General features: G+C 47.3%; 2 protein-coding genes across 7 annotated transcripts; both read right to left on the bottom strand.

Annotated features, from left to right (window-relative positions):
* Nucleotides 1–92,479: 92,479 nt before the first annotated feature.
* Nucleotides 92,480–293,001, bottom strand: TFR2 (transferrin receptor 2). Of its 4 annotated transcripts, XM_073654588.1 has the most exons (20): nucleotides 292,822–293,001; nucleotides 276,225–276,265; nucleotides 260,404–260,950; nucleotides 255,167–255,341; nucleotides 254,866–255,052; nucleotides 209,116–209,256; nucleotides 194,322–194,433; nucleotides 190,640–190,762; nucleotides 190,488–190,565; nucleotides 189,349–189,488; nucleotides 108,173–108,348; nucleotides 106,911–107,030; nucleotides 106,453–106,535; nucleotides 106,321–106,384; nucleotides 106,138–106,205; nucleotides 104,938–105,014; nucleotides 97,120–97,204; nucleotides 96,808–97,035; nucleotides 95,726–95,866; nucleotides 92,480–93,319 (listed from the first exon to the last, which is right to left on the bottom strand). In XM_073654588.1, exons 4-20 carry the CDS (start codon nucleotides 255,339–255,341, stop codon nucleotides 93,086–93,088), a joined length of 2,232 nt encoding a protein of 743 aa, XP_073510689.1. In that variant the 5' UTR covers nucleotides 260,404–260,950; nucleotides 276,225–276,265; nucleotides 292,822–293,001; the 3' UTR covers nucleotides 92,480–93,085. The 4 variants fall into 4 exon arrangements, with proteins under 4 accessions (XP_073510689.1, XP_073510687.1, XP_073510686.1 ...); XM_073654586.1 differs by lacking the exon at nucleotides 260,404–260,950 and having other exon boundaries at nucleotides 292,822–292,998; XM_073654585.1 differs by lacking the exons at nucleotides 260,404–260,950; nucleotides 292,822–293,001 and adding an exon at nucleotides 292,652–292,815.
* A 904-nt stretch (nucleotides 293,002–293,905) lies between these two features.
* On the bottom strand, nucleotides 293,906–565,986 carry ACTL6B (actin like 6B). 3 transcript variants are annotated; one of them, XM_073654589.1, is made up of 14 exons: nucleotides 565,855–565,986; nucleotides 560,853–560,929; nucleotides 560,498–560,660; nucleotides 447,421–447,521; nucleotides 446,833–446,930; nucleotides 445,777–445,871; nucleotides 445,163–445,299; nucleotides 442,700–442,789; nucleotides 308,201–308,262; nucleotides 300,341–300,455; nucleotides 300,180–300,260; nucleotides 299,852–299,947; nucleotides 294,413–294,499; nucleotides 293,906–294,252 (listed from the first exon to the last, which is right to left on the bottom strand). In XM_073654589.1, the coding sequence occupies exons 1-14, from the start codon at nucleotides 565,877–565,879 to the stop codon at nucleotides 294,172–294,174; spliced, it is 1,308 nt and encodes a 435-aa protein (XP_073510690.1). In that variant the 5' UTR covers nucleotides 565,880–565,986; the 3' UTR covers nucleotides 293,906–294,171. The 3 variants fall into 3 exon arrangements, with proteins under 3 accessions (XP_073510690.1, XP_073510691.1, XP_073510692.1); XM_073654590.1 differs by having other exon boundaries at nucleotides 445,193–445,299; XM_073654591.1 differs by having other exon boundaries at nucleotides 560,526–560,660; nucleotides 565,752–565,887.
* Nucleotides 565,987–576,716: the final 10,730 nt, after the last annotated feature.

Genomic DNA, 576,716 nt, shown 5'->3' with positions numbered 1-576,716 from the left:
TGTCTGGCCCTGAACTACAGGGTGTAGGAGCTATCAAGGATAAACTGGGCAGCTGTCTACGGGCTCTTTGGCTCACTAGGGGTATGGCAGGCTCACTATGAGCAGAGGGTTGATCCTCCTGTTCTGCTTGTGTGGAGTCTGCTGCCTCCTGGACCGGCTGCTCTTCCAGCTCTACCTGTTGCTCCGTAGGCACTTGGGATGCTGGTTGGAGGAACGTGAGGACGGGTACCACAACTGCACCATTGACTTGAGTCCAGGATCGAGGGAAGTCTCCGAGCACAGTACTAACCATATCTTCCCTTTCCTCTACGGGTCGAGGGTCTTCTTGCTCTCCTTCTGGGTTCCGTAGCTGTTCGGGACACTTCTTCAGGTGATCCCGGGATACAATGGCTGTGGTTTCCCCTCCGTCTTTACTGATGGTACAAACCTTTGGGTTGTCGTGGCTTGAGGGCAGTACGGTGTACGGGTCCTTCTCCCACTGGTCGTCCAACTTGTGGAGCCGTCTCTTCCTCTTCAAGACCTGCTCTCCGGGTACCAGGGGAACAGCGGGAGCATACTGGTTGTAATTTTTCTCTTGTCTTTCCCTAGCGAGACAGAGACTTCGCTCCACGCTCTCTTGTACTTTCCGGTACTGCTGCTGCCTCTCTGTGTCCCAGTCTGTTTCCGGTGAAGTGTCCTCGGGTGTCAGGACTCCCATTTCCAGGTCAACAGGTAACTTACCAGGTCTCGCCCTCATTAGGTAAGCCGGGGTACAGTTGGTGGAACCTACCGGGATGTGGTTGTATAGGTCCACCAGATCGGGCAGCTTCTCAGGCCACAGACTGCGTTCTTCCAGGGGCAACGTTTTCAGGAGATCCATTACCACCTGGTTCATTTTCTCACAAAGTCCATTAGTTTGCGGATGATAGGGTGTCGTCCTTATCTTCCGGCAGCCATACAGATTGCAGAATTCTTGGAAGATCTCCGCTTCAAAGGCAGGTCCCTGGTCCGTCAGCACTTGGTCCGGGTATCCGTGTGGACGGCAGAAGTGCTGCTGGAAGGCTCTAGCTGCTGTTTGAGCCGTTAAGTCCTTAACGGGGACGACAACCAAGAACCGGGAGTAATGATCCACAATGGTTAACGCGTAGACGTAGCCACTTCTGCTTGGGGTCAGTTTTACATGATCCAAGGCTACCAGTTCCAACGGCTGCCGGGTGACGATGGACTGCAGGGGAGTCTTCTGGCTGGCACGGTCCTTCCTTCTTAGGTTGCACGGGCCACAGTCTCTGCACCACCTCTCGATGGTTCCCCTCATGCCTACCCAGTGGAACCGCCCACGCAGCAGGAACTCCAGCTTCTTCCATCCGAAGTGTCCAGCCCCGTCGTGGTATGCTTCCATCACCATGGCTGCGTCTCTCCGTGGCACCACTACTTGCCAGATTAGTTCATGCGTCCGGGAGTTAACCATTCTGCGGCACAACTTCCCCTTGTAAAGGAACAGTCGACTCTTCTCAGCCCACAGTTGCTTGGCTTCCTCCGGAGCGTCTGGGTCAAGGCGAGCCTCTGGCCGAGTCAGCATCTCCTTCACCAGCCGGACGGCAGGGTCACTGTCTTGCGTTTCCTCCCAGTTGTAGTGAGGCAAGGGGTTAAACGTAGCGGCTTGCTTACTCCTTACCCGATGGGAATACTGGATAGTCCCATGACGGTGGAACGTGGGGAGTTCGACTTCTTCCAGTCCCTCTGGATCTTCTCCTTCGTCCGGTAGGTTTGGCATCCTGGACAGGGCGTCCGCGTTGGTATTGGAGCGTCCTGCCCGGTATTTGATTGTGAACTCGTAGTTGGACAGATGGGCCATCCATCTCTGCTCTAGGGCACCGAGTCTTGCCGTGTCCAGGTGTGTCAACGGGTTGTTATCCGTGTACACGGTGAACCGGGAAGAAGCGAGGTAGTGCTTAAAGCGTTCGGTGAGTGCCCACACCACTGCCAGGAACTCTAGCTTAAATGAGCTGTAATTCTCAGGGTTTCTTTCGGTGGGTCGCAGTTTTCGGCTAGCATAAGCGATTACTCGTTCTTTCCCCTGCTGGATCTGGGACAGTACGGCTCCTAGCCCGATATTACTTGCGTCGTTGTAGAGGATAAAGGGCTGGCTGTAATCAGGGTACGCCAGGATTTCATCCCCCCTGAGGGCCATCTTCAGCTGGCGGAAGGACTCTTCTTCTAACTTCTCCCATTTGAAGGGCGGCTTCTGGTTCTTGGCCTTCCGGGACTGGCCTATCAGGAGGTCCTGCATAGGAGCTGCCTTTTTGGTGAAACCGGGGATGAATCTGCGGTAATAGCCTACCAACCCGAGGAACTGCCGCACTTCCTTTACACTGGAGGGACTTGGCCATTCCTTAATTGCGGTGATCTTATCAGGGTCGGGAGCCACTCCATCAGCGCTCACCACGTGTCCCAGGTACTGCACCTTTGGTTTCAGGAGGTGACACTTGGAGGGTTTCACCTTTAGGCCGTAGCTTGCCAGAGCTTCGAACACTTCCGCCAGGTGTTTCAGGTGGTCCTCATACGTCTTGGAATATACGATGACATCGTCCAGGTACAGCAGGACCGTCTCGAAGTTTCTGTGGCCCAGACAGCACTCCATTAATCGTTGGAAGGTTCCTGGTGCGTTGCAGAGTCCGAACGGCATGCAGGTAAACTCGCTAAGTCCCATCGGGGTGGTGAATGCGGTCTTCTCCCGGTCCGCCTCTGCTACAGGAACCTGCCAGTACCCACTAGTGAGATCCAAGGTAGAGAAGAAGTTAGCAGATCTTAAAGCAGCCAAAGACTCCTCTATCCTTGGTAAGGGGTACGCATCCTTGTGTGTGATACGGTTGATTCTCCGGTAATCTACACACATCCTCATGGTGTTGTCTTTCTTTTTGACTAAGACTAGTGGAGCTGCCCAGGGGCTACAGCTATCCCTGATCACCCCAGCCTCCTTCATGTCTCTAAGCATCCCCTTGGCGTGTTGGTAGTGTGCAGGGGGTACGGGTCGATACCTCTCTTTTATGGGAGGATGGTCTCCCGTGGGGATGTGGTGTTCTACCCCCTTGACTCGCCCGAAGTCTAACGGGTGTTTACTAAACACTCTCTCGTACTCTTGAACCACCCGATAGACTCCCTGTTTCTGGTGTGAGGGAGTGGAGTCAGTACCCAAATGTAGTTGCTGACACCAGTCCTCCATTGTTTTCTGAGAGCCGTTACCTTCCTCCGGGGAAGATGAAGGCAAGGGTTCTACGGACTGTATGGAATCTTGATTGATGGTATACAATTTGGCTAGCGTGGCATACCGGGGCAGGTACACTTCCCTCTTCCCGATATTTATTATGCGAACGGGCACCCTCCCATGGCGTACATTGACCACCCCCCGTTCTGTCAAAATGGTGGGCCTACTGTCTGAGTAAACTGGTTCTACCATTGCCTGGTAATCTCTACCTCTCAGACCAATAGCTGCCCGGCACCAAATCATCATTTCACTTTTCGGGGGCATGGCAATAGGGAAAGGGTCACACATTCGCACACTACGAATCTCACCACCGGAGAGTTCTAGCTGTTGCCGTCGCATCAGTGCCCGGATCTCTTTCTGGAGCACTCGCTGCTGGCCGGAGCTGGCGTTCTTGGCAACCTGCTGTAAAAGGAAAATCACCTCTGCAAGACAATTTTCAATTACATTAGTTCCTAGAGTTATCTTTGGGTGACTCTCGTGTTTGTCAATGTCTACAATGATCAGTCCCTGTGCTGCCAGTTCGACTCTACCGATTTTAATGGTCACCTCTTTAAATCCAATCTGTGGCACGGGCTGACCATTGCTGGCGATGATACTCAAGTCGTCGTCAGGGTAGCGGGTGATATCCGAGTCATTCCAGTACTGCTTGAAGAGCACGTACAGGATGGTGGTGACCTGTGACCCGGTGTCCAGTAGGGCACTCATAGGAATGCCATCCAGTACCACGGGTAAGACTGGACGTCCTCCCACATATTTGTCGCGCCAGTTCGATGGGCCTGGTGATCTTTTTCCTGGGGGTTGGCCCTCTACCCCAGGTTGTGCCAGTTTAAAGGACAGTACCTTGCCATATGTCCGGGTTGATTGCAGCGGCGGCAGATGGGTCGTCCGTCCTCGTTGTATCGGTCGCTGGGTCTTCCTCTGGCCGGTGGGGTCCTCCTTGGTCGACGCCACGGGATGTCCTCCGGTCCGGATGCCAGCTGGATCTTCCCTGGAGTGGAAACCTGTAAAGACTGCACAGTTCGGGTTAGCGCAGCAACGCTTTTAGCTAGCTCTTGGACCTGATGGTGCAGGTCTGGAGCCGGGTCATTGTTCAAAGCCTGCGCATCAGCCCCCACAGGCCCTGCCGACAAGGGCGCCGCCTCCTGGTGGTAAGTGGCAGTGGGGCGTCTGGGGGTCACAACGCCACCTGGTGCCGGTTCTCGAAGCACCCGGATGGCTCTGTCCTTGAACTGTGCAAATCCCAGATGAGGGTCCTGTAAGGCCATTGCCCGCAACTGGGTTCAGTGGGCATTGCAATATAAACCCTCTATAAATTGTTCAGTCAACAGCCTGTCCTCGTCTCCCACGCCGTCAGGGTCGGTCTGCTTAATGGCTCTCAGAGCCTCTTGTAGGTTCAGGGCATAGTCCCTTATACTCTCATGTGCCCGCTGTTTGCACCCGTAGAATCTAAGCTTGATCTCGGCTGAGGTGCGGGTATCAAAGGTGTCCCTCAGCCGGGTTAGTATCCCTGCGACAGTCCTCCCCCCAGGTGGCCAGGACTTTACCTCCCTTTGGGCTGCCCCGGTTAATTGGGCCACCAGGATGCTCACTTTTTGCTCCTCTGTGAGGGGGTACACCTGGAAGAGGCTATCCAGCTTTTCTCTAAAGTCATGCAGGGTATGTGACTCCCCTGAGTACTGGGGTAGCCAGGCTGCCCCCGGGATATAGGGCATGGTGAAAGGCATGACCGCAACAGCGGTGGCGCTGGCGGGGGTTAAAGCGGTGAAGCTCTCCTCCGTATCCGACATCCTTCTCCCCCCTAGTGGACCGTGGCCTACCTTGCGATGATCCTCTTCCGTAGGCCGCGGCTCCGCAGTGGATCGTCAGGGTTGAGGACCTTCCGTCGCGCTCCTGTGACGTCGGCGTCTGCTGGGCTCCTTCCAGGACCTTACGCAACGTCCGGACGTGAGGCGGGGCTTCAGTTCTCGCGCGCTTTCGGAGTCCACGCCCCTCTTCTTCCCGCGCGGCGTCTTCAAGATGGCGTCCAACGGCCGGAAAACTCCACGGAAGGCGGGAAGAAGGCTGAAAATGGCGCCGGATGGCGGGAATCTTCACCGATGGCGGGAAGAAGGCTGAAGATGGCGCCGGATGGCGGGAATCTTCACAGATGGTAAGTTTAAAAGTCTCTTTTTTTTTTTTTTTCCAGGCACGCAGTACCCGGTGGTTGCGGGCACGGAATCCGGCCGACTACGCCAAAAGTTGACGCGCCCCTGGGCCTGTGTCGCGCTGCGTTGCGCACGCGGGAGCTTACCCGGAGCCGGATCTCTTGAGGGTTGTAGTCTCGTGGCGGTGATCCGGTCCGTGCCCAGGGAGTCAGACTAAGTGGCGCTGTATTAGCGGTAGATGTTGGACGACTACGCCACCCGTTGAGTACAGCTAAGGAGCTGCCGCTGCAGGGCAGACCGCTGAGGCCGGTGGTAGGATTGTGCAGCGTGATAGTATAACCCCCAACGGGAGGGGTATGGCCTCAGGGCAGCCGACGTGGATGATGGGGGTAGCAGGAACCACTCGGAGACGGTACGGTGTAGTTCAGGGTCTTTACTGGTGACAAAGATAGACCCTCCCGGAGTACTGGCTAGCGATTGGGGCCTGGTCAGTCCTTGAGCAGATGGGATCTCCCCTGGCCAGGCGGAGTTGTAGGCCTCCCAAACTAACGATACTCTTCCGGCTACCTTGCTAGAGGCGGGTATAAGTAGCCCACGTCCCTGAGTGTACCGTGTGGTGCTCACCCGTATGGCCGGTGACTCGGGGCCTTCTAGTAGCTTCCGCTCCACGACGGCGGTGCTGGTCCCACGCATGTGACCGTGCCTTCGGGTTTCTGGGCCAGAGGACCTGCAATCCCCTGCCGGTCGGTTTCTGCTGCTGGATAGGAGTTAGTCCCCACAGCCTCGGACTCCGGATCCGGTGATAACTTTCCAGTCAGGGCGAGCTCTGCAGCTGCCAGCCCCTGACTCCTTGTAGCACTGCTCCCACAGAGCTCCTGATGTTCTTTTCCTATATCTGCTTCTCTGTCTCTACTTCTTCTCTACTCACTAACCCTGCCTCAGCCCTAGGTTTATATAGGGGAAGTTCTTCCCCTCCCAGGACTGGGCAGGAGGTGTGGCATGCACAGGATCCCTGACCAAGAGACCTCCCACCTGCTCTCAGACATAACATTGCTTGTTACTGTGGAAACCAGACCCCTGGGGTGCCACACTAAATAACCCCAAAGTTTTATCTTGCATGCTGACCAACGAAAGAAGCCTGACCAATAAGGCGGATGAGCTGCGGGCGCTTATATCGGAGGAGAGGTATGACATCGTAGGTATAACAGAGACTTGGCTAGACGATAGCTACGACTGGGCGGTAAATTTAACAGATTATAGTTTATTTAGAAGGGACCGGAAACAGGGGAAAGGCGGAGGAGTCTGCTTATATGTAAAGTCATGTCTAAAACCCAGACTAAGGGAAGATATAGGAGAGGGAGAAGAGGGGGTCGAGTCCATGTGGGTAGAGATAGAGGGGGCAAAAAATAATAATAAAATATTCCTGGGGGTCTGCTATAAGCCACCCAATATAACAGAGGAGAATGAGAAACTGCTATTAGGACAAATAGACAAAGTAGCAAAACATAATGAGGTGATTGTAATGGGGGACTTCAACTACCCGGATATTGACTGGGAAACAGAAACCTGTAGATCTCAGAAAGGAAAAAGGTTCTTGACAAATATCAAGGATAATTATCTCTCCCAACTAGTGCAGGAACCAACGAGAGGGAAGGCCGTGTTGGACTTAATATTGACTAATAGGCCTGATAGAATAACTGAGGTACAGATAGGGGGGCACCTAGGTAATAGCGACCATAATATTATCAATTTCAAAATGCCCTTCAGTAGGGTTATCAATAAGGGAACTGACGCGCCCCTGGGCCTGTGTCGCGCTGCGTTGCGCACGCGGGAGCTTACCCGGAGCCGGATCTCTTGAGGGTTGTAGTCTCGTGGCGGTGACCCGGTCCGTGCCCAGGGAGTCAAACTGAGCGGCAATGTATCAGCGGTAGATGTTGTACGACTACGCCACCCGTTGAATGCAGCTATAGAGCTGCCGCTGCAGGACAGTCCGCTGAGGCCGGTGGATGGATGGTGCAGCGTAGATGGTATAACCCCCAACGGGAGGGGTATGGCCTCAGGGCAGCAGATGTGGATGATGGGGGTAGCAGGAACCACTCGGAGACGGTACGGTGTAGTTCAGGGTCTTTACTGGTAACAACGATAGACCCTCCCGGAGTACTTGCTAGCGAACGGGGCCTGGTCAGTCCTTGAGCAGATGGGATCTCCCCTGGCCAGGCGGAGTTGTAGGCCTCCCAAACTGACTGTACTCTTCTGGCTACCTTGCTAGAAGCGGATATAAGTAGCCCACGTCCCTGAGTGTACCGTGTGGTGCTCACCCGTATGGCCGGTGACTCGGGGCCTTCTAATGGCTTCCGCTCCACGATGGCGGTGCTGGTCCCACGCGTGTGACCGTGCCTTCGGGTTTCTGGGCCTGAGGACCTGAAATCCCCTGCCGGTCGGCTTCTGCTGCTGGGTAAGAGTTAGTCCCCACAGCCTCGGACGCCGGGTCCGGTACGAAAGCTTCTCAGTCAGGGCGAGCTCTGCAGCTGCCAGCCCCTGACTCGTAGTAGTATTGCTCCCACTGAGCTTCTGCTGTTTCTTGTCTCTACTCTCCTTGACTGACTAACCCTGCTTCAGCCCCGGGTTTATATAGGGGAAGTTCTTCCCCTCCCAAGACTGAGCAGGAGGTGTGGCATGCACAGGATCCCTGACCAAAGGACCTCCCACCTGCTCTCAGACATAACATTACATTACTGTGGAAACCAGACCCCTGGGGTGCCACAGAACAACTAAAACATTAAACTTTAGGAGGGCGAAGTTTGATCAGCTGAAAGAAAGCCTTCAACTTATAGACTGGGACAAAGTTCTTAATCAATGGAATATGAATAGTAAATGGGAAACCTTCAAAAGAATTCTGAATACTCAGTGCGAGAGGTATATACCGTATGGGAATAAAAGGGCCCGAAATAAGAGGAAACCAATATGGTTGAATAAGAACGTAAATGGGGCGTTAAATAGCAAAAAAGAGGCATTCAAGAGATTAAAACAGGAAAACAGTAAGGAGGCACTAATGTGTTACAAGGAAAAAACGAGAACCTGCAAAAAACAAGGAAGGAGGAAACAGAGAGACGTATTGCTAGGGAAAGTAGATCAAATCCCAAACTGTTCTTTACGTATATAAATAGTAAAAGGATTAAATCGAATAATATTGGACCGATAAAAAGTGATGAAGGCAAAATCATAGAGAAAGATGAGGATAAAGCTAATCTATTAAATTATTTTTTTTCGACAACTTTCACAAAGGAAAAAGAACTAACAGGAGAAATGAGAAGTGACAAACTTAATCCTCCACTAAGTATGACAAATCTAACCCAAGCTGGGGTACAGAAACGCCTCAGTAACATTAAAATAATCACCAGGACCTGATGGCATACACCCACGGGTACTAAGGGAACTAAGTCATGTGATAGACAGACCCTTATATCTTATATTTAAGGACTCTGTTGAGACTGGGTCTGTGCCACTTGATTGGCGACAGGCGAATGTAGTGCCAATATTCAAAAAGGGAGCGAAAAGTGACGCCGGAAACTATCGGCCGGTGAGTCTGACGTCCGTTGTGGGCAAAATTTTTGAAAGCTTCATTAAAGAGGCAATCATGGAGCATCTTGATGCTAATAATCTATTAACCCCGAACCAACATGGATTCATGAGGAATCGCTCCTGCCAAACAAACCTGATTGACTTCTACGAGGAGGTGAGCTCTCGAGTAGATCAGGGGGAACCAGTGGATGTCGTGTATCTCGACTTCTCAAAAGCGTTCGATAGCGTGCCACATAATAGGTTGGTATACAAAATGAGAATGATGGGGCTGGGGGAAAATGTCTGCAAGTGGGTAGCTAACTGGCTAAAGGATAGAAGGCAGAGGGTGGTTATAAATGGAATATACTCAGATTGGGTAAGCGTCACTAGTGGGGTACCACAGGGGTCTGTACTAGGCCCAATGTTATTTAATATCTTTATTAACGACATAGTCAACGGGATAAATAGTAAAATATCAATATTTGCAGATGACACAAAGTTATGTAAAACAATTAATACAAAAGAGGACAGTGCAGACCTACAGAGGGACATGGATAAGCTGGGTAGGTGGAGCATTAAATGGCAAATGAGGTTTAACAAGGAGAAATGTAAGGTCATACATATGGGAAGGAAAAATGGAAGTCACCAGTACTCACTGAATGGGAAATCATTGGGGAATTCAGAGATGGAGAAGGACTTGGGCATCTTGATTGATAGCAAACTAAATTGGAGTGCCCAAAGTCAGGCGGCTGCTGTAAGGGCAAACAGGGTAATGGGATGTATCAGAAGAGGTATAGCTGCAAAGGAGGAGAACATTGTTCTTCCACTGTACAAAGCACTGGTCAGACCACACTTGGAATACTGTGCTCAGTTATGGGCCCCAATATATAGAAAGGATATAAATGAGCTTGAAAAGGTACAAAGGAGGGCAACAAAATTATTAAGGGGAATGGAGGGACTGCAATACCCAGAGAGGTTGGCAAAACTAGGACTATTCAGCCTGGAAAAGAGAAGGTTGAGGGGGGACATAATAAATGTGTACAAATATGTTAGGGGACAGTATAGAGATCTTGCCCGGGATTTGTTCAAAAGGAGGGATATTACGGTAACAAGAGGGCATTCACTAAGACTGGAAGAGAAAAGGTTTCAGCACCAGCATAGGAAGGGGTTCTTTACGGTAAGAGCAGTGAGAATATGGAATTCACTGAGTGAGGAGACGGTAATGTCGGATTCACTAAACCAGTTCAAGCGGGGACTGGATGCATTTCTAGATACCAGGCAGATTTCAGCATATACTTAAAAATAGAATAAAATAGTAGGTTGATACAGGGATTTATTCTGACTGCTGGTTTCAGAGTCGGGAGGGAATTTTTCCTCAGGTGAAGATTGGCTAAATCATTTGGGGTTTTTGCCCTCCTCTGGATCAACTTTAGCAATTACAGAACTAACAGGTCGAACTTGATGGACGCAAGTCTTTATTCGGCTTTACTAACTATGTAACTATGTAACCATACCCAGAGGTGAAGTATGTGGGTAGCTGGACCCGCCCATTCTCTCCTAGCTACCCGTAACCCGGCTCCCAGGTGCACCAAACGATCCTTTTAATGCTTATGCGCACTAGAAAAACATTCCAGGCTTCATCACAGAAACCAGCCATCTCTGTTACACATACCTCCCATCGACTATGCGACCATTAGCCGCCTTACATACCTCCCCCCTCTGCCTAAAGCCGTGGGGCTTGGCACCTTCTACCACTAGACAGGGGATTCTCAAGAGGGCATCAGCATTACCATGTAGCTTCCCTTCTCTGTGTTCTACATGGAAGTTGAAATCCTGTAGAGCTAAGAACCAGCGGATGACACTGGCATTTTTCCCCTTTGTTTCCCTCATCCATCTGAGTGGGGCATGGTCGGATACTAATCTACATTTTTTACCTAATAAATAGTACCATAACGTGTCCACCACCCACTTTATGGCCAGGCATTCCTTCTCTATGATGGAATAATTCTTCTCGCATGAGGACAGCTTCCTTCTCAGGTAGAGAACAGGGTGCTCCTCCCCATGTATCTCCTGGGAAAGTACTGCTCCCAAACCGATATCTGAGGCATCTGTCTGGAGTACAAATTCTTTCTTGATGTCGGGGGCAATAATAATAATAATTTTTATTTCTATAGCGCCGACATATTCCGCAGCACTTTACATTTTAGAGGGGACTTGTACAGACAATAAAGACATTACAGAATAACAATAATCACATAAATCAGCAGATACCAGAAGGAGCGAGGACCCTGCTCACAAGCTCCAATCTATGAGGAAATCGGGGAGACACGAAAGGTGGATGGTAACAATTACTTGTATTGTACAGTCAACCATCATTGTAATAAAAAGGGTAATCACTTAATGCTAAATGAACCAGAACCGGTTGCCTACATAGAGCCACTTTCATCTCCTGAAAAGCCGTCTCCGCCTCTGCAGTCCACTTGGCCATGGCTGATTTTGTCCCCTTAAGAAGGTCAGTCCGGGGTGCCGCATCATGGCGAAGTTTGGGATGAACCTCCTGTGGTGTTTCACGATCCCCAAGAAGGCTCTAACTTGCATTTTTGACAGCGGTGTCGGCCATGTTTGGATTGCCTTCACTTTACTGATTTGGGGTTTGATCTCGCCTCTCCCTACTACATATCACAGATACTTGGCTTCTTCTTTCCCCATGGCACATTTCTTCAGGTTTATTGAAAACCCCGCCTTCCTCAGAGCATCAACCACCGCCTGGACCTTTTCCAGATGACTCTCCCAGTATGAATTGCAAAAAGAACTTCGGCACTCCATACATGAAAATATAAGAAATATTGTATCTAGACTAATGTCACTTTGAAAAATGAAGGTTTTTTGCGCATAATTTGGCCAATTTATGTGTGCCCATCAACCACGACAAGGTCACCTTCGTATGATGGGAAACTACGCTACACTACCACTGGATATGCCACTCTTGGGCTGTAAGCCTGTATGGACAATATGTCTCTGCTTGGGCTTTTAACCTACAATGTATGGGCTGGTAGAGCTAGTTAAAACCACCTGTGACTGAATGGGAGGGACACATGGTCAGAAAAAAGGCTGTCAAACTTCTAATAGTGTGAACACGTACCTGCTGCAATGCTCCAGGAGCGGGATCCCAAAAATGATTAATAGAAAAAAGAGAGGGGTCGCTCACTGGTCTATTCGGGTGCTCTGAAGAAAAAAGTAATCTCAATTGCAAAAAGAACTTCGGCACTCCATACATGAAAATATAAGAAATATTGTATCTGGACTAATGTCACTTTGAAAAATGAAGGTTTTTTGCGCATAATTTGGCCAATTTATGTGTGCCCATCAACCACGACAAGGTCACCTTCGTTTGATGGGAAACTACGCTACGAAACTACGACTCTCCCAGTATGGGCTGAAGATAACAATATCGTCCAGGTATGCTGCGGCGTATTCCTTATGGGATGTAAGGATGCGATCGATGGCTCTCTGGAAAGTTGCAGGGGCCCCCTGTAGTCCAAACGGCATCCGGATATACTAGAAGCATCCGTCTGGCGTAGAAAACGCAGTCTTCTCCTTGGCTCCCTGTGCCATGGGGATCTGCCAATATCTCTTCGTCAAATCCAAGGTGGTTATGTACCTTACTGGCCCAAGGCTCTCGATCATCTCATCGACACGCGGCATCGGATACGCGTTAGATTTGGAGACTTCATTCAATTTCCGATTGTCATTGCAGAATCTCCACTCGCCATCGGGTTTTGGGATCAGGACAACCAGGCTCGACCAACCGCTCTTGGACTCTTCAAGGACACCGAGTTTCAGCATACAAGCCACCTCTTTGGAGATTAACTCTTGTCGGGCCTAAGGTATCCGATAGGGCTTCAAGTTCACCCGCACATGTGGCTCGGTCAGAACCTCGTGTTTTATAACGCTTGTGCAGCCTGGCAATTTTAAGAACAAATCCCTGTTCCTTCGTTAGCGTCTCCGCTATTGCGATTCCTCCAACCTCACCTACTAGTTTGACCAGCAAGCATGGAGTTTCCACCGCATTTGTGCCGTGCAACGGCTTGATGAGGTTAACGTAATATATCTGGCATGGCTTACGTCGTCCCGGTTGGTGAACCTTATAATTCAGTTTGCCAACCTTTTCCACCACCTCATACGGTCCTTGCCACTTGGCCAAGAACTTGCTTTCCAAGGTGGGTATCAGAACGAGGACTCTGTCACCAGGATTGAATCGCCCAACTCTGGCTGAACGGTTATAGACCCTGGCCTGCGCCTTTTGTGGCTGAAGGGGATGTTCTTTGACGATGGGCATCACCTTAGCAATCCTCTCCTGCATCAGAGCAATGTGCTCGATGACCCTCCTGTGGGGCGTGACTTCGGCTTCCCAGGTTTCCTTTGCTACATCCTGGAGACCCCATGGATGTCGGCCATACAGGAGTTAGAATGGCGAGAACCCCGTAGAGGCCTGTAGAATCTCTCAGATACAGAACAACAGATACAGCAGGAGACAGTTCCCCCCAAGATGCGTGAATGGGCCATGTCCAACACCGTCCGTCTATAGGGCCCCGACACCAATAACTGTTCCACCAGCTCCTCCCTCACTTTTGTAACATGGTACTACAACTCCCCACTCAACATAAAATAGGCAAACCTGGTGTCAGCCCCAGGCTCCTGTGCAACTCCATTTATGACCATGACATTATTGAAGGCTTCCTTCAGAGTTAGGTCCCTATGTTGGGCAGACCCAAAATTCTCACTGGTCACCCCTAACTCAGGAATGTCAGACTGAGGGGACACTACCTCCTCATCCTCCACAAGAACACAAAAGGGAAACCCATCTGACTGGGTGTGGTGATACCTCTTCAGGGTTACCTGGTTTCTTAACCGCGCCAGCGAACCCTGAACCCTTCCCCCACAGATCCCAAAATATACAAAAGTCCTAGCCTATAATGATGGGGTGCAACAAGTCCTGAACGACGCCGACCTCGTGGGACTCAGTACCTTGGGCCGTTTCAATGTCCACTCTAGCCATGGGATAGTCCTTAGCATCACCATGAATGCACCGTACGCCGACTTTTTTCTCTGGGATCAGTTGGAGAGGATGGGTGGCCCTCACAAGGGTCACCAGACTCTCGGAGTCTAGTAGTGCTGTTACTTGCCAACCATTCACCTTTACAGGACAGGCTTGTGGCTCCTCGCTGGGCGGACAGTTCACACTGCAGGCCGGATACGCATAATACGAACAGCGGCGTCCTATGCTGCAGTCCATCGGCTCAGAGGTCAGGGGACAACCGGCAGCTATATGGCCTGGGCCGTGGCACCTCCAGCAAATAACATCACCCGTAGGGACCTTGGGCACCACCTCCCCTGCCCTTTTGGACCTTGGACGCCCCACCCCCTTTTGGGCCTCTGCCCCCTGTTGGGACGCCCAGTATGGAGTGGGCTGTCTTCCCAAGGAACCCTCAACCCCCTGGTATCTCTTGACCAGTCCGATCAGTTTATCTGCGTTCCGGCGATCACCCTGGGCAACCCAAGTCTGCATTGGTCTCGGCAGGGAGTGCACAAACCGATCCATTACCAGCCGCTCCACCATCTGCGCAGGCGTAGAGGACTCCGGCTGCAGCCACTTCTGGACCAGGTGCAAAAGGTCAAACATTTGGGAGCGAGGGGGTTTGTCCCGGTAATACGCCCAGTGGTGAACCGGCTATGACCTGACAGTCATCGTCACCCCCAAGCGCGCCAGAATTTCAGTTATTAATTTACCATACTCCTTGGCGTCCTGCAGAGTTAAGTCATATTAAGCCTTATGGGGCTCCCCCGTTAAGTATGGCGCCAGCACCTTGGCCCACTGCTCTGGTGGAAGTTTCTCCCTCTCGGCGACCCTTTCAAATACAGCCAGGAAGGCCGCTATGTCATTCCCCGGGGTCATTTTCCGTAATGCTTGTCTTACCGTCATCACCTGGACTTGGGAGTGGGGCGGATGCCCTGTCACGGATCACCTCGGCTAGGAGCTCCATCTGCTGTTTGTGCTGCATCTGCTGCTGTTGCCACTGCTGCTGCTGTTGCCACTGCTGCTGCTGCTGTTGATGCTGCTGGAGATTAGCCTGCACCAGTTGCTTTATTAGCTCCTCCATGCTGCCGGGCGTCCCCTGCTGGCTGGCGGCTTTTACCCAGGACATGCAGTTCATCTTATAGCAGTCACATGTATCTGCTGGGAACGCTGCCCGCACATCTAACACCAACTGTAGAGATTGTACTCGCTCAGGTGAGATGTGAGGCGAACAGGAGGCATGTTCCTTTAAATGTTCATAGCAGTTTATTGGCAGTGTTTATAAAAATATACAAAGTTAACACAAAATGGGGACAAAACAATACGATATATACAATTACATGGCATAAAAGGGATAACAAAAGAAAATGACTAAACCTGTGTCACGGAAATGGCTCAGAGTTTAGCGGAGGGAAGCACTCCGATTGGGAAAATGGAGCACTCTCACACTGAACTTATGTCTTCCAGAATGAACAAAGACTGAGACCCAATCTTTCATTTTTATTAGATCGATGCTACGCCTGACATGGGGGCTGGTTGTGTGATGTGCTAGGTTGTTCAGAATTCCATGAGATCCCCAAGTTACAGGATATCTTCTCCCCTGAAGGTCCTAGGTGATAGATATTGTCGTCATGTTTCTTATCGCGATTTTACCTTTGTATCAAGATGAAACATAGATGGCACCATCCATCGGACCGTTATTAAGTTGGAGGGGTTATAATGGTCTTACAGTGATGTGAGTGAAATATGTTATGTGCGTCCTTTCGCTACGACGCCGAAAATATATCTGTCATAAATAGTGGATCCATGTAGACACCAATATTCATAACTGACTATTGGCTCCGAAGCATCTAGAAAGATTCTTTGATCAGAGGAAGCCCTATCTCGGGGAAATGTAGTTCTCTGCCTCTGCGTAAACTGATCTTAAACCTGTTGTCTTCTTCCCAGCAACTCTCCCTGCTGTAATTATCTGGTCACTGCAGGAGGCCCCTACTTCAATTGAGATATATGTGTCAGTTCTCTCTCTCGTTTCCTAGTTATAATTAGTTTTCCCCAGCTCTAATTAGTTTCTCTCAGACACAATTAATCCCACGGGTTCAATGTTCGGGTCATATGTCCCCTCTCTGGAGATGTCTTCTGGATTTTTTATCTTTCTATGACACCATCCCCTTTTTGAGGTGGCATGGGAGACTGATTTACAGATAGTCTCCCAAGCCCACCTTATAGCACCACCTTCGGGATCCCACAATACCCTCGCCTTGTAGTGTAGTCTGAAACTTCTGGCTGGAGGTAGCCAGAAATGACGTTAATACCCCAATCTCACTGGACCCCTCTGGTGCCTGGTATAGGTCAGTAACTGGTCCTGTTAGCCCGCTGGATGATGAGGGTCCAGAAGGCACGGCTTTACCTGTGTTCTGGGCAATCTGACTGCAGGTGATACCGGCTATATAGGCTGAATCGCCGGGGGATAACAACACTTTCCCACCACCCTGACAGACTGGGGATACTACTTTCCCCTCACCCTGACAGACTGGGGATACTACTTTCCCCCCAACCTGACAGACTGGGGATACTACTTTCCCCCCAACCTGACAGACTGGGGATACTACTTTCCCCCCAACCTGACAGACTGGGGATACTACTTTCCCCCCACCCTGACAGACTGGGGATACTACTTTCCCCTCACCCTGACAGAATGGGGATACTACTTTCCCCCCAACCTGACAGACTGGGGATACTACTTTCCCCCCACCCTAACAGACTAGGGATACTACTTTCCCCCCACCCTGACAGACTGGGGATACTACTTTCCCCACACCATGACAGACTGGGGATACTACTTTCCCCTTACCCTGACAGACTGGGGATACTACTTTCCCCCCACCCTGACAGACTGGGGATACTACTTTCCCCCCACCCTAACAGACTAGGGATACTACTTTCCCCCCACCCTGACAGACTGGGGATACTACTTTCCCCCCACCCTGACAGACTGGGGATACTACTTTCCCCTTACCCTGACAGACTGGGGATACTACTTTCCCCCCACCCTGACAGACTGGGGATACTACTTTCCCCCCACCCTGAGAGACTGGGGATACTACTTTCCCCCCACCCTGACAGACTGGGGATACTACTTTCCCCTCACCTTGACAGAATGGGGATACTACTTTCCCCCCACCCTGACAGACTGGGGATACTACTTTCCCCCCACCCTGACAGACTGGGGATACTACTTTCCCCTTACCCTGACAGACTGGGGATACTACTTTCCCCTCACCCTGACAGACTGGGGATACTACTTTCCCCTCACCTTGACAGACTGGGGATACTACTTTCCCCTCACCCTGACAGACTGGGGATACTACTTTCCCCTCACCTTGACAGACTGGGGATACTACTTTCCCCTCACCCTGACAGACTGGGGATACCACTTTCCCCCCACCCTGACAGACTGGGGATACTACTTTCCCCCCTCCCTGACAGACTGGGGATACCACTTTCCCCCCACCCTGACAGACTGGGGATACCACTTTCCCCTCACCCTGACAGACTGGGGATACCACTTTCCCCCCACCATGACAGACTGGGGATATCACTTTCCCCCCACCCTGACAGACTGGGGATACTACTTTCCCCCCACCCTAACAGACTAGGGATACTACTTTCCCCCCGCCCTGACAGACTGGGGATACTACTTTCCCCCCACCCTGACAGACTGGGGATACTACTTTCCCCCCACCCTGACAGACTGGGGATACTACTTTCCCTCCACCCTGACAGACTGGGGATACCACTTTCCCCCCACCCTGACAGACTGGGGATACTACTTTCCCCTCACCCTGACAGACTGGGGATACCACTTTCCCCCCACCCTGACAGACTGGGGATACTACTTTCCCCTCACCCTGACAGACTGGGGATACCACTTTCCCCCCACCCTGACAGACTGGAGATACTACTTTCCCCCCACCCTAACAGACTAGGGATACTACTTTCCCCCCACCCTGACAGACTGGGGATACTACTTTCCCCACACCATGACAGACTGGGGATACTACTTTCCCCCCACCCTGACAGACTGGGGATACTACTTTCCCCTTACCCTGACAGACTGGGGATACTACTTTCCCCCCACCCTCACAGACTGGGGATACTACTTTCCCCCCACCCTGAGAGACTGGGGATACTACTTTCCCCCCACCCTGACAGACTAGGGATACTACTTTCCCCTCACCTTGACAGAATGGGGATACTACTTTCCCCCCACCCTGACAGACTGGGGATACTACTTTCCCCCCACCCTGACAGACTGGGGATACTACTTTCCCCTTACCCTGACAGACTGGGGATACTACTTTCCCCTCACCCTGACAGACTGGGGATACTACTTTCCCCTCACCCTGACAGACTGGGGATACCACTTTCCCCCCACCCTGACAGACTGGGGATACTACTTTCCCCCCACCATGACAGACTGGGGATACTACTTTCCCCTTACCCTGACAGACTGGGGATACTACTTTCCCCTCACCCTGACAGACTGGGGATACTACTTTCCCCTCACCTTGACAGACTGGGGATACTACTTTCCCCTCACCCTGACAGACTGGGGATACCACTTTCCCCCCACCCTGACAGACTGGGGATACTACTTTCCCCCCACCCTGACAGACTGGGGATACTACTTTCCCCCCACCCTGAGAGACTGGGGATACTACTTTCCCTCCACCCTGACAGACTAGGGATACTACTTTCCCCTCACCTTGACAGAATGGGGATACTACTTTCCCCCCACCCTGACAGACTGGGGATACTACTTTCCCCCCACCATGACAGACTGGGGATACTACTTTCCCCTTACCCTGACAGACTGGGGATACTACTTTCCCCTTACCCTGACAGACTGGGGATACTACTTTCCCCCCACCATGACAGACTGGGGATACTACTTTCCCCTTACCCTGACAGACTGGGGATACTACTTTCCCCCCACCCTGACAGACTGGGGATACTACTTTCCCCTTACCCTGACAGACTGGGGATACTACTTTCCCCTCACCCTGACAGACTGGGGATACTACTTTCCCCTCACCTTGACAGACTGGGGATACTACTTTCCCCTCACCCTGACAGACTGGGGATACCACTTTCCCCCCACCCTGACAGACTGGGGATACTACTTTCCCCCCTCCCTGACAGACTGGGGATACCACTTTCCCCCCACCCTGACAGACTGGGGATACCACTTTCCCCTCACCCTGACAGACTGGGGATACCACTTTCCCCCCACCATGACAGACTGGGGATATCACTTTCCCCCCACCCTGACAGACTGGGGATACTACTTTCCCCCCACCCTAACAGACTAGGGATACTACTTTCCCCCCGCCCTGACAGACTGGGGATACTACTTTCCCCCCACCCTGACAGACTGGGGATACTACTTTCCCCCCACCCTGACAGACTGGGGATACTACTTTCCCTCCACCCTGACAGACTGGGGATACCACTTTCCCCCCACCCTGACAGACTGGGAATACTACTTTCCCCTCACCCTGACAGACTGGGGATACCACTTTCCCCCCACCCTGACAGACTGGGGATACTACTTTCCCCTCACCCTGACAGACTGGGGATACCACTTTCCCCCCACCCTGACAGACTGGAGATACTACTTTCCCCCCACCCTAACAGACTAGGGATACTACTTTCCCCCCACCCTGACAGACTGGGGATACTACTTTCCCCACACCATGACAGACTGGGGATACTACTTTCCCCCCACCCTGACAGACTGGGGATACTACTTTCCCCTTACCCTGACAGACTGGGGATACTACTTTCCCCCCACCCTCACAGACTGGGGATACTACTTTCCCCCCACCCTGAGAGACTGGGGATACTACTTTCCCCCCACCCTGACAGACTAGGGATACTACTTTCCCCTCACCTTGACAGAATGGGGATACTACTTTCCCCCCACCCTGACAGACTGGGGATACTACTTTCCCCCCACCCTGACAGACTGGGGATACTACTTTCCCCTTACCCTGACAGACTGGGGATACTACTTTCCCCTCACCCTGACAGACTGGGGATACTACTTTCCCCTCACCCTGACAGACTGGGGATACCACTTTCCCCCCACGCTGACAGACTGGGGATACTACTTTCCCCCCACCCTGACAGACTGGGGATACTACTTTCCCCCCACCATGACAGACTGGGGATACTACTTTCCCCTTACCCTGACAGACTGGGGATACTACTTTCCCCCCACCCTGACAGACTGGGGATACTACTTTCCCCTCACCTTGACAGACTCTGGATACTACTTCCCCCCTCCCTGACAGACTGGGGATACTACTTTCCCCTCACCCTGACAGACTGGGGATACCACTTTCCCCCCACCCTGACAGACTGGGGATACTACTTTCCCCCCACCATGACAGACTGGGGATACTACTTTCCCCTTACCCTGACAGACTGGGGATACTACTTTCCCCTCACCCTGACAGACTGGGGATACTACTTTCCCCTCACCTTGACAGACTGGGGATACTACTTTCCCCTCACCCTGACAGACTGGGGATACCACTTTCCCCCCACCCTGACAGACTGGGGATACTACTTTCCCCCCACCCTGACAGACTGGGGATACTACTTTCCCCCCACCCTGAGAGACTGGGGATACTACTTTCCCTCCACCCTGACAGACTAGGGATACTACTTTCCCCTCACCTTGACAGAATGGGGATACTACTTTCCCCCCACCCTGACAGACTGGGGATACTACTTTCCCCCCACCATGACAGACTGGGGATACTACTTTCCCCTTACCCTGACAGACTGGGGATACTACTTTCCCCTTACCCTGACAGACTGGGGATACTACTTTCCCCCCACCATGACAGACTGGGGATACTACTTTCCCCTTACCCTGACAGACTGGGGATACTACTTTCCCCTTACCCTGACAGACTGGGGATACTACTTTCCCCTCACCCTGACAGACTGGGGATACTACTTTCCCCCCACCCTGACAGACTGGGGATACTACTTTCCCCCCACCCTGACAGACTGGGGATACTACTTTCCCCCCACCCTGACAGACTGGGGATACCACTTTCCCCCCACCCTGACAGACTGGGGATACTACTTTCCCCCCTCCCTGACAGACTGGGGATACTACTTTCCCCTTACCCTGACAGACTGGGGATACTACTTTCCCCTCACCCTGACAGACTGGGGATACTACTTTCCCCTCACCCTGACAGACTGGGGATACTACTTTCCCCTCACCCTGACAGACTGGGGATACTACTTTCCCCCCACCCTGACAGACTGGGGATACTACTTTCCCCTCACCCTGACAGACTGGGGATACTACTTCCCCCCTCCCTGACAGACTGGGGATACCACTTTCCCCCCACCCTGACAGACTGGGGATACTACTTTCCCCTCACCTTGACAGACTGGGGATACTACTTTCCCCTCACCCTGACAGACTGGGGATACCACTTTCCCCCCACCCTGACAGACTGGAGATACTACTTTCCCCCCACCCTGACAGACTGGGGATACTACTTTCACCTCACCATGACAGACTGGGGATACTACTTTCCCCCCACCCTGACAGACTGGGGATACTAATTTCCCCCCACCCTGACAGACTGGGGATACTACTTTCCCCTCAACCTGACAGACTGGGGATACTACTTTCCCCCCACCCTGACAGACTGGGGATACTACTTTCCCCTTACCCTGACAGACTGGGGATACTACTTTCCCCTCACCCTGACAGACTGGGGATACTACTTTCCCCTCACCCTGACAGACTGGGGATACTACTTTCCCCTCACCCTGAGAGACTGGGGATACTACTTTCCCCCCACCATGACAGACTGGGGATACTACTTTCCCCTCACCCTGACAGACTGGGGATACTACTTTCCCCTCACCTTGACAAACTGGGGATACTACTTTCCCCCCACCATGACAGACTGGGGATACTACTTTCCCCTCACCCTGACAGACTGGGGATACTACTTTCCCCTCACCCTGACAGACTGGGGATACTACTTTCCCCTCACCCTGAGAGACTGGGGATACTACTTTCCCCTCACCCTGACAGACTGGGGATACTACTTTCCCCTCACCCTGACAGACTGGGGATACTACTTTCCCCTCACCCTGACAGACTGGGGATACTACTTTCCCCCCACCCTCACAGACTGGGGATACTACTTTCCCCCCACCCTGAGAGACTGGGGATACTACTTTCCCCCCACCCTGACAGACTAGGGATACTACTTTCCCCCACCCTGACAGACTGGGGATACTACTTTCCCCCCACCCTGAGAGACTGGGGATACTACTTTCCCCCCACCATGACAGACTGGGGATACTACTTTCCCCTCACCCTGACAGACTGGGGATACTACTTTCCCCCCACCCTGAGAGACTGGGGATACTACTTTCCCCTCACCCTGACAGACTAGGGATACTACTTTCCCCCCACCCTGACAGACTGGGGATACTACTTTCCCCCCACCCTGACAGACTGGGGATACTACTTTCCCCTTACCCTGACAGACTGGGGATACTACTTTCCCCTCACCCTGACAGACTGGGGATACTACTTTCCCCCCACCATGACAGACTGGGGATACTACTTTCCCCTCACCCTGACAGACTGGGGATACTACTTTCCTCTCACCCTGACAGACTGGGGATACTACTTTCCCCTCACCCTGAGAGACTGGGGATACTACTTTCCCCCCACCCTGACAGACTGGGGATACTACTTTCCCCTCACCCTGACAGACTGGGGATACTACTTTCCCCCCACCCTGACAGACTGGGGATACTACTTTCCCCTTACCCTGACAGACTGGGGATACTACTTTCCCCCCACCCTGACAGACTAGGGATACTACTTTCCCCCCACCCTGACAGACTGGGAATACTACTTTCCCCCCACCCTGACAGACTGGGGATACTACTTTCCCCTCACCCTGACAGACTGGGGATACTACTTTCCCCTCACCCTGACAGACTGGGGATACTACTTTCCCCTTACCCTGACAGACTGGGGATACTACTTTCCCCTCACCCTGACAGACTGGGGATACTACTTTCCCCTCACCCTGACAGACTGGGGATACTACTTTCCCCCCACCCTGACAGACTGGGGATACTACTTTCCCCTCACCCTGACAGACTGGGGATACTACTTTCCCCTCACCTTGACAGACTGGGGATACTACTTTCCCCCCACCCTGACAGACTGGGGATACTACTTTCCCCTTACCCTGACAGACTGGGGATACTACTTTCCCCCCACCCTGACAGACTGGGGATACTACTTTCCCCTCACCCTGACAGACTGGGGATACTACTTTCCCCTTACCCTGACAGACTGGGGATACTACTTTCCCCTCACCCTGACAGACTGGGAATACTACTTTCCCCTTACCCTGACAGACTGGGGATACTACTTTCCCCTCACCCTGACAGACTGGGGATACTACTTTCCCCTCACCTTGACAGACTGGGGATACTACTTTCCCCCCACCCTGACAGACTGGGGATACTACTTTCCCCTCACCCTGACAGACTGGGGATACTACTTTCCCCTCACCTTGACAGACTGGGGATACTACTTTCCCCCCACCCTGACAGACTGGGGATACTACTTTCCCCTTACCCTGACAGACTGGGGATACTACTTTCCCCCCACCCTGACAGACTGGGGATACTACTTTCCCCTCACCCTGACAGACTGGGGATACTACTTTCCCCTTACCCTGACAGACTGGGGATACTACTTTCCCCTCACCCTGACAGACTGGGGATACTACTTTCCCCTTACCCTGACAGACTGGGGATACTACTTTCCCCCCACCCTGACAGACTGGGGATACTACTTTCCCCTCACCCTGACAGACTGGGGATACTACTTTCCCCTTACCCTGACAGACTGGGGATACTACTTTCCCCTCACCCTGACAGACTGGGAATACTACTTTCCCCTTACCCTGACAGACTGGGGATACTACTTTCCCCTCACCCTGACAGACTGGGGATACTACTTTCCCCTCACCCTGACAGACTGGGGATATTACTTTCCCCTCACCCTGACAGACTGGGGATACTACTTTCCCCTCACCCTAACAGACTAGGGATACTACTTTCCCCCCACCCTGACAGACTGGGGATACTACTTTCCCCTTACCCTGACAGACTGGGGATACTACTTTCCCCTCACCCTGACAGACTGGGGATATTACTTTCCCCTCACCCTGACAGACTGGGGATACTACTTTCCCCTCACCCTGACAGACTGGGGATATTACTTTCCCCTCACCCTGACAGACTGGGGATACTACTTTCCCCTCACCCTAACAGACTAGGGATACTACTTTCCCCCCACCCTGACAGACTGGGGATACTACTTTCCCCTCACCCTGACAGACTGGGGATACTACTTTCCCCCCACCCTGACAGACTGGGGATACTACTTTCCCCTTACCCTGACAGACTGGGGATACTACTTTCCCCTTACCCTGACAGACTAGGGATACTACTTTCCCCTTACCCTGACAGACTGGGGATATTACTTTCCCCTCACCCTGACAGACTGGGGATACTACTTTCCCCTTACCCTGACAGACTGGGGATACTACTTTCCCCTCACCCTGACAGACTGGGAATACTACTTTCCCCTCCTCCCCTGTTACCTCAGGAGCCATGCTAATCTTGGGGCAGCTACCACCGGCCACACTGGTCAGCTGCACGCCTTTTCGCACCCCAATCCAGGAAAACCCGGCCTCGGACCCAATCAGTAAGGGGCAGCGAACACCCCCAAACCCGGTGGCAGCCAGGACGTCCCAGGGATGAAATCCTTCAGGGAACACAAATTCAGGGCGGATGCGAGTTTGTTCTGCACCGGTGTCCTTGAGCCCCACAGACATGGTGTCGCCCACAGTAACCGCTATACGGCAGGTCTTGCGGGATATACACGCGCACATTCACATATTACACGCGCGCACACACATATTACACGTGCACACTCACATATTACACGTGCACACTCACATATTACACGTGCACACTCACGTATTACACGTGCACACTCACATATTACACGTGCACACTCACATATTACACGTGCACACTCACATATTACACGTGCACACTCACATATTACATGTGCACACACACATATTACACGCGCACACTCACATATTACACGTGCACACTCACATATTACACGCACACACACATATTACACGTGCACACTCACATATTACACGCACACACACATATTACACGTGCACACTCACATATTACACGTGCACACACACATATTACACGTGCACACTCACATATTACACGTGCACACTCACATATTACACGTGCACACACACATATTACACGTGCACACTCACATATTACACGTGCACACACACATATTACACGCGCACACTCACATATTACACGTGCACACTCACATATTACACGTGCACACACACATATTACACGTGCACACACATATTACACGCACACACACATATTACACGCGCACACTCACATATTACACGTGCACACACATATTACACGTGCACACTCAGATATTACACGTGCACACTCACATATTACACGTGCACACTCACATATTACACGTGCACACTCACATATTACACGCACACACACATATTACACGCACACACTCACATATTACACGTGCACACTCACATATTACACGCACACACACATATTACACGTGCACACTCACATATTACACGTGCACACTCACATATTACACGCACACACACATATTACACGCACACACACATATTACACGCGCACACTCACATATTACACGTGCACACACATATTACACGTGCACACTCAGATATTACACGTGCACACTCACATATTACACGTGCACACTCACATATTACACGTGCACACTCACATATTACACGCACACACACATATTACACGCACACACTCACATATTACACGTGCACACTCACATATTACACGCACACACACATATTACACGTGCACACTCACATATTACACGTGCACACTCACATATTACACGCGCACACTCACATATTACACGCGCACACACATATTACACGCGCACGCAAAGATATTACACGCGCACGCTCACATATTACACGTGCACACTCACATATTACACGCGCACACACACATATTACACGCGCGCACACACATATTACACGCACACACACACATATTACACGTGCACACACATATTACACGCACACACTCACATATTACACGCGCACACACACATATTACACGCGCGCACACACATATTACACGCACACTCACATATTACACGCGCACACTCACATATTACACGCGCACACTCACATATTACACGCGCACACTCACATATTACACGCACACACACATATTACACGTGCACACTCACATATTACACGTGCACACTCACATATTACACGCACACACACATATTACACGTGCACACTCACATATTACACGTGCACACTCACATATTACACGCACACACACATATTACACGTGCACACTCACATATTACACGCACACACACATATTACACGCACACACACATATTACACGCACACACACATATTACACGTGCACACTCACATATTACACGTGCACACTCACATATTACACGTGCACAGTCACATATTACACGCGCACACTCACATATTACACGCGCACACTCACATATTACACGTGCACACTCACATATTACACGCACACACACATATTACACGTGCACACTCACATATTACACACACACACACATATTACACGTGCACACTCACATATTACACGCGCACACTCACATATTACACGTGCACACTCACATATTACACGCACACACACATATTACACGCGCACACTCACATATTACACGTGCACACTCACATATTACACGCACACATACATATTACACGCACACACACATATTACACGTGCACACTCACATATTACACGTGCACACTCACATATTACACGCACACACACATATTACACGTGCACACTCACATATTACACGCACACACACATATTACACGCGCACACTCACATATTACACGTGCACACTCACATATTACACGCACACACACATATTACACGTGCACACTCACATATTACACGCACACACACATATTACACGCGCACAGTCACATATTACACGCGCACACTCACATATTACACGCGCACACTCACATATTACACGCGCACACTCACATATTACACGCGCACACTCACATATTACACGCGCACACACATATTACACGCGCACGCAAAGATATTACACGCGCATGCTCACATATTACACGCGCACACACATATTACACGCGCGCACACACATATTACACGCACACACACATATTACACGCACACTCACATATTACACGCGCACACACACATATTACACGCGCGCACACACATATTACACGCACACTCACATATTACACGCGCACACTCACATATTACACACGCACACTCACATATTACACGCACACACACATATTACACGTGCACACTCACATATTACACGTGCACACTCACATATTACACGTGCACACTCACATATTACACGCACACACACATATTACACGTGCACAGTCACATATTAAACGTGCACACTCACATATTACACGCACACACACATATTACACGCACACACACATATTACACGTGCACACTCACATATTACACGCACACACACATATTACACGTGCACACTCACATATTACACGCACACACACATATTACACGTGCACAGTCACATATTACACGCGCACACTCACATATTACACGCGCACACTCACATATTACACGCGCACGCAAAGATATTACACGCGCATGCTCACATATTACACGCGCACACACATATTACGCGCGCACACACATATTACGCGCACACACATATTACACGCGCACACTCACATATTACACGCGCACACACACATATTACACGCGCGCACACACATATTACACGCGCGCACACACATATTACACGTGCGCACACACATATTACACGCACACACACATATTACACGCGCACACACATATTACACGCGCACTCACATATTACACGCGCACACACACATATTACAGGCGTGCGCACACATATTACATGCGCACGCACACATATTACACGCGCGCGCACACATATTACACGCACACACACATATTACACACACACAGATATTACACGTGCACACACATATTACACGCGCACACTCACATATTACATGCGCACACTCACATATTACACGCGCACTCACATATTACACGCGCACTCACATATTACACGCGCACACACACATATTACAGGCACGCGCACACATATTACACGCGCACGCACACATATTACATGCGCGCGCACACATATTACACGCACACACACATATTACACGCGCACACTCACATATTACATGCGCACACTCACATATTACATGCGCACACATATTACACGCGCACACACACATATTACACGCACACACACATATTTCACGCGCACACACACATATTACACACACACATATTACACGCGCACACTCACATATTACACGCACACACACATATTACACGCGCACACTCACATATTACACCCACACACACATATGACACGTGCACACACATATTATTCGCGCGCACACATATTCGCGCACACACATATTACACGCGCACTCACATATTACACGCGCACACACATATTACACGCGCACACACGCATATTACACGCACACACACGCATATTACACGTGCACACTCACATATTACATGCGCACACACATATTACACGTGCACACTCACATATTATACGCGCACACAGATATTACACGCGAACACTCACCTATTACATGCACACACACATATTACACGCCCACACACACATATTACATGTGCACACTAACATATTACACGCCCACACACACATATTACACGTGCACACACATATTACACGCGCACACTCACCTATTACATGCACACAGTCACATATTACACGCCCACACTCACATATTACATGCGCACACTCACATATTACACGCACACACACATATTACATGCGCACACACATATTACATGCACACACACACATATTACACGCGCACACACATATTACACGTACACACACATATTACACGCGCACACTCACATATTACACGTTCACACTCACATATTACATGCGCACACACATATTACACGCGCACACACATATTACGCGCACACACACATATTACACGCGCGCACACATATTACACGCGCACACACACATTACACGCGCGCACACACAAATATTACACGCGCACACACACATATTACACGCACGCACGCACATATTACACGCACACACATATTACACGCAGACACACATATTACACGTGCACACTCACATATTACATGCGCACACTCACATATTACACGCCCACACACATATTACACGCACACACACATATTACACGCACGCACACACATATTACATGCACGCACACACATATTACACGCACACACACATATTACACGCGCACACACATATTACACGCGCACACACACATATTACACGCGCACACACACATATTACACGCACGCACACATATTACACGCACACACACATATTACACGCGCACACTCACATATTACATGCACACACACATATTACACGCGCACACACATTTTACACGCGCACACACATATTACACGCACACACACACATATTACATGCGCACACACATATTACACGCGCACACACATATTACACGCACACACACATATTACACGCGCACATATTACACACACACACATATTACACGCACACTCACATATTACACGCGCACACACATATTACACGCGCACACACACATATTACACGCGCACACACACATATTACACGTGCACACATATTACACGCGCACACACACATATTACATGTGCACACACACATATTACACGCGCACACACACATATTACACGCGCACACATATTACACGCGCACACACATATTGCATGCACACACATATTACACGCGCACACACACATATTACACGCGCACACATATTACACGCGCACACACATTACACGTGCACACTCACATATTACACGCACACTCACATATTACACGCGCGCACACACATATTACACTCACACACACAGATTACACGCGCACACTCACATATTACACGCGCACACTCACATATTACACACACTCACACATATTACACGCACACTCACATATTACACACGCGCACACACATATTACATGCACACACACAGATTACATGCGCACACTCACATATTACATGCGCACACACACATATTACACGCGCACACACACATATTACACGTGCACACACATTACACGCACACTCACATATTACACGCACACACACACATATTACACGCACACACGCATATTACACGCGCACACTCAGATATTACATGTGCACACTCACATATTACACGCGCACTCACATATTACACGCGCACACACTTATTACACGCGCACACACTTATTACAAGCGCACACACATATTACACGCGCACACACATATTACACGCGCGCACACACATATTACACGCGCACACACATATTACATGCGCGCACACACATATTACACGCGCACACACATATTACACGCACACACACATATTACACACGCACACTCACATATTACACGCGCACACTCACATATTACACGCGCACACTCACATATTACACGCGCACACTCACATATTACACTCCCACACTCACATATTACATGTGCACACACACATATTACACGCGCACACACATATTACACGCGCACACACATATTACACGCGCACACACACATATTACACGCGCACACACACATATTACACGTGCACACTCACATATTACACGCGCACATACATATTACACACGCACACTCACATATTACACGCGCACACTCACATATTACATGCGCACACACATATTACACGCACACACACACGTATTACACTCGCACACACATATTACACGCGCACACTCACATATTACACACGCACACTCACATATTACACGCACACTCACACATATTACACGCACACTCACATATTACACGCGCACACACACAGATTACACGCGCACACTCACATATTACACGCGCACACTCACATATTACACGCGCACACTCACATATTATACGCACACTCACATATTACACGCACACTCACACATATTACACGCACACTCACATATTACACGCGCGCACACACTTATTACACGCACACACAGATTACGCGCACACTCACATATTACACGCGCACACACACATATTATACGCGCACACACACATATTACACGTGCACACACACATATTACACGTGCACACTCACATATTACACGCACACTCACATATTACATGCACACACATACATATTACACGCGCACACTCACATATTACATGCGCGCACATATTACACGCACACACTTATTACACGCGCACACACATATTACACGTGCACACACATTACACGCGCACACACACATATTACACGCGCGCACACACATATTACACGCGCGCACACACATATTACACGCGCACACACACATATTACACGCACACACACATATTACACGCGCACACTCACATATTACACGCGCACACTCACATATTACACGCGCACACTCACATATTACACACCCACACTCACATATTACACGTGCACACACACATATTACACGCACACACACATATTACACGCGCACACACATATTACACGCGCACACACATATTACACGAGCACACACATATTACACGCGCACTCACATATTACACGCGCGCACACATATTACACGCACACACATATTACATGCGCACACTCACATATTACATGCGCACACTCACATATTACATGCGCACACATATTACACGCGCACACACACATATTTCACGCGCACACACACATATTACACACACACATATTACACGCGCACACTCACATATTACACGCACACACACATATTACACGGGCACACTCACATATTACACGCCCACACACACATATTACACGTGCACACACATATTATTCGCGCGCACACATATTCGCGCACACACATATTACACGCGCACTCACATATTACACGCGCACACACATATTACACGCGCACACACATATTACACGCGCACACACACATATTACACGCACACACACGCATATTACACGCGCACACACATATTACACGTGCACACTCACATATTACATGCGCACACACATATTACACGTGCACACTCACATATTATACGCGCACACAGATATTACACGCGCACACTCACCTATTACACGCACACACACATATTACACGCCCACACACACATATTAAATGTGCACACTCACATATTACACGCCCACACACACATATTACATGTGCACACACATATTACAAGCGCACACTCACCTATTACATGCACACAGTCACATATTACACGCGCACACTCACATATTACATGCGCACACTCACATATTACACGCGCACACTCACATATTACACGCGCACACACATATTACATGCACACACACATATTACACGCGCACACTCACATATTACACGTGCACACTCACATATTACATGCGCACACACATATTACACGCGCACACACATATTACGCGCACACACACATATTACACGCGCGCACACATATTACACGCACGCACACACATATTACACGCACACACATATTACACGCAGACACACATATTACACGTGCACACTCACATATTACATGCGCACACTCACATATTACACGCCCACACACATATTACACGCAAACACATATTACACGCACGCACACACATATTACACGCACGCACACACATATTACACGCACACACACATATTATACGCGCACACACACATATTACATACGCACACACATATTACACGCGCACACACACATATTACACGCGCACACACACATATTACACGCACGCACACATACTACACGCACACACACATATTACACGCGCACACTCACATATTACATGCACACACACATATTACACGCACACACACATATTACACGTGCACACTCACATATTATATGCGCACACTCACATATTACACGCCCACACACACATATTACACGTGCACACACATATTACACGCGCACACACATATTACACGCGCACACACATATTACACGCACACACACACATATTACACGTGCACACACATATTACATGCGCACACACATATTACACGCACACACACATATTACACGTGCACATATTACACACACACACATATTACATGCACACTCACATATTACACGCGCACACACATATTACACGCACACACACATATTACACGCGCACACACACATATTACACGCACACACACACATATTACACGTGCACACATATTACACGCGCACACACACATATTACACGCGCACACATATTACACGCGCACACACACACGTATTACATGCACACACATATTACACGCGCACACACACATATTACACGCGCACACACATTACACGTGCACACTCACATATTACACACGCACACTCACATATTACACGCACACTCACATATTACACGCGCGCACACACATATTACACGCGCACACTCACATATTACACGCGCACACTCACATATTACACACACACTCACACATATTACACGCACACTCACATATTACACACACACTCACACATATTACACGCGCACACACATATTACACGCACACACACAGATTACATGCGCACACTCACATATTACATGCGCACACACACATATTACACGCGCACACACACATATTACACGTGCACACTCACATATTACACGCACACTCACATATTACACGCACACACACACATATTACACGCACACACACATATTACACGCGCACACTCAGATATTACATGTGCACACTCACATATTACACGCGCACACACATATTGCACGCGCACACTCACATATTACACGCGCACACACTTATTACACGCGCACACACTTATTACACGCGCACACACATATTACACGCGCACACACATATTACACGCGCGCACACACATATTACATGCGCGCACACACATATTACACGCGCGCACACACATATTACACGCGCACACACATATTACACGCACACACACATATTACACGCGCACACACATATTACACGCGCACACTCACATATTACACGCGCACACTCACATATTACACGCGCACACTCACATATTACACACCCACACTCACATATTACATGTGCACACACACATATTACACGCGCACACACATATTACACGAGCACACACATATTATTTGCGTGCACACATATTACACGCGCACACACATATTACACGCGCACACACATATTACACGCGCACACACACATATTACACGCGCACACACACATATTACACGCGCACACACACATATTACACGCGCACACTCACATATTACACGTGCACACTCACATATTACACGCGCACATACATATTACACACGCACACTCACATATTACACGCGCGCACACTCACATATTACACGCGCACACACATATTACACGCACACACACACGTATTACACTCGCACACACATATTACACGCGCACATTCACATATTACACACGCACACTCACATATTACACGCGCACACACACAGATTACACGCGCACACTCACATATTACACGCGCACACTCACATATTACACGCGCACACTCACATATTACACGCACACTCACATATTACACGCACACTCACACATATTACACGCACACTCACATATTACACGCGCGCACACACTTATTACACGCACACACACAGATTACGCGCACACTCACATATTACACGCGCACACACACATATTACACGTGCACACACACATATTACACGTGCACACTCACATATTACACGCAAACTCACATATTACATGCACACACATACATATTACATCCGCACACTCACATATTACACGCGCACACGTATTACACGCACACACTTATTACACGCGCACACACATATTATACGTGCACACACATATTACACGCGCACACACACATATTACACCCGCTCACACACATATTACACGCGCGCACACACATATTACACGCACACACACATATTACACGCGCACACTCACATATTACACGCGCACACTCACATATTACACACCCACACTCACATATTACACGTGCACACACACATATTACACGCACACACACATATTACACGCACACACACATATTACACGCGCACACACATATTACACGAGCACACACATATTATTCGCGTGCACACATATTACACGCGCACTCACATATTACACGAGCACACACACATATTACACGCGCACACACACATATTACACGCGCACACTCACATATTACACGTGCACACTCACATATTACACGTGCACACTCACATATTACACGCACACATACTTATTACACGCGCACATACATATTACACGCGCACACTCACATATTACACGCGCACACTCACATATTACACGCACACACACACGTATTACACTCGCACACACATATTACACGCGCAGACTCACATATTACACGCGCACACTCACATATTACATGCGCACACACATATTACACGCGCACACACACATATTACACCTGCACACACACATATTACATGCACACACACATATTACACGCACACACACACACATATTACACGCGCACTCACATATTACATGCACACACACATATTACACGCCACACACACATATTACACGCGCACACAAACATATTACACGCGCACACACACATATTACACGCGCACACACCCACATATTACACGCGCACACTCCCACATATTACACGCGCGCACACACATATTACACGCGCACACACCCACATATTACACGCGCACACACCCACATATTACACGCGCACACACACATATTACACGCGCACACACCCACATATTACACGCGCACACACCCACATATTACACGCGCACACACACATATTACACGCGCGCACACACATATTACACGCGGGCACACACATATTACACACGCACACTCACATATTACACGCGCACACACACATATTACACGCACACTCACATATTACACGCGCACACACATATTACTTGCACACACACAGATTACACGCGCACACTCACATATTACACGCGCACACTCACATATTACACACGCACACTCACATATTACACGCGCACACTCACATATTACACGCGCACACTCACATAATACACGCGCGCACTCACATATTACATGCACGCACACAGATATTACACGCACACACACACATATTACACGCGCACACACATATTACACGCGCACACACATATTACACGCACACACACACGTATTACACGCGCACACTCACATATTACACGCGCACACTCACATATTACATGCGCACACACATATTACACGCGCACACACACATATTACACCTGCACACACACATATTACATGCGCACACACATATTACACGCGCACACACACACATATTACACGCGCACTCACATATTACAAGCACACACACATATTACACGCGCACACACACATATTACACGCGCACACACATATTACACGCGCACACAGACACATATTACACGCACACACACACATATTACACGCGCACACACACATATTACACGCGGGCACACACATATTACATGCGGGCACACACATATTACACACGCACACTCACATATTACACTCGCACACACATATTACACGCACACTCACATATTACACGCACACACACAGATTACACGCGCACACTCACATATTACACGCGCACACTCACATATTACACACGCACACTTACATATTACACGCGCACACTCACATATTACACGCGCACACTCACATATTACACGCGCACACTCACATATTACACGCGCGCACACAGATATTACACGCACACACACACACATATTACACGCGCACACACATATTACACGCGCACACTCACATATTACACGCGCACACTCACATATTACATGCGCACACACATATTACACGCGCACACACACATATTACACGCGCACACTCACATATTACACGTGCACACACACATATTACACGCGCACACACACATATTACATGCACACACACATATTACACGCACACACACACATATTACACGCACACACACATATTACACGCACACACACAGATTACACGTGCACACTCACACATTACATGCGCACACTCACATATTACATGCCCACACACATATTACACGCACACACACATATTACACGTACACACACATATTACATGCGCACACACATATTACACACGCACACACATATTACACGCGCACACACACATATTACACGCGCACACACACATTACACGTGCACACACACATATTACACACATACACACACATATTACACGTGCACACACATATTACACGCGCACACACATATTACAAGCACGCACATATTACGCGCACACACACATATTACACGCGCACACACATATTACACGCGCACACACATATTACAAGCACGCACATATTACGCGCACACACACATATTACACGCGCACACACATATTACACGCACACACACATATTACAAGCACGCACATATTACGCGCACACACACATATTACACGCGCACACACATATTACACGCACACACACATATTACACGCACACACACATATTACACATGCACACACATATTACACGCACACACATAATACACGCGCACTCACATATTACACGCGCACACACATATTACACGCGCACACACATATTACACGCACGCACACACATATTACACGCACACTCACATATTACACGCGCACACACATATTACACGCGCACACACACATATTACACGCGCACACACACATATTACACGCGCACACACATATTACACGCACACACACATATTACACGCGCACACACACATATTACATGTGCACACACACATATTACATGTGCACACATATTACACGTGCACACACACATATTACACGCGCACACACACATAGTACACGTGCACACATATTACACGCGCACACACACATATTACACGCGCACACATATTACACGCGCACACTCACATATTACATGCACACACATATTACACGCGCACACACACATATTACACGCGCACACACACATATTACACGCGCACACACAAATATTGCACACGCACACATATTACACGCGCACACTCACATATTACACGCACACTCACATATTACACGCGCGCACACACATATTACACGCACACACACAGATTACACGCGCACACTCACATATTACATGTGCACACTCACATATTACACGCACACTCACACATATTACACGCACACTCACATATTACACACGCGCACACACATATTACACGCACACACACAGATTACATGCGCACACTCACATATTACATGCGCACACACACATATTACACGTGCACACTCACATATTACACGCACACACACATATTACACGTGCACACACACATATTACACGCACACACACATATTACACGCGCACACTCACATATTACACGTGCACACTCACATATTACACGCGCACACACACATATTACACGCGCACACTCACATATTACACGCGCACACTCACATATTACACGCGCACACTCACATATTACAGGCGCGCACACACATATTACACGCGCGCACACATATTACACGCGCACACTCACATATTACACGCGCACACTCACATATTACACGCGCACACTCACATATTACACGCGCACACTCACATATTACACGCGCGCACACACATATTACACGCGCGCACACACATATTACATGCGTGCACACACATATTACACGCGCGCACACACATATTACACGCACACTCACATATTACACGCGCACACTCACATATTACACGCGCACACTCACATATTACACGCGCACACTCACATATTACACGTGCACTCACACATATTACACGCACACACACATATTACACGCGCACACACATATTACACGCGCACACACATATTACACGAGCACACACATATTATTTGCGCGCACACATATTACACGTGCACACACACATATTACACGCGCACACACACATATTACATGCGCACACTCACATATTACACGTGCACAGTCACATATTACACGCGCACATACATATTACACACGCACACTCACATATTACACGTGCACACTCACATATTACACGCGTACACTCACATATTACACGCGCACACACATTACACGCACACACACAAGTATTACACTCGCACACACATTTTACACGCGCACACTCACATATTACACACGCACACTCACATATTACACGCACACTCACACATATTACACGCACACTCACATATTACACGCGCACACACACAGATTACACTCGCACACTCACATATTACACGCGCACACTCACATATTACACGCGCACACTCACATATTACACGCACACTCACATATTACACACGCGCACACACTTATTACACGCACACACACAGATTACGCGCACACTCACATATTACACGCGCGCGCACACATATTATACGCGCACACACACATATTACACGTGCACACACACATATTACACGTGCACACTCACATATTACACGCACACTCACATATTACACGCACACACACACATATTACACGCGCACACACATATTACACGCACACACACTTATTACACGTGCACACACATATTACACGTGCACACACATTACACGCGCACACACACATATTACACGTGCGCACACACATATTACACGCGCGCACACACATATTACACGCACACACACATATTACACGCGCACACATATTACACGCACACACACTTATTACACGCGCGCACACACATATTACACGTGCACACACATATTACACGCGCACACACATATTACACACGCGCACACACATATTACACGCGCGCACACACATATTACACGCACACACACATATTACACGCGCACACTCACATATTACACGCGCACACTCACATATTACACGCGCACACTCACATATTACACACCCACACTCACATATTACACGTGCACACACACATATTACACGCACACACACATATTACACGCACACACACATATTACACGCGCACACACATATTACACGCGCACACACATATTACACGCGCACACACATATTACACGCGCACACACATATTACACGCGCACACACATATTACACGAGCACACACATATTATTCGCGTGCACACATATTACACGCGCACTCACATATTACACGCGCACACACACATATTACACGCGCACACTCACATATTACACGCGCACATACATATTACACGCGCACATACATATTACACGCGCACACTCACATATTACACGCGCACACACATATTACACGCACACACACACGTATTACACTCGCACACACATATTACACGCGCACACTCACATATTACACGCGCACACTCACATATTACATGCGCACACACATATTACACACGCACACACACATATTACACCTGCACACACACATATTACATGCACACACATATTACACGCGCACACACACACATATTACACGCGCACTCACATATTACATGCACACACACATATTACACGGCACACACACATATTACATGCGCACACACACATATTACACACGCACACACACACATATTACACGCGCACACACACATATTACACGCGCACACACACATATTACACGCGGGCACACACATATTACACACGCACACTCACATATTACACGCGCACACACACATATTACACGCACACTCACATATTACACGCGCACACACATATTACACGCACACACACAGATTACACGCGCACACTCACATATTACATGCGCACACTCACATATTACACACGCACACTCACATATTACACGCGCACACTTACATATTACACGCGCACACTCACATATTACACGCGCGCACACAGATATTACACGCACACATACACATATTACACGCGCACACACAAATTACACGAGCACACACATATTACACGCACACACACACGTATTACACTCGCACACACATATTAAACGTGCACACTCACATATTACACGCGCACACTCACATATTACATGCGCACACACATATTACACGCGCACACACACATATTACATGCACACACACATATTACACGCGCACACACATATTACACGCGCACACACACATATTACACGCGCACACACACATATTACACGCGCACACACACATATTACACACGCACACTCACATATTACACACGCACACACACATATTACACGCACACTCACATATTACACGCGCACACACATATTACACGCACACACACAGATTACGCGCACACTCACATATTACACGCGCACACTCACATATTACACACGCACACTCACATATTACACACGCACACTCACATATTACACGCGCACACTCACATATTACACGCGCACACTCACATATTACACGCGCGCACACAGATCTTACACGCACACACACACATATTACACGCGCACACACATATTACACGCGCACACTCACATATTACACGCGCACACTCACATATTACACGCGCACACACATATTACACGCGCACACACACATATTACACGCGCACACTCACATATTACACGCGCACACACACATATTACACGCGCACACACACATATTACACGCACACACACATATTACACGCACACACACAGATTACACGTGCACACTCACATATTACATGCGCACACTCACATATTACACGCCCACACACATATTACACGCACACACACATATTACACGCACGCACACACATATTTCACGCACACACACATATTACACGTACACACACATATTACATGCGCACACACATATTACACATGCACACACATATTACACGCGCACACACATATTACACGCGCACACACATATTACACGCACGCACACACATATTACACGCACACACACATATTACACGTGCACACTCACATATTACATGCGCACACTCACATATTACACGCCCACACACATATTACACGCACACACACATATTACACGCACGCACACACATATTACACGCACACACACATATTACACGTACACACACATATTACATGCGCACACACATTACACATGCACACACATATTACACACGCACACACATATTACACGCGCACACACATATTACACGCGCACTCACACATATTACACGTACACTCACATATTACACGCGCACACACACATATTACACGCACACACACAGATTACGCGCACACACACAGATTACACGCGCACACACACATATTACACGTGCACACACACATATTACACGTGCACACTCACATATTACACGCACACTCACATATTACACGCACACACACACATATTACATGCGCACACTCACATATTACATGTGCACACACACATATTACACGCGCACACTCACATATTACACACGCACACATATTACACGCACACACACTTATTACACGCGCACACACACATATTACACGCGCGCACACACATATTACATGCACACACACATATTACACGCGCACACTCACATATTACACGCGCACACTCACATATTACACGTGCACACACACATATTACACGCGCACACACATATTACACGCACACACACATATTACACGAGCACACACATATTATTCGCGTGCACACATATTACACGCGCACTCACATATTACACGCGCACACACACATATTACACGCGCACACACAAATATTACACGCGCACACACACATATTACACGCGCACACTCACATATTACACGTGCACACTCACATATTACACGCGCACATACATAGTACACGCGCACACTCACATATTACACGCGCACACTCACATATTACACGCGCACACACATATTACACGCGCACACACATATTACACGCACACACACACGTATTACACTCGCACACACATATTACACGCGCACACTCACATATTACACGTGCACACTCACATATTACATGCGCACACACATATTACACCTGCACACACACATATTACATGCACACACACATATTACATGCACACACACATATTACATGCGCACACACACACATATTACACGCGCACTCACATATTACATGCACACACATATTACACGCGCACACACACATATTACACGCGCACACACACATATTACACACGCACAAACACATATTACACGCGCACACACACACATATTACACGCGGGTACACACATATTACACGCGCACACACATATTACACGCACACACACAGATTACACGCGCACACACACATATTACACGTGCACACACACACATATTACACGCGGGTACACACATATTACACGCGCACACACATATTACACGCACACACACAGATTACACGCGCACACTCACATATTACACGCGCACACTCACATATTACACGCGCACACTCACATATTACACGCGCACACTCACATATTACACGCGCGCACTCACATATTACACGTGCGCACACACATATTACACGCACACACACATATTACACGCGCACACACATATTACACGCGCGCACACACATATTACACGCGCACACTCACATATTACACGCGCACACTCACATATTACATGCGCACACACATATTACACGCGCACACACACATATTACACGCGCACACTCACATATTATACGCGCACACTCACATATTACACGCGCACACACATATTACGTGCACACACACATATTACACGCGCGCACACATATTACACACGCACACACACATATTACACGCGCGCACACATATTACACGCGCACACACACATATTACACACGCACACACATATTACACGCGCACACACACATATTACACGCACGCACACACATATTACACGTACACACACATATTACACGCGCGCACACACATTACACGCGCACACAGACATATTACACGCGCACACACACATATTACACGCGCACACACACATATTACATGCACGCACACACATATTACACGCACACACACATATTACACGCACACACACATATTACACGTGCACACTCACATATTACACACCCACACACATATTACACGCACACACACATATTACACGCATGCACACACATATTACACGCACACACACATATTACACGCGCACACACATATTACACGCGCACACACATATTACACGCGCACACACATATTACAAGCACGCACATATTACGCGCACACACACATATTACATGCGCACACACATATTACACGCGCACACACATATTACAAGCACGCACATATTACGCGCACACACACATATTACACGCGCACACACATATTACACGCACACACACATATTACACGCGCACACACACATATTACACGTGCACACATATTACACGTGCACACACATATTACACGCGCACACATATTACACACGCACACTCACATATTACATGCACACACACACATATTACATGCGCACACACACATATTACACGCGCACACACACACGCACACACACATATTGCACACGCACACATATTACACGCGCGCACACACATATTACACATGCACACTCACATATTAAACGCGCACACACACATATTACACGCACACTCATATATTACACGCGCGCACACACAGATTACACGCACACACACATATTACACGTGCACTCTCACATATTACACGCCCACACACATATTACACGCACACACACATATTACACGCATGCACACACATATTACACGCACACACACATATTACACGCGCACACATACATATTACACACGCACACACATATTACACGCGCACACACATATTACACGTGCGCACACACACATATTACACGCACGCACACACATATTACATGCACACACACATATTACACGTGCACACTCACATATTATATGCGCACACTCACATATTACACGCCCACACACACATATTACACGTGCACACACATATTACACGCGCACGCACATATTACACGCGCACACACACATATTACACGCATACACACACATATTACACGCGCACACACATATTACACGCGCACACACATATTACACGCGCACACACATATTACATGCACACATATTACACACACACACATATTACACGCGCACACACATATTAAACGCGCACACACATATTACAAGCACGCACATATTACGCGCACACACACATATTACACGCGCACACACATATTACAAGCACACACATATTACACGTGCACACACATATTACACGCGCACACATATTACACACGCACACTCACATATTACATGCACACACACACATATTACATGCACACACTCACATATTATACGCGCACACACACATATTACACGCGCACACACACATATTACACGCGCACACACACACGCACACACACATATTGCACATGCACACATATTACACGCGCGCACACACATATTACACGCATACACACACATATTACACGTGCACACACATATTACACGCGCACACACATATTACACGCGCACACACATATTACACGCACACACACATATTACATGCACACATATTACACACACACACATATTACACGCGCACACACATATTACACGCGCACTCACATATTACACGCGCACACACACATATTACACGCGCACATACATATTACACGCGCACACTCACATATTACACGCGCACACACATATTACACGCACACACACACGTATTACACTCGCACACACATATTACACGCGCACACTCACATATTACACGCGCACACTCACATATTACATGCGCACACACATATTACACACGCACACACACATATTACACCTGCACACACACATATTACATGCACACACATATTACACGCACACACACACATATTACACGCGCACTCACATATTACATGCACACACACATATTACACGCCACACACACATATTACATGCGCACACACACATATTACACACGCACACACACACATATTACACGCGCACACACACATATTACACGCGCACACACACATATTACACGCGGGCACACACACATTACACACGCACACTCACATATTACACGCGCACACACACATATTACACGCACACTCACATATTACACGCGCACACACATATTACACGCACACACACAGATTACACGCGCACACTCACATATTACATGCGCACACTCACATATTACACACGCACACTCACATATTACACGCGCACACTTACATATTACACGCGCACACTCACATATTACACGCGCGCACACAGATATTACACGCACACACACACATATTACACGCGCACACACAAATTACACGAGCACACACATATTACATGCACACACACACGTATTACACTCGCACACACATATTAAACGTGCACACTCACATATTACACGCGCACACTCACATATTACATGCGCACACACATATTACACGCGCACACACACATATTACACCTGCACACACACATATTACATGCACACACACATATTACACGCGCACACACACATATTACACGCGCACACACACATATTACACGCGCACACACACATATTACATGCGCACACACACATATTACACACGCACACTCACATATTACACGCGCACACACACATATTACACGCACACTCACATATTACACGCGCACACACATATTACACGCACACACACAGATTACGCGCACACTCACATATTACACGCGCACACTCACATATTACACACGCACACTCACATATTACACACGCACACTCACATATTACACGTGCACACTCACATATTACACGCGCACACTCACATATTACACGCGCGCACACAGATATTACACGCACACACACACATATTACACGCGCACACACATATTACACGCGCACACTCACATATTACACGCGCACACTCACATATTACACGCGCACACACATATTACACGCGCACACACACATATTACACGCGCACACTCACATATTACACGCGCACACACACATATTACACGCGCACACACACATATTACACGCACACACACATATTACACGCACACACACAGATTACACGTGCACACTCACATATTACATGCGCACACTCACATATTACACGCCCACACACATATTACACGCACGCACACACATATTTCACGCACACACACATATTACACGTACACACACATATTACATGCGCACACACATATTACACATGCACACACATATTACACGCGCACACACATATTACACGCGCACACACATATTACACGCACGCACACACATATTACACGCACACACACATATTACACGTGCACACTCACATATTACATGCGCACACTCACATATTACACGCCCACACACATATTACACGCACACACACATATTACACGCACGCACACACATATTACACGCACACACACATATTACACGTACACACACATATTACATGCGCACACACATTACACATGCACACACATATTACACGCGCACACACATATTACACGCGCACACACATATTACACGCGCACTCACACATATTACACGCACACTCACATATTACACGCGCACACACACATATTACACGCACACACACAGATTACGCGCACACTCACATATTACACGCGCACACACACATATTACACGTGCACACACACATATTACACGTGCACACTCACATATTACACGCACACTCACATATTACACGCACACACACACATATTACATGCGCACACTCACATATTACATGTGCACACACACATATTACACGCGCACACTCACATATTACACACGCACACATATTACACGCACACACACTTATTACACGCGCACACACACATATTACACGCGCGCACACACATATTACATGCACACACACATATTACACGCGCACACTCACATATTACACGCGCACACTCACATATTACACGTGCACACACACATATTACACGCGCACACACATATTACACGCACACACACATATTACACGAGCACACACATATTATTCGCGTGCACACATATTACACGCGCACTCACATATTACACGCGCACACACACATATTACACGCGCACACACACATATTACACGCGCACACACACATATTACACGCGCACACTCACATATTACACGTGCACACTCACATATTACACGCGCACATACATAGTACACGTGCACACTCACATATTACACGCGCACACTCACATATTACACGCGCACACACACATATTACACGCGCACACACACATATTACACGCGCACACTCACATATTACACGTGCACACTCACATATTACACGCGCACATACATAGTACACGTGCACACTCACATATTACACGCGCACACTCACATATTACACGCGCACACACATATTACACGCGCACACACATATTACACGCACACACACACGTATTACACTCGCACACACATATTACACGCGCACACTCACATATTACACGTGCACACTCACATATTACATGCGCACACACATATTACACCTGCACACACACATATTACATGCACACACACATATTACATGCGCACACACACACATATTACACGCGCACTCACATATTACATGCACACACATATTACACGCGCACACACACATATTACACGCGCACAAACACATATTACACGCGCACACACACACATATTACACGCGGGTACACACATATTACACGCGCACACACATATTACACGCACACACACAGATTACACGCGCACACACACATATTACACGCGCACACACACACATATTACACGCGGATACACACATATTACACGCGCACACACATATTACACGCACACACACAGATTACACGCGCACACTCACATATTACACGCGCACACTCACATATTACACGCGCACACTCACATATTACACGCGCACACTCACATATTACACGCGCGCACTCACATATTACACGTGCGCACACACATATTACACGCGCACACACATATTACACGCGCGCACACACATGTTACACGCGCGCACACACATATTACACGCGCACACTCACATATTACACGCGCACACTCACATATTACATGCGCACACACATATTACACGCGCACACACACATATTACACGCGCACACTGACATATTATACGCGCACACTCACATATTACACGCGCACACACATATTACGTGCACACACACATATTACACGCGCGCACACATATTACACACGCACACACACATATTACACGTGCGCACACATATTACACGCGCACACACACATATTACACACGCACACACATATTACACGCGCACACACACATATTACACGCACGCACACACATATTACACGTACACACACATATTACACGCGCGCACACACATTACACGCGCACACACACATATTACACGCGCACACACACATATTACACGCGCACACACACATATTACATGCACGCACACACATATTACACGCACACACACATATTACACGCACACACACATATTACACGTGCACACTCACATATTACACACCCACACACATATTACACGCACACACACATATTACACGCATGCACACACATATTACACGCACACACACATATTACACGCGCACACACATATTACACGCGCACACACATATTACACGCGCACACACATATTACAAGCACGCACATATTACGCGCACACACACATATTACATGCGCACACACATATTACACGCGCACATATTACGCGCACACACACATATTACACGCGCACACACATATTACACGCACACACACATATTACACGCGCACACACACATATTACACGTGCACACATATTACACGTGCACACACATATTACACGCGCTCACATATTACACACGCACACTCACATATTACATGCACACACACACATATTACATGCACACACTCACATATTATACGCGCACACACACATATTACACGCGCACACACACATATTACACGCGCACACACACACGCACACACACATATTGCACACGCACACATATTACACGCGCGCACACACATATTACACGTGCACACTCACATATTAAACGCGCACACACACATATTACACGCACACTCATATATTACACGCATGCACACACAGATTACACGCACACACACAGATTACACGCGCACACTCACATATTACACGCGCACACTCACATATTACACGCACACTCACACATATTACACGCACACTCACATATTACACGCGCGCACACACAGATTACACGCACACACACATATTACACGTGCACACTCACATATTACACGCCCACACACATATTACACGCACACACACATATTACACGCATGCACACACATATTACACGCACACACACATATTACACGCGCACACATACATATTACACACGCACACACATATTACACGCGCACACACATATTACACGCGCGCACACACACATATTACACGCACGCACACACATATTACATGCACACACACATATTACACGTGCACACTCACATATTATATGCGCACACTCACATATTACACGCCCACACACACATATTACACGTGCACACACATATTACACGCGCACGCACATATTACACGCGCACACACACATATTACACGCATACACACACATATTACACGTGCACACACATATTACACGCGCACACACATATTACACGCGCACACACATATTACACGCACACACACATATTACATGCACACATATTACACACACACATATTACACGCGCACACACATATTACACGCGCACACACATATTACAAGCACGCACATATTACGCGCACACACACATATTACACGCGCACACACATATTACAAGCACACACATATTACACGTGCACACACATATTACACGCGCACACATATTACACACGCACACTCACATATTACATGCACACACACACATATTACATGCACACACTCACATATTATACGCGCACACACACATATTACACGCGCACACACACATATTACACGCGCACACACACACGCACACACACATATTGCACACGCACACATATTACACGCGCGCACACACATATTACACGCATACACACACATATTACACGTGCACACACATATTACACGCGCACACACATATTACACGCGCACACACATATTACACGCACACACACATATTACATGCACACATATTACACACACACACATATTACACGCGCACACACATATTACACGCGCACACACATATTACACGCGCACACTCACATATTACACGCGCACACTCACATATTACACGCGCACACTCACATATTACACGCGCGCACTCACATATTACACGTGCGCACACACATATTACACGCGCACACACATATTACACGCGCACACACATATTACACACGCGCACACACATATTACACGCGCACACTCACATATTACACGCGCACACTCACATATTACATGCACACACACATATTACACGCGCACACACACATATTACACGCGCACACTCACATATTATACGCGCACACTCACATATTACACGCGCACACACATATTACGTGCACACACACACATATTACACGCGCGCACACATATTACACACGCACACACACATATTACACGCGTGCACACATATTACACGCGCACACACACATATTACACACGCACACACATATTACACGCGCACACACACATATTACACGCACGCACACACATATTACACGTACACACACATATTACACGCGCGCACACACATTACACGCGCACACACACATATTACACGCGCACACACACATATTACACGCGCACACACACATATTACATGCACGCACACACATATTACACGCACACACACATATTACACGCACACACACATATTACACGTGCACACTCACATATTACACACCCACACACATATTACACGCACACACACATATTACACGCACACACACATATTACACGCATGCACACACATATTACACGCACACACACATATTACACGTGCACACACATATTACACGCGCACACACATATTACACGCGCACACACATATTACAAGCACGCACATATTACGCGCACACACACATATTACACGCGCACACACATATTACACGCGCACACACATATTACAAGCACGCACATATTACGCGCACACACACATATTACACGCGCACACACATATTACACGCGCACACACATATTACAAGCACGCACATATTACGCGCACACACACATATTACACGCGCACACACATATTACACGCACACACACATATTACACGCGCACACACACATATTACACGTGCACACATATTACACGTGCACACACATATTACACGCGCACACATATTACACACGCACACTCACATATTACATGCACACACACACATATTACATGCACACACTCACATATTATACGCGCACACACACATATTACACGCGCACACACACATATTACACGCGCACACACACACGCACACACACATATTGCACACGCACACATATTACACGCGCGCACACACATATTACACGTGCACACTCACATATTAAACGCGCACACACACATATTACACGCACACTCATATATTACACGCATGCACACACAGATTACACGCACACACACAGATTACACGCGCACACTCACATATTACACGCGCACACTCACATATTACACGCACACTCACACATATTACACGCACACTCACATATTACACGCGCGCACACACAGATTACACGCACACACACATATTACACGTGCACACTCACATATTACACGCCCACACACATATTACACGCACACACACATATTACACGCATGCACACACATATTACACGCACACACACATATTACACGCGCACACATACATATTACACACGCACACACATATTACACGCGCACACACATATTACACGCGCGCACACACACATATTACACGCACGCACACACATATTACATGCACACACACATATTACACGTGCACACTCACATATTATATGCGCACACTCACATATTACACGCCCACACACACATATTACACGTGCACACACATATTACACGCGCACGCACATATTACACGCGCACACACACATATTACACGCATACACACACATATTACACGTGCACACACATATTACACGCGCACACACATATTACACGCGCACACACATATTACACGCGCACACACATATTACACGCACACACACATATTACATGCACACATATTACACACACATATTACACGCGCACACACATATTACACGCGCACACACATATTACAAGCACGCACATATTACGCGCACACACACATATTACACGCGCACACACATATTACAAGCACACACATATTACACGTGCACACACATATTACACGCGCACACATATTACACACGTACACTCACATATTACATGCACACACACACATATTACATGCACACACTCACATATTATACGCGCACACACACATATTACACGCGCACACACACATATTACACGCGCACACACACACGCACACACACATATTGCACACGCACACATATTACACGCGCGCACACACATATTACACGTGCACACTCACATATTAAACGCGCACACACACATATTACACGCACACTCATATATTACACGCATGCACACACAGATTACACGCACACACACAGATTACACGCGCACACTCACATATTACACGCGCACACTCACATATTACACGCACACTCACACATATTACACGCACACTCACATATTACACGCGCGCACACACAGATTACACGCACACACACATATTACACGTGCACACTCACATATTACACGCCCACACACATATTACACGCACACACACATATTACACGCATGCACACACATATTACACGCACACACACATATTACACGCGCACACATACATATTACACACGCACACACATATTACACGCGCACACACATATTACACGCGCGCACACACACATATTACACGCACGCACACACATATTACATGCACACACACATATTACATGTGCACACTCACATATTATATGCGCACACTCACATATTACACGCCCACACACACATATTACACGTGCACACACATATTACACGCGCACGCACATATTACACGCGCACACACACATATTACACGCATACACACACATATTACACGTGCACACACATATTACACGCGCACACACATATTACACGCGCACACACATATTACACGCACACACACATATTACATGCACACATATTACACACACACATATTACACGCGCACACACATATTACACGCGCACACACATATTACAAGCACGCACATATTACGCGCACACACACATATTACACGCGCACACACATATTACAAGCACACACATATTACACGTGCACACACATATTACACGCGCACACATATTACACACGCACACTCACATATTACATGCACACACACACATATTACATGCACACACTCACATATTATACGCGCACACACACATATTACACGCGCACACACACATATTACACGCGCACACACACACGCACACACACATATTGCACACGCACACATATTACACGCGCGCACACACATATTACACGCATACACACACATATTACACGTGCACACACATATTACACGCGCACACACATATTACACGCGCACACACATATTACACGCACACACACATATTACATGCACACATATTACACACACACACATATTACACGCGCACACACATATTACACGCGCACACACATATTACACGCGCACACTCACATATTACACGCGCACACTCACATATTACACGCGCACACTCACATATTACACGCGCGCACTCACATATTACACGTGCGCACACACATATTACACGCGCACACACATATTACACGCGCACACACATATTACACACGCGCACACACATATTACACGCGCACACTCACATATTACACGCGCACACTCACATATTACATGCACACACACATATTACACGCGCACACACACATATTACACGCGCACACTCACATATTATACGCGCACACTCACATATTACACGCGCACACACATATTACGTGCACACACACACATATTACACGCGCGCACACATATTACACACGCACACACACATATTACACGCGCGCACACATATTACACGCGCACACACACATATTACACACGCACACACATATTACACGCGCACACACACATATTACACGCACGCACACACATATTACACGTACACACACATATTACACGCGCGCACACACATTACACGCGCACACACACATATTACACGCGCACACACACATATTACACGCGCACACACACATATTACATGCACGCACACACATATTACACGCACACACACATATTACACGCACACACACATATTACACGTGCACACTCACATATTACACACCCACACACATATTACACGCACACACACATATTACACGCACACACACATATTACACGCATGCACACACATATTACACGCACACACACATATTACACGTGCACACACATATTACACGCGCACACACATATTACACGCGCACACACATATTACAAGCACGCACATATTACGCGCACACACACATATTACACGCGCACACACATATTACACGCGCACACACATATTACAAGCACGCACATATTACGCGCACACACACATATTACACGCGCACACACATATTACACGCGCACACACATATTACAAGCACGCACATATTACGCGCACACACACATATTACACGCGCACACACATATTACACGCACACACACATATTACACGCGCACACACACATATTACACGTGCACACATATTACACGTGCACACACATATTACACGCGCACACATATTACACACGCACACTCACATATTACATGCACACACACATATTACATGCACACACTCACATATTATACGCGCACACACACATATTACACGCGCACACACACATATTACACGCGCACACACACACGCACACACACATATTGCACACGCACACATATTACACGCGCGCACACACATATTACACGTGCACACTCACATATTAAACGCGCACACACACATATTACACGCACACTCATATATTACACGCATGCACACACAGATTACACGCACACACACAGATTACACGCGCACACTCACATATTACACGCGCACACTCACATATTACACGCACACTCACACATATTACACGCACACTCACATATTACACGCGCGCACACACAGATTACACGCACACACACATATTACACGTGCACACTCACATATTACACGCCCACACACATATTACACGCACACACACATATTACACGCATGCACACACATATTACACGCACACACACATATTACACGCGCACACATACATATTACACACGCACACACATATTACACGCGCACACACATATTACACGCGCGCACACACACATATTACACGCACGCACACACATATTACATGCACACACACATATTACACGTGCACACTCACATATTATATGCGCACACTCACATATTACACGCCCACACACACATATTACACGTGCACACACATATTACACGCGCACGCACATATTACACGCGCACACACACATATTACACGCATACACACACATATTACACGTGCACACACATATTACACGCGCACACACATATTACACGCGCACACACATATTACACGCGCACACACATATTACACGCACACACACATATTACATGCACACATATTACACACACATATTACACGCGCACACACATATTACACGCGCACACACATATTACAAGCACGCACATATTACGCGCACACACACATATTACACGCGCACACACATATTACAAGCACACACATATTACACGTGCACACACATATTACACGCGCACACATATTACACACGTACACTCACATATTACATGCACACACACACATATTACATGCACACACTCACATATTATACGCGCACACACACATATTACACGCACACACACACATATTACACGCGCACACACACACGCACACACACATATTGCACACGCACACATATTACACGCGCGCACACACATATTACACGTGCACACTCACATATTAAACGCGCACACACACATATTACACGCACACTCATATATTACACACATGCACACACAGATTACACGCACACACACAGATTACACGCACACACTCACATATTACACGCGCACACTCACATATTACACGCACACTCACACATATTACACGCACACTCACATATTACACGCGCGCACACACATATTACACGCACACACACAGATTACACGCGCACACTCACATATTACACGCGCACACTCACTTATTACACGCGCACACTCACATATTACACTGCGCTGGCCGCCCAGGGACTGCACGAGGGAACCACCACTCCCAACTCTAACATTTCTTCCACTTCCCTCCGAATCATCTGCTGAACCTCGGGTGCCACTCGGTACAGCGGCTGTCGAATCGGCCTTGCTGTCCCAGTGTCCACTCGATGCTCAGTCAGAGTGGTCCGGCCAGGCTGGTTAGAGAAGAGCCCACCATACTGCTCTAATAACTCCCGTAGTTGGCTGGATTGGGCAGGGGAGAGATGATCCCCTAAGGTGACTTGCTCCACCCCTCCCTTTTCTTTGGTGTGCTGTAATAAGTCCAGCAGGGGATCAGGTTCTGAGGCATCTGGAGGAGGACAGCATATAGCTACCGCACATGTATCTCTGGCCTGGTACGCTTTTAATCAGTTAACATGAATAACCTTGGTTTGGGTGTGGTGTGTGTCGAATGCTACCCGATAGGTGACTGCACCCTTTTTGTCGACTATGGTATAAGGACCCTCCCAGTTGGCCTGTAACTTGTCATGGTGGACAGGAGATAGTACCAGCACTTGCTGGCCTACTGTGAATTCTCGGGGCTGGGTGCCCCTATCATAGTAGGTTTTCTGTTGCCCTTGTACCTCCCCTAGATGTACCCGTGCAAGACGCCCAAGGTGTTGTATCCTCTCTCGCAACTGCCTCACATAGCGGAGCACTGGCACCCCCCCAGAATCTGATCGGTCTTCCCAGTGTTCTCGCACCAAGTCTAGCGGGCCCCGAGGCTGCCTGCCATATAATAGTTCAAATGGTGAAAAACCGGTAGAAGCCTGTGGCACCTCTCTGTAGGCAAACAGAAGCTGGGGCAGAGCTTCTTCCCAGTCCCCCCCCTCTGCCTCTAAGTATGCGCAGATCAACCGTTTCAGGGTCCCATTGAACCGCTCACAGAGTCCATTTGTTTGTGGGTGGTATGCAGAGGTGAACACTGGTCGGACCCCGGACCGACTCCACAGGGTACGCAATACCTCACCCATGAATTGGGCTCCCTGATCTGAAACAACCTCCTTCGGGAAACCCACCCTGCTAAATATTTCAACTAATGCGTGGGCCACCCTTTTTGCATCTATTCCTCGGAGAGCTACCGCCTCAGGGTATCGGGTGGCATAATCTATAACCATTAATATATATCTCTTCCCTGAGCGACTGGGTCGAGGCAGGGGACCTATCAAATCCACCCCTACCCGTTGAAAAGGTTCTGCTATTAATGGCATGGGTTGTAAAGGAGCTCTGCACAGGGGCCTCCCACTCTTTGACAAGTCTCACAGGAGCTTACAAACTTTTTTACTTCAAGGGTCACCCCGGGCCAGAAGAACCTGCTCATAACCCGGCGTTGGGTCTTCCTCACTCCCAAGTGTCCCCCTAATGGACCTTCGTGGGCTAAGGACAGAATCTCCCTTCTGTATTTCTCCGGCTCCACCAACTGCTTGTTATCTCGCCCCACTGTGTCTCGTGTCACCCGATACATCAACCCCCTTTCCCATATAATGCGGACCCCCTCTTCGGACCCTTCGGCAGCCGCTGCACTCCTCAATCCTGCTAGGGATGAATCTCCCTGTAACTCCTCCCTGATGTCATTTACCTCCCCCAGGTCACATTCTGTCATGCTAACGGGCGTTGTATTTTGTGCATTACTCACCACTGGCGGGGGGGTTGTCAGCATGTCGAGATCACTCTGTTCCCTCTCGGCTGATGCAGTGTGAACTGGTCCTTGACTTCGGGTTACAACATTGGCCCAGTGGCAAACCAAACCTGCTCCTAGGTTGTTTCCCAGCAACACATCTACTGGTAGATGCCGAACTACTCCTACATCCACTATTCCATGACTGTGACTCCAGTCTAAATGTAGTCGGGCCCTTCGAATGTTCAGAGATTCTCCCCCAGCTACGTGGACTAACATCCGGCGGGTGGAACAATACATTGGTCGGGTATTAGATGGTCTTTTATCAATGTGACTGAGGCTCCGGAGTCACGGAGCCCCACAGCCTCCACACCCTCTACCCAGACCGGCTGCAGATGCTGGTTCAAGAACGCGGAGGTGTCCCATCTAGTCCGAGACACTTGTCCTTGTACCACATGGGCCTCTTCCTCTTCTGGTCGGGGTAGTGGAATCCGCTCTCCCTCAGTATTCCAGCCCCATTGCTGTACAGTGTTCACTTGTTGGGGACGTGGATGATGTGCGCTAGAACGTTCCCGGCATTCCCTTGCAAAGTGTCCCATGCGTCCACAGTTATGGCAACTTAACCCCCGTCGCCCTGACGTGAGACGTACTTGGGGGCTTGAGAAACCTCCCCCTCTTTGTGAAGTACAAAATCCCCGCAGTGCCTCCTCTCGGTGGTCCATGGGTGTCACTGGCCTCCATGTAAGCCCTGGTTCCCGACTCACTGGGGCTATACTTCCACGTTGCCCTGGTCGATTAGAAGACCAATCATCAGCCAATCTGGCAGCCTCATCCAGGCTGAGTGGTTTTCTATCTGCCACCCATTCCTTTAAATTACCTGGGAGCTTTGACATAAATTGTTCCAGCATGACTATGTCCATTACATGTTCTGCTTCCCGAGCCCCCAGTCCTTCTATCCACTGAGTGCATGCCGTACGTAGCGTGTTGGCAAACTCCCGATGTGTGTGTGCAGTGGGCTTGTCAGTCTCCCGAAACTTCCTCCGGTAGGTTTCCGGCGTGACGGCATACCTCTCTAGCAATGCACTGCGAATGGTGGAGTAACATCTCTGATCCACCGAAGACAAGTTATTAAAAGCTTCTCTAGCTTTTCCGGTCAGGCCAACACTCAAATATCTGGGCCAGTCACTGACTGACACCTCATGCAGCAGGCACAGGTTCTCAAATAACCGGAGATGTTCATCAATATCTGAGGTGTCCTCATTAAACTGTGGTATATCTCGGTACCTTAAAGATGTAGGCCCCTCTCTCCTGTTATCCATTGTCCTCTGTGTTGGGGCGTGTGGGGGTATCGCTACATGCACACCCAGATATTTGCTTAGCACTGCCGCCCGCTCCATCTCCGTGGCCCGCTCTCCTAGTGCGCCCAGCATCCTCCCCAACTCCGTTGATTGATCCTCTGCCATCTGGATGACAGTTCTGGGCTGTGGTGCCTCCAGGGAGATGCCCTCCTCCACGTCTGAACTGACCTCCTCCTGTGGTTGTTCACGGTCCCAATCGTCCAAGCGTTGTATTAGGGTCGCACGGTTATCCTCTGGCATCCACTCTAGCTCTCTCCCAGAGCAAAGGGTTCTCAGCTCCTCCTTTTTTAGTCTCTTGTAGATGGAGTCTGCCATCTCTTCTGCCAAGTCACCGCTCAGTAACTTTCCCTGGTATGCTGTCCAGAGATAGGTGATCCCACCGCTGACACCACTGGTAAAGATGTGCGGTTGTGGATTTTAATAATCACCTAGGCAGGTTATCGATGCAATTAGTTTTATTCCTTCCGAACACGTGAACAGCAATTCCAGGTAAATGTCCAACAGGCAATTCTCTTAGTCCTTGAGTTTCCAACCTGGGATCAGTAGTTCCACTGCCCCGTACCAGGTGATACCCACTGTCCCCCAACTTTTGGTTGGCCCACAGCTTTTGGTATCTCCCGCCGGTATTTTGGCAGTCACAGCATATGCTCCTTCGGATGATGGATATCACGACCGCAGCCCGTGATACCACCCAGCTCTCCGTCCGACCAGCAATAATGTTCTCTCTCTCCTGCACAGGGCTCAGCCCCCTGAATTGGCAGAAGAGCTCACACCTCCCTCCCCCAGCTAATTGTACCTTAGTGGAGATATTTTCTCAGGTGGACCCATCCCCTGGGTTAGCATGTGAGACTACCTGTGGTGACGGAGAGAACAATGGCCCAAGGTCTGGGAGATGAGGTCACTGAATGGAATAGATACCTGAGGTTGAACTGATGAGCGAACAAATCACTAACAAAACACAAAATTAAGATTGATGAAAAAAGGTTGCTCAGTGCTGGAAAAGTATTTAGAAAATGGCCAGGTCCTCACATTACACGCGCACACTCACATATTACACGTGCACACTCACATATTACACGTGCACACTCACATATTACACGTGCACACTCACATATTACACGTGCACACTCACATATTACACGTGCACACTCACATATTACACGTGCACACACACATATTACACGTGCACACACACATATTACACGTGCACACTCACATATTACACGTGCACACTCACATATTACACGTGCACACTCACATATTGCACGCACACTCACATATTACACGCGCACACTCACATATTACACGTGCACACACATATATTACACGTGCACACTCACATATTGCACGCACACTCACATATTACACGCGCACACACACATATTACACGCGCACACACACATATTACACGCGCACACATATTACACGCACACACACTTATTACACGCGCACACACACATATTACACATGCACACTCACATATTACACGTGCACACACATATTACACGCGCACACACACATATTACACGCGCACACATATTACACGCACACACACTTATTACACGCGCACACACACATATTACACATGCACACTCACATATTACAGGCACACTCACATATTACATGCACACACACACATATTACACGTGCGCACTCACATATTACACGCGCACACACACATATTACACGCGCACACATATTACACGCGCACACACGTATTACACGCGCACACACGTATTACACGCGCACACTCACCTATTACACACGCGCACACACACCTATTACACACGCGCACACACACATATTACACGCACACACACATATTACACGCACACTCACATATTACACGCCCACACACACATATTACACGCGCACACACATTACACGCGCACACTCACATATTACACGCGCACACTCACATATTACACGCGCACACTCACATATTACACGCGCACACTCACATATTACACGCGCACACTCACATATTACACGCGCACACACACATATTACACGCACACACACATATTACACGTGCACACTCACATATTACAGGCACACTCACATATTACATGCACACACACACATATTACACGTGCGCACTCACATATTACACGCGCACACACACATATTACACGCGCACACATATTACACGCGCACACACGTATTACACGCGCACACACGTATTACACGCGCACACTCACCTATTACACACGCGCACACACACCTATTACACACGCGCACACACACATATTACACGCACACACACATATTACACGCACACTCACATATTACACGCCCACACACACATATTACACGCGCACACACATTACACGCGCACACTCACATATTACACGCGCACACTCACATATTACACGCGCACACTCACATATTACACGCGCACACACACATATTACACGCGCACACTCACATATTACACGTGCACACACATATTACACGTGCACACTCACATATTGCACGCACACTCACATATTACACGCGCACACTCACATATTACACGCGCACACTCACATATTACACGCGCACACACACATATTACACGCGCACACATATTACACGCACACACACTTATTACACGCGCACACACATATTACACGCGCACACTCACATATTACACGTGCACACTCACATATTACACGTGCACACTCACATATTACACGTGCACACTCACATATTACACGCACACTCACATATTACACGCGCACACTCACATATTACACGCGCACACACACATATTACATGCGCACACACACACACACATATTACACGCGCGCACACACATATTACACGCGCGCACTCACATATTACACGAACACTCACATATTACACGTGCGCACACACATATTACATGCACACACACAGATTACACGCGCACACTCACATATTACACGAACACTCACATCTTACACGCGCACACTCACCTATTACATGCACACACACATATTACACATGCACACTCACATATTACACGCACACTCACATATTACACGCACACACACACATATTACACGCTCACTCACATATTACACGCACACACACATATTACACGCGCACACATATTATTCGCGCACACACATATTACACAAGCGCACACATATTACACGCACACACATATTACATGCACACACACATATTACACGTGCGCACTCACATATTACACGCGCACACACATATTACACGCGCACACTCACATTACACACGCACACTCACATATTACACGCGCACACATATTACACGCGCACACATATTACACGCGCACACATATTACATGCGCACACATATTACTCGCGCACACACATATTACACAAGCGCACACATATTACACGCACACACATATTACATGCACACACACATATTACACGTGCGCACTCACATATTACACGCGCACACACATATTACACGCGCACACTCACATTACACACGCACACTCACATATTACACGCGCACACATATTACACGCGCACACACGTATTACACGCGCACACACATATTACACGCGCACACTCACATATTACACGCACACACACACATATTACACGCACACACACACATATTACACGCACACACACACATATTACACGCTCACACACATATTACACGCGCACACTCACATATTACACGCGCACACTCACATATTGCACGCGCACACTCACATATTACACGTGCACACTCACATATTACACGTGCACACTCACATATTACACGTGCACACTCACATATTACACGTGCACACTCACATATTACACGTGCACACTCACATATTACACGTGCACACTCACATATTACACGTGCACACACACATATTACACGTGCACACTCACATATTACACGTGCACACTCACATATTACACGTGCACACTCACATATTGCACGCACACTCACATATTACACGCGCACACTCACATATTACACGTGCACACACATATATTACACGTGCACACTCACATATTGCACGCACACTCACATATTACACGCGCACACACACATATTACACGCGCACACATATTACACGCACACACACTTATTACACGCGCACACACACATATTACACATGCACACTCACATATTACACGTGCACACACATATTACACGTGCACACTCACATATTACAGGCACACTCACATATTACATGCACACACACACATATTACACGTGCGCACTCACATATTACACGTGCACACACACATATTACACGCGCACACTCACATATTACACGCGCACACATATTACACGCGCACACACGTATTACACGCGCACACACGTATTTCACGCGCACACTCACCTATTACACACGCGCACACACACCTATTACACACGCGCACACACACATATTACACGCACACACACATATTACACGCACACAAACATATTACACGCACACTCACATATTACACGCCCACACACACATATTACACGCGCACACACATTACACGCGCACACTCACATATTACACGCGCACACTCACATATTACACGCGCACACTCACATATTACACGCGCACACACACATATTACACGTGCACACTCACATATTACACGTGCACACACATATTACACGTGCACACTCACATATTACACGTGCACACACATATTACACGTGCACACTCACATATTGCACGCACACTCACATATTACACGCGCACACTCACATATTACACGCGCACACTCACATATTACACGCGCACACATATTACACGCGCACACTCACATATTACACGTGCACACTCACATATTACACGTGCACACTCACATATTACACGTGCACACTCACATATTACACGCACATTCACATATTACACGCGCACACTCACATATTACACGTGCACACACACATATTACACGCGCACACACACACACACATATTACACGCGCACACACACATATTACACGCGCGCACACACATATTACACGCGCGCACTCACATATTACACGAACACTCACATATTACACGTGCGCACACACATATTACATGCACACACACAGATTACACGCGCACACTCACATATTACACGAACACTCACATCTTACACGCGCACACTCACCTATTACATGCACACACACATATTACACATGCACACTCACATATTACACGCACACTCACATATTACACGCACACACACACATATTACACGCTCACTCACATATTACACGCACACACACATATTACACGCGCACACATATTATTCGCGCACACACATATTACTCGCGCACACACATATTACACAAGCGCACACATATTACACGCACACACATATTACATGCACACACACATTACACGTGCGCACTCACATATTACACGCGCACACACACATATTACAAGCGCACACACATATTACACGCGCACACTCACATTACACACGCACACTCACATATTACACGCGCACACATATTACACGCGCACACACGTATTACACGCGCACACACATATTACACGCGCACACTCACCTATTACACGCGCACACACATATTACACGCGCACACACACATATTACACGCACACACACACATATTACACGCACACACACATATTACACGCACACACACACATATTACACGCTCACACACATATTACACGCGCACACTCACATATTACACGCGCACACTCACATATTACACGCGCACACTCACATATTACACGCGCACACTCACATATTACACGCGCACACACACATATTACACGCGCGCACACACATATTACACGCACACACACATATTACATGCACACACTCACATATTACACGCGCACACTCACATATTACACGCGGGCACACACATATTACACGTGCACACACACATATTACACGCTCACTCACATATTACACGTGCACACACACATATTACACGTGCACACTCACATATTATTCGCGCACACACATATTACACGCGCACACGTATTATTCGCGCACACACATATTACTCGCGCACACACATATTACACAAGCGCACACATATTACACGCGCACACACACATATTACACGTGCGCACTCACATATTACACGCGCACACACACATATTACAAGCGCACACACATATTACACGCGCACACTCACATTACACACGCACACTCACATATTACACGCGCACACTCACATATTACACGCGCACACTCACCTATTACACGCGCACACTCACCTATTACACGCGCACACACATATTACACGCGCACACTCACCTATTACACGCGCACACACATATTACACGCGCACACACACATATTACACACACACACATATTACACGCACACACACACATATTACACGCACACACACATATTACACGCACACTCACATATTACACGCTCACATACATATTACATGCCCACACACACATATTACACGCGCACACTCACATATTACACGCGCACACTCACATATTACACGCGCACACTCACATATTACACGCGCACACACACATATTACACGCACACTCACATATTACACGTGCACACTCACATATTACACGTGCACACACATATTACACGTGCACACTCACATATTACACGTGCACACACATATTACACGTGCACACTCACATATTGCACGCACACTCACATATTACACGCGCACACTCACATATTACACGCGCACACTCACATATTACACGCGCACACATATTACACGTGCACACTCACATATTACACGTGCACACTCACATATTACACGTGCACACTCACATATTACACGTGCACACTCACATATTACATGCACATTCACATATTACACGCGCACACTCACATATTACACGTGCACACACACATATTACACGCGCACACACACACACATATTACACGCGCACACACACATATTACACGCGCGCACACACATATTACACGCGCGCACTCACATATTACACGAACACTCACATATTACACGTGCGCACACACATATTACATGCACACACACAGATTACACGCGCACACTCACATATTACACGAACACTCACATCTTACACGCGCACACTCACCTATTACATGCACACACACATATTACACATGCACACTCACATATTACACGCACACTCACATATTACACGCACACACACACATATTACACGCACACACACATATTACACGCGCACACATATTATTCGCGCACACACATATTACTCGCGCACACACATATTACACAAGCGCACACATATTACACGCACACACATATTACATGCACACACACATTACACGTGCGCACTCACATATTACACGCGCACACACACATATTACAAGCGCACACACATATTACACGCGCACACTCACATTACACACGCACACTCACATATTACACGCGCACACATATTACACGCGCACACACGTATTACACGCGCACACACATATTACACGCGCACACTCACCTATTACACGCGCACACACATATTACACGCGCACACACACATATTACACGCACACACACACATATTACACGCACACACACATATTACACGCACACACACACATATTACACGCTCACACACATATTACACGCGCACACTCACATATTACACGCGCACACTCACATATTACACGCGCACACTCACATATTACACGCGCACACTCACATATTACACGCGCACACACACATATTACACGCGCGCACACACATATTACACGCACACACACATATTACATGCACACACTCACATATTACACGCGCACACTCACATATTACACGCGGGCACACACATATTACACGTGCACACACACATATTACACGCTCACTCACATATTACACGTGCACACACACATATTACACGTGCACACTCACATATTATTCGCGCACACACATATTACACGCGCACACGTATTATTCGCGCACACACATATTACTCGCGCACACACATATTACACAAGCGCACACATATTACACGCGCACACACACATATTACACGTGCGCACTCACATATTACACGCGCACACACACATATTACAAGCGCACACACATATTACACGCGCACACTCACATTACACACGCACACTCACATATTACACGCGCACACTCACATATTACACGCGCACACTCACCTATTACACGCGCACACACATATTACACGCGCACACTCACCTATTACACGCGCACACACATATTACACGCGCACACACACATATTACACGCACACACACACATATTACACGCACACACACACATATTACACGCACACACACATATTACACGCACACTCACATATTACACGCTCACATACATATTACATGCCCACACACACATATTACACGCGCACACTCACATATTACACGCGCACACTCACATATTACACGCGCACACTCACATATTACACGCGCACACACACATATTACACGCACACTCACATATTACACGCGCACACTCACATATTACACGCGCACACTCACATATTACACGCACACACACACATATTACACGTGGGCACACACATATTACACGCGCACACTCACATATTACACGCGCACACTCACATATTACACGCACAAACACACATATTACACGCGGGCACACACATATTACACGTGCACACACACATATTACACGTGCACACACACATATTACACGTGCACACACACATATTACACGTGCACACACACATATTACACATGCACACTCACATATTACACGTGCACACACACATATTACACGTGCACACTCACATATTACATGTGCACACACACATATTACACGTGCACACTCACATATTGCACGCACACTCACATATTACACGCGCACACTCACATATTACACGCGCACACTCACATATTACACGTGCACACACACATATTACACGTGCACACTCACATATTGCACGCACACTCACATATTACACACGCACACACACATATTACACGCGCACACACACATATTACACGCGCACACACTTATTACACGCGCACACACATATTACACGTGCACACACATATTACACGCGCACACACACATATTACACGCGCGCACACACATATTACACGCGCGCACTCACATATTACACGAACACTCACATATTACACGCGCGCACACACATATTACACGCACACACACAGATTACACGCGGACACTCACATATTACACGAACACTCACATCTTACACGCGCACACTCACCTATTACATGCACACACACACATATTACACGTGCACACTCACATATTACACGCACACTCACATATTACACGCACACACACACATATTACACGCTCACTCACATATTACACGCGCACACATATTACTCGCGCACTCACACATATTACACAAGCGCACACATATTACACGCGCACACTCACATTACACGCGCGCACACGTATTACACGCGCACACACGTATTACACGCGCACACTCACCTATTACACGCGCACACTCACCTATTACACGCGCGCACACATATTACACACGCACAAACACATATTACACGCGCACACTCACATTACACACGCACACTCACATATTACACGCGCGCACATATTACACGCGCACACACGTATTACACGCGCACACACATATTACACGCGCGCACACACATATTACACGCACACACACATATTACACGCACACTCACATATTACACGCCCACACACACATATTACACGCGCACACTCACATATTACACGCGCACACACACATATTACACGTGCACACTCACATATTACACGTGCACACACACATATTACACGTGCACACACATATTACACACACACACATATTACACGCACACACACATATTACACGTGCGCACTCACATATTACACGAACACTCACATATTACACGCGCGCACACAGATTACACGCACACACACAGATTACACGCGCACACTCACATATTACACGAACACTCACATCTTACACGCGCACACTCACCTATTACATGCACACACACACATATTACACGTGCACACTCACATATTACACGCACACTCACATATTACACGCACACACACACATATTACACGCTCACTCACATATTACACGCACACACACATATTACACGCGCACACATATTATTCGCGCACACACATATTACACGCGCACACACACATATTACATGCACACACACACATATTACACGTGCGCACTCACATATTACACGCGCACACACACATATTACACGCGCACACACACATATTACACGCGCACACTCACATTACACACGCACACTCACATATTACACGCGCACACATATTACACGCGCACACACGTATTACACGCGCACACACATATTACACGCGCACACTCACCTATTACACGCGCGCACACATATTACACTCGCACACACACATATTACACGCACACACACATATTACACGCACACACACATATTACACGCACACTCACATATTACACGCCCACACACACATATTACACGCGCACACACATTACACGCGCACACTCACATATTACACGCGCACACTCACATATTACACGCGCACACACACATATTACACGCGCACACACACATATTACACGCGCACACTCACATATTACACGTGCACACACACATATTACACGTGCACACTCACATATTGCACGCACACTCACATATTACACGCGCACACTCACATATTACACGCGCACACACACATATTACACGCGCACACACACATATTACACGCACACACACTTATTACACGCGCTCACACATATTACACGTGCACACACATATTACACGTGCACACACATATTACACGTGCACACTCACATATTACACGTGCACACACATATTACACGTGCACACTCACATATTACACGCACACTCACATATTACACGCGCACACTCACATATTACACGTGCACACACACATATTACACGCTCACACACATATTACACGCCCACACTCACATATTACACGCGCACACTCACATATTACATGCGCACACTCACATATTACACGCGCGCACACACATATTACACGCGCGCACACACATATTACGCGCACACTCACATATTACACGCGCACACACACATATTACACGCGCACACTCACATATTACACGCACACACACATATTACACGCGGGCACACACATATTACACGTGCACACACACATATTACACGCTCACTCACATATTACACGCACACACACATATTACACGTGCACACTCACATATTACACGCGCACACACATATTACACGCGCACACATATTATTCGCGCACACACATATTACACGCACACACATATTACACGCGCAGACACACATATTACACGCGCGCACACACATATTACGCGCACACTCACATATTACACGCGCACACTCACATATTACACGCACACACACATATTACACGCGGGCACACACATATTACACGTGCACACACACATATTACACGCTCACTCACATATTACACGCACACACACATATTACACGTGCACACTCACATATTACACGCGCACACACATATTACACGCGCACACATATTATTCGCGCACACACATATTACTCGCGCACACACATATTACACTAGCGCACACACACATATTACAAGAAGGGGGCTGGAAGCAAGTGTAACTAGAAGGAAGCCCCACATGACCGGGATGTGCCAGGAGGGTGTAATTTTAATCCCAATATCCGGATTGGTTATAAGCCTGGAGGGGCGGGCATTGGAAGGGGCTGGGGAGATATAATAAGGAAAAGTGCGGGAAAACGGTCAGTCCAGGAAGGAAGTCAGCGGGGAAAGTTGCAGAACACAAAAAAAAAAAAAAAACTACAACTTTCCCATTGTTTGAGTACACTTACCAATCTTATGGAAACCGTTGATTCCCTGATCACCAAGCTGAGGGAGGCTGCCAGATCCAGGCGTGGAGGGTGGCTTGAGTCCCAGCTGTCTGGATTGCTGGGGAATGCCGGAGCAGAAGATTCTCCGTTGGGATCCGGAAGAAGCGGCAGGAGGACGCAGCCCCCCCCCCCCGAGAGGCTTTCCCCGGAGATGGTTAGTACGGGCAGCAGGCGCAGGCTGCGGAGCCCCTCATGGGACCCTGCGTCCGGTGAGCATGCTGGCGGAACCCCCCGCCAGTGCGCCCGCCGCGGCAGGAATCCGCCCAGCCGGCCTGCGGGCTCCTCCAGCATCGGGTCGCGGTCCGCGACTGAAGTGCCCCGCTCAGCTGTAGTGCGGCCTGCTCCGGCGGCGCGCCGCAATACCAGAGCCCGGGCCGCACTGCAGCCGCGTCATCATCCGGGGGGCGGGGCTTCACCGGAAGTGCGGCCTACGTCACTTCCGGCCCCGGCGTCATGTGACAGGGGCGTTCAGGAAGTGAGCGGTGGGCGCATGGACACACCCCCCGCAGCAGGAGTCGGCGATTCACGACGCCGCTTGCCCATAAGAAAACGGAGTGCCAGAGCGGATGAGGGGACCAGAGGGACCACCAGCACGGCAGGCGCACCTGGCGATGTACCAGTCGGGGTGCCTGCCAGAAACATCAGCCGAGGGATACAGCAGCGCAGGTGCACGGGCAGGCAGCAGTAATTCGAGGACCTGCTGCCAGGCTCGAGTCGGCACATCCAGGGCGGTGGAGCGGCGGGAAGCAGCATGGGGCTGCCTGGCAGTCACCCACGGACCACCACGGATCGGGCTAGGGAGTCCGGGTCTGGAAGTCGCGGAGTGCCACGGATGGCGGGGAGGACCAGAGCCGGGACTGACGGGAGACGATCGGCGGGGACATCGGCACACGCTCAGGTCCCCCCTGGTGACGAGGAGGCCAGGGGCGCGGGCCTTGAGCAGCAGCAGGAGTCTGGCGAATCGGAGTGTGGCGAGGATCAAAGCGAATCCAGGATTCATCAGGACTCGGGACGTTCGGCTGGCAGGGACACAGCACCTGCGCAGCTTGGTGAGCATGCGTCCATGTATTGTTTGTCGCCCGCTGGGTCATTAGTGGATGGGGGAGGTGATAGGCAGTTGGCTGGGCCCAGCGGGGAAAATACTAGGGGAGGTCGTGGGTCAGATGTAGTGGGTCTTAGGGACATTTTGTTTAGCATGTCGCAAATTTTGGCTAGAATAGACGGTGGTGGAGTTAATCAAGGAGGTTTGTTACCTGCGGCGGCGTGGGTACCTAGTCAACCGGTGTTGTCGCAGGTGGGGAGCGAGTCGGCCAGGTCGGCGGTGAATGCAGCCGGGACACCTTCTGGGGCATCGGTTTGCGTACAGACCGAGAAGGACAAAGCGGATACCGTAAAGCTGGATGATAGGGCAAAAGGGGAGGTATAATGTGTGCTTTGAGGGGCCGTTGGGGGCACACTTAAAAAAAAAAAAGAGAGAGGTAAAGGAAAAGTTTGGCGGGATGACTAAGTTGAAATTTTTTCCCTTCTTCCGCTGGAAAAGTTTAATCTGGATAAGGGTAAAAAGGACGATAGTAAAAAAGAGGAAGAAGAGAAACGTAGGTGGAGGTTGATTCCTCAGACGTTTGTTAATTGGTTACAGTCTTTTGCAATATTGGCTAGTGTTATTGGGGAAAAAGCTCCGGATAATTGCTCAGGTTTATTTTGCTACCTTGATTCTATTGGGGAGGCTCATCGTACTTATGGGGGTCAGGTGTGGTTACGATATGACGAGCAATTTAGGCAGAGGAAAGCTGTCCGCCCGGAGATCAGATGGGATCAAAAGGACATTGGGTTGTGGTTGAAGGTTATGGCCCCACTGAGGTATGGGCACTCCTTTCACGGGAGCAACAGTAGCGGGAATCAGTCAGCAGGACACGGGGGAAGTAGTCAAGGGGCACACAGCACAAAAAAAGGAAGCGGGAACTTGCTGGCAATTTAATGACGGCCAATGCAAGTTCGGGACCTCCTGTAAATTTAAACATGTGTGCTCCCATTGTAACGGAAGTTCGCACGGAGCATCAAAATGCTTTAAGAAGGGTAAGGGAAAGCCGACAGTGGGTACTGGTCAAAGGGGTGACTCCGGTGAGGGTTCACGCGATGGCCCTCTTTCTAAGTAGGTATCCGGATCAGTTGAAGGCTAAGGTCATTGCGGATGTTTTTTTTTTTTTTTTTTTGGAAGGGTTTAGAATCCCTCCTCCTGATCATGAGGTCCCCTTTTTCAGTTAAAAATTTGACGTCGGCTTCCCTTCATCCGGAAGTGGTTAGTGTGAAGTTGGCTAAGGAGGTGGAATTGGGCAGGATGGCTGGACCGTTTCAGGAATTGCCTATTAGCAAGGTGATTATCTTGCCGTTGGGGGTTGTGCCCAAGAAAGAGCTGAATAAGTTTCGCTTAATTCAGCATTTGTCGTACCCGAAGGGGCTTTCGGTTAATGATGGTATTGCGCAGGAGTTGTATTCGGTTGAATATACATCATTCGACGCGGCGGTGCATTGGGTACGGAGATACGGGCCAGGCTCGTTGCTAGCTAAGACTGATATCGAGTCAGCCTTTAGGTTGTTTCCAGTTCACCCGGATAGCATCCCGTTGTTAGGTTCTTTTTGGGAAGGGGAGTACTATGTGGATAGGTGTTTGCCAATGGGTTGTGCGATTTCGTGTTCTTTGTTTGAAACGTTTAGCTCCTTTTTGGAATGGGTAGTGAAGGACCTGGCTTCTGTTAAGTCAGTCATTCATTATTTGGATGACTTCTTGTTTATAGGCCCCCCGCAATCGTTGTTGTGTAGGAATTTGTTAGGTACTATGGTGTGGGTAGCGGAGCATTTTGGCGTGCCGTTAGCAGAAGAAAAAACGGAAGGACCTGGCACCATTTTAAGTTTTTTGGGCATTGTAATTGATACCGAAAGAATGGAGTGTCGGTTACCGGATGATAAATTGAGTTTGCTTAAGCAGGAGGTTGATAGGATCAGGAAGTTGCGCAAGGTTACCCTGAGGGAGCTACAATCGCTGTTGGGGCGTTTAAATTTTGCTTGCAGGATTATGCCAATGGGCAGAATATTTTGTCGCAGATTGTCAGGAGCGACAGCAGGAGTGCGCGCGCCACATCATTTCATTCGCCTTAATAAGGAACACAAGGAGGATCTAAAAGTTTGGAAATTGTTTTGGAAAGTTATAAAGGCAGGTCAGTAATCCAGCAGGAGTTCTTGAACAGTTTTGATTGTGAGATATTTACGGATGCGGCAGGAGGTGCTGGTTACGGGGCCTACTGGAAAGGGCGGTGGAGCGTTGGCGAGTGGCCGAAGGTGTGGAAAGAGTGGGGTCTTACGAGGAACTTGGCATTTTTGGAATTGTTTCCTATTGTTGTTGCGGTTACTATTTGGGGAGAGTGTTTCGCCAACAGGAGAATTCGGTTTCACTGCGATAACATGGGAGTGGTGTCTGTCATCAACAGTTTGTCGGCCTCGTCTCCACCTGTGATTAGGCTGCTGAGGGAACTAGTACTTTGTTGTCTTAAGCTGAACGCTTGGATTACAGCGGTACACGTTCCAGGTGTACAAAATTCCATAGCAGATGCCTTGTCTCGTTTTCAGTGGGATCGTTTTCGGACGCTAGCTCCAGAGGCAGAGGACGTGGGACAGGAATGCCCTTCGCGTTTGTGGCAGCTGGTTATGGAAGAGCGGGACGGTTAATACGGGAGTCCATCACAAGGCAGACCTGGGCATCATACGAGGCATCGTGGCGAGTATGGCAAAGTTGGATTATGCAGTGGGGTGTGATGGAGAGTGATGGAGATAGAGAGATGGCGGTGTTGTTTCTCGTGGGAAGGGCAGCGGAGAGCGGTTGGTCGGTTTCAAAAGTTGGGAAGTTTGTTGCAGGTTTAGCGTTTGGTTTTAAATTGCAGGGGATGAAGGATGTTACGAAGTCCTTTTTAGTGAAGCAAGCTCTCAAGGGCTTTAGGACAAGAGGTAAAGAGTTGGATAAACGGAGACCGGTAACCTTTAGTATTTTGGAACGTTTGGGTTTTGTATTGGATAAGATTTGTTGTTCAGTTTTTGAAGCCACACTATTTAGGTTGGCTTTTTCATTGGCGTTTTTTGGCGCGCTGAGAGTAGGTGAATTGGTGGCACCAAGCAGGAATAAGGTTGGGGGTTTTTTTGGATATGAGTGGTCGAGATGGGGGTATTGAATTTTGGATTAGGGGGGGAAAAGACGGATCAATTGGGCAAAGGTAAACGAGTAATATTGGGTGAGGTTATGGGATCTTTTCTTTGTCCTAGAAGATGTTTATTGGCTTATTGGCAGGTTTGGTCAGGGTGGAAGGGCCCATTATTGTGTCATGAAAATGGAGACTTTTTGTCACGTTTTCAATTCATAGCGGTGTTTAAAAAGGGGATTGCTGAGCTGGGCCTTAGCCCTGAGGTATACGGGTCACATTCATTCAGAATTGGTGCGGCATCGGAAGCGGATGGCTTGGGGTTAGGCAAGGATGTGATAAAACGTATTGGGAGGTGGAGTTCTGATCGTTACCTGTCTTATGTAAGGCATTAGGTGTGCGGTCTTAGGTAATTTGCCTTTTGAGATTCAAATACCTTTTGGTTGTCTTGTTGCTGGTGGCGTCCCGTTGTTAGTTTGGATGCTAGGACACTCTTTCGTCCATTGGGAGCGGTGAGGGCGGACTTGAGGCCGGACGGTAGGCAATTGGTTTTTTAGCAGGGAGCAAGCGGTGGTTCGGTGGTTGGGTTTTCGAGGGATGGTTTGGAGAAGGGTGCTGCCAGAATTCCATAAAGCAGCTCGTTTGGATCGGGCGCCGGATATTTTGGTGGTGCATATGGGGGGAAATGATTTGGAGGGCTCGGCCGGTCAGGGAATTGATGAGGGACATTCGAATCGATCTGTTAAGGTTATGGACATCTTTTCCTGAGGTGTTGACAGTGTGGTCTGACATTGTGCCCAGAGGAAAATGGAGGGAGGCCAGATCATTGAAGGGAATTAATAGGGCACGTATAAAGTTGAACAGAGCTATATCAGCTTTTGTTACCAGGAACGGGGGAGTAAGCGTGCGGCATCTTGATCTGGAAGCGGGAGTTGGAGATTTTTGGGAAAAGGACGGCGTACATTTGAATGATATTGGCATTGATTTATGGGCATTGGCCATACAGGAGGGGATCGAAAGGGCTTTTGCGGTGTTGGGGCGCTCATGAGCCTGAGGTGGTCAGGGCTGTTCGTTGGTGGCGGGGGGTGGGGTTCTTGGAGTTGGCACAGAAGTGTCGGTGGAAAGAATATTGGATAATCACAGGCAGTGCCTTGATTAACCGGGGTGATCTGGCATTTGGTTTTGGGCTCTGGACGGGGTTTTACCCTGGGAGCTTTTGGTGCCCTTGAGCTGGTGATGGACGGCTGAGGGTAACATGGTGGTTCCAGTTCAGTTTAATTTATGCCAGATCTAATTTTAACTCCAAGAACCCTCCCTTCTTATTTATTTTATAACACTGTTAATATGTTAATGTTGTTTGTTAATAAAATGGCCGCTGTGGCCAAATTTATCCAAAGAAATTACAGGTGCAGTGTTTTTATTTGGTGGGGGAAGGTAAGTGCTGGAAGGTGGGGGCATGTTGATCCATGGAACCCGTGTTGGCAGTACACGGTCATGCACACATACACATATTACACGTGCGCACTCACATATTACACGCGCACACTCACCTATTACACGCGCATACACATATTACACGCACACACACATATTACACGCACACTCACATATTACACGCTCACACACATATTACGCGCACACACACATATTACGCACACACACACATATTACGCACACACACACATATTACGCGCACACACACATATTACGCGCACACACACATGCCATACGTGGGATCTTACACCTTCTGCGTCCGTCTGAGCCAGGTTTGCTGCTGTCTGTGCAATCATTGCTATGAGGACCTGGGTGCGCTCAGCTGTCCTTTATTCCAGCAATATATGAGGTAGGTGTCATGGAGGCGCCGCTCATCTCTCCCCTACCATTGGGAGCTATGTTTTTCCATTTTTACAATGAGCCTGGTGCGTTTTGTCCTGAGCAGTGCGCGTCCCGTCTTGTATGATGGCGGACAGCGTGCACATTCACCGGCTCCTCCTGACAGCAGGGATCTCTGTTGCTTCTGTTGTAGCTCTTGCTTAGCCAATGGTGACTCCACCTTCGTATCTTCCTCTGGGCGGGCGAGAAGGGTGGAGGCATTACAGGCCATCTCTGTGATAAGAGACATGTTGTGATCTGCCCGTGTCTGCTCCACTGGTGTACGGTGATCTGTTCGTGTCTGCTCCACTGGTGTACGGTGATCTGTCCGTGTCTGCTTCTCTGGTGTACAGTGATCTGCCCGTCTCTGCTTCTCTGGTGTACGATGATCTGTCCGTGTCTGCTTCTCTGGTGTACGGTGATCTGTCCGTGTCTGCTTCTCTGGTGTACGGTGATCTGTCCGTGTCTGCTTCTCTGGTGTACGGTGATCTGTCCGTGTCTGCTTCTCTGGTGTATGATGATCTGTCCGTGTCTGCTTCTCTGGTGTACGGTGATCTGCCCGTGTCTGCTTCTCTGGTGTACGGTGATCTGTCCGTGTCTGCTTCTCTGGTGTACGGTGATCTGCCCGTGTCTGCTTCTCTGGTGTACGGTGATCTGTTCGTGTCTGCTTCTCTGGTGTACGATGATCTGTCCGTGTCTGCTTCTCTGGTGTACGGTGATCTGCCCGTGTCTGCTTCTCTGGTGTACGGTGATCTGCCCGTGTCTGCTTCTCTGGTGTACGGTGATCTGCCCGTGTCTGCTTCTCTGGTGTACGGTGATCTACCCGTGTCTGCTCCACTGGTGTACGGTGATCTGCCCGTGTCTGCTTCTCTGGTGTACGGTGATCTGTCCGTGTCTGCTTCTCTGGTATATGGTGATCTGTACTTGGTTTTGACTCCTCTCCTCACTGCCGGAGGTCACCGCTCTCCATTATACACACCCTATATATCAGGGTGGTGCACCTGTAGCCGATCTCTAATGTACCTTGTCCCGGCGCTGCTTTATGGGGCACTGACCGCAGAGGGATGGAGACCAAGAGACCGGTCCTGAGTAATCCAGAGCCGGGTGGGGGTCAGGTATTAGAAGATGGCGCTGGTCACATGACCCCATAACGTCCAGTTACTAGTTCTCAGTAATCCGCTCCATCTTCATGAGTCCAGGGGTAAGAACTGCACTCACCTGTGGGTGACGCTGCGCAAGGTATGGCTTATGTAAGTTATAATAGCCGTAAGCCCATACTGTTACTGTGCAAGCCAATACCACCTATTGTTATCTGTTATCAGCCACTTCAGAGTAACCCTCCAGAGACAGTGACCATTGCACCTCCTGATCGCTGCGTAGAGCACACGTAACCCCGACCTCCACCCTGAGCCCAGAGGACATCAAACACCAGATTTCCTGGCCTCTTGCAGATTGTCCTGGGGGTTGTTCAGGTTATATGGTGTAGACTCTCCTCCAGGATTGTGGTGTGGATGGTCCTGCAGGTCATAATGTCATAGTGGAAGGTCCTGGTGTGGACAGTCCTGCAGGTCATAGTGGAAGGACCTGGTGTGGACGGTCCTGATGTTGTACTGGTGTGGATTGTCATCCAGGGCTTGTCACAGTGTGGACAGTCCTGCAGGTCGTAGTTGAGAGTGGTGCTGTAGACAATCCTGCAAGTTGAGGGTTTTGAATGCCATTGTGTGTACAGGCTGGTTGCGGTGTGGACAGTCCCCTGCAGGTGGCGGTGTGAACAGTCTTCTGTGGGTTGCGGTGTGGACTGACCCCTGGAGCTTGCGGTGTGGACTGACCCCTGCAGGTTGCCGTGTGGACTGACCCCTGGAGGTTGCGGTGTGGACTGACCCCTGGAGGTTGCGGTGTGGACAGACCTCTGGAGGTTGTGGTGTGGACAGACCCCTGGAGGTTGCGGTGTGGACTGACCCCTGGAGGTTGCGGTGTGGACAGACCCCTGGAGGTTGCGGTGTGGACAGACCTCTAGGGGGCACACTCGCGGTATGGACAGTTGGCGTTCTGTGCAAGATTTGCTGACATCTAGTGGCCAAAATAGAAAGTGCAAGATTCCTGCAAAGCAGTAAAAAATCATCCCCATAATCTTTAAAAGGCCACAGCCCCACTATCAGTATGTGGTCAGTTTTCGGTCAGTATTTTTTTCTCAGCAGTGGGAACCAAAACCAGGTGAGGAACAATCAGAGAAAAGGTCTAATAGAAACAAGTCACCAATTCTGCATTAATCACCCACTCCTGAGAAAAAATACTGACTGAATACTGACCAAATACTGATAGTGGGGCCGTGGCCAAAGGAGAAACCTGATGGACACCAGAGGAAACCCCCAAAAGCGCGGCCAATGCAACCTCTTACAAGAATAAATCCCTCTGCATCTTATTATAGGGGAGGCCTCCAGGCCTGAGAAAAAATTGAACTTCTCACCTCGGTGAGGAGCAGAACCAACATCTCGATAGAGGCACATTACACTGACTGGAGCGGCGATGTCTCCTGGCCGGCCCACCAATCGCCCGTCTCTTCATCCCTCAGACTGACCTCAGCCTGGAGTCTCATCAGCTTCACTATAGCTCCTTGCTCCACAATAGATCTGATGACCCCCAGGATCCCTCATCAGGACCCTAAACACATCATCCTCCTCCATCCCACCCTTCCTGGAAGGATTCATTTTTCCAAAGAACTGTGAATGTGTCCATACTGTCAAGGTCGCTTTGTGGCAGGATATGTCATGGCTGCCCTGCTCACCAACACATCCAGCTTTTATCTCCCTCTAAACCCTAACCCTTTCCTGCTCCTTACATGGTCCATGGCCGACCCCAGAGAAGACCCAGAGGGGATCCATACTGCTTCAGTCTACCTCTTCCTGACGTAGCTCATGAGATGAGGACCCTTCCTACACTGACAAAGAGTAACAATGCTTTGAACTTTTGACTTTCAGGCTCCATATCTCACCATCCAGGCCCGGTGTCAGCGCCCGGTGCACCAGGGCAAGTGCCGGGCCCTAAGCAGGCGGGGGACCCACTCGCCGTCGGGCACCCAGGCGCATTATGGGACCCATGAGCGGAGGAGAGCGGTGCAAGTCCCCGACCCCCCCCCCACGCTTGCTCAGGGCCCTGGCACAATACTTACCTCTCCCCATGCCTCTGCAGCAACTCTATGTCTTCCGCGGCTGCTGCACTGTGACGTCTCAGGTCAGAGGGCACGGTGACATCTTTACACCGCGCTGTCTCCTGAGCAGTCACAGTGCAGAGCGGGAAGACGGCGGCGACGCTGAGGAGTCCGGAGCAGCGGCACTGATGAGAGCAGCGGCAGCGATGAGAGCAGCAGCAGCAGTTGAGAGCAGCGGCAGCAATGAGAGCAGCGGCAGCAGGTGAGAGCAGCGGCAGCAATGAGAGCAGCGGCAGCAGGTGAGAGCAGCGGCAGCAATGAGAGCAGCGGCAGCAGGTGAGAGCAGCAGCAGCAATGAGAGCAGCGGCAGCAGGTGAGAGCAGCGGCAGCAATGAGAGCAGCGGCAGCAGGTGAGAGCAGTGGCCGCAGGTGAGAGCAGCGGCAGCAGGTGAGAGCAGTGGCCGCAGGTGAGAGCAGCGGCAGCAGGTGAGAGCAGCGGCAGCAATGAGAGCAGCGGCAGCAGGTGAGAGCAGCGCCAGCAGGTGAGAGCAGCGGCAGCAGGTGAGAGCAGCGGCAGCAGGTGAGAGCAGCGGCAGCAATGAGAGCCGCAGCGATGAGTCGCGGCAGCGATGAGAGCAGTGGCAGCGGCAGCGATGAGAGCAGCGGCAGCAGGTGAGAGCAGCGGCAGCAGGTGAGAACAGCGGCAGCGATGAGAGCAGCGGCAGCAGGTGAGAGCAGCAGCAGCAGGTGAGAAAAGCGGCAGCGATGAGAGCAGGTGAGGGGAGGATTTGATTTTTTAATTATTTTTTTTTTGGATGGAGGCATGGAGCATTATATGGGGGCCCAGCCTGCATGGAGCATTATATGGGGGCTCAGCCTGCATGGAGCATTATATGGGGGCCCAGCCTGCATGGGGTATTATATGATGGCACAGCCTGCATGGGGCATTATATGGGGGCACAGCCTGCATGGGGCATTATATGGAGGCCCAGCCTGCATGGGGCATTATGTGGGGCCCAGCCTGCATGGAGCATTATATGAGGACCCAGCCTGCATGGGGCATTGTATGGAGGCCCAGCCTGCATGGGGCATTGTATGGAGGCCCAGCCTGCATGGGGCATTATATGGGGGCCCAGCCTGCATGGGGCATTATATGGGGGCCCAGCCTGCATGGGGCATTATATGGGGACCCAGCCTGCATGGGGCATTATATGGGGGCCCAGCCTGCATGGGGCATTATATGGGGGCCCAGCCTGCATGGGGCATTATATGGGGGCCCAGCTTGCATGGGGCATTATATGGGGGCACAGCCTGCATGGGGCATTATATGGGGGCACAGCCTGCATGGGGCATTATATGGGGGCCCAGCCTGCATGGAGCATTATATGGGGGCCCAGCCTGCATGAGGCATTATATGGAGGCCCAGCCTGCATGGAGCATTATATGGGGGCACAGCCTGCATGGGGCATTATATGAGGGCCCAGCCTGCATGGAGCATTATATGGGGGCCCAGCCTGCATGGAGCATTATATGGGGGCCCAGCCTACATGGGGCATTATATGAGGGCACAGCCTGCATGGAGCATTATATGGGGGCACAGCCTGCATGGAGCACTATATGGGGGCACAGCCTGCATGGGGCATTATATGGGGGCCCAGCCTGCATGGGGCATTATATGGGGGCCCAGCCTGCATGGAGCATTATATGGGGGCCCAGCCTGCATGGGGCATTATATGAGGGCACAGCCTGCATGGAGCATTATATGGAGGCCCAGCCTGCATGGAGCATTATATGGGGGCACAGCCTGCATGGGGCATTATATGGGGGCCCAGCCTGCATGGGGCATTATATGGGGGCCCAGCCTGCATGGAGCATTATATGGGGGCCCAGCCTGCATGGGGCATTATATGAGGGCACAGCCTGCATGGAGCATTATATGGGGGCACAGACTGCATGGAGCACTATGGGGGCACAGCCTGCATGGAGAATTATATGGGGGCACAGCCTGCATGGAGTATTATATGGGGGCACAGCCTGCATGGAGTATTATATGGGGGCACAGCCTGCATGGGACATTATATGGGGGCACAGCCTGCATGGTGCATTATATGGGGGCACAGCCTGCATGGAGCATTATATGGGGGCACAGCCTGCATGGAGCATTATATGGTGGCACAGCCTGCATGGAGCATTATATGGGGGCACAGCCTTCATGGTGCATTATATGGGGGCACAGCCTGCATGGAGCATTATATGGGGGCACAGCCTGCATGGAGCATTATATGGGGGCACAGCCTTCATGGTGCATTATATGGGGGCACAGCCTGCATGGAGCATTATATGGGGGCACAGCCTGCATGGAGCATTATATGGGGGCACAGCCTTCATGGTGCATTATATGGGGGCACAGCCTGCATGGAGCATTATATGGGGGCACAGCCTTCATGGTGCATTATATGGGGGCACAGCCTGCATGGAGCATTATATGGGGGCACAGCCTGCATGGAGCATTATATGGGGGCACAGCCTTCATGGTGCATTATATGGGGGCACAGCCTGCATGGAGCATTATATGGGGGCCCAGCCTGCATGGGGCATTATATGGGAGCCCAGCCTGCATGGAGCATTATATGGGGGCCCAGCCTGCATGGGGCATTATATGAGGGCACAGCCTGCATGGGGCATTATATGGGGGCACAGACTGCATGGAGCACTATGGGGGCACAGCCTGCATGGAGAATTATATGGGGGCACAGCCTGCATGGAGCATTATATGGGGGCACAGCCTGCATGGGACATTATATGGGGGCACAGCCTGCATGGAGCATTATATGGGGGCACAGCCTTCATGGTGCATTATATGGGGGCACAGCCTGCATGGAGCATTATATGGGGGCACAGCCTGCATGGAGCATTATATGGGGGCCCAGCCTGCATGGAGCATTATATGGGGGCCCAGCCTGCATGGGGCATTATATGGGGGCCCAGCCTGCATGGGGCATTATATGGGGGCCCAGCCTGCATGGGGCATTATATGGGGGCCCAGCCTGCATGGGGAATTATATGGGGGCCCAGCCTGCATGGGGCATTATATGGGGGCACAGACTGCATGGAGCATTATATGGGGGCACAGCCTTCATGGTGCATTATATGGGGGCACAGCCTGCATGGTGCATTATATGGGGGCACAGCCTGCATGGGGCATTATATGGGGGCCCAGCCTGCATGGAGCATTATATGGAGGCCCAGCCTGCATGGGGCATTATATGGAGGCCCAGCCTGCATGGAGCATTATATGGGGGCCCAGCCTGCATGGGGAATTATATGAGGGCCCAGCCTGCATGGGGCATTATATGGGGGCCCAGCCTGCATGGGGCATTATATGGGGGCCCAGCCTGCATGGGGCATTATATGGGGGCCCATCCTGCATAGAGAATTATATTGGGGCCCATCCTGCATGGAGCATTATATGGGGGCCCAGCCTGCATGGAGCATTATATGGGGGCCCAGCCTGCATGGAGCATTATATGGGGGCCCTGCCTGCATGGGGCATTATATGGGGGCCCAGGAGGCATGGAGCATTATATGGGGGCCCAGCCTGCATGGAGCATTATATTGGGCCCATTATTCTGTATGGAGGACTATGTGGGGCCCATTATACTGTATGGAGGACTATGTGGGGCCATTATACTGCATGGAGGACAATGTGGGGCCCATTATTCTGCATGGAGGACAATGTGGGGCCCATTATTCTGTATGGAGGACTATGTGGAGCCCATTATACTGTATGGAGGACTATGTGGGACCATTATACTGTATGGAGGACTATGTGGGGCCCATTATACTGTATGGAGGACTATGTGGAGCCCATTATACTGTATGGAGCACTATGTGGGACCATTATACTGTATGGAGGACTATGTGGGGCTCATTATACTGTATGGAGGACTGTGGAGCCCATTATACTGTATGGAGGACTATGTGGGGCCATTATACTGTATGGAGGACTATGTGGGGCCCATTATACTGTATGGAGCACTATGTGGGACCATTAAACTGTATGGAGGACTATCTGGGGCTCATTATACTGTATGGAGGACTATGTGGAGCCCATTATACTGTTTAGAGGACTATGTGGGGCCATTATACTGTATGGAGGACTATGTGAGCCCATTATACTGTATAGAGGACTATGTGGGGCCATTATACTGTATGGAGGACTATGTGAGCCCATTATACTGTATAGAGGTCTATGTGGGGCCCATTATACTGTATGGAGGACTATGTGGGGCCCATTATACTGTATGGAGGACTATGTGGGGCCCATTATACTGTATGGAGGACTATGTGGTGCTTATAATACTGTATGGAGGACTATGTGGGGCCATTATACTGTATGGAGGACTATGTGGGGCCAATTATACTGCATGGAGGACTATGTGGGGCCATTATTCTGTATGGAGGACTATGTGGGGCCCATTATACTGTATGGAGGACGATGTGGGGCCCATTATACTATATGGAGGACTATGTGGGGCCCATTATACTGTATGGAGGACTATGTGGCGCCCATTATACTGTATGAAGGACTATGTGGGGCCATTATACTGTATGGAGGACTATGTGGGGCCCATTATTCTGTATGGAGGACTATGTGGGGCCATTATACTGTATGGAGGACTATGTGGGGCCCATTATACTGCATGGAGGACTATGTGGGGCCCATTATACTGCATGGAGGACTATGTGGGGCCCATTATACTGCATGGAGGACTATGTGGGGCCCATGATACTGCATGGAGGACTATGTGGGGCCCATGATACTGCATGGAGGACTATGTGGGGCCCATGATACTGCATGGAGGACTATGTGGGGCCCATGATACTGCATGGAGGACTATGTGGGGCCCATGATACTGCATGGAGGACTATGTGGGGCCCATGATACTGCATGGAGGACTATGTGGGGCCCATGATACTGCATGGAGGACTATGTGGGGCCCATGATACTGCATGGAGGACTATGTGGGGCCCATGATACTGCATGGAGGACTATGTGGGGCCCATGATACTGCATGGAGGACTATGTGGGGCCCATGATACTGCATGGAGGACTATGTGGGGCCCATGATACTGCATGGAGGACTTTGTGGGGCCCATTATACTATATGGAGGACTATGTGGGGCCCATTATACTGTATAGAGGACTATGTGGGGCCCATTATACTGTATGGAGGACTATGTGGGGCCCATTATACTGTAAGGAGGACTATGTGGGGCCCATTATACTGTATGGAGGACTATGTGGGGTCCATTATACTGTATGGAGGACTATGTGGAGTCCATTATACTGTATGGATGACTATGTGGGGCCCATTATACTGTATGGAGGACTATGTGGGGCCCATTATACTGTATGGAGGACTATGTGGAGCCCATTACACTGTATGGAGGACTATGTGGGGCCCATTATACTGCATGGAGGACTATGTGGGGCCATTATACTATCGTATAGAGCACTATGTGGGGCCATTTTACTGTATGGAGGACTATGTGGGGCCCATTACACTGTATGGAGGACTATGTGGGGCCCATTATTCTGCATGGAGGACTATGTGGGGCTATTATACTGTATGGAGGACTATGTGGGGTCATTATACTATATAGAGCATTATGTGAGGCCATTATACTGTATGGAGGACTATGTGGGGCCCATTATACTGTATGGAGGACTATGTGGGGTCATTATACTATATAGAGCATTATGTGGGGCCATTATACTGTATGGAGAACTATGTGAGGCCCATTATACTGCATGGAGGACTATGTGGGGACATTATACTATATGGAGGACTATGTGGGGGAATTATACTATATATAGCACTATGTGGGGCCATTATACTGTATGGAGGACTATGTGGGGCCCATTATACTGCATGGAGGACTATGTGGGGACATTATACTGTATGGAGAACTATGTGGGGCCATTATACTGTATGGAGGACTATGTGGGGCCCATTATACTGCATGGAGGACTATGTGGGGACATTATACTGTATGGAGGACTATGTGGGGCCATTATACTGTATGGAGGACTATGTGGGGACATTATACTGTATGGAGAACTATGTGGGGCCATTATACTGTATGGATGACTGTGTGGGGCCCATTATACTGTATGGAGGACTATGTGGGGCCATTATACTGTATGGAGGACTATGTGGGGTCCATTATACTGTATGGATGACTATGTGGGGCCCATTATACTGTATGGAGGACTATGTGGGGCCCATTATACTGTATGGAGGACTATGTGGGGCCCATTATACTGTATGGAGGACTATGTGGGGCCCATTATACTGTATGGAGGACTATGTGGGGCCCATTATACTGTATGGAGGACTATGTGGAGCCCATTACACTGTATGGAGGACTATGTGGGGCCATTATACTATCGTATAGAGCACTATGTGGGGCCATTATACTGTATGGAGGACTATGTGGGGCCCATTACACTGTATGGAGGACTATGTGGGGCCCATTATTCTGCATGGAGGACTATGTGGGGCCATTATACTATATAGAGCACTATGTGGGGCCATTATACTGTATGGAGGACTATGTGGGGCCCATTATACTGTATGGAGGACTATGTGGGGTCATTATACTGCATGGAGGACTATGTGGGGACATTATACTATATGGAGGACTATGTGGGGCCATTATACTATATATAGCACTATGTGGGGCCATTATACTGTATGGAGGACCATGTGGGGCCCATTATACTGCATGGAGGACTATGTGGGGACATTATACTGTATGGAGAACTATGTGGGGCCATTATACTGTATGGAGGACTATGTGGGGCCCATGATACTGCATGGAGGACTATGTGGGGACATTATACTGTATGGAGGACTATGTGGGGCTATTATACTGTATGGAGGACTATGTGGGGACATTATACTGTATGGAGAACTATGTGGGGCCATTATACTGTATGGATGACTGTGTGGGGCCCATTATACTGTATGGAGGACTATGTGGGGCCATTATACTGTATGGAGGACTATGTGAGCCCATTATTCTGTCTGGAGGACTATGTGGGGCCCATTATACTGTATGGAGGACTATGTGAACCCATTATACTGTATGGAGAACTATGTGGGGCCATTATACTGTATGGAGGACTATGTGGGGCCCATTATACTGTATGGAGGGCTATGTGGGGCCCATTATACTGTATGTAGTACTATGTGGGGCCATTATACTGTATGGAGGACTATGTGAGGCCCATTATACTGTATGGAGGACTATGTGGGGCCATTATACTGTATGGAGGACTATGTGAGCCCATTATACTGTATGGAGGACTATGTGGGGACATTATACTATATGGAGGACTATGTGAGCCCATTATACTGTATGGAGGACTATGTGGGGCCCATTATACTGTATGGAGGACTATGTGGGGCCATTATACTGTAAAGAGAACTATGTGAGCCCATTATACTGTATGGAGGACTATGTGGACCCATTATACTGTATGGAGGACTATGTGGGGCCATTATACTGTATGGAGGACTATGTGGGGCCATTATACTGCATGGAGGACTATGTGGGGACATTATACTGTATGGAGGACTATGTGGGACCCATTATACTGTATGGAGGACTATGTGGACCCATTATACTGTATGGAGGACTATGTGGGGCCATTATACTGTATGGAGGACTATGTGGGGCCATTACACTGTATGGAGGACTATGTGGGGCCATTATACTGTATGGAGGTCTATGTGGGGCTATTATACTGTATGGAGGACTATCTGGGGCCATTATACTGTATGGAGGACTATATGGGGCCCATTATACTGTATGGAGGGCTATGTGGAGCCATTATACTGTATGGAGGACTGTGTGGGGCCATTATACTGCATGGAGGACTATGTGGGGACATTATACTGCATGTAGGACTATGTGGGGCCATTATACTGTATGGAGGACTATGTGGGGCCATTATACTGTATGGAAGTCTATGTGGGGTCCATTATACTGTATGGAGGACTATCTGGGGCCATTATACTGTATGGAGGACTATATGGGGCCCATTATACTGTATGGAGGGCTATGTGGAGCCATTATACTGTATGGAGGACTATCTGGGGCCATTATACTGTATGGAGGACTATATGGGGCCCATTATACTGTATGGAGGGCTATGTGGGGACATTATACTGTATGGAGGTCTATGTGGGGCCATTATACTGTATGGAGGACTATCTGGGGCCATTATATTGTATGGAGGACTATATGGGGCCCATTATACTGTATGGAGGGCTATGTGGAGCCATTATACTGTATGAAGGACTATGTGGGCTCATTATACTGTATGGAGGACTATGTGGGGCCATTATACTGCATGGAGGACTATGTGGGGACATTATACTATATGGAGGACTATACTGTCCGGTCTGCACTGCGCACTGTGAGGATTCGCCGCTTTATGAGCTATTGTAGAATGTACAATAGATATCGCTCATGTAATGTAAGAAGTGACATCTTTTGCATTGTACTATATATATATATATCTTTCTCTGCGGTATCTGTGCATCATGAATCGTGGTATGTGTTAAAGGGGCCACTGAGACTCTTTCGCTCGGGGCCCAGAGAAACCTGGAGCCGTCTTGTCACCATCCACTGCTGCTTTGAACGTGAGGCGACCATCATTTTATAGACAATCATCTTGGCTATCTCATACATAAATCTGACTTGTTACTATTTTGCATATGATTAGTTCTGCAGATTCTTCTCGTGTCGCTGCATTGTTACTGTTTTGCTCCTAAAAATCTAAATTTTACTTTTTATTACTTTGTAAATCCCCCTTTGGCTTTCAGCGCGGCCTGAATCCTTCTTGCTCTCCATCAAATCGACACACGTCTCCACCTAAATGTGACCCCAGGTCTCTTCTACTCATTCCCAGAGTTGGTGCACACTGGATGCCTCGCTAAGTATACAGCTTGGAATAATGATTAATAGTGCAGGAGCTCCTCTCTCCAGTAATGTTATGTTTCCAGTAAATCACTGTTAAAAAAACAAAAAAACAAATTCCTGTTCACTGTGTGTAGCTGAGTGACAAGATGCTGTGACGGATACCAGTTGTAAGCTGTGTTATCTTTGTTCCTGAATAAACATATAATCACTGTTGAATGGCTGGACAGTACAGAGATTCATCCGGTGCCTACAGGTTATGGGCCCAGAGACCCCAGAGAGCAGCTCTGAGAAGAGAAAACAACAGTGTGCTAAGAAGAAGAAGCAAAGATGGCCACGAGCAACAACCCTGTGAAGTTCACAGTGCCAAATCTGACTAACCAGAACTACCAATCCTGGAAATGAATGGTAGAGATGCTGCTGATAAGAGAAGGTATGTGGCTATACACACAGGCGTCTAGACCTGACTTACTACCAGAAGACTGGGTAGTGAAGAATCAAAAAGCACAAAGCACTATCTCCCTCAGTATAGATGATGATCAGATTGTGCATGTATGTAAATGTGAAACTGCAAAAGAAATGTGGGACCAGCTGCAGAAAGTGCATGAAACAATAAATCTCAGCCATTTAGCTCTATTTAATGAGAAAGCTGTATCAGTCTAAGTTAAAATGAAGTTCCTGTTCACTGTGTGCAGCTGGTGCACATTTTACTGTCACTTTGCAAGCTGATAGACAAGATGCTAAGATCCTAGGCTATAAGAAATACCAGTTGTAAGCTGTGTTATCTTTGTTCCTGAATAAACATATATTCGCTGTTGATCGGCTGGACAGTACAGAGATTAATCCGCTGCCAATTAAAACTTACCTGGCAATATTAATGTCCAGATCAGCGCAATCAAGGGGATACCAGACATACTTAGTTTTTGTATTTTTTTGTTAAAAAAAAAAAAAAAAAAGATAATTCCTACATTGCGATACCCATAGTGTTTACAGTTTTTGGGGTATGGGCTGTGTGAGTGCTTGTTTTTGTGTCCTGAGCTGATGGTTTTATGGATACCACTTTTAGAGATTGACAGAGGCATTTAACAGGTTAATAGCTGCGGGTGGAGCTCCACTCCATATGTGGTTGTTAGAGGCAGATGATGGCTGAATATCACAGCCATCACCTGCTGGGATAGATGTGGGCTCGGCTTGTGAGCAGGCATTAAATTCATGGAGGTGCAATATGACATAACGCCAGATAATGCTTTGATCACTTTCTCTTGCATTTGGGGACGTTCAGGGATTGGTCTGACATTTAGGGTTGTTTTTTTCAAGACATTTATCTGGTGGATGAAACAATTTTATATTTTTATAGATCGGTATTTTACGTGCTCTTATTTTTTACATTTTTCTTTTAACTGGGGAAAACATGGCATGATTGAAGTTTTTATATATTTTTTTCTTAAACTTTATTATTTATTCCAAATTGGGGGCTTGAACCTGCGATTTCACTTGTCCTGTATATTACAACAGTGGTGCAGTGTATAGGACAAGTCGCAACTCCTATGAAGACCAGCTTGGTACTCTGCCATCACGTCACGAGGTCGCCTGGAACAGATGGCCAGGATCGCATGGCTTAAGGGGTTAACAGCACATGCGTGCAACACAGCCAGCACACTCAGCTCCTGAGCCCGCTCCACACCCGACCCCTCCATGATTGTCAGGATCGCATGGCTTAAAGGGTTAACAGCACATGCGTGCAACACAGCCAGCACACTCAGCTCCTGAGCCCGCTCCACACCCGACCCCTCCATGATTGTCAGGATCTCCGTGGGAGAAGATAAAGGGAGATTGCAGGAGGAGGAGGCTGCTGTGACATAGAACGGTCATGTTTCTGTAATTAATGGACTATTCCGTTTTTACCACTTTTGGGATTGACCGAGAGCTTGAGTAGTTTTTATCTGTAAATTGCCTCCATGCTGACGCTCTCCACCGATTCTATCATTAAAGGGTTTCTCCGCCGTGTGAACATTTTGTTTCCTACCTTTTGTGGCCCTTAAGATGGCGATAGAGCTTTAGGTATATAGGACGGGTCAGGAAGGAGCAATGATGGAGAGTACAGGACCCTGCTTCCATCTGAGGTTTCGTCCCGTCGGCTTTTGGGGCTACACCCTGTAGATTCAAGGCCGAGAACAATTCAGGCTACTTGAAAGGCCAATGGTGGTCCAGCCTCATGCTAGACTGCTGGATGTGAGAAAGTGGTCCCTGAGCCACATCTAAGGACTTTATGATTGATCAAATCCTACGTAGAAATGACAACCTCAAGACCAGTTCGACCTTTAATAGAAAACCAAAGCCTTCAGAGACTCAGGAACGTTGGAGACATCGGCCACACAACAAGGTACAGTTCTACTGAGCACTGTCAGTGATAAACCGTGATAACGGCTGATTTCTGCACAACGGGAACCATAAGATCAGCTTCACATGGAGCACAAAGAGCAAGAACAAAGCGCAAACCAAATCTGCATTAGTAGAAGCCACAAGCTGATTTTAGTGGGGATCCCTCCTCCTCACACCATATAGACATGTGGGATAACACTGGTGGGAGGCTATGAGCTCGGCCATCCACCACCTTCCATGGTGAAGATCTCTGGAGAACCCAGGCTCAAGGTCAGAGATTTCCGAGTAGCCTTCAAGGGATATGGGCCCTCTCCAAAATCCTACCAGGCTTCAAGGAGGAGATACATGAACATAGAGTTCCCCTGTAAATGGCACCAGATAATGAAGTTGTAACAGTAGTTTATAGCGAGCCCTGTCGCTGATAGGCATTACTTCATCATTCCTGGCACCAGCCGGAGCGGGCACATTCACGCCGTCAACATGAAACATAAGGCTGTAGAGTGGTCATTATAAGGTCAAACGTTTCTGGGGTCTAGAAACTTCTTTGGACCTCCCACACTTCTCCACTCAAAGCATTGGCAGCCCCCTCCAGTGTCCACGTGAAGAGGGCGATCTGCTTGCGAAGTTCATCATCATTAATAGTATCCTTGTCCTGCCTGAGATGTTTCATCAAAGCCTCCAGGGTGTGCTCTCCCCGGCCGAGGAGAACGTGGCGGTACGGAGAACTAATGGCCGACACGTACTGGGAGAGGAAGTAAAACTCCACCTGTACAAGACGAGAAGGGCGAGGAAGTCAGAACGAGAACAGAAAAAACTGTCGGCAAGAAGTCTCATCCAAGAAGTGGGACAGATGCTTCAACTGAGCTCCCCCATCATCACAGTGCACCCGCAGAAGGCCCCGTCCTCACAGTGCACCCGCAGAAGGCCCCCCCCCTCACAGTGCACCCGCAGAAGGCCCCCCCCTCACAGTGCACCCGCAGAAGGCCCCGCCCTCACAGTGCACCCGCAGAAGGCCCTGCCCTCACAGTGCACCCGCAGAAGGCCCCGCCCTCACAGTGCACCCGCAGAAGGCCCCGCCCTCACAGAGCACCCGCAGAAGGCCCCGCCCTCACAGAGCATCCGCAGAAGGCCTCCGCCCTCACAGTGCACCCGCAGAAGGCCTCCGCCCTCACAGTGCACCCGCAGAAGGCCCCGCCCTCACAGTGCACCCGCAGAAGGCCCTGCCCTCACAGTGCACCCGCAGAAGGCCTCCGTCCTCACAGAGCACCCGCAGAAGGCCCCGCCCTCATAGTGCACTCGCAGAAGGCCCCGCCCTCACAGAGCACCCGCAGAAGGCCTCCGCCCTCACAGAGCACCCACAGAAAGCCCTGCCCTCACAGAGCACCCACAGAAAGCCCTGCCCTCACAGTGCACCCGCAGAAGGCCCCGCCCTCACAGTGCACCCGCAGAAGGCCCCGCCCTCAGTGCACTCGCAGAAGGCCCCGCCCTCACAGTGCACTCGCAGAAGGCCCCGCCCTCACAGTGCACCCGCAGAAGGCCCCGCCCTCACAGTGCACCCGCAGAAGGCCTCCGTCCTCACAGAGCACCCGCAGAAGGCCCCGCCCTCATAGTGCACTCGCAGAAGGCCCCGCCCTCACAGTGTATCCGCAGAAGGCCCTGCCCTCACAGTGCACCCGCAGAAGACCCCGCCCTCACAGTGCACTCGCAGAAGGCCCCGCCCTCACAGAGCACCCGCAGAAGGCCCGCCCTCACAGTGCTCCCGCAGAAGGCCCCGCCCTCACAGTGCTCCCGCAGAAGGCCCCGCCCTCACAGTGCACCCGCAGAAGGCCCCGTCCTCACAGAGCACCCGCAGAAGGCCCCGCCCTCACAGTGCACCCGCAGAAGACCCCGCCCTCACAGTGCACCCGCAGAAGACCCCGCCCTCACAGTGCACCCGCAGAAGGCCCCGCCCTCACAGTGCACCCGCAGAAGGCCCCGCCCTCACAGTGCACCCGCAGAAGACCCCGCCCTCACAGTGCACCCGCAGAAGGCCCCGCCCTCACAGTGCACCCGCAGAAGACCCCGCCCTCACAGTGCACCCGCAGAAGGCCCCGCCCTCACAGTGCACCCGCAGAAGGCCCCGCCCTCACAGTGCACCCGCAGGAGGCCTCCGCCCTCACAGTGCACTCGCAGAAGGCCCCGCCCTCACAGTGTATCTGCAGAAGGCCCCGCCCTCACAGTGCACCCGCAGAAGACCCCGCCCTCAGTGCACTCGCAGGAGGCCTCCGCCCTCACAGTGCACCCGCAGAAGACCCCGCCCTCACAGTGCACCCGCAGAAGACCCCGCCCTCACAGTGCACCCGCAGAAGGCCCCGCCCTCACAGTGCACCCGCAGGAGGCCTCCGCCCTCACAGTGCACCCGCAGGAGGCCTCCGCCCTCACAGTGCACTCGCAGAAGGCCCCGCCCTCACAGTGCACCCGCAGAAGGCCCCGCCCTCACAGTGCACCCGCAGTAGGCCCCGTCCTCACAGAGCACCCGCAGAAGGCCCCGTCCTCACAGTGCACCCGCAGAAGACCCCGCCCTCACAGTGCACCCGCAGAAGGCCCCGCCCTCACAGTGCACCCGCAGAAGGCCCCGCCCTCACAGTGCACCTGCAGAAGGCCCCGCCCTCACAGTGCACCCGCAGAAGACCCCGCCCTCACAGTGCACCCGCAGAAGGCCCCGCCCTCACAGTGCACCCGCAGAAGGCCCCGCCCTCACAGTGCACCCGCAGAAGGCCCCGCCCTCACAGTGCACCCGCAGAAGGCCCCGCCCTCACAGTGCACCCGCAGGAGGCCTCCGCCCTTACAGTGCACTCGCAGAAGGCCCCGCCCTCACAGTGTATCCGCAGAAGGCCCCGTCCTCACAGTGCACCCGCAGAAGACCCCGCCCTCACAGTGCACTCGCAGAAGACCCCGCCCTCACAGTGCACCCGCAGAAGGCCCCGCCCTCACAGTGCTCCCGCATAAGGCCCCGCCCTCACAGAGCACCCGCATAAGGCCCCGCCCTCACAGTGCTCCCGCAGAAGGCCCCGCCCTCACAGAGCACCCGCAGAAGACCCCGCCCTCACAGTGCACTCGCAGTAGGCCCCGCCCTCACAGTGCACCCGCAGAAGGCCTCTGCCCTCACAGTGCACCCGCAGAGGTCACTCACCCTCATAATGCGCACGTTGAAGAACTGGATGACCCTCTCGTTGTGGGTATCGGACTGGCTGATGGCCTTCTTCAGTCTTTGTGTGGCTCGTGTGTAGTCGCCTCGGGCAGAGTACAGCCAGTCCAGAGTGAGACCCCGCGACTGCATGAAATCCAGACAGAAGTTATTTTTATCTTCAATCTGATTTTATTAAAGCATTTTACAATCATTATAATGTATCGGACAGTCGGTATCAATAGAAAGGAGTTTACTTACAAAATCAAGTATTCAACATATATCGCATCAAAACCAAGAAGCATAACGGAGCTTTAATTCAATGACATATAAGAAAGAACAAAGAGGCATCTAATGTGTAGAGCGAACGCTAAAGGACGACGACAGGGATAGGAGGGGAGGAAAAGAGGGGTAATGGGGCAGGGGGTCCCTAAATCCTTCTGTGTCATTGCATATTGTCCTATAAAGATCAACTGAACAAACTGAAAATCAGGCGAGTCCTGAAATAAACTCCATCCGCTCCAAATCCTTCCGAATTTGTCATTTGTGCCATTGTAGTCCGCCGATGGCTCCTCCATCCTACATATTTTAACCATTTCTTTACCGGTCAGTTAAATTGAACAGCGCGGCATCAGCCTCCGTGCAGCTTTAGACAGAACCTAAGAGGGTAACATTGAAGGACGCGCTATTTCAGGGGATCTCGCTACTCTACTTCCTGTGATTCGTTGATAATTATCAAACGCTTTTTTAGAAGTTACTTTTATACCCGTCTGACACCCTCCCTCCGATTCTGAAGTGGACCTGAGCATTGGTATTTAGCCACATATGGCCGAGGCCATGTACACAGCTCACCCGCTCAATCTCCTATATGTGCGGAGTGTGTGGGATCTTATTGCTTTGTGGACTATGGACTACTAATAGTGAGAAGATTCCTGAATTATCCCATAAGCCCACGTGACTACCTGTAGGATGCCTCTAAAAGAGACCCATGGGGTTTGTGCCCTCCAAACCACTTGTCATGGTGCTAGGCAGTGTTTGGGCCCTCCGTTCCACACACTACAGACGGGACCTTCAGCTTGAACCCTCACCTTCAGCTTCTTCTGATGGCCCTGCAGCTTGACCAGATGCTTCAGCAGAATATCGTTGTACGCCGTGTAATCCAGGGGCAGGATGTGATCGTGGGAAAGTTTGATCAGAGCGAGTCCAGCGACTTCTGCCACACTGACCACGACCGATGGAAGGCGGTTATTCGTCACCTGGTTCAGGTTCGCATACGTATCCTGCTTCGTGTCCAGGAATTTATACGGCTGCAAGTTCTAGAAGATATGTGAGCAGAACTATTACGTGGTGCGGAGCCATGCAAGAACAACTGCGGGGATGGGAAGAGACGGAGGCATCACCTCAAGAAATGAGAACTCCAGCGCGGGAACCCCGGCAAATGCAGTAAAAGCAAAGGCGCTGCTGTCCTTCACCAAAGGAACGATGCTGCAGAAAGAAGAGAAGTCATCTTCAACGAGAGTGATTACTCCAGGACCCAGGGAGAACATAACTCCCTACCGATGACCTGCCGTCACACCACTCGGAGCCGTCAGACCACTCGGAGCCGTCAGACCACTCGGAGCCGTCAGACCACTCGATGCCGTCAGACCATCGGAGCCGTCAGACCACTCGATGCCGTCAGACCACTCGGAGCCGTCAGACCACTCGGAGCCGTCAGACCACTCGATGCCGTCAGACCACTCGGAGCCGTCAGACCACTCAATGCCGTCAGACCACTCGGAGCCGTCAGACCTCTCTGAGCCGTCAGACCTCTCGGAGCCGTCAGACCTCTCGGAGCCGTCAGACCTCTCGGAGCCGTCAGACCACTCGGAGCCGTCAGACCACTCGGAGCCGTCAGACCACTCGGAGCCGTCAGACCACTCAATGCCGTCAGACCACTCAATGCCGTCAGACCTCTCGGAGCCGTCAGACCTCTCGGAGCCGTCAGACCTCTCGGAGCCGTCAGACCTCTCGGAGCCGTCAGACCACTCGGAGCCGTCAGACCACTCGGAGCCGTCAGACCACTCGATGCCGTCAGACCACTCTGTCATAGATGTAGTCGTAAAATCTATAAGCAATTTCATAGTTGATCGTGAATATTGAAGCAAAGCTATGACCTCCAGATGACCCCGCTGCAAGGGGACCTCCCTGATGTGAACAGGTAATTAAAGAGGATTATCTGATGGATGGCAGACCAGGCAGGGCTGACAGAGGAATTTGGGGATACAGTGTCATGTAAAAGTTTGGACACCCTTGGTCAAAATTACTGTTATTGTGAACAGTTAAGCAAGTTAAAGATGAAATGATCTCTAAAAGGCCTAAAGTTAAAGATGACACATATTTCCTCTGTATTTTAGTCAAAAATATATATATTTTTTTCATCTTTTACATTTTAAAAATGACAAAAAGGAAAATGGGCCGATGCAAAATTCAAGCACCCTTGGAGATTTGTGTGCTCAGACGTTGACCAAGGCTTCAGACATTAATTAGCCTGTTAGAGTTATGGCTTGTTCACTATCATTGTTAAGAAAGGCCAGATGGTGCAAATTTCCCAGCTTTATAAAACCAGCCTCCTCTAACCTTGTGCCAAAAACCAGCAGCTATGGGTTCTTCTAAGCACCTGCCGAGCACTCTGAAAATGGTGGAGGCCACAAAGCAGGAGAAGCTATAAGAAGAAAGCCAAGCGTTTTCAAGTTGCCCTTTCCTCAGTTCAAAGTTCCAGTTACCAGGAACAGTGGAGGTCAAGATAAGGTCTTGAAGACCAAGCAAAATGTCAGTGAGCTGCTCGTAGGATTGCTAGAGAGGCAAATCAGCACCCCCGCTTGACTGCAGAGGACCTTCAGAAAGATTTATCAGACTCTGGAGTTGTGGTACATTGTTCTGCTGCTCAGAGACACCTGCACAAATATGGCCTTCATGGAAGAGTCATCAGAAGAAAACCTCTGCTGCATCATCACCATGAAATTCAGCTTCTAAATAGGAAGGAACATTTGATTGCCCAATCCCCCACTGACTGTGATAGATACCGTGAGACTTGGAGAGACTGGATTGAATCCCAGGAATCCGATGCTTACCCTGTTACATCAGACTGATGTCACCCGCCCTTTTCTCCGGTGCGAGTCTTCTCTGTACGGGTTATGCTCCGCGTTGGTTCGCGCCTGGCTGCACTATGTATGGTTTCCATTGGATTTTGGTAACTTCATAATTGTAATACTGATGACTTAAAATGTTCCCTTCCCTCCTTTTTCTTCCTATAACTTGATGTTTTATTGGACGTCATACTTATATTCTATGATATATTGATGCTGATATTGTTCTGGTTATTTCTTTTTTTTTGTATTTTTGTAATTGAAAATTATTTAACCTTTCAATAAAAATTGAATTTTGAAAAATTCAGAGTCAGAAGTCTGCAAAAGAACATCTAAATAAGCCTGACGCATTTTAGAAACAAGTCCTGTGGACCGATGAGGTAAAATAGAAGTCTTTGGACACAATGATCAAAGGTATGTGTGGAGGAAAAGGGCACAGAATTTCAGGGAAAAAACATCTCACCAACCATTAAGCATGGGGGAGGATCAATCATGCTTTGGGGTTGTGCTGCAGCCAATGGCACGGGGAACATCTCACGGGTAGAGGGAAGAATGGATTCAATGAAATTTCAACAAATTCTTGATGCAAACATAACACCATCGATAAAAAAGCTGAAGATGAAAAGAGGATTCTACAAATGGATAATGATCCTAAACACAGGTCACAATCCACAATAAACTACCTCAAAAGGCACAAGCTGAAGGTTTTACAATGGCCCTCACAGTCTGATCTGAACATCATTGAAAATCTAGACCTCAAAATAGCAGAGAATTCAAGACGCCCCAGGAATCTCACAGAACTGGAGGAATTCTCCAAGGAAGAACGGATGAAAATCAAGAAGTGAAAGACTCTTGTCTGGCTACAAAAAGCGTTTACAAAGTGTGATACATGCAAAAGGGGGCGCTACTAGGTACTAACCATGGAGGGGGCACAAACTTTTGCATTGGCCCATTTTCCTTTTTGTAATTTTTAAAATGTAAAAGATGAAAAAATATATATTTTTTGCCCAAAAAACAAAGGAGATGTGACATCTTTAACTTTAGACCTTTTAGATAATTTCATCTTCAACTTGCTTAACTGTTCACAAGAACAGTAATTTTGACTTGGGGTGCCCAGACTTTTACATACCACTGTACGACAGATATATGGCAAGTAGACATAACGTATCACCTCTCGCCTCAGAATGGGCTGAAAGGCAAGCAGACTGCTTAAGTTAGACTCCAGTTATAAATATTGAGATTTTTGTGAACAGCATAGATATGACAGATGTGAGGGACATCATTTCAGCATGGTAACGAAGTGGCAAACGTAACGCATTATCTTACATCGATGGTCGGTCGCGGCAACACCTCCAAATTAATACCGGTCAGATGGATGAAAATATCCATGCCATGTTTTCTATCTATAGAAACAAAATCATGATATGAAATGTGACCTTGATATCTCCCGCCTGGGACTTCTAGGGGCAACGATATCATGCAAGTTGTGGTTCCCATAATTTTCTGAAGACCAGCCACATCCCTGACCATGCCTGCTATCAGTCACCGGAGGGGAGGTGTGGGTGAGCCTTGTGTTAATAAAAGAAAATGCCAAACTATGTCAGCCTGGGAGACACTGTGAGTTGTAGTTCTGTCTGTTACCCCCCCAAAATGAAAAGCTCCCCTTCATAAAAGCCAGAGCCAACTCTGCGACATCAGGTTTAGCACATTTCTTCGTTTAGCCTTTTTATTTTATGTAGTTGTATATATCGTATTGTTTTGTATTTTTGTATCATCTTTGTATATTTTTATAAACACTGCCTACTTTCTGGATTAAATATATAAAATGTAATAGCTCTGTTCCTCTTGCTCTGGAAAACGCACCCCGAAGCCATACTCTACCTGTAACGGGAGACCAGGAGGCCTGTATAAATGATTGGTGGTGGCAGCTAGTTCTTTTGCTATAGTGGAGGTAGCAGTGACCGAACCTGGCAAAAATTCTGGAATCACCGGGCTCGGAGGATGTTCATTCAGTTGTTTAATGTTGGTGAAAAAAAGCAGATCACAGACATGGCACAAAACTAAAGTCATTTCAAATGGCAACTTTAGGGCTTTAAGAAACACTAAAAGAATGTGGCACTCAGTAAGGGTAATTTTTTTCAGACCAAGCAGAGGGAAAAAATTATGGAATCACTCAATTCTGAGGAAAAAATTATGAAATCATGAAAAACAAACACACAAAAGAACACTCCAATATATCACTAGTATTTTGTTGCACCACCTCTGGCTTTAATAACAGCTTGCAGTCTCTGAGGCATGGACATAATGAGTGACAAACAGTACTCTTCATCAATCTGGCTCCAACTTTCTCTGATTGCTGTTGCCAGATCAGCTTTGCAGGTTGGAGCCTTGTCATGGACCATTTTCTTCAACTTCCACCAAAGATTTTCAATTGGATTGAGATCCGGACTATTTGCAGCCCATGACATTGACCTTATGTGTCTTCTTTCAAGGAATGTTTTCACAGTTTTTGCTCTATGGCAGGATGCATTATCATCTTGAAAAATGATGTCATCATCCCCAAACATCCTTTCAATTGATGGGATAAGAAAACTGTCCAAAATATCAATGTAAACTTGGGCATTTATTGAAGATGTAATGACAGCCATCTCCCCAGTGCCTTTACCTGACATGCAGCCCCATATCATCAATGACTGTGGAGATTTGCATGTTCTCTTCATGCCGTCATCTTTATAAATCTCATTGGAACGGCACCAAACAAAAGTTCCCGCATCATCACCTTGCCCAATATTGGACCGATAAAAAGTGAGGAAGGCAAAATCATAGAGAAAGATGAGGATAAAGCTAATCTATTAAATACATTTTTTTCGTCAACTTTCACAAAGGAAAAAGAACTAACAGGCGAAATGAGAAGTGACAAGCTTAATCCTCCACTAAGTATGACAAATCTAACCCAAGCTGGGGTACAGAAACGCCTCAGTAACATTAAAATAATCACCAGGACCTGATGGCATACACCCACGGGTACTAAGGGAACTAAGTAACGTGATAGACAGACCGTTATATCTTATATTTAAGGACTCTGTTGAGACTGGGTCTGTGCCACTTGATTGGCGACAGGCGAATGTAGCGCCAATATTCAAAAAGGGAGCGAAAAGTGACGCCGGAAACTATCGGCCGGTGAGTCTGACGTCCGTTGTGGGCAAAATTTTTGAAGGCTTCATTAAAGAGGCAATCATGGAGCATCTTGATGCTAATAATCTATTAACCCCGAACCAACATGGATTCATGAGGAATCGCTCCTGCCAAACAAACCTGATTGACTTCTACGAGGAGGTTAGCTCTCGAGTAGATCAGGGGGAACCAGTGGATGTCGTGTATCTCGACTTCTCAAAAGCGTTCGATAGCGTGCCACATAATAGGTTGGTATACAAAATGAGAATGATGGGGCTGGGGGAAAATGTCTGCAAGTGGGTAGCTAACTGGCTAAAGGATAGAAGGCAGAGGGTGGTTATAAATGGAATATACTCAGATTGGGTAAGCGTCACTAGTGGGGTACCACAGGGGTCTGTACTAGGCCCAATGTTATTTAATATCTTTATTAACGACATAGTCAACGGGATAAATAGTAAAATATCAATATTTGCAGATGACACAAAGTTATGTAAAACAATTAATACAAAAGAGGACAGTGCAGACCTACAGAGGGATTTGGATAAGCTGGGTAGGTGGAGCATTAAATGGCAAATGAGGTTTAACAAGGAGAAATGTAAGGTCATACATATGGGAAGGAAAAATGGAAGTCACCAGTACTCACTGAATGGGAAATCATTGGGGAATTCAGAGATGGAGAAGGACTTGGGCATCTTGATTGATAGCAAACTAAATTGGAGTGCCCAAAGTCAGGCGGCTGCTGTAAGGGCAAACAGGGTAATGGGATGTATCAGAAGAGGTATAGCTGCAAAGGAGGAGAACATTGTTCTTCCACTGTACAAAGCTCTGGTCAGACCACACTTGGAATACTGTGCTCAGTTATGGGCCCCAATATATAGAAAGGATAGAAATGAGCTTGAAAAGGTACAAAGGAGGGCAACAAAATTAATAAAGGGAATGGAGGGACTGCAATACCCAGAGAGGTTGGCAAAACTAGGACTATTCAGCCTGGAAAAGAGAAGGTTGAGGGGGGACATAATAAATGTGTACAAATATGTTAGGGGACAGTATAGAGATCTTGCCAGGGATTTGTTCAAAAGGAGGGATATTACGGTAACAAGAGGGCATTCACTAAGACTGGAAGAGAAAAGGTTTCAGCACCAGCATAGGAAGGGGTTCTTTACGGTAAGAGCAGTGAGAATATGGAATTCACTGAGTGAGGAGACGGTAATGTCGGATTCACTACACCAGTTCAAGCGGGGACTGGATGCATTTCTAGATACCAGGCAGATTTCAGCGTATACTTAAAAATAGAATAAAATAGTAGGTTGATACAGGGATTTATTCTGACTGCTGGTTTCAGAGTCGGGAGGGAATTTTTCCTCAGGTGAAGATTGGCTAAATCATTTGGGGTTTTTGCCTCCTCTGGATCAACTTTAGCAATTACAGAACTAACAGGTCGAACTTGATGGACGCAAGTCTTTATTCGGCTTTACTAACTATGTAACTATGTAATGCAGATTCCCGATTCATCACTGAATATGACTTTCATCCAGTCATCCACAGTCCACGACTGCTTTTCTTTAGCCCATTGTAACCTTGTTTTTTTCTGTTTAGGTGTTAATGATGGCTTATGTTTAGCTTTTCTGTATGTAAATCCCATTTCCTTTAGGCAGTTTCTTACAGTTCGGTCACAGACATTAACTCCAGTTTCCTCCCATTCATTACTCATTTGTTTTGTTGTGCACTTCCTGTTTTGGAGACATATTGCTTTAAGTTTCCGGTCTTGACGCTTTGATGTCTTCCTTGGTCTACCAGTATGTTTGCCTTTAACAACCTTCCCATGTTGTTTGTATTTGGTCCAGATTTTAGACACAGCTGACTGTGAACAACCAACATCTTTTGCAACATTGCGTGCTGATTTACCTTCCTTTAAGAGTTTGATAATCCTCTCCTTTGTTTCAATTGACATCTCTCGTGTTGGAGCCATGATTCATGTCAGTCCACTTGGTGCAACAGCTCTCCAAGGTGTGATCACTCCTTTTTAGATGCAGACTAACGAGCAGATCTAATTTGATGCAGGTGTTAGTTTTGGAAATGAAAATTTACAGGGTGATTCCATAATTTTTTCCTCAGAATTGAGTGATTCCATAATTTTTTTCCCTCTGTTCGGTCTGAAAAAAATTACTCTTACTGAGTACCACATTTTTAATCTTGATTTCTTTCAGTGTTTCTTAAAGCCCTAAAGTTGCCGTTTGAAATTACTTTAGTTTTGTGCCATGTCTGTGATCTGCTTTTTTTCAACAACATTAAACAACTGAATGAACATCCTGCAAGCCCGGTGATTCCATAATTTTTGCCAGGGGTTGTATATACACACACACACACAGCATGTGTTGGGATCGGAGGTGTATATACCATACGTTCACTGTGAGTTCCCCAATAACCGGTCTAGTAGTGGAAGCAGCCGCAGCCTCGTCCATCACTCGTCAGACAATTGTGTAATTGTCCTGACGATTGGAGGCAGCGGACTTTGGTTCCTTGACAAATTGGTGGCAGCGATGGGATCTGTGAGATCTCCCGGCTGTTCTCCTTGACACACTCATAGAGATCAGACCACTCTTAGTAGCCATCAGGCAACTGTTAGTAGCCAACAGACCACTTGTAGCTTCTCAGTTCTTCCAAGTCATAAAAATTGTCTCTGAGATCAACTCCTATTTGAAATGCCCAAGTTTCAGGATGGTTGAGGGCACAGAGGTGCGCCGTGCGGCCCATTGTCTGGATGCCACATGTACAAGATGTCACGGTGTCGGCTCCATTGGATGTTTTCTCGGGCCGTCAGCCTAACAACAGGTCAACTCTGAGCCTGAAGACATTCATCTCACCTGTGGTTGGCAGAAGAACCCTGTGGAGCACTGATGCTACTGGTGTACTTACACTTCTGATTTCCAGTCACCATTTTTCATCTTCACACGTTCGTAGATGGATTGTTTACCCTGACAAGGATGCTCCACCTAGAAGAGAGAAGAGGAGCACCTAGAGAGAAGAGGAGCTGTATAACGAGTACACGACACAAGACGAGGTGCCTACTAGAAAGTGCAGAATACGTAGAGAGGAGAGGAGCCGTGTACGGGACCCGTGGTGAGGAGAGGAGTCGGGTACAGGACCCGTGGTGAGGAGAGGAGCCGGGTACGGGACCAGTGGTGAGGAGAGGAGCCGTGTACGGGACCCGTGGTGAGGAGAGGAGCCGGGTACAGGACCCGTGGTGAGGATAGGAGCCGGGTACGGGACCAGTGGTGAGGAGAGGAGCCGTGTACAGGACCCGTGGTGAGGAGAGGAGCCGGGTACAGGACCCGTGGTGAGGATAGGAGCCGGGTACGGGACCAGTGGTGAGGAGAGGAGCCGTGTACGGGACCCGTGGTGAGGAGAGGAGCCGGGTACGGGACCAGTGGTGAGGAGAGGAGCCAGGTACGGGACCCGTGCTGAGGAGAGGAGCCGTGTACGGGACCCGTGGTGAGGAGAGGAGCCGTGTACGGGACCCGTGGTGAGGAGAGGAGCCGTGTACGGGACCCGTGGTGAGGAGAGGAGCCGGGTACGGGACCCGTGGTGAGGAGAGGAGCCGGGTACAGGACCCGTGGTGAAGAGAGGAGCCGGGTACAGGACCCGTGGTGAGGAGAGGAGCCGGGTACAGGACCCGTGGTGAGGAGAGGAGCCGGGTACGGGACCAGTGGTGAGGAGAGGAGAGGAGCCAGGTACGGGACCCGTGCTGAGGAGAGGAGCCGTGTACGGGACCCGTGGTGAGGAGAGGAGCCGTGTACGGGACCCGTGGTGAGGAGAGGAGCCGTGTACGGGACCCGTGGTGAGGAGAGGAGCCGTGTACGGGACCCGTGGTGAGGAGAGGAGCCGTGTACGGGACCCGTGGTGAGGAGAGGAGCCGTGTACGGGACCCGTGGTGAGGAGAGGAGCCGTGTACGGGACCCGTGGTGAGGAGAGGAGCCGTGTACGGGACCCGTGGTGAGGAGAGGAGCCGTGTACGGGACCCGTGGTGAGGAGAGGAGCTGAGTGCAGGACTCGTGGTGAGGAGAGGAGCTGAGTGCAGGACTCGTGGTGAGGAGAGGAGCTGAGTACATGACATACCTGCTTTATGATATTCTCTATCAGGCCGGTGAACAGAGGACTCGTTTTCGCGAGAAAGTTTTCATCACCTAAAAAAGTCACAGAACTCTTCATTGTGTGAACACGGCCCAACTCCGCTGTCTGTCGGGGGATGGGCCCTTCTGCAGCCATCGGATGCACTGAGGAAGGGGCGCCGTTTGTTACCTAATACGGGGGTGTCCAGGCTCACGTAGGCGGCGACCTTCAGGTGCAGCATGCTGAGGTACCCCTGAAATACAGATGCACGGTCAGTGCCAAGACCACCACAGGAGGGGGCACCATCGTACCGCGGCGTACCTCCAACCACTCCGTAGCCCCAATGCTGCCGAAATCTCCTCCGTCCCAGCTGACAAACAAGATGGTGCGGCGCGGCTGGAAGCCTGCAACACACAACACTACAAGGTCACCACTGCCACGCGCTCAGCTCCGCCGTACCACGCGCTCAGCTCCACCATGCCACGTGCTCAGCTTCGCCGTGCCACGTGCTCAGCTCTGCCGTGCCGCGCCCTCAGCTCCGCCGTGCCACGCGCTTAGTTCTGCCGTACCACGCGCTCAGCTCCGCCGTGCCGCGCCCTCAGCTCCGCCGTGCCACGCGCTTAGTTATGCCGTACAACGCGCTCAGCTCCGCCGTGCCACGTGCTCAGCTCTGCCGGGCCTCGCCCTCAGCTCCGCCGTGCCACGTGCTCAGCTCTGCCGGGCCTCGCCCTCAGCTCCGCCGTGCCGCACGCTCAACTACGCTGTGCCGCCTCACTCACCATTGTGCACCATCATGCCCATAGTGCGGGCAAGCTCCAGTAAGATGGCGCTGCCCACGCCAGACTTTGCTGCTCCAGGGCCCCAGGAGTCGCGCTGGGCTCCGACCACGATGTAGTGCTCTAGGGAGACAGAGGGTCAGTGGGGGCGCAGACGAGCTGCAGGGAGGGGCCGCTGGCGAGCAGCAGCGAGGGGGAGCAAGCGAGCTCCAGGGAGGGGGCGCAGGCGAGCTGCAGCGAGGGGGAGCAAGCGAACTGCAGGGAGGGGGCGCAGGCGAGCTGCAGCGAGGGGGAGCAAGCGAGCTGCAGGGAGGGGGAGCAAGCGAGCTGCAGGGAGGGGGAGCAGGCGAGCTGCAGGGAGGGGGCGCAGGCGAGCTGCAGGGAGGGGGCGCAGGCGAGCTGCAGGGAGGGGGCGCAGGCGAGCAGCAGGGAGGGGGCGCAGGCGAGCAGCAGGGTGGGGGCGCAGGCGAGCTGCAGAGAGGGGGAGCAAGCGAGCTGCAGGGAGGGGGCGCAGGCGAGCTGCAGGGAAGGGGCGCAGGCGAGCTGCAGGGACGGGGCGCAGGCGAGCAGCAGGGACGGGGCGCAGGCGAGCAGCAGGGACGGGGAGCACGCGAGCAGCAGGGTGGGGGCGCAGGCGAGCAGCAGGGTGGGGGCGCAGGCGAGCTGCAGAGAGGGGGCGCAGGCGAGCTGCAGAGAGGGGGCACAGGCGAGCAGCAGAGAGGGGGCGCAGGCGAGCAGCAGGGAGCGGGCGCAGGCGAGCTGCAGGGAGGGGGCGAAGGCGAGCTGCAGGGAGGGGGCGCAGGTGAGCAGCAGGGAAGGGGCGCAGGCGAGCTGCAGGGAGGGGGCGCAGGCGAGCTGCAGGGAGGGGGCGAAGGCGAGCAGCAGGAAGGGGGCGAAGGCGAGCAGCAGGGAGCGGGCGCAGGCGAGCTGCAGGGAGGGGGCGAAGGCGAGCTGCAGGGAGGGGGCGCAGGTGAGCAGCAGGGAAGGGGCGCAGGCGAGCTGCAGGGAGGGGGCGCAGGCGAGCTGCAGGGAGGGGGCGAAGGCGAGCAGCAGGGAGGGGGCGAAGGCGAGCAGCAGGGAGGGGGCGCAGGCGAGCAGCAGGGAAGGGGCGCAGGCGAGCAGCAGGGAAGGGGCGCAGGCGAGCAGCAGGGAGGGGGCGCAGGCGAGCAGCAGGGAGGGGGTGCAGGCGAGCAGCAGGGAGGGGGCGCAGGCGAGCAGCAGGGAGGGGGCGCAGGCGAGCAGCAGGGAGGGGGCGCTCTGCTCACCAGGCTCAAGGCGGCCAGTGATGCTGCCAAACACATTGTGCAGCTCCACGCTCCGGGCGACATTGTGCACCTGCAGCCGAACCTTGTGGCCCCCAGAAGTCAGTGCGGGGCCCAAACCGTGCGGCAGGAAAGTCAGAGGCCTCCAATCTTCAGGGGCACCGAGACCGGACAGTCTCCTGCAAAGAAGGAGTCAAGCCTGTCACATCAGGGCTTCTGCTCCAGTCACAGCCAGAGCTGCATCTACAGTGATATCCCACATTATACTCCAGTCACAGCCAGAGCTGCATCTGCAGTGATATCCCACATTATACTCCAGTCACAGCCAGAGCTGCATCTACAGTGATATCCCACATTATACTCCAGTCACAGCCAGAGCTGCATCTGCAGTGATATCCCACATTATACTCCAGTCACAGCCAGAGCTGCATCTACAATGATATCCCACATTATACTCCAGTCACAGCCAGAGCTGCATCTGCAGTGATATCCCACATTATACTCCAGTCACAGCCAGAGCTGCATCTACAGTGATATCCCACATTATACTGCTGTCACAGCCAGAGCTGCATCTACAGTGATATCCCACATTATACTGCAGTCACAGCCAGAGCTGCATCTACAGTGATATCCCACATTATACTGCAGTCACAGCCAGAGCTGCATCTGCAGTGATATCCCACATTATACTCCAGTCACAGCCAGAGCTGCATCTACAGTGATATCCCACATTATACTCCAGTCACAGCCAGAGCTGCATCTGCAGTGATATCCCACATTATACTCCAGTCACAGCCAGAGCTGCATCTACAGTGATATCCCACATTATACTGCAGTCACAGCCAGAGCTGCATCTACAGTGATATCCCACATTATACTGCAGTCACAGCCAGAGCTGCATCTACAGTGATATCCCACATTATACTGCAGTCACAGCCAGAGCTGCATCTACAGTGATATCCCACATTATACTCCAGTCACAGCCAGAGCTGCATCTACAGTGATATCCCACATTATACTGCAGTCACAGCCAGAGCTGCATCTACAGTGATATCCCATTATACTCCAGTCACAGCCAGAGCGGCATCTACAGTGATATCCCATTATACTCCAGTCACAGCCAGAGCTGCATCTACAGTGATATCCCATTATACTCCAGTCACAGCCAGAGCGGCATCTACAGTGATATCCCATTATACTCCAGTCACAGCCAGAGCGGCATCTACAGTGATATCCCATTATACTCCAGTCACAGCCAGAGCTGCATCTACAGTGATATCCCACATTATACTCCAGTCACAGCCAGAGCTGCATCTACAGTGATATCCCACATTATACTCCAGTCACAGCCAGAGCTGCATCTGCAGTGATATCCCACATTATACTCCAGTCACAGCCAGAGCTGCATCTACAGTGATATCCCACATTATACTCCAGTCACAGCCAGAGCTGCATCTGCAGTGATATCCCACATTATACTCCAGTCACAGCCAGAGCTGCATCTACAGTGATATCCCACATTATACTCCAGTCACAGCCAGAGCTGCATCTGCAGTGATATCCCACATTATACTCCAGTCACAGCCAGAGCTGCATCTACAGTGATATCCCACATTATACTGCAGTCACAGCCAGAGCTGCATCTACAGTGATATCCCACATTATACTGCAGTCACAGCCAGAGCTGCATCTACAGTGATATCCCACATTATACTGCAGTCACAGCCAGAGCTGCATCTACAGTGATATCCCACATTATACTCCAGTCACAGCCAGAGCTGCATCTACAGTGATATCCCACATTATACTGCAGTCACAGCCAGAGCTGCATCTACAGTGATATCCCATTATACTCCAGTCACAGCCAGAGCGGCATCTACAGTGATATCCCATTATACTCCAGTCACAGCCAGAGCTGCATCTACAGTGATATCCCATTATACTCCAGTCACAGCCAGAGCGGCATCTACAGTGATATCCCATTATACTCCAGTCACAGCCAGAGCGGCATCTACAGTGATATCCCATTATACTCCAGTCACAGCCAGAGCTGCATCTACAGTGATATCCCACATTATACTCCAGTCACAGCCAGAGCTGCATCTACAGTGATATCCCACATTATACTCCAGTCACAGCCAGAGCTGCATCTACAGTGATATCCCACATTATACTACAGTCACAGCCAGAGCTGCATCTACTGTTACATCCAATTATACTCCAGTCACAGCCAGAGCTGCATCTACAGTGATATCCCACATTATACTCCAGTCACAGCCAGAGCTGCATCTACAGTGATATCCCATTATACTCCAGTCACAGCCAGAGCTGCATCTACTATTATATCCCAACTTATACTCCAGTCACAGCCAGAGCTGCATTTACACAGTGTGTACAGTGCTCAGCATAAATGAGTACACCCCAAGAGATTCCTCTGAAGCCTTTACTTTCTTTCAGAATGAACGTTCTCTATGGAAAGCGAGCGCACGACAGAAAACTCCCCCGACACAGCGGAGAAACAACCGCAATCAAGACCAAGAAGAAGCGAGATCGGCAACCAAATCATCAGAAATAAACAGGTGGAAGAGATCCGTCACCTATACTGAGCCCTGTGTATACTGATAATACAGGGGTGTACTCACTTATACTGAGCCCTGTGTATACTGATAATACAGGGGTGTACTCACTTATACTGAGCGCTGTATATATAATGTATTGATAATACAGGGGTGTACTCACTTATACTGAGCCCTGTATATATAATGGACTGATAATACAGGGGTGTACTCACTTATACTGAGCCCTGTGTATACTGATAATACAGGGGTGTACTCACTTATACTGAGCCCTGTGTATACTGATAATACAGGGGTATACTCACTTATACTGAGCCCTGTGTATACTGATAATACAGGGGTGTACTCACTTATACTGAGCCCTGTGTATACTGATAATACAGGGGTGTACTCACTTATACTGAGCCCTGTGTATACTGATAATACAGGGGTGTACTCACTTATACTGAGCCCTGTATATACTGATAATACAGGGGTGTACTCACTTATACTGAGCGCTGTATATATAATGTACTGATAATACAGGGGTGTACTCACTTATACTGAGCCCTGTATATATAATGTACTGATAATACAGGGGTGTACTCACTTATACTGAGCACTGTATATATAATGTACTGATAATACAGGGGTGTACTCACTTATACTGAGCCCTGTATATATAATGTACTGATAATACAGGGGTGTACTCACTTATACTGAGCCCTGTATATATAATGTACTGATAATACAGGGGTGTACTCACTTATACTGAGCTCTGTATATATAATGTACTGATAATACAGGGGTGTACTCACTTATACTGAGCGCTGTATATATAATGTACTGATAATACAGGGGTGTACTCACTTATACTGAGCCCTGTATATATAATGTACTGATAATACAGGGGTGTACTCACTTATACTGAACCCTGTATATATAATGTACTGATAATACAGGGGTGTACTCACTTATACTGAGCGCTGTATATATAATGTGCTGATAATACAGGGGTGTACTCACTTATACTGAGCGCTGTATATATAATGTGCTGATAATACAGGGGTGTACTCACTTATACTGAGCCCTGTATATATAATGTACTGATAATACAGGGGTGTACTCACTTATACTGAGCGCTGTATATATAATGTACTGATAATACAGGGGTGTACTCACTTATACTGAGCGCTGTATATATAATGTACTGATAATACAGGGGTGTACTCACTTATACTGAGCGCTGTATATATAATGTACTGATAATACAGGGGTGTACTCACTTATACTGAGCGCTGTATATATAATGTACTGATAATACAGGGGTGTACTCACTTATACTGAGCGCTGTATATATAATGTACTGATAATACAGGGGTGTAATCACTTATACTGAGCCCTGTATATATAATGTACTGATAATACAGGGGTGTACTCACTTATACTGAGCCCTGTATATATAATGTACTGATAATACTGGGGTGTACTCACTTATACTGAGCCCTGTATATATAATGTACTGATAATACAGGGGTGTACTCACTTATACTGAGCCCTGTATATATAATGTACTGATAATACTGGGGTGTACTCACTTATACTGAGCACTGTATATATAATGTACTGATAATACTGGGGTGTACTCACTTATACTGAGCACTGTATATATAATGTACTGATAATACAGGGGTGTACTCACTTATACTGAGCCCTGTATATATAATGTACTGATAATACAGGGGTGTACTCACTTATACTGAGCGCTGTATATATAATGTACTGATAATACAGGGGTGTACTCACTTATACTGAGCCCTGTATATATAATGTACTGATAATACAGGGGTGTACTCACTTATACTGAGCACTGTGTATATAATGTACTGATAATACAGGGGTGTACTCACTTATACTGAGCTCTGTATATATAATGTACTGATAATACAGGAGTGTAATCACTTATACTGAGCGCTGTATATATAATGTACTGATAATACAGGGGTGTACTCACTTATACTGAGCGCTGTATATATAATGTACTGATAATACAGGGGTGTACTCACTTATACTGAGCACTGTATATATAATGTACTGATAATACAGGGGTGTACTCACTTATACTGAGCGCTGTATATATAATGTACTGATAATACAGGGGTGTACTCACTTATACTGAGCGCTGTATATATAATATACTGATAATACAGGGGTGTACTCACTTATACTGAGCACTGTATATATAATGTACTGATAATACAGGGGTGTACTCACTTATACTGAGCGCTGTATATATAATGTAATGATAATAGAGGGGTGTACTCACTTATACTGAGCGTTGTATATATAATGTACTGATAATACAGGGGTGTACTCACTTATACTGAGCGTTGTATATATAATGTACTGATAATACAGGGGTGTACTCACTTATACTGAGCGCTGTATATATAATGTACTGATAATACAGGGGTGTACTCACTTATACTGAGCGCTGTATATATAATGTACTGATAATACAGGGGTGTACTCACTTATACTGAGCGTTGTATATATAATGTACTGATAATACAGGGGTGTACTCACTTATACTGAGCGCTGTATATATAATGTACTGATAATACAGGGGTGTACTCACTTATACTGAGCGCTGTATATATAATGTAATGATAATACAGGGGTGTACTCACTTATACTGAGCGTTGTATATATAATGTACTGATAATACAGGGGTGTACTCACTTATACTGAGCCCTGTATATATAATGGACTGATAATACAGGGGTGTACTCACTTATACTGAGCCCTGTGTATACTGATAATACAGGGGTGTACTCACTTATACTGAGCCCTGTGTATACTGATAATACAGGGGTGTACTCACTTATACTGAGCGCTGTATATATAATGTACTGATAATACAGGGGTGTACTCATTTATACTGAGCCCTTTATATATAATGTACTGATAATACAGGGGTGTACTCACTTATACTGAGCGCTGTATATATAATGTACTGATAATACAGGGGTGTACTCACTTATACTGAGCACTGTATATATAATGGACTGATAATACAGGGGTGTACTCACTTATACTGAGCGCTGTATATATAATGTACTGATAATACAGGGGTGTACTCACTTATACTGAGCCCTGTATATATAATGTACTGATAATACAGGGGTGTACTCACTTATACTGAGCCCTGTATATATAATGTACTGATAATACAGGGGTGTACTCACTTATACTGAGCCCTGTGTATACTGATAATACAGGGGTGTACTCACTTACACTGAGCCCTGTGTATACTGATAATACAGGGGTGTACTCACTTATACTGAGCCCTGTGTATACTGATAATACAGGGGTGTACTCACTTATACTGAGCCCTGTGTATACAGATAATACAGGGGTGTACTCACTTATACTGAGCCCTGTGTATACTGATAATACAGGGGTGTACTCACTTATACTGAGCGCTGTATATATAATGGACGGATAATACAGGGGGTGTACTCACTTATACTGAGCCCTGTGTATACTGATAATACAGGGGTGTACTCACTTATACTGAGCCCTGTGTATACTGATAATACAGGGGTGTACTCACTTATACTGAGCCCTGTGTATACTGATAATACAGGGGTGTACTCACTTATACTGAGCCCTGTGTATACTGATAATACAGGGGTGTACTCACTTATACTGAGCCCTGTGTATACTGATAATACAGGGGTGTACTCACTTATACTGAGCGCTGTATATATAATGTACTGATAATACAGGGGTGTACTCACTTATACTGAGCCCTGTATATATAATGTACTGATAATACAGGGGTGTACTCACTTATACTGAGCGCTGTATATATAATGTACTGATAATACAGGGGTGTACTCACTTATACTGAGCACTGTATATATAATGGACTGATAATACAGGGGTGTACTCACTTATACTGAGCGCTGTATATATAATGTACTGATAATACAGGGGTGTACTCACTTATACTGAGCCCTGTATATATAATGTACTGATAATACAGGGGTGTACTCACTTATACTGAGCCCTGTATATATAATGTACTGATAATACAGGGGTGTACTCACTTATACTGAGCCCTGTGTATACTGATAATACAGGGGTGTACTCACTTATACTGAGCCCTGTGTATACTGATAATACAGGGGTGTACTCACTTATACTGAGCCCTGTGTATACTGATAATACAGGGGTGTACTCACTTATACTGAGCGCTGTATATATAATGTATTGATAATACAGGGGTGTACTCACTTATACTGAGCCCTGTATATATAATGGACTGATAATACAGGGGTGTACTCACTTATACTGAGCCCTGTGTATACTGATAATACAGGGGTGTACTCACTTATACTGAGCCCTGTGTATACTGATAATACAGGGGTATACTCACTTATACTGAGCCCTGTGTATACTGATAATACAGGGGTGTACTCACTTATACTGAGCCCTGTGTATACTGATAATACAGGGGTGTACTCACTTATACTGAGCCCTGTGTATACTGATAATACAGGGGTGTACTCACTTATACTGAGCCCTGTATATACTGATAATACAGGGGTGTACTCACTTATACTGAGCGCTGTATATATAATGTACTGATAATACAGGGGTGTACTCACTTATACTGAGCCCTGTATATATAATGTACTGATAATACAGGGGTGTACTCACTTATACTGAGCACTGTATATATAATGTACTGATAATACAGGGGTGTACTCACTTATACTGAGCCCTGTATATATAATGTACTGATAATACAGGGGTGTACTCACTTATACTGAGCCCTGTATATATAATGTACTGATAATACAGGGGTGTACTCACTTATACTGAGCTCTGTATATATAATGTACTGATAATACAGGGGTGTACTCACTTATACTGAGCGCTGTATATATAATGTACTGATAATACAGGGGTGTACTCACTTATACTGAGCCCTGTATATATAATGTACTGATAATACAGGGGTGTACTCACTTATACTGAACCCTGTATATATAATGTACTGATAATACAGGGGTGTACTCACTTATACTGAGCCCTGTATATATAATGTGCTGATAATACAGGGGTGTACTCACTTATACTGAGCGCTGTATATATAATGTGCTGATAATACAGGGGTGTACTCACTTATACTGAGCCCTGTATATATAATGTACTGATAATACAGGGGTGTACTCACTTATACTGAGCGCTGTATATATAATGTACTGATAATACAGGGGTGTACTCACTTATACTGAGCGCTGTATATATAATGTACTGATAATACAGGGGTGTACTCACTTATACTGAGCACTGTATATATAATGTACTGATAATACAGGGGTGTACTCACTTATACTGAGCACTGTATATATAATGTACTGATAATACAGGGGTGTACTCACTTATACTGAGCGCTGTATATATAATGTACTGATAATACAGGGGTGTAATCACTTATACTGAGCCCTGTATATATAATGTACTGATAATACAGGGGTGTACTCACTTATACTGAGCCCTGTATATATAATGTACTGATAATACTGGGGTGTACTCACTTATACTGAGCGCTGTATATATAATGTACTGATAATACAGGGGTGTACTCACTTATACTGAGCCCTGTATATATAATGTACTGATAATACAGGGGTGTACTCACTTATACTGAGCCCTGTATATATAATGTACTGATAATACTGGGGTGTACTCACTTATACTGAGCACTGTATATATAATGTACTGATAATACAGGGGTGTACTCACTTATACTGAGCCCTGTATATATAATGTACTGATAATACAGGGGTGTACTCACTTATACTGAGCGCTGTATATATAATGTACTGATAATACAGGGGTGTACTCACTTATACTGAGCCCTGTATATATAATGTACTGATAATACAGGGGTGTACTCACTTATACTGAGCACTGTGTATATAATGTACTGATAATACAGGGGTGTACTCACTTATACTGAGCTCTGTATATATAATGTACTGATAATACAGGAGTGTAATCACTTATACTGAGCGCTGTATATATAATGTACTGATAATACAGGGGTGTACTCACTTATACTGAGCGCTGTATATATAATGTACTGATAATACAGGGGTGTATTCACTTATACTGAGCACTGTATATATAATGTACTGATAATACAGGGGTGTACTCACTTATACTGAGCGCTGTATATATAATGTACTGATAATACAGGGGTGTACTCACTTATACTGAGCACTGTATATATAATGTACTGATAATACTGGGGTGTACTCACTTATACTGAGCACTGTATATATAATGTACTGATAATACTGGGGTGTACTCACTTATACTGAGCACTGTATATATAATGTACTGATAATACTGGGGTGTACTCACTTATACTGAGCACTGTATATATAATGTACTGATAATACAGGGGTGTACTCACTTATACTGAGCACTGTATATATAATGTACTGATAATACTGGGGTGTACTCACTTATACTGAGCACTGTATATATAATGTACTGATAATACAGGGGTGTACTCACTTATACTGAGCACTGTATATATAATGTACTGATAATACAGGGGTGTACTCACTTATACTGAGCACTGTATATATAATGTACTGATAATACTGGGGTGTACTCACTTATACTGAGCACTGTATATATAATGTACTGATAATACTGGGGTGTACTCACTTATACTGAGCACTGTATATATAATGTACTGATAATACTGGGGTGTACTCACTTATACTGAGCGCTGTATATATAATATACTGATAATACAGGGGTGTACTCACTTATACTGAGCGCTGTATATATAATGTACTGATAATACAGGGGTGTAATCACTTATACTGAGCGCTGTATATATAATGTACTGATAATACAGGGGTGTACTCACTTATACTGAGCCCTGTATATATAATGTACTGATAATACAGGGGTGTAGTCACTTATACTGAGCGATGTATATATAATGTAATGATAATACAGGGGTGTACTCACTTATACTGAGCGTTGTATATATAATGTACTGATAATACAGGGGTGTACTCACTTATACTGAGCGCTGTATATATAATGTACTGATAATACAGGGGTGTACTCACTTATACTGAGCGCTGTATATATAATGTACTGATAATACAGGGGTGTACTCACTTATACTGAGCCCTGTATATATAATGTACTGATAATACAGGGGTGTACTCACTTATACTGAGCCCTGTATATATAATGTACTGATAATACAGGGGTGTACTCACTTATACTGAGCACTGTATATATAATGTACTGATAATACAGGGGTGTACTCACTTATACTGAGCCCTGTATATATAATGTACTGATAATACAGGGGTGTACTCACTTATACTGAGCCCTGTATATATAATGTACTGATAATACAGGGGTGTACTCACTTATACTGAGCTCTGTATATATAATGTACTGATAATACAGGGGTGTACTCACTTATACTGAGCGCTGTATATATAATGTACTGATAATACAGGGGTGTACTCACTTATACTGAGCCCTGTATATATAATGTACTGATAATACAGGGGTGTACTCACTTATACTGAACCCTGTATATATAATGTACTGATAATACAGGGGTGTACTCACTTATACTGAGCCCTGTATATATAATGTGCTGATAATACAGGGGTGTACTCACTTATACTGAGCGCTGTATATATAATGTGCTGATAATACAGGGGTGTACTCACTTATACTGAGCGCTGTATATATAATGTACTGATAATACAGGGGTGTACTCACTTATACTGAGCGCTGTATATATAATGTACTGATAATACAGGGGTGTACTCACTTATACTGAGCACTGTATATATAATGTACTGATAATACAGGGGTGTACTCACTTATACTGAGCGCTGTATATATAATGTACTGATAATACAGGGGTGTACTCACTTATACTGAGCGCTGTATATATAATGTACTGATAATACAGGGGTGTAATCACTTATACTGAGCCCTGTATATATAATGTACTGATAATACAGGGGTGTACTCACTTATACTGAGCCCTGTATATATAATGTACTGATAATACTGGGGTGTACTCACTTATACTGAGCGCTGTATATATAATGTACTGATAATACAGGGGTGTACTCACTTATACTGAGCCCTGTGTATACTGATAATACAGGGGTGTACTCACTTATACTGAGCCCTGTGTATACTGATAATACAGGGGTGTACTCACTTATACTGAGCCCTGTGTATACTGATAATACAGGGGTGTACTCACTTATACTGAGCCCTGTATATACTGATAATACAGGGGTGTACTCACTTATACTGAGCGCTGTATATATAATGTACTGATAATACAGGGGTGTACTCACTTATACTGAGCCCTGTATATATAATGTACTGATAATACAGGGGTGTACTCACTTATACTGAGCACTGTATATATAATGTACTGATAATACAGGGGTGTACTCACTTATACTGAGCCCTGTATATATAATGTACTGATAATACAGGGGTGTACTCACTTATACTGAGCCCTGTGTATACTGATAATACAGGGGTGTACTCACTTATACTGAGCCCTGTGTATACTGATAATACAGGGGTGTACTCACTTATACTGAGCCCTGTATATACTGATAATACAGGGGTGTACTCACTTATACTGAGCGCTGTATATATAATGTACTGATAATACAGGGGTGTACTCACTTATACTGAGCCCTGTATATATAATGTACTGATAATACAGGGGTGTACTCACTTATACTGAGCACTGTATATATAATGTACTGATAATACAGGGGTGTACTCACTTATACTGAGCCCTGTATATATAATGTACTGATAATACAGGGGTGTACTCACTTATCCTGAGCCCTGTATATATAATGTACTGATAATACAGGGGTGTACTCACTTATACTGAGCTCTGTATATATAATGTACTGATAATACAGGGGTGTACTCACTTATACTGAGCGCTGTATATATAATGTACTGATAATACAGGGGTGTACTCACTTATACTGAGCCCTGTATATATAATGTACTGATAATACAGGGGTGTACTCACTTATACTGAACCCTGTATATATAATGTACTGATAATACAGGGGTGTACTCACTTATACTGAGCCCTGTATATATAATGTGCTGATAATACAGGGGTGTACTCACTTATACTGAGCGCTGTATATATAATGTGCTGATAATACAGGGGTGTACTCACTTATACTGAGCCCTGTATATATAATGTACTGATAATACAGGGGTGTACTCACTTATACTGAGCGCTGTATATATAATGTACTGATAATACAGGGGTGTACTCACTTATACTGAGCGCTGTATATATAATGTACTGATAATACAGGGGTGTACTCACTTATACTGAGCACTGTATATATAATGTACTGATAATACAGGGGTGTACTCACTTATACTGAGCGCTGTATATATAATGTACTGATAATACAGGGGTGTACTCACTTATACTGAGCGCTGTATATATAATGTACTGATAATACAGGGGTGTAATCACTTATACTGAGCCCTGTATATATAATGTACTGATAATACAGGGGTGTACTCACTTATACTGAGCCCTGTATATATAATGTACTGATAATACTGGGGTGTACTCACTTATACTGAGCGCTGTATATATAATGTACTGATAATACAGGGGTGTACTCACTTATACTGAGCCCTGTATATATAATGTACTGATAATACAGGGGTGTACTCACTTATACTGAGCGATGTATATATAATGTAATGATAATACAGGGGTGTACTCACTTATACTGAGCGTTGTATATATAATGTACTGATAATACAGGGGTGTACTCACTTATACTGAGCGCTGTATATATAATGTACTGATAATACAGGGGTGTACTCACTTATACTGAGCGCTGTATATATAATGTACTGATAATACAGGGGTGTACTCACTTATACTGAGCCCTGTATATATAATGTACTGATAATACAGGGGTGTACTCACTTATACTGAGCGCTGTATATATAATGTACTGATAATACAGGGGTGTACTCACTTATACTGAGCGCTGTATATATAATGTACTGATAATACAGGGGTGTACTCACTTATACTGAGCGCTGTATATATAATATACTGATAATACAGGGGTGTACTCACTTATACTGAGCACTGTATATATAATGTACTGATAATACAGGGGTGTACTCACTTATACTGAGCGCTGTATATATAATGTAATGATAATAGAGGGGTGTACTCACTTATACTGAGCGTTGTATATATAATGTACTGATAATACAGGGGTGTACTCACTTATACTGAGCGTTGTATATATAATGTACTGATAATACAGGGGTGTACTCACTTATACTGAGCGCTGTATATATAATGTACTGATAATACAGGGGTGTACTCACTTATACTGAGCGCTGTATATATAATGTACTGATAATACAGGGGTGTACTCACTTATACTGAGCGTTGTATATATAATGTACTGATAATACAGGGGTGTACTCACTTATACTGAGCGCTGTATATATAATGTACTGATAATACAGGGGTGTACTCACTTATACTGAGCGCTGTATATATAATGTAATGATAATACAGGGGTGTACTCACTTATACTGAGCGTTGTATATATAATGTACTGATAATACAGGGGTGTACTCACTTATACTGAGCCCTGTATATATAATGGACTGATAATACAGGGGTGTACTCACTTATACTGAGCGCTGTATATATAATGTACTGATAATACAGGGGTGTACTCACTTATACTGAGCACAGTATATATAATGTACTGATAATACAGGGGGTGTACTCACTTATACTGAGCCCTGTATATATAATGTACTGATAATACAGGGGTGTACTCACTTATACTGAGCACAGTATATATAATGTACTGATAATACAGGGGGTGTACTCACTTATACTGAGCCCTGTATATATAATGGACTGATAATACAGGGGTGTACTCACTTATACTGAGCTCGGTATATATAATGTACTGATAATACAGGGGTGTACTCACTTATACTGAGCCCTGTATATATATATATAATGTACTGATAATACAGGGGTGTACTCACTTATACTGAGCGCTGTATATATAATGTACTGATAATACAGGGGTGTACTCACTTATACTGAGCGCTGTATATATAATGTACTGATAATACAGGGGTGTACTCACTTATACTGAGCACTGTATATATAATGTACTGATAATACAGGGGTGTACTCACTTATACTGAGCGCTGTATATATAATGTACTGATAATACAGGGGTGTACTCACTTATACTGAGCCCTGTATATATAATGGACTGATAATACAGGGGTGTACTCACTTATACTGAGCTCTGTATATATAATGTAAAGATAATACAGGGGTGTACTCACTTATACTGAGCCCTGTATATATAATGTACTGATAATACAGGGGTGTACTCACTTATACTGAGCCCTGTATATATAATGTACTGATAATACAGGGGTGTACTCACTTATACTGAGCCCTGTATATATAATGGACTGATAATACAGGGGTGTACTCACTTATACTGAGCTCTGTATATATAATGTACTGATAATACAGGGGTGTACTCACTTATACTGAGCGCTGTATATATAATGTACTGATAATACAGGGGTGTACTCACTTATACTGAGCGCTGTATATATAATGTACTGATAATACAGGGGTGTACTCACTTATACTGAGCGCTGTATATATAATGGACTGATAAAACAGGGGTGTACTCACTTATACTGAGCCCTGTATATATAATGTACTGATAATACAGGGGTGTACTCACTTATACTGAGCCCTGTATATATAATGTACAGATAATACAGGGGTGTACTCACTTATACTGAGCCCTGTGTATACTGATAATACAGGGGTGTACTCACTTATACTGAGCGCTGTATATATAATGGACGGATAATACAGGGGTGTACTCACTTATACTGAGCCCTGTATATATAATGTACTGATAATACAGGGGTGTACTCACTTATATTGAGCTCTGTATATATAATGTACTGATAATACAGGGGTGTACTCACTTATACTGAGCCCTGTATATATAATGTACAGATAATACAGGGGTGTACTCACTTATACTGAGCGCTGTATATATAATGTACTGAAAATACAGGGGTGTACTCACTTATACTGAGCCCTGTATATATAATGTACTGATAATACAGGGGTGTACTCACTTATACTGAGCGCTGTATATATAATGTACTGATAATACAGGGGTGTACTCACTTATACTGAGCGCTGTATATATAATGGACTGATAATACAGGGGTGTACTCACTTATACTGAGCCCTGTATATATAATGTACTGATAATACAGGGGTGTACTCACTTATACTGAGCGCTGTATATATAATGGACTGATAATACAGGGGTGTACTCACTTATGCTGAGCCCTGTATATATAATGTACTGATAATACAGGGGTGTACTCACTTATACTGAGCCCTGTATATATAATGTACTGATAATACAGGGGTGTACTCACTTATACTGAGCCCTGTATATATAATGTACTGATAATACAGGGGTGTACTCACTTATACTGAGCCCTGTATATATAATGTACTGATAATACAGGGGTGTACTCATTTATACTGAGCGCTGTATATATAATGTACTGATAATACAGGGGTGTACTCACTTATACTGAGCCCTGTATATAATGTACTGATAATACAGGGGTGTACTCACTTATACTGAACGCTGTATATATAATGTACTGATAATACAGGGGTGTACTCACTTATACTGAGCGCTGTATATATAATGTACTGATAATACAGGGGTGTATTCACTTATACTGAGCGCTGTATATATAATGTACTGATAATACAGGGGTGTACTCACTTATACTGAGCCCTGTATATATAATGTACTGATAATACAGGGGTGTACTCACTTATACTGAGCGCTGTATATATAATGTACTGGTAATACAGGGGTGTACTCACTTATACTGAGCCCTGTATATATAATGTACTGATAATACAGGGGTGTACTCACTTATACTGAACGCTGTATATATAATGTACTGATAATACAGGGGTGTACTCACTTATACTGAGCGCTGTATATATAATGTACTGATAATACAGGGGTGTACTCACTTATACTGAGCGCTGTATATATAATGTACTGATAATACAGGGGTGTACTCACTTATACTGAGCCCTGTATATATAATGTACTGATAATACAGGGGTGTACTCACTTATAGTGAGCCCTGTGTATACTGATAATACAGGGGTGTACTCACTTATACTGAGCCCTGTGTATACTGATAATACAGGGGTGTACTCACTTATACTGAGCGCTGTATATATAATGGACTGATAATACAGGGGTGTACTCACTTATACTGACCGCTGTATATATAATGTACTGATAATACAGGGGTGTACTCACTTATACTGAGCGCTGTATCTATAATGTACTGATAATACAGGGGTGTACTCACTTATACTGAGCCCTGTATATATAATGTACTGATAATACAGGGGTGTACTCACTTATACTGAGCGCTGTATATATAATGTACTGATAATACAGGGGTGTACTCACTTATACTGAGCCCTGTATATATAATGTACTGATAATACAGGGGTGTACTCACTTATACTGAGCCCTGTATATATAATGTACTGATAATACAGGGGTGTACTCACTTATACTGAGCCCTGTATATATAATGTACAGATAATACAGGGGTGTACTCACTTATACTGAGCCCTGTGTATACTGATAATACAGGGGTGTACTCACTTATACTGAGCGCTGTATATATAATGGACGGATAATACAGGGGTGTACTCACTTATACTGAGCCCTGTATATATAATGTACTGATAATACAGGGGTGTACTCACTTATATTGAGCCCTGTATATATAATGTACTGATAATACAGGGGTGTACTCACTTATACTGAGCCCTGTATATATAATGTACAGATAATACAGGGGTGTACTCACTTATACTGAGCGCTGTATATATAATGTACTGAAAATACAGGGGTGTACTCACTTATACTGAGCCCTGTATATATAATGGACTGATAATACAGGGGTGTACTCACTTATACTGAGCCCTGTATATATAATGTACTGATAATACAGGGGTGTACTCACTTATACTGAGCGCTGTATATATAATGGACTGATAATACAGGGGTGTACTCACTTATGCTGAGCCCTGTATATATAATGTACTGATAATACAGGGGTGTACTCACTTATACTGAGCCCTGTATATATAATGTACTGATAATACAGGGGTGTACTCACTTATACTGAGCCCTGTATATATAATGTACTGATAATACAGGGGTGTACTCACTTATACTGAGCCCTGTATATATAATGTACTGATAATACAGGGGTGTACTCACTTATACTGAGCGCTGTATATATAATGTACTGATAATACAGGGGTGTACTCACTTATACTGAGCACTGTATATATAATGTACTGATAATACAGGGGTGTACTCACTTATACTGAGCCCTGTATATATAATGGACTGATAATACAGGGGGTGTACTCACTTATACTGAGCCCTGTATATATAATGTACTGATAATACAGGGGTGTACTCACTTATACTGAGCACTGTATATATAATGTACTGATAATACAGGGGTGTACTCACTTATACTGAGCCCTGTATATATAATGTACTGATAATACAGGGGTGTACTCACTTATACTGAGCCCTGTATATATAATGTACTGATAATACAGGGGTGTACTCACTTATACTGAGCCCTGTATATATAATGTACTGATAATACAGGGGTGTACTCACTTATACTGAGCCCTGTATATATAATGGACTGATAATACAGGGGGTGTACTCACTTATGCTGAGCCCTGTATATATAATATACTGATAATACAGGGGTGTACTCACTTATACTGAGCGCTGTATATATAATGTACTGATAATACAGGGGTGTACTCACTTATACTGAGCGCTGTATATATAATGTACTGATAATACAGGGGTGTACTCACTTATACTGAGCCCTGTATATATAATATACTGATAATACAGGGGTGTACTCACTTATACTGAGCACTGTATATATAATGTACTGATAATACAGGGGTGTACTCACTTATACTGAGCGTTGTATATATAATGTACTGATAATACAGGGGTGTACTCACTTATACTGAGCCCTGTATATATCATGTACTGATAATACAGGGGTGTACTCACTTATACTGAGCGCTGTACATATAATGTACTGATAATACAGGGGTGTACTCACTTATACTGAGCCCTGTATATATAATGTACTGATAATACAGGGGTGTAATCACTTATACTGAGCGCTGTACATATAATGTACTGATAATACAGGGGTGTACTCACTTATACTGAGCCCTGTATATATAATGTACTGATAATACAGGGGTGTAATCACTTATACTGAGCCCTGTATATATAATGTACTGATAATACAGGGGTGTAATCACTTATACTGAGCACAGTATATATAATGTACTGATAATACAGGGGTGTACTCACTTATACTGAGCCCTGTATATATAATGTACTGATAATACAGGGGTGTACTCACTTATACTGAGCCCTGTATATATAATGTACTGATAATACAGGGGTGTACTCACTTATACTGAGCGCTGTATATATAATGTACTGATAATACAGGGGTGTACTCACTTATACTGAGCGCTGTATATATAATGTACTGATAATACAGGGGTGTACTCACTTATACTGAGCCCTGTATATATAATGTACTGATAATACAGGGGTGTACTCACTTATACTGAGCGCTGTATATATAATGTACTGATAATACAGGGTTGTACTCACTTATACTGAGCGCTGTATATATAATGTACTGATAATACAGGGGTGTACTCACTTATACTGAGCGCTGTATATATAATGTACTGATAATACAGGGGTGTACTCACTTATACTGAGCCCTGTATATATAATGTACTGATAATACAGGGGTGTACTCACTTATACTGAGCGCTGTATATATAATGTACTGATAATACAGGGGTGTACTCACTTATACTGAGCGCTGTATATATAATGTACTGATAATACAGGGGTGTACTCACTTATACTGAGCCCTGTATATATAATGTACTGATAATACAGGGGTGTACTCACTTATACTGAGCACTGTATATATAATGTACTGATAACGCAGGGGTGTAATCACTTATACTGAGCCCTGTATATATAATGTACTGATAATACAGGGGTGTACTCACTTATACTGAGCCCTGTATATATAATGTACTGATAATACAGGGGTGTAATCACTTATACTGAGCACTGTATATATAATGTACTGATAATACAGGGGTGTACTCACTTATACTGAGCCCTGTATATATAATGTACTGATAATACAGGGGTGTACTCACTTATGCTGAGCCCTGTATATATAATGTACTGATAATACAGGGGGTGTACTCACTTATACTGAGCCCTGTATATATAATGTACTGATAATACAGGGGTGTAGTCACTTATACTGAGCACTGTATATATAATGTACTGATAATACAGGGGTGTACTCACTTATACTGAGCCCTGTATATATAATGTACTGATAATACAGGGGTGTACTCACTTATACTGAGCCCTGTATATATAATGTACTGATAATACAGGGGTGTACTCACTTATGCTGAGCCCTGTATATATAATGTACTGATAATACAGGGGGTGTACTCACTTATACTGAGCCCTGTATATATAATGTACTGATAATACAGGGGTGTACTCACTTATACTGAGCGCTGTATATATAATGTACTGATAATACAGGGGTGTAGTCACTTATACTGAGCACTGTATATATAATGTACTGATAATACAGGGGTGTACTCACTTATACTGAGCGCTGTATATATAATGTACTGATAATACAGGGGTGTACTCACTTATACTGAGCCCTGTATATATAATGTACTGATAATACAGGGGTGTAATCACTTATACTGAGCCCTGTATATATAATGTACTGATAATACAGGGGTGTACTTACTTATACTGAGCCCTGTATATATAATGTACTGATAATACAGGGGTGTACTCACTTATACTGAGCACTGTATATATAATGTACTGATAATACAGGGGTGTACTCACTTATACTGAGCCCTGTATATATAATGTACTGATAATACAGGGGTGTAGTCACTTATACTGAGCACTGTATATATAATGTACTGATAATACAGGGGTGTACTCACTTATACTGAGCCCTGTATATATAATGTACTGATAATACAGGGGTGTACTCACTTATACTGAGCACTGTATATATAATGTACTGATAATACAGGGGTGTACTCACTTATACTGAGCCCTGTATATATAATGTACTGATAATACAGGGGTGTAGTCACTTATACTGAGCACTGTATATAGAATGTACTGATAATACAGGGGTGTACTCACTTATACTGAGCCCTGTATATATAATGTACTGATAATACAGGGGTGTAGTCACTTATACTGAGCACTGTATATATAATGTACTGATAATACAGGGGTGTACTCACTTATACTGAGCCCTGTATATATAATGTACTGATAATACAGGGGTGTACTCACTTATACTGAGCCCTGTATATATAATGTACTGATAATACAGGGGTGTACTCACTTATACTGAGCGCTGTATATATAATGTACTGATAATACAGGGGTGTACTCACTTATACTGAGCGCTGTATATATAATGTACTGATAATACAGGGGTGTAATCACTTATACTGAGCGCTGTATATATAATGTACTGATAATACAGGGGTGTACTCACTTATACTGAGCCCTGTATATATACTGTACTGATAATACAGGGGTGTACTCACTTATACTGAGCATTGTATATATAATGTACTGATAATACAGGGGTGTACTCACTTAAACTGAGCCCTGTATATATAATGTACTGATAATACAGGGGTGTCATCACTTATACTGAGCACTGTATATATAATGTACTGATAATACAGGGGGTGTACTCACTTATACTGAGCACTGTATATATAATGTACTGATAATACAGGGGTGTCATCACTTATACTGAGCACTGTATATATAATGTACTGATAATACAGGGGTGTAATCACTTATACTGAGCGCTGTATATATAATGTACTGATAATACAGGGGTGTACTCACTTATACTGAGCCCTGTATATATACTGTACTGATAATACAGGGGTGTACTCACTTATACTGAGCATTGTATATATAATGTACTGATAATACAGGGGTGTACTCACTTAAACTGAGCCCTGTATATATAATGTACTGATAATACAGGGGTGTCATCACTTATACTGAGCACTGTATATATAATGTACTGATAATACAGGGGGTGTACTCACTTATACTGAGCACTGTATATATAATGTACTGATAATACAGGGGTGTCATCACTTATACTGAGCACTGTATATATAATGTACTGATAATACAGGGGTGTAATCACTTATACTGAGCCCTGTATATATAATGTACTGATAATACAGGGGTGTACTCACTTATACTGAGCACTGTATATATAATGTACTGATAATACAGGGGTGTACTCACTTAAACTGAGCCCTGTATATATAATGTACTGATAATACAGGGGTGTCATCACTTATACTGAGCACTGTATATATAATGTACTGATAATACAGGGGTGTAATCACTTATGCTGAGCACTGTATATATAATGTACTGATAATACAGGGGTGTACTCACTTAAGCTGAGCCCTGTATATATAATGTACTGATAATACAGGGGTGTAATCACTTATACTGAGCACTGTATATATAATGTACTGATAATACAGGGGTGTACTCACTTATACTGAGCCCTGTATATATAATGTACTGATAATACAGGGGTGTACTCACTTATACTGAGCACTGTATATATAATGTACTGATAATACAGGGGTGTAATCACTTATACTGAGCACTGTATATATAATGTACTGATAATACAGGGGTGTACTCACTTATACTGAGCCCTGTATATATAATGTACTGATAATACAGGGGTGTACTCACTTATACTGAGCACTGTATATATAATGTACTGATAATACAGGGGTGTACTCACTTATACTGAGTGCTGTATATATAATGTACTGATAATACAGGGGTGTAGTCACTTATACTGAGTGCTGTATATATAATGTACTGATAATACAGGGGTGTACTCACTTATACTGAGCGCTGTGTATATAATGTACTGATAATACAGGGGTGTACTCACTTATACTGAGCGCTGTATATATAATGTACTGATAATACAGGGGTGTAATCACTTATACTGAGCACTGTATATATAATGTACTGATAATACAGGGGTGTACTCACTTATACTGAGCCCTGTATATATAATGTACTGATAATACAGGGGTGTACTCACTTATACTGAGCCCTGTATATATAATGTACTGATAATACAGGGGTGTAATCACTTATGCTGAGCACTGTATATATAATGTACTGATAATACAGGGGTGTACTCACTTAAACTGAGCCCTGTATATATAATGTACTGATAATACAGGGGTGTACTCACTTATACTGAGCGCTGTATATATAATGTACTGATAATACAGGGGTGTACTCACTTATACTGAGCCCTGTATATATAATGTACTGATAATACAGGGGTGTAATCACTTATACTGAGCCCTGTATATATACTGTACTGATAATACAGGGGTGTACTCACTTATACTGAGCACTGTATATATAATGTACTGATAATACAGGGGTGTCATCACTTATACTGAGCCCTGTATATATAATGTACTGATAATACAGGGGTGTACTCACTTATACTGAGCCCTGTATATATAATGTACTGATAATACAGGAGTGTACTCACTTATACTGAGCACTGTATATATAATGTACGGATAATACAGGGGTGTACTCACTTATACTGAGCACTGTATATATAATGTACTGATAATACAGGGGTGTACCCACTTATACTGAGCCCTGTATATATAATGTACTGATAATACAGGGGTGTACTCACTTATACTGAGCGCTGTACATATAATGTACTGATAATACAGGGGTGTAGTCACTTATACTGAGCGCTGTACATATAATGTACTGATAATACAGGGGTGTACTCACTTATACTGAGCCCTGTATATATAATGTACTGATAATACAGGAGTGTACTCACTTATACTGAGCGCTGTATATATAATGTACTGATAATACAGGGGTGTAGTCACTTATACTGAGCGCTGTACATATAATGTACTGATAATACAGGGGTGTACTCACTTATACTGAGCCCTGTATATATAATGTACTGATAATACAGGAGTGTACTCACTTATACTGAGCCCTGTATATATAATGTACTGATAATACAGGGGGTGTACTCACTTATACTGAGCACTGTATATATAATGTACAGATAATACAGGGGTGTAATCACTTATACTGAGCCTTGTATATATAATGTACTGATAATACAGGGGTGTACTCACTTATACTGAGCCCTGTATATATAATGTACTGATAATACAGGGGTGTACTCACTTATACTGAGCGCTGTACATATAATGTACTGATAATACAGGGGTGTACTCACTTATACTGAGCCCTGTATATATAATGTACTGATAATACAGGGGTGTAATCACTTATACTGAGCCCTGTATATATAATGGACTGATAATACAGGGGTGTAATCACTTATACTGAGCCCTGTATATATAATGGACTGATAATACAGGGGTGTAATCACTTATACTGAGCCCTGTATATATAATGGACTGATAATACAGGGGGTGTACTCACTTATACTGAGCCCTGTATATATAATGGACTGATAATACAGGGGTGTAATCACTTATACTGAGCCCTGTATATATAATGGACTGATAATACAGGGGGTGTACTCACTTATGCTGAGCCCTGTATATATAATGGACTGATAATACAGGGGTGTAATCACTTATACTGAGCCCTGTATATATAATGGACTGATAATACAGGGGTGTAATCACTTATACTGAGCCCTGTATATATAATGTACTGATAATACAGGGGTGTACTCACTTATACTGAGCTCTGTATATATAATGTACTGATAATACAGGGGTGTAATCACTTATACTGAGCCCTGTATATATAATGTACTGATAATACAGGGGTGTACTCACTTATACTGAGCCCTGTATATATAATGTACTGATAATACAGGGGGTGTACTCACTTATACTGAGCCCTGTATATATAATGGACTGATAATACAGGGGGTGTACTCACTTATACTGAGCCCTGTATATATAATGGACTGATAATACAGGGGTGTAATCACTTATACTGAGCCCTGTATATATAATGGACGGAAAATACAGGGGGTGTACTCACTTATACTGAACCCTGTATATATAATGTACTGATAATACAGGGGTGTACTCACTTATACTGAGCCCTGTATATATAATGTACTGATAATACAGGGGTGTACTCACTTATACTGAGCCCTGTATATATAATGTACTGATAATACAGGGGTGTACTCACTTATACTGAGCGCTGTATACATAATGGACTGATAATACAGGGGTGTACTCACTTATACTGAGCCCTGTATATATAATGTACTGATAATACAGGGGTGTACTCACTTATACTGAGCGCTGTATACATAATGGACTGATAATACAGGGGGTGTACTCACTTATGCTGAGCCCTGTATATATAATGTACTGATAATACAGGGGTGTACTCACTTATACTGAGCCCTGTATATATAATGTACTGATAATACAGGGGTGTACTCACTTATACTGAGCCCTTTATATATAATGGACTGATAATACAGGGGTGTACTCACTTATACTGAGCCCTGTATATATAATGGACTGATAATACAGGGGTGTAATCACTTATACTGAGCCCTGTATATATAATGGACTGATAATACAGGGGTGTACTCACTTATACTGAGCCCTGTATATATAATGGACTGATAATACAGGGGTGTAATCACTTATACTGAGCCCTGTATATATAATGGACTGATAATACAGGGGGTGTACTCACTTATGCTGAGCCCTGTATATATAATGTACTGATAATACAGGGGTGTACTCACTTATACTGAGCCCTGTATATATAATGTACTGATAATACAGGGGTGTACTCACTTATACTGAGCGCTGTATATATAATGTACTGATAATACAGGGGTGTACTCACTTATACTGAGCGCTGTATATATAATGTACTGATAATACAGGGGTGTACTCACTTATACTGAGCGTTGTATATATAATGTACTGATAATACAGGGGTGTACTCACTTATACTGAGCCCTGTATATATCATGTACTGATAATACAGGGGTGTACTCACTTATACTGAGCCCTGTATATATAATGTACTGATAATACAGGGGTGTACTCACTTATACTGAGCCCTTTATATATAATGGACTGATAATACAGGGGTGTACTCACTTATACTGAGCCCTGTATATATAATGGACTGATAATACAGGGGTGTAATCACTTATACTGAGCCCTGTATATATAATGGACTGATAATACAGGGGTGTAATCACTTATACTGAGCCCTGTATATATAATGGACTGATAATACAGGGGTGTAATCACTTATACTGAGCCCTGTATATATAATGGACTGATAATACAGGGGGTGTACTCACTTATGCTGAGCCCTGTATATATAATGTACTGATAATACAGGGGTGTACTCACTTATACTGAGCCCTGTATATATAATGTACTGATAATACAGGGGTGTACTCACTTATACTGAGCGCTGTATATATAATGTACTGATAATACAGGGGTGTACTCACTTATACTGAGCACTGTATATATAATGTACTGATAATACAGGGGTGTACTCACTTATACTGAGCGTTGTATATATAATGTACTGATAATACAGGGGTGTACTCACTTATACTGAGCCCTGTATATATCATGTACTGATAATACAGGGGTGTACTCACTTATACTGAGCGCTGTACATATAATGTACTGATAATACAGGGGTGTACTCACTTATACTGAGCTCTGTATATATAATGTACTGATAATACAGGGGTGTACTCGCTTATACTGAGCACTGTATATATAATGTACTGATAATACAGGGGTGTAATCACTTATACTGAGCCCTGTATATATAATGTGCTGATAATACAGGGGTGTACTCACTTATACTGAGCCCTTTATATATAATGGACTGATAATACAGGGGTGTACTCACTTATACTGAGCCCTGTATATATAATGGACTGATAATACAGGGGTGTAATCACTTATACTGAGCCCTGTATATATAATGGACTGATAATACAGGGGTGTACTCACTTATACTGAGCCCTGTATATATAATGGACTGATAATACAGGGGTGTAATCACTTATACTGAGCCCTGTATATATAATGGACTGATAATACAGGGGGTGTACTCACTTATGCTGAGCCCTGTATATATAATGTACTGATAATACAGGGGTGTACTCACTTATACTGAGCCCTGTATATATAATGTACTGATAATACAGGGGTGTACTCACTTATACTGAGCGCTGTATATATAATGTACTGATAATACAGGGGTGTACTCACTTATACTGAGCGCTGTATATATAATGTACTGATAATACAGGGGTGTACTCACTTATACTGAGCGTTGTATATATAATGTACTGATAATACAGGGGTGTACTCACTTATACTGAGCCCTGTATATATCATGTACTGATAATACAGGGGTGTACTCACTTATACTGAGCCCTGTATATATAATGTACTGATAATACAGGGGTGTACTCACTTATACTGAGCCCTTTATATATAATGGACTGATAATACAGGGGTGTACTCACTTATACTGAGCCCTGTATATATAATGGACTGATAATACAGGGGTGTAATCACTTATACTGAGCCCTGTATATATAATGGACTGATAATACAGGGGTGTAATCACTTATACTGAGCCCTGTATATATAATGGACTGATAATACAGGGGTGTAATCACTTATACTGAGCCCTGTATATATAATGGACTGATAATACAGGGGGTGTACTCACTTATGCTGAGCCCTGTATATATAATGTACTGATAATACAGGGGTGTACTCACTTATACTGAGCCCTGTATATATAATGTACTGATAATACAGGGGTGTACTCACTTATACTGAGCGCTGTATATATAATGTACTGATAATACAGGGGTGTACTCACTTATACTGAGCACTGTATATATAATGTACTGATAATACAGGGGTGTACTCACTTATACTGAGCGTTGTATATATAATGTACTGATAATACAGGGGTGTACTCACTTATACTGAGCCCTGTATATATCATGTACTGATAATACAGGGGTGTACTCACTTATACTGAGCGCTGTACATATAATGTACTGATAATACAGGGGTGTACTCACTTATACTGAGCTCTGTATATATAATGTACTGATAATACAGGGGTGTACTCGCTTATACTGAGCACTGTATATATAATGTACTGATAATACAGGGGCGTAATCACTTATACTGAGCCCTGTATATATAATGTGCTGATAATACAGGGGTGTACTCACTTATACTGAGCACTGTATATATAATGTACTGATAATACAGGGGTGTACTCACTTATACTGAGCTCTGTATATATAATGTACTGATAATACAGGGGTGTACTCACTTATACTGAGCTCTGTATATATAATGTACTGATAATACAGGGGTGTACTCACTTATACTGAGCACTGTATATATAATGTACTGATAATACAGGGGTGTAATCACTTATACTGAGCCCTGTATATATAATGTACTGATAATACAGGGGTGTACTCACTTATACTGAGCCCTGTATATATAATGTACTGATAATACAGGGGTGTACTCACTTATACTGAGCCCTGTATATATAATGTACTGATAATACAGGGGTGTACTCACTTATACTGAGCCCTGTATATATAATGTACTGATAATACAGGGGTGTAATCACTTATACTGAGTGCTGTACATATAATGTACTGATAATACAGGGGTGTACTCACTTATACTGAGCCCTGTATATATAATGTACTGATAATACAGGGGTGTACTCACTTATACTGAGCCCTGTATATATAATGTACTGATAATACAGGGGTGTACTCACTTATACTGAGCCCTGTATATATAATGTACTGATAATACAGGGGTGTAATCACTTATACTGAGCGCTGTACATATAATGTACTGATAATACAGGGGTGTACTCACTTATACTGAGCGCTGTATATATAATGTACTGATAATACAGGGGTGTACTCACTTATACTGAGCCCTGTATATATAATGTACTGATAATACAGGGGTGTACTCACTTATACTGAGCCCTGTATATATAATGTACTGATAATACAGGGGTGTACTCACTTATACTGAGCCCTGTATATATAATGTACTGATAATACAGGGGTGTACTCACTTATACTGAGCCCTGTATATATAATGTACTGATAATACAGGGGTGTACTCACTTATACTGAGCCCTGTATATATAATGTACTGATAATACAGGGGTGTAATCACTTATACTGAGTGCTGTACATATAATGTACTGATAATACAGGGGTGTACTCACTTATACTGAGCCCTGTATATATAATGTACTGATAATACAGGGGTGTACTCACTTATACTGAGCCCTGTATATATAATGTACTGATAATACAGGGGTGTAATCACTTATACTGAGTGCTGTACATATAATGTACTGATAATACAGGGGTGTACTCACTTATACTGAGCCCTGTATATATAATGTACTGATAATACAGGGGTGTACTCACTTATACTGAGCCCTGTATATATAATGTACTGATAATACAGGGGTGTAATCACTTATACTGAGTGCTGTACATATAATGTACTGATCATACAGGGGTGTAATCACTTATACTGAGCCCTGTATATATAATGTACTGATAATACAGGGGTGTACTCACTTATACTGAGCCCTGTATATATAATGTACTGATAATACAGGGGTGTAATCACTTATACTGAGTGCTGTACATATAATGTACTGATCATACAGGGGTGTAATCACTTATACTGAGCGTTGTATATATAATGTACTGATAATATAGGGGTGTACTCACTTATACTGAGCCCTGTATATATAATGTACTGATAATACAGGGGTGTCATCACTTATACTGAGCGCTGTATATATAAAGTACTGATAATATAGGGGTGTACTCACTTATACTGAGCCCTGTATATATAATGTACTGATAATACAGGGGTGTACTCACTTATACTGAGCCCTGTATATATAATGTACTGATAATACAGGGGTGTACTCACTTATACTGAGCCCTGTATATATAATGTACTGATAATACAGGGGGTGTACTCACTTATACTGAGCACTGTATATAAAATGTACTGATAATACAGGGGTGTAATCACTTATACTGAGCCCTGTATATACTGATAATACAGGGGTGTACTCACTTATACTGAGCGCTGTATATATATAATGTACTGATAATACAGGGGTGTAATCACTTATACTGAGCCCTGTATATATAATGTACTGATAATACAGGGGTGTACTCACTTATACTGAGCGCTGTATATATAATGTACTGATAATACAGGGGTGTACTCACTTATACTGAGCGCTGAATATATAATGTACTGATAATACAGGGGTGTAATCACTTATACTGAGCCCTGTATATATAATGTACTGATAATACAGGGGTGTACTCACTTATACTGAGCGCTGTATATATAATGTACTGATAATACAGGGGTGTACTCACTTATACTGAGCGCTGTATATATAATGTACTGATAATACAGGGGTGTACTCACTTATACTGAGCCCTGTATATATAATGTACTGATAATACAGGAGTGTACTCACTTATACTGAGCGCTGTATATATAATGTACTGATAATACAGGGGTGTACTCACTTATACTGAGCACTGTATATATAATGTACTGATAATACAGGGGTGTACTCACTTATACTGAGCCCTGTGTATATACTGATAATACAGGGGTGTACTCACTTATACTGAGCGCTGTATATATAATGTACTGATAATACAGGGGTGTACTCACTTATACTGAGCACTGTATATATAATGTACTGATAATACAGGGGTGTACTCACTTATACTGAGCCCTGTGTATATACTGATAATACAGGGGTGTACTCACTTATACTGAGCGCTGTATATATAATGTACTGATAATACAGGGGTGTACTCACTTATACTGAGCGCTGTATATATAATGTACTGATAATACAGGGGTGTAATCACTTATACTGAGCCCTGTATATATAATGTACTGATAATACAGGGGGTGTACTCACTTATACTGAGCGCTGTATATATAATGTACTGATAATACAGGGGTGTACTCACTTATACTGAGCGCTGTATATATAATGTACTGATAATACAGGGGTGTACTCACTTATACTGAGCGCTGTATATATAATGTACTGATAATACAGGGGTGTACTCACTTATACTGAGCCCTGTATATATAATGTACTGATAATACAGGAGTGTACTCACTTATACTGAGCCCTGTGTATATACTGATAATACAGGGGTGTACTCACTTATACTGAGCGCTGTATATATAATGTACTGATAATACAGGGGTGTACTCACTTATACTGAGCGCTGTATATATAATGTACTGATAATACAGGGGTGTACTCACTTATACTGAGCGCTGTATATATAATGTACTGATAATACAGGGGTGTACTCACTTATACTGAGCCCTGTGTATATACTGATAATACAGGGGTGTACTCACTTATACTGAGCGCTGTATATATAATGTACTGATAATACAGGGGTGTACTCACTAATACTGAGCCCTGTATATATAATGTACTGATAATACAGGGGTGTACTCACGTATACTGAGCGCTGTATATATAATGTACTGATAATACAGGGGGTGTACTCACTTATACTGAGCGCTGTATATATAATGTACTGATAATACAGGGGGTGTACTCACTTATACTGAGCGCTGTATATATAATGTACTGATAATACAGGGGTGTACTCACTTATACTGAGCGCTGTATATATAATGTACTGATAATACAGGGGTGTACTCACTTATACTGAGCGCTGTATACATAATGTACTGATAATACAGGGGTGTACTCACTTATACTGAGCCCTGTATATATAATGTACTGATAATACAGGAGTGTACTCACTTATACTGAGCACTGTATATATAATGTACTGATAATACAGGGGTGTACTCACTTATACTGAGCCCTGTGTATATACTGATAATACAGGGGTGTACTCACTTATACTGAGCGCTGTATATATAATGTACTGATAATACAGGGGTGTACTCACTTATACTGAGCCCTGTATATATAATGTACTGATAATACAGGGGTGTACTCACTTATACTGAGCGCTGTATATATAATGTACTGATAATACAGGGGTGTACTCACTTATACTGAGCCCTGTATATATAATGTACTGATAATACAGGGGTGTACTCACTTATACTGAGCCCTGTATATATAATGTACTGATAATACAGGAGTGTAGTCACTTATACTGAGCACTGTATATATAATGTACTGATAATACAGGGGTGTACTCACTTATACTGAGCCCTGTGTATATACTGATAATACAGGGGTGTACTCACTTATACTGAGCGCTGTATATATAATGTACTGATAATACAGGGGTGTACTCACTTATACTGAGCCCTGTATATATAATGTACTGATAATACAGGAGTGTACTCACTTATACTGAGCCCTGTATATATAATGTACTGATAATACAGGGGTGTACTCACTTATGCTGAGCACTGTATATATAATGTACTGATAATACAGGGGTGTACTCACTTATACTGAGCGCTGTATATATAATGTACTGATAATACAGGGGTGTACTCACTTATACTGAGCCCTGTATATATAATGTACTGATAATACAGGGGTGTACTCACTTATACTGAGCCCTGTATATATAATGTACTGATAATACAGGAGTGTAGTCACTTATACTGAGCACTGTATATATAATGTACTGATAATACAGGGGTGTACTCACTTATACTGAGCCCTGTGTATATACTGATAATACAGGGGTGTACTCACTTATACTGAGCACTGTATATATAATGTACTGATAATACAGGGGTGTACTCACTTATACTGAGCACTGTATATATAATGTACTGATAATACAGGGGTGTACTCACTTATACTGAGCCCTGTGTATATACTGATAATACAGGGGTGTACTCACTTATACTGAGCGCTGTATATATAATGTACTGATAATACAGGGGTGTACTCACTTATACTGAGCACTGTATATATAATGTACTGATAATACAGGGGTGTACTCACTTATACTGAGCCCTGTATATATAATGTACTGATAATACAGGGGTGTACTCACTTATACTGAGCCCTGTATATATAATGTACTGATAATACAGGAGTGTAGTCACTTATACTGAGCACTGTATATATAATGTACTGATAATACAGGGGTGTACTCACTTATACTGAGCCCTGTGTATATACTGATAATACAGGGGTGTACTCACTTATACTGAGCGCTGTATATATAATGTACTGATAATACAGGGGTGTACTCACTTATACTGAGCACTGTATATATAATGTACTGATAATACAGGGGTGTACTCACTTATACTGAGCCCTGTGTATATACTGATAATACAGGGGTGTACTCACTTATACTGAGCGCTGTATATATAATGTACTGATAATACAGGGGTGTACTCACTTATACTGAGCACTGTATATATAATGTACTGATAATACAGGGGTGTACTCACTTATACTGAGCCCTGTGTATATACTGATAATACAGGGGTGTACTCACTTATACTGAGCGCTGTATATATAATGTACTGATAATACAGGGGTGTACTCACTTATACTGAGCCCTGTATATATAATGTACTGATAATACAGGAGTGTACTCACTTATACTGAGCCCTGTATATATAATGTACTGATAATACAGGGGTGTACTCACTTATGCTGAGCACTGTATATATAATGTACTGATAATACAGGGGTGTACTCACTTATACTGAGCGCTGTATATATAATGTACAGATAATACAGGGGTGTACTCACTTATACTGAGCCCTGTATATATAATGTACTGATAATACAGGGGTGTACTCACTTATACTGAGCCCTGTATATATAATGGACTGATAATACCGGGGTGTACTCACTTATACTGAGCCCTGTGTATATACTGATAATACAGGGGTGTACTCACTTATACTGAGCGCTGTATATATAATGTACTGATAATACAGGGGTGCACTCACTTATACTGAGCGCTGTATATATAATGGACAGATAATACAGGGGTGTACTCACTTATACTGAGCACTGTATATATAATGTACTGATAATACAGGGGTGTACTCACTTATACTGAGCACTGTATATATAATGTACTGATAATACAGGGGTGTACTCACTTATACTGAGCCCTGTATATATAATGTACAGATAATACAGGGGTGTACTCACTTATACTGAGCCCTGTATATATAATGTACAGATAATACAGGGGTGTACTCACTTATACTGAGCCCTGTATATATAATGTACTGATAATACAGGGGTGTACTCACTTATACTGAGCGCTGTATATATAATGGACTGATAATACAGGGGTGTACTCACTTATACTGAGCCCTGTATATATAATGTACTGATAATACAGGGGTGTACTAACTTATACTGAGCCCTGTATATATAATGTACTGATAATACAGGGGTGTACTCACTTATACTGAGCGCTGTATATATAATGTACTGATAATACAGGGGTGTACTCACTTATACTGAGCACTGTATATATAATGTACTGATAATACAGGGGTGTACTCACTTATACTGAGCCGTGTGTATACTGATAATACAGGGGTGTACTCACTTATACTGAGCGCTGTATATATAATGTACTGATAATACAGTGGGTGTACTCACTTATACTGAGCGCTGTATATATAATGTACTGATAATACAGGGGTGTACTCACTTATACTGAGCTCTGTATATATAATGTACTGATAATACAGGGGTGTACTCACTTATACTGAGCCCTGTATATATAATGTACTGATAATACAGGGGTGTACTCACTTATACTGAGCCCTGTGTATACTGATAATACAGGGGTGTACTCACTTATACTGAGCGCTGTATATATAATGTACTGATAATACAGTGTGTGTACTCACTTATACTGAGCGCTGTATATATAATGTACTGATAATACAGGGGTGTACTCACTTATACTGAGCTCTGTATATATAATGTACTGATAATACAGGGGTGTACTCACTTATACTGAGCACTGTATATATAATGTACTGATAATACAGGGGTGTACTCAATTATACTGAGCGCTGTATATATAATGTACTGATAATACAGGGGTGTACTCACTTATACTGAGTCCTGTATATATAATGTACTGATAATACAGGGGTGTACTCACTTATACTGAGCGCTGTATATATAATGTACTGATAATACAGGGGTGTACTCACTTATACTGAGCCCTGTATATATAATGTACTGATAATACAGGGGTGTACTCACTTATGCTGAGCACTGTATATATAATGTACTGATAATACAGGGGTGTACTCACTTATACTGAGCCCTGTATATATAATGTACTGATAATACAGGAGTGTACTCACTTATACTGAGTCCTGTATATATAATGTACTGATAATACAGGGGTGTACTCACTTATGCTGAGCACTGTATATATAATGTACTGATAATACAGGGGTGTACTCACTTATACTGAGTCCTGTATATATAATGTACTGATAATACAGGGGTGTACTCACTTATGCTGAGCACTGTATATATAATGTACTGATAATACAGGGGTGTACTCACTTATACTGAGCCCTGTATATATAATGTACTGATAATACAGGAGTGTACTCACTTATGTTGAGCGCTGTATATATAATGTACTGATAATACAGGGGTGTACTAACTTATACTGAGCGCTGTATATATAATGTACTGATAATACAGGGGTGTACTCACTTATACTGAGCGCTGTATATATAATGTACTGATAATACAGGGGTGTACTCACTTATACTGAGCGCTGTATATATAATGTACTGATAATACAGGGGTGTACTCACTTATACTGAGCCCTGTATATATAATGTACTGATAATACAGGGGTGTACTCACTTATACTGAGCCCTGTATATATAATGTACTGATAATACAGGGGTGTACTCACTTATACTGAGCCCTGTATATATAATGTACTGATAATACAGAGGTGTACTCACTTATACTGAGCCCTGTATATATAATGTACTGATAATACAGGGGTGTACTCACTTATACTGAGCCCTGTGTATATACTGATAATACAGGGGTGTACTCACTTATACTGAGCACTGTGTATATACTGATAATACAGGGGTGTACTCACTTATACTGAGCACTGTATATATAATGTACTGATAATACAGGTGTGTACTCACTTATACTGAGCACTGTATATATAATGTACTGATAATACAGGGGTGTACTCACTTATACTGAGCCCTGTGTATATACTGATAATACAGGGGTGTACTCACTTATACTGAGCACTGTATATATAATGTACTGATAATACAGGGGTGTACTCACTTATACTGAGCACTGTATATATAATGTACTGATAATACAGGGGTGTACTCACTTATACTGAGCCCTGTATATATAATGTACTGATAATACAGGGGTGTACTCACTTATACTGAGCCCTGTATATATAATGTACTGATAATACAGGGGTGTACTCACTTATACTGAGCACTGTATATATAATGGACTGATAATACAGGGGTGTACTCACTTATACTGAGCCCTGTATATATAATGGACTGATAATACAGGGGTGTACTCACTTATACTGAGCCCTGTATATATAATGGACTGATAATACAGGGGTGTACTCACTTATACTGAGCGCTGTATATATAATGTACTGATAATACAGGGGTGTACTCACTTATACTGAGCCCTGTATATATAATGTACTGATAATACAGGGGTGTACTCACTTATACTGAGCACTGTATATATAATGTACTGATAATACAGGGGTGTACTCACTTATACTGAGCCCTGTGTATACTGATAATACAGGGGTGTACTCACTTATACTGAGCCCTGTATATATAATGTACTGATAATACAGGGGTGTACTCACTTATACTGAGCCCTGTGTATACTGATAATACAGGGGTGTACTCACTTATACTGAGCCCTGTGTATACTGATAATACAGGGGTGTACTCAATTATACTGAGCGCTGTATATATAATGGACTGATAATACAGGGGTGTACTCACTTATACTGACCGCTGTATATATAATGTACTGATAATACAGGGGTGTACTCACTTATACTGAGCGCTGTATCTATAATGTACTGATAATACAGGGGTGTACTCACTTATACTGAGCACTGTATATATAATGTACTGATAATACAGGGGTGTACTCACTTATACTGAGCACTGTATATATAATGTACTGATAATACAGGGGTGTACTCACTTATACTGAGCCCTGTATATATAATGTACTGATAATACAGGGGTGTACTCACTTATACTGAGCACTGTATATATAATGTACTGATAATACAGGGGTGTACTCACTTATACTGAGCCCTGTATATATAATGTACAGATAATACAGGGGTGTACTCACTTATACTGAGCCCTGTGTATACTGATAATACAGGGGTGTACTCACTTATACTGAGCACTGTATATATAATGTACTGATAATACAGGGGTGTACTCACTTATACTGAGCACTGTATATATAATGTACTGATAATACAGGGGTGTACTCACTTATACTGAGCCCTGTATATATAATGTACTGATAATACAGGTGTGTACTCACTTATACTGAGCTCTGTATATATAATGTACTGATAATACAGGTGTGTACTCACTTATACTGAGCCCTGTATATATAATGTACTGATAATACAGGTGTGTACTCACTTATACTGAGCGCTGTATATATAATGTACTGATAATACAGGTGTGTACTCACTTATACTGAGCACTGTATATATAATGTACTGATAATACAGGGGGTGTACTCACTTATACTGAGCCCTGTATATATAATGTACTGATAATACAGGGGTGTACTCACTTATACTGAGCCCTGTATATATAATGTACTGATAATACAGGTGTGTACTCACTTATACTGAGCCCTGTATATATAATGTACTGATAATACAGGGGTGTACTCACTTATACTGAGCCCTGTATATATAATGTACTGATAATACAGGGGTGTACTCACTTATACTGAGCCCTGTATATATAATGTACTGATAATACAGGTGTGTACTCACTTATACTGAGCCCTGTATATATAATGTACTGATAATACAGGGGTGTACTCACTTATACTGAGCCCTGTATATATAATGTACTGATAATACAGGGGTGTACTCACTTATACTGAGCCATGTATATATAATGTACTGATAATACAGGAGTGTACTCACTTATACTGAGCGCTGTATATATAATGGACGGATAATACAGGGGTGTACTCACTTATACTGAGCCCTGTATATATAATGTACTGATAATACAGGGGTGTACTCACTTATACTGAGCCCTGTATATATAATGTACTGATAATACAGGGGTGTACTCACTTATACTGAGCCCTGTATATATAATGTACAGATAATACAGGGGTGTACTCACTTATACTGAGCCCTGTGTATACTGATAATACAGGGGTGTACTCACTTATACTGAGCGCTGTATATATAATGTACTGATAATACAGGGGTGTACTCACTTATACTGAGCCCTGTATATATAATGTACTGATAATACAGGGGGTGTACTCACTTATACTGAGCGCTGTATATATAATGGACTGATAATACAGGGGTGTACTCACTTATACTGAGCCCTGTATATATAATGTACTGATAATACAGGGGTGTACTCACTTATACTGAGAAATGTATATATAATGTACTGATAATACAGGGGTGTACTCACTTATACTGAGAACTGTATATATAATGTAGTGATAACACAGGGGTGTACTCACTTATACTGAGCCTTTATATATAATGTACTGATAATACAGGGGTGTACTCACTTATACTGAGAACTGTATATATAATGTAGTGATAACACAGGGGTGTACTCACTTATACTGAGCCCTGTATATATAATGTACTGATAATACAGGGGGTGTACTCTCTTATGCTGAGCCCTGTATATATAATGTACTGATAATACAGGGGTGTACTCTCTTATGCTGAGCCCTGTATATATAATGTACTGATAATACAGGGGTGTACTCACTTATACTGAGCCCTGTATATATAATGTACTGATAATACAGGGGTGTACTCACTTATACTGAGCCCTGAATATATAATGTACTGATAATACAGGGGTGTACTCACTTATACTGAGTCCTGTATATATAATGTACTGATAATACAGGGGTGTACTCACTTATACTGAGCCCTGTATATATAATGTACTGATAATACAGGGGTGTACTCACTTATACTGAGCCCTGTATATATAATGTACTGATAATACAGGGGTGTACTCACTTATACTGAGCACTGTATATATAATGTACTGATAATACAGGGGTGTACTCACTTATACTGAGCCCTGTATATATAATGTACTGATAATACAGGGGTGTACTCACTTATACTGAGCCCTGAATATATAATGTACTGATAATACAGGGGTGTACTCACTTATATTGAGCCCTGTATATATAATGTACTGATAATACAGGGGTGTACTCACTTATACTGAGCGCTGTATATATAATGTACTGATAATACAGGGGTGTACTCACTTATACTGAGCCCTGTATATATAATGTACTGATAATACAGGGGTGTACTCACTTATACTGAGCGCTGTATATATAATGTACTGATAATACAGGGGTGTACTCACTTATACTGAGCGCTGTATATATAATGGACTGATAATACAGGGGGTGTACTCACTTATGCTGAGCCCTGTATATATAATGTACTGATAATACAGGGGTGTACTCACTTATACTGAGCCCTGTATATATAATGTACTGATAATACAGGGGTGTACTCACTTATACTGAGCCCTGTATATATAATGTACTGATAATACAGGGGTGTAGTCACTTATACTGAGCGCTGTATATATGATGTACTGATAATACAGGGGTGTACTCACTTATACTGAGCCCTGTATATATAATGTACTGATAATACAGGGGTGTACTCACTTATACTGAGCGCTGTATATATAATGTACTGATAATACAGGAGTGTACTCACTTATACTGAGCACTGTATATATAATGTACTGATAATACAGGGGTGTACTCACTTATACTGAGCCCTGTATATATAATGTACTGATAATACAGGGGGTGTAATCACTTATACTGAGCGCTGTATATATAATGGACTGATAATACAGGGGGTGTACTCACTTATGCTGAGCCCTGTATATATAATGTACTGATAATACAGGGGTGTACTCACTTATACTGAGCCCTGTATATATAATGTACTGATAATACAGGGGTGTACTCACTTATACTGAGCCCTGTATATATAATGTACTGATAATACAGGGGTGTACTCACTTATACTGAGCCCTGTATATATAATGTACTGATAATACAAAGGTGTACTCACTTATACTGAACTCTGTATATATAATGTACTGATAATACAGGGGTGTACTCACTTATACTGAGCACTGTATATATAATGAACTGATAATACAGGGGTGTACTCACTTATGCTGAGCCCTGTATATATAATGTACTGATAATACAGGGGTGTACTCACTTATACTGAGCCCTGTATATATAATGTACTGATAATACAGGGGTGTATTCACTTATACTGAGCGCTGTATATATAATGTACTGATAATACAGGGGGTGTACTCACTTATACTGAGCCCTGTATATATAATGAACTGATAATACAGGGGTGTATTCACTTATACTGAGCGCTGTATATATAATGTACTGATAATACAGGGGGTGTACTCACTTATACTGAGCACTGTATATATAATGAACTGATAATACAGGGGTGTACTCACTTATACTGAGCCCTGTATATATAATGTACTGATAATACAGGGGTGTACTCACTTATACTGAGCCCTGTATATATAATGTACTGATAATACAGGGGTGTACTCACTTATACTGAGCGCTGTACATATAATGTACTGATAATACAGGGGTGTACTCACTTATACTGAGCCCTGTATATATAATGTAATGATAATACAGGGGTGTAATCACTTATACTGAGCGTTGTACATATAATGTACTGATAATACAGGGGTGTACTCACTTATACTGAGCGTTGTACATATAATGTACTGATAATACAGGGGTGTACTCACTTATACTGAGCCCTGTATATATAATGTACTGATAATACAGGGGTGTAATCACTTATACTGAGCGCTGTATATATAATGTACTGATAATACAGGGGTGTACTCACTTATACTGAGCCCTGTATATATAATGTACTGATAATACAGGGGTGTACTCAGTTATACTGAGCATTGTATATATAATGTACTGATAATACAGGGGTGTACTCACTTATACTGAGCGCTGTATATATAATGTACTGATAATACAGGGGTGTACTCACTTATGCTGAGCCCTGTATATATAATGTACTGATAATACAGGGGTGTACTCACTTATACTGAGCCCTGTATATATAATGTACTGATAATACAGGGGTGTACTCACTTATACTGAGCCCTGTATATGTAATGTACTGATAATACAGGGGTGTACTCACTTATACTGAGCACTGTATATATAATGTACTGATAATACAGGGGTGTAATCACTTATACTGAGCCCTGTATATATAATGTACTGATAATACAGGGGTGTACTCACTTATACTGAGCCATGTATATATAATGTACTGATAATACAGGGGGTGTACTCACTTATACTGAGCACTGTATATATAATGTACTGATAATACAGGGGTGTACTCACTTATACTGAGCCCTGTGTATACTGACAATACAGGGGTGTACTCACTTATACTGAGCCCTGTGTATACTGATAATACAGGGGTGTACTCACTTATACTGAGCCCTGTATATATAATGTACTGATAATACAGGGGTGTAATCACTTATACTGAGCCCTGTATATATAATGTACTGATAATACAGGGGTGTACTCACTTATACTGAGCGCTGTATATATAATGTACTGATAATACAGGGGGTGTACTCACTTATACTGAGCACTGTATATATAATGTACTGATAATACAGGGGTGTAGTCACTTATACTGAGCGCTGTATATATAATGTACTGAGAATACAGGGGTGTACTCACTTATACTGAGCCCTGTATATATAATGTACTGATAATACAGGGGGTGTAATCACTTATACTGAGCCCTGTATATATAATGTACTGATAATACAGGGGTGTACTCACTTATACTGAGCCCTGTATATATAATGTACTGATAATACAGGGGTGTACTCACTTATACTGAGCCCTGTATATATAATGTACTGATAATACAGGGGTGTACTCACTTATACTGAGCGCTGTATATATAATGCTCTGATAATACAGGGGTGTATTCACTTATACTGAGCCCTGTATATATAATGTACTGATAATACAGGAGTGTACTCACTTATACTGAGCACTGTATATATAATGTACTGATAATACAGGGGGTGTACTCACTTATACTGAGCCCTGTATATATAATGTACTGATAATACAGGGGTGTACTCACTTATACTGAGCCCTGTATATATAATGTACTGATAATACAGGGGTGTACTCACTTATACTGAGCGCTGTATATATAATGTACTGATAATACAGGGGTGTACTCACTTATACTGAGCGCTGTATATATAATGTACTGATAATACAGGGGTGTACTCACTTATACTGAGCGCTGTATATATAATGTACTGATAATACAGGGGTGTACTCACTTATACTGAGCCCTGTATATATAATGTACTGATAATACAGGGGGTGTAATCACTTATACTGAGCCCTGTATATATAATGTACTGATAATACAGGGGTGTACTCACTTATCCTGAGCCCTGTATATATAATGTACTGATAATACAGGGGTGTACTCACTTATACTGAGCGCTGTATATATAATGTACTGATAATACAGGGGTGTAATCACTTATACTGAGCCCTGTATATATAATGTACTGATAATACAGGGGTGTACTCACTTATACTGAGCGCTGAATATATATTGTACTGATAATACAGGGGTGTACTCACTTATACTGAGCACTGTATATATAATGTACTGATAATACAGGGGTGTCATCACTTATACTGAGCGCTGTATATATAATGTACTGATAATACAGGGGTGTACTCACTTATACTGAGCGCTGTATATATAATGTACTGATAATACAGGGGTGTAGTCACTTATACTGAGCGCTGTACATATAATGTACTGATAATACAGGGGTGTACTCACTTATACTGAGCCCTGTATATATAATGTACTGATAATACAGGGGGTGTACTCACTTATACTGAGCCCTGTATATATAATGTACTGATAAAACAGGGGTGTAATCACTTATACTGAGCACAGTATATATAATGTACTGATAATACAGGGGTGTACTCACTTATACTGAGCCCTGTATATATAATGTACTGATAATACAGGGGGTGTACTCACTTATACTGAGCCCTGTATATATAATGTACTGATAATACAGGGGGTGTACTCACTTATACTGAGCCCTGTATATATAATGTACTGATAATACAGGGGTGTACTCACTTATACTGAGCACTGTATATATAATGTACTGATAATACAGGGGTGTACTCACTTATACTGAGCCCTGTATATATAATGTACTGATAATACAGGGGTGTACTCACTTATACTGAGCGCTGTATATATAATGTACTGATAATACAGGGGTGTACTCACTTATACTGAGCGCTGTATATATAATGTACTGATAATACAGGGGTGTACTCACTTATACTGAGCGCTGTATATATAATGTACTGATAATACAGGGGTGTACTCACTTATACTGAGCACTGTATATATAATGTACTGATAATACAGGGGTGTACTCACTTATACTGAGCCCTGTATATATAATGTACTGATAATACAGGGGTGTACTCACTTATACTGAGCGCTGTATATATAATGTACTGATAATACAGGGGTGTACTCACTTATACTGAGCCCTGTATATATAATGTACTGATAATACAGGGGTGTACTCACTTATACTAAGCCCTGTATATATATTGTACTGATAATACAGGGGTGTACTCACTTATACTGAGCACTGTATATATAATGTACTGATAATACAGGGGTGTACTCACTTATACTGAGCGTTGTATATATAATGTACTGATAATACAGGGGTGTACTCACTTATACTGAGCCCTGTATATATCATGTACTGATAATACAGGGGTGTACTCACTTATACTGAGCCCTGTATATATAATGTACTGATAATACAGGGGTGTAATCACTTATACTGAGCCCTGTATATATAATGTACTGATAATACAGGGGTGTACTCACTTATACTGAGCGCTGTACATATAATGTACTGATAATACAGGGGTGTAATCACTTATACTGAGCGCTGTATATATAATGTACTGATAATACAGGGGTGTACTCACTTATACTGAGCCCTGTATATATAATGTACTGATAATACAGGGGTGTACTCACTTATACTGAGCCCTGTATATATAATGTACTGATAATACAGGGGTGTACTCACTTATACTGAGCCCTGTATATATAATGTACTGATAATACAGGGGGTGTACTCACTTATACTGAGCACTGTATATATAATGTACTGATAATACAGGGGTGTAATCACTTATACTGAGCCCTGTATATATAATGTACTGATAATACAGGGGTGTACTCACTTATACTGAGCGCTGTACATATAATGTACTGATAATACAGGGGTGTACTCACTTATACTGAGCCCTGTGTATACTGATAATACAGGGGTGTACTCACTTATACTGAGCGCTGTATGTATAATGTACTGATAATACAGGGGTGTAATCACTTATACTGAGCCCTGTATATATACTGTACTGATAATACAGGGGTGTAATCACTTATACTGAGCCCTGTATATATACTGTACTGATAATACAGGGGTGTACTCACTTATACTGAGCACTGTATATATAATGTACTGATAATACAGGGGTGTACTCACTTATACTGAGCCCTGTATATATAATGTACTGATAATACAGGGGTGTACTCACTTATACTGAGCGCTGTATATAAAATGTACTGATAATACAGGGGTGTAATCACTCATACTGAGCCCTGTATATATAATGTACTGATAATACAGGGGTGTACTCACTTATACTGAGCGCTGTATATATAATGTACTGATAATACAGGGGTGTAGTCACTTATACTGAGCGCTGTACATATAATGTACTGATAATACAGGGGTGTACTCACTTATACTGAGCCCTGTATATATAATGTACTGATAATACAGGGGTGTACTCACTTATACTGAGCCCTGTATATATAATGTACTGATAATACAGGGGGTGTACTCACTTATACTGAGCACTGTATATATAATGTACTGATAATACAGGGGTGTAATCACTTATACTGAGCCCTCTATATATAATGTACTGATAATACAGGGGTGAAATCACTTATACTGAGCACAGTATATATAATGTACTGATAATACAGGGGTGTACTCACTTATACTGAGCCCTGTATATATAATGTACTGATAATACAGGGGTGTAGTCACTTATACTGAGCGCTGTACATATAATGTACTGATAATACAGGGGTGTACTCACTTATACTGAGCCCTGTATATATAATGTACTGATAATACAGGGGTGTACTCACTTATACTGAGCACTGTATATATAATGTACTGATAATACAGGGGTGTACTCACTTATACTGAGCCCTGTGTATATACTGATAATACAGGGGTGTACTCACTTATACTGAGCGCTGTATATATAATGTACTGATAATACAGGGGTGTACTCACTTATACTGAGCCCTGTATATATAATGTACTGATAATACAGGAGTGTACTCACTTATGCTGAGCACTGTATATATAATGTACTGATAATACAGGGGTGTACTCACTTATACTGAGCACTGTATATATAATGTACTGATAATACAGGGGTGTACTCACTTATACTGAGCCCTGTATATATAATATACTGATAATACAGGGGTGTACTCACTTATACTGAGCCCTGTATATATAATGTACTGATAATACAGGAGTGTAGTCACTTATACTGAGCACTGTATATATAATGTACTGATAATACAGGGGTGTACTCACTTATACTGAGCCCTGTGTATATACTGATAATACAGGGGTGTACTCACTTATACTGAGCGCTGTATATATAATGTACTGATAATACAGGGGTGTACTCACTTATACTGAGCCCTGTATATATAATGTACTGATAATACAGGGGTGTACTCACTTATGCTGAGCACTGTATATATAATGTACTGATAATACAGGGGTGTACTCACTTATACTGAGCACTGTATATATAATGTACTGATAATACAGGGGTGTACTCACTTATACTGAGCCCTGTATATATAATGTACTGATAATACAGGGGGTGTACTCACTTATACTGAGCGCTGTATATATAATGTACTGATAATACAGGGGTGTACTCACTTATACTGAGCCCTGTATATATAATGTACTGATAATACAGGGGTGTACTCACTTATACTGAGCCCTGTGTATATACTGATAATACAGGGGTGTACTCACTTATACTGAGCGCTGTATATATAATGGACTGATAATACAGGGGTATACTCACTTATACTGAGCCCTGTATATATAATGTACTGATAATACAGGGGTGTACTCACTTATACTGAGCACTGTATATATAATGTACTGATAATACAGGGGGTGTACTCACTTATACTGAGCGCTGTATATATAATGTACTGATAATACAGGGGTGTACTCACTTATACTGAGCGCTGTATATATAATGTACTGATAATACAGGGGTGTACTCACTTATACTGAGCACTGTATATATAATGTACTGATAATACAGGGGGTGTACTCACTTATACTGAGCCCTGTATATATAATGTACTGATAATACAGGGGTGTACTCACTTATACTGAGCACTGTATATATAATGTACTGATAATACAGGGGGTGTAATCACTTATACTGAGCGCTGTATATATAATGGACTGATAATACAGGGGTGTACTCACTTATACTGAGCCCTGTATATATAATGTACTGATAATACAGGGGTGTACTCACTTATACTGAGCGCTGTATATATAATGTACTGATAATACAGGGGTGTACTCACTTATTCTGAGCCCTGTATATATAATATACTGATAATACAGGGGTGTAATCACTTATACTGAGTGCTGTATATATAATGGACTGATAATACAGGGGGTGTACTCACTTATGCTGAGCCCTGTATATATAATGTACTGATAATACAGGGGTGTACTCACTTATACTGAGCCCTGTATATATAATGTACTGATAATACAGGGGTGTACTCACTTATACTGAGCCCTGTATATATAATGTACTGATAATACAGGGGTGTACTCACTTATACTGAGCGCTGTATATATAATGTACTGATAATACAGGGGTGTACTCACTTATACTGAGCACTGTATATATAATGTACTGATAATACAGGGGTGTACTCACTTATACTGAGCTCTGTATATATAATGTACTGATAATACAGGGGTGTACTCACTTATACTGAGCCCTGTATATATAATGTACTGATAATACAGGGGTGTACTCACTTATACTGAGCCCTGTATATATAATGTACTGATAATACAGGGGTGTACTCACTTATACTGAGCGCTGTATATATAATGTACTGATAATACAGGGGTGTACTCACTTATACTGAGCACTGTATATATAATGTACTGATAATACAGGGGTGTACTCACTTATACTGAGCGTTGTATATATAATGTACTGATAATACAGGGGTGTACTCACTTATACTGAGCCCTGTATATATAATGTACTGATAATACAGGGGTGTACTCACTTATACTGAGCGCTGTACATATAATGTACTGATAATACAGGGGTGTACTCAGTTATACTGAGCCCTGTATATATAATGTACTGATAATACAGGGGTGTACTCACTTATACTGAGCCCTGTATATATAATGTACTGATAATACAGGGGGTGTACTCACTTATACTGAGCTCTGTATATATAATGTACTGATAATACAGGGGTGTACTCACTTATACTGAGCCCTGTACATATAATGTACTGATAATACAGGGGTGTACTCACTTATACTGAGCGCTGTACATATAATGTACTGATAATACAGGGGTGTACTCACTTATACTGAGCCCTGTATATATAATGTACTGATAATACAGGGGTGTAATCACTTATACTGAGCTCTGTATATATAATGTACTGATAATACAGGGGTGTACTCACTTATACTGAGCCCTGTATATATAATGAACTGATAATACAGGGGTGTACTCACTTATACTGAGCTCTGTACATATAATGTACTGATAATACAGGGGTGTACTCACTTATACTGAGCCCTGTACATATAATGTACTGATAATACAGGGGTGTACTCACTTATACTGAGCCCTGTATATATAATGTACTGATAATACAGGGGTGTAATCACTTATACTGAGCACTGTATATATAATGTACTGATAATACAGGGGTGTAATCACTTATACTGAGCACTGTATATATAATGTACTGATAATACAGGGGTGTACTCACTTATACTGAGCCCTGTATATATAATGTACTGATAATACAGGGGTGTACTCACTTATACTGAGCCCTGTATATATAATGTACTGATAATACAGGGGTGTACTCACTTATACTGAGCCCTGTATATATAATGTACTGATAATACAGGGGTGTACTCACTTATACTGAGCCCTGTATATATAATGTACTGATAATACAGGGGTGTAATCACTTATACTGAGCGCTGTACATATAATGTACTGACAATACAGGGGTGTACTCACTTATACTGAGCGCTGTATATATAATGTACTGATAATACAGGGGTGTAATCACTTATACTGAGCGCTGTATATATAATGTACTGATAATACAGGGGTGTAATCACTTATACTAAGCCCTGTATATATAATGTACTGATAATACAGGGGTGTAATCACTTATACTGAGCCCTGTATCTATAATGTACTGATAATACAGGGGTGTACTCACTTATACTGAGCCCTGTATATATAATGTACTGATAATACAGGGGTGTACTCACTTATACTGAGCCCTGTATATATAATGTACTGATAATACAGGGGTATACTCACTTATACTGAGCCCTGTATATATAATGTACTGATAATACAGGGGTGTAATCACTTATACTGAGCTCTGTATATATAATGTACTGATAATACAGGGGTGTACTCACTTATACTGAGCCCTGTATATATAATGAACTGATAATACAGGGGTGTACTCACTTATACTGAGCTCTGTACATATAATGTACTGATAATACAGGGGTGTACTCACTTATACTGAGCCCTGTACATATAATGTACTGATAATACAGGGGTGTACTCACTTATACTGAGCCCTGTATATATAATGTACTGATAATACAGGGGTGTAATCACTTATACTGAGCACTGTATATATAATGTACTGATAATACAGGGGTGTACTCACTTATACTGAGCTCTGTATATATAATGTACTGATAATACAGGGGTGTACTCACTTATACTGAGCTCTGTATATATAATGTACTGATAATACAGGGGTGTACTCACTTATACTGAGCCCTGTATATATAATGTACTGATAATACAGGGGTGTACTCACTTATACTGAGCCCTGTATATATAATGTACTGATAATACAGGGGTGTAATCACTTATACTGAGCACTGTATATATAATGTACTGATAATACAGGGGTGTAATCACTTATACTGAGCACTGTATATATAATGTACTGATAATACAGGGGTGTACTCACTTATACTGAGCCCTGTATATATAATGTACTGATAATACAGGGGTGTACTCACTTATACTGAGCCCTGTATATATAATGTACTGATAATACAGGGGTGTACTCACTTATACTGAGCCCTGTATATATAATGTAATGATAATACAGGGGTGTACTCACTTATACTGAGCCCTGTATATATAATGTACTGATAATACAGGGGTGTAATCACTTATACTGAGCGCTGTACATATAATGTACTGACAATACAGGGGTGTACTCACTTATACTGAGCGCTGTATATATAATGTACTGATAATACAGGGGTGTAATCACTTATACTGAGCGCTGTATATATAATGTACTGATAATACAGGGGTGTAATCACTTATACTGAGCCCTGTATATATAATGTACTGATAATACAGGGGTGTAATCACTTATACTGAGCCCTGTATCTATAATGTACTGATAATACAGGGGTGTACTCACTTATACTGAGCCCTGTATATATAATGTACTGATAATACAGGGGTGTACTCACTTATACTGAGCCCTGTATATATAATGTACTGATAATACAGAGGTGTACTCACTTATACTGAGCCCTGTATATATAATGTACTGATAATACAGGGGTGTAATCACTTATACTGAGCTCTGTATATATAATGTACTGATAATACAGGGGTGTACTCACTTATACTGAGCCCTGTATATATAATGAACTGATAATACAGGGGTGTACTCACTTATACTGAGCTCTGTACATATAATGTACTGATAATACAGGGGTGTACTCACTTATACTGAGCCCTGTACATATAATGTACTGATAATACAGGGGTGTACTCACTTATACTGAGCCCTGTATATATAATGTACTGATAATACAGGGGTGTAATCACTTATACTGAGCACTGTATATATAATGTACTGATAATACAGGGGTGTACTCACTTATACTGAGCTCTGTATATATAATGTACTGATAATACAGGGGTGTACTCACTTATACTGAGCTCTGTATATATAATGTACTGATAATACAGGGGTGTACTCACTTATACTGAGCCCTGTATATATAATGTACTGATAATACAGGGGTGTACTCACTTATACTGAGCCCTGTATATATAATGTACTGATAATACAGGGGTGTAATCACTTATACTGAGCACTGTATATATAATGTACTGATAATACAGAGGTGTAATCACTTATACTGAGCACTGTATATATAATGTACTGATAATACAGGGGTGTACTCACTTATACTGAGCCCTGTATATATAATGTACTGATAATACAGGGGTGTACTCACTTATACTGAGCCCTGTATATATAATGTACTGATAATACAGGGGTGTACTCACTTATACTGAGCCCTGTATATATAATGTACTGATAATACAGGGGTGTACTCACTTATACTGAGCCCTGTGTATACTGATAATACAGGGGTGTACTCACTTATACTGAGCCCTGTATATATAATGTACTGATAATACAGGGGTGTAATCACTTATACTGAGCGCTGTACATATAATGTACTGACAATACAGGGGTGTACTCACTTATACTGAGCGCTGTATATATAATGTACTGATAATACAGGGGTGTAATCACTTATACTGAGCGCTGTATATATAATGTACTGATAATACAGGGGTGTAATCACTTATACTGAGCCCTGTATATAATGTACTGATAATACAGGGGTGTAATCACTTATACTGAGCCCTGTATCTATAATGTACTGATAATACAGGGGTGTACTCACTTATACTGAGCCCTGTATATATAATGTACTGATAATACAGGGGTGTACTCACTTATACTGAGCCCTGTATATATAATGTACTGATAATACAGGGGTGTACTCACTTATACTGAGCCCTGTATATATAATGTACTGATAATACAGGGGTGTAATCACTTATACTGAGCGCTGTACATATAATGTACTGACAATACAGGGGTGTAATCACTTATACTGAGCCCTGTATCTATAATGTACTGATAATACAGGGGTGTACTCACTTATACTGAGCCCTGTATATATAATGTACTGATAATACAGGGGTGTACTCACTTATACTGAGCCCTGTATATATAATGTACTGATAATACAGGGGTGTACTCACTTATACTGAGCCCTGTATATATAATGTACTGATAATACAGGGGTGTACTCACTTATACTGAGCGCTGTATATATAATGTACTGATAATACAGGGGTGTAATCACTTATACTGAGCGTTGTATATATAATGTACTGATAATACAGGGGTGTAATCACTTATACTGAGCCCTGTATATATAATGTACTGATAATACAGGGGTGTAATCACTTATACTGAGCCCTGTATCTATAATGTACTGATAATACAGGGGTGTACTCACTTATACTGAGCCCTGTATATATAATGTACTGTTAATACAGGGGTGTACTCACTTATACTGAGCGCTGTATATATAATGTACTGATAATACAGGGGTGTACTCACTTATACTGAGCGCTGTATATATAATGTACTGATAATACAGGGGTGTAATCACTTATACTGAGCGCTGTATATATAATGTACTGATAATACAGGGGTGTACTCACTTATACTGAGCGCTGTATATATAATGTACTGATAATACAGGGGTGTAATCACTTATACTGAGCGCTGTATATATAATGTACTGATAATACAGGGGTGTAATCACTTATACTGAGCCCTGTATATATAATGTACTGATAATACAGGGGTGTAATCACTTATACTGAGCCCTGTATCTATAATGTACTGATAATACAGGGGTGTACTCACTTATACTGAGCGCTGTATATATAATGTACTGATAATACAGGGGTGTAATCACTTATACTGAGCGCTGTATATATAATGTACTGATAATACAGGGGTGTACTCACTTATACTGAGCGCTGTATATATAATGTACTGATAATACAGGGGTGTACTCACTTATACTGAGCGCTGTATATATAATGTACTGATAATACAGGGGTGTAATCACTTATACTGAGCGCTGTATATATAATGTACTGATAATACAGGGGTGTAATCACTTATACTGAGCCCTGTATATATAATGTACTGATAATACAGGGGTGTAATCACTTATACTGAGCCCTGTATCTATAATGTACTGATAATACAGGGGTGTACTCACTTATACTGAGCGCTGTATATATAATGGACTGATAATACAGGGGTGTAATCACTTATACTGAGCGCTGTATATATAATGTACTGATAATACAGGGGTGTAATCACTTATACTGAGCGCTGTATATATAATGGACTGATAATACAGGGGTGTACTCACTTATACTGAGCCCTGTATCTATAATGTACTGATAATACAGGGGTGTACTCACTTATACTGAGCGCTGTATATATAATGTACTGATAATACAGGGGTGTAATCACTTATACTGAGCCCTGTATATATAATGTACTGATAATACAGGGGTGTAATCACTTATACTGAGCGCTGTATATATAATGGACTGATAATACAGGGGTGTACTCACTTATACTGAGCCCTGTATATATAATGTACTGATAATACAGGGGTGTAATCACTTATACTGAGCCCTGTATATATAATGTACTGATAATACAGGGGTGTAATCACTTATACTGAGCCCTGTATATATAATGTACTGATAATACAGGGGTGTAATCACTTATACTGAGCGCTGTATATATAATGGACTGATAATACAGGGGTGTACTCACTTATACTGAGCGCTGTATATATAATGTACTGATAATACAGGGGTGTAATCACTTATACTGAGCCCTGTATATATAATGTACTGATAATACAGGGGTGTAATCACTTATACTGAGCGCTGTATATATAATGGACTGATAATACAGGGGTGTACTCACTTATACTGAGCGCTGTATATATAATGTACTGATAATACAGGGGTGTAATCACTTATACTGAGCCCTGTATATATAATGTACTGATAATACAGGGGTGTACTCACTTATACTGAGCACTGTATATATAATGTACTGATAATACAGGGGTGTACTCACTTATACTGAGCCCTGTATATATAATATACTGATAATACAGGGGGTGTACTCACTTATACTGAGCACTGTATATATAATGTACTGATAATACAGGGGGTGTAATCACTTATACTGAGCCCTGTATATATAATGTACTGATAATACAGGGGTGTACTCACTTATACTGAGCCCTGTATATATAATGTACTGATAATACAGGGGGTGTACTCACTTATACTGAGCACTGTATATATAATGTACTGATAATACAGGGGTGTACTCACTTATACTGAGCGCTGTATATATAATGTACTGATAATACAGGGGTGTACTCACTTATACTGAGCACTGTATATATAATGTACTGATAATACAGGGGGTGTAGTCACTTATACTGAGCGCTGTATATATAATGTACTGATAATACAGGGGTGTAGTCACTTATACTGAGCGCTGTACAAATAATGTACTGATAATACAGGGGGTGTACTCACTTATACTGAGCGCTGTACATATAATGTACTGATAATACAGGGTTGTACTCACTTATACTGAGCCCTGTATATATAATGTACTGATAATACAGGGGGTGTACTCACTTATACTGAGCACTGTATATATAATGTACTGATAATACAGGGGTGTACTCACTTATACTGAGCCCTGTATATATAATGTACTGATAATACAGGGGGTGTACTCACTTATACTGAGCCCTGTATATATAATGTACTGATAATACAGGGGTGTACTCACTTATACTGAGCCCTGTATATATAATGTACTGATAATACAGGGGTGTACTCACTTATACTGAGCCCTGTATATATAATGTACTGATAATACAGGAGTGTACTCACTTTTACTGAGCACTGTATATATAATGTACTGATAATACAGGGGTGTACTCACTTATACTGAGCCCTGTATATATAATGTACTGATAATACAGGGGTGTAATCACTTATACTGAGCCCTGTATATATAATGTACTGATAATACAGGGGTGTAATCACTTACACTGAGCACTGTATATATAATGTACTGATAATACAGGGGTGTACTCACTTATACTGAGCCCTGTATATATAATGTACTGATAATACAGGGGTGTACTCACTTATACTGAGCCCTGTATATATAATGTACTGATAATACAGGGGTGTAATCACTTATACTGAGCCCTGTATATATAATGTACTGATAATACAGGGGTGTAATCACTTATACTGAGCACTGTATATATAATGTACTGATAATACAGGGGTGTACTCACTTATACTGAGCCCTGTATATATAATGTACTGATAATACAGGGGGTGTACTCACTTATACTGAGCCCTGTATATATAATGTACTGATAATACAGGGGTGTAATCACTTATACTGAGCCCTGTATATATAATGTACTGATAATACAGGGGTGTAATCACTTATACTGAGCACTGTATATATAATATACTGATAATACAGGGGTGTAGTCACTTATACTGAGCGCTGTACAAATAATGTACTGATAATACAGGGGTGTACTCACTTATACTGAGCCCTGTATATATAATGTACTGATAATACAGGGGGTGTACTCACTTATACTGAGCGCTGTACATATAATGTACTGATAATACAGGGGTGTACTCACTTATACTGAGCACTGTATATATAATGTACTGATAATACAGGGGGTGTACTCACTTATACTGAGCACTGTATATATAATGTACTGATAATACAGGGGTGTAATCACTTATACTGAGCCCTGTATATATAATGTACTGATAATACAGGGGTGTACTCACTTATACTGAGCCCTGTATATATAATGTACTGATAATACAGGAGTGTACTCACTTATACTGAACCCTGTATATATAATGTACTGATAATACAGGGGTGTACTCACTTATACTGAGCCCTGTATATATAATGTACTGATAATACAGGGGTGTACTCACTTACACTGAGCCCTGTATATATAATGTACTGATAATACAGGGGTGTACTCACTTATACTGAGCGCTGTATATATAATGTACTGATAATACAGGGGGTGTACTCAATTATACTGAGCGCTGTATATATAATGTACTGATAATACAGGGGTGTACTCACTTATACTGAGCCCTGTATATATAATGTACTGATAATACAGGGGGTGTACTCACTTATACTGAGCACTGTATATATAATGTACTGATAATACAGGGGTGTAATCACTTATACTGAGCCCTGTATATATAATGTACTGATAATACAGGGGTGTAATCACTTATACTGAGCGCTGTACATATAATGTACTGATAATACAGGGGTGTACTCACTTATACTGAGCCCTGTATATATAATGTACTGATAACACAGGGGGTGTACTCACTTATACTGAGCACTGTATATATAATGTACTGATAATACAGGGGTGTACTCACTTATACTGAGCGCTGTACATATAATGTACTGATAATACAGGGGTGTACTCACTTTTACTGAGCCCTGTACATATAATGTACTGATAATACAGGGGTGTACTCACTTATACTGAGCCCTGTGTATACTGATAATACAGGGGTGTACTCACTTATACTGAGCGCTGTATATATAATGTACTGATAATACAGGGGTGTACTCACTTATACTGAGCGCTGTATATATAATGTACTGATAATACAGGGGTGTACTCACTTATACTGAGCGCTGTATATATAATGTACTGATAATACAGGGGTGTACTCAATTATACTGAGCGCTGTATATATAATGTACTGATAATACAGGGGTGTACTCACTTATACTGAGCCCTGTGTATATACTGATAATACAGGGGTGTACTCACTTATACTGAGCGCTGTATATATAATGTACTGATAATACAGGGGTGTACTCACTTATACTGAGCCCTGTATATATAATGTACTGATAATACAGGGGTGTAGTCACTTATACTGAGCACTGTATATATAATGTACTGATAATACAGGGGTGTACTCACTTATACTGAGGCCTGTGTATCTACTGATAATAGAGGGGTGTACTCACTTATATTGAGCGCTTATATATAATGTACTGATAATACAGGGGTGTACTCACTTATACTGAGCCCTGTATATATAATGTACTGATAATACAGGAGTGTACTCACTTATGCTGAGCGCTGTATATATAATGTACTGATAATACAGGGGTGTACTCACTTATACTGAGCGCTGTATATATAATGTACTGATAATACAGGGGTGTACTCACTTATACTGAGCGCTGTATATATAATGTACTGATAATACAGGGGTGTACTCACTTATACGGAGCGCTGTATATATAATGTACTGATAATACAGGGGTGTACTCACTTATACTGAGCCCTGTATATATAATGTACTGATAATACAGGGGTGTACTCACTTATACTGAGCCCTGTGTATATACTGATAATACAGGGGTGTACTCACTTATACTGAGCACTGTATATATAATGTACTGATAATACAGGGGTGTACTCACTTATACTGAGCCCTGTGTATATACTGATAATACAGGGGTGTACTCACTTATACTGAGCACTGTATATATAATGTACTGATAATACAGGGGTGTACTCACTTATACTGAGCACTGTATATATAATGTACTGATAATACAGGGGTGTACTCACTTATACTGAGCACTGTATATATAATGTACTGATAATACAGGGGTGTACTCACTTATACTGAGCAGTGTATATATAATGTACTGATAATACAGGGGTGTACTCACTTATACTGAGCACTGTATATATAATGTACTGATAATACAGGGGTGTACTCACTTATACTGAGCCCTGTGTATAATGATAATACAGGGGTGTACTCACTTATACTGAGCACTGTATATATAATGTACTGATAATACAGGGGTGTACTCACTTATACTGAGCACTGTATACATAATGTACTGATAATACAGGGGTGTACTCACTTATACTGAGCCCTGTGTATATACTGATAATACAGGGGTGTACTCACTTATACTGAGCACTGTATATATAATGTACTGATAATACAGGGGTGTACTCACTTATACTGAGCACTGTATATATAATGTACTGATAATACAGGGGTGTAATCACTTATACTGAGCCCTGTGTATACTGATAATACAGGGGTGTACTCACTTATACTGAGCCCTGTGTATACTGATAATACAGGGGTGTACTCACTTATACTGAGCACTGTATATATAATGTACTGATAATACAGGGGTGTACTCACTTATACTGAGCCCTGTGTATATACTGATAATACAGGGGTGTACTCACTTATACTGAGCGCTGTATATATAATGTACTGATAATACAGGGGTGTTATCACTTATACTGAGCGCTGTATATATAATGTACTGATAATACAGGGGTGTACTCACTTATAATGAGCTCTGTATATATAATGTATTGATAATACAGGGGTGTACTCACTTATACTGAGCACTGTATATATAATGTACTGATAATACAGGGGTGTACTCACTTATACTGAGCCCTGTGTATATACTGATAATACAGGGGTGTACTCACTTATACTGAGCACTGTATATATAATGTACTGATAATACAGGGGTGTACTCACTTATACTGAGCACTGTATATATAATGTACTGATAATACAGGGGTGTAATCACTTATACTGAGCCCTGTGTATACTGATAATACAGGGGTGTACTCACTTATACTGAGCCCTGTGTATACTGATAATACAGGGGTGTACTCACTTATACTGAGCCCTGTGTATATACTGATAATACAGGGGTGTACTCACTTATACTGAGCCCTGTATATATAATGTACTGATAACACAGGGGGTGTACTCACTTATACTGAGCACTGTATATATAATGTACTGATAATACAGGGGTGTACTCACTTATACTGAGCGCTGTACATATAATGTACTGATAATACAGGGGTGTACTCACTTTTACTGAGCCCTGTACATATAATGTACTGATAATACAGGGGTGTACTCACTTATACTGAGCCCTGTGTATACTGATAATACAGGGGTGTACTCACTTATACTGAGCGCTGTATATATAATGTACTGATAATACAGGGGTGTACTCACTTATACTGAGCGCTGTATATATAATGTACTGATAATACAGGGGTGTACTCACTTATACTGAGCGCTGTATATATAATGTACTGATAATACAGGGGTGTACTCAATTATACTGAGCGCTGTATATATAATGTACTGATAATACAGGGGTGTACTCACTTATACTGAGCCCTGTGTATATACTGATAATACAGGGGTGTACTCACTTATACTGAGCGCTGTATATATAATGTACTGATAATACAGGGGTGTACTCACTTATACTGAGCCCTGTATATATAATGTACTGATAATACAGGGGTGTAGTCACTTATACTGAGCACTGTATATATAATGTACTGATAATACAGGGGTGTACTCACTTATACTGAGGCCTGTGTATCTACTGATAATAGAGGGGTGTACTCACTTATATTGAGCGCTTATATATAATGTACTGATAATACAGGGGTGTACTCACTTATACTGAGCCCTGTATATATAATGTACTGATAATACAGGAGTGTACTCACTTATGCTGAGCGCTGTATATATAATGTACTGATAATACAGGGGTGTACTCACTTATACTGAGCGCTGTATATATAATGTACTGATAATACAGGGGTGTACTCACTTATACTGAGCGCTGTATATATAATGTACTGATAATACAGGGGTGTACTCACTTATACTGAGCGCTGTATATATAATGTACTGATAATACAGGGGTGTACTCACTTATACTGAGCCCTGTATATATAATGTACTGATAATACAGGGGTGTACTCACTTATACTGAGCCCTGTGTATATACTGATAATACAGGGGTGTACTCACTTATACTGAGCACTGTATATATAATGTACTGATAATACAGGGGTGTACTCACTTATACTGAGCCCTGTGTATATACTGATAATACAGGGGTGTACTCACTTATACTGAGCACTGTATATATAATGTACTGATAATACAGGGGTGTACTCACTTATACTGAGCACTGTATATATAATGTACTGATAATACAGGGGTGTACTCACTTATACTGAGCACTGTATATATAATGTACTGATAATACAGGGGTGTACTCACTTATACTGAGCAGTGTATATATAATGTACTGATAATACAGGGGTGTACTCACTTATACTGAGCACTGTATATATAATGTACTGATAATACAGGGGTGTACTCACTTATACTGAGCCCTGTGTATAATGATAATACAGGGGTGTACTCACTTATACTGAGCACTGTATATATAATGTACTGATAATACAGGGGTGTACTCACTTATACTGAGCACTGTATACATAATGTACTGATAATACAGGGGTGTACTCACTTATACTGAGCCCTGTGTATATACTGATAATACAGGGGTGTACTCACTTATACTGAGCACTGTATATATAATGTACTGATAATACAGGGGTGTACTCACTTATACTGAGCACTGTATATATAATGTACTGATAATACAGGGGTGTAATCACTTATACTGAGCCCTGTGTATACTGATAATACAGGGGTGTACTCACTTATACTGAGCCCTGTGTATACTGATAATACAGGGGTGTACTCACTTATACTGAGCACTGTATATATAATGTACTGATAATACAGGGGTGTACTCACTTATACTGAGCCCTGTGTATATACTGATAATACAGGGGTGTACTCACTTATACTGAGCGCTGTATATATAATGTACTGATAATACAGGGGTGTAATCACTTATACTGAGCGCTGTATATATAATGTACTGATAATACAGGGGTGTACTCACTTATAATGAGCTCTGTATATATAATGTATTGATAATACAGGGGTGTACTCACTTATACTGAGCACTGTATATATAATGTACTGATAATACAGGGGTGTACTCACTTATACTGAGCCCTGTGTATATACTGATAATACAGGGGTGTACTCACTTATACTGAGCACTGTATATATAATGTACTGATAATACAGGGGTGTACTCACTTATACTGAGCACTGTATATATAATGTACTGATAATACAGGGGTGTAATCACTTATACTGAGCCCTGTGTATACTGATAATACAGGGGTGTACTCACTTATACTGAGCCCTGTGTATACTGATAATACAGGGGTGTACTCACTTATACTGAGCCCTGTGTATATACTGATAATACAGGGGTGTACTCACTTATACTGAGCGCTGTATATATAATGTACTGATAATACAGGGGTGTAATCACTTATAATGAGCTCTGTATATATAATGTATTGATAATACAGGGGTGTACTCACTTATACTGAGCCCTGTGTATATACTGATAATACAGGGGTGTACTCACTTATACTGAGCGCTGTATATATAATGTACTGATAATACAGGGGTGTAATCACTTATAATGAGCTCTGTATATATAATGTACTGATAATACAGGGGTGTACTCACTTATAATGAGCTCTGTATATATAATGTATTGATAATACAGGGGTGTACTCACTTATACTGAGCCCTGTATATATAATGTACTGATAATACAGGGGGGTGTACTCACTTATAATGAGCCCTGTATATATAATGTACTGATAATACAGGGGTGTACTCACTTATAATGAGCCCTGTATATATAATGTACTGATAATACAGGGGGTGTAGTCACTTATACTGAGCGCTGTATATATAATGTACTGATAATACAGGGGTGTACTCACTTATACTGAGCGCTGTATATATAATGTACTGATAATACAGGGGTGTATTCACTTATACTGAGCGCTGTATATATAATGTACTGATAATACAGGGGTGTACTCACTTATGCTGAGCACTGTATATATAATGTACTGATAATACAGGGGTGTACTCACTTATACTGAGCACTGTATATATAATGTACTGATAATACAGGGGTGTACTCACTTATACTGAGCCCTGTATATATAATGTACTGATAATACAGGGGTGTACTCACTTATACTGAGCCCTGTATATATAATGTACTGATAATACAGGGCTGTACTCACTTATACTGAGCCCTGTATATATAATATACTGATAATACAGTGGTGTAATCACTTATACTGAGCGCTGTATATATAATGTACTGATAATACAGGGGTGTACTCACTTATACTGAGCGCTGTGTAAATAATGTACTGAAAATACAGGGGTGTACTCACTTATACTGAGCCCTGTATATATAATGTACTGATAATACAGGGGTGTACTCACTTATACTGAGCTCTGTATATATAATGTACTGATAATACAGGGGTGTACTCACTTATACTGAGCCCTGTATATATAATGTACTGATAATACAGGAGTGTACTCACTTATGCTGAGCGCTGTATATATAATGTACTCATAATACAGGGGTGTACTCACTTATACTGAGCGCTGTATATATAATGTACTGATAATACAGGGGTGTACTCACTTATACTGAGCGCTGTATATATAATGTACTGATAATACAGGGGTGTACTCACTTATACTGAGCGCTGTATATATAATGTACTGATAATACAGGGGTGTACTCACTTATACTGAGCCCTGTATATATAATGTACTGATAATACAGGGGTGTACTCACTTATACTGAGCCCTGTGTATATACTGATAATACAGGGGTGTACTCACTTATACTGAGCACTGTATATATAATGTACTGATAATACAGGGGTGTACTCACTTATACTGAGCACTGTATATATAATGTACTGATAATACAGGGGTGTACTCACTTATACTGAGCCCTGTGTATATACTGATAATACAGGGGTGTACTCACTTATACTGAGCACTGTATATATAATGTACTGATAATACAGGGGTGTACTCACTTATACTGAGCACTGTATATATAATGTACTGATAATACAGGGGTGTACTCACTTATACTGAGCACTGTATATATAATGTACTGATAATACAGGGGTGTACTCACTTATACTGAGCAGTGTATATATAATGTACTGATAATACAGGGGTGTACTCACTTATACTGAGCACTGTATATATAATGTACTGATAATACAGGGGTGTACTCACTTATACTGAGCCCTGTGTATAATGATAATACAGGGGTGTACTCACTTATACTGAGCACTGTATATATAATGTACTGATAATACAGGGGTGTACTCACTTATACTGAGCACTGTATACATAATGTACTGATAATACAGGGGTGTACTCACTTATACTGAGCCCTGTGTATATACAGATAATACAGGGGTGTACTCACTTATACTGAGCACTGTATATATAATGTACTGATAATACAGGGGTGTACTCACTTATACTGAGCACTGTATATATAATGTACTGATAATACAGGGGTGTAATCACTTATACTGAGCCCTGTGTATACTGATAATACAGGGGTGTACTCACTTATACTGAGCCCTGTGTATACTGATAATACAGGGGTGTACTCACTTATACTGAGCACTGTATATATAATGTACTGATAATACAGGGGTGTACTCACTTATACTGAGCCCTGTGTATATACTGATAATACAGGGGTGTACTCACTTATACTGAGCGCTGTATATATAATGTACTGATAATACAGGGGTGTAATCACTTATACTGAGCGCTGTATATATAATGTACTGATAATACAGGGGTGTACTCACTTATAATGAGCTCTGTATATATAATGTATTGATAATACAGGGGTGTACTCACTTATACTGAGCACTGTATATATAATGTACTGATAATACAGGGGTGTACTCACTTATACTGAGCCCTGTGTATATACTGATAATACAGGGGTGTACTCACTTATACTGAGCACTGTATATATAATGTACTGATAATACAGGGGTGTACTCACTTATACTGAGCACTGTATATATAATGTACTGATAATACAGGGGTGTAATCACTTATACTGAGCCCTGTGTATACTGATAATACAGGGGTGTACTCACTTATACTGAGCCCTGTGTATACTGATAATACAGGGGTGTACTCACTTATACTGAGCCCTGTGTATATACTGATAATACAGGGGTGTACTCACTTATACTGAGCGCTGTATATATAATGTACTGATAATACAGGGGTGTAATCACTTATAATGAGCTCTGTATATATAATGTATTGATAATACAGGGGTGTACTCACTTATACTGAGCCCTGTGTATATACTGATAATACAGGGGTGTACTCACTTATACTGAGCGCTGTATATATAATGTACTGATAATACAGGGGTGTAATCACTTATAATGAGCTCTGTATATATAATGTACTGATAATACAGGGGTGTACTCACTTATAATGAGCTCTGTATATATAATGTATTGATAATACAGGGGTGTACTCACTTATACTGAGCCCTGTGTATATACTGATAATACAGGGGTGTACTCACTTATACTGAGCGCTGTATATATAATGTACTGATAATACAGGGGTGTAATCACTTATAATGAGCTCTGTATATATAATGTACTGATAATACAGGGGTGTACTCTCTTATACTGAGCCCTGTATATATAATGTACTGATAATACAGGGGTGTACTCACTTATACTGAGCCCTGTATATATAATGTACTGATAATACAGGGGGGTGTACTCACTTATAATGAGCCCTGTATATATAATGTACTGATAATACAGGGGTGTACTCACTTATAATGAGCCCTGTATATATAATGTACTGATAATACAGGGGGTGTAGTCACTTATACTGAGCGCTGTATATATAATGTACTGATAATACAGGGGTGTACTCACTTATACTGAGCGCTGTATATATAATGTACTGATAATACAGGGGTGTATTCACTTATACTGAGCGCTGTATATATAATGTACTGATAATACAGGGGTGTACTCACTTATGCTGAGCACTGTATATATAATGTACTGATAATACAGGGGTGTACTCACTTATACTGAGCACTGTATATATAATGTACTGATAATACAGGGGTGTACTCACTTATACTGAGCCCTGTATATATAATGTACTGATAATACAGGGGTGTACTCACTTATACTGAGCCCTGTATATATAATGTACTGATAATACAGGGGTGTACTCACTTATACTGAGCCCTGTATATATAATATACTGATAATACAGTGGTGTAATCACTTATACTGAGCGCTGTATATATAATGTACTGATAATACAGGGGTGTACTCACTTATACTGAGCGCTGTGTAAATAATGTACTGAAAATACAGGGGTGTACTCACTTATACTGAGCCCTGTATATATAATGTACTGATAATACAGGGGTGTACTCACTTATACTGAGCTCTGTATATATAATGTACTGATAATACAGGGGTGTACTCACTTATACTGAGCCCTGTGTATATACTGATAATACAGGGGTGTACTCACTTATACTGAGCGCTGTGTATATACTGATAATACAGGGGTGTACTCACTTATACTGAGCGCTGTGTATATAATGTACTGATAATACAGGGGCGTACTCACTTATAATGAGCTCTGTATATATAATGTACTGATAATACAGGGGTGTACTCACTTATACTGAGTGCTGTATATATAATGTACTGATAATACAGGGGTGTACTCACTGATACTGAGCGCTGTATATATAATGTACTGATAGTACAGGGGTGTACTCACTTATACTGAGCGCTGTGTATATACTGATAATACAGGGGTGTACTCACTTATACTGAGCGCTGTGTATATAATGTACTGATAATACAGGGGTGTACTCACTTATACTGAGCTCTGTATATATAATGTATTGATAATACAGGGGTGTACTCACTTATACTGAGTGCTGTATATATAATGTACTGATAATACAGGGGTGTACTCACTGATACTGAGCGCTGTATATATAATGTACTGATAGTACAGGGGTGTACTCACTTATACTGAGCGCTGTATATATAATGTACTGATAATACAGGGGTGTACTCACTTATACTGAGCGCTGTATATATAATGTACTGATAGTAAAGGGATGTACTCACTTATACTGAGCGCTGTATATATAATGTACTGATAATACAGGGGTGTACTCACTTATACTGCGCCCTGTATATATAATGTACTGATAGTACAGGGGTGTACTCACTTATACTGCGCCCTGTATATATAATGTACTGATAATACAGGGGTGTACTCACTTATACTGAGCCCTGTGTATATAATGTACTGATAATACAGGGGTGTACTCACTTATACTGAGCCCTGTATATATAATGTACTGATAGTACAGGGGTGTACTCACTTATACTGAGCGCTGTATATATAATGTACTGATAATACAGGGGGTGTACTCACTTATACTGAGCCCTGTATATATAATGTACTGATAATACAGGGGTGTACTCACTTATACTGAGCCCTGTATATATAATGTACTGATAGTACAGGGGTGTACTCACTTATACTGAGCGCTGTATATATAATGTACTGATAATACAGGGGGTGTACTCACTTATACTGAGCCCTGTATATATAATGTACTGATAATACAGGGGTGTACTCACTTATACTGAGCCCTGTGTATATAATGTACTGATAATACAGGGGTGTACTCACTTATACTGAGCCCTGTATATATAATGTACTGATAATACAGGGGTGTACAAACTTATACTGAGCCCTGTATATATAATGTATTGATAATACAGGGGTGTACTCACTTATACTGAGCCCTGTGTATATACTGATAATACAGGGGTGTACTCACTTATACTGAGCACTGTATATATAATGTACTGATAATACAGGGGTGTAATCACTTATACTGAGCGCTGTATATACAATGTACTGATAATACAGGGGTGTAATCACTTATACTGAGCGCTGTATATATAATGTACTGATAATACAGGGGTGTACTCACTTATACTGAGCGCTGTGTAAATAATGTACTGAATATACAGGGGTGTAATCACTTATACTGAGCGCTGTATATATAATGTACTGATAATACAGGGGTGTACTCACTTATACTGAGCCCTGTATATATATAATATACTGATAATACAGGGGTGTAATCACTTATACTGAGCCCTGTATATATATAATATACTGATAATACAGGGGTGTAATCACTTATACTGAGCGCTGTATATATAATGTACTGATAATACAGGGGTGTACTCACTTATACTGAGCCCTGTATATATATAATATACTGATAATACAGGGGTGTAATCACTTATACTGAGCGCTGTATATATAATGTACTGATAATACAGGGGTGTAATCACTTATACTGAGCGCTGTATATATAATGTACTGATAATACAGGGGTGTACTCACTTATACTGAGCCCTGTATATATAATGTACTGATAATACAGGGGTGTAATCACTTATACTGAGCGCTGTATATATAATGTACTGATAATACAGGGGTGTAATCACTTATACTGAGCGCTGTATATATAATGTACTGATAATACAGGGGTGTAATCACTTATACTGAGCACTGTATATATAATGTACTGATAATACAGGGGTATACTCACTTATACTGAGCGTTGTATATATAATGTACTGATAATACAGGGGTGTACTCACTTATACTGAGCACTGTATATATAATGTACTGATAATACAGGGGTGTACTCACTTATACTGAGCGCTGTATATATAATGTACTGATAATACAGGGGTGTACTCACTTATACTGAGCCCTGTATATATAATGTACTGATAATACAGGGGTGTACTCACTTATACTGAGCTCTGTATATATAATGTACTGATAATACAGGGGTGTACTCACTTATACTGAGCCCTGTGTATATACTGATAATACAGGGGTGTACTCACTTATACTGAGCGCTGTGTATATACTGATAATACAGGGGTGTACTCACTTATACTGAGCCCTGTGTATATACTGATAATACAGGGGTGTACTCACTTATACTGAGCGCTGTGTATATAATGTACTGATAATACAGGAGTGTACTCACTTATACTGAGCTCTGTATATATAATGTACTGATAATACAGGGGTGTACTCACTTATACTGAGCCCTGTATATATAATGTACTGATAATACAGGGGTGTACTCACTTATACTGAGCGCTGTATATATAATGTACTGATAATACAGGGGTGTACTCACTTATACTGAGCCCTGTATATATAATGTACTGATAATACAGGGGTGTACTCACTTATACTGAGCACTGTATATATAATGTACTGATAATACAGGGGTGTACTCACTTATACTGAGCCCTGTGTATATAATGTACTGATAATACAGGGGTGTACTCACTTATACTGAGCCCTGTATATATAATGTACTGATAATACAGGGGTGTACTCACTTATACTGAGCACTGTATATATAATGTACTGATAATACAGGAGTGTACTCACTTATACTGAGCGCTGTATATATAATGTACTGATAATACAGGGGTGTACTCACTTATACTGAGCCCTGTGTATATAATGTACTGATAATACAGGGGTGTACTCACTTATACTGAGCCCTGTATATATAATGTACTGATAATACAGGGGTGTACTCACTTATACTGAGCACTGTATATATAATGTACTGATAATACAGGGGTGTACAAACTTATACTGAGCTCTGTATATATAATGTATTCATAATACAGGGGTGTACTCACTTATACTGAGCCCTGTATATATAATGTACTGATAATACAGGGGTGTACTCACTTATACTGAGCCCTGTATATATAATGTACTGATAATACAGGGGTGTACTCACTTATACTGAGCCCTGTATATATAATGTACTGATAATACAGGGGTGTACTCACTTATACTGAGACCTGTGTATATACTGATAATACAGGGGTGTACTCACTTATACTGAGCGCTGTATATATAATGTACTGATAATACAGGGGGGTGTACTCACTTATAATGAGCCCTGTATATATAATGTACTGATAATACAGGGGTGTACTCACTTATACTGAGCGCTGTATATATAATGTACTGATAATACAGGGGTGTACTCACTTATACTGAGCACTGTATATATAATGTACTGATAATACAGGGGTGTACTCACTTATACTGAGCACTGTATATATAATGTACTGATAATACAGGGGGTATACTCACTTATAATGAGCGCTGTATATATAATGTACTGATAATACAGGGGTGTACTCACTTATAATGAGCACTGTATATATAATGTACTGATAATACAGGGGTGTACTCACTTATACTGAGCCCTGTATATATAATGTACTGATAATACAGGGGGTGTACTCACTTATACTGAGCCCTGTATATATAATGTACTGATAATACAGGGGTGTAATCACTTATACTGAGCGATGTATATATAATGTACTGATAATACAGGGGGTGTACTCACTTATACTGAGCCCTGTATATATAATGTACTGATAATACAGGGGTGTAATCACTTATACTGAGCACAGTATATATAATGTACTGATAATACAGGGGTGTACTCACTTATAATGAGCACTGTATATATAATGTACTGATAATACAGGGGTGTAATCACTTATACTGAGCCCTGTATATATAATGTACTGATAATACAGGGGTGTACTCACTTATACTGAGCGCTGTATATATAATGTACTGATAATACAGGGGTGTAATCACTTATACTGAGCCCTGTATATATAATGTATTGATAATACAGGGGTGTACTCACTTATACTGAGCGCTGTATATATAATGTACTGATAATACAGGGGTGTACTCACTTATACTGAGCACTGTATATATAATGTACTGATAATACAGGGGTGTACTCACTTATACTGAGCCCTGTGTATATACTGATAATACAGGGGTGTACTCACTTATACTGAGCGCTGTATATATAATGTACTGATAATACAGGGGTGTAATCACTTATACTGAGCGCTGTATATATAATGTACTGATAATACAGGGGTGTACTCACTTATAATGAGCTCTGTATATATAATGTATTGATAATACAGGGGTGTACTCACTTATACTGAGCACTGTATATATAATGTACTGATAATACAGGGGTGTACTCACTTATACTGAGCCCTGTGTATATACTGATAATACAGGGGTGTACTCACTTATACTGAGCACTGTATATATAATGTACTGATAATACAGGGGTGTACTCACTTATACTGAGCACTGTATATATAATGTACTGATAATACAGGGGTGTAATCACTTATACTGAGCCCTGTGTATACTGATAATACAGGGGTGTACTCACTTATACTGAGCCCTGTGTATACTGATAATACAGGGGTGTACTCACTTATACTGAGCCCTGTGTATATACTGATAATACAGGGGTGTACTCACTTATACTGAGCGCTGTATATATAATGTACTGATAATACAGGGGTGTAATCACTTATACTGAGCGCTGTATATATAATGTACTGATAATACAGGGGTGTACTCACTTATAATGAGCTCTGTATATATAATGTATTGATAATACAGGGGTGTACTCACTTATACTGAGCCCTGTATATATAATGTACTGATAATACAGGGGGGTGTACTCACTTATAATGAGCCCTGTATATATAATGTACTGATAATACAGGGGTGTACTCACTTATAATGAGCCCTGTATATATAATGTACTGATAATACAGGGGTGTATTCACTTATACTGAGCGCTGTATATATAATGTACTGATAATACAGGGGTGTACTCACTTATGCTGAGCACTGTATATATAATGTACTGATAATACAGGGGTGTATTCACTTATACTGAGCGCTGTATATATAATGTACTGATAATACAGGGGTGTACTCACTTATGCTGAGCACTGTATATATAATGTACTGATAATACAGGGGTGTACTCACTTATACTGAGCACTGTATATATAATGTACTGATAATACAGGGGTGTACTCACTTATACTGAGCCCTGTATATATAATGTACTGATAATACAGGGGTGTACTCACTTATACTGAGCCCTGTATATATATAATATACTGATAATACAGGGGTGTAATCACTTATACTGAGCGCTGTATATATAATGTACTGATAATACAGGGGTGTACTCACTTATACTGAGCGCTGTGTAAATAATGTACTGAAAATACAGGGGTGTACTCACTTATACTGAGCCCTGTATATATAATGTACTGATAATACAGGGGTGTACTCACTTATACTGAGCTCTGTATATATAATGTACTGATAATACAGGGGTGTACTCACTTATACTGAGCCCTGTGTATATACTGATAATACAGGGGTGTACTCACTTATACTGAGCGCTGTGTATATACTGATAATACAGGGGTGTACTCACTTATACTGAGCGCTGTGTATATAATGTACTGATAATACAGGGGTGTACTCACTTATACTGAGCTCTGTATATATAATGTACTGATAATACAGGGGTGTACTCACTGATACTGAGCGCTGTATATATAATGTACTGATAGTACAGGGGTGTACTCACTTATACTGAGCGCTGTATATATAATGTACTGATAACACAGGGGTGTACTCACTTATACTGAGCGCTGTATATATAATGTACTGATAGTAAAGGGGTGTACTCACTTATACTGAGCGCTGTATATATAATGTACTGATAATACAGGGGTGTACTCACTTATACTGCGCCCTGTATATATAATGTACTGATAGTACAGGGGTGTACTCACTTATACTGCGCCCTGTATATATAATGTACTGATAATACAGGGGTGTACACACTTATACTGAGCCCTGTGTATATAATGTACTGATAATACAGGGGTGTACTCACTTATACTGAGCCCTGTATATATAATGTACTGATAGTACAGGGGTGTACTCACTTATACTGCGCCCTGTATATATAATGTACTGATAATACAGGGGTGTACTCACTTATACTGAGCCCTGTGTATATAATGTACTGATAATACAGGGGTGTACTCACTTATACTGAGCCCTGTATATATAATGTACTGATAATACAGGGGTGTACAAACTTATACTGAGCCCTGTATATATAATGTATTGATAATACAGGGGTGTACTCACTTATACTGAGCCCTGTGTATATACTGATAATACAGGGGTGTACTCACTTATACTGAGCGCTGTATATATAATGTACTGATAATACAGGGGTGTACTCACTTATACTGAGCAATGTATATATAATGTACTGATAATACAGGGGTGTACTCACTTATACTGAGTCCTGTATATATAATTTACTGATAATACAGGGGTGTACTCACTTATACTGAGCCCTGTATATATATAATATACTGATAATACAGGGGTGTAATCACTTATACTGAGCGCTGTATATATAATGTACTGATAATACAGGGGTGTACTCACTTATACTGAGCGCTGTATATATAATGTACTGATAATACAGGGGTGTACTCACTTATACTGAGCGCTGTGTAAATAATGTACTGAAAATACAGGGGTGTACTCACTTATACTGAGCCCTGTATATATATAATATACTGATAATACAGGGGTGTACTCACTTATACTGAGCCCTGTATATATAATGTACTGATAATACAGGGGTGTACTCACTTATACTGAGCTCTGTATATATAAAGTACTGATAATACAGGGGTGTACTCACTTATACTGAGCCCTGTATATATAATTTACTGATAATACAGGGGTGTACTCACTTATACTGAGCCCTGTATATATATAATATACTGATAATACAGGGGTGTAATCACTTATACTGACCGCTGTATATATAATGTACTGATAATACAGGGGTGTACTCACTTATACTGAGCCCTGTATATATAATGTACTGATAATACAGGGGTGTACTCACTTATACTGAGCCCTGTATATATAATGTACTGATAATACAGGGGTGTACTCACTTATACTGATCCCTGTATATATAATGTACTGATAATACAGGGGTGTACTCACTTATACTGAGCACTGTATATATAATGTACTGATAATACAGGGGTGTACTCACTTATACTGAGCGCTGTATATATAATGTACTGATAATACAGTGGTGTACTCACTTATACTGAGCACTGTATATATAATGTACTGATAATACAGGGGTGCACTCACTTATACTGAGCCCTGTATATATAATGTACTGATAATACAGGGGTGTACTCACTTATACTGAGCCCTGTATATATAATGTAATGATAATACAGGGGTGTACTCACTTATACTGAGCGCTGTATATATAATGTACTGATAATACAGGGGTGTACTCACTTATACTGAGCGCTGTATATATAATGTACTGATAATACAGGGGTGTACTCACTTATACTGAGCCCTGTATATATAATGTAATGATAATACAGGGGTGTACTCACTTATACTGATCCCTGTATATATAATGTACTGATAATACAGGGGTGTAATCACTTATACTGAGCGCTGTATATATAATGTACTGATAATACAGGGGTGTACTCACTTATACTGAGCCCTGTATATATAATGTACTGATAATACAGGGGGTGTACTCACTTATACTGAGCACTGTATATATAATGTACTGATAATACAGGGGTGTAATCACTTATACTGAGCCCTGTATATATAATGTACTGATAATACAGGGGTGTACTCACTTATACTGAGCCCTGTATATATAATGTACTGATAATACAGGGGGTATACTCACTTATACTGAGCACTGTATATATAATGTACTGATAATACAGGGGTGTAATCACTTATACTGAGCGCTGTATATATAATGTACTGATAATACAGGGGTGTAATCACTTATACTGAGCCCTGTATATATAATGTACTGATAATACAGGGGTGTACTCACTTATACTGAGCGCTGTATATATAATGTACTGATAATACAGGGGTGTAATCACTTATACTGAGCCCTGTATATATAATGTACTGATAATACAGGGGTGTACTCACTTATACTGAGCGCTGTATATATAATGTACTGATAATACAGGGGTGTACTCACTTATACTGAGCGCTGTATATATAATGTACTGATAATACAGGGGTGTAATCACTTATACTGAGCCCTGTATATATAATGTACTGATAATACAGGGGTGTACTCACTTATACTGAGCGCTGTATATATAATGTACTGATAATACAGGGGTGTACTCACTTATACTGAGCCCTGTATATATAATGTACTGATAATACAGGGGGTGTACTCACTTATACTGAGCACTGTATATATAATGTACTGATAATACAGGGGGTGTACTCACTTATACTGAGCACTGTATATATAATGCACTGATAATACAGGGGTGTACTCACTTATACTGAGCCCTGTATATATAATGTACTGATAATACAGGGGGTGTACTCACTTATACTGAGCACTGTATATATAATGTACTGATAATACAGGGGTGTACTCACTTATACTGAGCCCTGTATATATAATGTACTGATAATACAGGGGGTGTACTCACTTATACTGAGCACTGTATATATAATGTACTGATAATACAGGGGTGTACTCACTTATACTGAGCACTGTATATATAATGTACTGATAATACAGGGGTGTACTCACTTATACTGAGCCCTGTATATATAATGTACTGATAATACAGGGGTGTACTCACTTATACTGAGCGCTGTATATATAATGTACTGATAATACAGGGGTGTACTCACTTATACTGAGCGCTGTATATATAATGTACTGATAATACAGGGGTGTACTCACTTATACTGAGCCCTGTATATATAATGTACTGATAATACAGGGGTGTACTCACTTATACTGAGCTCTGTATATATAATGTACTGATAATACAGGGGTGTATTCAATTATACTGAGCACTGTATATATAATGTACTGATAATACAGGGGTGTACTCACTTATACTGAGCCCTGTATATATAATGTACTGATAATACAGGGGATGTACTCACTTATACTGAGCCCTGTATATATAATGTACTGATAATACAGGGGTGTACTCACTTATACTGAGCTCTGTATATATAATGTACTGATAATACAGGGGTGTATTCAATTATACTGAGCACTGTATATATAATGTACTGATAATACAGGGGTGTACTCACTTATACTGAGCCCTGTATATATAATGTACTGATAATACAGGGGATGTACTCACTTATACTGAGCCCTGTATATATAATGTACTGATAATACAGGGGTGTACTCACTTATGCTGAGCACTGTATATATAATGTACTGATAATACAGGGGTGTACTCACTTATGTTGAGCGCTGTATATATAATGTACTGATAATACAGGGGTGTACTCACTTATACTGAGCCCTGTATATATAATGTACTGATAATACAGGAGTGTACTCACTTATACTGAGCTCTGTATATATAATGTACTGATAATACAGGGGTGTACTCACTTATACTGAGCTCTGTATATATAATGTACTGATAATACAGGGGTGTACTCACTTATACTGAGCCCTGTATATATAATGTACTGATAATACAGGGGTGTACTCACTTATACTGAGCCCTGTATATATAATGTACTGATAATACAGGGGTGTACTCACTTATACTGATCCCTGTATATATAATGTACTGATAATACAGGGGTGTAATCACTTATACTGAGCGCTGTATATATAATGTACTGATAATACAGGGGTGTACTCACTTATACTGATCCCTGTATATATAATGTACTGATAATACAGGGGTGTAATCACTTATACTGAGCGTTGTATATATAATGTACTGATAATACAGGGGTGTACTCACTTATACTGATCCCTGTATATATAATGTACTGATAATACAGGGGTGTAATCACTTATACTGAGCGCTGTATATATAATGTACTGATAATACAGGGGTGTACTCACTTATACTGAGCCCTGTATATATAATGTACTGATAATACAGGGGTGTACTCACTTATACTGAGCCCTGTATATATAATGTACTGATAATACAGGGGTGTACTCACTTATACTGAGCACTGTATATATAATGTACTGATAATACAGAGGTGTACTCACTTATACTGAGCACTGTATATATAATGTACTGATAATACAGGGGTGTACTCACTTATACTGAGCCCTGTATATATAATGTACTGATAATACAGGGGTGTACTCACTTATACTGAGCTCTGTATATATAATGTACTGATAATACAGGGGTGTACTCACTTATACTGAGCTCTGTATATATAATGTTCTGATAATACAGGGGTGTACTCACTTATACTGAGCCCTGTATATATAATGTACTGATAATACAGGGGTGTACTCACTTATACTGAGCTCTGTATATATAATGTTCTGATAATACAGGGGTGTACTCACTTATACTGAGCCCTGTATATATAATGTACTGATAATACAGGGGTGTACTCACTTATACTGAGCGTTGTATATATAATGTACTGATAATACAGGGGTGTACTCACTTATACTGAGCCCTGTATATATAATGTACTGATAATACAGGGGTGTAATCACTTATACTGAGCGCTGTATATATAATGTACTGATAATACAGGGGTGTACTCACTTATACTGAGCCCTGTATATATAATGTACTGATAATACAGGGGTGTACTCACTTATACTGAGCCCTGTATATATAATGTACTGATAATACAGGGGTGTACTCACTTATACTGAGCGCTGTATATATAATGTACTGATAATACAGGGGTGTACTCACTTATACTGAGCGTTGTATATATAATGTACTGATAATACAGGGGTGTAATCACTTATACTGAGCCCTGTATATATAATGTACTGATAATACAGGGGTGTACTCACTTATACTGAGCGCTGTATATATAATGTACTGATAATACAGGGGTGTACTCACTTATACTGAGCGCTGTATATATAATGTACTGATAATACAGGGGTGTACTCACTTATACTGAGCGCTGTATATATAATGTACTGATAATACAGGGGTGTACTCACTTATACTGAGCGTTGTATATATAATGTACTGATAATACAGGGGTGTACTCACTTATACTGAGCCCTGTATATATAATGTACTGATAATACAGGAGTGTACTCACTTATACTGAGCCCTGTATATATAATGTACTGATAATACAGGAGTGTACTCACTTATACTGAGCCCTGTATATATAATGTACTGATAATACAGGGGTGTACTCACTTATACTGAGCCCTGTATATATAATGTACTGATAATACAGGGGTGTACTCACTTATACTGAGCCCTGTATATATAATGTACTGATAATACAGGGGTGTACTCACTTATACTGAGCGTTGTATATATAATGTACTGATAATACAGGGGTGTACTCACTTATACTGAGCGCTGTATATATAATGTACTGATAATACAGGGGTGTACTCACTTATACTGAGCCCTGTATATATAATGTACTGATAATACAGGAGTGTACTCACTTATACTGAGCCCTGTATATATAATGTACTGATAATACAGGGGTGTACTCACTTATACTGAGCACTGTATATATAATGTACTGATAATACAGGGGTGTACTCACTTATACTGAGCCCTCTATATATAATGGACTGATAATACAGGGGTGTACTCACTTATACTGAGCACTGTATATATAATACTGATAATACAGGGGTGTACTCACTTATACTGAGCGTTGTATATATAATGTACTGATAATACAGGGGTGTACTCACTTATACTGAGCCCTGTATATATAATGTACTGATAATACAGGGGTGTACTCACTTATACTGAGCACTGTATATATAATGTACTGATAATACAGGGGTGTACTCACTTATACTGAGCACTGTATATATAATGTACTGATAATACAGGGGTGTACTCACTTATACTGAGCACTGTATATATAATGTACTGATAATACAGGGGTGTACTCACTTATACTGAGCGCTGTATATATAATGTACTGATAATAGAGGGGTGTACTCACTTATACTGAGCGCTGTATATAATGTACTGATAATACAGGGGTGTACTCACTTATACTGAGCACTGTATATATAATGTACTGATAATACAGGGGTGTAGTCACTTATACTGAGCACTGTATATATAATGTACTGATAATACAGGGGTGTACTCACTTATACTGAGCGCTGTATATATAATGTACTGATAATACAGGGGGTGTACTCACTTATACTGAGCCCTGTATATATAATGTACTGATAATACAGGAGTGTACTCACTTATACTGAGCCCTGTATATATAATGTACTGATAATACAGGGGTGTACTCACTTATACTGAGCACTGTATATATAATGTACTGATAATACAGGGGTGTACTCACTTATACTGAGCCCTCTATATATAATGGACTGATAATACAGGGGTGTACTCACTTATACTGAGCACTGTATATATAATACTGATAATACAGGGGTGTACTCACTTATACTGAGCGTTGTATATATAATGTACTGATAATACAGGGGTGTACTCACTTATACTGAGCCCTGTATATATAATGTACTGATAATACAGGGGTGTACTCACTTATACTGAGCACTGTATATATAATGTACTGATAATACAGGGGTGTACTCACTTATACTGAGCACTGTATATATAATGTACTGATAATACAGGGGTGTACTCACTTATACTGAGCACTGTATATATAATGTACTGATAATACAGGGGTGTACTCACTTATACTGAGCGCTGTATATATAATGTACTGATAATAGAGGGGTGTACTCACTTATACTGAGCGCTGTATATAATGTACTGATAATACAGGGGTGTACTCACTTATACTGAGCACTGTATATATAATGTACTGATAATACAGGGGTGTAGTCACTTATACTGAGCACTGTATATATAATGTACTGATAATACAGGGGTGTACTCACTTATACTGAGCGCTGTATATATAATGTACTGATAATACAGGGGGTGTACTCACTTATACTGAGCGTTGTATATATAATGTACTGATAATACAGGGGTGTACTCACTTATACTGAGCGCTGTATATATAATGTGCTGATAATACAGGGGTGTACTCACTTATACTGAGCGCTGTATATATAATGTACTGATAATACAGGGGTGTACTCACTTATACTGAGCCCTGTATATATAATGTACTGATAATACAGGGGTGTACTCACTTATACTGAGCGCTGTATATATAATGTACTGATAATACAGGGGTGTAATCACTTATACTGAGCCCTGTATATATAATGTGCTGATAATACAGGGGTGTACTCACTTATACTGAGCCCTGTATATATAATGTACTGATAATACAGGGGTGTACTCACTTATACTGAGCCCTGTATATATAATGTACTGATAATACAGGGGTGTACTCACTTATACTGAGCGCTGTATATATAATGTACTGATAATACAGGGGTGTAATCACTTATACTGAGCACTGTATATATAATGTACTGATAATACAGGGGTGTACTCACTTATACTGAGCGCTGTATATATAATGTACTGATAATACAGGGGTGTACTCACTTATACTGAGCACTGTATATATAATGTACTGATAATACAGGGGTGTACTCACTTATACTGAGCGCTGTATATATAATGTACTGATAATACAGGGGGTGTACTCACTTATACTGAGCGTTGTATATATAATGTACTGATAATACAGGGGTGTACTCACTTATACTGAGCGCTGTATATATAATGTACTGATAATACAGGGGTGTACTCACTTATACTGAGCCCTGTATATATAATGTACTGATAATACAGGGGTGTACTCACTTATACTGAGCGCTGTATATATAATGTACTGATAATACAGGGGTGTACTCACTTATACTGAGCCCTGTATATATAATGTACTGATAATACAGGGGTGTACTCACTTATACTGAGCCCTGTATATATAATGTACTGATAATACAGGGGTGTACTCACTTATACTGAGCACTGTATATATAATGTACTGATAATACAGGGGTGTACTCACTTATACTGAGCCCTGTATATATAATGTACTGATAATACAGGGGTGTACTCACTTATACTGAGCACTGTATATATAATGTACTGATAATACAGGGGTGTACTCACTTATACTTAGCGCTGTATATATAATGTACTGATAATACAGGGGGTGTAATCACTTATACTGAGCCCTGTATATATAATGTACTGATAATACAGGGGGTGTACTCACTTATACTGAGCGCTGTATATATAATGTACTGATAATACAGGGGTGTACTCACTTATACTGAGCACTGTATATATAATGTACTGATAATACAGGGGTGTACTCACTTATACTGATCCCTGTATATATAATGTACTGATAATACAGGGGTGTACTCACTTATACTGAGCCCTGTATATATAATGTACTGATAATACAGGGGTGTACTCACTTATACTGAGCACTGTATCTATAATGTACTGATAATACAGGGGTGTACTCACTTATACTGAGCGCTGTATATATAATGTACTGATAATACAGGGGTGTACTCACTTATACTGAGCCCTGTATATATAATGTACTGATAATACAGGGGTGTACTCACTTATGCTGAGCCCTGTACATATAATGTACTGATAATACAGGGGTGTACTCTCTTATGCTGAGCGCTGTATATATAATGTACTGATAATACAGGGGTGTACTCACTTATACTGAGCCCTGTATATATAATGTACTGATAATACAGGGGTGTAATCAATTATACTGAGCCCTGTATATATAATGTACTGATAATACAGGAGTGTACTCACTTATACTGAGCGCTGTATATATAATGTACTGATAATACAGGGGTGTACTCACTTATACTGAGCGCTGTATATATAATGTACTGATAATACAGGAGTGTACTCACTTATGCTGAGCCCTGTATATATAATGTACTGATAATACAGGGGTGTACTCACTTATACTGAGCCCTGTATATATAATGTACTGATAATACAGGGGTGTACTCACTTATACTGAGCCCTGTATATATAATGTACTGATAATACAGGGGTGTAATCAATTATGCTGAGCCCTGTATATATAATGTACTGATAATACAGGAGTGTACTCACTTATACTGAGCGCTGTATATATAATGTACTGATAATACAGGGGTGTACTCACTTATACTGAGCACTGTATATATAATGTACTGATAATACAGGGGTGTACTCACTTATACTGAGCCCTGTATATATAATGTACTGATAATACAGGGGTGTACTCACTTATACTGAGCCCTGTATATATAATGTACTGATAATACAGGGGTGTACTCACTTATACTGAGCTCTGTATATATAATGTACTGATAATACAGGGGTGTACTCACTTATACTGAGCGCTGTATATATAATGTACTGATAATACAGGGGTGTACTCACTTATGCTGAGCGCTGTATATATAATGTACTGATAATACAGGGGTGTACTCACTTATACTGAGCGTTGTATATATAATGCACTGATAATACAGGGGTGTACTCACTTATACTGAGTGCTGTATATATAATGTACTGATAATACAGGGGTGTACTCACTTATACTGAGCGCTGTATATATAATGTACTGATAATACAGGGGTGTACTCACTTATACTGAGCGCTGTATATATAATGTACTGATAATACAGGGGTGTACTCACTTATACTGAGCCCTGTATATATAATGTACTGATAATACAGGGGTGTACTCACTTATACTGAGCACTGTATATATAATGTACTGATAATACAGGGGTGTACTCACTTATACTGAGCGCTGTATATATAATGTACTGATAATACAGGGGTGTACTCACTTATACTGAGCCCTGTATATATAATGTACTGATAATACAGGGGTGTACTCACTTATACAGAGCCCTGTATATATAATGTAGTGATAACACAGGGGTGTACTCTCTTACGCTGAGCATCTTGTGTTACGCCCCGGTCACATGACTCATGTGGTGACGGGTTCTCAGTCTTGTGGTTGCAGCTCTGGGTGTGACTGGAGGGCAGAGATCTCGCAGCTTCGCACCTACCCCAGTAATGATCGCGCAGATGACGGGCTGATCGCCTGCACCAGGATTCTCGGGAGTCCGGAGGATTTGAAGGGAGGAAACTGTGTGTGATTGAAGGACGGGAACCCAGGAGTGTTGGGGTCTCCGGTGCCAAAGTGAACCTGGAAGGAGAAAGGGAGCAAGACACACCCCATCAGAGGAATGGAAGAATAGAGCGATGCTCTGCGGGCAGTATATGGAGGAGCGATGCTCTGCGGGCAGTACATGGAGGAGCGATGCTCTGCGGGCAGTACATGGAGGAGCAATGGTCTGCGGGCAGCATATGGAGGAGCAATGGTCTGCGGGCAGCATATGGAGGAGCAATGGTCTGCGGGCAGCATATGGAGGAGCAATGGTCTGCGGGCAGCATATGGAGGAGCAATGGTCTGCGGGCAGCATATGGAGGAGCAATGGTCTGCGGGCAGCATATGGAGGAGCAATGGTCTGCGGGCAGCATATGGAGGAGCAATGGTCTGCGGGCAGCATATGGAGGAGCAATGGTCTGCGGGCAGCATATGGAGGAGCAATGGTCTGCGGGCAGCATATGGAGGAGCAATGGTCTGCGGGCAGCATATGGAGGAGCAATGCTCTGCGGGCAGCATATGGAGGAGCAATGCTCGCGGGCAGTACATGGAGGAGCGATGCTCTGCGGGCAGCAAATGGAGGAGCGATGCTCTGCGGGCAGCAAATGGAGGAGCGAAGCTCTGCGGCCAGTATATGGAGGAGCGACGCTCTGCGGTCAGTATATGGAGGAGCGACGCTCTGCGGCCAGTATATGGAGGAGCGACGCTCTGCGGCCAGCATATGGAGGAGCGACGCTCTGCGGCCAGCATATGGAGGAGCGACGCTCTGCGGCCAGTATATGGAGGAGCGACGCTCTGCGGTCAGTATATGGAGGAGCGACGCTCTGCGGCCAGTATATGGAGGAGCGACGCTCTGCGGCCAGGATATGGAGGAGCGACGCTCTGCGGCCAGCATATGGAGGAGCGACGCTCTGCGGCCAGCATATGGAGGAGCGACGCTCTGCGGCCAGTATATGGAGGAGCGAAGCTCTGCGGTCAGTATATGGAGGAGCGAAGCTCTGCGGTCAGTATATGGAGGAGCCTGTCACCATTACTCACATGTCCATACACCGGGGTCTCCACGTTTTCTGGGAATATTAACACCCCCACAGCTCCTGCCTCCTCCGCATTGTAGACCTGCAGGGGATGAATGTGCTGCAGTGATGGAGGCTACAAGTGGCCCCGGGGCCCGACCCCCCGCTGCCCCTCACCTTCTCTGCGAAGCTGATCTGCCCGGCCCGGAGGATGACCAGAGCGGCCGACACATTCACAGCGCGAGACCTCAGGGCCTGGAAGTCCTCCACACGGCCATAATTCACGTACAGCAGAGCCCCCTGTAATACATCCACAGTGCCCCCATAATAACAGCGGCATCCACAGTGCCCCCATAATAACAGTGACATCCACAGTGCCTCCATAATAACAGCGACATCCACAGTGCTCCCATAATAACAGTGATATCCACAGTGCTCCCATAATAACAGTGATATCCACAGTGCCCCCATAATAACAGTGATATCCACAGTGCCCCCATAATAACAGCGGCATCCACAGTGCCCCCATAATAACAGTGACATCCACAGTGCTCCCATAATAACAGTGATATCCACAGTGCCCCCATAATAACAGTGATATCCACAGTGCCCCCATAATAACAGTGACATCCACAGTGCCCCCATAATAACAGTGATATCCACAGTGCCCCCATAATAACAGTGATATCCACAGTGCTCCCATAATAACAGTGATATCCACAGTGCCCCCATAATAACAGTGATATCCACAGTGCCCCCATAATAACAGTGACATCCACAGTGCCCCCATAATAACAGTGATATCCACAGTGCTCCCATAATAACAGTGATATCCACAGTGCCCCCATAATAACAGTGACATCCACAGTGCCCCCATAATAACAGTGATATCCACAGTGCTCCCATAATAACAGTGACATCCACAGTGCTCCCATAATAACAGTGATATCCACAGTGCTCCCATAATAACAGTGATATCCACAGTGCTCCCATAATAACAGTGATATCCACAGTGCTCCCATAATAACAGTGATATCCACAGTGCCCCATAATAACAGTGACATCCACAGTGCCCCCATAATAACAGTGATATCCACAGTGCTCCCATAATAACAGTGACATCCACAGTGCTCCCATAATAACAGCGATATCCACAGTGCTCCCATAATAACAGTGATATCCACAGTGCTCCCATAATAACAGTGATATCCACAGTGCTCCCATAATAACAGTGATATCCACAGTGCTCCCATAATAACAGTGACATCCACAGTGCTCCATAATAACAGTGACATCCACAGTGCCCCCATAATAACAGTGACATCCACAGTGCTCCCATAATAACAGTGACATCCACAGTGCTCCCATAATAACAGTGACATCCACAGTGCCCCCATAATAACAGTGATATCCACAGTGCTCCCATAATAACAGTGATATCCACAGTGCTCCCATAATAACAGTGATATCCACAGTGCTCCCATAATAACAGTGACATCCACAGTGCTCCATAATAACAGTGACATCCACAGTGCCCCCATAATAACAGTGACATCCACAGTGCTCCCATAATAACAGTGATATCCACAGTGCCCCCATAATAACAGCGACATCCACAGTGCTCCCATAATAACAGTGACATCCACAGTGCTCCCATAATAACAGTGATATCCACAGTGCTCCCATAATAACAGTGATATCCACAGTGCTCCCATAATAACAGCGATATCCACAGTGCCCCCATAATAACAGTGATATCCACAGTGCTCCCATAATAACAGTGATATCCACAGTGCTCCCATAATAACAGTGACATCCACAGTGCTCCCATAATAACAGTGACATCCACAGTGCCCCATAATAACAGTGATATCCACAGTGCTCCCATAATAACAGTGATATCCACAGTGCCTCCATAATAACAGTGACATCCACAGTGCCCCATAATAACAGTGACATCCACAGTGCCCCCATAATAACAGTGACATCCACAGTGCCCCCATAATAACAGTGATATCCACAGTGCCTCCATAATAACAGTGACATCCACAGTGCCCCATAATAACAGTGATATCCACAGTGCTCCCATAATAACAGTGATATCCACAGTGCCTCCATAATAACAGTGACATCCACAGTGCTCCCATAATAACAGCGACATCCACAGTGCTCCCATAATAACAGCGACATCCACAGTGCTCCCATAATAACAGTGACATCCACAGTGCCCCCATAATAACAGTGACATCCACAGTGCCCCATAATAACAGTGACATCCACAGTGCCCCCATAATAACAGTGACATCCACAGTGCCCCCATAATAACAGTGACATCCACAGTGCCCCCATAATAACAGTGATATCCACAGTGCTCCCATAATAACAGTGATATCCACAGTGCCCCCATAATAACAGTGACATCCACAGTGCCCGCATAATAACAGTGATATCCACAGTGCTCCCATAATAACAGTGACATCCACAGTGCCCCCATAATAACAGTGACATCCACAGTGCTCCATAATAACAGTGACATCCACAGTGCCCCCATAATAACAGTGACATCCACAGTGCCCCCATAATAACAGTGACATCCACAGTGCTCCCATAATAACAGTGATATCCACAGTGCTCCCATAATAACAGTGATATCCACAGTGCTCCCATAATAACAGTGACATCCACAGTGCTCCCATAATAACAGTGACATCCACAGTGCTCCCATAATAACAGTGACATCCACAGTGCCCCCATAATAACAGTGATATCCACAGTGCTCCCATAATAACAGTGACATCCACAGTGCTCCCATAATAACAGTGACATCCACAGTGCTCCCATAATAACAGTGACATCCACAGTGCCCCCATAATAACAGTGACATCCACAGTGCCCCCATAATAACAGTGACATCCACAGTGCTCCCATAATAACAGTGATATCCACAGTGCTCCCATAATAACAGTGATATCCACAGTGCTCCCATAATAACAGTGACATCCACAGTGCTCCCATAATAACAGTGACATCCACAGTGCCCCCATAATAACAGTGATATCCACAGTGCTCCCATAATAACAGTGACATCCACAGTGCTCCCATAATAACAGTGATATCCACAGTGCTCCCATAATAACAGTGACATCCACAGTGCTCCCATAATAACAGTGACATCCACAGTGCCCCCATAATAACAGTGACATCCACAGTGCTCCCATAATAACAGTGACATCCACAGTGCCCCCATAATAACAGTGATATCCACAGTGCCCCCATAATAACAGCGATATCCACAGTGCCCCCATAATAACAGTGATATCCACAGTGCCCCCATAATAACAGCGATATCCACAGTGCCCCCATAATAACAGTGATATCCACAGTGCCCCCATAATAACAGTGATATCCACAGTGCCCCCATAATAACAGCGATATCCACAGTGCCCCCATAATAACAGCGATATCCACAGTGCCCCCATAATAACAGTGATATCCACAGTGCCCCCATAATAACAGTGACATCCACAGTGCTCCCATAATAACAGTGACATCCACAGTGCCCCCATAATAACAGTGATATCCACAGTGCCCCCATAATAACAGTGATATCCACAGTGCTCCCATAATAACAGTGATATCCACAGTGCCCCCATAATAACAGTGACATCCACAGTGCTCCCATAATAACAGTGACATCCACAGTGCCCCCATAATAACAGCGACATCCACAGTGCCCCCATAATAACAGCGGCATCCACACTAGATTGTCAGTTATAGGTAATTTAACCCCTTGATCACTGGTGACATTCACCCTGTGACACTCAGTATATGGGGGGCACTGTGGGCACCGGGGTGTTACCTCCACCGTGCCTGTGGCGCTGTACGGACAGTACACTTCCGGGTCACCGATGTCGATCGTCTCCACAATCGCGCTGCTGTTATTAACAATGTCCAGGGTGTTGGGGCGAGATCTGCGGAGGACACATGAATAATGACACTGGGTGCACAGAGCGGGTGATGGGTGACATTATAATGTAATGGTAAAATAGGAGCAATCTCTAAACCCCCTCTCAAGAGGGGCGTGTCACCCCCATATTGAGCATTGAATCATGGCTTTATCATAAACTGAAACAAAAGAACTAACACTCTATCTGACCCCTGTTGCTCTATGACCTCCTGCTGTGAACGGGTAATTGAAGTGGGTTTCCTGATGGAGAGCTGACACAAAGTCTATAGCTAAGGCTGGAGGTGACACATTTAGCGGCTGTGGAGATAATTCTTCATGTGTTAAATTGAATTACAGGCCAATGATATCAGACGCTCTGGCTCTGAGGTTCAGTTATGAACATTGTTTTTTTTGTGACAGGCATAGGTCCTACAGTTATGAGAGACATATTTTCAGCGTTGTGATGAAGTGACAAAGTTAACGCATTTACTCAGATCACTGTGCGGTCTGCACATCAGCCCATGATTGATATCGGCCGGATGGACAAAGTTGGATATGTCATGTCTCCTGCCTATAGACAGCTAAAATCATGGTGGGAAATATGGCATTCATATCTCGCACCTGGGACCCCCAGGGGGGCAGATATTCTTAAGATTGGGGGATCCCATAATTTTTTGGAACCTGAGCCACATCTCAGCTACCTTCCTCCAGGTGAAGTCACCAAGGAAGGAGGTATCTTGGCGTGACTCTTATCTGATAAAATAAGATTCTGAATTATAATCATTGCTCAGAGCTGGGAGGGAACTGTTAGAACCTTGCTGTTAGGTTTTTTTTCTTTTGCTGGTCACATGACCTTGTTGGCCTATTTAGTCCTGCTCCGCCCTTCTGGCTTTGCTGGACTTCATTGTATATCTACTTTCTAGCTAGCCTGTGCTCTGTGTCTTGCTCTGTTAGTTTGCTTGGTCTACGGACCTCTATGTTCTATCTATTTTGTTTGTTCGTCTGTCTGCTACTATTTCTGTTAGGAGGTGTCCCATATTCCTCCCAGTCCTTAGTACTTGTAGGGATTCCCTCCCCACATCTATAGGTCTCCGTACAGACTAGATTAGGACTTTAGCAGGTCTGATCGCAGGATCAGGTTCCCTGTTACATCGTAGGGATTCAGCTGAGTCCTATAGTAGGGACAGATCTCCTCTCTTTCCTTAGCTTTGGTAGCAGAACATAACAGGAACAGCTGGCTGTAATTCTGTATCCTTTCCAAAACAAAGAGCAGCACCATTTCCCAGGCATCAGGTTTAGTACTTTCTTTTATTATCCCCTTTTATTTCATGTTAATGTATATATCGTATTCATAAAATAATAGGATCCTAGAATGTTAGAGTTGGAGGGGACCTCCAGGGTCATCTGGTCCAACCCTCTGCTCAATGCAGGAGTCGCTGAACCATCTCAGACAGATGTCTGTCCAGCCTCTGAAGACGTCCATTGAAGGAGAACTCACCACCTCTCGTGGCCGCCTGTTCCACTCATTGATCTCCTCACTGTCATACAGTGTCTTCTAATATCTAATCTGTATCTTCTCCCATTCAGTTTCATCCCATTGCTTCTAGTCTTTATTTTGTGCAGATGAGAATAAGGATGATCCCTCTACAGCATACATGTCAAACTCTGGCCCATTGTCCAAATCTGGCCCGCGACACCAGAACCACCACCCCTATGTGGGGCCATTATATTGTTTGGAGGACTATGTGAAACCCATTATTCTGTATGGAGGACTTTGTGGGGCCCATTACACTGTATACTGGTTGGCCCACGATTTTGTCCACGTTTTTCATTTTGGTCCTCTGTGTGTTTGAGTTTGACATCCCTGCTCTACAGTGTGACAGATAAATGTAGACAGCTATTAAGTCTCCTCCCAGTCTTCTCTTTTGCAAGCTGAACATTCCCAGATCCTCTAACTGTTCCTCGTAGGACATAGTTTGCAGTCTGCTCACTATCCTGGTAGCTCTTCTCTGAACTTGCTCCATTACTGTTTTGTCCCCTTTGTAATAACTTTTGTATATATTTATTAACACTGCCTTCTTTTTGGATTAAATATAAAATGTAATAGCTCTGTTCCTCCTGCTCTGTAAACCGCACCCCTGAAGCCACACGCTACCTGTAAGGGAAGTCCAATCCGCCTGTGTAAACCATTGGTGTGGCGGCTAGTTTTTTGTTGGCTATTGTGGAGCTGGATGGACTTTCATCAAACAAGCCCTGATGAGGAAATATCATCTGACTCCTGAGGTATACAGGAAAAAGTTCCAAACCCTCCAATGTGGACCTCACGACAGCCATAGTAATGTGGTGGACGGGTTCAGAACAAACAATGAACAAGTGGGTTCATGGGCTATCTATTCCCACCTTCGAGGGATTGAAGGACCTGATGGTGAAGGACCAATTTCTGCATCTTTGCCCAGTGGAGTTGTGACAGTTTGTAATGGACCGGCAGCCATGCCAATGAGCCTAGCAGACTTCTATGTGACCAATCGATAGCAGTGGCCCCAAGAGAGTGACAGTGTTCGCTGCAAAGGTCCCTCCCAAAAGCCAGCCACTCATCCTGAAGCCCCTGCCAAAGGATCAGCCATGTGGTCTGCCACAGCTTCCCGCAGCAAGCCTGTCCCTGATTCCCACCTTGCTTTACTTACAACTGGACTGGACACATCAGGACCACCTGCCCAGAGAGGCAGAAGAGGAACCCGAGGCCCAGGGGTAGGGTAGGGCCCACGACAACTTGCAGCCGGTTACTGTGGCCGACACAGGACATCGATGCTGAACCAACCCTCATCCACCCAGAGTTTGGGTTCCCTGAAGAACTTATCCCTGGGAAGACTCTGACTGTCACCAGGTTTGGGGGTCTTCACCCCCACAGGAGAACGCGACCATGAGGGGTGATACTGCCGAGGATCCTCTCAAAGGAGTGAGAACCTGTGCTAATGGCGATGGGGACAGGCATGGGGACCATGGCTGGTGGTAGCTGCCCCCTAATTAGCACGGCTCCTGAGGGAGGATGGGAAAGTGTTGCTCACAGCTTGTCAGGATGATGAGAAAGTGTTACCCCAGACTGTCAGCGCGGCAGGAAACTGTTGTTATCAGCCAGGAGTTAGCCTATATAGCCGGTATCACGCGCAGTTAGATTGCCCAGAACGCAGGTAACTCGCTGCTTTCTGGACCCTCATCATCCAGGGAGGATAACAGGACCAGGAACTGACCCAGAGAAGGTCCCAGAGGGGTCCAGTGAGGTCAGGGCCTCAATGTCACTTCTGGTTAATTCTAGCCAGGAGTTGCAGGTGACACTACATCAAGATGCCCATCTACAGGTGCTGAGGGACCGAATCCAAGAAGAAGAGGGTATTGATGGGTCCATGGAGGTTGTGCCAGGAGATGGGCTTGGCAGACCATATGTAAATCGGTCTCCCATGCCATCTCTAAAAGGGGGAGGTGTCATAATGTAATGGTAAAGTAAAACCAATTTATAAAACCATTTCTTGCAAGGGGAAGTGTCATCTGACCCTGGTTGCTCTATGACCCCCTGCTGAGAACGGGTAATTAAAATGGGTTTCCCGATGGAGAGCAGACAATCTATACCAAAGGCTGGAGGCGGCACATTTAGCGCCTGTGGAGATAATTCTTTCTGTGTTCAAAGGAATTACAGGCCAATGATATCAGACGCTCTGGCACTGACGCCCAGTTATGAAATCTTTGTGACAGGCGTAGGTCCTACAGTTATGGGAGACATATTTTCGGTTGAAAAAATGGATTGAAAAATAGCTTGCACTGAACAACTTGTGTGTCTCTTTTTTCAACTCCTGTGATTATCCGAGAAATATATTGCCACAAGAAACCCGGTGTTCACATATCCACAAGATCCATGTAATGTAAGAAAAAGAAAAAAAGGGTACGGCTCAGGCCCCAAAAAATTATGGGATCCCCAATCTTAAGGATATCTGCCGCGCTCGAGGTCCCAGGTGGGAGATATTAATTCCATTTTTCACATCATGATATTTGCTTTCTATAGATAGGAGACATGGCATTCACCGGTTCTATTAAAAGTCCAAAGTCTTTATTTATTGCATTTAAAAATCAGCAGTATGGAGGGAGGGAGCTTTGGACTTTTAACAGAACCGGTGAGTGACACTTTTTTTCTTTTTCTTACATATTTATGGTTGAGACAAAGTAACGAACATAACACTGTTTCTCATATCACTGTTCGGTCTGCACATCAGCCCCAAATTACGAATTAGTGTCTGCCAGACAGACAAAGTTGGATGTGCCATGTCTCCTATCTATAGAAAGCTAAAATCATGATGGGAAATATGGAATTAATGTCTCCCACCTGGGACCTCCAGGAGGGCAGATATCCTTAAAATTGGGGATCCCATATTTTTTTGGGATCCGAGCTGTATCCCATCTACTGTTACGATTCTAGTGTAGAATCCAGTCGTCGGAGGAGAATGAGCAAGAAACAGCAGGCAGTAGTACAAGTTCTGGCAAGTAGCAGTAGGAGTTGCAGCAACAATCCTTAGTGAAGTGGGAAAAGTTTGTGTAAGATAGTTCTCAGAACAAGGAGCTGGAGACTGAGCTAGACTAAACAGCTAGACACAATACTCAAGCAATGAGTGAGGAATCCATGCAGCTTTAAGTGGGCACAAACAGGAAACAAGATGGATTCCACGGGTTCAGAATCTGCCATCTTAGTAAAGGGAAATTTTAGAATCAGCACAAACAGTGCACGCCGTGATCAGTCAGCACAAACAGTGCACGCCGTGATCAGTCAGCACAAACAGTGCACGCCGTGATCAGTCAGCACAAACAGTGCACGCCGTGATCGCAGCACAAACAGTGCACGCCGTGGTCAGTCAGCACAAACAGTGCACGCCGTAATCAGTCAGCACAAACAGTGCACGCCGTAATCAGTCAGCACAAACAGTGCACGCCGTAATCAGTCAGCACAAACAGTGCACGCCGTAATCAGTCAGCACAAACAGTGCACGCCGTGATCAGTCAGCACAAACAGTGCACGCCGTGATCAGTCAGCACAAACAGTGCACGCCGTGATCAGTCAGCACAAACAGTGCACGCCGTGATCGCAGTACAAACAGTGCACGCCATGATCGCAGCACAAACAGTGCACGCCGTGATCAGTCAGCACAAACAGTGCACGCCGTGATCAGTCAGCACAAACAGTGCACGCCGTGATCAGTCAGCACAAACAGTGCACGCCGTGATCAGTCAGCACAAACAGTGCACGCCGTGATCAGTCAGCACAAACAGTGCACGCCGTGATCAGTCAGCACAAACAGTGCACGCCGTGATCAGTCAGCATAAACAGTGCACGCCGTGATCAGTCAGCATAAACAGTGCACGCCGTGATCAGTCAGCACAAACAGTGCACGCCGTGATCAGTCAGCACAAACAGTACACGCCGTGATCAGTCAGCACAAACAGTGCACGCCGTGATCAGTCAGCACAAACAGTGCACGCCGTGATCAGTCAGCACAAACAGTGCACGCCGTGATCAGTCAGCACAAACAGTACACGCCGTGATCAGTCAGCACAAACAGTGCACGCCGTGATCAGTCAGCACAAACAGTGCACGCCGTGATCAGTCAGCACAAACAGTGCACGCCGTGATCGGTCAGCACAAACAGTGCACGCCGTGATCGGTCAGCACAAACAGTGCACGCCGTGATCAGTCAGCACAAACAGTGCACGCCGTGATCAGTCAGCACAAACAGTGCACGCCGTAATCAGTCAGCACAAACAGTGCACGCCGTAATCAGTCAGCACAAACAGTACACGCCGTGATCAGTCAGCACAAACAGTGCACGCCGTGATCGGTCAGCACAAACAGTGCACGCCGTGATCAGTCAGCACAAACAGTGCACGCCGTGATCGCAGCACAAATAGTGCACGCCGTGATCAGTCAGCACAAACAGTGCATGCCGTGATCGCAGCACAAACAGTGCACGCCATGATCGCAGCATAAACAGTACACGCCGTGATCAGTCAGCACAAACAGTGCACGCCGTGATCAGTCAGCATAAACAGTGCACGCCGTGATCAGTCAGCACAAACAGTGCACGCCGTGATCAGTCAGCACAAACAGTGCACGCCGTGATCGGTCAGCACAAACAGTGCACGCCGTGATCGGTCAGCACAAACAGTGCACGCCGTGATCGGTCAGCACAAACAGTGCACGCCGTGATCGCAGCACAAACAGTGCACGCCGTGATCGCAGCACAAACAGTGCACGCCGTGATCGGTCAGCACAAACAGTGCACGCCGTGATCGCAGCACAAACAGTGCAGGCCGTGATCAGTCAGCACAAACAGTGTACTATCCGGGGACATCTCTATTTGCGTTAGTACGCAGGGACAGCTCTTTTACCGCCTCTGGCCAGCCTGTGCATTGCAGTCCGTGCTTGTGTGACACCCCAGGGGTCTGGTTGCCACAGTAATAGAGATATTATGTCTGAGAGCAAGTGGGAGGTTTCTCTGGTCAGGAGCCCTAAGCATGCAACACGGCCCACCCAGACCTGGGAGGGGAGGAATCTGCCCTTATAAACTGGGTCTGGGGCGGGATTAGTGAGTGAAGCTGCAGACAGAGACAGAGCCTGCAGAACAAGCAGAGCAGTCAGAGCCTGGAGAGAGAAAGTGAGAACAGGAGCTCTGTAGGAGCAGCAGCTGAAGGCCAGGGGCTGTGAGCAGAGATATAGCTCGCCCTGGCTGAAGTTACTAAAACCGGACACAGGAGTCCGAGGCTGTGGGGACTGATATATACCCAGCAGCAGAAACCAGCCGGCAGGGGATTCCAGGTCCTCTGGCCATAGAAGCCCGGAGGCTCAGTCACAAAGAAGGGACCAGCGCCGCCATCCAGGAGCGGAGGCTAACAGAAGGCCCCAAGTCACCAGCCATACGGGTGAGCACCACACGGTATACTCAGGGACGTGGGCTACTTCTACCCGCTGACAGCAAGGTAGCCAGGAAGAGTGCAGATAAACGGGGAGGCCTACAACTCCACCTGGCCAGGGGAACTCCTGCTTGCTCGCAGACTGACCAGGCCCCTTATACTAGCCAGTACTCCCGGGAGGGTCTGCCTTGTACCATCAGTAAAGACCCTGAACTGCACCTCACGTCTGTGATTCCTTGCCGCTCCTGCACCATTAGCACTGGGACCCTCAGACCATCACTCCCATCATCTCTCACATTAGCTGCCCTGAGGCAATACTTCTACCGTAGGGAGTTATCCCATACTCGGCTGCGCAAACAACATCAGCCTCAGCGGTCGGCAGCGCAGCGGCGGTCCCCACTGACCGCAATCCACGGGTGGTGTAGTCGGACATTTGCTATACATTAAGACTGCCACTGGTTTGACCACCCTGGGCACGGACCGGGTCACCGCCACACGGAGACTACAACCCCCAGCATTCTACAACAGGCCCAGTTCCGGGTTCCCCTGCACAACACAGGCCCAGGGGGCGCGTCACTTGTACCGTGTTGCACGGACGTCTGCACGAGCCCTTACAATCACAAATGGCCCTTTGAAGGCAATAATAATGTGGAAGTGGTCCTCAGTGAAAATGAGTTTGACACCCGTGTAACAGCACCCTGAAGCCATACTCTACCTGTAACGGGTGTCCAATCCGCCTGTATACACAGTAGGTGGTGGCAGCTACTGGTTCCTTTTGTTATTGTGGCTCTGGCAGTGATCGTACCGGGGTGTATGTATATATATTATATATATATATATATATATATATATATATATATATATATATATATATATATATATATATATATATATATATATATATATATATATATATATATATATTCCATACATTAGACTATGATGTATATACAGTCATATGAAAAAGTTTGGGCACCCCTATTAATCTTAAGCTTAATGTTTTATAAAAATTGGTGTTTTTGCAGCAGCTCTTTCAGTTTGATCTATGTAATAACTGTTGGACACAGTAATGTTTCTGCCTTGAAATGAGGTTTATTGTACTAACAGAAAATGTGCAATCTGCATTCAAACAAAATGTGACAGGTGCATAAGTATGGGCACCTCACCAGAAAAGTGACATTAATATTTAGTAGATCCTCCTTTTGCCTCTAGTCGCTTCCTGTAGCTTTTAATGAGTTCCTGGATCCTGGATGAAGGTATTTTTGACCATTCCTCTTTACAAAACAATTCCAGTTCCTGTAAGTTTGATGGTCGCCCCCGAGCATGGACAGCCCTCTTCACATGATCCCACAGATGTTCAATGATATTCAGGTCTGGGGACTGGGATGGCCATTCCAGAACATTGTAGTTGTTCCTCTGCATGAATGCCTGAGTAGATTTGGAGCGGTGTTTTGGATCATTGTCTTACTGAAAGATCCATCCCCTGCGTAACTTCAACTTTATCATTGATTCTTGAACATTATTGTCAAGAATCTGCTGATACTGAGTGGAATCCATGCGTCCCTCAACTTTAACAAGATTCCCAGTGCCGGCATTGGCCACACAGCCCCAAAGCATGAAGGCCTCCACCAAATTTTACTGTGGGTAGCAAGTGTTTTTCTTGGAATGCTGTGTTTTTTTGCCACCATGCATAACGCCTTTTTGTATGACCAAACAACTCAATCTTGGTTTCATCAGTCCACAGGACCTTCTTCCAAAAAGAAATTGGCTTCTCCAAATGTGCTTTTGCATACCTCAGCCGACTCTGTTTGTGGCGTGCTTGCAGAAACGGCTTCTTTCGCATCACTCTCCCATACAGCTTCTCTTTGTGCAAAGTGCGTTGTATAGTTGACTGATGCACAGTGACACCATCTGCAGCAAGTTGATGCTGCAGCTCTCTGGAGGTGGTCTGAGGATTGTCCTTGACTGATCTCACCATTCTTCTTCTCTGCCTTTCTGATGTTTTTCTTGGCCTGCCATTTCTGGCCTTAACAAGAACTGTCCCTGTGTTCTTCCATTTCCTTACTATGTTCCTCACAGTTGAAACTGACAGGTTAAATCTCTGAGACAGCTTTTTGTATCCTTCCCCTGAACAACTATGTTGAATAATCTTTGTTTTCAGATAATTTGACAGTTGTTTTGAGGAGCCCATGATGCCACTCTTCAGAGGAGATTCAAACAGGAGAACAACTTGCAAGTGGCCACTTTAAGTAGCTTTTCTCATGATTGCATATGACGCGCCCCCTGGGCCAGTGTTGTTGGGGATACCCGGAGCCGGATCAGATGGGGGTTGTAGTCTCCGAGTGGCTGTGACCCGGTCCGTGCCCAGGGTGTCAAGCTCAGTGTGTGGCAGTCCTTATGATGTTACTAGATGTTCTTTTGTGTCGACTACGCCACCCGTTGATTTGCGGTCAATACGGCCGCCGCTGCAGCAGGGTCCACTGAGGCTGATGATGTGAGTGCAGCTTAGGTAGTATAACCCCCAACGGGAGGGGTATAGCCTCAGGGGGTCAGCCGTGGAGGATGGTGGTTGTGAAGGTGCAGCAAAGAGACTCAGAGGCATAAAATGCAGTTCCAGGGTTTTACTTACTGGTGTTGCTCGGGTCACTGTGTACAGCAGTGACCACCCAAGCCGTGCTGCGTCCACCAGGTCCTGGACTCGGTCAACTCCCAGGCAACTCCGGAGTGTGGTCCTGAGCTCCTTTCTGTCTCTCCCTTCTTCTGGCCGTTCCCACCAGGGATCCACCTAAGTCCGGCTCCCTCGGGCCTCTTGTTGGTCAAGCCTCCTCTGGGCTCCCTGACCCTATTCTTGGTCTGCCTTCCGGGTGGATTTAGTGGGTGATCGTGGCAGATCCTGCCCACGACCTCCGGTTCCTGGCTAAGGTGTGCTGTAGCCTCTGCCAGCTTGGGATCCGGTACCCTTTTGCCGACCCTTCACTCTATTAGCTCTCTTATGGGCTCTTGGGGTCCCCTCTGCGCCTCTGGGTCTCTCTCTCTTCTCCTCTGCTCTGCTTCTCAGGTTACACTCTGACAGACTGACGACCGACTGACGTCTCACAGACTGACCCTGATCTAAGATGGTTCCCACCTTATATACTCCCTCTATGTGTGAGCTCAGGTGACCAGCACCCAATGAGCTCCTAACTTTACCCAGGCTGCTCCCCCTATCTGCCCCTACACTACTGGGATGTTCCACCCCCCTCCCACTCCAGCCAGGAACAGACACTGTCGTACCTGCACATTTCTCTAGTGGGAGTACCATCGGTCTGTTCCCCGGAAATGGGATGTGTGTAGTGCATGCAGCCTACTAGCTCAGTTCCACACTCCATCCTTACCCGGGAGTGGAATATCACACCTCTGGGTTGAGGTGCAATACCCCTGTAGCAGCCGAATCCTCAGGGTGCTACATTCCCCCCTGGTAAATCACAGCACGTCCTCGGGCTGTAAAATATAAACATCCAAAACATACAATTTTTTTTTTTTTTTTTTTCATAAACATAAACATAGAAAACATCATATACATCATCAGCAATAAACTTTTCATAGTAAACAACATTCTTGTTTCTGGTTCCTCCGGTCACGGTGCAACTTGTGACCGGGTAAAGTGCTACAGTCTCTTGAAGAAAACAGTTTCCTATAAAACCGGAAGGGGGCGCTTTAGGAAGCGCAACTATATACAAGGGGATATGGCCGCTCTCAGTCCTCGGCCAGGTATTAGGAACTAGGGACACACGGGCATCAGTTCAATTGACTGGTCCCAACGGGGACTATATTTTAACTAGAACAGTTCTTATACCCTGACGGGTAACTATGTACAGTCTCTTTACCGTACTTTAACGACGGCGTCCTCCTGCTCCTTCTTTAGATTCTTCAGACCCGTCCGGGTCCTCTTGCTCCTCCTCACACCGCAGCTCCTCCTCCGTCAGGCGATGCACATGGAGGGCGTAGGGTCCTTTGGCACACTTGTGCCGGGTGAAGGTGACCTCGTCCCCTACGTACAGGTCACGACCTCTGTGTCCCTCCGGCAGATGGCTTTCTACGTCTCTGCGGGTTACAAAGACGTCGCCGGGGGTCTGATGGTCTCTAATGAAGCCCCATCCGTGCTGCATGTTGAATTTTATCACAGTCCCGGTGGAAGGGGGACCATGAGCTGCACGGGGATTCCTCCTGGTCCGGCTCTTCTGCTCCGCGCTCCTTATCTGCGCTTGCTATTCCCGGACCCGCCTCTCTCTCCGCTCCCTCTCGAAGACCTCGAGCTGCTGCCGGCAGCACTCTGCACGCTTCCCTGCGGCCGCCCGAGTCTCCTGAGTGAACCCCATGAGGTCTTCTCCGGTGGGGTCCCACTCGAACTGTGCCTCCTCCAGCGGGGGCGAGGTCCTCTTTACAGGCTTCGGAGCCGGAATCAGGGGCTCGTCTAGGGGTCTCTCTTTCCGGAGTCGGGGATGGTGAAACTCCGGTGGCCATATAAAGGGCTGCCCATCCGGGCACGTATGCTGGGCGAACAGGTCTTCACCCAGGTGCGGCACTCTAGATGTTGAGGGCGCGTTGATGGTAGCTGCGCCCGGGTCGACCAGGCCTTGCGACCAGGCTTGGGGCACCCTAAAGGCAAAGGGCACCGTAAGAACGGCGGCGCCCTGGGTTACTCGGCCCTGCGACCAGGCCGGTGGCTCCGCGAAGGTAGGGGGCGCTGTTGGTATTGCGGCGCCCGGAGGTACTAGGCCTTGCGACCAGGCCGATGGTATTTCCTGTTTGGTCGCGCTCAGGGTCGAGGCGTGTGACGTCACAGGGTTTCCGGTTGAGGCCTAGTGACGTCGCGGTTTCCGGTTGAGGCCTAGTCGGCGGCGGTGACGATGCAGCGACGGGCACGGCAGGGGGAACTTCGGGCTCTGCGACGGGGAGCTGGGGCAGGCACGCGGTTTCCCGGCTCGGGGTAGAGACGTCCCCTTTACCTGCCTCCGTCCATCCAGCTCCCTTCTCGGCGCCGTCTCCTGCCTTCATTCCTCCTGCGCCATCCTCAGAGGCGGTCTGTCTCCTCGTCTCGGGTGGCGTGCTCCGCTGATGGGTGCCGGTCTGCTGGGCCATCTCTCGGCTCCACTCCGCCAACGTCTCTCGCTGCACCCGGGCCATCCTCCGTGCGAGGCCCTCCAACGCGGTCTGTGCACACTCCCGGTCTCGGGGGAGCTGTGCTAGGATCTCCAGCAGGCCTTCTGGAGTGGCGACCTGCAACAGGCTCCTGACCACTGGGTCGGTGCTGCCTGACTCTCCCTCCATCTCCGGGTAGGCTCTCTCTGGACTCTCTTCCAGACGTCTTGTCTCCGGGTGCGCTCTCTCCAGACTGCTCCAGGCGACACCCATCTTTGTTCTCTTGTTCTGTCTCCTCCCACATCGAGGGTGGTCCCGGGGCAACTTTGTGATTGTCAGTTCCAGGGGCAGTTCTCTTACGCTGATGGACACTTCCAGCATCACAGTCTCTGTTGGTGGGGGCGGTTTCCGCTTTTGGCGCCATTCTTCGACCTGGCCCACGATGGGAGGTGGCCTTTTGCCACCCTCTGGCACGCCCATAATGGCGTTCGCTCTTCCAAGGCGGGAAATCTTCGGAAATGGCGGGAATCGTCTCCCAGTGGCGGGAAACTCCATGGATGGCGGGAAAAAGCTGCAAATGGCGGACAACCGGCGGGAAACGACCTGTGATGGGGTCCGTTGGCGGGGACCCTCCGGAACCGGCGGGAGACTTCTTTTTGAGGGAACGGTGAACTTTTCTTCAGGCACGCAGTACCCGGTTGTTGCGGGCACGTTATCCTGCCGACTACGCCAAAGTTGACGCGCCCCCTGGGCCAGTGTTGTTGGGGATACCCAGAGCCGGATCAGATGGGGGTTGTAGTCTCCGAGTGGCTGTGACCCGGTCCGTGCCCAGGGTGTCAAGCTCAGTGTGTGGCAGTCCTTATGATGTTACTAGATGTTCTTTTGTGTCGACTACGCCACCCGTTGATTTGCGGTCAATACGGCCGCCGCTGCAGCAGGGTCCACTGAGGCTGATGATGTGAGTGCAGCTTAGGTAGTATAACCCCCAACGGGAGGGGTATAGCCTCAGGGGGTCAGCCGTGGAGGATGGTGGTTGTGAAGGTGCAGCAAAGAGACTCAGAGGCATAAAATGCAGTTCCAGGGTTTTACTTACTGGTGTTGCTCGGGTCACTGTGTACAGCAGTGACCACCCAAGCCGTGCTGCGTCCACCAGGTCCTGGACTCGGTCAACTCCCAGGCAACTCCGGAGTGTGGTCCTGAGCTCCTTTCTGTCTCTCCCTTCTTCTGGCCGTTCCCACCAGGGATCCACCTAAGTCCGGCTCCCTCGGGCCTCTTGTTGGTCAAGCCTCCTCTGGGCTCCCTGACCCTATTCTTGGTCTGCCTTCCGGGTGGATTTAGTGGGTGATCGTGGCAGATCCTGCCCACGACCTCCGGTTCCTGGCTAAGGTGTACTGTAGCCTCTGCCAGCTTGGGATCCGGTACCCTGTTGCCGACCCTTCACTCTATTAGCTCTCTTATGGGCTCTTGGGGTCCCCTCTGCGCCTCTGGGTCTCTCTCTCTTCTCCTCTGCTCTGCTTCTCAGGTTACACTCTGACAGACTGACGACCGACTGACGTCTCACAGACTGACCCTGATCTAAGATGGTTCCCACCTTATATACTCCCTCTATGTGTGAGCTCAGGTGACCAGCACCCAATGAGCTCCTATCTTTACCCAGGCTGCTCCCCCTATCTGCCCCTACACTACTGGGATGTACCACCCCCCTCCCACTCCAGCCAGGAACAGACACTGTCGTACCTGCACATTTCTCTAGTGGGAGTACCATCGGTCTGTTCCCCGGAAATGGGATGTGTGTAGTGCATGCAGCCTACTAGCTCAGTTCCACACTCCATCCTTACCCGGGAGTGGAATATCACACCTCTGGGTTGAGGTGCAATACCCCTCAGGGTGCTACATATACACCTGGCTATGAAGTTCAAAGCTCAATGAGTTTACAAAACCCAAAAAAGTGCTTTAGTAAGTCAGTAAAAAGTAGGTAGGAGTATTTAAATCAAGAAAATGATAAGGGTGCCCATACTTATGCACCTGCCAAATTTTGTTTGAATGCAGATTGCACATTTTCTGTTAGTACAATAAACCTCATTTCAAGGCAGAAACATTACTGTGTCCAACAGTTATTACATAGATCAAACTGAAAGAGCTGCTGCAAAAACACCAATTTTTATAAAACATTAAGCTTAAGATTAATAGGGGTGCACAAACTTTTACATATGACTGTACCATACGCTCACTGTGAATTCCCAAAAACCGGACTAACAGCGGAATCAGCTGCAGCCTCGTCCAACCCTCGTCACTCAATTGTGTCATTGTCCTGATGATTGGTGCAGTGTTCCTCCCTGACAAATTGGTGGCAGAGGTGGGACCTGCGCCACTCCCCGGCTGTTTCCTGACAGGTGAGGATGGGCCGGTGATGGATGGGGACGGGCCGGTGACGGATGGGGACGGGCCGGTGACGGATGGGGACGGGCCGGTGACGGATGGGGACGGGCCCGGTGACGGATGGGGACGGGCCCGGTGACGGATGGGGACGGGCCCGGTGACGGATGGGGACGGGCCCGGTGATGGATGGGGACGGGCAGCTGATAGGTGACAACGGGTGGCAGCTGGGTGACGATGGGCGATTATGGCACTTTCTTACCTTAAAGGAAACTGCAGCTCAGCAAAATGACTTTCCACCCAGGTGTGGTCCATCTTGTAGCTCCTGAACGCCTGCAGGACATAGTCAGCCAATTCTCCATCCTCCTGTGACCCGGATGGATGAGCCACCCCTGAGATCTTCCTGTAAAGTAGAAGTCATTATACCCCTGTAGAGGGTGGAGCAGAGTACAGGAGCTGCTGGCTTGTGTTGTGCTGTGTGGAGCGGACAGCAGGGGGCACTGTGTGAGGTTAGTGCTGCAGGGGGCGCTGTGTGGGGTTAGTGCTGCAGGGGGCGCTGTGTGGGGTTAGTGCTGCAGGGGGCGCTGTGTGGGGTTAGTGCTGCAGGGGGCGCTGTGTGGGGTTAGTGCTGCAGGGGGCGCTGTGTGAGGTTAGTGCTGCAGGGGGCGCTGTGTGGGGTTAGTGCTGCAGGGGGCGCTGTGTGAGGTTAGTGCTGCAGGGGGCGCTGTGTGGGGTTAGTGCTGCAGGGGGCGCTGTGTGGGGTTAGTGCTGCAGGGGGCGCTGTGTGGGGTTAGTTCTGCAGGGGGCGCTGTGTGGGGTTAGTGCTGCAGGGGGCGCTGTGTGAGGTTAGTGCTGCAGGGGGCGCTGTGTGAGGTTAGTGCTGCAGGGGGCGCTGTGTGGGGTTAGTGCTGCAGGGGGCGCTGTGTGGGGTTAGTGCTGCAGGGGGCGCTGTGTGGGGTTAATGCTGCAGGGGGCGCTGTGTGAGGTTAGTGCTGCAGGGGGAGGAGCTAGAGGTAGATACAGACAGGGGGAGGAGCTAGAGGTAGATACAGACAGGGGGAGGAGCTAGAGGTAGATACAGACAGGGGGAGGAGCTAGAGGTAGATACAGACAGGGGGAGGAGCTAGAAGTAGATACAGACAGGGGGAGGAGCTAGAGGTAGATACAGACAGGGGGAGTAGCTAGAGGTAGATACAGACGGGGAGGAGCTAGAGGTAGATACAGACAGGAGGAGGAGCTAGAGGTAGATACAGACAGGGGGAGGAGCTAGAGGTAGATACAGACAGGGGGAGGAGCTAGAGGTAGATACAGACAGGGGGAGGAGCTAGAGGTAGATACAGACAGGAGGAGGAGCTAGAGGTAGATACAGACAGGGGGAGGAGCTAGAGGTAGATACAGACAGGGGGAGGAGCTAGAGGTAGATACAGACAGGGGGAGGAGCTAGAGGTAGATACAGACAGGGGGAGGAGCTAGAGGTAGATACAGACAGGGGGAGGAGCTAGAGGTAGATACAGACAGGGGGAGGAGCTAGAGGTAGATACAGACAGGGGGAGGAGCTAGAGGTAGATACAGACAGGGGGAGGAGCTAGAGGTAGATACAGACAGGGGGAGGAGCTAGAGGTAGATACAGACAGGGGGAGGAGCTAGAGGTAGATACAGACAGGGGGAGGAGCTAGAGGTAGATACAGACAGGGGGAGGAGCTAGAGGTAGATACAGACAGGGGGGGAGCTAGAGGAAGATACAGACAGGGAGAGGAGCTAGATACAGACAGGGGGAGTAGCTAGAGGTAGATACAGACAGGGAGAGGAGCTAGATACAGACAGGGGGAGGAGCTAGAGGTAGATACAGACAGGATGAGGAGCTAGAGGTAGATACAGACAGGGGGAGGAGCTAGAGGTAGATACAGACAGGGGGAGGAGCTAGAGGTAGATACAGACAGGATGAGGAGCTAGAGGTAGATACAGACAGGGAGAGGAGCTAGATACAGACAGGGGGAGGAGCTAGAGGTAGATACAGACAGGTGGAGGAGCTAGAGGTAGATACAGAGTGGGAGGAGCTAGAGGTAGATACAGATGGGGAGGAGCTAGAGGTAGATACAGATGGGGAGGAGCTAGCGGTAGATACAGACAGGGGGAGGAGCTAGAGGTAGATACAGACAGGGGGAGGAGCTAGAGGTAGATACAGACAGGGGGAGGAGCTAGAGGTAGATACAGATGTGACACCCCAGGGGTCTGGTTGCCACAGTGATAGAGATATTACGTCTGAGAGCAGGTGGGAGGTCCTTTGGTCAGGGATCCTGTGCATGCCACACCTCCTGCCCAGTCTTGGGAGGGGAAGAACTTCCCCTGTATAAACCCGGGGCTGAGGCAGGGTGAGTCAGACAAGGAGAGTGGAGAAGAGAAGCAGCATAGGAAACAGCAGAGTTACAAGGAGTCAGGGGCTGGCAGCTACAGAGCTCGCCCTGACTAAGAAGATTCTTTACCGGACCCGGAGTCCGAGGCTGTGGGGACTAACTCCTACCCAGCAGCAGAATCCGTCGGGCAGGGGATTTCAGGTCCTCTGGCCCAGAAGCCCGAAGGCACGGTCACACGCGTGGGACCAGCACCGCCATCGTGGAGCGGAAGCCATTAGAAGGCCCCGAGTCACCGGCCATACGGGTGAGCACCACACGGTACACTCAGGGACGTGGGCTACTTACATCAGCTTCTAGCAAGGTAGCCAGAAGAGTACAGTCAGTTTGGGAGGCCTACAACTACGCCTGGCCAGGGGAGATCCCATCTGCTCAAAGACTGACCAGGCCCCGTTTGCTAGCAAGTACTCCGGGAGGGTCTGTCGTTGTTACCAGTAAAGACCCTGAACTACACCGTACCGTCTCTGAGTGGTTCCTGCTACCCCCATCATCCACGTCGGCTGCCCTGAGGCCATACCCCTCCCGTTGGGGGTTATACTATCACGCTGCACAATCCTACCACCGGCCTCAGCGGTCTGCCCTGCAGCAGCAGCTTCCTGGCTGCACTCAACGGGTGGCGTAGTCATCAACTATTTACTACTAATAGACTGCCGTCTAGTTTGACTCCCTGGGCACGGACCGGGTCACCGCCACGAGATTACAACCCTCCACGGATCCGGCTCCGGGTAAGCTCCCGCGTGCGCACCGCAGCGCGACACAGGCCCAGGGGCGCGTCAACTTTGGCGTAGTCGGCAGGATTTCGTGCCCGCAACCACCGGGTACTGCGTGCCTGAAAAGCAAAGACTGTTCAAACTTACCAGTGGTGAAGGTTTCCCGCCATCCGGCGCCATCTTCTACCTTCTTCCCGCCATCCGCGAATTTTTCCCGCCATCCGGCGCCATCTTCGACCTTCTTCCCGCCATCCGTGGAGTTTTCCCGCCATTGGACGCCATCTTGAGGACGCCGCGCGGGAAGAAGAGGGGCGTGGACTCCGAAAGCGCGCGAGAACTGAAGCCCCGCCTCACGTCCGGACGTTGCGTAAGGTCCTGGAAGGAGCCCAGCAGACGCCGACGTCACAGGAGCGCGACGGAAGGTCCTCAACCCTGACGATCCACTGCGGAGCCGCGGCCTACGGAAGAGGATCATCGCAAGGTAGGCCACGGTCCACTAGGGGGGAGGAAGATGTCGGATACGGAGGAGAGCTTCACTGCCTCAACCCCCGCCAGCGCTACCGCTGCTGCAGTTATGCCCTTCACCATGCCCTATATCCCGGGAGCAGCTTGGCTACCCCAGTACTCAGGGGAGTCACATACCCTGCATGACTTTAGAGAAAAGCTGGATAGCCTCTTCCAGGTGTACCCCCTCACAGAAGAGCAAAAAGTGAGCATCCTGGTGGCCCAACTAACCGGGGCAGCCAAAAGGGAAGTAAAATCCTGGCCACCTGGGAGGAAGACTGTCGCAGGGATACTAACCCGGCTGAAGGACACCTTTGATACCCGCACCTCAGCCGAGATTAAGCTTAGATTCTACGGGTGCAAGCAGCGAGCGCATGAGAGTATAAGGGACTATGCACTAAACCTACAAGAGGCCCTGAGGGCCATAAAGCAGACCGACCCTGATGGGGTGGGAAACGAGGACAGGCTGTTGACTGAACAATTTATAGAGGGTTTATATTGCAATGCCCACCGAACCCAGTTGCGGGCAATGGCCTTACAGGATCCCCATCTGGACTTTGCACAGTTCAAGGACAGAGCCATCCGGGTGCTCCGAGAACCGGCACCAGGTGGCGTTGTGACCCACAGACGCCCCACTACCACTTACTACCAGGAGGCGGCGCCCTTGTCAGCAGGGCCTGTGGGAGCTGATGCGCAGGCTTTGGACAATGACCCGGCTCCAGACCTACACCATCAGGTCCAAGAGCTAGCTAAGAGCGTTGCTGCGCTAACCCGAACTGTGCAGTCTTTACAGGTTTCCACCCCAGGGAAGATCCAGCTGGCATCCGGACCGGAGGACATCCCGTGGCGTCGACCAAGGAGGACCCCACCGGCCAGAGGAAGACCCAGTGACCGATACAGTGAGGATGGACGACCCATCTGCCGCCGCTGCAATCAACCCGGACATATGGCAAGGTACTGTTCTTTAAACGGGCACAACCTGGGGTAGAGGGCCAACCCCCAGGAAAAAGATCACCAGGCCCATCGAACTGGCGCGACAGATATGTGGGAGGACGTCCAGTCTTGCCTGTGGTACTGGATGGCATTCCCATGAGTGCCCTACTGGACACCGGGTCACAGGTCACCACCATCCCGTACGTGCTCTTCAAGCAGTACTGGAATGACTCGGATATTACCCGCTACCCCGACGACGACTTGAGTATCATCACCAGCAATGGTCAGCCCGTGCCACAGATCGGATTTAAAGAGGTGACCATCAAAATTGGTAGAGTCGAACTGGCCGCACAGGGACTGATCATTGTAGATATCGATAAACATGAGAGTCACCCAAAAATAACTCTAGGAACTAATGTAATTGAAAATTGTCTTGCAGAGGTGATTTTCCTTTTACAGCAGGTTGCCAAGAATGCCAGCTCCGGCGAGCAGCGGGTGCTCCAGAAAGAGATCCGGGCACTGATGCAACGGCAACAAGTGGAACTCTCCGGCGGTGAGATTGGTAGCGTAAGAATGTGTGACCCTTTTCCTATTGCCATGCCCCCAAAAAGTGAAATGATGATTTGGTGCCGGGCAGCTATTGGTCTGAGAGGTAGAGATTACCAGGCAATGGTAGAACCAGTTTACTCAGACAGTAGGCCCACCATTTTGACAGCACGGGGGGTGGTCAATGTACGCCATGGGAGGGTGCCCATTCGCATAATAAATATCGGGGAGAGGGAAGTGTACCTGCCCCGGTATGCCACGCTAGCCAAATTATATACCACTAATCAAAGTTCTATACAATCTGTGGAACCCTTGCCTCCATCTCACCCGGAGGAAGGTAACGGCTCTAAGAAAGACGTGGAGGACTGGTGTCAGCAACTACATTTGGGTACTGACTCCACTCCCTCACATCAGAAACAAGGAGTCTATCGGGTGGTTCAAGAGTATGAGAGAGTGTTTAGTAAACACCCGTTAGACTTCGGGCGAGTCAAGGGGGTAGAACATCGCATCCCCACGGGAGATCATCCTCCCATAAAAGAGAGGTATCGACCCGTACCCCCTGCACATTACCAACACGCCAAGGGGATGCTTAGAGATATGAAGGAGGCTGGGGTAATCCGGGATAGTTGTAGCCCCTGGGCAGCCCCATTAGTTTTAGTCAAAAAGAAAGACAACACCATGAGGATGTGTGTAGATTACCGGAAAATCAACCGTATCACACACAAGGATGCGTACCCCTTACCAAGGATAGAGGAGTCATTGGCTGCTTTAAGATCTGCTAACTTCTTCTCTACCTTGGATCTCACTAGCGGGTACTGGCAGGTTCCTGTAGCAGAGGCGGACCGGGAGAATACCGCATTCACCACCCCGATGGGACTTAGCGAGTTCACCTGCATGCCGTTCGGACTCTGCAACGCACCAGGAACCTTCCAACGCCTAATGGAGTGTTGTCTGGGCCACAGAAACTTCGAGACGGTCCTGTTGTACCTGGACGATGTCGTATATTCCAAGACGTATGAGGACCACCTGAAACACCTGGCGGAAGTGTTCGAGGCTCTGGCGAGTTACGGCCTAAAGGTGAAACCTTCCAAGTGTCACCTCCTGAAACCAAAGGTGCAGTACCTGGGACACGTGGTGAGCGCTGACGGAGTGGCTCCCGACCCCGATAAGATCACCGCAATTAAGGGATGGCCAAGCCCCTCCAGCGTAAAAGAAGTGCGGCAGTTCCTCGGGTTGGTAGGCTACTACCGAAGGTTTATTCCCGGTTTCACCAAAAAGGCAGCACCTATGCAGGACCTCCTGATAGGCCAGTCCCGGAAGGCCAAGAACCAGAAGCCGCCCTTCAAATGGGAAGAGCTGGAAGAAGAGTCCTTCCGCCAGCTGAAGATGGCCCTCACGGGGGACGAAATCCTGGCGTACCCGGATTATAGCCAGCCCTTTATCCTCTACACCGACGCCAGTAACATCGGGCTAGGAGCCGTACTGTCCCAGATCCAGCAGGGGAAGGAACGAGTAATCGCCTACGCCAGCCGAAAACTGCGACCCACCGAAAGGAACCCCGAGAATTACAGCTCATTTAAGTTAGAGTTCCTGGCCGTAGTATGGGCAATCACTGAGCGCTTTAAGCATTACCTCGCTTCTTCCCGGTTCACCGTGTACACGGATAACAACCCGCTGACACACCTGGACACGGCAAGACTCGGTGCCCTGGAGCAGAGGTGGATGGCCCGTCTGTCCAACTACGAGTTCACAATTAAATACCGGGCAGGACGCTCCAATACCAACGCGGACGCCCTGTCCAGGATGCCCAACCTGCCGGACGGAGGAGAAGATCCGGAGGGACTGGAAGAAGTTGAACTCCCTGCGTTCCACCGTCATGGGACTATTCAGTATTCCCACCGGGTAAGGAGTAAGCAGGCTGCTACGTTGAACCCCTTACCCCACTACAACTGGGCGGAAACGCAAGACAGCGACCCTGCCGTCCGACTGGTGAAGGAGATGCTGACTCGGCCGGAGGCTCGCCTTGAACCAGACGCTCCGGAGGAAGCCAAACAACTATGGGCAGAGAAGAGTCGACTGTTCCTTTACAAAGGGAAGTTGTGCCGCAGAATGGTTAACTCCCGGACGCATGAATTACTCTGGCAAGTAGTGGTGCCACGAAGAGACGCAGCCATGGTGATGGAGGCATACCACGACGGAGCTGGACACTTTGGGTGGAAAAAGCTGGAGTTCCTGCTGCGCGAGCGGTTCCACTGGGTAGGCATGAGGGGAACCATCGAGAAGTGGTGCAGAGATTGTGGCCCGTGCAACCTGAGAAGGAAGGACCGAGCCAGCCAGAAGACTCCCCTGCAGTCCATCGTCACCCGGCAACCGTTGGAACTGGTAGCCTTGGATCATGTAAAACTGACCCCAAGCAGAAGTGGCTACGTCTACGCGTTAACCATCGTGGATCATTACTCCCGGTTCTTGGTTGTCGTCCCCGTCAAGGACTTAACGGCTCAAACAGCAGCTAGAGCCTTCCAGCAGCACTTCTGCCGTCCACACGGGTACCCGGACCAAGTGCTGACGGACCAGGGACCTGCCTTTGAAGCGGAGGTCTTTCAGGAATTCTGCAATCTGTATGGCTGCCGGAAGATAAGGACGACACCCTACCATCCGCAGACTAATGGACTTTGTGAAAAAATGAACCAGGTGGTAATGGATCTTCTAAAAACGTTGCCCCTGGAAGAACGCAGTCTGTGGCCTGAAAAGTTGCCCGATCTGGTGGACCTATACAACCACATCCCGGTAGGTTCCACCAACTGTACCCCGGCTTACCTAATGAGGGCAAGACCTGGTAAGTTACCTGTTGACCTGGAAATGGGAGTCCTGACCCCCGAGGACACTTCACCAGAAACAGACTGGGACACAGAGAGGCAGCAGCAGTACCGGAGAGTACAGGAGAGCGTGGAGCGAAGTCTCTGTCAGGCTAGGGAAAGACAAGAGAAAACTTACAACCAGTATGCTCCCGCTGTTCCCCTGGTACCCGGAGAGCAGGTCTTGAAGAGGAAGAGACGGCTCCACAAGTTGGACGACCAGTGGGAGAAGGACCCGTACACCGTACTGCCCTCAAGCCACGAGAACCCGAAGGTCTGTACCATCAGTAAAGACGGAGGGGAAACCACAGCCATTGTATCCCGGGACCACCTGAAGAAGTGTCCCGAACAACTGAGGAACCCTGAAGAGGAACAAGAAGACCATCGACCCGTGGAAGAAAGGGAAGATATGGTTAGTACCGTGCTCGGGGACTTTCCTCAGTCTTGGACTCAAGTCAATGGTGCAGTTGTGGTACCCGTACTCACCTTCCTCCAACCATCATCCCAAGAACCTACGGAGCAACGGGTAGAGCTGGAAGAACAGCCGGTCCAGGAGGCAGAAGACTCCACACAAGCAGAACAGGAGAATCAACCCTCTGCTTATAGTGAGCCTGCCGTACCCCTAGTGAGACAAAGAGCCGGTAGACAGCTGCCCAGTTTACCCTTGACAGCTCCTACACCCTGTAGTTCAGGGCCAGACAGTCAGCTCCGTAGGTCCACTCGGGCCACTAGAGGCCAGTTACCCGCACGCTGGAGAATTTAAAGTGTATAAATTGTTTTATTTATGTTTTTCTGTGTCTTGTTGCTTGTGTATAATTTTGTGTTTCTAGTTATTTTTAGGAAACCTTGGTGGATTTACCGGGAATCCTTGTATATAGTTGGAGCGTAACCCAGGATGGACTAGAGACTGTTAAGGACTCGGGGTAGGACAGACCCCTACCTGGTTACGTCTCCCTGTGTTGGTGAAATGGACACCTTTGCTTTTCTTCAAAGACTGCATCCGGTTGCGGACACGCCGTAACCATCTTATGTGTTTTTCTTATAGTATTGTTATTGTTATACTTTGTTATGTTTTTCTAAATGTGTTTAGTCCCGGAGTACTAAATTTCACTAGGGGGGAATGTGACACCCCAGGGGTCTGGTTGCCACAGTGATAGAGATATTATGTCTGAGAGCAGGTGGGAGGTCCTTTGGTCAGGGATCCTGTGCATGCCACACCTCCTGCCCAGTCTTGGGAGGGGAAGAACTTCCCCTGTATAAACCCGGGGCTGAGGCAGGGTGAGTCAGACAAGGAGAGTGGAGAAGAGAAGCAGCATAGGAAACAGCAGAGTTACAAGGAGTCAGGGGCTGGCAGCTACAGAGCTCGCCCTGACTAAGAAGATTCTTTACCGGACCCGGAGTCCGAGGCTGTGGGGACTAACTCCTACCCAGCAGCAGAATCCGTCGGGCAGGGGATTTCAGGTCCTCTGGCCCAGAAGCCCGAAGGCACGGTCACACGCGTGGGACCAGCACCGCCATCGTGGAGCGGAAGCCATTAGAAGGCCCCGAGTCACCGGCCATACGGGTGAGCACCACACGGTACACTCAGGGACGTGGGCTACTTACATCAGCTTCTAGCAAGGTAGCCAGAAGAGTACAGTCAGTTTGGGAGGCCTACAACTACGCCTGGCCAGGGGAGATCCCATCTGCTCAAAGACTGACCAGGCCCCGTTTGCTAGCAAGTACTCCGGGAGGGTCTGTCGTTGTTACCAGTAAAGACCCTGAACTACACCGTACCGTCTCTGAGTGGTTCCTGCTACCCCCATCATCCACGTCGGCTGCCCTGAGGCCATACCCCTCCCGTTGGGGGTTATACTATCACGCTGCACAATCCTACCACCGGCCTCAGCGGTCTGCCCTGCAGCAGCAGCTTCCTGGCTGCACTCAACGGGTGGCGTAGTCATCAACTATTTACTACTAATAGACTGCCGTCTAGTTTGACTCCCTGGGCACGGACCGGGTCACCGCCACGAGATTACAACCCTCCACGGATCCGGCTCCGGGTAAGCTCCCGCGTGCGCACCGCAGCGCGACACAGGCCCAGGGGCGCGTCACAGACAGGGGGAGGAGCTAGAGGTAGATACAGACAGGGGGAGGAGCTAGAGGTAGATACAGATGGGGAGGAGCTAGAGGTAGATACAAACAGGGGAGGGGCTAGAAGTAGATACAGACAGGGGGAGGAGCTATAGGTAGATACAGTTGGGGAGGAGCTAGAGGTAGATACAAACAGGGGAGGAACTAGCGGTAGATACAGACAGGAGGAGGAGCTAGAGGTAGATACAGACAGGGAGAGGAGCTAGAGGTAGATACAGACAGGAGGAGGAGCTAGAGGTAGATACAGACAGGAGGAGGAGCTAGAGGTAGATACAGACAGGGGGAGGAGCTAGAGGTAGATACAGACAGGGAGAGGAGTTAGAGGTAGATACAGACAGGAGGAGGAGCTAGAGGTAGATACAGACAGGGGGAGGAGCTAGAGGTAGATACAGACAGGAGGAGGAGCTAGAGGTAGATACAGACAGGGAAGGAGCTAGAGGTAGATACAGACAGGGGGAGGAGCTAGATACAGACAGGGGGAGTAGCTAGAGGTAGATACAGACAGGGAGAGGAGCTAGATACAGACAGGGGGAGGAGCTAGAGGTAGATACAGATGGGGAGGAGCTAGAGGTAGATACACGGGGGAAGGAGCTAGAGGTAGATACAGAGGGGGAGGAGCTAGAGGTAGATACAGACAGGAGGAGGAGCTAGAGGTAGATACAGACAGGGAGAGGAGCTAGAGGTAGATACAGACAGGGGGAGGAGCTAGAGGTAGATACAGACAGGAGGAGGAGCTAGAGGTAGATACAGACAGGGAAGGAGCTAGAGGTAGATACAGACAGGGGGAGGAGCTAGATACAGACAGGGGAGGAGCTAGAGGTAGATACAGACAGGGAGAGGAGCTAGATACAGACAGGGGGAGGAGCTAGAGGTAGATACAGATGGGGAGGAGCTAGAGGTAGATACACGGGGGAAGGAGCTAGAGGTAGATACAGAGGGGGAGGAGCTAGAGGTAGATACAGACAGGAGGAGGAGCTAGAGGTAGATACAGACAGGGGAGGAGCTAGAGGTAGATACAGACAGGAGGAGGAGCTAGAGGTAGATACACATGGGGGAAGGAGCTAGAGGTAGATACACATGGGGGAAGGAGCTGGAGGTAGATACAGAGGGGGTGGAGCTAGAGGTAGATACAAACAGGGGAGGAGCTAGCGGTAGATGCAGACAGGGGAAGGAGCTAGAGGTAGATACAGACAGGGGGAGGAGCTAGAGGTAGATACAGACAGGGGGAGGAGCTAGAGGTAGATACAGACAGGGGGAGGAGCTAGAGGTAGATACAGACTGGGGGAGGAGTTAGAGGTAGATACAGACTGCGGGAGGAGTTAGAGGTAGATACAGATGGGGAGGAGCTAGAAGTAGATACACACGGGGGAAGGAGCTAGAGGTAGATACAGAGGGGGAGGAGCTAGAGGTAGATACAGACAGGGGAGGAGCTAGCGGTAGATACAGACAGGGGGAGGAGCTAGCGGTAGATACAGACAGGGGGAGGAGCTAGATGTAGATACAGACTGGAGGAGGAGTTAGAGGTAGATACAGACATGGGGAGGAGCTAGTGGTAGATACAGACAGGGGGAGAAGCTAGAGGTAGATACAGACGGGAGGAGCCAGCGGTAGATACAGACAGGGGGAGGAGCCAGTGGTAGATACAGACAGGGGGAGGAGCTAGAGGTAGATACAGACAGGGGGAGGAGCTAGAGGTAGATACAGACAGGGGGAGGAGCTAGAGGTAGATACAGATGGGAGGAGCTAGAGGTAGATACAGAGAGGGGGAGGAGCCAGTGGTAGATACAGACAGGGGGAGGAGCTAGAGGTAGATACAGACAGGGGAGGAGCTAGAGGTAGATACAGACAGGGGGAGGAGCTAGAGGTAGATAAAGACAGGGGGAGGAGCTAGAGGTAGATACAGACAGGGGAGGAGCTAGAGGTAGATACAGACAGGGGGAGGAGCTAGAGGTAGATACAGACAGGGGAAGGAGCTAGAGGTAGATACAGACAGGGGGAGGAGCTAGAGGTAGATACAGACAGGGGGAGGAGCTAGAGGTAGATACAGACAGGGGGAGGAGCTAGAGATAGATACAGACAGGGGAGGAGCTAGAGGTAGATACAGACAGGAGGAGGAGCTAGAGGTAGATACAGACAGGAGGAGGAGCTAGAGGTAGATACAGACAGGGGGAGGAGCTAGAGGTAGATACAGACAGGGGGAGGAGCTAGAGGTAGATACAGACAGGGGGAGGAGCTAGAGGTAGATACAGACAGGGGGAGGAGCTAGATACAGACAGGGGGAGGAGCTAGAGGTAGATACAGACAGGGAGAGGAGCTAGATACAGACAGGGGGAGGAGCTAGAGGTAGATACAGATGGGGAGGAGCTAGAAGTAGATACACACGAGGGAAGGAGCTAGAGGTAGATACAGAGGGGGAGGAGCTAGAGGTAGATACAGACAGGGGAGGAGCTAGTGGTAGATACAGACAGGGGGAGGAGCTAGAGGTAGATACAGACAGGGGAGGAGCTAGCGGTAGATACAGACAGGGGGAGGAGCTAGCGGTAGATACAGACAGGGGGAGGAGCTAGCGGTAGATACAGACAGGGGCACGAGCTAGACGTAGATACAGACAGGGGGAGGAGCTAGAGGTAGATACAGACAGGGGGAGGAGCTAGAGGTAGATACAGACAGGGGGAGGAGCTAGAGGTAGATGCAGACAGGGGGAGGAGCTAGAGGTAGATGCAGACAGGGGGGGGAGCTAGAGGTAGATACAGACAGGGGGGGGAGCTAGAGGTAGATAAAGACAGGAGGAGGAGCTGGAGGTAGATATAGATGTGACACCCCAGGGGTCTGGTTGCCACAGTAATAGAGATATTATGTCTGAGAGCAGGTGGGAGGTTTCTCTGGTCAGGAGCCCTAAGCATGCAACACGGTCCGCCCAGACCTGGGAGGGGAGGAATCTGCCCTTATAAACTGGGTCTGGGGCGGGATTAGTGAGTGAAGCTGCAGACAGAGACAGAGCCTGCAGAACAAGCAGAGCAGTCAGAGCCTGGAGAGTTAAAGTGAGAACAGGAGCTCTGAAGGAGCAGCAGCTGAAGGCCAGGGGCTGTGAGCAGAGATATAGCTCGCCCTGGCTGAAGTTACTAAAACCGGACACAGGAGTCCGAGGCTGTGGGGACTGATATATACCCAGCAGCAGAAACCAACCGGCAGGGGATTCCAGGTCCTCTGGCCATAGAAGCCCGGAGGCTCAGTCACAAAGAAGGGACCAGCGCCGCCATCCAGGAGCGGAGGCTACCAGAAGGCCCCAAGTCACCAGCCATACGGGTGAGCACCATACGGTATACTCAGGGACGTGGGCTACTTGTAACCGCTGACAGCATGGTAGCCAGGAAGAGTGCAGATAAACGGGGAGGCCTACAACTCCACCTGGCCAGGGGAACTCCTGCTTGCTCGCAGACTGACCAGGCCCCTTATACTAGCCAGTACTCCCGGGAGGGTCTGCCTTGTACCATCAGTAAAGACCCTGAACTGCACCTCACGTCTCTGTGATTCCTTGCCTCACCAGCACCATTAGCACTGGGACCCTCACACCATCACTCCCATCATCTCTCACATTAGCTGCCCTGAGGCAATACTTCTCCCGTGGGGAGTTATCCCATACTCGGCTGCGCAAACAACATCAGCCTCAGCGGTCGGCAGCGCAGCGGCGGTCCCCACTGACCGCAATCCACGGGTGGCGTAGTCGGACATTTGCTATACATTAGACTGCCACTGGTTTGACCACCCTGGGCACGGACCGGGTCACCGCCACACGGAGACTACAACCCCCAGCATTCTACAACAGGCCCGGTTCCGGGTTCCCCTGCACAACACAGGCCCAGGGGGCGCGTCAACTTTGGCGTAGTCGGCAGGATTTCGTGCCCGCAACCACCGGGTACTGCGTGCCTGAAAAAGAGACTTTTATACTTACCTGTGGTGAAGTTTCCCGCCGTCCGGAGTAGTTTCCCGCCATCCGGAGCCGATTCCCGCCATCAGACGCCATCTTGGACCATTTCCCGCCGTCTTCTGCCTTCTTCCCGCCATCCGCAGCTGCTTCCCGCCTTCGGACGCCATCTTCGGGACACCGCACAGGAAGAAGAGGGGCGTGGACGCCGAAAGCGCGCGAGATCCGAAGCTCCGCCCCACGCTCCGCCCCACGCTCTGACGCTGCGCAAGGTCCTGGAAGGGAGGAAGAGCGACGCTGATGTCATCGGAGCGCGACGCCAGGTCCTCAACCCCGACGATCGACTGCGGAGCCGCGGCCTACGGAAGAAGAGCATCGCAAGGTAGGCCACGGTCCACTAGGGGGGAGGAGGATGCCGGATACCGAGGGGAGCTCCTCTGCCACAGCCACCGCCAGCGCAACCACTGCAGCAGTCATGCCATTCACCATGCCCTATATCCCGGGGGCAACCTGGCTACCCCAGTACTCAGGGGAGTCACATACTCTAAATGACTTTAGAGAAAAGCTGGATAGCCTCTTCCAGGTGTATCCCCTCACAGAAGAGCAAAAAGTGAGCATCCTGGTGGCCCAACTAACCGGGGCAGCCCAAAGGGAGGTAAAGTCCTGTCCACCTGGGAGGAAAAGGACTGTCAGAGAAATACTAGCCCGGCTAAAAGACACATTTGATATCCGCACCTCAGCCGAAATAAAGCTCAGATTTTACGGGTGCAAACAATGGGCACATGAAAGTATAAGGGACTATGCCCTAAACCTACAAGAGGCCCTGAGAGCCATTAAGCAGGCAGACCCTGACAGCGTGGGAAATGAAGATAAGCTGTTGACTGAACAATTTATAGAGGGTCTACATTGCAATGCCCACTGAACCCAGTTGCGGGCAATGGCCTTACAGGACCCTGACCTGGACTTTGCACAGTTCAAGGACAGAGCCATCCAGGTGCTCCGAGAATCGGCACCAGGTGGCGCTGTGACCCACAGGCGCCCTGCTATCACTTACCACCAGGAGACGGCGCCCTTGTCTGCAGGGCCTGTGGGAGCTGATGCGCAGGCTTTAAACAGTGACCCGGCTACAGACCTGCACCATCAGGTCCAAGAGCTGACTAAGAGTGTTGCCGCGCTAACCAGAACTGTGCAGTCTTTACAGGTCTCTTCTCCAGGAAAGATCCAGCTGGCATCCGGACCGGAGGACGTCCCGTGGCGCCGACTGAGGAGGACCCCACCGGCCAGAGGAAGACCCAGCGACAGATACAACGAGGACGGACGACCCATCTGCCGCCGCTGCAATCAACCCAGACATGTGGCAAGGTACTGTCATTTAAATGGGCACAACCTGGGGTAGAGGGCCAACCCCCAGGCATAAGACCATCAGGCCCATCAAACTGGCGCGACAAATATGTGGGGGGACGTCCAATCTTGCCTGTGGTACTGGATGGCATTCCTATGAGTGCCCTACTAGACACTGGGTCACAGGTGACCACCATCCCGTACGTGCTCTTTAAACAGTACTGGAATGACTCGGACATAACCCGCTACCCTGACGACGACTTGAGTATCATCGCCAGCAATGGTCAGCCCGTGCCGCAGGTGGGATCCAAAGAGGTGACCATTAAGATCGGTAAAGTCGAACTGGCGGCACAAGGACTGATTATAGTGGACATAGACAGTCATGAGAGTCACCCTAGAATAACCTTGGGAACTAATGTGATTGAAAATGGTCTTGCAGAGGTGATTCTCATTTTACAGCAGGTTGCCAAGAACGCCAGTTCCGGCCAGCAGCGTGTGCTCCAAAAAGAGATCCGGGCACTGATGAAGCGGCAACAGGTGGAACTATCTGGTGGTGAGATAGGTAGCGTGAGAATGTGTGACCCGTTCCCTATTGCCATGCCCCCAAAAAGTGAGATGATGATTTGGTGCAGGGCAGCTATTGGTCTAAGAGGTAGAGACTACCAAGCAATGGTAGAACCCGTCTACTCAGACAGTAGGCCCACCATTTTGACAGCACGGGGGGTGGTCGATGTACGCCATGGGAGGGTGCCCGTTCGCATCATAAATATCGGGGAGAGAGAAGTACACCTGCCCCGGTATGCCACGCTAGCCAAATTGTTCACCATAAACCAGAATTCTGTACAGGCCGTGGAACCCTTGCCTCCATCTCAACCAGAGGAAGGTAACGGCTCTAAGAAACCAATGGAGGACTGGTGTCAGCAACTTCATTTGGGTACTGACTCCACTCCCTCACACCAGAAACAGGGAGTCTATCGGGTGGTTCGAGAGTACGAGAGAGTGTTTAGTAAACACCTGCTAGACTTCGGGCGAGTAAAGGGGGTAGAACACCACATCCCCACGGGAGACTATCCTCCCATAAAGGAGAGATACCGACCCGTACCCCCGGCACACTACCAACACGCCAAGGGGATGCTTAGAGACATGAAGGAGGCTGGGGTAATCAGGGACAGCTGTAGCCCCTGGGCAGCTCCACTAGTCTTAGTGAAAAAGAAAGACAACACCATGAGAATGTGTGTAGACTACAGGAAGGTCAACCGTATCACACACAAAGATGCGTACCCGTTACCAAGGATAGAAGAGTCCTTAGCTGCATTAAAATCTGCTAACTTCTTCTCTACTTTGGATCTCACTAGCGGGTACTGGCAGGTTCCTGTAGCAGAGGCGGACCGGGAGAAGACCGCATTCACCACCCCGATGGGTCTCAGCGAATTTAACTGTATGCCGTTCGGGCTCTGCAACGCACCAGGAACCTTCCAACGGTTGATGGAATGCTGTCTGGGACACCGGAACTTCGAGACGGTCCTGTTATACCTGGACGATGTCATCGTCTATTCGAAGACCTACGAGGACCACCTGAAACACCTGGCAGAAGTGTTTGAAGCTCTGGCAAACTACGGCCTAAAGGTGAAACCCTCCAAGTGTCACCTCCTGAAACCAAAGGTGCAGTACCTGGGACACGTGGTGAGTGCTGACGGAGTGGCTCCCGACCCTGATAAGATCACCGTGATTAAGGACTGGCCAAGACCCTCCAGCATAAAGGAAGTGCGGCAGTTCCTCGGGTTGGTAGGCTACTACCGAAGATTCATTCCCGGTTTCACCAAAATGGCAGCCCCTATGCAGGACCTCCTGATAGGTCAATCTCGGAAAGCCAAAAACCAGAAGCCGCCCTTCAGGTGGGAAGAGCTGGAAGAGGAGTCCTTCTGCCAGCTGAAGATGGCCCTCACGGGGGATGAAATCCTGGCATATCCAGACTACAGCCAGCCCTTTATCCTCCACACGGACGCAAGCAACATCGGGCTAGGAGCCGTACTGTCCCAGATCCAGTTAGGGAAAGAACGGGTAATCGCTTACGCCAGCCGAAAGCTACGGCCCACGGAGAGGAACCCTGAGAATTATAGCTCATTCAAGCTGGAGTTCCTGGCAGTAGTGTGGGCAGTGACCGAACGTTTCAAGCATTACCTTGCCTCCTCCAAATTCACCGTGTACACGGATAACAACCCGTTGACACACCTGGACACTGCAAGGCTCGGTGCCCTGGAACAGAGATGGATGGCCCGCCTGTCCAACTTTGAATTCACCATCAAATACCAGGCAGGACGCTCAAATGCCAACGCGGATGCCCTGTCTAGAATGCCGAACTTACCGGATTTAGGGGAAGATCCAGAGGATCTGGAAGAAGTAGAGCTCCCTGCGTTCCACCGTCATGGGATTACCCTGTATTCCCACCGTGTGAAGGACAGGCGCTCCGTGACGTTCAATCCCTTGCCCCACTACAACTGGGCGGAGACGCAAGACAGTGGTCCCGCAGTCCATTTGGTGAAGGAAATGCTGACCCAGGCCGATGCCCGTCTTGACCCAGATGCTCCGGAGGAGACCAAGCAACTGTGGAAGGAGAAAAGTAAGCTGTTCCTCTACAGGGAGAAGCTGTGCCGGAGAATGGTTAACTCTCGAACACATGAGTTGACCTGGCAGGTAGTGGTCCCAAGACGAGACGCGGCTATGGTTCTGGAGGCATACCACAACGGAGCAGGGCATTTCGGATGGAAGAAGCTGGAGTTCTTGTTGCGTGAACGGTTCTACTGGGTAGGCATGAGAGGAGCCATCGAGAGGTGGTGCAGAGACTGTGGCCCGTGCCACCTGAGAAGAAAAGACCGAGCCAGCCAGAAGACTCCCCTGCAGCCCATCATCACCAGACAGCCACTGGAACTGGTAGCCCTGGACCATGTGAAACTGGCTCCAAGCAGATCTGGGTATGTCTACGCCCTCACAATCGTAGATCATTACTCCCGGTTCCTGGTGGTGGTTCCTGTTGTAACGGGTCTGGGAGGCGGAACCTCTGAGCTACTATACAAGGGGGCGGTCCTTGTAAGGGAGCGGGTGGCGACAAAGCAGGCAGTCACAGCAGGTGACCGGGACAGTCTCTAGAAGAACGGGCAGGAGGTCACGGCAGGTGACCGGGGCAGTCTCTGGATGAACGGGCAGATGGTCACGGCAAGTGACCGGGGCAGTCTCTGGGTGAACGGGCAGATGGTCACGGCAAGTGACCGGGGCAGTCTCTGGGTGAACGGGCAGATGGTCACGGCAAGTGACCGGGGCAGTCTCTGGGTGAACGGGCAGATGGTCACGGCAAGTGACCGGGGCAGTCTCTGGGTGAACGGGCAGATGGTCACGGCAAGTGACCGGGGCAGTCTCTGGGTGAACGGGCAGATGGTCACGGCAAGTGACCGGGGCAGTCTCTGGGTAAAGGGTTGGTACGACCTGTGGCGGCTGATGGTAGACGTGAGCTCCCAGGTGAGCAGGCGAGAGTCTCTGGATAAACGGGTGGTCACAGCATGTGACGGCGGAGCCTCCAGGAAGACCAACAGACAGGCGGCAGATGAGCGCTTCCAGGTGAGCGGGCAGAAGTCTCTGGACAGGCGGGTGGTCACAGCACGTGACGGCAGAGCCTCCAGGTAGGCTAGCAGACAGGCAGCAGATGAGCGCTCCCAGGTGAGCGGGCAGGAGTCACTGGACAGGCAGGTGGTCACAGCACGTGACGGCAGAGCCTCCAGGTAGGCTAGCAGGCAGGTAGCAGATGTGCGCTCCCAGGTGAGCGGGCAAGCTGGTCCATAGACAGACTGACAAGAGTTGGAAGGCAGACCGTCGGACCTCAGGCAAGCAGGCAGGTAGTTGATGTGCGCTCCCAGGTTAGCGGGCAAGCTGGTCCTTAGACAGACTGACAGGAGTAGTAAGGCAGACCGTCGGACCTCAGGCTAGCAGGCAGGTAGCAGAATATCAGGCAGGAATAAGACAGCAAGCTGGCAGGAATCTGGCAGGAATCTGGCAGGTAACTGGCAACGGGACCTGAGGGCTGAAGCAGAGTAGTGAACAGTGCAACAACATTGCTCGGGCACCTCCATTTTGGAGGAGGTGCCTTATATATGGTGAAGTCCTCCGGCCATTGGCCGGGGACTCCTTAGGACGGCGCGCGCGGCCCCTTTAAGAGGGAGGGAGAGCGCGCGCCCTAAGCACAGTGGCCGGGAAGGAGCGCGCGCTGCCAGCAGAGCGGGAGGAGGACGCCGGGCACGGAGCAGAGAGGTGAGGGGAACAGCGTCCCTGCCTAGCAGAGGGCAGGGACGCCGGCGCTACAGTACCCCCCCTTTAGGCCCCCCCTTTTTTAGGCCAGACAGAAATTTAGCAAGGATGAGCGGGGCATGGATGTTCTCCCGGGGCTCCCACGTTCTCTCCTCAGGACCAAACCCCCTCCAATCTACTAGAAAAAAAGGTCTTTCCTCTTACCCTTTTGGTGGCAAGAATGTTCTCTACCTCAAACTCGTCCTCAGCAGAAACCGGAGCAGGAGGCGTACCTGTAGACTTGGAAAAAGAGTTAAGTACCACAGGTTTGAGGAGAGATACATGGAAGGAGTTAGGGATCCGTAAGTTGGCCGGGAGTTTCAATTTATAGGCCACCGGGTTGATCTGACTGATGACTTCCAGAGGACCGATGAACCGAGGCCCTAACTTGTAAGAAGGTATCTTGAGTCGGACATATTTAGATGAGAGCCAGACTTTATCTCCAGGACGAAATTGTGGAGGATCCAGGCGTTTTTTGTCAGCGTGTCTTTTCATCCGTTCGGACGACTGAAGGAGTGCGGATCGGGTACTCTCCCAAATGGAGGAAAATTTGCTAACGAGAGATTCCGCAGCCGGGTTGTCCACAGAGGTGGAGACAGGAAAAGGAATCCGAGGATGCTGACCGAAGACTACAAAAAACGGGGATTTGGAGGAGGATTCGCTCTCGTGATTGTTATAAGAGAACTCGGCCCATGGTAGGAGATCCACCCAGTCTGAATGATGGGCATTAACGAAGTGCCGGAGGTAACTGGTCAGGTTCTGATTGATCCGCTCCACTTGACCATTGGACTGTGGGTGGTAAGCGGAAGAGAAGTCCAGGGTGACGTCTAGCAGTTTACAAGTGGCTCTCCAGAAGCGTGAGGTGAACTGTAGCCCACGATCCGACACGATGTGGAGCGGCAGGCCATGAAGACGGAAGATGTGGCGGATAAAGTCTTTAGCCAGCTCGGGTGCAGACGGGAGGCCTGGCAGGGGAACGAAATGAGCCATCTTGGAGAAGCGGTCAGCGACCACCCAAATGACCGTACAACCGGCAGAGACTGGGAGGTCAGTTATAAAGTCCATTGCTATATGCTGCCAGGGGGCAGCAGGTACAGAAAGCGGAAGGAGGCGACCGGCTGGCAGATGTCTCGGAACCTTGTTGCGGGCGCAGGACACACAGGCAGAAACAAAGTCTATTACGTCCTTGTGCAGGGTAGGCCACCAGTAGTGCCGGGTAATAAGCTGGAGGGTCTTTTTCTGACCGGCGTGGCCAGCCAGTTTAGACGAGTGACCCCAGTGAAGGATCTTCTCCCGATCAGGTACTGATACGAACGTCTTTCCGGGAGGGAGACGATTTAGACTCACGGGAGCCACCTGCATTACTCTGGCGGGATCGATGATGTGTTTCGGATCTTCCTCGAGATCGGACACCAGAAAGGATCGAGACAAGGCGTCCGCCTTGACGTTTTTGTCAGCCGGGCGAAAATGAAGAACAAAATCAAAGCGAGCAAAAAACAAGGACCACCGGGCTTGGCGCGGGTTAAGTCTCTGGGCATGCTGGAGGTAAGCCAAGTTCTTGTGGTTAGTGTAAATTATTACCGGGTGAAGAGCCCCCTCGAGCAGGTAACGCCACTCCTCCAATGCCAGTTTGATGGCCAATAACTCTCGGTCTCCTATGGAATAATTGCGTTCTGAGGAGGAGAAGAGTTTGGAGAAGAAGCCACAAGTTACCATCCTCCCGGAAGATGATTTTTGAGTAAGTACCGCTCCGGCTCCAGAGGAGGAGGCGTCAACTTCCAGGAAGAACTGCTTGTTGCCATCCGGGCGATGCAGCACCGGGGCGGAAGAGAAGGCCTGTTTTAAGGAAAGAAAGGCCTCCTCTGCTTCGGGCGGCCACTCTTTGGGATTAGTACCCTTACGGGTGAGCGCGGAAATTGGGGCAGTCCGGGAAGAGAAGTGTGGTATGAAGAGGCGGTAGTAGTTGGCGAAGCCCAGGAACCGCTGAATGGCCTTCAACCCCTCCGGTCGAGGCCATTTCTCGATGGCAGACAGTTTCTCTGGATCCATTCGTAGGCCGGTCTGAGAAATAATGTAGCCCAAAAACGGAAGCGAGGTCTGCTCAAAGAGGCACTTCTCGTATTTAGCGAAGAGGTGATTCTGCCTGAGCCTGAGCAGGACCTGACGAACGTCCCTCCGGTGAGTCTGGAGATCCGGAGAGAAGACCAAGATGTCGTCCAGGTACACCACTACGCAGGAGTAGAGAAGGTCCCGGAAGATGTCATTGACCAACTCTTGAAAGACGGCAGGAGCGTTACAGAGACCAAAGGGCATTACCAGATATTCATAGTGGCCGTCCCGGGTGTTGAATGCCGTCTTCCATTCATCCCCCTGACGGATACGAACCAGGTTGTACGCCCCACGGAGGTCCAGTTTGGTGAAGATTCTAGCCCCCCTCAGACGATCAAATAACTCCGGAATGAGCGGAAGGGGGTACTTATTCTTCACCGTGATCTGGTTAAGGCCTCTATAGTCTATACAGGGACAGAGAGAGCCGTCCTTCTTTTTGACGAAAAAGAAGCCTGCTCCCGCCGGGGAGGTAGATTTCCGGATGAATCCCCTGGCCAGATTCTCCTCAATATATTCGGACATCGACCGGGTCTCAGCAGCGGATAATGGATAAATACGCCCACGGGGAGGAGTAGTACCAGGTAACAGGTCGATAGGGCAGTCGTATGGTCTATGAGGGGGTAGTGTCTCTGCCTCCTTTTTATTAAAGACATCAGCATAAGACCAATAAGGAATCGGAAGTCCAGGTAGATTAGCTGGGGTAGGAGAAGGACGGACGGGATGGACGGGAACCAGACAGGTCTTATGGCAGTCCTGTCCCCAGCGAAGGACTTCTCCGGTCTGCCAGTCAAGCACGGGTGCATGTCTCTGGAGCCAAGGTAGGCCTAGCAAGAGGGCGTGAGAGAGTCCAGGCAGAACATGAAAGGAGATACTCTCAGAATGCAGCATTCCCACCTGCAGAGTAATGGATTCGGTGATGAGTTGGATGGGGCGTGGTAAGAGACCCCCATCCACGGCAGCAACAGACAAGGGTACAGCCAGAGGTTTGGTGGGGATGCGGTATTTCTCTACCAGGGACTGTGAAATAAGATTCCCGGCTGCTCCAGAGTCAAGTTGGGCTAGTTCGAAATAACGGTTCTCCCCGCAGACGATTGAGACTGACAGCAGCAGAGATGGAGAGGATTTATTCTTGTCTAGGTCGACCTCTCTGAGCGAACCTAGACACAGGCGTTTCCCGACCTCTCCGGGCAGGCATGGATCCGGTGCTCCTTACTGCCACAGTAGAAGCAGCTCCCCTCGGCACGGCGTAAGTCCTGACGGGTTTTGACCATCTTGGTCTGGTCGACCTGCATAGGCTCAGGAGAGTGTACCTGGGGAGAGACGGATTTCTGAAAAGTAGGATCTAGACGTGGAAACCTCCTCTCACGGGTGACCTCTTTGGCACGCTCCTGGAACCGTAGGTCAATCCGGGTGGCAAGAGTTATTAGGTCATCGAGAGTGGTAGGAATGTCCCGACCGGCAAGTTCATCTTTAATACGGCCGGACAGACCCTCCCAGAAGACGGATACCAGAGCGTCGTTATCCCAGGCCAGCTCCGAGGCAAGGGTACGGAACCGTATGGCATATTGGCCCACGGTGAGACTTCACTGACGGAGGCGTAGCAGTGATGATGCGGATGAGGTCTTCCGTCCGGGTTCATCGAAGACTTTCCGGAAAGCCATGAGAAAGGCAGGCAAGTCGGACACCAGGGGGTCTCCTCTCTCCCATAGAGGATTTAGCCAGGCCAGGGCCTCCCCGGTGAGATGGGACATGATGAAGGCAATTTTGGCCCGGTCGGAGTTAAACTGGTGGGACAGGAGTTCAAAGTGCAGGGTGCACTGATTTATGAAGCCCCGAGCCTGGGCGGAGTCGCCTCCGAAGCGAGGAGGTGCAGAAAGCCGGGGTCCGGGGTAGGATACCATGGTATTAGTGGACAGCGGAGCTGCCGGATTGCGAGTCATGGCACTGGCGGAGGTTGCTGGCGGAGCAGTCAGAGTGTCCAGGCGAGAATTGACATTCCGCAGGTGACCCAGGATGGACTCCTGTTGGGACCTCTGACGGGACAGTTCATGACACAGGTCCGAGAGCGAGGGAGCTTGGGTGCCACCGGGTTCCATGGCCCGAGCAAACTGTAACGGATCTGGGAGGCGGAACCTCTGAGCTACTATACAAGGGGGCGGTCCTTGTAAGGGAGCGGGTGGCGACCAGGCAGGCAGTCACAGCAGGTGACCGGGACAGTCTCTGGATGAACGGGCAGATGGTCACGGCAAGTGACCGGGGCAGTCTCTGGATGAACGGGCAGATGGTCACGGCAAGTGACCGGGGCAGTCTCTGGATGAACGGGCAGATGGTCACGGCAAGTGACCGGGGCAGTCTCTGGGTGAACGGGCAGATGGTCACGGCAAGTGACCGGGGCAGTCTCTGGGTAAAGGGTTGGTACGACCTGTGGCGGCTGATGGTAGACGTGAGCTCCCAGGTGAGCAGGCGAGAGTCTCTGGATAAACGGGTGGTCACAGCATGTGACGGCGGAGCCTCCAGGAAGACCAACAGACAGGCGGCAGATGAGCGCTCCCAGGTGAGCGGGCAGAAGTCTCTGGACAGGCGGGTGGTCACAGCACGTGACGGCAGAGCCTCCAGGTAGGCTAGCAGACAGGCAGCAGATGAGCGCTCCCAGGTGAGCGGGCAGGAGTCACTGGACAGGCAGGTGGTCACAGCACGTGACGGCAGAGCCTCCAGGTAGGCTAGCAGGCAGGTAGCAGATGTGCGCTCCCAGGTGAGCGGGCAAGCTGGTCCATAGACAGACTGACAAGAGTTGGAAGGCAGACCGTCGGACCTCAGGCAAGCAGGCAGGTAGTTGATGTGCGCTCCCAGGTGAGCGGGCAAGCTGGTCCTTAGACAGACTGACAGGAGTAGTAAGGCAGACCGTCGGACCTCAGGCTAGCAGGCAGGTAGCAGAATATCAGGCAGGAATAAGACAGCAAGCTGGCAGGAATCTGGCAGGTATCTGGCAGGTAACTGGCAACGGGACCTGTGGGCTGAAGCAGAGTAGTGAACAGTGCAACAACATTGCTCGGGCACCTCCATTTTGGAGGAGGTGCCTTATATATGGTGAAGTCCTCCGGCCATTGGCCGGGGACTCCTTAGGACGGCGCGCGCGGCCCCTTTAAGAGGGAGGGAGAGCGCGCGCGCCCTAAGCACAGTGGCCGGGAAGGAGCGCGCGCTGCCAGCAGAGCGGGAGGAGGACGCCGGGCACGGAGCAGAGAGGTGAGGGGAACAGCGTCCCTGCCTAGCAGAGGGCAGGGACGCCGGCGCTACACTTGTCAAGGACTTAACGGCTCAAACAGCAGCTAGAGCCTTCCAGCAGCACTTCTGCCGTCCACACGGGTACCCGGACCAAGTGTTGACAGACCAAGGACCAGCCTTCGAAGCGGAGGTCTTCCAGGAGTTCTGCAACCTGTATGGCTGCAAGAATATAAGAACAATGCCCTATCACCCTCATTCCAATGGACTCTGCGAGAAGATGAACCAGGTGGTGATAGATCTGCTAAAAACATTGCCCCTGGAAGAACGCAGTCTGTGGCCTGAGAAACTGCCCGATCTGGTGGACCTGTATAACCACATCCCTGTAGGTTCCACCAACTGTACCCCGGCTTACCTAATGAGAGCAAGACCTGGTAAGCTGCCTATTGACCTGGATATGGGAGTCCTGACGCCTGAGGACACCTTGCCAGAGGCAGACTGGGATACAGAACGGCAGCAGCAGTATCGGAAAGTACAGGAGAGCGTTGAGCGAAGTCTTTCTCAAGCTAGAGAAAGGCAAGAGAAGGCTTATAACCAGTATGCTCCCGCTGTTCCCCTGGTACCTGGAGAGCAGGTCTTGAAGAGGAAGAGGCGGCTCTACAAGTTGGCCGACCAGTGGGAGAAGGACCCGTACACCGTACTGCCATCAAGCCATGAGAACCCAAAAATCTGCGTAATCAGTAAGGATGGAGGAGAAACCACAGCCATTGTCTCCAGAGACCACCTGAAGAAATGTCCCGAGCAGCTGCAAAGCCCTGAAGAAGATCAAGGAAACCCTCAACCCGCAGAGGAAAGGGAAGAAATGATCAGTACCGTACTCGGAGACTTCCCCCGGTCTTGGACACAAGTAAATGGCGCTGTCGTGGTACCCGTCCTCACCTTTCTCCAGCCAGCCCCGCAAGTGCCTACAGAGGAACCGGTAGAGCTGGAAGAGCAGCCGGCCCAAGAGGCAGAAGAGTCCACACCAGCAGTACAGGAGGATCAACCCTCTGCTAGTAGTGAGCCTGCCGTGCCCCTAGTGAGCCAAAGAGTGCGCAGACAGCTGCCCAGTTTACCCATAACACCTCCTACACCCTGTAGTGCAGGACCAGTTAGTGAGCTCCGTAGGTCCACTAGAGTCACTAGAGGTCAGATGCCCGCTCGCTGGAGAATCTAAACTAATGCACTGTGAATTTAACTGTTAACTGTTTATGGTTTATGTTTGTTGCCTGTTATTAATTATGTTTCTCAGTTACCCTGCAGATTTTTATGGACTAACAGGTTATGGACGCTGGATAACCGGAACAGTTTTGTAGATAGTTGCACCTTGGTGCCTCTTGCGAAGACGGCCGCGGAAGAGAAAACCTGTCTGGCGTGGCCTACTTGCGGCCCAAAGTAGCTAGCTCCAACCTTGCAGCCACGCCCAAGGACAACGCAAGGGGTTTGCTTTGGACAGGTCCCCTACTTCGCTTAAAGCTTCTTGTAAATATGTTATCGTATTATTGTTTATACCCTGTTATTATGTTTTAAAAATGTGTTTAGTCCCGGAGTACTAAAATTTACTAGGTGGTAATGTGACACCCCAGGGGTCTGGTTACCACAGTAATAGAGATATTATGTCTGAGAGCAAGTGGGAGGTTTCTCTGGTCAGGAGCCCTAAGCATGCAACACGGCCCACCCAGACCTGGGAGGGGAGGAATCTGCCCTTATAAACTGGGTCTGGGGCGGGATTAGTGAGTGAAGTCCCAGACAGAGACAGAGCCTGCAGAACAAGCAGAGCAGTCAGAGCCTGGAGAGGGAAAGTGAGAACAGGAGCTCTGTAGGAGCAGCAGCTGAAGGCCAGGGGCTGTGAGCAGAGATATAGCTCGCCCTGGCTGAAGTTACTAAAACCGGACACAGGAGTCCGAGGCTGTGGGGACTGATATATACCCAGCAGCAGAAACCAACCGGCAGGGGATTCCAGGTCCTCTGGCCATAGAAGCCCGGAGGCTCAGTCACAAAGAAGGGACCAGCGCCGCCATCCAGGAGCGGAGGCTAACAGAAGGCCCCAAGTCACCAGCCATACGGGTGAGCACCACACGGTATACTCAGGGACGTGGGCTACTTGTAACCGCTGACAGCATGGTAGCCAGGAAGAGTGCAGATAAACGGGGAGGCCTACAACTCCACCTGGCCAGGGGAACTCCTGCTTGCTCGCAGACTGACCAGGCCCCTTATACTAGCCAGTACTCCCGGGAGGGTCTGCCTTGTACCATCAGTAAAGACCCTGAACTGCACCTCACGTCTCTGTGATTCCTTGCCGCACCAGCACCATTAGCACTGGGACCCTCACACTATCACTCCCATCATCTCTCACATTAGCTGCCCTGAGGCAATACTTCTCCCGTGGGGAGTTATCCCATACTCGGCTGCGCAAACAACATCAGCCTCAGCGGTCGGCAGCGCAGCGGCGGTCCCCACTGACCGCAATCCACGGGTGGCGTAGTCGGACATTTGCTATACATTAAGACTGCCACTGGTTTGACCACCCTGGGCACGGACCGGGTCACCGCCACACGGAGACTACAACCCCCAGCATTCTACAACAGGCCCGGTTCCGGGTTCCCCTGCACAGCACAGGCCCAGGGGGCGCGACATAGACAGGGGGAGGAGCTAGAGGTAGATACAGACAGGAGGAGGAGCTAGAGGTAGATACAGACAGGGGGAGGAGCTAGAGGTAGATACAGACGGAGAGGAGCTAGAGGTAGATACAGACGGAGAGGAGCTAGAGGTAGATACAGACAGGGGGAGGAGCTAGAGGTAGATACAGACAGGAGGAGGAGCTAGAAGTAGATACAGACAGGGGGAGGAGCTAGAGGTAGATACAGACGGGAGGAGCTAGCGGTAGATACAGACGGGGAGGAGCTAGAGGTAGATAAAGAGGGGGAGGAGCTAGAGGTAGATAAAGAGGGGGAGGAGCTAGAGGTAGATACAGACAGGGGAGAAGCTAGCGGTAGATACAGACAGGGGGAGGAGCTAGAGGTAGATTCATACAGGGGAGTAGCTAGCGGTAGATACAGACAGGAGGAGGAGCTAAAGGTAGATACAGACAGGTGAGGAGCTAGCGGTAGATACAGACAGGAGGAGGAGCTAGAGGTAGATGCAGAGGGGGATTAGCTAGAGGTAGATACAGATGGGAGGAGCTAGAGGTAGATACAGAGGGGAGGAGCTAGCGGTAGATACAGAGGGGGAGGAGCTAGAGGTAGATACAGACAGGGGAGGAGTTAGCGGTAGATACAGACAGGGGGAGAAGCTAGCGGTAGATACAGACAGGGGGAGGAGCCAGCGGTAGATACAGACAGGGGGAGGAGCCAGCGGTAGATACAGACAGGGGGAGGAGATAGAGGTAGATAAAGAGGGGGAGGAGCTAGAGGTAGATACAGAAAGGGGGGGGAGCTAGAGATAGATACAGAAAGGGGGGGAGCTAGATATAGATACAGACAGGAGAGGAGCCAGCGGTAGATACAGACAGGGGGAGGAGATAGAGGTAGATACAGACAGGGGGAGGAGATAGAGGTAGATACAGACAGGGGAGGAGCTAGAAGTTGATACAGAAAGTGGGAGGAGCTAGAGGTAGATACAGACAGGGGAGGAGCCAGCGGTAGATACAGAGGGGGAGGAGCTAGAGGTAGATACAGAGTGGGAGGAGCTAGAGGTAGATACAGAGTGGGAGGAGCTAGAGGTAGATACAGAAAGGGGGAGGAGCTAGATGTAGATACAGACAGGGGAGGAGCTAGAGGTAGATACAGACAGGAGGAGACAGCAGCGGATTTCTCTGATCAGATTTATTAAAGTTTCTTATTTTCAATTTTATTGAGAGATGAAAAAAGAAATAAAGACGCGGGTTTCACTTTACACTGAATGATGACTAATAATGAGCAGCTATGGAGGAATAAAGGGAAATGTGACCGTCCGCAGAGGACAAGGGGGAGGGGCTAACCACAGAGGCCACAGAGAGAAGAAAGAGAAGAGACAATGAAAGTTATTGGCGGAGGACGACAACGGAGCTGCAGAAGGCATGAGACCCGGCCAGAGACAAGCGGGAGACTGCAAGAGGCTGTGTGTGACCAGCGACATGAGACAAGGAGCAAAAAAAGCCTGGGAGTGATCACTGCCCAAACTGAGGTAAGCGGGTGAGGATAGAGAAGATGACCACCCTACAGCCAGAGCACTGTTCCCAACACATACATTCTGATTGTAGCTGTATCACTCTGCAGGGGGTGGGGTCATAGCTCCCTTCTGTCTGTATCACTCTGCAGGGGGTGAGGTCATAGCTCCCTTCTGTCTGTATCACTCTGCAGGGGGTGAGGTCATAGCTCCCTTCTGTCTGTATCACTCTGCAGGGGGCGGGGTCATAGCTCCCTTCTGTCTGTATCACTCTGCAGGGGGTGGGGTCATAGCTCCCTTCTGTCTGTATCTCTCTGCAGGGGGTGAGGTCACAGCTCCCTTCTATCTGTATCTCTCTGCAGGGGGTGAGGTCATAGCTCCCTTCTGTCTGTATCACTCTGCAGGGGGCGGGGTCATAGCTCCCTTCTATCTGTATCACTCTGCAGGGGGTGAGGTCATAGCTCCCTTCTGTCTGTATCACTCTGCAGGGGGTGAGGTCATAGCTCCCTTCTATCTGTATCACTCTGCAGGGGGTGAGGTCATAGCTCCCTTCTGTCTGTATCACTCTGCAGGGGGTGAGGTCATAGCTCCCTTCTGTCTGTATCACTCTGCAGGGGGTGAGGTCATAGCTCCCTTCTGTCTGTATCACTCTGCAGGGGGTGAGGTCATAGCTCCCTTCTGTCTGTATCACTCTGCAGGGGGTGAGGTCATAGCTCCCTTCTGTCTGTATCACTCTGCAGGGGGTGAGGTCATAGCTCCCTTCTGTCTGTATCACTCTGCAGGGGGTGAGGTCATAGCTCCCTTCTATCTGTATCACTCTGCAGGGGGTGAGGTCATAGCTCCCTTCTGTCTGTATCACTCTGCAGGGGGTGAGGTCATAGCTCCCTTCTGTCTGTATCACTCTGCAGGGGGTGAGGTCATAGCTCCCTTCTGTCTGTATCACTCTGCAGGGGGTGGGGTCATAGCTCCCTTCTGTCTGTATCACTCTGCAGGGGGTGAGGTCATAGCTCCCTTCTGTCTGTATCACTCTGCAGGGGGTGAGGTCATAGCTCCCTTCTGTCTGTATCACTCTGCAGGGGGTGAGGTCATAGCTCCCTTCTGTCTGTATCACTCTGCAGGGGGTGAGGTCATAGCTCCCTTCTGTCTGTATCACTCTGCAGGGGGTGGGGTCATAGCTCCCTTCTGTCTGTATCACTCTGCAGGGGGTGAGGTCATAGCTCCCTTCTGTCTGTATCACTCTGCAGGGGGTGAGGTCATAGCTCCCTTCTGTCTGTATCACTCTGCAGGGGGTGAGGTCATAGCTCCCTTCTATCTGTATCACTCTGCAGGGGGTGAGGTCATAGCTCCCTTCTGTCTGTATCACTCTGCAGGGGGTGAGGTCATAGCTCCCTTCTGTCTGTATCACTCTGCAGGGGGTGAGGTCATAGCTCCCTTCTATCTGTATCACTCTGCAGGGGGTGAGGTCATAGCTCCCTTCTGTCTGTATCACTCTGCAGGGGGTGAGGTCATAGCTCCCTTCTATCTGTATCACTCTGCAGGGGGTGAGGTCATAGCTCCCTTCTATCTGTATCACTCTGCAGGGGGTGAGGTCATAGCTCCCTTCTGTCTGTATCACTCTGCAGGGGGTGAGGTCATAGCTCCCTTCTGTCTGTATCACTCTGCAGGGGGTGAGGTCATAGCTCCCTTCTGTCTGTATCACTCTGCAGGGGGTGAGGTCATAGCTCCCTTCTATCTGTATCTATCTGCAGGGGGTGAGGTCATAGCTCCCTTCTGTCTGTATCACTCTGCAGGGGGTGAGGTCATAGCTCCCTTCTGTCTGTATCACTCTGCAGGGGGAGGGGTCATAGCTCCCTTCTGTCTGTATCACTCTGCAGGGGGTGGGGTCATAGCTCCCTTCTATCTGTATCACTCTGCAGGGGGCGGGGTCATAGCTCCCTTCTGTCTGTATCACTCTGCAGGGGGTGGGGTCATAGCTCCCTTCTGTCTGTATCACTCTGCAGGGGGTGAGGTCATAGCTCCCTTCTGTCTGTATCACTCTGCAGGGGGTGAGGTCATAGCTCCCTTCTGTCTGTATCACTCTGCAGGGGGTGAGGTCATAGCTCCCTTCTATCTGTATCACTCTGCAGGGGGTGGGGTCATAGCTCCCTTCTGTCTGTATCACTCTGCAGAGGGTGAGGTCATAGCTCCCTTCTGTCTGTATCTATCTGCAGGGGGTGAGGTCATAGCTCCCTTCTGTCTGTATCACTCTGCAGGGGGTGAGGTCATAGCTCCCTTCTATCTGTATCTATCTGCAGGGGGTGAGGTCATAGCTCCCTTCTGTCTGTATCTATCTGCAGGGGGTGAGGTCATAGCTCCCTTCTGTCTGTGTCACTCTGCAGGGGGTGAGGTCATAGCTCCCTTCTATCTGTATCTATCTGCAGGGGGTGAGGTCATAGCTCCCTTCTGTCTGTATCTATCTGCAGGGGGTGGGGTCATAGCTCCCTTCTGTCTGTATCACTCTGCAGGGGGTGAGGTCATAGCTCCCTTCTATCTGTATCACTCTGCAGGGGGTGGGGTCATAGCTCCCTTCTATCTGTATCTATCTGCAGGGGGCGGGGTCATAGCTTCCTTCTGTCTGTATCACTCTGCAGGGGGTGGGGTCATAGCTCCCTTCTGTCTGTATCACTCTGCAGGGGGTGAGGTCATAGCTCCCTTCTATCTGTATCACTCTGCAGGGGGTGGGGTCATAGCTCCCTTCTATCTGTATCACTCTGCAGGGGGTGGGGTCATAGCTCCCTTCTATCTGTATCACTCTGCAGGGGGTGGGGTCATAGCTCCCTTCTATCTGTATCACTCTGCAGGGGGTGAGGTCATAGCTCCCTTCTATCTGTATCACTCTGCAGGGGGTGGGGTCATAGCTCCCTTCTATCTGTATCTATCTGCAGGGGGCGGGGTCATAGCTCCCTTCTGTCTGTATCACTCTGCAGGGGGTGGGGTCATAGCTTCCTTCTGTCTGTATCACTCTGCAGAGGGTGAGGTCATAGCTCCCTTCTGTCTGTATCACTCTGCAGAGGGTGAGGTCATAGCTCCCTTCTGTCTGTATCACTCTGCAGGGGGTGAGGTCATAGCTCCCTTCTGTCTGTATCACTCTGCAGGAGGTGAGGTCATAGCTCCCTTCTATCTGTATCTATCTGCAGGGGGTGAGGTCATAGCTCCCTTCTGTCTGTATCTATCTGCAGGGGGTGAGGTCATAGCTCCCTTCTGTCTGTGTCACTCTGCAGGGGGTGAGGTCATAGCTCCCTTCTGTCTGTATCACTCTGCAGGGGGTGAGGTCATAGCTCCCTTCTGTCTGTATCACTCTGCAGGGGGTGAGGTCATAGCTCCCTTCTATCTGTATCTATCTGCAGGGGGTGAGGTCATAGCTCCCTTCTGTCTGTATCACTCTGCAGGGGGTGAGGTCATAGCTCCCTTCTGTCTGTATCACTCTGCAGGGGGTGAGGTCATAGCTCCCTTCTGTCTGTATCTATCTGCAGGGGGTGGGGTCATAGCTCCCTTCTATCTGTATCACTCTGCAGGCGGTGAGGTCATAGCTCCCTTCTATCTGTATCACTCTGCAGGGGGTGGGGTCATAGCTCCCTTCTGTCTGTATCACTCTGCAGGGGGTGGGGTCATAGCTTCCTTCTGTCTGTATCACTCTGCAGGGGGTGAGGTCATAGCTCCCTTCTATCTGTATCACTCTGCAGGGGGTGGGGTCATAGCTCCCTTCTATCTGTATCTATCTGCAGGGGGCGGGGTCATAGCTCCCTTCTGTCTTTATCACTCTGCAGGGGGTGGGGTCATAGCTCCCTTCTGTCTGTATCACTCTGCAGGGGGTGGGGTCATAGCTTCCTTCTGTCTGTATCACTCTGCAGGGGGTGAGGTCATAGCTCCCTTCTATCTGTATCTATCTGCAGGGGGCGGGGTCATAGCTCCCTTCTATCTGTATCACTCTGCAGGGGGTGGGGTCATAGCTCCCTTCTATCTGTATCTATCTGCAGGGGGCGGGGTCATAGCTCCCTTCTGTCTGTATCACTCTGCAGGGGGTGGGGTCATAGCTTCCTTCTGTCTGTATCACTCTGCAGGGGGTGGGGTCATAGCTCCCTTCTGTCTGTATCACTCTGCAGGGGGTGAGGTCATAGCTCCCTTCTGTCTGTATCACTCTGCAGGGGGTGGGGTCATAGCTTCCTTCTGTCTGTATCACTCTGCAGGGGGCGGGGTCATAGCTCCCTTCTGTCTGTATCACTCTGCAGGGGGTGGGGTCATAGCTCCCTTCTGTCTGTATCACTCTGCAGGGGGTGGGGTCATAGCTCCCTTCTGTCTGTATCACTCTGCAGGGGGCGGGGTCATAGCTCCCTTCTGTCTGTATCACTCTGCAGGGGGTGGGGTCATAGCTCCCTTCTGTCTGTATCACTCTGCAGGGGGTGGGGTCATAGCTCCCTTCTGTCTGTATCACTCTGCAGGGGGTGGGGTCATAGCTCCCTTCTATCTGTATCACTCTGCAGGGGGTGAGGTCATAGCTCCCTTCTATCTGTATCACTCTGCAGGGGGTGGGGTCATAGCTCCCTTCTGTCTGTATCACTCTGCAGGGGGTGGGGTCATAGCTCCCTTCTGTCTGTATCACTCTGCAGGGGGTGGGGTCATAGCTCCCTTCTGTCTGTATCACTCTGCAGGGGGTGAGGTCATAGCTCCCTTCTGTCTGTATCACTCTGCAGGGGGTGAGGTCATAGCTCCCTTCTGTCTGTATCACTCTGCAGGGGGTGAGGTCATAGCTCCCTTCTATCTGTATCACTCTGCAGGGGGTGAGGTCATAGCTCCCTTCTGTCTGTATCACTCTGCAGGGGGTGAGGTCATAGCTCCCTTCTGTCTGTATCACTCTGCAGGGGGTGTGGTCATAGCTCCCTTCTATCTGTATCACTCTGCAGGGGGTGAGGTCATAGCTCCCTTCTGTCTGTATCACTCTGCAGGGGGTGAGGTCATAGCTCCCTTCTATCTGTATCACTCTGCAGGGGGTTGGGTCATAGCTCCCTTCTGTCTGTATCACTCTGCAGGGGGTGAGGTCATAGCTCCCTTCTGTCTGTATCACTCTGCAGGGGGTGAGGTCATAGCTCCCTTCTGTCTGTATCACTCTGCAGGGGGTGAGGTCATAGCTCCCTTCTGTCTGTATCACTCTGCAGGGGGTGAGGTCATAGCTCCCTTCTATCTGTATCACTCTGCAGGGGGTGGGGTCATAGCTCCCTTCTGTCTGTATCACTCTGCAGGGGGTGAGGTCATAGCTCCCTTCTATCTGTATCACTCTGCAGGGGGTGAGGTCATAGCTCCCTTCTGTCTGTATCACTCTGCAGGGGGTGAGGTCATAGCTCCCTTCTGTCTGTATCACTCTGCAGGGGGCGGGGTCATAGCTCCCTTCTATCTGTATCACTCTGCAGGGGGTGAGGTCATAGCTCCCTTCTGTCTGTATCACTCTGCAGGGGGTGAGGTCATAGCTCCCTTCTATGTGTATCACTCTGCAGGGGGTGGGGTCATAGCTCCCTTCTGTCTGTATCACTCTGCAGAGGGTGAGGTCATAGCTCCCTTCTGTCTGTATCTATCTGCAGGGGGTGAGGTCATAGCTCCCTTCTATGTGTATCACTCTGCAGGGGGTGGGGTCATAGCTCCCTTCTGTCTGTATCACTCTGCAGGGGGTGGGGTCATAGCTCTCTTCTGTCTGTATCACTCTGCAGGGTGTGAGGTCATAGCTCCCTTCTGTCTGTATCACTCTGCAGGGGGTGGGGTCATAGCTCCCTTCTGTCTGTATCTCTCTGCAGGAGGTGAGGTCATAGCTCCCTTCTGTCTGTATCACTCTGCAGGGGGTGAGGTCATAGCTCCCTTCTGTCTGTATCACTCTGCAGGGGGTGGGGTCATAGCTCCCTTCTGTCTGTATCACTCTGCAGGATGTGGGGTCATAGCTCCCTTCTGTCTGTATCACTCTGCAGGGGGTGGGGTCATAGCTCCCTTCTGTCTGTATCACTCTGCAGGGGTGGGGTCATAGCTCCCTTCTGTCTGTATCACTCTGCAGGGGGTGGGGTCATAGCTCCCTTCTGTCTGTATCACCCTGCAGGGGGCGGGGTCATAGCTCCCTTCTGTCTGTATCACTCTGCAGGGGTGGGGTCATAGCTCCCTTCTGTCTGTATCACTCTGCAGGAGGTGGGGTCATAGCTCCCTTCTGTCTGTATCACTCTGCAGGGGGCGGGGTCATAGCTCCCTTCTGTCTGTATCACTCTGCAGGGGGCGGGGTCATAGCTCCCTTCTGTCTGTATCACTCTGCAGGGGGTGAGGGCATAGCTCCCTTCTGTCTGTATCACTCTGCAGGGGGTGAGGTCATAGCTCCCTTCTGTCTGTATCACTCTGCAGGGGGTGGGGTCATAGCTCCCTTCTGTCTGTATCTTTCTGCAGGGGGTGAGGTCATAGCTCCCTTCTGTCTGTATCACTCTGCAGGGGGTGGGGTCATAGCTCCCTTCTGTCTGTATCTTTCTGCAGGGGGTGGGGTCATAGCTCCCTTCTGTCTGTATCACTCTGCAGGGGGTGACGTCATAGCTCCCTTCTGTCTGTATCACTCTGCAGGGGGTGAGGTCATAGCTCCCTTCTGTCTGTATCACTCTGCAGGGGGCGAGGTCATAGCTCTCTTCTGTCTGTATCACTCTGCAGGGGGCGGGGTCATAGCTCCCTTCTGTCTGTATCACTCTGCAGGGGGTGGGGTCATAGCTCCCTTCTGTCTGTATCACTCTGCAGGGGGCGGGGTCATAGCTCCCTTCTGTCTGTATCACTCTGCAGGGGGCGGGGTCATAGCTCCCTTCTGTCTGTATCTCTCTGCAGGGGGCGGGGTCATAGCTCTCTTCTGTCTGTATCACTCTGCAGGGGGTGAGGTCATAGCTCCCTTCTGTCTGTATCACTCTGCAGGGGGTGAGGTCATAGCTCCCTTCTGTCTGTATCACTCTGCAGGGGGTGGGGTCATAGCTCCCTTCTGTCTGTATCACTCTGCAGGGGGTGAGGTCATAGCTCCCTTCTATCTGTATCACTCTGCAGGGGGTGGGGTCATAGCTCACTTCTGTCTGTATCACTCTGCAGGGGGTGAGGTCATAGCTCCCTTCTATCTGTATCACTCTGCAGGGGGTGAGGTCATAGCTCCCTTCTGTCTGTATCACTCTGCAGGGGGTGAGGTCATAGCTCCCTTCTATCTGTATCACTCTGCAGGGGGTGAGGTCATAGCTCCCTTTTGTCTGTATCACCATGCAGGGGGCGGGGTCATAGCTCTCTTCTATCTGTATCACTCTGCAGGGGGTGAGGTCATAGCTCTCTTCTGTCTGTATCACTCTGCAGGGGGCGGGGCCATAGCTCCCTTCTGTCTGTATCACTCTGCAGGGGGTGGGGTCATAGCTCCCTTCTGTCTGTATCACTCTGCAGGGGGCGGGGTCATAGCTCCCTTCTGTCTGTATCACTCTACAGGGGGCGGGGTCATAGCTCCCTTCTGTCTGTATCTCTCTGCAGGGGGCGGGGTCATAGCTCTCTTCTATCTGTATCACTCTGCAGGGGGCGAGGTCATAGCTCCCTTCTATCTGTATCACTCTGCAGGGGGCGGGGTCATAGCTCCCTTCTGTCTGTATCACTCTGCAGGGGGCGGGGTCATAGCTCCCTTCTGTCTGTATCTCTCTGCAGGGGGCGGGGTCATAGCTCTCTTCTATCTGTATCACTCTGCAGGGGGTGAGGTCATAGCTCCCTTCTGTCTGTATCACTCTGCAGGGGGTGAGGTCATAGCTCCCTTCTGTCTGTATCACTCTGCAGGGGGTGAGGTCATAGCTCTCTTCTATCTGTATCACTCTGCAGGGGGTGGGGTCATAGCTCCCTTCTGTCTGTATCACTCTGCAGGGGGTGAGGTCATAGCTCCCTTCTGTCTGTATCACTCTGCAGGGGGTGAGGTCATAGCTCCCTTCTGTCTGTATCACTCTGCAGGGGGCGGGGTCATAGCTCCCTTCTATCTGTATCACTCTGCAGGGGGTGAGGTCATAGCTCCCTTCTGTCTGTATCACTCTGCAGGGGGTGGGGTCATAGCTCCCTTCTGTCTGTATCACTCTGCAGGGGGTGAGGTCATAGCTCCCTTCTGTCTGTATCACTCTGCAGGGGGTGAGGTCATAGCTCCCTTCTATCTGTATCACTCTGCAGGGGGCGGGGTCATAGCTCCCTTCTGTCTGTATCACTCTGCAGGGGGCGGGGTCATAGCTCCCTTCTGTCTGTATCACTCTGCAGGGGGTGAGGTCATAGCTCCCTTCTGTCTGTATCACTCTGCAGGGGGTGGGGTCATAGCTCTCTTCTGTCTGTATCACTCTGCAGGGGGCGGGGTCATAGCTCCCTTCTGTCTGTATCTCTCTGCAGGGGGCGGGGTCATAGCTCCCTTCTGTCTGTATCACTCTGCAGGGGGTTAGGTCATAGCTCCCTTCTATCTGTATCACTCTGCAGGGGGTGGGGTCATAGCTCCCTTCTGTCTGTATCACTCTGCAGGTGGTGAGGTCATAGCTCCCTTCTGTCTGTATCACTCTGCAGGGGGTGAGGTCATAGCTCCCTTCTGTCTGTATCACTCTGCAGGGGGTGAGGTCATAGCTCCCTTCTGTCTGTATCACTCTGCAGGGGGTGAGGTCATAGCTCCCTTCTATCTGTATCTCTCTGCAGGGGGTGGGGTCATAGCTCCCTTCTGTCTGTATCACTCTGCAGGGGGTGGGGTCATAGCTCCCTTCTATCTGTATCACTCTGCAGGGGGTGGGGTCATAGCTCCCTTCTGTCTGTATCACTCTGCAGGTGGTGAGGTCATAGCTCCCTTCTGTCTGTATCACTCTGCAGGGGGTGAGGTCATAGCTCCCTTCTGTCTGTATCACTCTGCAGGGGGTGAGGTCATAGCTCCCTTCTGTCTGTATCACTCTGCAGGGGGTGAGGTCATAGCTCCCTTCTATCTGTATCACTCTGCAGGGGGTGGGGTCATAGCTCCCTTCTGTCTGTATCACTCTGCAGGGGGTGGGGTCATAGCTCCCTTCTGTCTGTATCACTCTGCAGGGGGTGAGGTCATAGCTCCCTTCTGTCTGTATCACTCTGCAGGGGGTGAGGTCATAGCTCCCTTCTATCTGTATCTCTCTGCAGGGGGTGGGGTCATAGCTCCCTTCTATCTGTATCACTCTGCAGGGGGTGAGGTCATAGCTCCCTTTTGTCTGTATCACTCTGCAGGGGGTGGGGTCATAGCTCCCTTCTATCTGTATCACCATGCAGGGGGCGGGGTCATAGCTCCCTTCTGTCTGCATCACTCTGCAGGGGGCGGGGTCATAGCTCCCTTCTGTCTGTATCACTCTGCAGGGGGCGGGGTCATAGCTCCCTTCTATCTGTATCACTCTGCAGGGGGTGGGGTCATAGCTCCCTTCTGTCTGTATCACTCTGCAGGGGGTGGGGTCATAGCTCCCTTCTGTCTGTATCACTCTGCAGGGGGTGAGGTCATAGCTCCCTTCTGTCTGTATCACTCTGCAGGGGGTGAGGTCATAGCTCCCTTCTATCTGTATCACTCTGCAGGGGGTGAGGTCATAGCTCCCTTTTGTCTGTATCACCATGCAGGGGGCGGGGTCATAGCTCTCTTCTATCTGTATCACTCTGCAGGGGGTGAGGTCATAGCTCTCTTCTGTCTGTATCACTCTGCAGGGGGTGAGGTCATAGCTCCCTTCTATCTGTATCTCTCTGCAGGGGGTGAGGTCATAGCTCCCTTCTATCTGTATCTCTCTGCAGGGGGTGAGGTCATAGCTCCCTTCTATCTGTATCACTCTGCAGGGGGTGGGGTCATAGCTCCCTTCTATCTGTATCACTCTGCAGGGGGTGAGGTCATAGCTCCCTTCTATCTGTATCACTCTGCAGGGGGTGAGGTCATAGCTCCCTTCTCTCTGTATCTCTCTGCAGGGGGTGGGGTCATAGCTCCCTTCTATCTGTATCACTCTGCAGGGGGTGAGGTCATAGCTCCCTTTTGTCTGTATCACCATGCAGGGGGTGAGGTCATAGCTCCCTTCTCTCTGTATCTCTCTGCAGGGGGTGAGGTCATAGCTCCCTTCTATGTGTATCACTCTGCAGGGGGTGGGGTCATAGCTCCCTTCTGTCTGTATCACTCTGCAGGGGGCGGGGTCATAGCTCCCTTCTGTCTGTATCTCTCTGCAGGGGGTGGGGTCATAGCTCTCTTTTGTCTGTATCACCATGCAGGGGGCGGGGTCATAGCTCCCTTCTGTCTGTATCACTCTGCAGGGGGCGGGGTCATAGCTCCCTTCTATCTGTATCACTCTGCAGGGGGTGGGGTCATAGCTCCCTTCTGTCTGTATCTCTCTGCAGGGGGTGGGGTCATAGCTCCCTTTTGTCTGTATCACCATGCAGGGGGCGGGGTCATAGCTCCCTTCTGTCTGTATCTCTCTGCAGGGGGTGGGGTCATAGCTCCCTTCTGTCTGTATCTCTCTGCAGGGGGTGAGGTCATAGCTCCATTCTATCTGTATCACTCTGCAGGGGGTGGGGTCATAGCTCCCTTCTATCTGTATCACTCTGCAGGGGGTGAGGTCATAGCTCCCTTCTGTCTGTATCACTCTGCAGGGGGTGAGGTCATAGCTCCCTTCTGTCTGTATCACTCTGCAGAGGGTGAGGTCATAGCTTCCTTCTGTCTGTATCACTCTGCAGGGGGTGGGGTCATAGCTCCCTTCTGTCTGTATCACTCTGCAGGGGGTGGGGTCATAGCTCCCTTCTATCTGTATCACCCTGCAGGGGGTGGGGTCATAGCTCCCTTCTGTCTGTATCACCCTGCAGGGGGTGGGGTCATAGCTCCCTTCTATCTGTATCACTCTGCAGGGGGTGAGGTCATAGCTCCCTTCTGTCTGTATCACTCTGCAGGGGGTGGGGTCATAGCTCCCTTCTATCTGTATCACTCTGCAGGGGGTGGGGTCATAGCTCCCTTCTATCTGTATCACTCTGCAGGGGGTGGGGTCATAGCTCCCTTCTGTCTGTATCACTCTGCAGGGGGTGGGGTCATAGCTCCCTTCTGTCTGTATCACTCTGCAGGGGGTGGGGTCATAGCTCCCTTCTATCTGTATCACTCTGCAGGGGGTGGGGTCATAGCTCCCTTCTGTCTGTATCACTCTGCAGGGGGTGGGGTCATAGCTCCCTTCTATCTGTATCACTCTGCAGGGGGTGGGGTCATAGCTCCCTTCTGTCTGTATCACTCTGCAGGGGGTGGGGTCATAGCTCCCTTCTATCTGTATCACTCTGCAGGGGGCGGGGTCATAGCTCCCTTCTATCTGTATCACTCTGCAGGGGGTGAGGTCATAGCTCCCTTCTGTCTGTATCACTCTGCAGGGGGTGGGGTCATAGCTCCCTTCTGTCTGTATCACTCTGCAGGGGGTGGGGTCATAGCTCCCTTCTGTCTGTATCACTCTGCAGGGGGTGAGGTCATAGCTCCCTTCTGTCTGTATCACTCTGCAGGGGGTGAGGTCATAGCTCCCTTCTGTCTGTATCACTCTGCAGGGGGTGGGGTCATAGCTCCCTTCTGTCTGTATCACTCTGCAGGGGGTGGGGTCATAGCTCCCTTCTGTCTGTATCACTCTGGAGGGGGTGGGGTCATAGCTCCCTTCTATCTGTATCACTCTGCAGGGGGTGAGGTCATAGCTCCCTTCTGTCTGTATCACTCTGCAGGGGGTGGGGTCATAGCTCCCTTCTATCTGTATCACTCTGCAGGGGGTGGGGTCATAGCTCCCTTCTGTCTGTATCACTCTGCAGGGGGTGGGGTCATAGCTCCCTTCTGTCTGTATCACTCTGCAGGGGGTGGGGTCATAGCTCCCTTCTGTCTGTATCACTCTGGAGGGGGTGGGGTCATAGCTCCCTTCTATCTGTATCACTCTGCAGGGGGTGGGGTCCTAGCTCCCTTCTATCTGTATCACTCTGCAGGGGGTGGGGTCATAGCTCCCTTCTGTCTGTATCACTCTGCAGGGGGTGAGGTCATAGCTCCCTTCTGTCTGTATCACTCTGCAGGGGGTGGGGTCATAGCTCCCTTCTGTCTGTATCACTCTGCAGGGGGTGAGGTCATAGCTCCCTTCTGTCTGTATCACTCTGCAGGGGGTGAGGTCATAGCTCCCTTCTGTCTGTATCACTCTGCAGGGGGTGAGGTCATAGCTCCCTTCTGTCTGTATCACTCTGCAGGGGGTGAGGTCATAGCTCCCTTCTGTCTGTATCACTCTGCAGGGGGTGAGGTCATAGCTCCCTTCTGTCTGTATCACTCTGCAGGGGGTGAGGTCATAGCTCCCTTCTGTCTGTATCACTCTGCAGGGGGTGGGGTCATAGCTTCCTTCTGTCTGTATCACTCTGCAGGGGGTGGGGTCATAGCTCCCTTCTGTCTGTATCACTCTGCAGGGGGTGGGGTCATAGCTTCCTTCTGTCTGTATCACTCTGCAGGGGGTGGGGTCATATCTCCCTTCTATCTGTATCACTCTGCAGGGGGTGGGGTCATAGCTCCCTTCTGTCTGTATCACCCTGCAGGGGGTGGGGTCATAGCTCCCTTCTATCTGTATCACTCTGCAGGGGGTGGGGTCATAGCTCCCTTCTATCTGTATCACTCTGCAGGGGGTGGGGTCATAGCTCCCTTCTGTCTGTATCACTCTGCAGGGGGTGAGGTCATAGCTCCCTTCTGTCTGTATCACTCTGCAGGGGGTGAGGTCATAGCTCCCTTCTGTCTGTATCACTCTGCAGGGGGTGAGGTCATAGCTCCCTTCTGTCTGTATCACTCTGCAGGGGGTGAGGTCATAGCTCCCTTCTGTCTGTATCACTCTGCAGGGGGTGAGGTCATAGCTCTCTTCTGTCTGTATCTCTCTGCAGGGGGTGGGGTCATAGCTCCCTTCTATCTGTATCTCTCTGCAGGGGGTGGGGTCATAGCTCCCTTCTGTCTGTATCACTCTGCAGGGGGTGGGGTCATAGCTCCCTTCTATCTGTATCACTCTGCAGGGGGTGAGGTCATAGCTCCCTTCTATCTGTATCACTCTGCAGGGGGTGGGGTCATAGCTCCCTTCTGTCTGTATCACCCTGCAGGGGGTGGGGTCATAGCTCCCTTCTATCTGTATCTCTCTGCAGGGGGTGGGGTCATAGCTCCCTTCTATCTGTATCTCTCTGCAGGGGGTGAGGTCATAGCTCCCTTCTGTCTGTATCACTCTGCAGGGGGTGGGGTCATAGCTCCCTTCTGTCTGTATCACTCTGCAGGGGGTGGGGTCATAGCTCCCTTCTATCTGTATCACTCTGCAGGGGATGGGGTCATAGCTCCCTTCTGTCTGTATCACTCTGCAGGGGGTGAGGTCATAGCTCCCTTCTGTCTGTATCACTCTGCAGGGGGTGAGGTCATAGCTCCCTTCTGTCTGTATCACTCTGCAGGGGGTGAGGTCATAGCTCCCTTCTGTCTGTATCACTCTGCAGGGGGTGAGGTCATAGCTCCCTTCTGTCTGTATCACTCTGCAGGGGGTGAGGTCATAGCTCCCTTCTATCTGTATCACTCTGCAGGGGGTGGGGTCATAGCTCCCTTCTATCTGTATCACTCTGCAGGGGGTGGGGTCATAGCTCCCTTCTATCTGTATCACTCTGCAGGGGGTGGGGTCATAGCTCCCTTCTATCTGTATCTCTCTGCAGGGGGTGAGGTCATAGCTCCCTTCTATCTGTATCACTCTGCAGGGGGTGAGGTCATAGCTCCCTTCTATCTGTATCACTCTGCAGGGGGTGAGGTCATAGCTCCCTTCTATCTGTATCACTCTGCAGGGGGCGGGGTCATAGCTCCCTTCTATCTGTATCACTCTACAGGGGGTGGGGTCATAGCTCCCTTCTATCTGTATCACTCTGCAGGGGGTGAGGTCATAGCTCCCTTCTATCTGTATCACTCTGCAGGGGGTCAGGTCATAGCTCCCTTCTGTCTGTATCACTCTGCAGGGGGTGAGGTCATAGCTCCCCTCTATCTGTATCACTCTGCAGGGGGTGAGGTCATAGCTCTCTTCTGTCTGTATCACTCTGCAGGGGGTGAGGTCATAGCTCCCTTCTGTCTGTATCTCTCTGCAGGGGGTGGGGTCATAGCTCCCTTCTGTCTGTATCACTCTGCAGGGGGTGGGGTCATAGCTCCCTTCTATCTGTATCACTCTGCAGGGGGCGGGGTCATAGCTCCCTTCTGTCTGTATCTCTCTGCAGGGGGTGAGGTCATAGCTCCCTTCTGTCTGTATCACTCTGCAGGGGGTGGGGTCATAGCTCCCTTCTGTCTGTATCACTCTGCAGGGGGTGGGGTCATAGCTCCCTTCTATCTGTATCACTCTGCAGGGGGCGGGGTCATAGCTCCCTTCTATCTGTATCACTCTGCAGGGGGTGAGGTCATAGCTCCCTTCTGTCTGTATCTCTCTGCAGGGGGTGGGGTCATAGCTCCCTTCTATCTGTATCACTCTGCAGGGGGTGAGGTCATAGCTCCCTTCTGTCTGTATCACTCTGCAGGGGGTGGGGTCATAGCTCCCTTCTGTCTGTATCACTCTGCAGGGGGTGAGGTCATAGCTCTCTTCTGTCTGTATCACTCTGCAGGGGGTGAGGTCATAGCTCTCTTCTATCTGTATCACTCTGCAGGGGGTGAGGTCATAGCTCCCTTCTATCTGTATCACTCTGCAGGGGGTGAGGTCATAGCTCCCTTCTGTCTGTATCACTCTGCAGGGGGTGAGGTCATAGCTCTCTTCTGTCTGTATCACTCTGCAGGGGGTGAGGTCATAGCTCTCTTCTGTCTGTATCACTCTGCAGGGGGTGAGGTCATAGCTCTCTTCTATCTGTATCACTCTGCAGGGGGTGGGGTCACAGCTCCCCTCTATCTGTATCACTCTGCAGGGGGTGGGGTCATAGCTCCCTTCTGTCTGTATCACTCTGCAGGGGGTGAGGTCATAGCTCCCTTCTGTCTGTATCACTCTGCAGGGGGTGAGGTCATAGCTCCCTTCTATCTGTATCACCCTGCAGGGGGTGGGGTCATAGCTCTCTTCTGTCTGTATCACTCTGCAGGGGGTGAGGTCATAGCTCTCTTCTGTCTGTATCACTCTGCAGGGGGTGAGGTCATAGCTCTCTTCTATCTGTATCACTCTGCAGGGGGTGAGGTCATAGCTCCCTTCTGTCTGTATCACTCTGCAGGGGGTGGGGTCATAGCTCCCTTCTGTCTGTATCACTCTGCAGGGGGTGAGGTCATAGCTCCCTTCTGTCTGTATCACTCTGCAGGGGGTGAGGTCATAGCTCCCTTCTATCTGTATCACCCTGCAGGGGGCGGGGTCATAGCTCTCTTCTATCTGTATCACTCTGCAGGGGGTGGGGTCATAGCTCTCTTCTGTCTGTATCTCTCTGCAGGGGGTGGGGTCATAGCTCCCTTCTATCTGTATCACTCTGCAGGGGGTGAGGTCATAGCTCCCTTCTATCTGTATCTCTCTGCAGGGGGTGGGGTCATAGCTCCCTTCTATCTGTATCACTCTGCAGGGGGTGAGGTCATAGCTCCCTTCTATCTGTATCACTCTGCAGGGGGTGAGGTCATAGCTCCCTTCTATCTGTATCACTCTGCAGGGGGTGAGGTCATAGCTCCCTTCTATCTGTATCACTCTGCAGGGGGTGAGGTCATAGCTCCCTTCTGTCTGTATCACTCTGCAGGGGGTGAGGTCATAGCTCCCTTCTATCTGTATCACTCTGCAGGGGGTGAGGTCATAGCTCCCTTCTATCTGTATCACTCTGCAGGGGGTGAGGTCATAGCTCCCTTCTATCTGTATCACTCTGCAGGGGGTGAGGTCATAGCTCCCTTCTGTCTGTATCACTCTGCAGGGGGTGAGGTCATAGCTCCCTTCTGTCTGTATCACTCTGCAGGGGGTGAGGTCATAGCTCCCTTCTGTCTGTATCACTCTGCAGGGGGTGAGGTCATAGCTCCCTTCTGTCTGTATCACTCTGCAGGGGGTGAGGTCATAGCTCTCTTCTGTCTGTATCACTCTGCAGGGGGTGGGGTCATAGCTCCCTTCTGTCTGTATCACTCTGCAGGGGGTGAGGTCATAGCTCCCTTCTGTCTGTATCACTCTGCAGGGGGTGAGGTCATAGCTCCCTTCTGTCTGTATCACTCTGCAGGGGGTGGGGTCATAGCTCCCTTCTGTCTGTATCACTCTGCAGGGGGTGAGGTCATAGCTCCCTTCTGTCTGTATCACTCTGCAGGGGGTGAGGTCATAGCTCCCTTCTATCTGTATCACTCTGCAGGGGGTGAGGTCATAGCTCTCTTCTGTCTGTATCTCTCTGCAGGGGGTGAGGTCATAGCTCCCTTCTGTCTGTATCACTCTGCAGGGGGTGAGGTCATAGCTCCCTTCTATCTGTATCACTCTGCAGGGGGTGAGGTCATAGCTCCCTTCTATCTGTATCACTCTGCAGGGGGCGGGGTCATAGCTCCCTTCTATCTGTATCACTCTGCAGGGGGTGAGGTCATAGCTCCCTTCTGTCTGTATCACCCTGCAGGGGGTTGGGTCATAGCTCTCTTCTGTCTGTATCACTCTGCAGGGGGCGGGGTCATAGCTCCCTTCTGTCTGTATCTCTCTGCAGGGGGTGGGGTCATAGCTCTCTTCTATCTGTATCACTCTGGAGGGGGTGGGGTCATAGCTCCCTTCTATCTGTATCACTCTGCAGGAGGTGAGGTCATAGCTCCCTTCTATCTGTATCACTCTGCAGGGGGCGGGTCTTGGTTCTTCTCACCTTATTTTCTGCTGTATTTCTTGCCCGTCCTTCAGATATTTGGTGAATAAATCCTTCATCTCTGACCAGTCCATCTTTATGGGTTCCATTTCTTCGGGCTGAGCCGCCTCGTCGGACATGAACTCATCGCCATTGATGACGCACGTTGCACACGGACGGCGAGTGGCCAAAAATCCAAGGATAAAAGCTGCAGAGGAGAAGAGAGGAGTGAAGGGGTGAGATGAGGGGCGCAGCGTCTTCGGGGGATGCCATGGTCGCCCATCCCTCTACACGGGCAGCTCCGCCCGCACACGTCACTCACCCACAAGCGCTGTCAGGATGACGGCCAGGAGGAGTTTTTGGTGTTGGGGCGAGATCCAGAGTTGGGGAAATTTGGGGTTTGGCCTCCAGTCGTCACGTGGAGGGTTCTCTATATGGAGCTCGGCCTCGTCTTCCTCTTCCACCCCTCGATAGACTGAATATGACCGGGATGGCATCTGTACAAGGGACAGACAATACATACTGAGCCATAGACAGCATTGCAAAAGTATCTGCACCCCAACTGAACAGTGTCAGACCCCTAGATACAAATCCTGGGGTCTCCTCCATTGACGATTTCTTACATGGACCAGATGGAGGTCAGAAAGTGGAGATGTAACACATAGGTGCGAGGAGCCATTACATAAATATATCCTATTGTCAGGAAAACGACACTTGGTCAGACCTTGCAGCCTTCTGGCGCCCCCTTATCCTGCTGGTCACACACGGTACTGACCGAGGATAAGCACGGGTGCAGCTGCTCTAATTTATGTCGACTATTGTGGCACGTGAAGTGACAGGACGTATATATACCACCAGTTCCTTCCAGGAACGTATATATACACCTCCAACCAGCCACCCTCAAACCACAATATCACATAAATACTGGTATACTGCCACCACCGATCGCTTAACAGGTGGATCGGGTACCCGTTAGGTACCGTGAATTAGCGGGCGAGGAACGTGTTTGCTTGACATAGGACAAGAAGAACGAAGCTGGTAAATAGTAATGATTTACTCCCGAAAGGGGGGCAGTGTTTACAAAAGATATACAAGATATTATAAAAGAGACATTGTACATACAGTACAGACCAAAAGTTTGGACACACCTTCTCATTTAAAGATTTTTCTGTTTTTTAATGACTTTGAAAATTGTACATTCACACTGAAGGCATCAAAACTATGAATTACCACATGTGGAATTATATACTTACCAAAAAAGTGTGAAACACCTGAAAATATGTCTTATATTCTAGGGTCTTCACAGTAGCCACCTTTTGCTTTGATGACGGCTTTGCACACTCTTGGCATTCTCTTGATGAGCTTCAAGAGGTCGTCACCGGAAATGGTCTTCCAACAATCTTGAAGGAGTTCCCAGAGATGCTTAGCACTTGTTGGCCCTTTTGCCTTCACTCTGCGGTCCAGCTCACCGCAAACCATCTCGATTGGGTTCAGGTCTGGTGACTGTGGAGGCCAGGTCATCTGGCGTAGCACCCCATCACTATCCCTCTTGGTCAAATAGCCCTTACACAGCCTGGAGGTGTGTTTGGGGTCATTGTCCTTTTGAAAAATAAATGATGGTCCAACTAATCGCAAACAGGATGAAATAGCATGCCGCTGCAAGATGCAGTGATAGCCATGCTGGTTCAGAATGCCTTCAATTTTGAATAAATCCCCAACAGTGTCATCAGCAAAGCACCCCACACCATCACACCACCTCCTCCATGCTTCAGGGTGGGAACCTGGCATGTAGAGTCCATCCGTCAACCTTTTCTGCGTCGCATAAGACACGGTGGTTGGAACCAAAGATCTCAAATTTGGACTCATCAGACCAAAGCACAGCTTTCCACTGGTCTAATGTCCATTCCTTGTGTTCTTTAGCCCAAACAAGTCTCTTCTGCTTGTTGCCTGTCCTTAGCAGTGGTTTCCAGCAGCTATTTTACCATGAAGGCCGGCTGCACAAAGTCTCCTTTTAACAGTTGTTGAAGAGATGTGTCTGCTGCTAGTCCTCTGTGTGGCATTAACCTGGTCTCTAATCTGAGCTGCTGTTAACCTGCGATTTCTGAGGCTGGTGACTCGGATAAACTTATCCTCAGAAGCAGAGGTGACTCTTGGTCTTCCTTTCCTGGGGCGGTCCTCAAATGAGACAGTTTCTTTGTAGCGCTTGATGGTTTTTGCAACTGCACTTGAGGACACATTCAAAGTTTGCCCAATTTTTCGCACTGACTGACCTTCATTTCTTAAAGTAATGATGGCCACTCGTTTTTCTTTACTTAGCTGCTTTTTAATTGCCATAACACTAATTCTAACAGTCTATTTAGTAGGACTATCAGCTGTGTATCCACCTGACTTCTGCACAACACAACTGATGGTCCCAGCCTCATTTATAAGGCAAGAAATCCCCCTTATTAAACCTGACAGGGCACACCTGTGAAGTGAAAACCTTTTCCGGTGGCTATCTCTTGAAGCTCATCAAGAGAATGCTAAGAGTGTGCAAAGCAGTCATCAAAGCACAAGGTGGCTACTTTGAAGAACCTAGAATATAAGACATATTTTCAGTTGTTTCACACTTTTTTGTTAAGTATATAATTCCACATGTGTTAATTCATAGTTTTGATGCCTTCAGTGTGAATGTACAATTTTCAAAGTCATGAATATACAGAAAAATCTTTAAATGAGAAGGTGTGTCCAAACTTTTGGTCTATACTGTATATGCATAAACAGTTATTAAAATAAAAGGGATAAGTGATAACAAAACCTGCGCCACGAGGTGATGGTCTCAGATTCTGTGGGGGGGGGCGGCTCTCCGGAAATTAAATGTGATTCTTCCACGCAGCGAGTAGTGCATGCGTCTGACGTCCTGGGTAAGAATGACTTAAAATGGCCGTTCTGGTATTTAGTAAGGGGCCAAAACATTAGGAGACAACCATGTTGTTTACTTCACACGGGGGCTCGGTTTTGTGAACCAACCCAGCTGCATAAGACATAAAAATCCTTCAGATTTCATATCTTGGTATGGGGGGGTCCCACATCCAAGATGGAGACATCATGTTTGCCGTCACCAATATTCATGAAGATGGATACCAAATATGATATCTCTATGACGCTCAGAAGCTCAGAACCCATTTCCCAGGCTCCTGGTGGTCTTCCAGCCATGAAAACCACACCATCACACTTGGAAAAAGGTGAACATCTCAAAAATGTGGTCCCTGTGTTTGTGACAGTCATGGGCATTATTAAAATTGACATTAAAAGTTTGTGCAGTTAAACAATGGGATTGGAGGGAAAATCCAGGGTATACCAGAATGTTTACTCTAGGCTGAGGTTTTATGGCGGTTATAAAAATTCCTTGTTAGGGGGGAGAAGAGTGAGTTCTATGTAGGACCCTTCTAAATGAGCAGGGGGGTGGAGATTTAAGACATCTCTCATTTTTAAAACTAGGACAAAAATAAATTTTGCCTGACACCTATGTACAGGCAGACACCTGTAGCGGGGCTCATGGTGGTAGTTGGTGGCGAGTGTCAGTTTCATTGTCTGGATCTTCACCCTGGCCTGCTACAGACAATGGGGACTGAGAATCCCTGGGTGTGTGTGTGCTGTGGTGCCTCTGTGGAGGGAGCCTCCATACTCACTTCTGACCTGCCGTCCCTGGGTGTGTGTGTGCTGTGGTGCCTGTATGGAGGGAGCCTCCATACTCACTTCTGACCTGCCGTCCCTGGGTCTGTGTGTGTGCTGTGGTGCCTCTGTGGAGGGAGCCTCCATACTCACTTCTGACCTGCCGTCCCTGGGTTTGTGTGTGTGCTGTGGTGCCTCTGTGGAGGGAGCCTCCATACTCACTTCTGACCTGCCGTCCCTGGGTCTGTGTGTGTGCTGTGGTGCCTCTGTGGAGGGAGCCTCCATACTCACTTCTGACCTGCTGTCCCTGGGTTTGTGTGTGTGCTGTGGTGCCTCTGTGGAGGGAGCCTCCATACTCACTTCTGACCTGCCGTCCCTGGGTTTGTGTGTGTGCTGTGGTGCCTCTGTGGAGGGAGCCTCCATACTCACTTCTGACCTGCTGTCCCTGGGTTTGTGTGTGTGCTGTGGTGCCTCTATGGAGGGAGCCTCCATACTCACTTCTGACCTGCCGTTCCGGGTGTCGAGTCTTTCAGCCATCAGAAGGAGGAGACCGGACAGTTTGATAAAAACCAAGTCTTCTTTACTTGTCAAACAATCAGCACACAAAGGAAAGCAGGAATTACACTTATTCACTTCTGCACCAAGCAGAGGCACGTTCTTGGCGGTCACTGGCGACGGCACAATACTTGTGGCAAACGTTACAATTCACAGTTCAGGCAGAGGACCTCCATATTACTAATGCAGCGCCACCTGGGTCGATGTGTTTCACCGTGGAACTGCACTCAGACCAATCTTTCCTCGGGGACAGAAGTAAGGGAGCTTCTCCCACTATCTTCTTCCTATTCGTGCCCAGACCTCGCTGTCTCCGTCCATCTGACTGCAGCTCTCGGCCTCTCCAGCACCAGGGCCGTTCCCACCACCTCTTAGAAAGGTTCCTGAAATGTCTCTTCCTCACTGTAGGACCCCAGCTTCCCTGTGTCCGGAGAACACTGTCGCACTGTAGTTTTGCTGAGAACACTTGCTTCCTTTTTCACTGAACCACACACACCCTTCTGTATACTTGTTCCTGTGTCCTCCTGACATGTCTCCACTAGTGTTGAGCGAGTATGTTCTGTTAAACCTTTCGGCGAGTATGCTCGGGCCGAGCTCCGAGTAGTTACAGCTGCTCGGTGATATGGTTGAATCGCTCCCATGTGCATGATTTGCAACTGTTTGACAGCTTTATTACATGTGATGTCTATTTCTTACACATTCCTCACATGTAATAAAGCTGTCAAACAGTCGCAAATCATGCACACGGGAGCGATTCAACCATATCACCGAGCAGCTGTAACTACTTGAAGCTCGGCCCGAGCGTACTCGGACAGAACATACTCGCTCAACACTAATCTCCACTCTTCACTGTCACTGAACAACTGACCTAAGATGGCCGAAACTAACCTCCCAGAGATCCCTCAGTTCCCCCTTGTCACTGAGCCCCTTCCTAGGTTAACCCTCTATATGCCCCCAACTACCCTAAAGGTAATGTAATCTTATACAGTATCTCTGCTGCCATCAAACAACAGTTTTTCAGATGACTCAAAACATACACAAGATTATTAAAACAGTACAGTTCCATAGGGGAGTGGAGCAGACATTCTCCACACACCCCTCACACACCTACAGCCATGAGAAAAACTGAGTACACCCCCTGAATTCTATGGCTGTATGCATCAGGACGTAATAACAATCATCTGGTCCTTAGGTCGGAAAATTCTGTAACTATAGGATCACGATCAAGATATAAATTACATCATCATGTCATAATTTACTGAATCCTGGGCCAAAGTGCAGGATCAGTGTGTGAATAATTAAATACACCCCTTGAGTCTATAGCTTGTAGAAGAAATAAAGCGATGTAATCACCTTCTTACGACTTCCATTGTCCGTGGCAACATTTCCAAAGAAGCCGAATATGTGGAGTCTCCTCTAATCATACCGTCATAACCCTGGACAACAAGCCGAGGCCTTTGGAGTCAGAGCTGCAGCTCTTGGGTTCTTTGCCGCTTCTCTGAGCATCGCACGATCTGACCTTGGGGTGATTTAGCTGCGTCGTCCGCTCCTGGGAAGATTCTCAGCTCTCTTGAAAGTTTTCCACTCGTGAATAATCTTTCTCACTGTAGAATGATGAACTCCAAATTGTTTGGAAATGGCCGTTTAATCCTTCACAGACTGATGGGCAGCAGCAATCGCTTCTCTAAGATCATTGCCGCTGTCTTTCCTCCTTGGCATTGTGGTAACACACAGATGAATGCTCCAGACCAGCAAAATGCCAGCACTTCTACTTTTATAGAGGGGCTCAGGTAATCCAGGGCATCTGATCCGCAGCCCCTGACTGCTACTTTCCCTCTAAATTCCAATGGAGGCAGTAAGGGTGTACTTAATTTTTCACACACAGCTTCTACATTTTTACCTAAAAAAAATTAAGAGACCTTCTAAGGACCAGATGTTTTATTTTTTTATATATTTTATGTAGCTGTAGTAAGTTACACCGGTTATTACAAACATGTGCCACACAGAGGAGGATATGGACATATATACAGGCAGGGTCATAATGATCGTGGTCGCAGATGGAGGGGAGCCCGTGCTGGAGGGGCCGCTGACCCCAGCAAATATTTCAACTGGATCTGTATCCTCAGACGCACATTCAGCTGCAATGTATTGTGACGCAGAGACTCGCCGAGTCCCTGCACCACGATACACACTGCCGGCCAATCAGAGGCCAGCTTCTGATGTCAGCATGCACGTGACTGGCGGCACATGGCAATGACGTCATGCGCTGTCCGGTGATTGCACGCTGACTGTTTCTGCACCGGCTACAGAGGACGACGCATATCATGCGAGCGGAGGAAGGTGAGTAGAGTTGTTTCATTTTTATATTTGTTAAAGAACAGCGGCAGAACGAGGCACATATATACCAGGATAAGGGACATATATACCAGGATAAGGGACATATATACCAGGATAAGGGACATATATACAGGTATGGGAATATACAGTGGGTACGGAAAGTGTTCAGACCCCTTTAAATTTTTCACTCTTTGTTTCATTGCAGCCATTTAGTAAATTCTAAAATGTTCATTTTTTTTCTCATTAAAGTACACTCTGTACCCCATCTGGACTGAAAAAAAACAGAAATGTAGACGTTTTTGCAAATTTATTAAAAATGTAAAATTGAAGTATCACATGGTCATAAGTATTCAGACCCTTTGCTCAGACCCTCATATTTAAGTCACATGCTGTCCATTTCCTTGTGATCCTCCTTGAGATGGTTCTACTCCTTCATTGGAGTCCAGCTGTGGTTAATTAAACTGATAGGACTTGATTTGGAAAGGCGCACACCTGTCTATATAAGATCTCACAGCTCACAGTGCATGTCAGACCAAATGAGAATCATCAGCTCAAAGGAACTGCCCAAGGAGCTCAGAGACAGAATTGTGGCAAGGCACAGATCTGGCCAAGGTTACAAAAGAATTTCTACATTACTCAAGGTTCCTAAGAGCACAGTGGCCTCCATAATCCTTAAATGGAAGAAGTTTGGGACCACCAGAAGTCTTCCTAGACCTGGCCGTCCAGCCAAACTGAGCAATCGTGGGAGAAGAGCTTTGGTGAGAGAGGTAAAGAAGAACCCCCAAGATAAATTGTGGCTGAGCTCCAGAGGTGAAGTAGTGAGATGGGAGAAAGTTCCACAAAGTCAACTATCACTGCAGCCATCCACCAGTCGGGCCTTTATGGCAGAGTGGCCCGACTGAAGCCTCTCCTCAGTGCAAGACATATGAAAGCCCGCATAGAGTTTGCTCAATAAACACATGAAGGACTCCCAGACTATGAGAAATAAGATTCTCTGGTCTGATGAGATGAAGATAGAACTTTTTGGTGATGATTCTAAGCGGTATGTGCGGAGAAAACCAGGCACTGCTCATCACCTGCCCAGTACAATCCCAACAGTGAAACATGGTGGTGGCAGCATCATGCTATGGGGGTGTTTTTCAGCTGCAGGGACAGGACGACTGGTTGCAATTGAAGGAAACATGAATGCGGCCAAGTACAGAGATATCCTGGATGAAAACCTCTTCCAGAGTGCTCTGGACCTAAGACTTGACCGAAGGTTCACCTTCCAACAAGACAATGACCCTAAGCACACAGCTAAAATAACAAAGGAGTGGCTTCAGAACAACTCTGTGACCATTCTTGACTGGCCCAGCCAGAGCCCTGACCTAAACCGAATTGAGCATCTCTGGAGAGACTTGAAAATGGCTGTCCACCAACATTCACCATCCAACCTGACGGAACTGGAGAGGATCTGCAAGGAAGAATGGCAGAGGATCCCCAAATCCAGGGGTGAAAAACTTGCATCATTCCCAAGAAGACCCATGGCTCTACTAGCTCAAAAGGGGGCTTCTACTCAACACTGAGCAAAGGGTCCGAATACTTATGACCATGTGAGATTTCAGTTTTTCTTTTTTAATAAATTTGCAGAAATTTATACATTTCTGTTTTTTTCAGTGAAGATGGGGTGCAGAGTGGACCTTAATGGGGAAAAAAATGAACTTTTTAGAATTTACCAAATGTCTGCAATGAAACAAAGATTGAAAAATTTAAAGGGTCTGAATACTTTCCGTACCCACTGTATACCAGGATGGGGGACATATATACTGTGCAATGGGCCCAGGACATTAGAAGAGGATGGGAGACATTACTACATAATGGGAAGGGTGAGCAACACATATGTCCATATAGGATGTAGAGCGCTACAAGGACCCACAAAGGCTTGGAAGAAGCAACCGTGAAACGTGCGTCAGGGGCGCTTCCTGCGGGACCCACACAGGGTTTTGACTCCTTCTGTATGTTTTGAATTGTCATATTATGTGATAGGTAGCCATGCTAAATATGCACAACTTGCCAGTCATATTTGTACCCGTGGTTTTGAAGTGATATAGTTTACCTGGGTTTTCCATGTTGGGCCAAGTAGTGATTATTGTTCATGTATAGCATAGGGCCGTAGTATGCACCATCCTGTGCGTGACTCAGATACATTATCTTGGTTGCCATAATAGATTTTTGGTATTCCATAATTTATTTGCTTGTTAAACCAATGAGTTATAACTGAATGTAGGAATGTATCCACTGTGTATAAAATAGGTTTCGATGAACCTTTCTCCTTCGGCTCACACTTCTTGCCCTATGAGAATATGTTGGCGATTTGATTTGGTAATCGCATATTTTACTCTAATCATTTTTGGTGGCTACTAACTCTTACCTAAGGTTATTAACTATGTCCGTGGTCCCTGTTTCTGTGTGATGATGTTATGTTTTTATGATTCTGATGTTCTTTTAGACATTATTGGGTAATTAATAAAGATTGACTGTTTTATTACTGTTGTAAGCACTCCTATTTTTGTAGGATATGTATTTAAAGTCAAGAGAGCTAAACTGTACATGCTCATTAATAGGAAATTTTTAAGGGCCCATAAATTACATGGTGTGACGATACAGCGTAAAATCTTAATTATGCCAGACATACTTTCTGATGGCAAGAGCAGCATACCTTTATTTTTATGTTGACTTTTTAACCTGTGTTCTTCTTTAGTTGATTAACACAGACCAGTATTTGTATAACCCTGAATGTTGAATTCTACTAGTTTGGAAACAATCATCTTTACTATGCTAATGACCAATTGTACTAAAAAGTCAGCTAGATGTTTATTTACAATAACCCCTGTGATACCACCTATGTAAATTAATTAGCTCAAACAATGAGACCTGGTGAGCCATGCACCTTTATCTCTTACCTGTGACTGATGACCTTACACAGATGTAAATATAAACAGGGATGTCTGTAGTGCTGCAAGCAGAATCAAGGAGGATCAGAAAGAGAATGAGAGACATCCTTCAGGACAGTAGATGGATTGCATGGCGGCTGCATCCAAAGAGACACAGATTTGAATTCTACATGATTCCAGCCTAAGAGTATATGGCCCTGACTGGAAAGATACGGATCTGCTCTATTGACTATCAGAGAGACGATGGGTACATTTGGGGAGACCAAGTTGGGATGATGAAGTCACTGGCCCCATGAATATCTTGTTTGGGGTTGCCAGGAGGGACCCACCGGTCGCCTGGAACCCATGGAGACATTCGGACAAGCCAGATTGGGAGCCACCGGTCATCTGGCCCCATGAAAACTCTCGGAGAGGCCAGGGTGGGACCCTCTAATCTCCTGGCCTTGTACCTCGATGGACTGCTAGCTTCCTAAGCTTGCCGCTACCTTCTCTCTGTGGGGGCCTGCCAGAAGCAGGGGGCCACTGGTTGAAGTAGTCGGCCCTGGAAGTCTCCAAAGTTGCGGCTGTTCTATCCCAGGCGGGCCAGCGGAAGGGTGAGTGTGTAATGTTGCACCATCTTGGGTATTTGCTGGGACTGTTCTGTGTTTATTGTTATCCTTGTGGTTCAGTAAAGTATTTCCACACTGCTTTGCCCTCACCCTGTGTTGTCTTAGTAGTATTACGCCCAGGGGCGGACTGGCCCACCGGAGGATCGGGAAACCCCCGGTGGGCCCCGGGTCCCGATGGCCACGCCCCCAAGCCCCTCCCCCTCCCCACCCTTGGCCCTGTACAGAGAACAGAGGACCCCCCTGATTCGCTAATCATATCGGCAGCACTGCCGATATGATTAGTGATGGGCCCTCTGCAGCGGCAAAGCAGGGAGAGCGATCTCCCTGCTCTGCCTGCTGCTGCAGTGCCCCTCTGCCTCCTCTGTGCAGAGCGACACTGCCGGCGTGTGCGCAGGAGGTCAGTCTCAGGGCGATGACGTCATTGCCCTGGGACTGCTTCCTGTGCGCACTGTGGAGGATGGACCCAGCGTCGCCCCAGGCAGCAGCTGCAGGCCTGCGCCTCATCTCAAAACGTGAGTATGAAAAGTGTGTGTGTGTGTGTGTGTGTGTGTGTGTGTGTGTGTGTGTGTGTGTGTGTGTGTGTGTGTGTGTGTGTGGGGGGGGGGGGAGTGACTGGGAGGACCCCTGGCCAAGGCTGGCAGTAAATACTAATGGGCAATGGGCATGATTAGTACATGCTGCTGGGCATAGTACCAGTAACCAGTGGCTGGCAGGACATGCTGGGCATGATAGTACCACAGAGGCTGATAGGACATACTAGGCATGAATCCTGCCTGCCTAGTATGTCTTGTGATCACCAGTGACATTATACACAGGAGCTCTGTATATAGTGTATAGTGTACAGGTAATACAGTGATCACCAGTGACATTAAACACAGGAGCTCTGTATATAGTGTACAGGTAATACAGTGATCACCAGTGACATTATACACAGGAGCTCTGTATATAGTATCAGTGTACAGGCAATACAGTGATCACCAGTGACATTATACACAGGAGCTCTGTATATAGTGTATAGTGTACAGGTAATACAGAGATCACCAGTGACATTATACACAGGAGCTCTGTATATATAGTGTCAGTGTACAGGTAATACAGGGATCACCAGTGCCATTATACACAGGAGCTCTGTATATATAGTGTCAGTGTACAGGTAATACAGGGATCACCAGTGATATTATACACAGGAGCTCTGTATATAGTGTCAGTGTACAGGTAACATAGTAACATAGTTTGTAAAGCTGAATAAAGACTTGCGTCCATCAAGTTCGACCTGTTAGTTCTGTAATTGCTAAAGTTGATCCAGAGGAGGCAAAAACCCCAAATGATTTAGCCAATCTTCACCTGAGGAAAAATTCCCTCCCGACTCTGAAACCAGCAGTCAGAATAAATCCCTGTATCAACCTACTATTTTATTCTATTTTTAAGTATATGCTGAAATCTGCCTGGTACCTAGAAATGCATCCAGTCCCCGCTTGAACTGGTGTAGTGAATCCGACATTACCGTCTCCTCACTCAGTGAATTCCATATTCTCACTGCTCTTACCGTAAAGAAGCCCTTCCTATGCTGGTGCTGAAACCTTTTCTCTTCCAGTCTTAGTGAATGCCCTCTTGTTACCGTAATATCCCTGCTTTTGAACAAATCCCGGGCAAGATCTCTATACTGTCCCCTAACATATTTGTACACATTTATTATGTCCCCCCTCAACCTTCTCTTTTCCAGGCTGAATAGTCCTAGTTTTGCCAACCTCTCTGGGTATTGCAGTCCCTCCATTCCCCTTAATAATTTTGTTGCCCTCCTTTGTACCTTTTCAAGCTCATTTATATCCTTTCTATATATTGGGGCCCATAACTGAGCACAGTATTCCAAGTGTGGTCTGACCAGTGCTTTGTACAGTGGAAGAACAATGTTCTCATCCTTTGCAGCTATACCTCTTCTGATACATCCCATTACCCTGTTTGCCCTTACAGCAGCGGCCTGACTTAAAGGTAATATATACACAGGAGCTCTGTATATAGTGTCAGTGTACAGGTAATACAGGGATCGCCAGTGACATACACAGGAGCTCTGTATTACCTGTACACTATATACAGAGCTCCTGTATATAATGTCACTGGTGATCACTGTATATAGTGTCAGTGTACAGGTAATACAGAGCTCCTGTGTATAATGTCACTGGCGATCCCTGTATTACTTGTACATTGACACTATATACAGAGATTCTGGGTATAATATCACTGGTGATCACTCTATTACCTGTACACTATACACTATATACAGAGCTCCTGTGTATAATGTCACCGGTGATCACTGTATTACCTGTACACTATATACAGAGCTCCTGTGTATAATGTCACTGGTGATCACTGTATTACCTGTACACTATATACAGAGCTCCTGTGTATAGTGTCACTGGTGATCCCTGTATTACCTGTACACTATACACTATATACAGAGCTCCTGTATAATGTCACTGGTGATCACTGTATTACCTGTATAATATACACTATACACAGAGCTCCTGTGCATAATGTCACTGGTGATCATTGCATTACCTGTACACTGACACTATATACAGGGCTCCTGTGTATAATGTCACTGGTGATCACGGTATTACCAGTATACTATATAGAGAGCTCCTGTGTATAATGTCACTGGTGATCCCTGTATTACCTGTACACTGACTCTATATACAGAGCACCTGTGTATAATGTCACTGGTGATCACTATATTACCTGTACACATTATACACAGGAACTCTGTATATAGTATATAGTGTACAGGTAATACAGTGATCACCAGTGACATTATACACAGGAGCTCTGTATATAGTGTATAGGTAATACAGTGATCACCAGTGACATTATACACAAGAGGTCTGTATATAGTATACAGGTAATACAGTGATCACCAGTGACATTATACACAGGAGCTCTGTATATAGTGTATAGTATACAGGTAATACAGTGATCACCAGTGATATTACACACAGGAGCCCTGTATATAGGGTCAGTGTACAGGTAATACAGTGATCACCAGTGACATTATACAGGAGCTCTGTATATACTGCATAGTGTACAGGTAATACAGGGATCACCAGTGACATTATACACAAGAGGTCTGTATATAGTATACAGGTAATACAGTGATCACCAGTGACATTATACACAGGAGCTCTGTATATAGTGTATAGGTAATACAGTGATCACCAGTGACATTATACACAAGAGGTCTGTATATAGTATACAGGTAATACAGTGATCACCAGTGACATTATACACAGGAGCTCTGTATATAGTTTATAGTGTACAGGTAATACAGTGATCACCAGTGACATTATACACAGGAGCTCTGTATATAGTTTATAGTGTACAGGTAATACAGGGATCACCAGTGACTATACACTATATACAGAGTTCCTGTGAATAATGTCACTGGTGATCCCTGTATTACCTGTACACTGTACACTATATACAGAGCTCCTGTGCATAATGTCACTGGTGATCCCTGTATTACCTGTACACTATATACTATATACAGAGCTCCTGTGTTTAATGTCACTGGTGATCCCTGTATTACCTGTACACTATGCAGTATATACAGAGCTCCTGTATAATGTCACTGGTGATCACTGTATTACCTGTATACTATACACTATATACAGAGCTCCTGTGTATCATGTCACTGGTGATCACTGTATTACCTGTACACTGACACTATATACAGAGCTCCTGTGTGTAATATCACTGGTGATCTCTGTATTACCTGTACACTGACACTATATACAGAGCTCCTGTGTATAATGTCACTGGTGATCACTGTATTACCTGTATACTATATACAGTCATGGCCAAAAGTATTGAGAATGACACCAAAATTATATTTTCACATGATCTGCTGGCCTCTGGTTTTTATTAGTGTTTGTCTGATGTTTATATCACATACAGAAATATAATTGCAATCATATTATGAGGACCAATAGGTTATATTGACAGTTAGAATGAGTTAATGCAGCAAGTCAATATTTGCAGTGTTGCCCCTTCTTCTTCAAGACCTCTGTAATTCTCCCTGGCATGCTTTCAATCAACTTTTGGACCAAATCCTGACTGATAGCAGTCCATTCTTGCATTTTGCCAGAATTTGTTGGTTTTCGTTTGTCCACCCGTCTCTTGATTATTGACCACAAGTTCTCAATGGGATTAAGATCTGGGGAGTTTCCAGGCCATGGACCCAAAATCTCTATGTTTTGTTCCATGAGCCATTTAGTTATCACCTTTGCTTTATGGCAAGGTGCTCCATCATGCTGGAAAAGGCATTGTTGGGCGCCAAACTGCTCTTGGACGGTTGGGAGAAGTTGCTCTTGGAGGACATTCTGGTACCATTCTTTATTCATGGCTGTGTTTTTAGGCAAGACTGTGAGTGAGCCGATTCCCTTGGCTGAGAAGCAACCCCACACATGAATGGTTTCAGGATGCTTTACAGTTGGCATGAGACAAGACTGGTGGTAGCGCTCACCTCTTCTTCTCCGAATAAGCTGTTTTCCAGATATCCCAAACAATCGAAAAGGGGATTCATCAGAGAAAATGACTTTGCCCCAGTCCTCAGCAGTCCACTCCCTGTACCTTTTGCAGAATATCAGTCGGTCCCTGATGTTTTTTCTGGAGAGAAGTGGCTTCTTTGCTGCCCTCCTTGAAACCAGCCCTTGCTCAAAGAGTCTCCGCCTCACAGTGCGTGCAGAAGCACTCACACCAGCCTGCTGCCATTCCTGAGCAAGCTCGGCACTGCTGGTAGTCCGATCCCGCAGCTGAAACAGTTTTAAGATACGGTCCTGGCGCTTGCTGGTCTTTCTTGGGCGCCCTGGAGCCTTTTTTGACAACAATGGAAGCTCTCTCCTTGAAGTTCTTGATGATGCGATAGATTGTTGACTGAGGCGCAATCTTTGTAGCTGCGATACTCTTCCCTGTTAGGCCATTTTTGTGCAGTGCAATGATGGCTGCACGTGTTTCTTTAGAGATAACCATGGTTAACTGAAGAGAAACAATGATACCAAGAACCAGCCTCCTTTTAAAGTGTCCAGTGATGTCATTCTTACTTAATCATGACTGACTGATCGCCAGCCCTGTCCTCATCAACACCCACACCTGTGTTAATGGATCAATCACTAAAATGATGTTAGCTGATCCTTTTAAGGCAGGACTGCAATGATGTTGAAATGTGTTTTGGGGGTTAAAGTTAATTTTCTGGGCAAATATTGACTTTGCAAGTACAGTAATTGCTGTTAAGCTGATCACTCTTTGACATTCAGGAGTATATGCAAATTGCCATTACAAAAAATGAAGCAGTAAACTTTGGAAAATTACTATTTGTCTCATTCTCAATACTTTTGGCCATGACTGTACAGAGCTCCTGTGTATAATGTCACTGGTGTTCTCTGTATTACCCGTACACTGATACTATATACAGAGCTCCTGTGTATAATATCACTGGTGATCACTGTATTACCTATACACTATATACAGAGCTCCTGTGTATAATGTCACTGGTGATCACAGTATTACCTGTACACTATATGCTATATACAGAGCTCCTGTGTATAATGTCACTGGTGATCCCTGTATTACCTGTACACTATACACAGAGCTCCTGTGTATAATGTCACTGGTGATCCCTGTATTACCTGTACACTATACACTATATACAGAGCTACTGTGTATAATGTCACTGGTGATCCCTGTATTACCTGTACACTGACACTATATACAGAGCTCCTGTGTATAACGTCACTGGTGATCACTGTATTACCTGTACACTGACACTATATACAGGTAATACAGAGCTCCTGTGTATAATGTCACTGGTGATCATTGCATTACCTGTACACTATACACTATACACAGGGCTCCTGTGTATAATGTCACTGGTGATCACTGTATTATCTGTATACTATACACTATATACAGAGCTCCTGTGTATAATGTCACTGGTGATCACTATTACCTGTACACTGACACTATATTCAGAGCTCCTGTGTATAATGTCACTGGTGATCACTGTATTACCTGTACACTATGTACAGAGCTCCTGTGTATAATGTCACTGGTGATAACTGTATTACCTGTACACTATATAGAGAGTTCCTGTGTATAATGTCACTGGTGATCACTGTATTATCTGTACACTGACACTATATACAGAGCTCCTGTGTATAATGTCACTGGTGATCACTGTATTACCTGTACAGTATACACTATATACAGGGCTCCTGTGTATAATGTCACTGGTGATCACTGTATTATCTGTATACTATACACTATATACAGAGCTCCTGTGTATAATGTCACTGGTGATCCCTGTATTACCTATACGGTGACACTATATGCAGAGCTCCTGTTTATAATGTCACTGGTGATCACTGGATTACCGGTACACTGACACTGTATACAGTGCCCCTGTGTATAATGTCACTGGTGATCACTGTATTATCTGTATACTATACACTATATACAGAGCTCCTGTGTATAATGTCACTGGTGATCACTGTATTACCTGTACACTGACACTATATACCGAGCCCCTATGTATAATGTCACTGGTGATCACTGTATTACCTGTACGTTGACACTATATACAGAGCTCCTGTGTATAATGTCACTGATGATCCCTGTATTACCTGTACGCTGACACTATATACAGAGCTCCTGTGTTTAATATCAATGGTGATCCCTGTATTAACTGTACACTGACACTATATACAGAGCTCCTGTTTATAATGTCACTGGTGATCACCGTATTACCTGTACACTATACACTATATACAGAGCTCCTGTGTATAATATCAATGGTGATCATTGCATTACCTGTACACTGACACTATATACAGAGCTCCTGTGTATAATATCACTGGTGATCCCTGTATTACCTGTACACTGACACTATATACAGAGCTCCTGTGTATAATGTCACTGGTGATCACTATTACCTGTACACTATACACTATATACAGAGCTCCTGTGTATAATGTCACTGGTGATCCCTGTATTACCTGTACACTATATACAGAGCACCTGTGTTTAATGTCACTGGTGATTCCTGTATTACCTGTACACTATATACAGAGCTCCGGTGTATAATATCAATGGTGATCATTGCATTACCTGTACACTGACACTATATACAGAGCTCCTGTGTATAATGTCACTGGTGATCACTGTATTACCTGTACACTATATACAGAGCTCCTGTGTATAATGTCACTGGTGATCCCTGTAATACCTGTACACTATACACTATATACAGAGCTCCTGTGTATAATGTCACTGGTGATCACTGTTTTACCAGTACACTGTACACTATATACAGAGCTCCTGTGTATAATGTCACTGGTGATCCCTGTATTATCTGTACACTATACACTATATACAGAGCTCCTGTGTATAATACCAATGGTGATCATTGCATTACCTGTACACTGACACTATACAGAGCTCCTGTGTATAATGTCACTGGTGATCACTGTATTACCTGTACATTATACACTATATACAGAGCTCCTGTGTATAATATCAATGGTGATCATTGCATTACCTGTACACTATACACTATATACAGAGCTCCTGTGTATAATGTCACTGGTGATCCCTGTATTACTTGTACACTATATACTATTGTAAGGCAGCGCTAGTTATCACAATGGGGAATAGTCGCTTCGCTGCGTCAATCAAAGCACATATGAAAAGTCCTTTCCGGTATTTCTTAAGTCAGCAGTTTATTGCACTTCATAAATTGCTTATTTCCGGGTCCAACTCCGTGGCCCACCGACACACATATAAAATCCACGAGCCCAAGTGGCAGACCGGCCCACTTGGCTCTAGTTACAGCCTCCCGCAAGGTAATAATAAAACAATGTCCATGTAAATGTCCATAACACAAATAGTATTACCTACGTCGGGCTTTAGCTGCTTTGGTCCATTTGTTTTCCAGATGGGGTCTCTAGCCTCTGGCCCTCCAAGGCTTACTGACATCCACACAGGATCCAGGCTTCACCCTCCAAGACTTCACTCGGCCTCACTAGGCTTCAGACAAACAGTGTCCCACCCACCCAGGAAACAGGCCTCATGCCTCTCACACAGGAACACTGCACACCAGTCTCAAATCACCAGGGTTTTTATATCCTGTAGAAACAGCCACAGGACCTGTGCTTATCTCACAGTCACGTGTCCATACCTTCTGTGAGCAAAAGGACCTGTGTGATGTCACAGTCATGTGACCAGTCAGCTGAGGGGGGAGGAAATAGCATAAACAGACATACTAGATCATTATAGCAATGCCGCTGCACCACACTATATATAGAGCTCCTGTGTATAATGTCACTGGTTATCACTGTATTACCTGTACACTGACACTATATACAGAGCTCCTGTGTATAATGTCACTGGTTATCACTGTATTACCTGTACACTGACACTATATACAGAGCTCCTGTGTATAATGTCACTGGTGATCACTGTATTACCTGTACACTGACACTATATACAGAGCGCCTGTGTATAATGTCACTGGTGATCACTGTATTACCTGTACACTGACACTATATACAGAGCTCCTGTGTATAATGTCACTGGTGATCACTGTATTACCTGTACACTTTATACATAGCTCCTGTGTATAATATCAAAGGTGATCCCTGTATTACCTGTACACTGACACTATATACAGAGCTCCTGTGTATAATGTCACTAGTGATCACTGTATTACCTGTACACTATATACAGAGCTCCTGTGTATAATGTCACTGGTGGTCACTGTATTACCTGTACATTATACACTAATACACTATATACAGCGCTTCTGTGTATAATGTCACCGGTGATCACTGTATAACCTGTACACTGACCGAACATAGAGAGTTTTTTTACATTTTTATTATTTTAGTATTATTTGTCACTATGTGGTGGCATTATGTGCTTTGGTCATGACATGACGATATTTGCCCCTTGTATGTGGTAGTATTCAGTCACTATGTGGTGGTAATATGTGGTCTCATGGTGTGTCAGTATTTATACCTTGTATGTGGTAGCATTTGATCACTATGTGGTGGTATTATGTGCTTTGGATATGGTGTGGCGGTATTTGTGCCTTGTATGTGGCATTATTTGGGCACTATGTGGTGGTAATATGTGATCTGGTCACGGTGTGGTGGTATTTCTGCCTTCTATCTGGTAATATTGGTCTTGGTAGTGTGGATTGTGGTTGGTCATTTGTTTTATCTGATATCAATAAGGGGAAACCTCTTTATTTCCAATAGATATTAAATACTTGGATGTTTAACCCCTCCCTGTCCTGTGACTATTACACAGCAGCAGAGATGCAGTTACAGAGGTTCACCAGAGAAAGCAAGTTGGCATTTGGTGAGATTTTCACCTCTGTATTGATAAGACAAAACCAGGAGTGGGTGAGAAATGCATAAAACATGACCTCGGATTGCTCCACTCCTACAAATACTGAGGTAGAAATCTCACCAAATACTCAAAGTGCCACAATCTTCTGACAGTGCGGATTCCACCAATAAATAAGTGACCCCCTTCCCAACCTGCGCATCGCTGAGAACTTCACCAATAAAAACCCTTTAATGTAAACTACAGTAATTGTAGATCGCAGTTCTGGTGAGGCACAGTGATGGGCAGGAGCCGCCAATATAATGGGGATAATGGCTAACAGGTATCTGCAAATAGCTGAGGGGTGGGTGGGCCCGGGTGGGTGGCCCCCTGGAGTCAATTTCCCTGGTGGGCCCCAGATACTCCAGTCCAGCGCTGATTACGACCATGGAAGACCCCTGGTCTTTACACATGGGTTATTACATACATGTATCATATATAGAGGAGGATATGGATATATTATATATAGGTGATATGATACATGTATGTAATAACCCCTCATGTAACTTATATAGAGGAGGATATGAATATATTATATATAGGTGGTAAGTTACTTGAGGGGTTATTACATACATGTATCATACATAGAGGAGGATATGGATATATTATATACAGATGATGCTAAATGGGTTATTACATACATGTATTATATATATATATATATAGAGGAGGATATGGATATATTGTATACAGGTGATAAGTTACATGAGGGGTTATTACATACATGTATCATATATAGAGGAGGATATGGATATATTATATACAGGTGATAAGTTACATGAGGGGTTATTACATACATGTATCATATATAGAGGAGGATATGGATATATTATATACAGATGATGCTACATGGGTTATTACATACATGTATCATACATAGAGGAGGATATGGATATATTACATACAGATGATGTTACATGGGTTATTACATACATGTATCATATATAGAGGAGGATATGGATATATTATATTTAGGTGATATGATACATGTATGTAATAACCCCTCATGTAACTTATATAGAGGAGGATATGGATATATTATATATAGGTGATAAGTTACATGAGGGGTTATTACATACATGTATCATACATAGAGGGGGATATGGATATATTATATACAGATGATGCTACATGGGTTATTACATACATGTATCATACATAGAGGAGGATATGGATATATTATATACAGATGATGTTACATGGGTTATTACATACATGTATCATATATAGAGGAGGATACGGATATATTATATACAGGTGATGTTACTTGGGTTATTACATACATGTATCATATATAGAGGAGGATATGGATATATTATATACAGATGATGCTACATGGGTTATTACATACATGTATCATACATAGACGATATGGATATATTACATACAGATGATGCTACATGGGTTATTACATACATGTATCATACATAGAGGAGGATATGGATATATTACATACAGATGATGTTACATGGGTTATTACATACATGTATCATATATAGAGGAGGATACGGATATATTATATACAGGTGATGTTACTTGGGTTATTACATACATGTATCATATATAGAGGAGGATATGGATATATTATATACAGATGATGCTACATGGGTTATTACATACATGTATCATACATAGACGATATGGATATATTACATACAGATGATGCTACATGGGTTATTACATACATGTATCATACATAGAGGAGGATATGGATATATTGTATACAGGTGATGTTACTTGGGTTATTACATACATGTATCATATATAGAGGAGGATATGGATATATTATATACAGGTTATTAGTTATACAGGTTATCACATGCATATTATTGGCGCAGTATTGCACGGCACTTGCACTTACCGCGGTGTGGAATATCTTCCGCACTGATTCCATCTTATGACCTGCAGAGAGCAAGAGAAAAGTCTGATATCTGAATGTCCCAGATGTAGATCCGCCCAGCTGAGGTCCACTCCCATCCATAATCACAAATGTACGGTGCCAACATGTGTGACCTCAGAAACATCGACTGTTGGGTGGCAACTACACCAGCCTAAGAAATGGGAAAGGAGCGAGAGGGCATCTGAAAAGTGAAAAATAGTCTAAGCCAGGGCTCTGAAACCAGTTGCAGGTGATGGTGGGGCCAGTGGTGGAAGCTGATGGCATGGTGGTGCCAGTGGTGGAAGCTGATGGCATGGGGGTGCCAGTGGTGGAAGCTGATAGCATGGTGGTGCCAGTGGCTGAGCTGAAGGCATGGTGGTGCCAGTGGTGGAAGCTGATAGCTTGGTGGTGCCAGTGATGATGCTGATTGCATGTTGGTGGAAGCTGATAGCATGGTGGTGCCAGTGGTGAAAGTTGATAGCATGGTGGTGCCAGTGGTGTAGCTGATGGCATGGGGGGGGCACTGGTGGAAGCTGATAAGCATGGTGGTGCCAGTGGCTGAGCTGAAGGCATGATGGTGCCAGTGGCTGAGCTGAAGGCATGGTGGTGCCAGTGGTGGAGCTGATGGCATGGTGGTGCCAGTGGTGGAAGTTGAAGGCATGGTGGTGCCAATAGTGGAAGCTGAAGGCATGGTGGTGCCAGTGGTGGAAGCTGATAGCATCGAGGTGCCAGTGGTGGAAACTGATAGCATGGTGGTGCTAGTGGTGGACACTGACAGCATGGTGGTGCCGGTGGTGGAGCTAAAGGCATGGTGATGCCAGTGGTGGAAGCTGATAGCATGGTGGTGCCAGTAGCTGAGCTGATGGCATGGTGGTGCCAGTGGTGGAAGCTGATATCATGGTGGTGCCAGTGGTGGAGCTGATGGCATGGTGGTGCCAGTGGTGGAAGCTGAAGGCATGGTGGTGCCGGTGGTGGAAGCTGATAACATGGTGGTGCCGGTGGTTGAGCTGACAGCATGGTGGTGCCAGTGGTGGAAGCTGAAGGCATGGTGATGCCAGTGGTGGAAGCTGATAGCATGGTGGTGCCAGTAGCTGAGCTGATGGCATGGTGGTGCCAGTGGTGGAGCTGATAGCATGGTGGTGCCAGTGGTGGAAGCTTAAGGCATGGTGGTGCCAGTGGTGGAAGCTAATAGCATGGTGGTGCCAGTGGCTGAGCTGAAGGTATGGTGGCATGCCAGTGGCTGAGCTGATGGCATGGTGGTGCCAGTGGTGGAAGCTGATAGCATGGTGGTGCCAGTGGTGGAAGCTAAAGGCTTGGTGGTGCCAGTAGTGGAAGCTGAAGTAATGGTGGTGCCAGTGGTGGAGCTGATAGCATGGTGGTGGCAGTTATGGAGTTGATAGTATGGTGGTGCCAGTGGCTATGCTGATGGCATGGTGGTGCCAGTGGTGAGAGCTGAAGGCATGGTGGTGCCTGTGGTGGAGCTTCTACCATGGTGGTGTTAGTGGTAGAAGGTAATAACAGCAACCACCACTGGCACCACCATGATCAATTTTACTACCACTGGAACATCCCCGAAACCAGCTTTATCAGTTGACACCACACCACCATGTTATCACCCTGGTGCCAGACACCATCATTGCACTGCCAGTGGTAGGAGAATTGATCATGGTGGTGCCAGTCATAATAAAAAAGATGATAATGTTGGAGAGCTGGATGTGGTGAGGATGGACAATCTAAGGAGGTGCTATAGGAAGCCACGGCGGAAGGAGCCACCAGGTTTTGAATTTGCCGTGATATCATAATAATATCATATTTATACAGGGGCATGTGGTCATGTAGAGCACAGTGCGGGCGCCCGCTGCGCCCTGGTGTCTGCTCCACAGGAAACAAGGTTTGACATGTCAGAATTTAGCACAAGTGAATCTCTATTAACCCAAGAGATAAGTGGCCAAATGATATATTGGCAGCTGATTATCTGCATCTGTTTATGACACCAAACATCCATTGGAGTTATTATGGCTAGTGAGGAGGGGCACAAGTACTGTAAGTCAATAACCCGCATCTTTTGCTATATAATGCACACACACACACATACATATATGGTGACTGCATGTCATCTCCTTCAGTATCTGGCGTCCGCCCGTCTCCTCCATCATCAGTATCTGGTGACAGCCTGTCTCCTCCATCACTTCTTCTCGTCACTTGTACACCGGTTATGGAGGATCTTGTGCCAAACATCTCGGAGAACTTCCCCCAGATCTGTTTATGAGGCTTGTGTGGATCCTTCTGGCTCTTCATGTCATTCCAGACAGAAGGGATGATGGGAGATCAGGGCTCAGTGGGGTCGGATCATCACCCCCAGAACTCCTTGCTCTTTAATGATATTGGCTGGATGTTGGGGGTCATTGTCCAGCTGTAGAATAAATCTGGAGTCGATCAGACGCCTCCTGATGGTATTGCATGATGGCTAGGTGTCTCCTGGATTTCTCAGCATTGAGGACACCGTTAATCCTGACCAAATACACATCTTCATCTGGTGAAATGCAGCCCCAGACCTGCCAGACCCTCCACCGGGCGCCACTGCTCTGCAGACCCTCATTATTCTGATGCTCTCCGGCCCTTCAGGAACAATCGACTTGTATTCCTCGTGAATATTGTACTCCTCAGTCCGCAGACCTGCTGCCATTATCTGCTCCCTGGTCCTATGTTTTTGTGCATAGCGGAGTCACTTGCTCTTGTTTCCATATAGAAGGTTTGGGGTTTTGGCCACATTTCTTCCATGTAGGCGACTTCTGGCCGGATGTCTCCGCACAGTAGATGGCGTTGCTCGTCTCACTGATCGCTGCCAGTCCTGAGCTGATGCCACTGCTGGACATCTTCAGGATGTGTCTCACCTGCTGCACTAAGTTTCCTTAGCTGACTGCTGCATTTACGGTCCTCCATGTTTCCCATTTCTTGGCGCGTCTTCACAAGATCTTGAACAGCGCATCATGAAAGCTCCAAGGCTGCTGAGAAATATTTGTTTGGGAGAAACCTTGTGTCTTGTTGCTGTGCTCAATGTTGCCATGACCTGTGACATGAAACTGTCTTCCATAACCTCACCTTTGTGGCAGAGTTTGACTGCTCCTCACACAGTTTTAAGCTTCCTACACAATTGTTTCTGTTTCAGTTAATGACTGTGTGTCCACCTACATATAAGAATGATCATTATCTCCTGTATGTTAGAATTCATTGCCCATACACCCGACTATAGTCCTACAAAGGCCCTGACGTTTTGGAAGTGAACCTGGAAGAACTGATGAAGGGGAAGGACAGTCACATCAAATATGGATTTCACTTTGTTCATTCTCTTTGCATTTTGTTAAACAAAAGAAGGAAAACACGCACACACAGGTATATATACAGTGGTGGCCAAAAGTATTGGCACCCCTGCAATTCTGTCAGATAATACTCAGTTTCTTCCTGAAAATGATTGCAATCACAAATTCTTTGGTCTTATTCTCTTCATTTAATTTGCTTCCAAGGAAAAAACACAAAAGAGAATGAAGCAAAAATCAAATCATTGATCATTTCACACAAAACTCCAAAAAAGTGCCGGACAAAAGTATTGGCACCCTCAGCCTAATACTTGGTTGCACAACCTTTAGCCAAAATAACTGGGAACAACCGCTTCCGGTAACCATCAATGAGTTTCTTACAATGCTCTGCTGGAATTGTAGACCATTCTTCTTTGGCAAACTGCTCCAGGTCCCTGATATTTGAAGGGTGCCTTCTCCAAACTGCCATTTTGAGATCTCTCCACAGGTGTTCTATGGGATTCAGGTCTGGACTCATTGCTGGCCACCTTAGAAGTCTCCAGTGCTTTCTCTCAAACCATTTTATAGTGCTTTTGGAAGTGTGTTTTGGGTCATTGTCCTGCTGGAAGACCCATGACCTCTGAGGGAGACCCAGCTTTCTCACACTGGGCCCTACATTATGCTGCAAAATTTGTTGGTAGTCTTCAGACTTCATAATGCCATGCACACGGTCAAGCAGTCCAGTGCCAGAGGCTGCAAAGCAACCCCAAAACATCAGGGAACCTCCGCCATGTTTGACTGTAGGGACCGTGTTATTTTCTTTGAATGCCTCTTTTTTTTTTTCCTGTACACTCTATGTTGATGCTTTTTCCCATCTACTTTTGTCTCATCTGACCAGAGAACATTCTTCCAAAACGTTTTAGGCTTTCTCAGGTAAGTTTTGGCAAACTCCAGCCTGGCTTTTTTATGTCTCGGGGTAAGAAGTGGGGTCTTCCTGGGTATCCTACCATACAGTCCCTTTTCATTCAGACGCCAACGGATAGTAAGGGTTGACACTGTTGTACCCTCGGACTGCAGGGCAGCTTGAACTTGTTTGGATGTTAGTCGAGGTTCTTTATCCACCATCCACACAATCTTGCGTTGAAATCTCTCGTCAATTTTTCTTTTCCGTCCACATCTAGGGAGGTTAGCCACAGTGCCATGGGCTTTACACTTCTTGATGACACTGCGCACGGAAGACACAGGAACATTCAGGTCTTTGGAGATGGACTTGTAGCCTTGAGATTGCTCATGCTTCCTCACAATTTGGTTTCTCAAGTCCTCAGACAGTTCTTTGGTCTTCTTTCTTTTCTCCATGCTCAATGTGGTCACACAAGGACACAGGATAGAGGTTGAGTCAACTTTAATCCATGTTAACTGGCTGCAAGTGTGATTTAGTTATTGCCAACAGCTGTTAGGTGCCACAGGTAAGTTACAGGTGCTGTTAATTACACCAATTAGAGAAGCATCACATGATTTTTCAAACAGTGCCAATACTTTTGTCCACCCCCTTTTTTAGGTTTGGTGTGGAATTATATCCAATTTGGCTTTAGGACAATTCTTTTTGTGTTTTTTCATTGAAGACAAATTAAATGAAGAGAATAAGACCAAAGAATTTGTGATTGCAATCATTTTCAGGAAGAAACTGAGTATTATCTGACAGAATTGCAGGGGTGCCAATACTTTTGGCCACCACTGTATATGTACACAGGTCCACACACGTGCATATATATATACTGTATATACTTGTGTGTGAGTTACAGTATGCTACAGTGTAGATCAAAATGTGTTCCATCTTGTGAGTTATATTACATAGTGTGGAAGCGCAGAGTCAGCAAATACCGGGAGATGCACGGGTGTGGGGGGAGGGTCAACGGTTCTCAGTAATATACTGGATATAATAAGAATTCTGGAGTACGATGTGTGGTGACGATGGATAATTCATTGAAGCAACTCTTCGCCAGTGATCAGACAGAGAGGTGTCGTGACACGCCTACGATAAGACTATCTATCCCTTAACATGTGTTTAATGCGGAACCGTAGTGGGGTCACACCCTCACCCCTGAACCAAAGGACAGAAGCAAATAATGTGCAGCAACTTTACATTAAAAAGTTAATGAAATAAAGAGCAAGAAAGAGGCAGGAAATGTAAAAAGCCAGATCACAAAGTCATTAGTCCACATCTTATAGCCACTAGTCAAGGTCATATAGTCACCAGTGCATATCGTATAGTTAAAAGTCCAAATCTCCCAGTCACAAGTCCACATCCAGTGTAGACCTCTCACCAGTATAAACTTCTCACGAGTGTAAACCTCCTACCAATATATACACACACACATATACACAAAGATACAAACAGACCGTGCTCATACGTAGGAACCATGATGATTGGGTACACCTTGACGAGGTGGGAAAACTCCTACCAGTATAAACCTCTCACTGGTATAAAGCTCTTACCAGTGTATATATCCTACCAGTATACATACACACATATATACATATACAGTGATATGTAAAAGTTTGTGCACCCCTCGTCAAAATGATTATTATTGTGAACAATTAAGCAAGTTGTTGAAGATGAAATGATCTAAAAGGCCTAAAGTTAAAGATGACACATTGCCTCTGCATTTTAGGCAAAGATATATATATAAATTTTCATCTTTTACATTTTTGAAATTCCAAAAACGAAAATGGGCCGATGCAAAAGTTTGGGCACCCTGCATGGTTAGTACCTAGTAGCGCCCCCTTCTGAAAGTATCACATTTTGTAAACGCTTTCTGTAGCCAGACAAGAGTCTTTCACTTCTTGATTTTCATCCGTTCTTCCTTGGAGAATTCCTCCAGTTCTGTGAGATTCCTGGGGCGTCTTGCATTCTCTGCTATTTTGAGGTCTCGCCACAGATTTTCAATGATGTTCAGATCCGGGGACTGTGAGGGCCATTGTAAAACCTTCAGCTTGCACTTTTTGAGGTCGTCCATTGTGGATTGTGACGTGTTGTTAGGATCATTATCCATTTGTAGAATCCTCTTCTCACCTTCAGCTTTTTTACACATGGTTTTATGTTTGTATCAAGAATTTGTTGAAATTTCATTGAATCCATTCTTTCCTCTACCTGTGAGATGTTCCCCATGCCATTGGCTGCAACACAACCCCAAAGCATGATGGATGCACCCCCATGCTTAATGGTTGGCGAGATGTTCTTTTCCTGAAATTCTGTGCCCTTTTTCTCTACACAAACCTTGGATCATTGTGGCCACAGAGGTCTATTTAACCTCATTAGTCCACAGGACTTGTTTCTGAAATGCATCAAGCTTGTTTAGATGTTCTTTTGCACTTCTGACACTGAATTTATGGTGAGGACGCAGTAAAGGTTTTCTTCTGATGACTCTTCCATGAAGGCCATAACTGTGCAGGTGTCTCTGAACAGTAGAACAATGTACCACAACTCCAGAGTCTGCTAAATCTTTCTGAAGGTCTTTTGCAGTCAAGCGGAGGTGCTGATTTGCCTCTCTAGCAATCCTACGAGCAGCTCTCACTGAAATGTTGCTTGGTCTTCCAGACCTTATCTTGATCTCCACTGTTCCTGGTAACTACCGTTTCTTAATTACATTTTGAACTGTGGAAAGCACAACTTGAAAACACTTTGCTTTCTTCTTATAGCTTCTCCTGCTTTGTGACCTCCACCATTTTCAGAGTGCTCGGCAGGTGCTTAGGAGAACCCATGGCTGCTGGTTTTGGCACAAGGTTAGAGGAGGCTGGTTTTATATAAAGCTGGGAAATTTGCATCACCGGCCTTTCCTAACGATGATAGTGAACAAGCCATAACCCTGACAGGCTAATTAAGGTATGAAACCTTGGTCAAAGTTATCTGAGCATACAAATCTCCAAGGGTGCACAGACTTTTGTCTCGGCCCATTTTCCTTTATGTAATTTTTAAAATGTACAAAATTGACAATCTATATTTTTTTTTTTTTGCCTAAAATACAAAGGCAATGTGTCATCTGTAATTTTAGGCCTTTTAGATCATTTCATCTTCAACAGCTTGCTTAACTGTTCACAATAAGGCCACGGCCCCACTATCAGTATTTGGTCAGTATTCGGTCAGTATTTTTTCTCAGGAGTGGGTGATAAATGCAGAATTGGTGATTTGTTTCTATTATACCTTTTCTCTGATTGTTCCTCACCTGGTTTTGGCTCCAACTCCTGAGAAAAAATACTGACCGAATACTGATAGTGGGGCCGTGGCCCAACAGTAATTTTGACCAGGGGCGCCCAAACTTTTATATGCCACTGTACATACAGACCATGTTCATGCTTATATACATAGACACACATATATTTCTACATACATATACACACACACCATGCTCATACATAATTATACACATACAGTACCTACACACATAGATACCATAGACGCGGCCCGTGAGTTGAGGGGCCTGGTCAGCACGGGGCGCCCTCACCTCACTATTTTCACAAAGCAGTATCCTCATACCTAGGACGCGATTACCGTTGACTAGAATGGTGGATCAGATGGCTGAAGGCTCCTCACCCTCCATTCAGCCTGTGAGTCTGAGACTCCGTGCTCTGGAGGCGCAGAGACGTCACTACATCGCGCCTGTAGTGCGGAGCCTCAGCACTCACACTGCACAGACTGCAGCACGTCGGGGGAACGAGGCGAGGGGAGTAGTGGTTTTATTTTTTTTAAAAAATGTCCATAATTGTGGGGGCGTCATGCTGAGGGGCTGTGGGGACCCTTATTATGAGTGAGGGGCTGGTGGTGGCCCTAATAATAACTGGGCCATTATACTGATCATACTTTGCAGGAGGCACTGTGGAGTCATCAGACAGACATGTACCCCATGCTACTATACAAAAATATATATACACACCATGCTGATTCATAAATATATACATATACACACATATAAATACATATACACACAGAAACATTAACATCATGCTCATACAGATTACAGTGGGGAAAATAAGTATTTGATATATACAGTCATGGAAAAAAATTTTGAGAATGACACCACAATGATATTTTCCCATGATCTGCTGGCCTCTGGTTTTTATTAGTGTTTGTCTGATGTTTCTATCACATACAGAAATATAATTGCAATCATATTATGAGTACCAATAGGTTATATTGACAGTTAGAATGAGTTAATGCAGCAAGTCAATATTTGCAGTGTTGCCCCTTCTTCTTCAAGACCTCTGTAATTCTCCCTGGCATGCTCTCAATCAACTTTTGGACCAAATCCTGACTGATAGCAGTCCATTCTTGCATTTTGCCAGAATTTGTTGGTTTTCGTTTGTCCACCCGTCTCTTGATTATTGACCACAAGTTCTCAATGGGATTAAGATCTGGGGAGTTTCCAGGCCATGGACCCAAAATCTCTATGTTTTGTTCCATGAGCCATTTAGTTATCACCTTTGCTTTATGGCAAGGTGCTCCATCATGCTGGAAAAGGCATTGTTGGGCGCCAAACTGCTCTTGGACGGTTGGGAGAAGTTGCTCTTGGAGGACATTCTGGTACCATTCTTTATTCATGGCTGTGTTTTTAGGCAAGACTGTGAGTGAGCCGATTCCCTTGGCTGAGAAGCAACCCCACACATGAATGGTTTCAGGATGCTTTACAGTTGGCATGAGACAAGACTGGTGGTAGCGCTCACCTCTTCTTCTCCGAATAAGCTGTTTTCCAGATGTCCCAAACAATCGAAAAGGGGATTCATCAGAGAAAATGACTTTGCCCCAGTCCTCAGCAGTCCACTCCCTGTACCTTTTGCAGAATATCAGTCGGTCCCTGATGTTTTTTCTGGAGAGAAGTGGCTTCTTTGCTGCCCTCCTTGAAACCAGCCCTTGCTCAAAGAGTCTCCGCCTCACAGTGCATGCAGAAGCCCTCACACCAGCCTGCTGCCATTCCGGAGCAAGCTCGGCACTGCTGGTAGTCCCATCCCGCAGCTGAAACAGTTTTAAGATACGGTCCTGGCGCTTGCTGGTCTTTCTTGGGCGCCCTGGAGCCTTTTTGACAACAATGGAAGCTCTCTCCTTGAAGTTCTTGATGATGCGATAGATTGTTGACTGAGGTGCAATCTTTGTAGCTGCGATACTCTTCCCTGTTAGGCCATTTTTGTGCAGTGCAATGATGGCTGCACGTGTTTCTTTAGAGACAACCATGGTTAACTGAAGAGAAACAATGATACCAAGAACCAGCCTCCTTTTAAAGTGTCCAGTGATGTCATTCTTACTTAATCATGACTGATTGATCGCCAGCCCTGTCCTCATCAACACCCACACCTGTGTTAATGGATCAATCACTAAAACAATGTTAGCTGCTCCTTTTAAGGCAGGACTGCAATGATGTTGAAATGTGTTTTGGGGGTTAAAGTTCATTTTCTAGGCAAATATTGACTTTGCAAGTACAGTAATTGCTGTTAAGCTGATCACTCTTTGACATTCAGGAGTAAATGCAAATTGCCATTACAAAAAATGAAGCAGTAAACTTTGGAAAAATTACTATTTGTCTCATTCTCAATACTTTTGGCCATGACTGTATATATATCAAATATACTGTGGTAGATCGGGTCACTCGGCTACACATAGAGGTAGACACAGGAACACTGTCTCTTCCTCAGGGTTTATTAAGAGTGCTGCATAAAACTAGGGTAACGTTAGCAAAACAAACACAGCCTTCCCGGCCTAACAGGAAAAACAAAACATAACATATGGTACAGTCCTTGTTGCTATGGGTAACCGCCCACTTCAGGAACAAACAACCCAAGGTTTATCTTTCCTTCACATGACACTACAGCTCCAGAGCTTGTGCCTCCAGAACCACCCCACACCAAAATGTTCTAAAAGGCTAGGAATGTATCCTCTGACCTCCTCCCTCTCTACAGGTGTTTAATCATCCTAGCACTAAAGATGGCTGATTAACCCCTCTCAGCACTTTGAATGCTGGATGATTTTCCTAGGGTTATAGCACTGAAGCTAACAACCTCAGTGCTACATATCTCCCCTCCAGTACTTTGCCAGTGTCTTTGTCACAATATACTGTACAGTACAGACCAAAAGTTTGGACACACCTTCTCATTTAAAGATTTTTCTGTATTTTCATGACTATGAAAATTGTACATTCACACTGAAGGCATCAAAACTATGAATTAACACATGTTGCATTATATACTTAACAAAAAAGTGTGAAACACCTGAAAATATGTCTTATATTCTAGGGTCTTCACAGTAGCCACCTTTTGCTTTGATGACTGCTTTGCACACTCTTGGCATTCTCTTGATGAGCTTCAAGAGGTAGTCACCGGAAATGGTCTTCCAACAATCTTGAAGGAGTTCCCAGAGATGCTTAGCACTTGTTGGCCCTTTTGCCTTCACTCTGCGGTCCAGCTCACCCCAAACCATCTCGATTGGGTTCAGGTCTGGTGACTGTGGAGGCCAGGTCATCTGGCGTAGCCCCCCATCACTCTTCCTCTTGGTCAAATAGCCCTTACGCAGCCTGGAGGTGTTTGGGGTCATTGTCCTGTTGAAAAATAAATGATGGTCCAAGTAAACACAAACCGGATGGAATAGCATGCCGCTGCAAGATGCTGTGGTAGCCATGCTGGTTCAGTATGCCTTCAATTTTGAATAAATCCCCAACAGTGTCACCAGCAAAGCCCCCCACACCATCCCACCTCCTCCTCCATGCTTCACGGTGGGAACCAGGCATGTAGAGTCCATCCGTTCACCTTTTCTGCGTCGCACAAAGACACGGTGGTTGGAACCAAAGATCTCAAATTTGGACTCATCAGACCAAAGCACAGATTTCCACTGGTCTAATGCCCATTCCTTGTGTTCTTTAGCCCAAACAAGTCTCTTCTGCTTGTTGCCTGTCCTTACCAGTGGTTTCCTAGCAGCTATTTTACCATGAAGGCCTGCTGCACAAAGTCTCCTCTTAACAGTTGTTGTAGAGATGTGTCTGCTGCTAGAACTCTGTGTGGCATTGACCTGGTCTCTAATCTGAGCTGCTGTTAACCTGCGATTTCTGAGGCTGGTGACTCGGATAAACTTATCCTCAGAAGCAGAGGTGACTCTTGGTCTTCCTTTCTTGGGGCGGTCCTCATGTGAGTCGGTTTCTCTGTAGCGCTTGATGGTTTTTGCAACTGCACTTGGGGACACTTTCAAAGCTTTCCCAATTTTTCGCACTGATTGACCTTCATTTCTTAAAGTAATGATGGCCACTCGTTTTTCTTTACTTAGCTGCTTTTTTCTTGCCATAATACAAATTCTAACAGTCTATTCAGTAGGACTATCAGCTGTGTATCCACCAGACTTCTGCACAACACAACTGATGGTCCCAACCCCATTTATAAGGCAAGAAATCCCACTTATTAAACCTGACAGGGCACACCTGTGAAGTGAAGACCATTTCCGGTGACTACCTCTTGAAGCTCATCAAGAGAATGCCAAGAGTGTGCAAAGCAGTCATCAAAGCAAAAGGGGGCTACTGTGAAGAACCTACAATATAAGACATATTTTCAGTTGTTTCACACTTTTTTGTTAAGTATATAATTCCACATGTGGTAATTCATAGTTTTGATGCCTTCAGTGTGAATGTACAATTTTCATAGTCATGAAAATACAGAAAAATCTTTAAATGAAAAGGTGTGTCCAAACTTTTGGTCTGTACTGTATATACATACACACATGTATACACAGTTATATATATATATAGATACACACATGTATACACAGTTATATATATATACATACACACAGGTATACACAGTTATATATATATATAGATACACACATGTATACACAGTTATATATATATACATACAGGTATACACAGTTATATATATATATATACATACACACATGTATACACAGTTATATATATATATATAGATACACACATGTATACACAGTTATATATATATACATACAGGTATACACAGTTATATATATATATACATACACACATGTATACACAGTTATATATATATATATAGATACACACATGTATACACAGTTATATATATATATACATACACACAGGTATACACAGTTATATATATATATATAGATACACACATGTATACACAGTTATATATATATATACATACACACAGGTATACACAGTTATATATATATATATACATACACACAGGTATACACAGTTATATATATATATATACATACACACATGTATACACAGTTATATATATATATATAGATACACACATGTATACACAGTTATATATATATACATACAGGTATACACAGTTATATATATATATACATACACACATGTATACACAGTTATATATATATATATATAGATACACACATGTATACACAGTTATATATATATATACATACACACAGGTATACACAGTTATATATATATACATACACACAGGTATACACAGTTATATATATATACACACAGGTATACACAGTTATATATATATACACACAGGTATACACAGTTATATATATATACATACACAGAGGTATACACAGTTATATATATATATATATATACATACACAGAGGTATACACAGTTATATATATATACATACACACAGGTATACACAGTTATATATATATATACATACACACATGTATACACAGTTATATATATATACACACAGGTATACACAGTTATATATATATACACACAGGTATACACAGTTATATATATATACATACACAGAGGTATACACAGTTATATATATATATACATACACAGAGGTATACACAGTTATATATATATATAGATACACACATGTATACACGCTGTTATATATATATACATACAGGTATACACAGTTATATATATACATACACACAGGTATACACAGTTATATATATATACATACACACATGTATACACAGTTATATATATATACATACACACATGTATACACAGTTATATATATATATAGATACACTCATGTATACACGCTGTTATATATATATACATACAGGTATACACAGTTATATATATATACATACACACATGTATACACAGTTATATATATATACATACACACATATATACACAGTTATATATATATATAGATACACACAGGTATACACAGTTATATATATATATATATACAGTCATGGCCAAAAGTATTGAGAATGAGACAAATAGTAATTTTTCCAAAGTTTACTGCTTCATTTTTTGTAATGGCAATTTGCATATACTCCTGAATGTCAAAGAGTGATCAGTTTAACAGCAATTACTGTACTTGCAAAGTCAATATTTGCCCAGAAAATGAACTTTAACCCCCAAAACACATTTCAACATCATTGCAGTCCTGCCTTAAAAGGAGCAGCTAACATCGTTTTAGTGATTGATCCATTAACACAGGTGTGGGTGTTGATGAGGACAGGGCTGGCGATCAATCAGTCATGATTAAGTAAGAATGACATCACTGGACACTTTAAAAGGAGGCTGGTTCTTGGTATCATTGTTTCTCTTCAGTTAACCATGGTTATCTCTAAATAAACACGTGCAGCCATCATTGCACTGCACAAAAATGGCCTAACAGGGAAGAGTATCGCAGCTACAAAGATTGCACCTCAGTCAACAATCTATCGCATCATCAAGAACTTCAAGGAGAGAGCTTCCATTGTTGTCAAAAAGGCTCCAGGGCGCCCAAGAAAGACCAGCAAGTGCCAGGACCGTATCTTAAAACTGTTTCAGCTGCGGGATCGGACTACCAGCAGTGCCGAGCTTGCTCAGGAATGGCAGCAGGCTGGTGTGAGTGCTTCTGCACGCACTGTGAGGCGGAGACTCTTTGAGCAAGGGCTGGTTTCAAGGAGGGCAGCAAAGAAGCCACTTCTCTCCAGAAAAAACATCAGGGACCGACTGATATTCTGCAAAAGGTACAGAGAGTGGACTGTTGAGGACTGGGGCAAAGTCATTTTCTCTGATGAATCCCCTTTTCGATTGTTTGGGACATCTGGAAAACAGCTTATTCGGAGAAGAAGAGGTGAGCGCTACCACCAGTCTTGTCTCATGCCAACTGTAAAGCATCCTGAAACCATTCATGTGTGGGGTTGCTTCTCAGCCAAGGGAATCGGCTCACTCACAGTCTTTCCTAAAAACACAGCCATAAATAAAGAATGGTACCAGAATGTCCTCCAAGAGCAACTTCTCCCAACCGTCCAAGAGCAGTTTGGCGCCCAACAATGCCTTTTCCAGCATGATGGAGCACCTTGCCATAAAGCAAAGGTGATAACTAAATGGCTCATGGAACAAAACATAGAGATTTTGGGTCCATGGCCTGGAAACTCCCCAGATCTTAATCCCATTGAGAACTTGTGGTCAATAATCAAGAGACGGGTGGACAAACGAAAACCAACAAATTCTGGCAAAATGCAAGAATGGACTGCTATCAGTCAGGATTTGGTCCAAAAGTTGATTGAAAGCATGCCAGGGAGAATTACAGAGGTCTTGAAGAAGAAGGGGCAACACTGCAAATATTGACTTGCTGCATTAACTCATTCTAACTGTCAATATAACCTATTGGTCCTCATAATATGATTGCAATTATATTTCTGTATGTGATATAAACATCAGACAAACACTAATAAAAACCAGAGGCCAGCAGATCATGGGAAAATATAATTTTGGTGTCATTCTCAAAACTTTTGGCCATGACTGTACATACACACAGGTATACACAGTTATATATATATATATAGATACACTCATGTATACACGCTGTTATATATATATACATACAGGTATACACAGTTATATATATATACATACACACATGTATACACAGTTATATATATATATAGATACACACAGGTATACACAGTTATATATATATATATAGATACACACATATATACACAGTTATATATATATATATAGATACACACATGTATACACAGTTATATATATATATAGATACACACATGTATACACGCTGTTATATATATATACATACAGGTATACACAGTTATATATATATATATACATACACACATGTATACACAGTTATATATATATATATAGATACACACATGTATACACAGTTATATATATATATAGATACACACATGTATACACGCTGTTATATATATATACATACAGGTATACACAGTTTTATATATATATATACATACACACATGTATACACAGTTATATATATATATATAGATACACACAGGTATACACAGTTATATATATATATACATACACACAGGTATACACAGTTATATATATATATAGATACACACATGTATGCACACAGTTATATATATACACATACACACATGTATACACGCTGTTATATATATATGCATACAGGTATACACAGTTATATATATATATACATACACACATGTATACACAGTTATATATATATATATAGATACACACATGTATACACGCTGTTATATATATATACATACAGGTATACACAGTTTTATATATATATATACATACACACATGTATACACAGTTATATATATATATACATACACACATGTATACACAGTTATATATATATATAGATACACACATGTATACACAGTTATATATATATATACATACACACAGGTATACACAGTTATATATATATATAGATACACACATGTATGCACACAGTTATATATATACACATACACACATGTATACACGCTGTTATATATATATATGCATACAGGTATACACAGTTATATATATATATATACATACACACATGTATACACAGTTATATATATATATACATACACACATGTATACACAGTTATATATATATATAGATACACACATGTATACACAGTTATATATATATATACATACACACATGTATACACAGTTATATATATATATAGATACACACATGTATGCACACAGTTATATATATACACATACACACATGTATGCACACAGTTATATATATACACATACACACATGTATACACACAGTTATATATATACACATACACACATGTATGCACACAGTTATATATATATATACATACACACGTATACACAGTTATAAATGTATATACATACACACAGCTACATACGCACCATGCTCATACATAGACAGAGCTGCAGTTAGACCTCCCATCCCTCAGGGGCAGGATGTTGGTTTGTTGTGGTGCTCCCTGTCCCCCAGCATTGGGGTCATTTCCCCGCATCCATGCCCCGTCCACCTATATGCAGAGCCGTGCGGGTACAATGTCGGTTTTGCTCCTCACCTTCCTCGCTCTTCTGCGATGTCTAAATAAAGCAAAGTCCAGTGTGGACGGAGCCGCAGCCTCCCGGACCTCAGTGTGTTGTGCAAGCGGAGTTACCGCAATCATCTGGGCTGACGCCCGCTGTCCCCTCATCCTGGTAAACAAGTGACCCGTGCGCAGTGTGCCGCCCCGGCAACCCATCTCCTGTCTGCAGCCTGCTGGCGCCATGGGTCAGACGCCCCGCTCCCCTCTGTGTGGGTGATGGAGGGGGATATCGTATAATTACATGTGGATAGGACATGATGCTTTTGATGTGACGGGCAAAGGTGGAACCGCCTGGCATCAGGGCACGTGTTCAGCATCTTCTACAACGTGCCAGGACAGGCGATGCGGTGTCCGATAGGTCAGACCCGCATCCAATAGGTCAGGCCCATGTCCGATAGGTCAGGCTCATATCCGATAGGTTAGACCCCTGTTCGATAGGTCAGGCCTGTGTCCGATAGGTCAGGCCCTCGTTTGATAGGTCAGGCCTGTGTCTGATAGGTCAGGTCTGTGTCCGATAGGTCAGGCCCGCATCCGATAGGTCAGGCCCTTGTCTGATAGGTCAGGCCCGCATTTGATAGGTCAGGCCCATGTCCGATAGATCAGGCCCGCGTCCGATAGGTCAGGTCTGTGTCCGATAGGTAAGGCCCGTGTCCGATAGGTCAGGTCCGTGTCCGATAGGTCAGGCCCGTGTCCGATAGGTCAGGCCCACGTCTGATAGGTCAGGCCCGCGTTTGATAGGTCAGGCCCATGTCCGATAGATCAGGCCCGCATCCAATAGGTCAGGTCTGTGTCCGATAGGTAAGGCCCGTGTCTGATAGGTCAGGCCCATGAGCTCTCTGGACATAATAATCCTGCATCAGGCCATTCCTCTGTTATTCCTCCTAAAAATGGAAGCATTTACCATCCCTCTTGTTAAAGGGGCACGTCCAAACCTTCTGTCAGCTCTGATTGGACAGTGTCAGATGTGTAGGCATACGCCCCCAGCTGACAACATCTCACCCAGGATACACAGGATGCCGGTTGTCAGGCCTGAGGATGATGTTAAACACGCCGTGGACGCTTTGATTTCTGTTTGTTTTATTACATTTCCAGGATGAGTCTTATACACGGGGGATGTAGTGACTGTGGGGGGAAGAGTTTCCCTTTATGTCATTGCCTATTTGTATCTGTTCCTGGGAAATATGGGTGACAACCCGTGTGGGAGCCGGAATGGCGGCCGGACAGGTTGTTGCTCAGCTCTCCTGGGAGCAGATGTGATGGAAGATTCCAGGGGTCCCGGCATTGCGGGGGATCATGTCTCTCGGTGACTGCGGTTCTGTCCGGGGGTCAGGGACACTTCCGCTCCACACACTGCTTCCCGCCCTCCTCATATTCCTGCTTGGAGATCCACATCTGCTGGAACGTTCCCTAGAAGATGACACAAAGGGTTAATGTCCACCTCCTGTACAGCGACTCATTGCAACAAACAGTCAGCTGTGCGAGCAAGACTAGGGCAGAACGTGAGCTAACAATGCACACATCCATTCACCGACAGCAAGCAGAGATCCTCATCCAATACGTTACTCACCAGGGAGGCCAGGATGGAGCCCCCGATCCAGGAGCTGAAGCGACGCTCAATGGAGCTGTTACTGGCAATGAGCTTCAGGCGCATACTCTGTAGGAGGACACAGAAAGATGAGGTATGGGGGAGAGGAGATGTGGGGATAGAGGAGACACAGGAATAGAGGAGACACAGGAATAGAGGAGACACAGGAATAGAGGAGACACAGGGAGAGGAAATGTGGGCAGAGGAGAGGAGATGAGGAGACATGGAGAGAGGAAAAGAGGAGACGTGGGGAGAGGAAGAGAGGAGACGTGGGGAGAGGAGGATAGAAGACGAGTAGAGTAGGAGAGGGGAGAGAAGACGTGGGGAGAGGGGGAGATGCGGGGAAAGAGAGAGAGGGGGAGAGGAGACGCGAGGATAGGCTATGCGGGGTGAGGAGATGGGAAAAGAGAAGAGATGAGGGGAAACGAGAAGAGGAGATGTGGGAACAGGAGAAGAGGAGATGTGGAAACCGGAGAAGAGGAAATGTGGGGACAGGAGAACAGGAGATGTGGGGACAGGAGAAGAGGAGAAGAGATGGGGAGAGGAGACGAGGGGAGAGGAGTGCAGTGAGAGGATACGAAGAGCTGCAAGGAAAGGGGAGAGGAGATATGGGGGGAGAAGACAAGGAGATGCGAGGAGAGGAGACGTGGGGACAGGGGGAGATGCGAGGCGAGGCGGAGAGGGAGGAGACGTGGGGAGAGGAGGAGATGCAAGAAGAGGAGATGAGGGGAGAGGAGACAAGGGAAAAGAAGGAGAGATGAGTGGAGAGGAGGAGGAGACACGAGGAGAGAAGACAAGGGTAGAGGAGATGTGGGGAGAGCAGAAGATGAGGGGAGAGGAGATGTGGGGAGAGGAGACGAGACACAGGGAGAGGAGATGTGGGGAGAGGAGGAGACTAGGTGGGGAGAGTAAACGTGGGGAGAGGAGACGAGTAGAGAGGAGACACAGGGAGCGGAGACTCAAGAGAGAGAGGAGGAGTTGAGGCGGAGAGAGAGGAGGCATGGGGAGAGGAGGAGAGGAGACACGGGAGAGGAGATGAGGGGAGAGAAGAGGAGATGCAGGGAGAAGAGACGGGGAGAGGAGACATGGGGTGAGGAGGAGATTTGAGAATAGGAGACGAGGGGAGAGGAGATGAGGGGAATGAAGGAGAGAGAGGATGAGAGGAGACGCGTGGAGAGGAGGAGAGGGAGGAGGAGATGTGGGGAGAGAAGATGAGGGGAGAAGAGAAGATGAGGGGAGACGAGACATGGGGAGAGGTGGAGAGGAGATGCGGGGAGAGGAGGAGACATAAGGAGAGGATGAGATGCAGAGAGAGGAGGAGACATGGGGAGAGGTGTAGAGATGAGGAGAGGATAAGACGTGGAGAGAGAAGGAGATATGGGCAGATGAGGGGACAGCAGGAGACATGTGGACAGGAGGAGACGTGGAGCGAGATGTGGGGAGAGGAGAAGACGACGTGGGGAGAGTAAACGTGGAGAGAGGAGACATGGAGAGAGGAGACACGGGGAGAGGAGACACGGAGAGAGGAGACGCAGAGAGAGAGGAGGAGTTGAGGCACAGGGAGAGGAGACGTGGGGAGAGGAGATGTGGGAACAGGAGACGTAGAGAGAGGAGGAGAGGACACATAGGGAGACAAAGTAAGAAGACGCTGGGAGAGGAGGAGACGTGGGAAGAGGGGACAGATGATGCAGAGAAAGGAGACATGGGGAGAGGGAGAGAAGGCACAGGGACGAGAGGCGAGGAGATGCGGGGACAGGAGGTGAGGAGACGTGAGGAGAGGAGATGCGGGGAGAGGAGACCACTGAGAGATGAGGTGTGGAGAGAGGAGATGCAGAGAGAAGAGGCGAGGAGAGGGGAGATGTGTGTAGGGATGAGACACCTCATATTTACAGGGAAGCACATGACACCTAGAGTGAGAGCAGAAGATTGTGAGGGTCCATGATCTCCACCACCGAGTGACAATGCTAAATACTGAGAGTCGAGCTCTGGCAGGAGAACGTCCTGGTGACTACTACACTCATCAGTGGTGCAGTTATAGGACAGGGGACCCTGTTACAGATTTACCCCTCTGAATACAATTTAAGAAGGAATTTCCCCATGGCCTGTGACAAGCAGCATGCAGCTGCAGAGTGCAGGCTCCGGCCTCCCCTGGGCCTTACACCTCCTGCGTTTCGAAAGCTCCTGCTCAGACTATGGCCAGCGCCATCTCTTGTAGGCGAGGACCAGTATATTAGTTAGTATTAGCCATAGTCCGGCTCCCGCAGCGACACTCTGTGTTCTCAGCCCTCGGCAGGGAGAGGTCTAGATGTGACTGGGAATCTTCGTCCCGCCACTGTTTTAGGCTGTGAATGATATTTCCTTTCTTCCCGGTCACACTCGGCACCATCGGATGGACACACGCTCCCACTCCCACAGAGGATCTTGCAGCTGTGAGAGCCGACCGCTCCTGATCCTTCTCCAAAGCTGTATTGTACATGGTCGTGAATTATAGGGAGACCCTGCGGGGGACACGGGAAGACAGGAAGAAATACGGAGGGCAGATACCGATGAGAAGTTACATCTCCACACCTCAATGTTATACTTACAGGAGGTACAGAGATAACAGGCCCATAGGAGAAAACATCAGCCCCACAAACTGGTTTCGCCTCAACAGGTTTTCTCAGAAACATCCACACCTAGTATTTAAAAATTGCTATCAAATATATCCAGGTCAAGGTTCATAAGATAAAAGGCGGAAAAATAAAATAAGTTAAAAAAAAGTCCATGCAAAGAATGTATAATTGGTGACTCCGACAATACAAAAAGTTTTTTTCTATAAAAACTCTTGTCTATGTGGCAGTCACCCGACTTAGAGGACTGCTGCCGTTACATTGACGATTATCATTATTTGGGAAGTAGAAGGGAGAAAGTTCAGCCAGTTCCTGTGTAGTGTAAATCAGGAGAGCTGGATGTAAAGTTGTCTCAGGACAAGAAACCCATTACTGGGACAGGTTTGGACCTTACAATATTCGTACGAGACAAAATATGTAAGAAAACTATTATTACGTCCACTGATTGCAATGGGCTTATAGGAAGAGAAAGCTGCCATTGTTCAGCTGGGATTTGTAGTGTTCCCAAACTCAGATGTGCAGAGTCATATACCAGAAAGCAAAAGGCAGGAAACACAAGTATCAGAGGTTGAGATCAGGAGAACAGTTAATGTACAATGGGGCGGTGCTATCAGCATGGTTGGTAGGACAGGAAGATAAATGAGCATAGAATGGATAGTAACAAAGGGTTAATGAAAGGGCTTGTGTCACACTTTAGAGAAGTTCATTCTTGTAGCCACAAAGACTGAGAGTAATGGAGGCTCCTAGTACAGGAGTCCGGGGGGAGGGGAAACGGTCACAAAAGGAGGCGGAAATCACTTACAGATAAAATACCCCGACACCCGAAGGGTTAAATACCGAGACTGAGCTCCATTGTCTTATAAAGTAAAAATACAGATTTTATAAGGAAAAATTATTATTTACTGTCAAAATCACCAGATTGTTATTATTCTCTGATTTTAAGATAGATACATAGATAATAGATAGATGATAGATAGATAATAGATAATAGATAGATAGATGATAGATAATAGATAGATGATAGATAGATAATAGAGATAGATAGATGATAGATAGATAATAGAGATAGATAGATGATAGATAATAGATAGATAATAGATGATAGATAGATAATAGATCATAGATAATAGATAGTGTGAAGAAATGGCAGCAGAGAGACCCTGCAGAATCCCACCGCTGCCACCAATGTAATGGATCCACACTCCGCCACCCGCCTGACGTCACAATTACGTCAGACGGATCACGTGATACGGATCTGCGCTTTGCACCAATGTGACGTTCCGCACCCCCTCGGGGAGGTCAGATTGGTACAGTTCTACACAGACACCCCCTGTCCACACGGGTACAGGAAGGCACCAGAGAGTGAGAAGTTGTGGCTCACTCAGTCACTGACATGGCACCACACTCGCTCACACCCCTGACAGGCTGAGAGGCTCCTTCACTAGCTCCAGTGAAGCATAACCTTGTCGGCCTGGGAGAGCTGCCACCAGTTTCTATTAGATATAACGGACTTATATCGGGCTAGAAACCAGCCCGGTAGCATGTTCGTCGGACTGAACAACAGACCTTAGAGTTCGTGAATCGAGATAAAAGAGCAGCCCAAGGTTAAATTATATATTTAATCGCCTTAGGGGCACACTAGACAATACACTATATACCTAAGGTTTATACATACACATGGTCAGAATTGCAAACAGTAGGGGTACAAAAGATATAAAGAAGTTATAAAAAGTCAGTTACCAGTCAGGTGGACGACCTGGCTTTCGGGGGAAGGGCTGAAACATGGGAGGATTGGGGGAACCTCTCTCTTTGTTGCAGGACTTCTCCCACATGACGTTACGTCATGACCTCCCAAGGAAAAAGACAATGGAGCCAGGGCTGCTGGGGCTCTTAACCTCTCTGGGTCACTCAGATTACTGCCCCCTGGTTGGACCTAAATCTCCACCCCTGGTCTCTCTCAGCTACAAACTCTAAAAACTAAAATGGGCTATACTTCCTTACTGGATGGTCCTAGGGAGCCGGTTCTGGTGTCATCGGATCCAGCCAAGCCCCTGCTACGCGTAGATACCAAGCACCGGGTAAACTATCTATTATCTATCTTTATTGGATATAGCTGAGGTTTGGTTGTACGGCTTGTGCCGGTTAGGCTCTGCACCCGCCATCTCTGTTATCTTGCTTGTGCTGCACCATATTTTTTCTTTAGATAGATAGCATTTTTTTTTATTTATTTTCTGTCTGATTTTATAGTTTTTTCCTCTTTTCCTTATGAACCTTGCCCCAGATATAATTGATATTAAGGTTTAATTAACAGGTGTGGATGTTTCTGATACAGACCCTTGAGGAAGCTTGATGAGGCGAAACCTGTGAGGTTATGTGCAGAGAAAGCTGTCTGCCTTATCTCTGTCCTGTCAGTATAATACAGTGTTGAGAAGAACATTGTAATCTCCGTACCTCTCGCTCTTCCCTATGTCCAGAGCAGTCTCCACAGCAGTATGGAGGCTCCATGCCTACAGGTTATGGTGCTGTTCAGACTGGTCAGTGCCACCTTTTTCTACTCTGCTTCCTATCATGTAGTTTTGTGCCTACAGCTGCTGGCAACGTGGACTGATCTGATAGATGGGGTCCGCTCACCCCACCTATGCGAGGCCTGAGCAATGCACCAGGGGATACATAGTCATCAGGGGTTCAGATCAGCGACGGCACTCAGGGTGTGAGAACTGCAGAGACTCTCTATGGAAATCATGGGTGTACGAGGCGTAGTAAGACCCATTGGGCTCATCAGCAGGACACCCCGATCATCTGGTCACCTTACCGGTGGGGTCTTCTGGGACAGCTCCCGATTCAGCCGGTCATTGAAGCCCTGGAGCAGAGTGTTCCCCCCAGTGACGATGACGCTGCCGTACAGACCCTGGGGAACAACATGGGGCATTAGATGACTTTCCCCCAGCAGCGAGCACACGGGGGGTCACCTCCAGCCGACTCCCAATCTGGGGCAGGTCGGATTATAGTGACTGATGACAAACCAGCTGCAGGCGACATGTCTGATCATGTGTGACGAGGACCCTCCGAGTGACCCCTAATGGACGGCCTCTGCCCCATATATATATACACACATTATATATATGGTGTCCGACACTTACAGGCCTGATGTCTATATCACACATGCCGATACTACTGGTGACCACGTGTCCCACGCCGAGCATCGTATTCCCAGAGAGACCCTGCAGAATAAGCAGCCGTGCATTATAAGTGTGACATCACACGGGATCCGCATTACGCTCTGGCAAGGGTATAATCGCACCTTTACATTGGACGGGTCGAACAGCCCCTCTGGGATGCGCAGTCTCTCGGCTCCATAGTCCGTGTTGTACCCGTTGGGCATCTCATAATGGACAGTCGGCATCTGAGCAGCGACTCTTCAGAGAGGAGACAGGAGTCGTAGTGAGACTGAATGCTGCGTCACCAGGCTACAGTCATGGCCGATAGTGTCGGCACCCCTGGGATTGTCCCAGAAAATGAAGCGTTCCTCCCAGAAAATTATCACAATTCCACATGTTTTCTTACACACAGGTTTATTTCCTTTGTGTTCATTGGAACAACACAAAAAACAAGGAAAAAAAGGCAAATTGGAAATAGTTTCACACAAAACCCCAAAAATGGTCCGGATACAATTGTTTCCCCTCCTTAATATTCGGTTGCGCCCTGTGGAATAAATCCCTGCAATCAGTCGCTTCCTATAACCATGAGCTTCTTACTCCTCAACCGGGATCTTGGACTCTTCTTACTCCTCAGCCGGGATCTTGGACTCTTCTTACTCCTCAGCTGGGGTCTTGGACTCTTCTTACTCCTCAGCTGGGATCTTGGACTCTTCTTACTCCTCAGCTGGGATCTTGGACTCTTCTTACTCCTCAGCTGGGATCTTGGACTCTTCTTACTCCTCAGCTGGGGTCTTGGACTCTTCTTACTCCTCAGCTGGGGTCTTGGACTCTTCTTACTCCTCAGCTGGGGTCTTGGACTCTTCTTACTCCTCAGCTGGGGTCTTGGACTCTTCTCACTCCTCAGTTGGGATCTTGGACTCTTCTTACTCCTCAGCAGGGGTCTTGGACTCTTCTTACAATCTGCTCCAGGTCTCATATGTGAAGACGTCTTCTCCCAACAGCAATTGTAAGATCTCTGCACAGGTGATCAATGGGATTTAGATCTGGACTCATTGCTGCCACTTCAGGACTCTCCAGCACTTTGTTTCCATCCATTTATGGGGGCTTCTTGAAGTTTGTTTGGGGTCATTGTCCTGCTGGAAGTCCCATGACCTAGGACGCACACCCAGTTTTCTGACACTGGGCACTACAATGCCACCCACAATCCTCTGGTAATCTTCAGATTTCATGATGCCTTGCACACAGTCAAGACACCCAGTGCAAGAGGCAGCAAAATAACCACAAAACATCTTTGACCCTCCACCATATTTGACTGTAGGTACTGTGTTCTTTTCATTGTAGGCCTCATTCCATTTTCAGTAAATAGTAGAATGATGTGCTTTACCAAAAAGCTTGGTCTCATCTGTCCACAAGATGCTTTCCCAGAAAGATTTTGGCTTACTCTCATACATTTTGGTAAACTGTAGTCTTGCTTTTTTATGTCTGTGTCAGCAGTGCGGTCCTCCGGGGTCTGCTGTTATAGTGTTTTATTTAATTCACATGTGGACGGATAGTTCGCGCTGACACTGATGCACCCTGAGCCGGGAGGACAGCTTGAATTTCTTTGGCAATTGATTGGGAAGACTTATCCACCATCCGGACTATCCTGCGTTACAAATTTTCATCAATGTTTCTCTGCCGTCCAGGGAGATTAGCTACAGTTCCATGGGTTGTAAACTTCTTGATTATGTTGCGCTCTGTGGACAAAGGAACATGAAGATCTCTGGAGATGGACTTGTAACCTGGAGATTGTTAATATTTTTCAACAATGTTGGTCTCAGGTCCTCAGACAGTTCTCTTCTCCTCTTTCTGTTCTCCATGCTTAGTGTGACACACACACAATGCAGAGATTGACTTAACTTCTCCCCTTTTTATCTGGTTTCAGGTGGGATTTTGATATTGTCCACACCTGTTACAGGTGAATGAGCATCACACGCTGGAAACAAAGATTTACCCACAATTTTGAAAAGGTGCCAACGATTCTGTCCGATCCATTTTGGGGGTTTTGTGTAAAATTTTGTCCAATTTGCCTTTTTTCTCAGTTTCTTTGTGTTGTTTCAATACACACAAAGGAAATAAACCTGTGTATAAGAAAACCTGTGTGATTGTGATAATGTTCTGGGAGAAATACTTCATTCCCTGGAACAATTTCATGGGTGCCAACACTTTAGACCGTGACTATACATATATGTATATATACAGTACAGACCAAAAGTTTGGACACACCTTCTCATTTAAAGATTTTTCTGTATTTTCTTGACTATGAAAATTGTACATTCACACTGAAGGCATCAAAACTATGAATTACCACATGTGGAATTATATACTTAACAAAAAAGTGTGAAACACCTGAAAATATGTCTTATATTCTAGGGTCTTCACAGTAGCCACCTTTTGCTTTGATGACTGCTTTGCACACTCTTGGCATTCTCTTGATGAGCTTCAAGAGGTAGTCACCGGAAATGGTCTTCCAACAATCTTGAAGGAGTTCCCAGAGATGCTTAGCACTTGTTGGCCCTTTTGCCTTCACTCTGCGGTCCAGCTCACCGCAAACCATCTCGATTGGGTTCAGGTCTGGTGACTGTGGAGGCCAGGTCATCTGGCGTTGCCCCCCATCACTCTCCCTCTTGGTCAAATAGCCCTTACACAGCCTGGAGGTGTGTTTGGGGTCATTGTCCTGTTGAAAAATAAATGATGGTCCAACTAAACGCAAACCGGATGGAATAGCATGCCGCTGCAAGATGCTGTGGTAGCCATGCTGGTTCAGTATGCCTTCAATTTTGAATAAATCCCCAACAGTGTCACCAGCAAAGCCCCCCCACACCATCACACCTCCTCCTCCATGCTTCACGGTGGGAAACAGGCATGTAGAGTCCATCCGTTCACCTTTTCTGCGTCGCACAAAGATGCGGTGGTTGGAACCAAAGATCTCAAATTTGGACTCATCAGACCAAAGCACAGATTTCCACTGGTCTAATGTCCATTCCTTGTGTTCTTTAGCCCAAACAAGTCTCTTCTGCTTGTTGCCTGTCCTTAGCAGTGATTTCCTAGCAGCTATTTTACCATGAAGGCCTGCTGCACAAAGTCTCCTCTTAGCAGTTGTTGTAGAGATGTGTCTGCTGCTAGAACTCTGTGTGGCATTGACCTGGTCTCTAATCTGAGCTGCTGCTAACCTGCGATTTCTGAGGCTGGTGACTTGGATAAACTTATCCTCAGAAGCAGAGGTGACTCTTGGTCTTCCTTTCCTGGGGCGGTCCTCTTGTGAGCCAGTTTCTTTGTAGCGCTTGATTGTTTTTGCAACTGCACTTGGGGACACATTCAAAGTTTGCCCAATTTTTCGCACTGACTGACCTTCATTTCTTAAAGTAATGATGGCCACTCGTTTTTCTTTACTTAGAATTTGTATTATAGAAAGAAAAAAGCAGCTAACAGTCTATTCAGTAGGACTATCAGCTGTGTATCCACCAGACTTCTGCACGACACAACTGATGGTCCCAACCCCATTTATAAGGCAAGAAATCCCAGTTATTAAACCTGACAGGGCACACCTGTGAAGTGAAGACCATTTCCGGTGACTACCTCTTGAAGCTCATCAAGAGAATGCCAAGAGTGTGCAAAGCAGTCATCAAAGCAAAAGGTGGCTACTGTGAAGACCCTAGAATATAAGACATATTTTCAGTTGTTTCACACTTTTTTGTTAAGTATATAATTCCACATGTGGTAATTCATAGTTTTGATGCCTTCAGTGTGAATGTACAATTCTCATAGTCATGAAAATACAGAAAAATCTTTAAATGAGAAGATGTGTCCAAACTTTTGGTCTGTACTGTATATATATATATATACACACACACACACACACACAGTTGTGTGTAAAAAGTTTACAGCAGAATTTTTCCTTTCTTAGCCTTGTTTCAGAGAATATGAATGATAACAAAAATACTTTTCCTCCCCTCATGGTTATTGGTTGGGTGAAGCCATTTATTGTCAAACTACTGTGTTTTCTGTTTTTAAGTCTTAATGACAACCAAAAACATCCAAATGACCCTGATCAAAAGTTTACATACCCTGGTGATTTTGGCCTGATAACATGCACAGAATTTGACATAAATGGGTTTGAATGGCTACTAAAGGTAACATCCTCACCTGTGACCTGTTTGCTTGTAATCAGTGTGTGTGCCTAAAAGCTGAGTGAATTTCTGGGATCCAGACAGACTCTTGCATCTTTCATCCAGCCACTGACGTTTCTGGATTGTGAGTCATGGGGAAAGCAAAAGAATTGTCAACGGATCTACGGGAAAAGGTAGCAGAACTGTATAACACAGGAAAGGGTTACAAAAAAATATCCAAGAAATTGATAATGGCAGTCAGCAGCGTTCAAACTGTGATTAACAAATGGAAAATCTGTAAAAACCAAACCACGGTCAGGTAGACCAACAAAAATTTCAGCCACAACTGCCAGGAAAATTGTTCAGGTTACAAAGAAAAACCCACAAATAAGATCAGCTGAAATTCAGGACTCTCTGAAAACTAGCGGAGTGGCTGTTTCAAGATGCACAATAAGGAGGCACTGGAAGAAAACTGGGCTGCATGGTCGAGTCGCCAGAAGAAAGCCATTACTGCGCAAATGCCACAAAGTATCTCGCCTACAATACGCCAAACAGCACAGAGACAAGCCTCAAATCTACTGGAACAAGGTAATTTGGAGTGATGAGGCCAAAATTGAACTTTTTGGCTAAAACCATAAATGTTACATTTGGAGAGAGGTCAACAAGGTCTATGATGAAAGGAACACCATTCCTACAGTAAAGCACGGAGGTGGATCGCTCGTGTTTTGGGGATGTGTGAGCTACAAAGGCACAGAAGACTTGGTAAAAGTTGAAGGAAAGATGAATGCAGCAGGTTATCAGCAAATATTGGAGGCAAATTTGCTCTCCTCAGCCCGGAAGCTGCTCATGGGATGTACTTGGACGTTCCAACATGACAATGATCCAAAACACAAGGCGAAGTCGACCTGTCATTGTCTACAGGAGAACAAAGTGAAGGTTCTGGAGTGGTCATCTCAGTCTCCTGACCTCAGTATCATTGAGCCACTCTGGGGAGATCTCAAGCGCGCAGTTCATGCTGGACAGCCCAGGAATTTACAGGAACTGGAGGCTTTTTGCCAAGAAGAATGGGCAGCTTTACCATCCGAGAAAATAGAGTACCTCCTCCACAACTACCACAAAAGACTTCAAGCTGTCATTGATGTCAGGGGGGCAACACACGGGATTAAGAACTGGGGTATGGGAACTTCTGATCAGGGTCATTTGGATGTTTTTGGTTGTCATTAAGATTTAAAAAGAGAAAACACAATAAATGGCTTCACCCAACCAATAACCATGAGGAGAGGAAAAGGTTCTTTGTTAAAATTTATATTCTCTGAAACAAGGCCAAGAAAGGAAAAATTCTGCCCGGGTGTGTAAACTTTTGAGCACAACTGTATGTATATATATATACACACACACAGTGCTCGCATAAGTGAGTACTCTGCCTATGAAGAGTAAGATTTTAATCATTATCTCACTGAACACAAGAATATTTTCCACATACTTAGTTTCATAGAACATTTTTTTGTGCCTGGGCTTTAGGAGCGGCTCCTCCGTGGACGCCCCCCGTGCTGTCGTTTGTCTGTGGTGTGTGCTGGATTGTGTCCCCCGGTTCAGCTTTCTACTTCTTTACATACAGTGGGGAAAATAAGTATTTGATCCCTTGCTGTTTTTGTAAGTTTGCCCACTGGCAAAGACATGAACAGTCTATAATTTTAAGGGTCGGTTAATTTTAACATTGAGAGATAAAACATCCAAAAAAAAAATCAAGAAAATCACATTGTATAAATTAGATGATTTTTTTTGCATTTTGCAGTGATAAATAAGTATTTGATCCCTCTGGCAAACAACACTTAATACTTGGTGGCCCCTTGTTGGCAGCACAGCAGTCAGTTTTTTTGTAGCTGATGATTAGGGTTGTGCACATGTCAGGAGGAGTTTTGGTCCACTCCTCTTTGCAGATCATCTCTAAATCATTCAGATTTTGAGGCTGTCGCTTGGCAACTCGGAGCTTCAACTCCCTCCATAAGTTTTCTATGGGATTAAGGTCTGGAGACTGGCTAGGTCAGTCCATGACCTTACTTTGCTTCTTTTTGAGCCACTCCTTTGTTGCCTTGGCTGTATGTTGTGGGTCATTGTCTTGCTGGAAAACCCAGCCACGACCCATCTTCAATGCTATTACTAAGGGAAGGATCTTGCAATACATGACCCATCCATCTTCCCTTCAGTATGGTGCAGTCATCATGTCCCCTTTGCAGAAAAGCACCCCCAAAGTATAATGTTCCCCCCACCATGCTTCACGGTTGGGACAATGTTCTTAGGGTTGTACTCATCCTTCTTCTTCCTCCAAACACGGCGAGTTGAGTTAATGCCAAAGAGCTAAATTTTTGTCTCATCTGACCACAGCGCCTTCTCCCAATAACTCACAGAATCATCCAGGTGTTCATTGGCAAACTTCAGACGGGCCTGCACATGTGCCTTCTTGAGCAGGGGGACCTTGCGGCACTGCAGGATTTTAAACCTTTAAGGCGTAATGTGTTACCAATGGTTTTCTTGGTGACTGTGGTCCCAGCTGCCTGGAGATCATTAACAAGTTCCCCCCGTGTAGTTTTAGGCTGATCTCTCACCTTCCTCATGATGAAGGATACCCCACGGGGTGAGATTTTGCATGGTGCCCCAGATCGATGTCGATTGTCAGTCGTTTTGCATTTCTACCATTTTCTTACTAATGCACCAGCAGTCGTCTCCTTCTCACCCAGCGTCTTACTTTTGGTTTTGTAGCCCATTCCAGCTTTGTGCAGGTCTATGATCTTGTTCCTGACATCCTTAGAAAGCTCTTTGGTCTTGCCCATGTTGTAGAGGTTAGAGTCTGACTGATTAATTGAGTCTGTGGACAGGAGTCTTTTATACAGGTGACTATGTAAGACTTCTGTCTTTAATGCAGGTAACGAGTTGATTAGGAGCGTCTAACTGGTCTGTAGGAGCCAGAACTCACAATGGTTTGTAGGGGATCAAATACTTATTTCTAACTGCAAAATGCAAAAAATGTATCTAATTTATACAATGTGATTTTCCGGATTTTTTTGGGATATTTTATCTCTCAATGTTAAAATTAAGCCTGTTCATGTCTTTGTCAGTGGGCAAACTTACAACAACAGCAAGGGATCAAATACTTATTTCCTTCACTGTAACTGCAGTGAACATACATGTGGATTTTCTTCCCTTCTCATCAGCAGACGCTCCTGTTTCGGTGGTCATTTCCGTGGTCTCTGGACATCTGTCAGATGCAGCAGCTCCATCTTTCTTACATTTTTCTATCAGTTTTGCTCCAGTATCTGACTGATCAGTAACGCTTCGCTGATCTTCTTGCAGCCTTCACCTTTCTTGGTCTTGTGACATTTCTCTTCCCTGTGGTGCCATTGCTGACAGCATGTAATAGTCAGGTGTTTTCAGTGTTCAGTATCGCCCTCTTAAAGTCGCCCGTCTGGAGGACACTGGTGTAATGAAGAATCAGACTGACCTGGGGGGCAATTCTTGTTCATTAGAAACTTGTAGTCTAAACTTTAGCTTTGCTCCAAAGACTTTCATTGGGGTGTACTCATTTTTTAAACATGGTCTTGAATAAATTTGTTAGGAAAATAACAAATCTTGTTTGCCCTGAATGGCCGACATTTGTGGAGTACTCTGTAGTACGGTGTCCCATAGAAAATGGTGATCCTGAAGGGAAACTAAAGGTTTTCTGTTGGGGTGTACTCATTTATGATGAGTACTGTATATATGTATATTATATTATCATGTACGACATGTAGTGCTGCGTCCTGCCCAGGCAGATAGGTCCGGCCCACGCGGGGTGATAGATATGAAGGATTCACTTACTGTTCATCATACGGGGAGTCAGACACTTGTAGGACAGAAGCCTGAAAATCCTGGATCACCTCCTGAAGATACAAGTGGGAGGAGACATTACACAAATCCACAAAAAGCTACTGCCCTCATCATCTCACATACGCAATCGTACACTGACATACTGCCACATAGTCTAATACAGCACACACTCGCACATACAGCACACATTCATATCATCCACATACAGTGGTTACAGAAAGTATTCAGACCCCTTTACATTTTTCACTCTTTGTTTCATTGCAGCCATTTGGTAAATTCTAAAAAGTTCATTTTTTCTCAGTAAAGTCCACTCTGCCCCATCTGGACTGAAAAAAATCAGAAATGTAGAAATTTTTGCAAAGTTATTAAAGAAGAAAAACTGAAATATCCCATGGTCATAAGTATTCAGACCCTTTGCTCAGACCCTCATATTTAAGCCACATGCTGTCCATTTCCTTGTGATCCTCCTTGAGATGGTTCTACTCCTTCATTGGAGTCCAGCTGTGTTTAATTAAACTGATAGGACTTGATTTGTAAAGGCGCACACCTGTCTATATAAGACCCCACAGCTCAGAGTGCATGTCAGACCAAATGAGAATCATGAGCTCAAAGGAACTGCCCAAGGAGCTCAGAGACAGGATTGTGGCAAGGCACAGATCTGGCCAAGGTTACAAAAGAATTTCTGCATTACTCAAGGTTCCTAAGAGCACAGCGGCCTCCATAATCCTTAAATGGAAGAAGTTTGGGACCACCAGAAGTCTTCCTAGACCTGGCCGTCCAGCCGAACTGAGCAATCATGGGAGAAAAGCTTTGGTGAGAGAGGTAAAGAAGAACCCCAAGATCACTGTGGCTGAGCTCCAGAGATGCAGTAGGGAGATGGGAGAAAGTTCCACAAAGTCAATTATCACTGCAGCCCTCCACCAGTCGAGCCTTTATGGCAGAGTGGCCCGACAGAAGCCTCTCCTCAGTGCAAGACATATGAAAGCCCACATAGAGTTTGCTCAAAAACACATGAAGGACTCCCAGACTATGAGAAATAAGATTCTCTGGTCTGATGAGACGAAGATAGAACTTTTTGGTGATAATTCTAAGCGGTATGTGTGGAGAAAACCAGGCACTGCTCATCACCTGCCCAATACAATCCCAACAGTGAAACATGGTGGTGGCAGCATCATGCTATGGGGGTGTTTTTCAGCTGCAGGGACAGGACGACTGGTTGCAATTGAAGGAAACATGAATGCGGCCAAGTACAGAGATATCCTGGATGAAAACCTCTTCCAGAGTGCTCTGGACCTAAGACTTGGCCGAAGGTTCACCTTCCAACAAGACAGTGACCCTAAGCACACAGCGAAAATAACAAAGGAGTGGCTTCAGAACAACTCTGTGACCATTCTTGACTGGCCCAGCCAGAGCCCTGAACTGAACCCAATTGAGCATCTCTGGAGACACCTGAAAATGGCTGTCCACCAACGTTCACCATCCAACCTGACGGAACTGGAGAGGATCTGCAAGGAAGAATGGCCGAGGATCCCCGAATCCAGGTGTGAAAAACTTGTTGCATCATTCCCAAGAAGACTCATGGCTGCACTAGCTCAAAAGGGGGCTTCTACTCAATACTGAGCAAAGGGTCTGAATACTTATGACCATGTGAGATTTCAGTTTTTATTTGTTAATAAATTTGCAAAAATTTCTACATTTCTGTTTTTTTCAGTCCAGATGGGGCAGAGTGGACTTTACTGAGAAAAATAATGAACTTTATAGAATTTACCAAATGGCTGCAATGAAACAAAGAGTGGAAAATGTAAAGGGGTCTGAATACTTTTCGTACCCACTGTATACAGAATACACTCTCACATACACTCCACACTCGCACATACAGCACACTCTCGTACACTCTCACATACAGTGCACACTCACATAATCCGCACACCCGCACATACAGTGCACACACTAACATACAGTGCACACTCCCGCACTCTCACAGCACAACCTTTCAAATACATCGCTCAATCGCACATTGCACCCTCTCACATTCATTACACACTCACACATACAGCACCCTCTCACATGCAGCGCACCCTCTCACATGCAGCGCACCCTCTCACATGCAGCGCACCCTCGCACATGCAGCGCACCCTCGCACAGTGCACCCTCTCACATACAGCGCACACTCTCACATGCAGCGCACCCTCGCACAGTGCACCCTCTCACATACAGCGCACACTCTCACATGCAGCGCACCCTCGCACATGCAGCGCACCCTCGCACATACAGCGCACACTCTCACATGCAGCGCACCCTCTCACATGCAGCGCACCCTCGCACATGCAGCGCACCCTCGCACAGTGCACCCTCTCACATACAGCACACCCTCTCACATACAGCGCACCCTCTCACATGCACCGCACCCTCGAACATGCAGCGTACCCTCGCACTTGTGGTTCACCCTCGTAATGCAGCGCACCCTCGCACATGCAGCGCACCCTCGCACATGCAGCGCAACCTGGCACATGCAGCGCACCCTCTCACATACAGCACACACTCTCACATACAAAGCACTCTCTCACATGAAGTGCACCCTCTCATATAAAGCATACACTCTCATATACACCTCATCCTCGAACATGCAGTGCACCCTCGCACTTACAGCGCACTCTCGCACATGCAGCGCTCCCTCTCACATGAAGTGCACCCTCTCATATACAGCGCACCCTCTCATATACAGCGCACCCTCGCACATACAGCGCACCGTCTCACATACAGCGCACCCTCGCACATACAGCGCACCGTCTCACATACAGCGCACCCTCTCACATGAAGTGCACTCTCTCATATACAGCATACACTCTCATATACACCGCATCCTCGAACATGCAGAGCACCCTCGCACATACAGCGCACCCTCTCACATACAGCGCATCCTCTCACATACAGCGCACGCTCGCACATGCAGCGCACCCTCGCACATGCAGCGCACCCTCGCACATACAGCTCACCCTCTCACATGCAGCGCACCCTCGCACATGCAGAGCACACTCGCACATGCAGCTCACCCTCGCACATGCAGAGCACCCTCGCACATGCAGCGCACTCTCACATGCAGCGCACCCTCGCACATGCAGCGCACCCTCGCAATGCAACGCACCCTCGCACATGCAGCGCACCTTCGCACATGCAGCGCACCCTCGCACATGCAGCGCACCCTCGCACATACAGCGCACCCTCTCACATACAGCGCACCCTCCCACATACAGCGCACCCTCTCACATGCAGCGCACCCTCTCACATGCAGCGCACCCTCTCACATGCAGCGCACCCTCGCACATACAGCGCACTCTCACATGCAGCGCACCCTCGCACATGCAGCGCACCCTCTCACATGCAGCGCACCCTCGCAATGCAGCGCACCCTCGCACATGCAGCGCACCTTCGCACATGCAGCGCACCCTCGCACATGCAGCGCACCCTCGCACATGCAGCGCACCCTCGCACATACAGCACCCTCTCACATACAGCGCACCCTCCCACATACAGCGCACCCTCTCACATGCAGCGCACCCTCCCACATGCAGCGCACCCTCTCACATGCAGCGCACCCTCGCACATGCAGCGCACCTTCGCACATGCAGCGCACCCTCGCACATGCAGCGCACCCTCGCACATACAGCGCACCCTCTCACATACAGCACCCTCTCACATACAGCGCACCCTCCCACATACAACGCACCCTCTCACATGCAGCGCAACCTCGCACATGCAGCGCACCCTCGCACATGCAGCGCACTCTCACATACAGCGCACCCTCTCACATACAGTACCCTCTCACATACAGCGCACCCTCCCACATACAGCGCACCCTCCCACATACAACGCACCCTCTCACATGCAGCGCACCCTCTCACATACAGCGCACCCTCTCACATGAAGTGCACCCTCTCATATACAGCGCACCCTCTCATATACAGCGCACCCTCGCACATACAGCGCACCGTCTCACATACAGCGCACCCTCTCACATGCAGCGCACCCTCTCACATGCAGCGCACCCTCTCACATACAGCGCACCCTCTCACATGAAGTGCACCCTCTCATATACAGCGCACCCTCTCATATACAGCGCACCCTCACACATACAGCGCACCGTCTCACAGACAGCGCACCCTCGCACATACAGCGCACCGTCTCACATACAGCGCACCCTCTCACATACAGCGCACCCTCTCACATACAGCGCACCCTCTCACATGAAGTGCACTCTCTCATATACAGCATACACTCTCATATACACCGCATCCTCGAACATGCAGCGCACCCTCGCACATACAGCGCACCCTCTCACATACAGCGCATCCTCTCACATACAGCGCACGCTCTCACATGCAGCGCACGCTCGCACATGCAGCGCACCCTCGCACATGCAGCGCACCCTCTCACATACAGCGCACCCTCGCACATGCAGCGCACCCTCGCACATGCAGCGCACCCTCGCACATGCAGAGCACACTCGCACATGCAGCGCACCCTCGCACATGCAGCGCACCCTCGCACATGCAGCGCACCCTCTCACATGCAGCGCACCCTCGCAATGCAGCGCACCCTCGCACATGCAGCGCACCTTCGCACATGCAGCGCACCCTCGCACATGCAGCGCACTCTCGCACATGCAGCGCACCCTTTCACATACAGCGCACCCTCTCACATACAGCGCACCCTCCCACATACAGCGCACCCTCTCACATGCAGCGCACCCTCCCACATACAGCGCACCCTCTCACATGCAGCGCACCCTCTCACATGCAGCGCACCCTCGCACATACAGCGCACTCTCACATGCAGCGCACCCTCTCACATGCAGCGCACCCTCGCAATGCAGCGCACCCTCGCACATGCAGCGCACCTTCGCACATGCAGCGCACCCTCCCACATACAGCGCACCCTCCCACATGCAGCGCACCCTCCCACATGCAGCGCACCCTCGCACATGCAGCGCACCGTCGCACATGCAGCTCACCTTCGCACATGCAGAGCACCCTCGCACATGCAGCGCACCCTCGCACATACAGCGCACCCTCGCACATACAGCACACCCTCTCACATACAGCGCACCCTCTCACATGCAGCGCACCCTCGCACATGCAGCGCACTCTCACATACAGCGCACCCTCTCACATACAGCACCCTCTCACATACAGCGCACCCTCCCACATACAGCGCACCCTCGCACATGCAGCGCACCCTCGCACATGCAGCGCACCCTCGCACATGCAGCGCACCCTCTCATATACAGCACCCTCTCACATACAGCGCACCCTCCCACATACAGCGCCCTCTCACATACAGCGCACCCTCCCACATACAGCGCACCCTCTCACATACAGCACCCTCTCACATACAGCGCACCCTCCCACATACAGCGCACCCTCCCACATACAGCGCACCCTCTCACATGCAGCGCACCCTCCCACATGCAGCGCACCCTCTCACATGCAGCGCACCCTCTCACATGCAGCGCACCCTCTCACATGCAGCGCACCCTCGCACATGCAGCGCACCCTCTCACATATAGCGCACCCTCTCACATACAGCAGCCTCTCACATACAGCGCACCCTCCCACATACAGCGCACCCTCTCACATGCAGCGCACCCTCGCACATGCAGCGCACCCTCGCACATGCAGCGCACTCTCACATACAGCGCACCCTCGCACATGCAGCGCACTCTCACATACAGCGAACCCTCTCACATGCAGCGCACCCTCGCACATACAGCGCACCCTCGCACATACAGCGCACCCTCTCACATACAGCACCCTCTCACATGCAGCGCACCCTCCCACATACAGCGCCCTCTCACATACAGCGCACCCTCCCACATACAGCGCACCCTCTCACATACAGCACCCTCTCACATACAGCGCACCCTCCCACATACAGCGCACCCTCCCACATACAGCGCACCCTCTCACATGCAGTGCACCCTCCCACATGCAGCGCACCCTCTCACATGCAGCGCACCCTCTCACATGCAGCGCACCCTCTCACATGCAGCGCACCCTCGCACATGCAGCGCACCCTCGAACATGCAGCGCACCCTCTCACATATAGCGCACCCTCTCACATACAGCAGCCTCTCACATACAGCGCACCCTCGCACATACAGCGCACCCTCTCACATACAGCGCACCCTCGCACATACAGCGCACCCTCGCACATGCAGCGCACCCTCTCACATGCAGCGCACCCTCTCACATGCAGCGCACCCTCGCACATACAGCGCACCCTCTCACATACAGCGCACCCTCGCACATACAGCGCACCCTCGCACATGCAGCGCACCCTCTCACATGCAGCGCACCCTCTCACATGCAGCGCACCCTCTCACATGCAGCGCACCCTCTCACATACAGCGCACCCTCTCACATACAGCGCACCCTCTCACATACAGCGCACCCTCTCACATGCAGCGCACCCTCTCACATGCAGCACACCCTCTCACATACAGCGCACCCTCTCACATGCAGCACACCCTCTCACATACAGCGCACCCTCTTACATACAGCGCACCCTCTTACATACAGCGCACCCTCTTACATACAGCGCACCCTCTTACATACAGCGCACCCTCTCACATACAGCGCACCCTCTTACATACAGCGCACCCTCTTACATACAGCGCACCCTCTCACATACAGCGCACCCTCTTACATACAGTGCACCCTCGCACATGCAGCGCACTCTCTCATATACAGCATACACTCTCATATACACCGCATCCTCGAACATGCAGCGCACCCTCGCACATACAGCGCACCCTCGCACATACAGCGCACCCTCTCACATACAGCGCATCCTCTCACATACAGCGCACTCTCGCACATACAGCACACGCTCGCACATGTAGCGCACCCTCTCACATACAGCTCACCCTCGCACATGAAGAGCACACTCGCACATGCAGCGCACCCTCGCACATGCAACGCACCCTCTCACATGCAGCGCACCCTCGCACATGCAGCGCACTCTCACATGCAGCGCACCCTCGCACATGCAGCGCACCCTCTCACATGCAGCGCACCCTCGCACATGCAGCGCACTATCACATGCAGCGCACCTTCGCACATGCAGCGCACCCTCGCACATGCAGCGCACCTTCGCACATGCAGCGCACCCTCTCACATACAGTGCACCCTCTCACATACAGCACCCTCTCACATACAGCGCACCCTCCCACATACAGCGCACCCTCGCAAATGCAGCGCACCTTCGCACATGCAGCGCACCCTCGCACATACAGCGCACCCTCTCACATACAGCGCACCCTCCCACATACAGCGCACCCTCCCACATGCAGCGCACCCTCCCACATGCAGCGCACCCTCTCACATGCATCGCACCCTCTCACATGCAGCGCACCCTCGCACATACAGCGCACTCTCACATGCAGCGCACTCTCACATGCAGCGCAACCTCGCACATGCAGCGCACCCTCTCACATGCAGCGCACCCTCGCACATGCAGCGCACCCTCGCACATGCAGCGCACTCTCACATACAGCACCCTCTCACATACAGCGCACCCTCCCACATACAGCGCCTCCTCTCACATGCAGCGCACCCTCGCACATGCAGCGCACCCTCGCACATACAGCGTACCCTCGCACATACAGCGCACCCTCCCACATACAGCGCACCCTCTCACATGCAGCGCACCCTCCCACATGCAGCGCACCCTCTCACATGCAGCGCACCCTCGCACATGCAGCGCACCCTCGCACATGCAGCGCACCTTCGCACATGCAGCGCACCCTCGCACATGCAGCGCACCCTCGCACATACAGCGCACCCTCTCACATACAGCACCCTCTCACATACAGCGCACCCTCTCACATACAGCGCACCCTCCCACATACAGCGCACCCTCCCACATGCAGCGCACCCTCGCACATGCAGCGCACCCTCGCACATGCAGCGCACCCTCGCACATACAGCGCACCCTCTCACATACAGCGCACCCTCTCACATACAGCGCACCCTCTCACATGCAGCGCACCCTCGCACATGCAGCGCACTCTCACATACAGCGCACCCTCGCACATACAGCGCACTCTCACATACAGCGAACCCTCTCACATGCAGCGCACCCTCGCACATACAGCGCACCCTCGCACATACAGCGCACCCTCTCACATACAGCTCACCCTCGCACATACAGCGCACCCTCGCACATGCAGCGCACCCTCTCACATGCAGCGCACCCTCTCACATGCAGCGCACCCTCTCACATGCAGCGCACCCTCTCACATACAGCGCACCCTCTCACATACAGCGCACCCTCTCACATACAGCGCACCCTCTCACATGCAGCACACCCTCTCACATACAGCGCATCCTCTCACATACAGCGCACTCTCGCACATACAGCACACGCTCGCTCATGCAGCGCACTCTCTCATATACAGCATACACTCTCATATACACCGCATCCTCGAACATGCAGCGCACCCTCGCACATACAGCGCACCCTCGCACATACAGCGCACCCTCTCACATACAGCGCATCCTCTCACATACAGCGCACTCTCGCACATACAGCACACGCTCGCACATGCAGCGCACCCTCTCACATACAGCTCACCCTCGCACATGAAGAGCACACTCGCACATGCAGCGCACCCTCGCACATGCAACGCACCCTCTCACATGCAGCGCACCCTTGCACATGCAGCGCACTTTCACATGCAGCGCACCCTCTCACATGCAGCACACCCTCTCACATACAGCGCACCCTCTCACATACAGCGCACCCTCTTACATACAGCGCACCCTCTTACATACAGCGCACCCTCTTACATACAGCGCACCCTCTTACATACAGCGCACCCTCTTACATACAGCGCACCCTCTCACATACAGCGCACCCTCTTACATACAGCGCACCCTCTCACATACAGCGCACGCTCTTACATACAGTGCACCCTCGCTCATGCAGCGCACTCTCTCATATACAGCATACACTCTCATATACACCGCATCCTCGAACATGCAGCGCACCCTCGCACATACAGCGCACCCTCGCACATACAGCGCACCCTCTCACATACAGCGCATCCTCTCACATACAGCGCACTCTCGCACATACAGCACACGCTCGCACATGCAGCGCACCCTCTCACATACAGCTCACCCTCGCACATGAAGAGCACACTCGCACATGCAGCGCACCCTCGCACATGCAACGCACCCTCTCACATGCAGCGCACCCTCGCACATGCAGCGCACTTTCACATGCAGCGCACCCTCTCACATGCAACGCACCCTCGCACATGCAGCGCACCCTCTCACATACAGCGCACCCTCCCACATACAGCGCACCCTCGCAAATGCAGCGCACCTTCGTACATGCAGCGCACCCTCGCACATACAGCGCACCCTCTCATATACAGCGCACCCTCGCACATGCAGTGCACCCTCTCACATGCAGCGCACCCTCTCACATGCAGCGCACCCTCTCACATGCAGCGCACCCTCTCACATGCAGCGCACCCTCTCACATACAGCGCACCCTCTCACATACAGCGCACCCTCTCACATACAGCGCACCCTCTCACATGCAGCACACCCTCTCACATACAGCGCACCCTCTCACATACAGCGCACCCTCTTACATACAGTGCACCCTCTTACATACAGCGCACCCTCTTACATACAGCGCACCCTCTTACATACAGCGCACCCTCTCACATACAGCGCACCCTCTTACATACAGCGCACCCTCTCACATACAGCGCACCCTCTTACATACAGTGCACCCTCGCTCATGCAGCGCACTCTCTCATATACAGCATACACTCTCATATACACCGCATCCTCGAACATGCAGCGCACCCTCGCACATACAGCGCACCCTCGCACATACAGCGCACCCTCTCACATACAGCGCATCCTCTCACATACAGCGCACTCTCGCACATACAGCACACGCTCGCACATGCAGCGCACCCTCTCACATACAGTTCACCCTCGCACATGAAGAGCACACTCGCACATGCAGCGCACCCTCGCACATGCAACGCACCCTCTCACATGCAGCGCACCCTTGCACATGCAGCGCACTTTCACATGCAGCGCACCCTCGCACATGCAGCGCACCCTCTCACATGCAGCGCACCCTCGCACATGCAGCGCACCCTCTCACATACAGCGCACCCTCCCACATACAGCGCACCCTCGCAAATGCAGCGCACCTTCGCACATGCAGCGCACCCTCGCACATACAGCGCACCCTCTCACATACAGCGCACCCTCCCACATACAGCGCACCCTCTCACATGCAGCGCACCCTCCCACATGCAGCGCACCCTCTCACATGCATCGCACCCTCTCACATGCAGCGCACCCTCGCACATACAGCGCACTCTCACATGCAGCGCACTCTCACATGCAGCGCAACCTCGCACATGCAGCGCACCCTCTCACATGCAGCGCACCCTCGCACATGCAGCGCACCCTCGCACATGCAGCGCACTCTCACATACAGCGCACCCTCCCACATACAGCGCACCCACTCACATGCAGCGCACCCTCGCACATGCAGCGCACCCTCGCACATACAGCGCACCCTCGCACATACAGCACCCTCTCACATACAGCGCACCCTCCCACATACAGCGCACCCTCTCACATGCAGCGCACCCTCGCACATGCAGCGCACTCTCACATGCAGCGCACCCTCGCACATGCAGCGCACCCTCTCACATGCAGCGCACCCTCGCACATGCAGCGCACCCTCTCACATACAGCGCACCCTCCCACATACAGCGCACCCTCGCAAATGCAGCGCACCTTCGCACATGCAGCGCACCCTCGCACATACAGCGCACCCTCTCACATACAGCGCACCCTCCCACATACAGCGCACCCTCTCACATGCAGCGCACCCTCCCACATGCAGCGCACCCTCTCACATGCATCGCACCCTCTCACATACAGCGCACTCTCACATGCAGCGCACTCTCACATGCAGCGCAACCTCGCACATGCAGCGCACCCTCTCACATGCAGCGCACCCTCGCACATGCAGCGCACTCTCACATACAGCACCCTCTCAAATACAGCGCACCCTCCCACATACAGCGCACCCTCTCACATGCAGCGCACCCTCGCACATGCAGCGCACCCTCGCACATACAGCGCACCCTCGCACATACAGCACCCTCTCACATACAGCGCACCCTCTCACATGCAGCGCACCCTCCCACATGCAGCGCACCCTCTCACATGCAGCGCACCCTCGCACATGCAGCGCACCCTCGCACGTGCAGCGCACCTTTGCACATGCAGCGCACCCTCGCACATGCAGCGCACCCTCGCACATACAGCGCACCCTCTCACATACAGCACCCTCTCACATACAGCGCACCCTCCCACATGCAGAGCACCCTCGCACATGCAGCGCACCCTCGCACATACAGCGCACCCTCTCACATACAGCGCACCCTCTCACATACAGCACCCTCTCACATACAGCGCACCCTCCCACATACAGCGCACCCTCTCACATGCAGCGCACCCTCGCACATGCAGCGCACCCTCGCACATGCAGCGCACTCTCACATACAGCGCACCCTCGCACATGCAGCGCACTCTCACACACAGCGAACCCTCTCACATGCAGGGCACCCTCGCACATACAGCGCACCCTCTCACATACAGCGCACCCTCGCACATACAGCGCACACTCGCACATGCAGCGCACCCTCTCACATGCAGCGCACCCTCTCACATGCAGCGCACCCTCTCACATGCAGCGCACCCTCTCACATGCAGCGCACCCTCTCACATACAGCACACCCTCTCACATGCAGCACACCCTCTCACATACAGCGCACCCTCTCACATACAGCGCACCCTCTCACATACAGCGCACCCTCTCACATACAGCGCACCCTCTTACATACAGCGCACCCTCTTACATACAGCGCACCCTCTTACATACAGCGCACCCTCTTACATACAGCGCACCCTCTCACATACAGCGCACTCTCGCACATACAGCACACGCTCGCACATGCAGCGCACCCTCTCACATACAGCTCACCCTCGCACATGAAGAGCACACTCGCACATGCAGCGCACCCTCGCACATGCAACGTACCCTCTCATATGCAGCGCACCCTCGCACATGCAGCGCACTCTCACATGCAGCGCACCCTCGCACATGCATCACACCCTCTCACATGCAGCGCACCCTCGCACATGCAGCGCACCCTCGCACATGCAGCGCACCCTCGCACATGCAGCGCACCCTCGCACATACAGCGCACCCTCTCACATGCAGCGCACCCTCGCACATGCAGCGCACCCTCGCACATACAGCGCACCCTCGCACATACAGCACACCCTCTCACATACAGCACCCTCTCACATACAGCGCACCCTCCCACATACAGCGCACCCTCTCACATGCAGCGCACCCTCCCACATGCAGCGCACCCTCTCACATGCAGCGCACCCTCGCACATGCAGCGCACTCTCACATGCAGCGCACCCTCTCACATGCAGCGCACCCTCTCACATGCAGCGCACCCTCGCAATGCAGCGCACCCTCGCACATGCAGCGCACCTTCGCACATGCAGCGCACCCTCGCACATGCAGCGCACCCTCGCACATACAGCGCACCCTCTCACATACAGCGCACCCTCTCACATACAGCGCACCCTCTCACATACAGCGCACCCTCTTACATACAGCGCACCCTCTTACATACAGCGCACCCTCTTACATACAGCGCACCGTCTCACATACAGCGCACTCTCGCACATACAGCGCACGCTCGCACATGCAGCGCACCCTCTCACATACAGCTCACCCTCGCACATGAAGAGCACACTCGCACATGCAGCGCACCCTCGCACATGCAACGTACCCTCTCATATGCAGCGCACCCTCGCACATGCAGCGCACTCTCACATGCAGCGCACCCTCGCACATGCATCACACCCTCTCACATGCAGCGCACCCTCGCACATGCAGCGCACCCTCGCACATGCAGCGCACCCTCGCACATACAGCGCACCCTCTCACATACAGCGCACCATCTCACATGCAGCGCACCCTCCCACATACAGCGCACCCTCTCACATGCAGCGCACCCTCCCACATACAGCGCACCCTCTCGCATGCAGCGCACCCTCTCGCATGCAGCGCACCCTCGCACATACAGCGCACTCTCACATGCAGCGCACCCTCGCACATGCAGCGCACCCTCTCACATGCAGCGCACCCTCTCACATGCAGCGCACCTTCGCACATGCAGCGCACCCTCGCACATGCAGCGCACCCTCGCACATACAGCGCGCCCTCGCACATACAGCGCGCCCTCGCACATGCAGCGCACCCTCGCACATACAGCGCACCCTCTCACATGCAGCGCACCCTCTCACATACAGCGCCCTCTCACATACAGCGCACCCTCCCACATACAGCGCACCCTCTCACATGCAGCGCACCCTCTCACATGCAGCGCACCCTCGCACATACAGCGCGCCCTCGCACATACAGCGCGCCCTCGCACATGCAGCGCACCCTCTCACATGCAGCGCACCCTCTCACATACAGCGCACCCTCTCACATGCAGCGCACCCTCCCACATACAGCGCACCCTCTCACATGCAGCGCACCCTCCCACATGCAGCGCACCCTCTCACATGCAGCGCACCCTCGCACATACAGCGCACTCTCACATGCAGCGCACCCTCGCACATGCAGCGCACCCTCTCACATGCAGCGCACCCTCGCACATGCAGCGCACCTTCGCACATGCAGCGCACCCTCGCACATGCAGCGCACCCTCGCACATACAGCGCTCCCTCGCACATGCAGCGCACCCTCGCACATACAGCGCACCCTCTCACATACAGCGCACCCTCTCACATACAGCACCCTCTCACATACAGCGCACCCTCCCACATACAGCGCACCCTCTCACATACAGCGCACCCTCGCACATACAGCACCCTCTCACATACAGCGCACCCTCCCACATGCAGCGCACCCTCTCACATGCAGCGCACCCTCGCATATGCAGCGCACCCTCTCACATGCAGCGCACCCTCGCACATGCAGCGCACCCTCGCACATGCAGCGCACCCTCGCACATGCAGCGCACCCTCTCACATACAGCGCACCCTCTCACATACAGCGCACCCTCTCACATACAGCGCACCCTCCCACATGCAGCGCACCCTCTCACATGCAGCGCACCCTCGCACATGCAGCGCACCCTCGCACATACAGCGCACCCTCTCACATACAGCACACCCTCTCACATACAGCGCACCCTCTCACATACAGCGCACCCTCCCACATGCAGCGCAACCTCTCACATGCAGCGCATCCTCGCACATACAGCGCACTCTCACATGCAGCGCACCCTCGCACATGCAGCGCACCCTCTCACATGCAGCGCACCCTCGCACATGCAGCGCACCTTCGCACATGCAGCGCACCCTCGCACATGCAGCGCACCCTCGCACATGCAGCGCTCCCTCGCACATGCAGCGCACCCTCGCACATACAGCGCACCCTCTCACATACAGCGCACCCTCTCACATACAGCACCCTCTCACATACAGCGCACCCTCCCACATACAGCGCACCCTCTCACATACAGCGCACCCTCGCACATACAGCACCCTCCCACATACAGCGCACCCTCCCACATACAGCGCACCCTCTCACATGCAGCGCACCCTCGCACATGCAGCGCACCCTCGCACATGCAGCGCACCCTCGCACATACAGCGCACCCTCGCACATACAGCACACCCTCTCACATACAGCACCCTCTCACATACAGCGCACCCTCCCACATACAGCGCACCCTCTCACATGCAGCGCACCCTCCCACATGCAGCGCACCCTCTCACATGCAGCGCACCCTCGCACATGCAGCGCACTCTCACATGCAGCGCACCCTCTCACATGCAGCGCACCCTCTCACATGCAGCGCACCCTCGCAATGCAGCGCACCCTCGCACATGCAGCGCACCTTCGCACATGCAGCGCACCCTCGCACATACAGCGCACCCTCGCACATACAGCGCACCCTCTCACATACAGCGCACCCTCTCACATACAGCACCCTCCCACATACAGCGCACCCTCTCACATACAGCACCCTCCCACATACAGCGCACCCTCCCACATGCAGCGCACCCTCTCACATGCAGCGCACCCTCCCACATGCAGCGCACCCTCTCACATGCAGCGCACCCTCGCATATGCAGCGCACCCTCTCACATGCAGCGCACCCTCGCACATGCAGCGCACCCTCTCACATACAGCGCACCCTCTCACATACAGCGCACCCTCTCACATACAGCACCCTCTCACATACAGCGCACCCTCTCACATACAGCACCCTCTCACATACAGCGCACCCTCCCACATACAGCGCACCCTCTCACATGCAGCGCACCCTCTCACATGCAGCGCACCCTCTCACATACAGCGCACCCTCTCACATACAGCGCACCCTCTCACATACAGCGCACCCTCGCACATGCAGCGCACCCTCTCACATGCAGCGCACCCTCTCACATGCAGCGCACCCTCTCACATGCAGCGCACCCTCTCACATGCAGCGAACCCTCTCACATGCAGCGAACCCTCTCACATGCAGCACACCCTCTCACATACAGCGCACCCTCTCACATACAGCGCACCCTCTCACATACAGCGCACCCTCTTACATACAGCGCACCCTCTCACATACAGCGCACCCTCTTACATACAGCGCACCCTCTTACATACAGTGCACCCTCGCACATGCAGCGCACTCTCTCATATACACCGCATCCTCGAACATGCAGCGCACCCTCGCACATACAGCGCACCCTCTCACATACAGCGCATCCTCTCACATACAGCGCACCCTCTCACATACAGCACACGCTCGCACATGCAGCGCACCCTCTCACATACAGCTTACCCTCGCACATGAAGAGCACACTCGCACATGCAGCGCACCCTCGCACATGCAGCACACTCTCACATGCAGCGCACCCTCGCACATGCAGCACACCCTCGCACATGCAGCGCACCCTCTCACATGCAGCGCACTCTCACATGCAGCGCACCCTCGCACATGCAGCGCACCCTCGCACATGCAGCGCACCTTCGCACATGCAGCGCACCCTCGCACATGCAGCGCACCCTCGCACATACAGCGCACCATCTCACATACAGCGCACCCTCTCACATACAGCACCCTCTCACATACAGCGCACCCTCCCACATACAGCGCACCCTGTCACATGCAGCGCACATGCAGCGCACCCTCGCACATGCAGCGCACTCTCACATACAGCGCACCCTCGCACATGCAGCGCACTCTCACATACAGCGAACCCTCGCACATACAGCGCACCCTCGCACATACAGCGCACCCTCGCACATACAGCGCACCCTCTCACATGCAGCGCACCCTCGCACATACAGCGCACCCTCGCACATACAGCGCACCCTCGCACATACAGCGCACCCTCGCACAAGCAGCGCACCCTCGCACATACAGCGCACCCTCTCACATGCAGCGCACCCTCTCACATACAGCGCACCCTCTCACATACAGCGCACCCTCTCACATACAGCGCACCCTCTCACATACAGCGCACCCTCTCACATACAGTGCACCCTCGCACATACAGCGCACTCTCTCATATACAGCATACACTCTCATATACACCGCACCCTCGCACATACAGCGCACCGTCTCACATACAGCGCACCCTCGCACTTACAGCGCACTCTCGCACATGCAGCGCACCCTCTCACATACAGCGCACCCTCTCACATGAAGTGCACCCTCTCATATACAGCGCACCCTCTCATATACAGCGCACCCTCTCATATACAGCGCTCCCTCGCACATACAGCGCACCGTCTCACATACAGCGCACCCTCTCACATGAAGTGCACCCTCTCATATACAGCATACACTCTCATATACACCGCATCCTCGAATATGCAGCGCAAAGTCGCACATACAGCGCACCCTCGCACATACAGCGCACCCTCTCACATACAGCGCATCCTCTCACATACAGCGCACCCTCTCACATGCAGCGCACCCTCGCACATACAGCGCACCCTCTCACATACAGCGCATCCTCGAACATGCAGCGCACCCTCGCACATACAGCGCACCCTCGCACATACAGCGCACCCTCTCACATGCAGCACATCCTCTCACATGCAGCGCACACTCTCACATGCAGCGCACCCTCTCACATACAGCTCACCCTCTCACATGCAGCGCAAACTCGCACATGCAGCGCAAACTCGCACATGCAGCGCACACTCGCACATGCAGCGCACACTCGCACATGCAGCGCACCCTCGCACATGCAGCGCACTCTCTCACATGCAGCGCACCCTCGCACATGCAGCGCACTCGCACATGCAGTGCACCCTCGCACATGCAGCGTACCCTCTCACATGCAGCGCACCCTCGCACATGCAGTGCACCTTCGCATATGCAGCGCACCCTCGCACATGCAGCGCACCCTCGCACATGCAGCGCACCCTCGCACATACAGCGCACCCTCTCACATACAGCGCACCCTCTCACATACAGCACCCTCTCACATACAGCGCACCCTCCCACATACAGCGCACCCTCTCACATGCAGCGCACCCTCGCACATGCAGCGCACCCTCGCACATGCAGCGCACTCTCACATGCAGCGCACTCTCGCATACAGCGAAGCCTCGCACATACAGCGCACCCTCTCACATACAGCGCACCCTCTTACATACAGCGCACCCTCTTACATACAGCGCACCCTCTCACATACAGTGCACCCTCGCACATGCAGCGCACTCTCTCATATACAGCATACACTCTCATATACACCGCATCCTCGCACAAACAGCGCACCCTCTTACATACAGCGCACCCTCTCACTTGCAGCGCACCCTCTCACATGCAGTGCACCCTCGCACATACAGCGCACCCTCTCACATACAGCGCACCCTCTCACATGCAGCGCACCCTCTCACATGCAGTTCATGGCCGCTTACCCTTGTTCCTGACCCTCTCACATGCAGCGCACCCTCTCACATGCAGCGCACCCTCTCACATGCAGCGCACCCTCTCACATGCAGCGCAACCTCGCACATACAGCGCACCCTCTCACATGCAGCTCATGGCCGCTTACCCTTGTTCCTGACCCTCTCACATGCAGCGCACCCTCTCACATGCAGCGCACCCTCTCACATACAGCGCACCCTCTCACATGCAGCGCACCCTCTCACATGCAGCGCACCCTCGCACATGCAGCGCACCCTCTCACATGCAGCGCACCCTCTCACATGCAGCGCACCCTCTCACATACAGCGCACCCTCTCACATACAGCGCACCCTCTCACATGCAGCGCACCCTCGCACATGCAGCGCACCCTCTCACATGCAGTGCACCCTCGCACATGCAGCGCACCCTCTCACATACAGCGCACCCTCTCACATGCAGCGCACCCTCTCACATGCAGTGCACCCTCGCACATACAGCGCACCCTCTCACATACAGCGCACCCTCTCACATGCAGCGCACCCTCTCACATGCAGTTCATGGCCGCTTACCCTTGTTCCTGACCCTCTCACATGCAGCGCACCCTCTCACATGCAGCGCTCCCTCTCACATGCAGCGCACCCTCTCACATGCAGCGCAACCTCGCACATACAGCGCACCCTCTCACATGCAGCGCACCCTCTCACATGCAGCTCATGGCCGCTTACCCTTGTTCCTGACCCTCTCACATGCAGCGCACCCTCTCACATGCAGCGCACCCTCTCACATACAGCGCACCCTCTCACATACAGCGCACCCTCTCACATGCAGCGCACCCTCACACATGCAGCGCACCCTCGCACATGCAGCGCACCCTCTCACATGCAGCGCACCCTCTCACATGCAGCGCACCCTCTCACATGCAGCGCACCCTCTCACATACAGCGCACCCTCTCACATGCAGCGCACCCTCACACATGCAGCGCACCCTCGCACATGCAGCGCACCCTCTCACATGCAGCACACCCTCTCACATGCAGCGCACCCTCTCACATACAGCGCACCCTCTCACATGCAGCGCACCCTCGCACATGCAGCGCACCCTCGCACATGCAGCGCACCCTCTCACATGCAGTTCATGGCCGCTTACCCTTGTTCCTGACCAGGGAGATTTTCAGTTTCATGTAAAAAAAATTTTTTTCATTCAGATTTTCAAGTATTTTTTCCTCATTTTATTGTGATATCCGGGACTTTCTTTTTCTGTCTCCACCATATTTCTTTTTTTTTTGCTGATATTGGTGAAAAATAATGGAAATAAGGGTCTGTTTTTCCTCTCATTTTTTATGAGCACAGAGGTCACTAAAATACATTGAGAATTGCTTCCCCTTTCTGTAATGAATCATTTTACATCTTGGACACTTTTTTATGGCGCCGGTCTACAAACAGCAATTTAGATTGTCAGGGGCATTTTTTTATATATTTTTTATTTGTTTTTTTACCTGTTATTTTTATTTATTTTTAATTTATTTGACACATTTCATTACTGAAATATTTTTATTTTCTTATTTCCCCTGTAACTGGAGCTAATAATGTACCGGCCACAGTTACAGGGGAAATAAGAAAGTATAAATATTCCAGTAATAGTAACGCCGCCTCCTGTTGGGGTCTGCAATCACTCGCTCCCTCGCTGTGCACAGCGATCACATGACCTCTGGGTATGGAGCAGGACGCTCCGCCGGCGCTTCCTATTACCGTATACACGGCCCTTGTTTAGCGCTCTGTATACAGCGTTTGAGAAGGCAGAGGTGGTAACAACCCGTCTGATACTTCTCTATGGCGACTGCAGAGTAGGAGTCGGACCACCCGGGCAATAAGAGTCTATGGCGGTCTGTAAGAGGTTCAATCAATCAGTTCGCCCACGCTCATCCCATTGTTATCTTATTTATTACAACCACCAGATTCTAATGTCACCTTCCAATTATCTGCTAATCCTTCGGGTTCACATACTTTTTCCTCATGTGATATTGGATCATGTTCCACAATAAAAAATGACAAAGTCTCAGATTCTGATGCATTGGGTTCTTTCTCTACCTTTAGGCCGTGTTCACACGTTGTTTTCACTGTTTTTTTTTTTCTGCGCCAAAACCTCATCTGTTGCCAGTAAAAAAGCTGCTGACAAAACGCAGTTCACTTTAAGGGTTCATGGGCATAGCGCCTCTGACAATGCATCCCAGCGGTGACGCGGTACCACGTGCCCCTATGACTCGTCTCCGGGGGGCGTGGTACCACGTCACTGGACGCCGCGCAGGTGACTTCCGGAATTGTGGTCCTTCAGCATGGGCACCGCACACATGTGTCACAATCAATATGTCATCAATGATAGTTAACCCCAACCCTCCAATCATCTAGTTAAACCCTTCTGATCAAGCTTGATGCAAAACGCGCGTCAAGTGGTGCTGGATGAGACATTCCATGCACCTCACACATACTGCACGCACCTCACACACACACACTGCACACACCTCACACACACACACACACACACTGCACACACCTCACATACACACTGCACACACCTCACATACACACACTGCACACACCTCACACACACTGCACGCACCTCACATCTCACATACAGACTGCACGCACCTCACACACACTGCATGCACCTCACACACACTGCACGCACCTCACACACACTGCACGCACCTCACACACACTGCATGCACCTCACACACACTGCACGCACCTCACACACACTGCATGCACCTCACACACACTGCACGCACCTCACACATACTGCACGCACCTCACATCTCACATACAGACTGCACGCACCTCACACACACTGCACGCACCTCACATCTCACATACAGACTGTACGCACCTCACACACACTGCACGCACCTCACATCTCACATACAGACTGTACGCATCTCACACACACTGCATGCACCTCACATACACTGCACGCACCTCACACACACCTCACACACACTGCACGCACCTCACATCTCACATACAGACTGTACGCACCTCACACACACTGCACGCACCTCACATCTCACATACAGACTGTACGCACCTCACACACACTGCATGCACCTCACACACACTGCATGCACCTCACATCTCACATACAGACTGCACGCACCTCACACACACTGCATGCACCTCACATACACTGCACGCACCTCACACACACCTCACATCTCACATACAGACTGCACGCACCTCACACACACTGCACGCACCTCACATCTCATATACAGACTGTACGCACCTCACACACACTGCATGCACCTCACATCTCACATACAGACTGCACGCACCTCACGCACACTGCACGCACCTCACACACACTGCACGCACCTCACACACACTGCACGCACCTCACATCTCACATACAGACTGTACGCACCTCACACACACTGCACGCACCTCACACACACCTCACACACACTGCACGCACCTCACACGTCACACACACTGCATGCACCTCACATCTCACATACAGACTGCACGCACCTCACACACACTGCACGCACCTCACACACACTGCACGCACCTCACATCTCACATACAGACTGTACGCACCTCACACACACTGCATGCACCTCACACACACTGCACGCACCTCACACACACCTCACACACACCTCACACACACTGCACGCACCTCACACACACTGCATGCACCTCACACACTGCACGCACCTCACACACACTGCACGCACCTCACACACACTGCACGCACGTCACACACACTGCACGCACCTCACACACACTGCACGCACCTCACATCTCACATACAGACTGCACGCACCTCACACACACTGCATGCATCTCACATCTCACATACAGACTGTACGCACCTCACACACACTGCATGCACCTCACATCTCACATACAGACAGCACGCACCTCACACACACTGCACGCACCTCACATCTCACATACAGACTGTACGCACCTCACACACACTGCACGCACCTCACACACACTGCACGCACCTCACACACACTGCACGCACCTCACACACACCCCACACACACTGCACGCACCTCACACACACCTCACACGTCACACACACTGCACGCACCTCACACACACTGCATGCACCTCACACACACTGCACGCACCTCACACACACTGCATGCACCTCACACACACTGCACGCACCTCACACACACTGCATGCACCTCACACACACTGCACACACCTCACATCTCACATCCAGACTGTACGCACCTCACACACACTGCATGCACCTCACACACACTGCACGCACCTCACATCTCACATACAGACTGCACGCACCTCACACACACTGCACGCACCTCACACACACTGCACGCACCTCACACACACTGCATGCACCTCACACACACTGCTCGCACCTCACACACACTGCACGCACCTCACACACACCTCACACACACTGCACGCACCTCATATACACTGCACGCACCTCACACACACTGCACGCACCTCACACACTGCATGCACCTCACACACACCTCACACACACTGCACGCACCTCACATCTCACATACAGACTGCACGCACCTCACACACACTGCACGCACCTCACACACACTGCACGCACCTCACATCTCACATACAGACTGTACGCACCTCACACACACTGCACGCACCTCACACACTGCATGCACCTCACACACACTGCATGCACCTCACATCTCACATACAGACTGCACGCACCTCACACACACTGCACGCACCTCACACACACTGCACGCACCTCACATCTCACATACAGACTGTACGCACCTCACACACACTGCACGCACCTCACACACACTGCACGCACCTCACACACACCTCACACACACTGCACGCACCTCACACACACCTCACACACACCTCACACACACTGCACGCACCTCACACACACCTCACACGTCACACACACTGCACGCACCTCACACACACTGCATGCACCTCACACACACTGCATGCACCTCACATCTCACATACAGACTGTACGCACCTCACACACACTGCATGCACCTCACATCTCACATACAGACTGCACGCACCTCACACACACTGCACGCACCTCACACACACTGCACGCACCTCACATCTCACATACAGACTGTACGCACCTCACACACACTGCACGCACCTCACACACACCTCACACGTCACACACACTGCACGCACCTCACAAACACTGCATGCACCTCACACACACTGCATGCACCTCACATCTCACATCCAGACTGCACGCACCTCACACACACTGCATGCACCTCACACACACTGCATGCACCTCACACACACTGCACGCACCTCACATCTCACATACAGACTGTACGCACCTCACACACACTGCACGCACCTCACATACACTGCACGCACCTCACACACACCTCACACACACCTCACATGTCACACACACTGCACGCACCTCACACACACTGCATGCACCTCACACACACTGCACGCACGTCACACACACTGCACGCACCTCACACACACTGCACGCACCTCACACACACTGCATGCACCTCACACACACTGCACGCACCTCACACACACTGCACGCACCTCACATCTCACATACAGACTGCACGCACCTCACACACACTGCATGCATCTCACATCTCACATACAGACTGTACGCACCTCACATCTCACATACAGACTGCACGCACCTCACACACACTGCATGCACCTCACACACACTGCACGCACCTCACACACACTGCACGCACCTCACATCTCACATACAGACTGTACGCACCTCACACACACTGCACGCACCTCACACACACTGCACGCACCTCACACACACCTCACACACACTGCACGCACCTCACACACACGTCACACACACTGCATGCACCTCACACACACTGCATGCACCTCACATCTCACATACAGACTGCACGCACCTCACACACACTGCATGCACCTCACATCTCACATACAGACTGTACGCACCTCACACACACTGCATGCACCTCACACACACTGCACGCACCTCACACACACTGCACGCACCTCACATCTCACATACAGACTGTACGCACCTCACACACACTGCACGCACCTCACACACACTGCACGCACCTCACACACACCTCACACACACTGCACGCACCTCACACACACCTCACACGTCACACACACTGCATGCACCTCACACACACTGCATGCACCTCACACACACTGCACGCACGTCACACACACTGCACGCACCTCACACACACTGCATGCACCTCACACACACTGCACGCATGTCACACACACTGCACGCACCTCACACACACTGCACGCACCTCACACACACTGCATGCATCTCACATCTCACATACAGAGTGTACGCACCTCACACACACTGCATGCACCTCACATCTCACATACAGACAGCACGCACCTCACACACACTGCATGCACCTCACACACACTGCACGCACCTCACACACACTGCACGCACCTCACATCTCACATACAGACTGTACGCACCTCACACACACTGCACGCACCTCACACACACTGCATGCACCTCACATACACTGCACGCACCTCACACACACCTCACACACACTGCACGCACCTCACACACACCTCACACGTCACACACACTGCACGCACCTCACACACACTGCATGCACCTCACACACACTGCACGCACATCACACACACTGCATGCACCTCACACACACTGCACGCACCTCACATCTCACATACAGACTGCACGCACCTCACACACACTGCATGCACCTCACACACACCTCACACACACTGCACGCACCTCACACACACTGCACGCACCTCACACACACTGCATGCATCTCACATCTCACATACAGAGTGTACGCACCTCACACACACTGCATGCACCTCACATCTCACATACAGACAGCACGCACCTCACACACACTGCATGCACCTCACACACACTGCACGCACCTCACATCTCACATACAGACTGTACGCACCTCACACACACTGCACGCACCTCACACACACTGCACGCACCTCACACACACCTCACACACACTGCACGCACCTCACACACACCTCACACGTCACACACACTGCACGCACCTCACACACACTGCATGCACCTCACACACACTGCATGCACCTCACATCTCACATACAGTCTGCACGCACCTCACACACACTGCATGCACCTCACATCTCACATACAGACTGTACGCACCTCACACACACTGCACGCACCTCACACACACTGCACGCACCTCACACACACCTCACACACACTGCACGCACCTCACACACACCTCACACGTCACACACACTGCATGCACCTCACACACACTGCACGCACGTCACACACACTGCACGCACCTCACACACACTGCATGCACCTCACACACACTGCACGCACCTCACACACACTGCACGCATGTCACACACACTGCACGCACGTCACACACACTGCACGCACCTCACACACACTGCATGCATCTCACATCTCACATACAGAGTGTACGCACCTCACACACACTGCATGCACCTCACATCTCACATACAGACAGCACGCACCTCACACACACTGCATGCACCTCACACACACTGCACGCACCTCACATCTCACATACAGATTGTACGCACCTCACACACACTGCACGCACCTCACACACACTGCATGCACCTCACATACACTGCACGCACCTCACACACACTGCACGCACCTCACACACACCTCACACGTCACACACACTGCACGCACCTCACACACACTGCATGCACCTCACACACACTGCACGCACATCACACACACTGCATGCACCTCACACACACTGCACGCACCTCACATCTCACATACAGACTGCACGCACCTCACACACACTGCATGCACCTCACACACACCTCACACACACTGCACGCACCTCACACACACTGCATGCACCTCACATCTCACATACAGACTGCACGCACCTCACACACACTGCATGCACCTCACACACACTGCACGCACCTCACACACACCTCACATACACTGCACGCACCTCACATACACTGCATGCACCTCACACACACTGCACGCACCTCACACACACTGCACGCACCTCACATCTCACATACAGACTGTACGCACCTCACACACACTGCACGCACCTCACACACACCTCACACACACTGCATGCACCTCACATCTCACATACAGACTGCACGCACCTCACACACACTGCACGCACCTCACACACACCTCACACACACTGTACGCACTTCACACACACTGCATGCACCTCACATCTCACATACAGACTGCACGCACCTCACACACACTGCACGCACCTCACACACACTGCACGCACCTCACACACACCTCACATACACTGCACGCACCTCACACACACTGCATGCACCTCACACACACCTCACACACACTGCATGCACCTCACACACACCTCACACAAACTGCATGCACCTCACACATCTCACATACAGACTGTACGCACCTCAAACACACTGCACGCACCTCACACACACCTCACACACACTGCACGCACCTCACATACACTGCACGCACCTCACACACACTGCACGCACCTCACACACACTGCATGCACCTCACACACACTGTATGCACCTCACATCTCACATACAGACTGCACGCACCTCACACACACTGCACGCACCTCACACACACTGCACGCACCTCACACACACCGTACGCACCTCACACACACTGCATGCACCTCACATCTCACATACAGACTGCACACACCTCACACACACTGCACGCACCTCACACACACTGCACGCACCTCACACACACCTCACATACACTGCACGCACCTCACACACACTGCATGCACCTCACATCTCACATACAGACTGTACGCACCTCACACACACTGCACGCACCTCACATCTCACATACAGACTGCACGCACCTCACACACACTGCACGCACCTCACACACACTGCACGCACCTCACATACACTGCACGCACCTCACACATCTCACATACAGACTGTACGCACCTCACACACACTGCACGCACCTCACACACACCTCACACACACTGCATGCACCTCACATCTCACATACAGACTGCACGCACCTCACACACACTGCACGCACCTCACACACACTGCACGCACCTCACATACACTGCACGCACCTCACACATCTCACATACAGACTGTACGCACCTCACACACACTGCACGCACCTCACACACACTGCACGCACCTCACACACACCTCACACACACTGCACGCACCTCACATCTCACATACAGACTGCACACACCTCACACACACCTCACATACACTGCACGCACCTCACATACACTGCACGCACCTCACACACACTGCACGCACCTCACATCTCACATACAGACTGCACGCACCTCACACACACTGCACGCACCTCACATACACTGCACGCACCTCACACATCTCACATACAGACTGTACGCACCTCACACACACTGCACGCACCTCACACACACCTCACACACACTGCATGCACCTCACATCTCACATACAGACTGCACGCACCTCACACACACTGCACGCACCTCACACACACTGCACGCACCTCACACACACTGCACGCACCTCACATACACTGCACGCACCTCACACACACTGCACGCACCTCACATCTCACATACAGACTGCACGCACCTCACACACACTGCACGCACCTCACATACACTGCACGCACCTCACACATCTCACATACAGACTGTACGCACCTCACACACACTGCACGCACCTCACACACACCTCACACACACTGCATGCACCTCACATCTCACATACAGACTGCACGCACCTCACACACACTGCACGCACCTCACACACACTGCACGCACCTCACACACACTGCACGCACCTCACATACACTGCACGCACCTCACATACAGACTGTACGCACCTCACACACACTGCACGCACCTCACACACACTGCACGCACCTCACACGCACCTCACATCTCACATACACTGCAGACACACTGCACACACCTTACATACACACCACACACACTATATATTACACCTATACTAGTACATTAGTGCGGTAATAGTAATTACATAACTAATAATATAATTCGGATGATCCGGGGGTCTAGGACTTTTCGCCTTTGCTCGGGGTCAAGAAGGATTTTTTTCACAGATTGGGTGAATGTGTCCGGGGGTTTCTGTCTTTTTCTAGATCAACAGATTTATTCATAGGGATTGTAGTAATACCATTACTAGAACCACAAGAGTAATACAGAATATAAAACTAATAAAAAAAATATAAACCGGATCATTTTTCATTGTAATAGTGATAGTGCAGCAATAATAACAATGGTAATAATTCATTGTGAGGCCGAGTCCCAGTAAGTTGGTGTAGTGTTAGTGTAGGGAGGACGATTGGGGGAGAAAGGTTGAACTCGATGGACCGAGGTCTTTATATGAATGTTCTATGTTCTATCAGTGATTTCATTAACCCTTACTAATACGACCGTCCCGGCTCAGGTGATGACACCAAGACATTGTGGTTTAGATTTGGGACAATCACCACCATAACTGCGCTTCCGGTCCGGCGGCTCCGGTGCTTTCTCTGGTTGTTTGCACTCATTACTTTCTATGGGTGAAAAAACGCTGAAACAATCGACTGCTGCAGTTTCCAATTCAGTCAGAAAAAAACAAGAGCAAGTGTGTGAAATCTCAGAGCGTGTGCTGCCACTGGGAAGAGCAGATTGCCATTTACATAAGAAAGCAAGAAAAACGCAGCGTGTGAACACAGCCCTAGAGGGGAAAACTGATGACGTTTTTGATCCAATTGATGCAGAAATAAAAAAAATTCTGTAGGGTTCACAAACTGTCATCACACATCCACATACCATCATACACCCACATACAATCACACACCCGCATACAATCATACACCCACATACAATCACACACCCGCATACAATCACACACCACATACAATCACACACCCACATACAACCATACAATCACACAGCCACATACAATCACACACCCGCATACAATCACACACCCGCATACAATCACACACCCGCATACAATCACACACCGGCATACAATCACACACCCACATACAATCACACACCCGCATACAATCACACACCACATACAATCACACACCCACATACAACCATACAATCACACAGCCACATACAATCACACACCCGCATACAATCACACACCCGCATACAATCACACACCCGCATACAATCACACACCGGCATACAATCACACACCCACATACAATCACACACCCACATACAATCACACACCCGCATACAATCACACACCCGCATACAATCACACACCCACATACAATCACACCCGCATACAATCATACACCCACATACAATCACACACCCACATACAATCACACACCCACATACAATCACACACCCACATACAATCATACACCCACAATCACACACCCACATACAATCACACACCAAAATACAATCACACACCCGCATACAATCACACACCCGCATACAATCACACACCCGCATACAATCACACACCCGCATACAATCACACACCCACATACAATCACACACCCGCATAAAATCACACACCCACATACAATCACACCCACATACAATCACACCCGCATACAATCATACACCAACATACAATCATACACCCACATACAATCACACACCCACATACAATCACACATCCACAAACAATCATACACCCACAATCACACACCCACATACAATCACACACCAACATACAATCACACATCCACATACAATCACACAGCCACATACAATCACACAGCCACATACAATCATACACCCACATACAATCACACACCCGCATACAATCACACACCCGCATACAATCACACACCCACATACAATCATACATCCACATACAATCACACACCCACATACAATCACACATCCACATACAATCATACACCCACAATCACACACCCACATACAATCACACACCAAAATACAATCACACACCCGCATACAATCACACACCCGCATACAATCACACACCCGCATACAATCACACACCCACATACAATCACACACCCACATACAATCACACACCCGCATAAAATCACACACCCACATACAATCACACCCACATACAATCACACCCGCATACAATCATACACCAACATACAATCATACACCGACATACAATCACACACCCACATACAATCATACACCCACAATCACACACCCACATACAATCACACACCAACATAAAATCACACATCCACATACAATCACACAGCCACATACAATCACACAGCCACATACAATCATACACCCACATACAATCACACACCCGCATACAATCACACACCCGCATACAATCACACACCCACATACAATCATACATCCACATACAATCACACACCCGCATACAATCACACACCCGCATACAATCACACAACTGCATACAATCACACACCCGCATACAATCACACACCCGCATACAATCACACACCCGCATACAATCACACACCCGCATACAATCACACATCCACATACAATCACACAGCCACATACAATCACACACCCACATACAATCATACACCCGCATACAATCACACACCCGCATACAATCACACACCTGCATACAATCACACACCCGCATACAATCACACACCCACAGACAATCATACATCCACATACAATCACACACCCGCATACAATCACACACCCGCATACAATCACACACCCGCATACAATCACACACCCGCATACAATTACACACCCGCATACAATCATACACTCACACAGCCACATACAATCACACACCCACATACAACCATACAATCACACACCCACATACAATCACACACCCGCATACAATCACACACCCACATACAATCATACACTCACAATCACACACCCACATACAATCACACACCACATACAATCATACACCCACATACAATCATACACTCACATACAATCACACACCCACATACAATCACACACCCACATACAATCACACACCCACATACAATCATACACCCACATACAATCATACACCCGCATACAATCATACACTCACACAGCCACATACAATCACACACCCACATACAACCATACAATCACACACCAGCATACAATCATACACTCACACAGCCACATACAATCACACACCCACATACAACCATACAATCACACACCCACATACAATCATACACCCACAATCACACACCCACATACATTCGCACACCCACATACAATCATACACCAACATACAATCACACACCCACATACAATCATACACCCACATACAATCATACACCCACAATCACACACCCACATGCAATCGCACACCCACATACAATCATACTCCAACATACAATCACACACCCACATACAATCACACACCCACATACAATCACACACCCAATACAATCATAAAATCACACACCAAATAAATCACAAACTCCCATACAATCACATACAATTGCACACCCAATACAATCGCACACCCACGTACAATCGCACACCCACCCGCATACAATCATACACTCACATACAATCACACACCCACATACAATCATACACCTACATACAATCACACACCCACATACAATCATACACCAACATATAATCATACACCCACATACAATCACACACCCACATACAATCATACACCAACATACAATCATACACCCACATACAATCACACACCCACATACAATCACACACCAACATACAATCATACACCAACATACAATTATACACCCACATACAATCACACACCCACATACAATTTCACACCCACATACAATCACACACCCACATACAATCACACACCCACATACAATCATACACCCACATACAATCAAACACCCACATACAATCATACACCAACATACAATCATACACCCACATACAATCACGCACCCACATACAATCACACACCCACATACAATCATACACCAACATACAATCATACACCAACATACAATCACACACACACATACAATCATACAGTCACACACTCACATACTATCACAAACTCACATCCAAACGCACACCCAATATTATCATACAATCGCACACCCAATATTAATATACAATCGCACACCCACGTACAATCACAAACTCATCCAATCGCACACCCATTATAATCGCACACCCACGTACAATCGCACACTCACAATCACCCACCCACATACAATTATACAATCACACACCCACATACAATCATACAACCACACACTCACAAACTCACATACAATCGCACACCCAATACAATCGTACAATCGCACACCCACATACAATCACACACCCAATACAATCATACAATCACACACTCACATACAATCACACACCCAATAAATCACAAACTCCCATACAATCACATACAATCGCACACCCACGTACAATCGCACACTCACCCGCATACAATCATACACCCAAATACAATCACACACCCACATACAATCATACACAATCACAAACTCACATGCAGTCACACACTCACATACAATCGCACACCCACTTACAATCGCACACTCACAATCACACATCCACATACAAGCATACAATCACACACTCACATACAATCGCACACCCAATACAATCGTACAATCACACACCCACGTACAATCACACACAATCACACACTCACAATTACACACCCACATACAATCATACAATCACACACAATCAATCACCCACATACAAACACACACCACATACAATCACACACCCACATACAATCACACACCACATACAATCATACACCCACATACAATCATACACTCACATACAATCATACACCCACATACAATCACACACCCACATACAATCATACACCCGCATACAATCACACACCCACATACAATCACACACCCACATACAATCACACACTCACATACAATCACACACCCGCATACAATCACACACCACATACAATCATACACCCACATAGAATCATACACTCACATACAATCACACACCCACATACAATCACACACCCACATACAATCACACACCCACATACAATCATACACCCACATACAATCACACACCCGCATACAATCACACACCCGCATACAATCATACACTCACATACAACCATACAATCACACACCCACATACAATCATACACCCGCATACAATCACACACCCGCATACAATCACACACCCGCATACAATCATACACTCACATACAATCACACACCCACATACAATCACACACCCACATACAATCACACACCCACATACAATCACACACCCACATACAATCATACACTCACAATCACACACCCACATACAATCACACACCCACATACAATCACACACCCGCATACAATCACACACCCACATACAATCACACACCTGCATACAATCACACACCCACATACAATCACACACCAACATACAATCACACACCCACATACAATCACACACCCACATACAATCATACACTCACATACAATCACACACACACATACAATCACACACCCACATACAATCACACACCCACATACAATCAATCACACACCCACACCCGCATACAATCATACACCCGCATACAATCACACACCCACATACAATCACACACCCACATACAATCACACACTCACATACAATCACACACCCGCATACAATCACACACCCGCATACAATCACACACCACATACAATCACACACGCACATACAATCATACACCCACATACAATCACACACCCGTATACAATCATACACTCGTATACAATCACACACCCACATACAATCACACACCCACATAAAATCACACACCCACATACAATCACAAACCCACATACAATCACAAACCCACACCCGCATACAATCATACACCCGCATACAATCACACACCCGCATACAATCACACACCCACATACAATCACACACCCGCATACAACCATACAATCACACACCCACATACAATCACACACCCACATACAATCACACACCCGCATACAATCACACACCCACATACAATCACACATCCACATACAACCATACAATCACACACCCACATACAACCATACAATCACACACCCACATACAATCACACACCCGCATACAATCACACACCCGCATACAATCACACACCCACATACAATCACACACCCACATACAATCGCACACCCACATACAACCATACAATCACACACCCACATACAATCACACACCCGCATACAATCATACACTCACATACAATCACACACCCGCATACAATCACACACCCGCATACAATCACACACCCGCATACAATCACACACCCACATACAATCACACACCAACATACAATCATACACCCACATACAATCATACAATCACACACCCACATACAATCACACACCCACATACAACCATACAATCACACACCCACATACAATCACACACCCACATACAACCATACAATCACACACCCACATACAATCACACACCCGCATACAATCACACACCCGCATACAATCACACACTCGCATACAATCACACACCCGCATACAATCACACACCCGCATACAATCACACACCCACATACAATCACACACCACCATACAATCATACACCCACATACAATCATACAATCACACACCCACATACAATCACACAACCACATACAACCATACAATCACACACTCACATACAATCACACACCCGCATACAATCACACACCCGCATACAATCACACACCCGCATACAATCACACAACCACATACAATCACACACCCACATACAATCATACACCCACATACAATCATACAATCACACACCCACATACAATCACACACCCACATACAACCATACAATCACACACCCACATACAATCACACACCCGCATACAATCACACACCCGCATACAATCACACACCCGCATACAACCATACAATCACACACCCACATACAATCACACACCCACATACAACCATACAATCACACACCCGCATACAATCACACACCCGCATACAATCACACATCCACATACAATCACACACCCACATACAATCACACACCCACATACACACACTCACATACAATCACACACTCACATACAATCACACACCCGCATACAATCACACACCCGCATACAATCACACATCCGCATACAATCACACACCCGCATACAATCACACACCTACATACAATCACACACCCACATACAACCATACAATCACACAGCCACATACAATCACACACCCACATACAATCACACACCCACATACAACCATACAATCACACAGCCACATACAATCACACACCCACATACAATCACACACCCGCATACAATCACACACCCGCATACAATCACACACCCTCATACAATCACACATCCGCATACAATCACACACCCGCATACAATCACACACCCGCATACAATCACACACCCTCATACAATCACACACCCGCATACAATCACACACCCGCATACAATCACACACCCTCATACAATCACACACCCGCATACAATCACACACCAGCATACAATCACACTCCTGCATACAATCACAATCCCGCATACAATCACACACCCGCATACAATCACACACCCACATACAATCATACACCCACATACAATCATACACCAACATACAATCACACACCCACATACAATTATACACCCACAATTACACACCCACATACAATCACACACCCACATACAATCATACACCAACATACAATCACACACCCACATACAATCACACACCCACATACAATCATACACCAACATACAATCACACACCCACATACAATCACACACCCACATACAATCACACACCCACATACAATCATACACCAACATACAATCACACACCCACATACAATCACACACGCACATACAATCGCACACCCACATACAATCGCACACCAACATACAATCGCACACCCACATACAATCGCACACCCACATACAATCGCACACCCACATACAATCACACACCCACATACAATAACACACCCACATACAATCATACACCCACATACAATCATACACCAACATACAATCACACACCAACATACAATCACACACCCACATACAATCGCACACCCACATACAATCGCACACCCACATACAATCACACACCCACATACAATCGCACACCCACATACAATCACACACCCACATACAATCACACACCCACATACAATCACACACCCGCATACAATCACACACCCACATACAATCACACACCCGCATACAATCATACACCCGCATACAATCACACACCCGCATACAATAACACACCCACATACAATCATACACCCGCATACAATCACACACCCGCATACAATCACACACCCACATACAATCACACACCCACACCCGCATACAATCATACACCCGCATACAATCACACACCCGCATACAATCACACACCCACATACAATCACACACCCACACCCGCATACAATCATACACCCGCATACAATCACACACCCGCATACAATCACACACCCACATACAATCACACATCCACACCCGCATACAATCACACACCCGCATACAATCACACACCACATACAATCACACACCCACATACAATCACACACCCACATACAATCATACACCCACATACAATCACACACCCGCATACAATCATACACTCACATACAATCACACACCCACATACAATCACACACCCACATACAATCACACACCCACATACAATCACACACCCACACCCGCATACAATCATACACCCGCATACAATCACACACCCGCATACAATCACACACCCACATACAATCACACACCCGCATACAACCATACAATCACACACCCACATACAATCACACACCCACATACAATCACACACCCGCATACAATCACACACCCGCATACAATCATACACCAACATACAATCACACACGCACATACAATCGCACACCCACATACAATCATACACCAACATACAATCACACACGCACATACAATCACACACCCACATACAACCATACAATCACACACCCACATACAACCATACAATCACACACCCACATACAATCACACACCCGCATACAATCACACACCCGCATACAATCACACACCCACATACAATCGCACACCCACATACAACCATAAAATCACACACCCACATACAATCACACACCCGCATACAATCATACACTCACATACAATCACACACCCACATACAATCACACACCCACATACAATCACACACCCGCATACAATCACACACCCGCATACAATCACACACCAACATACAACCATACACCCACATACAATCATACAATCACACACCCACATACAATCACACACCCACATACAACCATACAATCAGACACCCACATACAATCACACACCCACATACAACCATACAATCACACACCCACATACAATCACACACCCGCATACAATCACACACCCGCATACAATCACACACTCGCATACAATCACACACCCGCATACAATCACACACCCACATACAATCACACACCAACATACAATCATACACCCACATACAATCATACAATCACACACCCACATACAATCACACACCCACATACAACCATACAATCACACACCCACATACAATCACACACCCGCATACAATCACACACCCGCATACAATCACACACCCACATACAATCACACACCCACATACAATCACACACCAACATACAATCATACACCCACATACAATCACACACCCACATACAACCATACAATCACACACCCACATACAATCACACACCCGCATACAATCACACACCCGCATACAATCACACACCCACATACAATCACACACCAACATACAATCATACACCCACATACAATCATACAATCACACACCCACATACAATCACACACCCACATACAACCATACAATCACACACCCACATACAATCACACACCCGCATACAATCACCCACCCGCATACAATCACACACCCGCATACAATCACACACCCGCATACAACCATACAATCACACACCCACATACAATCACACACCCACATACAACCATACAATCACACACCCGCATACAATCACACACCCGCGTACAATCACACACCCGCATACAATCACACACCCGCATACAATCACACACCCACATACAATCACACACCCACATACACACACTCACATACAATCACACACTCACATACAATCACACACCCACATACAATCACACACCCGCATACAATCACACACCCACATACAATCACACACCCACATACAATCATACACCCACATACAATCACACACCCGCATACAATCACACACCCACATACAACCATACAATCACACAGCCACATACAATCACACACCCACATACAATCACACACCCACATACAATCACACACCCACATACAACCATACAATCACACAGCCACATACAATCACACACCCACATACAATCACACACCCGCATACAATCACACACCCGCATACAATCACACACCCACATACAATCACACACCCACATAAAAACACACAGCCACATACAAATACACAGCCACATACAATCACACAGCCGCATACAATCACACACCCGCATACAATCACACACCCTCATACAATCACACACCCGCATACAATCACACACCCTCATACAATCACATACCCGCATACAATCACACACCAGCATACAAACACACACCCGCATACAATCACACTCCCGCATACAATCACATTCCCGCATACAATCACACACCCGCATACAATCACACACCCGCATACAATCACACACCCACATACAATCATACACCCACATACAATCATACGCCAACATACAATCACACACTCACATACAATTATACACCCACAATTACACACCCACATACAATCACACACCCACATACAATCACACACCCACATACAATCATACACCAACATACAATCACACACCCACATACAATCACACACCCACATACAATCACACACCCACATACAATCACACACCCACATACAATCACACACCCACATACAATCACACACCCACATACAATCACACACCCACATACAATCGCACACGCACATACAATCGCACACCCACATACAATCGCACACCAACATACAATCGCACACCCACATACAATCGCACACCCACATACAATCGCACACCCACATACAATCACACACCCACATACAATAACACACCCACATACAATCATACACGCACATACAATCATACACCAACATACAATCACACACCAACATACAATCACACACCCACATACAATCACACACCCGCATACAATCACACACCCGCATACAATCACACACCCGCATACAATAACACACCCGCATACAATAACACACCCGCATACAATCATACACCCGCATACAATCACACACCCGCATACAATCACACACCCGCATACAATCACACACCCACATACAATCACACAAACACATACAATCACACACCAACATACAATCACACACCAACATACAATCATACACCCACATACAATCATACACCATCATACAATCACACACCCACATACAATCATACACACACAATTACACACCCACATACAATCACACACTCACATACAATCACACACCCACATACAATCATACACCAACATACAATCATACACCAACATACAATCACACACCCACATACAATCACACACCCACATACAATCATACACCCACATACAATCACACACCCACATACAATTACACACCCACATACAATCATACACTCACATACAATCACACACCCACATACAATCACACACCCACATACAATCATACACCCACATACAATCGCACACCCACATACAATTACACACCCACATACAATCACACACCCACATACAATCACACACCCACAATCACACACCCACATACAGTCATACACCAACATACAATCACACACCCACATACAATCATACACCCACATACAATCACACACCCACATACAATCACACACCCACATACAATCATACACCCACCTACAATCACACACCCACATACAATCACACATCCACATACAATCACACAGCCACATACAATCACACACCCACATACAATCATACAATCACACACCCACACACTCACATACAATCACACACCCACATACAAACACCCACATACAACCATATAATCACACATCCACATACAATCACACAGCCACATACAATCACACACCCACATACAATCACACACCCCCTACAATCATACACCCACATACAATCACACACCCATATACAATCATACACCCACATACAATCATACACCCACAATCACACACCCACATACAATCGTACACCAACATACAATCACACACCCACATACAATCATACACCAACATACAATCACACACCCACATACAATCATACACCCACAATCACACACCCACATACAATCATACACCCACATACAATCATACACCCACATACAATCATACACCCACATACAATCATACAAGCACAATCACACACCAACATACAATCATACACCCACATACAATCATACACCCACAATCACACACCCACATACAATCATACACCCACAATCGCACACTCACATACAATTATACACCCACAATCATACACCCACATACAATCATACACCCACATACAATCATACACCCACAATCATACACCAACATACAATCACACACCCACATACAATCATACACCAACATACAATCACACACCCACATACAATCATACACCCACATACAATCATACACCCACATACAATCACACACCCACATACAATCGCACACCCACATACAACCATACAATCACACACCCACATACAATCACACACCCGCATACAATCATACACTCACATACAATCACACACCCACATACAATCACACACACACATACAATCACACACCCGCATACAATCACACACCCGCATACAATCACACACCCGCATACAATCACACACCCACATACAATCACACACCAACATACAATCATACACCCACATACAATCATACAATCACACACCCACATACAATCACACACCCACATACAACCATACAATCACACACCCACATACGATCACACACCCACATACAACCATACAATCACACACCCACATACAATCACACACCCGCATACAATCACACACCCGCATACAATCACACACCCGCATACAATCACACACTCGCATACAATCACACACCCGCATACAATCACACACCCGCATACAATCACACACCCACATACAATCACACACCAACATACAATCATACACCCACATAAAATCATACAATCACACACCCACATACAATCACACACCCACATACAACCATACAATCACACACCCACATACAATCACACACCCGCATACAATCACACACCCGCATACAATCACACACCCGCATACAATCACACACCCACATACAATCACACACCCACATACAATCATTCTCCACATACAATCACACACCCACATACAACCATACAATCACACACCCACATACAATCACACACCCGCATACAATCACACACCCGCATACAATCACACACCCACATACAATCACACACCAACATACAATCATACACCCACATACAATCATACACCCACATACAATCATACAATCACACACCCACATACAATCACACACCCACATACAACCATACAATCACACACCCACATACAATCACACACCCGCATACAATCACACACCCGCATACAATCACACACCCGCATACAACCATACAATCACACACCCACATATAATTACACACCCACATACAACCATACAATCACACACCCGCATACAATCACACACCCGCATACAATCACACACCCACATACAATCACACACCCACATACACACACTCACATACAATCACACACCCACATACAATCACACACCCGCATACAATCACACACCCGCATACAATCACACACCCACATACAACCATACAATCACACACCCACATACAATCACACACCCGCATACAATCACACACCCACATACAATCGTACACCAACATACAATCACACACCCACATACAATCATACACCAACATACAATCACACACCCACATACAATCACACACCCGCATACAATCACACACCCGCATACAATCACACACCCGCATACAATCACACACCCACATACAATCACACACCCGCATACAATCACACACCCACATACAATCGTACACCAACATACAATCACACACCCACATACAATCATACACCAACATACAATCACACACCCACATACAATCACACACCCGCATACAATCACACACCCACATACAACCATACAATCACACAGCCACATACAATCACACACCCACATACAATCACACACCCGCATACAATCACACACCCGCATACAATCACACACCCTCATACAATCACACACCCGCATACAATCACACACCCGCATACAATCACACACCCTCATACAATCACACACCCGCATACAATCACACACCCGCATACAATCACACACCCTCATACAATCACACACCAGCATACAATCACACACCCGCATACAATCACACTCCCGCATACAATCACAATCCCGCATACAATCACACACCCGCATATAATCACACACCCGCATACAATCACACACCCACATACAATCACACACCCACATACAATCACACACCCACATACAATCATACACCAACATACAATCACACACTCACATACAATCACACACCCACATACAAACACCCACATACAACCATACAATCACACATCCACATACAATCACACAGCCACATACAATCACACACCCACATACAATCACACACCCAAATACAATCATACACCCACAATCACACACCCACATACAATCACACACCCACATACAATCATACACCAACATACAATCACACACCCCCTACAATCATACACCCACATACAATCACACACCCATATACAATCATACACCCACATACAATCATACACCCACATCACACACCCACATACAATCGTACACCAACATACAATCACACACCCACATACAATCATACACCAACATACAATCACACACCCACATACAATCATACACCCACAATCACACACCCACATACAATCATACACCCACATACAATCATACACCCACATACAATCATACACCCACATACAATCATACACCCACAATCACACACCCACATACAATCATACACCCACAATCGCACACTCACATACAATTATACACCAACAATCATACACCCACATACAATCATACACCCACATACAATCATACACCCACAATCATACACCAACATACAATCACACACCCACATACAATCATACACCAACATACAATCACACACCCACATACAATCATACACCCACATACAATCATACACCCACATACAATCACACACCCACATACAATCGCACACCCACATACAACCATACAATCACACACCCACATACAATCACACACCCGCATACAATCATACACTCACATACAATCACACACCCACATACAATCACACACACATACAATCACACACCCGCATACAATCACACACCCGCATACAATCACACACCCGCATACAATCACAAACCCACATACAATCACACACCAACATACAATCATACACCCACATACAATCATACAATCACACACCCACATACAATCACACACCCACATACAACCATACAATCACACACCCACATACGATCACACACCCACATACAACCATACAATCACACACCCACATACAATCACACACCCGCATACAATCACACACCCGCATACAATCACACACTCGCATACAATCACACACCCGCATACAATCACACACCCGCATACAATCACACACCCACATACAATCACACACCAACATACAATCATACACCCACATAAAATCATACAATCACACACCCACATACAATCACACACCCACATACAACCATACAATCACACACCCACATACAATCACACACCCGCATACAATCACACACCCGCATACAATCACACACCCGCATACAATCACACACCCACATACAATCAAACACCCACATACAATCATACACCCACATACAATCACACACCCACATACAACCATACAATCACACACCCACATACAATCACACACCCGCATACAATCACACACCCGCATACAATCACACACCCGCATACAATCACACACCCACATACAATCACACACCAACATACAATCATACACCCACATACAATCATACACCCACATACAATCATACAATCACACACCCACATACAATCACACACCCACATACAACCATACAATCACACACCCACATACAATCACACACCCGCATACAATCACACACCCGCATACAATCACACACCCGCATACAACCATACAATCACACACCCACATACAATTACACACCCACATACAACCATACAATCACACACCCGCATACAATCACACACCCGCATACAATCACACACCCACATACAATCACACACCCACATACACACACTCACATACAATCACACACCCACATACAATCACACACCCGCATACAATCACACACCCGCATACAATCACACATCCGCATAAAATCACACACCCGCATACAATCACACACCCGCATACAATCACACACCCGCATACAATCACACACCTACATACAATCACACACCCACATACAACCATACAATCACACAGCCACATACAATCACACACGCACATACAATCACACACCCACATACAATCACACACCCACATACAACCATACAATCACACAGCCACATACAATCACACACCCACATACAATAACACACCCGCATACAATCACACACCCTCATACAATCACACACCCGCATACAATCACACACCCGCATACAATCACACACCCTCATACAATCACACACCCGCATACAATCACACACCCGCATACAATCACACACCCTCATACAATCACACACCCGCATACAATCACACACCAGCATACAATCACACACCCGCATACAATCACACTCCCGCATACAATCACAATCCCGCATACAATCACACACCCGCATATAATCACACACCCGCATACAATCACACACCCACATACAATCACACACCCACATACAATCACACACCCACATACAATCACACACCCACATACAATCATACACCAACATACAATCACACACGCACATACCATCACACACGCACATACAATCGCACACCCACATACAATCGCACACCAACATACAATCGCACACCCACATACAATCACACACGCACATACAATCGCACACCCACATACAATCGTACACCAACATACAATCACACACCCGCATACAATCACACACCCTCATACAATCACACACCCGCATACAATCACACACCAGCATACAATCACACACCCGCATACAATCACACTCCCGCATACAATCACAATCCCGCATACAATCACACACCCGCATACAATCACACACCCACATACAATCATACACCCACATACAATCATACACCAACATACAATCACACACCCACATACAATCATACACCAACATACAATCACACACCCACATACAATCACACACCCACATACAATCATACACCAACATACAATCACACACCCACATACAATCACACACCCACATACAATCACACACAAACATACAATCATACACCAACATACAATCACACACCCACATACAATCACACACGCACATACAATCGCACACCCACATACAATCGCACACCAACATACAATCGCACACCCACATACAATCACACACCCACATACAATAACACACCCACATACAATCATACACCCACATACAATCATACACCAACATACAATCACACACCAACATACAATCACACACCCACATACAATCGCACACCCACATACAATCGCACACCCACATACAATCACACAACCACATACAATCGCACACCCACATACAATCACACACCCGCATACAATCACACACCCGCATACAATCACACACCCGCATACAATCACACACCCACATACAATCACACACCCGCATACAATCACACACCCGCATACAATCGTACAATCACACACCCACATACAATCACACACCCACATACAACCATACAATCACACACCCGCATACAATCACACACCCGCATACAATCACACACCCACATACAATCACACACCCACATACAATCACACACCCACATACACACACTCACATACAATCACACACTCACATACAATCACACACCCGCATACAATCACACACCCGCATACAATCACACACCCGCATACAATCACACATCCGCATACAATCACACACCCGCATACAATCACACACCCGCATACAATCACACACCTACATACAATCACACACAAACATACAACCATACAATCACACAGCCACATACAATCACACACCCACATACAATCACACACCCACATACAATCACACACCCACATACAACCATACAATCACACAGCCACATACAATCACACAGCCACATACAATCACACACCCGCATACAATCACACACCCGCATACAATCACACACCCGCATACAATCACACACCCGCATACAATCACACACCCGCATACAATCACACACCCGCATACAATCACACACCCTCATACAATCACACACCCGCATACAATCACACACCCGCATACAATCACACACCCTCATACAATCACACACCCGCATACAATCACACACCAGCATACAATCACACACCCGCATACAATCACACTCCCGCATACAATCACACACCCGCATACAATCACACACCCGCATACAATCACACACCCACATACAATCACACACCCACATACAATCATACACCAACATACAATCACACACCCACATACAATCACACACCCACACACAATCACACACCCACATACAATCATACACCAACATACAATCACACACCCACATACAATCGCACACCCACATACAATCGCACACCCACATACAACCGCACACCCACATACAATCGCACACCCACATACAATCGCACACCCACATACAATCGCACACCCACATACAATCACACAACCACATACAATCATACACCCACATACAATCATACACCAACATACAATCACACACCAACATACAATCGCACACCCACATACAATCGCACACCCACATACAATCGCACACCCACATACAATCGCACACCCACACACAATCACACACCCACATACAATCACACACCCGCATACAATCACACACCCGCATACAATCACACACCCACATACAATCACACACCCGCATACAATCATACACCCGCATACAATCACACACCCGCATACAATAACACACCCACATACAATCATACACCCGCATACAATCACACACCCGCATACAATAACACACCCGCATACAATCACACACCCGCATACAATCACACACCCACATACAATCACACACCCACACCCGCATACAATCATACACCCGCATACAATCACACATCCGCATACAATCACACACCCGCATACAATCACACACCCACATACAATCACACACCCACACCCGCATACAATCATACACCCGCATACAATCACACACCCGCATACAATCACACACCCGCATACAATCACACACCCACATACAATCACACATCCACACCCGCATACAATCACACACCCGCATACAATCACACACCACATACAATCATACACCCACATACAATCACACACCCGCATACAATCATACACTCACATACAATCACACACCCACATACAATCACACACCCACATACAATCACACACCCATATACAATCACACACCCACACCCGCATACAATCATACACCCGCATACAATCACACACCCGCATACAATCACACACCCACATACAATCACACACCCGCATACAACCATACAATCACACACCCACATACAATCACACACCCACATACAATCACACACCCGCATACAATCACACCCCCGCATACAATCATACACCAACATACAATCACACACGCACATACAATCGCACACCCACATACAATCATACACCAACATACAATCACACACGCACATACAATCACACACCCACATACAACCATACAATCACACACCCACATACAACCATACAATCACACACCCACATACAATCACACACCCGCATACAATCACACACCCGCATACAATCACACACCCACATACAATCACACACCCACATACAATCGCACACCCACATACAACCATACAATCACACACCCACATACAATCACACACCCGCATACAATCATACACTCACATACAATCACACACCCACATACAATCACACACCCACATACAATCACACACCCGCATACAATCACACACCCGCATACAATCACACACCCGCATACAATCACACACCAACATACAATCATACACCCACATACAATCATACAATCACACACCCACATACAATCACACACCCACATACAACCATACAATCACACACCCACATACAATCACACACCTACATACAACCATACAATCACACACCCACATACAATCACACACCCGCATACAATCACACACCCGCATACAATCACACACCCGCATACAATCACACACTCGCATACAATCACACACCCGCATACAATCACACACCCGCATACAATCACACACCAACATACAATCATACACCCACATACAATCATACAATCACACACCCACATACAATCACACACCCACATACAACCATACAATCACACACCCACATACAATCACACACCCACATACAACCATACAATCACACACCCACATACAATCACACACCCGCATACAATCACACACCCGCATACAATCACACACTCGCATACAATCACACACTCGCATACAATCACACACCCGCATACAATCACACACCCACATACAATGACACACCAACATACAATCATACACCCACATACAATCATACAATCACACACCCACATACAATCACACACCCACATACAACCATAGAATCACACACCCACATACAATCACACACCCGCATACAATCACACACCCGCATACAATCACACACCCACATACAATCACACACCAACATACAATCATACACCCACATACAATCACACACCCACATACAACCATACAATCACACACCCACATACAATCACACACCCGCATACAATCACACACCCGCATACAATCACACACCCGCATACAATCACACAACCACATACAATCACACACCAACATACAATCATACACCCACATACAATCATACACCCACATACAATCATACAATCACACACCCACATACAATCACACACCCACATACAACCATACAATCACACACCCGCATACAATCACACACCCGCAAACAATCACACACCCGCATACAACCATACAATCACACACCCACATACAATCACACACCCACATACAACCATACAATCACACACCCGCATACAATCACACACCCGCGTATAATCACACACCCGCATACAATTACACACCCGCATACAATCACACACCCACATACAATCACACACCCACATACACACACTCACATACAATCACACACTCACATACAATCACACACCCACATACAATCACACACCCGCATACAATCACACACCCGCATACAATCACACACCCGCATACAATCACACACCCGCATACAATCACACACCCACATACAACCATACAATCACACAGCCACATACAATCACACACCCACATACAATCACACACCCACATACAATCACACACCCACATACAACCATACAATCACACAGCCACATACAATCACACACCCACATACAATCACACACCCGCATACAATCACACACCCGCATACAATCACACAGCCACATACAATCACACACCCGCATACAATCACACACCCGCATACAATCACACACCCTCATACAATCACACACCCGCATACAATCACACACCCTCATACAATCACACACCCGCATACAATCACACACCCTCATACAATCACACACCCGCATACAATCACACACCAGCATACAATCACACACCTGCATACAATCACACTCCCGCATACAATCACAATCTCGCATACAATCACACACCCGCATACAATCACACACCCGCATACAATCACACACCCACATACAATCATACACCCACATACAATCATACACCCACATACAATCACACACCCACATACAATTATACACCCACAATTACACACCCACATACAATCACACACCCACATACAATCATACACCAACATACAATCACACACCCACATACAATCACACACCCACATACAATCACACACCCATACAATCACACACCCACATACAATCACACACCCACATACAATCATACACCCACAAACAATCACACACCCACATACAATCACACACGCACATACAATCGCACACCCACATACAATCGCACACCAACATACAATCGCACACCCACATACAATCGCACACCCACATACAATCGCACACCCACATACAATCGCACACCCACATACAATCACACACCCACATACAATCACACACCCACATACAATAACACACCCACATACAATCATACACCCACATACAATCATACACCCACATACAATCACACAACCACATACAACCATACAATCACACACCCACATACAATCACACACCCGCATACAATCACACACCCGCATACAATCACACACTCGCATACAATCACACACTCGCATACAATCACACACCCGCATACAATCACACACCCACATACAATGACACACCAACATACAATCATACACCCACATACAATCATACAATCACACACCCACATACAATCACACACCCACATACAACCATAGAATCACACACCCACATACAATCACACACCCGCATACAATCACACACCCGCATACAATCACACACCCGCATACAATCACACACCCACATACAATCACACACCAACATACAATCATACACCCACATACAATCACACACCCACATACAACCATACAATCACACACCCACATACAATCACACACCCGCATACAATCACACACCCGCATACAATCACACACCCGCATACAATCACACAACCACATACAATCACACACCAACATACAATCATACACCCACATACAATCATACACCCACATACAATCATACAATCACACACCCACATACAATCACACACCCACATACAACCATACAATCACACACCCGCATACAATCACACACCCGCAAACAATCACACACCCGCATACAACCATACAATCACACACCCACATACAATCACACACCCACATACAACCATACAATCACACACCCGCATACAATCACACACCCGCGTATAATCACACACCCGCATACAATCACACACCCGCATACAATCACACACCCACATACAATCACACACCCACATACACACACTCACATACAATCACACACCCACATACAATCACACACCCGCATACAATCACACACCCGCATACAATCACACACCCGCATACAATCACACACCCGCATACAATCACACACCCACATACAACCATACAATCACACAGCCACATACAATCACACACCCACATACAATCACACACCCACATACAATCACACACCCACATACAACCATACAATCACACAGCCACATACAATCACACACCCACATACAATCACACACCCGCATACAATCACACACCCGCATACAATCACACAGCCACATACAATCACACACCCGCATACAATCACACACCCGCATACAATCACATACCCGCATACAATCACACACCCACATACAATCACACACCCTCATACAATCACACACCCGCATACAATCACACACCCTCATACAATCACACACCCGCATACAATCACACACCCTCATACAATCACACACCCGCATACAATCACACACCAGCATACAATCACACACCTGCATACAATCACACTCCCGCATACAATCACAATCTCGCATACAATCACACACCCGCATACAATCACACACCCGCATACAATCACACACCCACATACAATCATACACCCACATACAATCATACACCAACATACAATCACACACCCACATACAATTATACACCCACAATTACACACCCACATACAATCACACACCCACATACAATCATACACCAACATACAATCACACACCCACATACAATCACACACCCACATACAATCACACACCCATACAATCACACACCCACATACAATCACACACCCACATACAATCATACACCCACAAACAATCACACACCCACATACAATCACACACGCACATACAATCGCACACCCACATACAATCGCACACCAACATACAATCGCACACCCACATACAATCGCACACCCACATACAATCGCACACCCACATACAATCGCACACCCACATACAATCACACACCCACATACAATAACACACCCACATACAATCATACACCCACATACAATCATACACCCACATACAATCACACAACCACATACAATCGCACACCCACATACAATCGCACACCCACATACAATCGCACACCCACATACAATCGCACACCCACATACAATCACACACCCGCATACAATTACACACCCACATACAATCACACACCCGCATACAATCATACACCCGCATACAATCACACACCCACATACAATCATACACCCGCATACAATCACACACCCGCATACAATCACACACCCACATACAATCACACACTCACACCCGCATACAATCATACACCCGCATACAATCACACACCCGCATACAATCACACACCCACATACAATCACACACCCACACCCGCATACAATCATACACCCGCATACAATCACACACCCGCATACAATCACACACCCGCATACAATCACACACCCACATACAATCACACGTCCGCATACAATCACACACCCGCATACAATCACACACCCGCATACAATCACACACCCGCATACAATAACACACCCACATACAATCATACACCCGCATACAATCACACACCCGCATACAATCACACACCCACATACAATCACACACCCGCATACAATCACACACCCGCATACAATCACACACCCGAATACAATCACACACCCACATACAATCACACAAACACATACAATCACACACCAACATACAATCACACACCAACATACAATCATACACCCACATACAATCATACACCAACATACAATCACACACCCACATACAATCATACACACACAATTACACACCCACATACAATCACACACTCACATACAATCACACACCCACATACAATCATACACCAACATACAATCATACACCAACATACAATCACACAACCACATACAATCGCACACCCACATACAATCGCACACTCACATACAATCGCACACCCACATACAATCACACACCCACATACAATCGCACACCCACATACAATCACACACCCACATACAATCACACACCCACATACAATCACACACCCGCATACAATCACACACCCACATACAATCACACACCCGCATACAATCATACACCCGCATACAATCACACACCCGCATACAATAACACACCCGCATACAATCACACACCCGCATACAATCACACACCCACATACAATCACACACCCACACCCGCATACAATCATACACCCGCATACAATCACACACCCGCATACAATCACACACCCGCATACAATCACACACCCACATACAATCACACACCCACACCCGCATACAATCATACACCCGCATACAATCACACACCCGCATACAATCACACACCCGCATACAATCACACACCCACATACAATCACACATCCGCATACAATCACACACCCGCATACAATCACACACCCGCATATAATCACACACCCGCATACAATAACACACCCGCATACCATAACACACCCGCATACAATCACACACCCGCATACAATCACACACCCGCATACAATCACACACCCGCATACAATCACACACCCGCATACAATCACACACCCACATACAATCACACAAACACATACAATCACACACCAACATACAATCACACACCAACATACAATCATACACCCACCTACAATCATACACCAACATACAATCACACACCCACATACAATCATACACACACAATTACACACCCACATACAATCACACACTCACATACAATCACACACCCACATACAATCATACACCAACATACAATCACACACCAACATACAATCACACACCCACATACAATCACACACCCACATACAATCATACACCCACATACAATCGCACACCCACATACAATTACACACCCACATACAATCACACACCCACATACAATCATACACCCACATACAATCGCACACCCACATACAATCACACACCCACATACAATCACACACCCACAATCACACACCCACAATCACACACCCACATACAATCATACACCAACATACAATCACACACCCACATACAATCATACACCACATACAATCATACACCCACATACAATCACACACCCACATACAATCATACACCCACATACAATCACACACCCACATACAATCACACATCCACATACAATCACACACCCACATACAATCACACACCCACATACAATCACACACTCACATACAATCACACACCCACATACACCCACATACAACCATACAATCACACATCCACATACAATCACACAGCCACATACAATCACACACCCACATACAATCATACACCCACAATCACACACCCACATACAATCACACACCCACATACAATCATACACCAACATACAATCACACACCCACATACAATCATGCACCCACATACAATAACACACCCACCTACAATCGTACACCCACAATCACACACCCACATACAATCGTACACCAACATACAATCACACACCCGCATACAATCACACACCCGCATACAATCACACACCCGCATACAATCACACATCCGCATACAATCACACACCCGCATACAATCACACACCCGCATACAATCACACACCTACATACAATCACACACAAACATACAACCATACAATCACACAGCCACATACAATCACACACCCACATACAATCACACACCCACATACAATCACACACCCACATACAACCATACAATCACACAGCCACATACAATCACACACCCACATACAATCACACACCCGCATACAATCACACACCCTCATACAATCACACACCCGCATACAATCACACACCCGCATACAATCACACACCCGCATACAATCACACACCCTCATACAATCACACACCCGCATACAATCACACACCCGCATACAATCACACACCCTCATACAATCACACACCCGCATACAATCACACACCCGCATACAATCACACACCCGCATACAATCACACTCCCGCATACAATCACACACCCGCATACAATCACACACCAACATACAATCATACACCCACATACAATCATACAATCACACACCCACATACAATCACACACCCACATACAACCATACAATCACACACCCACATACAATCACACACCCACATACAACCATACAATCACACACCCACATACAATCACACACCCGCATACAATCACACACCCGCATACAATCACACACTCGCATACAATCACACACTCGCATACAATCACACACCCGCATACAATCACACACCCACATACAATGACACACCAACATACAATCATACACCCACATACAATCATACAATCACACACCCACATACAATCACACACCCACATACAACCATAGAATCACACACCCACATACAATCACACACCCGCATACAATCACACACCCGCATACAATCACACACCCGCATACAATCACACACCCACATACAATCACACACCAACATACAATCATACACCCACATACAATCACACACCCACATACAACCATACAATCACACACCCACATACAATCACACACCCGCATACAATCACACACCCGCATACAATCACACACCCGCATACAATCACACAACCACATACAATCACACACCAACATACAATCATACACCCACATACAATCATACACCCACATACAATCATACAATCACACAATCACATACAATCACACACCCACATACAACCATACAATCACACACCCGCATACAATCACACACCCGCAAACAATCACACACCCGCATACAACCATACAATCACACACCCACATACAATCACACACCCACATACAACCATACAATCACACACCCGCATACAATCACACACCCGCGTATAATCACACACCCGCATACAATCACACACCCGCATACAATCACACACCCACATACAATCACACACCCACATACACACACTCACATACAATCACACACTCACATACAATCACACACCCACATACAATCACACACCCGCATACAATCACACACCCGCATACAATCACACACCCGCATACAATCACACACCCGCATACAATCACACACCCACATACAACCATACAATCACACAGCCACATACAATCACACACCCACATACAATCACACACCCACATACAATCACACACCCACATACAACCATACAATCACACAGCCACATACAATCACACACCCACATACAATCACACACCCGCATACAATCACACACCCGCATACAATCACACAGCCACATACAATCACACACCCGCATACAATCACACACCCGCATACAATCACACACCCGCATACAATCACACACCCGCATACAATCACACACCCTCATACAATCACACACCCGCATACAATCACACACCCTCATACAATCACACACCCGCATACAATCACACACCCTCATACAATGACACACCCGCATACAATCACACACCAGCATACAATCACACACCTGCATACAATCACACTCCCGCATACAATCACAATCTCGCATACAATCACACACCCGCATACAATCACACACCCGCATACAATCACACACCCACATACAATCATACACCAACATACAATCACACACCCACATACAATTATACACCCACAATTACACACCCACATACAATCACACACCCACATACAATCATACACCAACATACAATCACACACCCACATACAATCACACACCCACATACAATCACACACCCATACAATCACACACCCACATACAATCACACACCCACATACAATCATACACCCACAAACAATCACACACCCACATACAATCACACACGCACATACAATCGCACACCCACATACAATCGCACACCAACATACAATCGCACACCCACATACAATCGCACACCCACATACAATCGCACACCCACATACAATCACACACCCACATACAATCACACACCCACATACAATAACACACCCACATACAATCATACACCCACATACAATCATACACCCACATACAATCACACAACCACATACAACCATACAATCACACACCCACATACAATCACACACCCGCATACAATCACACACCCGCATACAATCACACACTCGCATACAATCACACACTCGCATACAATCACACACCCGCATACAATCACACACCCACATACAATGACACACCAACATACAATCATACACCCACATACAATCATACAATCACACACCCACATACAATCACACACCCACATACAACCATAGAATCACACACCCACATACAATCACACACCCGCATACAATCACACACCCGCATACAATCACACACCCGCATACAATCACACACCCACATACAATCACACACCAACATACAATCATACACCCACATACAATCACACACCCACATACAACCATACAATCACACACCCACATACAATCACACACCCGCATACAATCACACACCCGCATACAATCACACACCCGCATACAATCACACAACCACATACAATCACACACCAACATACAATCATACACCCACATACAATCATACACCCACATACAATCATACAATCACACACCCACATACAATCACACACCCACATACAACCATACAATCACACACCCGCATACAATCACACACCCGCAAACAATCACACACCCGCATACAACCATACAATCACACACCCACATACAATCACACACCCACATACAACCATACAATCACACACCCGCATACAATCACACACCCGCGTATAATCACACACCCGCATACAATCACACACCCGCATACAATCACACACCCACATACAATCACACACCCACATACACACACTCACATACAATCACACACTCACATACAATCACACACCCACATACAATCACACACCCGCATACAATCACACACCCGCATACAATCACACACCCGCATACAATCACACACCCGCATACAATCACACACCCACATACAACCATACAATCACACAGCCACATACAATCACACACCCACATACAATCACACACCCACATACAATCACACACCCACATACAACCATACAATCACACAGCCACACACAATCACACACCCACATACAATCACACACCCGCATACAATCACACACCCGCATACAATCACACAGCCACATACAATCACACACCCGCATACAATCACACACCCGCATACAATCACATACCCGCATACAATCACACACCCGCATACAATCACACACCCTCATACAATCACACACCCGCATACAATCACACACCCTCATACAATCACACACCCGCATACAATCACACACCCTCATACAATCACACACCCGCATACAATCACACACCAGCATACAATCACACACCTGCATACAATCACACTCCCGCATACAATCACAATCTCGCATACAATCACACACCCGCATACAATCACACACCCGCATACAATCACACACCCACATACAATCACACACCCACATACACACACTCACATACAATCACACACTCACATACAATCACACACCCACATACAATCACACACCCGCATACAATCACACACCCGCATACAATCACACACCCGCATACAATCACACACCCGCATACAATCACACACCCGCATACAATCACACACCCACATACAACCATACAATCACACAGCCACATACAATCACACACCCACATACAATCACACACCCACATACAATCACACACCCACATACAACCATACAATCACACAGCCACATACAATCACACACCCACATACAATCACACACCCGCATACAATCACACACCCGCATACAATCACACAGCCACATACAATCACACACCCGCATACAATCACACACCCGCATACAATCACATACCCGCATACAATCACATACCCGCATACAATCACACACCCGCATACAATCACACACCCTCATACAATCACACACCCGCATACAATCACACACCCGCATACAATCACACACCCTCATACAATCACACACCCGCATACAATCACACACCCTCATACAATCACACACCCGCATACAATCACACACCAGCATACAATCACACACCTGCATACAATCACACTCCCGCATACAATCACAATCTCACATACAATCACACACCCGCATACAATCACACACCCGCATACAATCACACACCCACATACAATCATACACCCACATACAATCATACACCAACATACAATCACACACCCACATACAATTATACACCCACAATTACACACCCACATACAATCACACACCCACATACAATCATACACCAACATACAATCACACACCCACATACAATCACACACCCACATACAATCACACACCCATACAATCAAACACCCACATACAATCACAAACCCACATACAATCATACACCCACATACAATCACACACCCACATACAATCACACACGCACATACAATCGCACACCCACATACAATCGCACACCAACATACAATCGCACACCCACATACAATCGCACACCCACATACAATCGCACACCCACATACAATCGCACACCCACATACAATCACACACCCACATACAATCACACACCCACATACAATAACACACCCACATACAATCATACACCAACATACAATCACACAACCACATACAATCGCACACCCACATACAATCGCACACCCACATACAATCGCACACCCACATACAATCACACACCCACATACAATCACACACCCACATACAATCACACACCCGCATACAATCACACACCCGCATACAATCATACACCCGCATACAATCACACACCCACATACAATCATACACCCGCATACAATCACACACCCGCATACAATCACACACCCACATACAATCACACACCCACACCCGCATACAATCATACACCCGCATACAATCACACACCCGCATACAATCACACACCCACATACAATCACACACCCACACCCGCATACAATCATACACCCGCATACAATCACACACCCGCATACAATCACACACCCGCATACAATCACACACCCACATAAAATCACACGTCCGCATACAATCACACACCCGCATACAATCACACACCCGCATACAATCACACACCCGCATACAATAACACACCCGCATACAATAACACACCCGCATACAATCATACACCCGCATACAATCACACACCCGCATACAATCACACACCCACATACAATCACACACCCGCATACAATCACACACCCGCATACAATCACACACCCACATACAATCACACAAACACATACAATCACACACCAACATACAATCACACACCAACATACAATCATACACCTACATACAATCATACACCAACATACAATCACACACCCACATACAATCATACACACACAATTACACACCCACATACAATCACACACTCACATACAATCACACACCCACATACAATCATACACCAACATACAATCATACACCAACATACAATCACACAACCACATACAATCGCACACCCACATACAATCGCACACTCACATACAATCGCACACCCACATACAATCACACACCCACATACAATCGCACACCCACATACAATCACACACCCACATACAATCACACACCCACATACAATCACACACCCGCATACAATCACACATCCACATACAATCACACACCCGCATACAATCATACACCCGCATACAATCACACACCCGCATACAATAACACACCCACATACAATCATACACCCGCATACAATCACACACCCGCATACAATCACACACCCACATACAATCACACACCCACACCCGCATACAATCATACACCCGCATACAATCACACACCCGCATACAATCACACACCCACATACAATCACACACCCACACCCGCATACAATCATACACCCGCATACAATCACACACCCGCATACAATCACACACCCGCATACAATCACACACCCACATACAATCACACATCCGCATACAATCACACACCCGCATACAATCACACACCCGCATATAATCACACACCCGCATACAATAACACACCCGCATACCATAACACACCCGCATACAATCACACACCCGCATACAATCACACACCCGCATACAATCACACACCCGCATACAATCACACAACCACATACAATCACACACCAACATACAATCATACACCCACATACAATCATACACCCACATACAATCATACAATCACACACCCACATACAATCACACACCCACATACAACCATACAATCACACACCCGCATACAATCACACACCCGCAAACAATCACACACCCGCATACAACCATACAATCACACACCCACATACAATCACACACCCACATACAACCATACAATCACACACCCGCGTATAATCACACACCCGCATACAATCACACACCCGCATACAATCACACACCCACATACAATCACACACCCACATACAAACACTCACATACAATCACACACTCACATACAATCACACACCCACATACAATCACACACCCGCATACAATCACACACCCGCATACAATCACACACCCGCATACAATCACACACCCACATACAACCATACAATCACACAGCCACATACAATCACACACCCACATACAATCACACACCCACATACAATCACACACCCACATACAACCATACAATCACACAGCCACATACAATCACACACCCACATACAATCACACACCCGCATACAATCACACACCCGCATACAATCACACAGCCACATACAATCACACACCCGCATACAATCACATACCCGCATACAATCACATACCCGCATACAATCACACACCCGCATACAATCACACACCCTCATACAATCACACACCCGCATACAATCACACACCCGCATACAATCACACACCCTCATACAATCACACACCCGCATACAATCACACACCCTCATACAATCACACACCCGCATACAATCACACACCAGCATACAATCACACACCTGCATACAATCACACTCCCGCATACAATCACAATCTCACATACAATCACACACCCGCATACAATCACACACCCGCATACAATCACACACCCACATACAATCATACACCCACATACAATCATACACCAACATACAATCACACACCCACATACAATTATACACCCACAATTACACACCCACATACAATCACACACCCACATACAATCATACACCAACATACAATCACACACCCACATACAATCACACACCCACATACAATCACACACCCATACAATCACACACCCACATACAATCACAAACCCACATACAATCATACACCCACATACAATCACACACCCACATACAATCACACACGCACATACAATCGCACACCCACATACAATCGCACACCAACATACAATCGCACACCCACATACAATCGCACACCCACATACAATCGCACACCCACATACAATCGCACACCCACATACAATCACACACCCACATACAATCACACACCCACATACAATAACACACCCACATACAATCATACACCCACATACAATCATACACCAACATACAATCACACAACCACATACAATCGCACACCCACATACAATCGCACACCCACATACAATCGCACACCCACATACAATCGCACACCCACATACAATCACACACCCACATACAATCACACACCCACATACAATCACACACCCGCATACAATCACACACCCACATACAATCACACACCCGCATACAATCATACACCCGCATACAATCACACACCCACATACAATCATACACCCGCATACAATCACACACCCGCATACAATCACACACCCACATACAATCACACACCCAAACCCGCATACAATCATACACCCGCATACAATCACACACCCGCATACAATCACACACCCACATACAATCACACACCCACACCCGCATACAATCATACACCCGCATACAATCACACACCCGCATACAATCACACACCCGCATACAATCACACACCCACATACAATCACACGTCCGCATACAATCACACACCCGCATACAATCACACACCCACATACAATCACACACCCGCATACAATAACACACCCGCATACAATAACACACCCGCATACAATCATACACCCGCATACAATCACACACCCGCATACAATCACACACCCACATACAATCACACACCCGCATACAATCACACACCCGCATACAATCACACACCCGCATACAATCACACACCCACATACAATCACACAAACACATACAATCACACACCAACATACAATCACACACCAACATACAATCATACACCTACATACAATCATACACCAACATACAATCACACACCAACATACAATCATACACCTACATACAATCATACACCAACATACAATCACACACCCACATACAATCATACACACACAATTACACACCCACATACAATCACACACTCACATACAATCACACACCCACATACAATCATACACCAACATACAATCATACACCAACATACAATCACACAACCACATACAATCGCACACCCACATACAATCGCACACTCACATACAATCGCACACCCACATACAATCACACACCCACATACAATCGCACACCCACATACAATCACACACCCACATACAATCACACACCCACATACAATCACACACCCGCATACAATCACACACCCACATACAATCACACACCCGAATACAATCATACACCCGCATACAATCACACACCCGCATACAATAACACACCCACATACAATCATACACCCGCATACAATCACACACCCGCATACAATCACACACCCACATACAATCACACACCCACACCCGCATACAATCATACACAAGCATACAATCACACACCCGCATACAATCACACACCCGCATACAATCACACACCCACATACAATCACACACCCACACCCGCATACAATCATACACCCGCATACAATCACACACCCGCATACAATCACACACCCGCATACAATCACACACCCGCATACAATCACACACCCACATACAATCACACATCCGCATACAATCACACACCCGCATACAATCACACACCCGCATATAATCACACACCCGCATACAATAACACACCCGCATACCATAACACACCCGCATACAATCACACACCCGCATACAATCACACACCCGCATACAATCACACACCCGCATACAATCACACACCCACATACAATCACACAAACACATACAATCACACACCAACATACAATCACACACCAACATACAATCATACACCCACCTACAATCATACACCAACATACAATCACACACCCACATACAATCATACACACACAATTACACACCCACATACAATCACACACTCACATACAATCACACACCCACATACAATCATACACCAACATACAATCACACACCAACATACAATCACACACCCACATACAATCACACACCCACATACAATCATACACCCACATACAATCGCACACCCACATACAATTACACACCCACATACAATCACACACCCACATACAATCATACACCCACATACAATCGCACACCCACATACAATTACACACCCACATACAATCACACACCCACATACAATCACACACCCACATACAATCACACACCCACAATCACACACCCACATACAATCATACACCAACATACAATCACACACCCACATACAATCATACACCACATACAATCATACACCCACATACAATCACACACCCACATACAATCATACACCCACATACAATCACACACCCACATACAATCACACATCCACATACAATCACACACCCACATACAATCACACACCCACATACAATCATACAATCACACACCCACATACAATCACACACTCACATACAATCACACACCCACATACACCCACATACAACCATACAATCACACATCCACATACAATCACACAGCCACATACAATCACACACCCACATACAATCATACACCCACAATCACACACCCACATACAATCACACACCCACATACAATCATACACCAACATACAATCACACACCCACATACAATCATGCACCCACATACAATAACACACCCACCTACAATCGTACACCCACAATCACACACCCACATAAAATCGTACACCAACATACAATCACACACCCGCATACAATCACACACCCGCATACAATCACACACCCGCATACAATCACACATCCGCATACAATCACACACCCGCATACAATCACACACCCGCATACAATCACACACCTACATACAATCACACACAAACATACAACCATACAATCACACAGCCACATACAATCACACACCCACATACAATCACACACCCACATACAATCACACACCCACATACAACCATACAATCACACAGCCACATACAATCACACACCCACATACAATCACACACCCGCATACAATCACACACCCGCATACAATCACACACCCGCATACAATCACACACCCTCATACAATCACACACCCGCATACAATCACACACCCGCATACAATCACACACCCGCATACAATCACACACCCTCATACAATCACACACCCGCATACAATCACACACCCTCATACAATCACACACCCGCATACAATCACACACCCGCATACAATCACACACCCGCAAACAATCACACTCCCGCATACAATCACACACCCGCATACAATCACACACCCGCATACAATCACACACCCACATACAATCATACACCCACATACAATCATACACCAACATACAATCACACACCCACATACAATCACACACCCACACACAATCACACACCCACATACAATCATACACCCACATACAATCATACACCAACATACAATCACACACCCACATACAATCGCACACGCACATACAATCGCACACCCACATACAATCGCACACCCACATACAATCGCACACCCACATACAATCACACAACCACATACAATCATACACCCACATACAATCATACACCAACATACAATCACACACCAACATACAATCGCACACCCACATACAATCGCACACCCACATACAATCACACACCCACATACAATCGCACACCCACACACAATCACACACCCACATACAATCACACACCCGCATACAATCACACACCCACATACAATCACACACCCGCATACAATCATACACCCGCATACAATCACACACCCGCATACAATAACACACCCACATACAATCATACACCCGCATACAATCACACACCCGCATACAATAACACACCCACATACAATCATACACCCGCATACAATCACACACCCGCATACAATCACACACCCACATACAATCACAAACCCACACCCGCATACAATCATACACCCGCATACAATCACACATCCGCATACAATCACACACCCGCATACAATCACACACCCACATACAATCACACACCCACACCCGCATACAATCATACACCCGCATACAATCACACACCCGCATACAATCACACACCCGCATACAATCACACACCCACATACAATCACACATCCACACCCGCATACAATCACACACCCGCATACAATCACACACCACATACAATCATACACCCACATACAATCACACACCCGCATACAATCATACACTCACATACAATCACACACCCACATACAATCACACACCCACATACAATCACACACCCATATACAATCACACACCCACACCCGCATACAATCATACACCCGCATACAATCACACACCCGCATACAATCACACACCCACATACAATCACACACCCGCATACAACCATACAATCACACACCCACATACAATCACACACCCACATACAATCACACACCCGCATACAATCACACCCCCGCATACAATCATACACCAACATACAATCACACACGCACATACAATCGCACACCCACATACAATCATACACCAACATACAATCACACACGCACATACAATCACACACCCACATACAACCATACAATCACACACCCACATACAACCATACAATCACACACCCACATACAATCACACACCCGCATACAATCACACACCCGCATACAATCACACACCCACATACAATCACACACCCACATACAATCGCACACCCACATACAACCATACAATCACACACCCACATACAATCACACACCCGCATACAATCATACACTCACATACAATCACACACCCACATACAATCACACACCCACATACAATCACACACCCGCATACAATCACACACCCGCATACAATCACACACCCGCATACAATCACACACCAACATACAATCATACACCCACATACAATCACACACCCACGTACAACCATACAATCACACACCCACATACAATCACACACCCACATACAACCATACAATCACACACCCACATACAATCACACACCCGCATACAATCACACACCCGCATACAATCACACACCCGCATACAATCACACACTCGCATACAATCACACACCCGCATACAATCACACACCACCATACAATCATACACCCACATACAATCATACAATCACACACCCACATACAATCACACACCCACATACAACCATACAATCACACACCCACATACAATCACACACCCACATACAACCATACAATCACACACCCACATACAATCACACACCCGCATACAATCACACACCCGCATACAATCACACACTCGCATACAATCACACACCCGCATACAATCACACACCCACATACAATGACACACCAACATACAATCATACACCCACATACAATCATACAATCACACACCCACATACAATCACACACCCACATACAACCATAGAATCACACACCCACATACAATCACACACCCGCATACAATCACACACCCGCATACAATCACACACCCGCATACAATCACACACCAACATACAATCATACACCCACATACAATCACACACCCACATACAACCATACAATCACACACCCACATACAATCACACACCCGCATACAATCACACACCCGCATACAATCACACACCCGCATACAATCACACAACCACATACAATCACACACCAACATACAATCATACACCCACATACAATCATACACCCACATACAATCATACAATCACACACCCACATACAATCACACACCCACATACAACCATACAATCACACACCCGCATACAATCACACACCCGCAAACAATCACACACCCGCATACAACCATACAATCACACACCCACATACAATCACACACCCACATACAACCATACAATCACACACCCGCGTATAATCACACACCCGCATACAATCACACACCTGCATACAATCACACACCCACATACAATCACACACCCACATACACACACTCACATACAATCACACACTCACATACAATCACACACCCACATACAATCACACACCCGCATACAATCACACACCCGCATACAATCACACACCCGCATACAATCACACACCCGCATACAATCACACACCCGCATACAATCACACACCCACATACAACCATACAATCACACAGCCACATACAATCACACACCCACATACAATCACACACCCACATACAATCACACACCCACATACAACCATACAATCACACAGCCACATACAATCACACACCCACATACAATCACACACCCGCATACAATCACACACCCGCATACAATCACACAGCCACATACAATCACACACCCGCATACAATCACACACCCGCATACAATCACATACCCGCATACAATCACATACCCGCATACAATCACACACCCGCATACAATCACACACCCTCATACAATCACACACCCGCATACAATCACACACCCGCATACAATCACACACCCTCATACAATCACACACCCGCATACAATCACACACCCTCATACAATCACACACCCGCATACAATCACACACCAGCATACAATCACACACCTGCATACAATCACACTCCCGCATACAATCACAATCTCACATACAATCACACACCCGCATACAATCACACACCCGCATACAATCACACACCCACATACAATCATACACCCACATACAATCATACACCAACATACAATCACACACCCACATACAATTATACACCCACAATTACACACCCACATACAATCACACACCCACATACAATCATACACCAACATACAATCACACACCCACATACAATCACACACCCACATACAATCACACACCCATACAATCAAACACCCACATACAATCACAAACCCACATACAATCATACACCCACATACAATCACACACCCACATACAATCACACACGCACATACAATCGCACACCCACATACAATCGCACACCAACATACAATCGCACACCCACATACAATCGCACACCCACATACAATCGCACACCCACATACAATCACACACCCACATACAATCACACACCCACATACAATAACACACCCACATACAATCATACACCAACATACAATCACACAACCACATACAATCGCACACCCACATACAATCGCACACCCACATACAATCGCACACCCACATACAATCACACACCCACATACAATCACACACCCACATACAATCACACACCCGCATACAATCACACACCCACATACAATCACACACCCGCATACAATCATACACCCGCATACAATCACACACCCACATACAATCATACACCCGCATACAATCACACACCCGCATACAATCACACACCCACATACAATCACACACCCACACCCGCATACAATCATACACCCGCATACAATCACACACCCGCATACAATCACACACCCACATACAATCACACACCCACACCCGCATACAATCACACACCCGCATACAATGACACACCCGCATACAATCACACACCCACATAAAATCACACGTCCGCATACAATCACACACCCGCATACAATCACACACCCGCATACAATCACACACCCGCATACAATAACACACCCGCATACAATAACACACCCGCATACAATCATACACCCGCATACAATCACACACCCGCATACAATCACACACCCACATACAATCACACACCCGCATACAATCACACACCCACATACAATCACACAAACACATACAATCACACACCAACATACAATCACACACCAACATACAATCATACACCTACATACAATCATACACCAACATACAATCACACACCCACATACAATCATACACACACAATTACACACCCACATACAATCACACACTCACATACAATCACACACCCACATACAATCATACACCAACATACAATCATACACCAACATACAATCACACAACCACATACAATCGCACACCCACATACAATCGCACACTCACATACAATCGCACACCCACATACAATCACACACCCACATACAATCGCACACCCACATACAATCACACACCCACATACAATCACACACCCACATACAATCACACACCCGCATACAATCACACACCCACATACAATCACACACCCGCATACAATCATACACCCGCATACAATCACACACCCGCATACAATAACACACCCACATACAATCATACACCCGCATACAATCACACACCCGCATACAATCACACACCCACATACAATCACACACCCACACCCGCATACAATCATACACCCGCATACAATCACACACCCGCATACAATCACACACCCACATACAATCACACACCCACACCCGCATACAATCATACACCCGCATACAATCACACACCCGCATACAATCACACACCCGCATACAATCACACACCCACATACAATCACACATCCGCATACAATCACACACCCGCATACAATCACACACCCGCATATAATCACACACCCGCATACAATAACACACCCGCATACCATAACACACCCGCATACAATCACACACCCGCATACAATCACACACCCGCATACAATCACACACCCGCATACAATCACACAACCACATACAATCACACACCAACATACAATCATACACCCACATACAATCATACACCCACATACAATCATACAATCACACACCCACATACAATCACACACCCACATACAACCATACAATCACACACCCGCATACAATCACACACCCGCAAACAATCACACACCCGCATACAACCATACAATCACACACCCACATACAATCACACACCCACATACAACCATACAATCACACACCCGCGTATAATCACACACCCGCATACAATCACACACCCGCATACAATCACACACCCACATACAATCACACACCCACATACAAACACTCACATACAATCACACACTCACATACAATCACACACCCACATACAATCACACACCCGCATACAATCACACACCCGCATACAATCACACACCCGCATACAATCACACACCCGCATACAATCACACACCCACATACAACCATACAATCACACAGCCACATACAATCACACACCCACATACAATCACACACCCACATACAATCACACACCCACATACAACCATACAATCACACAGCCACATACAATCACACACCCACATACAATCACACACCCGCATACAATCACACACCCGCATACAATCACACAGCCACATACAATCACACACCCGCATACAATCACATACCCGCATACAATCACATACCCGCATACAATCACACACCCGCATACAATCACACACCCTCATACAATCACACACCCGCATACAATCACACACCCGCATACAATCACACACCCTCATACAATCACACACCCGCATACAATCACACACCCTCATACAATCACACACCCGCATACAATCACACACCAGCATACAATCACACACCTGCATACAATCACACTCCCGCATACAATCACAATCTCACATACAATCACACACCCGCATACAATCACACACCCGCATACAATCACACACCCACATACAATCATATACCCACATACAATCATACACCAACATACAATCACACACCCACATACAATTATACACCCACAATTACACACCCACATACAATCACACACCCACATACAATCATACACCAACATACAATCACACACCCACATACAATCACACACCCACATACAATCACACACCCATACAATCACACACCCACATACAATCACAAACCCACATACAATCATACACCCACATACAATCACACACCCACATACAATCACACACGCACATACAATCGCACACCCACATACAATCGCACACCCACATACAATCGCACACCCACATACAATCGCACACCCACATACAATCGCACACCCACATACAATCACACACCCACATACAATCACACACCCACATACAATAACACACCCACATACAATCATACACCCACATACAATCATACACCAACATACAATCACACAACCACATACAATCGCACACCCACATACAATCGCACACCCACATACAATCGCACACCCACATACAATCGCACACCCACATACAATCACACACCCACATACAATCACACACCCACATACAATCACACACCCGCATACAATCACACACCCACATACAATCACACACCCGCATACAATCATACACCCGCATACAATCACACACCCACATACAATCATACACCCGCATACAATCACACACCCGCATACAATCACACACCCACATACAATCACACACCCACACCCGCATACAATCATACACCCGCATACAATCACACACCCGCATACAATCACACACCCACATACAATCACACACCCACACCCGCATACAATCATACACCCGCATACAATCACACACCCGCATACAATCACACACCCGCATACAATCACACACCCACATACAATCACACGTCCGCATACAATCACACACCCGCATACAATCACACACCCGCATACAATCACACACCCGCATACAATAACACACCCGCATACAATAACACACCCGCATACAATCATACACCCGCATACAATCACACACCCGCATACAATCACACACCCACATACAATCACACACCCGCATACAATCACACACCCGCATACAATCACACACCCACATACAATCACACAAACACATACAATCACACACCAACATACAATCACACACCAACATACAATCATACACCTACATACAATCATACACCAACATACAATCACACACCAACATACAATCATACACCTACATACAATCATACACCAGCATACAATCACACACCCACATACAATCATACACACACAATTACACACCCACATACAATCACACACTCACATACAATCACACACCCACATACAATCATACACCAACATACAATCATACACCAACATACAATCACACAACCACATACAATCGCACACCCACATACAATCGCACACTCACATACAATCGCACACCCACATACAATCACACACCCACATACAATCGCACACCCACATACAATCACACACCCACATACAATCACACACCCACATACAATCACACACCCGCATACAATCACACACCCACATACAATCACACACCCGAATACAATCATACACCCGCATACAATCACACACCCGCATACAATAACACACCCACATACAATCATACACCCGCATACAATCACACACCCGCATACAATCACACACCCACATACAATCACACACCCACACCCGCATACAATCATACACAAGCATACAATCACACACCCGCATACAATCACACACCCGCATACAATCACACACCCACATACAATCACACACCCACACCCGCATACAATCATACACCCGCATACAATCACACACCCGCATACAATCACACACCCGCATACAATCACACACCCGCATACAATCACACACCCACATACAATCACACATCCGCATACAATCACACACCCGCATACAATCACACACACGCATATAATCACACACCCGCATACAATAACACACCCGCATACCATAACACACCCGCATACAATCACACACCCGCATACAATCACACAAACACATACAATCACACACCAACATACAATCATACACCCACCTACAATCATACACCAACATACAATCACACACCCACATACAATCATACACACACAATTACACACCCACATACAATCACACACTCACATACAATCACACACCCACATACAATCATACACCAACATACAATCACACACCCACATACAATCACACACCCACATACAATCACACACCCACATACAATCATACACCCACATACAATCGCACACCCACATACAATTACACACCCACATACAATCACACACCCACATACAATCATACACCCACATACAATCGCACACCCACATACAATTACACACCCACATACAATCACACACCCACATACAATCACACACCCACATACAATCACACACCCACAATCACACACCCACATACAATCATACACCAACATACAATCACACACCCACATACAATCATACACCCACATACAATCATACACCCACATACAATCACACACCCACATACAATCATACACCCACATACAATCACACACCCACATACAATCACACATCCACATACAATCACACACCCACATACAATCACACACCCACATACAATCATACAATCACACACCCACATACAATCACACACTCACATACAATCACACACCCACATACAAACACCCACACACAACCATACAATCACACATCCACATACAATCACACAGCCACATACAATCACACACCCACATACAATCATACACCCACAATCACACACCCACATACAATCACACACCCACATACAATCATACACCAACATACAATCACACACCCACATACAATCATACACCCACATACAATAACACACCCACCTACAATCGTACACCCACAATCACACACCCACATACAATCGTACACCAACATACAATCACACACCCACATACAATCATACACCAACATACAATCACACACCCACATACAATCATACACCCACAATCACACACCCACATACAATCATACACCCACATACAATCATACACCCACATACAATCATACACCCACAATCACACACCAACATACAATCATACACCCACATACAATCATACACCCACAATCACACACCCACATACAATCATACACCCACAATCGCACACTCACATACAATTATACACCCACAATCATACACCCACATACAATCATACACCCACATACAATCATACACCCACAATCATACACCAACATACAATCACACACCCACATACAATCATACACCAACATACAATCACACACCCACATACAATTATACACCCACATACAATCATACACCCACATACAATCACACACCCACATACAATCACACACCCACATAAAATCGCACACCCACATACAACCATACAATCACACACCCACATACAATCATACACTCACATACAATCACACACCCACATACAATCACACACCCACATACAATCACACACCCGCATACAATCACACACCCGCATACAATCACACACCCACATACAACCATACAATCACACACCCACATACAATCACACACCCACATACAACCATACAATCACACACCCACATACAATCACACACCCGCATACAATCACACACCCGCATACAATCACACACCCGTATACAATCACACACTCGCATACAATCACACACCCGCATACAATCACACACCCGCATACAATCACACACCCACATACAATAACACACCAACATACAATCATACACCCACATACAATCATACAATCACACACCCACATACAATCACACACCCACATACAACCATACAATCACACACCCACATACAATCACACACCCGCATACAATCACACACCCGCATACAATCACACACCCACATACAATCACACACCCACATACAATCACACACCCACATACAACCATACAATCACACACCCGCATACAATCACACACCCGCATACAATCACACACCCGCATACAATCACACACCCACATACAATCACACACCCACATACAATCACACACCAACATACAATCATACACCCACATACAATCATACACCCACATACAATCATACAATCACACACCCAAATACAATCACACACCCACATACAACCATACAATCACACACCCACATACAATCACACACCCGCATACAATCACACACCCGCATACAACCATACAATCACACACCCACATACAATCACACACCCACATACAACCATACAATCACACACCCGCATACAATCACACACCCGCATACAATCACACACCCACATACAACCATACAATCACACACCCACATACAATCACACACCCACATACAACCATACAATCACACACCCACATACAATCACACACCCACATACAACCATACAATCACACACCCACATACAATCACACACCCGCATACAATCACACACCCGCATACAATCACACACCCGTATACAATCACACACTCGCATACAATCACACACCCGCATACAATCACACACCCGCATACAATCACACACCCACATACAATAACACACCAACATACAATCATACACCCACATACAATCATACAATCACACACCCACATACAATCACACACCCACATACAACCATACAATCACACACCCACATACAATCACACACCCGCATACAATCACACACCCGCATACAATCACACACCCACATACAATCACACACCCACATACAATCACACACCCACATACAACCATACAATCACACACCCGCATACAATCACACACCCGCATACAATCACACACCCGCATACAATCACACACCCACATACAATCACACACCCACATACAATCACACACCAACATACAATCATACACCCACATACAATCATACACCCACATACAATCATACAATCACACACCCAAATACAATCACACACCCACATACAACCATACAATCACACACCCACATACAATCACACACCCGCATACAATCACACACCCGCATACAACCATACAATCACACACCCACATACAATCACACACCCACATACAACCATACAATCACACACCCGCATACAATCACACACCCGCATACAATCACACACCCACATACAATCACACACCCACATACACACACTCACATACAATCACACACTCACATACAATCACACACCCACATACAATCACACACCCGCATACAATCACACACCCGCATACAATCACACACCCGCATACAATCACACATCCGCATACAATCACACACCCGCATACAATCACACACCTACATACAATCACACACCCACATACAACCATACAATCACACAGCCACATACAATCACACACCCACATACAATCACACACCCACATACAATCACACACCCACATACAAACATACAATCACACAGCCACATACAATCACACACCCACATACAATCACACACCCGCATACAATCACACACCCGCATACAATCACACACCTGCATACAATCACACACCCTCATACAATCACACACCCGCATACAATCACACACGCGCATACAATCACACACGCACATACAATCACACACCCGCATACAATCACACACCCGCATACAATCACACACCCGCATACAATCACACACCCGCATACAATCACACACCCGCATACAATCACACACCAGCATACAATCACACACCCGCATACAATCACACTCCCGCATACAATCACACACCCGCATACAATCACACACCCACATACAATCATACACCCACATACAATCATACACCAACATACAATCACACACCCACATACAATTATACACCCACAATTACACACCCACATACAATCACACACCCACATACAATCATACACCAACATACAATCACACACCCACATACAATCACACACCCACATACAATCATACACCAACATACAATCACACACCCACATACAATCACACACCCACATACAATCATACACCCACATACAATCATACACCAACATACAATCACACACCCACATACAATCACACACGCACATACAATCGCACACCCACATACAATCGCACACCAACATACAATCGCACACCCACATACAATCACACACCCACATACAATCATACACCCACATACAATCATACACCAACATACAATCACACACCAACATACAATCGCACACCCACATACAATCGCACACACACATACAATCGCACACCCACATACAATCGCACACCCACATACAATCACACACCCACATACAATCACACACCCACATACAATCACACACCCGCATACAATCACACACCCGCATACAATCACACACCCACATACAATCACACACCCGCATACAATCATACACCCGAATACAATCACACACCCGCATACAATAACACACCCACAATCACACACCCGCATACAATCACACACCCACATACAATCACACACCCACACCCGCATACAATCATACACCCGCATACAATCACACACCCGCATACAATCACACACCCGCATACAATCACACACCCGCATACAATCACACACCCACATACAATCACACACCCACACCCGCATACAATCATACACCCGCATACAATCACACACCCGCATACAATCACACACCCGCATACAATCACACACCCACATACAATCACACATCCACACCCGCATACAATCACACACCCGCATACAATCACACACCACATACAATCACACACCCACATACAATCACACACCCACATACAATCATACACCCACATACAATCACACACCCGCATACAATCATACACTCACATACAATCACACACCCACATACAATCACACACCCACATACAATCACACACCCGCATACAACCATACAATCACACACCCACATACAATCACACACCCACATACAATCACACACCCGCATACAATCACACACCCGCATACAATCGTACACCAACATACAATCACACACGCACATACAATCGCACACCCACATACAATCATACACCAACATACAATCACACACGCACATACAATCACACACCCACATACAACCATACAATCACACACCCACATACAATCGCACACCCACATACAATCACACACCCACATACAATCACACACCCGCATACAATCACACACCCACATACAATCACACACCCGCATACAATCATACACCCGAATACAATCACACACCCGCATACAATAACACACCCACATACAATCACACACCCGCATACAATCACACACCCACATACAATCACACACCCGCATACAATCACACACCCACATACAATCACACACCCACATACAATCGCACACCCGCATACAATCATACACCCGAATACAATCACACACCCGCATACAATAACACACCCACTTACAATCACACACCCGCATACAATCACACACCCGCATACAATCACACACCCGCATACAATCACACACCCACATACAATCGCACACCCACATACAACCATACAATCACACACCCACATACAATCACACACCCGCATACAATCACACACCCACATACAATCACACACCCACATACAATCACACACCCGCATACAATCACACACCCGCATACAATCACACACCCGCATACAATCACACACCAACATACAATCATACACCCACATACAATCATTCAATCACACACCCACATACAATCACACACCCGCATACAATCACACACCCGCATACAATCACACACCCGCATACAATCACACACCCGCATACAATCACACACCCGCATACAATCACACACCCACATACAATCACACACCAACATACAATCATACACCCACATACAATCATACAATCACACACCCACATACAATCACACACCCACATACAACCATACAATCACACACCCACATACAATCACACACCCGCATACAATCACACACCCGCATACAATCACACACCCGCATACAATCACACACCCACATACAATCACACACCAACATACAATCATACACCCACATACAATCACACACCCACATACAACCATACAATCACACACCCACATACAATCACACACCCGCATACAATCACACACCCGCATACAATCACACACCCGCATACAATCACACACCCACATACAATCACACACCCACATACACACACTCACATACAATCACACACTCACATACAATCACACACCCACATACAATCACACACCCGCATACAATCACACACCCGCATACAATCAAACACCCGCATACAATCACACACCCGCATACAATCACACACCCGCATACAATCACACACCCGCATACAATCACACACCCACATACAATCACACACCCGCATACAATCACACACCCGCATACAATCACACACCCGCATACAATCACACACCCACATACAATCACACAAACACATACAATCACACACCAACATACAATCACACACCAACATACAATCATACACCCACATACAATCATACACCAACATACAATCACACACCAACATACAATCACACACCCACATACAATCACACACCCACATACAATCATACACCCACATACAATCACACACCCACATACAATCACACACCCACATACAATTACACACCCACATACAATCACACACCCACATACAATCACACACCCACATACAATCATACACCCACATACAATCGCACACCCATATACAATTACACACCCACATACAATCACACACCCACATACAATCATACACCCACATACAATCGCACACCCACATACAATTACACACCCACATACAATCACACACCCACATACAATCACACACCCACATACAATCACACACCCACAATCACACACCCACATACAATCATACACCAACATACAATCACACACCCACATACAATCATACACCCACATACAATCATACACCCACATACAATCACACACCCACATACAATCATACACCCACATACAATCACACACCCACATACAATCACACATCCACATACAATCACACACCCACATACAATCACACACCCACATACAATCACACACTCACATACAATCACACACCCACATACAATCACACACCCACATACAATCATACACCCACAATCACACACCCACATACAATCACACACCCACATACAATCATACACCAACATACAATCACACACCCACATACAATCATACACCCACATACAATCATACACCCACAATCACACACCCACATACAATCGTACACCAACATACAATCACACACCCACATACAATCATACACCAACATACAATCACACACCCACATACAATCATACACCCACAATCACACACCCACATACAATCATACACCCACATACAATCATACACCCACATACAATCATACACCCACAATCACACACCAACATACAATCATACACCCACATACAATCATACACCCACAATCACACACCCACATACAATCATACATCCACAATCGCACACTCACATACAATTATACACCCACAATCATACACCCACATACAATCATACACCCACATACAATCATACACCCACAATCATACACCAACATACAATCATACACCAACATACAATCACACACCCACATACAATTATACACCCACATACAATCATACACCCACATACAATCACACACCCACATACAATCACACACCCACATACAATCGCACACCCGCATACAATCACACACCCACATACAATCACACACCCGCATACAATCATACACCCGCATACAGTCACACACCCGCATACAATAACACACCCGCATACAATCACACACCCGCATACAATCACACACCCACATACAATCACACACCCACACCCGCATACAATCATACACCCGCATACAATCACACACCCGCATACAATCACACACCCGCATACAATCACACACCCACATACAATCACACACCCACACCCGCATACAATCATACACCCGCATACAATCACACACCCGCATTCAATCACACACCCGCATACAATCACACACCCACATACAATCACACATCCGCATACAATCACACACCCGCATACAATCACACACCCGCATATAATCACACACCCGCATACAATAACACACCCGCATACCATAACACACCCGCATACAATCACACACCCGCATACAATCACACACCCGCATACAATCACACACCCGCATACAATCACACACCCACATACAATCACACAAACACATACAATCACACACCAACATACAATCACACACCAACATACAATCATACACCCACCTACAATCATACACCAACATACAATCACACACCCACATACAATCATACACACACAATTACACACCCACATACAATCACACACTCACATACAATCACACACCCACATACAATCATACACCAACATACAATCACACACCAACATACAATCACACACCCACATACAATCACACACCCACATACAATCATACACCCACATACAATCGCACACCCACATACAATTACACACCCACATACAATCACACACCCACATACAATCATACACCCACATACAATCGCACACCCACATACAATTACACACCCACATACAATCACACACCCACATACAATCACACACCCACATACAATCACACACCCACAATCACACACCCACATACAATCATACACCAACATACAATCACACACCCACATACAATCATACACCACATACAATCATACACCCACATACAATCACACACCCACATACAATCATACACCCACATACAATCACACACCCACATACAATCACACATCCACATACAATCACACACCCACATACAATCACACACCCACATACAATCATACAATCACACACCCACATACAATCACACACTCACATACAATCACACACCCACATACACCCACATACAACCATACAATCACACATCCACATACAATCACACAGCCACATACAATCACACACCCACATACAATCATACACCCACAATCACACACCCACATACAATCACACACCCACATACAATCATACACCAACATACAATCACACACCCACATACAATCATGCACCCACATACAATAACACACCCACCTACAATCGTACACCCACAATCACACACCCACATAAAATCGTACACCAACATACAATCACACACCCGCATACAATCACACACCCGCATACAATCACACACCCGCATACAATCACACATCCGCATACAATCACACACCCGCATACAATCACACACCCGCATACAATCACACACCTACATACAATCACACACAAACATACAACCATACAATCACACAGCCACATACAATCACACACCAACATACAATCGCACACCCACATACAATCGCACACCCACATACAATCACACACCCACATACAATCACACACCCACATACAATCACACACCCACATACAACCATACAATCACACAGCCACATACAATCACACACCCACATACAATCACACACCCGCATACAATCACACACCCGCATACAATCACACACCCGCATACAATCACACACCCTCATACAATCACACACCCGCATACAATCACACACCCGCATACAATCACACACCCGCATACAATCACACACCCTCATACAATCACACACCCGCATACAATCACACACCCGCATACAATCACACACCCTCATACAATCACACACCCGCATACAATCACACACCCGCATACAATCACACACCCGCAAACAATCACACTCCCGCATACAATCACACACCCGCATACAATCACACACCCGCATACAATCACACACCCACATACAATCATACACCCACATACAATCATACACCAACATACAATCACACACCCACATACAATCACACACCCACACACAATCACACACCCACATACAATCATACACCCACATACAATCATACACCAACATACAATCACACACCCACATACAATCGCACACGCACATACAATCGCACACCCACATACAATCGCACACCCACATACAATCGCACACCCACATACAATCACACAACCACATACAATCATACACCCACATACAATCATACACCAACATACAATCACACACCAACATACAATCGCACACCCACATACAATCGCACACCCACATACAATCACACACCCACATACAATCGCACACCCACACACAATCACACACCCACATACAATCACACACCCGCATACAATCATACACCCGCATACAATCACACACCCGCATACAATAACACACCCACATACAATCATACACCCGCATACAATCACACACCCGCATACAATAACACACCCACATACAATCATACACCCGCATACAATCACACACCCGCATACAATCACACACCCACATACAATCACACACCCACACCCACATACAATCATACACCCGCATACAATCACACATCCGCATACAATCACACACCCGCATACAATCACACACCCACATACAATCACACACCCACACCCGCATACAATCATACACCCGCATACAATCACACACCCGCATACAATCACACACCCGCATACAATCACACACCCACATACAATCATACATCCACACCCGCATACAATCACACACCCGCATACAATCACACACCACATACAATCATACACCCACATACAATCACACACCCGCATACAATCATACACTCACATACAATCACACACCCACATACAATCACACACCCACATACAATCACACACCCATATACAATCACACACCCACACCCGCATACAATCATACACCCGCATACAATCACACACCCGCATACAATCACACACCCACATACAATCACACACCCGCATACAACCATACAATCACACACCCACATACAATCACACACCCACATACAATCACACACCCGCATACAATCACACCCCCGCATACAATCATACACCAACATACAATCACACACGCACATACAATCGCACACCCACATACAATCATACACCAACATACAATCACACACGCACATACAATCACACACCCACATACAACCATACAATCACACACCCACATACAACCATACAATCACACACCCACATACAATCACACACCCGCATACAATCACACACCCGCATACAATCACACACCCACATACAATCACACACCCACATACAATCGCACACCCACATACAACCATACAATCACACACCCACATACAATCACACACCCGCATACAATCATACACTCACATACAATCACACACCCACATACAATCACACACCCACATACAATCACACACCCGCATACAATCACACACCCGCATACAATCACACACCCGCATACAATCACACACCAACATACAATCATACACCCACATACAATCATACAATCACACACCCACATACAATCACACACCCACGTACAACCATACAATCACACACCCACATACAATCACACACCCACATACAACCATACAATCACACACCCACATACAATCACACACCCGCATACAATCACACACCCGCATACAATCACACACCCGCATACAATCACACACTCGCATACAATCACACACCCGCATACAATCACACACCACCATACAATCATACACCCACATACAATCATACAATCACACACCCACATACAATCACACACCCACATACAACCATACAATCACACACCCACATATAATCACACACCCACATACAACCATACAATCACACACCCACATACAATCACACACCCGCATACAATCACACACCCGCATACAATCACACACTCGCATACAATCACACACCCGCATACAATCACACACCCACATACAATGACACACCAACATACAATCATACACCCACATACAATCATACAATCACACACCCACATACAATCACACACCCACATACAACCATAGAATCACACACCCACATACAATCACACACCCGCATACAATCACACACCCGCATACAATCACACACCCGCATACAATCACACACCAACATACAATCATACACCCACATACAATCACACACCCACATACAACCATACAATCACACACCCACATACAATCACACACCCGCATACAATCACACACCCGCATACAATCACACACCCGCATACAATCACACAACCACATACAATCACACACCAACATACAATCATACACCCACATACAATCATACACCCACATACAATCATACAATCACACACCCACATACAATCACACACCCACATACAACCATACAATCACACACCCGCATACAATCACACACCCGCAAACAATCACACACCCGCATACAACCATACAATCACACACCCACATACAATCACACACCCACATACAACCATACAATCACACACCCGCGTATAATCACACACCCGCATACAATCACACACCCGCATACAATCACACACCCACATACAATTACACACCCACATACACACACTCACATACAATCACACACTCACATACAATCACACACCCACATACAATCACACACCCGCATACAATCACACACCCGCATACAATCACACACCCGCATACAATCACACACCCACATACAATCACACACCCGCATACAATCACACACCCACATACAACCATACAATCACACAGCCACATACAATCACACACCCACATACAATCACACACCCACATACAATCACACACCCACATACAACCATACAATCACACAGCCACATACAATCACACACCCACATACAATCACACACCCGCATACAATCACACACCCGCATACAATCACACAGCCACATACAATCACACACCCGCATACAATCACACACCCGCATACAATCACATACCCGCATACAATCACATACCCGCATACAATCACACACCCGCATACAATCACACACCCTCATACAATCACACACCCGCATACAATCACACACCCGCATACAATCACACACCCTCATACAATCACACACCCGCATACAATCACACACCCTCATACAATCACACACCCGCATACAATCACACACCAGCATACAATCACACACCTGCATACAATCACACTCCCGCATACAATCACAATCTCACATACAATCACACACCCGCATACAATCACACACCCGCATACAATCACACACCCACATACAATCATACACCCACATACAATCATACACCAACATACAATCACACACCCACATACAATTATACACCCACAATTACACACCCACATACAATCACACACCCACATACAATCATACACCAACATACAATCACACACCCACATACAATCACACACCCACATACAATCACACACCCATACAATCAAACACCCACATACAATCACAAACCCACATACAATCATACACCCACATACAATCACACACCCACATACAATCACACACGCACATACAATCGCACACCCACATACAATCGCACACCAACATACAATCGCACACCCACATACAATCGCACACCCACATACAATCGCACACCCACATACAATCGCACACCCACATACAATCACACACCCACATACAATCACACACCCACATACAATAACACACCCACATACAATCATACACCAACATACAATCACACAACCACATACAATCGCACACCCACATACAATCGCACACCCACATACAATCGCACACCCACATACAATCACACACCCACATACAATCACACACCCACATACAATCACAAACCCGCATACAATCACACACCCACATACAATCACACACCCGCATACAATCATACACCCGCATACAATCACACACCCACATACAATCATACACCCGCATACAATCACACACCCGCATACAATCACACACCCACATACAATCACACACCCACACCCGCATACAATCATACACCCGCATACAATCACACAACCGCATACAATCACACACCCACATACAATCACACACCCACACCCGCATACAATCATACACCCGCATACAATCACACACCCGCATACAATCACACACCCGCATACAATCACACACCCACATAAAATCACACGTCCGCATACAATCACACACCCGCATACAATCACACACCCGCATACAATCACACACCCGCATACAATAACACACCCGCATACAATAACACACCCGCATACAATCATACACCCGCATACAATCACACACCCGCATACAATCACACACCCACATACAATCACACACCCGCATACAATCACACACCCGCATACAATCACACACCCACATACAATCACACAAACACATACAATCACACACCAACATACAATCACACACCAACATACAATCATACACCTACATACAATCATACACCAACATACAATCATACACACACAATTACACACCCACATACAATCACACACTCACATACAATCACACACCCACATACAATCATACACCAACATACAATCATACACCAACATACAATCACACAACCACATACAATCGCACACCCACATACAATCGCACACTCACATACAATCGCACACCCACATACAATCACACACCCACATACAATCGCACACCCACATACAATCACACACCCACATACAATCACACACCCACATACAATCACACACCCGCATACAATCACACACCCACATACAATCACACACCCGCATACAATCATACACCCGCATACAATCACACACCCGCATACAATAACACACCCACATACAATCATACACCCGCATACAATCACACACCCGCATACAATCACACACCCACATACAATCACACACCCACACCCGCATACAATCATACACCCGCATACAATCACACACCCGCATACAATCACACACCCACATACAATCACACACCCACACCCGCATACAATCATACACCCGCATACAATCACACACCCGCATACAATCACACACCCGCATACAATCACACACCCACATACAATCACACATCCGCATACAATCACACACCCGCATACAATCACACACCCGCATATAATCACACACCCGCATACAATAACACACCCGCATACCATAACACACCCGCATACAATCACACACCCGCATACAATCACACACCCGCATACAATCACACACCCGCATACAATCACACAACCACATACAATCACACACCAACATACAATCATACACCCACATACAATCATACACCCACATACAATCATACAATCACACACCCACATACAATCACACACCCACATACAACCATACAATCACACACCCGCATACAATCACACACCCGCAAACAATCACACACCCGCATACAACCATACAATCACACACCCACATACAATCACACACCCACATACAACCATACAATCACACACTCGCGTATAATCACACACCCGCATACAATCACACACCCGCATACAATCACACACCCACATACAATCACACACCCACATACAAACACTCACATACAATCACACACTCACATACAATCACACACCCACATACAATCACACACCCGCATACAATCACACACCCGCATACAATCACACACCCGCATACAATCACACACCCGCATACAATCACACACCCACATACAACCATACAATCACACAGCCACATACAATCACACACCCACATACAATCACACACCCACATACAATCACACACCCACATACAACCATACAATCACACAGCCACATACAATCACACACCCACATACAATCACACACCCGCATACAATCACACACCCGCATACAATCACACAGCCACATACAATCACACACCCGCATACAATCACATACCCGCATACAATCACATACCCGCATACAATCACACACCCGCATACAATCACACACCCTCATACAATCACACACCCGCATACAATCACACACCCGCATACAATCACACACCCTCATACAATCACACACCCGCATACAATCACACACCCTCATACAATCACACACCCGCATACAATCACACACCAGCATACAATCACACACCTGCATACAATCACACTCCCGCATACAATCACAATCTCACATACAATCACACACCCGCATACAATCACACACCCGCATACAATCACACACCCACATACAATCATACACCCACATACAATCATACACCAACATACAATCACACACCCACATACAATTATACACCCACAATTACACACCCACATACAATCACACACCCACATACAATCATACACCAACATACAATCACACACCCACATACAATCACACACCCACATACAATCACACACCCATACAATCACAAACCCACATACAATCATACACCCACATACAATCACACACCCACATACAATCACACACGCACATACAATCGCACACCCACATACAATCGCACACCAACATACAATCGCACACCCACATACAATCGCACACCCACATACAATCGCACACCCACATACAATCACACACCCACATACAATCACACACCCACATACAATAACACACCCACATACAATCATACACCCACATACAATCATACACCAACATACAATCACACAACCACATACAATCGCACACCCACATACAATCGCACACCCACATACAATCGCACACCCACATACAATCACACACCCACATACAATCACACACCCACATACAATCACACACCCGCATACAATCACACACCCACATACAATCACACACCCGCATACAATCATACACCCGCATACAATCACACACCCACATACAATCATACACCCGCATACAATCACACACCCGCATACAATCACACACCCACATACAATCACACACCCACACCCGCATACAATCATACACCCGCATACAATCACACACCCGCATACAATCACACACCCACATACAATCACACACCCACACCCGCATACAATCATACACCCGCATACAATCACACACCCGCATACAATCACACACCCGCATACAATCACACACCCACATACAATCACACGTCCGCATACAATCACACACCCGCATACAATCACACACCCGCATACAATCACACACCCGCATACAATAACACACCCGCATACAATAACACACCCGCATACAATCATACACCCGCATACAATCACACACCCGCATACAATCACACACCCGCATACAATCACACACCCGCATACAATCACACACCCGCATACAATCACACACCCACATACAATCACACAAACACATACAATCACACACCAACATACAATCACACACCAACATACAATCATACACCTACATACAATCATACACCAACATACAATCACACACCAACATACAATCATACACCTACATACAATCATACACCAACCTACAATCACACACCCACATACAATCATACACACACAATTACACACCCACATACAATCACACACTCACATACAATCACACACCCACATACAATCATACACCAACATACAATCATACACCAACATACAATCACACAACCACATACAATCGCACACCCACATACAATCGCACACTCACATACAATCGCACACCCACATACAATCACACACCCACATACAATCGCACACCCACATACAATCACACACCCACATACAATCACACACCCACATACAATCACACACCCGCATACAATCACACACCCACATACAATCACACACCCGAATACAATCATACACCCGCATACAATCACACACCCGCATACAATAACACACCCACATACAATCATACACCCGCATACAATCACACACCCGCATACAATCACACACCCACATACAATCACACACCCACACCCGCATACAATCATACACAAGCATACAATCACACACCCGCATACAATCACACACCCGCATACAATCACACACCCACATACAATCACACACCCACACCCGCATACAATCATACACCCGCATACAATCACACACCCGCATACAATCACACACCCGCATACAATCACACACCCGCATACAATCACACACCCACATACAATCACACATCCGCATACAATCACACACCCGCATACAATCACACACCCGCATATAATCACACACCCGCATACAATAACACACCCGCATACCATAACACACCCGCATACAATCACACACCCGCATACAATCACACAAACACATACAATCACACACCAACATACAATCATACACCCACCTACAATCATACACCAACATACAATCACACACCCACATACAATCATACACACACAATTACACACCCACATACAATCACACACTCACATACAATCACACACCCACATACAATCATACACCAACATACAATCACACACCCACATACAATCACACACCCACATACAATCACACACCCACATACAATCATACACCCACATACAATCGCACACCCACATACAATTACACACCCACATACAATCACACACCCACATACAATCATACACCCACATACAATCGCACACCCACATACAATTACACACCCACATACAATCACACACCCACATACAATCACACACCCACATACAATCACACACCCACAATCACACACCCACATACAATCATACACCAACATACAATCACACACCCACATACAATCATACACCCACATACAATCATACACCCACATACAATCACACACCCACATACAATCATACACCCACATACAATCACACACCCACATACAATCACACATCCACATACAATCACACACCCACATACAATCACACACCCACATACAATCATACAATCACACACCCACATACAATCACACACTCACATACAATCACACACCCACATACAAACACCCACATACAACCATACAATCACACATCCACATACAATCACACAGCCACATACAATCACACACCCACATACAATCATACACCCACAATCACACACCCACATACAATCACACACCCACATACAATCATACACCAACATACAATCACACACCCACATACAATCATACACCCACACCCACATACAATAACACACCCACCTACAATCGTACACCCACAATCACACACCCACATACAATCGTACACCAACATACAATCACACACCCACATACAATCATACACCAACATACAATCACACACCCACATACAATCATACACCCACAATCACACACCCACATACAATCATACACCCACATACAATCATACACCCACATACAATCATACACCCACAATCACACACCAACATACAATCATACACCCACATACAATCATACACCCACAATCACACACCCACATACAATCATACACCCACAATCGCACACTCACATACAATTATACACCCACAATCATACACCCACATACAATCATACACCCACATACAATCATACACCCACAATCATACACCAACATACAATCACACACCCACATACAATCATACACCAACATACAATCACACACCCACATACAATTATACACCCACATACAATCATACACCCACATACAATCACACACCCACATACAATCACACACCCACATAAAATCGCACACCCACATACAACCATACAATCACACACCCACATACAATCATACACTCACATACAATCACACACCCACATACAATCACACACCCACATACAATCACACACCCGCATACAATCACACACCCACATACAATCACACACCAACATACAATCATACACCCACATACATTCATACAATCACACACCCACATACAATCACACACCCACATACAACCATACAATCACACACCCACATACAATCACACACCCACATACAACCATACAATCACACACCCACATACAATCACACACCCGCATACAATCACACACCCGCATACAATCACACACCCGTATACAATCACACACTCGCATACAATCACACACCCGCATACAATCACACACCCGCATACAATCACACACCCACATACAATAACACACCAACATACAATCATACACCCACATACAATCATACAATCACACACCCACATACAATCACACACCCACATACAACCATACAATCACACACCCACATACAATCACACACCCGCATACAATCACACACCCGCATACAATCACACACCCACATACAATCACACACCCACATACAATCACACACCCACATACAACCATACAATCACACACCCGCATACAATCACACACCCGCATACAATCACACACCCGCATACAATCACACACCCGCATACAATCACACACCCACATACAATCACACACCAACATACAATCATACACCCACATACAATCATACACCCACATACAATCATACAATCACACACCCAAATACAATCACACACCCACATACAACCATACAATCACACACCCACATACAATCACACACCCGCATACAATCACACACCCGCATACAACCATACAATCACACACCCACATACAATCACACACCCACATACAACCATACAATCACACACCCGCATACAATCACACACCCGCATACAATCACACACCCACATACAATCACACACCCACATACAATCACACACCCACATACACACACTCACATACAATCACACACTCACATACAATCACACACCCACATACAATCATACACCCACCTACAATCATACACCAACATACAATCACACACCCACATACAATCATACACACACAATTACACACCCACATACAATCACACACTCACATACAATCACACACCCACATACAATCATACACCAACATACAATCACACACCCACATACAATCACACACCCACATACAATCACACACCCACATACAATCATACACCCACATACAATCGCACACCCACATACAATTACACACCCACATACAATCACACACCCACATACAATCATACACCCACATACAATCGCACACCCACATACAATTACACACCCACATACAATCACACACCCACATACAATCACACACCCACATACAATCACACACCCACAATCACACACCCACATACAATCATACACCAACATACAATCACACACCCACATACAATCATACACCCACATACAATCATACACCCACATACAATCACACACCCACATACAATCATACACCCACATACAATCACACACCCACATACAATCACACATCCACATACAATCACACACCCACATACAATCACACACCCACATACAATCATACAATCACACACCCACATACAATCACACACTCACATACAATCACACACCCACATACAAACACCCACATACAACCATACAATCACACATCCACATACAATCACACAGCCACATACAATCACACACCCACATACAATCATACACCCACAATCACACACCCACATACAATCACACACCCACATACAATCATACACCAACATACAATCACACACCCACATACAATCATACACCCACACCCACATACAATAACACACCCACCTACAATCGTACACCCACAATCACACACCCACATACAATCGTACACCAACATACAATCACACACCCACATACAATCATACACCAACATACAATCACACACCCACATACAATCATACACCCACAATCACACACCCACATACAATCATACACCCACATACAATCATACACCCACATACAATCATACACCCACAATCACACACCAACATACAATCATACACCCACATACAATCATACACCCACAATCACACACCCACATACAATCATACACCCACAATCGCACACTCACATACAATTATACACCCACAATCATACACCCACATACAATCATACACCCACATACAATCATACACCCACAATCATACACCAACATACAATCACACACCCACATACAATCATACACCAACATACAATCACACACCCACATACAATTATACACCCACATACAATCATACACCCACATACAATCACACACCCACATACAATCACACACCCACATAAAATCGCACACCCACATACAACCATACAATCACACACCCACATACAATCATACACTCACATACAATCACACACCCACATACAATCACACACCCACATACAATCACACACCCGCATACAATCACACACCCACATACAATCACACACCAACATACAATCATACACCCACATACATTCATACAATCACACACCCACATACAATCACACACCCACATACAACCATACAATCACACACCCACATACAATCACACACCCACATACAACCATACAATCACACACCCACATACAATCACACACCCGCATACAATCACACACCCGCATACAATCACACACCCGTATACAATCACACACTCGCATACAATCACACACCCGCATACAATCACACACCCGCATACAATCACACACCCACATACAATAACACACCAACATACAATCATACACCCACATACAATCATACAATCACACACCCACATACAATCACACACCCACATACAACCATACAATCACACACCCACATACAATCACACACCCGCATACAATCACACACCCGCATACAATCACACACCCACATACAATCACACACCCACATACAATCACACACCCACATACAACCATACAATCACACACCCGCATACAATCACACACCCGCATACAATCACACACCCGCATACAATCACACACCCGCATACAATCACACACCCACATACAATCACACACCAACATACAATCATACACCCACATACAATCATACACCCACATACAATCATACAATCACACACCCAAATACAATCACACACCCACATACAACCATACAATCACACACCCACATACAATCACACACCCGCATACAATCACACACCCGCATACAACCATACAATCACACACCCACATACAATCACACACCCACATACAACCATACAATCACACACCCGCATACAATCACACACCCGCATACAATCACACACCCACATACAATCACACACCCACATACAATCACACACCCACATACACACACTCACATACAATCACACACTCACATACAATCACACACCCACATACAATCACACACCCGCATACAATCACACACCCGCATACAATCACACACCCGCATACAATCACACATCCGCATACAATCACACACCCGCATACAATCACACACCTACATACAATCACACACCCACATACAACCATACAATCACACAGCCACATACAATCACACACCCACATACAATCACACACCCACATACAATCACACACCCACATACAAACATACAATCACACAGCCACATACAATCACACACCCACATACAATCACACACCCGCATACAATCACACACCCGCATACAATCACACACCTGCATACAATCACACACCCTCATACAATCACACACCCGCATACAATCACACACGCGCATACAATCACACACGCACATACAATCACACACCCGCATACAATCACACACCCGCATACAATCACACACCCGCATACAATCACACACCCGCATACAATCACACACCCGCATACAATCACACACCAGCATACAATCACACACCCGCATACAATCACACTCCCGCATACAATCACACACCCGCATACAATCACACACCCACATACAATCATACACCCACATACAATCATACACCAACATACAATCACACACCCACATACAATTATACACCCACAATTACACACCCACATACAATCACAAACCCACATACAATCATACACCAACATACAATCACACACCCACATACAATCACACACCCACATACAATCATACACCAACATACAATCACACACCCACATACAATCACACACCCACATACAATCATACACCCACATACAATCATACACCAACATACAATCACACACCCACATACAATCACACACGCACATACAATCGCACACCCACATACAATCGCACACCAACATACAATCGCACACCCACATACAATCACACACCCACATACAATCATACACCCACATACAATCATACACCAACATACAATCACACACCAACATACAATCGCACACCCACATACAATCGCACACACACATACAATCGCACACCCACATACAATCGCACACCCACATACAATCACACACCCACATACAATCACACACCCACATACAATCACACACCCGCATACAATCACACACCCGCATACAATCACACACCCACATACAATCACACACCCGCATACAATCATACACCCGAATACAATCACACACCCGCATACAATAACACACCCACAATCACACACCCGCATACAATCACACACCCACATACAATCACACACCCACACCCGCATACAATCATACACCCGCATACAATCACACACCCGCATACAATCACACACCCGCATACAATCACACACCCGCATACAATCACACACCCACATACAATCACACACCCACACCCGCATACAATCATACACCCGCATACAATCACACACCCGCATACAATCACACACCCGCATACAATCACACACCCACATACAATCACACATCCACACCCGCATACAATCACACACCCGCATACAATCACACACCACATACAATCACACACCCACATACAATCACACACCCACATACAATCATACACCCACATACAATCACACACCCGCATACAATCATACACTCACATACAATCACACACCCACATACAATCACACACCCACATACAATCACACACCCGCATACAACCATACAATCACACACCCACATACAATCACACACCCACATACAATCACACACCCGCATACAATCACACACCCGCATACAATCGTACACCAACATACAATCACACACGCACATACAATCGCACACCCACATACAATCATACACCAACATACAATCACACACGCACATACAATCACACACCCACATACAACCATACAATCACACACCCACATACAATCGCACACCCACATACAATCACACACCCACATACAATCACACACCCGCATACAATCACACACCCACATACAATCACACACCCGCATACAATCATACACCCGAATACAATCACACACCCGCATACAATAACACACCCACATACAATCACACACCCGCATACAATCACACACCCACATACAATCACACACCCGCATACAATCACACACCCACATACAATCACACACCCACATACAATCGCACACCCGCATACAATCATACACCCGAATACAATCACACACCCGCATACAATAACACACCCACTTACAATCACACACCCGCATACAATCACACACCCGCATACAATCACACACCCGCATACAATCACACACCCACATACAATCGCACACCCACATACAACCATACAATCACACACCCACATACAATCACACACCCGCATACAATCATACACTCACATACAATCACACACCCACATACAATCACACACCCACATACAATCACACACCCGCATACAATCACACACCCGCATACAATCACACACCCGCATACAATCACACACCAACATACAATCATACACCCACATACAATCATTCAATCACACACCCACATACAATCACACACCCGCATACAATCACACACCCGCATACAATCACACACCCGCATACAATCACACACCCGCATACAATCACACACCCGCATACAATCACACACCCACATACAATCACACACCAACATACAATCATACACCCACATACAATCATACAATCACACACCCACATACAATCACACACCCACATACAACCATACAATCACACACCCACATACAATCACACACCCGCATACAATCACACACCCGCATACAATCACACACCCACATACAATCATACACCCACATACAATCACACACCCACATACAACCATACAATCACACACCCACATACAATCACACACCCGCATACAATCACACACCCGCATACAATCACACACCCGCATACAATCACACACCCACATACAATCACACACCCACATACACACACTCACATACAATCACACACTCACATACAATCACACACCCACATACAATCACACACCCGCATACAATCACACACCCGCATACAATCAAACACCCGCATACAATCACACACCCGCATACAATCACACACCCGCATACAATCACACACCCGCATACAATCACACACCCACATACAATCACACACCCGCATACAATCACACACCCGCATACAATCACACACCCGCATACAATCACACACCCACATACAATCACACAAACACATACAATCACACACCAACATACAATCACACACCAACATACAATCATACACCCACATACAATCATACACCAACATACAATCACACACCAACATACAATCACACACCCACATACAATCACACACCCACATACAATCATACACCCACATACAATCACACACCCACATACAATCACACACCCACATACAATTACACACCCACATACAATCACACACCCACATACAATCACACACCCACATACAATCATACACCCACATACAATCGCACACCCATATACAATTACACACCCACATACAATCACACACCCACATACAATCATACACCCACATACAATCGCACACCCACATACAATTACACACCCACATACAATCACACACCCACATACAATCACACACCCACATACAATCACACACCCACAATCACACACCCACATACAATCATACACCAACATACAATCACACACCCACATACAATCATACACCCACATACAATCATACACCCACATACAATCACACACCCACATACAATCATACACCCACATACAATCACACACCCACATACAATCACACATCCACATACAATCACACACCCACATACAATCACACACCCACATACAATCACACACTCACATACAATCACACACCCACATACAATCACACACCCACATACAATCATACACCCACAATCACACACCCACATACAATCACACACCCACATACAATCATACACCAACATACAATCACACACCCACATACAATCATACACCCACATACAATCATACACCCACAATCACACACCCACATACAATCGTACACCAACATACAATCACACACCCACATACAATCATACACCAACATACAATCACACACCCACATACAATCATACACCCACAATCACACACCCACATACAATCATACACCCACATACAATCATACACCCACATACAATCATACACCCACAATCACACACCAACATACAATCATACACCCACATACAATCATACACCCACAATCACACACCCACATACAATCATACATCCACAATCGCACACTCACATACAATTATACACCCACAATCATACACCCACATACAATCATACACCCACATACAATCATACACCCACAATCATACACCAACATACAATCATACACCAACATACAATCACACACCCACATACAATTATACACCCACATACAATCATACACCCACATACAATCACACACCCACATACAATCACACACCCACATACAATCGCACACCCACATACAACCATACAATCACACACCCACATACAATCACACACCCGCATACAATCATACACTCACATACAATCACACACCCACATACAATCACACACCCACATACAATCACACACCCGCATACAATCACACACCCGCATACAATCACACACCAACATACAATCATACAATCACACACCCACATACAATCACACACCCACATACAACCATACAATCACACACCCACATACAACCATACAATCACACACCCACATACAATCACACACCCGCATACAATCACACACCCGCATACAATCACACACCCGCATACAATCACACACTCGCATACAATCACACACCCGCATACAATCACACACCCGCATACAATCACACACCCACATACAATCACACACCAACATACAATCATACACCCACATACAATCATACAATCACACACCCACATACAATCACACACCCACATACAACCATACAATCACACACCCACATACAATCACACACCCGCATACAATCACACACCCGCATACAATCACACACTCGCATACAATCACACACCCACATACAATCACACACCCACATACAATCACACACCCACATACAATCATACACCCACATACAATCATACACCCACATACAATCACACACCCACATACAACCATACAATCACACATCCGCATACAATCACACACCCGCATACAATCACACACCCGCATACAATCACACACCTACATACAATCACACACCCACATACAACCATACAATCACACAGCCACATACAATCACACGCCCACATACAAACACACACCCACATACAATCACACACCCACATACAACCATACAATCACACAGCCACATACAATCACACACCCACATACAATCACACACCCGCATACAATCACACACCCGCATACAATCACACACCTGCATACAATCACACACCCTCATACAATCACACACCCGCATACAATCACACACCCGCATACAATCACACACGCGCATACAATCACACACCCGCATACAATCACACACCCGCATACAATCACACACCAGCATACAATCACACACCCGCATACAATCACACTCCCGCATACAATCACACACCCGCATACAATCACACACCCACATACAATCATACACCCACATACAATCATACACCAACATACAATCACACACCCACATACAATTATACACCCACAATTACACACCCACATACAATCACACACCCACATACAATCATACACCAACATACAATCACACACCCACATACAATCACACACCCACATACAATCATACACCAACATACAATCACACACCCACATACAATCACACACCCACATACAATCATACACCAACATACAATCACACACCCACATACAATCGCACACCCACATACAATCGCACACCAACATACAATCGCACACCCACATACAATCGCACACCCACATACAATCGCACACCCACATACAATCACACACCCACATACAATCACACACCCACATACAATCATACACCCACATACAATCACACTCCAACATACAATCGCACACCCACATACAATCGCACACCCACATACAATCACACACCCACATACAATCGCACACCCACATACAATCACACACCCACATACAATCACACACCCGCATACAATCACACACCCGCATACAATCACACACCCACATACAATCACACACCCGCATACAATCATACACCCGAATACAATCACACACCCGCATACAATAACACACCCACATACAATCACACACCCGCATACAATCACACACCCACATACAATCACACACCCACACCCGCATACAATCATACACCCGCATACAATCACACACCCGCATACAATCACACACCCGCATACAATCACACACCCGCATACAATCACACACCCAAATACAATCACACACCCACACCCGCATACAATCATACACCCGCATACAATCACACACCCGCATACAATCACACACCCGCATACAATCACACACCCACATACAATCACACATCCACACCCGCATACAATCACACACCCGCATACAATCACACACCACATACAATCACACACCCACATACAATCACACACCCACATACAATCATACACCCACATACAATCACACACCCGCATACAATCATACACTCACATACAATCACACACCCACATACAATCACACACCCACATACAATCACACACCCACATACAATCACACACCCGCATACAACCATACAATCACACACCCACATACAATCACACACCCACATACAATCACACACCCGCATACAATCACACACCCGCATACAATCATACACCAACATACAATCACACACGCACATACAATCGCACACCCACATACAATCATACACCAACATACAATCACACACGCACATACAATCACACACCCACATACAACCATACAATCACACACCCACATACAACCATACAATCACACACCCACATACAATCACACACCCGCATACAATCACACACCCGCATACAATCACACACCCGCATACAATCACACACCCACATACAATCACACACCCACATACAATCGCACACCCACATACAACCATACAATCACACACCCACATACAATCACACACCCGCATACAATCATACACTCACATACAATCACACACCCACATACAATCACACACCCACATACAATCACACACCCGCATACAATCACACACCCGCATACAATCACACACCCGCATACAATCACACACCAACATACAATCATACACCCACATACAATCATTCAATCACACACCCACATACAATCACACACCCGCATACAATCACACACCCGCATACAATCACACACCCGCATACAATCACACACCCGCATACAATCACACACCCGCATACAATCACACACCCACATACAATCACACACCAACATACAATCATACACCCACATACAATCATACAATCACACACCCACATACAATCACACACCCACATACAACCATACAATCACACACCCACATACAATCACACACCCGCATACAATCACACACCCGCATACAATCACACACCCGCATACAATCACACACCCACATACAATCACACACCAACATACAATCATACACCCACATACAATCACACACCCACATACAACCATACAATCACACACCCACATACAATCACACACCCGCATACAATCACACACCCGCATACAATCACACACCCGCATACAATCACACACCCACATACAATCACACACCCACATACAATCACACACTCACATACAATCACACACCCACATACAATCACACACCCGCATACAATCACACACCCGCATACAATCAAACACCCGCATACAATCACACACCCGCATACAATCACACACCCGCATACAATCACACACCCGCATACAATCACACACCCACATACAATCACACACCCGCATACAATCACACACCCGCATACAATCACACACCCGCATACAATCACACACCCACATACAATCACACAAACACATACAATCACACACCAACATACAATCACACACCAACATACAATCATACACCCACATACAATCATACACCAACATACAATCACACACCAACATACAATCACACACCCACATACAATCACACACCCACATACAATCATACACCCACATACAATCACACACCCACATACAATCACACACCCACATACAATTACACACCCACATACAATCACACACCCACATACAATCACACACCCATACAATCATACACCCACATACAATCGCACACCCATATACAATTACACACCCACATACAATCACACACCCACATACAATCATACACCCACATACAATCGCACACCCACATACAATTACACACCCACATACAATCACACACCCACATACAATCACACACCCACATACAATCACACACCCACAATCACACCCCCACATACAATCATACACCAACATACAATCACACACCCACATACAATCATACACCCACATACAATCATACACCCACATACAATCACACACCCACATACAATCATACACCCACATACAATCACACACCCACATACAATCACACATCCACATACAATCACACACCCACATACAATCACACACCCACATACAATCACACACTCACATACAATCACACACCCACATACAATCACACACCCACATACAATCATACACCCACAATCACACACCCACATACAATCACACACCCACATACAATCATACACCAACATACAATCACACACCCACATACAATCATACACCCACATACAATCATACACCCACAATCACACACCCACATACAATCGTACACCAACATACAATCACACACCCACATACAATCATACACCAACATACAATCACACACCCACATACAATCATACACCCACAATCACACACCCACATACAATCATACACCCACATACAATCATACACCCACATACAATCATACACCCACAATCACACACCAACATACAATCATACACCCACATACAATCATACACCCACAATCACACACCCACATACAATCATACATCCACAATCGCACACTCACATACAATTATACACCCACAATCATACACCCACATACAATCATACACCCACATACAATCATACACCCACAATCATACACCAACATACAATCATACACCAACATACAATCACACACCCACATACAATTATACACCCACATACAATCATACACCCACATACAATCACACACCCACATACAATCACACACCCACATACAATCGCACACCCACATACAACCATACAATCACACACCCACATACAATCACACACCCGCATACAATCATACACTCACATACAATCACACACCCACATACAATCACACACCCACATACAATCACACACCCGCATACAATCACACACCCGCATACAATCACACACCCACATACAATCACACACCAACATACAATCATACAATCACACACCCACATACAATCACACACCCACATACAACCATACAATCACACACCCACATACAACCATACAATCACACACCCACATACAATCACACACCCGCATACAATCACACACCCGCATACAATCACACACCCGCATACAATCACACACTCGCATACAATCACACACCCGCATACAATCACACACCCGCATACAATCACACACCCACATACAATCACACACCAACATACAATCATACACCCACATACAATCATACAATCACACACCCACATACAACCATACAATCACACACCCACATACAATCACACACCCGCATACAATCACACACCCGCATACAATCACACACTCGCATACAATCACACACCCACATACAATCACACACCCACATACAATCACACACCCACATACAATCATACACCCACATACAATCATACACCCACATACAATCACACACCCACATACAACCATACAATCACACATCCGCATACAATCACACACCCGCATACAATCACACACCCGCATACAATCACACACCTACATACAATCACACACCCACATACAACCATACAATCACACAGCCACATACAATCACACGCCCACATACAAACACACACCCACATACAATCACACACCCACATACAACCATACAATCACACAGCCACATACAATCACACACCCACATACAATCACACACCCGCATACAATCACACACCCGCATACAATCACACACCTGCATACAATCACACACCCTCATACAATCACACACCCGCATACAATCACACACCCGCATACAATCACACACGCGCATACAATCACACACCCGCATACAATCACACACCCGCATACAATCACACACCAGCATACAATCACACACCCGCATACAATCACACTCCCGCATACAATCACACACCCGCATACAATCACACACCCACATACAATCATACACCCACATACAATCATACACCAACATACAATCACACACCCACATACAATTATACACCCACAATTACACACCCACATACAATCACACACCCACATACAATCATACACCAACATACAATCACACACCCACATACAATCACACACCCACATACAATCATACACCAACATACAATCACACACCCACATACAATCACACACCCACATACAATCATACACCAACATACAATCACACACCCACATACAATCGCACACCCACATACAATCGCACACCAACATACAATCGCACACCCACATACAATCGCACACCCACATACAATCGCACACCCACATACAATCACACACCCACATACAATCACACACCCACATACAATCATACACCCACATACAATCACACTCCAACATACAATCGCACACCCACATACAATCGCACACCCACATACAATCGCACACCCACATACAATCACACACCCACATACAATCGCACACCCACATACAATCACACACCCACATACAATCACACACCCGCATACAATCACACACCCGCATACAATCACACACCCACATACAATCACACACCCGCATACAATCATACACCCGAATACAATCACACACCCGCATACAATAACACACCCACATACAATCACACACCCGCATACAATCACACACCCACATACAATCACACACCCACACCCGCATACAATCATACACCCGCATACAATCACACACCCGCATACAATCACACACCCGCATACAATCACACACCCGCATACAATCACACACCCAAATACAATCACACACCCACACCCGCATACAATCATACACCCGCATACAATCACACACCCGCATACAATCACACACCCGCATACAATCACACACCCACATACAATCACACATCCACACCCGCATACAATCACACACCCGCATACAATCACACACCACATACAATCACACACCCACATACAATCACACACCCACATACAATCATACACCCACATACAATCACACACCCGCATACAATCATACACTCACATACAATCACACACCCACATACAATCACACACCCACATACAATCACACACCCACATACAATCACACACCCGCATACAACCATACAATCACACACCCACATACAATCACACACCCACATACAATCACACACCCGCATACAATCACACACCCGCATACAATCATACACCAACATACAATCACACACGCACATACAATCGCACACCCACATACAATCATACACCAACATACAATCACACACGCACATACAATCACACACCCACATACAACCATACAATCACACACCCACATACAACCATACAATCACACACCCACATACAATCACACACCCGCATACAATCACACACCCGCATACAATCACACACCCGCATACAATCACACACCCACATACAATCACACACCCACATACAATCGCACACCCACATACAACCATACAATCACACACCCACATACAATCACACACCCGCATACAATCATACACTCACATACAATCACACACCCACATACAATCACACACCAACATACAATCACACACCCACATACAATCACACACCCGCATACAATCACACACCCACATACAATCATACACCCACATACAATCATACACCAACATACAATCACACACCCACATACAATCACACACGCACATACAATCGCAGACGCACATACAATCGCACACCAACATACACTCGCACACCACATACAATCGCACACCCACATACAATCGCACACCCACATACAATCACACACCCACATACAATCACACACCCACATACAATCATACACCCACATACAATCGCACACCAACATACAATCGCACACCCACATACAATCGCACACCCACATACAATCGCACACCCACATACAATCGCAAACCCACATACAATCACACACCCACATACAATCACACACCCGCATACAATCACACACCCGCATACAATCACACACTCACATACAATCACACACCCGCATACAATCATACACCCGAATACAATCACACACCCGCATACAATAACACACCCACATACAATCACACACCCGCATACAATCACACACCCACATACAATCACACACCCACACCCGCATACAATCATACACCCGCATACAATCACACACCCGCATACAATCACACACCCGCATACAATCACACACCCGCATACAATCACACACCCACATACAATCACACACCCACACCCGCATACAATCATACACCCGCATACAATCACACACCCGCATACAATCACACACCCGCATACAATCACACACCCGCATACAATCACACACCCACATACAATCACACATCCACACCCGCATACAATCACACACCCGCATACAATCACACACCACATACAATCACACACCCACATACAATCATACACCCACATACAATCACACACCCGCATACAATCATACACTCACATACAATCACACACCCACATACAATCACACACCCACATACAATCACACACCCACATACAATCACACACCCGCATACATCCAATCACACACCCACATACAATCACACACCCACATACAATCACACACCCGCATACAATCACACACCCGCATACAATCATACACCAACATACAATCACACACGCACATACAATCGCACACCCACATACAATCATACACCACCATACAATGACACACGCACATACAATCACACACCCACATACAACCATACAATCACACACCCACATACAACCATACAATCACACACCCACATACAATCACACACCCGCATACAATCACACACCCGCATACAATCACACACCCACATACAATCACACACCCACATACAATCGCACACCCACATACAACCATACAATCACACACCCACATACAATCACACACCCACATACAATCATACACTCACATACAATCACACACCCACATACAATCACACACCCGCATACAATCACACACCCGCATACAATCACACACCCGCATACAATCACACACCCGCATACAATCACACACCAACATACAATCATACACCCACATACAATCATTCAATCACACACCCACATACAATCACACACCCACATACAACCATACAATCACACACCCACATACAATCACACACCCACATACAACCATACAATCACACACCCACATACAATCACACACCCGCATACAATCACACACCCGCATACAATCACACACTCGCATACAATCACACACCCGCATACAATCACACACCCGCATACAATCACACACCCGCATACAATCACACACCAACATACAATCATACACCCACATACAATCATACAATCACACACCCACATACAATCACACACCCACATACAACCATACAATCACACACCCACATACAATCACACACCCGCATACAATCACACACCCGCATACAATCACACACCCGCATACAATCACACACCCACATACAATCACACACCAACATACAATCATACACACACATACAATCACACACCCACATACAACCATACAATCACACACCCGCATACAATCACACACCCGCATACAATCACACACCCGCATACAATCACACACCCACATACAATCACACACCCACATACACACACTCACATACAATCACACACTCACATACAATCATGCACCCACATACAATCACACACCCGCATACAATCACACACCCGCATACAATCACACACCCGCATACAATCACACATCCGCATACAATCACACACCCGCATACAATCACACACCCGCATAAAATCACACACCCGCATACAATCACACACCCACATACAACCATACATTCACACAGCCACATACAATCACACACCCACATACAATCACACACCCACATACAATCACACACCCACATACAACCATACAATCACACAGCCACATACAATCACACACCCACATACAATCACACACCCGCATAAAATCACACACCCGCATACAATCACACACCCACAAACAATCACACAGCCACATAAAAACACACAGCCACATACAATCACACACCCGCATACAATCACACACCCTCATACAATCACACACCCACATACAATCACACACCAGCATACAATCACACACCCGCATACAATCACACTCCCGCATACAATCACAATCCCGCATACAATCACACACCCGCATACAATCACACACCCGCATACAATCACACACCCACATACAATCATACACCCACATACAATCACACACCAACATACAATCACACACCCACATACAATTATACACCCACAATTACACACCCGCATACAATCACACACCCACATACAATCATACACCAACATACAATCACACACCCACATACAATCACACACCCACATACAATCATACACCCACATACAATCACACACCCACATACAATCACACACCCACATACAATCACACACCCACATACAATCATATACCCACATACAATCACACACCCACATACAATTACACACCCGCATACAATCACACACCCGCATACAATCACACACCCTCATACAATCATACACCAACATACAATCACACACCCACATACAATCACACACCCACATACAATCATACACCCACATACAATCACACACCCACATACAATCACACACCCACATACAATCACACACCCACATACAATCATATACCCACATACAATCACACACCCACATACAATCGCACACCCACATACAATCGCACACCCACATACAATCGCACACCCACATACAATCACACACCCACATACAATCACACACCCACATACAATAACACACCCACATACAATCATACACCCACATACAATCATACACCAACATACAATCACACACCAACATACAATCACACACCCACATACAATCGCACACCCACATACAATCGCACACCCACATACAATCGCACACCCACATACAATCACACACCCACATACAATCGCACACCCACATACAATCACACACCCACATACAATCACACACCCACATACAATCACACACCCGCATACAATCATACACCTGCATACAATCACACACCCGCATACAATAACACACCCACATACAATCATACACCCGCATACAATCACACACCCGCATACAATCACACACCCACATACAATCACACACCCACACCCGCATACAATCACACACCCGCATACAATCACACACCCGCATACAATCACACACCCGCATACAATCACACACCCACATACAATCACACACCCACACCCGCATACAATCATACACCCGCATACAATCACACACCCGCATACAATCACACACCCGCATACAATCACACACCCACATACAATCACACATCCGCATACAATCACACACCCGCATACAATCACACACCCGCATACAATCACACACCCGCATACAATAACACACCCGCATACAATCACACACCCGCATACAATCATACACCCGCATACAATCACACACCCGCATACAATCACACACCCACATACAATCACACACCCGCATACAATCACACACCCACATACAATGACACAAACACATACAATCACACACCAACATACAATCACACACCAACATACAATCATACACCCACATACAATCATACACCAACATACAATCACACACCCACATACAATCATACACACACAATTACACACCCACATACAATCACACACTCACATACAATCACACACCCACATACAATCATACACCAACATACAATCATACACCAACATACAATCACACACCCACATACAATCACACTCCCACATACAATCATACACCCACATACAATCACACACCCACATACAATCACACACCCACATACAATTACACACCCACATACAATCACACACCCACATACAATCACACACCCACATACAATCGCACACCCACATACAATTACACACCCACATACAATCACACACCCACATACAATCACACACCCACATACAATCACACACCCACAATCACACACCCACATACAATCATACACCAACATACAATCACACACCCACATACAATCATACACCCACATACAATCGTACACCCACATACAATCACACACCCACATACAATCATACATCCACATACAATCACACAGCCACATACAATCACACACCCACATACAATCACACACCCACATACAATCATACAATCACACACCCACATACAATCACACACTCACATACAATCACACACCCACATACAAACACCCACATACAACCATACAATCACACATCCACATACAATCACACAGCCACATACAATCACACACCCACATACAATCACACACCCACATACAATCATACACCCACAATCACACACCCACATACAATCACACACCCACATACAATCATACACCAACATACAATCACACACCCACATACAATCATACACCCACATACAATCACACACCCATATACAATCATACACCCACATACAATCATACACCCACAATCACACACCCACATACAATCGTACACCAACATACAATCACACACCCACATACAATCATACACCAACATACAATCACACACCCACATATAATCATACACCCACAATCACACACCCACATACAATCATACACCCACATACAATCATACACCCACATACAATCATACACCCACATACAATCATACACCCACAATCACACACCAACATACAATCATACACCCACATACAATCATACACCCACAATCACACACCCACATACAATCATACACCCACAATCGCACACTCACATACAATTATACACCCACAATCATACACCCACATACAATCATACACCCACATACAATCATACACCCACAATCATACACCAACATACAATCACACACCCACATACAATCATACACCAACATACAATCACACACCCACATACAATCACACACCCACATACAATCACACACCCACAATCACACACCCACATACAATCATACACCAACATACAATCACACACCCACATACAATCATACACCCACATACAATCATACACCCACATACAATCACACACCCACATACAATCATACACCCACATACAATCACACACCCACATACAATCACACATCCACATACAATCACACAGCCACATACAATCACACACCCACATACAATCACACACCCACATACAATCATACAATCACACACCCACATACAATCACACACTCACATACAATCACACACCCACATACAAACACCCACATACAACCATACAATCACACATCCACATACAATCACACAGCCACATACAATCACACACCCACATACAATCACACACCCACATACAATCATACACCCACAATCACACACCCACATACAATCACACACACACATACAATCATACACCAACATACAATCACACACCCACATACAATCATACACCCACATACAATCACACACCCATATACAATCATACACTCACATACAATCATACACCCACAATCACACACCCACATACAATCGTACACCAACATACAATCACACACCCACATACAATCATACACCAACATACAATCACACACCCACATACAATCATACACCCACAATCACACACCCACATACAATCATACACCCACATACAATCATACACCCACATACAATCATACACCCACATACAATCATACACCCACAATCACACACCAACATACAATCATACACCCACATACAATCATACACCCACAATCACACACCCACATACAATCATACACCCACAATCGCACACTCACATACAATTATACACCCACAATCATACACCCACATACAATCATACACCCACATACAATCATACACCCACAATCATACACCAACATACAATCACACACCCACATACAATCATACACCAACATACAATCACACACCCACATACAATCATACACCCACATACAATCATACACACACATACAATCACACACCCACATACAATCACACATCCACATACAATCACACACCCACATACAATCACACACCCACATACAATCACACACCCACATACAAACACACACCCACATACAATCACACACCCACATACAACCACACACCCACATACAACCACACAGCCACATACAACCACACAGCCACATACAATCACACAGCCACATACAATCATACACCCACATACAATCATACACCCACATACAATCATACACCAACATACAATCACACACCCACATACAATCTTACACCCACATACAACCATACACCAACAATCACACACCCACATACAATCATACACCCACATACAATCACACACCCACATACAATCATACACCCACAATCACACACCCACTTACAATCATACACCCACAATCACACACCCACATACAATCATACACCAACATACAATCACAAACCCACATACAATCATACACCCACATACAATCATACACCCACATACAATCACACACCCACATACAATCATACAATCACACACCCAATAAATCACAAACTCCCATACAATTACATACAATCGCACACCCAATACAATCGCACACCCACGTACAATCGCACACCCACCCGCATACAATCACACACCCACATACAATCACACACCCACATACAATCATACACCAACATACAATCACACACCCACATACAATCATACACCAACATACAATCATACAACCACATACAATCACACACCCACATACAATCACACACCCACATACAACCATACAGCCACATACAATCACACAGCCACATACAATCATACACCCACATACAATCACACACCCACATGCAATCATACACCCACATACAATCACACACCCACATACAATCATACACCCACAATCACACACCCACATACAATCGCACACCCACATACAATCATACACCAACATACAATCACACACCCACATACAATCATACACCCACATACAATCATACACCCACAATCGCACACCCACATACAATCATACACCAACATCCAATCACACACCCACATACAATCACACACCCAATACAATCATACAATCACACACCCAATAAATCACAAACTCCCATACAATCACATACAATCGCACACCCAATACAATCGCACACCCACGTACAATCGCAAACCCACCCGCATACAATCATACACTCACATACAATCACACACCCACATACAATCACACAATCACATACAATCATACACCAACATACAATCATACACCAACATATAATCATACACCCACATACAATCACACACCCACATACAATCATACACCAACATACAATCACACACCCACATACAATCATACACTCACATACAATCACACACCCACATACAATCACACAACCACATACAATCATACACCAACATACAATCATACACCCACATACAATCACACACCAACATACAATCACACACCCGCATACAATCGTACACCAACATACAATCACACACCCACATACAATCATACACCAACATACAATCACACACCCACATATAATCATACACCCACAATCACACACCCACATACAATCATACACCCACATACAATCATACACCCACATACAATCATACACCCACAATCACACACCAACATACAATCATACACCCACATACAATCATACACCCACAATCACACACCCACATACAATCATACACCCACAATCGCACACTCACATACAATTATACACCCACAATCATACACCCACATACAATCATACACCCACATACAATCATACACCCACAATCATACACCAACATACAATCACACACCCACATACAATCATACACCAACATACAATCACACACCCACATACAATCACACACCCACAATCACACACCCACATACAATCATACACCAACATACAATCACACACCCACATACAATCATACACCCACATACAATCATACACCCACATACAATCACACACCCACATACAATCATACACCCACATACAATCACACACCCACATACAATCACACATCCACATACAATCACACAGCCACATACAATCACACACCCACATACAATCACACACCCACATACAATCATACAATCACACACCCATATACAATCACACACTCACATACAATCACACACCCACATACAAACACCCACATACAACCATACAATCACACATCCACATACAATCACACAGCCACATACAATCACACACCCACATACAATCACACACCCACATACAATCATACACCCACAATCACACACCCACATACAATCACACACACACATACAATCATACACCAACATACAATCACACACCCACATACAATCATACACCCACATACAATCACACACCCATATACAATCATACACTCACATACAATCATACACCCACAATCACACACCCACATACAATCGTACACCAACATACAATCACACACCCACATACAATCATACACCAACATACAATCACACACCCACATACAATCATACACCCACAATCACACACCCACATACAATCATACACCCACATACAATCATACACCCACATACAATCATACACCCACATACAATCATACACCCACAATCACACACCAACATACAATCATACACCCACATACAATCATACACCCACAATCACACACCCACATACAATCATACACCCACAATCGCACACTCACATACAATTATACACCCACAATCATACACCCACATACAATCATACACCCACATACAATCATACACCCACAATCATACACCAACATACAATCACACACCCACATACAATCATACACCAACATACAATCACACACCCACATACAATCATACACCCACATACAATCATACACACACATACAATCACACACCCACATACAATCATACAATCACACATCCACATACAATCACACACCCACATACAATCACACACCCACATACAATCACACACCCACATACAATCACACACCCACATACAAACACACACCCACATACAATCACAAACCCACATACAACCACACACCCACATACAACCACACAGCCACATACAACCACACAGCCACATACAATCACACAGCCACATACAATCATACACCCACATACAATCATACACCAACATACAATCACACACCCACATACAATCTTACACCCACATACAACCATACACCAACAATCACACACCCACATACAATCATACACCCACATACAATCACACACCCACATACAATCATACACCCACAATCACACACCCACTTACAATCATACACCCACAATCACACACCCACATACAATCATACACCAACATACAATCACAAACCCACATACAATCATACACCCACATACAATCATACACCCACATACAATCATACACCCACATACAATCACACACCCACATACAATCATACAATCACACACCCAATAAATCACAAACTCCCATACAATTACATACAATCGCACACCCACGTACAATCGCACACCCACCCGCATACAATCATACACCCACATACAATCACACACCCACATACAATCATACACCAACATACAATCACACACCCACATACAATCATACACCAACATACAATCATACAACCACATACAATCACACACCCACATTCAATCACACACCCACATACAACCATACAGCCACATACAATCACACAGCCACATACAATCATACACCCACATACAATCACACACCCACATGCAATCATACACCCACATACAATCACACACCCACATACAATCATACACCCACAATCACACACCCACATACAATCGCACACCATCATACAATCATACACCAACATACAATCACACACCCACATACAATCATACACCCACATACAATCATACACCCACAATCGCACACCCACATACAATCATACACCAACATCCAATCACACACCCACATACAATCACACACCCAATACAATCATACAATCACACACCCAATAAATCACAAACTCCCATACAATCACATACAATCGCACACCCAATACAATCGCACACCCACGTACAATCGCAAACCCACCCGCATACAATCATACACTCACATACAATCACACACCCACATACAATCACACAACCACATACAATCATACACCAACATACAATCATACACCAACATATAATCATACACCCACATACAATCACACACCCACATACAATCATACACCAACATACAATCACACACCCACATACAATCATACACTCACATACAATCACACACCCACATACAATCACACAACCACATACAATCATACACCAACATACAATCATACACCAACATATAATCATACACCCACATACAATCACACACCAACATACAATCACACACCCACATACAATCATACACCAACATACAATCACACACCCACATACAACCACACATCCACATACAATCACACAGCCACATACAATCATACACCCACATACAATCATACACCCACATACAATCATACACCAACATACAATCACACACCCACATACAATCATACACCCACATACAACCATACACCCACATACAACCATACACCAACAATCACACACCCACATACAATCACACACCCACATACAATCATACACCCACAATCACACACCCACATACAATCGCACACCAACATACAATCACACACCCACATACAATCACACACCCACATACAATCATACACCAACATACAATCACACACCCACATACAATCATACACCCACAATCACACACCCACATACAATCATACACCAACATACAATCACAAACCCACATACAATCATACACCCACAATCACACACCCACATGCAATCGCACACCCACATACAATCATACACCAACATCCAATCACACACCCACATACAATCACACACCCACATACAATCACACACCCAATACAATCATACAATCACACACCCAATAAATCACAAACTCCCATACAATCACATACAATCGCACACCCAATACTATCGCACACCCACGTACAATCGCACACCCACCCGCATACAATCATACACCCACATACAATCACACACCCACATACAATCATACACCAACATACAATCACACACCAACATACAATCACACACCCACATACAATCACACACCCACATACAATCATATAACCACATACAATCACACACCCACATACAATCACACACCCACATACAATCATACACCAACATACAATCATATAACCACATACAATCACACACCCACATACAATCACACACCCACATACAATCACACACCCACATACAACCATACAGCCACATACAATCACACACCCACATACAATCATACACCCACATACAATCACACACCCACATACAATCACACACCCACATACAATCATACACCCACAATCACACACGCACATACAATCGCACACCCACATACAATCATACACCAACATACAATCACACACCCACAATCACACACCCACATGCAATCGCACACCCACATACAATCATACACCAACATACAATCACACACCCAATACAATCATACACCCAATAAATCACAAACTCCCATACAATCACATACAATCGCACACCCAATACTATCGCACACCCACGTACAATCGCACACCCACCCGCATACAATCATACACCCACATACAATCACACACCCACATACAATCATACACCAACATACAATCACACACCAACATACAATCACACACCCACATACAATCATATAACCACATACAATCACACACCCACATACAATCACACACCCACATACAATCACACACCCACATACAATCATATAACCACATACAATCACACACCCACATACAATCACACACCCACATACAACCATACAGCCACGTACAATCACACACCCATATACAATCATACACCCACATACAATCACACACCCACATACAATCACACACCCACATACAATCACACACCCACATACAATCGCACACCCACATACAATCATACACCAACATACAATCACACACCCACAATCACACACCCACATGCAATCGCACACCCACATACAATCATACACCAACATACAATCACACACCCAATACAATCATACACCCAATAAATCACAAACTCCCATACAATCACATACAATCGCACACCCAATACAATCGCACACCCACGTACAATCGCACACCCACCCGCATACAATCATACACTCACATACAATCACACACCCACATACAATCATACACCAACATACAATCACACACCCACATACAATCATACACCAACATATAATCATACACCCACATACAATCACACACCCACATACAATCACACACCAACATACAATCATACACCAACATACAATCATACACCCACATACAATCACACACCCACATACAATCATACACCAACATACAATTACACACCCACATACAATCATACACCAACATACAATTATACACCCACATACAATCACACACCCACATACAATCACACACCCACATACAATCACACACCCACATACAATCATACACCCACATACAATCAAACACCCACATACAATCATACACCAACATACAATCATACACCCACATACAATCACACACCCACATACAATCACACACCCACATACAATCATACACCAACATACAATCATACACCAACATACAATCACACACCCACATACAATCACACACACACATACAATCATACAGTCACACACTCACATACTATCACAAACTCACATCCAAACGCACACCCAATATTATCATACAATCGCACACCCAATATTATCGTACAATCGCACACCCACGTACAATCACAAACTCATTCAATCGCACACCCATTACAATCGCACACCCACGTACAATCGCACACTCACAATCACCCACCCACATACAATTATACAATCACACACCCACATACAATCATACAACCACACACTCACAAACTCACATACAATCGCACACCCAATACAATCGTACAATCGCACACCCACATACAATCACACACCCAATACAATCATACAATCACACACTCACATACAATCACACACCCAATAAATCACAAACTCCCATACAATCACATACAATCGCACACCCACGTACAATCGCACACTCACCCGCATACAATCATACACCCAAATACAATCACACACCCACATACAATCATACACAATCACAAACTCACATGCAGTCACACACTCACATACAATTATACACCCAATACAATCACAAACTCACATACAATCACACACCCAATACAATCGCACACCCAATACAATCGCACACCCACGTACAATCGCACACTCACAATCACACATCCACATACAAGAATACAATCACACACTCACATACAATCGCACACCCAATACAATCGTACAATCGCACACCCACGTACAATCACACACAATCACACACCCAATACAATCGCACACTCACAATTACACACCCACATACAATCATACAATCACACACTCACATACAATCACACACTCAATAAATAACAAACTCCCATACAATCGCACACCCAATACAATCGCACACCCACGTACAATCGCACACTCACCCGCATACAATCATACACCCACATACAATCACACACCGACATACAATCATACACCCACATACAATCACACACCCACATACAATCACACACCCACATGCAATCACACACCCACATACAATCACAAACTCACATACAATCGCACACTCACATACAATTATACACCCAATACAATCACAAACTCACAATCACATACAATCACACACCCACGTACAATCGCACACTCACAATCACACACCCACATACAAGCATACAATCACACACTCACATACAATCGCACACCCAATACAATCATACACCCAATAAATCACAAACTCCCATACAATCACATACAATCGCACACCCAATACTATCGCACACCCACGTACAATCGCACACCCACCCGCATACAATCATACACCCACATACAATCACACACCCACATACAATCATACACCAACATACAATCACACACCAACATACAATCACACACCCACATACAATCATATAACCACATACAATCACACACCCACATACAATCATACACCAACATACAATCATATAACCACATACAATCACACACCCACATACAATCACACACCCACATACAATCACACACCCACATACAACCATACAGCCACATACAATCACACACCCACATACAATCATACACCCACATACAATCACACACCCACATACAATCACACACCCACATACAATCATACACCCACATACAATCGCACACCCACATACAATCATACACCAACATACAATCACACACCCACAATCACACACCCACATGCAATCGCACACCCACATACAATCATACACCAACATACAATCACACACCCAATACAATCATACACCCAATAAATCACAAACTCCCATACAATCACATACAATCGCACACCCAATACAATCGCACACCCACGTACAATCGCACACCCACCCGCATACAATCATACACTCACATACAATCACACACCCACATACAATCATGCACCAACATACAATCACACACCCACATACAATCACACACCCACATACAATCACACACCCGCATACAATCATACACCTGCATACAATCACACACCCGCATACAATAACACACCCACATACAATCATACACCCGCATAAAATCACACACCCGCATACAATCACACACCCACATACAATAACACACCCACACCCGCATACAATCACACACCCGCATACAATCACACACCCGCATACAATCACACACCCGCATACAATCACACACCCACATACAATCACACACCCACACCCGCATACAATCATACACCCGCATACAATCACACACCCGCATACAATCACACACCCGCATACAATCACACACCCACATACAATCACACATCCGCATACAATCACACACCCGCATACAATCACACACCCGCATACAATCACACACCCGCATACAATAACACACCCGCATACAATCACACACCCGCATACAATCATACACCCGCATACAATCACACACCCGCATACAATCACACACCCGCATACAATCACACACCCACATACAATCACACACCCACATACAATCACACACTCGCATACAATCACACACCCGCATACAATCACACACCCACATACAATGACACAAACACATACAATCACACACCAACATACAATCACACACCAACATACAATCATACACCCACATACAATCATACACCAACATACAATCACACACCCACATACAATCATACACACACAATTACACACCCACATACAATCACACACTCACATACAATCACACACCCACATACAATCATACACCAACATACAATCATACACCAACATACAATCACACACCCACATACAATCACACTCCCACATACAATCATACACCCACATACAATCACACACCCACATACAATCACACAGCCACATACAATCACACACCCACATACAATCACACACCCACATACAATCATACAATCACACACCCACATACAATCACACACTCACATACAATCACACACCCACATACAAACACCCACATACAACCATACAATCACACATCCACATACAATCACACAGCCACATACAATCACACACCCACATACAATCACACACCCACATACAATCATACACCCACAATCACACACCCACATACAATCACACACCCACATACAATCACACACCCACATACAATCATACACCAACATACAATCACACACCCACATACAATCATACACCCACATACAATCACACACCCATATACAATCATACACCCACAATCACACACCCACATACAATCGTACACCAACATACAATCACACACCCACATACAATCATACACCAACATACAATCACACACCCACATATAATCATACACCCACAATCACACACCCACATACAATCATACACCCACATACAATCATACACCCACATACAATCATACACCCACATACAATCATACACCCACAATCACACACCAACATACAATCATACACCCACATACAATCATACACCCACAATCACACACCCACATACAATCATACTCCCACAATCGCACACTCACATACAATTATACACCCACAATCATACACCCACATACAATCATACACCCACATACAATCATACACCCACAATCATACACCAACATACAATCACACACCCACATACAATCATACACCAACATACAATCACACACCCACATACAATCACACACCCACATACAATCACACACCCACAATCACACACCCACATACAATCATACACCAACATACAATCACACACCCACATACAATCATACACCCACATACAATCATACACCCACATACAATCACACACCCACATACAATCATACACCCACATACAATCACACACCCACATACAATCACACATCCACATACAATCACACAGCCACATACAATCACACACCCACATACAATCACACACCCACATACAATCATACAATCACACACCCACATACAATCACACACCCACATACAAACATACACAATCACACATCCACATACAATCACACAGCCACATACAATCACACACCCACATACAATCACACACCCACATACAATCATACACCCACAATCACACACCCACATACAATCACACACACACATACAATCATACACCAACATACAATCACACCCACATACAATCATACACCCACATACAATCACACACCCAAATACAATCATACACTCACATACAATCATACACCCACAATCACACACCCACATACAATCGTACACCAACATACAATCACACACCCACATACAATCATACACCAACATACAATCACACACCCACATACAATCATACACCCACAATCACACACCCACATACAATCATACACCCACATACAATCATACACCCACATACAATCATACACCCACATACAATCATACACCCACAATCACACACCAACATACAATCATACACCCACATACAATCATACACCCACAATCACACACCCACATACAATCATACACCCACAATCGCACACTCACATACAATTATACACCCACAATCATACACCCACATACAATCATACACCCACATACAATCATACACCCACAATCATACACCAACATACAATCACACACCCACATACAATCATACACCAACATACAATCACACACCCACATACAATCATACACCCACATACAATCATACACACACATACAATCACACACCCACATACAATCATACAATCACACATCCACATACAATCACACACCCACATAAAATCACACACCCACATACAATCACACACCCACATACAATCACACACCCACATACAAACACACACCCACATACAATCACACACCCACATACAACCACACACCCACATACAACCACACAGCCACATACAACCACACAGCCACATACAATCACACAGCCACATACAATCATACACCCACATACAATCATACACCCACATACAATCATACACCAACATACAATCACACACCCACATACAATCTTACACCCACATACAACCATACACCAACAATCACACACCCACATACAATCATACACCCACATACAATCACACACCCACATACAATCATACACCCACAATCACACACCCACTTACAATCATACACCCACAATCACACACCCACATACAATCATACACCAACATACAATCACAAACCCACATACAATCATACACCCACATACAATCACACACCCACATACAATCATACACCCACATACAATCACACACCCACATACAATCACACATCCACATACAATCACACAGCCACATACAATCACACACCCACATACAATCACACACCCACATACAATCATACAATCACACACCCACATACAATCACACACTCACATACAATCACACACCCACATACAATCATACACCCACATACAATCACACACCCACATACAATCACACATCCACATACAATCATACACCCACATACAATCATACACCCACATACAATCACACACCCACATACAATCATACAATCACACACCCAATAAATCACAAACTCCCATACAATTACATACAATCGCACACCCAATACAATCGCACACCCACGTACAATCGCACACCCACCCGCATACAATCATACACCCACATACAATCACACACCCACATACAATCATACACCAACATACAATCACACACCCACATACAATCATACACCAACATACAATCATACAACCACATACAATCACACACCCACATACAATCACACACCCACATACAACCATACAGCCACATACAATCACACAGCCACATACAATCATACACCCACATACAATCACACACCCACATGCAATCATACACCCACATACAATCACACACCCACATACAATCATACACCCACAATCACACACCCACATACAATCGCACACCCACATACAATCATACACCAACATACAATCACACACCCACATACAATCATACACCCACATACAATCATACACCCACAATCGCACACCCACATACAATCATACACCAACATCCAATCACACACCCACATACAATCACACACCCAATACAATCATACAATCACACACCCAATAAATCACAAACTCCCATACAATCACATACAATCGCACACCCAATACAATCGCACACCCACGTACAATCGCAAACCCACCCGCATACAATCATACACTCACATACAATCACACACCCACATACAATCACACAACCACATACAATCATACACCAACATACAATCATACACCAACATATAATCATACACCCACATACAATCACACACCCACATACAATCATACACCAACATACAATCACACACCCACATACAATCATACACTCACATACAATCACACACCCACATACAATCACACAACCACATACAATCATACACCAACATACAATCATACACCAACATATAATCATACACCCACATACAATCACACACCAACATACAATCACACACCCACATACAATCATACACCAACATACAATCACACACCCACATACAACCACACATCCACATACAATCACACAGCCACATACAATCATACACCCACATACAATCATACACCCACATACAATCATACACCAACATACAATCACACACCCACATACAATCATACACCCACATACAACCATACACCCACATACAACCATACACCAACAATCACACACCCACATACAATCACACACCCACATACAATCATACACCCACAATCACACACCCACATACAATCGCACACCAACATACAATCACACACCCACATACAATCACACACCCACATACAATCATACACCAACATACAATCACACACCCACATACAATCATACACCCACAATCACACACCCACATACAATCATACACCAACATACAATCACAAACCCACATACAATCATACACCCACAATCACACACCCACATGCAATCGCACACCCACATACAATCATACACCAACATCCAATCACACACCCACATACAATCACACACCCACATACAATCACACACCCAATACAATCATACAATCACACACCCAATAAATCACAAACTCCCATACAATCACATACAATCGCACACCCAATACTATCGCACACCCACGTACAATCGCACACCCACCCGCATACAATCATACACCCACATACAATCACACACCCACATACAATCATACACCAACATACAATCACACACCAACATACAATCACACACCCACATACAATCACACACCCACATACAATCATATAACCACATACAATCACACATCCACATACAATCACACACCCACATACAATCATACACCAACATACAATCATATAACCACATACAATCACACACCCACATACAATCACACACCCACATACAATCACACACCCACATACAACCATACAGCCACATACAATCACACACCCACATACAATCATACACCCACATACAATCACACACCCACATACAATCACACACCCACATACAATCATACACCCACAATCACACACCCACATACAATCGCACACCCACATACAATCATACACCAACATACAATCACACACCCACAATCACACACCCACATGCAATCGCACACCCACATACAATCATACACCAACATACAATCACACACCCAATACAATCATACACCCAATAAATCACAAACTCCCATACAATCACATACAATCGCACACCCAATACTATCGCACACCCACGTACAATCGCACACCCACCCGCATACAATCATACACCCACATACAATCACACACCCACATACAATCATACACCAACATACAATCACACACCAACATACAATCACACACCCACATACAATCATATAACCACATACAATCACACACCCACATACAATCACACACCCACATACAATCATACACCAACATACAATCATATAACCACATACAATCACACACCCACATACAACCATACAGCCACGTACAATCACACACCCACATACAATCATACACCCACATACAATCACACACCCACATACAATCACACACCCACATACAATCACACACCCACATACAATCATACACCCACATACAATCGCACACCCACATACAATCATACACCAACATACAATCACACACCCACAATCACACACCCACATGCAATCGCACACCCACATACAATCATACACCAACATACAATCACACACCCAATACAATCATACACCCAATAAATCACAAACTCCCATACAATCACATACAATCGCACACCCAATACAATCGCACACCCACGTACAATCGCACACCCACCCGCATACAATCATACACTCACATACAATCACACACCCACATACAATCATACACCAACATACAATCACACACCCACATACAATCATACACCAACATATAATCATACACCCACATACAATCACACACCCACATACAATCACACACCAACATACAATCATACACCAACATACAATCATACACCCACATACAATCACACACCCACATACAATCATACACCAACATACAATTACACACCCACATACAATCATACACCAACATACAATTATACACCCACATACAATCACACACCCACATACAATCACACACCCACATACAATCACACACCCACATACAATCATACACCCACATACAATCAAACACCCACATACAATCATACACCAACATACAATCATACACCCACATACAATCACACACCCACATACAATCACACACCCACATACAATCATACACCAACATACAATCATACACCAACATACAATCACACACCCACATACAATCACACACACACATACAATCATACAGTCACACACTCACATACTATCACAAACTCACATCCAAACGCACACCCAATATTATCATACAATCGCACACCCAATATTATCGTACAATCGCACACCCACGTACAATCACAAACTCATTCAATCGCACACCCATTACAATCGCACACCCACGTACAATCGCACACTCACAATCACCCACCCACATACAATTATACAATCACACACCCACATACAATCATACAACCACACACTCACAAACTCACATACAATCGCACACCCAATACAATCGTACAATCGCACACCCACATACAATCACACACCCAATACAATCATACAATCACACACTCACATACAATCACACACCCAATAAATCACAAACTCCCATACAATCACATACAATCGCACACCCACGTACAATCGCACACTCACCCGCATACAATCATACACCCAAATACAATCACACACCCACATACAATCATACACAATCACAAACTCACATGCAGTCACACACTCACATACAATTATACACCCAATACAATCACAAACTCACATACAATCACACACCCACGTACAATCGCACACTCACAATCACACATCCACATACAAGAATACAATCACACACTCACATACAATCGCACACCCAATACAATCGTACAATCGCACACCCACGTACAATCACACACAATCACACACCCAATACAATCGCACACTCACAATTACACACCCACATACAATCATACAATCACACACTCACATACAATCACACACTCAATAAATAACAAACTCCCATACAATCGCACACCCAATACAATCGCACACCCACGTACAATCGCACACTCACCCGCATACAATCATACACCCACATACAATCACACACCGACATACAATCATACACCCACATACAATCACACACCCACATACAATCACACACCCACATGCAATCACACACCCACATACAATCACAAACTCACATACAATCGCACACTCACATACAATTATACACCCAATACAATCACAAACTCACAATCACATACAATCACACACCCACGTACAATCGCACACTCACAATCACACACTCACATACAATCGCACACCCAATACAATCATACACCCAATAAATCACAAACTCCCATACAATCACATACAATCGCACACCCAATACTATCGCACACCCACGTACAATCGCACACCCACCCGCATACAATCATACACCCACATACAATCACACACCCACATACAATCATACACCAACATACAATCACACACCAACATACAATCACACACCCACATACAATCATATAACCACATACAATCACACACCCACATACAATCACACACCCACATACAATCATACACCAACATACAATCATATAACCACATACAATCACACACCCACATACAATCACACACCCACATACAATCACACACCCACATACAACCATACAGCCACATACAATCACACACCCACATACAATCATACACCCACATACAATCACACACCCACATACAATCACACACCCACATACAATCATACACCCACATACAATCGCACACCCACATACAATCATACACCAACATACAATCACACACCCACAATCACACACCCACATGCAATCGCACACCCACATACAATCATACACCAACATACAATCACACACCCAATACAATCATACACCCAATAAATCACAAACTCCCATACAATCACATACAATCGCACACCCAATACAATCGCACACCCACCCGCATACAATCATACACTCACATACAATCACACACCCACATACAATCATACACCAACATACAATCACACACCCACATACAATCATACACCAACATATAATCATACACCCACATACAATCACACACCCACATACAATCACACACCAACATACAATCATACACCAACATACAATCATACACCCACATACAATCACACACCCACATACAATCACACACCCACATACAATCATACACCAACATACAATTACACACCCACATACAATTATACACCCACATACAATCACACACCCACATACAATCACACACCCACATACAATCACACACCCACATACAATCATACACCCACATACAATCAAACACCCACATACAATCACACACCCACATACAATCACACACCCACATACAATCACACACCCACATACAATCATACACCAACATACAATCATACACCAACATACAATCACACACCCACATACAATCACACACACACATACAATCATACAGTCACACACTCACATACTATCACAAACTCACATCCAAACGCACACCCAATATTATCATACAATCGCACACCCACGTACAATCACAAACTCATTCAATCGCACACCCATTACAATCGCACACCCATGTACAATCGCACACTCACAATCACCCACCCACATACAATTATACAATCACACACCCACATACAATCATACAACCACACACTCACAAACTCACATACAATCGCACACCCAATACAATCGTACAATCGCACACCCACATACAATCACACACCCAATACAATCATACAATCACACACTCACATACAATCACACACCCAATAAATCACAAACTCCCATACAATCACATACAATCGCACACCCACGTACAATCGCACACTCACCCGCATACAATCATACACCCAAATACAATCACACACCCACATACAATCATACACAATCACAAACTCACATGCAGTCACACACTCACATACAATTATACACCCAATACAATCACAAACTCACATACAATCACACACCCAATACAATCGCACACCCAATACAATCGCACACCCACGTACAATCGCACACTCACAATCACACATCCACATACAAGAATACAATCACACACTCACATACAATCGCACACCCAATACAATCGTACAATCGCACACCCACGTACAATCACACACAATCACACACCCAATACAATCGCACACTCACAATTACACACCCACATACAATCATACAATCACACACTCACATACAATCACACACTCAATAAATAACAAACTCCCATACAATCGCACACCCAATACAATCGCACACCCACGTACAATCGCACACTCACCCGCATACAATCATACACCCACATACAATCACACACCGACATACAATCATACACCCACATACAATCACACACCCACATACAATCACACACACACATGCAATCACACACCCACATACAATCACAAACTCACATACAATCGCACACTCACATACAATTATACACCCAATACAATCACAAACTCACATACAATCACATACAATCACACACCCACGTACAATCGCACACTCACAATCACACACCCACATACAAGCATACAATCACACACTCACATACAATCGCACACCCAATACAATCGTACAATCGCACACCCACGTACAATCACAATCACACACCCAATACAATCGCACACCCACGTACACTCGCACACTCACAATTACACACCCACATACAATCATACAATCACACACCCACATACAATCACACACCCACACACTCACATACAATCACAAACTCACATACAATCGCACACTCACACACCCAATACAATAGCACAATCGCACACCCATGTACAATCGCACACTCACAATCACACACTCATACAATCACACACTCACATACAATCACACACCCATGTATAAACTCACTCACAATCAAACACTCACATTCAATCACACACTCACATACAATCGCACACCCAACACACCCAGTACAATCGCACACCACGTACAGTCACACACTCACAATCACACACTCATACAATCACACACCCACATACAATCACACACCCACTACAATCGTACAATCACACACCCACATACAATTACACACCCACGTACAATCGCACAATCACACTCACATACAATCAAACACCCAATACAATCACACAGTCACAATCGCACACCCATGTACAATCGCACACTCACATACAATCACACACCCACATATAATCACCCCCCCAATACAATCGTACAATCGCACACCCACATACAATCATTCAATCACACACTATCATTTAGTCACACACCCACATACAATCGCACACTCAATACAATTATACAATCATATACCTACATACAATCTTACACTCACATATAATCACACACCCAATACAATCATACAATCACACCCACATACAATCACACACCCACGTACAATCACACACCCATGTACAATCACATACCCATGTACAATCACACACCCATGTACAATCACACACCCACATACAATAATACAATCACACACCCAATATAATCATACAATCACACACCCATATACAACCACACACCCACATACAACCGCACACCCACATACAACCCGCACACCCACATACAACCGCACACCCACGTACAACCGCACACCCACATTCAATTACACACCCACATACAACCGCACACCCACATACAACCACACACCACATACAACCGCACACCCACGTACAACTGCACACCCACGTACAACCGCACACCCACGTACAACCGCACACCCACGTACAACCGCACACCCAAGTACAACCGCACACCCACATGCAACCGCACACCCACATGCAACCGCACGTCCACGTGCAACCGCACGCCCACGTACAACCGCACACCCACGTACAACCGCACACCCACATTCAATTGTGCACTCACGTACAACCGCACACCCACATACAATCGCACACCCACGTTGCTCATGTAGTTTTGCCAGGATTTGGTCACAATCGGCAGCTTCTCCTTCTTTCTCCAGTTTGGGGGTGATCCTTCTCGCACTGGTTCCTGGATAAAGAGAAGGTAGAGGGGAGACTGCAGGGATCAGAGTGTCGCCCCCGTGTGGCAGATGGGGTGAGGAAGTCTCTAGATAAACGTTTATGATTGTGAGCGAACAGCACAGAGGCGTCATCTCCTCTTATCACGACTTATCCTCAGTATGCAAAACTGTATACACTCGGTGTGGCCCCTGTATACCTATGGTGTGGCCCTTGTATACCTATGGTGTGGCCCCTGTATACCTATGGCGTGGCCCCTGTATACCTATGGTGTGGCCCCTGTATACCTATGGTGTGGCCCCTGTATACCCCCTGTAGCATTTGTGAAGGATCAGCTCTAGGTAGACGCAGGTTCACACAGGGATGCAGTCCGCAGGTTCAAAACAAACTGGTGGTTTATTAAATGTCCATAAACCGGTCAGGAAAAACAAAGCATAACTGCCTCATTCTGTCACAAAAAGATATAACTGAACAAAACCGAAAATAACCGGTCCATACAGCGCGGCCGCAGCCGTTTTAACAAAGTGTTTTTCTCTGCCTCCAGCACAGTCTGAGCAGCACCTGCACGGTCTGCTCACCATGCACAACACACAGCCACCTGAGACAGGCGCAGCTGCCTTAAATCAGGCCTTCCAAGACCTGGACTGGAGGTAAGTGGGCAGCTGATCCCCCCCAGCTCTTTCAGCTGCTTGTAAAACTCGGCCCAATAATCCGGGCCCATAGAACACCTCTCAGCACTATGTGTGCTGGAGCCTGCTTTTCCGAGTCCTACATCACCAAAGCTTGGCACCTTGGGGACACATACCTCCCGTCCACGACCTGTCCAGCTGCAACCTTACACTGTATACCTGCAGTGTAGCCCCTGTACACCCCCTGTAGCTGTATACCTGCAGTGTGGCCCCTGTATACCCCCTGTAGCTGTATACCTGCAGTGTGGCTCCTGTACACCCCCTGTAGCTGTATACCCACGGTGTAGCCCCTGTATACCCCCTGTAGTTGTATACCTGCAGTGTGGACCCTGTATACCCCCAGAAGTTGTATATCCGCGGTGTAGCCCCTGTATACCCCCTGTAGCTGTATACCTGCCGTGTAGCCCCTGTATATCCCCTGTATCTGTATACCCACGGTGTGGCCCCTGTATAGCCCTTGTAACTGTATACCCATGGTGTGGCCCCTGTATACCCCCTGTATCTGTATACCCACGGTGTGACCCCTGTACACCCCCTGTGGCTGTATAAGCGTGGTGTGGCCCTTGTATACCCCCTGTAGCTGTATAAGCGTGGTGTGGCCCCAGTATAACCCCTGTAGCTGTATACCCGCCGTGTAGCCCCTGTATATCCCCTGGAGATGTATACCCACGGTGTGGCCCCTGTATACTCCCTGTAGCTGTATATCTGCAGTGTGGCCCCTGTATACCCCCAGAAGCTGTATACCCGTGGTGTGGCCCCTGTATACCTCCTGCATCTGTATACCCACGGTGTGGCCCATGTATACCCCTTGTAGCCGTATACCCACGGTGTGGCCCCTGTATACCCACGGTGTGGCCCCTGTATACCTGCGGTGTGGCCCCTGTATACCTCCTGTATCTGTATACCCACGGTGTGGCCCATGTATACCCCTTGTAGCTGTATACCCACGGTGTGGCCCCTGTATACCCGTGTGTGGCCCCTGTGTACCCGCGTTGTGGCCCCTGTGTACCCTTGGTGTGGTCCCTGTATACCCGTGGTGTGGCCCCTGTGTACCCGCCATGTGGCCCCTGTGTACCCACGGTGTGGCCCCTGTATACTCCCTGTAGCTTTATATCTGCAGTGTGGCCCCTGTATACCCCCAGAAGCTGTATACCCGTGGTGTGGCCCCTGTATACCTCCTGCATCTGTATACCCATGGTGTGGCCCCTGTATACCCCGCGGTGTGGCCCCTGTATACCCGCGGTGTGGCCTCTATATACCTCCTGTATCTGTATACCCACGGTGTGGCCCCTGTATACCCGCGGTGTGGCCCCTGTATACCCGCGGTGTGGCCCCTGTGTACCCTTGGTGTGGTCCCTGTATACCCGTGGTGTGGCCCCTGTGTACCCTTGGTGTGGTCCCTGTGTACCCGTCGTGTGGCCCCTGTATACCCGCGGTGTGGCCCCTGTATACCCGCGGTGTGGCCCCTGTATATCCACGGTGTGGCCCCTGTATACCCGCGGTGTGGCCCCTGTGTACCCTTGGTGTGGTCCCTGTATACCCGCGGTGTGGCCCCTGTATACCCGCGGTGTGGCCCCTGTGTACCCTTGGTGTGGTCCCTGTGTACCCGTCGTGTGGCCCCTGTATACCCGCGGTGTGGCCCCTGTATACCCGCGGTGTGGCCCCTGTATACCTGCGGTGTGGCCCCTGTATACCTGCGGTGTGGCGCCCCCTCCTGGCCTCACCTTGGATGCGATCATGTAGGGGGGGATGATCTCCGCTCCCATCTCCTGGAATAACTCTCTGCATTGCATCGTGATGAAGTCTCCGGCCAGGGGCGACTTCACAATTCCTGCCGCGGAGCAAAGGGTCCGGATCAGCGGGGCGGGGGGCACAGCTGGGGCAGAGGGCATAGCCTGGGCGGGGGGCGCAGCTGGGGCAGAGGGCATAGCCTGGGCGGGGGGCGCAGCTGGGGCAGAGGGCATAGCCTGGGCGGGGGGCGCAGCCGGGGCAGGGGGCGCAGCTGGGGCAGGGGGCATAGCCTGGGAGGGGGCACAGCTGGGGCGGGGGGCGCAGCCGGGGCAGGGGGCGCAGCTGGGGCAGGGGGCACAGCCTGGGAGAGGGCACAGCCGGGGCAGGGGGCGCAGCCTGGGCAGGGGTGCAGCCGGGGCAGGGGTGCAGCCTGGGCGGGGGGCGAAGCCGGGGTGGGCGCAGCCTGGGCGGGGGGCGAAACCGGGGCGGGGGACGAAGCCAGGGTGGGCGCAGCCTGGGCGGGGGGGTGCAGCCTGGGTGGGGGGCGCAGCCTGGGCGGGGGGGTCATGTCACTCACCTTGCTGCAGGACATACCCATCATGCACTGGGAGGGCGGTGGTGTGTGTGGCTCCGCTGTCTAATACCAAACCGGTGGATCTGCCGTTAGCAAAACTACATGGAAGAAAGGGTTAAGGAAGCAGATGGAGCAGAGCATCGCTCCTGAACATCACCCTGCAGAGCATCGCTCCTGAGCTTCACCCTGCAGAGCAACGCCCACGAGCTTCACCCTGCAGAGCATCGCCCCCGAGCATCACCCTGCAGAGCATCGCCCACGAGCTTCACCCTGCAGAGCATCGCCCCCGAGCTTCACCCTGCAGAGCATCGCCCCCGAGCTTCACCCTGCAGAGCATCGCTCCCGAGCTTCACCCTGCAGAGCATCGCCCCTGAGCATTACCCTGCAGAGCATCGCCCCTGAGCATTACCCTGCAGAGCATCGTCCCTGAGCATTACCCTGCAGAGCATCATCCCCGAGCTTCACCTGCAGAGCATTGCTCCCGAGCTTCACCCTGCAGAGCATGGCCCCCGAGCTTCACCCTGCAGAGCATCGCCCCCGAGCTTAACCCTGCAGAGCATCGCTCCCGAGCTTCACCCTGCAGAGCATCGCCCCTGAGCATTACCCTGCAGAGCATCGTCCCTGAGCATTACCCTGCAGAGCATCGTCCCCGAGCTTCACCCTGCAGAGCATCACCCCTGAGCATTACCCTGCAGAGCATCGCCCCTGAGCTTCACCCTGCAGAGCATTGCTCCCGAGCTTCACCCTGCAGAGCATCGCCCCCGAGCTTCACCCTGCAGAGCATCGCCCCCAAGCTTCACCCTGCAGAGCATCGCTCCCGAGCTTCACCCTGCAGAGCATCACCCCTGAGCATTACCCTGCAGAGCATCGCCCCTGAGCTTCACGCTGCAGAGCATCGCCCACGAGCTTCACCCTGCAGAGCATCGCCCCCGAGCTTCACCCTGCAGAGCATCGTCCCTGAGCATTACCCTGCAGAGCATCGTCCCAAGATATCACCCCCAATGTAGCACCCCAGGTAGGCTGTGTGGTGAGCGCACACTGTCCGCCCCTGCAGGATACGCGGTGAGCACGGCCGTCTTACACAGGAAGAACGCCGGGATGTTGTAGTGCTCAAACATCAGTTCTGTCAGCTTCTCACGCTTCGCCCGGGCGTTCCACTGCAAAACAAGAGAGGAGATGAGTACCGCCCCCTGCAGGGTGATCGTGATACTGGGAGCCGGCCCCACCCCCTGCAGGGTGATCGTGATACTGGGAGTCGGCCCCGCCCCCTGCAGGGTGATCGTGATACTGGGAGCCGGCCCCACCCCCTGCAGGGTGATCGTGATACTGGGAGTCGGCCCCGCCCCCTGCAGGGTGATCGTGATACTGGGAGCCGGCCCCACCCCCTGCAGGGTGATCGTGATACTGGGAGTCAGCCCCGCCCCCTGCAGGGTGATCGTGATACTGGGAGCCGCCCCCTGCAGGGTGATAGTGATACTGGGAGCTGCCCCCTGCAGGGTGATAGTGATACTGGGAGCCGGCCACGCCCCCTGCAGGCTGATGGTGATACTGAGAGCCAGCCCCGCCCCCTGCAGGGTGATCGTGATATTGGGAGCCGGCCCCGCCCCCTGCAGGGTGACATGGTGACGCAGGGCACGGGATACTCACCGGAGCCTCGGACATGAGGATGGGGTGCAGCGCGGGCTCGGACTTCAGGTGCTTGTTGAAGGTGTGGTCCAGGATGGCCTGGAAGGCGTCCCAATCTTCTACTGTGGAGGGCAGAGGTGATACGCCGTGAGGCTCAGATACTTGGGCGTGTGGTACAGACACAGCAGACAGTCGTCACCACGCCTCCGTCACCGCATTCATACACCACTGACTGAAAGTTTGTGAACCCTTCACAAGTTTTTTCTGACTAAATTTGACCTAAAACATCAGATTCTCACAAAAGTCCTCAAAGTTAAATAAGAAACAAATCAAAGAAGTGAGAAAAAAATCTGAGACTTTGTCATTAAGTGATCCGATATCACAGGTCTATGAGTGGCAAAAGTATGTGAACCCTCAGAATCAGCAGATCATGTGAAGCTGACATTGGAGTCTGGTGTTTTCAATCAATGGGACGACAATCAGGCGAGAGTGGGTGACCTGTTATATATGAAGCTCAGGGTCTATCAGCCTGATGTTTATAACTGCTGGAGAAAGGTTGGACTTGATGGACGTAAGTCTTTTTTTATAACTAGGTAACTATGTTTGTGGAAGTGTCCCATGGCACGAACACAGGAGGTTTCTGAAGAGGAGGTGTTGGCGCTCATTAGGATGCAAAGGTTACAAAACCATCTGTGAAGAGTTTGGGCTCCACCGATCCACAGTCAGACAGTTTGTGTATAAATGGAGAAAATTCAGGGCCATTATTACCCTCCCCAGGAGCAGTCGACCAAACAACACCACTCCAAGAGGAAGGCGTATAGTAGACCACGAGGTCATAAAGGAACCCAAGGTCACTTCTAAGGAACTAAAGGCCTCTCTGACTTTGGCTGATATCAATGTTCATGTATCCAATAAGAGGAGGACACAGGACAACAATGGTGTGCATGGCAGGATTGGAAGGTGAAAGCCGCTCCTCTCCATGAGAACATTGCTGCCCGTCTGCAGGTTACTAATGTTATGGTAAATATTTATACTTTGCTTTATTACTTAGAGAATTCATATATCTTTGATTACTTAGTATTTTAGTATTAGCTTTATAAGTGTTATTCATAAAGCAATATCACAGGGCATTGAATCTAATATAGAGCTGTCTTTGTATTAAAGCTTTCCTTTGTTTCTGAAAGTATAGTAAAGTAAATGTAGTCAGTTTCTCAGGAATTCAGCAGAATCCATAATTTACGACTTTGTTATCCCCAACTTAGATATCTTCCTTTTTAGGTAATGTAATGCATTAAGCCATTCCCACTTTCCTTATCTTTGTGTTGTAATAAAAACTTGTGACTGGGCATCTGGGAGCAGACAAGCCTTGTACACAGACAGGACTGGTTGTGTTTCTCTTGTCTCCAATCGATCGACTCTCTGATTTGATCAAAACTGGCAAACGTGTGGAACCTTTTGAGTTTCCCCTAAAACTTTCCACGTCACTAAACATCCCTGGACAAGACAGAAGGTCCTGGACCAATGTTCTGTGGACAAAACCAAAATGGAGACTTATGATATAAAAGAAGAGTTATGTTTGGAGAAGGAAAAACTGCATTACAGGATATCACCTCCTCCCTCTGTGACTCCCGGTGGTGGTGGCATCAGGACTGGGCCGGTGCTGCTGCATCTGGGCCAGGACGGCGGCCATCATTGATGGAACACTAAACTTATACTAGCAAATTCTAAAGGAAAATGTCCGGACGTCTGTCCATGAGCCAAACGTCAGGAGAACGAGGGTCCTGCAGAAAAGCAAAGACCCAAACACACAAGTCGCTCTACAGAAGAATGAAGGTGAAGTTCTGCAGCAGCCGAGTCACATCCGGACCTTCATCCTGTAGAAATGTAGTGGAAGAAGATGAAGCAAGAAGTTCATGGAAGAAAGCCACCAATATCAGAGGGGAAGCTGATCTGTAGGGAGGAATCACAAGAACTCCTCCACCCGAAGTGCAGGACGAATCAGCAATTACCGGAGACGTTTAGATGCCGTTATTGCTGCACAGGGGACACACCAGACACTGACAGCGAAGGGTGCACTTACTTCTGTCACTCAGACATGTGAGATTGGAGCATTTTACTCAATAAAAAATGACAGTCTCAGATTTCTGACTCATTTATTTGATTCGCTTCTTTTTCTATATTTAGGACTTCTGATAAATCTGTAGTTTTAGGTGAAATTTATGCAAAAATCTGGAAAATTCTGAAGGGTTCACAAACTTTCAAACACCAATTTTGTCCAGACTGAAAAGCGTTCAGAACCCTCCAGCTACCAACAGTCACCACTAGAGAGCACACTGAGGAAGGATCACTGCTGTCTAAAATCACCACTAGAGGGAGCACTGAGGAAGGATCACTGCTGTCTACAGCCACCACTAGAGAACACACTGAGGAAGGATCACTACTGTCTACAGTCTCCACTAGAGAACACACTGAGGAAGGATCACTACTGTCTACAGCCTCCACTAGAGAACACACTGAGAAAGGATCACTACTGTCTACAGCCTCCACTAGAGAACACACAGAGGAAGGATCACTACTGTCTACAGCCTCCACTAGAGGGAGCACTGAGGAAGGATCACTACTGTCTACAGCCTCCACTAGAGAACACACTGAGGAAGGATCACTACTGTCTACAGCCTCCACTAGAGGGAGCACTGAGGAAGGATCACTACTGTCTACAGCCTCCACTAGAGAACACACTGAGGAAGGATCACTACTGTCTACAGCCTCCACTAGAGAACACACTGAGGAAGGATCACTACTGTCTACAGCCTTCTCTAGAGAACACACTGAGGAAGGATCACTACTGTCTACAGCCACCACTAGAGAACACACTGAGGAAGGATCACTACTGTCTACAGCCACCACTAGAGAACACACTGAGGAAGGATCACTACTGTCTACAGCCTCCACTAGAGAACACATTGAGGAAGGATCACTACTGTCTACAGCCTCCACTAGAGAACACACTGAGGAAGGATCACTACTGTCTACAGCCTCCACTAGACAACACACGGAGGAAGGATCACTACTGTCTACAGCCACCACTAGAGAACACACGGAGGAAGGATCACTACTGTCTACAGCCACCACTAGAGAACACACTGAGGAAAGATTACTACTGTCTACAGTCTCCACTAGAGAACACACTGAGGAAGGATTACTACTGTCTACAGCCAGCACTAGAGAAGACACTGAGGAAAGATCACTACTGTTTACAGCCTCCTCTAGAGAACACACTGAGGAAGGATCACTACTGTCTACAGGCTCCACTAGAGAACACACTGAGGAAGGATTACTACTGTCTACAGCCAGCACTAGAGAACACACTGAGGAGAGATCACTACTGTCTACAGCCTCCACTAGAGGGAGCACTGAGGAAGGATCACTACTGTCTACAATCACCAGTAGGGGGCGCACTGAGGAAGGATCACTACTGTCTACAGCCTCCACTACAGGGAGCACCGAGGAAAGGTCATTACTGTCTACAGCCTCCACTACAGGGAGCACCGAGGAAAGGTCATTACAGTCTACAGCCTCCACTACAGGGAGCACCGAGGAAAGGTCATTACAGTCTACAGCCTCCACTACAGGGAGCACTGAGGAAAGGTCATTACTGTCTACAGCCTCCACTACAGGGAGCACAGAGGAAAGGTCATTACTGTCTACAGCCTCCACTACAGGGAGCAGAGAGGAAAGGTCATTACTGTCTACAGCCTCCACTACAGGGAGCACCGAGGAAAGGTCATTACAATCTAAAGCCTACACTACAGGGAGCACTGAGGAAAGGTCATTACTGTCTACAGCCTCCACTACAGGGAGCACTGAGGAAAGGTCATTACTGTCTACAGCCTCCACTACAGGGAGCACAGAGGAAAGGTCATTACTGTCTACAGCCTCCACTACAGGGAGCACCGAGGAAAGGTCATTACAATCTAAAGCCTCCACTACAGGGAGCACTGAGGAAAGGTCATTACTGTCTACAGCCTCCACTACAGGGAGCACAGAGGAAAGGTCATTACTGTCTACAGCCTCCACTACAGGGAGCACCGAGGAAAGGTCATTACAATCTAAAGCCTACACTACAGGGAGCACTGAGGAAAGGTCATTACTGTCTACAGCCTCCACTGCAGGGAGCACCGAGGAAAGGTCATTACTGTCTACAGCCTCCACTACAGGGAGCACCGAGGAAAGGTCATTACTGTCTACAGCCTCCACTACAGGGAGCACCGAGGAAAGGTCATTACTGTCTACAGCCTCCACTACAGGGAGCACCGAGGAAAGGTCATTACTGTCTACAGCCTCCACTACAGGGAGCACGGAGGAAAGGTCATTACTGTCTACAGCCCCCACTAGAGGGAGCACTGAGGAAAGGCCATTACTGTCTACAGCCTCCACTAGAGGGACCACTGAGGAAGGGCCATTACTGTCTACAGCCTCCACTACAGGGAACACTGAGGAAAGGTCATTACTGTCTACAGCCCCCACTAGAGGGAGCACTGAGGAAAGGCCATTACTGTCTACAGCCTCCACTAGAGGGACCACTGAGGAAGGGCCATTACTGTCTACAGCCTCCACTACAGGGAGCACTGAGGAAAGGTCATTACTGTCTACAGCCTCCACTACAGGGAGCACCGAGGAAAGGTCATTACTGTCTACAGCCTCCACTACAGGGAGCACCGAGGAAAGGTCATTACTGTCTACAGCCTCCACTACAGGGAGCACTGAGGAAAGGTCATTACAGTCTACAGCCTCCACTACAGGGAGCACTGAGGAAAGATCATTACTGTCTACAGCCTCCACTACAGGGAGCACCGAGGAAAGGTCATTACTGTCTACAGCCTCCACTACAGGGAGCACTGAGGAAAGGTCATTACTGTCTACAGCCTCCACTACAGGGAGCACTGAGGAAAGGTCATTACAGTCTACAGCCTCCACTACAGGGAGAACCGAGGAAAGGTCATTACTGTCTACAGCCTCCACTGCAGGGAGCACTGAGGAAAGGGCATTACTGTCTACAATCACCATTAGGGGGCGCACTGAGGAAAGGTCATTACAATTTACAGCCTCCACTACAGGGAGTACCGAGGAAAGGTCATTACAATCTACAGCCTCCACTACAGAGAGCACCGAGGAAAGGTCATTACTGTCTACAGCCTCCACTACAGGGAGCACCGAGGAAAGGTCATTACTGTCTACAGCCTCCACTACAGGGAGCACGGAGGAAAGGTCATTACAGTCTACAGCCTCCACTACAGGGAGCACCGAGGAAAGGTCATTACAATCTACAGCCTCCACTACAGGGAGCACCGAGGAAAGGTCATTACAGTCTACAGCCTCCACTACAGGGAGCACTGAGGAAAGGTCATTACAGTCTACAGCCTCCACTACAGGGAGCACCGAGGAAAGGTCATTACTGTCTACAGCCTCCACTACAGGGAGCACTGAGGAAAGGTCATTACAGTCTACAGCCTCCACTACAGGGAGCACAGAGGAAAGGTCATTACAGTCTACAGCCTCCGCTACAGGGAGCACTGAGGAAAGTTCATTACTGTCTACAGCCTCCACTACAGGGAGCACTGAGGAAAGGTCATTACAGTCTACAGCCTCCACTACAGGGAGCACTGAGGAAAGGTCATTACTGTCTATAGCCTCCACTACAGGGAGCACTGAGGAAAGGTCATTACAGTCTATAGCCTCCACTACAGGGAGCACTGAGGAAAGGTCATTACAGTCTACAGCCTCCACTACAGGGAGCACTGAGGAAAGGTCATTACAGTCTACAGCCTCCACTACAGGGAGCACTGAGGAAAGGTCATTACGGTCTACAGCCTCCACTACAGGGAGCACTGAGGAAAGGTCATTACTATCTACAGCCTCCACTACAGGGAGCACCGAGGAAAGGTCATTACTGTCTACAGCCTCCACTACAGGGAGCACTGAGGAAAGGTCATTACAGTCTACAGCCTCCACTACAGGGAGCACCGAGGAAAGGTCATTACAGTCTACAGCCTCCACTACAGGGAGCACCGAGGAAAGGTCATTACTGTCTACAGCCTCCACTACAGGGAGCACAGAGGAAAGGTCATTACTGTCTACAGCCTCCGCTACAGGGAGCACTGAGGAAAGTTCATTACTGTCTACAGCCTCCACTACAGGGAGCACTGAGGAAAGGTCATTACAGTCTACAGCCTCCACTACAGGGAGCACCGAGGAAAGGTCATTACTGTCTACAGCCTCCACTACAGGGAGCACAGAGGAAAGGTCATTACTGTCTACAGCCTCCGCTACAGGGAGCACTGAGGAAAGTTCATTACTGTCTACAGCCTCCGCTACAGGGAGCACTGAGGAAAGTTCATTACTGTCTACAGCCTCCACTACAGGGAGCACCGAGGAAAGGTCATTACTGTCTACAGCCTCCACTACAGGGAGCACCGAGGAAAGGTCATTACAGTCTACAGCCTCCACTACAGGGAGCACCGAGGAAAGGTCATTACTGTCTACAGCCTCCACTACAGGGAGCACGGAGGAAAGGTCATTACTGTCTACAGCCTTCACTACAGGGAGCACTGAGGAAGGATCACTGCTGTCTACAATCACCACTAGAGGGAGCACTGAGGAAGGATCACTGCTGTCTACAATCACCACTAGAGGGAGCACTGAGGAAGGATCACTACTGTCTACAATCACCACTAGAGGGCGCACTGAGGAAGGATCACTACTGTCTACAGCCTCCACTAGAGAACACACTGAGGAAAGATCACTACTGTCTACAGCCACCACTAGAGAACACACTGAGGAAAGATCACTACAGTCTACAGCCTCCACTAGAGAACACACTGAGGAAAGGTCATTACAGTCTACAGCCTCCACTGCAGAGAGCACTGAGGAAAGGTCATTATTGTCTACAGCCTCCACTACAGGGAGCACTGAGGAAGGATTACTACTGTCTACAGCCTCCTCTAGAGAACACACTGAGGAAGGATCACTACTGTCTACAGCCACCACTAGAGAACACACTGAGGAAGGATCACTACTGTCTACAGCCACCACTAGAGAACACACTGAGGAGGGATCACTACTGTCTACAGCCTCCACTAGAGAACACACTGAGGAAGGATCACTACTGTCTACAGCCTCCACTAGAGAACACACTGAGGAAGGATCACTACTGTCTACAGCCTCCACTAGAGAACACTCTGAGGAAGGATTACTACTGTCTACAGCCAGCACTAGAGAAGACACTGAGGAAAGATCACTACTGTTTACAGCCACTAGAGAACACACTGAGGAAGGATCACTACTGTCTACAGGCTCCACTAGAGAACACACTGAGGAAGGATTACTACTGTCTACAGCCTCCACTAGAGAACACACTGAGGAAGGATCACTACTGTCTACAATCACCACTAGAGGGAACACTGAGGAAGGATCACTGCTGTCTACAATCACCACTAGAGGGAGCACTGAGGAACGATCACTACTGTCTACAATCACCACTAGAGGGAGCACTGAGGAAGGATTACTACTGTCTACAGCCTCCACTAGAGGGAGCACTGAGGAAGGATTACTACTGTCTACAGCCTCCACTAGAGGGAGCACTTAGGAAGGATTACTACTGTCTACAGCTTCCACTAGAGGGAGCACTGAGGAAGGATCACTACTGTCTACAATCACCACTAGAGGGAGCCCTGAGGAAGGATCACTGCTGTCTACAATCACCACTAGAGGGAGCACTGAGGAAGGATCACTACTGTCTACAATCACCACGAGAGGGAGCACTGAGGAAGGATTACTACTGTCTACAGCCTCCACTAGAGGGAGCACTGAGGAAGGATTACTACTGTCTACAGCCTCCACTAGAGGGAGCACTTAGGAAGGATTACTACTGTCTACAGCTTCCACTAGAGGGAGCACTGAGGAAGGATCACTACTGTCTACAATCACCACTAGAGGGAGCCCTGAGGAAGGATCACTGCTGTCTACAATCACCACTAGAGGGAGCACTGAGGAAGGATCACTACTGTCTACAATCACCACGAGAGGGAGCACTGAGGAAGGATTACTACTGTCTACAGCCTCCACTAGAGGGAGCACTGAGGAAGGATTACTACTGTCTACAGCCTCCACTAGAGGGAGCACTTAGGAAGGATTACTACTGTCTACAGCCTCCACTAGAGGGAGCACTGAGGAAGGATCACTACTGTCTACAATCACCACTAGAGGGAGCACTGAGGAAGGATTACTACTGTCTACAGCCTCCACTAGAGGGAGCACTGAGGAAGGATTACTACTGTCTACAGCCTCCACTAGAGGGAGCACTTAGGAAGGATTACTACTGTCTACAGCTTCCACTAGAGGGAGCACTGAGGAAGGATCACTACTGTCTACAATCACCACTAGAGGGAGCCCTGAGGAAGGATCACTGCTGTCTACAATCACCACTAGAGGGAGCACTGAGGAAGGATCACTACTGTCTACAATCACCACGAGAGGGAGCACTGAGGAAGGATTACTACTGTCTACAGCCTCCACTAGAGGGAGCACTGAGGAAGGATTACTACTGTCTACAGCCTCCACTAGAGGGAGCACTTAGGAAGGATTACTACTGTCTACAGCTTCCACTAGAGGGAGCACTGAGGAAGGATCACTACTGTCTACAATCACCACTAGAGGGAGCCCTGAGGAAGGATCACTGCTGTCTACAATCACCACTAGAGGGAGCACTGAGGAAGGATCACTACTGTCTACAATCACCACGAGAGGGAGCACTGAGGAAGGATTACTACTGTCTACAGCCTCCACTAGAGGGAGCACTGAGGAAGGATTACTACTGTCTACAGCCTCCACTAGAGGGAGCACTTAGGAAGGATTACTACTGTCTACAGCCTCCACTAGAGGGAGCACTGAGGAAGGATCACTACTGTCTACAATCACCACTAGAGGGAGCACTGAGGAAGGATTACTACTGTCTACAATCACCACTAGAGGGAGCACTGAGGAGGGATCACTACTGTCTACAGCCTCCACTAGAGAACACACTGAGGAAGGATCACTACTGTCTACAGCCTCCACTAGAGAACACACTGAGGAAGGATCACTACTGTCTACAGCCTCCACTAGAGAACACTCTGAGGAAGGATTACTACTGTCTACAGCCAGCACTAGAGAAGACACTGAGGAAAGATCACTACTGTTTACAGCCACTAGAGAACACACTGAGGAAGGATCACTACTGTCTACAGGCTCCACTAGAGAACACACTGAGGAAGGATTACTACTGTCTACAGCCTCCACTAGAGAACACACTGAGGAAGGATCACTACTGTCTACAATCACCACTAGAGGGAACACTGAGGAAGGATCACTGCTGTCTACAATCACCACTAGAGGGAGCACTGAGGAACGATCACTACTGTCTACAATCACCACTAGAGGGAGCACTGAGGAAGGATTACTACTGTCTACAGCCTCCACTAGAGGGAGCACTGAGGAAGGATTACTACTGTCTACAGCCTCCACTAGAGGGAGCACTTAGGAAGGATTACTACTGTCTACAGCTTCCACTAGAGGGAGCACTGAGGAAGGATCACTACTGTCTACAATCACCACTAGAGGGAGCCCTGAGGAAGGATCACTGCTGTCTACAATCACCACTAGAGGGAGCACTGAGGAAGGATCACTACTGTCTACAATCACCACGAGAGGGAGCACTGAGGAAGGATTACTACTGTCTACAGCCTCCACTAGAGGGAGCACTGAGGAAGGATTACTACTGTCTACAGCCTCCACTAGAGGGAGCACTTAGGAAGGATTACTACTGTCTACAGCTTCCACTAGAGGGAGCACTGAGGAAGGATCACTACTGTCTACAATCACCACTAGAGGGAGCCCTGAGGAAGGATCACTGCTGTCTACAATCACCACTAGAGGGAGCACTGAGGAAGGATCACTACTGTCTACAATCACCACGAGAGGGAGCACTGAGGAAGGATTACTACTGTCTACAGCCTCCACTAGAGGGAGCACTGAGGAAGGATTACTACTGTCTACAGCCTCCACTAGAGGGAGCACTTAGGAAGGATTACTACTGTCTACAGCCTCCACTAGAGGGAGCACTGAGGAAGGATCACTACTGTCTACAATCACCACTAGAGGGAGCACTGAGGAAGGATTACTACTGTCTACAGCCTCCACTAGAGGGAGCACTGAGGAAGGATTACTACTGTCTACAGCCTCCACTAGAGGGAGCACTTAGGAAGGATTACTACTGTCTACAGCTTCCACTAGAGGGAGCACTGAGGAAGGATCACTACTGTCTACAATCACCACTAGAGGGAGCCCTGAGGAAGGATCACTGCTGTCTACAATCACCACTAGAGGGAGCACTGAGGAAGGATCACTACTGTCTACAATCACCACGAGAGGGAGCACTGAGGAAGGATTACTACTGTCTACAGCCTCCACTAGAGGGAGCACTGAGGAAGGATTACTACTGTCTACAGCCTCCACTAGAGGGAGCACTTAGGAAGGATTACTACTGTCTACAGCTTCCACTAGAGGGAGCACTGAGGAGGGATCACTACTGTCTACAATCACCACTAGAGGGAGCCCTGAGGAAGGATCACTGCTGTCTACAATCACCACTAGAGGGAGCACTGAGGAAGGATCACTACTGTCTACAATCACCACGAGAGGGAGCACTGAGGAAGGATTACTACTGTCTACAGCCTCCACTAGAGGGAGCACTGAGGAAGGATTACTACTGTCTACAGCCTCCACTAGAGGGAGCACTTAGGAAGGATTACTACTGTCTACAGCCTCCACTAGAGGGAGCACTGAGGAAGGATCACTACTGTCTACAATCACCACTAGAGGGAGCACTGAGGAAGGATTACTACTGTCTACAATCACCACTAGAGGGAGCACTGAGGAAGGATCACTACTGTCTACAATCACCAGTAGAGGGAGCACTGAGGAAGGATCACTGCTGTCTACAATCACCACTAGAGGGAGCACTGAGGAAGGATCACTGCTGTCTACAATCACCACTAGAGGGCGCACTGAGGAAGGATCACTGCTGTCTACAATCACCACTAGAGGGAGCACTGAGGAAGGATCACTACTGTCTACAATCACCACTAGAGGGAGCACTGAGGAAGGATTACTACTGTCTACAGCCTCCACTAGAGGGAGCACTGAGGAAGGATTACTACTGTCTACAGCCTCCACTAGAGGGAGCACTTAGGAAGGATTACTACTGTCTACAGCCTCCACTAGAGGGAGCACTGAGGAAGGATCACTACTGTCTACAATCACCACTAGAGGGAGCACTGAGGAAGGATCACTGCTGTCTACAATCACCACTAGAGGGAGCACTGAGGAAGGATCACTACTGTCTACAATCACTACGAGAGGGAGCACTGAGGAAGGATTACTACTGTCTACAGCCTCCACTAGAGGGAGCACTGAGGAAGGATTACTACTGTCTACAGCCTCCACTAGAGGGAGCACTTAGGAAGGATTACTACTGTCTACAGCCTCCACTAGAGGGAGCACTGAGGAAGGATCACTACTGTCTACAATCACCACTAGAGGGAGCACTGAGGAAGGATCACTGCTGTCTACAATCACCACTAGAGGGAGCACTGAGGAAGGATCACTACTGTCTACAATCACCACTAGAGGGAGCACTGAGGAAGGATCACTGCTGTCTACAATCACCACTAGAGGGAGCACTGAGGAAGGATCACTACTGTCTACAATCACCACTAGAGGGCGCACTGAGGAAGGATCACTGCTGTCTACAATCACCACTAGAGGGAGCACTGAGGAAGGATCACTATTGTCTACAATCACCACTAGAGGGAGCACTTAGGAAGGATCACTACTGTCTACAATCACCACTAGAGGGAGCACTGAGGAAGGATCACTGCTGTCTACAATCACCACTACAGGGAGCACTGAGGAAGCATCACTACTGTCTACAATCACTACTAGAGGGAGCACTGAGGAAGGATCACTACTGTCTACAATCACCACTAGAGGGCGCACTGAGGAAGGATCACTACTGTCTACAGCCACCACTAGAGAACACACTGAGGAAGGATCAATACTGTCTACAGCCACCATTAGGGAACACACTGAGTAAAGATTACTACTGTCTACAGCCTCCATTAGAGAACACACTAAGGAAGGATCACTACTGTCTACAGCCTCCACTAGAGAACACACTGAGGAAAGATCACTACTGTCTACAGCCACCACTAGAGAACACACTGAGGAAAGATCACTACAGTCTACAGCCTCCACTAGAGAACACACTGAGGAAAGATCACTACTGTCTACAGCCTCCACTAGAGAACACACTGAGGAAAGGTCATGACAGTCTACAGCCTCCACTGCAGAGACCACTGAGGAAAGGTCATTACTGTCTACAGCCTCCACTACAGGGAGCACTGAGGAAGGATTACTACTGTCTACAGCCTCCTCTAGAGAACACACTGAGGAAGGATCACTACTGTCTACAGCCACCACTAGAGAACACACTGAGGAAGGATCACTACTGTCTACAGCCACCACTAGAGAACACACTGAGGAGGGATCACTACTGTCTACAGCCTCCACTAGAGAACACACTGAGGAAGGATCACTACTGTCTACAGCCTCCACTAGAGAACACACTGAGGAAGGATCACTACTGTCTACAGCCTCCACTAGAGAACACTCTGAGGAAAGATTACTACTGTCTACAGCCAGCACTAGAGAAGACACTGAGGAAAGATCACTACTGTTTACAGCCACTAGAGAACACACTGAGGAAGGATCACTACAGTCTACAGGCTCCACTAGAGAACACACTGAGGAAGGATTACTACTGTCTACAGCCTCCACTAGAGAACACACTGAGGAAGGATCACTACTGTCTACAATCACCACTAGAGGGAGCACTGAGGAAGGATCTCTGCTGTCTACAATCACCACTAGAGGGAGCACTGAGGAAGGATCACTACTGTCTACAATCACCACTAGAGGGAGCACTGAGGAAGGATTACTACTGTCTACAGCCTCCACTAGAGGGAGCACTGAGGAAGGATTACTACTGTCTACAGCCTCCACTAGAGGGAGCACTTAGGAAGGATTACTACTGTCTACAGCCTCCACTAGAGGGAGCACTGAGGAAGGATCACTACTGTCTACAATCACCACTAGAGGGAGCACTGAGGAAGGATCACTGCTGTCTACAATCACCACTAGAGGGAGCACTGAGGAAGGATCACTACTGTCTACAATCACCACGAGAGGGAGCACTGAGGAAGGATTACTATTGTCTACAGCCTCCACTAGAGGGAGCACTGAGGAAGGATTACTACTGTCTACAGCCTCCACTAGAGGGAGCACTTAGGAAGGATTACTACTGTCTACAGCCTCCACTAGAGGGAGCACTGAGGAAGGATCACTACTGTCTACAATCACCACTAGAGGGAGCACTGAGGAAGGATTACTACTGTCTACAATCACCACTAGAGGGAGCACTGAGGAAGGATCACTACTGTCTACAATCACCAGTAGAGGGAGCACTGAGGAAGGATCACTGCTGTCTACAATCACCACTAGAGGGAGCACTGAGGAAGGATCACTGCTGTCTACAATCACCACTAGAGGGCGCACTGAGGAAGGATCACTGCTGTCTACAATCACCACTAGAGGGAGCACTGAGGAAGGATCACTACTGTCTACAATCACCACTAGAGGGAGCACTGAGGAAGGATTACTACTGTCTACAGCCTCCACTAGAGGGAGCACTGAGGAAGGATTACTACTGTCTACAGCCTCCACTAGAGGGAGCACTTAGGAAGGATTACTACTGTCTACAGCCTCCACTAGAGGGAGCACTGAGGAAGGATCACTACTGTCTACAATCACCACTAGAGGGAGCACTGAGGAAGGATCACTGCTGTCTACAATCACCACTAGAGGGAGCACTGAGGAAGGATCACTAATATCTACAATCACTACGAGAGGGAGCACTGAGGAAGGATTACTACTGTCTACAGCCTCCACTAGAGGGAGCACTGAGGAAGGATTACTACTGTCTACAGCCTCCACTAGAGGGAGCACTTAGGAAGGATTACTACTGTCTACAGCCTCCACTAGAGGGAGCACTGAGGAAGGATCACTACTGTCTACAATCACCACTAGAGGGAGCACTGAGGAAGGATCACTGCTGTCTACAATCACCACTAGAGGGAGCACTGAGGAAGGATCACTACTGTCTACAATCACCACTAGAGGGAGCACTGAGGAAGGATCACTGTTGCCTACAATCACCACTAGAGGGAGCACTGAGGAAGGATCACTGTTGCCTACAATCACCACTAGAGGGAGCACTGAGGAAGGATCACTGTTGCGTACAATCACCACTAGAGGGAGCACTTAGGAAGGATCACTACTGTCTACAATCACCACTAGAGGGAGCACTGAGGAAGGATCACTGCTGTCTACAATCACCACTAGAGGGAGCACTGAGGAAGGATTACTACTGTCTACAATCACCACTAGAGGGAACACTGAGGAAGGATCACTACTGTCTACAGCCTCCACTAGAGTGAACACTGAGGAAGGATCACTACTGTCTACAATCACCACTAGAGGGAGCACTGAGGAAGGATCACTGCTGTCTACAATCACCACTAGAGGGAGCACTGAGGAAGGATCACTACTGTCTACAATCACCACTAGAGGGAGCACTGAGGAAGGATCACTGCTGTCTACAATCACCACTAGAGGGAGCACTGAGGAAGGATTACTACTGTCTACAATCACCACTAGAGGGAGCACTGAGGAAGGATCACTGCTGTCTACAATCACCACTAGAGGGTGCACTGAGGAAGGATCACTGCTGTCTACAATCACCACTAGAGGGAGCACTGAGGAAGGATCACTGCTGTCTACAATCACCACTAGAGGGAGCACTGAGGAAGGATTACTACTGTCTACAATCACCACTAGAGGGAGCACTGAGGAAGGATCACTGCTGTCTACAATCACCAGTAGAGGGCGCACTGAGGAAGGATCACTGCTGTCTACAATCACCACTAGAGGGAGCACTGAGCAAGGATCACTGCTGTCTACAATCACCACTAGAGGGAGCACTGAGGAAGGATCACTACTGTCTACAATCACTACGAGAGGGAGCACTGAGGAAGGATTACTACTGTCTACAGCCTCCACTAGAGGGAGCACTGAGGAAGGATTACTACTGTCTACAGCCTCCACTAGAGGGAGCACTTAGGAAGGATTACTACTGTCTACAGCCTCCACTAGAGGGAGCACTGAGGAAGGATCACTACTGTCTACAATCACCACTAGAGGGAGCACTGAGGAAGGATCACTGCTGTCTACAATCACCACTAGAGGGAGCACTGAGGAAGGATCACTACTGTCTACAATCACCACTAGAGGGAGCACTGAGGAAGGATCATTGTTGCCTACAATCACCACTAGAGGGAGCACTGAGGAAGGATCACTGCTGTCTACAATCACCACTAGAGGGAGCACTGAGGAAGGATCACTGCTGTCTACAATCACCACTAGAGGGAGCACTGAGGAAGGATCACTGTTGCCTACAATCACCACTAGAGGGAGCACTGAGGAAGGATCACTGTTGCCTACAATCACCACTAGAGGGAGCACTGAGGAAGGATCACTGTTGCGTACAATCACCACTAGAGGGAGCACTTAGGAAGGATCACTACTGTCTACAATCACCACTAGAGGGAGCACTGAGGAAGGATCACTGCTGTCTACAATCACCACTAGAAGGAGCACTGAGGAAGGATTACTACTGTCTACAATCACCACTAGAGGGAGCACTGAGGAAGGATCACTACTGTCTACAGCCTCCACTAGAGGGAGCACTGAGGAAGGATCACTACTGTCTACAATCACCACTAGAGGGAGCACTGAGGAAGGATCACTGCTGTCTACAATCACCACTAGAGGGAGCACTGAGGAAGGATCACTACTGTCTACAATCACCACTAGAGGGAGCACTGAGGAAGGATCACTGCTGTCTACAATCACCACTAGAGGGAGCACTGAGGAAGGATTACTACTGTCTACAATCACCACTAGAGGGAGCACTGAGGAAGGATCACTGCTGTCTACAATCACCACTAGAGGGAGCACTGAGGAAGGATCACTGCTGTCTACAATCACCACTAGAGGGAGCACTGAGGAAGGATCACTGCTGTCTACAATCACCACTAGAGGGAGCACTGAGGAAGGATTACTACTGTCTACAATCACCACTAGAGGGAGCACTGAGGAAGGATCACTGCTGTCTACAATCACCAGTAGAGGGCGCACTGAGGAAGGATCACTGCTGTCTACAATCACCACTAGAGGGAGCACTGAGGAAGGATCACTGCTGTCTACAATCACCACTAGAGGGAGCACTGAGGAAGGATCACTGCTGTCTACAATCACCACTAGAGGGAGCACTTAGGAAGGATTACTACTGTCTACAATCACCACTAGAGGGAGCACTGAGGAAGGATCACTACTGTCTACAATCACCACTAGAGGGCGCACTGAGGAAGGATCACTACTGTCTACAATCACCACTAGAGGGAGCACTGAGGAAGGATCACTGCTGTGTACAATCACCACTAGAGGGAGCACTGAGGAAGGATCACTGCTGTCTACAATCACCACTAGAGGGAGCACTTAGGAAGGATTACTACTGTCTACAATCACCACTAGTGGGAGTACTTAGGAAGGATCACTACTGTCTACAATCACCACTAGAGGGAGCACTGAGGAAGGATTACTACTGTCTACAATCACCACTAGAGGGAGCACTGAGGAAGGATCACTGTTGTCTACAATCACCACTAGAGGGAGCACTTAGGAAGGATTACTACTGTCTACAATCACCACTAGAGGGAGCACTGAGGAAGGATCACTACTGTCTACAATCACCACTAGAGGGCGCACTGAGGAAGGATCACTACTGTCTACAATCACCACTAGAGGGAGCACTGAGGAAGGATCACTGCTGTGTACAATCACCACTAGAGGGAGCACTTAGGAAGGATTACTACTGTCTACAATCACCACTAGAGTGAGCACTGAGGAAGGATCACTACTGTCTACAATCACTAGAGGGAGCACTTAGGAAGGATCACTGCTGTCTACAATCACCACTAGAGGGAGCACTGAGGAACGATCACTGCTGTCTACAATCACCACTAGAGGGAGCACTGAGGAAGGATCACTACTGTCTACAATCACTACTAGAGGGAGCACTGAGGAAGGATCACTACTGTCTACAATCACCACTAGAGGGAGCACTGAGGAAGGATCACTGCTGTCTACAATCACTAGAGGGATCACAGAGGAAGGATCACTGCTGTCTACAATCACCACTAGAGGGAGCACTGAGGAAGGATCACTGCTGTCTACAATCACCACTAGAGGGAGCACTGAGGAAGGATCACTGCTGTCTACAATCACCACTAGAGGCAGCACTGAGGAAGGATTACTACTGTCTACAATCACCACTAGAGGGAGCACTGAGGAAGGATCACTGCTGTCTACAATCACTAGAGGGATCACAGAGGAAGGATCACTGCTGTCTACAATCACCACTAGAGGGAGCACTGAGGAAGGATCACTGCTGTCTACAATCACCACTAGAGGGAGCACTGAGGAAGGATCACTGCTGTCTACAATCACCACTAGAGGCAGCACTGAGGAAGGATTACTACTGTCTACAATCACCACTAGAGGGAGCACTGAGGAAGGATCACTGTTGCCTACAATCACCACTAGAGGGAGCACTGAGGAAGGATTACTACTGTCTACAATCACCACTAGAGGGAGCACTGAGGAAGGATTACTACTGTCTACAATCACCACTAGAGGGAGCACTGAGGAATGATTACTACTGTCTACAACCACCACTAAAGGGAGCACTGAGGAAGGATTACTACTGTCTACAGCCTCCACTAGAGGGAGCACTGAGGAAGGATTACTGCTGTCTACAATCACCACTAGAGGGAGCACTGAGGAAGGATCACTACTGTCTACAATCACCACTAGAGGGAGCACTTAGGAAGGATCACTACTGTCTACAATCACCACTAGAGGGAGCACTGAGGAAGGATCACAGCTGTCTACAATCACCACTAGAGGGAGCACTGAGGAAGGATCACTACTGTCTACAATCACTACTAGAGGGAGCACTGAGGAAGGATCACTACTGTCTACAATCACCACTAGAGGGCGCACTGAGGAAGGATCACTACTGTCTACAGCCACCACTAGAGAACACACTGAGGAAGGATCAATACTGTCTGCAGCCACCACTAGAGAACACACTGAGGAAAGATTACTACTGTCTACAGCCTCCATTAGAGAACACATTAAGGAAGGATCACTACTGTCTACAGCCTCCACTAGAGAACACACTGAGGAAAGATCACTACTGTCTACAGCCACCACTAGAGAACACACTGAGGAAAGATCACTACAGTCTACAGCCTCCACTAGAGAACACACTGAGGAAAGATCACTACTGTCTACAGCCTCCACTAGAGAACACACTGAGGAAAGGTCATGACAGTCTACAGCCTCCACTGCAGAGACCACTGAGGAAAGGTCATTACTGTCTACAGCCTCCACTACAGGGAGCACTGAGGAAGGATTACTACTGTCTACAGCCTCCTCTAGAGAACACACTGAGGAAGGATCACTACTGTCTACCGCCACCACTAGAGAACACACTGAGGAAGGATCACTACTGTCTACAGCCACCACTAGAGAACACACTGAGGAGGGATCACTACTGTCTACAGCCTCCACTAGAGAACACACTGAGGAAGGATCACTACTGTCTACAGCCTCCACTAGAGAACACACTGAGGAAGGATCACTACTGTCTACAGCCTCCACTAGAGAACACTCTGAGGAAGGATTACTACTGTCTACAGCCAGCACTAGAGAAGACACTGAGGAAAGATCACTACTGTTTACAGCCACTAGAGAACACACTGAGGAAGGATCACTACAGTCTACAGGCTCCACTAGAGAATACACTGAGGAAGGATTACTACTGTCTACAGCCTCCACTAGAGAACACACTGAGGAAGGATCACTACTGTCTACAATCACCACTAGAGGGAGCACTGAGGAAGGATCTCTGCTGTCTACAATCACCACTAGAGGGAGCACTGAGGAACGATCACTACTGTCTACAATCACCACTAGAGGGAGCACTGAGGAAGGATTACTACTGTCTACAGCCTCCACTAGAGGGAGCACTGAGGAAGGATTACTACTGTCTACAGCCTCCACTAGAGGGAGCACTTAGGAAGGATTACTACTGTCTACAGCCTCCACTAGAGGGAGCACTGAGGAAGGATCACTACTGTCTACAATCACCACTAGAGGGAGCACTGAGGAAGGATCACTGCTGTCTACAATCACCACTAGAGGGAGCACTGAGGAAGGATCACTACTGTCTACAATCACCACGAGAGGGAGCACTGAGGAAGGATTACTATTGTCTACAGCCTCCACTAGAGGGAGCACTGAGGAAGGATTACTATTGTCTACAGCCTCCACTAGAGGGAGCACTTAGGAAGGATTACTACTGTCTACAGCCTCCACTAGAGGGAGCACTGAGGAAGGATCACTACTGTCTACAATCACCACTAGAGGGAGCACTGAGGAAGGATTACTACTGTCTACAATCACCACTAGAGGGAGCACTGAGGAAGGATCACTACTGTCTACAATCACCAGTAGAGGGAGCACTGAGGAAGGATCACTGCTGTCTACAATCACCACTAGAGGGAGCACTGAGGAAGGATCACTGCTGTCTACAATCACCACTAGAGGGCGCACTGAGGAAGGATCACTGCTGTCTACAATCACCACTAGAGGGAGCACTGAGGAAGGATCACTACTGTCTACAATCACCACTAGAGGGAGCACTGAGGAAGGATTACTACTGTCTACAGCCTCCACTAGAGGGAGCACTGAGGAAGGATTACTACTGTCTACAGCCTCCACTAGAGGGAGCACTTAGGAAGGATTACTACTGTTTACAGCCTCCACTAGAGGGAGCACTGAGGAAGGATCACTACTGTCTACAATCACCACTAGAGGGAGCACTGAGGAAGGATCACTGCTGTCTACAATCACCACTAGAGGGAGCACTGAGGAAGGATCACTAATATCTACAATCACTACGAGAGGGAGCACTGAGGAAGGATTACTACTGTCTACAGCCTCCACTAGAGGGAGCACTGAGGAAGGATTACTACTGTCTACAGCCTCCACTAGAGGGAGCACTTAGGAAGGATTACTACTGTCTACAGCCTCCACTAGAGGGAGCACTGAGGAAGGATCACTACTGTCTACAATCACCACTAGAGGGAGCACTGAGGAAGGATCACTGCTGTCTACAATCACCACTAGAGGGAGCACTGAGGAAGGATCACTGCTGTCTACAATCACCACTAGAGGGAGCACTGAGGAAGGATCACTGTTGCCTACAATCACCACTAGAGGGAGCACTGAGGAAGGATCACTGTTGCCTACAATCACCACTAGAGGGAGCACTGAGGAAGGATCACTGTTGCGTACAATCACCACTAGAGGGAGCACTTAGGAAGGATCACTACTGTCTACAATCACCACTAGAGGGAGCACTGAGGAAGGATCACTGCTGTCTACAATCACCACTAGAGGGAGCACTGAGAAAGGATTACTACTGTCTACAATCACCACTAGAGGGAACACTGAGGAAGGATCACTACTGTCTACAGCCTCCACTAGAGGGAACACTGAGGAAGGATCACTACTGTCTACAATCACCACTAGAGGGAGCACTGAGGAAGGATCACTGCTGTCTACAATCACCACTAGAGGGAGCACTGAGGAAGGATCACTACTGTCTACAATCACCACTAGAGGGAGCACTGAGGAAGGATCACTGCTGTCTACAATCACCACTAGAGGGAGCACTGAGAAAGGATTACTACTGTCTACAATCACCACTAGAGGGAGCACTGAGGAAGGATCACTGCTGTCTACAATCACCACTAGAGGGTGCACTGAGGAAGGATCACTGCTGTCTACAATCACCACTAGAGGGAGCACTGAGGAAGGATCACTGCTGTCTACAATCACCACTAGAGGGAGCACTGAGGAAGGATTACTACTGTCTACAATCACCACTAGAGGGAGCACTGAGGAAGGATCACTGCTGTCTACAATCACCAGTAGAGGGCGCACTGAGGAAGGATCACTGCTGTCTACAATCACCACTAGAGGGAGCACTGAGGAAGGATCACTGCTGTCTACAATCACCACTAGAGGGAGCACTGAGGAAGGATCACTACTGTCTACAATCACTACGAGAGGGAGCACTGAGGAAGGATTACTACTGTCTACAGCCTCCACTAGAGGGAGCACTGAGGAAGGATTACTACTGTCTACAGCCTCCACTAGAGGGAGCACTTAGGAAGGATTACTACTGTCTACAGCCTCCACTAGAGGGAGCACTGAGGAAGGATCACTACTGTCTACAATCACCACTAGAGGGAGCACTGAGGAAGGATCACTGCTGTCTACAATCACCACTAGATGGAGCACTGAGGAAGGATCACTACTGTCTACAATCACCACTAGAGGGAGCACTGAGGAAGGATCATTGTTGCCTACAATCACCACTAGAGGGAGCACTGAGGAAGGATCACTGCTGTCTACAATCACCACTAGAGGGAGCACTGAGGAAGGATCACTGCTGTCTACAATCACCACTAGAGGGAGCACTGAGGAAGGATCACTGTTGCCTACAATCACCACTAGAGGGAGCACTGAGGAAGGATCACTGTTGCCTACAATCACCACTAGAGGGAGCACTGAGGAAAGATCACTGTTGCGTACAATCACCACTAGAGGGAGCACTTAGGAAGGATCACTACTGTCTACAATCACCACTAGAGGGAGCACTGAGGAAGGATCACTGCTGTCTACAATCACCACTAGAGGGAGCACTGAGGAAGGATTACTACTGTCTACAATCACCACTAGAGGGAGCACTGAGGAAGGATCACTACTGTCTACAGCCTCCACTAGAGGGAGCACTGAGGAAGGATCACTACTGTCTACAATCACCACTAGAGGGAGCACTGAGGAAGGATCACTGCTGTCTACAATCACCACTAGAGGGAGCACTGAGGAAGGATCACTACTGTCTACAATCACCACTAGAGGGAGCACTGAGGAAGGATCACTGCTGTCTACAATCACCACTAGAGGGAGCACTGAGGAAGGATTACTACTGTCTACAATCACCACTAGAGGGAGCACTGAGGAAGGATCACTGCTGTCTACAATCACCACTAGAGGGAGCACTGAGGAAGGATCACTGCTGTCTACAATCACCACTAGAGGGAGCACTGAGGAAGGATCACTGCTGTCTACAATCACCACTAGAGGGAGCACTGAGGAAGGATTACTACTGTCTACAATTACCACTAGAGGGAGCACTGAGGAAGGATCACTGCTGTCTACAATCACCAGTAGAGGGCGCACTGAGGAAGGATCACTGCTGTCTACAATCACCACTAGAGGGAGCACTGAGGAAGGATCACTGCTGTCTACAATCACCACTAGAGGGAGCACTGAGGAAGGATCACTGCTGTCTACAATCACCACTAGAGGGAGCACTTAGGAAGGATTACTACTGTCTACAATCACCACTAGAGGGAGCACTGAGGAAGGATCACTACTGTCTACAATCACCACTAGAGGGCGCACTGAGGAAGGATCACTACTGTCTACAATCACCACTAGAGGGAGCACTGAGGAAGGATCACTGCTGTGTACAATCACCACTAGAGGGAGCACTGAGGAAGGATCACTGCTGTCTACAATCACCACTAGAGGGAGCACTTATGAAGGATTACTACTGTCTACAATCACCACTAGTGGGAGCACTTAGGAAGGATCACTACTGTCTACAATCACCACTAGAGGGAGCACTGAGGAAGGATTACTACTGTCTACAATCACCACTAGAGGGAGCACTGAGGAAGGATCACTGTTGTCTACAATCACCACTAGAGGGAGCACTTAGGAAGGATTACTACTGTCTACAATCACCACTAGAGGGAGCACTGAGGAAGGATCACTACTGTCTACAATCACCACTAGAGGGCGCACAGAGGAAGGATCACTATTGTCTACAATCACCACTAGAGGGAGCACTGAGGAAGGATCACTGCTGTGTACAATCACCACTAGAGGGAGCACTTAGGAAGGATTACTACTGTCTACAATCACCACTAGAGTGAGCACTGAGGAAGGATCACTACTGTCTACAATCACTAGAGGGAGCACTTAGGAAGGATCACTGCGGTCTACAATCACCACTAGAGGGAGCACTGAGGAAGGATCACTGCTGTCTACAATCACCACTAGAGGGAGCACTGAGGAAGGATCACTACTGTCTACAATCACTACTAGAGGGAGCACTGAGGAAGGATCACTACTGTCTACAATCACCACTAGAGGGAGCACTGAGGAAGGATCACTGCTGTCTACAATCACTAGAGGGATCACAGAGGAAGGATCACTGCTGTCTACAATCACCACTAGAGGGAGCACTGAGGAAGGATCACTGCTGTCTACAATCACCACTAGAGGGAGCACTGAGGAAGGATCACTGCTGTCTACAATCACCACTAGAGGCAGCACTGAGGAAGGATTACTACTGTCTACAATCACCACTAGAGGGAGCACTGAGGAAGGATCACTGCTGTCTACAATCACTAGAGGGATCACAGAGGAAGGATCACTGCTGTCTACAATCACCACTAGAGGGAGCACTGAGGAAGGATCACTGCTGTCTACAATCACCACTAGAGGGAGCACTGAGGAAGGATCACTGCTGTCTACAATCACCACTAGAGGCAGCACTGAGGAAGGATTACTACTGTCTACAATCACCACTAGAGGGAGCACTGAGGAAGGATCACTGTTGCCTACAATCACCACTAGAGGGAGCACTGAGGAAGGATTACTACTGTCTACAATCACCACTAGAGGGAGCACTGAGGAAGGATTACTACTGTCTACAATCACCACTAGAGGGAGCACTGAGGAATGATTACTACTGTCTACAACCACCACTAGAGGGAGCACTGAGGAAGGATTACTACTGCCTACAGCCTCCACTAGAGGGAGCACTGAGGAAGGATTACTGCTGTCTACAATCACCACTAGAGGGAGCACTGAGGAAGGATCACTACTGTCTACAATCACCACTAGAGGGAGCACTTAGGAAGGATCACTACTGTCTACAATCACCACTAGAGGGAGCACTGAGGAAGGATCACAGCTGTCTACAATCACCACTAGAGGGAGCACTGAGGAAGGATCACTACTGTCTACAATCACTACTAGAGGGAGCACTGAGGAAGGATCACTACTGTCTACAATCACCACTAGAGGGCGCACTGAGGAAGGATCACTACTGTCTACAGCCACCACTAGAGAACACACTGAGGAAGGATCAATACTGTCTGCAGCCACCACTAGAGAACACACTGAGGAAAGATTACTACTGTCTACAGCCTCCATTAGAGAACACATTAAGGAAGGATCACTACTGTCTACAGCCTCCACTAGAGAACACACTGAGGAAAGATCACTACTGTCTACAGCCACCACTAGAGAACACACTGAGGAAAGATCACTACAGTCTACAGCCTCCACTAGAGAACACACTGAGGAAAGATCACTACTGTCTACAGCCTCCACTAGAGAACACACTGAGGAAAGGTCATTACAGTCTACAGCCTCCACTGCAGAGACCACTGAGGAAAGGTCATTACTGTCTACAGCCTCCACTACAGGGAGCACTGAGGAAGGATTACTACTGTCTACAGCCTCCTCTAGAGAACACACTGAGGAAGGATCACTACTGTCTACAGCCACCACTAGAGAACACACTGAGGAAGGATCACTACTGTCTACAGCCACCACTAGAGAACACACTGAGGAGGGATCACTACTGTCTACAGCCTCCACTAGAGAACACACTGAGGGAGGATCACTACTGTCTACAGCCTCCACTAGAGAACACACTGAGGAAGGATCACTACTGTCTACAGCCTCCACTAGAGAACACTCTGAGGAAAGATTACTACTGTCTACCGCCTCCACTAGAGAACACACTGAGGAAGGATCACTACTGTCTACAATCACCACTAGAGGGAGCACTGAGGAAGGATCACTGCTGTCTACAATCACCACTAGAGGGAGCACTGAGGAAGGATCACTGCTGTCTACAATCACCACTAGAGGGAGCACTGAGGAAGGATCACTACTGTCTACAATCACCACTAGAGGGAGCACTGAGATAGGATTACTACTGTCTACAGCCTCCACTAGAGGGAGCACTGAGGAAGGATTACTACTGTCTACAGCCTCCACTAGAGGGAGCACTTAGGAAGGATTACTACTGTCTACAGCCTCCACTAGAGGGAGCACTGAGGAAGGATCACTACTGTCTACAATCACCACTAGAGGGAGCACTGAGGAAGGATCACTGCTGTCTACAATCACCACTAGAGGGAGCACTGAGGAAGGATCACTACTGTCTACAATCACCACGAGAGGGAGCACTGAGGAAGGATTACTATTGTCTACAGCCTCCACTAGAGGGAGCACTGAGGAAGGATTACTACTGTCTAGAGCCTCCACTAGAGGGAGCACTTAGGAAGGATTACTATTGTCTACAGCCTCCACTAGAGGGAGCACTGAGGAAGGATCACTACTGTCTACAATCACCACTAGAGGGAGCACTGAGGAAGGATTACTACTGTCTACAATCACCACTAGAGGGAGCACTGAGGAAGGATCACTACTGTCTACAATCACCAGTAGAGGGAGCACTGAGGAAGGATCACTGCTGTCTACAATCACCACTAGAGGGAGCACTGAGGAAGGATCACTGCTGTCTACAATCACCACTAGAGGGCGCACTGAGGAAGGATCACTGCTGTCTACAATCACCACTAGAGGGAGCACTGAGGAAGGATCACTACTGTCTACAATCACCACTAGAGGGAGCACTGAGGAAGGATTACTACTGTCTACAGCCTCCACTAGAGGGAGCACTGAGGAAGGATTACTACTGTCTACAGCCTCCAATAGAGGGAGCACTTAGGAAGGATTACTACTGTCTACAGCCTCCACTAGAGGGAGCACTGAGGAAGGATCACTACTGTCTACAATCACCACTAGAGGGAGCACTGAGGAAGGATCACTGCTGTCTACAATTACCACTAGAGGGAGCACTGAGGAAGGATCACTACTGTCTACAATCACTACGAGAGGGAGCACTGAGGAAGGATTACTACTGTCTACAGCCTCCACTAGAGGGAGCACTGAGGAAGGATTACTACTGTCTACAGCCTCCACTAGAGGGAGCACTTAGGAAGGATTACTACTGTCTACAGCCTCCACTAGAGGGAGCACTGAGGAAGGATCACTACTGTCTACAATCACCACTAGAGGGAGCACTGAGGAAGGATCACTGCTGTCTACAATCACCACTAGAGGGAGCACTGAGGAAGGATCACTGCTGTCTACAATCACCACTAGAGGGAGCACTGAGGAAGGATCACTGTTTCCTACAATCACCACTAGAGGGAGCACTGAGGAAGGATCACTGTTGCCTACAATCACCACTAGAGGGAGCACTGAGGAAGGATCACTGTTGCGTACAATCACCACTAGAGGGAGCACTAAGGAAGGATCACTACTGTCTACAATCACCACTAGAGGGAGCACTGAGGAAGGATCACTGCTGTCTACAATCACCACTAGAGGGAGCACTGAGGAAGGATTACTACTGTCTACAATCACCACTAGAGGGAGCACTGAGGAAGGATCACTACTGTCTACAGCCTCCACTAGAGGGAGCACTGAGGAAGGATCACTACTGTCTACAATCACCACTAGAGGGAGCACTGAGGAAGGATCACTGCTGTCTACAATCACCACTAGAGGGAGCACTGAGGAAGGATCACTACTGTCTACAATCACCACTAGAGGGAGCACTGAGGAAGGATCACTGCTGTCTACAATCACCACTAGGGGGAGCACTGAGGAAGGATTACTACTGTCTACAATCACCACTAGAGGGAGCACTGAGGAAGGATCACTGCTGTCTACAATCACCACTAGAGGGTGCACTGAGGAAGGATCACTGCTGTCTACAATCACCACTAGAGGGAGCACTGAGGAAGGATCACTGCTGTCTACAATCACCACTAGAGGGAGCACTGAGGAAGGATTACTACTGTCTACAATCACCACTAGAGGGAGCACTGAGGAAGGATCACTGCTGTCTACAATCACCAGTAGAGGGCGCACTGAGGAAGGATCACTGCTGTCTACAATCACCACTAGAGGGAGCACTGAGGAAGGATCACTGCTGTCTACAATCACCACTAGAGGGAGCACTGAGGAAGGATCACTACTGTCTACAATCACTACGAGAGGGAGCACTGAGGAAGGATTACTACTGTCTACAGCCTCCACTAGAGGGAGCACTGAGGAAGGATTACTACTGTCTACAGCCTCCACTAGAGGGAGCACTTAGGAAGGATTACTACTGTCTACAGCCTCCACTAGAGGGAGCACTGAGGAAGGATCACTACTGTCTACAATCACCACTAGAGGGAGCACTGAGGAAGGATCACTGCTGTCTACAATCACCACTAGAGGGAGCACTGAGGAAGGATCACTACTGTCTACAATCACCACTAGAGGGAGCACTGAGGAAGGATCATTGTTGCCTACAATCACCACTAGAGGGAGCACTGAGGAAGGATCACTGCTGTCTACAATCACCACTAGAGGGAGCACTGAGGAAGGATCACTGCTGTCTACAATCACCACTAGAGGGAGCACTGAGGAAGGATCACTGTTGCCTACAATCACCACTAGAGGGAGCACTGAGGAAGGATCACTGTTGCCTACAATCACCACTAGAGGGAGCACTGAGGAAGGATCACTGTTGCGTACAATCACCACTAGAGGGAGCACTTAGGAAGGATCACTACTGTCTACAATCACCACTAGAGGGAGAACTGAGGAAGGATCACTGCTGTCTACAATCACCACTAGAGGGAGCACTGAGGAAGGATTACTACTGTCTACAATCACCACTAGAGGGAGCACTGAGGAAGGATCACTACTGTCTACAGCCTCCACTAGAGGGAGCACTGAGGAAGGGTCACTACTGTCTACAATCACCACTAGAGGGAGCACTGAGGAAGGATCACTGCTGTCTACAATCACCACTAGAGGGAGCACTGAGGAAGGATCACTACTGTCTACAATCACCACTAGAGGGAGCACTGAGGAAGGATCACTGCTGTCTACAATCACCACTAGAGGGAGCACTGAGGAAGGATTACTACTGTCTACAATCACCACTAGAGGGAGCACTGAGGAAGGATCACTGCTGTCTACAATCACCACTAGAGGGTGCACTGAGGAAGGATCACTGCTGTCTACAATCACCACTAGAGGGAGCACTGAGGAAGGATCACTGCTGTCTACAATCACCACTAGAGGGAGCACTGAGGAAGGATTACTACTGTCTACAATCACCACTAGAGGGAGCACTGAGGAAGGATCACTGCTGTCTACAATCACCAGTAGAAGGCGCACTGAGGAAGGATCACTGCTGTCTACAATCACCACTAGAGGGAGCACTGAGGAAGGATCACTGCTGTCTACAATCACCACTAGAGGGAGCACTGAGGAAGGATCACTGCTGTCTACAATCACCACTAGAGGGAGCACTTAGGAAGGATTACTACTGTCTACAATCACCACTAGAGGGAGCACTGAGGAAGGATCACTACTGTCTACAATCACCACTAGAGGGCGCACTGAGGAAGGATCACTACTGTCTACAATCACCACTAGAGGGAGCACTGAGGAAGGATCACTGCTTTGTACAATCACCACTAGAGGGAGCACTGAGGAAGGATCACTGCTGTCTACAATCACCACTAGAGGGAGCACTTAGGAAGGATTACTACTGTCTACAATCACCACTAGTGGGAGCACTTAGGAAGGATCACTACTGTCTACAATCACCACTAGAGGGAGCACTGAGGAAGGATTACTACTGTCTACAATCACCACTAGAGGGAGCACTGAGGAAGGATCACTGTTGTCTACAATCACCACTAGAGGGAGCACTTAGGAAGGATTACTACTGTCTACAATCACCACTAGAGGGAGCACTGAGGAAGGATCACTACTGTCTACAATCACCACTAGAGGGCGCACTGAGGAAGGATCACTACTGTCTACAATCACCACTAGAGGGAGCACTGAGGAAGGATCACTGCTGTGTACAATCACTACTAGAGGGAGCACTTAGGAAGGATTACTACTATCTACAATCACCACTAGATGGAGCACTGAGGAAGGATCACTACTGTCTACAATCACTAGAGGGAGCACTTAGGAAGGATCACTGCTGTCTACAATCACCACTAGAGGGAGCACTGAGGAAGGATCACTACTGTCTACAATCACTACTAGAGGGAGCACTGAGGAAGGATCACTACTGTCTACAATCACCACTAGAGGGAGCACTGAGGAAGGATCACTGCTGTCTACAATCACTAGAGGGATCACAGAGGAAGGATCACTGCTGTCTACAATCACCACTAGAGGCAGCACTGAGGAAGGATTACTACTGTCTACAATCACCACTAGAGGGAGCACTGAGGAAGGATCACTGCTGTCTACAATCACTAGAGGGATCACAGAGGAAGGATCACTGCTGTCTACAATCACCACTAGAGGGAGCACTGAGGAAGGATCACTGCTGTCTACAATCACCACTAGAGGGAGCACTGAGGAAGGATCACTGCTGTCTACAATCACCACTAGAGGCAGCACTGAGGAAGGATTACTACTGTCTACAATCACCACTAGAGGGAGCACTGAGGAAGGATCACTGTTGCCTACAATCACCACTAGAGGGAGCACTGAGGAAGGATTACTACTGTCTACAATCACCACTAGAGGGAGCACTGAGGAAGGATTACTACTGTCTACAATCACCACTAGAGGGAGCACTGAGGAATGATTACTACTGTCTACAACCACCACTAGAGGGAGCACTGAGGAAGGATTACTACTGTCTACAGCCTCCACTAGAGGGAGCACTGAGGAAGGATTACTACTGTCTACAGCCTCCACTAGAGGGAGCACTTAGGAAGGATTACTACTGTCTACAGCCTCCACTAGAGGGAGCACTGAGGAAGGATCACTACTGTCTACAATCACCACTAGAGGGAGCACTGAGGAAGGATCACTGCTGTCTACAATCACCACTAGAGGGAGCACTGAGGAAGGATCACTACTGTCTACAATCACAACGAGAGGGAGCAGTGAGGAAGGATTACTACTGTCTACAGCCTCCACTAGAGGGAGCACTGAGGAAGGATTACTACTGTCTACAGCCTCCACTAGAGGGAGCACTTAGGAAGGATTACTACTGTCTACAGCCTCCACTAGAGGGAGCACTGAGGAAGGATCACTACTGTTTACAATCACCACTAGAGGGAGCATTGAGGAAGGATCACTGCTGTCTACAATCACCACTAGAGGGAGCACTGAGGAAGGATCACTACTGTCTACAATCACCACTAGAGGGAGCACTGAGGAAGGATCATTGTTGCCTACAATCACCACTAGAGGGAGCACTGAGGAAGGATCACTGCTGTCTACAATCACCACTAGAGGGAGCACTGAGGAAGGATCACTGCTGTCTACAATCACCACTAGAGGGAGCACTGAGGAAGGATCACTGTTGCCTACAATCACCACTAGAGGGAGCACTTAGGAAGGATCACTACTGTCTACAATCACCACTAGAGGGAGCACTGAGGAAGGATCACTGCTGTCTACAATCACCACTAGAGGGAGCACTGAGGAAGGATTACTACTGTCTACAATCACCACTAGAGGGAGCACTGAGGAAGGATCACTACTGTCTACAGCCTCCATTAGAGGGAGCACTGAGGAAGGATCACTACTGTCTACAATCACCACTAGAGGGAGCACTGAGGAAAGATCACTGCTGTCTACAATCACCACTAGAGGGAGCACTGAGGAAGGATCACTACTGTCTACTATCACCACTAGAGGGAGCACTGAGGAAGGATCACTGCTGTCTACAATCACCACTAGAGGGAGCACTGAGGAAGGATTACTACTGTCTACAATCACCACTAGAGGGAGCACTGAGGAAGGATCACTGCTGTCTACAATCACCACTAGAGGGCACACTGAGGAAGGATCACTGCTGTCTAAAATCACCACTAGAGGGAGCACTGAGGAAGGATCACTGCTGTCTACAATCACCACTAGAGGGAGCACTGAGGAAGGATTACTACTGTCTACAATCACCACTAGAGGGAGCACTGAGGAAGGATCACTGCTGTCTACAATCACCAGTAGAGGGCGCACTGAGGAAGGATCACTGCTGTCTACAATCACCCCTAGAGGGAGCACTGAGGAAGGATCACTGCTGTCTACAATCACCACTAGTGGGAGCACTGAGGAAGGATCACTGCTGTCTACAATCACCACTAGAGGGAGCACTTAGGAAGGATTACTACTGTCTACAATCACCACTAGAGGGAGCACTGAGGAAGGATCACTACTGTCTACAATCACCACTAGAGGGCGCACTGAGGAAGGATCACTACTGTCTACAATCACCACTAGAGGGAGCACTGAGGAAGGATCACTGCTGTCTACAATCACCACTAGAGGGAGCACTGAGGAAGGATCACTACTGTCTACAATCACTACTAGAGGGAGCACTGAGGAAGGATCACTACTGTCTACAATCACCACTAGAGGGAGCACTGAGGAAGGATCACTGCTGTCTACAATCACTAGAGGGATCACAGAGGAAGGATCACTGCTGTCTACAATCACCACTAGAGGGAGCACTGAGGAAGGATCACTGCTGTCTACAATCACCACTAGAGGCAGCACTGAGGAAGGATCACTGCTGTCTACAATCACCACTAGAGGGAGCACTGAGGAAGGATCACTGCTGTCTACAATCACCACTAGAGGGCACACTGAGGAAGGATCACTGCTGTCTACAATCACCACTAGAGGGAGCACTGAGGAAGGATCACTACTGTCTACAGCCTCCAATAGAGGGAGCACTGAGGAAGGATCACTGTTGCCTACAATCACCACTAGAGGGAGCACTGAGGAAGGATTACTACTGTCTACAATCACCACTAGAGGGAGCACTGAGGAAGGATTACTACTGTCTACAATCACCACTAGAGGGAACATTGAGGAATGATTACTACTGTCTACAACCACCACTAGAGGGAGCACTGAGGAAGGATTACTACTGTCTACAGCCTCCACTAGAGGGAGCACTGAGGAAGGATTACTATTGTCTACAGCCTCCACTAGAGGGAGCACTTAGGAAGGATTACTACTGTCTACAGCCTCCACTAGAGGGAGCACTGAGGAAGGATCACTACTGTCTACAATCACCACTAGAGGGAGCACTGAGGAAGTATCACTGCTGTCTACAATCACCACTAGAGGGAGCACTGAGGAAGGATCACTACTGTCTACAATCACCACGAGAGGGAGCACTGAGGAAGGATTACTACTGTCTACAGCCTCCACTAGAGGGAGCACTGAGGAAGGATTACTACTGTCTACAGCCTCCACTAGAGGGAGCACTTAGGAAGGATTACTACTGTCTACAGCCTCCACTAGAGGGAGCACTGAGGAAGGATCACTACTGTCTACAATCACCACTAGAGGGAGCATTGAGGAAGGATCACTGCTGTCTACAATCACCACTAGAGGGAGCACTGAGGAAGGATCACTACTGTCTACAATCACCACTAGAGGGAGCACTGAGGAAGGATCATTGTTGCCTACAATCACCACTAGAGGGAGCACTGAGGAAAGATCACTGCTGTCTACAATCACCACTAGAGGGAGCACTGAGGAAGGATCACTGCTGTCTACAATCACCACTAGAGGGAGCACTGAGGAAGGATCACTGTTGCCTACAATCACCACTAGAGGGAGCACTGAGGAAGGATCACTGTTGCCTACAATCACCACTAGAGGGAGCACTAAGGAAGGATCACTGTTGCCTACAATCACCACTAGAGGGAGCACTGAGGAAGGATCACTACTGTCTACAATCACCACTAGAGGGAGCACTGAGGAAGGATCACTGCTGTCTACAATCACCACTAGAGGGAGCACTGAGGAAGGATTACTACTGTCTACAATCACCACTAGAGGGAGCACTGAGGAAGGATCACTACTGTCTACAGCCTCCATTAGAGGGAGCACTGAGGAAGGATCACTACTGTCTACAATCACCACTAGAGGGAGCACTGAGGAAGGATCACTGCTGTCTACAATCACCACTAGAGGGAGGACTGAGGAAGGAACACTACTGTCTACAATCACCACTAGAGGGAGCACTGAGGAAGGATCACTGCTGTCTACAATCACCACTAGAGGGAGCACTGAGGAAGGATTACTACTGTCTACAATCACCACTAGAGGGAGCACTGAGGAAGGATCACTGCTGTCTACAATCACCACTAGAGGGCGCACTGAGGAAGGATCACTGCTGTCTACAATCACCACTAGAGGGAGCACTGAGGAAGGATCACTGCTGTCTACAATCACCACTAGTGGGAGCACTGAGGAAGGATTACTACTGTCTACAATCACCACTAGAGGGAGCACTGAGGAAGGATCACTGCTGTCTACAATCACCAGTAGAGGGCGCACTGAGGAAGGATCACTGCTGTCTACAATCACCCCTAGAGGGAGCACTGAGGAAGGATCACTGCTGTCTACAATCACCACTAGTGGGAGCACTGAGGAAGGATCACTGCTGTCTACAATCACCACTAGAGGGAGCACTTAGGAAGGATTACTACTGTCTACAATCACCACTAGAGGGAGCACTAAGGATCACTACTGTCTACAATCACCACTAGAGGGCGCACTGAGGAAGGATCACTACTGTCTACAATCACCACTAGAGGGAGCACTGAGGAAGGATCACTGCTGTGTACAATCACCACTAGAGGGAGCACTGAGGAAGGATTACTACTGTCTACAATCACCACTAGAGGGAGCACTGAGGAAGGATCACTGCTGTGTACAATCACCACTTGAGGGAGCACTGAGGAAGGATTACTACTGTCTACAATCACCACTAGAGGGAGCACTTAGGAAGGATCACAACTGTCTACAATCACCACTAGAGGGAGCACTGAGGAAGGATTACTACTGTCTACAATCACCACTAGAGGGAGCACTGAGGAAGGATCACTGCTGTCTACAATCACCACTAGAGGGAGCACTGAGGAAGGATCACTGCTGTCTACAATCACCACTAGAGGGAGCACTGAGGAAGGATCACTACTGTCTACAATCACCACTAGAGGGAGCACTGAGATAGGATTACTACTGTCTACAGCCTCCACTAGAGGGAGCACTGAGGAAGGATTACTACTGTCTACAGCCTCCACTAGAGGGAGCACTTAGGAAGGATTACTACTGTCTACAGCCTCCACTAGAGGGAGCACTGAGGAAGGATCACTACTGTCTACAATCACCACTAGAGGGAGCACTGAGGAAGGATCACTGCTGTCTACAATCACCACTAGAGGGAGCACTGAGGAAGGATCACTACTGTCTACAATCACCACGAGAGGGAGCACTGAGGAAGGATTACTATTGTCTACAGCCTCCACTAGAGGGAGCACTGAGGAAGGATTACTACTGTCTAGAGCCTCCACTAGAGGGAGCACTTAGGAAGGATTACTATTGTCTACAGCCTCCACTAGAGGGAGCACTGAGGAAGGATCACTACTGTCTACAATCACCACTAGAGGGAGCACTGAGGAAGGATTACTACTGTCTACAATCACCACTAGAGGGAGCACTGAGGAAGGATCACTACTGTCTACAATCACCAGTAGAGGGAGCACTGAGGAAGGATCACTGCTGTCTACAATCACCACTAGAGGGAGCACTGAGGAAGGATCACTGCTGTCTACAATCACCACTAGAGGGCGCACTGAGGAAGGATCACTGCTGTCTACAATCACCACTAGAGGGAGCACTGAGGAAGGATCACTACTGTCTACAATCACCACTAGAGGGAGCACTGAGGAAGGATTACTACTGTCTACAGCCTCCACTAGAGGGAGCACTGAGGAAGGATTACTACTGTCTACAGCCTCCAATAGAGGGAGCACTTAGGAAGGATTACTACTGTCTACAGCCTCCACTAGAGGGAGCACTGAGGAAGGATCACTACTGTCTACAATCACCACTAGAGGGAGCACTGAGGAAGGATCACTGCTGTCTACAATTACCACTAGAGGGAGCACTGAGGAAGGATCACTACTGTCTACAATCACTACGAGAGGGAGCACTGAGGAAGGATTACTACTGTCTACAGCCTCCACTAGAGGGAGCACTGAGGAAGGATTACTACTGTCTACAGCCTCCACTAGAGGGAGCACTTAGGAAGGATTACTACTGTCTACAGCCTCCACTAGAGGGAGCACTGAGGAAGGATCACTACTGTCTACAATCACCACTAGAGGGAGCACTGAGGAAGGATCACTGCTGTCTACAATCACCACTAGAGGGAGCACTGAGGAAGGATCACTGCTGTCTACAATCACCACTAGAGGGAGCACTGAGGAAGGATCACTGTTTCCTACAATCACCACTAGAGGGAGCACTGAGGAAGGATCACTGTTGCCTACAATCACCACTAGAGGGAGCACTGAGGAAGGATCACTGTTGCGTACAATCACCACTAGAGGGAGCACTAAGGAAGGATCACTACTGTCTACAATCACCACTAGAGGGAGCACTGAGGAAGGATCACTGCTGTCTACAATCGCCACTAGAGGGAGCACTGAGGAAGGATTACTACTGTCTACAATCACCACTAGAGGGAGCACTGAGGAAGGATCACTACTGTCTACAGCCTCCACTAGAGGGAGCACTGAGGAAGGATCACTACTGTCTACAATCACCACTAGAGGGAGCACTGAGGAAGGATCACTGCTGTCTACAATCACCACTAGAGGGAGCACTGAGGAAGGATCACTACTGTCTACAATCACCACTAGAGGGAGCACTGAGGAAGGATCACTGCTGTCTACAATCACCACTAGAGGGAGCACTGAGGAAGGATTACTACTGTCTACAATCACCACTAGAGGGAGCACTGAGGAAGGATCACTGCTGTCTACAATCACCACTAGAGGGTGCACTGAGGAAGGATCACTGCTGTCTACAATCACCACTAGAGGGAGCACTGAGGAAGGATCACTGCTGTCTACAATCACCACTAGAGGGAGCACTGAGGAAGGATTACTACTGTCTACAATCACCACTAGAGGGAGCACTGAGGAAGGATCACTGCTGTCTACAATCACCAGTAGAGGGCGCACTGAGGAAGGATCACTGCTGTCTACAATCACCACTAGAGGGAGCACTGAGGAAGGATCACTGATGTCTACAATCACCACTAGAGGGAGCACTGAGGAAGGATCACTACTGTCTACAATCACTACGAGAGGGAGCACTGAGGAAGGATTACTACTGTCTACAGCCTCCACTAGAGGGAGCACTGAGGAAGGATTACTACTGTCTACAGCCTCCACTAGAGGGAGCACTTAGGAAGGATTACTACTGTCTACAGCCTCCACTAGAGGGAGCACTGAGGAAGGATCACTACTGTCTACAATCACCACTAGAGGGAGCACTGAGGAAGGATCACTGCTGTCTACAATCACCACTAGAGGGAGCACTGAGGAAGGATCACTACTGTCTACAATCACCACTAGAGGGAGCACTGAGGAAGGATCATTGTTGCCTACAATCACCACTAGAGGGAGCACTGAGGAAGGATCACTGCTGTCTACAATCACCACTAGAGGGAGCACTGAGGAAGGATCACTGCTGTCTACAATCACCACTAGAGGGAGCACTGAGGAAGGATCACTGTTGCCTACAATCACCACTAGAGGGAGCACTGAGGAAGGATCACTGTTGCCTACAATCACCACTAGAGGGAGCACTGAGGAAGGATCACTGTTGCGTACAATCACCACTAGAGGGAGCACTTAGGAAGGATCACTACTGTCTACAATCACCACTAGAGGGAGAACTGAGGAAGGATCACTGCTGTCTACAATCACCACTAGAGGGAGCACTGAGGAAGGATTACTACTGTCTACAATCACCACTAGAGGGAGCACTGAGGAAGGATCACTACTGTCTACAGCCTCCACTAGAGGGAGCACTGAGGAAGGGTCACGACTGTCTACAATCACCACTAGAGGGAGCACTGAGGAAGGATCACTGCTGTCTACAATCACCACTAGAGGGAGCACTGAGGAAGGATCACTACTGTCTACAATCACCACTAGAGGGAGCACTGAGGAAGGATCACTGCTGTCTACAATCACCACTAGAGCGAGCACTGAGGAAGGATTACTACTGTCTACAATCACCACTAGAGGGAGCACTGAGGAAGGATCACTGCTGTCTACAATCACCACTAGAGGGTGCACTGAGGAAGGATCACTGCTGTCTACAATCACCACTAGAGGGAGCACTGAGGAAGGATCACTGCTGTCTACAATCACCACTAGAGGGAGCACTAAGGAAGGATTACTACTGTCTACAATCACCACTAGAGGGAGCACTGAGGAAGGATCACTGCTGTCTACAATCACCAGTAGAGGGCGCACTGAGGAAGGATCACTGCTGTCTACAATCACCACTAGAGGGAGCACTGAGAAAGGATCACTGCTGTCTACAATCACCACTAGAGGGAGCACTGAGGAAGGATCACTGCTGTCTACAATCACCACTAGAGGGAGCACTTAGGAAGGATTACTACTGTCTACAATCACCACTAGAGGGAGCACTGAGGAAGGATCACTACTGTCTACAATCACCACTAGAGGGCGCACTGAGGAAGGATCACTACTGTCTACAATCACCACTAGAGGGAGCACTGAGGAAGGATCACTGCTTTGTACAATCACCACTAGAGGGAGCACTGAGGAAGGATCACTGCTGTCTACAATCACCACTAGAGGGAGCACTTAGGAAGGATTACTACTGTCTACAATCACCACTAGTGGGAGCACTTAGGAAGGATCACTACTGTCTACAATCACCACTAGAGGGAGCACTGAGGAAGGATTACTACTGTCTACAATCACCACTAGAGGGAGCACTGAGGAAGGATCACTGTTGTCTACAATCACCACTAGAGGGAGCACTTAGGAAGGATTACTACTGTCTACAATCACCACTAGAGGGAGCACTGAGGAAGGATCACTACTGTCTACAATCACCACTAGAGGGCGCACTGAGGAAGGATCACTACTGTCTACAATCACCACTAGAGGGAGCACTGAGGAAGGATCACTGCTGTGTACAATCACTACTAGAGGGAGCACTTAGGAAGGATTACTACTATCTACAATCACCACTAGATGGAGCACTGAGGAAGGATCACTACTGTCTACAATCACTAGAGGGAGCACTTAGGAAGGATCACTGCTGTCTACAATCACCACTAGAGGGAGCACTGAGGAAGTATCACTGCTGTCTACAATCACCACTAGAGGGAGCACTGAGGAAGGATCACTACTGTCTACAATCACTACTAGAGGGAGCACTGAGGAAGGATCACTACTGTCTACAATCACCACTAGAGGGAGCACTGAGGAAGGATCACTGCTGTCTACAATCACTAGAGGGATCACAGAGGAAGGATCACTGCTGTCTACAATCACCACTAGAGGCAGCACTGAGGAAGGATTACTACTGTCTACAATCACCACTAGAGGGAGCACTGAGGAAGGATCACTGCTGTCTACAATCACTAGAGGGATCACAGAGGAAGGATCACTGCTGTCTACAATCACCACTAGAGGGAGCACTGAGGAAGGATCACTGCTGTCTACAATCACCACTAGAGGGAGCACTGAGGAAGGATCACTGCTGTCTACAATCACCACTAGAGGCAGCACTGAGGAAGGATTACTACTGTCTACAATCACCACTAGAGGGAGCACTGAGGAAGGATCACTGTTGCCTACAATCACCACTAGAGGGAGCACTGAGGAAGGATTACTACTGTCTACAATCACCACTAGAGGGAGCACTGAGGAAGGATTACTACTGTCTACAATCACCACTAGAGGGAGCACTGAGGAATGATTACTACTGTCTACAACCACCACTAGAGGGAGCACTGAGGAAGGATTACTACTGTCTACAGCCTCCACTAGAGGGAGCACTGAGGAAGGATTACTACTGTCTACAGCCTCCACTAGAGGGAGCACTTAGGAAGGATTACTACTGTCTACAGCCTCCACTAGAGGAAGCACTGAGGAAGGATCACTACTGTCTACAATCACCACTAGAGGGAGCACTGAGGAAGGATCACTGCTGTCTACAATCACCACTAGAGGGAGCACTGAGGAAGGATCACTACTGTCTACAATCACAACGAGAGGGAGCAGTGAGGAAGGATTACTACTGTCTACAGCCTCCACTAGAGGGAGCACTGAGGAAGGATTACTACTGTCTACAGCCTCCACTAGAGGGAGCACTTAGGAAGGATTACTACTGTCTACAGCCTCCACTAGAGGGAGCACTGAGGAAGGATCACTACTGTTTACAATCACCACTAGAGGGAGCATTGAGGAAGGATCACTGCTGTCTACAATCACCACTAGAGGGAGCACTGAGGAAGGATCACTACTGTCTACAATCACCACTAGAGGGAACACTGAGGAAGGATCATTGTTGCCTACAATCACCACTAGAGGGAGCACTGAGGAAGGATCACTGCTGTCTACAATCACCACTAGAGGGAGCACTGAGGAAGGATCACTGCTGTCTACAATCACCACTAGAGGGAGCACTGAGGAAGGATCACTGTTGCCTACAATCACCACTAGAGGAAGCACTTAGGAAGGATCACTACTGTCTACAATCACCACTAGAGGGAGCACTGAGGAAGGATCACTGCTGTCTACAATCACCACTAGAGGGAGCACTGAGGAAGGATTACTACTGTCTACAATCACCACTAGAGGGAGCACTGAGGAAGGATCACTACTGTCTACAGCCTCCATTAGAGGGAGCACTGAGGAAGGATCACTACTGTCTACAATCACCACTAGAGGGAGCACTGAGGAAAGATCACTGCTGTCTACAATCACCACTAGAGGGAGCACTGAGGAAGGATCACTACTGTCTACTATCACCACTAGAGGGAGCACTGAGGAAGGATCACTGCTGTCTACAATCACCACTAGAGGGAGTACTGAGGAAGGATTACTACTGTCTACAATCACCACTAGAGGGAGCACTGAGGAAGGATCACTGCTGTCTACAATCACCACTAGAGGGCACACTGAGGAAGGATCACTGCTGTCTAAAATCACCACTAGAGGGAGCACTGAGGAAGGATCACTGCTGTCTACAATCACCACTAGAGGGAGCACTGAGGAAGGATTACTACTGTCTACAATCACCACTAGAGGGAGCACTGAGGAAGGATCACTGCTGTCTACAATCACCAGTAGAGGGCGCACTGAGGAAGGATCACTGCTGTCTACAATCACCCCTAGAGGGAGCACTGAGGAAGGATCACTGCTGTCTACAATCACCACTAGTGGGAGCACTGAGGAAGGATCACTGCTGTCTACAATCACCACTAGAGGGAGCACTTAGGAAGGATTACTACTGTCTACAATCACCACTAGAGGGAGCACTGAGGAAGGATCACTACTGTCTACAATCACCACTAGAGGGCGCACTGAGGAAGGATCACTACTGTCTACAATCACCACTAGAGGGAGCACTGAGGAAGGATCACTGCTGTCTACAATCACCACTAGAGGGAGCACTGAGGAAGGATCACTACTGTCTACAATCACTACTAGAGGGAGCACTGAGGAAGGATCACTACTGTCTACAATCACCACTAGAGGGAGCACTGAGGAAGGATCACTGCTGTCTACAATCACTAGAGGGATCACAGAGGAAGGATCACTGCTGTCTACAATCACCACTAGAGGGAGCACTGAGGAAGGATCACTGCTGTCTACAATCACCACTAGAGGCAGCACTGAGGAAGGATCACTGCTGTCTACAATCACCACTAGAGGGAGCACTGAGGAAGGATCACTGCTGTCTACAATCACCACTAGAGGGCACACTGAGGAAGGATCACTGCTGTCTACAATCACCACTAGAGGGAGCACTGAGGAAGGATCACTACTGTCTACAGCCTCCAATAGAGGGAGCACTGAGGAAGGATCACTGTTGCCTACAATCACCACTAGAGGGAGCACTGAGGAAGGATTACTACTGTCTACAATCACCACTAGAGGGAGCACTGAGGAAGGATTACTACTGTCTACAATCACCACTAGAGGGAACACTGAGGAATGATTACTACTGTCTACAACCACCACTAGAGGGAGCACTGAGGAAGGATTACTACTGTCTACAGCCTCCACTAGAGGGAGCACTGAGGAAGGATTACTATTGTCTACAGCCTCCACTAGAGGGAGCACTTAGGAAGGATTACTACTGTCTACAGCCTCCACTAGAGGGAGCACTGAGGAAGGATCACTACTGTCTACAATCACCACTAGAGGGAGCACTGAGGAAGTATCACTGCTGTCTACAATCACCACTAGAGGGAGCACTGAGGAAGGATCACTACTGTCTACAATCACCACGAGAGGGAGCACTGAGGAAGGATTACTACTGTCTACAGCCTCCACTAGAGGGAGCACTGAGGAAGGATTACTACTGTCTACAGCCTCCACTAGAGGGAGCACTTAGGAAGGATTACTACTGTCTACAGCCTCCACTAGAGGGAGCACTGAGGAAGGATCACTACTGTTTACAATCACCACTAGAGGGAGCATTGAGGAAGGATCACTGCTGTCTACAATCACCACTAGAGGGAGCACTGAGGAAGGATCACTACTGTCTACAATCACCACTAGAGGGAGCACTGAGGAAGGATCATTGTTGCCTACAATCACCACTAGAGGGAGCACTGAGGAAGGATCACTGCTGTCTACAATCACCACTAGAGGGAGCACTGAGGAAGGATCACTGCTGTCTACAATCACCACTAGAGGGAGCACTGAGGAAGGATCACTGTTGCCTACAATCACCACTAGAGGGAGCACTTAGGAAGGATCACTACTGTCTACAATCACCACTAGAGGGAGCACTGAGGAAGGATCACTGCTGTCTACAATCACCACTAGAGGGAGCACTGAGGAAGGATTACTACTGTCTACAATCACCACTAGAGGGAGCACTGAGGAAGGATCACTACTGTCTACAGCCTCCATTAGAGGGAGCACTGAGGAAGGATCACTACTGTCTACAATCACCACTAGAGGGAGCACTGAGGAAAGATCACTGCTGTCTACAATCACCACTAGAGGGAGCACTGAGGAAGGATCACTACTGTCTACTATCACCACTAGAGGGAGCACTGAGGAAGGATCACTGCTGTCTACAATCACCACTAGAGGGAGCACTGAGGAAGGATTACTACTGTCTACAATCACCACTAGAGGGAGCACTGAGGAAGGATCACTGCTGTCTACAATCACCACTAGAGGGCACACTGAGGAAGGATCACTGCTGTCTAAAATCACCACTAGAGGGAGCACTGAGGAAGGATCACTGCTGTCTACAATCACCACTAGAGGGAGCACTGAGGAAGGATTACTACTGTCTACAATCACCACTAGAGGGAGCACTGAGGAAGGATCACTGCTGTCTACAATCACCAGTAGAGGGCGCACTGAGGAAGGATCACTGCTGTCTACAATCACCCCTAGAGGGAGCACTGAGGAAGGATCACTGCTGTCTACAATCACCACTAGTGGGAGCACTGAGGAAGGATCACTGCTGTCTACAATCACCACTAGAGGGAGCACTTAGGAAGGATTACTACTGTCTACAATCACCACTAGAGGGAGCACTGAGGAAGGATCACTACTGTCTACAATCACCACTAGAGGGCGCACTGAGGAAGGATCACTACTGTCTACAATCACCACTAGAGGGAGCACTGAGGAAGGATCACTGCTGTCTACAATCACCACTAGAGGGAGCACTGAGGAAGGATCACTACTGTCTACAATCACTACTAGAGGGAGCACTGAGGAAGGATCACTACTGTCTACAATCACCACTAGAGGGAGCACTGAGGAAGGATCACTGCTGTCTACAATCACTAGAGGGATCACAGAGGAAGGATCACTGCTGTCTACAATCACCACTAGAGGGAGCACTGAGGAAGGATCACTGCTGTCTACAATCACCACTAGAGGCAGCACTGAGGAAGGATCACTGCTGTCTACAATCACCACTAGAGGGAGCACTGAGGAAGGATCACTGCTGTCTACAATCACCACTAGAGGGCACACTGAGGAAGGATCACTGCTGTCTACAATCACCACTAGAGGGAGCACTGAGGAAGGATCACTACTGTCTACAGCCTCCAATAGAGGGAGCACTGAGGAAGGATCACTGTTGCCTACAATCACCACTAGAGGGAGCACTGAGGAAGGATTACTACTGTCTACAATCACCACTAGAGGGAGCACTGAGGAAGGATTACTACTGTCTACAATCACCACTAGAGGGAACACTGAGGAATGATTACTACTGTCTACAACCACCACTAGAGGGAGCACTGAGGAAGGATTACTACTGTCTACAGCCTCCACTAGAGGGAGCACTGAGGAAGGATTACTATTGTCTACAGCCTCCACTAGAGGGAGCACTTAGGAAGGATTACTACTGTCTACAGCCTCCACTAGAGGGAGCACTGAGGAAGGATCACTACTGTCTACAATCACCACTAGAGGGAGCACTGAGGAAGTATCACTGCTGTCTACAATCACCACTAGAGGGAGCACTGAGGAAGGATCACTACTGTCTACAATCACCACGAGAGGGAGCACTGAGGAAGGATTACTACTGTCTACAGCCTCCACTAGAGGGAGCACTGAGGAAGGATTACTACTGTCTACAGCCTCCACTAGAGGGAGCACTTAGGAAGGATTACTACTGTCTACAGCCTCCACTAGAGGGAGCACTGAGGAAGGATCACTACTGTCTACAATCACCACTAGAGGGAGCATTGAGGAAGGATCACTGCTGTCTACAATCACCACTAGAGGGAGCACTGAGGAAGGATCACTACTGTCTACAATCACCACTAGAGGGAGCACTGAGGAAGGATCATTGTTGCCTACAATCACCACTAGAGGGAGCACTGAGGAAAGATCACTGCTGTCTACAATCACCACTAGAGGGAGCACTGAGGAAGGATCACTGCTGTCTACAATCACCACTAGAGGGAGCACTGAGGAAGGATCACTGTTGCCTACAATCACCACTAGAGGGAGCACTGAGGAAGGATCACTGTTGCCTACAATCACCACTAGAGGGAGCACTAAGGAAGGATCACTGTTGCCTACAATCACCACTAGAGGGAGCACTTAGGAAGGATCACTACTGTCTACAATCACCACTAGAGGGAGCACTGAGGAAGGATCACTGCTGTCTACAATCACCACTAGAGGGAGCACTGAGGAAGGATTACTACTGTCTACAATCACCACTAGAGGGAGCACTGAGGAAGGATCACTACTGTCTACAGCCTCCATTAGAGGGAGCACTGAGGAAGGATCACTACTGTCTACAATCACCACTAGAGGGAGCACTGAGGAAGGATCACTGCTGTCTACAATCACCACTAGAGGGAGGACTGAGGAAGGAACACTACTGTCTACAATCACCACTAGAGGGAGCACTGAGGAAGGATCACTGCTGTCTACAATCACCACTAGAGGGAGCACTGAGGAAGGATTACTACTGTCTACAATCACCACTAGAGGGAGCACTGAGGAAGGATCACTGCTGTCTACAATCACCACTAGAGGGCGCACTGAGGAAGGATCACTGCTGTCTACAATCACCACTAGAGGGAGCACTGAGGAAGGATCACTGCTGTCTACAATCACCACTAGTGGGAGCACTGAGGAAGGATTACTACTGTCTACAATCACCACTAGAGGGAGCACTGAGGAAGGATCACTGCTGTCTACAATCACCAGTAGAGGGCGCACTGAGGAAGGATCACTGCTGTCTACAATCACCGCTAGAGGGAGCACTGAGGAAGGATCACTGCTGTCTACAATCACCACTAGTGGGAGCACTGAGGAAGGATCACTGCTGTCTACAATCACCACTAGAGGGAGCACTCAGGAAGGATTACTACTGTCTACAATCACCACTAGAGGGAGCACTAAGGATCACTACTGTCTACAATCACCACTAGAGGGCGCACTGAGGAAGGATCACTACTGTCTACAATCACCACTAGAGGGAGCACTGAGGAAGGATCACTGCTGTGTACAATCACCACTAGAGGGAGCACTGAGGAAGGATTACTACTGTCTACAATCACCACTAGAGGGAGCACTGAGGAAGGATCACTGCTGTGTACAATCACCACTTGAGGGAGCACTGAGGAAGGATTACTACTGTCTACAATCACCACTAGAGGGAGCACTTAGGAAGGATCACAACTGTCTACAATCACCACTAGAGGGAGCACTGAGGAAGGATTACTACTGTCTACAATCACCACTAGAGGGAGCACTGAGGAAGGATCACTGTTGTCTACAATCAACACTAGAGGGAGCACTTAGGAAGGATTACTACTGTCTACAATCACCACTAGAGGGAGCACTTAGGAAGGATCACTACTGTCTACAATCACCACTAGAGGGAGCACTGAGGAAGGATCACTGCTGTGTACAATCACCACTAGAGGGAGCACTGAGGAAGGATTACTACTGTCTACAATCACCACTAGAGGGAGCACTGACGAAGGATCACTGCTGTCTACAATCACCACTAGAGGGCGCACTGAGGAAGGATCACTACTGTCTACAATCACCACTAGAGGGAGCACTGAGGAAGGATCACTGCTGTGTACAATCACCACTAGAGGGAGCACTTAGGAAGGATTACTACTTTCTACAATCACCACTAGAGTGAGCACTGAGGAAGGATCACTACTGTCTACAATCACTAGAGGGAGCATTTAGGAAGGATCACTGCTGTCTACAATCACCACTAGAGGGAGCACTGAGGAAGGATCACTGCTGTCTACAATCACCACTAGAGGGAGCACTGAGGAAGGATCACTACTGTCTACAATCACCACTAGAGGGAGCACTGAGGAAGGATCACTACTGTCTACAATCACCACTAGAGGGAGCACTGAGGAAGGATCACTGCTGTCTACAATCACCACTAGAGGGATCACTGAGGAAGGATCACTGCTGTCTACAATCACCACTAGAGGGAGCACTGAGGAAGGATCACTGCTGTCTACAATCACCACTAGAGGGAGCACTGAGGAAGGATCACTGCTGTCTACAATCACCACTAGAGGGAGCACTGAGGAAGGATTACTACTGTCTACAATCACCACTAGAGGGAGCACTGAGGAAGGATCACTGCTGTCTACAATCACCACTAGAGGGAGCACTGAGGAAGGATCACTGCTGTCTACAATCACCACTAGAGGGCACACTGAGGAAGGATCACTGCTGTCTACAATCACCACTAGAGGGAGCACTGAGGAAGGATCACTACTGTCTACAGCCTCCAATAGAGGGAGCACTGAGGAAGGATCACTGTTGCCTACAATCACCACTAGAGGGAGCACTGAGGAAGGATTACTACTGTCTACAATCACCACTAGAGGGAGCACTGAGGAAGGATTACTACTGTCTACAATCACCACTAGAGGGAACACTGAGGAATGATTACTACTGTCTACAACCACCACTAGAGGGAGCACTGAGGAAGGATTACTACTGTCTACAGCCTCCACTAGAGGGAGCACTGAGGAAGGATTACTATTGTCTACAGCCTCCACTAGAGGGAGCACTTAGGAAGGATTACTACTGTCTACAGCCTCCACTAGAGGGAGCACTGAGGAAGGATCACTACTGTCTACAATCACCACTAGAGGGAGCACTGAGGAAGTATCACTGCTGTCTACAATCACCACTAGAGGGAGCACTGAGGAAGGATCACTACTGTCTACAATCACCACGAGAGGGAGCACTGAGGAAGGATTACTACTGTCTACAGCCTCCACTAGAGGGAGCACTGAGGAAGGATTACTACTGTCTACAGCCTCCACTAGAGGGAGCACTTAGGAAGGATTACTACTGTCTACAGCCTCCACTAGAGGGAGCACTGAGGAAGGATCACTACTGTCTACAATCACCACTAGAGGGAGCATTGAGGAAGGATCACTGCTGTCTACAATCACCACTAGAGGGAGCACTGAGGAAGGATCACTACTGTCTACAATCACCACTAGAGGGAGCACTGAGGAAGGATCATTGTTGCCTACAATCACCACTAGAGGGAGCACTGAGGAAAGATCACTGCTGTCTACAATCACCACTAGAGGGAGCACTGAGGAAGGATCACTGCTGTCTACAATCACCACTAGAGGGAGCACTGAGGAAGGATCACTGTTGCCTACAATCACCACTAGAGGGAGCACTGAGGAAGGATCACTGTTGCCTACAATCACCACTAGAGGGAGCACTAAGGAAGGATCACTGTTGCCTACAATCACCACTAGAGGGAGCACTTAGGAAGGATCACTACTGTCTACAATCACCACTAGAGGGAGCACTTAGGAAGGATCACTGCTGTCTACAATCACCACTAGAGGGAGCACTGAGGAAGGATTACTACTGTCTACAATCACCACTAGAGGGAGCACTGAGGAAGGATCACTACTGTCTACAGCCTCCATTAGAGGGAGCACTGAGGAAGGATCACTACTGTCTACAATCACCACTAGAGGGAGCACTGAGGAAGGATCACTGCTGTCTACAATCACCACTAGAGGGAGGACTGAGGAAGGAACACTACTGTCTACAATCACCACTAGAGGGAGCACTGAGGAAGGATCACTGCTGTCTACAATCACCACTAGAGGGAGCACTGAGGAAGGATTACTACTGTCTACAATCACCACTAGAGGGAGCACTGAGGAAGGATCACTGCTGTCTACAATCACCACTAGAGGGCGCACTGAGGAAGGATCACTGCTGTCTACAATCACCACTAGAGGGAGCACTGAGGAAGGATCACTGCTGTCTACAATCACCACTAGTGGGAGCACTGAGGAAGGATTACTACTGTCTACAATCACCACTAGAGGGAGCACTGAGGAAGGATCACTGCTGTCTACAATCACCAGTAGAGGGCGCACTGAGGAAGGATCACTGCTGTCTACAATCACCCCTAGAGGGAGCACTGAGGAAGGATCACTGCTGTCTACAATCACCACTAGTGGGAGCACTGAGGAAGGATCACTGCTGTCTACAATCACCACTAGAGGGAGCACTTAGGAAGGATTACTACTGTCTACAATCACCACTAGAGGGAGCACTAAGGATCACTACTGTCTACAATCACCACTAGAGGGCGCACTGAGGAAGGATCACTACTGTCTACAATCACCACTAGAGGGAGCACTGAGGAAGGATCACTGCTGTGTACAATCACCACTAGAGGGAGCACTGAGGAAGGATTACTACTGTCTACAATCACCACTAGAGGGAGCACTGAGGAAGGATCACTGCTGTGTACAATCACCACTTGAGGGAGCACTGAGGAAGGATTACTACTGTCTACAATCACCACTAGAGGGAGCACTTAGGAAGGATCACAACTGTCTACAATCACCACTAGAGGGAGCACTGAGGAAGGATTACTACTGTCTACAATCACCACTAGAGGGAGCACTGAGGAAGGATCACTGTTGTCTACAATCAACACTAGAGGGAGCACTTAGGAAGGATTACTACTGTCTACAATCACCACTAGAGGGAGCACTTAGGAAGGATCACTACTGTCTACAATCACCACTAGAGGGAGCACTGAGGAAGGATCACTGCTGTGTACAATCACCACTAGAGGGAGCACTGAGGAAGGATTACTACTGTCTACAATCACCACTAGAGGGAGCACTGACGAAGGATCACTGCTGTCTACAATCACCACTAGAGGGCGCACTGAGGAAGGATCACTACTGTCTACAATCACCACTAGAGGGAGCACTGAGGAAGGATCACTGCTGTGTACAATCACCACTAGAGGGAGCACTTAGGAAGGATTACTACTTTCTACAATCACCACTAGAGTGAGCACTGAGGAAGGATCACTACTGTCTACAATCACTAGAGGGAGCATTTAGGAAGGATCACTGCTGTCTACAATCACCACTAGAGGGAGCACTGAGGAAGGATCACTGCTGTCTACAATCACCACTAGAGGGAGCACTGAGGAAGGATCACTACTGTCTACAATCACCACTAGAGGGAGCACTGAGGAAGGATCACTACTGTCTACAATCACCACTAGAGGGAGCACTGAGGAAGGATCACTGCTGTCTACAATCACCACTAGAGGGATCACTGAGGAAGGATCACTGCTGTCTACAATCACCACTAGAGGGAGCACTGAGGAAGGATCACTGCTGTCTACAATCACCACTAGAGGGAGCACTGAGGAAGGATCACTGCTGTCTACAATCACCACTAGAGGGAGCACTGAGGAAGGATTACTACTGTCTACAATCACCACTAGAGGGAGCACTGAGGAAGGATCACTGCTGTCTACAATCACCACTAGAGGGCACACTGAGGAAGGATCACTGCTGTCTACAATCACCACTAGAGGGCGCACAGAGGAAGGATCACTACTGTCTACAGCCTCCAATAGAGGGAGCACTGAGGAATGATTACTACTGTCTACAACCACCACTAGAGGGAGCACTGAGGAATGATTACTACTGTCTACAATCACCACTAGAGGGAGCACTGAGGAATGATTACTACTGTCTACAACCACCACTAGAGGGAGCACTGAGGAAGGATTACTACTGTCTACAATCACCACTAGAGGGAGCACTGAGGAAGGATCACTGCTGTCTACAATCACCACTAGAGGGAGCACTTAAGAAGGATCACTGCTGTCTACAATCACCACTAGAGGGAGCACTGAGGAAGGATCACTGCTGTCTACAATCACCGCTAGAGGGAGCACTGAGGAAGGATCACTGCTGTCTACAATCACCACTAGAGGGAGCACTGAGGAAGGATCACTGCTGTCTACAATCACCACTAGAGGAAGCACTGAGGAAGGATTACTACTGTCTACAATCACCACTAGAGGGCGCACTGAGGAAGGATCACTACTGTCTACAATCACTACTAGAGGGAGCACTGAGGAAGGATTACTACTGTCTACAATCACTACTAGAGGGAGCACTGAGGAAGGATCACTGCTGTCTACAATCACCACTAGAGGGAGCACTGAGGAAGGATTACTACTGTCTACAATCACCACTAGAGGGAGCACTTAAGAAGGATCACTGCTGTCTACAATCACCACTAGAGGGAGCACTGAGGAAGGATCACTGCTGTCTACAATCACCACTAGAGGGAGCACTGAGGAAGGATCACTGCTGTCTACAATCACCACTAGAGGGAGCACTGAGGAAGGATTACTACTGTCTACAATCACTACTAGAGGGAGCACTGAGGAAGGATTACTACTGTCTACAATCACCACTAGAGGGAGCACTGAGGAAGGATCACTGCTGTCTACAATCACCACTAGAGGGAGCACTGAGGAAGGATCACTGCTGTCTACAATCACCACTAGAGGGAGCACTGAGGAAGGATCACTGCTGTCTACAATCACCACTAGAGGGAGCACTGAGGAAGGATTACTACTGTCTACAATCACTACTAGAGGGAGCACTGAGGAAGGATCACTACTGTCTACAATCACCACTAGAGGGAGCACTGAGGAAGGATCACTGCTGTCTACAATCACCACTAGAGGGATCACTGAGGAAGGATCACTGCTGTCTACAATCACCACTAGAGGGAGCACTGAGGAAGGATCACTGCTGTCTACAATCACCACTAGAGGGAGCACTGAGGAAGGATCACTGCTGTCTACAATCACTACTAGAGGGCACACTGAGGAAGGATCACTGCTGTCTACAATCGCCACTAGAGGGAGCACTGAGGAAGGATCACTACTGTCTACAATCACTACTAGAGGGAGCAGTGAGGAAGGATCACTACTGTCTACAATCACCACTAGAGGGAGCACTTAAGAAGGATCACTGCTGTCTACAATCACCACTAGAGGGAGAACTGAGGAAGGATCACTACTGTCTACAATCACCACTAGAGGGCGCACTGAGGAAGGATCACTGCTGTCTACAATCACCGCTAGAGGGAGCACTGAGGAAGGATCACTGCTGTCTACAATCAACACTAGAGGGAGCACTGAGGAAGGATTACTACTGTCTACAATCACCACTAGAGGGCGCACTGAGGAAGGATCACTTGTCTACAATCACCACTAGAGGGAGCACTTAGGAAGGATTACTACTAATGTCTACAATCACCACTAGAGGGAGCACTGAGGAAGGATCACTACTCTCTACAATCACTACTAGAGGGAGCACTGAGGAAGGATCACTGCTGTCTACAATCACCACTAGAGGGCGCACTGAGGAAGGATCACTGCTGTCTACAATCACCACTAGAGGGAGCACTGAGGAAGGATTACTACTGTCTACAATCACCACTAGAGGGCGCACTGAGGAAGGATCACTTGTCTACAATCACCACTAGAGTGAGCACTTAGGAAGGATTACTACTGTCTACAATCACCACTAGAGGGAGCACTGAGGAAGGATCACTACTGTCTACAATCACCACTAGAGGGCGCACTGAGGAAGGATCACTGCTGTCTACAATCACCACTAGAGGGAGCACTGAGGAAGGATTACTACTGTCTACAATCACCACTAGAGGGAGCACTGAGGAAGGATCACTGTTGTCTACAATCACCACTAGAGGGAGCACTGAGGAAGGATCACTGTTGCCTACAATCACCACTAGAGGGAGCACTGAGGAAGGATCACTGTTGTCTACAATCACCACTAGAGGGAGCACTGAGGAAGGATCACTACTGTCTACAATTACCACTAGAGGGAGCACTGAGGAAGGATTACTACTGTCTACAATCACCACTAGAGGGAGCACTGAGGAAGGATTACTACTGTCTACAATCACCGCTAGAGGGAGCACTGAGGAAGGATCACTACTGTCTACAATCACCACTAGAGGGAGCACTGAGGAAGGATCACTGTTGTCTACAATCACCACTAGAGGGAGCACTGAGGAAGGATCACTACTGTCTACAATTACCACTAGAGGGAGCACTGAGGAAGGATTACTACTGTCTACAATCACCACTAGAGGGAGCACTGAGGAAGGATTACTACTGTCTACAATCACCGCTAGAGGGAGCACTGAGGAAGGATCACTACTGTCTACAATCACCACTAGAGGGAGCACTGAGGAGGGATCACTGCTGTCTACAATCACCACTAGAGGGAGCACTTAAGAAGGATCACAGCTGTCTACAATCACCACTAGAGGGCGCACTGAGGAAGGATCACTGCTGTCTACAATCACCACTAGAGGGAGCACTGAGGAAGGATCACTGCTGTCTACAATCACCACTAGAGGGAGCACTGAGGAAGGATTACTACTGTCTACAATCACCACTAGAGGGAGCACTGAGGAAGGATCACTGCTGTCTACAATCACCACTAGAGGGCGCACTGAGGAAGGATCACTGCTGTCTACAATAACCACTAGAGGGAGCACTGAGGAAGGATCACTGCTGTCTTCAATCACCACTAGAGGGAGCACTGAGGACGGATTACTACTGTCTACAATCACCACTAGAGGGAGCACTGAGGAAGGATCACTGTGTCTACAATCACCACTAGAGGGAGCACTGAGGAAGGATCACTGCTGTCTACAATCACCACTAGAGGGCGCACTGAGGAAGGATCACTGCTGTCTACAATCATCACTAGAGGGAGCACTGAGGAAGGATCACTGCTGTGTACAATCACCACTAGAGGGAGCACTGAGGAAGGATCACTGCTGTCTACAATCACCACTAGAGGGCGCACTGAGGAAGGAGCACTGCCGTCTACAATCACCACTAGAGGGAGCACTGAGGAAGGATCACTACTGTCTACAATCACCACTAGAGTGCGCACTGAGGAAGGATCACTGCTGTCTACAATCACCACGAGAGGGAGCACTGAGGAAGGATTACTACTGTCTACAGCCTCCACTAGAGGGAGCACTGAGGAAGGATTACTACTGTCTACAGCCTCCACTAGAGGGAGCACTTAGGAAGGATTACTACTGTCTACAGCCTCCACTAGAGGGAGCACTGAGGAAGGATCACTACTGTCTACAATCACCACTAGAGGGAGCATTGAGGAAGGATCACTGCTGTCTACAATCACCACTAGAGGGAGCACTGAGGAAGGATCACTACTGTCTACAATCACCACTAGAGGGAGCACTGAGGAAGGATCATTGTTGCCTACAATCACCACTAGAGGGAGCACTGAGGAAAGATCACTGCTGTCTACAATCACCACTAGAGGGAGCACTGAGGAAGGATCACTGCTGTCTACAATCACCACTAGAGGGAGCACTGAAGAAGGATCACTGTTGCCTACAATCACCACTAGAGGGAGCATTGAGGAAGGATCACTGTTGCCTACAATCACCACTAGAGGGAGCACTGAGGAAGGATCACTGTTGCCTACAATCACCACTAGAGGGAGCACTTAGGAAGGATCACTACTGTCTACAATCACCACTAGAGGGAGCACTGAAGAAGGATCACTGTTGCCTACAATCACCACTAGAGGGAGCACTGAGGAAGGATCACTGTTGCCTACAATCACCACTAGAGGGAGCACTGAAGAAGGATCACTGTTGCCTACAATCACCACTAGAGGGAGCACTTAGGAAGGATCACTACTGTCTACAATCACCACTAGAGGGAGCACTGAGGAAGGATCACTGTTGCCTACAATCACCACTAGAGGGAGCACTTAGGAAGGATCACTACTGTCTACAATCACCACTAGAGGGAGCACTGAGGAAGGATCACTGCTGTCTACAATCACCACTAGAGGGAGCACTGAGGAAGGATTACTACTGTCTACAATCACCACTAGAGGGAGCACTGAGGAAGGATCACTACTGTCTACAGCCTCCATTAGAGGGAGCACTGAGGAAGGATCACTACTGTCTACAATCACCACTAGAGGGAGCACTGAGGAAGGATCACTGCTGTCTACAATCACCACTAGAGGGAGCACTGAGGAAGGAACACTACTGTCTACAATCACCACTAGAGGGAGCACTGAGGAAGGATCACTGCTGTCTACAATCACCACTAGAGGGAGCACTGAGGAAGGATTACTACTGTCTACAATCACCACTAGAGGGAGCACTGAGGAAGGATCACTGCTGTCTACAATCACCACTAGAGGGCGCACTGAGGAAGGATCACTGCTGTCTACAATGACCACTAGAGGGAGCACTGAGGAAGGATCACTGCTGTCTACAATCACCACTAGAGGGAGCACTGAGGAAGGATTACTACTGTCTACAATCACCACTAGAGGGAGCACTGAGGAAGGATCACTGCTGTCTACAATCACCAGTAGAGGGCGCACTGAGGAAGGATCACTGCTGTCTACAATCACCCCTAGAGGGAGCACTGAGGAAGGATCACTGCTGTCTACAATCATCACTAGTGGGAGCACTGAGGAAGGATCACTGCTGTCTACAATCACCACTAGAGGGAGCACTTAGGAAGGATTACTACTGTCTACAATCACCACTAGAGGGAGCACTAAGGATCACTACTGTCTACAATCACCACTAGAGGGAGCACTGAGGAAGGATTACTACTGTCTACAGCCTCCACTAGAGGGAGCACTGAGGAAGGATTACTACTGTCTACAGCCTCCACTAGAGGGAGCACTTAGGAAGGATTACTACTGTCTACAGCCTCCACTAGAGGGAGCACTGAGGAAGGATCACTACTGTCTACAATCACCACTAGAGGGAGCACTGAGGAAGGATCACTGCTGTCTACAATCACCACTAGAGGGAGCACTGAGGAAGGATCACTACTGTCTACAATCACTACGAGAGGGAGCACTGAGGAAGGATTACTACTGTCTACAGCCTCCACTAGAGGGAGCACTGAGGAAGGATTAATACTGTCTACAGCCTCCACAAGAGGGAGCACTTAGGAAGGATTACTACTGTCTACAGCCTCCACTAGAGGGAGCACTGAGGAAGGATCACTACTGTCTACAATCACCACTAGAGGGAGCACTGAGGAAGGATCACTGCTGTCTACAATCACCACTAGAGGGAGCACTGAGGAAGGATCACTACTGTCTACAATCACCACTAGAGGGAGCACTGAGGAAGGATCACTGCTGTCTACAATCACCACTAGAGGGAGCACTGAGGAAGGATCACTACTGTCTACAATCACCACTAGAGGGCGCACTGAGGAAGGATCACTGCTGTCTACAATCACCACTAGAGGGAGCACTGAGGAAGGATCACTATTGTCTACAATCACCACTAGAGGGAGCACTTAGGAAGGATCACTACTGTCTACAATCACCACTAGAGGGAGCACTGAGGAAGGATCACTGCTGTCTACAATCACCACTACAGGGAGCACTGAGGAAGGATCACTACTGTCTACAATCACTACTAGAGGGAGCACTGAGGAAGGATCACTACTGTCTACAATCACCACTAGAGGGAGCACTGAGGAAGGATCACTGTTGTCTACAATCACCACTAGAGGGAGCACTGAGGAAGGATCACTGTTGCCTACAATCACCACTAGAGGGAGCACTGAGGAAGGATCACTGTTGTCTACAATCACCACTAGAGGGAGCACTGAGGAAGGATCACTACTGTCTACAATTACCACTAGAGGGAGCACTGAGGAAGGATTACTACTGTCTACAATCACCACTAGAGGGAGCACTGAGGAAGGATTACTACTGTCTACAATCACCGCTAGAGGGAGCACTGAGGAAGGATCACTACTGTCTACAATCACCACTAGAGGGAGCACTGAGGAGGGATCACTGCTGTCTACAATCACCACTAGAGGGAGCACTTAAGAAGGATCACAGCTGTCTACAATCACCACTAGAGGGCGCACTGAGGAAGGATCACTGCTGTCTACAATCACCACTAGAGGGAGCACTGAGGAAGGATCACTGCTGTCTACAATCACCACTAGAGGGAGCACTGAGGAAGGATTACTACTGTCTACAATCACCACTAGAGGGAGCACTGAGGAAGGATCACTGCTGTCTACAATCACCACTAGAGGGCGCACTGAGGAAGGATCACTGCTGTCTACAATAACCACTAGAGGGAGCACTGAGGAAGGATCACTGCTGTCTTCAATCACCACTAGAGGGAGCACTGAGGACGGATTACTACTGTCTACAATCACCACTAGAGGGAGCACTGAGGTAGGATCACTGTGTCTACAATCACCACTAGAGGGAGCACTGAGGAAGGATCACTGCTGTCTACAATCACCACTAGAGGGCGCACTGAGGAAGGATCACTGCTGTCTACAATCATCACTAGAGGGAGCACTGAGGAAGGATCACTGCTGTGTACAATCACCACTAGAGGGAGCACTGAGGAAGGATCACTGCTGTCTACAATCACCACTAGAGGGCGCACTGAGGAAGGAGCACTGCTGTCTACAATCACCACTAGAGGGAGCACTGAGGAAGGATCACTACTGTCTACAATCACCACTAGAGGGCGCACTGAGGAAGGATCACTGCTGTCTACAATCACCACGAGAGGGAGCACTGAGGAAGGATTACTACTGTCTACAGCCTCCACTAGAGGGAGCACTGAGGAAGGATTACTACTGTCTACAGCCTCCACTAGAGGGAGCACTTAGGAAGGATTACTACTGTCTACAGCCTCCACTAGAGGGAGCACTGAGGAAGGATCACTACTGTCTACAATCACCACTAGAGGGAGCATTGAGGAAGGATCACTGCTGTCTACAATCACCACTAGAGGGAGCACTGAGGAAGGATCACTACTGTCTACAATCACCACTAGAGGGAGCACTGAGGAAGGATCATTGTTGCCTACAATCACCACTAGAGGGAGCACTGAGGAAAGATCACTGCTGTCTACAATCACCACTAGAGGGAGCACTGAGGAAGGATCACTGCTGTCTACAATCACCACTAGAGGGAGCACTGAAGAAGGATCACTGTTGCCTACAATCACCACTAGAGGGAGCACTGAGGAAGGATCACTGTTGCCTACAATCACCACTAGAGGGAGCACTGAGGAAGGATCACTGTTGCCTACAATCACCACTAGAGGGAGCACTTAGGAAGGATCACTACTGTCTACAATCACCACTAGAGGGAGCACTGAAGAAGGATCACTGTTGCCTACAATCACCACTAGAGGGAGCACTGAGGAAGGATCACTGTTGCCTACAATCACCACTAGAGGGAGCACTGAGGAAGGATCACTGTTGCCTACAATCACCACTAGAGGGAGCACTTAGGAAGGATCACTACTGTCTACAATCACCACTAGAGGGAGCACTGAGGAAGGATCACTGCTGTCTACAATCACCACTAGAGGGAGCACTGAGGAAGGATTACTACTGTCTACAATCACCACTAGAGGGAGCACTGAGGAAGGATCACTACTGTCTACAGCCTCCATTAGAGGGAGCACTGAGGAAGGATCACTACTGTCTACAATCACCACTAGAGGGAGCACTGAGGAAGGATCACTGCTGTCTACAATCACCACTAGAGGGAGCACTGAGGAAGGAACACTACTGTCTACAATCACCACTAGAGGGAGCACTGAGGAAGGATCACTGCTGTCTACAATCACCACTAGAGGGAGCACTGAGGAAGGATTACTACTGTCTACAATCACCACTAGAGGGAGCACTGAGGAAGGATCACTGCTGTCTACAATCACCACTAGAGGGCGCACTGAGGAAGGATCACTGCTGTCTACAATGACCACAAGAGGGAGCACTGAGGAAGGATCACTGCTGTCTACAATCACCACTAGAGGGAGCACTGAGGAAGGATTACTACTGTCTACAATCACCACTAGAGGGAGCACTGAGGAAGGATCACTGCTGTCTACAATCACCAGTAGAGGGCGCACTGAGGAAGGATCACTGCTGTCTACAATCACCCCTAGAGGGAGCACTGAGGAAGGATCACTGCTGTCTACAATCATCACTAGTGGGAGCACTGAGGAAGGATCACTGCTGTCTACAATCACCACTAGAGGGAGCACTTAGGAAGGATTACTACTGTCTACAATCACCACTAGAGGGAGCACTAAGGATCACTACTGTCTACAATCACCACTAGAGGGAGCACTGAGGAAGGATTACTACTGTCTACAGCCTCCACTAGAGGGAGCACTGAGGAAGGATTACTACTGTCTACAGCCTCCACTAGAGGGAGCACTTAGGAAGGATTACTACTGTCTACAGCCTCCACTAGAGGGAGCACTGAGGAAGGATCACTACTGTCTACAATCACCACTAGAGGGAGCACTGAGGAAGGATCACTGCTGTCTACAATCACCACTAGAGGGCGCACTGAGGAAGGATCACTGCTGTCTACAATGACCACAAGAGGGAGCACTGAGGAAGGATCACTGCTGTCTACAATCACCACTAGAGGGAGCACTGAGGAAGGATTACTACTGTCTACAATCACCACTAGAGGGAGCACTGAGGAAGGATCACTGCTGTCTACAATCACCAGTAGAGGGCGCACTGAGGAAGGATCACTGCTGTCTACAATCACCCCTAGAGGGAGCACTGAGGAAGGATCACTGCTGTCTACAATCATCACTAGTGGGAGCACTGAGGAAGGATCACTGCTGTCTACAATCACCACTAGAGGGAGCACTTAGGAAGGATTACTACTGTCTACAATCACCACTAGAGGGAGCACTAAGGATCACTACTGTCTACAATCACCACTAGAGGGAGCACTGAGGAAGGATTACTACTGTCTACAGCCTCCACTAGAGGGAGCACTGAGGAAGGATTACTACTGTCTACAGCCTCCACTAGAGGGAGCACTTAGGAAGGATTACTACTGTCTACAGCCTCCACTAGAGGGAGCACTGAGGAAGGATCACTACTGTCTACAATCACCACTAGAGGGAGCACTGAGGAAGGATCACTGCTGTCTACAATCACCACTAGAGGGAACACTGAGGAAGGATCACTACTGTCTACAATCACTACGAGAGGGAGCACTGAGGAAGGATTACTACTGTCTACAGCCTCCACTAGAGGGAGCACTGAGGAAGGATTAATACTGTCTACAGCCTCCACAAGAGGGAGCACTTAGGAAGGATTACTACTGTCTACAGCCTCCACTAGAGGGAGCACTGAGGAAGGATCACTACTGTCTACAATCACCACTAGAGGGAGCACTGAGGAAGGATCACTGCTATCTACAATCACCACTAGAGGGAGCACTGAGGAAGGATCACTACTGTCTACAATCACCACTAGAGGGAGCACTGAGGAAGGATCACTGCTGTCTACAATCACCACTAGAGGGAGCACTGAGGAAGGATCACTACTGTCTACAATCACCACTAGAGGGCGCACTGAGGAAGGATCACTGCTGTCTACAATCACCACTAGAGGGAGCACTGAGGAAGGATCACTATTGTCTACAATCACCACTAGAGGGAGCACTTAGGAAGGATCACTACTGTCTACAATCACCACTAGAGGGAGCACTGAGGAAGGATCACTGCTGTCTACAATCACCACTACAGGGAGCACTGAGGAAGGATCACTACTGTCTACAATCACTACTAGAGGGAGCACTGAGGAAGGATCACTACTGTCTACCATCACCACTAGAGGGCGCACTGAGGAAGGATCACTACTGTCTACAGCCACCACTAGAGAACACACTGAGGAAGGATCAATACTGTCTACAGCCACCACTAGGGAACACACTGAGTAAAGATTACTACTGTCTACAGCCTCCATTAGAGAACACACTAAGGAAGGATCACTACTGTCTACAGCCTCCACTAGAGAACACACTGAGGAAAGATCACTACTGTCTACAGCCACCACTAGAGAACACACTGAGGAAAGATCACTACAGTCTACAGCCTCCACTAGAGAACACACTGAGGAAAGATCACTACTGTCTACAGCCTCCACTAGAGAACACACTGAGGAAAGGTCATGACAGTCTACAGCCTCCACTGCAGAGACCACTGAGGAAAGGTCATTACTGTCTACAGCCTCCACTACAGGGAGCACTGAGGAAGGATTACTACTGTCTACAGCCTCCTCTAGAGAACACACTGAGGAAGGATCACTACTGTCTACAGCCACCACTAGAGAACACACTGAGGAAGGATCACTACTGTCTACAGCCACCACTAGAGAACACACTGAGGAGGGATCACTACTGTCTACAGCCTCCACTAGAGAACACACTGAGGAAGGATCACTACTGTCTACAGCCTCCACTAGAGAACACACTGAGGAAGGATCACTACTGTCTACAGCCTCCACTAGAGAACACTCTGAGGAAGGATTACTACTGTCTACAGCCAGCACTAGAGAAGACACTGAGGAAAGATCACTACTGTTTACAGCCACTAGAAAACACACTGAGGAAGGATCACTACAGTCTACAGGCTCCACTAGAGAACACACTGAGGAAGGATTACTACTGTCTACAGCCTCCACTAGAGAACACACTGAGGAAGGATCACTACTGTCTACAATCACCACTAGAGGGAGCACTGAGGAAGGATCTCTGCTGTCTACAATCACCACTAGAGGGAGCACTGAGGAAGGATCACTACTGTCTACAATCACCACTAGAGGGAGCACTGAGGAAGGATTACTACTGTCTACAGCCTCCACTAGAGGGAGCACTGAGGAAGGATTACTACTGTCTACAGCCTCCACTAGAGGGAGCACTTAGGAAGGATTACTACTATCTACAGCCTCCACTAGAGGGAGCACTGAGGAAGGATCACTACTGTCTACAATCACCACTAGAGGGAGCACTGAGGAAGGATCACTGCTGTCTACAATCACCACTAGAGGGAGCACTGAGGAAGGATCACTACTGTCTACAATCACCACGAGAGGGAGCACTGAGGAAGGATTACTATTGTCTACAGCCTCCACTAGAGGGAGCACTGAGGAAGGATTACTACTGTCTACAGCCTCCACTAGAGGGAGCACTTAGGAAGGATTACTACTGTCTACAGCCTCCACTAGAGGGAGCACTGAGGAAGGATCACTACTGTCTACAATCACCACTAGAGGGAGCACTGAGGAAGGATTACTACTGTCTACAATCACCACTAGAGGGAGCACTGAGGAAGGATCACTACTGTCTACAATCACCAGTAGAGGGAGCACTGAGGAAGGATCACTGCTGTCTACAATCACCACTAGAGGGAGCACTGAGGAAGGATCACTGCTGTCTACAATCACCACTAGAGGGCGCACTGAGGAAGGATCACTGCTGTCTACAATCACCACTAGAGGGAGCACTGAGGAAGGATCACTACTGTCTACAATCACCACTAGAGGGAGCACTGAGGAAGGATTACTACTGTCTACAGCCTCCACTAGAGGGAGCACTGAGGAAGGATTACTACTGTCTACAGCCTCCACTAGAGGGAGCACTTAGGAAGGATTACTACTGTCTACAGCCTCCACTAGAGGGAGCACTGAGGAAGGATCACTACTGTCTACAATCACCACTAGAGGGAGCACTGAGGAAGGATCACTGCTGTCTACAATCACCACTAGAGGGAGCACTGAGGAAGGATCACTAATGTCTACAATCACTACGAGAGGGAGCACTGAGGAAGGATTACTACTGTCTACAGCCTCCACTAGAGGGAGCACTGAGGAAGGATTACTACTGTCTACAGCCTCCACTAGAGGGAGCACTTAGGAAGGATTACTACTGTCTACAGCCTCCACTAGAGGGAGCACTGAGGAAGGATCACTACTGTCTACAATCACCACTAGAGGGAGCACTGAGGAAGGATCACTGCTGTCTACAATCACCACTAGAGGGAGCACTGAGGAAGGATCACTGCTGTCTACAATCACCACTAGAGGGAGCACTGAGGAAGGATCACTGTTGCCTACAATCACCACTAGAGGGAGCACTTAGGAAGGATCACTACTGTCTACAATCACCACTAGAGGGAGCACTGAGGAAGGATCACTGCTGTCTACAATCACCACTAGAGGAAGCACTGAGGAAGGATTACTACTGTCTACAATCACCACTAGAGGGAACACTGAGGAAGGATCACTACTGTCTACAGCCTCCACTAGAGGGAACACTGAGGAAGGATCACTACTGTCTACAATCACCACTAGAGGGAGCACTGAGGAAGGATCACTGCTGTCTACAATCACCACTAGAGGGAGCACTGAGGAAGGATCACTACTGTCTACAATCACCACTAGAGGGAGCACTGAGGAAGGATCACTGCTGTCTACAATCACCACTAGAGGGAGCACTGAGGAAGGATTACTACTGTCTACAATCACCACTAGAGGGAGCACTGAGGAAGGATCACTGCTGTCTACAATCACCACTAGAGGGTGCACTGAGGAAGGATCACTGCTGTCTACAATCACCACTAGAGGGAGCACTGAGGAAGGATCACTGCTGTCTACAATCACCACTAGAGGGAGCACTGAGGAAGGATTACTACTGTCTACAATCACCACTAGAGGGAGCACTGAGGAAGGATCACTGCTGTCTACAATCACCAGTAGAGGGCGCACTGAGGAAGGATCACTGCTGTCTACAATCACCACTAGAGGGAGCACTGAGGAAGGATCACTGCTGTCTACAATCACCACTAGAGGGAGCACTGAGGAAGGATCACTACTGTCTACAATCACTACGAGAGGGAGCACTGAGGAAGGATTACTACTGTCTACAGCCTCCACTAGAGGGAGCACTGAGGAAGGATTACTACTGTCTACAGCCTCCACTAGAGGGAGCACTTAGGAAGGATTACTACTGTCTACAGCCTCCACTAGAGGGAGCACTGAGGAAGGATCACTACTGTCTACAATCACCACTAGAGGGAGCACTGAGGAAGGATCACTGCTGTCTACAATCACCACTAGAGGGAGCACTGAGGAAGGATCACTACTGTCTACAATCACCACTAGAGGGAGCACTGGGGAAGGATCATTGTTGCCTACAATCATCACTAGAGGGAGCACTGAGGAAGGATCACTGCTGTCTACAATCACCACTAGAGGGAGCACTGAGGAAGGATCACTGCTGTCTACAATCACCACTAGAGGGAGCACTGAGGAAGGATCACTGTTGCCTACAATCACCACTAGAGGGAGCACTGAGGAAGGATCACTGTTGCCTACAATCACCACTAGAGGGAGCACTGAGGAAGGATCACTGTTGCGTACAATCACCACTAGAGGGAGCACTTAGGAAGGATCACTACTGTCTACAATCACCACTAGAGGGAGCACTGAGGAAGGATCACTGCTGTCTACAATCACCACTAGAGGGAGCACTGAGGAAGGATTACTACTGTCTACAATCACCACTAGAGGGAGCACTGAGGAAGGATCACTACTGTCTACAGCCTCCACTAGAGGGAGCACTGAGGAAGGATCACTACTGTCTACAATCACCACTAGAGGGAGCACTGAGGAAGGATCACTGCTGTCTACAATCACCACTAGAGGGAGCACTGAGGAAGGATCACTACTGTCTACAATCACCACTAGAGGGAGCACTGAGGAAGGATCACTGCTGTCTACAATCACCACTAGAGGGTGCACTGAGGAAGGATCACTGCTGTCTACAATCACCACTAGAGGGAGCACTGAGGAAGGATCACTACTGTCTACAATCACCACTAGAGGGAGCACTGAGGAAGGATTACTACTGTCTACAATCACCACTAGAGGGAGCACTGAGGAAGGATCACTGCTGTCTACAATCACCACTAGAGGGTGCACTGAGGAAGGATCACTGCTGTCTACAATCACCACTAGAGGGAGCACTGAGGAAGGATCACTGCTGTCTACAATCACCACTAGAGGGAGCACTGAGGAAGGATTACTACTGTCTACAATCACCACTAGAGGGAGCACTGAGGAAGGATCACTGCTGTCTACAATCACCAGTAGAGGGCGCACTGAGGAAGGATCACTGCTGTCTACAATCACCACTAGAGGGAGCACTGAGGAAGGATCACTGCTGTCTACAATCACCACTAGAGGGAGCACTGAGGAAGGATCACTGCTGTCTACAATCACCACTAGAGGGAGCACTTAGGAAGGATTACTACTGTCTACAATCACCACTAGAGGGAGCACTGAGGAAGGATCACTACTGTCTACAATCACCACTAGAGGGCGCACTGAGGAAGGATCACTACTGTCTACAATCACCACTAGAGGGAGCACTGAGGAAGGATCACTGCTGTGTACAATCACCACTAGAGGGAGCACTGAGGAAGGATCACTGCTGTCTACAATCACCACTAGAGGGAGCACTTAGGAAGGATTACTACTGTCTACAATCACCACTAGTGGGAGCACTTAGGAAGGATCACTACTGTCTACAATCACCACTAGAGGGAGCACTGAGGAAGGATTACTACTGTCTACAATCACCACTAGAGGGAGCACTGAGGAAGGATCACTGTTGTCTACAATCACCACTAGAGGGAGTGTAGCACCCTGAGGATTCGGCTGCTACAGGGGTATTGCACCTCAACCCAGAGGTGTGATATTCCACTCCCGGGCAAGGATGGAGAGTGGAACTGAGCTCGGTAGGCTGCATGCACTACACACATCCCATTTCCGGGGAACAGGCCGACGGTACTCCCACTTAGAAATGTGCAGGTACGACCGAGTCTGTTCCTGGCTGGAGTGGGAGGGGGGTGGTACATCCCAAGTAGTGTAGGGGCAGATAGGGGGAGCAGCCTGGGTAAAGATAGGAGCTCATTGGGTGCTGGTCACCTGAGCTCACACATAGAGGGAGTATATAAGGTGGGCACCATCTTAGAACAGGGTCAGATGCAGAGAACAAGTCAGCCAGCAGAGGAGAAGAGAGACCCAGAGTGAGAGAGGAGAAGAGAGACCCAGAGGGGGAAACAGAAAAGAGGACTCCAAGAACCCAAATTAAATCCCCGGGTGAAGAGTCGGCACAGGGTACCGGATCCCAAACTGGCGGGGGCAGAAAACACACCCTAGCCAGAGACCGGAGGCCGTGGGCAGCATCTGCCACGGCCACCCATCACATCCACCCCGAAGGCACACCACATGAAGGGTCAGGGAACCCAAGGCCAAGGGTGTCCCAACAGAAGGCCCGAGGGAGCTGGACCTAGGTGGATCACTGGTGGGGACGGCCAGAGAACGGGACAGAAGGAGAGCTCAGGGCCACGCTCCGGACTTGTTTGGGGGTTGGCTGGATCCAGGACCTGGTGGACGCAGCACGGCTCGGGTGGTCACTCGAAGCTGGAGTGACCAGTACAACATCTGCAGTAAGTAAACACCCTTAACTGCACAACCCCACTCTGTCTTCATTGCCGTCTGCACTGCACCACCACAACCCCCATCCTCTGCACCTGTCCCCCCCTGAGGCTATACCCCTCCCGTTGGGGGTTATCCCACCAAGCTACGCACCCACCATCAGCCTCAGCGGACCCTGCTGCAGCGGCGGCCACAGTGACCGCATCACAACGGGTGGCGTAGTCGACACAAAAGAACTCTTAATAACATCTGTAGGACTGCCACATAACACTGAGTTTGACGCCCTGGGCACGGGCCGGGTCACAGCCGCTCGGAGACTACAACCCCCCATCTGATCCGGTGCCGGGTATTCCCCTCAAAAAGGAATATGTCCCAGGGGGCGCGTCAACTTTGGCGTAGTCGGCAGGATTACGTGCCCGCAACAACCGGGTACTGCGTGCCTGAAGAAAAGTGCAAGTTTACCTCAGAAAGAAGTCTCCCGCCGGTTCCGGAGGGTCCACGCCATCGGACCCCATCACAGGTCGTTTCCCGCCGATTGTCCGCCATTTCCAGCTTGTTCCCGCCATCTGCAGAGTTTCCCGCCACTGGGCGACGCTTCCCGCCAAATCCGCAGATTTCCCGCCTTGGAAGAGCAGCGGACGCCATTATGGGCGTGCCAAAGGAGGGCAAGAGGCCGCCTCCCATCGTGGGCCAGGACAGAAAATGGCGCCAAAAGTGGAAACCGCCCCCACCAACAGAGACTGTGATGCTGGAGGTGTCTGTCAGCGTGAAAGAACTACCCCTGGAGCTGACAGTCACCGAGTTGCCCCGGGACCGCCCTCGAAGTGGGAGGAGACGAAAGAAAAGAACGAAGATGGGTGCCGCCTGGAGCAGTCTGGAGCGAGCGCACCCGGAGACAAGAAGTCTAACGAGCAGTCTGGAGCGAGCGCACCCGGAGGCAAGAAGCCTGGAGAGGAGTGGCGGAGGAACTTGCCTGGAGATGGAGAGAAAGCAGAACAGCACCGGCCCGCTGGCCAGGAGTCTGCTAGAGACCGAGGAAGAAGAGCAGAGCAGCACCGACCCGTTGGTCAGGAGCCTGCTAGAAACCACGACCCCACTAGGCCTAGTGGAGGTCCTTGCACAGCTCCCCCGAGACCGGGAGTGTGCACAGACTGCCCTGGAGGGCCTCGCACGGAGGATGGCCCGGGTACAGCGAGAGACATTGGCGGAGTGGAGCCGAGAGATGGCCCAGCAAATCAAGACCCGGAGCACGCCAGCCAAGATGAGGAGACAGACCGCCTCTGAGGATGGCGCGGGAGGACCCAAGGCCGGAGACGGCGCCGAGAAGGGAGCCGAACGCATGGAGGCAGGTAAAGGGGACGCCTATACCCCAAGCCGGGAAACCGCCCACCTGCCCCAGCTCCCCGTCGCAGAGCCCGAAAGCGCCCTGCTGTGCCCGTAGCCGCCATGTCACCGCTATGGACTAAGCCCCGACCGGAAGCCGCCGCAGCGACCCCTGTGACGTCACGCGCCTCGACCCGGAGCGTAACAAAGCAGGAAATACCACCAGCCTGGTCGCAAGGCCTAGTACCCCCGGGCGCCGCATCACCAACAGCGCCCCCTACCTCCGCGGAGCCCCCGGCCTGGTCGCAAGGCCAGGTAGCCCAGGGCGCCGCCGTCCTAACGGTGCCCTTCACCTTCCAGGTGCCCCAGGCCTGGCCGCAAGGCCTGGGCATCCCGGGCGCCACCACCACCGCGCCCGCACCCGTAAAACCAAGGGTGCCGCGTCTGGGAGAGGACTTGTTTGCCCAGCACACGTGGCCGGACGGGCAGCCTTTCATCTGGCCCCAGAGGTATTATGAGCTGGAGCACCAGAGGAGAGTTGGGGCCATGTGTGCACCCCTGATTCCGGCTCCGAAGCCCGTGATAAGGATCTCGCCCCCGCTTGAAGAGGCCCAATTTGAGTGGGACCCCACCGGAGAAGACCTAATGGGGTTCACTCAGGAAACCAGGGCAGCTGCAGCGGAGCGTGCTGAGTGTTGCCAACAGCAGCTCGAGGAGTTTGCGAGGGAGCGGAGAGAGAGGCGGGTCCGGGAACAGCAGGCCCAAGTACGGAGTGCCGAGCAGAAGAGCCGGACCAGGAGGGACCCCCGTGCAGCGCATTGTCCCCGCACCATCGGGACAGTGATCAAGTTCAACCAGCAGCATGGGTGGGGCTTCATCCGAGACAACAACACCCCCGGCGACGTCTTTGTCACGCGCAGAGACGTGGAGTCCCATCTGCCGGAGGGGCACAGAGGTCGTGACCTCTACATCGGAGACGAGGTCACTTTCACCCGGCACAAGTGTGCCAAAGGACCTTACGCCCTCCACGTACACCGCCTGACGGAGGAGGAGTTGTGGTGCGAGGAGGAGGAGCAAGAGGACCCGGACGGGTCTGAAGTTACAACCAGCTACAAGCAAAGAGCAGGAGGAAGACGCCGTTGAGTGCGGCAGAGCAGTAGATGTAAATAGTTACCCGACCGGGTACCAAAGAAACTGTTGCTACATATATATAGTCCCCGTTGGGACCAGCATGAGTGAACTGTTTACCCGTTATTCCGTATCCATACCAGGCTGAGGACTGTGAGCAGCCATTCCCTTCCCTTTACCTGGCCGAGGACTGAGAGCGGCCAACTTCCCCTGTATATAGTTGCGCTTCCTAAAGCGCCCCCTACTGGTTTTATAGGAAAACCAGTTTTCCAGAGAGACTGTCGCACTTTACCCGGTCACACGTTGCACAGTGACCGGAGGAGGAGCCAGAGGCGACGAGAATGTTTTATTTGCTAATATATGATGTTTTATATGTTTATGCAAAAATTTGTATGTTTTGGTGTTGTTTATGTCTTACAGCCCGAGGACGTGCTGTGATTTACCAGGGGGGAATGTAGCACCCTGAGGATTCGGCTGCTACAGGGGTATTGCACCTCAACCCAGAGGTGTGATATTCCACTCCCGGGCAAGGATGGAGAGTGGAACTGAGCTCGGTAGGCTGCATGCACTACACACATCCCATTTCCGGGGAACAGGCCGACGGTACTCCCACTTAGAAATGTGCAGGTACGACCGAGTCTGTTCCTGGCTGGAGTGGGAGGGGGGTGGTACATCCCAAGTAGTGTAGGGGCAGATAGGGGGAGCAGCCTGGGTAAAGATAGGAGCTCATTGGGTGCTGGTCACCTGAGCTCACACATAGAGGGAGTATATAAGGTGGGCACCATCTTAGAACAGGGTCAGATGCAGAGAACAAGTCAGCCAGCAGAGGAGAAGAGAGACCCAGAGTGAGAGAGGAGAAGAGAGACCCAGAGGGGGAAACAGAAAAGAGGACTCCAAGAACCCAAATTAAATCCCCGGGTGAAGAGTCGGCACAGGGTACCGGATCCCAAACTGGCGGGGGCAGAAAACACACCCTAGCCAGAGACCGGAGGCCGTGGGCAGCATCTGCCACGGCCACCCATCACATCCACCCCGAAGGCACACCACATGAAGGGTCAGGGAACCCAAGGCCAAGGGTGTCCCAACAGAAGGCCCGAGGGAGCTGGACCTAGGTGGATCACTGGTGGGGACGGCCAGAGAACGGGACAGAAGGAGAGCTCAGGGCCACGCTCCGGACTTGTTTGGGGGTTGGCTGGATCCAGGACCTGGTGGACGCAGCACGGCTCGGGTGGTCACTCGAAGCTGGAGTGACCAGTACAACATCTGCAGTAAGTAAACACCCTTAACTGCACAACCCGACTCTGTCTTCATTGCCGTCTGCACTGCACCACCACAACCCCCATCCTCTGCACCTGTCCCCCCCTGAGGCTATACCCCTCCCGTTGGGGGTTATCCCACCAAGCTGCGCACCCACCATCAGCCTCAGCGGACCCTGCTGCAGCGGCGGCCACAGTGACCGCATCACAACTGGTGGCGTAGTCGACACAAAAGAACTCTTAATAACATCTGTAGGACTGCCACATAACACTGAGTTTGACGCCCTGGGCACGGGCCGGGTCACAGCCGCTCGGAGACTACAACCCCCCATCTGATCCGGTGCCGGGTATTCCCCTCAAAAAGGAATATGTTCCAGGGGGCGCGTCAGGAGCACTTAGGAAGGATTACTACTGTCTACAATCACCACTAGAGGGAGCACTGAGGAAGGATCACTACTGTCTACAATCACCACTAGAGGGCGCACTGAGGAAGGATCACTACTGTCTACAATCACCACTAGAGGGAGCACTGAGGAAGGATCACTGCTGTGTACAATCACCACTAGAGGGAGCACTTAGGAAGGATTACTACTGTCTACAATCACCACTAGAGTGAGCACTGAGGAAGGATCACTACTGTCTACAATCACTAGAGGGAGCACTTAGGAAGGATCACTGCTGTCTACAATCACCACTAGAGGGAGCACTGAGGAAGGATCACTGCTGTCTACAATCACCACTAGAGGGAGCACTGAGGAAGGATCACTACTGTCTACAATCACTACTAGAGGGAGCACTGAGGAAGGATCACTACTGTCTACAATCACCACTAGAGGGAGCACTGAGGAAGGATCACTGCTGTCTACAATCACTAGAGGGATCACAGAGGAAGGATCACTGCTGTCTACAATCACCACTAGAGGGAGCACTGAGGAAGGATCACTGCTGTCTACAATCACCACTAGAGGGAGCACTGAGGAAGGATCACTGCTGTCTACAATCACCACTAGAGGGAGCACTGAGGAAGGATCACTGCTGTCTACAATCACCACTAGAGGCAGCACTGAGGAAGGATTACTACTGTCTACAATCACCACTAGAGGGAGCACTGAGGAAGGATCACTGTTGCCTACAATCACCACTAGAGGGAGCACTGAGGAAGGATTACTACTGTCTACAATCACCACTAGAGGGAGCACTGAGGAAGGATTACTACTGTCTACAATCACCACTAGAGGGAGCACTGAGGAAGGATCACTGCTGTCTACAACCACCACTAGAGGGAGCACTGAGGAAGGATTACTACTGTCTACAGCCTCCACTAGAGGGAGCACTGAGGAAGGATTACTGCTGTCTACAATCACCACTAGAGGGAGCACTGAGGAAGGATCACTACTGTCTACAATCACCACTAGAGGGAGCACTTAGGAAGGATCACTACTGTCTACAATCACCACTAGAGGGAGCACTGAGGAAGGATCACAGCTGTCTACAATCACCACTAGAGGGACCACTGAGGAAGGATCACTACTGTCTACAATCACTACTAGAGGGAGCACTGAGGAAGGATCACTACTGTCTACAATCACCACTAGAGGGCGCACTGAGGAAGGATCACTACTGTCTACAGCCACCACTAGAGAACACACTGAGGAAGGATCAATACTGTCTGCAGCCACCAATAGAGAACACACTGAGGAAAGATTACTACTGTCTACAGCCTCCATTAGAGAACACATTAAGGAAGGATCACTACTGTCTACAGCCTCCACTAGAGAACACACTGAGGAAAGATCACTACTGTCTACAGCCACCACTAGAGAACACACTGAGGAAAGATCACTACAGTCTACAGCCTCCACTAGAGAACACACTGAGGAAAGATCACTACTGTCTACAGCCTCCACTAGAGAACACACTGAGGAAAGGTCATTACAGTCTACAGCCTCCACTGCAGAGACCACTGAGGAAAGGTCATTACTGTCTACAGCCTCCACTACAGGGAGCACTGAGGAAGGATTACTACTGTCTACAGCCTCCTCTAGAGAACACACTGAGGAAGGATCACTACTGTCTACAGCCACCACTAGAGAACACACTGAGGAAGGATCACTACTGTCTACAGCCACCACTAGAGAACACACTGAGGAGGGATCACTACTGTCTACAGCCTCCACTAGAGAACACACTGAGGGAGGATCACTACTGTCTACAGCCTCCACTAGAGAACACACTGAGGAAGGATCACTACTGTCTACAGCCTCCACTAGACAACACTCTGAGGAAGGATTACTACTGTCTACAGCCTCCACTAGAGAACACACTGAGGAAGGATCACTACTGTCTACAATCACCACTAGAGGGAGCACTGAGGAAGGATCACTGCTGTCTACAATCACCACTAGAAGGAGCACTGAGGAAGGATCACTGCTGTCTACAATCACCACTAGAGGGAGCACTGAGGAAGGATCACTACTGTCTACAATCACCACTAGAGGGAGCACTGAGGAAGGATTACTACTGTCTACAGCCTCCACTAGAGGGAGCACTGAGGAAGGATTACTACTGTCTACAGCCTCCACTGGAGGGAGCACTTAGGAAGGATTACTACTGTCTACAGCCTCCACTAGAGGGAGCACTGAGGAAGGATCACTACTGTCTACAATCACCACTAGAGGGAGCACTGAGGAAGGATCACTGCTGTCTACAATCACCACTAGAGGGAGCACTGAGGAAGGATCACTACTGTCTACAATCACCACGAGAGGGAGCACTGAGGAAGGATTACTATTGTCTACAGCCTCCACTAGAGGGAGCACTGAGGAAGGATTACTACTGTCTAGAGCCTCCACTAGAGGGAGCACTTAGGAAGGATTACTATTGTCTACAGCCTCCACTAGAGGGAGCACTGAGGAAGGATCACTACTGTCTACAATCACCACTAGAGGGAGCACTGAGGAAGGATTACTACTGTCTACAATCACCACTAGAGGTTGCACTGAGGAAGGATCACTACTGTCTACAATCACCAGTAGAGGGAGCACTGAGGAAGGATCACTGCTGTCTACAATCACCACTAGAGGGAGCACTGAGGAAGGATCACTGCTGTCTACAATCACCACTAGAGGGCGCACTGAGGAAGGATCACTGCTGTCTACAATCACCACTAGAGGGAGCACTGAGGAAGGATCACTACTGTCTACAATCACCACTAGAGGGAGCACTGAGGAAGGATTACTACTGTCTACAGCCTCCACTAGAGGGAGCACTGAGGAAGGATTACTACTGTCTACAGCCTCCACTAGAGGGAGCACTTAGGAAGGATTACTACTGTCTACAGCCTCCACTAGAGGGAGCACTGAGGAAGGATCACTACTGTCTACAGCCTCCACTAGAGGGAGCACTGAGGAAGGATTACTACTGTCTACAGCCTCCACTACAGGGAGCACTTAGGAAGGATTACTACTGTCTACAGCCTCCACTAGAGGGAGCACTGAGGAAGGATCACTACTGTCTACAATCACCACTAGAGGGAGCACTGAGGAAGGATTACTACTGTCTACAGCCTCCACTAGAGGGAGCACTTAGGAAGGATTACTACTGTCTACAATCACCACTAGAGGGAGCACTGAGGAAGGATCACTGCTGTCTACAATCACCACTAGAGGGAGCACTGAGGAAGGATCACTGTTGCCTACAATCACCACTAGAGGGAGCACTGAGGAAGGATCACTGTTGCCTACAATCACCACTAGAGGGAGCACTGAGGAAGGATCACTGTTGCGTACAATCACCACTAGAGGGAGCACTTAGGAAGGATCACTACTGTCTACAATCACCACTAGAGGGAGCACTGAGGAAGGATCACTGCTGTCTACAATCACCACTAGAGGGAGCACTGAGGAAGGATTACTACTGTCTACAATCACCACTAGAGGGAGCACTGAGGAAGGATCACTACTGTCTACAGCCTCCACTAGAGGGAGCACTGAGGAAGGATCACTACTGTCTACAATCACCACTAGAGGGAGCACTGAGGAAGGATCACTGCTGTCTACAATCACCACTAGAGGGATCACTGAGGAAGGATCACTACTGTCTACAATCACCACTAGAGGGAGCACTGAGGAAGGATCACTGCTGTCTACAATCACCACTAGAGGGAGCACTGAGGAAGGATTACTACTGTCTACAATCACCACTAGAGGGAGCACTGAGGAAGGATCACTGCTGTCTACAATCACCACTAGAGGGTGCACTGAGGAAGGATCACTGCTGTCTACAATCACCACTAGAGGGAGCACTGAGGAAGGATCACTGCTGTCTACAATCACCACTAGAGGGAGCATTGAGGAAGGATTACTACTGTCTACAATCACCACTAGAGGGAGCACTGAGGAAGGATCACTGCTGTCTACAATCACCAGTAGAGGGCGCACTGAGGAAGGATCACTGCTGTCTACAATCACCACTAGAGGGAGCACTGAGGAAGGATCACTGCTGTCTACAATCACCACTAGAGGGAGCACTGAGGAAGGATCACTACTGTCTACAATCACTACGAGAGGGAGCACTGAGGAAGGATTACTACTGTCTACAGCCTCCACTAGAGGGAGCACTGAGGAAGGATTACTACTGTCTACAGCCTCCACTAGAGGGAGCACTTAGGAAGGATTACTACTGTCTACAGCCTCCACTAGAGGGAGCACTGAGGAAGGATCACTACTGTCTACAATCACCACTAGAGGGAGCACTGAGGAAGGATCACTGCTGTCTACAATCACCACTAGAGGGAGCACTGAGGAAGGATCACTACTGTCTACAATCACCACTAGAGGGAGCACTGAGGAAGGATCATTGTTGCCTACAATCACCACTAGAGGGAGCACTGAGGAAGGATCACTGCTGTCTACAATCACCACTAGAGGGAGCACTGAGGAAGGATCACTGCTGTCTACAATCACCACTAGAGGGAGCACTGAGGAAGGATCACTGTTGCCTACAATCACCACTAGAGGGAGCACTGAGGAAGGATCACTGTTGCCTACAATCACCACTAGAGGGAGCACTGAGGAAGGATCACTGTTGCGTACAATCACCACTAGAGGGAGCACTTAGGAAGGATCACTACTGTCTACAATCACCACTAGAGGGAGAACTGAGGAAGGATCACTGCTGTCTACAATCACCACTAGAGGGAGCACTGAGGAAGGATTACTACTGTCTACAATCACCACTAGAGGGAGCACTGAGGAAGGATCACTACTGTCTACAGCCTCCACTAGAGGGAGCACTGAGGAAGGGTCACTACTGTCTACAATCACCACTAGAGGGAGCACTGAGGAAGGATCACTGCTGTCTACAATAACCACTAGAGGGAGCACTGAGGAAGGATCACTACTGTCTACAATCACCACTAGAGGGAGCACTGAGGAAGGATCACTGCTGTCTACAATCACCACTAGAGGGAGCACTGAGGAAGGATTACTACTGTCTACAATCACCACTAGAGGGAGCACTGAGGAAGGATCACTGCTGTCTACAATCACCACTAGAGGGTGCACTGAGGAAGGATCACTGCTGTCTACAATCACCACTACAGGGAGCACTGAGGAAGGATCACTGCTGTCTACAATCACCACTAGAGGGAGCACTAAGGAAGGATTACTACTGTCTACAATCACCACTAGAGGGAGCACTGAGGAAGGATCACTGCTGTCTACAATCACCAGTAGAGGGCGCACTGAGGAAGGATCACTGCTGTCTACAATCACCACTAGAGGGAGCACTGAGGAAGGATCACTGCTGTCTACAATCACCACTAGAGGGAGCACTGAGGAAGGATCACTGCTGTCTACAATCACCACTAGAGGGAGCACTTAGGAAGGATTACTACTGTCTACAATCACCACTAGAGGGAGCACTGAGGAAGGATCACTACTGTCTACAATCACCACTAGAGGGCGCACTGAGGAAGGATCACTACTGTCTACAATCACCACTAGAGGGAGCACTGAGGAAGGATCACTGCTGTCTACAATCACCACTAGAGGGAGCACTTAGGAAGGATTACTACTGTCTACAATCACCACTAGTGGGAGCACTTAGGAAGGATCACTACTGTCTACAATCACCACTAGAGGGAGCACTGAGGAAGGATTACTACTGTCTACAATCACCACTAGAGGGAGCACTGAGGAAGGATCACTGTTGTCTACAATCACCACTAGAGGGAGCACTTAGGAAGGATTACTACTGTCTACAATCACCACTAGAGGGAGCACTGAGGAAGGATCACTACTGTCTACAATCACCACTAGAGGGCGCACTGAGGAAGGATCACTACTGTCTACAATCACCACTAGAGGGAGCACTGAGGAAGGATCACTGCTGTGTACAATCACTACTAGAGGGAGCACTTAGGAAGGATTACTACTATCTACAATCACCACTAGAGTGAGCACTGAGGAAGGATCACTACTGTCTGCAATCACTAGAGGGAGCACTTAGGAAGGATCACTGCTGTCTACAATCAACACTAGAGGGAGCACTGAGGAAGTATCACTGCTGTCTACAATCACCACTAGAGGGAGCACTGAGGAAGGATCACTACTGTCTACAATCACTACTAGAGGGAGCACTGAGGAAGGATCACTACTGTCTACAATCACCACTAGAGGGAGCACTGAGGAAGGATCACTGCTGTCTACAATCACTAGAGGGATCACAGAGGAAGGATCACTGCTGTCTACAATCACCACTAGAGGCAGCACTGAGGAAGGATTACTACTGTCTACAATCACCACTAGAGGGAGCACTGAGGAAGGATCACTGCTGTCTACAATCACTAGAGGGATCACAGAGGAAGGATCACTGCTGTCTACAATCACCACTAGAGGGAGCACTGAGGAAGGAACACTGCTGTCTACAATCACCACTAGAGGGAGCACTGAGGAAGGATCACTGCTGTCTACAATCACCACTAGAGGCAGCACTGAGGAAGGATTACTACTGTCTACAATCACCACTAGAGGGAGCACTGAGGAAGGATCACTGTTGCCTACAATCACCACTAGAGGGAGCACTGAGGAAGGATTACTACTGTCTACAATCACCACTAGAGGGAGCACTGAGGAAGGATTACTACTGTCTACAATCACCACTAGAGGGAGCACTGAGGAATGATTACTACTGTCTACAACCACCACTAGAGGGAGCACTGAGGATGGATTACTACTGTCTACAGCCTCCACTAGAGGGAGCACTGAGGAAGGATTACTACTGTCTACAGCCTCCACTAGAGGGAGCACTTAGGAAGGATTACTACTGTCTACAGCCTCCACTAGAGGGAGCACTGAGGAAGGATCACTACTGTCTACAATCACCACTAGAGGGAGCACTGAGGAAGGATCACTGCTGTCTACAATCACCACTAGAGGGAGCACTGAGGAAGGATCACTACTGTCTACAATCACCACGAGAGGGAGCACTGAGGAAGGATTACTACTGTCTACAGCCTCCACTAGAGGGAGCACTGAGGAAGGATTACTACTGTCTACAGCCTCCACTAGAGGGAGCACTTAGGAAGGATTACTACTGTCTAGAGCCTCCACTAGAGGGAGCACTGAGGAAGGATCACTACTGTCTACAATCACCACTAGAGGGAGCATTGAGGAAGGATCACTGCTGTCTACAATCACCACTAGAGGGAGCACTGAGGAAGGATCACTACTGTCTACAATCACCACTAGAGGGAGCACTGAGGAAGGATCATTGTTGCCTACAATCACCACTAGAGGGAGCACTGAGGAAGGATCACTGCTGTCTACAATCACCACTAGAGGGAGCACTGAGGAAGGATCACTACTGTCTACAATCACCACTAGAGGGCGCACTGAGGAAGGATCACTACTGTCTACAATCACCACTAGAGGGAGCACTGAGGAAGGATCACTGCTGTGTACAATCACCACTAGAGGGAGCACTGAGGAAGGATCACTGCTGTCTACAATCACCACTAGAGGGAGCACTTAGGAAGGATTACTACTGTCTACAATCACCACTAGTGGGAGCACTTAGGAAGGATCACTACTGTCTACAATCACCACTAGAGGGAGCACTGAGGAAGGATTACTACTGTCTACAATCACCACTAGAGGGAGCACTGAGGAAGGATCACTGTTGTCTACAATCACCACTAGAGGGAGCACTTAGGAAGGATTACTACTGTCTACAATCACCACTAGAGGGAGCACTGAGGAAGGATCACTACTGTCTACAATCACCACTAGAGGGCGCACTGAGGAAGGATCACTACTGTCTACAATCACCACTAGAGGGAGCACTGAGGAAGGATCACTGCTGTGTACAATCACTACTAGAGGGAGCACTTAGGAAGGATTACTACTATCTACAATCACCACTAGAGTGAGCACTGAGGAAGGATCACTACTGTCTACAATCACTAGAGGGAGCACTTAGGAAGGATCACTGCTGTCTACAATCAACACTAGAGGGAGCACTGAGGAAGTATCGCTGCTGTCTACAATCACCACTAGAGGGAGCACTGAGGAAGGATCACTACTGTCTACAATCACTACTAGAGGGAGCACTGAGGAAGGATCACTACTGTCTACAATCACCACTAGAGGGAGCACTGAGGAAGGATCACTGCTGTCTACAATCACTAGAGGGATCACAGAGGAAGGATCACTGCTGTCTACAATCACCACTAGAGGCAGCACTGAGGAAGGATTACTACTGTCTACAATCACCACTAGAGGGAGCACTGAGGAAGGATCACTGCTGTCTACAATCACTAGAGGGATCACAGAGGAAGGATCACTGCTGTCTACAATCACCACTAGAGGGAGCACTGAGGAAGGAACACTGCTGTCTACAATCACCACTAGAGGGAGCACTGAGGAAGGATCACTGCTGTCTACAATCACCACTAGATGCAGCACTGAGGAAGGATTACTACTGTCTACAATCACCACTAGAGGGAGCACTGAGGAAGGATCACTGTTGCCTACAATCACCACTAGAGGGAGCACTGAGGAAGGATTACTACTGTCTACAATCACCACTAGAGGGAGCACTGAGGAAGGATTACTACTGTCTACAATCACCACTAGAGGGAGCACTGAGGAATGATTACTACTGTCTACAACCACCACTAGAGGGAGCACTGAGGAAGGATTACTACTGTCTACAGCCTCCACTAGAGGGAGCACTGAGGAAGGATTACTACTGTCTACAGCCTCCACTAGAGGGAGCACTTAGGAAGGATTACTACTGTCTACAGCCTCCACTAGAGGGAGCACTGAGGAAGGATCACTACTGTCTACAATCACCACTAGAGGGAGCACTGAGGAAGGATCACTGCTGTCTACAATCACCACTAGAGGGAGCACTGAGGAAGGATCACTACTGTCTACAATCACCACGAGAGGGAGCACTGAGGAAGGATTACTACTGTCTACAGCCTCCACTAGAGGGAGCACTGAGGAAGGATTACTACTGTCTACAGCCTCCACTAGAGGGAGCACTTAGGAAGGATTACTACTGTTTAGAGCCTCCACTAGAGGGAGCACTGAGGAAGGATCACTACTGTCTACAATCACCACTAGAGGGAGCATTGAGGAAGGATCACTGCTGTCTACAATCACCACTAGAGGGAGCACTGAGGAAGGATCACTACTGTCTACAATCACCACTAGAGGGAGCACTGAGGAAGGATCATTGTTGCCTACAATCACCACTAGAGGGAGCACTGAGGAAGGATCACTGCTGTCTACAATCACCACTAGAGGGAGCACTGAGGAAGGATCACTGCTGTCTACAATCACCACTAGAGGGAGCACTGAGGAAGGATCACTGTTGCCTACAATCACCACTAGAGGGAGCACTTAGGAAGGATCACTACTGTCTACAATCACCACTAGAGGGAGCACTGAGGAAGGATCACTGCTGTCTACAATCACCACTAGAGGGAGCACTGAGGAAGGATTACTACTGTCTACAATCACCACTAGAGGGAGCACTGAGGAAGGATCACTACTGTCTACAGCCTCCATTAGAGGGAGCACTGAGGAAGGATCACTACTGTCTACAATCACCACTAGAGGGAGCACTGAGGAAGGATCACTGCTGTCTACAATCACCACTAGAGGGAGCACTGAGGAAGGATCACTACTGTCTACAATCACCACTAGAGGGAGCACTGAGGAAGGATCACTGCTGTCTACAATCACCACTAGAGGGAGCACTGAGGAAGGATTACTACTGTCTACAATCACCACTAGAGGGAGCACTGAGGAAGGATCACTGCTGTCTACAATCACCACTAGAGGGCACACTGAGGAAGGATCACTGCTGTCTACAATCACCACTAGAGGGAGCACTGAGGAAGGATCACTGCTGTCTACAATCACCACTAGAGGGAGCACTGAGGAAGGATTACTACTGTCTACAATCACCACTAGAGGGAGCACTGAGGAAGGATCACTGCTGTCTACAATCACCAGTAGAGGGCGCACTGAGGAAGGATCACTGCTGTCTACAATCACCCCTAGAGGGAGCACTGAGGAAGGATCACTGCTGTCTACAATCACCACTAGTGGGAGCACTGAGGAAGGATCACTGCTGTCTACAATCACCACTAGAGGGAGCACTTAGGAAGGATTACTACTGTCTACAATCACCACTAGAGGGAGCACTGAGGAAGGATCACTACTGTCTACAATCACCACTAGAGGGCGCACTGAGGAAGGATCACTACTGTCTACAATCACCACTAGAGGGAGCACTGAGGAAGGATCACTGCTGTCTACAATCACCACTAGAGGGAGCACTGAGGAAGGATCACTACTGTCTACACTCACTACTAGAGGGAGCACTGAGGAAGGATCACTACTGTCTACAATCACCACTAGAGGGAGCACTGAGGAAGGATCACTGCTGTCTACAATCACTAGAGGGATCACAGAGGAAGGATCACTGCTGTCTACAATCACCACTAGAGGGAGCACTGAGGAAGGATCACTGCTGTCTACAATCACCACTAGAGGCAGCACTGAGGAAGGATCACTGCTGTCTACAATCACCACTAGAGGGAGCACTGAGGAAGGATCACTGCTGTCTACAATCACCACTAGAGGGCACACTGAGGAAGGATCACTGCTGTCTACAATCACCACTAGAGGGAGCACTGAGGAAGGATCACTACTGTCTACAGCCTCCAATAGAGGGAGCACTGAGGAAGGATCACTGTTGCCTACAATCACCACTAGAGGGAGCACTGAGGAAGGATTACTACTGTCTACAATCACCACTAGAGGGAGCACTGAGGAAGGATTACTACTGTCTACAATCACCACTAGAGGGAACACTGAGGAATGATTACTACTGTCTACAATCACCACTAGAGGGAGCACTGAGGAAGGATTACTACTGTCTACAGCCTACACTAGAGGGAGCACTGAGGAAGGATTACTACTGTCTACAGCCTCCACTAGAGGGAGCACTTAGGAAGGATTACTACTGTCTACAGCCTCCACTAGAGGGAGCACTGAGGAAGGATTACTACTGTCTACAATCACCACTAGAGGGAGCACTGAGGAAGGATTACTACTGTCTACAGCCTACACTAGAGGGAGCACTGAGGAAGGATTACTACTGTCTACAGCCTCCACTAGAGGGAGCACTTAGGAAGGATTACTACTGTCTACAGCCTCCACTAGAGGGAGCACTGAGGAAGGATCACTACTGTCTACAATCACCACTAGAGGGAGCACTGAGGAAGTATCACTGCTGTCTACAATCACCACTAGAGGGAGCACTGAGGAAGGATCACTACTGTCTACAATCACCACGAGAGGGAGCACTGAGGAAGGATTACTACTGTCTACAGCCTCCACTAGAGGGAGCACTGAGGAAGGATTACTACTGTCTACAGCCTCCACTAGAGGGAGCACTTAGGAAGGATTACTACTGTCTACAGCCTCCACTAGAGGGAGCACTGAGGAAGGATCACTACTGTCTACAATCACCACTAGAGGGAGCATTGAGGAAGGATCACTGCTGTCTACAATCACCACTAGAGGGAGCACTGAGGAAGGATCACTACTGTCTACAATCACCACTAGAGGGAGCACTGAGGAAGGATCATTGTTGCCTACAATCACCACTAGAGGGAGCACTGAGGAAAGATCACTGCTGTCTACAATCACCACTAGAGGGAGCACTGAGGAAGGATCACTGATGTCTACAATCACCACTAGAGGGAGCACTGAGGAAGGATCACTGTTGCCTACAATCACCACTAGAGGGAGCACTGAGGAAGGATCACTGTTGCCTACAATCACCACTAGAGGGAGCACTGAGGAAGGATCACTGTTGCCTACAATCACCACTAGAGGGAGCACTTAGGAAGGATCACTACTGTCTACAATCACCACTAGAGGGAGCACTGAGGAAGGATCACTGCTGTCTACAATCACCACTAGAGGGAGCACTGAGGAAGGATTACTACTGTCTACAATCACCACTAGAGGGAGCACTGAGGAAGGATCACTACTGTCTACAGCCTCCATTAGAGGGAGCACTGAGGAAGGATCACTACTGTCTACAATCACCACTAGAGGGAGCACTGAGGAAGGATCACTACTGTCTACAATCACCACTAGAGGGAGCACTGAGGAAGGATCACTGCTGTCTACAATCACCACTAGAGGGCGCACTGAGGAAAGATCACTGCTGTCTACAATCACCACTAGAGGGAGCACTGAGGAAGGATCACTGCTGTCTACAATCACCACTAGAGGGAGCACTGAGGAAGGATTACTACTGTCTACAATCACCACTAGAGGGAGCACTGAGGAAGGATCACTGCTGTCTACAATCACCAGTAGAGGGCGCACTGAGGAAGGATCACTGCTGTCTACAATCACCCCTAGAGGGAGCACTGAGGAAGGATCACTGCTGTCTACAATCACCACTAGTGGGAGCACTGAGGAAGGATCACTGCTGTCTACAATCACCACTAGAGGGAGCACTGAGGAAGGATTACTACTGTCTACAATCACCACTAGAGGGAGCACTAAGGATCACTACTGTCTACAATCACCACTAGAGGGCGCACTGAGGAAGGATCACTACTGTCTACAATCACCACTAGAGGGAGCACTGAGGAAGGATCACTGCTGTGTACAATCACCACTAGAGGGAGCACTGAGGAAGGATTACTACTGTCTACAATCACCACTAGAGGGAGCACTGAGGAAGGATCACTGCTGTGTACAATCACCACTTGAGGGAGCACTGAGGAAGGATTACTACTGTCTACAATCACCACTAGAGGGACCACTGAGGAAGGATCACTGTTGTCTACAATCAACACTAGAGGGAGCACTTAGGAAGGATTACTACTGTCTACAATCACCACTAGAGGGAGCACTTAGGAAGGATCACTACTGTCTACAATCACCACTAGAGGGAGCACTGAGGAAGGATCACTGCTGTGTACAATCACCACTAGAGGGAGCACTGAGGAAGGATTACTACTGTCTACAATCACCACTAGAGGGAGCACTGACGAAGGATCACTGCTGTCTACAATCACCACTAGAGGGCGCACTGAGGAAGGATCACTACTGTCTACAATCACCACTAGAGGGAGCACTGAGGAAGGATCACTGCTGTGTACAATCACCACTAGAGGGAGCACTTAGGAAGGATTACTACTTTCTACAATCACCACTAGAGTGAGCACTGAGGAAGGATCACTACTGTCTACAATCACTAGAGGGAGCATTTAGGAAGGATCACTGCTGTCTACAATCACCACTAGAGGGAGCACTGAGGAAGGATCACTGCTGTCTACAATCACCACTAGAGGGAGCACTGAGGAAGGATCACTACTGTCTACAATCACCACTAGAGGGAGCACTGAGGAAGGATCACTACTGTCTACAATCACCACTAGAGGGAGCACTGAGGAAGGATCACTGCTGTCTACAATCACCACTAGAGGGATCACTGAGGAAGGATCACTGCTGTCTACAATCACCACTAGAGGGAGCACTGAGGAAGGATCACTGCTGTCTACAATCACCACTAGAGGGAGCACTGAGGAAGGATCACTGCTGTCTACAATCACCACTAGAGGGAGCACTGAGGAAGGATTACTACTGTCTACAATCACCACTAGAGGGAGCACTGAGGAAGGATCACTGCTGTCTACAATCACCACTAGAGGGCGCACTGAGGAAAGATCACTACTGTCTACAGCCTCCAATAGAGGGAGCACTGAGGAATGATTACTACTGTCTACAACCACCACTAGAGGGAGCACTGAGGAAGGATTACTACTGTCTACAATCACCACTAGAGGGAGCACTGAGGAAGGATCACTGCTGTCTACAATCACCACTAGAGGGAGCACTTAAGAAGGATCACTGCTGTCTACAATCACCACTAGAGGGAGCACTGAGGAAGGATCACTGCTGTCTACAATCACCGCTAGAGGGAGCACTGAGGAAGGATCACTGCTGTCTACAATCACCACTAGAGGGAGCACTGAGGAAGGATCACTGCTGTCTACAATCACCACTAGAGGGAGCACTGAGGAAGGATTACTACAGTCTACAATCACCACTAGAGGGAGCACTGAGGAAGGATTACTACTGTCTACAATCACCACTAGAGGGCGCACTGAGGAAGGATCACTACTGTCTACAATCACTACTAGAGGGAGCACTGAGGAAGGATTACTACTGTCTACAATCACTACTAGAGGGAGCACTGAGGAAGGATCACTGCTGTCTACAATCACCACTAGAGGGAGCACTGAGGAAGGATTACTACTGTCTACAATCACCACTAGAGGGAGCACTTAAGAAGGATCACTGCTGTCTACAATCACCACTAGAGGGAGCACTGAGGAAGGATCACTGCTGTCTACAATCACCACTAGAGGGAGCACTGAGGAAGGATCACTGCTGTCTACAATCACCACTAGAGGGAGCACTGAGGAAGGATTACTACTGTCTACAATCACTACTAGAGGGAGCACTGAGGAAGGATTACTACTGTCTACAATCACCACTAGAGGGAGCACTGAGGAAGGATCACTGCTGTCTACAATCACCACTAGAGGGAGCACTGAGGAAGGATCACTGCTGTCTACAATCACCACTAGAGGGAGCACTGAGGAAGGATCACTGCTGTCTACAATCACCACTAGAGGGAGCACTGAGGAAGGATTACTACTGTCTACAATCACCACTAGTGGGAGCACTGAGGAAGGATCACTACTGTCTACAATCACCACTAGAGGGAGCACTGAGGAAGGATCACTGCTGTCTACAATCACCACTAGAGGGATCACTGAGGAAGGATCACTGCTGTCTACAATCACCACTAGAGGGAGCACTGAGGAAGGATCACTGCTGTCTACAATCACCACTAGAGGGAGCACTGAGGAAGGATCACTGCTGTCTACAATCACCACTAGAGGGAGCACTGAGGAAGGATCACTGCTGTCTACAATCACTACTAGAGGGCACACTGAGGAAGGATCACTGCTGTCTACAATCACCACTAGAGGGAGCACTGAGGAAGGATCACTACTGTCTACAATCACTACTAGAGGGAGCAGTGAGGAAGGATCACTACTGTCTACAATCACCACTAGAGGGAGCACTGAGGAAGGATCACTACTGTCTACAATCACCACTAGAGGGAGCACTGAGGAAGGATCACTACTGTCTACAATCACCACTAGAGGGCGCACTGAGGAAGGATCACTGCTGTCTACAATCACGGCTAGAGGGAGCACTGAGGAAGGATCACTGCTGACTACAATCAACACTAGAGGGAGCACTGAGGAAGGATTACTACTGTCTACAATCACCACTAGAGGGCGCACTGAGGAAGGATCACTTGTCTACAATCACCACTAGAGGGAGCACTTAGGAAGGATTACTACTACTGTCTACAATCACCACTAGAGGGAGCACTGAGGAAGGATCACTACTCTCTACAATCACTACTAGAGGGAGTACTGAGGAAGGATCACTGCTGTCTACAATCACCACTAGAGGGCGCACTGAGGAAGGATCACTGCTGTCTACAATCACCACTAGAGGGAGCACTGAGGAAGGATTACTACTGTCTACAATCACCACTAGAGGGCGCACTGAGGAAGGATCACTTGTCTACAATCACCACTAGAGGGAGCACTTAGGAAGGATTACTACTGTCTACAATCACCACTAGAGGGAGCACTGAGGAAGGATCACTACTGTCTACAATCACCACTAGAGGGCGCACTGAGGAAGGATCACTGCTGTCTACAATCACCACTAGAGGGAGCACTGAGGAAGGATTACTACTGTCTACAATCACCACTAGAGAGAGCACTGAGGAAGGATCACTACTGTCTACAATCACCACTAGAGGGAGCACTGAGGAAGGATCACTGTTGTCTACAATCACCACTAGAGGGAGCACTGAGGAAGGATCACTGTTGTCTACAATCACCACTAGAGGGAGCACTGAGGAAGGATCACTACTGTCTACAATTAACACTAGAGGGAGCACTGAGGAAGGATTACTACTGTCTACAATCACCACTAGAGGGAGCACTGAGGAAGGATTACTACTGTCTACAATCACCGCTAGAGGGAGCACTGAGGAAGGATCACTACTGTCTACAATCACCACTAGAGGGAGCACTGAGGAGGGATCACTGCTGTCTACAATCACCACTAGAGGGAGCACTTAAGAAGGATCACAGCTGTCTACAATCACCACTAGAGGGCGCACTGAGGAAGGATCACTGCTGTCTACAATCACCACTAGAGGGAGCACTGAGGAAGGATCACTGCTGTCTACAATCACCACTAGAGGGAGCACTGAGGAAGGATTACTACTGTCTACAATCACCACTAGAGGGAGCACTGAGGAAGGATCACTGCTGTCTACAATCACCACTAGAGGGCGCACTGAGGAAGGATCACTGCTGTCTACAATAACCACTAGAGGGAGCACTGAGGAAGGATCACTGCTGTCTTCAATCACCACTAGAGGGAGCACTGAGGACGGATTACTACTGTCTACAATCACCACTAGAGGGAGCACTGAGGAAGGATCACTGTGTCTACAATCACCACTAGAGGGAGCACTGAGGAAGGATCACTGCTGTCTACAATCACCACTAGAGGGCGCACTGAGGAAGGATCACTGCTGTCTACAATCATCACTAGAGGGAGCACTGAGGAAGGATCACTGCTGTGTACAATCACCACTAGAGGGAGCACTGAGGAAGGATCACTGCTGTCTACAATCACCACTAGAGGGCGCACTGAGGAAGGAGCACTGCTGTCTACAATCACCACTAGAGGGAGCACTGAGGAAGGATCACTACTGTCTACAATCACCACTAGAGGGCGCACTGAGGAAGGATCACTGCTGTCTACAATCACCACGAGAGGGAGCACTGAGGAAGGATTACTACTGTCTACAGCCTCCACTAGAGGGAGCACTGAGGAAGGATTACTACTGTCTACAGCCTCCACTAGAGGGAGCACTTAGGAAGGATTACTACTGTCTACAGCCTCCACTAGAGGGAGCACTGAGGAAGGATCACTACTGTCTACAATCACCACTAGAGGGAGCATTGAGGAAGGATCACTGCTGTCTACAATCACCACTAGAGGGAGCACTGAGGAAGGATCACTACTGTCTACAATCACCACTAGAGGGAGCACTGAGGAAGGATCATTGTTGCCTACAATCACCACTAGAGGGAGCACGGAGGAAAGATCACTGCTGTCTACAATCACCACTAGAGGGAGCACTGAGGAAGGATCACTGCTGTCTACAATCACCACTAGAGGGAGCACTGAGGAAGGATCACTGTTGCCTACAATCACCACTAGAGGGAGCACTGAGGAAGGATCACTGTTGCCTACAATCACCACTAGAGGGAGCACTGAGGAAGGATCACTGTTGCCTACAATCACCACTAGAGGGAGCACTTAGGAAGGATCACTACTGTCTACAATCACCACTAGAGGGAGCACTGACGAAGGAACACTGCTGTCTACAATCACCACTAGAGGGAGCACTGAGGAAGGATTACTACTGTCTACAATCACCACTAGAGGGAGCACTGAGGATGGATCACTACTGTCTACAGCCTCCATTAGAGGGAGCACTGAGGAAGGATCACTACTGTCTACAATCACCACTAGAGGGAGCACTGAGGAAGGAACACTACTGTCTACAATCACCACTAGAGGGAGCACTGAGGAAGGATCACTGCTGTCTACAATCACCACTAGAGGGAGCACTGAGGAAGGATTACTACTGTCTACAATCACCCCTAGAGGGAGCACTGAGGAAGGATCACTGCTGTCTACAATCACCACTAGAGGGCGCACTGAGGAAGGATCACTGCTGTCTGCAATCACCACTAGAGGGAGCACTGAGGAAGGATCACTGCTGTCTACAATCACCACTAGAGGGAGCACTGAGGAAGGATTACTACTGTATACAATCACCACTAGAGGGAGCACTGAGGAAGGATCACTGCTGTCTACAATCACCAGTAGAGGGCGCACTGAGGAAGGATCACTGCTGTCTACAATCACCCCTAGAGGGAGCACTGAGGAAGGATCACTGCTGTCTACAATCATCACTAGTGGGAGCACTGAGGAAGGATCACTGCTGTCTACAATCACCACTAGAGGGAGCACTTAGGAAGGATTACTACTGTCTACAATCACCACTAGAGGGAGCACTAAGGATCACTACTGTCTACAATCACCACTAGAGGGCACACTGAGGAAGGATCACTACTGTCTACAATCACCACTAGAGGGAGCACTGAGGAAGGATCACTGCTGTGTACAATCACCACTAGAGGGAGCACTAAGGAAGGATTACTACTGTCTACAATCACCACTAGAGGGAGCACTGAGGAAGGATCACTGCTGTGTACAATCACCACTTGAGGGAGCACTGAGGAAGGATTACTACTGTCTACAATCACCACTAGAGGGAGCACTTAGGAAGGATCACAACTGTCTACAATCACCACTAGAGGGAGCACTGAGGAAGGATTACTACTGTCTACAATCACCACTAGAGGGAGCACTGAGGAAGGATCACTGTTGTCTACAATCAACACTAGAGGGAGCACTTAGGAAGGATTACTACTGTCTACAATCACCACTAGAGGGAGCACTTAGGAAGGATCACTACTGTCTACAATCACCACTAGAGGGAGCACTGAGGAAGGATCACTGCTGTGTACAATCACCACTAGAGGGAGCACTGAGGAAGGATTACTACTGTCTACAATCACCACTAGAGGGAGCACTGAGGAAGGATCACTGCTGTCTACAATCACCACTAGAGGGCGCACTGAGGAAGGATCACTACTGTCTACAATCACCACTAGAGGGAGCACTGAGGAAGGATCACTGCTGTGTACAATCACCACTAGAGGGAGCACTTAGGAAGGATTACTACTTTCTACAATCACCACTAGAGTGAGCACTGAGGAAGGATCACTACTGTCTACAATCACTAGAGGGAGCATTTAGGAAGGATCACTGCTGTCTACAATCACCACTAGAGGGAGCACTGAGGAAGGATCACTGCTGTCTACAATCACCACTAGAGGGAGCACTGAGGAAGGATCACTACTGTCTACAATCACCACTAGAGGGAGCACTGAGGAAGGATCACTACTGTCTACAATCACCACTAGAGGGAGCACTGAGGAAGGATCACTGCTGTCTACAATCACCACTAGAGGGATCACTGAGGAAGGATCACTGCTGTCTACAATCACCACTAGAGGGAGCACTGAGGAAGGATCACTGCTGTCTACAATCACCACTAGAGGGAGCACTGAGGAAGGATCACTGCTGTCTACAATCACCACTAGAGGGAGCACTGAGGAAGGATCACTGCTGTCTACAATCACCACTAGAGGGAGCACTGAGGAAGGATCACTGCTGTCTACAATCACCACTAGAGGGAGCACTGAGGAAGGATCACTGCTGTGTACAATCACCACTAGAGGGCACACTGAGGAAGGATCACTGCTGTCTACAATCACCACTAGAGGGCGCACTGAGGAAGGATCACTACTGTCTACAGACTCCAATAGAGGGAGCACTGAGGAATGATTACTACTGTCTACAACCACCACTAGAGGGAGCACTGAGGAATGATTACTACTGTCTACAATCACCACTAGAGGGAGCACTGAGGAATGATTACTACTGTCTACAACCACCACTAGAGGGAGCACTGAGGAAGGATTACTACTGTCTACAATCACCACTAGAGGGAGCACTGAGGAAGGATCACTGCTGTCTACAATCACCACTAGAGGGAGCACTTAAGAAGGATCACTGCTGTCTACAATCACCACTAGAGGGAGCACTGAGGAAGGATTACTACAGTCTACAATCACCACTAGAGGGAGCACTGAGGAAGGATTACTACTGTCTACAATCACCACTAGAGGGCGCACTGAGGAAGGATCACTACTGTCTACAATCACTACTAGAGGGAGCACTGAGGAAGGATTACTACTGTCTACAATCACTACTAGAGGGAGCACTGAGGAAGGATCACTGCTGTCTACAATCACCACTAGAGGGAGCACTGAGGAAGGATTACTACTGTCTACAATCACCACTAGAGGGAGCACTTAAGAAGGATCACTGCTGTCTACAATCACCACTAGAGGGAGCACTGAGGAAGGATCACTGCTGTCTACAATCACCACTAGAGGGAGCACTGAGGAAGGATCACTGCTGTCTACAATCACCACTAGAGGGAGCAATGAGGAAGGATTACTACTGTCTACAATCACTACTAGAGGGAGCACTGAGGAAGTATTACTACTGTCTACAATCACCACTAGAGGGAGCACTGAGGAAGGATCACTGCTGTCTACAATCACCACTAGAGGGAGCACTGAGGAAGGATCACTGCTGTCTACAATCACCACTAGAGGGAGCACTGAGGAAGGATCACTGCTGTCTACAATCACCACTAGAGGGAGCACTGAGGAAGGATTACTACTGTCTACAATCACCACTAGAGGGAGCACTGAGGAAGGATCACTACTGTCTACAATCACCACTAGAGGGAGCACTGAGGAAGGATCACTGCTGTCTACAATCACCACTAGAGGGATCACTGAGGAAGGATCACTGCTGTCTACAATCACCACTAGAGGGAGCACTGAGGAAGGATCACTGCTGTCTACAATCACCACTAGAGGGAGCACTGAGGAAGGATCACTGCTGTCTACAATCACCACTAGAGGGAGCACTGAGGAAGGATCACTGCTGTCTACAATCACTACTAGAGGGCACACTGAGGAAGGATCACTGCTGTCTACAATCACCACTAGAGGGAGCACTGAGGAAGGATCACTACTGTCTACAATCACTACTAGAAGGAGCAGTGAGGAAGGATCACTACTGTCTACAATCACCACTAGAGGGAGCACTTAAGAAGGATCACTGCTGTCTACAATCACCACTAGAGGGAGCACTGAGGAAGGATCACTACTGTCTACAATCACCACTAGAGGGCGCACTGAGGAAGGATCACTGCTGTCTACAATCACCGCTAGAGGGAGCACTGAGGAAGGATCACTGCTGTCTACAATCAACACTAGAGGGAGCACTGAGGAAGGATTACTACTGTCTACAATCACCACTAGAGGGCGCACTGAGGAAGGATCACTTGTCTACAATCACCACTAGATGGAGCACTTAGGAAGGATTACTACTACTGTCTACAATCACCACTAGAGGGAGCACTGAGGAAGGATCACTACTCTCTACAATCACTACTAGAGGGAGCACTGAGGAAGGATCACTGTTGCCTACAATCACCACTAGAGGGAGCACTGAGGAAGGATCACTACTCTCTACAATCACTACTAGAGGGAGCACTGAGGAAGGATCACTGCTGTCTACAATCACCACTAGAGGGCGCACTGAGGAAGGATCACTGCTGTCTACAATCACCACTAGAGGGAGCACTGAGGAAGGATTACTACTGTCTACAATCACCACTAGAGGGCGCACTGAGGAAGGATCACTTGTCTACAATCACCACTAGAGGGAGCACTTAGGAAGGATTACTACTGTCTACAATCACCACTAGAGGGAGCACTGAGGAAGGATCACTACTGTCTACAATCACCACTAGAGGGCGCACTGAGGAAGGATCACTGCTGTCTACAATCACCACTAGAGGGAGCACTGAGGAAGGATCACTACTGTCTACAATCACCACTAGAGGGAGCACTGAGGAAGGATCACTGTTGTCTACAATCACCACTAGAGGGAGCACTGAGGAAGGATCACTGTTGCCTACAATCACCACTAGAGGGAGCACTGAGGAAGGATCACTGTTGTCTACAATCACCACTAGAGGGAGCACTGAGGAAGGATCACTACTGTCTACAATTACCACTAGAGGGAGCACTGAGGAAGGATTACTACTGTCTACAATCACCACTAGAGGGAGCACTGAGGAAGGATTACTACTGTCTACAATCACCGCTAGAGGGAGCACTGAGGAAGGATCACTACTGTCTACAATCACCACTAGAGGGAGCACTGAGGAGGAATCACTGCTGTCTACAATCACCACTAGAGGGAGCACTTAAGAAGGATCACAGCTGTCTACAATCACCACTAGAGGGCGCACTGAGGAAGGATCACTGCTGTCTACAATCACCACTAGAGGGAGCACTGAGGAAGGATCACTGCTGTCTACAATCACCACTAGAGGGAGCACTGAGGAAGGATTACTACTGTCTACAATCACCACTAGAGGGAGCACTGAGGAAGGATCACTGCTGTCTACAATCACCACTAGAGGGCGCACTGAGGAAGGATCACTGCTGTCTACAATAACCACTAGAGGGAGCACTGAGGAAGGATCACTGCTGTCTTCAATCACCACTAGAGGGAGCACTGAGGACGGATAACTACTGTCTACAATCACCACTAGAGGGAGCACTGAGGAAGGATCAGTGTGTCTACAATCACCACTAGAGGGAGCACTGAGGAAGGATCACTGCTGTCTACAATCACCACTAGAGGGCGCACTGAGGAAGGATCACTGCTGTCTACAATCATCACTAGAGGGAGCACTGAGGAAGGATCACTGCTGTGTACAATCACCACTAGAGGGAGCACTGAGGAAGGATCACTGCTGTCTACAATCACCACTAGAGGGCGCACTGAGGAAGGAGCACTGCTGTCTACAATCACCACTAGAGGGAGCACTGAGGAAGGATCACTACTGTCTACAATCACCACTAGAGGGCGCACTGAGGAAGGATCACTGCTGTCTACAATCACCACTAGAGGGAGCACTGAGGAAGGATTACTACTGTCTACAATCACCACTAGAGGGCGCACTGAGGAAGGATTACTACTGTCTACAATCACCACTAGAGGGAGCACTGAGGAAGGATCACTACTGTCTACAATCACCACTAGAGGGAGCACTGAGGAAGGATCACTACTGTCTACAATCACGACTAGAGGGCGCACTGAGGAAGGATCACTGCTGTCTACAATCACCACTAGAGGGCGCACTGAGGAAGATCACTACTGTCTACAGCCTCCACTAGAGGGAGCACTGAGGAAGATCACTACTGTCTACAGCCTCCATTAGAGGGAGCACTGAGGAAGGATCACTGCTGTCTACAATCACCACTAGAGGGCGCACTGAAGAAGATCACTACTGTCTACAACCTCCATTAGAGGGAGCACTGAGGAAGGATCACTGCTGTCTACAATCACCACTAGAGGGAGCACTGAGGAAGGATCACTACTGTCTACAATCACCACTAGAGGGAGCACTGAGGAAGGATCACTGTTGCCTACAATCACCACTAGAGGGAGCACTGAGGAAGGATTACTACTGTCTACAATCACCAGTAGAGGGAGCAGTGAGGAAGGATTACTACTGTCTACAATCACCACTAGAGGGCGCACTGAGGAAGGATCACTGCTGTCTACAATCACCACTAGAGGGAGCACTGAGGAAGGATCACTACTGGCTACAATCACCACTAGAGGGCGCACTGAGGAAGGATCACTGCTGTCTACAATCACCACTAGAGGGAGCACTGAGGAAGGATTACTACTGTCTACAATCACCACTAGAGGGAGCACTGAGGAAGGATCACTGTTGCCTACAATCACCACTAGAGGGAGCACTGAGGAAGGATCACTGTTGCGTACAATCACCACTAGAGGGAGCACTTAGGAAGGATCACTACTGTCTACAATCACCACTAGAGGGAGCACTGAGGAAGGATCACTGCTGTCTACAATCACCACTAGAGGGAGCACTGAGGAAGGATCACTACTGTCTACAATCACCACTAGAGGGAGCACTGAGGAAGGATCACTGCTGTCTACAATCACCACTAGAGGGAGCACTGAGGAAGGATCACTACTGTCTACAATCACCACTAGAGGGAGCACTGAGGAAGGATCACTGCTTTCTACAATCACCACTAGAGGGAGCACTGAGGAAGGATTACTACTGTCTACAATCACCACTAGAGGGAGCACTGAGGATGGATCACTGCTGTCTACAATCACCACTAGAGGGTGCACTGAGGAAGGATCACTGCTGTCTACAATCTCCACTAGAGGGAGCACTGAGGAAGGATCACTGCTGTCTACAATCACCACTAGAGGGAGCACTGAGGAAGGATTACTACTGTCTACAATCACCACTAGAGGGAGCACTGAGGAAGGATCACTGCTGTCTACAATCACCACTAGAGGGCGCACTGAGGAAGGATCACTGCTGTCTACAATCACCACTAGAGGGAGCACTTAAGAAGGATCACAGCTGTCTACAATCACCACTAGAGGGAGCACTGAGGAAGGATCACTGCTGTCTACAATCACCACTAGAGGGAGCACTGAGGAAGGATCACTGCTGTCTACAATCACCACTAGAGGGAGCACTGAGGAAGGATTACTACTGTCTACAATCACCACTAGAGGGAGCACTGAGGAAGGATCACTGCTGTCTACAATCACCACTAGAGGGCGCACTGAGGAAGGATCACTGCTGTGTACAATAACCACTAGAGGGAGCACTGAGGAAGGATCACTGCTGTCTTCAATCACCACTAGAGGGAGCACTGAGGACGGATTACTACTGTCTACAATCACCACTAGAGGGAGCACTGAGGAAGGATCAGTGTGTCTACAATCACCACTAGAGGGAGCACTGTGGAAGGATCACTGCTGTCTACAATCACCACTAGAGGGCGCACTGAGGAAGGATCACTGCTGTCTACAATCATCACTAGAGGGAGCACTGAGGAAGGATCACTGCTGTGTACAATCACCACTAGAGGGAGCACTGAGGAAGGATCACTGCTGTCTACAATCACCACTAGAGGGCGCACTGAGGAAGGAGCACTGCTGTCTACAATCACCACTAGAGGGAGCACTGAGGAAGGATCACTACTGTCTACAATCACCACTAGAGGGCGCACTGAGGAAGGATCACTGCTGTCTACAATCACCACTAGAGGGAGCACTGAGGAAGGATCACTACTGTCTACAATCACCACTAGAGGGAGCACTGAGGAAGGATCACTGCTTTCTACAATCACCACTAGAGGGAGCACTGAGGAAGGATTACTACTGTCTACAATCACCACTAGAGGGAGCACTGAGGATGGATCACTGCTGTCTACAATCACCACTAGAGGGTGCACTGAGGAAGGATCACTGCTGTCTACAATCTCCACTAGAGGGAGCACTGAGGAAGGATCACTGCTGTCTACAATCACCACTAGAGGGAGCACTGAGGAAGGATTACTACTGTCTACAATCACCACTAGAGGGAGCACTGAGGAAGGATCACTGCTGTCTACAATCACCACTAGAGGGCGCACTGAGGAAGGATCACTGCTGTCTACAATCACCACTAGAGGGAGCACTTAAGAAGGATCACAGCTGTCTACAATCACCACTAGAGGGAGCACTGAGGAAGGATCACTGCTGTCTACAATCACCACTAGAGGGAGCACTGAGGAAGGATCACTGCTGTCTACAATCACCACTAGAGGGAGCACTGAGGAAGGATTACTACTGTCTACAATCACCACTAGAGGGAGCACTGAGGAAGGATCACTGCTGTCTACAATCACCACTAGAGGGCGCACTGAGGAAGGATCACTGCTGTCTACAATAACCACTAGAGGGAGCACTGAGGAAGGATCACTGCTGTCTTCAATCACCACTAGAGGGAGCACTGAGGACGGATTACTACTGTCTACAATCACCACTAGAGGGAGCACTGAGGAAGGATCAGTGTGTCTACAATCACCACTAGAGGGAGCACTGTGGAAGGATCACTGCTGTCTACAATCACCACTAGAGGGCGCACTGAGGAAGGATCACTGCTGTCTACAATCATCACTAGAGGGAGCACTGAGGAAGGATCACTGCTGTGTACAATCACCACTAGAGGGAGCACTGAGGAAGGATCACTGCTGTCTACAATCACCACTAGAGGGCGCACTGAGGAAGGAGCACTGCTGTCTACAATCACCACTAGAGGGAGCACTGAGGAAGGATCACTACTGTCTACAATCACCACTAGAGGGCGCACTGAGGAAGGATCACTGCTGTCTACAATCACCACTAGAGGGAGCACTGAGGAAGGATTACTACTGTCTACAATCACCACTAGAGGGCGCACTGAGGAAGGATTACTACTGTCTACAATCACCACTAGAGGGAGCACTGAGGAAGGATCACTACTGTCTACAATCACCACTAGAGGGAGCACTGAGGAAGGATTACTACTGTCTACAATCACCACTAGAGGGCGCACTGAGGAAGGATTACTACTGTCTACAATCACCACTAGAGGGAGCACTGAGGAAGGATTACTACTGTCTACAATCACCACTAGAGGGAGCACTGAGGAAGGATCAGTGTGTCTACAATCACCACTAGAGGGAGCACTGTGGAAGGATCACTGCTGTCTACAATCACCACTAGAGGGCGCACTGAGGAAGGATCACTGCTGTCTACAATCATCACTAGAGGGAGCACTGAGGAAGGATCACTGCTGTGTACAATCACCACTAGAGGGAGCACTGAGGAAGGATCACTGCTGTCTACAATCACCACTAGAGGGCGCACTGAGGAAGGAGCACTGCTGTCTACAATCACCACTAGAGGGAGCACTGAGGAAGATCACTACTGTCTACAGCCTCCACTAGAGGGAGCACTGAGGAAGAATCACTACTGTCTACAATCACCACTAGAGGGAGCACTGAGGAAGGATCACTGCTGTCTACAATCACCACTCGAGGGCGCACTGAGGAAGGATCACTGCTGTCTACAATCACCACTAGAGGGAGCACTGAGGAAGGATCACTACTGTCTACAATCACCACTCGAGGGCGCACTGAGGAAGGATCACTGCTGTCTACAATCACCACTAGAGGGAGCACTGAGGAAGGATCACTACTGTCTACAATCACCACTAGAGGGCGCACTGAGGAAGGATCACTGCTGTCTACAATCATCACTAGAAGGAGCACTGAGGAAGATCACTACTGTCTACAGCCTCCATTAGAGGGAGCACTGAGGAAGGATCACTGCTGTCTACAATCACCACTAGAGGGCGCACTGAAGAAGATCACTACTGTCTACAGCCTCCATTAGAGGGAGCACTGAGGAAGGATCACTGCTGTCTACAATCACCACTAGAGGGTGCACTGAGGAAGGATCACTACTGTCTACAATCACCACTAGAGGGAGCACTGAGGAAGGATCACTGTTGCCTACAATCACCACTAGAGGGAGCACTGAGGAAGGATTACTACTGTCTACAATCACCAGTAGAGGGAGCAGTGAGGAAGGATTACTACTGTCTACAATCACCACTAGAGGGCGCACTGAGGAAGGATCACTGCTGTCTACAATCACCACTAGAGGGAGCACTGAGGAAGGATCACTACTGGCTACAATCACCACTAGAGGGCGCACTGAGGAAGGATCACTGCTGTCTACAATCACCACTAGAGGGAGCACTGAGGAAGGATTACTACTGTCTACAATCACCACTAGAGGGAGCACTGAGGAAGGATCACTGTTGCCTACAATCACCACTAGAGGGAGCACTGAGGAAGGATCACTGTTGCGTACAATCACCACTAGAGGGAGCACTTAGGAAGGATCACTACTGTCTACAATCACCACTAGAGGGAGCACTGAGGAAGGATCACTGCTGTCTACAATCACCACTAGAGGGAGCACTGAGGAAGGATTACTACTGTCTACAATCACCACTAGAGGGAGCACTGAGGAAGGATCACTACTGTCTACAGCCTCCACTAGAGGGAGCACTGAGGAAGGATCACTACTGTCTACAATCACCACTAGAGGGAGCACTGAGGAAGGATCACTGCTGTCTACAATCACCACTAGAGGGAGCACTGAGGAAGGATCACTACTGTCTACAATCACCACTAGAGGGAGCACTGAGGAAGGATCACTGCTTTCTACAATCACCACTAGAGGGAGCACTGAGGAAGGATTACTACTGTCTACAATCACCACTAGAGGGAGCACTGAGGAAGGATCACTGCTGTCTACAATCACCACTAGAGGGTGCATTGAGGGAGGATCACTGCTGTCTACAATCACCACTAGAGGGAGCACTGAGGAAGGATCACTGCTGTCTACAATCACCACTAGAGGGAGCACTGAGGAAGGATTACTACTGTCTACAATCACCACTAGAGTGAGCACTGAGGAAGGATCACTGCTGTCTACAATCACCAGTAGAGGGCGCACTGAGGAAGGATCACTGCTGTCTACAATCACCACTAGAGGGAGCACTGAGGAAGGATCACTGCTGTCTACAATCACCACTAGAGGGAGCACTGAGGAAGGATCACTACTGTCTACAATCACTACGAGAGGGAGCACTGAGAAAGGATTACTACTGTCTACAGCCTCCACTAGAGGGAGCACTGAGGAAGGATTACTACTGTCTACAGCCTCCACTAGAGGGAGCACTTAGGAAGGATTACTACTGTCTACAGCCTCCACTAGAGGGAGCACTGAGGAAGGATCACTACTGTCTACAATCACCACTAGAGGGAGCACTGAGGAAGGATCACTGCTGTCTACAATCACCACTAGAGGGAGCACTGAGGAAGGATCACTACTGTCTACAATCACCACTAGAGGGAGCACTGAGGAAGGATCATTGTTGCCTACAATCACCACTAGAGGGAGCACTGAGGAAGGATCACTGCTGTCTACAATCACCACTAGAGGGAGCACTGAGGAAGGATCACTGCTGTCTACAATCACCACTAGAGGGAGCACTGAGGAAGGATCACTGTTGCCTACAATCACCACTAGAGGGAGCACTGAGGAAGGATCACTGTTGCCTACAATCACCACTAGAGGGAGCACTGAGGAAGGATCACTGTTGCGTACAATCACCACTAGAGGGAGCACTTAGGAAGGATCACTACTGTCTACAATCACCACTAGAGGGAGCACTGAGGAAGGATTACTACTGTCTACAATCACCACTAGAGGGAGCACTGAGGAAGGATCACTACTGTCTACAGCCTCCACTAGAGGGAGCACTGAGGAAGGATCACTACTGTCTACAATCACCACTAGAGGGAGCACTGAGGAAGGATCACTGCTGTCTACAATCACCACTAGAGGCAGCACTGAGGAAGGATCACTACTGTCTACAATCACCACTAGAGGGAGCACTGAGGAAGGATTACTGCTGTCTACAATCACCACTAGAGGGAGCACTGAGGAAGGATTACTACTGTCTACAATCACCACTAGAGGGAGCACTGAGGAAGGATCACTGCTGTCTACAATCACCACTAGAGGGTGCACTGAGGAAGGATCACTGCTGTCTACAATCACCACTAGAGGGAGCACTGAGGAAGGATCACTGCTGTCTACAATCACCACTAGAGGGAGCACTGAGGAAGGATTACTACTGTCTACAATCACCACTAGAGGGAGCACTGAGGAAGGATCACTGCTGTCTACAATCACCAGTAGAGGGCGCACTGAGGAAGGATCACTGCTGTCTACAATCACCACTAGAGGGAGCACTGAGAAAGGATCACTGCTGTCTACAATCACCACTAGAGGGAGCACTGAGGAAGGATCACTGCTGTCTACAATCACCACTAGAGGGAGCACTTAGGAAGGATTACTACTGTCTACAATCACCACTAGAGGGAGCACTGAGGAAGGATCACTACTGTCTACAATCACCACTAGAGGGCGCACTGAGGAAGGATCACTACTGTCTACAATCACCACTAGAGGGAGCACTGAGGAAGGATCACTGCTGTGTACAATCACCACTAGAGGGAGCACTGAGGAAGGATCACTGCTGTCTACAATCACCACTAGAGGGAGCACTTAGGAAGGATTACTACTGTCTACAATCACCACAAGTGGGAGCACTTAGGAAGGATCACTACTGTCTACAATCACCACTAGAGGGAGCACTGAGGAAGGATTACTACTGTCTACAATCACCACTAGAGGGAGCACTGAGGAAGGATCACTGTTGTCTACAATCACCACTAGAGGGAGCACTTAGGAAGGATTACTACTGTCTACAATCACCACTAGAGGGAGCACTGAGGAAGGATCACTACTGTCTACAATCACCACTAGAGGGCGCACTGAGGAAGGATCACTACTGTCTACAATCACCACTAGAGGGAGCACTGAGGAAGGATCACTGCTGTGTACAATCACCACTAGAGGGAGCACTTAGGAAGGATTACTACTGTCTACAATCACCACTAGAGCGAGCACTGAGGAAGGATCACTACTGTCTACAATCACTAGAGGGAGCACTTAGGAAGGATCACTACTGTCTACAATCACTAGAGGGAGCACTGAGGAAGGATTACTACTGTCTACAATCACCAACAGAGGGAGCACTGAGGAAGGATTACTACTGTCTACAATCACCACTAGAGGGAGCACTGAGGAAGGATTACTACTGTCTAAAATCACCACTAGAGGGAGCACTGAGGAAGGATCACTGCTGTCTACAATCACCACTAGAGGGAGCACTTAAGAAGGATCACTGCTGTCTACAATCACCACTAGAGGGAGCACTGAGGAAGGATCACTGCTGTCTACAATCACCACTAGAGGGAGCACTGAGGAAGGATTACTACTGTCTACAATCACCACTAGAGGGAGCACTGAGGAAGGATTACTACTGTCTACAATCACTACTAGAGGGAGCACTGAGGAAGGATTACTACTGTCTACAATCACCACTAGAGGGCGCACTGAGGAAGGATCACTACTGTCTACAATCACTACTAGAGGGAGCACTGAGGAAGGATTACTACTGTCTACAATCACTACTAGAGGGAGCACTGAGGAAGGATCACTGCTGTCTACAATCACCACTAGAGGGAGCACTGAGGAAGGATTACTACTGTCTACAATCACCACTAGAGGGAGCACTTAAGAAGGATCACTGCTGTCTACAATCACCACGAGAGGGAGCACTGAGGAAGGATCACTGCTGTCTACAATCACCACTAGAGGGAGCACTGAGGAAGGATCACTGCTGTCTACAATCACCACTAGAGGGAGCACTGAGGAAGGATCACTGCTGTCTACAATCACCACTAGAGGGAGCACTGAGGAAGGATTACTACTGTCTACAATCACCACTAGAGGGAGCACTGAGGAAGGATCACTACTGTCTACAATCACCACTAGAGGGAGCACTTAAGAAGGATCACTGCTGTCTACAATCACCACTAGAGGGAGAACTGAGGAAGGATCACTACTGTCTACAATCACCACTAGAGGGCGCACTGAGGAAGGATCACTGCTGTCTACAATCAACACTAGAGGGAGCACTGAGGAAGGATTACTACTGTCTACAATCACCACTAGAGGGCGAACTGAGGAAGGATCACTTGTCTACAATCACCACTAGAGGGAGCACTTAGGAAGGATTACTACTACTGTCTACAATCACCACTAGAGGGAGCACTGAGGAAGGATCACTACTGTCTACAATCACTACTAGAGGGAGCACTGAGGAAGGATCACTGCTGTCTACAATCACCACTAGAGGGCGCACTGAGGAAGGATCACTGCTGTCTACAATCACCACTAGAGGGAGCACTGAGGAAGGATTACTACTGTCTACAGCCTCCATTAGAGGGAGCACTGAGGAAGGATCACTGCTGTCTACAATCACCACTAGAGGGCGCACTGAGAAAGGAGCACTGCTGTCTACAATCGCCACTAGAGGGAGCACTGAGGAAGGATCACTACTGTCTACAATCACTACTAGAGGGAGCACTGAGGAAGGATCACTGCTGTCTACAATCACCACTAGAGGGCGCACTGAGGAAGGATCACTGCTGTCTACAATCACCACTAGAGGGAGCACTGAGGAAGGATTACTACTGTCTACAATCACCACTAGAGAGAGCACTGAGGAAGGATCACTACTGTCTACAATCACCACTAGAGGGAGCACTGAGGAAGGATCACTGTTGTCTACAATCACCACTAGAGGGAGCACTGAGGAAGGATCACTGTTGCCTACAATCACCACTAGAGGGAGCACTGAGGAAGGATCACTGTTGTCTACAATCACCACTAGAGGGAGCACTGAGGAAGGATCACTACTGTCTACAATTACCACTAGAGGGAGCACTGAGGAAGGATTACTACTGTCTACAATCACCACTAGAGGGAGCACTGAGGAAGGATTACTACTGTCTACAATCACCGCTAGAGGGAGCACTGAGGAAGGATCACTACTGTATACAATCACCACTAGAGGGAGCACTGAGGAGGGATCACTGCTGTCTACAATCACCACTAGAGGGAGCACTTAAGAAGGATCACAGCTGTCTACAATCACCACTAGAGGGCGCACTGAGGAAGGATCACTGCTGTCTACAATCACCACTAGAGGGAGCACTGAGGAAGGATCACTGCTGTCTACAATCACCACTAGAGGGAGCACTGAGGAAGGATTACTACTGTCTACAATCATCACTAGAGGGAGCACTGAGGAAGGATCACTGCTGTCTACAATCACCACTAGAGGGCGCACTGAGGAAGGATCACTGCTGTCTACAATAACCACTAGAGGGAGCACTGAGGAAGGATCACTGCTGTCTTCAATCACCACTAGAGGGAGCACTGAGGACGGATTACTACTGTCTACAATCACCACTAGAGGGAGCACTGAGGAAGGATCACTGTGTCTACAATCACCACTAGAGGGAGCACTGAGGAAGGATCACTGCTGTCTACAATCACCACTAGAGGGCGCACTGAGGAAGGATCACTGCTGTCTACAATCATCACTAGAGGGAGCACTGAGGAAGGATCACTGCTGTGTACAATCACCACTAGAGGGAGCACTGAGGAAGGATCACTGCTGTCTACAATCACCACTAGAGGGCGCACTGAGAAAGGAGCACTGCTGTCTACAATCGCCACTAGAGGGAGCACTGAGGAAGGATCACTACTGTCTACAATCACCACTAGAGGGCGCACTGAGGATGGATCACTGCTGTCTACAATCACCACTAGAGGGAGCACTGAGGAAGGATTACTACTGTCTACAATCACCACTAGAGGGCGCACTGAGGAAGGATTACTACTGTCTACAATCACCACTAGAGGGAGCACTGAGGAAGGATCACTACTGTCTACAATCACCACTAGAGGGAGCACTGAGGAAGGATCACTACTGTCTACAATCACCACTAGAGGGCGCACTGAGGAAGGATCACTGCTGTCTACAATCACCACTAGAGGGCGCACTGAGGAAGATCACTACTGTCTACAGCCTCCACTAGAGGGAGCACTGAGGAAGGATCACTGCTGTCTACAATCACCACTCGAGGGCGCACTGAGGAAGGATCACTGCTGTCTACAATCACCACTAGAGGGAGCACTGAGGAAGGATCACTACTGTCTACAATCACCACTCGAGGGCGCACTGAGGAAGGATCACTGCTGTCTACAATCACCACTAGAGGGAGCACTGAGGAAGGATCACTACTGTCTACAATCACCACTAGAGGGCGCACTGAGGAAGGATCACTGCTGTCTACAATCATCACTAGAAGGAGCACTGAGGAAGATGACTACTGTCTACAGCCTCCATTAGAGGGAGCACTGAGGAAGGATCACTGCTGTCTACAATCACCACTAGAGGGCGCACTGAGAAAGGAGCACTGCTGTCTACAATCGCCACTAGAGGGAGCACTGAGGAAGGATCACTACTGTCTACAATCACCACTAGAGGGCGCACTGAGGAAGGATCACTGCTGTCTACAATCACCACTAGAGGGAGCACTGAGGAAGGATTACTACTGTCTACAATCACCACTAGAGGGCGCACTGAGGAAGGATTACTACTGTCTGCAATCACCACTAGAGGGCGCACTGAGGAAGGATCACTGCTGTCTACAATCACCACTAGAGGGCGCACTGAGGGAGATCACTACTGTCTACAGCCTCCACTAGAGGGAGCACTGAGGAAGGATCACTGCTGTCTACAATCACCACTCGAGGGCGCACTGAGGAAGGATCACTGCTGTCTACAATCACCACTAGAGGGAGCACTGAGGAAGGATCACTACTGTCTACAATCACCACTCGAGGGAGCACTGAGGAAGGATTACTACTGTCTACAATCACCACTAGAGGGAGCACTGACGAAGGATCACTGCTGTCTACAATCACCACTAGAGGGAGCACTGAGGAAGGATCACTGCTGTCTACAATCACCACTAGAGGGAGCACTGAGGAAGGATCACTACTGTCTACAATCACCACTAGAGGGCGCACTGAGGAAGGATCACTGCTGTCTACAATCATCACTAGAAGGAGCACTGAGGAAGATCACTACTGTCTACAGCCTCCATTAGAGGGAGCACTGAGGAAGGATCACTGCTGTCTACAATCACCACTAGAGGGAGCACTGAGGAAGGATCACTACTGTCTACAATCACCACTAGAGGGAGCACTGAGGAAGGATCACTGTTGCCTACAATCACCACTAGACGGAGCACTGAGGAAGGATTACTACTGTCTACAATCACCAGTAGAGGGAGCAGTGAGGAAGGATTACTACTGTCTACAATCACCACTAGAGGGCGCACTGAGGAAGGATCACTGCTGTCTACAATCACCACTAGAGGGAGCACTGAGGAAGGATCACTGCTGTCTACAATCACCACTAGAGGGAGCACTGAGGAAGGATTACTACTGTCTACAATCACCACTAGAGGGAGCACTGAGGAAGGATCACTACTGTCTACAATCACCACTAGAGGGAGCACTGAGGAAGGATCACTACTGTCTACAATCACCAGTAGAGGGAGCACTGAGGAAGGATCACTGCTGTCTACAATCACCACTAGAGGGAGCACTGAGGAAGGATTACTACTGTCTACAATCACCACTAGAGGGAGCACTGAGGAAGGATCATTGCTGTCTACAATCACCAGTAGAGGGAGCAGTGAGGAAGGATTACTACTGTCTACAGCCTCCATTAGAGGGAGCACTGAGGAAGGATCACTGCAGTCTACAGCCTCCACTAGAGGGCGCACTTAGGAAGGATCACTGTTGCCTACAATCAACACTAGAGGGAGCACTGAGGAAGGATCACTGCTGTCTACAATCACCACTAGAGGGAGCACTGAGGAAGGATTACTACTGTCTACAATCACCACTAGAGGGAGCACTGAGGAAGGATCACTACTGTCTACAATCACCACTAGAGGGAGCACTGAAGAAGGATCACTGCTGTCTACAATCACCACTAGAGGGCGCACTGAGGAAGGATCACTGCTGTCTACAATCACCACTAGAGGGCGCACTGAGGAAGGATCACTGCTGTCTACAATCACCACTAGAGGGCGCACTGAGGAAGATCACTACTGTCTACAGCCTCCATTAGAGGGAGCACTGAGGAAGGATCACTACTGTCTACAATCACCACTAGAGGGAGCACTGAGGAAGGATCACTACTGTCTACAATCACCACTCGAGGGCGCACTGAGGAAGGATCACTGCTGTCTACAATCACCACTAGAGGGAGCACTGAGGAAGGATCACTACTGTCTACAATCACCACTAGAGGGATCACTGAGGAAGGATCACTGTTGCCTACAATCACCACTAGAGGGAGCACTGAGGAAGGATTACTACTGTCTACAATCACCAGTAGAGGGAGCAGTGAGGAAGGATTACTACTGTCTACAATCACCACTAGAGGGAGCACTGAGGAAGGATCACTACTGTCTACAATCACCACTAGAGGGCGCACTGAGGAAGGATCACTGCTGTCTACAATCACCACTAGAGGGAGCACTGAGGAAGGATTACTACTGTCTACAATCACCACTAGAGGGAGCACTGAGGAAGGATCACTACTGTCTACAATCACCACTAGAGGGAGCACTGAGGAAGGATCACTACTGTCTACAATCACCACTAGAGGGCGCACTGAGGAAGGATCACTGCTGTCTACAATCACCACTAGAGGGCGCACTGAGGAAGATCACTACTGTCTACAGCCTCCGCTAGAGGGAGCACTGAGGAAGGATCACTACTGTCTACAATCACCACTAGAGGGAGCACTGAGGAAGGATCACTGCTGTCTACAATCACCACTAGAGGGAGCACTGAGGAAGGATCACTGCTGTCTACAATCACCACTAGAGGGCGCACTGAGGAAGGATTACTACTGTCTACAATCACCACTAGAGGGCGCACTGAGGAAGGATTACTACTGTCTACAATCACCAGTAGAGGGAGCACTGAGGAAGGATCACTACTGTCTACAGCCTCCATTAGAGGGAGCACTGAGGAAGGATCACTGCTGTCTACAGCCTCCACTAGAGGGCGCACTTAGGAAGGATCACTGTTGCCTACAATCAACACTAGAGGGAGCACTGAGGAAGGATCACTGTTGTCTACAATCACCACTAGAGGGAGCACTGAGGAAGGATTACTACTGTCTACAATCACCACTAGAGGGAGCACTGAGGAAGGATCACTACTGTCTACAATCACCATTAGAGGGAGCACTGAAGAAGGATCACTGCTGTCTACAGCCTCCATTAGAGGGCGCACTGAGGAAGGATCACTGCTGTCTACAATCACCACTAGAGGGAGCACTGAGGAAGGATCACTGCTGTCTACAATCACCACTAGAGGGAGCACTGAGGAAGGATTACTACTGTCTACAATCACCACTAGAGGGAGCACTGAGGAAGGATCACTACTGTCTACAATCACCACTAGAGTGAGCACTGAGGAAGGATCACTACTGTCTACAATCACCACTAGAGGGCGCACTGAGGAAGGATCACTGCTGTCTACAATCACCACTAGAGGGCGCACTGAGGAAGATCACTACTGTCTACAGCCTCCACTAGAGGGAGCACTGAGGAAGGATCACTACTGTCTACAATCACCACTAGAGGGAGCACTGAGGAAGATCACTACTGTCTACAGCCTCCATTAGAGGGAGCACTGAGGAAGGATCACTGCTGTCTACAATCACCACTAGAGGGCGCACTGAGGAAGATCACTACTGTCTACAGCCTCCAATAGAGGGAGCACTGAGGAAGGATCACTGTTGCCTACAATCACCACTAGAGGGAGCACTGAGGAAGGATTACTACTGTCTACAATCACCAGTAGAGGGAGCAGTGAGTAAGGATTACTACTGTCTACAATCACCACTAGAGGGCGCACTGAGGAAGGATCACTGCTGTCTACAATCACCACTAGAGGGAGCACTGAGGAATGATCACTACTGTCTACAATCACCACTAGAGGGCGCACTGAGGAAGGATCACTGCTGTCTACAATCACCACTAGAGGGCGCACTGAGGAAGGATCACTGCTGTCTACAATCACCACTAGAGGGAGCACTGAGGAAGGATTACTACTGTCTACAATCACCACCAGAGGGAGCACTGAGGAAGGATCACTACTGTCTACAATCACCACTAGAGGGAGCACTGAGGAAGGATCACTACAGTCTACAATCACCACTAGAGGGCGCACTGAGGAAGGATTACTACTGTCTACAATCACCACTAGAGGGAGCACTGAGGAAGGATCACTACTGTCTACAATCACCACTAGAGGGCGCACTGAGGAAGATCACTACTGTCTACAGCCTCCGCTAGAGGGAGCACTGAGGAAGGATCACTACTGTCTACAATCACCACTAGAGGGCGCACTGAAGAAGATCACTACTGTCTACAGCCTCCATTAGAGGGAGCACTGAGGAAGGATCACTGCTGTCTACAACCACCACTAGAGGGCGCACTGAGGAAGATCACTACTGTCTACAGCCTCCAATAGAGGGAGCACTGAGGAAGGATCACTGTTGCCTACAATCACCACTAGAGGGAGCACTGAGGAAGGATTACTACTGTCTACAATCACCAGTAGAGGGAGCAGTGAGTAAGGATTACTACTGTCTACAATCACCACTAGTGGGAGCACTTAGGAAGGATCACTACTGTCTACAATCACCACTAGAGGGAGCACTGAGGAAGGATTACTACTGTCTACAATCACCAGTAGAGGGAGCAGTGAGTAAGGATTACTACTGTCTACAATCACCACTAGAGGGCGCACTGAGGAAGGATCACTGCTGTCTACAATCACCACTAGAGGGAGCACTGGGGAAGGATCACTACTGTCTACAATCACCACTAGAGGGCGCACTGAGGAAGGATCACTGCTGTCTACAATCACCACTAGAGGGCGCACTGAGGAAGGATCACTGCTGTCTACAATCACCACTAGAGGGAGCACTGAGGAAGGATTACTACTGTCTACAATCACCACTAGAGGGAGCACTGAGGAAGGATCACTACTGTCTACAATCACCACTAGAGGGAGCACTGAGGAAGGATCACTACAGTCTACAATCACCACTAGAGGGCGCACTGAGGAAGGATTACTACTGTCTACAATCACCACTAGAGGGAGCACTGAGGAAGGATCACTACTGTCTACAATCACCACTAGAGGGAGCACTGAGGAAGGATCACTACTGTCTACAATCCCCACTAGAGGGAGCACTGAGGAAGGATCACTACTGTCTACAATCACCACTAGAGGGAGCACTGAAGAAGGATCACTGCTGTCTACAGCCTCCATTAGAGGGCGCACTGAGGAAGGATCACTGCTGTCTACAATCACCACTAGAGGGAGCACTGAGGAAGGATCACTGCTGTCTACAATCACCACTAGAGGGAGCACTGAGGAAGGATTACTACTGTCTACAATCACCACTAGAGTGAGCACTGAGGAAGGATCACTACTGTCTACAATCACCACTAGTGGGAGCACTTAGGAAGGATCACTACTGTCTACAATCACCACTAGAGTGAGCACTGAGGAAGGATCACTACTGTCTACAATCACCACTAGAGGGCGCACTGAGGAAGGATCACTGCTGTCTACAATCACCACTAGAGGGCGCACTGAGGAAGATCACTACTGTCTACAGCCTCCACTAGAGGGAGCACTGAGGAAGGATCACTACTGTCTACAATCACCACTAGAGGGAGCACTGAGGAAGGATCACTACTGTCTACAATCACCACTAGAGGGAGCACTGAGGAAGATCACTACTGTCTACAGCCTCCATTAGAGGGAGCACTGAGGAAGGAATACTACTGTCTACAGCCTCCACTAGAGGAAGCACTGAGGAAGGATTACTACTGTCTACAGCCTCCACTAGAGGGAGCACTTAGGAAGGATTACTACTGTCTACAGCCTCCACTAGAGGGAGCACTGAGGAAGGATCACTGCTGTCTACAATCACCACTAGAGGGAGCACTGAGGAAGGATCACTGCTGTCTACAACCACCACTAGAGGGCGCACTGAGGAAGATCACTACTGTCTACAGCCTCCAATAGAGGGAGCACTGAGGAAGGATCACTGTTGCCTACAATCACCACTAGAGGGAGCACTGAGGAAGGATCACTACTGTCTACAATCACCAGTAGAGGGAGCAGTGAGGAAGGATTACTACTGTCTACAATCACCACTAGAGGGCGCACTGAGGAAGGATCACTGCTGTCTACAATCACCACTAGAGGGAGCACTGAGGAAGGATCACTACTGTCTACAATCACCACTAGAGGGCGCACTGAGGAAGGATCACTGCTGTCTACAATCACCACTAGAGGGAGCACTGAGGAAGGATTACTACTGTCTACAATCACCACTAGAGGGAGCACTGAGGAAGGATCACTACTGTCTACAATCACCACTAGAGGGAGCACTTAGGAAGGATTACTACTGTCTACAGCCTCCACTAGAGGGAGCACTGAGGAAGGATCACTGCTGTCTACAACCACCACTAGAGGGAGCACTGAGGAAGGATCACTGCTGTCTACAATCACCACTAGAGGGAGCACTGAGGAAGGATCACTACTGTCTACAATCACCACTAGAGGGAGCACTGAGGAAGGATCACTACTGTCTACAATCACCAGTAGAGGGCGCACTGAAGATCACTACTGTCTACAGCCTCCATTAGAGGGAGCACTGAGGAAGGATCACTGCTGTCTACAACCACCACTAGAGGGCGCACTGAGGAAGATCACTACTGTCTACAGCCTCCAATAGAGGGAGCACTGAGGAAGGATCACTGTTGCCTACAATCACCACTAGAGGGAGCACTGAGGAAGGATCACTACTGTCTACAATCACCAGTAGAGGGAGCAGTGAGGAAGGATTACTACTGTCTACAATCACCACTAGAGGGCGCACTGAGGAAGGATCACTGCTGTCTACAATCACCACTAGAGGGAGCACTGAGGAAGGATCACTACTGTCTACAATCACCACTAGAGGGCGCACTGAGGAAGGATCACTGCTGTCTACAATCACCACTAGAGGGAGCACTGAGGAAGGATTACTACTGTCTACAATCACCACTAGAGGGAGCACTGAGGAAGGATCACTACTGTCTACAATCACCACTAGAGGGAGCACTGAGGAAGGATCACTACTGTCTACAATCACCACTAGAGGGAGCACTGAGGAAGGATTACTACTGTCTACAATCACCACTAGAGGGAGCACTGAGGAAGGATCACTACTGTCTACAATCACCACTAGAGGGCGCACTGAGGAAGATCACTACTGTCTACAGCCTCCGCTAGAGGGAGCACTGAGGAAGGATCACTACTGTCTACAATCACCACTAGAGGGAGCACTGAGGAAGGATCACTTCTGTCTACAATCACCACTAGAGGGAGCACTGAGGAAGATCACTACTGTCTACAGCCTCCATTAGAGGGAGCACTGAGGAAGGATCACTGCTGTCTACAATCACCACTAGAGGGCGCACTGAGGAAGATCACTACTGTCTACAGCCTCCAATAGAGGGAGCACTGAGGAAGGATCACTGTTGCCTACAATCACCACTAGAGGGAGCACTGAGGAAGGATCACTGCTGTCTACAATCACCACTAGAGGGAGCACTGAGGAAGGATTACTACTGTCTACAATCACCAGTAGAGGGAGCACTGAGGAAGGATCACTACTGTCTACAATCACCACTAGAGGGAGCACTGAGGAAGATCACTACTGTCTACAATCACCAGTAGAGGGAGCACTGAGGAAGGATCACTGCTGTCTACAATCACCACTAGAGGGCGCACTGAGGAAGATCACTACTGTCTACAGCCTCCAATAGAGGGAGCACTGAGGAAGGATCACTGTTGCCTACAATCACCACTAGAGGGAGCACTGAGGAAGGATCACTGCTGTCTACAATCACCAGTAGAGGGAGCACTGAGGAAGGATCACTACTGTCTACAATCACCACTAGAGGGCGCTCTGAGGAAGGATCACTGCTGTCTACAGCCTCCATTAGAGGGAGCACTGAGGAAGGATCACTGCTGTCTACAGCCTCCACTAGAGGGCGCACTTAGGAAGGATCACTGTTGCCTACAATCACCACTAGAGGGCGCACTGAGGAAGGATCACTGCTGTCTACAATCACCACTAGAGGGAGCACTGAGGAAGGATTACTACTGTCTACAATCACCACTAGAGGGAGCACTGAGGAAGGATCACTGCTGTCTACAATCACCACTAGAGGGCGCACTGAGGAAGATCACCACTGTCTACAATCACCACTAGAGGGAGCACTGAGGAAGGATCACTGCTATCTACAATCACTAGTAGAGGGAGCAGTGAGGAAGGATCACTGCTATCTACAATCACCACTAGAGGGAGCACTGAGGAAGGATCACTACTGTCTACAATCACCACTAGAGGGAGCACTGAGGAAGGATCACTGCTGTCTACAATCACCACTAGAGGGAGCACTGAGGAAGGATCACTGCTATCTACAATCACTAGTAGAGGGAGCAGTGAGGAAGGATCACTACTGTCTACAATCACCACTAGAGGGCGCACTGAGGAAGGATCACTGCTGTCTACAATCACCACTAGAGGGAGCACTGAGGAAGGATTACTACTGTCTACAATCACCAGTAGAGGGAGCAGTGAGGAAGGATTACTACTGTCTACAATCACCACTAGAGGGAGCACTGAGGAAGGATCACTGCTGTCTACAATCACCACTAGAGGGAGCACTGAGGAAGGATCACTGCTGTCTACAATCACCACTAGAGGGAGCACTGAGGAAGGATTACTACTGTCTACAATCACCACTAGAGGGAGCACTGAGGATGGATCACTGCTGTCTACAATCACCACTAGAGGGCGCACTGAGGAAGATCACCACTGTCTACAATCACCACTAGAGGGAGCACTGAGGAAGGATCACTGCTGTCTACAATCACCACTAGAGGGAGCACAGAGATCTCTGCCGCCACCAGAGGGCGCCCTGTGTAGGAGATAAACGTCTTACGGCTCTGGTCACTTAGTCGGTGGCCCGGGCAGCGGCAGACACATTTCTGGGCAGTAAACCTGACTGCGATTTTCCTCTTTTGTGATTTTTGTATTTTGAGATTAGAAAATGTATATTTTATTAGTTAAATTCTCAGAAATGGTGGAAATGTCCCGGCGTCAGTGATGTCCACCAGCGAGGTGGCATCGGACCGTATATAATGATGGTACTTTTGCCCCTCGCACCCTACTGATGCCCTCACCCCTGATAATGAAGGATTATGGGTAATGATTGCAGCACGGCCGGGCGCAGCAGGAAGCACAGGATGGCACACGGTGAGCGCAGAGCTGCAGACAACACATGGCTTGGTTGCGTTTTGGCGCATGCGTCTCACTCATGCCATTCTTCAGCGGTGACGTGACCTCGGTGAGCGGCCGCGGGACGTGCAGACATGTTGTGTCGATGTAATACACCCGGCTCAGCTTCCGATCCTTCTCCAACTCCGAAGACAGAGACTCATCTGGAGAGAAGACCCCCAACGTGGTCGGGAAGTCGGCCTGAGCAGGGGAGAAGAAAAACGGGTCATAAGGGGGCCACGCGGGAGGAGCAGTGAGGGGTCACGTCTCTGTCACCAGTGGGGACCTCCGTCTGCCAGCCTCAGGCCATACAAAGCGTCTCCCAAAATGTGGGACCACTGGTGGAAGCAATGTCCACCAAGGACCTCCAGAGCTTCCTGAGGACGCAGATACCTTGGGGCAGTCTTCACCGGCGTAACCGGCCCGAACCGAGTAAGATCCGATGTCAAACACCAGTGCCCCGACCTCATCTGCAAGAGAGAAGGAGTCAGAGCGTCCAATACAGGGTTATAATACACTGACCACGTGGCGGCAGCCATCATGCACGGGACTCAGTGCCAGGCAGCTGCTGCTAAAGCCAGACATGCACAACAGCCAACCTAACCGAAAGAGGCAGAAATCATGAGACGCACAGTGTGACGTGGCAAATTCCGACCACACCCCTAGCCACACCCATTTGCCATTTCATTTTTGCCTGGCAGGAGATGTCAGAGGGGCGGTGGCTGTGAGGGACACTCATCAGATGCCCGAGACTGCAGGGCGGTGACCCAGATCTGGGACTGGCCATTTTATCCGGGACCGGATGAGAGCAGATCGATTCCCAGGACTCCGGTCCAGATCAGTGGTTCCTGGTGGCTGGATGGGAGGCTGCGAATCTGTAAGGAGATGGACATACTGCCCACGTTCCCCCTGAAAGACATGTGTATTGTTGTGTATTTTGATGTGTAATGTGTTTAGTAACGTGCTTTATTAGTGACAGATTGTGTTCTGCCCTGCAGCAGGGAGTAACAGGGACAGTTAGGGTTAATAGTTGGGACTAGCCCAGAGTGGGAGTGGCTGAAGTGAAGGGACAGTTTCCTGTCAGGATGTCAGATAGGGCCAGGAGTGCAGTAGAGGCAGACCTATGGTCTGACCTAAGAGCAGAACCGCATGAAGTGGGTGTCCCTGACGTGAGAGGAGACCGAGGCAGTGGATAGCGAGATCCGGGGTAGGGATGAAGAAAAGCAACAGAAAGACAAAGTGATGAACTGGAGAAGGGTCCTGGGACAGGTCGGCTAGCAGTACGGCCCCAGAGTTTATAACACAGAGAGGTAACGGGCCAGGACAGGACAGAGAATGTGAGTTGAAGAGAGAGAGTGTCCTGGGCGGGAGGTCCAAGGCGTCAGTAAGCATAGAGACTAAGTAACGGCCATAGTGGCAAACTGGCTCCCGTAAGGGGAAAAGAAGGACGCAGGGCCCCGGGCTGAGTACAGGACCCTCACTGAACTGTAGTTCTGTTATTGGGGACCGGAAAGGCCCGCGAGGTGCTGCGCTGGGTGGTGGTGAAGGTAGAGATGCCAGCTGAGGCAGAGGCAATGAGCCTGGAGAAGGGCAGAATGTGCGTGACGATGCTCCATGCTCTGGAGGAAACGCTGGTGGAGTTATGCCCCCGCTATCTACTGTACATAGATCCCGCCAAGTTACTGTTCAGTAAAGGAGTTTATTGTTAGCTGGTGGTCTCCCTCATTGAACCTTTCAACACCTGGTCATGGCCAGCCGAGGTCACGGACTCATGCGGCCTGCAAGGGCGTAACGCCCCCATGGACGGAGCCCACACACCCAGCCTGGACCCCCATCTTCATGGAGCGTGCCGGGGTGTAAGAGATAAATACCTTGCCCATGGCAGCTGCCCCGTGCCATGTTACAAATCTCTTACCTTCCAGCATCTGGACGGGAGGCCGCAAATCTCTTAGCTTCCGGTGTCCCAGCAGCTGAACGAGAGGCCAGAAATCTCTTGCCTTCCGGCGACTCTGGCGGCTGTATGGGAGGCCGCGAATCTTTTACCTTCCGGCGTCCCCAGTGGCTGGACGGGAGGCCGCAAATCTCTTACCTTCTGGTGTCCCAGCAGCTGAACGGGAGGTCGTGAATCTCTTGCCTTCCGGCGACTCTGGCGGCTGGACGGGAGGCCATGAATCTCTTACCTTGCGGCGTACCCAATGGCTGTATGGGAGGCTGCGAATCTCTTACCTTCCAGTGTACTCGGCGGCTGTATGGAAGGCCGCGAATCTCTTACCTTCAGGCACCCCTTGTGGCTGAACGGGAGGTCATGAATCTTTACCTTCTGGCGTTCTCGGTGGCTGAACAGGAGGCTGCGAATCTCTTACCTTCCGGTGTACTCGGCGGCTGTATGGGAGGCTGTGAATCTCTTACCTTCAGGCACCCCCTGTGGCTGAACGGGAGGTCGTGAATCTCTTACCTTCCGGCGTCCCCGGCGGCTGAACGGGAGGTCGTGAATCTTTTACCTTCCGGCGTCCTCGGCGGCTGAACGGGAGGTCGTGAATCTCTTACCTTCCGGCGTCCTCGGCGGCTGAATGGGAGGTCGTGAATCTCTTACCTTCCGGCGTCCCCGGCGGCTAAACGGGAGGTCGTGAATCTCTTACCTTCCGGCGTCCCCGGCGGCTGAACGGGAGGTCATGAATCTCTTACCTTCCGGCGTCCCCGGCGGCTGAACGGGAGGCCGTGAATCTCTTATCTTCCGGCGTCCCCGGCGGCTGAACGGGAGGTAGGGAATCTCTTACCTTCCGGCGTCCCCGGCTGCTGAACGGGAGGTCGTGAATCTCTTACCTTCCGGCGTCCCCGGTGGCTGAACAGGAGGTCATGAATCTCTTACCTTCCGGCGTCCCCGGTGGCTGAACGGGAGGTTGTGAATCTCTTACCTTCCGGCGTCCCCGGCGGCTGAACGGGAGGTTGTGAATCTCTTACCTTCTGGCGTCCCCGGTGGCTGAATGGGAGGTCGTGAATCTCTTACCTTCCGGCGTCCCCGGTGGCTGAACAGGGGGTCGTGAATCTCTTACCTTCCGGCGTCCCCGGTGGCTGAACGGGGGGTCGTGAATCTCTTACCTTCCGGCGTCCCCGGTGGCTGAACGGGGGGTCGTGAATCTCTTACCTTCCGGCGTCCCCGGTGGCTGAACGGGGGGTCGTGAATCTCTTACCTTCCGGCGTCCCCGGCGGCTGAACGGGAGGTTGTGAATCTCTTACCTTCCGGCGTCCACGGCGGCTGAACGGGAGGTTGTGAATCTCTTACCTTCCGGCGTCCACGGCGGCTGAACGGGAGGTCGTGAATCTCTTACCTTCCGGCGTCCCCGGCGGCTGAACGGGAGGTCATGAATCTCTTACCTTCCGGCGTCCCCGGCGGCTGAACGGGAGGCCGTGAATCTCTTATCTTCCGGCGTCCCCGGCGGCTGAACGGGAGGTCGAGAATCTCTTACCTTCCGGCGTCCCCGGCTGCTGAACGGGAGGTCGTGAATCTCTTACCTTCCGGCGTCCCCGGTGGCTGAACAGGAGGTCGTGAATCTCTTACCTTCCGGCGTCCCCGGTGGCTGAACGGGAGGTTGTGAATCTCTTACCTTCCGGCGTCCCCGGCGGCTGAACGGGAGGTTGTGAATCTCTTACCTTCTGGCGTCCCCGGTGGCTGAATGGGAGGTCGTGAATCTCTTACCTTCCGGCGTCCCCGGTGGCTGAACAGGGGGTCGTGAATCTCTTACCTTCCGGCGTCCCCGGTGGCTGAACGGGGGGTCGTGAATCTCTTACCTTCCGGCGTCCCCGGCGGCTGAACGGGGGGTCGTGAATCTCTTACCTTCCGGCGTCCCCGGTGGCTGAACGGGGGGTCGTGAATCTCTTACCTTCCGGCGTCCCCGGCGGCTGAACGGGGGGTCGTGAATCTCTTACCTTCCGGCGTCCCCGGCGGCTGAACGGGAGGTTGTGAATCTCTTACCTTCCGGCGTCCACGGCGGCTGAACGGGAGGTTGTGAATCTCTTACCTTCCGGCGTCCTTGGCGGCTGAAAGGGAGGTCGTGAATCTCTTACCTTCCGGCGTCCCCGGCGGCTGAACGGGAGGTCGTGAATCTCTTACCTTCCGGCGTCCCCGGTGGCTGAACGGGAGGTTGTGAATCTCTTACCTTCCGGCGTCCACGGCGGCTGAATGGGAGGTTGTGAATCTCTTACCTTCCGGTGTCCCCGGCGGCTGAACGGGAGGCCGTGAATCTCTTACCTTCCGGCGTCCTTGGCGGCTGAATGGGAGGCTGAGAATCTCTTACCTTCCGGCCTCTCCGGCGGCTTTTGATCACTGGCGCGGCGTCATCTGTGTGTTTTTTGTTCCTTCGTTCAGTTGGAGCCGCCAGAACTTTCTCATCTTTATATAGCTTCACTATACAACACCCGGCGTCTGTACGGCCGTGTTCACACAGAGCGTAAATACTGCAGAATCCGCACCAAACTACACAATATACTCTGATTATTGCATTTGCTGCTTTTCTTCCTCTTCCCTTATTTCATGCGTCTCTGCAGCACATGTGACGCCGCGGGGATTTATAGTTTACATTCTGCACTTTAAAGTGACTGCGGGTTTTACCGGAGAATTCAGGCTCCACATAGAAAAAAGCCCCAAATCTGCACGGGTCAGCCGCGTCTGTAGACCCCCACCACCCCCGGGATGCTTTGTACATTCAGAGCGGCGGGTATTGTACAGGTGGAGCAGGGTGTATGGTACAGGTGGGGCAGGGTGCATTGTACAGGTGGAGCAGAATGTATTGTACATGTGGAACGGGATGCATTGCACAGGTGGAGCGGGATGCATTGCACAGGTGGAGCGGAATGCATTGCACAGGTGGAGCAGGGGGCACAGGTGGAGCAGGATGCATTGCACAGGTGGAGCGGGATGCATTGCACAGGTGGAGCGGAATGCATTGCACAGGTGGAGCAGGGGGCACAGGTGGAGCAGGATGCATTGCACAGGTGGAGCGGGATGCATTGCACAGGTGGAGTGGGATGCATTGCACAGGTAGAGCGGGATGCATTGCACAGGTAGAGCGGGATGCATTGCACAGGTGGAGCGGGATGCATTGCACAGGTGGAGCGGGATGCATTGCACAGGTGGAGCGGGATGCATTGCACAGGTGGAGCGGGATGCATTGCACAGGTGGAGCGGAATGCATTGCACAGGTGGAGCAGGATGCATTGCACGGGTGGAGCAGGATGTAGGTGGTGGCCCAGGCAGGTGGCAGGCACTGTAGGATGCATTTCGGGGCAGCTTACAATGAGGCAGCTGGGTCCTGGGGGTCAGTGGTGGTGCAGATCATGCTGCACAGCCAGGGTCTGCATGCAGTGGGCAGGCAGCGGGGATGCAGTGCAGCTTTACCTCCCCCATACACTCCTCCACTCATCCTGTCTGGACACCTGAGGACACAATGTCTGGGCAGCTCTGAGCATCACCTCCTGCCCCTTTAACTGGGGGTCCGCCTGCTGCTGCCTGCTCTGGGGATGATCCAATGAGAGAGGGGGCTTGACAAAGATCTGCCTCCTCATTGGTTTACAGGAATGCCACTCATGAACCCTTTAAGAAACTGTTATGTCAGCTGACACTAAAGAATTCAGAAGGGGGTGGGGGGGGCTCTTAAAGGGACACTGCACTATTTATACACAGCTGCTGACATAGCGGGCAGTGCCGGTGCCACACTAATATAAACCGTATAATGTCAGATTTCAGCTCTGAAGCTGCACAATACTGAGTTCTGCTAATGAGTCTTTTCTAATTTATGTTCTAGGATCATCAGGTTGGTGCATCGTCTTCTCATTACAGCTCTACCGCCCCATCTTGGGGGTCTTCAGTTGAAAACTACAACTCTCAGCATGCACGGACTGCCCGGCTGCTGTTTTTCTGCCTCTGTGTAGGATGGTGGACAACTTCTCAGATTCCACACCACTCCCCTTACAGGACCACCACTGGGGTCTGATGCATTCACATCTGTGCTTCCTTCTTGACATGCACCAGGAGAGCTCAGGATGAACAGAGATGCAGCTTTCTTCACATAACAGCATGCTAGTGCCCCGAACATGCGGATCCAGGGCGCCAGCCACTGCCAGGACATTGTGGGAGGACATGCGGATCCAGGGCACCAGCCCCTGCTGGGATGTTGTAGAAGGACGTGCGGATCCTGGTCACCAGCCCCTGCTGGGATGTTGTAGAAGGACGTGCGGATCCAGGTCACCAGCCCCTGCTGGGATGTTGTAGAAGGACGTGCGGATCCTGGTCACCAGCCCCTGCTGGGATGTTGTAGAAGGACGTGCGGATCCTGGTCACCAGCCCCTGCTGGGATGTTGTGGAAGGTCGTGCGGATCAGTCGCAAGCCCCTTCTGGGACGTTGTGGGAGGACATGCGGATCCAAGGCGCCAGACCCTGCCGGAATGTTGTGGAAGGACGTGTGGATCCAGGTCACCAGACCCTGCTCGTACATTGTGGAAGGACGTGCGGATCTGGGTCCCAGCCCGTTGGGACGTTGTGGAAGAACATGCGGATTCAGGTCACCAGACTCTGCCAGGACATTGTGGGAGGACATGCTGATCCGAGTCACAAGACCCTGCCAAGATGACGTGGGAGGACATGCAGATCCAGGTTACCAGCCACTGTCGTGACGTTGTGGGAGGACGTGCGCATAAGTTACAAGCCCCTGCCAGGATGTTGTGGGAGAACATGTGAATCTGAGGTGCCAGCCCCTGCTGAGATGTTGTGGAAGGATGCACGAATCAGAGGCTCAGCCACTGCCGAGATGTTGTGGGAGGACATGCGGATCCGAGTTACCAGCCCCTTCCAGGACATTGTAGGAGGACATGCAGTTCCGAGTCACCAGCCCCTGCTGGAATGTTGTGGGAGGACGAACGGATCTGAGTCACCAGCCCCTGCCGGGACATTGTAGGAGGACATGCGGATCCGGGTCACCAGCCCCTGCCGAAATGTTGTGAACGGTGCGCGGATCTGTGGCACCCCAGGGGTCTGGTTACCACAGTAATAGAGATATTATGTCTGAGAGCAAGTGGGAGGTTTCTCTGGTCAGGAGCCCTAAGCATGCAACACGGCCCACCCAGACCTGGGAGGGGAGGAATCTGCCCTTATAAACTGGGTCTGGGGCGGGATTAGTGAGTGAAGTCCCAGACAGAGACGCAGTCTGGTCTGGAGGACAGCAGACACAGGGAAAGGAAGACCTAGGAGCTCTGTAGGAGTAGGAGCGAGTGCCAGAGGCTGGAAGCTAGAAAGCTCGCCTTGGCTGAAGACACTAAACCCGGACACGGAGTCCGAGGCTGTGGGGACATCCAGGTCCAGCAGCAGAATCCAACCGGCAGGGGATTCCAGGTCCTCTTGCCTTAGAAGCCCGGAGGCACGGTCACAAGCAAGGGACCAGCACCGCCGTCGTGGAGCGGAGGCTAACAGAAGGCCCCAAGTCACCGGCCATACGGGTGAGCACCACACGGTATACTCAGGGACGTGGGCTACTTCTACCCGCATAGAGCAAGGTGTAACATACCTGGCGGCGTCCTTGCATGGTGGTCCATCTCCCACTGTGCAAGAGCGCGCACTTGATCTCCAGTCCAGAATGTCTCTCTGGCTTCCCTCCATGCTGTCTGTTTGTTTCTGCTGCTTAAGGGCGGCGCCCGATCACTTCCTGCTTTTTGTACCTGCTGTGGGTCACACCCCTTGTGCGTCCTCAGCCTATTGCTGTCTGTCACCTGGTATATAGCTCAGCTGCTCCCATCTATCCCTGCCTGAGCATAGTGTTTCATTCAGTGTGTGCTTTCACTATGAAGGTGCCAGGTCCCGTTCTTTGTCTCCTGTCTTGCGGTATCAGTTCCCGTGTCTGAGCTGAGTCCTGTCTTTGTCTCCTGTCTTGCGGTATCAGTTCCCGTGTCTGAACTGAGTCCTGTCTATGTCTCCTGCCTTGCGGTATCAGTTCCCGTGTCTGAGCTGAGTCCTGTCTATGTCTCCTGCCTTGCGGTATCAGTTCCCGTGTCTGAACTGAGTCCTGTCTATGTCTCCTGCCTTGCGGTATCAGTTCCCGTGTCTGAACTGAGTCCTGTCTGTGTTCTCTTGTCTGCCTATCCTGGAGGCTGTATTTCCAGGCCTGTCTGAACACGCTCCTAGCCTGTTCCTTCCGCCTTCTAGGGGCTGATTATCTAGACCTGCTCCTGTATCTTGTCTGTCCTGTCTGAACACGCTCCTTGCCTGTTCATCCTGCCTCTCTGGGGGCCGTATTCCCAGACCCGCTCCTGTATTCCGCTGCAGTGTCGGTCTCCTCCGTACACTCAGTTCCAGTCTGAACTCTCTCCTATCCTTTACCTGTTTTGCCTCTATGTCCATTCCCTTCCTTTTTCTGCAGAGTCTGAACTCGTACCTAACTCCTGCTTGTTGTCTCTGTACTCCCGTTTGTGAGTTTCTGGTCCACTCGCTACTTCACTGCAAGTACCCTGTGGGTATCTGGCTCTGCCTTTCCCTTCCTGTCTGTTCCGTGTGAACAGAGCCCTGTTCCCCCTGCTCAGTCTAGCCTGCTCTGACTCCTTTGCTCACCGCTCCGGCGGTTCTAGCCTGCTCTGACTCCTTTGCTTACCGCTCCGGCGGTTCTAGCCTGCTCTGACTCCTTTGCTCGCTGCTCCGGCAGCCTTGCTCCGCTCTGACCCTTTTGCTCACTGCTCCGGCAGTCTCGCTCCGCTCTTATCCTTTTGCTCACTGCTCCGGCCGTCTTGCTCCACTCTTGCTCACCGCTCCAGGCGGTCTCGTCCTGCTTTACTCTTGCTCACTGCTCCGGCAGTCTCGCTCAGCTCTGACCCTTTGCTCACCGCTCCTGGCGGCCTTGTCCTGCTCTACTCTTGCTCACCGCTCCAGGCGGCTTTGTCCTGCCCTGTTCTCGCTCACCTCTCTGGGCGGCCTCACTCTGCTGTGTTTGTCCGCCACATCTGTGGTTCTGTTCCTGAGTCCCAGTGTGTACTGGGTCCTATCCCGCCAGTGTCCCTACCTGCTAGTGCCTCCCTGTCTGCACTCTAGCTGTGCTTTCCTGTAACCCCCTGCCTGCATACCCGCCTGCCTGCATACCAGTCGTGCCTGCCTATACCCACCAGTCTGTGTGCCAGCCTACCAGTCTGTTCCTGTATTCCCCTGTGTGGGTCAGCAGCCGTGTCCGGGGTCTGTCCTGGAGTAGCACCTGGTCCCTCTGCTCGGTTCCTCCTTGGTGCACTGGCGTCGTATGCCGTCGTGCGACCCTGGTCGGATCGGGTGAATACCTAGTTACGCCTCTCCAGGCATTCACTCTCCGGCACGGTCCAGTGGAATCACACGCACACGCCGCTCAGCCCGGGCGTGTGCATTACAGCATGCTCAGGCCATGGTTCCCGTTGAGCCCCACGGCCTTCGCTCTCTGAGAAGTTTTCCAGCGAATATATGCATTAAAATAAATAAATACATTTTTTTTCCTTAGCTGAGTTTCAGGCGAATTACGCACCCGTCCAGATGGATCTATCTGCTCTCGTTCCTGCGGATCCGCCACGTTACTATGGGGATCCAAGACAGTGTCGTGCATTTGTGGAGCAATGCATGCTACACTTTAAGGCCTACCCTCTCTATTTTCCTTCCGATTGGGCTAAAGTGGCCTTTATGATTGACTACCTAGCGGGTGATGCCTTGAAATGGGTCACCCCCCTATGGGAAGCATGGGATCCTGTCGTCCTTGACCTGCAGGCCTTCCTGGTGGCCTTTCGTATGGTCTTCGAGGACCCTAACCCTGAAGCCCCTGCTGAAGCTTTACTTCCCAATATCCCGGAGCAGCCCCGACGGGTAATGTGTGTGGGTAGCGCAATATTCCTCCAGCCCAATGAGACTACTGCCCACCCAGAATCCTCACAGGGTGACTACGCTTTCCGGAATACTTCTCCCAACCTCAAGAGGCAGTCCAGACGTGCTAGACGTAGAGGCAAGCCGTCACGCCAGGGTCTGTCCTCCCTGAGACCTCCTGACCCCAACCTTGAAGTCCCTACTGAAGCTTCATCTCCCTGTATCCTGGAGAAGCCCCAACGGGTAATGTGCGTGGGTAGTGCACCAGTTCTCCTGCCCGAAGAGACTTCTGCCCATCCAGACTCCACACAGGAGAACTTCCTGCACCCGGCATCAGATGCTTCACCCACTTTTACCGGTGTGCATGTCCAAGGATGCTCCAAAGCTGTGGTTACCTCAGAGTCTGTGCACCTCTGCTACCTGGTGGAGGACCCCCTGTTGCCTCCTGAATCCTCCGGGATACCACTCGATGACAAATGGAGAGAGACTTCTCTACACCCGGTACTCAATACTTTGTCCGCTTCGTCCTGTGAGCCTGACAATGGGTACCCCAAAGTGGTAGTTACCCCCGAGTCTCTACACCCCTCCGACCAGGCGGAGGACCTCCAGTTGTCTCCTGAACCCTTCGGGGTGCTACCTGGTAGTGAAAGGACAGAGACTCTCCTATACTCTGTACCTGATACCTCGCTCGCTTCGTCCAGTGAGTCCAACCTAGTGTACTCCGAAGCAGAGGTTACTCCCGAGTCTCTACACCCCTCCGACCAGGCGGAGGCTCTCCAGTTGTCTCCAGAACCCTTCGGGGTGCTACCTGGTAGCGAAAGGACAGAGACTCTCCTATACTCTGTACCTGATACCTCGCTCGCTTCGTCCACTGAGTCCAACCTAGTGTACTCCGAAGCAGTGGTTACTCCCGAGTCTCTACACCCCTCCGACCAGGCGGAGGACCTCCAGTTGTCTCCAGAACCCTTCTGGGTGCCACCTGGTGGTGAATGGACAGAGACTTTCCTATATCCTGGATCTGATACCTCGCTTGCTTCGTCCAGTGAGTCCGACCTAGTGTACTCTGAAGCAGAGGTTACCCGTGAGTCTCTACACCCCTCTGACCAGGCGGAGGACCGCCAGTTGTCTCCAGAACCCTTCGGGGTGCCACCTGGTGGTGAATGGACAGAGACTTTCCAATACTCGGTACCCGATACCTCGCCTGCTTCGTCCAGTGAGTCCGACCTAGTGTACTCTGAAGCAGATGTTTTCTCAGAGCCTCTGCACTCTTCTGACCCGGCGGGGGACCTCCAGTTGTTTCCTGAATCCTCCGGGGTACCACCAGATAACAAAGAGACAGTGACTTTTCCTCATTATGTACCTGATAACCCGTCTATTTCTTCCTGTGAGCTTGACAAGATGTACCTCGAAGCAGAGATTACCCTCAAGTCTCTGTCCCCCTCCAACCCGGTGAAGGACTTCCAGTTGTCTCCTGTACCCTCTGGGGTGCCACCTGAAAATATGTGGAGAGAGACTTCCTTGTGTGCTGTTCCTGGTACTCCACCCGTTTCGTCTGTTGCTGAGGATGGCTGGATAGGAGGTAGCATCCTAGCTACCCAGAGGAGACCAGTTTTTCCTGTGGACAGTGGAAGTGATCTCCTTGAAGTGAACGACTGGTCCTCGAATTCCCTGCGGAAGATTCTGGCAGGCCTGAAGAAGAGGGGGCGTAAGGGGGGGGGTACTGTAACATACCTGACGGCGTCCTTGCATGGTGGTCCATCTCCCACTGTGCAAGAGCGCGCACTTGATCTCCTGTCCAGAATGTCTCTCTGGCTTCCCTCCATGCTGTCTGTTTGTGTCTGTTTCTGCTGCTTAAGGGCGGCGCCCGATCACTTCCTGCTTTTTGTACCTGCTGTGGGTCACACCCCTTGTGCGTCCTCAGCTTATTGCTGTCTGTCACCTGGTATATAGCTCAGCTGCTCCCATCTATCCCTGCCTGAGCATAGTGTTTCATTCAGTGTGTGCTTGCACTCTGAAGGTGCCAGGTCCCGTTCTTTGTCTCCTGCTTTGCGGTATCAGTTCCCGTGTCTGAACTGAGTCCTGTCTATGTCTCCTGCCTTGCGGTATCAGTTCCCGTGTCTGAGCTGAGTCCTGTCTATGTCTCCTGCCTTGCGGTATCAGTTCCCGTGTCTGAGCTGAGTCCTGTCTATGTCTCCTGCCTTGCGGTATCAGTTCCCGTGTCTGAACTGAGTCCTGTCTATGTCTCCTGCCTTGCGGTATCAGTTCCCGTGTCTGAACTGAGTCCTGTCTGTGTTCTCTTGTCTGCCTATCCTGGAGGCTGTATTTCCAGGCCTGTCTGAACACGCTCCTAGCCTGTTCCTTCCGCCTTCTAGGGGCTGATTATCTAGACCCGCTCCGGTATCTTGTCTGTCCTGTCTGAACACGCTCCTTGCCTGTTCATCCTGCCTCTCTGGGGGCCGTATTCCCAGACCCGCTCCTGTATTCCGCTGCAGTGTCGGTCTCCTCCGTACACTCAGTTCCAGTCTGAACTCTCTCCTATCCTTTACCTGTTTTGCCTCTATGTCCATTCCCTTCCTTTTTCTGCAGAGTCTGAACTCGTACCTAACTCCTGCTTGTTGTCTCTGTACTCCCGTTTGTGAGTTTCTGGTCCACTCGCTACTTCACTGCAAGTACCCTGTGGGTATCTGGCTCTGCCTTTCCCTTCCTGTCTGTTCCGTGTGAACAGAGCCCTGTTCCCCCTGCTCAGTCTAGCCTGCTCTGACTCCTTTGCTCACCGCTCCGGCGGTTCTAGCCTGCTCTGACTCCTTTGCTTACCGCTCCGGCGGTTCTAGCCTGCTCTAACTCTTTTGCTCGCTGCTCCGGCAGCCTTGCTCCGCTCTGACCCTTTTGCTCACTGCTCCAGCAGTCTCGCTCCGCTCTTATCCTTTTGCTCACTGCTCCGGCAGTCTTGCTCCACTCTTGCTCACCGCTCCAGGCGGTCTCGTCCTGCTTTACTCTTGCTCACTGCTCCGGCAGTCTCGCTCAGCTCTGACCCTTTGCTCACCGCTCCTGGCGGCCTTGTCCTGCTCTACTCTTGCTCACCGCTCCAGGCGGCCTTGTCCTGCCCTGTTCTCGCTCACCTCTCTGGGCGGCCTCACTCTGCTGTGTTTGTCCGCCACATCTGTGGTTCTGTTCCTGAGTCCCAGTGTGTACTGGGTCCTATCCCGCCAGTGTCCCTACCTGCTAGTGCCTCCCTGTCTGCACTCTAGCTGTGCTTGCCTGTACCCCTCTGCCTGTATTGTTCCTGAGTCCCAGTGTGTACTGGGTCCTATCCCGCCTGTGTTCCTACCTGCTAGTGCCTCCCTGTCTGCACTCTAGCTGTGCTTTCCTGTACCCCCCTGCCTGCATACCCGCCTGCCTGCATACCAGTCGTGCCTGCCTATACCCACCAGTCTGTGTGCCAGCCTACCAGTCTGTTCCTGTATTCCCCTGTGTGGGTCAACAGCCGTGTCCGGGGTCTGTCCTGGAGTAGCACCTGGTCCCTCTGCTCGGTTCCTCCTTGGTGCACTGGCGTCGTATGCCGTCGTGCGACCCTGGTCGGATCGGGTGAATACCTAGTTACGCCCCTCCAGGCATTCACTCTCCGGCACGGTCCAGTGGAATCACTACAATCACACGCACACGCCGCTCAGCCCGGGCGTGTGCATAACACAAGGTAGCCAGGAAGAGTGCAGATAGTCGGGGAGGCCTACAACTCCACCTGGCCAGGGGAGATCCTACTTGCTCACAGACTGACCAGGCCCCTACTGCTAACCAGTACTCCCGGGAGGGTCTGTGTTATACCATCAGTAAAGACCCTGAACTGCACCACACATCTCTGTGTTTCATCGCCGCACCAGCACCATCAGTAATGGGACGCTCACACCATCACTCCCATCATCCACACTAGCTGCCCTGAGGCATTACTTCTCCCGTGGGGAGTTATCCCATACTCGGCTGCGCAAACAACATCAGCCTCAGCGGTCTGCAGCGCAGCGGCGGTCCCCACTGACCGCAATCCACGGGTGGCGTAGTCGGACAATTACAATACCAATAGACTGCCACTGGTTTGACCGCCCTGGGCACGGACCGGGTCACCGCCACACTGAGACTACAACCCCCAGCGATCCGGCTCCGGGTATCCCCCTGCACAGCACAGGCCCAGGGGGCGCGTCAACTTTGGCGTAGTCGGCAGGATTTCGTGCCCGCAACCACCGGGTACTGCGTGCCTGAAAAAGAGACTTTTATACTTACCTGTGGTGAAGTTTCCCGCAGTCCGGAGCCGTTTCCCGCCATCGGACGCCATCTTGGACCATTTCCCGCCGTCTTCTGCCTTCTTCCCGCCATCCGCAGCTGCTTCCCGCCTTCGGACGCCATCTTCGGGACGCCGCACGGGAAGAAGAGGGGAGTGGACGCCGAAAGTGCTCGAGATCCGAAGCTCCGCCCCACGCTCCGCCCCACGCTCCGACGCTGCGTAAGGTCCTGGAAGGGAGGAAGAGCGACGCTGACGTCATCGGAGCGCGACGCCAGGTCCTCAACCCCTACGATCGACTGCGGAGCCGCGGCCTACGGAAAAAGAGCATCGCAAGGTAGGCCACGGTCCACTAGGGGGGAAGGAGGATGTCGGACACCGAGGGGAGCTCCACTGCCACAGCCACCGCCAGCGCAACCGCTGCAGCAGTCATGCCCTTCACCATGCCCTATATCCCGGGGGCAACCTGGCTACCCCAGTACTCAGGAGAGTCACATATCCTGAGTGACTTTAGGGAAAGACATGATAGCCTCTTCCAGGTGTACCCCCTCACAAAAGAGCAAAAAGTGAGCATCCTGGTGGCCCAGTTAATCGGGGCAGCCCAAAGGGAGGTAAAGTCCTGGTCACCTGGGAAGAAGAGGACTGTCAGAGAAATACTAGCCCGGCTGAAAGACACATTTGACACCCGCACCTCAGCCGAAATAAAGCTCAGATTTTACGGGTGCAAACAATGGGCACATGAGAGTATAAGGGACTATGCTCTAAACCTACAAGAGGCCCTGAGAGCCATTAAGCAGGCAGACCCTGACAGCGTGGGAAATGAAGACAAGCTGTTGACCGAACAATTTATTGAGGGTCTACTGTGCAATGCCCACCGAACCCAGTTGCGGGCAATGGCCTTACAGGACCCTGACCTGGACTTTGCATAGTTCAAGGACAGAGCCATCCGGGTGCTCCAAGAACCGGCACCAGGTGGCGCTGTGACCCACAGGCGCCCTGCTATCACTTATCACCAGGACGCGGCGCCCTTGTCTGCAGGGCCTGTGGGAGCTGATGCGCAGGCTTTGAACAATGACCCGGCAACAGACCTGCACCATCAGGTCCAAGAGCTGGCTAAGAGTGTTGCCGCGCTAACCAGAACTGTGCAGTCTTTACAGGTCTCTTCTCCAGAAAAGATCCAGCTGGCATCCGGACCGGAGGACGTCCCGTGGCGCCGACTGAGGAGGACCCCACCGGCCAGAGGAAGACCCAGCGACCGATACAATGAGGACGGACGACCCATCTGCCGCCGCTGCAATCAACCCGGACATATGGCAAGGTACTGTCATTTAAACGGGCCCAACATGGGGCAGAGGGCCAACCCCCAGGCATAAGACCATCAGGCCCATCGAACTGGCGTGACAAGTACGTAGGAGGACGTCCAGTCTTGCCTATGGTACTGGACGGCATTCCTATGAGTGCCCTACTAGACACCGGGTCACAGGTTACCACTATCCCGTACGTGCTCTTCAAGCGGTACTGGAATGACTCGGACATAACCCGCTACCCAGATGACGACCTGAGTATTATCGCCAGCAATGGTCAGCCCGTGCCACAGATAGGATTTAAGGAAGTGACCATCAAGGTCAGTAAAGTTGAACTGCCGGCACAAGGACTTATCATTGTGGACATTGACCCTTACGAGAGTCATCCAAAAATAACCCTAGGTACTAACGTAATTGAAAACTGTCTTTCAGAGGTGATTTTCCTTTTACAGCAGGTTGCCAAGAACGCCAGTTCCAGCCAGCAGCGTGTGCTCCAAAAAGAGATCCGGGCACTGATGAAGCGGCAACAGGTGGAACTATCTGGTGGTGAGATAGGTAGCGTGAGAATGTGTGACCCTTTCCCTATTGCCATGCCCCCGAAAAGTGAGATGATGATTTGGTGCCGGGCAGCTATTGGTCTAAGAGGTAGAGACTACCAAGCAATGGTAGAACCCGTCTACTCAAACAGTAGGTCCACCATTTTGACAGCACGGGGGGTGGTTGATGTACGCCATGGGAGGGTGCCCGTCCGCATCATCAATATCGGGGAGAGAGAAGTATACCTGCCCCGGTATGCCACGCTAGCCAAATTGTTCACCATCAACCAGAACTCT

Source organism: Phyllobates terribilis, unplaced genomic scaffold (genome assembly GCF_046119375.1).
Source record: "Phyllobates terribilis strain yellow unplaced genomic scaffold, ASM4611937v1 Scaffold_11__3_contigs__length_659146591, whole genome shotgun sequence".
Classification (NCBI taxonomy): Eukaryota; Metazoa; Chordata; class Amphibia; order Anura; family Dendrobatidae; genus Phyllobates; species Phyllobates terribilis.
Note: the sequence above shows the minus strand (reverse complement) of the source record. Positions and strands in the feature narration are given on the sequence as shown.

What these genes read in the sequence shown, in the direction of transcription:
- TFR2 (XM_073654585.1), bottom strand. Translation starts at nt 292,691, where the DNA reads ATGGGAGGTCTAACTGCAGCTCTGTCTATGTATGAGCATG. An exon ending in TAGAGAATATCATAAAGCAG is followed by an intron (nt 105,015 to 106,137) that starts GTATGTCATGTA and finishes TCTCTCTTCTAG; the next exon opens with GTGGAGCATCCTTGTCAGGG. An exon ending in GCCATCAGAAGAAGCTGAAG is followed by an intron (nt 95,867 to 96,807) that starts GTGAGGGTTCAA and finishes GATTTCATGCAG; the next exon opens with TCGCGGGGTCTCACTCTGGA.
- ACTL6B (XM_073654589.1), bottom strand. Translation starts at nt 565,879, where the DNA reads ATGAGTGGAGGAGTGTATGGGGGAG. An exon ending in TGGGTATGTCCTGCAGCAAG is followed by an intron (nt 445,300 to 445,776) that starts GTGAGTGACATG and finishes GCTCCGCGGCAG; the next exon opens with GAATTGTGAAGTCGCCCCTG. An exon ending in TGTCCCAGAAGACCCCACCG is followed by an intron (nt 294,500 to 299,851) that starts GTAAGGTGACCA and finishes GTCCTCCTACAG; the next exon opens with AGTATGCGCCTGAAGCTCAT.